Below are 530,058 nucleotides of genomic sequence, written 5' to 3' on the forward strand. Positions count from 1 at the left end.
ATAACCAGGCATTGTTTTCAGGGACCCCAGAGCAGTGATTCGAAAATGCTGCTCGACTTTATTGCAATGGCAACGCATTAGGGCAAAAATTGATGGCAAAGTCGGGGGTCTGTTTTAGAGGGGAAAGTGGAGCTTTTTAATGGTAAGAGGTTGCAAGCATTTCGAGCAATTAGCGTGTGCCACAATCTCGGCAAAAGGCTAAAAAGGGGAGGCAAATACCACCTAGATACAGACACAAAAGTGCAGACAATTTTAACAAAATGAATTGCTCCAGAGCCAAGGGTGAACTCTGGTAGACTTGTGGATACACGAATGTACATAGGTATGCGACTTCCACATTGTATATATGGTTCACATTAAGAGAAGTATTTCTGTATTGTAAAATATATATATGTTATTTTTTATTTAGCTTTTAAAAAGGGGAAACAAATTAAATTGGCTACAATCAACAAATGCAGCCCAGAAAAAGGTTTCTCCATGCGATTACGATATTTAAACTATAAATTCACGTACAAATTCTATGAATTTTCAAAATATCCAGACTGGGTTAACCACAGAAATTTCTTAACTTTGGCAAAGTGTGCACTTGGTTGGGGTGCGAACAGAGTGCAAACTTGGCATTAACTTTTTCGGTATATTAATTGCCAACATTTGAACTTTTATTCAATTTACGAGCTTGTACGCGGCAATTGCCTCTGTTTCAGCTGCATCGCCCCACACAATCAGCTAATACAAATGCATAGTCAAGTTTGGTTGCACAGGGAATAAAAGATAGTGAAAATGGTATATTATTTACTGAAAAGACTTATTTATTTATTTTTAGTAAATTTTAGACCATAAACAAAAGGCTAAAATAATGTCTCCATCTCATCATTCCCCGAAATGTGTGGCAAACACAATGTCCTGTTTTTTTATCAGTGTCATGAAGGATACGAGGCCAGCTCCAACTTGACTTGCTCTCGAAATGTGTAAGCTCCCTATTTCTGAGCATGTGAGGCTTGCAAAAAGCTGGGAGTGTGGGGGAGTGTATGTGAGCGGGTGCGCACACATAAAACAAAGACCGAACAGAGAACTGAGCAGCCAACATGGCGTATTAGCAATGTGGCCCGAGTGAGGTCGTTGGCGCGCTATAAATACGTGTCATGTCTGCCTCAGTCTCTGCTCAAACCCCGAACCACCGTCAACCCTTCAACGAGTCAGTGTTGGCCTAAAAGAAATGTACTTGGGGAGGGGCTGGGGGAATGGAGATTTATGTAGAGCCACATACGCGGGTTATTTCTGGCTCATGATTTTAATTTCTCGGCGCGAAGGTTAATTGGCATTAAACTTAAAATGTTTTACGGAAAAGATCCGTCGCCCTTGGGGCAGGCGCAACTACATTTTATGATAAATTTGGGAATTGTTAAGATTTTATGCGCATTTCGGGTGCCATAAAACTTAAGCTAGGCCAGCTCAATCAAACATTTACTCAAGCTGTTGCTGTTCGCTTTTTCCGCCCCCTCCCCAAACATACAGCATTGCAACACTGTTTTTGGCCCTGTTCTCCATTTTTTGCATATTTGCTACCATTAATTTGCAACAAAGGCAAAAACAAGAGGGCACAAATAATAAAATAAAATGGTTAAATTATGCATAAATAGCGCGAAATGTTAAGCAAAGTGGGTCGAGGGGATAGGAGCGAAAACAGCTACAACAGCTGACTCCTGCCGGCAGCAGGACGCATACTGCCACTCCCTCCTAACCGCCACCGGTCGCCCTTGCTGCACTTGACTCTTCACTCTGCCCCGACTGCGCCATAATTCTTGCGAGTCTGCGCCAACTGAATGCGTAATTAAAATGTTGCACAAAGCAAATGTTGCACTGCCATCCGTAAGGAGGAGAAAGGCAAAAAAATGGCACAAGGGGCCAAGGACAGTAATATAAGGAAATTATGACTTGGCACTACACAAGCACAGTGCAGTACGTGTCCAAAATATGCGAGGAAACAAAAACGAATGCTTTGTAACTCTGTGACAGAAATAGAGTTTTTAAACAACAAGACTGCTCATAACATAAACTTTATGTAAAAGCAGGAAAAAAGTACTGAGATCAACAAATTATTGTTGCATAAACGAAACCCAATTATTTTATTGAAACCTTTTTTTAGGGTTTCTGTCAAGCTTATCAAATAAAAAATTGCACAAAATAATTGCATGCTAATTTGATTTTGGGTTTTCACTTCAATAAAAACCATTAAATTAAACCAAGTATCACTTTTCATTTACCAAATATCATAGCTAATACCGCACATTTTTAACCATTTAGCTTAGCATTTTTTAAATGTCATAAGCCATCATTGAACTGAACTATTGAGTTAAATCGAATGCATATAATTAGTTTCAATGCACAATGAGCCGCTGCTAATTCAATAAAACAGTAAAATGCATTCGTGACTTCTCCATCAACACATTAATTAATAAGATAGAAAAAATTGTTCGGAAAATAGTTCATTGTGTTTATTATTTAAAATTATCTGACTTTGCTCACTGAACCGAAAGAATCGGATTTTGCCACTCATTTAGACAATTGAAAATAATTATAATTACAAAAGCCAAGGATTAGCATGTATCCTCTAAAACTATTTTTAGTTTTTGTTCATCCGAAAATGTCATAGAGAGTAATCCTTTATTGCTTGTACAAGGTTGAGCTTCCAGGGCCTGTGGGAAGGACCTTTTACACGCCCACCACTGCCAATTCCATATACGTTTGACAACACTCGTAAACTTTATCCAAAGGAAGGCAAAATAGTAAAAAAAGGGTAAAGGATAGACTGAAGTGCAAAAATTAAAGATCTTAATACCCTTACACATATGTATATCTTATTATAACTTCTTTTCAACAAACTTAAATAATAAACTTTAAGTTTGGTAAGGGAAATATATAGTATTTTTATAGAATTTCACTCAAATATGGATGGCTTAGTGTACCCTTGGATAGTGTATTACATTGGGGGAAATGGCAAAATGTTTACCAGCGCACCTAAACAAACACTGCATACTTTTAAACTCCGGATGTTGACACATGCAAGGCGTGCAATAATGCGAGCCACAAGGCGTGCTGTTCCCCTGTCAGGAATATTTTGATTTAGAAAATTTAAATTTACCTTTCGCCTTTGGCCAAACCCTTCCAAGTTTGGCCGGCTGACTTATGCAGGGCCAACAAAGTAAAGAAGCCATGAAAAAGGTAGACTGGCACGAGTGGGAAGAGAACCTCAAAAAGGTAAAACACAAACATTGTTTGTCTCGCAACAAGTTTTTATATTGCTTACCAAATGAGCAAGGCGAAATGCGAGGGTTGATTGGGGAATATGGTAAACATCGTCGTGTTAAGTTTGCCAATTGGATACTTTTATATGCCAGGCCAAGGGGATAGCGATGGCGATGGGCAATAAAAATGCATTTTTTATTCGGCTCAGAGATTTATTCCACTGCCAACGAGTCACTTATAAAATACCAAAAATAAAAAATGGAACAGGAACAGGGAGGAACACAAAACGCGAATTTCTAATTCTTTGCACTACGTGATTTGCAATTTTCCAATTTCCCAAGAGCCGAAAAATAAAGTTTCACCCCTCCGGATATCACCGACTCTGTTTCAGTTTGTGGCATATCAGGGCAAACACACATGCGGTTGTCCACACGGCAAATGTCGGCTGCCATTTGATTTTTCCTCACCAATTTTATTTGCAGTCGCGATGCGTATTTTATACATGACTACAGCGCTTATTCGCTAAGGGATAATGCTAGGGGAATTGCTCCATTGAAACCGCCGTTTTTTGCCCTTTAGCTTGCATTTTTATACCCTTGCAGAGGGTATTATAATTTTGGTCAAAAGTGTGCAACGCAGTGAAGGAGACATCTCCGACCCTATAAAGTATATATATTCTTGATCAGGATCACCTCCTGAGTCGATATGAGCATGTCCGTCTGTCCGTCTGTCCGTCTGTCCGTCTGTCCGTTTCTACGCAAACTAGTCTCTCAGTTTTAAAGCTATCGAGTTGAAACTTTGCACACACCCTTCTTTCCTTTGCAGGCAGTATATAAGTCGGAACGGCCGGGATCGGTCGACTATATCCTATAGCTGCCATATAACTGATTGATCGGAAATGCCATAACTTTGGTGTTTTTTAAGTTAGAGGGTTGGGACTTTCCACACATGTTATATTTGACCAAAATATCTTGTGTGCAAAATTTCATAAGGATCGGCCGACTATATCCTATAGCTGTCATAGAACTATCGAAATTGGCATAACTTTGGTGTTTTTTAAGTTAGAAAGATGGGATTTGGTACAGATTACTCTTTTGGCAAAATAATTCGATATGCCAAATTTCATAAGGATCGGCCAACTATATACGATCCGCTACATATCTAATAATATAAGATGCGTGGCGCCACCTAGCGGACTGCGAGTGAACTGCAAGGGTATAAAAACTTCGGCTCCGCTCGAAGTTAGATTTCCTTTCTTGTTTAATTTCTATTTGCCAAGAAATAGCGCGAAGGGACTTAATGTACTGCTATTCCCCCAATGCTGAAAGTAGCTTTCTTTTCCCCGAAGCAACGCTTCAATTTTCTAATATCAATCCTTTTCTCCATTTAACCATTACTTATTTATAGGTTCAACCAATCCGCAGATTGCTGCTTAATAATTCATTTGTATTTTATTTTAGGTGATTTTGCAAATCTTCTTAGCCAATATTTACTGTTTCGCCCGTCAGTGATTTGGTAGCATTTCGGCTTCGGTTTGTTTGCACTCTAGAATTTGTATTGCATTTTATTTACGATTTCTCTCTGTCGTGGTTGTTGCCGTTGTTGGAGCATTTCCCCGACGCGATATGCACTTCCTGGTCTGATACCTCAACTTTGTATTTCCGCCATTTCTTTGGAAATTTCTCCAGGAGCCAGAACAGGAGCTAGGGCAGGAGCTGGAGCATTGCGATTTCTATTTCAACGCTGCCAAGGCTGCGCTCGAGGCCAATAAATATTTTTTGGCGCACGCGACTTTCCCTTCAGGTTTTCTTTTCTCTTTTTTTAAATACCCATTAATTGGAACTCATAAAGGTATATTACGTTTAAACTTATCTCAAGCGATTAATAATGAATTAATTTTTAGTTTTCCAAGAAAATTTAACCATATCTTATAATTAATTTCAATGCCAAAGTGGCTATTTAATATTTTTTTACTGAGTATTTTTAAATCTTTAATCAATTTTTTTATGCTTTTTCTTAGCATGTTCTTATCCTGTTTGCATTGCCCCAAGATATTTTTGTTTCGGTTTCGGGTCTGGGCCCTCGTCGTGTCCGCCTGCCATTGTCTGCCACACCATTTAATGTGTTTACTAGATAATCGAAATCATTGCAGTTTGTTGGTTTTATTTGTTGCATTAACACATTGCAATCGCAGACACATGGAATGCCAAGGAATAATGTTCTTTGTTTTTATTTCCAGCTTGCCTTCCAATTTGAAAGCTTAACTTTAATAAAAGGACAACAATATCCTAAGTTTATTCGTGAGCTCGCGCAATTTTAAATTGTTCGTAGGCGAAGTAAGTCTGAAACGAAAGTGAGAATTATTAGTAAAGTTAATTTCAACTCATCAAAGGACTGAGCGCCTTTAATTAATTTTCTTGCTCGTTACTCAGAGATTGAAGACAAAACCCAAAAACTTTTACAATTTACATACGAAGCTTCAAGCTGGTGATGTGTTGTCAGGCGATAAACTCATCTGACGGCTAAGTTCAACTATTAATTACGTAACGGAAATGCAAATATTTCAGGCAATTTGTGCCCGCAACAAAACACAGCTCTGTACGTGCAACATTTGCACCAGCCCGGAGTAGATAATTAGCAAAAAGTTGAGGGCAAAATAAAGTTACACCAACTGTCTGACGACACCCTTTTGGCGCTGTAACTGCAACTATGACTGTGCATTTTGGGGGGAAGGATCCTGCACTGGCTGACAAGGTGTTGCCAACAGTTTGCATATGTCTTCCTTCCATTCCTGGCAACTGAGAAACGGAAATTGCTGTCAGCACAACTTTCGTTTTTTGCACCCACGAAAGTTGTACCAGCGGAAAGGAAAACGATTTATAATTTAGCTAATTTCATATAAGGAATTTGTCAGAATTTTTTCGTTCTTTTTTAGCTCCGTATTATCAGGACACCATCACTGAATCCAAGGGCACCTTAACTTTTATCATATGGCAAATATTTGGCTTGCACATTTATTGTTTGCAAAGTTGCCGAAAGTACAAATAAATGGGATAGAAAAACTATTGGGCATTGTTTTACACTTGCTCAAAAAAATACTTGCTTGTTGGAATTGTGAGAGAGAAGAGATTTTCTAGTTGTTTACCTTTCTTATTTTTTTGATTTCGTAATGAGAAAAGTTTTTGGCATGTCGGAAATGTTTCCGTCTATTGAGTTTGTTTTTTGAATTTGTATTGTTTCGTACTCAAATGTGTTACGGAATTTTGGTTGGCATTACATTAGAAAAAGAGATATTTATACCTCTCCATCATTTTGCATCTAAATACAAGAACAAAATATTTTTTTGATTTTTAGCTACATTTTTCCTTTCGAATACAACAAAAATGTATGGAGGTTCAATATTGCCCCCCGCGATGGCTGTATCTTGGCCAATTTTCATCAGATTCTTGAGCGGAATACCTTAAACGATTTTTAGATCGATTCTGCATCATTCTGCATCAAAATCTAGAAACAAAAAATTTGTGAAAAATGCGTGGAAGGACAAAATGACCCCCAGCGATGGCTGTATCTCTCCGGGTTTCCATCCGATGCCATTAACAATTTGTAGATTGGCATATAGACAAACGGGGACTTAAAAGAAAATTTTATTGTGAAATCCGATCTAAACCATTTTGATATATGTTTCAATCATTTTTTTCCCAGCTCAAGTTTTCAAGGTTTCCCGACAAGTTGAATGCTGTTGCAACATGCACATGCTGGGCATGGCCATAAAACCCTTGTACAGATATCGAGCTCACTTTTAAACAAACCCAAATATGTCATTACGCATACGCGCAGTGGGCGGTAGTCGGCTGCAGTTAAACAAATGCCGAAAAGTGTTGTGGGACAGAGCTAGCCCGAAAGCTTAGTACGGCAGTAGTACGGCAAAAATTAATTTCCACCCAACGGCAATGCAGCCAAAATTTTCCAACAGAATACAGGGCCATGGCAACGCCTTATGATGTCAGGAGATGGGTGGAATTTGGGGAAGTATAACTAGGGCTTGTGGGGTGGCGGGTCGCTTCTGCCGACAGTTACAAGTGCTGGATGCAACTTGCCAAAACAGCCATGGCCAGCGAGCCAAACAAGCCGCATTAATTAGTGGCCAAGGACATGGACGTGGACATGGGCGGAATCCTGGCTCCCTGCTCTCAGATCCCGCATTTTACATTAACAATTTTTTTGTTCGCCAGTCGCTCTCCTGCCGGCCCATGACAAATTGGACGTACTCTCCCAAGTGTCCAAAGTGGCGAAGTTATTACTGTACTCCAGGGTCCAAAGTCCCTGCTTCCATTTCCTCCCTCCGCACAGTTTGGAGCATTTGTTTAGCGATATTACCACCACCCAACCACCGTTGCTCCGCGGCTGATATGCATTGAGTGCATTAGTTGCATATGTACATTTAAAAAAATTTATGTTTTTCGAATTATTTTAATACTCTTTTTATTTGAGATGCGATTTATTGATTTAAATTTTCAAACAAATAAATTTGTTACAGTTAATACATTTACATTTTATTTTAAAAAGCAAAATTTTTTTTTGGGTGCATACTGAAGTGTTCAGTTCTTGTAGAGTGTCCGTGTATGTGGGGGTGCTTTGTATTTTGTGGCGACACTAAAAGCTATTTGTAAATTTCGCGACTGCAATTATGTTTGCTGTGTTGCTTCCCCGCCCCGTGTCCACTTTGTCCGCTTCTGCTGCACTTAACACATATCTCTATCTGTCTCTTTCTCCGTGGTCCTGCTATATCCACATCCTGCTCCCTGGCACTCTTTTTTTTTGTTTTGACCATGTGGCTTTTCTGGCTATTATTAGTTTGCTGTGGTTTTTTGGATGTGGCCGCTTTGCCTTCCCCCTACGTCTTGCTAACCGCATCGTATATGTATGCCTTTAAACATGTAAATATTTACCCCATCGGCTCTAACACTTGGTTTTGCATACGAGTGTGCAGATGAAACATTAAAGATGCACTGGAATTTTGAGTGCTTGAATTTTTGGCATACTTTTCGTGACCAACGTATCCTTGCTCTTTTGTATTATTGACACGTTTCTTTCTGGCATAGTGGTTCATGATTTCCACAAAACTATTTTCGCATTTCCACACTGTGATTACATATATATTGCACATTATAAATACAAACAACGTAGCACACATTATTTGCACTGTTTCGATTTTAAATCTAAGTTTTTTCCCCTTCTGTATGGATTATTCAATTAATTCAAATTTTCCTCTTCAAATGTCGGAAATGGGAAACATAAAGTCTGTTGCCTTTTGGCAATTGCATATAGTTTTTATTGAAAAAGCCCTAAAGGCGATGTGACCAACTGCACTTATCCGTCCGGTTGCCATTTAAACGCAAGCAACTGCTCGAAATAATTCAGGTAAAAACTGACATCGAAATTTAAGACGTTAACTACCATATTCGACTGTCTGTTGAGGCAGATGGTGGGCAAAAGTTTACCTAAAATATGCCAACAAATTATGTTCACACTTCAGCGAAGGCCGAACTTCGACGACTTCCCATATCGGCAGACATCCACCAACCCCCCTTTCACCTCCAGCTGCCGTCCTTTTAGTGGGTCCACAAATCATTCAGTGGCATGAATTATTGCTGGGGAGCTTAGAACGTGCTCGCAGCGTTAAAGTGTCATTACTGGGCTTAATGAGTCGGCGAACTGCACAAAAAAAGCGGTCAAACCAGACAGAAACAGATACAGCGAAGCAAAAAGATGCGCACAGTCACACAGAGGAGCTGAGGATAACAGGATTGTAAAAAATGTGTAGCATGCAAACAGGCGCAAGCTACATTGTTCATTGTCTGGGTCTAATTTATGTTGCTGATGGTCAGCCGACGCCAATAAATAATAGTTTCTTTCATGCTTAAACAAGAGGGTATCAAAAGGAGTTTAGGTGTTAAACTTTAATTTAATTTAAGATTTGTTTTTTCAAAAAGATCGGAGCGTAAGATTGAAGGAACAATATGGAAAGTTTTCGAATACTTCAATAAAAGTTTCAGTAACCAGAAGTTGTTTTAACAAACTTAACTCGTTGATAGGTATTTTAAAAGTAAACACACTATTTTTAAGTAGTTACCAAGTTAGCACATTCTGCCACAATATAATATACACGTTCCAGATCCTTGATATTTCAACTGTTGATGTCTCAAGCGAGCCACAACTTTGTTTGTATGCTAACAAACCTATTACCACTAATAAGTCTCGAATTTCTATGGCTAAGAGCATTTCTAAGCATCTTGAGAATCTAAAACTACGGCACCACCTACTTCACCGCATAAATCGTGGCACCCAAAATGCATAAAGCAAGCATGTCGCGCAATCATTTTCAGCTGCCACGTGCCCCCGCATACATTTCGTGCATTTTATGGGGCAGCAGGAGTACGGTCCTGTTGGCCTCCTGCAGCTTGCGGGCTACTTTGGCCAAAGAGGAACAAACAAATGGCCGAAGGCACCGAACAGAGCAGATGGGGAGAAGAGTGGCCCGAAAAATTTTAAAGCTGATTACTCAATAACTTTACATCGGAGTGCATAAAATGCGAAGCATATCCTTCGAGTGCATAACTCCAGGAGCACTTTCCTCACCAAGGAGCAAGGGCACAGCTTTCAGCTGCCTTGCAAGTCGTTTTATGTGCACTTAAATTGTGTTTGTTATTAAAGCTGGTGAGGCCCCTCCTTCACGTGATTCTGCCCCCGATTCTGCTGTTGTTGTTTTCACGGGGGCCAAATGAAATTTATGCTCAAATTGAGTTGCGTCCGTGTGCGTCGAAGTATTTTGCAGGTAAAACGCTACCGTTCTTGGCTTGGAAACCTTTTTCACGTAATTTGTGACACTTAAGGGTATAATTTATGCTTGCAACTTAATTGAGTTGCAGCTGCTTCTTTGTCGTCTTTAGTCATGAGCTTGTTGGTCAGAAAAATACAAGAATAAACAAAGTAGAAACCTATTCGAGGAATAAAGTGCCTAGAAATTATATACAACGTTGTTTTTGAATGATATTTTTATTACAAATTGTACTACTTTTTCCAGTAAACCAATCAAAAAGAAATAAATCTTACTTATTTTTGTTCGATACAACTTTTAAATTAATTAAAAATTCTTCAATCAAATGGATTTTTTAATTTGTTTCATCGACATCAGTTATTCAATTTGAAAATTAGGGATGCATTTTTTCATGACTTGTCAAAGTGACTGCAGCCAGCCGACAATAGCAGATTTAATAAAAAGTGAAAAACTCATGCATTCAAACGGCATACATTTGAAAATAATTTGTAGAATGAAATTCCCCTCACACAGCCTAGTTACCATTTTATTATTTAAATTTACGGTAAATTCAATTAGGCTAGAGTTAAAAACAACAGTTGAAACCAAAAAAATGATGCGAATACATGAGCATAGCGGGAATTCAATTACAACCGCTAATGCCACTTGTATTGCCTTCAGTCCAGACCACAGACTGTTCAGCTCTAAATACTTGTAATCCGGCAAATTTAATTTGATAAAAGTTGAACTTCAATAAGTACCAAAGTTGCCATGGACGTCGGCCATTATAATTGTGGTTATCATTGTGTGCGTGCGTTTGTGTGTGTTGACCACTTTTTTTTGAGCGGCCACCACAGTTCAGACCACGAACAAATATGATCAGACATCCGACGAGTGACTGCGATAAGCAACCAGCCAAAAAAAGAAGACCAACACGGCCAAGTGCCAACACGGCGGATGAATATGGCTTATGCAAGCAAACACGCCCACCCCCACACACACAATGACACATGCAAGTATTCAGCTAAAAAAATTCAGTAATTTAAGCTGCATACTTTTCTGCGGTTGCGGAAAAACTCCCAGCCATCTGAAGAGTGAGCAAAAAATACTAAACTTTCAATAAATTCACAAATGTTAAGTCCCGAAGAGCATTTATTAAATTAAGTGTCTGATGACTGTAAATTTAATTAAAAATGTGTGGTCTAGTGAAGCATATTCTGAGTTGAAAGGATGCTGAATGCATCCTTTATTTTCGAGTGGCGCTATTTTAGGTGCTTTCGTATATATTCATTAAACACAAATTGAAAAAATATTTAATCAAACGCCAGCAACGAGAAATAGAAAAGGAGAATTTGCAAAACGAGAAATCGCATTCTCAAAAAATTTTGTGCAGCGGAAAAAATTCTAATTTATTGAGTTAACGCCCATTTTTACACCCTCTGCACATGAACGGGATTCAGGCCCCTGAAAGGACCCCTCCCGCCCTCGTTCTTCATACCCTGCCTCATGCCACAACCATGACCATAACACAGTCTAATTCCGGACAAAAAAAAATGTCTATATAGGAAAAATTTAACGAAAAATTGCCCAACTCGCTGCGCCCCGCCTGTCGACGAAATGAAATTTTCACGTTGCTGATGAGAATGACCGGCGAGTGAACACGCATCCCGAACACGTTGCACGAACCTCTTTTGGATTTACCACACAAACATTTTGGCCGTGTCCCGGCAAAGCTGGCCATCCTAAAAAAGAGTATTAAAAACTTGCAAAAATTTTAATGGAATTTTTTTTTTTCATTCTTCCTACGTGCTCACGCTCCAACTCCTCCGATTTTGGCTCGGTCCCCGGTGTCATCCTGGCTGTCGGTGCTGGTGGTGGCATTGCGGAAATTGTTGTCCCCTTTGATTGTCAAGCGCCGGCTTACACACATAAATGTCACATCAGCATATAGAAAAGCGGGCTGGTGTGTGGCGTTGATGGTTTGCGCGGTGTTAGCTGCATAGGTTCCGGAAAAAAATGACAAATACTAAAGAAAAAACCCATCAGGTTTAGTGAAAAGCTGTCCTGGCTAACATTCAACAAAGGCTTTAAGCGGATCCCTCGTGATGTTTTTAATTCTGGTATTTAACAAATTTCAGAGACCTTCTTTTCAATCCCTTCAACTGTAACTTAGACTAAAATTGAGTAACACTTTATTCGAAAATGGCGAATGTTTCAATAAATTTTAAGTATGTGCGAAAATAGAGTGCCTTTAACGTTTTAAAATAAATACAGTTTTATTTTTGTTTTATCCGAATTAACCTTATATTGCGACTTAATTAGGAATGTGCACATTCAAGAAATAGCATAAGAAACTTATTATTAACCACAACATATTTACAGCTTATTTACACATTTAAAAATAAACCCAATCCTTTTAAGGCAACTAAAGCTGGAAAACCCCTTTTTTCATGCACGGCACCTACAGTTTATTTTGGGCGTAAAAACTGTTCCATACAGACTCGATTTTCTGCAGCTCCGGAAGGGTTTTAAATTCAAACTGCTCGCCAATGTTGAGGCATTTGATGTCCGTTTCATTTTCGATCGGGGCGAATTTGAGTGATTTTAGAGTTTCGCAGTTGGGATCGCTATTAGTTGCGAAACTCGTCCAAACGTCGATCATCCCTGTGATTACCTTGTGCTCCGGAGAATCTGGAGCTGATTGATGGGACAGCATACTGTGGAATATGTAGCACAGATCGTCTCCATGACAAACGCCGCGCATCTGATGGCCGCAGAGCACTATCCTGATAGCATTACAAAGCTTGGAATCGTGATCGAAGCGGTACAAGTATGTGGGGGCACTCGACTGGCGGAATCGAGCCAATGCAGCGCGGTAAATAGGGTGCCAGAACTCCCGGTAGGAGCACAGTTCCAGGAACTTCATCATGTTGGCCTGGTTGCAGGGTTCATCGCCAAAATAAGCCTTTTTTAATTGCAGGCCGTAGTTTTCTCGCAGCTTTGGATCCAAATTGGTGCTCAAATCCTTCGGTAACAGGTTTTTGCAGTTGCCCACCTCATCCAAAGTGGCAGGACGACGAGAAACCTCTGTAACATTAAAAGTTATGCTTAAATGTGATGTATGTAGAACATATGTACTAACTTACCAGGATAAAATAGCAAACCCTCGAAGCTGGTGCCACCAAACATCATGGGCACCCGGTTGCTCCAACTATTATTCATCATCTCGTAGGGCAACTTGTCAATTACAGTGTGCTCCGTTTTATACGGTTCCACAACTGGGCCAAAGGCAAAGAGGACACGATGGTGTTTTTCGTCCTTGGTGAGCACTGTAGCAGACGCTTTGACAATCTCCCCCCCGTTTATTGGCTTCAGAAAATCAAAAATCTGTTTGTCCTTATTGTCGCCAGTGTATCCCAGTTTTTGGGCCAGTCGGTACGCCCAATCATTCCGAGGAGGATGCGTCCAAGGACACAATACGCTACCGGACATCACTATTGCCTTGTGAATCAATCCCTCGGTCTGGGGACTCAGTGTTAAAAAATGCGTCGAAGCTCCTCCGGCACTTTCGCCAAACAATGTAACATTGTTGGGATCCCCGCCAAAAGCCTCGATGTTTTGCTGCACCCAACGAAGTCCCATGATTTGATCTTTGAGTCCTGCGTTACCAGGAACATTCAACTGCGGATCATCCAAGCTCAGGAAGCCCAAGGCTCCCAATCGATAAGCCACTGTGACCACAATCACATCCTTGGACATGAAAAAATCGGGACTATACATATCCCGGGAGGCTTCGCCCACCTGGAAGCCACCGCCATAAATCCACACCATCACTGGACGCAGTTTGTTAGGTTGCAACTGAAATAAAAGATTTTCTTTATATTTAAAACAACAAGCGATTAAATCAATACTCACATCCTTCGTATAAACATTAAGGTACAAGCAGTCCTCGGATCCCGCAAACTTTCGGAAGAACATGTGGGTCTGCAGTGGCTTCTCCGCCGCCGAGGTGCAATCTAGTTCCCGATCCCATGGCTCCACTGGCACCGGGGCCTTGAATCGCAAGTCTCCCACAGGGGGCTTGGCAAAAGGAATTTTCTCAAAGCTCAAGTAACTTCCACCCCATATCGTGTTGCGCTTGACTCCGCGCACTGGACCCAACTTTGTTTTTACCACCGAATAGATGGCAGTGGCCAACTTTCGTTGCTCATATTTAAAGCTAAGAACCCTGAAAAATATTAAATTTATTATTTATCTCCTGGATATATATCTGCAACGATTTTATAACAAAATCGAAATCAGGTTAATGCTCTCAGTTTGATTACCCGCTTAACAACCGTCTAAAAAGCATTTAGTGGTTGAAAAACTTCTCGGTAAAGAGATAATACTCTCCTCCTTCAACCAATAAAAAGTTAACTCCCCATCAAAATATTTATATAATAACGACTTTGAATCTAATCCAGTTGGAAGCAGTCACGCATTGGGGACATGACGGCAGTCAACAGTGAGCGCCAATTGCGAATTGCCGGCGAAACGCTTTCAATGTCGATGGGGTGCTTTTTGGTTTTGAAAGTCTTACGAATTGTCATCGGCTTTTGACCAACCTCAACGTTTCAAACTTAGCATGCACGACCAGTTTTCTATTTTCTATAACTCTCCATTGTTTATGTCTGAGACTTTTTGTCACCAGATTTTTATGGGTAATTTGTGGGTGGGCGTGAGGCGGCTTAATTCATTTTATGGCTTATTTTTATTTACCTGCACTGCGCCCCTTCGTATTTGTATTTATTTGACTGGCATTCTGCAAGTGCACCGACATAGTTTGGATCGGCATTATTTCACACGAATGCATACAAATCGGTAATTACGAATGGAATCGAGAGAAAGGCGAGATCAGGCTCTCCAGATTACCCGGTACGTGACTGCTTTGAGGCTGTGAAAGCCAACTCTTCGCCGAGAAATTTCATAAACATATCACAGCAACTAATTGTTTTTAAAATATTTCTTGGCAGTGCATTTAAGCCTCGCATTCATAATATTTAAATAGTCGGTAGTGTAAGTAGCCAAGCGTAACCAAAGTGGGCAATAAATTAAGTGCGGCGCTAATTTGCTCGTTTACCCTAGCATTAGCCCCTCATTTATTTGGGGAATAAAATTGCCAAACTTTTGTTTTCAATGTCTGCACTTCACACATTTCCATCTTATCTTACTATAGCAATCGAATAGATAAGGGAAATGTTCGATGTCATTTAAAATGCATTTATTTATAAGTTTAACAAGTTCATGGCCTAGCAACTGACACATGTAAAAAAAACCTGATTTTATTAATGTGGACAACTTCTAATAATTCATTTATTACCTGTTTATCAAAAGGGCTGAGACTTGAAAATGGGACAGATTTAAAATGTCAAGTCATGCCTAGAAGGCAGAAATCTACTATGGAAAAAAGTGAAATGAACTCTGTACCCGTGACACTTATCTGTATAATTCCGTATTTCAACAATTAAGTTGTCAGAGAATTATTGTATAACAAACGTGTTTATTATTTACTGACCAATCATACGGAAATTAAGAAAGGATTTATGAGAATTAGAATAACCACTTAAGACAAATATAACTAACTATGTACTTTATGCCTTTCAGGTTCTTATCCATTTAATATCTTCTTTTCTTTTTTTAGCCGCAACGCTAATTAAAACTGACCTAACCCACATATCTGATTTCCTCAATTGATTTCCAGCAAACATAAAGTAATGTTAAAGCAAATAAAGATGAATAAATATAGATACATGCAATTAACACCATTGCGTGTACTCTGCAATAATTTATGTTAAAAATACCAACCGCCCGCAAAACTGCTAATAAACCTGCGAAAACGTGCAAAAAATAACAAATATATGTATATTAAAGCACGAACAAAAATGGATTAAAACAAAAAAATACAACGAATAGCGCTGAATCATGGGCGAAAAAATAAAAAATAAATGATAAAACAAAAGCCGAAGAAACCAAAACAAGGGGAAGCAGAAGCAACATCATTAAGTTTATGCAAAACAACATACAACAGAAAAAAACAACACAGAAACAAAAACTACAGCGAACCCAACAGTGAAGTTTGCGCAACAATTTCACCAACACATGGCTCAGATATGTTATGTTACACAAGCAAAAAATGATTTATACATCAAGCTGGGGGTGACTAAATTTATAAACTAATGGTTATCAAGTCGCCACAACATTATTAACTCTTATCTTTGGAATAAAACCATTAGCACAATATTTATTTTATTTCAATTAGATCGATTTCTCGAAGTGCATAGACATGCATTTGTATGCATGTGAGGCAGAAGGTATTGCAACACCACGACGCGAGACGCGAGACCTCAAAACACAGAAAACCGTTTATCACTTAGCGTTGGTGCGAAAGAGAGACCGACGTGGAAAATGGGAAAACTTACTTAAAGGTCAGCTTCAGCACATCCAAGAAGCGCGTTGCCATTTCCTCGCTATTATTTACAGAATCCCACAAAGCAAATTGTTTATTTCCAGCAACACGCTTCAATAACGAGCGCCTATTCCAGAGAAAGTGTCACAGTAAACTCCAAGCCCAGTTAGCGCGACCGACCGGCTGGAAACCTAGGGCTATAGTCGTGGATCCGAAATCGTTGCTCTCTTCGCGAGCACGAGGCAACAAGTGATCCAAACTGGAGATCGGAGTCTCACGTTCATCATATGTATACACCTCGCTCAAAATCGGTTCTATAGCTCTCGCTTCCGCTCACCAGCAACAGCTGTTTGTTGATTACCTGTCCGCTCACTGAGAAAATACCGGTTGTGAGGTGTGCTTTCTTATTTTGCTTTACTGTTACGTTTGGAATTCTTTGAGTTGGCAGTGCTGTGTCGAGCTTTTCATAAAAGCTTTTGTTTAGCTTTATCATGAGCTGGTTGAATAGAAACGAAAAGCTTAATGTATAAGATCGTTTTTAAGTTTTGAATATTTGAAATTCAAGCATGAACAAGGCGTAGGTGGATCACCTTGAAAATGAACTTCAACTTGGGCTAATAAACATTAGTAACTGTTACTTAAGCTTATTCAAGCCCACTTAATGAGTGCATAGCCCCCGGTATACAATGCAATAAAAATGAATCGATAATAAGAAGTTCCAATATTACATATTACGTATACGTAATGTCGAGACTATTATCCACGGTTATTCAAAAGATTTTATTTAATTTTATAAAGTAGGGACACATTATATTTTTTTTCCAATATTTTTTCTAAATTAATATAGAAAATGACTTTCCAATACCCTCTGTTGTTATAAGCAAATAAAATATGCCAAAGCGGCGTATACTTAATATTCAGTATAGTTCGAAATACTCACAATGAAAATGAAATTACTATTTTACACCAACTATAAAATATTTTGCGATAGTTTAGAACATATAAAACAGGAATATGTTTTAATATGTATAAAAATATAAATAAAAAACTTTACCATTTTATTAAAAACCCAACGCAGCGCATGATTAAATAATTCTTTTATCAGAATGTTACTTTTCTGATCAAATAATTTTTCTAAAGCCCATATGACTGTGTACTTGACTTTGACGTGAGTCAAAACAAAAAAGTAATTATAAATAGACAATTTATTCAATTATACATTTTTTTTAGTTAGTTAATAATCTAAGTCATCTGGAGTGGAGTGGTATGGTTCGCTTTGTGTTATAACCGTGTCTGCCTCGGCGGATGGAACGTCATCGCAAAAACCCAAGTTTATAGTTACAGCAATAAAATAAAAACTACAAAAAGGATAATTTTTATCCATTTTTAAAATAGGGCAAGGAAACAAAGTACCTACCAAATAAGAAGCAAGATTTGTAACACCGTATCCATTTCGACTAGTGCAGCTGCCTGTCTAAAGTACGACTGATTGGTTAAAGATCAAAAATAGGCAGAGTAAGTAGTTAATCGAAGCGGATTGCTCTGCAAATTAGCACTTATCAGCTGATTCACAGCAAATGACACAATGAACAGCATTATACAGAAAAATTTAACGAATGCCGCGATTACAAAGCCGTGACATTCACTTGCATATGGACTCAATTATAAGAGCCAATTACCGCAACGAACATAAAATAATTAAAGGTTTCAATTAGCACGGAATTAGTCACGCTATATTTAATCAAGCGATTGGTTTATCTTCCGATCGGCCGAAAAATTATACGCATCACCACATATGCGATAATTTGTTCCTATTTTATACGGTTGATACGGTTCTGAGCCAGACAGAAACCTGGTGACGCAAATTTATGATCTCGATATCATGTTTTATGGACGTGATAATGAAAATGCAGCCACACGATAGATGTGCGGATTTGAGCAAGGTTCCATGATGTTGCTTTATCATACTCACTGCTGAATGAAATCCCAGTATGTGTAGACCCGAGGAGTAGCCTTCTCTTGACACAGACTAAAATATCTCACTTTTGATAACGCAGCCAAATACTTTCTCATATCAATTGAGTGAAAACTATTTCAAAGCATTTTGTTATTCTTTATTTTCTTTGTCTTTAAACACAAATTTGTATTTGTATTTTAATAAAATATGGATTCATACCTTTTTAAATTTCTTAGTTTCATTGCATCACATGAAGCTTTCGACAAAAAGTTATAACACTCGAATACACAGAGAAATTGTAAATGGAAATATAGATTCGTCTAGAATCTATATCGTTACATGTACATTCGAAAAACAGATTAGTCTGATGTATCAGATTTGATTTTAGTTGATCTCTTTTTTATCCTAAAAGTTATGTAAAACTTGGACAGGTTTTTAGTTTCTTCAAAAACAACATTTTACCAAAAACAACTTATGCTTAAAAAAGGCTATACGTAGACTTAGACTAGAAATATATAAATAATTTGGTAAGGGATCGCTTGTATGAACAAGTTAAATATATCATGTTAAATATATTATAAAAACACAAATAGAAAATTATCTTGTTGTGAGTTTGTGCGTTCATTACGTTATGGAAGCAAAAACGAATGAAACGAACCCTAAAAGAAGGACTATTATGATTTAATGGATTTAATACGATCTCGAATAAATTGATTCATATAAAATATGGTTGATTTACATATGCGTTGGCATTTATAGTATCAGCGAGACTTAAAGGAACGTTAAATGTAAGTTCTTTGCTCAGATTCCTTGGCTGTCTTATTTAGTTGTGTTTAGTTTGTTTTTGGTAGTTTTTCGTAGAAGGTACTTTTGTTGCGACTTTTTTCACACTCATAACTACATTTAAACCGACTGCTTAGACTATAGATCCGATCTGGTACGATATAGATAGAAGCGGATGAACTTTAACACACCTAATAGAGTTCTCGACGTTGAAAAACTTAACAACAATAGATTTCTTTTCGATTTTAGGCCTAAAGCTACGCTTTCAAAAAAGGCTCAAACATAAAGCTGTCAAAAACTACACTTCCAGGGTGGATCCAAAAGATGGCTGCCACCAATTTTACAAATTTTCAATGGCGAACACTTACATTCATTCGATCGGGATACTTGAATCCCTTTTTAAATAATGCATCCAAATATGTATGCCCCTACTCTTTTCGGCTAGCAAAGACAATCCACCCAGGATTAGGTAAAGCTACAGGTCCTATCTAGATGGAGATACTCCAAATCCTACAGCATATCCCTATAGTAGCTCGTCGCGACGGAAGAAACTCTCCCAGACCATCAACTTCCGCATGTCTGGCACGTCGATCACCTTCAGCTCGTCGGATATGTTAAGGCACTTAAGCTGGTGCTTTTCGATGGCCGCTGCGTCCACGGGCTGCCACAGGTCTGCCTGTTCCGGATCAAAATTGGGGTTCCCGCAGGTGGCAAAGTGCGTCCACAGGCCCACTAACCGCTCAATGCACTTGTACTCCCGCGTGTGGTTCTTCAGTTTACGCGCCAGCGAATTGTAGAACAAGTATGAGAGATCGTCGCCATGGCACGTGCCGCGCACCTTCTTGCCACAGCTGAGGATGCGCAGGTGGTTGAAGTGCTTCGAGTCGAAGTCGAAGCGGTATAGGTACGTCGGGGCACCTGTGGCGTACTGCAAGCGGGACAATACTGTGCGGTAGATCGGGAACCAGAAGTACTCGTGAGAGACCATCTGAAACCAAAATAATAGATACCTTTAATAATTTATTTGATAGCCCAAAATATTTATATTTAAATGGAATTTTATAACGTCAATTGATAAGCAAGTTTCGCAACGCTGATAAATTTATTTGCTTAGACTGTAAAGTCGATTTCCGGTATCTGACTTTCCGATATTGTTGAATTTTTTAAAAATATATAACTCTCACCTGGAGGTACTCATGCAATGTGTCTAGACTGGGTGTTTTGTCGCCGTAGTAGCACTGCCTCAGCTGCTCCCCGTACTCCCGGCACAGCGCACTGTCTCTGTCCATATTCAACTCAATGGGAACCACAAATCTGCAGTCGTCCAGTTCATTCAGACACTTGGGGTTCGCCTTGGTCTCGGAATACAACAGTAGGCCCTCATTGGAAACGCCGCCGAGGATCAGCGGGATACTGTTGCTCCAGGCGGTGCGCATCATTTCGATAGGTTTCTTTGGCACTACACAGTGACTGGTCACATAGGGCTCGATTACTGGCCCGAAAGAAAAGCCAATTCGTTCCTTTTTCTCCTCGTCGATGCACAGTTCGCCGTTAGCCTTTATAATGTCCGATCCCTTGGCGTTGTTCAAAAACTCCCACACATCGCGTACATTATTTTCGCCGGTGTAGCCCGCCTGGACAGCCAGACGATAGGGCCAATTTCTCTGAGGAGTCACGGCCCATGGAGACAGCGTGTTGCCCGACATGCAGATCGCCTTGTGGAAGAGTCCACGTGTTTGCTCGGTGATCATCATGTAGTGCACTGAAGCACTGCCAGCACTGTCTCCAAAAATGGTTATGTTCCCAGAGTCTCCGCCAAAGCGGGAGCAGTTGGCCTTGACCCAGCGCAGGGCCAAGACCTGATCCTTGAGACCCGCGTTTCCGGGCACATCGAACTCCGGATCATCGATGCACAGGAATCCTAATTTAATTTAATATTTATAATATTTTTCATAGATATTTTTTATATTAAACTCACCCAACGGCCCCAATCTATAGTTGATTGAAATAACCACCACATCCTCTCGCAGCAAATAGTCTGGACTGTAGCATTCACGAGATGCCTCGCCAAACCTAAATCCGCCTCCGTAAATCCAGACCATCACAGGCATGGGTTTGGTGGGATATAACTGCAGAAATAATTGAATAATGTGTTAAACTCGTGATTGAAATTCTTTGCAATGTCAAAGTCAACTTGAATGGTTGTATGGAATAATTTTTCACTTACATTCTTTGTGTAAACGTTGAGGTAGAGACAGTCCTCGGATCCGTCGGTCATCTCGAACACGAAATGCTTCTGTAGCGGCTTGGGGCCCTGGGAGGTACAGCTCTTGACTTCCGTCCAAACCTCCGGAGGCTGAGGGGCCTTGTAGCGTAGTTCCCCGACGGGAGGCTTGGCGAAGGGGATCCGCTCAAAACTGAAGTACGACTGACCGTAGATGGACTTCCGTTTGACGCCCTTGATGGGGCCGTAGGTGGTGCTGACAACAGTCTTTTCACTGGTCCTGTAGCGACGTTGTTGGACCTTAAAGTCAACCATTCTGGGGGCAAAAGGATCGATAATGAGCTTAAGAGATTTGCGAACATATTTTTCAATTTCCCCCCATTAGATATAAGCCTAATCAGAGCAAAATAAAGCGCCATTAATCAGTGCCAATAAACGACGTCAGCTCCACTGATATTGATGGGAGCGTCTTTTCCGTCCTCCGTTCCGCTGATACGGTTAATTTTTTATCAGTTTTTGGCTGGTGGGCCAGGCCAGGTGTGCGCTATTTATCAGGAACCACGATTCCCCGCAATTCGCATTAAGTCAGGGCGTTATATTTTATGTTACTCGTTCTGGTAAGACTTTTAAATAAAACTCGGAGATATAAAAACCGCTCAGCAAACATACTTCGGAAAACTTTCATGTTTTGTAAGTCATTCAACTTGAGTGCGGAAATTCAAGGGTAAAGGTCGTTGAAATCAAAGCCTTTGACAAGGTAAAGTGAAGTGAACCCGCTAGTATGTTACATTTTTGTTATACATAAAGTGAGTGGCTATTTAAACGAGGGTAATTAACCTATTTAGCCAGTGCACAGTTCGTATTTTCTATAAATAAGCGCAGCAAGGTCCATAACCTTGATAAGTTACCCGAAATATTCTCAATTTTAGAGCTAAATAATGATTTCATAGGTGTGCAAATGTGAATATTTCTTTCCCTATAGACCAGCACCTGTTTTGGTAGCAATGGTGCGCTTTTGTTTATCGATTGCCGTAATTGCCAAGTCATGTACACAAAGTAATATCGTTCCTGTCGTTATTTTCATTTTTCAATTGAATAATGCAAACCAGAATAGTTTTTATGCTTTTGTTGGCTTACTTGTGGAATGGAACGTGTTTCAACTTTTAATTAATGCCTTTGTAACTCCCAATTTGTCATAAGCAGCAGAGATACAAATTAAACCTGGCTATATCTAAGAAATCTTCCCCACTCTTTGTTTAATTTTTGTCTTTGCGTTGTTTGCAAATGTCATCTACAGCTGAAGCTGCCGCAAGGGCAGCGAAAATATATCAAAATTTATTTTTATTAATAGCCGGAACGAGCTCTTGCCTGTTTTCGACTGTGATGGAAGTCAAAGCTCCAACGCATGATGTGAATAATACATCCGGAGCAATTTGGCTTGGGCTATCGCAGACACTGTCCTTGAACTTTGCAAAGGAAATTTTTTTATGTGCAAGGAGCGTTTAAGCTAATGGCCGGCACCTATAAAAAAAACAAAAGTCAATATAAATAATGTTTATGACGGGTCTGCTTTACCCATAAAAGACTGTGTCCTAATGCCAGGCTTGCGTGAGGCAGGGTCATTTCTCAATCGGAGGTCCTAGGACCACAACACACCCAATTTGGGCATACTGAGCGTAAGATATTATTAAAAACGTCGAAAGCTTATGATAGGAATACTCTATAAGGAAACTATATTTATATAATGGTCTCGTATTGTCTCTTACTCTCAGAGAAGTCACATTCCTCACCGTATTGTTAAAATATGATTCTACCAAAAGATCTTGTATGTCCCAAGTGATTTATGTTTTTTTATTTCTGGCAACGGCGTCCCAGTATTTCAAACAAAATAAACAGAAAATTCTGCAAACACTCAGCAGAAAAACATTCAGATCTTATTAGCAACAAGTGACGACAGCACTGCCCGAAAAGTTCACTCGGAAATGGCCAAGACTTGAAGGAAAATAAACTTTGCTGTGTTTTATGCTCGAAGCAGTCTTTAAATGCTGGAATTTCATTATTCTGAGAATCATGGCAACGTAGGCCTTGTATATCGAACGTCGCTATTAATTTCCAAATTAAAAATAATGACTTTTTAATTTAAAATTCTTTAAAGCCGCACACCTTACAGCCCAAATTGCTATCACTCCAAAACTTTGCAAATATTTTTAAACTAATATTAAATTTGGTTTGTTTTTATTATAAAAGTGTATGTTTGATAGGCTTTATGATTAATTTAAATATAATTATTTATATAGACTCATAGATTGCTGTGTTATCAGTATAAGCTATAGGAATATTTTGGAGTCCCTCTCCGTGCCACTTTCCAAGTTCTGAATGCACTCAGGAGAGAGATAAGTCCCACTAATGTCATCAATGATTCAATTAATTTTCTATATGTTTTCCAACGAACTCTGCCGCCTGTGCGTTATCAGCTAGACGGAATACAAATCCGGCACGCGATAGATGAAAATGTGGCCTCACCTAATCTAAGCAAACATGGGTTCTGTCTGACCGACTGACTGACAGCCGGACACAGGCCCATGTCATGGTCAAGTTAGTTTTTCGAAAACTGTGGCTAGCACACACAAAAATTATGATTGCTGAGTACATAAAAATACAGAAATTAAACGACTAAGAATTTAATTTCCGTCTCAGAATGGCCATAAAGACCTTTTTTTATTACATGGCTATCTAGAGGCTCCTTGCCGACCTTGAAAAGGCTGCAAAAGCTTGGCGCGTGGACTGCACAATGAAGCTTTTCATTGGCATGAATGAACACTCCGTAAGGAGGCCAAAAGCTTACAAATGCTGCAAGGATGTAAGCGGGAAAGGGATAATGCGTCTGGGCTTAGCAGGTCAAGGAGTCAGTCGAAGGATTTTCGAATAAATTTGGCTAAAAACTTTAAATCTTTAATTCGCTTATTAGATTATATTTTATTATTTTGACTTTATTACCCAGATGGGCTAATGAAAATTTTGCAGCTGATTTCTCTCAGCTTAATTTGATGAAAAATGCGCTAAAATTTGAACTCATTCATTGAAATGTCCGTATACTATATGTTATTTTATACATATGAATTTCAGCACGGTTGCTCTTGTTGCGGCTTTCATTCTTTATCCATTTAAAAAAATATTGTTTGCGCCCCACAAAAGCTTTTGGGGAAAAAAATAATAGAGAAAATGCGGCAAAATTAAATGAAATTGACAAGAAGACAGTTGTGTTGGTGGCCGTGGGCGGAAGAGCACGAACGGCTAGCGACAGAATTTCACAAGCCACACATGAATGTTTATGCCGCGGGCATACACGACGTATGCGCAATGTCAGATATAAAGAATTGGAAATAAAAGAATGTATTTAAAACAAAAATTTAAAAGGAAACTGATAGAATATTTCATAGTCTTGATTCAGCTTTATTTTATATTCATAAAATTTCGTTCAATTTTCAATCGGGTCTAAACAGAATTTTTAATTTTACCAGTTTGCCAAGTATGCTCTCACTTTCACTACTTCTTCCGCCTCTGATCTCCGGCCAAAATAATGGCAATTCGTATAAAGATGTTGAGGGCGTCCATGTAAATGGCTAGGGCGTGATTGATTGGATCGAACAGGTACTGGCTGTGCTGCGGGTGATGTTCGGCCGCCTTCACAATCCGCTGAGTGTCATACAAAAGGAATCCGCTGAACAGGATCAGTCCGCCATAAATGGACATACTGGCCAGCCCCGCTCCCGCTGCCGTAGTGGGCGGCAGCCACATAGAGGCCAAAGATGAGGCGAAGACCACGCCCAATCCGATGGCCAGGGGTCCACCCATGTGCAGGAATTTCTCGCTGGGCGCACAAGCGGCCACAGTGGACAAGGCTCCCACCACTCCGCCTGTGTAGAGGAATGCTCTGGTCAGAATAGGACCACCTAGAAGGCACATTGGTGCCAAAACAGCGCCAAGGATGGCACAGTGAGCTGCCCAGGCTAACTGCTTCGCACCCAAGCCTGGACGATACTCCAGGCTCTGGGCCACGGCGCCACTGACCATCACCAGGCCAAGGGTCACCAGAGACGCAATCAAACCAGAACGCGTCATTAAAGCCATCATTGCTTCCGACTGGAAGATGGCAGCCGCGGAAGCAGCTGTTACGGCGCAGGATGCCCCGAAGTAGGCATAGGTGGCATGAATGCGGTCCCTCACATATTGTGGCCACATCACGGAGTGGTCGTAGATACTGGGCTGATCACCAAGGCCCAAACCGTAATAGCACAAGCCTACCAGACCCATCAGGGCAGCCCCGGCCACGGCACCCTTACCCATTCCGTAGGCATTCTCAGTCGGCGGTCCCATCAGGCGATCCTTCAGGGAAGGACCCTTTGTGCGGCTCTCCAAATGGGATCGATGCCGATCCTCGGAATCCCGAGAGTACTTCCTATGGGACAAGTTCTGAACATCCTTCTTGGGTATTAGGGACTTTCCTGGTTTCAATGTTGGCACATTCCACGGATTCTCCCTGATGGGTGGCGGTGTAGACTTTAAAAGCCGGACTCCTCCAGTCTGCCCCAGCAGGCGTAGCGATCGTCCTGGCAGTGCGTGGGCTAAACGGGACAACAGCATCTTGACAGGACTGCGTTAATATTTTTTTGGCTTTTTTGGCTGAACAGTTTTTGACTCGTCTTTGGTTTCACCAGAAGAACATTTATTACTTTTAGAAAACCTATAAGAAGTAATGCAGTGAGGGGCGTATTTGCTGACTGAGATCCCTAGTGTGAATCAAAAAGTAGAGAAAATTTTGAGACACAAGTGACGAGTGAACAAGAAACAGACCAGACTATAGATTGAAAGAAAAAAGGTGACTGGGTTCGTTATGTGACGGAATGATAGGAGGAAATGCGATATCTGCGCTTAACCAGATTTGTAGACCTCGTATTTCCCACAAACAAATATTTGCACGTGCCCCCTTTAATACCGTGAATTCCCCGCAGAGATTGTCGCTGTTGAAGGTTAATTGGCTCACCACCGACGAATTTGTTTTGTCAATTGATCAACCCAATGACTTAAATTGATTTTAGCCCATAAATAACCATTTGGTCATTTCCAAATTTTAATTTCAAATATTCAAATGACACGGATGAAAGCAAGCAATTTATTGAATGAAAATTGAACATACATTGTAAATAAATTGTCAATTTGTATACAGAAATTGATTGAACGTGGGCTTTGTGAATTCATTTATTGCAAACCATTTCGCTGACATAAATCACAAAAAATACGATTTAAATATGCAAATGAATGCAGAATTGAAGCGCCTAAAAAGTTATTGGTGATATGGCGTCATTATATTGAACAACCATCAGACGCACCAATGGCACTGTTTTTTAAATAAATAAGCATAAAAGACCAAACTTTTCAATAGAAGCTCGACGCTTTGGGAAAAAGCGCACAGTAGCCACGCTTATGATAGGAAAATACCATTTGAAAATGATATTTCTTTTGCTGCCGGTTATTCTTCTTTGTATCGCACTTAAATGAAATCATCAAATGAAAGAGCCCGAAATGAAACCAGTTAGCCACCAAAGGCAAGCTGATCTCATACAACACTCGGCCCCGCTCTTTGCGAAACGTCAAACACTTTTTTGCTGGCATAAAAAAGGTATGAGTCAACGGCCGCTGGGCTTACAATAGAATAATTTACATACATCCCGCAAACATCTGGGGGAGGCGGCTTTGGGGGTATTATAGTTAGCTACCTAATTATTTGCGCAGTTTTAGTGTCGGCAAAAAAATAATACATGACCGTAAATAGACAGTCTCATAATGACGGCGGTGTGTTGGCTTGTTTTATGTATCTGTGTTTACGTATTATTCAAAGGGCCTACAATTTCTTGGAATCGTTGGCAGGGAAACAAAGGAACTCCTTTTGACAGGAGCTTTCCCCACAACCCACCTGGCACCCGTTTGTTGATGTTGACTTATACATAATTAAATGTGTATGCGTGTCTCCCGCTGAGCACACGAGGTCCCTGGGGCAGGACATTGTAAACAGCTGCTCAGCAAAATATTGAAGCAATTTCGTTGCGCCCAGCTGCGTAAAATTCGTTACACAAAAATAAAAAAAAAGAAAAACGTGTATGCTTTCGTAAAATTTGTCCCAGGGGGATTTGGCATTTTTTTTTAGGAAACTTCCTATCGCTTTTACATTCCTCATCAATCAAGAAAATGTATTAACCGATCATGACATTACCTCTTAGCTTATTAGTGAGTTCTGTAACATAAATCAAGAAATAAATCATATCGCCTGTTACAAGGCAATCCCAATTATCCAAGGCCTCTATAGACCGTTGTTTGCATAGGTGTGCAGCTCAATTATCTAGTGTGCTATAGTTTGGATGACACAATGCGCTGATGTCATGGGTCTGGTGTAATTGGAATGATTTTCATTTAACTCTTGGCTTGGCAAATGAGACGTCTTTGAAAGGATTTAATTGTCGTGACAAATTTGCTTGCTCTTACAAGCTGAATAGTCAATCAAAATAATGCAACATCTGCACATTTACCCTCACAGCACCCCTGAAATAATAAATAGAAACTTACTTGAGTCCGATTTTGAACTGATCGAAAGCAGCCATGGAAGACATCTTGTTGGTTGTTCTGTGCTGTCTTGTTGGGCTTATATATTTTGTATTTTTATTTATTTGTTTTTATTACTAAATATATACAATGTTTTGGAGGGTAGCGGCGCTTGAATAAATATTCAAAAAATTCCTTTTATAAAAAATTGTTTTGGTTTCTATGCTTAGACGAGTTGAGGAACTGCCAGCTGTTGGATGACCTTGCAAGGACTGCGTATATCAACAAAATAGGATGCAAAGCGAAGCTTTTATGTCCTGCGCACAAACACATGAACACACGCACGAAAATTCGCGCTCCAAAAACAAAACGCACAAGCCAGGTACTTTCACACGTCTATCACATAACTTTTACTTTGGTTGTGGATTTTAGAATAGTTTGAATCACTGTTACTCAGGAATCAGATTTTTTTCACTTTAGTTTATATATATTTTGTTTAGGCCTGCTAAACTATAAAATGGGAGCCGTACCGTTACGCGTCCGCTTAGCGTGATGGCAGCTCGTCAACTGCTCGCGAAAGCACAAAAAAGTTCTAAGTTGTAGGCCAAAAGCTTTTAAAACCATGCGAAACATAAAAAGCGTGCGGTGCGTGTATCTGTGGGATTGTTATTTTTGTTCGCATGTATTTTCTGGTGGGAGATACTTGGAACTGTTATCTATAATTCAGTGGCACAGCAATTATGTGTATTAGGGTACTGTCTATTCAACTGACTCACAGACAATTACATGGCACAAAACTCGACTTTGTCCTGCCTATCACTATCCAGAAAAAATGGGCAATAGATAACGAAAAATGTATTGGTTGGGTAACAAGTTGTGATTTGGCTGATTCGACAATATTTTTTCGGTTGGCTCACTTTTTGTTTGATGGGGGGTGTCATACCACGATAATCTCTATGGCCCACTCATGGTTTGATAAGAGAAGCATGGAATCGATTTCGGGAGTGATTCATACTTTACTGAAGGGGTTTTCTATGAAGCTGTAAAGTACTTTAAGTTTCCGAGTTATCAGTAACGCTATGCGTAAGAAAAATTATTAATAATAGCAAAGTTTTTAGAAATGGTGTTATTGTACCATTAATGCTTCTTAAGAACTATGTATATTGGATTTTTTTCTAATTTATTTTAAGAAGCTGTTATCAAAAAGCACTGTTTTTTTACATTTTTGATTTATTAGGAATATTTAATGAGTAAATAACTATTAGTAAGAGCCGATTAATCGTAATCCTGGTTATGCATAATTTTTTAATAGTGTGTAAAGCATGACACACCGTTTATTTCCTGGTTTCTAGGCTCAGAGCCCCATGAGGCTAAGTAAACAGAGCCAAGAATATATGGAGGACTGTAGGATAAACACAGGACACAGCTGACTGAACAAACTGACTCCTGTTGCTGCCGAAAGCTCAAAAGGAATGCAAAATAAAATTAAGACCAAACCAAAAGCTTTATACTTTTAAGCTTTTAACAGCCAAACTAAGTTTGATTAATATCGCCACATTATTATATTGGGTCAGCGGCTGCCCCAAGTAATTGCCTCTAGTTATGGTCAGTTCTAGTCCTAAATCTAGAGAGGCACGCAACTGCCTCCGATTACACCTAATCAAATTATGTTTGTATAAACACAGGGGGAAAATATTCCGCGATAACGTTTATTTTTTTCAACAGAAACTATGTGAATAGTTCCATAAACTTTATGACTTTAATATAATATAATATTAACTTAAAAAAATAATATAAGAATATTCTATTATCACATTTTTCTTCAATAAAAGCCAATAAAATAATTTTCCCCTGTGCATGTTTTGAATGAGCAGCCAAAAGATTTGTTTATATTTATGATATGCTAAATAAATAACCTTGGATGGGGGGTAATATAAACTCTCGTGACTCTTGGCGCTTATGTTGCCATGCGCTTTTCTGTTAGAGAGCTTTTCAATTTGATATTTTTTCGCATATATGTAGCTCTGCGAATAAAGAAACGCTCTCGATTTTCTCATCTCTGTGGCCGATCTCGTGCTCTGGCAGTGCTGGCACGTTTTTCACTATATGTACGTAGATATGTGCGAATGGTTCTCAAATTCATTTAAATCAATTTAACTAAAGTTGTCGTTTTTTTGTGCAGCTGAAACGCTATTTCTGGCATTGTCAGGTCGACTCATTGTTAGATTTTAAATGGTTTTGATTAGGCCCAACTGATTCCAATCAGCAGTGCCAGAAAAAGTATTAATAATGGCAGAATGTGCCATTCTGAATACTTATTTTCGGGACTTACCCCGTCCATATGCTTTCCATATTTCAACTGTTTACAACTGTTTAGCCGATTTTCGGGAAGAGTTTCGAGGAAGCCAAAAATCGAGGGCAGTGACTAAGTGGTTTTCCCGAAAGCCAAAATTATATTGAATTAAAAATTCATTCACGGCAAACTCGCAACTTAAGTTTCCGTGTTATCCCTCCGCAAAGTTGGTTTGGTTGGGAAAATGTAAATGGAATATCAAATGTCCAAGAAGTGAATGGAAACAACGTGCCAGCTCAGCGGTTCAAGTCGCACATGATAATGTGAGCATTTCGCGCCGCGCAACAATTGCCTTATGAATTTTTCAAAGGCAAATCAAATCAAAGCGTACTCTCCCTGCCACGCCCCGCCCGCCCCTCATCAAAGTCCTCTTCGGGACCGGCGAAAAGTCATAATTTTCCGGCTGCTCGCGTGACTTTTCCATGCCATTTCGTGACTTGATTACGGCGCACGGTTAACATGCGTCCTTGTTGTTGGCGCTTCAGTTTACCATGTTGAAGTTGTTATTGTTTCTAGGACAGGATAATTGGGGGAGCTGCATTGGGTCTGTTTGTTTTTTGTTTCTTTTTGAGCCACCAAAGCTCTGATCCCACTTCTGGGTCCTGCACGTGACACAAAACTATTGTCTGTGATTTTTAAAATTCGAAAAAAAAACAAAATGCTGGAGGAATGGTGGCGGAAGAGACTATAGTTCCTTGAAAGGAATATCCTTAAAAGGGTATTGATACGAATGCTTTGAGAGATGCTCCTGTGAAAGTGAAATAATGGTGGCAGTAAGAGGAATAATTTTATTCTTTACTTTAAGAACGATTAAGCTAATACGTAGGCTGGAGTAAAGGCTAAGGTTTTCTCATAATGAGATGAGAAAATGAAATGTTGAGGAAATTAACAAAATTAGTTAAACAGAAAAAAAAATAAAGTCTCTTAAATTAAACCGCGCCAATCTTTCGGAGAATAATTCAACAACCTTGTGGGTGGCACACATCTGTAAGTCTTTGCATATTTTGCGGCTTAACAAAAGACTTAAAAATGTAATTTCGGTCATGCCTGAAATGCGGCCAGAAAAATAAAAACAAGAAAAGCCAGCGCCCCACCAAATTTGCTAAGCACCTGTAAATAATAATTACAATATTACAACATAAACCTAATGTCGAAAAAGTGCCGTTAGCGGGCAAAGGTCAGCGGAAGTCAACGCAGCAGAGCTTTCCTAAATTTGAAGCACGTGTAAGTTTTTAATTACAATTAATGGTCGGCCCACATGGGGCGGGGCGTGCGGAGCTGCAGAGGTTAACGTTTTGACTGAGAGGTTATTTGTGTGAATTGTGTTTTTAGCGGCCTTTGAAGTTGCCATAGACACAAACACATAAACACAACATCCAAACGAGCGCCGGCGAGGGGGACAAGAGCACAAACACGCGTGTGTGCGTAAGGACATGTGTGTATCTATGTGCTTAGGGGCAGGTGTGCGGGGTTTTGGTTTTGTCACCTGACAGCAATCACCTGAATGCGTGTGAGTGTGTGGAGCGCTGTCTCGTTTTTTGTGCAGGTGTTAATATTGTCATGTTTGAGTATTTAAGTATTTTTAATATCATAACACGTTGCATACTTTATGGGGTGGCTTTGCATGGATTTAACCCAAACGCACACAAGCGTAATTCCACAAACACACTTGAATTCATAAGCAGATAAATTTATGGTTTGTTTTCTCACTCCCAACAAATACTTGTCTAATTTAGACACTTTTTAGCAACAATAATAACAATATTTAACAGTGCAAATATTTATAAAATATCATCAAAGTTTGTGGTTAAAACGCTTTTTGCCTTTAAATCCATGTGGCCAGTTTGTCATTCAAACATTGTATTTACCCATTCGTGTCCGTAAACATATTCAATTTTTATTTTTTCCTATGCCTAAGCTATACAAAATCGCTATTTACATGTGTACATTTGATGTGCATTTAAGGCCGCCTCGGGCCGGCTTAGGGTCTATATCTTTCCGTGTTGCTATACCTAAATGGGGAGTGCTATGAGCAAATAAGAGATTTAAGAGGGAGCTATTTAATAAAGGAGTTCTCTGTCGTAGACGTTGTCCCAGATTCGCATCTTCTCGGCCTCGGGCAAGTCAATCACCTGCACATCGTGTGATATGTTCAGGCATTTGAACACCTTGTCCTCGCGCGAAATGGGCAGCCACGCCCCCTGGGCCTGATGCTTCTCGTCGTGGGTGACCATCGGGATGTTGGGATCCCCACAAATGGCGAACTGCACCACCATGGAGACCAGACGCCGTATTGTCTTGAACTCGGCCGTGCGGCGCTTAAGCTTTTTCGCCGCCGCATTGTAGAACAAGTATGACAAATCGTCTGCATGGCAGGTGCCGCGCACCTTGCGTCCGCAGGTGATAATCCGCATAATGTTGAAGTGTTTCGAGTCGAAGTCGAAGCGATAGAGGAACGTGGGTGTTGAAGGTGCGTGATTTGCTCGCGAAAGTAATGTCCTTTGGATGCCGTGCCAGAAATATTTATACGAAAAGAGCTGCAAATAATTGGATGGTTATGGATTTTTTATTATTGTTCCAATGCAACTGAGATAACTCACATCACTGTACTCCAAAATTGTCTTTCGTCCAGGCTTTTTGTCTCCGAAGTAGACTTCGCGCACGTGCCTGCCAAAGGCCTTCCTTTGCTCCTCGTCCAGATGGGCGTCCCTCGGCGCCAAGTACTCGCCGTCACCCAGCTTGCAGAGCAACTCCGGCCACTTGTTCACCTCCGGGAACATGAGTAGCCCCTCGAACGAGTTGCCACCGATAACCATGGGAATGCTGTTACCCCAACAATTACGCATCATCTCGAGTGGCGATTTGGGGATCACACAGTGAGGAGTCATGTAGGGCTCTATGGTTGGTCCAAAACAAAACATGGTTAATCGCTGATGGCGCTCCTCCATGGTAATAATATCATCGGCCACCTTCAGCAGACTGCTGGCCTTGCATTTCTTAATGTGGGCAAATATCTGGCGATCGTTCTCCTCGCCGGTGTATCCAGTCGCTTGGGCCAGACGATAGGCCCAGTTTATGTGGGTGGGAATTTGTGCCCAGGGCGACAGGGCACATCCCGACATAATCACAGTCTTGTGGAAAAGTCCCTTGGCCTGATCCGTCAGCATCATGTAGTGTGTAGAAGCTCCACCGGCACTCTCGCCGAAAACCGTAATATTCTCAGGATCCCCGCCGAAGAACTGGCAGTTCTGCTTGACCCAACGCAAGGCCATCACCTGATCCTTTAGACCTGCATTTCCAGGTATTTCCAATTCCTCGTCGGCGAAACTGAGGAATCCCAGAGCTCCGAGACGATAGGATATCACAACCAGCACAACATGCTCCATCATTATGTAATCGGGACTGTAGAGATCGCGGGAGGCCTCACCCATTTGGAATCCACCGCCATAAATCCAAACCAAAACGGGGAGTGGCTTGTGTGGATGCAACTGAAAAGTAAAAATGATTTATTTAGTAAGGATAATAAATAAACGTTAACAAGACTTACCTCCCTGGTGTAGACATTCAAGTACAGGCAGTCCTCGCTACCCTGGACCAAATTAAGCACTATATTAACCTGGCAGGGCTTCGAGCGGACCCGGGTGCAGCGGCGCACTTCCGTCCAGTGGTCCGGCTCAACGGGCGCCTTGAAGCGCAACTCTCCCACCGGGGGCTTGGCGAACGGGATGCCCTCGAAGCTATAGTAGTTGTTGCCATAAATCGACTGCCACTTCACCCCCTTCACCTTGCCGTAGACCGTGTCGGCGATGACCTTGTCGTTGCTGCGCAGGCGCTGCTGGTTCGTCTTGAACTTGACGTAGCTGCAAGGAGAGCGAAAATTTATTCTAGTGGGAAATATATCTGTACCTCTAGCACCAGTGGCCAACTCTCAGAGTGTTCGACAGTTTGTTTTCATTATTGTTTGTAAACAAATACTCGAACTTTTACGATATTTCTAGTATTTTTTGCAAAATTTCAATTAGCGCGTAAACAAAATGGACTATAAATAGGCAAAAATGGAAATAGATGGCTCAGGGGTCTGATAGACTCATTGATGACCTGGAAGCTAAAAGGTTTTAATTTTAAGGGTAATAGTTCAGTACCTTAACTCCAATATAGAAAATAAATAAATTTATGTAATTTACATTATAGTTAAAGGTGAAAAGATCTCTATAAATATGTAAATATTAAAGCTTAATTTATAGATATTTTTTCTAGTAAAAGTTTAATGATTAGAACCTTAAAACTCTTCTATCTAATTATATATTTTTTATAAAAATAAATTAAATCAAAATTCTATATCCCCGTTTATATGTACGCCATATATTATTGGAAATACCACACACAAGTGGGGGCGTGGCCCATTTGAATTTCAAGTGCGTTTCCATTTCGGAACGTGCGCTCTAAACGACGCGTGAGCCGATCCGCAACAGATCGCCGCACGTTACTGCGATATAGACGATCTCATAAATGCCCGTACAGCGAAATAAAAAAGACGGAATGCCGTCCGGCCCAGACGCGTTCGCGTCGAATATGATGGCCACAAATCATGAGATGAGAGCAAACGAGTGTAGTAAACAGTGGGCCACGACTAATTAACAGCTGCCCAGTGTCTAGCTGTGGCAGCCTTGAGGAGATTCCAGTAGAAATCTCTTTTGAAGTGCAATTGGTGTGATTTATTAGATATCTAGTGCTAATTACAAGTTTCCATTTTGCATTCTGCCCGAGGTCAAGCCCTCAGATCCAGTTACTGAATAATACACACTTCTAGTTCTAAAACCAGTTGATTGTATTTCTGGTTGAAAGTGAATTTAATTATTTATAAACATGTATACGTATATTCCCTCTCAGTTGCTCAGGGCAGTTCAATTTTCAACTAAGCAATGGTTTCGACATCCCAATCAACAAATTAAAGAACTCAATTCCAGCCGTTTCAACCCATTTCAAACATAATAGCCGGTGTTTATTTTAATTTTTTCCACAAAATAAACTGTACAAAATCCACTGGGCAACTCACAATATTTACAAATTAAAAACGGATGAGGAGAAGTGAAATGGAAATGAAAATGGAAAATTTCAGCAAATCAATCAATATTCCATGCATCAAAGCTTTGGATGCAGGTCAATGGCATTTTGCTTGAGTGCATTCGATATTTAATATTATTTTTCCCAGCTAAGGAAAATTGAAAAATATATTATTCCATATTTTTTCATATATCAAAATCATTCAATCATGCAGAAAGATATGTAAAGAGAAGAAATTACAGACGTCCGTTTTAAACTGCAACATATTCATTTTTTTTTGTCTCAAAAATTCTAACCAATTTTAACATTTGAAATGTGAGAAATGAATGATATTTAAGAAATATAGATAAATTAAAGCATCTAATTGCTTTCGATTGATGTAAAACTCAAAGACGTGTAATTAAAACTATCTGTGGCCTAACAAGCTCGTAGTTGAAATATATATTTCTGCAATAACGATTGCTAACGATTGCCGAAAACTCTGTAATAATTTAAATTTGAACAATGAAATTCTTCCAAGTGGTTCACCTTGCTTGGCTTCTTCGTTTCGTTAATTTACTTTGACTTGTTCGATTTTGCTTAACCATTTTTTCTGTCACATATCAAATGTTTATGTCGACGCTGCATTTTTATGTAAGCACCTTGACATTTGTCAAACGTGATTCTTGTTAAATAATTTTACCAAAAATCCAGTCATTTTACAAACCCACTTGGCATTCACGAAAATTATTTAATTTCGCAAATAATTTTTCTGATAGTATACGACTGTAAAGCCATCACATGTATGATTTATATCAGGTAGTAAACTGGTTAGATAATAGGAATGCCGCTTCAGTAAGTGACCGCCCACTCAACAGTAAGCGGCATTTAAAAATCTTATCAGTGTTTATTGATAATAATTGATAAATAAAACAAGGAAAAGCCAAATCAAACATTTTGTGCTATCAATTTCAGTGAAGAGCTTAGACATAATTCGCAGAACTGCTTCCTAGACGAAGAGTCCTAAGTTTGATTAAAAAATAATGTGTAATGATTAGAGATTGACACTTCAGGTACAAGGTCCAGACGAGATGTCTGCTGACCATTTCTAGATTGTTATGACCACTGATTGTCATGGTAATCATCAGAGTCTTTGGGTGCGACTTTGCCTCGATGACGTTTTGATTTGATTATCGGCAGAGCTGATGATGCGGATGCAAATTGTTGGTGTTTTCATAACCTTATCGGCGGCCAAATGCCTATTTATAAGACCCCAAAGCTGAACCGGATTTCGACATCTGCTACAGGGGTCTGTAATCGATCGATAAGAACTGAAGCTTGGCGGGCCGGACTCCTCTTATCAAAGCGTCTCGGCTTGAGACACGTACGGTCATGGCAACTGGCGTGTTGCAATATAAAAAAATGTACGGCCGGCCAATTGACCTTATTGATTGATGGATTAACTAGTCGCAGAGTCAACGAGATGAATTCATCAGGGGTATTGGAAAATGTATGTATAGGGGCTACTTAAAATCGACTTTCATAACCAAACATTTAAAGCTGCCTCTGGGGGCATATTTAATAGAAAAATGTTACTTGAGCGGAACCTTCTTATCAACAAAAACACTTGCTACTTAAATTATAGTGGAAGATGGCGTGTTTCCACATTTAGCTCAGTGTTAAGAGTAGACCATATTCAATTAATTTTATTAGTATTTTTCCACTTACTTCAATGCGATGCGCATCTGATCCGCTACGGCTATATCGAATGACATCTTGATGCAGTCTCACGCTACTGACCACAATCGATTCCCTTCCCGGTAAGCTATATATTATTCTATGCAGGGATATACAATATGTATGTATGTACGACTGTGAACTATAAAAAAATACACAAAACACAATCCGCAAGCTGTTCAAAATCCCAGTGAAAATAGACGCACGGTACTGGGTGGAGAGGAAAAAAAATCTATAAAATAAAAGTCGTGAATGGTTGAACGATACTCGTATCAGGGAAACAAATTTTTTGATTTGTTACTATTAGTTTTGGATTTTAGTTGGGTGTTGTTTCTGTAAGTTTATTTCTTTAACTTCACACACGCACACACCACAAATAGGCAGGAGTGCTACATCACTTGTTGCTTTAAGCTGTGCAACAATTCTCGATTTCACAGAAATGGTTTAATTGAAATAAGCGGCCACAACAGACGACGGTTGGAGGAAATAAGAATTTCCAGCCTGAATTTAAGGCTGGCGTTGCGCTTTACTCAGGGTCCGCTCGGAAACTGAGCATTTAAAGTAAGCGCCGGCTAAGTTTAGTGCCCGCCAATGTTCGCCGTTCGCCTCGCACACAAACACTCGCACGCCGTTGATTTTTCCACTCATTTGCTCATTCCGCCTCGGCCACCGGGTCGTATGAGTGATATTCTAGCTCTAGGCCGCCTAGATTATGAGCTTGTATAGGTTTGTTTGTGTGTCCATGACTGTGTGCGAATCGCACTCAAAGGCCTTTGGGCAGCGTCTGCTCGAGTGAGTTCGCTTGCTGAACGTGCTGGGCGCCGTGGTTTTGTTTAAACGTTATCGTTTTTGTTGTTGCCGCATTGTTTATTTATTGTTTATAGCAAATGCAAGTGTCCGGCTATCAGGCGCGAAAATGATTGTTTTCGTTTTTATTGGAGTTCAGGACTCTATATTAATATTTAATTATTTACTCTGTATTAATATTTTCATGGAGAACGAAAAATTAAACATTCGTTTTTAGACAAGAGGTATAAATATTGAAATATTCATTTAATGGTCAGGTGTGTTTATGTTTTAAAGTAGATACCAAACTATAAACAAAGTCTACTACTTTTTTACGTTTTGTGTTAAGAAAAAAATGATATTTACTTCCATTCCTTTTTTGCATTAAGTACAATGCAAAAGATATATTTATCAAAGTTTCTATATCCAATTTTCATCAGTGGCTCCGGTAATTTTATTAAGTGCCTTGTGGTTGCAACCACACCGACCGCCCTTACTCTTGACCATGATTAATCTATACTATATTCTATGCAATTAACAAAGTAACTGGCGATATCATCAATAGCTTAAATAACAGAACAAAAGGCATGGCGTGAATTGGGTACAGGAAATAGGCTGGCCGTCGGAAAAACTCCCACAAATGGCTCTGACCTAGCCATATTTCTACCGTATATTTTTCATTACTATAGAATACAATTTACAAAAAAGTAAGCTTACTACGCCATTCGACCCGCTATACCACGCAAACTGACGTGTTTGAAATAAGTTTATGCCAATTTGATAATTAAACTTATGACTTTTTTAGTATGTGACAATTATTCTCATTTTATAATTTGTGCTTATAACTAAATTAGCCAATTATCCGAAGCTGGACTCATACCCTAACCCAGTTTAATGGCTAATTTATTAAGATCGCCGGCATTCGCTCCGTCAAACGGAATTTAATAAATTTTCAATTAAATGCGTTGCTGCCGAAGGGAAAAGACACTCGAGTGACAGACATGAAACTTAAATGATAGTCCAAAATGCCAGAGGACACCATTCGAGCTGTGTTAACCTGTCCCGGCGCACAGTTCTGGCCATAAATTATGCAATAAGCAACTCGGCCCGAGCAATGCAATTCACTCTGCCCATAAATAACATGGCAGCCATGAAGCACTTCTGATCAAGTGCCTAGACTCAAACAGATTTCGCTTCTGCTCCGATAAGAAATATAGAGAAAAATAATATTGGTCGCTTTGATTAAATATTCTATTCAAAAATGCCTGTTTATATAATAGGGCATATTTTTAGGGCCTGTTGTTTTCCACCATGTTCATTTTTACTAAAATACTAACAACTTTATAATTGCAAAACAAAAAAACAATAGTTCTTTTATAGTTCAACATATTTTTAATAAAATATTGTAATTTAGGGCATACTTTACAGTTTTTGAATATCTTGAAATTATAAATGTTTTTTAATTTAGGGTACTCATTTGGGAATTTGATTACAACTAGTTAATTGGAATATATTTCTGTGTAATGGCGAATGGCATTAGGTATACTTGCCTCACCATTAAAAACAGGTAGAATTTGTTCGAGACCAGTTCCGATTCAGGATCTAAATTAATTTTGAAGTACAAACAATGGGAACTACTGACAGTCCCAGGCCTCACTCGGGTCGTTTCTCGGCATTCTTCTTTGTGAACTCCTCGGCTGCCTTCAGAAACTTCTTGGGCTCCCGGACGAACTCCTCGGCCAGATCGGAACGCAACGGATGCTCAGGTTCCGGGTCATGGATGATGGCTATCAGGGCCTGCAGAACCTGTTCCGTGCGCGTGGTGGGCTTCCAGTTGTCAGAGCTGATTATGGGTAGACACACCTGGCCCTTCTCGTCGACGTTGGGGTGATAGATCTTGGTCTTGAACAGGATCTTGGGTGGCATAAAAGGGTATTGCGGAGGGAAGCTTATCTCGATGCGGAAAGCGCCCTTGTTGTATGGAGCCTTCTCCGGTACCAGAAGGCCCGTCCAGAGCAGCAAGGACTCGTCGCTGCTCTCTATGTTCCTCACTGTACTCATATTAGCCGAGACCAGATCGGAGAGTTCTCGGGTCAGACGACGTGTGGCTGCCATTTTATTAACCGGACGAAACCTCTATCTCCTTGTCCTGAGTGTCTCCAAAGGTAACTTTTCAATTTTTATAGTCTAAAAAAGTATGTATGTTTATATTGCTTTTTTGGACAAATGACAGCCGAATCGAAAGGGTTTTGTAGAACCCTTGTACAGTCAAGTCTTTTAATTTATGCCGCCTTTAAATTTTCACATTAACCATTAGTGTTCCCTTTGTTATTTTGTATTTTGTAAAAATAAAAAGAAATTTCTAGGAGAATAATTTTAATACAAAAGTTGCCTTGTAAAAAATCAGAAGTGTTATGTTTTTTTTGACAGTTGCCAATGTTTATATTTTTTAATTTTGGTAGAAAAGCCATCTTCGATTTTAGTGATTTCACTAACACTAGTAGTTAAATGACTACAGAAAAGAAAGTCTTAAAAAAAAATATTATTGGCGCGTAATTAAAACATGTGTTTCGCCTCTTTTCCCCATATAGGTATTTATCTCACGTTTTACAAAATGTTTCTGAATGCATCAAAAAACGAGACTTTCAACTTTTTTTACATTAGTATTGTTTAATAAGTTTTCTAACAAACTCATTCTTGACACTATGGAAACTTTTCTAGTTTGAACAGAAAGTATTTTATTGGAAGAGTATTTTGGGAATGTACTCTATATTTTCTAACAGACAGATTAAATTTTAAAGCATTTATGTTGAAACTTTCAACTTGAAAGTTACAAAAATATTTTATAAAGCATTTTGTCCTATATATTTACAATGGGTAGTTTAAAAAATATATTGCTCAGCTCCGCTGATTGGGGTCTTAGAAAAGCAAGTCCTTGTTATCATCGAAGAGGCTCTGCCAGACCTTCAACTTGGGCCACTCCGGCAAGTCAATGAATTTCAGATCATCGCTTATGTTCAGGCACTTAAATACCGGATCGGACTTGCGAACTGGATCCCAGGTTAGAGTGTCCATGCCATTAATTTTCTCACTGTACGGATTGCCGGTGGCTGCAAACTGAGTCCATATTCCCACGGTACGTTCGATGGTTCGATACTCGCGACTGTCCTTCGGCAATCTTCTGGCCAATAGGCTGGGAAACTGGTAGCCCAAATCATCGGCATGACTGACTCCTTTGACGCCACGTCCCATGCGCATGATGCGATATGGGAAAATAATCTCCTCGGAGTCGAAATCGAATCGATAGAAATATACCGGAGCTCCGGCGGCGTGGGCGTGGCGGGAGTGCATCACTCGTAAAGCCGGAAACACAAAATAGTTTATAGAGCAAATCTAGCAAAGAAAATAAATGATACTATTATAATGAAACTGGTTACATCGTATAATCGTCTTACATCCATGTAGTTATCGGGAGTGGCTTCGGTGCCTGTTCGGTGAGCATCGCGTAGCTTGGCTCCCCAGGCCTCAAGCTTATCCTTTCCAGGATCTGTAGCCAATAGCTCTCGGGGAATAAAGGGAACGCCAGTGTCCACCTGCTGCACCACCTCTGGCACCATTTTGATCTCTGAATTTACAAAAACAAAGGCAGCTATAATTAAAACTACTTTTTAGAAAAATGAATAAACTTACCGGGCACCCACAGTAAGCCTTCGTAGGAAGTATTTCCAATCATCATGGGAATGGAGTTGCTCCAGGCGGTTTTCATCATTTCCTTTGGAGGCTTGGGTATAACACACTCTGGCGTTGAGAATGGTTCCAAAGATGGACCAAAGGCAAACATTATCATGTTCATTCGATCCTCCAGGGTGAGAACATTCTCCTCGACGCGAATGAGATCCTTGGCTTTGACGTTCTGTAAAAATTCCAGTACATCCTTGTCATTGTCCTCTCCCTTGTAGCCAGCGAGCTTTGCTATCCTGTAGGGATTGTGGGTAATGTCACCGTTGTAGGCCCATGGACAAATAGCACTGCCCGACTGGAGAATACCACGATGGAAGAGTCCTTGGGTTTGTTCGGTTATCATCATGTAGTGGGTGGAGGCCCCTCCAGCGCTTTCTCCAAAAACGGTAATGCAATTTGGATCGCCACCAAAGCTGGCACAATTATTTTTGATCCACTTAAGGGCCAGTACCTGATCCTTAAGACCTGCGTTTCCAGGGACATTCAACTCCTGGGACTTTAAACTTAGGAAACCTGTAAAATACCATTTATTTAATAATAAAACAAGAAAAGAAAATAAGCTTCGGTGGAAATGAAGTTTATCATATATTACTAATATAATATTAGGGTCCATAAAAAATCATTTTTGAGACAAGTTCGGACTTAATAGCTTTGACCACAGAAAATTCACAAAAAATCGCAAAAATATTTTGTTCCTAGATGTTGATGGAAATTGGTAGAGAATCGATCTACAAATCCTTTAAGGTATTCCGTTCAAGAATCGGATAAATATTGGCCAAGATATAGCCTTCGCTGGGGGCCATATTGACCTATCCATGCCTTTCAAAGGGCATGCCCCAGAAAATTGTATGAAAAATCTAAAAAATATTGTGTTCGTAGATTTTGATGGAAATTGGTAGGGAATCGGTCTACAAATCGATTGAGGTATACCGCTCAAGAATCGGATGAATATTGGCAAAGATACAGTCATCGCTGTGGGCCATATTGTCCTTCCCATGGATTTCCACATTTTCAAGGGCATGCCCCAGAAAATTTGAAGAAAAATCCAAAAAATATTTTGTTCTTAGATTTTGATGAAAATTGTTAGAGAATCGCCCTACAAATCGATTAAGGTATTCCGCTCAAGAATCGGATGAATATTGGCAAAGATATAGCCTTCTCTGGGGGCCATATTGACCTTCCCAAGGGCCTTGACCTTCAAAGGGGATGCCCTCAGAAAATTTAATCGAAAAAATATTTTGTTCTTGAAAGATTTTTTTTTACAAAAATCGTTATTTATGAATCCTCCTATCCTGTACCAAATATATATTAGAAAGGTTATATCAATGTTATTAATTATTTGAAAATTTCCTTACCCAAAGCTCCAAGGCGGTATTGTATTGTGACTAGAACCACATCTTCTTTTATGAAATAGTCTGGACCATACCATTCCCTATTGGCCTCGCCAATAATGAAGCCTCCTCCATGAATCCAAACCAAAACAGGGCGTGGCTTATCGGGTTTTACCTTTAGAGGACACAAAATAGATTTATTATCTGCATTTCTTCTAAACATTGGTTAACAAATTTAAGATCTAAGCGTGTATCAATGAAGCTTTGCTAATATAGATATTTGCAATGAGTAACCATGATGAAATCATTTCATTATCTCACTCTTAAAACCAACGCTTTTGTCCGCAGAAATTGTTCAATAAAACTATTAAATTTAAATTTGTTGTGTTACTTACATTGTTCGTATAGACATTCAGATAGAGGCAGTCCTCAGAGCCTTCGACCTTATCGAAAACAAACTGCACCTGTACCGCCTTGTCCTTGGGCTGGCTGCAATCCCTGACACCTTCCCAGGGAGTGGGCCGTTGGGGCGCCCGGAACCGCAGCTCGCCTACAGGGGGCTGAGCATAGGGGATGCCCTCGAAGCTGAAGTAGGGCACATCGTAGAGCGACAGCCGCTTCACGCCCCGCACCTTACCATATTCCGTTTCGGTAACTACTGTCTCGTTGGTGGTCGAGCGATATTGCTGGATTTTGTGCTCGACGGTTCTGCAATCGCATAATGAAACGTGTAATTAGCATAACAATATTGAGATCGAACTAGCAGCCGGATAATTTGATATTTTTGTCACAGAGTCAATTATTTTAATTCATTCTCAAAGCCACACGCCAGACTGCATGCATTGCATTAAATTTAAATTGTTTTGCTGCTATTCATCACATTGCATTCAGCATCCCAGCCCAACCCTACCGAACCCATATCTCAACTACATGACTACACTTTGGAAAAGGCTAACAAATTAACAACAATGAAAATCTAATACAACAGCCTTTTCCCAAAATCTAACCAAAAATCTGAGCCTATGAAAATGTAATTACAGTATCCTTGGGAAAGATAATTACAGTGAATTAGTTCATTACATTTTTTTCAGTGCTATCTGCATCTGCAGGCTCTGCCTGGACATCAGTTTTAGTCGGTTCAGTCGACTGTGCGGTCCACCTGCTAACCAGGCACGTCTGTCGGTGATAAATTAACACAGTCCGCTGCTGCCACTGTTTCTGCTTCTGGTGACCAGTGAGGCAGCAACACGAAGCGCCCGGCCTGGGTTTAAAGCTCGGACCTGCCCTTAAATCATTTCAAGTTCAGGCCACCCTTTGGCTTGGCTTTAATAATCTACGTTAAATACACACTGGCAAGTTCGCAATCTTCTGAATATATTATTTGCCATTGTTCTGTCTTATCAACAGCTGTCCGAAGTTATCACAGTTCAAGCTCTTAAGCAGCCGTAATTATTAATTTGTATTTCAAAACGAAATGCCCATTATCGTAGGGCCATGAATAGCGATTCACAATTTCAGTCTATTGGTGTATAAAAATAAATTTTAATCGGAACTTATTGGCTTGGAATAAATTTTGTTATGTTAATAACCAAGTTAATATGAAAAATTGCTGGTAATTATTTAAAGCCTCCTGTAAACTTTTAATTACATTATTTAAAGGCAGAAAAATGAAATCACACCCAATTTGGCTGTCAGCTTTGTAAAATTTTAATTTTCCAATTAAAAGTAATGATTTTAACATGGATCAGTAGGGAACGTGTTGAAGGTGAAACCTCTATACTATATAGTTTTTACCAATCGGATTTATTATCAGGCTATGACGTGCTAAGAGCACGTTCCTAAGCTGAGCTTTCAATCTGAAACCAATCTATTATTATTTCTGATTCCATGCATTAGGGTGCAGCTTAGAATTTAGTTATTCCACTGGCATTGTGCTCATGCCCTGGGAAATGTAAATAAGTCAACAATTTGCAAAGCCTTTTTACCTAAACAAACAAAATGGATGTATTTATAAAGTTGCTAACCAAGCAGTAATTCGTTTTCGCCATAAAAGTAAAATATTACACACGTATTCACTGATTAAGCAATAAATCCAAGTTTTATGAATTAATCGAAAGTCGATTAATAATCATTATGTGACATTATGTATGTGACACTTTTATTACCATATCGAAACTTTTTCAATATAACGCAGAAGATGGGTGTACTTTATGGCAATTATATTTAATGGATTCAAATACTTCCAAATACCCCAGCCATTTAATGACCTTGGAACAAAAAAGTTGTGAAAAATCGCAGAGACATTTTTAATTATTCCACCTGTTTACTTTCATCTTGAACCACTCTTAAAATCTTTTTTAATATAATTACGTTTTATCAGCACTGATAAGTTGGATTTAATGACCTTATACTCTGTTTTTTCATCGCAATTGCGTAATTCTGTCAAATCTAATCATTTCTCAAAAATTATCTCACTCAAAAGGCCAACAAAAAATTAATAATTCTGTTCATCCAAAAAATTAGTCACGCCTGACAGTGAACAGCAGAAATTACCAATAAAAACGAAATGGTATAAAAAAAGATATGAGCAAACAAAGATCCGAAACACGAACCGCTGCAATTGACAACGCTAACCACAACAATAGCTCTCTCCGACATTAATAACTGATAATTAAATAAATAATTCGAGGCATTAAGGTCAACAGCCAAACTTACTTGAGGCGCCAGCGCAGGCGTTCCAAAAAGCCGAGGTTCTTGTTCATTTTGGATAGACTAGATCACCATGCACGAACCGATCGATGGCTGAATAAATGTATCTACGATCCACGAGCTGCGTACTGTATCGCTCCAGCGCCAAACTGAAACTGAAATTAAAAACATACTTTTTCCGTCGAATTCCAGCAGCCGCGGAGCGTCCGGCAAACGAGCTCGCAAAATAGGCGAAAACAAGCGAAAAAAAATTATAGAAAAAAAAGCATACTACATTAACACAAATATCAGAATACAAATTAAACACAAAAAAAATATCAAGAGTGAGAGAGGAGAGAATAAAAAATAAACAAAAAGAATAAAAAATATATTTCAAGTGCGGAGCAGAGATAAAAGGCAACATCAACAACAACACGACTTGCCGATCGAGCGTGGGCTGTCCGGCTTTTGGAGAGAGAGTGGGGCGAGTGGGGCTACTGGGGCGGAGGGTGTAACACCTCTAGACGCGCCTTTGGCGAATGCATAATTAATCAACACTGCACAAAACAAAGGTCTCTCTCCGCCAGCCAAATACTATCCAAGTATCTTTTTCGCAGTGTAAACAGTATCTAAGTATCTTGAACTTAGCCAAGTATCTGAAACTATTATTTTTTGGCAATCAAGGGGAAAGTCAAGGGGAGACCGGCGGGTAGGAGGCATCCACTGAGTGGGTCAACAACATTTTGATCGCACCGGCAAAACCACTGTAAACAAACAAATTCATAGCTATGGCGTTTGTTTTTGTTTACATGGCCAGAAAGCTTGTGGCAGGTGTGGGGCGTTGGCACAAAGCTTTAAAATAGCTTTCAAGCTCTCCAGCAAGAGCAACAGTTGTACCTCACTTGGAAGAATTTTATAAATTCGAAATAATAAGCAACAATCTTTATAAACTGATTTTGAAACAGATAAATGGCTAGATACATAACCATTATAAATCCTCTATTAGGCCGTATTTTTTTTTAAATTTACTTGAAAAGAAACTGGTCCAATGTTAATTTTTCTTTCTTGTTTTTTTTCCAACTATGTATGCCAATTTAATATTTTCTTAATCTACACAACAAGAACAAATTAATTAATAATTTAACTTAGAAAACAGGTACAAAATAAATTAATGGTGAGCGACAATCAACAACTATTTTAGGTACTTCGGGGAGATTTTCAAAAGTCAAAATTTCAACATTTCTTTGGCATTGAATAAATTCGATTCCAAACCTCCAGGCCATCCTTTTCAAATTGCGTAACCATCTCCAGATCCTGCCCAATATTCATGACTTTAAAGGGATATTTCACAGTTATGGGCGTCCACTGATCAGGTCCAGTTTCCGAACTGTTCGGATCACCGGTCCGGGCAAAAGTTGTTAGTATGGTCACCATTCGATGGATAGTGGAAAATTCCGGAGAGTCCAGGGGAAATTTTTTAACAGCCTGCTTGTGGAATATGTAGCCCAAGTCGTCGGCATGACACACGCCCCGCTTGATGTCATCTCCGCAAAGACTGTTCCGCATGAGGCTAAGCTTGGGGGAATCAAAGTCGAAGCGATAGAGGTAGGTTGGTGCCTGGGCTAAGGACAATCTAGAAAGTGCCACACGATGTATGCCATGCCAGAACAGCTTGTAGCTGAAGAGCTTTAATTTAAAAAATCAAATCATAAATCAAAAAATAAAATCGATTGGATACTCTACTTACGTCCAAGATCTGTGTTATATTATTTTTAGTGATTCCCCGAGGTCCATAATGATATTTTATCAGTTCGTTGGCAGCGTCAGTACGTTCCTCTGGAGACATCTCATTATACAAACCATGTGGCAGGACCAAGGCGGGTTCCTGTGCCAGCAACTCCAACATATAGCCGTTGTCTAGTTTGCAAAAGGGATAGAAAACCAGCCCCTCGAAGGATGTACCGCCTAATAACAGAGGCACTTGGCACGACCACGCCTCCTTCATCAGGTCCGTGTAGGGGACATGTATCAGCCCGGAGTCTGTTTTGGCCAACTCAATGCCAGGGACGAATGGGGACAGAAAGCCAAAAAGACGATCGCGAGCGCTCAAAAAGTTATGTCCCATCAGCTTTTCAGCTTCCACGGTACGAAGGAACTTCAACATGGACGCCTCCTTGGCGGGCCCTTGATATCCAGCTGCATTGGCGAGGCGAGCAAACATGCTCTGTCGCTCCGGAGCATCTACCCAGGGACTCAGAATCGATCCAGACATCATAATGGCCTTGTGGAACAGACCCTTCGCCTGGGGAAGGCACATCATAAAATGCACCGATGCCGCTCCAGCACTCTCCCCAAAAATCGTTATGTTCTGCGGATCACCGTTGAAGCATTTGATGTGTTGATTAACCCATTTCAAGGCCATCAACTGGTCCTGGAGACCCGCATTTCCCGGGACATTGGACTCACGACTGGGCAGGCTAAGGAACCCCAAAGCACACAGCCGGTAGTTGAAAAGCACGTATACCACTTCCTTGCTCATCAAATAGTCCGGTCCATATTTGGATCGGAGGGCACCTCCCGTTCGAAAGGCCCCGCCGTAGAAATAAACCATAACCGGCAAAGGTGGCTTTGATTGATCGAACTGACGGTTGAATTGCAAAAAAAGGCTAATTAAGAATGTATCTGATATAATATACAAGAATTCTTGATAAATATACCAACTGGAATAACCTATTAAATAAATAGGGAAATTTCCCTATATATATCGATCTATGTAGGGGATGAAAGGTACCATCAACATCTTTACTCAGAGCAATTGGTACAGTACTTAACCTTACCCTAATTGCAGAATTTCCATGTGCAATATTTTTTACCTTTAAAACATATATATATATTTCATAGAACTCCCAAAAGCCTTAAGCCTGCTATTAAACCTTTCAGGATCAGGTAGAGTAAACTTCAGGTACCGTTTCAAAACCAGGTAGCAATATCACGAATATAAGGGAGTAGATCCTTGAAATTTTATTTAGTCCTGCCCCAGCTGTGAAAGTGATAAAACCTAAAGTAATAGTATAACCTATATCCAAAGAACCAATAACTGTGAAAACTTCTGCTTTAAAATGAAAATGTTTAACGAAAATCTTTTCCTTACGTCGACGGTGTCTCAGTTTCCGTTGGAAACATATCGGATTTACCCCATAAAGGGTGGCATTGACTTTGGCGAATTCTTTGATCAATGCGAAATGAATCTTGTTCAAACTTTATTCAAATGCTTGACCGAATACATAAACATCAAATTCAACCTCAAAGTATTTGTGTCATACACCCGAGAAGATGAGGAAGGAAACCTTTTGTTAATGGAAAAACATTTTGAAGCTCCATATATGGTTACAAACTGTATAAAGTCCGCACTCAAAGAATTGGGCGAGGCTGTTACCAGCTTAAATACCATGAGCACTGAGTTTATGAGCAAGGATTCGGGCTGGTCCATACATACTCTGGAATATTTTGAGATCACCGCCATAAAATTGGATGAATTGCCAAAGCCAGATGCAACGGAGCATGCAGAGGTCGAGGCCTCATATCCCGAACCAAATTCCAAAATGGCTTTTCAATCATTTTACAAAAACATAACACCGCCGATTGTGATCTATGCTGGAATAAAGGTGGTGGAAGGAAACTATCAAGACGTTTCCATGTCCTCCACTAAGGAAGTGCAAACTCCCACCGCTTGTGCAGCTTCATTTTACATAATTCATCACTACAATAATAGTATGAACGAAATGTTTACATTCGAAGGTAGATACACATAATTAAATAAGAAAATTGTATCATAAACCAACACGTTCTTTTCTTTTTAGGTTCTGACTGCTTAAAAATGTTTTGTAGCAAGCTTAATGAAGAAACCACAAGACTCTATGACAAATATTGGAAAAGGGAAAGGATGCCAAACATGATGTTTGGTAAAAGTTATATAGAAAATGAAAAATGCTTTGTATGTGAAAGATCAATCAACCCGGAAGAATGGGACGTATGCTTCAATCAATTCAATGGGAAAGCAATGGGGCCTGTTCATTCAGCCTGCAAGTTAGAGTACAAATTATTAGACCCATCGTTCCCAGTTATTTTCGAAAATTTCACGACACACACTATGAACTTATTATTGAGTGAATTAGGAGAAGATATGGAACTTCTCCCAGATGATACGGAGTTATATTCTACAATAACCCAACGAGTTCAACTTGACACCACAAATTCTTACAAAATATGTTTCCTAAACAAAAACAACTTTTTTAACTTCAACCTCGAGTACATGGGGAGTTACATGGACGTACAAGATTTTCAGCATTTAAAAACCAGGTTTCCAGGAAATAAATCGGATATGATGTTTCGGAAATTTGTATATCCGAACGACTACATGGATAATCTTGATAAGTTAAAAGAAACAAAGCTTCCGGACATAAATCAATTTTTTAACACCCATGACGGTGATAAGGATAATATTGAGGATTATTACTTTGCCCAAAAAGTGTGGACAACTTTTGGTTGCACTAACATTCTCGAGTATATTAAGTTGTACTTGGAAAGAGATGTTATTATTTTGGCTGATGTATTCGAGAATTTTAGAAATACTTGTAATAAAATATACAACTTGGAGCCTGTACACTATGCCACTGCCGATTCAATGTCGTGGGACGCGATGCTAAAATGCACCAAAGTGCAACTAGATTTAATCAGTGATCCTGAAATGGCCAAATTTATAAACTCAGCCAGGCGTGAAGGGCTAATGCAATGCACCACACGGATGATGGAAGCCAATAATAAATACATGCAGAACTTCAATCCCAGAAAGCCAATTAAACATTTGACATGTCTTGAGGCCAATAATTTGTACGAATGGGCGATGAGTCAATTATTGCCATTCTCACATTTCAAATTCTTAAGCAGCAACGAAATCCAGACACTTGATTTTCAAAACATATGTCCAGATGGCGAAATAGGATATCTTCTAGAAGTGGATTTGAAGTATCCCCATCATCTGCATAATCCCCATAACTTCTTGCCATTTTGCCCCATCAACAGGATACCGCCTGGAAAAAAGATCTCCATCGTGATGGCAGATTTGAATGATAAAAAGAACTATATTTTACACTTAAAACATCTGCAACTATGTTTACAACAAGGACTGATTCTTGAAAACATACACAGGGTATTGTCCTTTCAGCAATCCTGTTGGCTAAAGCCGTACATTGACTTGAATCTAAATCAATCGTCTAAAAATGAATATGAAACGAGATTTTTTGAATCCATGAACTACGCCATATATAAGAGAAGTATGAAGAAGCCAGAAGAATGCTGTGAAATAGTCCTGATTTCGAAAAATAATTCGAAACAAAACGATTTTTTAAAACTTATAGCTAACAATGATGTTCAAAGTGTGGATATATTCGGAGAAAATTTAGCTTCGATTAAGAAAAGAACTTCCAATGTTTTCTACAATGAACCAACATACATTGGTGTTGCCGTTTCTGAATTAACAAAATGGAAAATGTACAATTATTATTATAACTTCCTGCTTGTCAAGTGCCCTTCCCTCGAGAAGGCCTATATGGACAATAACCTATTTATCGTGTCTATGGAAGAAGATATTTACAGTTTTATCCAGGAGAATCCTGACCATTTCGATACTTCCAATTTTGATGACAATAGATTCAATATAGAACCAAAAAATAAAAACAAGCTAGGTCTTTTAAAAGACAAATCTGCAGGTCGTATAATGGCAGCATTTGCTGGACTAAAAACTAGAGTTTACACTTGTATGCAAGAAGATGAAGATAGTGATTGAAATGTGTTAGATTTATGCTTTAAGATTTGTATAAATAAAAATTGTATAATTAAATACCTTTTTCATTAATGAAATTAAAAGATCCCTTATTTATTTCGACTTCGTAGTCAGCTGTTACTGGTACTCACATGTTTGGTGTAGACATTTAGGTACAGGCAATCCTCGCTACCGATGACCTGACCCGTCATCCGCTCTGACTGAAGGGGTAAAAATTTCTCTTGCCTTGCATCCAACTCGTGATTCCATGGATCCGCCGGGACGGGTGCCACGAAGCGCAGATCGCCCAGTGGCGGCTTGGCGAATGGAATCCCCTCGAAACTGTAGAAACCGTCGCCGTAGAGACCCACCTGCCAGCGACCTTTCACCTTACCGACGGACAGCTCAACGACCTTAGAGTCCGCATCACCTGACTGACTGCCGGCGCCCCTGATGCTGTAGCTCCGTTTTAGCAGAAGATAGCGCAGACATTTGCTCCGACTACGACTACGCAGGCAGATTTTCCACATTCCAGGGCTTCTTGACCTATGACAGTCGGGTTACTTGATCTGGCCTACAGGGAGAGACCTTCCCCGAAATTTTGAATAAACAAGCAACAGAAAAACACGAAATATATCTGATCGCCAACTAAGCGGAATCACATACACATACTTTTATATAATCAAATTACCAAAAGCCGCAAAACAATATAAAATTTTGGAACTCATTTTGCTGGCGAAAAATTACGAATAACTTTAAATAAAATTTCTAGTGCGCCTCGATGGGCAAGTCCTGGTGCTCACAGTCACGGCATCGACATCCCTTGCTGTGCTCCTCCTCCAGCAGATCGAAAATTTCTGCATTATCGCATACCTTATACAGCATGGGCCCATCAGTGGCCTCCTTGTTCTCATATGAAATCTTCTTTTCCCCTTTGAGTGTGTCGCCATTATCAGGTTTGGGTTCCGCTGCATTTTCCATCGACTTGCATTTTCGAAATTTTTGGATCTGAACATCGATGTTTGGCTTGTACCATTCATAAAGTTTTGGAAGGGTAAAAAGAAAAACGTGTCCTGAAATGAAAACAAATTAAACATAATCTCACCGTTTTGAATAAATCATTTGAAAGTACTCACCGAACATTAACAAAGTCAAGCCATTAAAACAATCGCCGAGCAAATTAAGGCCGCACATTGCGACCAAAAACTTCAAAGACTCCTCCCAGTTCTCAATCAGAAACAATTCCAATAGATGATTTATAGCCGCATTAATATGATCCACGCCAATCCCGGCTAGACGCATAACCTCCTCCCGGGGTATGTCGATATTGGCCTGCGGATACAGGCGATGGGCCTGATTCTGGCCCACATCCTTGCGCCAAGAACGCATAAGCTTCACAAAGCAGCGGTAGCCAATGCTTGCCAGAAGCACAGTGATCCCCGCCATGCTCACCACACTGATTACCGAATGGGCCATGACGTCCAGGAGAAGGAGCAGGATGCTCGTGAACACGACTAGCGACTGGCGATAATTGCGCCACAGGACCAAATGCTTGACGACCTCCAGCAATTGACTGGGGTTCTCAGCCGGCTTCGGATTTTTGGAAATCATCTTTTGATTCAAGCCTTAAATTACGAATATGGATAGGTTGGCAGGGTAATTTTATTACTGTTCTTTTCTTTCTGACAACTTTTAACAAAAGGACTACTTATTTTTATTTAACAATGAAAAAAGAAACATAAAACGTAAATACGATCGGGGAATTTGGCCCATTATAGAAACGTTAGGCTTATTTTTCAGTAGACAGAAGCTGTCTTAATTTATTCAAATTAAACTGTTATAAATATATTTAATCACTTTGCAGCCCCATAAAACGGGTATCTAAATCAACTGCTCCGGTTTGTAGATGCCATCCCACACCTGCAGCTTTTCGTACTCGGGCAGATCGATAACTTTTACTTCATCGCTGATGTTTAGCACCAACTTAGGATTTTCTTTTGTTGAGGGCTTCCAAGTAACTTCTCCGATTTCCGGGCAATTAGGATCAGAGCTTGCTGCGAATGCTGTCCAAATGCCAATCATTCGTTTGATTGTTTGAAACTCCTTGGAGGATGATTCCAGCTTCCAGCTAGCAGCATTTCGCCACAAGTAACTGAGATCATCAGCGTGAGCAACTCCGGTCTTAATATTATCCCCGCAGAACTTGGAGCGATAGAAGTTGAAGGTCGGGGAATCGAAGTCGAAACGATAAAAGTATGTAGGGGCCTTTGCATACGAAAGTCTGGCATTCAAAGTTCGATTAAATCCATGCCAGAAGATCTTGTAGGAATAGTACTATAAAAAATAACAGAGAATTATTTTTTTTAAATCTTGATGTCGGAGCAATAAACTCACATCCAGAATATTCATGAAGAGCTTAGAACTTGGTGGGGAGTCTCCAAAGTAGGTTTTAATCAGCCTCTGACTGAACTCCTGATTATCCTTCTCAGTATTCGCTGCTCGAACATCAAACGGCACCATCCTCAGGGGGTCTTTGCTCAGATTGTCCAGAGCCTGGAGATTGGCAGACACTGCAGGATACATGAAGAGACCCTCGAAGGACGTGCCTCCCAACATAGAAGGCAGCTCGTTAGTCCATGCTTCGCGAGCCATTTCCACCGGCGACTTCGGCACCACACAATCCTCACCCACGTATGGCTCCACGGTGGGCCCGAAGGCGAAGATCATTCCGTTCCTGCGGTGTTCTGGTGTCACCAAATTGTGGTTTACCAATTCTATTGCAGGCACTCCACGCAGGTGCTCCAACACTTTGGCATCGATATTTTCGCCAGTATAGCCATTTTGCTGTGCCAGACGAAAGGCAAAGTCTTCAGTGGGACTATTTGCCCAATAGTTATGCACGGTGCCTGACATGGGAATGGCCTTGTGGAAGAGACCCCGGGTCTGTTCTGTGCACATCATAAAGTGGGTGGAGCAACCGCCGGCACTTTCCCCAAATATAGTGATATTATTATCATCCCCATTAAAGTTTGAAATGTACTTCTTGACCCACTTGAGGGCCAAGACTTGATCCTTAAGGCCAGCATTACCGGGTACATTCACGCTGGGATCCTTGAGGGACAGAAAACCTGAAGGGAACGAGTTTTATATTAAGCTTAATGTATGTTACTTTTCGTAAAAAACTAATTTTGTGAAAAAGTTTCTTAAATTATAATATTTTCTAAAATAGATTAGCTACTATTACAAACCAGATATTAATATTTGATTTATAATGATATTTTGAACTTGAACGCGAAAGTTCGCGAAAGATAACGCCACTATCACACCTCTTTGAAGCGTTTGAAGATAAGATATTAACCCTAGTAATGTCGACTCACCGAAACAATCCAAACGGTAATTGAGTGTTACCACGACCACATCTTTGGTCATGAAATAGTCCGGTCCGTAGAGCTCCCGTGTGGCTTCGCCTACGGTAAAGGCCCCACCGTAAATATAGACCATTACTGGCAGAGGTTTGTCTGTCTTCAGCTGTCGAAGAAATCAATCAATTATAATTATCGTAGGTGTTGCTAGTTAACAAATAAATTATTTAATTAAATTATTTACCTGTTTGGAATACACATTCAGATACAAACAGTCTTCGGCTCCGTCGATATCGCCGGTCATGAAACTTTTTTGGAAAGGCTTCGTAGCATAGTGAGTGCAATCCATAACCCCACTCCATGGATCTGCCGGCTGGGGCGCTTTAAACCGGAGCTCTCCAACCGGGGGCTTTCCAAAGGGGATCTTCTCGAAACTATAGTAGATGTCATCGTAGAGGCTCTGACGTTTAACGCCCTTGACCTTGCCGAGGGGCAGAGTCAGTTCACAGGTTTCTTGGCTGAATTAGAAACGACCAATAAAATAAACCTAGAGGATTTCAGTCTTTCTCCACTCACTTTTCCGACATCATGTAGTTGTTGTCCGCCTCTGTCAGCTGAATCCAAATGAATGAAGTTTACAAAGTCAAAGCCAAAGCACTACAAAAAGTTCCCCCACCCACAGAGGTGTCTTAAATTACGTTGCCACTGATCGAGCTTTTTGTTTTGGTATTAACAGCTGTTCACATGAATATCCGTTGGCGGTTGTTAGTTTTTAAAAAGCTTTCATATAAGATTGCTAATAATATAATTTTTCGTTTTTTTCGTAAAAAAAAATATTAAATTGCAACACATACCAGTTTTTGTTTAAGCAACCCTTAATCAAAAGTTTTTTGTTTTTAAACAAAAGTTTTATTTTTGAATTAAAGACCTTTGAGGGAATAAACTTATATCATATAAAAAAACCTCTTGACGAGGTAAAGTACCGGTGACGAACCTGCATGCGAAACCCAAAATATCTGATATCAATTTTAGTGACGATAATATGCTATATAGGTGTACAAAATTGCATATAAAAAATATTCTTGTTCGACACGTGACTGATTTGTTTTTTGTTTTTCTTGCACGTGCCGAACAAGAATATTTTTTATATGCAATTTTGTACACCTATATAGCATATTATCGTCACTAAAATTGATATCAGATATTTTGGGTTTCGCATGCAGGTTCGTCACCGGTACTTTACCTCGTCAAGAGGTTTTTTTATATGATATCAGTTGTTTTTTTGTATATATTGATCTTCAATTATTTAAAACAGAACGCATAATATATAGAATATATATATATGGAAGTAACCTCTGGACAGGCGATTCACACAGTTAGCAATACTTTAATTGTAAGGATAAACATCAAAACTCTTTTTTTTTTAACTCTATAGATTTTGAAATTCAAGAAGGTGGAAAATTTAAAAACCTTTCCAAAGACGTAAAGAATTTTTCGATAGCTTCAGTGGCTCTGAAGTTATACGTATTTTTAATTTACAAAGGTTTTGGAATTTGGTTAGTTTAAAAATTTTAATTAAAAATTTGCCCAAAAATGTATTTAAGATCCAACATTTTTTCGTAGTTGTGGGAAACCAATTTTTTTTAACAAATTAACAGATGAGAGGCCTATCCTTATGAGAGTTCCACTATATAATAAATTATAAAAAAAAAACAAAAAAGGAAAGCTAACTTCAAGCGGAGCCGAAGTTGAAATACCCTTGCAGTTAAGCAGAAGCTTATATTATTATTATATATATCGGATCCTATATAGTTGTCCGATCCTTATGAGAATTTCACCATCAACAAAATTTCTAATAAAAATATTGGAAACACCCCAAGCATCTTTAAAAATAGAAAGGTTGTGCCATTTCCGATCGTTCAGTTATATGGCAGGTATAGGATATAGTTGGCCGATTCTTATGAACATAGGATTAGATTGCCCAAAACGGAAACCATAAAAAGTCCCATCATTCTAGCTTCAAAAACAACAAAGTTAAGCCAATTATCCTAATAAAATTTTGCAAATCGGATAAGATTGCCCAAAATGCAATCTGTACTAAGTTCCTTCCTTCTAACTTATAACAAAAAAAAAATTTATGGCATATCCGATCAATCATATAATAAACATGTATTATATCTAAAAAAAAATGCGCAAAGATAAAAAATTTAAAAAAAAATGGAAATTACGTTTTTCCAGTTTTTCTAGTTAAACCAATTGTTGAACGTAACAATTTATTTTGGGTGTGCGATATAAAATAATAAATATTAGAAAAGTATTGGCGGAGTTGGTTTGCCTGGTTTTTTTTTAGCTTTTAATCCATGATTTGGCCCAAAACGGTGGTGGCTGCATTTATTTATATGAATTATATGCTCAGTAGGGGCATATGCATATGCAGTAGGGGCATATGCAAGCGTTCTACTCATAAAATTTTGCATTCTTCTCATTAAGACATGAGACACTGAAACATACAGCAGAATTACATCAAAATTTCCCATCAAGCAAAAAAGTTCGAGATTAGCCGAGTGGAGAGTTTCTAATACGGGAGGGCCTGAGTTCTAATCCTAGTTGAGTCAATGTTTACGTTTTACTTTTTAAGCCCTTTTTTATTTGGATTTTATTTTTGAAATATTTGAAAATATCTTATGTACAAACTTTCATAAGGATGGGCCGACTATATCCTATAGCTATCATAGAACGATCGGAATTGGCATAACTTTGGTGTTTTTTAAGTTAGAAAGATGGGACTTGGTACAGATTTTGGGCAAAATAATCTTATTGGCCAAATTTCATAGGGATCGGCCAACTATATCCAATAGCCGCCATATAACTGAACGATCGGAAATGGCACAACTGCAAGGATATATCAACTTCGGCTTCGCCCGAAGTTAGCTTTCTTTTCTTGTTTTTCTTTGGGACCTCAAGATTGGTACCTCAACCGACCCGTCCGACATTTCTTTCAGAAGTTATTCAAGAAATTAGATTTTTACAGCTTTTTCAAAAAGTTGTAGAACAATAATTGCTCATATCATATGAGTCATATTACATTAACAAAAATCTCCAATTTTATTCAGTATTGCAAAGAAAAAAATATAGACAAACAAACCCACTGGCTTAATTTTAAAAAAACTGTAAAAATCGAATTTCTTGAATAACTTCTGAAAGAAATGTCGGACCGGGTCGGTTGAAGTACCAATCTTCTGAGTCTTCTCATTAAGACATGAGACACTGAAACACAAAGTAGAATTACATCAAAAGTTGCCATTAAGCAACAAAGTTCGAGGATAGCTGAGTGGAGAGCGTCGTGGTTCCTAACACGGAGGGCCTGGGTTCGAGTCTGACTTGAGTCAATGTTTACGTTTTACTTTTTTAAGCCCTTTTTTATTTGGATTTTATTTTTAAATAAATTATCTAAAATCTGAAAAGATATACTCCATATTTTTTAGGGTATAGACCAAATATATGCAGACTCCAAAAAGCAAAGTTGCCAATCAAATACACACACATGTATAAGTAAATGCAAGCTTCACAGGAGGCTGCACAAAATGGGTAGCTGCACTTACAGGACTATATCTTGAGTTAACGGATTTTGCCAGATATGAGCGATATGTCAAAAGTTGCGTCATCTCAAAAGCTATCTACACGTGCAAAAAAAAAAAAGGGTCAGTCGACTAAATTTTGAAAAATAATTTTTTTTCTTAAAAAAAAAGTTTATTTTCAGTGTATTTTTTTTTGTGTACTATATAGACGTTTGGTCCCAAAGAAAGTGAAATAGATATTTAAAAACCCCTTTCAACGGTGTAAAGCTCTTTTTAATATCTTTCTTAATTATAAAGTTATGCATTTTTTCATTAACAAAGTTTTTTTTAATTTTTTGACGTAAGCTTAAGGTATTTCAAAAAGTTGTAGAACAATAGTTGCTCATATGATAGTAACAAACATTTTCCAATTTTTTTCAGGATTTTTAAGATAAAAATAGTGCAAACAGACAAACCGACAAACCGACGCAAACTGGCTTCATTTTGAAGAAGAAGAAAAAATTGAATTTTTCGAATAACTTCTGAATGAAATGTTGGATCGGGTCGATTGAGGTACCAATCGACGCGTATTTAGCTCTAGAATGCGAATATATAAAAATATTCTATCTGGGGACTAAAATGTGTCCACCAGCCCCACTTTAGTGATAAAAAATTTTTTTACTTTCACCCTAATTTCTCCCAAACCAAATAACTTTTGGAATATGTTTCGACAAAAATTATCTAATTGAAACAATACCTTTCGATTGGTATATCATTCATTTAGATCGGTTGCCTACAGAAAATTTTTAATTCTTCGGCTATATATAGAGTTTCCTCGCGCACGCCTAGGCATGCAGGTCGTCACCTCGTGGACTTCCGTCCACAGTGATTTTTACCCTAAAATAAAGGTATGTCTGCTTGATCATACAGGCGATCATAGAACTTTAGCTTTGAAAACTCAGGCTGTGGGATAATCTTTAACTCCTCATCAATGTTAAGAAGTAAATGGGGCTCTGATTGAGTAAGAGGTTTCCAATTCACCAGAGGTTTAGTAATTGCACAGTTAGGATCCGAGGTAGAAGCAAAGGACACCCACATGGCAACCATCCGACAGATGGCAGTGTACTCTGGTCGAGACTTTTCCAACTTGAAGGTGGTCGGCATCACGAAGAGATACGACAGTTCGTCCACATGACAAACGCCCCTCTGATTCACGTCCAGGAAACAACGTTTCCGATACAAGTTAAAATCTGGAGAATCGAAAGCGAATCGGTAGAGATATGTTGGTGCCTTAGCATAGGCCAGTCTGGAAAGGATAAGACGATTCTGCGAATGCACTAAGTTGTGGGTGAACAGTTTTTCCAAGGCATCCGCGTGCTCAAGGGTCAACTGATTTCCATGAGCCTGGCAAAAATAGTCCAGAAACTGCTCCCCCACTTGACGTTTCTGATCGGAGTCATAATGCCACTTTAGGGTCCAAGGCAGTACGCGTTCAGGATACTCCTGGAAAGCTGGAAGAACCTTGGCTCCATCGTTTTTCAAGCCCATGACATGATACAATCCGTCCTCAGAGCAAGTTCCCAGGACGATGGGAATTCGATTGCTCCAAGAAGTGCGAAGCAGTTCAGTGGGTGCTGCCAGCACAACTGCTCCGGATGTGGCATAAGGTTCCACGCAGGGTATAAAGTCTAGAATTTCCCCCTTTTTCTTCTCTTCAGGAGTTAATACGTCGGCCATTGCTAGTTTGTTTGGATCCGCCTTCAATAGGAATTCATAAACTTTCTTGTCGATGTTTTCGCCTTCATAGCCTAAATTTTTGGCCAGGCGGTATTCCAAGTTTGGTAGGCGATATAACTCCATGCAATAGCCGGCCATAGGAATTGCTTTTTGGAAGAGTCCTTCTGTCTGGGGACTAGCCAGGAGCCATTGGACAGAAACGCTACCAGAGCTGTGGCCAAAGAGGGTAACCCTTTCGGGGTCGCCATTGAAGTTGCCGGCGTTGGCCTTAATCCACCGCAGAGCTTGGATGATGTCCTTTAGACCTGCATTTCCAGGGATCCCCAGAGAAGGATCTGAAAAACTAAGGTAGCCTGCAACGAGAGGGAAATAAAATATTAATATTAAAATTTGATTCTATCGTTTTAATAGTTATCACCAAAAGCTCCTAAACGAAAGCCGATTGCAATATAAATGACATCCTCCGTCATCAAATAATCTGGACCCATGGACTGCCTCAAGTTATCACCGCGCCGGAACGCGCCTCCGTGTACATAAACCATAATAGGTAAAGGTTTGGCGCTACGGAACTTTACCAGATACATATATGCAAAAAAAAAAGGATAAGAATATGCTTAGCAGTTATATAAAAAATTACTCACTGTTTTCACTGAAATATTTAAGTAAAGACAATCCTCTGATCCCTTCACCTTCCCAACATATTTTTCGGATTGAAGACAAAAATTAGGGGGCTGGGTGCAATCGAGAATTCCGCTCCAAGGCTTCACCTCGCGGGGTTCCTTGAATCTCAAGGATCCAACTGGGGGCTGAGCGTAGGGGACTCCATCAAAAGCGTAGAATGGTGAACAGTAAGGAGATTTTAAAAGTGCGCCCCGAACTTTTCCGTGCGTAGTTTGCACAACTGGTGAAGTTTCACTGGAAACCATTTTTTTTTTTTAATTTAAACTGTAATGAGTATTGAAAAAATTCTTTACTTTTCTGAAGGCATATCCGATCACGAGGAGTTTCAAATGTCGACTGTGTAGCATCATTGAGAATTATTTTACAAATCCCTACGATTCCACCAGGGAGCACTAATAAACCACCTTAGTGTCATAATAAAAGGTTAGTATTTAAATTTCTAGATAGTGGTAGACAGGTTGCAGATTAACGCTATTAAATGGTCGTTATCTAAACCTTTTATTCATACTTATGCTTAGGCAAAGAGAGTAATTTAAAATAAAAAGCATAATAGTCTCTGGTCTTCAAATTAGTCTTTTGCAGCCCTTGCAGCTCTTTTATGATTTTTTTCACAAATCGGTAATGGTCTAAGAAAATGAAATTGATTTACAAAGGCTTTTCGGATATAGGCAACATCAAAAACCAAACTTTTCTTTTATCAGCTAAAGAGACGAAATCTCGAAAACAGAGATTAATCCAGTCGCCTGGTGGGTTATCTTGTTTTCAGGCTTGTTCTTTTTTATTTGAAAAAATTATCTTCACTATCTTATCACTCATAATAAAAATATTATTATTACTTTTCGTGAGTTGCATTAAGTTTATCTACACTGAAAATGGCTAAAATAAAGGCACTTCAGCTTGTTCGAATAAGCGATCATAGATCGTAAGTTTGGAGTACTCTGGTTGCGGCATAAACTTTAATTCCTCGTTAATGTTGAGTAGCATGCGAGGCCCAAATCGGTTAAGTGGTTTCCACTGTACCAGTGGCTTGGTAATATCCGCATTCGGATCCGAGGTAGCAGCAAAGGACACCCACATAGCCACCATACGACAAATGGCGGTAAACTCCGGTCGCGTCTGATCGAGCTTAAAGGTGGCTGGGATTACGAAGATATAGCCCAGCTCGTCCACATGGCCAACACCTCGTACCTCCTTTCCCCCAAATCGAATACGGTAGAAATTAAAGTCCGGGGAGTCGAAATCGAAGCGGTAGAGATATGAAGGTGCCTTTCCATAAGCCAGTCTAGATTGGATCACACGGTTCATTGAGTGAACCATGTTGTGAGTGAACAGATTATCCAGATTTTTTAAGTTCTCCATTGTAAGCTGGTGGCCATGGAATTGACAAAAATAGGACAGTAACTGCTGACCCAACTCTCGGCGCTTGCCAGGATCACACCGATATCGTAGGATGGACGGGAGCACACGCTCAGGATTGCTTTGATAATCTTTAAGCTGAGTTGGATTTAGTCTCATAAAAGCGCCCAGACCCTCTCCACTATTGACGCCCAGGATAATAGGAATCCGATTTCCCCAAGCATTACGATGTAGGTCAATGGGCTCCCCAAGCAGAACCGCATTTTTGGTTGCATAACTCTCCACGCAGGGCACAAAAGCCAGAAGAAATCCCGTTGCGTTCTCCGCCTTCGTAAAGAAATTAGCTGATACCAGAAGGTTCGGATCTGCCTTCATCAGATAATCCAACACTTGACTGTCAATGTTTTCGCCCTCGTAGCCCAAATGTTTGGCCAGGCGAAATTCCATGTCAGGCAATCGGTTGAGCTCCATAGAATAGCCTGCCATAAGGATTGCCTTGTGGAAGAGTCCTTCCGTCTGGGGACTGACCAAAAGAAGGTGAACAATCATGCTACCTGAGCTGTGTCCGAAGAGAGTTATCCTTTCGGGGTCTCCATTAAATCTAGTTGCATTGGCCTTAATCCATCGGAGAGCCAGTATAATGTCCTTGAGGCCTGCATTTCCAGGAATATCCAAGGATCTATCTGAAAAATTCAAGAAACCTAAAAAAAAATTGGATTATAGAGAAATAAGAGTCGTTGAATTCATCAGATACATACCGAATGGCCCCAGACGATGTCCGATGCTTATATAAATGACATCCTCTCTCATAAAATAGTCAGGACCCCAGGCTTGTCTGGAGGAATCGCCCCCCTTGTAACCTCCACCGTGAATGTAAACCATTACAGGTAAAGGCTTTTCGCTAACCAGCTGCCAAGAACATAAGTATTTAGCATTTATCTTTTAAACTTTCTATTTTACTTGTTCCAACCTACTTTTTTCACAGATACATTCAAGTACAGACAATCCTCGGAGCCTTCAACCTGCTTTGTGTAGCTGCTCACTTGGAGGCACTTGCTCTGGGGCTTGGAACAGTCCCGGATTCCATACCATGGCTTAATGTCATGGGGCTCCCTAAATCTCAAAGTTCCCAGCGGCGGAACTGCGTATGGAATGCCATCAAACGCATAAAATAGTTCATCGTATAAAGATTTTAAGACGGTTCCACGAATTTTGCCATGAGTTGTCTGTATTACAGGAGAAGTCTCTCTACTAAAAAGTAAGGAATTCATTAAAAAGAAAAGAGCAATATACAATCCATAACACTCACTAGTCGTCCGCCATATTCGTTCCGCAGCTGCCCGAAGCAAAGACTGTGGGTTGTTTTACGAAAAACCTTTCGGGAAACATAATCAATAGACTCAATTGAGATAGCCGCGGCTTATCAAATTTTAAATTTATTAATCACTCACGTAACTCAAACATTGTTCGCTATAAACAATGACATATTTTTGGAAGGTACTTGAAGAAATACTTGTTTCAAAGTTGAATTGTTTGGATCCAATTTGTATGCTTAACCCCAATACCATGTTTTATTAACCAAGTTCAGCACAAAGAATATGGAGCCCTCAAATAACATTTGTGTTAAATTGGACACATGATTAATAAAAGTACGCCACTTAATATAAAACTATATGCCAGCACCATTTTTGAACACAGTAAAAATATTCTAATTGTTGCATTGCTGCTTATTGTGTATATAATATCTAATTTGTATAAAAATTATCTAAATATACATATGTTTGTAAAAGCCCAATGACGTTTGTTCTTATAGAGTCTGCTCTTTCGAAATGATATTTCTGCCTCAAGTTCAATATATAAAAACTTTAAATTTTCTTCACTAAAAATTTAGCTCTTGACTATTTGGAATGGCAAACGCTCTCCCAGACTTTCAGCTTCTGGAGTTCCGGCAGTTCCATCACTTTAATGCTATTAGAAATGTTTAGACACTCCAGAGCTGAATTTCTGTCCAAAGGTTTCCACTCTTTGGTGCGAGGAAGTTGATCCTTGATTCGGTCGCAGTTCGGATTTCCGGCACTGGCAAAGGTGAACAGCATATCGATCATGCGCTCGATGGTCAGGAACTCGGGTGTGTTTCTGTCCAGCTTCCAGGAGAATTCCCCGTACCACAGGTACGAGTGGTCGTCCACATGAGCCACTCCTCGCAACTTGTCCCCGCAGTACTGTAAGCGCTGGTGATTAAAAGTGGGGGAATCAAAATCGAAGCGGTACAGGTAAGTAGGCGCCCTTGAATTTTTAAGTCGCGACCTTACAACCCGGAGAATGGGAAGCCAAAAGACCTTGTAACTGGCGTACTAAATGATTATTAACTCAGTATGAATTCAAAAATTGATAAACTATATCATGTTACCTCGCAATAGGCCACAACTGCCTCTGGCGACATCGATATATCTGTGTCCCCGAAATGCATTTCCTGCAGACGCTGCCCCAAGTTACGAGCCAAGGCCTGAGGCATATTTTGCTTTAAGTCCAGTGGAAGCATGTGTTCCGGTTCAGTTTTTAGGGTAGTAAGCAAGTATGGAGCTATCGAGACACGAGCGTACATAAGCAATCCCTCGAAGGAGGTGCCGCTCATCAGCACTGGAATGCGATTGCCCCATGCCGTGCTAAGAAGTTCCTTTGGATGCTTTGGCAGGACGCAGTGTTCCGTTTTGTACGGCTCAACTTTTGGCCCGAACTGAAAGACGCAGTCGTTGAGGTGGTCAGACGGACTGAGCAGATAGGGCGTAACCAAGTCCTCTCCAGGAAGGTTCTGCAGGTAGTCCAGCACCATGGCGTCAGTTACATGCTCCGCACTTTCCATTCCCAAATGGGACGCCAGACGGTGCGGCAAATTCTCCAGTGGACATAGAGCCCAGGGACATAGGACATTGCCTGACTGCAAGATGGCCTTCTGGAAGAGTCCCTCCGCTTGAGGATTCAGCATTAAATAATGGACGGAAGCGGCACCGGCACTTTCCCCGAAGGCGGTTATGTTTTTAGGGTCCCCGTTGAAGGCGGCCGCATTTTGGGATATCCATTTCATGGCTAAAAGCTGATCTTTAAGTCCGGCATTACCGGGCACTCCCACGGCTGGATCGTTGAGGCTCAGGAAACCTAGTGGACCCACTCGATAGGACACCGTAACTACGATCATGTTTCGCATCATGAAGTAGTCGGGGCTGTGTAGATCCTTTGTGGGATCGCCCTTTTCGAAGCCACCTCCAAAGAAGTAGACAACCATGGGCAGGGGAGTCGCCGAGTTAAGCTGAAAATATAATAATGAAATTAAATTTTTTACTATAGACCTAGAACTAAGTTTCATTAAGAAAAGTAATAACTAACAACTGTTACTTTTAAATTTTTTTTCACCTTTTTTTAAATAATGCAATGTTTATTGTGTATGTTTAAGTTTATATTTCTACAACAAATACCAGTCATAATGTTAAGTTATATTTTGATAAATTATTTTTATGGCTGGGTTAAAGCTTTTAGGCCCTGAGGGCAGTGGATAGGGTAATGATATGACTCAGTTCTTGATAAAGTTTTCAGATTTTTTTGTTTGGAAAATCAAGTTTTAACACTAAATATATATCGGACAGAATTACCTCCTTGACGTAGACGTTCAGGTACAGGCAGTCCTCGGAGCCGACTAACGTTTTCGTATATTGGTTAAATTGCAGTGGTTTGTTGCCCGTTTTAGAGCAGTCCAGGGGCGAGGTCCAGGGCTCCACTGGCTGGGGAGCCTTAAACCTGAGAGGCCCCACAGGCGGCTGGGCGTAGGGGATTCCCTCGAAGCTAACGTACTCGTCTCCATAGATCCCTGTGCAGGAACGGCCGTGCACCGGCCCCGTGCTTGTTTCCACCCGGGCGCCAAGGTCTCCATCGGACAACCCTTGATTCCTGTAACCTGCTAGCGCCATCTCCAACGATCAAATGCCCGCACAATCCGCGCTTTTTATCTGGAGAACCATTTAAAGCACTTTTTGACGTGCAATCAAGGTGACGCCAAAACCAACTGAAACGACAAAATTTCTGAGACAGCTGATTTTAAAATTGCCTCCGTTGCTTTTTCTGTCACCGAGGGTGTGCTTTTTTAAGTTTTAGTTTCATTGTTTTCATGCCCCTGCATTTTGTATTGTTATTATCAATTTTGTTGTTATCGAAAAAAGCTCAACGACAATTTTGGCGACGATCTCTTAACAGCGAAAAACCAGGGCTGCATCACTCAATGTTAAGTGCATGTTAACTATTTGAATTACTGTAGATGGCTCTATCATTTTAAATTTTCAGTATATAAAGTTATATTAAAATGTATATTTTAAGTGAATTATTAAATTTAAAGCATTAATATAAGCTTTATATATATTATATGCAAGCGCTATTTGCTACTGGGTGAGATACTCCAGTTTTATGTTATTGAGACATTTTGAAAAAATAATCAAAAGCTTTACGGTGCTATGATGTTAAAGCTCTTGGTGGGTGCAATTATTTTTTCATTGCGCACTTTGCTTACTATAATTGATGAATGGATAGGAGGAAAGTAGTGCACACCCCCCAGGAAAACAGATTCGGTCATAAAAATAGCTCACAAAAAAGATATAAAAATACAATTTTTATGATCACAATAGTTCACATCAAATCTAAATAGAAATATCACAACGTATTTGTTTATTTTCTATAAAAGAATTAAAAAAGATATAAGAATAAAAAAATATTTACAAACATTCATTAAATATCGCACTTAAATATTAATTATGTTCTAAAAGATAAATAGCAATAGTGTTTCCACGAAAACAGTACGAAATAAGTTCGTTTTTGCACTAAATACTCCTTGGGGGGACCCTTATATTATATTAGGAATGTATTTTGAATAGTCCTTTTTTTAGAAAATAAAAATATTCGTAATATTTAAATTATTATTAGTTACAAAATTATGAAACGCTAGTGAAAAATTTATTTTAATCATCTATTAAGAAAGAAATAATTGCGAGTAATATGCAACAAGTGTATATGCACTCCCAATCCAATTTGAATTGTTTATATTTTCATGGCACTCGCTGTTTAGGTCAGATAACGAACATTTCGCAAAAAGCCGAATATATGTACATAAACTTTCACGTGCGGCGGCGACGACGCTCCTGATTTAAGGGGCAGTGCGCTCAAGATTGCGATCAGTCGCACGGTAAAGCTCATTGGGTACAATTTGGAAAATATTTGGGATCTATTCCTAAAAACACTCGATTTCTCCTTTTCAAACTGGGAATACATCAGAAATAAACATCATTCTAAAGACAAAACAAACAATAAAAACATGGAATTTCAAGTTGGATGGCCAAAATTGATCAAGATGGGTGCCAAGTAAGTACTAAACAGGGGTCCAAAAGTACGGTGCTAAGGTCAGGATCCGGTCATCGTTGACTTCGGACCTGGCCCGACCCACCCTACAGCCTTATCCACCCTTATCGCTTGCCGCCGACAGTCTGGGTGTCAGGTAACCACTCTGATCCGTAATCTCTCCTCCAGGTTGGTGGGCCACAAGCTGCAGCAGTATCGCCTGTCCACAGGTAACACCCTCGTGCTGGACACTAAGTTCGGCCAGGTGCGAGGACTCCAGAGGAAGACTGTGTACGACGGGGAGTTGTACTTCGCCTTCGAGGGAATACCATACGCAAAGCCACCGGTGGGAGAGCTCCGGTTCCGTGCCCCCCAGCCGCCGGAGCCATGGCAGGGAGTCCTGGACTGCACAACCTACCGGGCAAAGCCCTTGCAACGCAACATTCTTCTCAGTATCGTGGAAGGCAGCGAGGACTGTTTGCACCTTAATATCTACGTGAAGGACCTTGAAACGAAAGAGCCCCTGCCTGTTATTGTTTGGATATACGGTGGGGGTTTTCAGAAGGGCGAGGCCTCAAGGGACATATACAGTCCAGACTACTTCATGAAGCAGCCAGTGGTCTTTGTCTGCATCAACTACCGACTGGGTGCCTTGGGTAAGTACCCTAATACCTTTAACATAAGATTTGGTACATTTTAAGTGCATTTTAATTATACCAGTTCACTTCTAACACTTGGTTGTAGCTTCATTCCCCAGACGATAAGAGCTGGGAAAAATATGGAGTGATTTGATAACGATTTATTTAGAATATATTCATTTTATAACACAATTTGCAAACCAAATCTCAACAGCAACTACGCGGAAATTTAATAAATTTTTTGATTGCTGAATAATTAAGTAAGCTGATAAAAGCGCAAAATTGCAATCAATGCGTCCTAGTTTAATATTTTGTTATGTTATCATCACAAACTAGATGTAAGCTTTCATTACGTACTTTGTCTATCGTTTGAATATCTTATCTTGCAGGCTTCCTTAGCCTTAAGGATCCTCAGCTGGACGTCCCTGGTAACGCTGGACTTAAGGATCAGGTTCAAGCTTTACGTTGGATCAGCCAGAACATTGCCAACTTTAATGGTGATCCCAACAACATCACCATCATGGGGGAGAGTGCCGGAGCTGCTTCCGTCCACGTAATGATGACCACGGAGCAGACGCGTGGGCTTTTCCACAAGGCCATCATGCAATCCGGATGTGCCCTGAGTGAATGGGCGGACAGTCCGGATCGCAAGTGGGCCTTCCGGCTGGCCCGGGGCATGGGCTATAAGGGCAGCGAAAAGGATGCCGACGTGCTGAGTTTCCTGAACAAAGCTTCCGGCCGACAGATAGCGAATATCGACCAAGACATTATTACGCAGGACGAGATGCGAAACTTTACTCTCTTTGCTTTCGGTCCTGTGGTAGAACCCTACGAGAGCGATCATTGTGTTGTACCGAAAAAACATAAGGAAATGTTGGCCACCGCTTGGGGTAACGATATACCCATCATAATGGGCGGGAACTCATTTGAAGGGCTGTTCTCCTATCAAGTGGTAAAGAAGGACCCCTGGGCCTTGAAAAACTTCCACAACATCCTCCCCAGGGAAGTGAGCGAAGCCAGCAGCCAGGAGGAGCGGGATCTTCTTGTGCGTCGCCTCAAGAAGGTCTACTTCAACAACGAGCTTCAGGAATCGATGGACTTCTTCGAGGCTTTAAATATATTTTCCCATCGCCAAATCTGGCACGATCTGCACCGATTGGTTCTCGCTCGTCAGACCTATGCTGCTGGGAAGCCCACATATTTGTACCGCTTCGACTTTGATTCACCGTATTTCAACCAATTCCGCGGATTAGTGTGCGGTGATCAAGTCCGGGGAGTGTCTCATGCCGATGAATTATCCTACCAGTTCTACAATATTATTGCCTCCAAGCTGGAGAAGTCATCAATGGAGTACAAAACCATTGAGAGGATGGTGGGCATGTGGACATCATTCGCCGCCAATGGCGATCCCAACTGTCCGGAAATCAAGTCCACCACTTGGGAACCCATTGGAGCAAAAGAAAATGGCACGGAGAAGTGTTTCAATATAAGCCATAATTTAGAAATGCGGGAATTGCCAGAGTTTGATTCGCTGACCGTGTGGGATAGTTTTTACCCCAAAGGGACCCTTTTCTAGTCATTACATTTACATAAACTCGTAGATACTTAATGCATTACAGAAACCAAAGAGCGAATATTTTCTACATATATTTAAGGTAAATTTTTGCATCTTTTATATCTTTGACTTGTACAAAATTTATAGTTTAAAATATAAACGCCTAGTATAATGTATTTTTAAATGTACCCAAATAAAACAAAAAAAATCCCAAAAAATGTGTTATTTTAATTTCTATTTGTTTTGACCTTTTTTATTTTTAGTTCGCTTATTAATATAGAGCTCAGTGATAGTAGTATTTTTTTAAGTCGCCCCCTAAAATAAACTCGCTGAAAACATTTCTATTTTTAGGGATGCTGCTTTATTCTCAGAAAGAATATTATAATTGTATTAGAACTACAAAATATGTAATATATGGACAGTGATTTTGGATAAACCAAAATTCTTTTGATTAAAATTTGTGCTATATTAGAATTCGACCTTTGTCTATTAATTTTTTTGAAACTCACCGTTACTGGCCCATTTAATCAAAATGATTACCTTAATTACCGCTGCCACTTATCTCAAAATGGAAAAAACAAGCACCTAGTCACCATGAGGTTCAAGTTTAAGGCGCCTTTATAGAAATCTACCTGGCACTGACAAATTGCATTAATTTTAATTCAAAATAATTGCATTTAAACCAGTTTATTTATATACTATAGTAAGATAAAACCATCAGGAAATGTTATTTTACGTATATAATTTTTTTTTATTGCTTATAAATTGTAAAATTTTTCCCATTTAATTATCTTCTAGCAAGACCTGTTAAAGCTTATAGTTTCCTTTGGTATAATGACTAAAAAGTGGGGTTTTTGTTTAGACCAAGTCGTGTTTATCGTAAAGCCTATCCCAAAAGCGAATCTGTTTTGATTCTGGCAAGTCAATAAAGTGCAGGGTTTTTCCAATGTTAAGGCATTTTTGGGGACCCTCAGCTTCAAGGGCATCCCACGTAATGGGGGCAATTTGTGGACAGTTGGGATTATCATTACGGGCGAAGGAGATCCACATGTCCACCATCCGCTCGATCGTCTGGTACTCTATCGAGGACTTTTCTATCTTGGATGCCAGGATGTGGTAAAAGAGATAGGACACATCGTCTGCGTGGCACACTCCGCGGACATGCTTGCCGCACAACAGTTGCCGGAAGTGGTTAAAGTGCGGCGAGTCCATATCAAAGCGGTACAAAAAGGTTGGCGTATTGGGGTTGTAGCGATGACGAGCCAGGACGGTACGGTGAGTACCATGCCAGAAGTGTTTTATTGAAAGGATCTGCAGGCACTCATTGAACTCCATGCGTCCTCTGGTGGCGTCATCGAAGTTGTCTATCTTGAACTGGCGCATAAGATCCTTGAGTTCCGTCTGGGAACGCCTTTCCCTGATGTCGTGAGGAATGAGTGCCTCGAAGGCACTCAGCATGTGCTCCTCGTCGTGCAAGATGGCCTGGTAGGAGAAGAGACCCTCGAAGGAGTTGGCGCCCAAGATCAGAGGCAAGTCATTGCCCCATGCAGCTGGTAGAATCTCCCGATATGATCGGGGAAAGACACAATCATTGGTAAGGTAGGGTTCCACCACCGGGGTAAATGGGAAGAGCACATAGTTTCGTCGTTCCTCCTCTGAGATGAGACATAGGCTCTGGCTGGCCATTTCGGAGGCGGAAGCCTTTTGAAGGAACCGAAAGACCTCTTTCTCGTTCTCGCTGCCCTCGTACCCGAGTAGGCACGCCAGTCGGAATGCCCACCGGCCTCTTGGTTCATTCGCCCATTCACAGTACATCGATCCCGACTGCATGATGGCCTTGTGGAAGAGACCCCTCGTCTGCTCCGTGGTCATCATCGCATGGACGGAGGCAGCACCCGCACTCTCACCCATCAACGTGATGTTTTGGGGATCCCCGTTGAATTGGGAGATGTTTTGACTGATCCAGCGCAGAGCCATTACCTGATCCTTAAGGCCGGCATTTCCTGGGACATCCAAGTCGCGATCCAAAAGACTCAGGAATCCTGAAAATAAATATAAATGAATTAGACATTCCAGGTTTCACTTATGATATTTAAACGAAATTGAAACGAAAACTTTTATATGCTTATATATAGCGGAAAGATATTAAACCCGTTTTAATAATTAATAATAGATTAAGTGAAAAATAGCTTATATTACAGGCATTATAACCAGAAAGGTGGAATTAATGTGCAATTTAATCATAGTGTGCGAATTGTTCCGTATTGCAATTGGAATGACATGTTATCGCATCGTGTAATTTTAGTATATTTATTTGGTGTCACTCATCCAAGTTTTTGAGGATGATCTCACACTTTTCCATATTTAAAAAACTTTATTTCTCAAAAGCGATATAACTGACCTCACTCGTAGCTTAAGAATTTTAAAAAATTATAAAAATAATAAATGTGTTTTTCAATTTCTAAGTAACTGACCTAAGACCTCAGAAGTATGTTAAGATTGTTACCGAAATAATCACAAGCAGCTGGGATAGCCTACTAATTTATCTTATTGTATGTTTTTAGTTTTTAGGGGAAACTACATACCTAGAACACCCACTCTGTAGTTGAATGTGACCACAACCACGTCGTGCTTCATAAAGTAATCCGGACTGTACAAGTCCCGGCTAGCTTCGCCGAACTGAAATCCGCCTCCATATATCCAAACGATGACTGGCAGGGGTTTATCCGATTTTAGACGTTTTGAGTACACATTCAAGTACAAGCAATCCTCGTTGCCCTCGACGATGCTTAGGACGAAGTGCTTCTGCATGGGCTTGGCTCTTGGAAAGGTGCAGTCCCTCACTCCCGTCCAGGGTCGTGGCAACTGGGGCGCCCGGAAGCGCAATTCTCCCACCGGGGGTTGGGCAAAAGGGATGCCCTCGAAGGAGTAATACAGTTCTTCATCATAAAGAGTCCGGCGACGAACGCCTCGCACCTGTCCATCCCGGGTGCAGACCACCTTAGTTTGCTTGGTGCCCAGGCGGTACTGGACTATCTTGTGGCCAATCAGTCTGTGGGAAAACCCAATTATTAGTTTTACGGTGAATAAAATAATATATCTATATATGGTTATTAATGCTTATTTTTTTAGAGATATTACCTTTTGTACCACAAATATTATCTATTCTTAAAATAAACTTTCAAGTAAGTTTGAACTGCAAAATTGCATTCACATTAAGTTACTAAATTTTGCTCAGTGTTTTTAAGTTCAACAGTTGCGATTGAGTGAAAAATGTACGAGGTTATTAATGAACTGTTCTTATCTTATCAAAGGAAGATGTGTACTCTAAGGCATCAATTGAGTACAGTGAAAATTGTCTCAGAGGAACGTATTAAGTATAACTCATTCAATATTTATTAAATTTTAAAACGATACGACATACGAAACGATAAATCAAAGTGTCAATGTCAAAGTAAAATTGAACACAAATAATAGTGACTTAAACAGAAAATTATTTGTGATTACTATAATCTTTAAACAAATCTTATCGAATGAAAAGTAAATTTAAAAATAGCTGTCACGCACTCTACTATCAGTTTCTCACAAGGGGGTGAGTTTTCTCTAATAACACCTACTTGGTGCCCATTTTGAGCAGATCGCCCACGCCCACTTTGATCTCCATGGTCAGTGCGTGGTACTTCCTCCTCCTCTATTCAATTTGATCCAGTCAGTATATAGATTTCGATCCGATGTCCGATTGCGATCGCCAACACTTCCGCCGGTGGCGATCGACGAGGAACAACTGACTGGGCACTGGAACACCGAGAACGTAGAATCGGATCTATCAGTTCGAGTGGCGGAGCGGTGCAAGCAAGCCCCACAGCAGCCCCAATTCAGTTGCGGTTTTAATCACGCTCGCCGCTTATCGACGCTGAGTTGATGTTGTTGTTGGCGGTGCGAAACATATGGCCGGGGAAGTAGAACATCGGGACTGATAAGCGGAGAGCTCTGAACACAGACCGAAGACAGCTGTTTCGCCGGTTGTGTGTAATTACGCTTTTTAACGCTCCACTCACTGCTCTCGCATGTGGCTCAAAAAGTCAGATTTTCAGACTTATCTTTGAGATCTGTCACATAGCGAGCTATTACTCATTAACTATGGGGGTTATAGTTCAGGCAGTAGCTACCGAACTGGACTTCGGTAATATCATTAATGGGTCGTGAAATGAAATTCATCTCTTAATGGCCCAGCATGTCGCACATTAATGTTAATATTTGAATTAAAATTACCCGCCAAACTTGCACTGTAAAGTCCATTTGATCGATATATATTTTAAATGAAACTCAATGGAGAATCGACGACCTTGCAGTGTGCCCGTCAGAAGCAGATTTGAAAACTTTTTAATATTTTTTTGTCTGTTTATAACTGGCTTTATTGAACATACCAAATAGTTCAAACTTAGAGTGAATCCAGAAATGGGTCTTACAATTTTAGTACGATAAAATGTTCTTCGAAGTGATATCGTAGCTTAAAAATAAAAAGTACTTTCAAGTGACTATCCACACAAAAATTAATGTTCACTCTTATAACGAACGAATGAAAAAAATTTAAATTAAAGTGCAAGTTTTGAACATTTTTGTGTCTCTTTTTTATAATTAATTTTGTACTGTGCTTATTAAACTATTTGTTTATCACAAGCCAAAAGAATTTTCTATGAAAATGTATACAATATCGAGAGCTTTCTTGGGGTATGAAAGTGACGAAAACCAAACATAGAGCAGTTTATTAAAACTTAGAGAAGTTTTGTTTATGATTCTACCTTAAGTTAGTAGATGTCTGTAATTCAAATCAAACGGAAATAAGGCTTGGTATTTTAAATCTCTTTAAATTTTTTAAAATTTTTGTATATGTATTACAATTTATTCATGAACGCAACAAAGGAACATTATTTTTAAACAGTCACAATTTTTGAATGAATTTATCGAACCAAATTTTACCGAATTCAAAATGACATTTGGTAACTTTTGTGATAATTATGTTTGATTGTTGCAAACTTTTTCGACGTATTGTCAATTTTCGATCACTGGCTAGGAGTTTGAGTGCGCAAAATATTCGTCAAAAGTTTTGAGAAACTGTAATGAAATGTTTAAACTTTTATGGAGAAAATTGCAAACAAATCTGTCAAAGTTATGAAATTTTCATATGAATACCGAAATTTTTGCCAAATAGAAATAAAGCTTTAGTAAGCAATCAAGGGGGCATTCAAAATTATGTATTCACGCATAAACGATTTTGATTAATTTTGTTGCCAGCAAAAGGCGAGGGGCGGCACAGTCAACTAATTAAAAAATTGTCATAAATCCCAAGAGTTTAACCCATTTACAGTCGACTGGCCTGGTGAGAAATGGCCAAGAAAGGGATTGCTCGTATAACTTGAGCAGCTACTTAATTACACTTGCGCGCACTTTAATTTCCAGTTAAAAAATGCTCACCGAAAATCGTAAGCGACGGCGGAGAAATGCTAATTTTTTTCCTTTCCTCGGAACCCGAAGGGTTATGCAAAGTCAAGACGAGCCGAAACATTGTAAATTATAGCCTTAAAACAGAGGCATCCGATTCGGAGAGAGGAGAAGCCGAGCCCCACAAGCTGGTTACATGAGGGCTTATTAAATTATACTGCAGAGAGGGTCGGTTTCTTAAGGGAGTGGGATGTGGTCTTAAATTTCAAGAATTCTAATCTTGATTTAAGCCTATGGGAGCAGCTCCTCCGGTATCAAGTGAATTCAATGTCAAAAGGGTTAATTGAAAGTGCCGCAGCAGCTGACAGCCCGGAATGGAAATGGGAAAATTTTCAGCAGCGGGTTTTCCACGAGCAGGCGCCAAAGCCCTACCTTCATGTTTTCCCTAATATGCAGTAGTCATAAAATCAAAGTCCATAAAAGAACCCACCCACCGCACTGCATAGCAATATTTTTCGTTGGGTCCGGCTTGAAAGTTTCATTTCTTGGGATCACATTTGTTTCTTTTTTTTGCCTGGCTTGCTTATTGGCCCAAAGGGATTTGTCCTACACTTGTGGCCTTAACTATTTTGAATTTGAAATGCAGACAAATTTTTATGCGTCAAAAAGTATGCCCGCCTTGTTGGTAATGGTTGGTTCTAAGTGGGCGGTATCTAGGGAAAATGGTCTTTCCTTTTTTCATTTTTCTTGAGGAATTTTATTTTGTAAAGAAAAATGAATCACTGTGGACGGAAGTCCACGAGGTGACGATCTGCATGCCTAGGCGTGCGCGAGGAAACTCTATATATAGCCGAAGAATTAAAAATTTTCTGTAGGCAACCGATCTAAATGAATGATATACCAATCGAAAGGTATTGTTTCAATTAGATAATTTTTGTCGAAACATATTCCAAAAGTTATTTGGTTTGGGAGAAATTAGGGTGAAAGTAAAAAAAAATTTTATCACTAAAGTGGGGCTGGTGGACACATTTTAGTCCCCATATAGAATATTTTTATATATTCGCATTCTAGAGCTTAATACGCGTCGATTGGTACCTCAATCGACCCGATCCGACATTTCATTCAGAAGTTATTCAAAAAATTCGATTTTTTCTTCTTCTTCAAAATGAAGCCAGTTTGCGTCGGTTTGTCGGTTTGTCTGTTTGCACTATTTTTATCTTAAAAATCCTGAAAAAAATTGGAAAATGTTTGTTACTATCATATGAGCAACTATTGTTCTACAACTTTTTGAAATACCTTTAGCTTACGTCAAAAAATTAAAAAAACTTTGTTAATGAAAAAATTCATAACTTTATAATTAAGAAAGATATTAAAAAAAGCTTTACACCGTTGAAATGGTTTTTTAAATATCAATTTCACTTTCTTTGAGACCAAACGTCTATATAGTAAAAAAAACAAAAATACACTGAAAATAAACTTTTTTTTTTAGAAAAAAAATTATTTTTCAAAATTGACTCGACTGATCCTTTTTTTTTATTGCACGTGTAGATAGCTTTTGAGATGACGCAACTTTCGATATATCGCTTATATCTGGCAAAATCCGTTAACTCAAGATATAGTCCTGTAAGTGCAGCTACCCATTTTGTCCAGCCTCTTGTGAAGCTTGCATTTACTTATATGTACATGTGTATGTATTTGATTGGCATCTTTGCTTTTTGGAGTCTGCTTATATTTGGTCAATACCCTAAAAAATATGGAGTATGTATATCTTTTCAGATTTTAGTTTATTTATTAAAAAATAAAATCCAAATAAAAAAGGGCTTGAAAAGCAAAACGTAAACATTGACTCAACTTGGACTCGAACCCAGGCCCTCTGTGTTAGGAACCACGACGCTCTCCACTCGACTAACCTAGAACTGTGTTGCTTGATGGCAACTTTTGTTGTAATTCTGCTTTGTGTTTCAGTGTCTCATGTCTTAATGAGAAGACTCAGAAGATTGGTACTTCAACCGACCCGGTCCGACATTTCTTTCAGAAGTTATTCAAGAAATTTGATTTTTACAGTTTTTTCAAAATGAAGCCAGTGGGTCTGTTTGTCTATATTTTTATACCCTTGCAGAGGGTATTATAATTTTGGTCAAAAGTGTGCAACGCAGTGAAGGAGACATTTCCGACCCTATAAAGTATATATATTCTTGATCAGGATCACCTCCTGAGTCGATATGAGCATGTCCGTCTGTCCGTCTGTCTGTCTGTCTGTCTGTCTGTCTGTCTGTCTGTCTGTCGGTTTCTACGCAAACTAGTCTCTCAGTTTTAAAGCTATCGAGTTGAAACTTTGCACACACCCTTCTTTCCTTTGCAGGCAGTATATACATAAGTCGGAACGGCCGGGATCGGTCCACTATATCCTATAGCTGCCATATAGCTGATTGATCGGAAATGCCATAACTTTGGGGTTTTTTAAGATAGAGGGTTGGCACTTTCCACACATGTTATATTTGACCAACATTGAACATATTGAATTATTTTGCCCAAAGAGTAATCTGTACCAAGTCCCATCTTTCTTACTTAAAAAACACCAAAGTTTGCCAATTCCGATCGTTGTATGACAGCTAAAGGATATAGTCGGCCGATCCTTATGAAATTTTGCACATAAGATATGTTGGTCAAACATAACATGTGTGGAAAGTCCCAACCCTCTATCTTAAAAAACAACGAAGTTATGGCATTTCCGATCAATCAGTTATATGACAGCTATAGGATATAGACGGCCGATCCCGGCCGTTCCGATTTATGTACTGCCTGCAAAGGAAAGAAGGATGTGTGCAAAGTTTCAACTCGATAGCTTTAAAACTGAGAGACTAGTTTGCGTAGAAACAGACAGACAGACAGACAGACAGACAGACAGACGGACAGACGGACAGACGGACATGCTCATATCGACTCAGGAGGTGATCCTGATCAAGAATATATATACTTTATAGGGTCGGAGATGTCTCCTTCACTGCGTTGCACACTTTTGACCAAAATTATAATACCCTCTGCAAGGGTATAATAAAAAAGAGCTTAAAAAAAGTAAAACATAAGCATTTTGCCTCAACTAGGATTAGAACTCAGGCCCTACCGTGTTAGAAACAACAACGCTCTCCACTCGGCTAATCTCGAACTTCGTTGCTTGATGGCAAATTTTGATGTGTTAATAAGAAGAATGCAAAATTTTATGAGTAGAAAGCTTTATATGCATATGCCCCCACTGAGCATATAATGCATATAAATTTACTTAAATTACGTGTTTCGGTCAAATCATGGATTAAAAGCTAAAAAAAAAACCAGGCAAACCAACTCCGCCAATACTTTTCTAATATTTATTATTTTATATCGCACACCCAAAATAAATTGTTACATTCAAGAATTGGTTTAACTAGAAAAACTGGAAAAACGAAATTTCCAGTTTTTTTTTAATTTTTTATCTTTGCGCATTTATTTTAGATATAATACATGTTTATTATATGATTGATCGGATATGCCATAACTTGGTTTTTTTTTATAAGTTAGAAGGATGGAACTTAGTACAGATTGCATTTTGGACAATCTTATCCGATTTGCAAAATTTTATTAGGATAGGATGGGACTATCTATGGTTTCCGTTTTGGGCAATCTAATCCTATGTTTCATAAGAATCGGCCAACTATATCCTATACCTGCCATATAACTGAAAGATCGGAAATGGCACAACCATTCTATTTTTAAAGATGCTTGGGGCTGTTTCCAATATTTTTATTAGAAATTTTGTTGATGGTGAAATTCTCATAAGGATCGGACAACTCTATAGGATCCGATATATATAATAATAATATAAGCTTCTGCTTAACTGCAAGGGTATATCAAATTCGGCTCCGCTTGAAGTTAGCTTTCCTTTCTAGTTTTTTTTTTATAATTTATTATATAGTGGAAATCTCATAAGGATAGGCCTCTCATCTGTTAATTTGTTAAAACAATTTGGTTTCCCACAACTATGAAACAATTTTGGATTTTAAATACATTTTTGAGCAAATTTTTAATTAAAATTTTTAAACTAACCAAATTCCAAAACCTTTGTAAATTAAAAATACGTATAACTTCAGAGCCACTGAAGCTATCGAAAAATTCTTTACGTCTTTGGAAAGGTTTTTAATTATTCCACCTTCTTGAATGTCAAAATCTATAGAGTTAAGAAAAAAAGAGTTTTGATGTTTATCCTTACAATTAAAGTATTGCTAACTATGTGAATCGCCTGTCCAGAGGTTACTTCCATATACATATATTCTATATATTATGCGTTCTGTTTTAAATAATTGAAGATCAATATATACAAAAAAACAACTGATATCATATAAAAAAACCTCTTGACGAGGTAAAGTACCGGTGACGAACCTGCATGCGAAACCCAAAATATCTGATATCAATTTTAGTGACGAAAATATGCTATATAGGTGTACAAAATTGCATATAAAAAATATTCTTGTTCGGCACGTGCAAGAAAAACAAAAACAAATCAGTCACGTGCCGAACAAGAATATTTTTTATATGCAATTTTGTACACCTATATAGCATATTTTCGTCACTAAAATTGATATCAGATATTTTGGGTTTCGCATGCAGGTTCGTCACCGGTACTTTACCTCGTCAAGAGGTTTTTTTATATGATATAATTGTGCACGTGCTTGACTTTTTTTTTAAAACTTCATGTTTTTAATAAAAGTAGCCATTAATGAGTTGTTTATTGGTAAATGATTCTATGAATGATTTCTATGAAAGCTTACCTTTCTTATTTGGAACCCCTTTTTTTAAAACACCAATTCCTAGGCAGTTCTTTAAAATTTTAATTTAATTTAATTAAAGATGTAATAATTTAATTAAAGATGTTATAAAAAAATACAAAAAAAAAACCTCAAAAACAATTGAAAATCTTATCAACCCTCGAACAAAAAGGTTAAATTAAGTACGCGCTTCTGAAAATAAAATCAGAAAGGTTACTATAAAAACAGAAAACGGTTTCGCATTCAGTTTTGCCATTTCTCACAACGTAATTTGGTTAAAAAGCGAAATGAGTAATTATGAAACTGTCGCCCTAGGGCCTCAGATTGGGTTAAAAGGTAAAAAGAGTTAAGAGTCACTTCTCCTGTTCAGGAGGAAAAAAGGTTCAAGCCATAAAGTCAGCTTTTATTCTTTTTTTCAACATTTTTTGTTCGTGTTTTCAGGAAGAAGCTGAGGATAAAAAGAAATAAATTAACTTTTGAAGAAGGATGGCGGATTTCTTAAGATGGAAGGACTCGCCAAGTACTCGCTCCCCATCAATGGCTAAATAATGGACTGCTCGTCTTGTTATTAACTGAAGGCTTTTTGATCTTACCAACGCAAATTACAAGCTAGAGTGCCCCGAGAGCCCCCCTTCTTAGCCAGTTTGGCCAACAATGAAACATTATCCCGGCGCTGGTTCTGGTGTTATATATAACACTTTCAAATTGATAAGGACGGGGCGTAGTGGGCGTCAACTTCATCGTCATTTGCCAAGTTCCCACTGTCATTGTCTGGTGGCATTTGTAATTCACTTTGATTAAATATGCAAGGATGCTGGGAGCTCTCGCAGGACGCCAGTGGACGAGGACCGCATTCAAATGCCGCAGCAATGCAACGACAGCCGAGGGACCTCAAACTAGCAGTAACCGTCTAACCCACTGGTAACATACTTTTACACTACAAAGAACGAATGAGTTTATTTTAATTAAAAGTGAGTTTTCATTTTTTCATCCTTTTTATTGATAAAAAATTGCATTTTAAAATCAGACTTTTCATTGACACGCCTTTGATTTGCCACACTTCCTTTAAAAAAATTACTTTCGGTGCATCTGACTCGCTCCTTAGTCAAGTCGCCAAGAAAGCGCAAAACAAGTTTGTGAATTTCGGCAACGGCGTGTCCTCTGACAGGATATAAAACAATCAGTGCAAGCTAGCGGAAACGGAAGTGTTGCCCTCCCTTACCCCATGCCCCTTGCCACTCCCACTCCCTATAACGCCCATTCTGTTGTGTGAAATTGTCTAAATTGTGGGCGTGGCTCGCTCTATATCTTCTGCCATTTGTGTGTGTGAGTGGTTCTTTTGTGAAATGTAGTCCAAAGTTGTTTTTTGGCCACTGCCGCTTCAAGAGATGACTAACCAAAGAGTTGCCCATAGGAACGAGGCTTGGTGCAAAAAGGATAGTCGAAGGGACTCCCCCTTCCTGCTGCTGCTGCTGCCTTTGACTATTGTCTATTTTTGTGTCTTCCTTTCTTCTTCTCCCTCTCTGTTTTTGATTGCATTCGCTGGAAATTTTCAGCTGGGTTTATTAATGGGTTAAATTGAAATTTCATGCTTTGCTGCCCTCAGATCTTGTGGGCAGGACGTGGACTAGGTCAGGTCGAAATACATATCCTTGAAACAAATGCATATTTATAATCATGCATGGCAGATGAAACCAACTGAGAAATTACATGGTTTAACAAGGTATAATCATATGTAAACTAAGTCAAAGTTATAAAATGGCACAACAAAAGTGGCACAACAAATTTTGAAACTGAAGGATAATAATTTATTTAAGTTTGTTGTGTCCTCTAAATTTGTCTACTAAATTAAAACTTTTCTTTCTGAATGCACTTTTGGAGTTTAATATATAATTGAATTAAAATTATTGAAATTCTTTACACTTCAAGGAAAGTGTAGTAGGCGTGGCAGAATTCCAGGCACGCATATATACAGTTACAAACTTTTACTTTCCATCTGTCCCATACAGATTCCTCCGAATGAAGGACAAACAATGGACCCTGAATATATTCGCCTGCGTCTCGTTTTCCGCCTCCGATGTCAGCTGTCAAGACTTGGGCCGTTGTTTTTCTTGTTTCTGATTTTGGGGGACTCGGCTGCAAATGCATGGAAGGAAACTGCAAGGGAATGGAGACGAAACCAAACAGTTTTGTGGCATTTTCTTGCATTTGCCCGATCCTACCCTTCCCCAGTGTCTTTCTCCGCATTCTGGTCAAAGCTCGTCGTTGTCGTCATCGTCTAGTTTTGGTGGTTTATAAATGGAATGGAATGGCTGCTGGCGGAGGTCAGCCTTTGTTCCTGTTGCTGACATCGATGTCCTTCACTGCTGATTCGGCAGCTGGGAAGCCAGCATGGTGTGGGGCGAAATAGACTGGGGATCCTTTCTCACAATGATAAACTGCTGCGCTGGTCTGGCTTCGGTCCATGGACATTTGGGACTATTTTCCTGGCCTGTGGGCGGTTGCAGCCAAAGGGGATTCTTGCTACATGTTTAGTACATTATATCCTGTAAAAGGGTATGCCATATAATGTTGCATTCTGCCAACTATTATTGGAATTTATGGTATTAATATTTTAGCATTGTGGGTTGCTCGAAACTATTTTTAAGAAAGCTTGAAAAATTGCGATAGCCGCAGAGAGCCGTAGAGTATTCTCACAATATTTCCTTAATTATATTTTACTGTATATTTATAAATGCAAACTCTTGTCTCATAGCTTACAATTAGAAAAGGATGCTTAAGGATTCGTTTCTACCCAACCTTACAACTGGTTTTACTTATGCAGTTAGTCATTAGTTGCCTGTGGTTGTGGTAGGTTTATATTGATGACTCTGGTGGGGTTGAAACCATTTGAACTCAGTCACAAACTGCAGCAATGAACTCGAAAGCAACGCTCAAGACCTTTTATTTACCATTTACGATCTTAAACAAAAGCTAAATCACATTCATATATGATGGATGTCGTTTTAGACAAAAATAGCTGCTATATTTTTAGGAACGTTTTTCTTTTTCAAAGCTGATTTCTTTAGATATTTGCAGTGATAAGACAAGTCTTGAGGGATCAATTTCAGAGATTTCTTGTTCTCCCAGTGCACCTATAAGTTATCCGTTCGAAGACAACTCCAATTAGCAACGGAATAATGTGCTTAGGTGAGGCGACACAGGCCGCAGTACCACACTCATTACACTGTCACATTTTCTGACCCCTTATCCCCGCTTTTCACCACCATCCGCCTAGAATGGTGCCATAAATACTATGTGCACCAGACTTGGCGGCCCAGTCTCGTGTAACTGTACTGTTCCAGTGTCCTTTCCTGACATCCTGCTAATTTAAATTTATTGGAACGAAATTTATGCGGCGTATTTGCAGTGGGATTGGGGTTTGGGTTGGAACGCGGGGACAGCATCTTCGTCGTCTGGTTTGTTGGCGGCTTGCATGCAAAATTTATGACACTCGCCTGCATTGACACTGGCAGGCTTCGAAGTATGGCAGACCAGTGGAGTAGCAGACGTTTATGTTTTGCCAGAGGGCTGAGAAAAATGAAATTAATTGTTTAAGAAAATGTAGCATTTTTGTATTGTATTTTTTATTTAAGAATGAAAAACTTTCGTTGGATTAATATAGTAATGTTTCTTATTTAAATGTCATCTTTTTATTAGATTAGTGAGTTTTCTTTCGACCATAAAGCGTTTACCGCAAACTCTGAACAATATTACTCATACGCCGCGTTGACTTAAAATATTACCTGATGCAGCTGCTGACAAGTTTGCTGGCTTGTAACACCTAATCGACACCTATTTTAAATTATAAAATATTCAACAATGAATTAATCAAACTTGTCTTAAATTAATGCCTAATCCTTCCCTTGACACGGTGAATCCTTCCAAAAAAATATATCTGTCCAAAGCAATTTGTTATTATTTCTCTACTAACACACATTCCAGTAGTTTTTTGTTATTATTATCATTGTTTGCATATTTTATAATGTAATTAAAGCGATTGGTGTTGGTTGTTGATATTGTCGGCTGTTTCTGTAAGGGGACCCAGTACACATTTTTGTTGTAGTGCTGTGGTCGTTAGTCATGTACCGGAGTTGCCATAGCCAAAAAAATCCTGCTGTAAAGAGAAATTTTAATTGAAATTATAATAGCCTCATTATGCAAATTTATTTTTTGTTGCTTATTTTTCGCCCAGTTGTCCCACACACACAAATATAGACACAAAACAAACACGCTCGGATTTGGCGTATCCTCCTCCCCTTTTTGTAGGCCCTTGTTTTTGTTTACTTTCTATTTGTGTTAATAACAATTTTTTTTTGCCGGTGCAAATGTTTGTATTGTTGTTTATAGCAATTTTATTGTTTGCATGTCGCATCGAATTTCACATTCTATTCACTTTATTATTCAGCACTTATTTTTGTTATATTTGTCAACGTTTTGTTATTCCCAATTTCCAAACTAATGTTGAAGGGCAACTGGCCAAATTTTATAGAGGTGAAAAATGGGCTACCGTGGATACAAAAAAAAACCGATTTGTTTGGTTCATTTTAGCTATTATGGGGCTTCAAATCTTAAATTAAAATTGCTCCAACCAACTGTAAATACAGAATGGACGATTGTTTTATGCCCATAACTGACTAAGGTCTAAATACGTTATAAACTTAAATGAGGCATGTTGCTAAATAATAATTGCTCATTATGATTTTGTGTGGAACTGTAGGCCGATTCGGTTGGGTTCTATTGCCAGATAAGCAGCACCAATTTGCAACCCTTCGCCATGTGCAAATCCCCTTTTCGCATGGGCCCCCAACTGGAGTTGGACTCATTTGCTAAAAGCATAAATAATGTAAACCAAAACAAATTTTAACGGCACCGAATGCGCACAAAAATGGGGGAAATGCACCTGTTCTGGGCTTTGTCCCCCGATTTGCCACTTGAATTTACCTAGGTCATCGACCCAATTGCCAGGATGAACCCCAAATGCGTGGAACGTGTGGGTATTACTATTTAATAGCATTAACTTGAAATATGTACAAAAGAACACAAGATGATAGAAGGAAACAAACTTTTTTCTTTAACAAGGTGTATATTAATTTTAACATAAGTTGATATTGGTTCATATTAAAACAAAAACTGTCTCCGTTTTCACTGAATTTTTGTTGGTTTTCACCTTAATGCAGAAAAATATAACCATGTTATATTACAATAAACAATATTATTCTCTTTTATTAAGCTTTACCATTTCATTGAAACTTTGACTCAATTGTCTTTGTTGAGTAAAAACTACGGAATATACATATATTTATATTGCTTTCATGATTTTTTCAGGAAAAAGTTCATTTGAAAGTCGCTCTGAATTCGTTTAAAACGCTTTTTGCCTTTCGTGGACATTTGATAGTCCGAGTTGGGCAATTTCATAAATATAACGAGAAGGCCATCAGAGGGAACGGTCCAGGCAAGCGAAACCAATGGAATGACCCCATCGACCCCTGCTCTCGCATTTTCATACCAAAATGTGCAATGGGGCGTTGTGGATAGCATAAATATTTAGTCAGGCGATGCATTAAAATTTATGCAAAAAACAGAAACAGAAATCCAAAAATAAATTGGCAAAACTGCATCGGTTGTATTTCTTTCTTTTATGAATTTTGTCCATTCATTACCAATCCTTAAAGGCAGATACTCTAAGCATTGGAGCAGTTCTACCCCCAATTGCAATTAAATAAAATTTTCCTGCATTTCCAACCTCACCACAAACATGTTCAAATGTCACATTAAAAATGGTTGCTTCGGCATTAATTAAAACTGGGATCGATCGTTGTGTTTGTTCGTTTGGGCGCTGGGATTATAACATTTTCTGTAAAATGCGAAAATTGACAGAAAAATAAAAACAATTGGCAGGCGAGCGTGTGTGTGCACAACAGATATTCCCAGAAACATAACAATGCACAAATTGCATCGACATCACGCTCACTTGGCCCATATACTCGGTGCGTTATGATTCCGTTTCCCCGATTATGACCCAATTGGGAACTGCGGCCATAACCGCAATAATGAATATCCGAGTCAATGAAAATTAATTGTTGTTTTAATGATTCATTTATTTTTTTTTTGTTAATTGAAAAATGCAATGAGATTAGAGTTATATGATTCACATCCTTTTTTATAACTTAAAAAAAATCACAAATGTTAAATATTTTGTTAATGTAGCTGAATTTGTAATTAAAAGGAATTAAAAAGGAACCACTTTTAATTGGCGGCTCAACAATATATGTTAATAATCTTTTTGGCGATAATCTACTATTATTTCATAATAATGGTTACAAATATTACCGTGCAGCCGTACAGTACAAATGTTAAAGGAATTTAGTCGAACAAAATCGATTGAAAATATATAAAAATTAGTTGCCTTAGGATACCCACATAATTGATTATATTAAATTAACATTAGGCAAACAGAGCATGCCAAATATTTGTTGCCAGAAACTAATTCAAATTGTGCAATCAACTGTAAGCCTAATGAAAAACTAAGATAAAAAATATATAAACGGTAAACAAAATCGAAAAAATAAAGTGTGTGCAGTCATCAAATATTTATCTGGCAATTGTGTGTTTAAGCTTCCACCGGAATTTTTGTTTGCTGAAAATAAATTCCGTAAGAAGCTTGGATTTAAAAATGCCTGAACACCTGTATAATTATTAATTAGGTAAGTTAGACTAAGTTGTTTAATGTAAATTATTAAGACTTAATCAAGAGAACTCAACTGGTTAAATATGCAACTTTCTTAGCTTTTTCAGAAGGAACTTTTAAGATTCTTTTGGGAAATAATTTATAATTTTAATTGAAAAATTTGTCTGTGTCCAGAGAAGTGTGAAAACATATTTTTGTGGTTTATTCTGGCAATGCACTTTATTTATGTCCTCTGTGTTCGGTTTCCATTCCAATCCTGCTCTGCATTACCAACACATTTTTGTTCACACAATTTCTGAAGTCATTTTTCTCACAAATTCAAGGAATTTGTTTGCAATTTAAACTTGGCTTACGCTCTAAGAAAAGCCTGGCTGGAAAGTCAATTTGTATGGGCTGAAAATTTTCTTTGTCTGGATTTTATTTGTCACCCAAGTGAAATCCATTCAGTATCTGCAGATTTAAATGCGAACTCCATGTCCATTGAAAAGTGTCAAATCCTTTTGTAGCAGTTTCTGGCCACGTGCTAATAGTGGCAGCTGCTCTGGAGGACCCCTTACAGCTCAACTGAATGGACACTCGAGTGTTCTTGTTTGGTGTTTTCGTAAGACTCTTAGCTCTGCAACTTTGAATCCGGATTGCATCTGCATGATGTTACTCATACGCCATGTGGTCCTGCCACCTCACTGCCGAAAACCCAAGATTATTTCTTTTACGGACTTATTTCTTGAAATTGTGTCGGTATTAGTGACATGGTAGTATAAGGTTTTTCAATCTCTGTCAAATTTAGCCAAGGCTTGAATCATTGAATTTTTCTTTTGCTTTGTTAGTTCACTTAACAAAAATAATTATTTTAATGGAACTTGTATATGAATGAATATATTTCACATATATTAATTAATTGATTTTGAATCGAACCAATTTAATCAAAATATACATATTTTTATATAAAATATACCTACATGAGAGGTCTATTTAAATATCTTTAAAATCGATTGATTTGGTTCTCGTTCCTCATTATTTATTAATTTTATTATATAACGCCTTCTTTGGAAGCTGAGAAATTCCTGAAGGTGCTTCTGTTCACTCGTTCCTTTCTATTCTCCGAAACAATTAGCAAAGAGCAATTCAAATATTTGATTTTTCAATTAATTTAAAATGACTTTGATTTTTGAAAGGTTGAACATTTTACGAAGGATTGACGTCTTGCCTCTCCGCTTTAAGAAATGAAACGGTTTTTATATTAAAGTTTTTCCTAACGACTTTGATTGACTTCTGGTTATAGGGTATAGGTTAAGGGTAGATACATTTATTGGCGAAATTTAACATATTCGTTCTTATTGAAATATAAAAGGGTATTAAAAAGGCTTTCAAGTTTTGTTAACTCGCTGTTTTCTTTTGCCTTGAAATATTTATGAAAGAAGTTGGCTGTCTGCCTCGCAGTCTTGCAAGTAGCTCCGCTGTCTGGATTGTTGGTTGCCGGATGATGGGCGGATGGGATGACTTTGCTCACCGTTGCCGCTGCCATTAATTACCAAACTCATCCAAAGTAATTCTATGGGAAAATTAGTTTAAGCGGGCGTGGCGGACGCCTCTGGATGATTCAGAGCTGTCAGAGTGCGGATTGCTGTCGGTGGGGCCGCTACTGCAATTATTATGCAATTACAGGGGGAGGCCGTGGCATGTAGGCCGACATCGTTTTCCTATTGGCCTTCCGAGGGATAACTACATAAAACTGTTACCTAAGCAACCTGCTGCACAAAGTTATGCCTGGCCCCCAGAAGGAAAGCAATTTGGCAGTGGTAAGCGTTTCGCCCTCTCACTACCTCCCGTCGGCTGCCTTTTGTCTTCTTTACGCGTCGACGGTGGCTGTGTAATATTTTTCTTTCTCTCCACTCAGACTGTTCCTTTTGTGGGCCCGCTGCATGGAGGAAAAGCTCATAAAACTTTTTCAATTTCACTTTAATTTCGCCGGCATTCTGCGCGTCTTCATCACCATCGCCATCGCTACTGCCATCTTTTTGCCGGCGCTTTTTCTAGCAGCCGAGGCATTTGGCGAAGAGGCCTATTCTTTAGTTGTGTAAAAATTCAATTATGTGCATTACCTTTCATATAGCCATCTAACTCACCCATACTTATACTAATATGGCCATGAGAAGGTTGGATGAATTTGTTGCTTGCCTTCGCCTTCTAATGACAATCAAATTAGCAGCATTTTCCTTGGCGCCAAAAACTTTTTCCATTAAACGAGCCATTTTTTGCTCATACTTTATTTTTTAAACTTGCCTCAATAAATTGATTGGCCAAAGTTACGCTGCGTTTGGCCAAAAGCATTTTTGTTTTATTTTCGTAAAGCTTGAAGCACTTTCAACTTGAACTGCACTTGGTCGAATAAACTTATCTTGGCATCGGGAGACCCCTAATTTTCCCCTCTGCTTCCTGGGCATTGCGTTAATCAAAATGTTTACCTCTAATTGAAGTTCCTTGTTGCCGGTTTAATTTCGTGTTCATAATCTTACGCAGGACACCTGATTAAGTTTACATTGAAATTTGTACATTGGAACTTATGTATATATGCACAAGTGAAGTAAGGGTCAAAAGTAAGTGAGGCGTGTTAACCAGCCTTTGGCATCTACTTACGAGCGACGTTGTTGCACACCGACACACCGAAAAATGTAGATAGTTTTGCGAAATGACCAATTAAGACAATAAGGAAGGCCTTAAAATGAGTAATACATGATGTATTTGCAGTTAACTCTCTCGCTTCAATTTCCATCAGATTATAGAGAATTAGTTTCAAACCTCTCAAGGGAGTCACAGATTTTTTCTTCTTATTGTGGCACCTTCATATAAAATTTATTCGACCTTTTGGTAGAAGTGTTTCTGCGGCACCCTTGTAAATTGTATATTAAGCTTAAATAAAAAAAAATATATTTTTTCCACTAATGATTACAAATAACTGTATTTAACTCCAAAACACTGTTAGTGTCTCTTCTGGTATGTCTTCCGTGCAGGTCCTCTAGAAATAAGGTAACCCAAAGAGCTTACTTAGGTGTTTTATTTAACGCTTTGCGAACCCACTTATAATCAACCTTTTGTACAATCTTTTTTTCTGGCATTCAATAATTTATAATTTTTCAATCTTAGCCAATTTGATGCCATGGTCGTGACCCAACTGGCAAACAATCTACACGCAGATTTCTAAGCTGTTACTCTACCCCTTTCCTGCCTTATATTCCATCATTCAAGACTTATTATAAACTCAGTGGATGTGGTGGGATTGGAGGAATGGCAGGTAAACTGTTGGCAATGTCATCGCATCATAAACATGAATAATTGCGTTGCTCAACGGGCGTTGAAAGCTCAAGAGACCTCAATAGTACAAGGGGGTTCTCAATAGTATTTAAAAGATGATATACTTTTTCTTAATGCCCTGCTGAATCTTTAAAAAGTAGAAAATATCTGTTGAGAGGAAAGGTAAATGATTTAATTTTTAGCACCTTAAGTAAAAACATATATCTTTGATATTTATTTTAGGGTATATTTTATTTGGCTATCATTTATTATTTTTACTTATTTGTTTGTATCATGTGCGTTCGTGCGCAAGTTCGAAGTTTCCCCAGCTAAAAGGATGGGGGTATACATGAAAAGTAGCTTAACATTAGACAGGATGACATACGACACTTGTCGGGCAGTTGGTGCCTCTCCTTGCAGCTGAAGCCATCATTGACAGCCAGCGAGTGTGACCCCAAAGGGGAGTCCTGGTGGGACTGCGAAGGGTACAGACAATGATATAGATAGATAGATATATATCTACAGTGTGCTGACCTACTCTTCATATTGCCTCTCTGTATTTGAGGGTACTGCAACGGATGTAAGCTCCTTTAGCTTCCCCCAAAAACCTCCAGCATTGCATTTGTGATTCGATTTGATTTGGCTGAATGGATAGATTATGGTTTCTCCATATAGAATCGTACGTGTGTGCCGTATCTAGGTTAGTTGAAGATTGTATCGTGTGAGGACCAAAATATCCTCTCAATATTATTTCCTAAGGCTCTTTATGCGTTTGTCAGCGATGCAAATGCGATTTGACGAGCCAGCCAAATGAAACTCGACCCCTTTAAAAGGAGGTGCATTGGTTTATAATAGCGGAAATTTCCACTTTCGCGGAATCCAATCGCAACCTATCTAATTAGGTAACCAGATACCTACAAACACCCAAGCCAATTGAGCGGATCGTTGCTTGATTAATTAGCGGTTTTAACACTCCGAATTCGAAGGATTAAATACCCATTCCATGAGTTTTTAAAAGCTGTCACAAATTGGATTTGAGTGCATCTCCTGTATCAACGGGAACATCAGCTTTCTGTTCAAGTATAGAAAAAAAGACAATTGGGGAAACTTTATTATTCTTGCTATTTTCCGCACAAAAAAAATTAAAAATAAATAAATAAGTAGAGAACTAAAAGAACGATATTGGTTAAACAACTAATAAAACTTTCTGTGGCATGCAAAAAGCGTATGAAATTCTGCTTTTACCTGACTCCCAAAAAACAACGAAAATCTCCTGAATAGCTGAAGAAAAAACTGTCTGCTATATAAATATTTAAAAAGTTGAAAAATGCAACTGTACAACCGGTGCAGCGAAAACAAATATAAATGGGATAGCAAACTGAAAAATAATACAAACTAATTGCCAGCCGAATAAAGTTTATCCAACGAAAAACTGTTATAATGTGTATACAATTTTTTTCGCTACTTCTCTTCGATTTGGTTTTAACTTTCCGAGTACTTTTTATAAACAAAAATAAAAGAGTAACAAACTTTCTGCAAATTGTGCAATTTTTTGCTCGTCTTTGAGTTTTTAAGCAATTCCAAACTCAATTTTGGTTGGGATTAAGGTTGAAAGGCTATAAAACTGGAACACATAAAACTTTTAACTCCACAATTTTTTTATTTATTATTAGTTTATTTATTTTTTGTTGCCTGGATGTGGTCAGTTAAAAATCAGAAAGATAATTCAAAGAGATTGGACATATATTTAGAGCAAAAAAGTTTCTAAATGGTGTTCGTCTTGTCCTTTAAAACCTTTAGCAACTGAAGCCGATGAGATTGCCAGCTAAGACACTAACGTTGAGTGCTTCCTGAGAATCTGGATCACCTTAAATTAAGTTGTTTCCTACTCCCCCCTCGAAATACTTTTATTAGCGTTTAAAGCAATTACCAACAGATTTTGCAACATAAATTATCAACTTGCCGAGCAACTAAGGGATGGGTCTGGTGGAGAGGTCTCCTCACAGCTATTTTGGCCCAGCGCCCATCAAAGGGGTCAAACACCCAACTTCTGACTCGTGACCTTTTTGGCAGCATTTAAAGTGATAATTCTCACACATACAAAAAGAAAGGGAGAAAGTCGAAGAGGCTGGAAAACTTGGAAGACTTTTATTATTTAATTTTGCTTCGCTTGTGCTAATAAATTAAACACATCTTGACTTCCGCTCACCAACAGGGCACGCCCCCTCACTTTCTGACTTTAAGTGGAACGAACAAAACCCAACACGTATGCAAAAAGCACCTGAAAAATGAAAATGCGAACTGAAACTTTTCCAGAAGGGATTAAATGCCAAGATTTCCCTTTTCGTTCGTTGTTTCGTGACTTTCAATTGGATTTCGTCATTGGCAATAAAAATCATTTGGATCTCAAGCCAATAGACGCTAGTTTGAAAATGTTTTGATTGAATTATTCACTAAGCATGTGGGTTTCGAAGAGAAGCGGAATAACAATTATTTATTCTATTTCGAAAATTAAGCTGCTAGTCTCTTATCAGGAGCAGACAGATGGAGTAAAAGACAACATCCTTACTCGCTTTACAAATTTGCATATTAAATTTACTTTCAATGGATCTCCTTTACTAGCACATCTTACTTCTTTTGTTGAAAAATCTATTCTTTGCCGAGCTTTGTCATTGAACTTCATATGCAGTTACTGGTCCTTTTATTTCTGAGCTTTTAAAATGTTTTGCTAACCATGTTAACAGTTTTTGACCATCTGAGCCAGTAACTTCACCGAAATATCAAAAATAAAACAAAGAATGCTTTTAATTTTTGCAACTTTATTATTACTTAAATTTTCAGTTTAGGGCTTGCAACTTATTTCACACCATTTTTTTTTTGTTATAAACCATCAAAATAATTTATGTTTCCTCCCCTTCAATTATGTATTTTGTTTTCCTTTTCATTTTATAGATTTCTATACTTTATTTAGCCAGAATTTGTTAATGCTAGATCTCATTCGCACAATTGTTACACATTTTCGAACGCCATAGGTTCCATAAATTTGATTTTTAATAGTATCATTTTGGTTTTGCCAGTTAGTAGTTCACTATATATATTATTCATATATGTTTGTCGTATTATTTTGCTAATTACGCTAAGTTTACACCATTACATTAATATATAGATTTATATTTATATATGCAAATGTTTGCATACAGAAGCTATATGCTTATAAATTTTCAATTCGGTTGTAATTTGTTTTCTGCTGTTTTTTATTATATAGTTCGCATTTGCCGCTTAATGTGTTTATATAATTTACAAGTATTTTTTTATAAGCCATTAAATTGTTCGCCATTTTTGCTCGTTTCACTTTAATGAGCTGTTCCATTGCTTAATTTTCCTCGCCGCGTTTTTTCTGGCATATCATTTCCATTTTAATTACAATTTTGGGCAATCGCTTGTAAATAGTCATAGTTCTGGACAAAAAAAAACAGAATACAGAAATAAGGAAAATTATTAATGTTCATATACTTTTACGGCGCATTTCAATTGCCCCGCTTAACGCCTAATGGAATTTTTAACTATATTCGCAGTTGGAAACTTTTTAGCTATATAGAGAGCTTACTTTTTTTTTAAGTTTAATGGGCTTATATATTCATTTAATGTTAATAGCTATATAAATATTTATTTAGTTACATAACAAAGTAGCTGCATGCTTACAATCAACAGTTTAATTTAATTTTGCCTTTGTTTTCTTTGCTTTACATTTCCGCGGCCAAAATTAAGTTTCAGTTTTAGTTTTAGTTTGCGTCTAACTCGCTCCTATTGTTTTTGGATTTGCAGGGCAAGTTTTTACAAATATCTGGTCAAAAACTACAGGAACAGCTCCCACCCACCTGTACATGATTCACATTTTCCGACTGAAATGATTCTGACCTTCTGAGTTTTTCAATAATTTGTTCTTTTGGCTAAAAACATTTTTGTGTGGTTATTATTTATATGGGAAGTTTCTGTTGTATACGTAAGAATAATATAAATACCATTTATTCTGTAACTAGACTTATTTACACACAATACACAATTATAATTCAGTCTTTGGAAGAATAACATTCATGTTTTGTTTTTGTTTTTACGCATTCAGAATTGTCTTAGAGTTCCTAATATATTTTTTTCTACTGAAATTGGGTTTAAGGAATGAAATATAAACGTAAGGGGATGTTTTTATTGGTCCTAATTGTGAAAAATAGATTGGCCTGGAAAATTCATTGACCAACCTGTGAGCATTCTATTCAAAATAAATTCAATCCAACTGAACATCTTTTGGTTTAGAGAAATGATTTAATAATAAAAGTGCCGGTGTTTAATGTTGAAGAAATTTTATTTCTGTCGCCTTTTCAACAAATAAATGAACAAAATTCTTTTTTTTTTAACAGTTTTTAACTTATTTCTCCTTAAGCGAATAAAGTATTGAATTACAAGTCAGTGTTTTTGATAAAGAGTTCGACAACAATCTACGCTAGTTAACTATTTACAGAGTAATTTATTAAAACTTGCAACAAAGTTAGCTTGGAGAAGCGCTTGTATGTATCCGATAGACACAGCTCCGGCTTCCGATAGACACACCAACTTACTGACTATGTAAAGACAGTTGAAACGCTGAGAGGGGCTGGTTGGGGCTTGTTGGGGAAGCGGAAAGGTAAATTGGGTTGAAGGGTCACTGTGCGCTTAGAGATCACATTTAAAACGCACGGTCAATTAATGTCACACACGCAGCTCGTCCATCAGCGGATGTTGCTGTTGCTGCTGCTGCTGTTGTTGCTGCTGCTGCTGCTGCTGTTGCTGATGATGCTGCGTGGTGGTGGCCACGATAACGGGAACTGTCGGCGGTGTGGGTACTACCAATCCACCGGCCGTGGTCAGCACTGTGGTCATGCTCTGATTATGATGATTCTGCAAGTGTTGCTGGTGGGTTACCACATGTTGCTGCTGTTGATGTTGCTGCTGGGCGGGCGAGTGTTGCTGGGCCTGTGCCTGAGTCTGTTTCATGCAGCTCTTCTTCGTTAGGGTGCCGCACTGATTGCCCAGAACTTGCAGAGCGTGGGGGGGTGGCATCTGCACCACCCCACCGACACCCACACCCACTGAACCGCCTACGGCTCCACCACCGCCACCAGGATCTTGCAAGGATTTCATGTGCTTTGGCGGGGGCGGGGCGCGGTGCGGTATGTCCGCAAATTCTGGCGGTGGCAGTTGGTGGTGCTGCATGGCGTGGTGGTGCGACAAAATGGTGGCGGGATCACTTTTTGTATGAATAGTCAAAGTCTCTAGGTCTCCGCATATATTATTCGGCATTTGGCCATTTTCCTGCCTTTTCAGCTTAGTTTGGGGCCTGGGCTCGCTCAACCGGGTCTTGTCCCTCTGGTAGTAGACGCCCGCGAAGATCAGGACATTCAGGATCAGCAGCGAACAGCCAATGGCTATGGTCACACTGAGGGCAGTGGAGTAGGCGGCAAAGCCATCATTGTCCTGTGAGGCACTAGCTGCCCCTCCTCCGGCACCATGATCGCCGTCCATCATATCGTCCGGATAGATCTTACCTCCGCCATACCGAGTGCCATTCCTTTGCAACGAGGACGAGGGGGAACTGAGATTCAGCAGGGAGAACACCTGATTTGTAAATATCGTAAAGTTTCCCATGGCTGCCGCATTGGCAGCCCTGGAGGAATAAGGAGGGTTCAGGGGCTTTACGGAGGCATCGCTGGCTATGTTGTTGTCCTCGTCATCATCGTCCTGCAACTGGTGGTGGGCAGCGGGCACATTATCGCCGCCGGGCTTGTGCAGGTCCGGAATGAGGTTCAACCAAAACGAAAGCCGATGCGCCCGATAGTGATTCTTCAGCTTCGGTTTGGTATCTGTATGGTAAGTAGAGGAATAACAAAAAGATATAGATTATTATTAAATATTACAATATGATAAGTGGCTTGCATATTTTAAGGGTTTATTTTAGTTTTGATATTTAAAACTCACCAAAATTTAGATATTTTTTGTGCACGCTCTCGTAGGCTGTCCATTCGATGGTCTTGTATCTACTTCGCTCCTGGCGGCTACCGTGCTCCGCTTCCATTGGCTCATTTGGGTTTCTGAAAACAGGATAATATAGGGTATTTGAGGTTGGGGTGGTTAAAATGGCGATGTTATCTTTCAGCTTCAATCGCAAGCGGCTTGAAGCGGCAAACCAAACATTCAGAGCTCACTTACCCGCTTCGCACAAAGTTGGACCAGTAGAACATAACCACTTCTGATAGACTAATTTCGGTCTTCGTGTAGTTGCGCGTAAAGTGATTGAAACCACCAACCAGTGGGGCACCGAAGATATAGGGCAAGTCCTCACCGTGAATGCATCCTTGGCGCTGTGAAATAACAGAAGCAGAAGCTATGTTGTACAAAGGGGAGCACTATACACAAGACCCTTGACCCTGATTCAATGGGTATTTATGCAATTGCCTATATGTGATAGCGTCATTACACTCCAAGTGATAGCTAGTTAAGGATTGAACTTAACTGGGGGAAGCTTGTCAAAAGTGGGTCAATGGGTTAATCTATCCCCCATTATAAAGTATGATTTTAATTAGGAAGTGAAGTTGCTAGCTCTTTGAACGACTAGTCCAGGAGAGATATATATAATCAATTAGATAAAAGCTTTAACTTACCTGTGGGTAATCGCCAAAACGAGTCTGGTAGTCAAACACGTACAGATACGAGTTGCGGTGATCCGCAGAATGCAAATCCACCGTTTGGGCCGCCGGGGCCACAACCTGAGCATCGCTCAGAGCCTCCAGTGTTTCGTCGCTGTGGGAAATTGTGGAAAAAAGGAAAAACATAAAATCAAATAACAATTTTTCAATATTTGCCCACCGCCTGCCATACAGCCCGTTTTCAATTTTCCGGCTATTTTGCCATTGCCCTTCGCCAATCGAGCCGTGTTCAAGTGCGCAACTAACAAGCCACTTTGAGTGCCGCCACTTTCGTTGATGTAGCTCGTATTTACCTGTTTACCAGGTGGGGGCCATCGCAACCAGGACTCTTAGCGCTGGGCTAAGCCTATTTTAGGGCTATTTTTCCACTAGTGATTTTTTGTCCTTTTTTATATTTATACTTTTACATTTTTTTCCTGTCTGGCATGGATGCTTCTATATATTTTTTCCATTTGTTTAGCATTGGAAATGCACCAGCGTAAAATTTGAATAAAACCCATTTGCCGCATTTGCATACATATCTTTCGAATGCAGCAAAGATGGAACTACTAGCGCCCAGAAAATAGCTTCCTTCGCTTTTTATTGTGGAATGTGCGATTATGTTTAATATTTAAAGTTAAAGCTCATGCTGTGAACTCTTTGAATGTTCGTTTAAGCGAAAAGATTTAAGTCTGGCATTAAAGTAACTTGCATTTGACAACCATTTTGCCTTTTCAAGAAATATTAAGTATACGCCGTGTGTTGGCGTGTACTTGTGGTTGAAATAGGGGAAATTAATTTGTCAAAATTTATTTTAAAATATTTGAATTTAGTTCCGCACAAATTGTGAAAACACTAATAAATTGTTAGAGGAAATCGACACAAGTACCCAAAATGCTTTACCGGATGTGTGTGATGTTGCTTTGTCGTACTCGTCAAACAAAATATTGATTTAAATCAAAGATCAAATGCAAATAAATTATTCGGTCGTGCTTCTATTTGCGAAATTTCCATATTATTCAAATGCCGAAATGACAAAACTATTTTTCCGGACAAATTGAAACCGAGCATTGTTTATGAAGATTGGCAGGCAAACGAAACGGCATGAAATGATCAAAAAATTTGCATTTCATTTGCTATAAGATTGAAATCAAGATTCATTTAAGCCGCCTTAATTGAAACCCGTTCGGCCTGAGCTCCAGTGAAAGACGAACACACCGGCGGAGCCAGAGATCGGGACATGCCATTGCGCATTTAATTAAGAACGAAATATTTATTTGGCACACACTCCTCCGAATCCTCCCTTCCTTCATGCCCCTTTGCCCATTCCCTTTCCATTTGGAAGAATTTCAGGTTCGAGGGGCTCGCATACAAACGCAATTACTCACCGGATATTAATTGGATGCTGGACGGGCCTCTCCCAATCCGTATACTCATTGACAATCGTGGCGAATATCTCGTTCAAATGGAACGTGTACGTGTTGCGTACGTAGGCCTTTAAAATTCTCGACCGCCGATCTGCCTCGATGCCATATTGCACGTCTCCCGAATTGAAGCTGAAAAAGGCCTCGGCACGTGTCACGCCGGCCATCAGGTCGTATCTATGAAAATGCGATTGAGAAAGGCGAGAGGGTTTTATTCATCCACTTAAAATAATTTTATTTAACATATAAGTTTAGTTCTAAATTAGTATCAATAAAGATAATCAAAAAATACTAAACACAAAGAAAGCAGAAAAGGATAATAAAAGTATTTAACTTCATAAAGTTATTTTCATAAAAGTTTTTCAGTGCATCAAGTGGGTTAATGCACAAATGTAAGGTGTAACTGGCCCTGTTAGCACTGAGCCACAGATGGGAGCCCTCTGATAAGTTAAATCAGACTAAGATGATGGGGGAAGATTTTTATGAACCCAGAAAGTGTCTGGCCATTGCCAAGCAAAGGATTAAATTAAAAAAAATATATATTTAACAAGCAACTAATCTGGTTTCCCTTTGTAATAACGGATTTGTAAACAACAAATTGCATTTCTTGAGCATCAATTCACATTTATCTCCTGGCCACAATAATTTTCTCCGAAAACTTTCGATCCACTCATTTGTTAAACAAGTTGAAACCCTTGGAGCTAACCGCACTCTTGGTAGATATAAAACTTTGCCGAAACTCTTGGCTCTGGCCAGCTCAGTCACTGGCCAACTGCAGATGCTAGCTGCATTTTCAGCATTGGAAAATTTAAATTTATTTTTGCCTTATTTGTTTACGCACTGAGGCCAAGACTGTGAGACTTTGAGACTGGAGGGCTGTTGTCGGGTTGAGAGTTTGGCGTTCTTCTCTATATATTTGGCAAATTTTATTTGCTCTTTGTGCATACGTGTAATGGAATTCCTTTGCGGACTCTACAGCACTTCACGTGTGTGAATGCCGGTTGGGGGCAGGGAGGAAAATTGCTTTTAAATGTGCACAAAGAAATATTTATACTCTTTTTCCAGGGAAACCGACTAATAGCCCTTAGGGCATTGACAAAGCGATTACAAAGCGCACAGAGATAAATTCATTTTAGACCAACAATGCGCATCCAGTCCCAAAGGGGTGTGGCTTGTAACCCGAAAATAGTTCTCATTAACTATTGACTCTGCTATTGATTGCCTGCAATTGCAATGCGTTGCAGTAAAAAGCTGCACTCAGTTCGTTTATTCCAGAGCATTGGGCTCTAAAGCTTGACTCGCTTTTCCAGCTAACCCATTTGGAGGGCCCACATCAATTATGAAATCGCAGCTAATTAGCTGTTAATAATATATATTAACATTGTAAAATGGCTCAAACACAAAGTGCATAAATCAAGTGCTCCCCAAAAACCACAACCCCACACGAAACTCACAGTAGCCGCAATGACCTGAGCTTAACAAAATGAAGCCCAACATTTGCGTGCCTAATGTGCATAAATTAATTAAATGCAGGTGTGTTAGTGCGTGTGTGTTAGCCCAGTGTGTGAGCGGGTGTGGGTAAATCTTATCGCTGGCTAAACTAACGGCTGTTGGAAGGATCGTGCCGTGGCAAAAGTCAAGATAAAATTCCTTTGACACCCAACGAAGGTAGCACAAACTTGCCAAAAGAGTCGAAACTTTAAATTAATTATAGCCCACACTCTGGAAACACAATCATATAGCAAAGTTCTGTTAAAACACTAAAAAGTATATATTTTTTTTTCAAAATTTATTTATTTTTAATCATAAAAATTAATTGAATATTTCATTAAATCTTTGAATGAGTAATTCAATAGATCTTGATTTTCCGGATTCTATGTATTTATTCCTAAATTTATATATATCTTAAATTACTAGTAGAAGTATAGTATATACTACTATACATCTTAAATTTTCCCAGTGTCTCTGCCCATATGTTTGTTTGCTTTTTTGTGCCAGGTAAGCGTTAAGGTAAAAATAATTAAGCATTTGCTGGCCTGGCCCAACTTACCTTGACAACTTGTTAATGGCAGTTTTTCTCATTAATACTGCATTAATTAAAAAGTCCGCCGCATGTTGGAAATGCGTGAGTGTTGGTGTATTTTTATATATTTTTTTATATGCATATGTTTAAGGTAACAAGTACCAGCCATCGTCATCATCATCGTCATTATTATAATCGTCAGCAGCAGTTGTTGAGTTGCGTTTAAAGGAGTTGGCCAGAATAAAATAAGAAAGGTGAGAAATACATTGCTTTATAATTTATTTTAATTATGCAAAGGAAATTAGGAACATTTTTGAGACACGCATTTTCAGTTCTCAGTCATTTAATTAATTTTATTACTCCTGTTTTCCACCTTTAACTGTTTGTTGAATTTTTTAATGCAACATTTAAATTAGAAAGGGTCCTAAGATCTTTTGAGGATTATACTCTTCAAGCTCTACATACTCTGCGATTGGTTTAATTAATTAATGAAAACGAACCGATATTCTCTAGTTGTCCAGGCGTTCCCCATCCTCCAGCTGCTGCAATTCCAGCCTCTCCACCCAATCCGTTGCCGGCGGCCGTCGAGGCCTGCGCTTGAGCCTGTGCCGCCGGTGACCCGGGGGCGGGAGGCACGTAATCCCCTCCGTCGATGACCACACCGTCAATACTCGGGCCAAAGGCAAAGCCAAACTCCGGAGGGCGGATGGGCACACTCAGCAGTTGGTCGAGCGTCTTCTCACGCAGGCACTTCATGAGGTGGGCATGGGGCAAGTCCGAGGCGCAGTTGACGTGATGGGCCACAATGGCAGCGTACTTGGCCGGGTTGCTCACCAGCGACCAGGGGGCGAGGCCAGAGCCGGACATCAGGATGGCACGGTTGAAGAGCAAACCTTTTGGACAAAAATGTCCAAGATATAGTTTCATAAACAAAATTATACCGAAAAGAGTTAAACATTAGCTCAGGCATGAAAAAATGAAAAATAATGCAAAAATCATATTACAATTCCTTGGAAAGATATAAAATTAATAAAAACACAATTTTTTTCACTGCATGGTAACCAAGAGTGACACGAAATCGGGGATCAGGCACTGCAGAGGCAGTGGGATTTGCCGCCACTTACCCTCTGGCACTGCCATTGACGAGATGAGAAAGTGGACGCAGGCAGCACCGGTTCCGTGGCCGGCCAACGTGATGCTGTTGGGATCCCCGCCGAAGGCCGCTATGTTCTCCTTGAGCCAGTGCAGGGCGGCAATGATGTCCATCAGGCCGTAATTGGCCGGCAGCTTCGAGTAGCGGTCCGTGTTGGCATTCAAGAAGCCTGCAAATAGTTGTCGAGTTTTTCCGCACTTAATCAGCAGTTTTTCTTGTGCGCTTGATTGGCTCGCTCGCGAAAATGGAAATTTAATCGATTCGCCGTGCACCCGTGCAGTAAGTCAGTCAGTCAGTCAGCCAGTCAGTCATTCAGTCAGTCTGTGAGGCTCATTGCCTATTTAAAATGTCAAACGCAACTCTTTTTTTCCCTTCCCTTCGGCGGGTAAAAATGTGCAAAGTCACGCGTGCAAATCATGATGTCAGCACTTCCGTTTCCTCTGCAACAACAGCTTTTTGAGTGAGGAGAGGGAGGGGGCAGAGGCGCGAGAGTTGGCGCCAAATGGGGTCACACTAATTTCGTCTGTGCATTTGAAAGTGTTTGGACAAAGCACAGTGGGACAAGATATACGAGGGTAGAACGAAATTTTTTTTTTAAATAAATAACTTTCTAAGTCTCTCCTATGGCCATATTTGTAAAGTTTTTTCTACAATATTTTCACTTTTATTTACTTTTTTCTCTACTGAATCTTATACCACTGTGCTGCTGCTAAATTTTGCGCCAGACTGTAACTAAATTAGTTAGATTATGGAATAAATGTTCGCCTCTTCGCTGCTGCAGTTGTTACGGCTGCCTCAATGGGTGTTGCTGCTCCTGTTGTCGGCGGAAGTGCAGTGGATGTTGCACTGGATGTTGAAGAGGCACGTTCGCTTCATTGCACTGACCTCACTCGCTGTGTTTCCGAAGCGTCGGTCTGGCCGCCCATTCGAATGTCCGTTTTCCCGGCTTTTTGAGCCCGTCCTCCCGGTCATGCACTCGGCATATCAATTAGCATTAGGATTTGAGTGTGCCAAGCACTTACCGAGCACTCCGAGGCGATAATTTATGGTTACCACCAATATTTGTCCATAGCTGGCCAGCACGGATCCGTCGTAGGGATTGCCGCTGTTCCACTCATAGGACTCGCCGTGGACAAACACCAGCACAGGATACTTGGCAGGACCTCCGCCGCCTGACGAGGACGAAGATGAGGAGGAACTGCCACTATTTCCTCCCGATGTCGATGATCCCGAGGATGAGGAGGAAGAGCTGCTCGAAGAGTCACGCGAACCAACTGTAAAATACACACAAAGAAATTTGTATTTATAAGAAAGTTGTATTCTTTCACAAATAAAAACTAATTCAATTTTGCAAGTGTTAATTGAAAAAAACTGTAGTCAATAAGAGAAATAATGGGTTCATCATGCATTTAATTTAAAATCTTTTCTTAAGGACAGTGTAGAAATGGAAAAGGAATTGTTAATTGGCAGCTGGTTTCTTGGAGGAAACGATGGAGGTAAAATGTATAATGGGAACCAGAAATTGATTGTCTTTCCGCAGGAATTTCTAAGGAATAATGCGAGTCCACAAAGAAGGAAGTAATTGCGGAAGGAGGTATTCGTCGATTTGACTCTTAAGCCGTCAGTCGAGAAGCCAAAACCATTAATCAGCCGAACGAAGAAAATACGTAAACAAGGCGTTGAATCAGACCGCTTCTATTGACTCCAATTTGGGACAAATGAGCGTCTAAGCCTCCAAAATAGGCAAATTACACGTAAACAACTCTTTTCCTGCCCGGCGTGTTGAAAGCCCAAAGTCATCGATGGCTCTTCTGGTCTAGTGTGTCCTAATCGGAACGGACACGTTTTCCAGCTTAGGATACTTGTGTGTAAAAGAGCTTTTTTCTCATCACGGGGATATGGACACGCAATCAGGCCATGGAGTGATCCCTTTTTGCTGACGTGGTAGTGTCTACCTTTGGGGCTTAGGCCCTCAAATGGTGTGAGCCACTAAAAAGGCCCATTTCAGGGGATTAAATTGAAAGAATATACTTTTCTTGAGGCAAGGAGTCTTTGGCTCTAGTTTAAAACTTTAAAGAGAGTTTCAGAGTTCCTAGAAACTACACAATTGAGGCTAAAGTTTAGCTTCTGGGTTTTTTTTTTTGGTAGATGTTTGTTAAGATGTTTCTTTAATGCAAACCCAAGCGAAACTAAACTTACTTCCGAGTAGAGAATACGAAATAGTTTGCAAAATGCAAACATAAATTTATCCATACAGTACAAGGAAACGGGCAAGGAAGCAAAGCTTGTGCAGCTGCATCTTTCGGGTAGATACATATCGCATGTATCTGAGCTAGTCAACATCAGACAACGCCCTCCGCCCTCCGCTCTCCGCTCTCCGCTCTCCACCATCCACCCACCATCCTCCCCTTTTCGTTCTTCGTTTCGAACAAAAGCCACAACAACAAGTACAACAAAAGCAATATGAACAGGGGTTTCTCGCCTGCTGCCCACATAGAAAGTTCTGTCCTGGAACAAAAGGACCTGCTTATCAAAGCGGAAAAAGAGTTGAGGAGAGGTCCGCTGGTGGGGGCTGAGCAGGCAGGGCAGGCTACGGCAGGGGGTCTGTTACCAAGAGTTAGAAGAAGTGGCGAAACGAGCACCGTATAAAGGCCAAAGGAGGAAAGCAAGTTACTGTGTCAGTGACTTTTATAAATAGCGCGAACAAAGACTGACTCGTGGCACGTGTGCGGACCACAGACAACGAGTCAGTGAATACGGGATGTTGGCGGAGACTCGCAGCGAGATACCCCTAGAAACCTGGCCGAAACCCCGTGAGGGCGTATCTATATGTGTTAATGTGTCACCAAATCGAAGCCAATGTCAATATCCATTTGAAAATCTCGGCTCGGTTTCACGCAGACCGTGTTTAACATCAAACATATTGAGCAAATTCAATCTGATCAAGCCGTAAGAGGAAAAAGATGTATAACTCTAGCCACCAAGCTCTCAGATGAGAGGTGAAGTTCTAATTTCCCCAAAAAAGTCTTGGTTTTGTCATTATAATAAAAAGGTCCGTTATTGTGGCACACGAACAATTTTCTAACTAATAATTTTTGTCTGTTTAGTTCGGCAATTACCCCACATAATTGCCAACATTTTCTATATTAATTCCTTTGGGAAAAGTTTTTAGCTGCAACAACCTATAAATTCTTGGACGGCCTCAAAAATTTCAGCCCTTCCAGTCATTACAGTAATTTGAGGCCAGAAAGGTTTTCGCAAATATATATAGAGAGGTCGGGTGGGTTGAAGGGGAAGCCACGTAACATGCAAACAGCATTTAAAACTTGTCGCCAAAACTTCCGGCCACCCTCACAAAAACCCGGCCAGAAAACTTTTGTTGTCTTTTCAACAAAAATGGCGACGTATTCGGTGTGCGAGTTTGCAAGTTGCAGTCCTCGGGGGAAGCTACTTACAGCAACCAGAGCAAAAGGAATTAAACTTTTATTACTGCCCTAAGAAGAAGTCAACACTTTACAGAGAAACCAACAAATTTGATGTCTTTAATTTTGTCAAATTTTTGTATAAATTCCTTTAAGGATTTTTTGTGGGTTTTTAATAAAATGTACCATTTGAAAATGTCTATCCACTATCATAACAAGCTAATACACTTAATGTATATTTTCCAGTGTCGTCAGAAACTCGTAGAAAGACCCAGACAGTCATAACTTTATAACACCCACGCCCATCGCCCTGCCTCAAAAAACTTGTACAATAGTTTTTGCTTGACGCTCGACAAAAGTTTGTCTCGCATAATTTCAGCAAATGTAAATATTTTGTACAAACGCGCAGACAAATATGTGTTTGCCGGAAAACTAATGCGACTTTCGGGGCCCTATGTCGGGCTTGTTAATAAGTTGAACATGTTTTAATTTACATGCTCACGATTTTTGCGACCAAAATTCTGGGCTAGAACTGTCGTTTGGCTTGCCATTTATTCGCAGCCGGCAAATCAGAATTTGGCTGTCAACTTTTTAGGCTTCAGACTCGGCTAAAAGTTGCCCCTGGGACTTGTCGTCTTTCCTAGAAGTGTCAACAGTTTTGGGTTATTTTGACTGGCATAAATTTAATCATGTTTGTAGCGTGTGGCAAATGTAATCTCTTTACAGGTCTTTCCTACCAGCTAATAGCTGATTACTTTCGGATGATTTCGGATTTGCAAAAATCTTTTAACTTTCCAACACAATATTATTTTTGCAATATTTAGCTCCCATTTGTTTGCAAACTTCACACATTTCACCGGTTTAAATGTCCTAATTTGTTATTGAAATTTATCAAAATTCTTTCTGTAAATAATCGCTTATTCAATTTCGATTCATTCACAAGGAAATGTTTACAATGCCATTATATCAATATTATGTTTGATTTTTTTACAAATTAAATTTAAAGCAGTATGTAAATATATCCTCATTGTTTCCATAGCTTTTTTGTGGGCATACATCAATTTCTTCAGCCCCTAAAAATAAACTTTCGTTGACAAACCACTCGAATATGTAGAGCAATTTGTTGATAATAAAGTTGCTGGTATTGAAATACATTTTCAAGTATGCTCACACAACATTGTATTGCTTGTTTTATGGCACACTCTTTCACACCAGAAACGAACTCAATAAACAAAACAAAAACAAGAAACAAGCAGTAAACTAACAATAGCAGGAGTAGCAGAGGAAGCCCGAGTTTTGAAAACAGCCTTCAGCAACCAAAAACTAGGTGAAATCAATATCCTCAACTCATTTTGCTTGGCCTGCCGGCAGCCGCATTGTCGTCGTCCTTTCCCTGGGTAAAAAAAATCCTTTTATTTCCTGTTCCCCGAACAATGCTACTTGTGTTCGATGAAAGATGCTGCAAAAAAATCTAGTTCATTTCGTTTTATGGTAGTTGGAAAAATTTCATTTCGTTGAGCTTCAAGTTTAGTGTCGCCTTTGTTACGTTTGGAGTAGTTTTTCAAGTACAGTGAATGCTGGTCAAGTTCTTTTTAACAGTTCCGATAGGATTTCCTATTTTTCACCATTCCAAAAAATGCGTTATTATTAAATTATTAATTGCATTTCTAGGCTACTTAATTTTTCCCTTCAAAATTTGTTTCAGTTTTGATGCTTACTGTACTTATCCAAAGCTTGCTCCGCCACAGGTTAAGTTTAAAGTGTCTGTTCTACAAATTTCTGATCTCTTTCAATTTATTTCGGTGTGTATTTTGTGTGTCCTTTTGTTTTCCGCTTTTTATCGATTTAATAAATTACAGGGCCAGTCGGTTGGTTTGTGTGCGAGTCTTCAATTTAAGGTTCATTGCGCTTTCTGCTTCGAAAAATGTTTCGCTGGATCCGGTCTCCGATCCGGAGTTATCCAGGTGACACAGTTACGGTCACGTAAGTTTTCGTTTTCTATCATTATTTTTTCGACATTTTGCACTTTATGGCCAAGCTTCTGCTTCTTTTGACTCCTGAACTAAAGCTTTCCAATATATCCCGGCCTTAGGTGGTAAGTGCATTTTCAGTTTCGTAGTTTATTACTTTCGGTTGGGTTTTACCTCTGCCCACTTTTTTTATGATTTCGATTTAGCAAAACTTTTTCACTTCGACAAATTAATGGAAGTAGCTGGCCATATTTTTATGATTTTTAGCCCCTTCCAGTACATTAAATGGCTTCTTTACCAACTTCCTCGGTTATGACAGTTAAGTGATGTCGGCAGATTAGCACACACATGTTTGGGGCTTCGAAATTGAGAAACACATCAAGTTGTAAACTTTCCCCACATCAAACTCAATAAGTGAATTGAATAATTCAGTTAGTGAGCAACTTATAAATGGGAATTTCTGGTCGGTTATGCGGACCAGAAAGCGGAGCAGAATGCGGAATGTTTGACTAAAAATTTTTTGGCAAAAAGTCAATTGGTTCAAATGGCAATTGAAGTTCCTGCGGTCAGTTGTGTTGGTGAAAGAGAATGGGAACTGGGACGGGAAACTTGATTTTCCACTTAGTATTTGTCTCAAATTGCATGAGTGAGTAGGTAAATGTACTCGCCAATGCAAAAAGTCATTCAAACTTAAAGTTTGCTCGGCGGCAACTTTCCTACAAATTGTATGGGAACGGAAAGTTTTCGTATAGTTCCAAGCCACGCTCAAATGCTAAAGTTGAAATTCTAAATCCCTAGTACCAGCTGGAGGATGAAAGTCGGGCGGCAATTCATTCCTAAATGAGCCATCTAATCCGGAGTAATCTACGGCCCGATAATGTTAATAAACCCAGTGAAGGAGCTCTAGGGCTAAAATATATTGCACGTACTTGGAGAATATATTAGATGGAACCGCAGGAAACAAAGCAAAATGTCAAAAAGTGGTAGCAAGATGAAATTATGATTTCGTCATGCAAAATGCTGCTAAACACTCATAAATAAGTACATATATACTGGCAGACGGGGCACATAAAAGCTTATAAAAGATATATAAATGCGTCTGTGGGAGAGGGAAAGTATGAAGTTATCACGTGACTCCTTACGCACATTGCACGCCATAAATTACAAAGTACTTTGCCCGCCAAAACTCAATTTACATTCATGTATACGCAAACAAACACACTCGCAGTCGGCAACCCTGGCCAAAGGACACCCACACATCCTTGCCTCCGTGCTGTTTGCTTCCTTGCTGCTTGGCTGATAAGCCAAAAGTGAATAAGAAAAATGCGCAGGGAAATGCGAGGGAAAATGGCTGGGAAAGGGCACCCGGCACCCGCCATCCGACACTCGGCGAGTGTGAAGAAAAAATTGTTGCATTAAATTAGGCGGAGCAGAGCATCAAACGGAGAGTGGAAGCTTTACGATGCGTCACTTGCCTCATGCCACACTTAAATGCCGATAAATCATTAAAAGAAAAGTGAAGAGCATAGGACCGAAGGAGGCATGCCGAACCGAACCAAAGCGAGTCAAATGCAAATGGAAAATGTTCTTGCCAACTTTGCTTGATTTTTATTGTGCTTTGTTGCCATGCCTTGCTCTTCTTGTTGAACTTTTATAACCCACAAAATACGATTTTTATTGCGTTGGCCCCTTGGCATCGTCTGGCACTTCATAAAAATGTAAAATATTATGATGCCTCCGGACACGTTCACTCAAAGCGCATTGTGTGAGATCCTCCGGTTACACATATTAGCTATTGCCAAAAAAAAAAAGAAGAAAATCATATCGTAAAAGGCCTAAAATTTGCACCTTTTTTCAAATGGTAATTTCTGTTGAAAATGTCATCGGATATTTTACCGGGCGGAATCGTTTCCTTTAACGATGCACTTAGCCCCGGTCCATGTTACCTGAAACCACTCGGTCTACCATTTGCAAGCTAGTTAAACACAAGTACCGACTTAATGTAAGCCAACTCCGCACACGTTACGTATACGTAATAAATTGTACCTCCGGTTGGAGGGCCGGCCGATCGCAAACGGTTCGGAGCCTGAAGTCCGGAGTCTGGATCTGGTAGAGAAACCGAACCTGGCCACTTAATCTTAATGCTTTCTACCGCTTAACCCATGCATCAGCTTAATTCCGGCTTTAAACCAGCCAGCCGAGAAATTTGCATACGAGCGCACAGGTGTGTGAGTTTATTTTAACGAAACCAATATGCGGCAGACACATGACTTCTAAAAAAAATTGTGGTAAAACGAAAGCTTTATAAGAAGGGGCATGGCACTGCAAGAAATGACACTTACTTACAGAGTTCGATAATGGAATAATAGTATTAGGCCAATTGCAACAGGAAAATCTACGAACAGAACAAAATTCTAGGGATATAGAAATATAGACCTGTTTTTTAAACAAAAAATATATATTATAAAATTATGTTTTAACAAAAATGTCACAACATAAAACCATTTCTTAAAAGAAAATTATTACCGTGTAAAATTTCTGTTGTAAGAAGATAAGGGGCAGGATGGAAAAAGGGGAGAAAAATGTCTGGACCAGACGATGGGAGAATCGTTGTGGGTCTTGGCCCTGAATGTTGTTGCAAATTGAAATATGCAATTTGTCGTGAGAGATTTTGTGTGGCTTTGCCTCTGACTCTGACTGCATCCCGCAGTCATGCTGAGCTAGGTCCGCCATTTTTCCGACCTCCGCCTGCCGGCCCACTCCCTTTTCAATTTCAACGTATTATCGGTTAACAACATTATGTCAGCGTTCAGGCGTAAAACTGCTTAAGAAAATTGCAATGGAAAGGAGCTGGGAAAATGGCGAATAGAAATTGGTTGCTGGAGGTCGCTACGAAATCGAAGCGAGTGCTTCGCCGCCACCTTAATAGTTTTCTTTTTCTCATTTTCTGGACGCCCGTACAATTTATGATGATCAAGGGGGCGGAATGGGAATGAATGCGAATCTGCCACATAATTGCGTTCCAGTTACATTTTGTGCACAATTCGCGCACGCTCTTACTTTTCCGCATTGGTTGCCATTGCTGCTCAGTGCAACATCGTAAATGTGTCATACATTGTGCCCTGTACACCAGGGCGTATGCATAATGCGCTCCCTATTTACACTGGGGAGTTCTTCTTCTTCGTATTTTCTTCGCATTTTATGCTGCATTTTAACGACTCCGGTGAACTTTCTCTTTGTTGCGAGTCCGATGGAGAATTCCGCACATAATTGATGGTGTGCACATGGCAGGCTCATCAATAACTAACATGACGTATGCGTTCTAAACAAATAAGCAGAAAAACTCATCCATTCTCCTTCGTATGCGAGACGAAGCCAAGCATCATCAATATCCGCTAGATATGGCGAAAATTGTCAAAATATTAATGGCCATCAAGTAGTTGCCCTTGTTGTAGCAAATTTATGTCTATTGCTACAACTATTCGAAAGAATGTCTTCCCCTGCCTCTGTTTTTTCCAACGTTTTTTTCTCTACTTGGTCTTTACTTTTTGCCGCTCGGCCTCTTTGATTGATAAATTTACTTTTACGGCTGCCATTCTGCCGTTTATATCCGTATTCTTTTAGTGCAGGAGTGTGTGCCGGTTGTCTGTTGTTTGCTTGGCCATTTTCCGTTATGGCTTCGTTAGTAAATTATGGCCACTTCCGTTTTTGCTGTCTAATAAACTGAGCCGTCATATGTTGTGCGTAAGTATGTGTTGTAGCCACGGCTTACTTATGAGATTCCTGCCTGCCTTCCAGCCAACCAGACAGCTCTCTGCCAAAACTTCACTTTTGTTTGGCCACCGAAAACAAATTGACGTAAGTCGTGTGTAATTTATAATGAAATATTATATTCGCTCGTTTGGCAGTTAGGCAGTCAAGTGTGCTGAAGGTAATAAATGACAATGTGTGGTGTGATATCCCTCAATGGCCACCTCATTCGCCACCTTCTTGTATCCTTGTTTGCCATTGAGTGCTAGTGCAGGTTATTTTCGTAGGCAATTTAATCTGTGTCTTCCTGGAATCGGGGCTGGAAATCTTTAGATTAGATTTGACAGTTGACTTTGATTACCCAATCGATTAGGTCGATTTTGAAGTTCATAGAAATCTATTAGGAAATTGAAAGGCTAACGAGGACCAACACGTGTCCTTAATAAAGTCTATAAAAGATTGTCACTGTGGCTTGTGGGTTTTGGGCAAAAATAAAGAAATCTTTTGATCTCCTAAGAAAAGACCATTATACATCCATTGATTAGCCGCAAAGCTATCAAACGGCAATTTTGTTTCACTAAAAATAAGATAAGCTTGCGTGCAGCTGCTAATGCAAAGCGGCCAGGAAGTCTTAGCAATTTTTTTCCGCTACCAAAAATGCACAAGTCAACTGTTCATTTATCCGGCCGACTGGAGCCAACAGCTCTGATTTTTGTGGGTTTGTAAACATGCCGCTACAAATGCCAGCCACACAATGGGCCATGTGTCTAATGCACTGCTAGCATGCGAAATGGCAGTACGTATAACGCCCTGTAATTAGACTATGACACGCTAAGTGCACAAATCCAGGGAAATGTCTTGGCGGGAAATGCTTCAAATGCATGCAACGACTTGGACTTTGTACCATTTGCAAGTCTCTGTTTGTTTTAGTTTGGCACATTTTCTATTTCAATTTGCCAGCAGAAAAAGGAAACGTTTTTTTATTTCAATGTTCAAACAGAAAATTTGAACAGCTAAATTGACCTCGAGCGGACCAAGGTGGCGTAAGGAGCCAATTATGAACTTTGACTTATCAATTTCTTGGAAAATGGCAGCACACAGGCGAAACGGTCAAATTTCGTTGGTCACATTTAATGCGCAATTTAAATTCAATGCCTTGAATCCATTTTCTTTTTTGAGGAGCAGAAAAGTGAGTGTGTGTATAGGTTGGGTGGGTAGCCCACTTTCAAGGGTCAAGTGGCCATTGAAAAGGTGAACTGTTCGACCATTCTGCCGAGATGTGACAAATTTTTGATGCATATTTTATGCTTTGGCTTTGAACCGCCAAAGGCAGCCAGCGTGTGTGTTCTTGTGAGTCAGGGTTGATAAAACAAAAATACATATTTTAGGAGATGGCTCGGTAGTGGTGGCTGCCAACCAGGGCTTTTGAGTCATGTTAAAAATAAAGGCAACCGCTTTAAAAGCGCAATTTTCTGTGTCAATATTGAATATTTAAATTTCCATAAAAAGGCAATATAAATAAAAACAAGGGGTTTTATCCAGGCGTGGGTTCGAATCTAAAGTGCTCAGCAATATAAAACAAAACTTTGTGTAAAAGAGGCTTAAAGATACATAATATTTATTATATAAGAAGCCATACAACGCTGCCTAATTTCACAAAAGTTTGTTTAAATTTTACAGTCCAATAATCATTCGTATTGCACTTTAGCAGATCAATAGTTGTGAAATTATCGAAGCGCTGGCAAAAACAGACAAATGCAATAGATTTCTCTACAATATCCATTTAACAGTATTTTTATGGAAAAGTTTATGAATATTCTGCAAATATGAAAAACAAATTTAAAATCGCCATGTGACATTGTTTTATATCAGTGGAGAGACCGAATAAAAGTGTGGCATGGCGTGGGTTCCACCGAAAGTGTACGTACATGCCTGCACGCACACAAGCTCACATACGCATACACAGAAGAAACTCTCACAATGGCGGCCATCAACGGAGACTTTGCTTTTCATACATATTGTAGATTTATTGATAGCGCTCTTCGCTCACACAAACAAACAGACAGACACAAACGCACGAATACAACCACCTCCAAAATAATAGTACCAAAAATATATTTCCTAAAATGGATTTGAATAATTTTAGCAGACTTTAGGACAGATTGTAAGATTGTAAGAGAATTTGTATAAAGATGATTAAATCTTAAAAAATGTTTACGCACTTTGAATTAATTTTAACAAAAATATAAATGATGCCTTTTTCATTTAAGAAAACTAAAGTAAAAAAATAAAACCTTCGTTTTTCCCAATATTTTGCATAAAACTGTAACAATCAACATAAACGCTTTCAGTTAAAGTCAATATGCAGCCAAGCGCTTCGTTTATAACACAAAGTTGACAAAAGTTTCCGACGCCCTTTTTTCTGCCAGCCGGTTTTTCTGGTCGGTATTTATGGCTTTCCATCGTCACTTGTAGGTAGTTATTGCCGTAGTGGATAGATGCTGTTGGCAAGCCTAGGAAATTGCAATCGCAAGCAGCAAATACAATCAGCAACACAAACGCAGACACAGTCCCATCGGAGCAGCGACTATCCTTTCAAATATGTATCCATTCCGATGAAGGAGTAGCGCAAAATGAACGATTTGATGTAAAGGACGTACTATGTGCACTTGACGAGGGCTGATGGGAATCGATTTGTGGAGTCTTCTTTCAGAACTGATTGCAAAAAGAATGGATGCAAAAGCAGTTACTTATCACTAAGTAAAAACACTTGGGAAAACAATGGATATCAGTGGAATTAATTAAAGTCTAAGGCACTTTGATTGTTTAAGCTTTAAAGTAGCCCAGAACCACTATTGGTTGCTTTTGTGTTGTATTGCATTCACAAATCAAGGCAGTACTTTAAGATTATTTTTCCATGCAAATGCGGATGGAAAACTTTGAAAACTTTACACTAAATGATGAGCCGAGGCAGGGGAACATAATAAATGTAATTTGGAAATTTTCCGTTTCCCACTCCCTTGTTGCGTTTGGCAATTGTGCCTGGCATAAGAAAATGGGCAAAGTAACCTCATTTTGGTGCCTTGTCTCCATTTTCTTTCACTGCCTGCCTTGGCTTCTTTTTTTTTGGAACTCCCCCAACCCGGAAAATCCAATACAACTGAAATTTCTGTTGAGGAAACTTTACTGGGAGCAGACAAAGTAAAAAGTTTACTTGCTTTTCCTTTCCTTTGTCTCATTCCCAGTTTTGTTTTAATTCGGCACAAGTAAAAAACCCCGTATATGGTTTCTATTTTTAGCAATTCATATACATAACTATTGTATTGGTTTTGCGTATGCGGGAAATAAGCTAAGAAGAAAACTTCATTTCCGTGTGTGATGAGAAAAACGCACCAAGCGGCTCTCGTTTCGATTTCCGCTTCCGCTGGGCAGACTGACTTGTGCCACTCTTTGCGTGTTGAAAGCGGCACGCATCCATTCACCCGTCAATTCCTTTCCCTCACTCCTCATTAATAATGTATTTGCGATGGGTTCGGCTTCCCTCTTCGATTGGGTTAGGCGATAAAGAGGGACGATTCGTTATAACCACACAAAAATTGATACACTGGGAAATCAAAAGGAAATCAAGGGCCTTTTTTTAATTAAAAACACAAAAAAAACTTTTTTTATAATAGTATGTTAAATTTGAATTAATGATAATTAATTGATCATCAGGAACAATGGGTAACCCATATAGAGTATTTCTTAAATTTCCATACTTCGTTATTTGAAATAATTTACCATAAACATGTTTTGGCTTTTTACATATTCGATGAAAGTTTCGATGAAACGATTGTTTTTTTTTGTCGAAAATTTGATTGGTTTATTGAACGCACATCCGATACCATAGACCATAGACACAAAGGAACAATTTCATTACGAATTCAGTTTCAATTCTGCCATGGATTTATGGTAACTGTGGATGCAATGGCTATGTGCGTCTATATTTGTGAAGTATACAAGGATAGGAAAAGGTCAGGAAAGTCGTTGGCATAAATATATTTCAATCGGTCAATGGGCAACAAAGCCTACTCATAATGCGCCATTAAGTGAGGCTCGAAGAAGTTAATCACATGGAAATGCTGGAGATTAGAAATTATGACATTCATTTTTCAGTTTGGCTCGGATCCGGATCCGGGTCCGAGTCCGGGGCAGGAGGTCCATTTCTCAATGGGCAAACAAAAGTCAGTTAAGCACAAAATATGGCCAACATTCAAACAGCTGATAAACTCGAAATCTACACACGAACGAGCAAAGCCCGATGAGGGTTTCCCACCCTGGGGGCGTGGGGCGAGTAAGAGGTCCAATGGACTTTGCCTTGAAAAGCGGCAAATCATGCTTAATGTGGCATTTGTATGTTTATTTTTTTATTTTTATATTTTCCTTTTACGCTCTTCTCCGGCGAGAACAAGTCCTGGACTTAAAAGAAATGCCAACGGACGCAGCAACAATAATAGCATAAAAAGGCAGCCAAATAAAATAAAATCAGACAGGATGAGATGAGAGAAAAGACGAGAAAAGGCCGAAATGAGGTACAAGGCCAATGGCAAGAAGCAAATAAAAACCACACAGGCGAGAAAGGACTTCACTAAGCAGCTGTGGTGGCCTAAAAAGAGAGAGGAAAGCTAAGATGATATAAATTTTATTGTCATGTCCAAGTAGATTAAACTAGCTGCATCCTGAGTCCCGGATTCCTTTTCTTCAAATCCCCTAAACGGAGCCCAAAAAAGTAGACTACAAAAAAGGCACAAGAGATTTATGTGCTTATGTGTGGGCCTGTGTGCGTGAGCTTCGTGTGTGGCCAATAAAAGTATATTTTCCACTTTTTATCTTGAATATTCATACATACGTTAAGAGGGACGGACGTTAAGTGGGTCCCGTGTTTACACTAAAATCTTTCATTATTTTGACGTTCGGCCTTGAATGGTATTGGCGGATAACAATTCACGATTACAAACGCGGGTTGTCTATTCGACGATACACTTCGACATGACGCGGCACAAATAAATCATGATTTATGTATCTAGGTGTTCCGTCTGACATTTGGGTAACCAAGAAAAAAAAAACGCAGGTCCAGCTCATTAAGTTAAACTGTCAAAAATTTACATATTTTTCGGGCTTTTCATTTTCAAAAGATTTATTACAACATTTCCAAGGGCTCCAATTGGTTGTGGCTTTTATCCCTCGTTTCGTTTACTCTTTACTGGTTTTGTTGGTTTAAAAAAGTTTTCGTTGTGTTTCGAGGCTGCTTATCCAATTATCAAAACCAGACATTTAATTTTCCCTTTGACTTGTGCCTGTCCCCTCGACAAATTGTTCGTTCAATTAGCTTTCCCTGAAGATGAGCACTGCACTCGAATATGTATATATACAATTGCCAATTCAATTTGGGGCCACGACTCAAGTTTTGGGCCAAAACAATTTATCATAATTTTACGAAAAAATAAACAAAAAAAAAGACGGAAAAGCCCTTCCAACCCGGCCAAATTGGTATCTTTCGGCCATCTGCCGTTGAAGACAAATTGCAGGTAAAATAAAAATTCTTTTATGCTCGAGTGAGTTTTTATTTACGTTAAGACTTCTATAGATACATAAATACTTTTCTTTATTTTTCATGGTCTTAAAGAAAAATATGACATTAAATAATTCGAATTTTTGAAAGTAATAGTATTGAAAGTTATAAAATATTTAATAAGTTTCAAGACAATAAGGAAGCTTAAATCATTATTTAAAAAAATTTTTAACTGAATTCGCATTTAATGGTATAGTCAGGACAATGTAACTTTATTAAATGAGAGTTATTTACTTAGAAATATATTAAGTATACGCCCACGAAACTGCAAGTTAATTGAATGCCAGCGGGCAAATCAAGCTAAATGTGTGACGATTGATGGACGACTGAGTGAATGGCAGAAGATCTGTGCCTGAAACTTATTACCACCGAACACTTTATTAAATTTAGCTCTTAACGCGCTGATAGACAATTAAATTTACTTCGATGGGTAGGTTACTCCCCAACTCCTCGACTGACAGGTGCCGTGTTGGTTTAGTTCGAGTTGGTTAAGGCTTCCAACTGCTAACCGACTGCCACTGATGGCTCCCATTAAGCCAGGATTCCCCAGACCCGATTCCCGAGGGCCAGTACTACTCCTTTGGGTTTTAATTAAAATGTAATTTACTACCATGTTGAAGTGGGGAGGAGACTACAGTTCAGTTTGCTGCCGATGCATTTCGTAGGAGGTGAGCGACTTGACTGACGCACAGATATCTGGATAGACAGCTGAATAGACTGAAACTCCGAACGTTGCAATGTCCATGTGAAAGAACCATTTTATGAAGTTTTGTATCGAGAATTTGTACGTAATTGGAAAATTTAATTGTTTAATATTTTGTTAATGTAAAGATTCTTGTCTATTACCTATCTTTGGGCTTCACTCATGTTCTTAATATAAAAATTAATTTATATTCCTTTTTGCTTATATTAAAGATTTTTAAGCATTTTTTTTCTCTCGCAAATCTGTAGCCGACAAAAGTGGCAAATCGTTTTGGATTTGGTCCAGACAGGACCAGACATACTTTTAGGCATAAATTTAGCCACTTTGCATTCGAGGCCTCGGGCACTCTCTCCAGCTTAGCGATTTTTATACCCTTGCAGAGGGTATTATAATTTTGGTCAAAAGTGTGCAACGCAGTGAAGGAGACATCTCCGACCCTATAAAGTATATATATTCTTGATCAGGATCACCTCCTGAGTCGATATGAGCATGTCCGTCTGTCCGTCTGTCCGTCTGTCCGTCGGTCCGTCTGTCCGTCTGTCCGTCTGTCTGTTTCTACGCAAACTAGTCTCTCAGTTTTAAAGCTATCGAGTTGAAACTTTGCACACACCCTTCTTTCCTTTGCAGGCAGTATATAAGTCGGAACGGCCGGGATCGGTCGACTATATCCTATAGCTGCCATATAACTGATTGATCGGAAATGCCATAACTTTGGTGTTTTTTAAGTTAGAGGGTTGGGAGTTTCTACACATGTTATATTTGACCAAAATATCTTATGTACAAAATTTCGTAAGGATCGGCCGACTATATCCTATAGCTGTCATAGAACGATCGAAATTGGCATAACTTTGGTGTTTTTTAAGTTAGATAGATGGGATTTGGTACAGATTCAATTTTGGGAAAAAAAATCTGATTTGTCGAATTTCATAAGGATCGGCCAACTATATCCTATAGCTGTCATATAACTGATTGATCGGAAATGCTATAACTTCGTTGTTTTTCAAGTTAAAAGCATGGGAGTTTCAATGGATTCCTCTTTTGGCAAAATAATTCGATATGCCAAATTTCATAAGGATCGGCCGACTATATACGATCCGCTATATATCTAATAATATAAGATGCGTGGCGCCACCTAGCGGACTGCGACTCAACTGCAAGGGTATATCAACTTCGGCTCCGCCCGAAGTTAGCTTTCCTTTCTTGTTTCTAAGAGAATTTGAGAAATGCTCGAACATTTGTTCATTTTCGTGCAGTCCTAGCAAAAAGAAAAAAATGAAAACCCAGGCGAAAAATGTACAAAAAAAGGAGAATTTTTTAAAACTTTTCCAAGGCTGACCCTTTTCTGGCATTGGCCTTAGGGATTAACGGAGGGCTGGTGGGTGAAAGCCGTAGAAAAATTGAAGCGTGTTACCCAAACCGTTTTCACAGCGTCTGCCAATTTATTCAAATGCCTTGCAAAGGGCTAAATAAACAAGACTCAGCCCCGGCATGGTCATGTCATTTTTCTTGGTTTTAGCCGGGTGAGAAAAAAACACAAAAATTATAGCACACTTATTTGGTGTTAGGCCACCATCCAGCACCCCGCACTCACCTTGTATGGGCACATAAATATTTAGATAAAGGCAGTCCTCTGATTGATTCTGCAGATAGGGCAGCAATCGCTTCAGATACTCCAGCCTGCCCTTGGGCATTTTCTCCAGCGCCGCCGTCTCGTTGTGGATGTCCGGCAATCTCTGCGGGCAGACAGGGCTGAATCTGTAAAATCGAAAAAGATTTCAGTACCAAACTTGTCAAAAGAGCAACTTTTCCATGAAGGCATTTTGCGTAAGGCTTTGCCTTCAGACTGTCTTTTAAAAAGGTTTCCCTTCCCGAACAAAAAAAAACGGCGAAAAAAACTTTTTCGGTAAATAGGCTTATTTTTATGCTCGGCCTAGAATGTCGTTATAAATAGATTAATTTACCAGAATTGTGTAATCTTCGGGGGAAATCGGGGCATGAGACTTGGCTTGATTTGAAGTGACCCGAAGTCAGGGCGAGTCAACGTCAACTTTGTGATTGTCTTTTGGCCATAACAAATTTTTGATTCGAACGCAAAGTTTGCGTTTTAATTTGTTTTCTCGGTTTTTCTTTCGTTGGCTCCATCCCTTTCTGTCGATTTTCCATTTTTTTGCCAAGGCTTATTTTCGATGCTGGTAAATTGGTTTTCGATTAGGCTCTTATCGTCCAATGTTCCCTGCTGCCACAAGTCCCAATGTGCACTTCTGCAATTTACGGGTTTTACCTCTTATACAGACCATCCATGCAAATGCCAGGAGCCATCGATATTTCGGCCTTGCTCTCATTTATGATTGGGTTGTACATGGGAAAAATCTCTAATATTACAAAAAGTCTAAAAGTATAACCTATTTTTCCCTTTTTTTAAGCGAAAGGTTGTTACATTGGTAATATAATCTAACGATTTACAGAACAAGTACATATTTTGAATATTATCATCAATAAAATTATTAATATTGAAATTCTTCTCTTAGTGTGAAAAGATAGTAGACTAGAATTTTGAATCTGGTTTTGACTCTGGCAGCTGCTTTGAGCTGGCATTGTTATTATTTGCTTTTAATCTGATTTATAGGTCAGTGAGAGCATCACTTTCTTTGAAGTAGATTTCAACCTTCTGGGTTAAACTTATATTAGTAAGTGGATGGCGACCTGTCGAAAGATTTTCTGATGAACTGAGAAAAGCCTTAAGCCTAATGAATTAAGCCCAGGTTGGTTTGTCTGACTAAAGTCTAATTCAAAACTGACATTCTGAGGGCCCTTTAAGTTGGGGGCTTAACTCATTAACTGCCACAACTCCTGACGGCCATCAAATTGTCATAAAGCGAAAATCAATAGGAACATTTTGCAAAAGGAGTCTCCTTCTCTCCCATCCTATCAGTCGGCTATTATGAGGCTTCCTTTTACCCGCAAAATAAAAACCCATGCCGCTGCGAAAATGCATTAACATTAATGACATTGCGAAACGAGAATATATTTTATTTAATTTCCTTAACTTTATTTCGCTGTTGCCCTTTTATCTTTGTTATTACCGCCGCCGACGCTGCTTTTTGTTTTCCATGGTGGGTATATTTAATTTTTGGTTTTTATGGCATTTCAAACGCCTCGCAGAAAATTGGAAAATCGTGTGGGATGGGGAGGGTCGCACTCGGAACTGACCCACAGTGGGTCGCCCGTTTAATGGACGCTTGTGGTGGCCATGCGATTGCCATAATAATCATTAATTTTATGGCAAAACAATAAGGCAGGTAATAAAAGTTTCATTTTCGGGCTTCATTTTCTCCCCGTCGCTCTGCCCTATTTTTTTTTAATGTAGCGGACATGGTGTCAACCTTGGTGCCCTGCAGCCCCAAAATCAGAATCTCGAGCAGCTTGGATGAGCAAAAATATTAAAAATAATGAAAGTGAAAAGTTTTTATAGCCACTGCTTCTCTGCCATAGTTGGCAGGGTTTCCAGCAGGTGGAAGCTCTGGTGTTCTGCAATGCCGGCATCCCACCTCGCCATCCCCTGGTGCGACAGGGTCATAAAAGCCACATTTTGCCTTTTTAATGTTGCCCCCATGGCAAACGAATGGTGTACACTTCTCAAGTGGCAAGCGATCTTGTTTATGCCACTTTGCAACCGCTGAACTTTGCAGATAAGGCTACCGGATAGGTGGCACGAACAGAGGAGGAGTTGGGTTAATAAAGCGGGTGCGGTAATTAAGGCCAAGAGGAGTTCTTCTCGCCATCGATGCAGCACTTGAATATGGCCAGGCACTAAAAACCTGATAATTACTTGTAGATTTTACAAACAGCTGTGGGAAGAGTGCTTGTTTATTTTCCTTGAAAATGCTTCTAAAATTATGTATACCTTTAACAATGCTAAATTTCTCAAATATTTGGGTCTTACCTACTAACTCAGATAAGATTGCATCTCCCAAATATAGGCTGCATTCATTGGAGATTATTTGCCGCAAACAGATATTTGAGAATTCGGAGCAAACAATTCAAAGAAGCCTGACCCTGACTCCCTGGCCAGATATTCTGCTCAACAGCCAAAGCACGCGGTCCAAAGCAAACAATGTTGGCTACCGCTCCTCCATTCATATTCCCAGAATATGTACATGCAATTCGGAATTTACAAACAAAACATAAACCAGAGCTGGCCCGAAATGTTCTCGAGTTTTGTGTACATTTGAGTGGAAGGCCAGGCGGCTAATCTGCATGCTGGGTGGGGACTCGAGGGCAGGCAAAGCCTCAAGGGGTCATGGTCGAGGGCTTTAAGGAAGTTGGGGGGTTCAGGTTGGAACGTGGGCCATTCAACGCTTTGCGGTAAATAAATGATAGCCAGGACAGCAGTCTGTCCATGATCTGTTGGTGCTTTCGGTTTAAATACATCAAACAAAATTATAATCTTGGTCAAGCAGAAAAGTACACGCATATACACTGGGAAAAATGTGCAACCACCAAAGTGCTTTAAACAATTAAAGAACCCTCTACAAAAGTCATGGGATTTTTTCTCGGTGTAATGATGAATCATGAGAGGAGACCAGCGGATCGCATAAAATTATACGCGACATTGCGGCCACGTCAAGTAAAATAGATTAATTTTACCTGTGGCCAACGGGCCAGAAGGTTGTCGTCCTCAGCCCGCCGTCCCTTCACGCAAATTAGATTGGCAGGCGACAGAGACACACGGCCCTCAACCGGCGCCCCCTTAAGCCACCACACCTCCTATTCTTCTCCTTCGGGCGTAAAGCTTTCTTGCCGCAGTCAAATTAAATAAAATCCAATTTAAAATGAATTTTCGCAATTTCATTTAAAACGGGCAACAGTTTGTAGCGCCCGCCATCGAGTCAGTCGGCAATTTATGCGGCACACGACTCTGGTAAGGGACGGGCTCGGTCCTGGCCCTGGTCTGGTGTCCTCAGGCTGCCACGCCCCCACCTTGAACCACCTTCAAGCCACTGTTGGCCCATCCCCAACAACGCCTTGCGGTTACCACTTGCTCTCAAGCCTCAAATTGGAATTAACGTTTTTAATGATGGCAGAGAACCTTTAGCTTCTGTTTGCCGGAGCGAAAGAGATGCCTCTCAACCGCTGTTGCACGCACATTCTGAAGGTCTTTGCCTCCATTCATTAATGCGCTTTTTTATTAGGAAAATCGTTAACTTGAGTTTCCCACTTAGCGTTTGCGCCCAGCTTTTACTTTCTTCTTTATTAAAAACTTTGGCGTCATGCATAAAACTCAGCAGTTTATTGCGATTTTTACACTTCGTTTATGAGCCAGAACCAAGGGCCTGGTCAGAACGAGGACGAGAAGGAGCACGAGGACCGCAGCGGATCGGAGATGGAAGGTTGGCCCTTACAAACAGGTTGGCTCGGTTCCGCTGTCGTAGCCACTAATCCGCTTGTTTTTCATAATCCTTACGCCGCAGGCAATAGCCAGGACCAATGTGCAGCGTTGAAAAAAATTGAACCAAAAACAAAAACACCAAAAGTGCAAAGTGGCTGGCGGAATTTATTTCATTTTTATTAAAGACGCCGGGGCACAACTTTCACCGTAGGTTGGGTAAATGGGAAATGCGTGGATGAGGCTTTCGTGGGTGGTTGGATGGTTGGGTGGGTGTTACTCGTTGGCTGGGTGGTTGGGTGGTTGGTGGTCACACGCGTGGCTTGTCAAAGCCATGAACAGCTGCTGCCTTTGGCGGGCTAGGAATATGTGTGGACATAATTTCCTTTTTTTTCTTTCTCATCCATTTTTTGCGGTTGCGAGAAATTATTTTCGCAATGGGGTCCATGAATGTGGAGGGGTAAGTTGCGGTTCAAAGGTATGCGTAAAGTTGAGGTTTTGTTGTAGCGGAAATTCATGATAAACTTTGGTTCAAAGGCCAGAATATGACAGGTGAATGGATAGTATGACTGGATAGTGGAAAGGTTCATTTCTATAAAAAACTGCTAAGCACCTTTTGAGCTAGCATTCTCAAAGGAAAATTATTTACAAAAATAGTTGGAAAAATACTTGTGATTATAGAATTTTAAAACTACTTGCAGGGGTTAGATTTTTAAAGTTTTACCAGAAAGTTCAAAAGTAAACTTCAGCTTACTAATTTCCATCTGTACTGTCTCTATGTCTACTAAGTAATTAGTTTACTTGTAGAAATGCGGAACCAACATGAAAGGGCCGAATTTTGGGGCCTTAGTCTGAAAACCAAGGGAAATCAAAACGAAAATATCTTAGCAAAACCACGAAATAACCCAAATGTTTTCCTCCCCCAACAAACCTGAGATGTATCCATTTCGCTGCAAAATCAGGCTAATGATCCATTGTACAAACGCCAAAAACTGTCTGAGGACAACTTTATTACGCTGACGTGCTGAAAAATCTATTGAGCATTACTCAAGGCGTTTTATTGGCTGCTTTTTGGCCGACCCCCTGCTGTCAACAAGACGTCCGGACAAATAAAGCCGCTTGCTCACCTTTTGGCCTGAAGCGAAGATGATGCCGCAGAAGAAGAACTGTCCGACTTGAATTACCCAAAAATTGGCGGGCGACTGCGAGAATGCGAGAATCATCAGGCCGCCAGCTGGCCGCAGGTGGCGTTCTTTGTTAAACTTGAAAAATTATACTTTATTTGCCTGGCTCCGTTGTGCCCTGTACTGATTTCGCGGCCCTTTTTCATCAGTATCGTAAGCGGGTTTGGTAGAAAGGGGGAAAGCCGGAAAAACTTCTGCCGACCAGCGATGGCATTCCCATTTTCCGTGCCCTTTTTTTATAACAATGGTAAACAAGGGAACCGGGTACCAGGAACCAGGTCGGAATATCTCTGGGCATCTTTGTGAATAATGATTTGCCACTTGGGAGCATTTGTAAATTAGATGCCGCTCTGTAGCTCCGGCCGTTTTCCCATCGCGCTGTTGGCTGCCGGCGACGGCGTAAATATTTAATTTGCAAGATATTTCAAGCGGAAGTCTGCCGACTGAGTTGACCTTTGACTTACATTTTCCCCTCTTATTTTCAGAAGCCATTAGCATTATGTCCATTGTTGTCGCCGCTTCAGCAAGGGTTGTAGCCTTTTTCATTATTTTCACTCAGTTCCACTCGGACCTCAACATTTCGGACTGCCGCCTGCGCATTTGACTCAATAATGAGCCAGTTAATTGAGGTGACAATTGTTGGCCAGTCTCTTGAGACTCAGGACTGAGTCTTTGAGTTATGGGATTTTGATCATTTTATGCACTCAAAAGGCAACTCAAATTCCACCCTTTGTTAGAAATGATTTAACGTATTTGGATGGACCTTCCCTGGTTTATTGGACATTGGACTCCCTGGCTTCTTTGGAAATTTATGAAAATAATAAGACGAGGGTTGGTGTTACCCCTGATGGGATTTAGCAAAAGACACATTTGACTTCTTTTGTCATTTTAAGTGGGGAGTTTTCTTGAAGCGGGTTTCAGGATTGCTTTTCAACAAAGTAGTTTGATGGGTTACTTCCTTGGAATGTATGAAAATAAAAGCACTTCAGAAAATTTTTAATTTGAAAAAGTAACATTTCAAATAACCTGAATTCTATAGCGGAAAGAATTTAACCAAGTCTGTGTGCCATATCTTGAATTTAATTTGGGCTACAAAAGGAAATTAGTTTCAATTTAAGCTGTAGCGGCCGTCACGCTAATGGTTGGTAATACTCCCCGGTAAATTATAGCAAGTTAACTCACCTGTCGGCCTTTTTGACACCGGACCACATGGCCGCCGAAACGGGGGGCATGAAACGCAGATTCCCCACAGGCGGGGAGGCGTAGGGAATGCCGCGATAGGCCTCCACCGGGTCCAAGTGGCGGCCATCTAATTGCACAATTATTCCCGAAATGGCCCCGTTGCGTGTGTGGATAATCCGTGAGGAGAGTTGGGCGGGTAATTGATCGTGGTTCGGGTTGCTAGTGGGTCTGCCACTGCGACTGCCACTCGAACTCGGGGATGAGGACGAGGAGGAACCGGTGCCGTAGGACGTACCAGATGAACCCACCGAGGACGTCGAGGTGAGAGACAGGGAGGGCACGGAGCTGGATGTGGCGCTACTGGATCCGATCAGAACGAGTCCGCCGGTGCTGGTGGCAGGATTGGATCCAGGGCTTCGTTGCGATGTGCTCACGTTGCCACTGTTGCTGCTGTAGCTTATTCCGGCGGCTGAGCAGCTAGAAATGCCCAGGATTAGCAGCATCACCAAGGTACCCCATGTCATTGTCCATGTCCGTATCCTGGTCCTGGTGGGTGGCGCTTTCCGCCTCGTTCTCGATTTTGCTGGCGGGAGTTGTCGCTTCGGGAACAGCAACATAGCCATTATTAATATTGGTCAAAATGGCCACGTCGAAATGTTGTCGTTGTTTTTTACTTTTTTGTGTTTTTTTGGATAACTTGTTCCCTCGCTTGTATTTTATTTTCTTTCGTCGGTGTCCTTGTTGTATAATTGACCACAAGATAGCTGTTTGTGGCGTGGCCGGCTTTCCTCTTCGTTTGTTTCAGCAGGGATTTTTCCTCTTGTTTGTTTTTTTTAACAATATCCTTCAGCAGCGATAAGTTGCTTTTTTGCGGCGAAAATGGCAGTTTAAATTAACTGAAAAGAAAAATGGTTTAAGTCTTTAATTGTCTTTAAAGATATTACAACATTCTCTAGATTTAATTTAAAAAAAGCCTTAAATTTTTAAAAATATCATTGGTACAAAGATAAAATTATTATTATTGTAGCATTGAATTTTTTCAAAACAAAACCTGAATTCATCTTTTAATATTGATTTTCGTTTACTTTTGATATCTTAAGCAATCGTCGTCAAAATTCGAGTCATGCATTATTTATTCTGCACGTCTATAGATTATTCCGCCACTTTATGAAATTAAATTTCTCCCTTTCCCAGCTAAGATCTAAATTCTATCATACCATTGTTGTGCCATTTTTCATGCGGCCTCTCCACTCTCTTCAGCCAATTCCGCCAAGAGTGTGCCTTGGAGCGTTTCATTCGGCCTTCAGTGCCATTTTTGTAGTCTGAAGGCGCTCCCCTCCCAAAAGTGAAAAAGTGAAAAGGGTAGCGGCAAGGGATATCCTCCCTTTGCCCCTTTTTCAACTTGTTTTTGGTATGTTTGCCAGCTGAAGCATCACCTTGTTTGCACTTGCTGTAGTGTCCTTGCCCTTGTTGTTGGCGACAACAAAGGACAAAGGATCGAAGTGGGCAGTGGGACGATGGCGGTGACTGGGACAGTTGGCATTTTGCATATGCCAGACATGTCAGTCTGAAAGGCAGGCAGGCAAAGCCGAGACTCCTGGTAACATCAGCAGAATGCCTACGAAGGATGACAAGTGAAAGGGCGGCAGGATGGAGGAGCAATTGCGACTGGTGACACTGGGTCATTGGATCAACAATTTGAGCGAGTTAGTGGAGTGCTAGATGAGGATGAAGTTGGCTTTCGATAGGAGGGATCCATTAAAGTATATTTTTTTTAATGTATGAATCTATATTGAGATATGAACTATACTAACTATATTTACTGAGATATGAAAGAAAAGTCGTTTCCGTTTCTTGGAAAAAGTAAGGAATTTTAAGTCAAACTTAATGTTAAAGTCTTGAGCTTTTTCTGATTTCCTTTCCCAATTTTATTTTCGAGAGAGACACCATACGTTTTATAACATTTGACATTTGGAAGTATCCCAATTGAACTGCACTTCAATATTGTCTGTTGTTCAAGGATTAACCCGCACTATGTCTGTTCTAGCAGCTTTTGTCTTGGGTAAGACTCCAAAAGTCCTATAAGCCCCACAGACTGTCCCATCCCATTTATTTCGTGCTTTATTTTTTCTGTACGAGCAGGGAGTACAAAAATTTTTATTCAGCCCGCACTTACTTATTCCTTGCGTTGGTCCTGCTCCTGTCCCCGACGCTAGTGCAGGTGCTAAGCCCTTCTGTCGTGCATGTGCGTTGCCAATGTCCTTGCTCCTGCTCCTGCTGCTGCTGCTTTTGCTCCTTATTTTTTTAAGTCGTCCTGCTGGTGCACCTTGTTGAGAATCTCTTCACGTACTGCTCGCTCAGCCGCGTCGTCTGCTGGTGCTGCGTTTTCTGAATGCCGGCACGCTACAATTGTCATGCAAGCGGACATTCTCCACGGAGACGTTCACGTACTCAGCGATGAGCAGGATTGCGAGGATGCGGTCTCTGCCAGTTGCTGCTGCTTAAGTGGTTGTCCTTCCATGGCTGCTGCTGCAATTGGTTCAAAGAAGGTGGCATACTTTTTATTAGAATCTCTACTCGCTTATGCGCCACTTAAACTAGGCTTAATAATTAACCCGACATGCGCCATTTGAATGTGTATCTGGGGCGGTAAACAATTTATCTTTGCTTCCAAGAGGAAGGCTTTCATTATTTGAGTACGATTTGGAATACTCTTTATAAAGTTACCTTTAAATAAATACAAGCAATGTATTAAATATAGCTTAACTGAAAATTATTTTGTTTAAAAAATTACTAACATAATAATCAACCCAGTCCCTATTCGACAGACTCTACATTGTATGGTAGAGTGTTTAATAAATCAGTGACTTGAAACTGGTGGGATATTTTAATTATATGATGCCCTCAAGTGTAAGTTAATTATTATGCAGATCATTAGCAAAGTAATTAGGGCCGGATGCCTTCGTCGGTTCCCTGCATAATCTTCGGTTCACTAGTTGAATTAATTCTATTCGGCAGAATTGAGTTATTATCACATTCCATCAAGGCATACGAGTGGTGGATGGTGCCAGCGGTGGCTTCCCAGTGATTTCAATTTATTACGTAAAATTTAAGTAAATTTCCGCACATAATTTTGCCCCGAGCGACGGCATAGTCGTCGAGTCACAAAGTAAGTAAACACAAGCAGGGCCTGGAGAGAGTTTAGAGTGTGACTTCCTCAGTTTGTTCAGCAAATAACATCATCAAGTTGTCCGCAGTAGTAGTCACTCCACACCCCTTTTCCCTCAGCTTGCCTGTAAACATAGTAAATCATACGCACTGTTGCACCGACTCTTTGTTTTATTTTGCTATCGTAAATGAGTTAGAAGCCAGTCATCCTGTGGTGTGTGTTCCCCAGTATTTAAACAGCGTGACAAATATTTAAAGATTCACTTACTTCTTGGCCAACATCTGGTGTCCGCCCCGAAGTTTACTTATTGTCGTTAATACGGAGCTTCAGCCTTTTTCTGGACATTTTCAGAAAGTATGGGAACAAGCTTGCTCAAGATTTTTCTTCTGCTTTCTTAAGATACTGAACACCCAATAACGCTTCCTTATTACATGACAGGAAAAACATCTCCAACTTTGCTCTTTCTCTACCCACGAAAAAAATTCTTACCGAACTTTGGGCAGAAAACAAAAAGTTGTCAAAAAGTTCAAATTTGTATACAACTTGTATATTCGCCGGTATTTGAAATGACTTTATTCACATTTGCAATTTGTATCTCGAGTCTCGGAAAGATAATTGGATTCGAGAGTGTTTTCATGTTGTTTGCCTAATTTAATTGCAAATAAACGAAACGAAATTCCAGTTTGTGAAATACTTTTGCTTTAATTAAAAATCAAAACGCGATAAGCGGCCCAGGGAATTGCTAAGCAAAAGCGTTTTATCATGGAGAGGTCGAGAAATTATATCCTCGCCGAAGAAGCCAGTCTCTTGACTTTGCAACTGGCCGCAATTTCCGCCTTGCCGCAACTTTTTTTTTGTTGGTTGTGCCATAAATTCAGCGCCAGCTAGACGGAGCATCCGTATCCGCATCCGCACTCGCAGTCTCTGTTATTTTGCGAAGACACTCACACCGTGAAAGATACAGATACACAGACAGCTCGGCAGTCGCGTCCGAGGGTCATTAATTTGTCTTCTGAGGTCCTGGCGTGGGTGGAGCTCCGGTGGGGTGACGGGGCGTCGAGGCGACGAGGCGACGAGGGGCGGGTCATTTTGAACGGAAAGAAGTTCTTGCCTCCATGGCATTAAACTGCTTAAGTAGCACAACTAAATTAAGAATTGTGGGCCAAGCAATTAGAAAGGGACAGCCGGGAGGCCGGATAGACAATGAGCAATAAAGTTCAAAGTTAGGTCAATCCTTAGGTGTAATGGATATTTGTTTGTTTAGATTTAGCTCGGCTCGGTTTCTGTTCTTGGAAAGCTCATAAGACGGTTAATCTAAATCAGTCTTACTCATAAATTCTATTAAAGCGAAATAGTATCGGGATGATCCTGGAAAGAACGCTCTTTAAAGACTGTTAAGTGTTCAATAAAAAATTACTTTTTTTATCGTCATTCAGGAGAAAAAGTTAGTAATAACACCCGGATTTCATTAGAAAAATATTGAAAACAAGTCACTTGGTAAAAGCCGAGGATTTTTCCTTTGCAAAACTAAAACTGACTTTGGTGAAAGACACCATCCATGCGTATTCAATGTTCTATCCTCTGGCCCCACATGTGGAAAAAAGTCGTTTCTTTATAGCATATCGATTGATACGTTCGCAGACATGTATTTCCGGAAATTTAATCAGTTTTGGTGCTTAGCCGAGCTGTGGAGAGCAAACGGATCGAAAGAATCCACACAAATATAAAAAGAAATCCAAGCCCAAAGGCAAAGGAATGCAAAGGAAAAGCTGTAAGGGTCTGGAGATAGGAAGGAAAATTGTTTAGCAGTTGTCTGACTGGAAATGGAAATGAAAATGTTTCTGACTTACTTGCCTCGGCATTGTTATTTGAGTTTATTGAAATGACTGTCTTGCTTCGCCATCCCTTGGTTAAGTGGGTATGAAAATACCAATGCAAGAACTGGGCAAAGGAAGAGCAGATAGTGCCAGATGGAAATGGCTTTTTGGCTTTGCCTTTTCCATGAAAATATGCTCATATAAAGCCCTACAGATACGTTTGTGATTTAAGCTATTTTCTTTTACGGTAAGAGCCGTACATTTATCTGACGTTTTCTTTTTTGATAATTATTTTAGCAAACACTATATGTATATCGCCGACTGCATACGAGGCGAAAGAAATTTATTTATCTGCATATCCCGAGACACTCTGAGAAATAGCATAGTTTTTGCCAGAAGCATTATCCGATAAAAACAAGAAGAGTCCAAAGAAGAGACAGATACTCGGACCAACTCAAACTGTAATTTTTCATGCAAATTTATGCAGAAATGCAAGAAATTTGCTAAAGGAAAATATGAGCGAAAAATGCAATCTGCAAAAGAGTTAAAACCAAAGAAGAAATAAAAAACAATGCATTAAGTGGGATGGTGAACTTTGCAAAGTGATGGAAAATAATGCGACTTTTTAACTACGTTTTTAGCTTAGCCAAATGCATTTTGCATGTCAGAGTTCGTCTCCAGATAATAATATTCGGAAAGGAACTCTCCGGCTTTTTATCATGGTCCTCCGACTGCCGCCTCTTCATTGCCTTAATGGGCTATCTCCTTTTTGCGTGCTCCTCTGCGTTTTAGGGTTTCATTATGTTGACTATCCAACAAACAAAGGCTTATAATTTTTTGCTTTGCGTAGCCAAGCAACTACCACATTTCTTATTTATATATATAAGAGTACATAACTTCCCGCCACTCTTGGCAGGGCTCCGCCCTTCGCCGGCAAAAATGCTAAAAACAATGCCTTTCCCCAGCAGCAGCGTCAGAAATTAAACTGGCTTTCATCAGCAAGAGCGCAACTGACAAGTCAACGGGAAAAAATAAAGGAAAGCGCCTCTCGAAAGTGGAGGGGATAAAAATACTTGGCGGAAATTATAATCCTCCTGCAAATTTAAAAACAAAATAAGACAAAGAAAATAGTTTTCTCTACTCAAGCGTTGCAGGATCTAAAATATTATTATTGGCCGTAGCAGTAAAATTGATTCGTCTTTAAAACGCGCAATATTAAGGCCTTCTAAAGGACAACATTTAAAATATTATCTGGGGAAAAAATTCAATTTGAAAAAGTTAAATTATGCAAAGTTCTTTGACGATTGGAATCCTTCGATTGGCTGCACCTCACACACTGCCACACACCCATACCAAATCACACACAGATACACATTTATCCTTGGGCCAAACATTAGCTGAAGCAATAAATTTCTCGCACAATTGCGCCCGGCAAATGCATGGAAAATTAATTTCCCTCCGATTTTACAATTCTACGCTTTCCCATGTATGGGAATAAATTTTGTGCTCGCGGCTAACGAATTTCGAAGGCAAATTTTCGGCAGAGTTAGAAATAAATTATCGTTTAATATTGGCAAATAATTGGGCCTTGTCAGATCTGCCACCCATCGACTTTTCGCAACGGTGTTCCATTTTTGGTTTGCTTGGCTTGGCCTTGGCAAGAAACTCGCAAATTAAATTCGTTATTCGGCGTCGCATAAAATAATTTTGCCTTGGGGGTCACCAAATGGCAAATGGCTAAATAATGATATTAAAGCAACATTACGCCATTAGGTTGTGCCACACATGCAAAAATAATTGACGACAATGACGTAGGCAACAACACGCACACATTGGAAAGCAAAGACATTACGTATCCGTCCCCTAAGCCAGCCCGACTATATAATGAGGAAAGCGGCGCAAGGCAAAGTACGTTAATGTGAGAAAGATAGGGAATTATTTAGCGAAATTTTGGTTATTTGGCAAAATCCTAATAGGATAAAAACAAACATTTTGTTTATATAAATATTATAACTATAGTAGATAATTTTTTACAACTGTTAATATTTTAAAAATCTAAGAATTGGAACCTTTTTGAATTATTTTTTTCAAATTATTATCACCATTCCAGTTCATCTCACTTGGGGGGACAGTTTTAAATGAAAATCAATTTGCACCGCACATGCCAAAGGACACATGCCCCTAAATATTCATCCCGACTGAGCGTGTTAGTCTTAATTAATTTTCACCCACGCCGAACTAGCGCTCTTGGCTTTGTCGGGGATTACTTTCGGTAGTTGTGTAAGGAAGCTAGCTGCTCTTTGGGGTATTTTAATGACGTTTTCATAAACAGCCACCGCTATTCTGCGCCTTTTTTCTGTGGCCACCCTGCGTATGCCAATGCGTTCCTAATTCCATTTTATGCCACGTGGCAGGGCCTTCGCTCCACGACTTCTACTTAGCCAGTGTTTGTTTTTGTTTGGCCGAAATGGCAGATAAAATAATTTATTGGGTAAAAATCGCTGGCCAAGAGCTAAGCGCTTTGGTTTCCCCATCTTGCTTCCCATTTCCTCTTTTTTTTGTGTTGTCCTCGCTTTTGTCTTTTGGCTCATGTTATCTGCAATGGAATATCTATTTGGCCATCGCTTTCGGCCCTCCATAATGTTGGCGCCATGTTGATGTTATCTCGGCGGAAGTGTTGACTCAATGTTTACTCAATGAGGGCGTTGCTGGTGATATGACAATGTAGCCGGACCAGGACCGGATCCTTTGTGTGTGTGCGGTCAAAGGAGCATTCCTCCATCCCGGGCATTTTGTTTCGCTTTCGGCCTTTGTTTTTGCCCACTTAGTTAATACATTTGCTTGTTTCGCTCCGCCTTATAAATATGCAAGGGCATATCATCCTGTCTAAATAATGCAAGGTCAACCCGGGATGGAGTTACATAAACGCAGGAAAAACAATAGCCAAGACAGTCGAGCCGCATTGACCTTTCAACAAGGCAATGATGGAAAAAACTCAAGGATGAAGGCTTTATTTGGCTTAGAAAGGCCAAGTCCTTCAGCCAGACAATGGGCATCAATTAGAAATAGTATCACTTTAGGTTAAAAATATAAACAAGATATATATGGAGACATGCTTTTCCTTTCAACTTTTGTTTACTTTTGCAAGAGACATCACTGATTTGAGGGAAAAACTGATTATTAAATTATTTTTTGTCTAAAACTAAATGCGTCATTGTCTTTTCTAATTAAGATTCGACCGCATGCTGTTGAGTCGGAAGCTCAGCTGGCAATATTTCAATCTGCACAATCTCAACCTAACCGCATTGGAAAGCCTGTTACACTAATGAGAAACACCTGGGGAGACAACAGCCATAAAGGTGATATAGTTATACCCAGACAAGTTGCAAAATTCACAGCACACGACGAAAAAAAATCTGCTTAACCACAACTTGGGTCGAAAATTGAGGGTCTGTATGTGTAGTTTCCAACCTAATGGCACATCTCCAGGTTATTTGGACTTGGCTTTTGTGTCCGTCCTGGCACTGGTGTCCTTGTTGGCTTTGTGTGTTTCCGTAAACTGTCATTTCCGGCTGCCACTGCTCCAGTATTCCGCCGCCTGCCCCACTCCCTATTTTGGCTTCACTCCCATGGCTTTGCTTTCAATGCACAATAATTGTTATCTTCAACAATTTGCGGATGTTATAAACATATACGACTGCTTCATATTGTCTGCATGTAAATACAGCCATGTGGCTCGGTACGAGCTCTACAACTTTCGAACTCTGCCAAAATATACTGAGATTTATTTCAAGTAATTTTGGGATTTAAGAATGGGATTTTTGATAGGATCACATTTCATTTTTCTATCATTTGAGCACTTTATTGAACAGAATTATCCCAATTATTATTGTAAACTTGAAAATATATTTTTTTCAATGTATATTTCGACGTTTTCACTTGTCGTTCCTTTTAATGGTTAGGCGAGAAGTGCACCTGGGCTGCTCCGAGCGGTCCCTCTTATCCTGAGCCCACAGCTCTAGCTTCTTATCCTGATTCCCCGTACCTGGCCGCCACTTCTTCGTTTTTGCCTTGGCCCACCCTCCTTCGTCCTTCTTCCGTTGATGCTCTGGTGGCTGCTACAACAATCGACATCCTCCCAATGGGGAACTGGCACGGAAGACATTTAGCTAAGCGCTTCGCTTGGCAAACAATTTTCGATTTCAGTTCGGTCCTCCTCCCTCACACTTCCCTCGGGGGGGGATACGCGCAATTTGAAGCTCATGTGCGAAAACTTTCAAGCAGTGAAAGTTGTGAGCACCGGCAAGAAAAAGTCTCGAATTTCATAGATAGGAGGGGGCAGCTTCTGGGTTACGGATGGTATTACATGTTAAGCCAAGTTGTAGCTGGTGTTGGTTCAGTAACTTTTGGCTACGAAATTTGTAGGAGCCAACATTTTGGCCGGACTACTTTTCAATTCGCAACTCAATTGAGATTCATACATATTTTAGTCTTAGCATTGGCATGGCATGAGAAGTAAGTGCCCAGCAGCCAGAGCTGGGCCATAATTAAGGATGATGTAGCCGGGGCATTACGCATACGCCCCATTGTCTGAGTGGCAGATTCCAGTGTGTCACGTCGTCTGTCCCGTAAATTCACCTGTTTGACTGCGTTACTCATATACGCCTACGTGCCTCATTAAGGGACGTGTGCCCGACTCACTCGAATCGTCTCGGCTCGGTAATAGAAAACTTTGCCATAACATTTAGGCTAGCTAAACTTAATTAACAACCCCGAACAGGTAATCGGCAGGCGGTCGAATTGCTGCGCTCCCCTATACCCCTGTCCCTTTGCTCCCTCCAATTTCTCTCTTGTTCAGGCCATTTCATTTGCAAATGTTCTCTGGACACAATGTGCCTGGCCGGTATGGTGACTGTAGCTTTCCGCCTCCCCATTAAATTGGTCATTAGGCGTCAAGTGGCCTGATGCCGCCGCTGGCTGGCTCAGTTCACTCCTGCTTTAGGCCCGGCAGGAAGGGCGTAATGGCAGTGGCATAAACAAAGGCATCCGAAATTGTTTCGGCTTAATTTGAACGTCTCCGCCCCCATCCGGACCAGCTCATCCCAAAGCGTTGACTTTAATTACTGGCCCGACTCTCCGCTGGCACATTCAATTAAATTATCGTGTAGCAGGTGGCTTTAAAACTGAATGCCCCAATTCAGAGATCTCTTATAACAAATGCATGCAATTTTGCTTCTGAAAACAAAATTCAACAAAATTTTTAGCTGCAAAGCATGAAAACAAATCTTTTTAATTGTTCTTCTGTGTGGCACGGAAAAAAGTTCAACGTGAATTTGTTCTGCAAGTTTTGGCTTTTATTTGGGTTGGCTTGTTTGGTGTCCTGGCACGAAAACAAGAAAATTAGTTAAAACTTTGGCGCAAAAACAGCAGACGACTTTTGCCTAAGGCCACAGCCGACAAGGTGAGGAGGTTATTTGCTTTGCAAGGAGCCGGAGAAAGATGTGGAGGCAATCGGCATCCAGGCACCGAATAACAGACACTTTCGAAAAACGCTCCAACCAAGGCTTCTTTGAATACTGAAACCAATTTGGAAATTCTCTTTGCTGCAATATTTCGAGCATAACATGGTACTTAATACGGAAGCCGATGTCATTGTGGCCTGCACATTGATATTTTATGCACATATCCCACTAAAGCTTCCATCCATAAAGTCTCGCACTCCTGGCTGAAACTAAGCATAACCCAAGACCGAAATTTAAATTAATTCCCACTTTTCGGATGAAGGCAAAACAAAAATGAACAAGCACATATAACGAAGAATAAGCACATAAATAAACTATTTGCTGTTAAAGCAGCTCCCACAAAAGAGCGTGCCACGCCCATTCCCCCCATTCCCTCAACATTTTTGTAAATGGCGGAAAAGGCAGGAAGCAGGAAAATCTGTTGAGTGGAAAATTACAAAAAACTGCACAAGCGGCGTTTACCAACATTTTCTGCATGCCACATGCATTCCCACTCATACCATACCCACAAGAACAAGGAGTCTGCCTCCTTTGGCGACTTGCGCTTCAGGATCCCCATGTGTTGCTTTTAAGTATTTTGGCAAGTTGTGCATATTTTAATTAGTTTCCACCGGCAGCAAACAGTTTTTGCCTAACAAGCAAGCAGGTGGAAAACGCGCATAAGACGAGCATAAGGGGCGTATACGCAATCCGTGACCCCCACCATGAATGTCAGAATGTGTGCTTTTTAATGTGTGCTCACAACGGTTGGTAACGCATCAATGCAATGCAGGCTAGTGGCAGCGAAGTCACCCACACCCTTTGAGTTAATATGCAAAAGAAGTCATTTAAATGCACTCAAGAAAATAATAAAGATTTTTCATGAAATGCAACAATGTTGAAATACAATATCTTGGTATATTAAAATAAACTTTAATAAACTAAAATATTGTTCTTCTAAGATATTGTGTAGTTATTTAACCTTACTCTACTCCGTCCAAACTATGATTCCCTAGTTTCAGGGTGTAGACTTTAGTTAAATTTGCCAAAGCCGCGGCTAGGTTTTTGCTCTGGCTTTTGGCCCTCAAAGTCTTCCCCAAAATGCACACAAGTTTGACGGAGCTGCTAGCTTTTGTGTAACGGCAACTGGCAAAGTCAAACAAATGTCAAAGTGGAACTATGTAGGTGCGACTACAACCCTCTAAAAAGGCACAAGTTGTGCTGCGCAGGACCCGGCGTTTAAGTATTTAGGCAACGCATCTGAGGAAGCGGATTTTGATTGCCTTTGGCGTTTTGCCTGGCATTTAGTGCCGACAAAAGGCCCAAAGCATATCAATATGCTACAGAAGGCAAACACGGAAAATGGAACAACAAAGATGCGGGAGATGGGGGAGCCACCACCTATGCAAATATTTCGAGTCTCCGTTCCTCCGCTTTTCGGATTCTTCGCTATTGACTCGGCCCCTTTACAATTCAAAGTTTCTGCTTCACTGGCTACAGTCGTTCCTCGAATGTATCTTGATACAAGTACTGCAATTTGTACTCGTAGCTGAACTCGTAGTCGCTCTACCAGTCGCCTGCCGAGATTGGCTTCCACATATCCAAGCACACATGGCACTTGACTGCTCGTTTTGGCTTTGCTGCCATTCAAATCTGTTCTGAATCGTCCAACCCCCACACAAAATGCATTGCACAGCAGACTGCCCCGTTTTCGTTCTTTCCTTCTGGCTTATACTACGGCTCCTTGTGTTTCTGGTGCCCGTTTAATAGTCGCAAATTGGTTCTCACACTTGGAATTTCTATTGGCTGTGTGATTGGGATGGATGCGACAGGAGGGGGCTTTTGACTCGCTGGAAATGGATGAGTCTCGAATGTGTTTACCTTCTAGCCGGACTTGGGAGCTGCTTTAAATATTTAACCAGGATTTGTGAATTACTAAATTCATCACTCAATTCATCATGAAAAATGCTTTATAATTTTTTATCATTATAATGAATTATTTTGGATTACTAGAGTTTAGGGACTCGAGTGAAATATCATACAGACAGAACATCTCCATTCAAATTGTAATTTATTTTATAGCTTTCGGCTTACTGTTTGTAAAGCAAAATCTACATTGTCAACCACTTATCGCCCACAAAACAAATAAAATCCAACAGTTTTTGTATCTGGTTAGAAAACCGCAGGAGGGAATTTTATTTTCATGCGGGTTGAGCCCAAAAATGAACCCGCAGATGGGCTGAGCTCGCTCATTAAAATTTGTTGCCAAAGCATTTTAGCCATTTCAGACCTTGCTTAAGGTAAGGGATGTGGGCTGGGGATGCGGTGATACGGCTGTGGATTTCAGCTGCGATGTGTGGCATTGGGGCTTATGGACTATCAACCAGCTGAGTGTGTTGTTTATGGGTTTGCCTTTATCGTAAACCAAAGTCATGAAATATATGCCACTCACACACACATGAGGGTAGAAATGGAAAAGATATCAGGACTTGAGTATGTTACCTTAATTTCAAACTTAATCAAATATTTTACACCTAAACAATAAATTTGTTGGCTAAATTGGATGTATATACAGAATTTAAAAAGTTTGGATTAACTTTACTATTTTTTCTAGAAATTACTTTATCGATCTGATAGTTCATCATGGAATCCCATTTCCCATGGAAAAAGTTAATAAATTACACTTCAATTGTGCAGTCAAAGTCATGTTCAATATAAAATATGTTGTGGCAGCGGATCCGCCTGTTTGTGTGCAAATAAATCTGTTGCTCGGTGCCTTCGCTCTTTGATGGCAGTTCCTGGCAGGGCCTGTCAAATCAAATAATTGAACTTTCATTCCATTGTGAAAAATGAAGCAGATTCCAGTGGCAGCAGCAACAGCAGCGAAGTATCAAAAAAAAGCGAACCCAAATGCCGCACATTAAAAGCGATTTAAAAAAGGGCAAGGAAGCTTTTTCGAAGGATATGAAACTGAAACCTACCCCACTATGCCACCCACACCCACACACACTCTTGCACACTTCTTCTTAATCCATTTCTGTACTCAACGTTAGCTGATGGATTACTCTCGTTCAAATGTCGAATCTTGTTAGCGCAGCTTTCCAACCATCCATCCCGCCAAGCAAGTCCCTTTGGAGCCCCCAGTCCACCCACATATTGCAGCAAAAAAATGGAGTCGAGGGCTGGAGAGCCGTTGACTGAGCCTGGGGGCTGTTTCTGGGGCACTGTCGACATTCCACGGCAACAGATGCTGATGGCTAACAAGCCGACGGGAGCACAAGTGTCGCTGATTTTTCACGCTCCAGATTCGGGATGTGCATGTGTGCGTTTTGGTGGGTGGCGGTGTGTGTGTTATCACAGGAACTAAAATCATAAAAAAATGTACATAAATTTTCGAAACAGACCTCTTATAAAGGAAAAAAATAATGGACCAAGCATATTTTCCTGAGCATATCAAATAGAAACGGAAACCCAAATTTATTTTTTCAACTTTGTCAACCTTGTTGGCATCTATTCTTCCTTAAAGACCAGCAATGTTTTGCCTGCAATTTCCCCCGTAATTACTGGCGAGCTTCTGTTTTTTTCTGCTTCTCAGGCCGTTCCTGCTCTTTCCATTTAATTCCCTGAGGCCAAGGACCTAAGTTTGCTTGGTACATGCTATTTTTTCTACAATTTGCCTCCGTTTCCTTTGCGCTTTCAAGGCTCCCAAGTTGTTTTTGTTAGCCTCGCCGTTCGGGCCGGTTTTTGATTTTGCCAATTTCCCTACTGCTCTGTTAATTTTCTTTTTTTTATACCCTTGCAGAGGGTATTATAGGTGAAAGAGTAACGCAGTGAAATAGACATCTGCAATTGTATAAAATATATATATTTTATAAAAGGTTGTATAAGGCCTAAGTGACAATTTGGCCCCAGCAATGTCTATATCTCGGCCAGTTTCCATCAGATTCTTTAACGGAATACCTTAACGAACAACGAAATATTTTTTAATTTTTTTGTTAAATTTCCTGGGGTATCCCCTTCTAAACTTATGACATGCATGGAAGGACAACATGGCTTACAGGGATGTCTATATCTCGGCCAATTACCATCCGATTCTTGAGCGAAATACCTTAAACGATTTGTATATCGATTCTCCATCAGTCTGCATCAAAATCTAAAAACGAAATTGTTTTTTTAATTTTAGTAAAATTTTCCGCGGGATCTTGAGAGGAATACTTTAAACGACTTGTAAATCGACCCCTTAGCATTCATCCATCAGCTTAACTGCAAGGGTGGATAATTTTTTCCTGCGCCCTTATTTAGTTTCTCCCAATTATTTCGCAAAAAACGTATTCATCAATAAACTTAATTTTCTAAGCACATCACATATTTCTTCTTCTCGAACATCGTAAATTAATCTAATTTTAAGTTTAAAGTTGGCCAGGCCGTTTAGATAATTAGTAAGGACTATATCTTAATAGTTTAGACTACTTTAATACATTAATACTTTTTATACTTTAATACAAGGGGCTTTAGCATCCATTATGGATTAGTACTTAAATCTCAAGCCTCAGAAAAGATTTAATGAGGTTGGAATATTAGATGCAAAGCCTGAAAGGGATTAGCTCTTGTGTTATTTTTAAACGTTTTATTTTTGTGGGGACCTAACACATGGTGCTTTAATACCTTTCAGTTCCCTATACTTTTTTGGCCAGCCAAGCATAGCCAGCCTAACAGTCATAAAGAGCGACTTCCTCCAAAAAAGGTAGGGCAAATCCCCTTGTGTAATGTGCCGCACCTGCAGTGCGTCAACTGAGCGCGCAATTTTCCTTCCCGAAATGAGTTCTATTTTTTATGTCTTGACCAGCCTAGCCCCGCCCAGTTCCGCCCATTCACACACACGCATTACACACACATATGCAAAACCATGCGCTGACTTTAATGACGTACATCCAGGCCCAAAGTTTTGCGTCAATTTCCGTGGCTGGCAAATCAGCGAGTCGTCATAAAATGCTTTGTTGCGCTAAAGTGCGTGTGTGTGTGGGTATCTGTGTGTGGCACATATAAGTCCAGACAATAAAGCGGTTTATGTTCTAATTCTATTAGCTCAAAAGCAAGTGGGCAGGCAGTGAAACGGACGTTGAATGCGTGTAGCAATTACGCCAGACAAGCACCGGCAACAAAATGCTACTGCCCACATGCAATTGCCCCTCGTACTGAAAGGTATAGAAGGAAGTATGTCCTTGAGTCCTCGTAAATGCAGACCCAGAAATGTTAACGATCCAATGGTAATAGGATCAATAAAGGGAAAGTCCAAGATCTCCAAACGAAATAAGTAAATAAGAAATTAGGTAAATAAGGTGAGCCCAACCAATGATTTTGTGTATCCTGCCATTAAAAAAAAAATAAATGCCAAGGGCCACTTTGTTATCTTTGAAAAGTGCCATCTACTCCGATATTAAATTAAGTCTTCATACAATTTAATTTTCATTTAAAGTCGAGCATGCGGCATTGCCACATTTTGGTCTGTCTCTCTTTTCAATCAACTTGGTCAAGTTTATGAAACTATGCACTAACCCAGTTAGGATGCACACTAAAACACTTGTGTATTTTCAACAGTCTCTGCCATTCTTTTCATTTTACTATGTACAGAATGTATATACTATATATAGTACGTAGGTATAGATGGAAGTTTTTCCGTTGCGACATGCTCAAGTGGTTGCTAACAAAGTTAACACAAGATTACTAATACGCACCATTGTACGTGACTTTTTGCTGTCAGCTAAATCAAGTTTCATTATGTGACAGGCCAAGGAGGGGGTCCGATGAAAATACGGATATAGCCGCAGTGTCAGGATGAATATTGGAGCAGAAGGGCGACAAAAGGCAGGACGATGATAGGCCAAGGACTCTCCCGTCGGCAGGGGAAACTTGTGCATAAAACACCTGCAGCAACTTTTGCTAATTGTGGGCAGAGCATACGCTTATAAATGCTACTACTATCCAATGGCTTGCCGTCTCCGCCAGCAGTATCGAGTGTGGCAAGTTTGCAGCATAATTAAGGCGCAGACACGCCTCCGGCATTGTGAAGAGCCCAGACAAGGCTTGTACCCAAGTGCCTGGGGGTGTCAACCCAGGGAATGCAATTACGAGCACAGTTTTGGAAATTTTTAAAATTTTTGTCAAAAAAGGTTCATATCGTAAAGCTCAAGTCTTTTATGGATTATACGATTTTATTTATTTTAAATTGTGTAGATTGTCATTTGTTGTTTAATCAGCTAACGGATACAAAGGATATCCGCATCAGAAATTATTGCATAATGTTTTTGACGCCATATCCGCAAACGCAGTGAATAAATATTTAACGTGGCCACACACACTGCGAATTTCTGCTTTTCCAATGGCAATTGCAGCTGCTTATTATTTATGCTTCCCCAAAGACCTGGAAAATAAACAAAAATATGTGGAGTGGCATAGATATTCCCGCACTGTGGCTGCGGCAAACCAGAAACCCCAATCCGTATCCGTATCCCATCCGACCAGGACCCCGCTTTTCCTCCCGAAAAGAGTGCGCAGGTCGAGCTTGGCCTGATTTTTGCAACGATTTGAATGTTTTCCTTCTAGAGTCTCCGCCCACTTCACATTTCATATTTTCGATTTTAGCCCGCATGTGTATGCTCGTGTGTGGAAAGGTTTTGTCCCCGTCGTGTGTGCTTAGCTTTTGTATCATATTTTGCGGGCCAGAGTTTTGAGCTCTGAGTTCTGAGTTCAAGTTTTTAAGAAGCTTTCGAATTTAGCTCGACACATTGATGGCATATGAAATGGGACACCCCCAAAGCCCACTCATTCTATGAATATTTTTAGACTTCGCGCCTAGGAGTGGCAGCAAACAACTTTAAAATTGGCAATCTATATTAATGGCATCCGACAAAGGCTTAGAATGTGTCTCAAAATAAACACACATCACATTCACTTCATTAAAATAACATGAGAAATGAAAACAGAGCCAACAGCTGCCTTATCTTGTGATTATAGGTTCGCAAATACATATACTAGCTCTCTATTACCAATAAATATTAGGTGATGGCCAAGTTTATGTATCCAGCCGTCTTGGTTGAAACTTAAATATTCAATTATTTGACCAAAATTGCAAGTTTCCTTTCCGAGCCAGAGTGTGTTTATATGTAACATTGGACCATAAATAATTAAGGCCATACACTCACAGAATGAAATATTACTTACATAGCACTGGGTGGCTGTAGAAGATTATGCAATCTAATGAATAGAAGCCCCACAAACTACGCCAGACTGCAGAAAATGTCCCAGGTGGATGCCACGTGCGGGAAGGATATCTGGCTGGGGATATTGGTGGTATGGAGGACCACCAGGAGTCCTTGCCACAGGCTGGCAGTCTCATTAACCGCAACAGCATCCAAAGCAAAGGCAAAAGCAGCCGCAGTGCATAATAAATTTAGCTACTTCGCACACAAAGCATCCCGAAGTGTGGCAGTGCCTCGCTTCTTCATTTATTCAATTATTTAATAATAATAAATGATTGAACAGCAGTGTGCGAGTGTGTTCAGCAAAGTGCAAAAAGCTGTTGATGTCTGCCTTAGATGAATAAAATTTAGAGATGCAAGGGTACAAGAAAAAGTGATTTGGAACCAAAAATACTTCAGTTTCATGAATGAAGAGTCACATTTAAAACACTGTTCATGCAAGTTAAAAAAGCCAATAAATTTAACGAATAATTGTTTTAAAAATTAAATTGAATTGCTGGAATAGCTCTGTTGAATCCAATTGTAAGATACAATAACCAGAAAGACTTGTGCACATTAACTGCAGGAGGGAAACGCTTTTGTCTCAATGGTTTTGGCATTCTGCTCGGGTTTGTTTCGTAATTTGCAGTCTCTTAGCCTTCTTCTGAATGATTTGCATTTCGACATCGGCAGGATGCAGGAACCTGGATTCCTGTGGCTACCCACTGCTCAGCAGGCTTTGTCAAATATTTGGCCCGACTGTGGCAAATGTGGCTTTGTGGCCAACATGCGAAGTAATTTAATTAATATTTTACCTATTAGTCCGCTTTGAGAGTCGCAACAAGCACATACCTGAAAACAGAATTAAAGAGATATTATTAAAAGTGAAAATTTGAACAGTGCTTGGTAACCAAGACAAGAGGAAGTCAAAGCCAAGGAATAGTCAAGAAGAATCCTTCCGGCAGATCCCATAAAGTGAACGTTAAGTATGACAAAGTTTTATACTTTTCAAGCCAAAACCGAGCTCCAATAGCACGGTCAACGAGACGTATAATTAACACTATGCCAGGGCGGAAAAGTGCCACTTACTAAGCTGGGGAAAGCAGGGAAAGTCGTGGAAATGTCTCTGGATGGAGGGTGGAAAACCAGAGACAAAGTCAAACACTTGTCACGGTTTTCATTGAAGGTGGGGCAGCCTTGGAACTGGTAACTGGGAACTTTGATCCTTTTGCCGCAACTTAAACAGTTGCACTTTTAGTGGGGGCGTGGCCAGCCTCCAACCCCCTTTTGTCTGTCTTTGGGTTTTCACTGTGTGTGTGTGGGCGGGCCATTAAATGAATGGCAGCCTCGCAAAAACGCCGCCAGAATTCATCGCAGCACATAAAACGCACCACAGGCGGAAGGACGCAGGACACAGGACGGGTTGGAGTGGCCTGTCGCAGCTTTTGTCTCAAATTGGCTAATAAACTGCCATCTGCCGGACGAGGGGCGGGGTGTGGCAAGAGCTGGGCGTGTGACTTTATGCGGTTGGCAAGTTGAAATGCTTGCGGCTTCATTAAGCGCTCATAACGCGAGCACATGAAATTGAAATGTTTGGCGGCCCCTCGCCCCAGTCCCTCGGTGTCAATCTCTGCCCGAAACAGACTTAAAGCCTTATTGCTCTCCCTTAAATGCCCCCTCGCCGCATTTGCGGCATGGACTCTAGTTGGCCGTTCTTATCTCTATGGCTGCCTCTGAAATGTCGAAAATGTCCCTAATGAAATGTTTCTGCGGCAAAGCAGAAAATTTTAATTAAAATTATAACCAACCGGCAGCCACTTGTTTTATTGGAAATACTTTTCCTTCCTTGCCCCCCACTTTATGCCCACTTAAATTAATAGTAGCTATTGACCAAACGAGCTATTGACCAGCCTGCAATTAAATCATTTCCAAATCATATTTATTACTACGACTATCGATGGCCGTACAAATTTATTCGGCCGAATTTAAATCCCACTTCAATTGCAAATTTGGCCGAATCAAGGGATATGTCTTAATTAAAACATGGCCAGGGCATTTATTAGTTTAGTACCACTAAATATTCCTAAAAAGGCAACGAGTTGAATAAATAAATTTGTGAAAAGTATTCACATAAAGGCGGTAGCGCCCGATTTTATGTGGTGGGTGTTGTTGTTGGTTTAGTTGAAGAGATCTCCGTCAAAACACATACAACTTTGTTGCGGTTTAAGTGCTCTCGGTCTTGAGTTGGCTCATAAAATGTGTGTGACCCACTGTTGGCCCGGTCGTTTGCTTTGTTTTATGTGCTTTCTGGCTTTGGATTTGGCGCTTTTGGCTTTGCCGCTTATTGTCAAAGTTTCCGGTTGCAGCAAGTAGTGCGTAAAATTTCAATGCGATATCAAGAAGTTGAGCCATAAATTTCGAAATTATTGGCACAATTGAAGTTGTGCCTTGAAAAGTGTATTTCTATATATGTATATGCATTATGTGTATAATAAATATATTTATATATATTTTTGTCCCTGGCCCGCATTCGTAGGCTCAAGGCCTTATAAATCTTTTTGTTTGTTGTTGCCCTACTGCCTTTAGTTACATTTTTACGACTTCATAATTCATATTTGTGTGGGTGAGCTTTTATTTTATGAATTAATCAATGAGTGCAAAATAGAATGAGACTTACATGCAATCGTTTTGAGATTTAAAAAAGGTATGCACAAAAATAATCAAAAAATACAACGTATAACTATCATTTTATTAAGGTCTGAAAAAAAATAAAACGTACATATCAAATGTTAGTTTTTCTTTGGGAAACTGGGGGGAAAGATGCTTGATGCTAATGAAATGGCTTTATTAGATGCCAAGTGCCTACTATACTATACACGCACATTAATCCTTTGCCAAGTTTGGTTGGCAAACATACCCGATGCCTCTGATGTTCAGTATTCTGTGCCACTTGGGCCACCATCTGCTGCAACCCCTCGTCACCGTCTTGGCCAAGTTTTGCTGCAACAACTTTGACAAACTCATTAACTCATTATCTGTGCAAGAAGTTGACACAACGCTCCAACAACTTTGCAGGCGACAGAGCAGACATCGTAGACAGCACTGCCATCCTACCCTGTCCTGTGAGGAAGGACAACACAAACGGCAGCTTTCCCATCCGCATTTAATTAGTTATCATTTGCATGACGGACAATGCAACAAGAACTTGGAAATGCAATTGACTGAGTGCGGGTGTTTCTGTGTTTCTGGGAAGGACCAGGGAGCCGCCCGCATCAAATGGAATCATCTGGGCATCTGGAATGGCTCGACCCATTGAGCACCTTAATTGATGCTAATTTATTGGGCTGGATATGTCCTGGCGATCCAGCCGCTGTTTGTCTTCTGGCGCTGATTGCTCAGATTTACGACGGGCCAAAATTAAATAAAGCAAATTACGGCGCGCCCAAAAGTATGCCACACAACAAAATGTGCTGGCTGTGGGTGTCCTTTTGTGTCCTTTTGTGCGGCTGTTATCGCATTTGCAATCGCGGCTGGTCAACAGATTTTTTATTTCATTTTCGCCGGCTTACAAAATAAATTGGACACAACGCGCACACAGCCCAGCAAACAATTCGACACAGGCGCAGGATCCCAATATACCCGGACGCAAGTGTGTGCGTTTTATTTAATTTTGGTTTATATCGACGCAAAACCCTTTTGGCAAATCCGCCATATCCATGTGTGACCGGCTTCGAAACTCTTTTGTTGTGCTGCAATATTCAAATAACAGCGCCACACGCCTCGTGCGGCAAATTTATGTTGCTTCAATAACAATTTCCACAAAAAACCAACAACAGCAGCAACAACCAACAACCAAAGCTATGAAATGGCATGTTGAGTGTATTAAATTGCCATTTATTTGATTTTTGTTTTCGCCTTTGCCCCGGCATTGTCCCACTTTTTATTGTTGCCGCCTTTACATTTGTGTTCTCCTGCCTTCATTCGGCTCTGATTTGCTTTTGTTTTTTGCCGTAGCATATTTTTGAGAACATTTAAATAATGTTTATATTTGTACGCCATGGATTTGTATTGTTTTCTGATATCTGTCTAAGGTTTTGAGAGTGGTGAGCGTGTGCCAGGGATTCAAAATGAATCACGCTGCGCCAGAGGATTTTCTTTGGGCGGGAGAGGCAGGCGCGTGTCGACAGAATCAAAGTGCTTTGTTACACTGATATAAAAATCTTCACACATTTATATTTAACTAGAAGGCGCAAGAAACTTAAAAGCTAAAAAAGATGTTCCTACATTTTTTCAGTGCCATGTTTCGGTCAGATAATAAAAAAAGTAAATCGGATATAACCCAGGGGGTTTTCCCATCTATCTTCTGGAGATTTTCTTGTACGGCTTGAATTTTCTGTTATGCTCTTATTTTAAGCCCCCAAGAAATATCATCACATTCCGTATTTCAGCCATTTCTTTTTTGTTTCTTCTCGGCCTCATAGAGATTTCATGATTTTTTAATGTTCACCTTTTTGGCAAAATTTGTTGGAGTTGCTTTTCGGGGGTCAAGCAAACCAAGCGAATTGACTTGACTTTTATAGCGGTCATAAAAGGGACTTTAATGTGTTTTATGTCCCTTGCCAAAATACGAAAGCAAACTTCTGCTGTCCTTCACACAAATCGAGTTCAAACACACTCCCAACTGGACTTCTCGTGGAAGAAATTATGCGTTAGTGCTCATGAAATGAGCAACAAACGAGGTTGCTACTTCCTTGGCATGTGCGGGATAGGAACGCCTGCAGGGCTTGACTTTCTCGCAGCCAAATCAAGTTGTCAGGATCCAACAGGACTCCGATAGAACAGTCAGGCAGTCAAATGAGCTGGCATAAATCCTCGTCGCCGGACAAATATTGATCGGCAGACGTGCCTGTGGCCTCTCATCCTATTTTTGCCATCCAGGAAGTTACCTGGCAGCGTTGTTTGTCGCCTCCGCCGTTGCTGACAATCTGTCAGGTGCCACTTAACATACAGGTGGGGTAAGCCCCAGCCGAAGGATCCCCAGGATCTGAAGAAAGCAGAGCTGTGTGGACGGTGTTTACCTTTGGCTTTTAGCATGCACACAAATCCTTCGAAGCAATCAATTTGTTTTTATTGAATTTCCCAGCTAGCCAGCAGCCCACACCTAGACCTTTGGAAACGCCAGTTCGGCGAAGGACATTCATTTTGAGTACGCATGACATCGCTAACAAATGCACTGAGATTAATTTTATGAGCGTCTAATTAAAAGGTACATTTTTCTAAAAACATATTTGTCAGTTAATATTAATAGTGTTGCAAAAAATACTTCATATTTTAAAACCAAGTTATTAAAATGAAATTTATTTTCTTGCACTTTATTCCTGGCTTAGCAGCAGCAACGTATCCTGCCGGGCTACCTGGCGTATGAGTGACGTATGGATAAGCATTCGTTATGGCTCACCCATCGCCAGAGTGTTTTGTGTGTGTGTCTCTGTGGGGTGCAAGTGGGTTTGGGTTAGTTTTCTCTTTCTCTGCCATCCGTGTAACTTTTTTTATTGCCCGCTTCCTGGTGGTCAAGGCAATCTCATGTGTCTGTCCTGTCAAAATTTATGCTCCTCAAATTTCCAGCAGAAAAGTAACGTTAAGTGTTTACGTTTGAACTGGGTCTCAAAAATTTTCACGCTTGTAGAAACCGAACATTGTAAACCTTGGTAGAGATTATGGTTTTTTAGTGGTTTCTAAAAATTCTTTTTTCTGAAATTATTTATAATAAAGTAAAAGAGAAGGTGATGCATAATTTCCTGTCATTCATGTTAAAAATAGTCAAAGTCCATGAGTTCAGTGGGTAACTTCAATGTCGGAATTCAAACCCAAATAGCATTCTATCGCATTTCAGGCTCTCCATTTGGTCGCCCATTGTTCGGGTGTTTGCTTTTGTTTCTGCTGTTGTTTTTTGGCCCATTTTTCAAATTGATGTCTATCGCTTTGGCTCCTTTTCAAAGTTTTTGGCATTTTACATGTGCTAACCAACAAAGCCCCGCTCCAGGGCTTCGGGTGGGAAATTGTTTTGTGGATCGGTGAGTGGTGTCTGCGGGGTTCGAGTGGTAGTCTTGCCGTTGATTGTTATCTGGTAGTTGCTACAGAAAGAGCAAACCGAACAAGTGGTATGAATCAAAGCCATTTTGATAGTGGTCTGTTTGTCTGAAAACGGTTATCTTTATGAAGGTTATTTCACGGCTGCAAAAGTATTCTCATCCAACAGCTTTGAGAAATGTGCTTCAGATAAACATATTTTGGGTTCAGTGTTACTGCTCGTCTATCACGCAATGTAATTCCTATTTATTATACACGAGGTCCAACGACGTATTGACAATTATTGATTGCTTTTCACTTAGTCGAAATTCAATTTGTAAAACTCAATTCATCTTGACTCTAAATGATAAAATTAAACTCTGACCTGATTAAATTAGTTTTGCTTACTTATCGACAAGAAATAGTACCTCAAATGTTTCTTCTTCTAGAACGAACAATTATTGTTTTTATTGGTTCCAATTAAATATTAAAGAAATACAAAATTGTGTTCAACCTTCGAGTACATAATAAATGTCCTTGCCACGCCCTCTTTCATTTTATTTTGCTATCCCCTTGGCGGGAATACAAAAAAAGCAAGCTTCTTGGTGGGGGGCGTATGTTTGCTTGAAATATTGTTGTTAAGGGTCGCTTACAATTGCGTTTTTGGCGCTTTCCCTTCTTCGGCCATTTTTCGGTCTCATTCTTGCAATTATTATAAAATGGCGCACAGCATCAAGGACAATAGCGGCAGGAGCAAGGAGAAAGTGGTTGTGATGCTGCTCGCGCTCCTTGGAGACTCATTTTCAAGTACTGGGCCGCTCAAGTGGGTCAGCCCGAGTGGTTTAGAAAAGTGGTGGCTGTACATGGGAGGGCCAGCAGTTCAAGGATTTTGTTGTTGCGAGTGCGTAATTGAATTCTTTGAAACTGCACTGTTTCCTTCTCAACTCTTATTTCCATGCAGAATTTAATTGTATTTATTTTGCCGAATCTACTTGATTTTTTGGGTAGCAGGCTTACTGCATATTATCTCCAAGCTGATAAATTGTCTGAATAAATTGTTTTTTTTTCAAGAGGTTTAATGCAGACTAAGCCCCTTTACATTCGGTTGAAAACTATCCCTGATCACACTCTGAAACCCTCAACTGCTGAAAACGAGAAATTTGGCAAAACACGTGCCAACCGTAAAAGAGCCTTGGCCCTGGCTCCTGTTTATTTCATTTTCACTTTTACTCCTTCGGTTTTTTCCTGTTTTCTGTGTTATCTTTTCATTTCCCCCTTGCACACAGCAGCTTAATTCACATGTCGAGCTCTTTAACTGGCCGGAATTTAAGCCACAAGCCTCTAGATCTTTCCTCCGCTTGGAACTCAATCAACAACGGACTGACCCACATTTTATGGGAGTTTTCGACCAGGCCCCAAATAGAAATAAAGCTCAACAGCCAGCACTGCAAAATAAGCTGCTAAAGATAGAAATGTATATAAAATATATTTGTACATCTCAGGGAGGCTGTCCTGATGCGGATGCTTGTTTGTAATTTAAGCTTATCACTCTGGTTCCAGACCATTGCGTATCAAAAACATTTTTGTTACGCCAATAAAAAAACGGAAAAAATTTTGCATAATTCAAGCCATAAAAAATGAGACTCGAAAAGCAAGTTGCTGCCAATCTTGTTGTTGCTGTTGACATTTCCGTTGGGCAGAAAACTAGGCAATGGGGTTAGCCCATCCACCGTCAGACCATCCAACTTTCTGCGCATTTCGTTTATAATGCCCGCCTATTTATGTTGCCTACTTTGCCCGAGAAGCCAAAAACGGCTTCATTTTTTTATTGCTCCCATAAAATGACCCAGCCCAGACAGAGACAGAGGCAGGCCAAATGAGGGGCTCGATGGAGGGGAAATGGGGACTCGGAAATTCAGTCCCCCTTGTTGACGGACTCCTGATGCTGTGAATTTGCTCGCAGACGGCTCCTCAAGCCTCCGAGCGGCCATTTGTCAGATGAAAAAGCATCGCACAAACTATGTATATTGTTTGTCATTAACAAGGTCGCCAGCAGCAGAGGCAAAACTGTTAGAAAAAGGACAGAAACTAAGCTCACATTGATGCTGCGAAACTGGGATCGGCACTGAAAAATATACTCACGTATATATTCCGTACTTTCAATAGTAGAGAAAAATCTATTATAATTTTAAAAATTTTTTGAGCTCGATTTATACGTTTATAAGAATATTTTTCTGTGCATCCTTTACTTCAGAGAAGAGCGCCAGGCGGGGCGGAGAGAGTGACTCCTCGTGACCCACACTGGCTGACATTAATTTTGTTTTCATAACTCGGTGCAGCAGTTACATCCAAAGGCCGGTTGGTTTGGGCCATAGTCCTCAACCCTTTTCCCCCCTCGTTCTGGTTGCCAAATGAAGACACTTTGTGGCACTGTTGTAGCTTCCTCTGGGGGCCAGTTCTTTTTCGCCTTTTTGGAGGTTTTTTCTTTCAACCAAAGCGTGGGCTTGATTGACATGCTGTCTGTCTGCTGCTGCTTGGCTCGTTTTCTCACTGCTTTTTGTTTGGCCCAACTGGCCGTGACATAAAAAAAATGAAAACACATAGAAACAAACAGGAAAACAAGTGCAAAAACAAATTAGCACAGTTCTCTGCTGGCTGTTGATGCTGTGATGCATTTTTGACAATGAACATCAGATGTCTGTCACTCATTCAGATGGCTGAGAGTGTGTTGGCTGCATTGGGACAATCAGTCAACGAGTCAAGGTTGGGTACAAGCTAAAAGGAACAGAAAAGTCTGCCAAAAAGAAAGCAACAAGGATGATTAGCTTTATTAATAAATGAAAAAAAACAGCAAGAGTTAGAATTAAGACAAAATAAGCGCAGGCAAATGATTTGCTAAGTAAATGATATTTTATTTCATATTTCAAGGTTTTCGTTTTTAATCTAACTTCTAATATGAAATAATTGTTCTTCAATTAAAATTACTCAACAAAAATGTTCTGAAACACGCCCTTTTATGCTGCTGGCATCATAAATAACTCAGCTGCTTTTTCCGTAGAATTGGCCTCGTTTTGTGAGAGGATTGTGCTATTCATACAGCTCCGAATAAAAATGAGGCTTCAGAGTCAGCCAACCAACTAACCAACCAACCCAGAAACCTGTTCACACACACAACTCGCATTACGTTTAATTTATTTAAAGCTTGCATTTTTACACTCCAACGCTCTGGGCCACGTTCCTTTTGAAATGGACCTACAATTGGAGTCACGCTGCCATCGGTTTTTGTTTGGAGATCCGCTTTCAGTTCATTGTTTGGTTATTTGCATAAAAATCACGCACACGCCGAGTTGTACGGGGAAGGTCCCCGTTTACTTCCAATGTGTGCGAGTGTGTGAACAAATGCTGCTTTAATTTTATCGGGTAGAGACTTCAAGGTTATTTGCCGCCCAAAATGGTTGCAACTGAAAAGTTTTGCCAGTAATTATGGAAATTCATGAGCAACAATGCCGAGTGAAGAATTATGGCTGCGGCCCTTGTTTTGTTCTGCCAATGTCATTGTCGCTGGATGATGCACCACAAAAGTTTCATTTCCCGTTCATGTGCATTCGCATTGTCTGCCATTACACAGAGATGGGCATTAATAGTCTCCGCAGCTGCTTCTCCCACCTCAAATTTTTTTGTATGATTTTCTGCTTCCTCTGATGTTTGTTTTCCAATTTTTCCCGTTCAGTTCGCCAGCTCCCACTCGCTGAAAATGATGACGATGATGGGGCTGGCTTTGTTGCCGAAACTCACAGCACACCAACGGGTTTATTTTCAATTAATCAAGCCCTGCAAGCCCGACTCATAATGGAGCATATTTCAAGGTTTTCCGATGTGAATGCCACTTGAATGCGGAAAGCGAAATGAATAAATGATTGAATGCAGGATTGTTTTTCGCCCACTCTCCGCCAAAATAAGTAGTTAACTATAGACAGAACCAGCAAGTGGAATATTAATTGCCAGTCGCAACGCTCTTGCTTTCGCCACCATATTTCTTTTTTATTTTGTTTGTTTATTATTTGCTTTCCCTCTGCTTTTCCTCGTTCTGTTGTCAACGCCATTGTCTTGTAATAAACAAATGCAGGATAGGGGATCTGGGCAGGAGCCTGCCCCATAATATTGGCAGGGCAACATAAAAAACATAAATCAAGTACGGCGGCATTGTACTGAGTTTCAGTGGATGATTTGATGTTGGCCTGGCTAACACACAAAAAAATAGTACTAGAAAAGCTATACTTTTCAAGAAAGTTACAAAAAGACAAGATGGCTTCCTGAAGTCCGCAAAAGTATGCTACACTTTTTAAGTTTATTTTTGTATTCTCATTTAATGGCTAATTCCTATTTTTTGATAAAAAAAATTTAAGATAATAATCACAAACTGCCTCCATCATTCTTTTTTCTCTGTACAGTCAAGTCTTGAGCCATTTATCTTGGACTGTTTCATTGCTCGACTGGGCTGCCACACATGCATATCATACTCGTCATCGTTTTTATTATCCCCTCGGCAAGTGAAACAAAAGGCAAGCTCACCCTCCCACTTGCCATAAATAAGCCAAGGCAAGTTGGTAAAACAATTCTGGCTCTAATGAAAGTCATGGGTGCGGCCAGTGCGTGAGCTTTATGTCTTACGGCGTGTGACACAGGCACAAGCAGATTTTACTGCTTTTTCTGGCTTAGCTAATAGATATTTATCTGGGATTTGGTGGGTTAATTTATTTCTAGCGGCTGGGAGGAATTGATTTCCCGCACGAAAAGTATGTAAACCAAATTGTTTAGCAATTTTAACGTAATTACTTGAGTATGTCCCACATCAAAAAGTTTCCTAAGTGAGTCGAAATCTGTCTGTAAACATTCCAAAATATGTGTAAGACGTAATTTTGGCGCTTCTTGCCATTCCCCTTGTTTTCGACACAATTTTAATATTTTTTATGATATTAACTCGTCGTCGTGTCACTTAAAACCTCAACGAAAATACCAAAGCAGTCCTCCGCCATTCTGGCAGGCATTTCAAAATTAAAATTCTCGAAGTTGAAAGCAACAGGGGCGTAATATGTAATATGTAATACGTAATATGTAAGAATGAGGTGCACGAGCGAGGGGCTGTTGTCTTTAGACAAGTGACACTTCGTCTCAAAATGGCTCTCCGTTAAAACATTTATGAGGAACAGGGCGGAAGAAAAGGAAAGGGGTGGCCCCAGGCGACATAGCAGACTGGAAATGTGTTTTCGAAACGCGTTCCGCTACGCAGTTTTTCCTAACTTCTAAAGTCAAGTCAGGATGGTCGGAAACGCAGTCGGAAAGAGTTTGTTGGGAGTTGCTTAGCTCCTGAAAATAAAGAAGCAATTCCAGAACGTGTCATTTGGGGAGGTGTGACTTCGCAATTCCGACAAGAAAGCGGGTGAGCTTTAGAAAAGCTAAAATTAAAAAGAATAAATGCGCATACCATGTAGTAGAAAATGCACTTAAACAATTTTTTAAACAACTCACAATAGAATTCACTTACATTATGAATAAATGATTGAAAGAATATTAATGTTTAAAATTCACAGTGTAAGCGATAGGAGCCCTCCAAGGCAGTTGCTGTCACACAATGACTTAAACTGAAGCTGGCAGAACTCAGGCATTGATATTTTATGGCCCTTCGGCGGATTTCACGGAAACGCTTGACTTTTCTGGAGCTTAACGAGTGCCTTGAGCGATGATGATGCGTCCCTCGACAACTTGTCAGAAATTTAAAACTTATCAAAGCTGGCGGCTCATGTGGCGTATTCTTAATAAATGCAAATTTAAGTCGCTGTTCACATTTAAATCAATAATTTGCCTTTCTCTGCTGTTTAAAATATTTAAATAAATTTTTTTTATAATTATAATTGAAAAGCAGCCACAAAGTGGCGCAGATACATTTATCACATGTCAGTGTGTGGGATTTTTATTTGCTTAAACAGAACGGGAAAAGAATTGCGCATTTAATTGCAGCCGCAATACAATTTATGTTCGCCTTGGTCTACTCAACGGAAAAATAATAAAAAGGTCAAAGGAAGTGCTACAATTTGCATAAGTCTTTTAAGCGGCCCCTTTTTAACGTAACAATTTTTATGATAATTGAAAATAAAATCATAAGCGTGAGACTTTATTTATGGCTGGTTTCATTATTCCAATTTTTTGTAATAAACTCTTGTAAGGCCCATAACTTTTTGGCAATTCATTTTTGGAATGTATGTGACCAGTAAACAAATCGGAGGATATGAAAGTGAGCCCACATAAAAAGCCAAAACAAAAAGATATTCCTAATTAATTTCCGATTTTATCAATGTTAAAAAAATACGAGATTTCGTTTCATTACAGCTGGTGTGTGTCTGTCATAAACTTGGGATTTATTTGAACCCATTTGTGCTTTTTGCTAGTCTGCCAATCGCAGAGTGTAATAACAGCAAAATATATATTCAGTGAGGGTGGTAAAAAAAATTAATTGTGCTGCCGCATCAGCATTTATTTCCATTAAGGATGTAAACAGCCAGCACAAAAAACTGCAGAGACCCACAAAGACGATCAAGGAGGGATACCAAAAAGGTTAAAATGAATTCTGAAAAATAGGATACCAAACGATTATACACCGGTTCCCATGTGCCCTATAACGAATTTAATTATTGTTCATGTGCTGAAATATGAGCAAATTTATTTATGGCCATGCATGCAATGCCAGGTGCCCTGCCCGATTCGGATACAGATACGGATACGGATACGGATCCGGATCCTTCGTGGGCGGACTTTTCAGGACCAGACATGCTCGTCCTTGTTGTCATTGTTGTTGCATAAATAAATGCTGCTGGCAGGATACAAAAACATACATGGTGCTTTTTATTTTTAGTGCCTGCAATCGATGTGTGCATCCAGAGGGTCTCTCGTTCACCTGTCCAGCCTGCCGTGTAAAAACACACGGCCCTAGCCCCGCCCACCTTCGTGAGGCTCATGATTAATATTCAATTACATGGCAGATCCTCCGGCTCCCTTCGACCAGAGCACTAACTATGCATGCGACAGCAGGAGACGCCTCCTGGGCGGCAAGTGGCACACATTGTTTGCCTTCGCTCGAAAAACTTTGCTAATTGCCCTCATCAAGCGAATAAAAATCGCAACCGAAAACAAAACAATATAATTGAATGCCTGAATTGAGCGAGATTCGATTTCGTCACACTGAACACCGACTCTGTTTTCCTTTCTCATTGTGATTTTTTGTTTTACTTTTCTTTTGCTGTGGAACATGTGATTTAATCTGTTTTAATTATTCTTCTGATGAATAGCACTCCAAGATTTTTATGAATTCACGTTTTTATATTTGAAAAGTACTCGCAGGAAAGCAAATTTTTATCGAGTCCAATTATGAAATACAGTCGATAGTTTAGAAGCTTTAGAGTTTAAAAAGTCCTCAGAAATTAGGAGCTTCTGGAAACTTTGCTTTCCAACTCCAATCCTTTCCTAAGTCCAAGGCTTAGTTTAGCCCAAATAATATTCAAATAACTTCAATTGCGAGTTTAGTTGCTATTCTGATTGCGTGTAGTTTTGGCATTCGCCAGCCGCAAATATATCAAACTCTTGCCATTTGACAAGGCCAATGTCCATGATTTATGGCAGCCATTATTTTATGTTTAGCTGCACGGATTCGTGACATATTATTACTGCAATTTCCAAGCACCAGACGGGCTAACGAATAATTTGCCCTCTTATCGAAAATGTTTTTGGAGCATTTGTGGTGGGCGGGCAGCGTGGAAACTTGAAATGTTCATTTTTTTTTTTCAAACAAATAGTTACTTTTCGTCTGGATGATTTTTATAAACGAATCTTAATTACCAGCTGTGGCTTTTTAGTTGTTTGTGGTTCTGGCTGTACATTAAACATTAATTGGTGTTTTATGGAAACAAAATATATTTGACGCATTTTATTGAAACACGAACCGTTTGGTTATAATTTTAATGACACATAAAAATATTTGTTTATTGCTTTACAAATAACAAATTCAACTGGATGTGCGGGAGATTAATTAATCATGGCACTACAGCTGCCGTTTAATAAACCTCATCCATGATTTATTGGCAAGGCTTGGAAATTGTCGAATTTGTTCTGCCCCTTTTGCGAGGAATATTTTATATTGATTAAACATTAATTCCACCTAGTGCAATTCCTGCTGTACGCGAATTAATTACCAAAATTTACATTTTCGGGTGGTCTCCTTGTAATTTTTAGGTTCGTCAAATGACTCGTGCGAATTTCATTTACCCCATATGGAGTGTGCGTGTAGGCCGAACGAATGACTGCATCATCGCGGCAATCCGAGCCAAGTAAGCGATTATTAATTTATGCATTTGAATGGTGCCCCATTTGCCTGCAACCTGGCCCTAACTCCTCCATCGCCATCACCACCAAATTTTGCATATTAATTGCTCATTAATTGTTGATTAGCTTTCAAGTGCCACAACGTGGCTGCCTCAATCTCGTGTCGGACCTGCTAAGCCCCAAGGATACGCAAAACTTATCCGAGGCAACTCGATTCGTGTCTCGGTTTAGTGCGACAAAATGTGGTAATCAATCAAAAAGGGGAAGTCTCCCCTCGGCTTGAGAGTTCTTTCCCCTGATGTCACCCGTCGTCGGCGCAAATACTTGCAATTAAGCATTATTAATCACGGCGTCTAAGCAACACACCACCATGGACTATCCGGCATCCCATGGCCCAAAGCCGAATAGCTGGAGGACTATGCATGAAGTGAGCACTTCCGGTCTTGGCAAATAATTACATTGGTCATCGCCCCTGGCGGTGGCCACTCGGTGGTTACTGCGCTAATGTGCGCGTATTATTTTCTCATCAAAATTAATATTTAATTAAAAGTCAAGTACGGGGCTGGGCGAACACGAGCCAAGAAAAGTTAATTTCCTATTTCATAGAGCTATTCATGCTCCTGCCATGATGATATTTGTATTGGATTTTCCAACACTATGGCCTAAAGACATTCTTGATTTTTAATAGAAAGAAACTTCTATCTTTTTTATTATTTTTTTAATATTAGTCTTTGTAATTTTTCCTTGTTCCTAATGTTTCGTTTATCTAAGTTAGTAATAACCTTTACACACTCCATTAATGTTAATTTTACTTCTGTTTTTGAATTCATAAACCGTAAAGTTAAGACGATTATTGCGAATCAATTAAACTGAGAGCCACTTAGTTGAAAAAAAACTGATCCATGTATGGTACAACCAGCAGCCAAATCAAATGAAAATACACAAAGCGCACAGATACAAAGCAATTGAATGCAAAACAATTGAACCCTAATGACTGACAGAGTTCATTGTCGGGTCATAGATCACAATCCGATTTATGCACTAATTGCGCTGTTCATGTCAAATGTTGAGCGCCATGGGTGTAAGGCCGTTTGTTTGTCTGACAGAGAACAAGCCGAATCAGACAAAGAAATTCGCCATTCCAGCAGGATATTTCGTGGCCAAAACACTTGACTTGTGCGTGCCCGCAAATCGGCAACTAATCAATCAGAGGACTCCCATGGACTCTGCCATTTCATTTTTTCTTGAGGGGCTGGCCTCTTACTGAAAGCATCATATGATGGATTGGCCCGCCTTGGAGTTTGATTTTGGTTTCAGTTTTTTGTGGCAGTTGGCTAGAACTTTCATCGCCTCCAAAGCCCATTTCAAGTTTAATCTCGCGTGGCGAATTGACCAAAGAAAGGGCGGGGAATTTTCTTTAATTATGGGTTGATTTATGACTCAATTACCGTTTAATAGTCCAGACCGGATCCAAGTCCTTGACTTTGATTTGCAATGTTTTTTCTTTTTGGCTCCTTTGCCACACTTCACTGGCTCTTCACACCAAGCCCATTAGCTTTTAGCCAGAAAATTTAATTTTCTTGAATATTTCTTTGCGCGGGTTTTCTTTTCACTTTTTGTGCTCTTAGGCTGCCATTTGGCTGACTATTTATTTCTATATTTCTGCCGCAGCAAGTTGGCGCCTGAGACGCTCTCACACACACACCAGCGAGCACGCACACAAGCACATATGAATTTTTGGCTGCCTGCGGTTTCCGGTTCCTTTTTCGTTTCTATTATTTTTATTGTATTATTTTTTTCGGGTAGGTCAGACTCTGGCTGAAGATGTTGCTTTGCTCGAAAGTCCGTTCATTTGGTTTTTTTTGGGCGTTGTTTGTGGTCGCGATTGTCAATGCAACAACTTCAACACGCACACGAACATAAATATCTCATACAGCAGCACATTTTTGCCAGCTCTCACACACCGGATTCACTTGGCTGTATTTTTGAAAACGATTCCTTTGGAAAAACGCGACGCGATAGCTTCGTTTTTTTCGAGCGTTTGAACAGCGCCCGCTTACGACTACCAAACAACACAAATATCGAACGTGAACTGACATCGAAATTCGCCATTTCAGCCAGCCAAAAACAGGCTCACGCCACTTGGATGCCGTTCGTCCATCTCGGCCAACTTCGTTCGGTTTTGGCCGAAGCTGATTTCTTGTCAACAGCAGCGCCAAACGGGCGTGAGTGGTACCACTCGCGAGAGGACCGAGCCTTTTTGGGGAGTGGGCGCATGGCGCTTGGAGACTGTTCTGAGTCGAAGCCCCCGAGAGAAAGTTACTCTTTTAGGAGGGGAAACTCAATAGTAATCCTGGGGAAGTATCAGAATTACTGGGACATTTCTCCTCTCACGTGGGTCTTTGGGAAGTTGGCCATTTAACTTGTTGCTAAAAGTGATTTGCAGGTAAGAAAGGGAAAACGTTTTCAAACATGTTGAATATTTATTGTTTTTGAATATTATCATTAAATATCTTTACTGTACATATTTGGATATGTACACATTATTATGTTTTTTTGGAGTTCTATGAAAGTAACGTGCCTGTATGCATTCTACACAGGTATAATTCATAATTGGACCATTTCCAGTAACCCACAGAAGTCCAGGCTCGATTTTTGTATTTTGATAATAATTTTTATTTGGAATCAGCCCAATTCTGACTGGGTTTTTAAAAATAAAATTCACAAAATTATACCTTAAGTTGTGTAATTCTTTTGAGAAAACAAACAAACAAAAGCCTAATTTTTAAATTGTTAATTATATAAAAAATTATTATAATTTCACATATTAAACATAGTATTTATTACCTCAATACACTATGTAAATGAAAATGCATAAATCTATATCTATATATATATATATGGCAGCTTACTCAAATATTCTCAATACATTCAGACCAACTAGACCAACTTTTAAATAATCTACGGAGTTTTTACATGCTCTTTGATGAATTCACTTTCGAATGGGGTATTTGTAATCTCTGTCCACTTTCAGCTTCTCTAACGTACAATCTTAAAGTACTTAGTTAAACTTCAAATATTCTTTATTCAATTTTGGAGTGTAGCTGTATTTGTGGACTTTACACTGAAGGTATAAATTGTTTATTTAGAATTCACGATTAGTTGAATAATTCGATGGGACTTAAGTGGAAAATTGAATTCCGTCTAATTAATATTTATTGATTGTTTTAAGCTTTGATGTATTTTTTAATTAAAGTTTTGCGAAAAATTACAATTTTTCGATACGTTTGCTGCAAAAAGCCGAAGAGTGTTCGGCCCCGAGAGTTATGGTGCGATATTCATATATATTCTCATTCGTTTCGTATTAGATTTTATGATAAAATATACCCACTTCTTAAAAAGCTTAATGGTTGGGAAAGACACTAGTACCTAGAAAGCTGATATAAAAGTTTTACCAAATACTTGAACAACTTTGCTTCTATCTCATATTGCCACTTTCACTCAGTGCGGCTGTGTTTTCGAAAAAATTTGAATTTAGCGCGCGAAAAATCCATCCCTTTGAAGCTTCCAGATATCACAGAAACTAAAAGCTATCGAAAAATAAAAGCTAAGACTTTCTTTGTGATGTTACAAAAGCGTTTTGGCTTCATCAAAAGCTTTACACAAAAATAATACCACTCAAACTTTCGTTGGAGTGGTTCAGCTTTTGGCATCAAAATGTTGTTGACTTTTTCAAGTTTCCATATTTAACCGATACGCGTAAGTCAGATACAAAATATTAATCAATTTTTTTTCTAAATGTGTTTCAATTTTAATAAATATTTAAGCATCATATCAAATACCATATCAGATTAAAACATATGTATGTAAAAATTAAGGAAAATGTTTTTTCTTTGACTTTAAGCACAGCATTACTTAGCCTCCTGACTTGTTTTCTTTAGATTTCCTATTGGCCCAGAAATATTGAGGTCAATGGCCAGAAATGCTGAAGGAAAGTAGTCCGAGGCAAATGGCTGGTGTCAGAAGTCTGGCAATGATTTGAAATGGGGGGCTTGCCCACTCGCCTCAAGTCTGTGGATTCGAATGGGAGCTGTGAGTGCAACTGGCTGCTGACCTTATAAATCATAATTTCCAACAAATAAATCCTTCACGGACAATTTAACCGCCGCAGTAGTTGCAGGGCCAAAACTGCAACAGTCGTGTTGGCCCTATGACTTGGATCCAGTTTCCGTTCCGCAATTTCTTCGGGTTTCCAGGGGGTTTGGCTTTTGTGTCTGGCAGTCAAAGGCCACGCAATAAAATGATCAACGGATGTGCATTTGTGCGGAGTGGTTGGGTGGTTGCTTTTAGTGACAAGGAAAGGAAAATGAATTTAATAGTGGATCTAGAATTAATATTGGAGCCTCGACAGTTCCATGTGCAGGTGATTGATGGCAAGTCCTGTCATCTGCTTAATGTCCCTGGCTAATAACTTACTACCCAAAACCTTTCTTTGGAAATTCTCATTTGATTTGATATGGGTTTTGTGATTCAAGAGTGCCACTCAGAAACAGAAACATGCATTCGGTTTCTGGGGTATGTATTTTGCAATCTGTGGAACTACTTACCAAGCCACAAAAACCAAAATGAAATGCATTTTTCAACTGGTCAAGAGGCACCGGAAAAACAGGATATTTTAAAAAGATTTAATTAGAAACAAGTTTTCAATTATAGCTTTTAAATATAAAAGAATAAATTTTATGTTTATATCCCTTTTATTTTCTCTATTAAATACTTGTTTAATGACTTATTTTTCTCCATGTATGTTACATCTGGATATTGCGTATTCCTGTTAGTCTCTACAACATTGTGTGTTACTACATTGGATACTTGTTGGGCTTTCGGGTGTCCTAGGGCCCTCATCTCTCTGTTCTGTGGTTCCCAACGCATATGCTTCGATATCCGACATTGGTAACTGGCAAAGAACCTCCGAAAATGCAATTTACGCACATCCATTCCACAATGAGGGCAGAGGCTCCACTGTCAGTCAGAAATTTTTGGTAATTTTGAACTTGCTAGAAATGATTTGTAATCGCACCTATCCGCATGACATTCCGAAACACGCCAAAATCGAAAGGAGCTTATTCTCTGACCGATTTCGAATAATAAACATTTGTTCAGCGTTTTGGCAATGCGAATGCACCACAGTGTCTAAACAAAAACAGAAGTGCCGAGAGGCAGTGTTCGTGGGGACTCTCGAAGGGCTGGGGGCCGAAAGGGCCACCCTAAACAAACACACCGAGCAAGTTGACATGTTGAAGAAGGGCGAGTATTGCTAGGACCCTCCGATCCCCCGATTGCGGCAGCTCCCTCCATCAAGGAGCTAATTAAAGCGCGCACGCGTGTGTGATATGCCACGCCAGATGTTAGCGTGTAGATGTCTCATCCGAACAGCGTCAAAACGCAGCAAACATGTCGCAAGGGGAGTACAAAATCCACATCATGGCATCCACACCGTGAAAAATATTAGAATGGAGGGGCCCTCTACACAAAACCATCATATAAGGTTAAAAATATGCCCCAAAATACGGACTTCTTTGGTCTTGATATTGTTTCGAGGCACTCTTCAATAATGAAACACTAATATAGTTGTCGCTATTTATAGAAAAATTATTTATGAGCTGTTTTGCTACTAATGACAATAATATCTCCAAATATTCTATGTTTTATGTAATAAAAGACTAAGTTGAAATTTCCTTTTAAGTCTATAAATAAACCAGAATGGAAGAATTAGTCAAAAACAATAAAATTTTGGGTGGTATTGGAATTATTTTCGAATTAACCACAATGGACCAATCTATTGAAACATTTATTTTCACAAGATAAACTGCCCAAATAATCCAAAAATATAGCTTTAAATAATTTATTTGGAATTTTTTCCATTTAATATGATTATTTACATATTTCTTATTCTTCGAAGTACTTTTTAACTTCATATTTTCTCTTTAATTTGGATTTCATTAAATACTGTACATTATCTTGCAATACTGTTTATTTTTCCTGTGCACTCAGACCCCTCTTCTTATTCTAATCTCTACCGCAACATATTTTAAATTTAGCATAACATCGGGCTACGACAAGGAGGCTGGCTGGCTGGCAACTTTATGCTAAGGTCGCCTCATCAACAACATCTTGGGGACCTCTGCGGCCTGGCTTCGGGGTGTTTGAACTGGGAGCTGGCGCTGGGTGTTTTGTTTTGATTTGATTTTTGTCGCCGCCACCGCCGACGCCATTCAAAAGGTAAACAAACATTTTCATATTCACTCCTCAGGCGGCTTACAAAACCAAAAATTTAAGATGAATTGCAAGTGCTAAGAAACTGGTGGATTAGATATACTTCTTAAAGAAAAAACTATATTAGTAGTAAGTTATCTTTACGAAGTACTATTTGTTGCCAAATTTATTTTTAAAATACTTAGGAATTATGACAAGAGACCAGAAACAAAAGATAACCCCCAATATATTAGCATACTGTAAGATTTCAAGAGTATTCAAATTTCGTTGGAATTATGCAGATGGTATCTGATGATTCAGTTCGAATGCACTCGGAACCCGGTAGACGAGATGCATAAATTTGCTGCTACTTTTAGAGTAACAGTTGCACACACAAACAAGCTCCCTGATACGTAATGATTTCCAAAAGATTTTTAATAAACGAATGCAATTGCACACCCAGTCGCTTCAATTGATGCAACGCTTCTGCCATGCAACACAATTTTATACCGAATTGCACATTTTTAGCAATGAACTGTGGATTTAAGCCTGCAATAGAAAATCAAAAATGCATTGGCATGGAACGAGCCCCCAACCGAACTCAGCTCTCTCGTCTTTTTGCGGTATTCAATATGGAATTTGTATGAAATATGCAGTTTTGGGGAGCATTACACAGCGTAACATGTAGCAATCAGTATATGCTATATTGACGAAAAATATAAATTTTAGCATATTCGGTCATTTCCATAAAGCACTTTGGTCCAAGTTTCACGTAAATACTCTACCGCAGGTTTCAGTCCATCTTAAAGGGTATGGAATGACAAATGATTGACAAAAAATGGTCATGCACTTTGATAACCATTTCAAAAACCATCATGCTAAAAAACAACCTTTTGATAGACCGTTTCAATGAAAAACCAATTTTTCTGCAACCGACTTATATGCAAATATATAAGCCATTTACAGTCATCGTTTAGTTGACAAAGGGCATCATGAAACCCGGCTAATCCTTGTCGTAAACAATTTCGCTGTTCGCCGTGCTCTTACCATTATTTCTCGTCAAAAATATATGCCAAACAAAAGCCTTACCAGTATTTTTGTTCGACACTGTATGGAAGCTCACAACCTACGTGAATAAAATAAATTTTTCAACAATAACGATAAACAAAAAATAGCAGCAGCCAGTCTACAAATAAAATTTTGGGGAGCTACACAGAAACAACATGCGGTGAAACACAGCTTTGGCGTATGTTTTCGCATAAGCTAAGGAATAAAAAGTAAAAAAGAAATATACGTATATCTAGAATACGGTGTGATTGGGGGGTTGCCGCTGAATTTTTTCTATACAAATTTTATATGATTCCGGTTTTTACTGTTCGTTTGGAGATTTTTTTTATTTGACTCGTGCATGGCCAATTGTTTTGTTTATTCCGTTCGGTTTGTTCCATGTTTTCTTTACTGCGAATGGTTAAATAAATTGCACCGAAAAGTGCAGGGAAATAGTTAAGTGATTGATTTAGTGCTGCCTGGAGGCAGGCATCCCTTTCCATCCCCTCGTTTTTCCACTTTGACAGCTTTGGGGCTTGGTGGAAAGTTGCGAACGAAAATTGATTTCAATTCGGGAGTTTCTGCCAACAAATTGGGTCCGGGTACCACGGGCTCTGCCCGAAAGCGGGGGCTGTTGAAATTTCCATGAATGAATTAAGCGGGATATTTATTAACAATGAAACTGAGTAGGTGGACTGGGCAACTGAACTGGGATGGCTGACAGACTAGTTGCAGAGTTTGGCCAGGCAGCTATTGCCACATGCCTTGACCCGAATTTCGTGGTAATTTTTGCGGGAAATAATATCGCATGCGAGCAGAGGAAATTGCGGAATGGTTATGATTGCATATTTGCATTTTTCGGGGCAATCAGCAAATTTTGAAATTTCGAATAAATAGATTGAGTGCAATGCACACAGTTATCTGGCGGAACTGTTATTTTAGAAGTGCACGGTCACAACTCCAAAAAGCTCGTGCTGAGAAATGAAATATTTTCCCATTTTTCCATTCGAGAGATAAATTTAATCTGCCTGACGACTTTTATTAAATATTTACTTATTTGGGTAGCCACGAAGCTGTCGACAATGGTGACCACTTTGCATCCCTAGAGCGGAGTCTTTAAGCAAATGACAAAGACACAGAGCTGAGCTGTAGCTTCGAGTTTGCACAAACTTGCAGCTTGGCTTAAATACTTCATGACTTCCCCCGGGCGGCACGATGTGTCTGCCACTTGAGCCGCAAAGCGGCCATTAGCCGGCTGATGCAGACAGATGCGATGGCTGTCACTCCCCCGCTCCCCTGCTCACTCTGCTTCACACGGCACCCACGCTCATACCCTCAGCCGTACCTAGCACAGCCCCTGTTACTTTATCCCCCTGTGAAGGAAACGTAAACGTGGTACAGCGAAAAGGCTGTGCTGGCAGCTAACGGATGCAAACTATCTTGCGACTCAGCCATGCTGCAGGCTGGGCTGCCACTTGAGTTATTTTCCAACTGGAGATGGTAATGGTAACGGTAATAGAGTTGAGTGGAGGGCCGAGATGAAGATGCTAAATGGAATTTATAGACAAAGACGCTGCCAATTGAGTTGGGACGCTCGAAAGTAGGCAACAACTGCAGAAGCGGAATCTTCGTTTTAATTAGCAGAATGCCTTACATTTTACAACGCTTCTCATAAACTTTTATTTGCAATTTCTGGCTCACGAATTGCACACGTACAGGATCTAAAAATGACAGACGACGCCGTTTTTAATCACACCGAAAATTGCGCTAAATCATTTTCTAATTGCCTCCTTTTTGCCAGGCCTTGCCGCCATCAAGAGTTCCTCCCTAATGAGTTCGCACATTTGCAAGATGTGTGTGTACTTCTGCCTAACTGCCAACTGCCGTCAGAATATATCTTTTATGTGTATCTAACAGACACGCCACGTACAACACATTGCATGTGTCGATATGAAGATGTGCGGCAAGAAACAGGCTCTCTGCGGCAGAGCCTAAAACCATCTTTTGATGAACAAAAATCTTGCCAGTTCTTTGCAGGACCGAAGTTCATATTTTTAAAGCCAATTTCGGCACTCTCTTATTGGCCTATGCATACCAATTTCAGATTTCATGCTTCCTGGATATTTGAACACCCACACAAAAAATCGGTGTTGTGGGATGTTAGTGTGAGATTGTTATAAAAAGAAGAATGGCTTAAAGTTCTTCCTAGTAAAGGAAATGTCTCCGACCCGGTAGGGCCGGGACTGATTTACTATATCCTATAGCTTGCACATAACTCATTTGTCGCTAATAATAAAATGTTTCCGCATTGCGCTACGGCAATACCTATGTATATCTTGGCCAATTTCAAATTCATCATTCTGCATCAAAATCTAAGAACGAAATATTTTTTTTTTACATTTTCCCCTTCAAAACTTATGGAACATGCATGGAACGACAATACGGTCAATTTCCATCAGACTCTTAATCGAAATACCTTAAACGATTTACATATCGAGTCCCCATCATTCTGCCTCAAAATCTAAGAACGAAATATTTTTTAATTTTTTTGTTAAATTTTCTGGGGGATCCCCTTTAAAACTTACGAAACATGCATTGTAAGACAATATGGCCCCCAGGAATGGCTAAATATTTCTTGGCCAATTTCCATCAGATTCTTGAGCGGAATACCTTAAATGATTTGTTAATCGATTCTCCATCATTCTGCATCAAAACCTGCAAAAAAATAATTTTTTAGATTTTTTGTCATACTCTTCAAACAGAACTAAATATTCATGGAAGTACAATAATGCACACGTTCTTGGGCAATTTCTATCCAATACGTGATCGGAATGCCTTAAATAATTTGTAGATCGATTCTTTATTAATTCATTTAAAATTCATTAACCAATGTTTTCCAAATTTGTATCACCTTGCAGGGGGAATTATAATTAATTTAACAATAAATTTAGGTTGCCTTAGATGGGATACATGGCGTATGATCAATTTGCAAAATATTCAATACTATTGGAAAAGTTTATATAAGCTTGACCAATATTTCAATATGTAGAGCACGATGAAATTCCGTAACTGAACTTACCAGTTGCTTGCCTAAAGTGTACGTCGTTGGCCAAACGATGCAAAGCATGTTTGCATATTTGCGCCTGCAGGCTGTGTGCTAATTATGCCATAGAATGGAAGGATTTCGTAGCTTTGGACGATAGGCAGCTTAGAGAGCCGCCTCTTGGGTGCTCGGTCAAAGTGTCTCTTGACACAATCTGGCTGGCATTGTTGTTGGCCCCAATATGGCTGGGAAGTGAATGCCTCAATGGGCCATTAGCTTCCAATTAGTTATTGTTAATTTGTCGTTGGCTCCTGCAGACGGATTTTGGGATGGTGTTGCGCATCAACAATGCCCCCAACGTATTATATGTGGCAGATAAGATGTGATATTAATTAGGGCCACCATGTGATGGTGGTTTCTGGTGTATGCATTGAATACTTTCATAATTGCTTTCCACAAAGCTTTTGATTGGGGTTTGGTTTTGGGGGAAACAGGATCAATTGATTTGAAGTCATTAATAGGAGTCATAGAATAGTTTGAATTAGTCGATTGCTTTGTACATTCGTTCGTGCCAGTTCTTTTTCTCCGTGCAGTTATAAAGGAATTTCCACGAGTATATGCAAATTTGCAGACCCCTCAGGCAACAGGAGCTCGTCTCCTGTTCATTGCTTTTCCGCCTAAATTGCTGCACTTGCGGACTTGTTTTGTCAACCCTCGCGGCAGACTTGGTCCGTGGTACTACATGAAACTCGTGTTTATTTTGGTACGCGCGTGGCAAGTGCAGCGCGTAAATGTGGCATGCCCCCTCATCGGCAGGCACGTATCCACCTCCCCCGGGCAAGTGTGGAATGGCAAAGGAAAAGCAAGACGCCAGGAAAGTGGAGTCAGCGCCGGGGGCCAAAGGGTTGTGCACTTGTTGTCATCATCATCATTTCCATCGTGCTCATCCTCAGCCACACCATCTGGAGCAACAGTACACTGAAATGAAGTGAAAAAAATCTGAAATGGTTATATTGAAAAATACTATACCTAAGATCTTAAACATCAATCGTAACCTTTCTGGACGCATCATTTCTATCAGATGGATTAATGAAATTTTTTCAATTCTTTTTCAATTTGTTCAATGTAATTTTTTTCTGTGTAGGTGCATAAATAACATCGAGTACGACTAAGTTGCAGGGGTTGACTAGCTACGATGACGTTGATTATGTTTCCGAGGCAACAGTTTTCTTTTCTGAAAAAGAAATCCCTACTAGAAGATCCCTGGCATAGCTGGCAGCACTTCTGATTGAGAGACATTCAGTGTTGTTCTTGTGCTGCTTCCAGCATGATTGATGTGTGTGGCCTCAATCAAAATGAAAACAAATATGTTCTGCTATTTAGTACGAGGTAGTAGCAAAAAGTGGTTCGATGAATTTTCCCTTTCTACATATATTTATTAAAATGAAATTGAAATGCAAGAAACTATTTTAAAAAATTTTCGGATTTAGTTCCTAGTAGTTGCCTGGCCTGTTGCTTTTGTTCGCCAGCTCGACTTTTGCTTGTTGAAAAATTGCGTTTTAATTAAAAACGCTCAAGTGCACTTAAGTGTGCGCTTTCCCCGGCCACGTCAACAATCAGACTGGCAGTCGTGGCACACCCACACCCTGCAACAACGACAGAAACAATAAAAGCAACAACAATTAAAACTGGTAAAGGCACAACAACAATGGAACAACAACAATTAAGCCGACAATAGTCCCAAAGTGTAAAAAAAGCACAAAAGTGCAGGAAAAAGAGAAATATAAATAAATTTATAAACTTTTTCCAAGCCGATTACTGAACTCACTAAAACCATTAAACTTAAAAAAAATATAATTTATGCGTTACAAATCTTATGAATAGTACAAGATTTTTTATATTTTATTTTATATCTATATAAAAATATTCATGAATTCGCTTATATAATAAATAGTAAAAAGATAGTTTGGCTTGAAATGATAATTTTTAGTTATTTTTCTCTACGTTTTATAGTTTAATCTTCTTTATTTCTCTCATACTTAAGTACTTGTCTTTTTTCATTTTACAATTCAAAGAATAATCTTTTCTCGTTTCCATTTTTTCCAAGCTCTTGTAACTATGAAAACCTCAGTAACTTGTGTCTCTTCCGATTAGTCCTCCGATGACAATCCTCTTAAATTGACTCAATAGCTGTATCATTTTTGCGATAGTTAATGAACCTGATGGCAAGTGACACTAATGAGAGTATTCGAAGGAGCACTGCAAATAAGTACTGAAATTTATACCATTTTCTGCCGATTTACACAGAGATGAAGAGACGGCTCCCTGTTTACATCCTTTCCGACTCCGATTTTCAGTCCACCCTCACCCCACCTGTAAAAAGCAAATGAGGAAACCTTCGCTTGAATTGCTACTTTGTCAGGCCCCGGGACTTCCCCTTTGAAATATTCTGGGAGCGGGGGGCTTCCTTTGAGGCCCCAGTGCAGTTGCAATGGGTCTGATAAGCTGCTTGGTGTGTGTCTTGGCGAAGCCTGCAGGAAACAGGATATGACATATTTATAATGCGAAACAGATGCGCTCATTTCGGTGTAGCGGAGATATTCCGCTTCTTTCGTATCACAGATTAATTTCATTTTCCTTTCATGATGCCAGTCTCTTGTTTCAGCTGCCTTTGTCATAATTGTGAAATAATCGCAGCCCTGCCATTGATAAAAAGCACTTGCTGCTCTCATAAATATTCCACCGAAAAGGTGCAGGCAAAAATGCCAGCCAATTCATTTGAATTGCAAAATGTATAATATTCACAAGGAGGCGATAGAAAATGCTGTAATAATGAAATAAAGAAGAGACGCTAATTGAATGCAAATGAAAAAGCGATTTCAATTAATACATTATTCAAGAGCCAAGTAGTTCCTTGTGGCCAGCGAAAAAAGTAAATTAATCCCTACTTTGTGTGAAAAAGTGCATCAGCTGGGGGAGTTCAAGGGGACTCTGCAAAAAGCTAATCAATCAATTATGTTTTTTCTCAAATGTTAGATGAGCTTAAATGATTTTTAATTTAGTTATGTCATAATTATTTTTGTTCTATGACTATGTTTTTTCTTAAATGCAAAGTACTATTATAAATTGATTTATTCAGTTTTCCAACCACGGCTCTTGATTAAAATGTTCAATTAAGTTCAAGCTCAACGTGTTTTTTTCATCATGCTATTTGGACATATTTTGTTCTTTATCCTGCTTCCTGTATCCTTATCTGTAGGAGAACTTTTGGAATATTAAACTCTATTTACATGGCCAAAGTGACCACAGCTATGGCGACCGCTTTAATGGACACTGACCCAAAATGAAACGAGTAAAGAGGAACCCGGGACTTGAGCCAAATGACACACACGTAAGCAGCCACGCGTTAACTAAAAGTGCTGCAACTTTGCCACCGATTTTCCCCTGGTTTTGTTTTCAGTTTTCAGTCCCTTGGTTTTTATAAATGCATAAAAATGGGACGTGAGCTCTGGCTGTCGAAAAAATAGAAGAACCAGGAAAAACTTGTTTCATTTACGCTGTGGAAAAACTTTCCTGACGCCGCCGCATTGGCATTAACAACACTTAAAATGCCTGCGGCGTTTTTCCTTTAATACAAGTGGACAGTCCAGTGGTCGTAGAACGTTTTTTTTTTTTGCCCAGTCCTACTTTTCAGGGCTGACCACTTCAAGTCTTATTTCTGGAGTCCGCTTTTTCGAGGACTTCTCCCTCGTTTTGATTTAGTCAACGTTTAGTTTCCTTTTTGTACGGATTTTGTTTACTTAGTGAATAATATACTGTGTTTTTTTTTTTTGCTCGAGGGGCGACAAGTGTAAATGAGTGTCATTTATTTTTACTTGATGCTTGGCGAAAAGATAGATTCGAAACGAAAGAGTCTCTAGGGACAATTTAGACCTTAAATAGCAACGAATTAAACTCACTGGTGGACTTATTTGCATATGAACCCAGGCAATGGGTATTTACACAGACCACAATGGAGGGCCAAATCTGTTAACGTTTTAGTTAAGTTTAGTTAAATTTCCGTCCTAAGCCGAGGCGAGCTCAAAAATCAATAGCCTATTTTACGCCAAATTTACTGCCCCAAAGCCCTCGAGAGATCTCTCGTTGCTTGGAGCTCTGTTTTCTGCCCAATTGGTTTTGGACCACTTCAATTTTAGTTTTGGGACTGGCTCAATTGTGACTCGAGTTGGAGAGGAATTTGGCCTGATTAACGAGAACTTCAGGCCAAGTTTACATTGCGAAACTGGGTCCGAAAAAAAACGGCAAGAATAAGTTTGTAATAATTTAAATTGCACTTTTTGCCCGAAAGGACGTCTCAAGAGAAGGGTAGATTATAATCTTAATTCATTCTTTTCATTGAATATATTTATATTTTAAACATTTTTTTAACTTTACTTAAAATTCATTATGAAACATCAATCAAACCGAAATTTTCGAATCGGATGTACATAGACAGGAAAAACCGGTTGCACTCCATGTTCACAAATGATATTTTCATTGATCCCTTCCGATCGTCTAACGATACAGCTTGCATACTAATTTTTTGACTTTTAAAGATATAATCCATGCATAGGCCTAAACGTGATAAAAATCCATTTGACTTTTCTGTAAGAATGGATATTTTGTAGTCGACCCTCTGGTCCAAAGTTTGGCTTCTTCGCTTTTCGCTTTTATATTTTTGGCGAGTCAACAAGCAAAAGTTAAGTGCATTTCTTGGGGGCATTTCTTGAGCTATTTTTTGGCTAATTTATTTGCACTTTACTCTACGCTGCAGCAGCCTCAAGTCAAATACTTGAGCTTAGTCCTGAGTGGGGCTCTCTGTCTCTGTGGAAAATAGCCGCATTTATGGCGGTTTAAAACGTGCATAAGAAAATGGGATATTCTGATTCAGGTCCGACGCTTGAGGATTATAATTAGCAGAAAATAAGCTGACTCAACGTGATACACTCCTGAATTAAATCATCCGATTTGTCTTGCTCATTTATGAGAAAATTAAGATGAGATCTTTTTTCCACATTTCCACAATCTGCGGAAACTTTTTTTAAGATCTACTCAACCGAAAAAAGACATCGACTCCTTTCCCTTTGCGTTTTATGTCTCTGTAAGTTGACCATTCCTGACTTAATTAGAGTTGGCTTTCATTTGGCGCCGTTGCCTCTTCCTTGACGGTTTTTTTTCTGTTCCCTTTTTGGTGTAATGTGGCCGCCATATGGCCAGAATACTAGTGCAGTGGCACTGGCAGTGGCAGAGGCACAAAACACAATTACATTCGTTTGCTCTTCTCATTGTCATTTTACTTTTCTAATTTCAGTTTCTTCCTCCTAGTTACCCTTTTGTCGGAGCCCAGGGTCCTGGAAAACTTTCATTTTTAACTCGATTGCGACGGTTTAATTTTTTCTTATCTTGAGCTTAATGTGGGCGTGGCCAAAGCTAAATTATGCGCCACGAAATGCAATTATGTAAATGTCCTTGCCAAAGGAATCGAAGTTAATTAGATCGCAAATTGCAAGCCATTCGCCCCCAGAGAGCCGCTCGCTCTCCAGATCCCTGACCCTGTCCGAATGTGGCAAATTGGGTGGCAAGGAATTAGTGGAGCAAAAAATCGGATGGGCCATAAAAACGTCAGCTCTTTATGAACTGAAATAAGCTTATTCGTGTTAAGCAGAATAAATGGACAAAAAATTATATTTTAATCCGAGCTAAGTTAATATTTTTTTATGCCTTAATTTTTATGTAATACTCGTTTTGTCCCAAGAAGCCCATCGAATTCAGATACAAGATCCGTTGTTATTAGTAGAATACAATTTTCAAATTGTATGCATATTTTTATTTTCCGATTGGAAAACAAACAAGCCAAATTTGTTTACGCAATCAATTTGGCACCTCAGGCGCCATAAGTAACACAGTCGAAACATTCGAAATATAAATATACGACCAGAATTTATTTAAACTTAATTATTGGGGAAAATGGGCCAGCAAAGCTAACGAAATTCATGTGAAAAATCTTAGAGATGAATAATGTATTTTTGATAAATTGACAGCCGGACACCCAAAACTCATTCGAATACAAACTTGTGGGGTCGAAACAGTTGGAACAAAATTTTGCATTTCCATTTTTCGAGATGGAGAATCCGGTAGTTGCATCTTTTCTGCTATCTAACTGCTAGATATTCAAATAATTCAATTATGCTGGTATTTTCCACATTTTTATGATACGGATTTTATACGTATATTTATGATTTTCGAAAAATATGTATAGATGTGTGGAAGACGCCGTGCTGACGTTGACTTTGGTTTATTTTTAAATGCCCTGCTATATGGCATTTCGCTTCTGTGTACTCGTAGTCAAGCACGGGTCTTCGATTTTAATTAACTTGCAATTAAACGAAATTTATTGGCGCACTTTGACGGTCGTAAATTAGCCACTCGAGCCACTTTTAAAATGTCACCCGGGTAAATCAATTTCTCCCAAACTCCTTGTGAACGAAAAGTGTCCTCGAAAAAGGGAAACCAAAGGAGTGACTCCGCACCGCTGTTAACTTGGCTGACAGCCGTTTGCCACATCTGCCTCTTCACATGTCGCAGAAAATTGGGGTACAGAAAAAATATACAGTGACTGTCCAAAGCTTAATCGGTTGGCAATAACCTTTAAGGACCTTTTTTCTCCCAGTGACTTTACCAAAAAAGCGATGGAGTCCTCTGTAAAATGAAGAAGTCAAACAACTCAGTTAGCTACTGTCTGCTGAGATGCAAAAACCGTTTACCTTTGCCTCTTTTTTCGCCATTTCCTTTGCCCAGATCTTGGCCGAAAGCCAAGCTGATTTAAGGCTTTAACCATGGACCGTGTGCGAGCACTTAGACTCGGAGCTAGATTTGCGGCAGGAAGTCTTAGATAAGGGAGAAAATCTTTGCACTCAGCATTTGTTTGTAATTTAATGAAGCAACGGAAGTGCCCTGAAAATTCACCTGAATGAGATACGGTTGAAGCAGGATGCAGGAAAGTGCATTTCCACTTTATTAATTAATTAAATTGATTGCCTAGATACATTACATTCGTCTAGAAAATTTCTTGTATTGTTTTATGTTTACCAAATGAAATGACAAAGTTCTACAATTTATGCCTGTTTTCTGGTATAAAAGTTCTCCCAACCAGGAGAATATCGTGACCACAAAGAGAATTGTGTTGGGGAGAATTCCCCAACATTGGTTGTTCCGTTCTTCTGGGGACCCGAACAGTTGCAGTTCGAGCGCCGATCGTGTTGGTTGTGGATCGCTTTTCCGTTCGTCTCGGATTTTCTTTGGGGGAAATACTTAGTTAGGCAGAGCCAAAAGGCAGCGGAATAAATCTTGTGCGTGATCCAAAAATAACACCGTGAAACTATCTGCAAAAGGGGGACAAAAACAGAACGCGTGCCAAGTGCTCGAGTAGAAATGTTTACGCGAAGACGGCATCCAAGTTAATCAGTTCGAAGAAGAAAAGTTGCCGCAAAGTGATTTATTTTCAGTGTGGTGCAATCGTTTGTGAATGAAAAACAATCAAGAATAAATATCTTAAAATTTTTGTGCACATCCGCTGAAAGTGACAAACGTAAATAATAAAATCAGCTGAGTCCTTCCGAGACCATTGCCAAAATAATTTGCGCATCTTCGAGCCAGATCAAAGATATAACAAATCAACCGCAAATTGGTAAAGAAAATATTAAGAAATTGACAACCCGAAAAATGGCTGACGATTCGAAAATCAAACAACCCGTGAAAATATATTTCCAAAGGAAATTCCGTGCTTCGTTAAACATCGAGGGTCATTCATATGTACCTACAAATTAATGCATCAATTTTCATTAATTGATAAATCGGAAAAAATATCCAATACTTCTGGGGTCCTTTGTTTGCGCTTTTATGCTCTTTAAATAAATTTTAAATGCAATAAAGATTGTATACATGTGTATAAAAATATATGAAAGTGGAACAAACGAGAAATACTCACAAATTAAGTGCTGAACGATGCTCGTAAACATTTCAACGTATAAGCCAAATAAAAAAAGCCAAAGGATTATTCACAGATTAAATAAAATATTTGCACTGAGGATTATCCAAGAAGTCTGTTTCTCTTGTTATAAAAAATAAAATATCGAAATCTCTAGAATTATTTTTTATCCACGTGCATTAGACAGAAATCCCTTATATTCGGCGCATGAAAAATTTGTGTAAACAAATTAAAATGATGTGCTTGTTTTGCGAGTAACCGAATTAGTTATAAAAAAACTTTTCATTTAATTTGCATGTTTATATCCACACCCACCGCCCACTTGGAAATGCACAATTTTTAGTTGGCTTGTGTCGCAACGGGGGGATACCAAAAATAAATCTCATAATTCGAAATAATTCGGCACGATCTTTTGCATTTAGCCTGTTTGGCTTGGGTTTGTTGAACTTTTTGCGCTGTTTGCATTTGCCTATTTCCAAATTTTGTTTCTGCAAGTCAGCTAAAATTAGTTGCAACTAATTTGCTGCTGCTGGTTGTGGGCACTTTTTAGTTTTCATTTCATTTGTGTGCCGTGTCAGAAGTGACAGCTTTCAATGCGTCGAAATTTCTGTGCTAATTATGCAAATTTTGTTTGGGGTCCCAGAGAATATTGTTTTTGTTTGGTCCCAAAAGGGGGCCAAAAAGGAGAGAGGTTTGGGTCTAACCCACGGGACCCCGGCTACGTGGCCTCTCTGCCATCATTTGCATCACAAACGCGTTGGAGGAACTCTCACCGGAATCGTTACATCGCTGCCATCGTATAATTTATGACACTGTCACATCTGGTTTCAAACTATGTTGAAAATGGTGTTTCGCTATTGATTACGAGGATAATGGATAGGAGGGTCGGCTTTTGTTTCCAATTTAAAGTTTATTCAGGCAGGCAGCACACTTCAATTGACCCACAAATTGTGTGTTCTAGCAATCGAAAATGTCGAACACTCAGCTGAGTGACTTTGTCGGAGGTAGAAAGGCATTCCCCGAATTGTTTCTATCGGGCGAAGTGGACTGGCAAAAAATAAGTGACTTCGCGCTCAGCGACAGAGTAATCCAAATCAAATCACTTTGCTTAAATTGCAATTGCAGTTTTCCACTGCTTTCCACGGGACACTTTTTTCCTCTTCTGATTTGGCCATTTTGTTTCCGTTTGGTGCGTTTTTCTTTCACCAGCTGCCAACTGGCAACTGGCAACTGCCAAGTTTGTCTCCTGATTTCTCTTTTATTTTCACGAATTCTTTTATTTATTTATTTTTGCCTTTGGTGACGACATTTCGAGGAGTGCGCGGACAATGCAGCAGAATTCCGTGAATATTTTCGCTTGTTCGCTTTTATTTTTAAGCACTTGCTGTTTATTTTTAACGCCGTGCCGTGTATTTTGTTTAAATTTGCATCGAACCTCTTTTCTCTATCTCGCTTTGCCCTCATCTGCTGTCTATTTATTTTATATTAGTCCCAATTTTAGTGGCTGCAATAGTGTTTTTAGCTGCTGCACTTTCAGCTTTCGTTTTTCGAAATTTGCATTTAATGGCCCGACAGCTGTCTTAATTTACTTTCAGTTAGTGGATATGTTAAATCGAATGATTGCCAAGAAAACAATAAACGAAAATAGCATTGATTTTCTATTTCGTTCGATCCTAAAAATACTAAAAAGCCCATAACAAGATGGCTTAAAAGATAGCTATATCCGTTTATGTTGACTCAATTAGTTTCCGTGCGAGTTGGTGGGAAAATTTATGAGATTTCCTTCTGCGACGGCGCTTTTCACGGCTCGCTAAGTGCTTGGATAAACTCCACTTCAACACCATTTTCCTCTTCCACAGATCTCTTCACTTAGCAAAAGGTCAATTTTATGTTCACAGTCAATGTACCTTGACATTTATGGGTGTTTGTGATGCAAACACCCGCCCACATTCTCATACATTGGCCGATATCCGGCCAGGCACACAAAGGCAGTAAAAAGTCCCGACGAAAATCGTAATAAATAACAAATTCATTTAACGACATTTTTTATTATTTGCTCGACAGTTTGCGCAAAAATTTGGCTTTGTTTTAGAAAATATTCAAATAAAAATCAACCATCTACCATGAATCTAAATTTGAATATTACTTAAAAATTCATAACTGACTGCTTTGAATTATCATGAGCGGAGAATGGTTTTCAGATCGTGTCTATAATCGTCACTGGGTATTGCCTTTAGTTTATAAAATTAAAGTCCTAAAAGGGCACACACTCTTCGACTTATGTCCCTTCAATATTTTTGTTATTTCTTAAATTATCTTGTTCTATTTGGGTTTGTTATTGTGAAAAATGCTTTTAGTGTGTCAGTGCGTTGTGATTATTTTGATATATGTTCGTGCACACACACTTCCACACCATTGTCACACATCTTAAGTTCCCACACACATGTGCCTGGCATGGCACACCACCCCTCCATCCATGGGGCCAGGGCCCAAACAGTTTTCTTAGCTCGCTCGTAAAAAAACATTTAAATTCCTTTTCATTTTTAGATTTTTGCATTTGCTTTACTTTTATAGCGAAATTAGCTCACTTCGCTGGCGTGTCGACACAAATCGAGATGGTGGAGAAACAGAGGAACCTAATTGAATTTTCATTGGTATTTTTGTTTTTATGATTAATCGTCATGGGAAATCTTTCGTTATGGCCTGGCTTTTCCATTCCATTTCATTTTCATTTTGACTACTTTTTGTTTACGTTACGCAAATGTGAAAACTACACGGCACTAAACTCTGAAAAGCCTTCAGAGCACATTTGCCATATGTCAGGACATGAATGACTGACGTTTGTTCATTCTACCATATTTGTATACAAATATTCGCTTTAAATGGCAACTTCTTATCGAATAAAGCACGAAGGCATTCAAATAAAATGTCGGAAGTTTCTTTTCATTTCATTTTTCTTCAATTGAATCGATTTGACAATGTCCAAAGTCAGAATTCATGATGGCCACTATAAATAAATGGCTGCCACCGCAGCGTGGAGAAGTCTCAAAAATATACTTGAAATTCTGGAAATGAATAGTGGCTGTGCCTGTCAATTAGAAAATGCAGTGATAAATGGCCCAATCAAAACGAGCAATTAATGTGGGATGTGAGTGGTTTCTGTTGGAGTGCCTTAAAGCCAAGCAACTTTAAATGTCAAAAAGTGCCGTGAACAAAGTATCTCCGAAATACTTGGAGAACAGCAATTAAATAATAATGAAATTGTTACGCGCCTTCAATTTACTCTAAGTTTTTCACCCACTTTTCTTAGTGTTTTTCTTTCGGCATACAAAGTTCGGACGCACAAAAGCCGGAGAAACTTTTGTAGCCAAATGAAATGAAATACGGCAATGGGAGTGGGCTAGGACGGGAAACTAAGCGAACTGGACAAAGGAGCGTGCTAAACATTGCAAGTAAATAAGCTGGCGAAACTATTTAAGGCGCTCAAAGCGAGTCCATGTAAATACGGAGCGTCGGAAAAATGTGAGCAACTCGGTTGGACATTTAAAAAGGAGGGAAACAAAAAGAAAAACTACAATTAACGAAACAGGAAAACAGGAGCGCAGGCTAAGACAAACACGAAACACAAGCGGAATGTGAAAAGTTTTCGGCCAACGCACAGTGTAGGGCCGAAATTAATATTGAAAATAGTGGGCGGAAACCAACGGAAGTGCCGAAGCCTCCGAACGGAAGACAAAGCCATGAACTTTCGTTCGGCGGCATTTTGGCTTTTTCTGCTGACAGTTGGTGGCAATCACAGGCAATTAAGCCCCGGCGGCTGCTGGGGCGTGGCAGCAGAAATCACCCAGAAAGCAGCCAGCGAGTTGCAGCAAGGAAATGAGCTGGAAAATGCACTAAAATTGCGTGCAACCCCAAAGCAGACGAGGTTTATCGGCGACATCACAACGACATCGACGGATGCCACTGCCGCCAAATCAATTGGCCATCAGCCGATGCGACGTGCCAAGGCCACCTCAACCGACCAGAATTTGGAGCACCATTTCAAACAGAGTGTGGTGCAGCTTTTCGACAGCGATGAACGGTATGAGTCCAGCGAAGCTGCAATAACCGAGGGCGGTGACGATGACGGCGCCACGGCCACAATTTCAGCCGCGAATTCGGCAGAAGCCACAACCACACATCATCCCGGGCGACGACATGTGGTGCCCGACAAGCTCCAATACACCAAGGAGATCCAGGTGAAGCAGGGTCGGCTCATGGGAATTACCCGTCGCTTCCAGGTCACCAGTGGGCTGCGTCAGGTCGACCAGTTCCTGGGTCTGCCCTATGCGGAGGCCCCCACCGGAAACCGACGCTTCATGCCACCAGGTGGGTAACTAAGCTTCAATTTACTTTTTACTTTATTTAAGTTTTAAAGTAAATATTATTTTCATGTCAGTTTAATAAAATAGATCCTTCAATGAAATTTCTAAAAAAAAAAACAACGTTTATTTATTAGATTGAATAATAATACGGAACAAAATATATTGAATTCTCTTTAAAAAGTACTCAGGTGTATTAAAAAGTACAAATCATTAGACGACTTAAATTTTTTATAAAAACATAATACCTTCTGGTCATTCGTATACCTTTGTCAATAAAAACGAAAATATAAATTCCCCACCGGGGCTTTAAAATATATGAAAATTATCTTCTTTATAAATAGATGGCTACTTTGATAATTAATATGTCATTATTAATTTTTATTTCAAAAGTACAGTTTAGCTTGTTGTCTAATAAATGGACTTAAGCAAATAGGTCCTGCCTCACCTTAAAGGGGCCACATAATCTGCGAAATCCCAGCCATTTGGCTCTGTGTCGTCCTTTCCTCCGAGAGGGACCAGCTCTGTTTTAGACCGCAAATATGATGGCAAATTGCCACTTTGCCATACCAACACGCAAACCCAAAAACCCCAAAGCCTAAGGGGGGCCACGAAGGGGCAGAACTCCTTGAACAGCCTGCCGACCATGTAAGAACATCCTGCTGGGAACTGGGATGCTGCTGGGGCACTTAGAATTTAGCCTGCAATTTAAGCAATTATCGTTGGAGCTGCCCCGGCATTAGGCTTTCAAAACTTGACATGTGCCCTCTCTAACACCGATCCGACAGGATGCTGGGGCTTTAAGCACGTCCTTGTCTGTGTGTTTCCGGCTGTGCGCTCTGCTCTGCTGTTTTGCCATGTCTCGAATGGCTATTATTATTGCAGCTTGTTTTTACAAGGATTGCAATGTAAATTGGGACCTCCCCTTAGTTTGTCCATTCATCTGGACAGCTGGATTCTGGCCATACGCCGGGTGATTATGTCGCAGACTTTTGAACATATGAATATTTTGCTTGTTTAATTAAGAGTGGGAATTGCTATTATAATATGTATTTTTAATTTTGTTTATCAAAACATGATTTAGCCAGGCTGTGCCAACTCTTCTGTGAGATTTGTGGGCGCCAAGCTGCCACCACCCCGTAAACCCAAGTGTGTGGACCAAGTTTTTGGGCTTTGTCCGTCTATTTTGGCCATAAACACGCCGCAGTTCCAACTGTTCGCACCACAACGTCCTGCCTGCCATTTGGCCTTTCGGTTTAGCTCTGGAAAGCACATAGAAAAATTCTTTGATAATATTTACCATAAGTCTAGAACTATAAATAGGGTTTCCTAGATAGGCATTGTTGGCTTGTAGTTCTTCGGGAGAACATATGTACATTTCTGAAAAATAAAATACACTATTTAGAAATATTTAAAGAAAAATTGTTCGAAGTGTAAGCACAGAGTGTGCTGGGCTTTGTATTACGTAAAGACAATAAATTAACACACCCCGGGGACTGTCGAAAGTGTTGGCCGCGATTTGCATGCAGGATGGGCTTGTTGGAGTTTCCAGTTGCAGTTTTCGTTTTGCACTTTGCCGCTTGTCGCGCTGAGTTTATTGAGCACTTGAGTGCCGCGCACTCAATCCAAACGGACGGCCACCGAACAATAGCAATACCAGTAGCAACAGCAACACATTGCAATCCGGTAGCAACTTTTCCTGCAACAACAGCAACTGGAGACAGGCCGCGTGGCATATTTGTCGGGGGAAGTTGTTTTGAGTGTGGCATTGCAAACATGACAGTCGCCGATACAAGTTGCCTTGAAATTCGCCGGGCAAATATAAGCCAATGCAAATATTCTCACGTTGCGTATGCGTAATGTGTATAGAGCCTGTCAAAGCGGAGGACGTAGAAACCCGTATGCAAACAAAGTCCTTTCTATCCCAGAGTGTGCTGCACGCGTGTTATGGGTGTGTGTGTGGGGTTGGGTATTTGCGACTCTGATAGATTTTGTTTGCGCACAGCACCCAAACAAATACACTCCGTTTTCGATTCGTACTTCCCGAATTTTCGGCAGGAGTTTTCCATAGACTCACATACATATGTGTACATATGCCGTCTGGGGGACCGTCCTGTTGCCGGTTGCGAAATTTATTAATAACAAAATGCAAATAATGCTCACATCCGCGAATTTGGCCCATCATGGATATGAATTTCCATGCATGGAGTTTGCTCTTTTGTTCGTATTTTTATGGGCACAATAACGCGAGCAAATGAAATTTGTCTGCCGGGGATGTGTCAAAGTGTAAATGTTGCATATTTTTGTGGCGTGTTGAGCCTGTATCGAAATTGAATTGGCATTGATTCAAGGCATGTCCTATGCCCTGCCCCCTTTTCAGCGCCGCCATTCCGTTGAATAAACTTGTTGAAATTGAAATTTCGTGGCATCGGTTGGGCTTGAATCAATTATATTGAACAACCCACGGCTGTTAATATCAAACGCCTCTCAAAACAGGCAATAATATTTTCCAATCGAGGCTGTTGATTGAAGCCACTTAATTTGCCTAAGTTCTTAGCATTTGCATATCGATCGCTTGTAAATAACCGCAAAATAAGCTGCAACCCTAACAATGTGGTGTCAAAATTTGTAAGCAATTTCGAAGCACTCGACCCAGATGGATTGGTATGGGGACGCATATACGTCCATCTATCCTGGCTATCCTGCTAACCGCAACAGCTTGGATATAGATACAGATGAGGATATATCTGTGCAGTGACCAGAATCCGAAATAACTTGACCAAATCGCGGTTGCCAATTCACCGACGATTCTCCGCATCTGCGAGCATGGTTTGACGTTAACTGCCACACCAAAGCGTAACCGCAGTCAACTTGGCCACGAATCGGATTCGGAATCGCATCCTGCCAGGACCGAGTGTCCTTTGGTCTCCGGTGTCCGGGCACTTGTGGGCAGGAAGTCCGAGAGTTCTGGGTGCGAAGGCGGAAAATGTGTGCGGGCCTGGCCCTGGGCGTGCATGTGTTTGCTTGTTTATGGCGTTTTCAAGTGCCTGTTGACCGTGTTACATAAATACGGAATTGACTTTTTGGCCACAGGTCTTCCAAAGCAATCGAATGGCTCCGACGTCCAACGGGAAAACTAGAAACAGCAAAATGTGCATTTACCACAATGGGTTGGGTGTCATTTTTTATCCCCTTACGACTGTCACTGAGCATGGAGTGGTAGTTGGATTTTTTATTTGAAAGCTGAATGGATGCATTTTCCCAAATTGAAAACATTTTGCGAGATAAAGAGTTGCTAAAATATTACTTCTAAGTTTAAAGTTTCTGATGCTTTCAATATGTGCTCCAAGTTCTTGTAAAAATATGGTCTATAAGAACTTATTATTAATTTTGTACAAAATTCAAAGTTCTAAGCTATTTCGTTTAAAGTAATAATTTTACCATAAAATAATTATTGTCTGTTTCTGACGTTTAAGGTGCTCCTTTGCCGTGGCAAGGATTGAAGATAGCTCGCCACCTTCCGCCAGTGTGCCCACAAAAGCTGCCGGACCTGTCGCCCCATGGAAGTGCGACCATGTCCCGAGGTCGCTTCAAACACCTGACCCGTCTGTTGCCTTACCTGCGAATAGAAAGCGAGGATTGTCTGTACCTGAATCTATATGTGCCGCATGAAGGTAAAATTGTTACGCATAGTTGGTCATTTGTAGACAAAGAAATGGTTAATTAGTAAAATAGTTTATAGTAATACAAATATTTTCCCTTTTTCCTATTTCAGAGACCCAAAGTACACCTAAAAAATATGCTGTTCTAGTTTACCTACATGGTGAGTCCTTTGAGTGGAATAGTGGAAATCCCTACGATGGCTCCGTTTTGGCCAGTTATGGTGAAGTGATTGTAGTCACTGTCAACTACCGATTGGGTGTGCTGGGTGAGCATGGGATAAATTGTTTGTTTTCTGTCCTTTAAATTTATTATCTTTATTTTTAGGTTTTTTGCGCCCTAGCATCGATGCTCACAATATTGCCAACTACGCACTGCTGGATCAGATTGCGGCCCTCCATTGGATTAAGGAGAACATAGACGCCTTCGGCGGAGATAACTCGCGGGTCACTTTGATGGGTCACAGCACTGGAGCGGCATGTGTCAATTATCTAATGGTGTCGCCGGTGGCCTCAGGTGAGCTAAATGATTTTGGAATTCGATTGGCGTAATTTGAAGGGAGCTCAATTTGGCCACTCCATCCTCCGCAGGCCTCTTCCACCGAGCCATCCTTATGTCCGGGTCGGCAATGTCCGACTGGGCCGCCAGCAATCAGTCCTTGCAACTGACCATGCAAATCGCCCACGCCCTCGACTGTCCCCTCCACGAGCATGTGGAGGCGGAGGACGATGATGTCCTGCTGGATTGTTTACGCCATCGACGGTGAGTAATCGTCGACCAATTCAATTATTTAGGGCTGCCGATGAGCTTATGAGCCGTGAGAGGGGGGATTATACACAGGCATAATTTCGGATGAAGCCCATCAGTTACATAGAGAGAATGGATACTAGAAAGATGTGTATGTGATTTCCATGGACATTACTGTTTCCTCGACCGGACTTCATTAGTCCTAGCATCTTCATCTGAATAGTATCCAGTATCCAGTGTCACGGCCTCTGATTCAATTCATCTACCAAATGGAGTTTGGCGGCTTTTGTGTCCTGTGCCTAATGAATCGCTAAATTTCGAGTTTACAGCGCCACGATCTCAATGAGGCATAAAGGCCTCCTACTCCATCCTTCAGTAGCAGGACCTGGACTAATCACGCATAATGTTCATGTCGGTACCCGAGTATTTGCATGTCGATTATACACACTAACCTCCTGTGCCCTGTTCGCTCTGGGTCACTTTGAAAAAGAGGGCGGGGCATTCAAGTGGGTGATGGATGGCGGGACTTCACATTAATTAAGTCGTAATTGATTAATTTTTCAAGTTCTCCCCCGACCCCATTTGACTTTTCTTTAAAAGTGTCGAAATTGGGGAGTTTTATATATTTTCCTCGGCGAAAAGTTTGGCAAAGTTTTCTAATTTAAGAACTGAATGCAACAATTTAAACAAAATTAATTTTAAAACAACTTAAGCTATTTGCTTACAACAAATTTTCGTTTAATTTCCACAAATATTTTTACTCTAATGAGATTTGAATTTCCCAATGAAAGAGCTATCGTTTACACAAGAAATTTTATTGAAAAATGTAAATATTTACATAGCATATATATATATTCCAGTTTAAAAATGAATATCTCTCACCGCGTATATTTTCATTTGATATTCATTGCACGCATTTTACTGGCTTATCCCAGACATACGGACATATGTATGGCCATGCCGGGTCCCTTTCCATTAAAAAAATGTAACTAAAAACTCTTGAAAACAAACCAGGGGAGACTTAAATGCATTTTTTTATTCGGGAGCATTTAATGCATGTGTGGGTCTTATGCGCCATGTTTTTATGCTCGTGAGGGGACGGGAAAGAGTTCATTTGTATGCACAGAAGAGCACAAAAGAGGGAACTGAAAAACAATTTGCATACAAAATGAAATAAAAGCGCATGAAACTAAATATGTAAAACTAAATCAACAAGAGCACAATAATAGTAATTATGTTAATTATGCGAGCAAACACTCACACACAAAAACTGTCAACCACTCCGCCAAACAAACACCATGATGCAACAGTCGGTTGCGTCTTTGTGTGCGTGTAAGCCTTTGAAAACTTTCTGCTTTCTACTTTCTATTCGCTTTCATGTCCTTATTACGAATCGGCACAGTAACTTGAAGACCCAGAACTTTCGGCTGACGTCAAGGCACCGGAAATGGTAATTGGAGCATGAGGAATTTCGAAGGCTCTGCAGTGACATTTAATCCGACTTCAAAGAAATGATATAAAACGAAATAGAAGTTGGACACAAAGAATGATTTCCAATTTAACACTTCTTAACACTTCATGCCCAATGTAAATAAAACATAAGATATTAAACTCTTACAGAAAGAATTAAAGTTCTGGAAAGATTTGCAAAATTTATTACTTAGTTGAGAGAAATTCCGTTGAAAAGTTGAAATACCTTCAATGAATGAAGTATTGCAGAATATTTGAATGAATAAGCTGCTCTCTGGCTTGGGCCTGAGAAATGCAACCTCTTGTGGCAGCTTACTTAAATAACTGAACTGAACTGAACGAATAAACGAGTGAATGCTTAAATGAGTGAGTGAGCGAGCTGGTGTGGGAAGGGGCGGCGGTTGAGTAGCTTGTGTGAGAGAGCGAGTGTTAAATGAATGCAATGAATTATGCATGAATTACTAAGCAAATGTGCTCATCGCTTTTCCAGCAAAGGCACACGAAACTTGCACAGCCACACCCACTGAAACACAAACAGGTAACAACTGCTTGGGCAAACAAGCAGAGAGTCACAGTAGCATTTGTTTAACCCACTCCCAAGGATGTGCATAAGCCTTTGTCTCTGGGTCCTTGGCCCTCTAAATATTTAATATAACTTTTCCCCAAATCCTGCCCATTGCTTTCAATGTGTGCCTTCCAAACTTGCTAATTTATTCAAATTATTTACTCAATGGCCCGGCCTAATGTGTTTGTAAAGTAAACAGGACTTTTGATCTTTATTTACTGCTTGCCAAGTTTTCCTTGACTATTGTCCGAAAACATATATCTAAATAACTGATTTACCTATTGTACACTTCACTTTAAATGAGCAGTAGTATCCTTTGTCCTTTCTTCTGATAGTTCAAATATTTGTTAATGTGACTAAAGCTTGAATTTGTTTTTTCGGAATATATTGTATTGTAAAAACCTTGTTAAAGGAATATATCCTGAAATTGTGACGAAATATACCCTAATATGTATAATAAATTAATTAATTTTGAGAAAAACATAATGAAATGTAAAATACACAGTCTGTAACGATCGTTTTAAAAATGAAATAATCCTTGCTGTGTAAAGTAGCAATGGCCATATCGAGTATTTGCCGCGATGGCCCACAAATAATCTCTAGCCTTGTGGCACATAAGCAGTGTTTGCATTGTGCAGTCGAGAGCGTGCAATTGACAAAATAAAAAGACAGAGCATATTAAAAATTCATTAAATAGAAAGCACAAAGATGCAGGCAGCTTAAGCAGGACCAAAACAAACACTAACATGGGGAGGACCAGATGCTGATACAGATACAGATACAGATACAAGTAGAAACGGAGGTATAGAAACTGAAACTAAAACCAAATCCTTGATAGGGACAAGGCTAAACTGGGGCATAATAAATGTTCGGCTCGCCTGCTCAGGACTCGCAGCAAGTGTATTGTGGAATAGTAGTTCAAGTAGCTACATGCAGCCGGTTAAGGATATCATCAATCTTCGTTCCTGCCACCAGCACACTGACAAATTGTGCATCAGTGTATCTGTGTGTGCTGGAGATTGTCTCAACAAAACTGCCACAATATACGATATATAGTTTGCTATGTATATACGTATGAGGAGAGAAATCGCACATATTGTGTGTCTAACGAGTTAATCGCAGTTGCAGCTCAGCCTGTGACAGTTTTGCACCAGTCGAGCTAATAAGAACCAACAACGCAGCAGAAATAAACTCCAACATATATGAAAATCATAAATCACACGGCTCCGGCCGAGCAACTTTGACGCAACGACGTCGATGAAGAGGTTTTCCTGGGGAGCTCCAAGCATCTAGGGCCAAACTTTCCCACAGCAAACCGAATTGTTTTAGCTTCACAAATTGTCAAAGTCAGAGGAAAACACAAGCCATGCACGGAGCTCACGTAGCTGTGGCTTTGACTGTGCGGTGCAGACTTCAGCAATAAACTTGGTCTTGTGTCGATGGCCAGAATCCAGGATGACCACACGAGCCAGAACCCAGTCCTGCAGTGCTTCTTTTCACACAAACAAAAAATAATTTGGGAGTAGGCAGAAATTTTCTTTGGCAATCAATAAATTGTATCATTCTATCAAGGTATTAAGTTTCCTCAAATGTCTTCAAAATTAAGTATCCTTTTCGGCTAAGAATTTTGCTAAAAAACAAAGCTAAAAAAAAGGCAGAAATAATTTTTCTCTCTGGATTGAAGCCAACTTCCCTTAAAGTGCAGCTGATGGCATTTCTACTTAAAAGTGTTTGATGGCAACCAATCGATGGCTGCACCGAACATCCGAACCAGCTCAAATGGATTACGATAATGTCCCTCTTCAATGGAATCCCGAGGTGTTGAGTGAATTAACACTTGCACACTCATCGACAGATGGCAATTTTTCGGATTTTTTTGGGCTTAGCATGTGAATGGATGCCAAGAATCCCTGGCATATTGTCCAATTGAATTTTCCTCCTGGAGCTGATTTAAGTCGAATTCCAACAGAGCTCAATGATTAACGGAGTTTGGTTTATCCTTCTCTATATTTCATTGGCAAATCAATGAGGTACGATGAACCATGTGGGAAACTGTCGAGTTCCTAATCCAGTAGAGAAAAGTTACTCGGAGCTGAGTATGCTGGATGTTTATTTGAATTTCTATTGCTGCCACCTCAGCTGGTTCATTTCTGGTCTGCATTTCCCAGATAACAATTGTCCAACTGCGGCATCCGAAATATTTCAGATTTTTCACATTTTTTTTATATATTGTATTTTCCCCCTGGTTCTTTTCTTAATTTGTGCCAATTTCTGTGCCATCCACACTTCATCTGGAGCTTTGGAATGTGGATTTTTATGCAAACTATGCCAGAAATTGCATCCAACTGAACCATTTTGCCACTGCAATTTTGTATCAATAGAGGGATGCGATAGTAGCGGATGGGTTGGCTCAATCGAAGGCCAAAAGAGCCAACGAAGCGGCCAAAAGTATACGTTACGGAAAAGAGCAAACAGTATATACATACATATATTGTGGTGCGAACGGAAATGGTTTTTCAGGAGGGAGATTCAAACCAGAGATCGTATGAGAAGGTATAGTGTATGTATATATATACTATATATAACAAGTTGTGCGATGATTGTATTTCATATACCCGAAGCATTTTATTGTTGGAAAAAGTGTTGCACACACCTCGTAAGCCCCGTAGATATGGGTGTAAATCTGTGGGCCCCAGTGAGTGAGCGTGGGAAACGGCTTTATTATGGTCTTGGAGGAGAAAAAAATAGTTTTTGTGAAAATGACATAACTAAAGTAGAAATGCAAACTGCCACTGATAAGATAAATTTACGTTGATGGAAGGCATTTGGTTGCAAGGAAAGGTTGAATATTTTCATACAATATGCGATGCAACAACGGGAAGCTATTCCCCAACATACACAATTTCGTTTCCACAAATTGGATATTTTGTGTCTTGTAATTTGAGTAATTTTCAAAACATATTTATTAAAGAATTTGGTATTTGTTGTACATCCTCATCCACTTTAAGAGCTTGTTATACTGCGTTTTTATAGTGACTTACGTAACGAACACGGTTTTTGGCACTTGAAGTCATCTTAATTTTCTGCGATGTAATTCGGCATTGCCCCCAAAGGCCATATGTGTATCTGGGTGGGCATCGCTTTATGGGAGCCACGTGTTTGAAGCCAGTACGCGGACGTGCCGGCGAGTGTCCGGCAACAAATCACACATAAAATTTATTAGAAATTTCAAATCAAAGTGAAAAGTGACCGCTGTCATCCAGCTGGGCTGATGAGCCGAAGAGCCGCTTGGATCCCAACAGCGGTCCCTTTTACTTCGGCCTATAAACATATATGTGTATATTTTTATACCCATTTTGCAGGACCTTTTAACGCATTCTGTCCCGTTTCTTGTTTCTTTACAGCTACCAGGATATCTTGCACATACCAACAGCGCTCACACAATTTTCAACATCATTGGGTCCAATTGTCGATGGACATGTAATACCAAATCAACCGTACAAGGTCATGGGGCATTATACGGAGCACTTCAGCCGGTTTGTTAAGCAATTCCCCAGTATATCCCCGTACAGCCATTGGCATTGCCATTGCCTTAACCTAAACCATTGGCAATTCCTTTGCGTTTGATATTTACTGGCGGACCGTAGGGACCTGTCAAGCATTCCGCAGTGGGTTTTTTTTTTGGTTTCTTTCCCGGACAGAGACAGCTCACCGTTCTATTTATTGGGCGCTACTTGATTAGACGTCTGGTATTTCTTTTCGGTGCCTGCGTATTGCCCTCAGGTGAAGTCAAATCGTCTGTGAAAATCGAAGCATGGGGCAGACCATTTAACACGGCAGTTTTGCGTTGGTGTTTGGATCAGTTATCATGGACCAAATTACGGCTCGAATGTCACTTGTTGGTCCTGACATGGGCCAGGAAAAAACGCCAACATTCCACTCAACACCCGTTTGGATTCTGATTACCGTGGCCTTGGCGTATTCCGGCGGGCAGCGATGCTCCAGGCATCTTTTTCGGCCCGAAATTGAGTTCAGATGCGGTCACGTTGAAGGTGAAGGCATTAAAAGCCAATAGTAATTTATAAGATGCAGACTAAAAAATAATGTAGTTTGAAAAAGCATTGAAAATAATGCAAAAGGAAAATATTGGGAAATCTGAGAAGGTTTCTCCCCGTGTAACTGAAGAAAATTCAATAAGCCCTAAACAAATAATGGGTAAGACGCATCAAAGAGCTTGCTTAAGAGATTGGGCCATGATGCCCCCGTATAAATTACACCCATCCATCAATCAATTGGGCAACAAGTAATAACTCAACTCCGCGCGGTATAGACCGGAGTCCGGTATCCGCTGGCTCGGTTCCTTCCGCCACTCCCGGTTTCCTTAGGAACATTAGGGCACGTGCTGCTCAGCCATTCGGTCAACCTAACACGGTATAATCTAATAAAATGCGTGATTAATTTGATTTTAATTGTTATCCTTTTGCAAGTCAAACGTGTTTGACACGCAGCTCCGGGAAAAATAGAATAATAGCTGCCAGGAAGAGCCATTAATTACGGCAAACAGACAGAGCAGAGTGCAGAGGTCCGGACGGAGAGGCAGGTCACGGTTGAGTTGGGAAAGTGGAGTGAAAGCACGTTTCACACGGCCGGAGTTTTTGTTTTGGGGCCGGATCACTATGGCTTGGCTTTTAATCACCTTAATCAGCGATGACCACGGGCCAAAGCCTTCCAAATGATTGAGCGACCGGAAAGTGCAGGAGAGTGTTGCTCGAACATGGCTCATGTTGCCATTCCATCGGCATCTCCATTCAATTTAGCAAGTTTTTCAAAAGCATCAGGAGCAGGAGCAGCAGCAGCTTTGCATTTACTTTTATCGGAGCAAAGTTTCCGGCCCCAACTTGAGAGCAACTTTTAATGCGCCCGCTGCTTGATGTCCACTGAGCAACAGGAAGACAATGTCCACTTTGAGATCTCGGGGGAACCTGAGGGTCAGACGGGCTAACCTCGGGGCTTGGGAGCCTGGGGGGTCTGGGAGTGGAACACTTTGCATAGTAGAGCACCAGTCGCACCATTTATCAGGCAGCGTAACAAGTTACGCCACAGGAACGAAAAGCTCGTTTTATTTTAGTGCTTTTAACTGCGTTTTATGGGAATTCATTGGAGTTTTGTTCCGTCCATGCAGAAAATCAAGCACTGATAAAAAAACTTGGTGTAATACTAAATTGGGACACTTTTTTCAAGATATTGCCTTTTTTGCATAATTCATGGGCCACTTCATGAGCCAATAAATAATGGCCAACGCTGCGTATGAGTGATAAGCATGTTAGGAGCAAGAGTACTCAGATATTTAATTGCCTTATTAAATTTTTATGGAAAAAATGAACGAAAAATGTAGGGAAAAAGTACGCTTAGAGATTACGCTTTGAAAGAAAATTGTACTATTTTCGCAGTGCCCAAGTTAGCCATCGTCCACCGGCGGCAAACACAAACTATTCATGTTGACCGCTCCATCTCACCCCGTCTCTCTGTCTCTCCCACAGTTATGATTTATTATTCGGCATCACGGAGTCAGAATCCTATCACACACTGGCCGCATTAGCACTCGCGGAAGGATTACGTGAAAATGAACGCGATAATTTATTGCGCTTCTATATGCAGAGCCGCTTTGATGTACGCCCCGATTTGGCATTGGCTGCCACGCTGAAGAAGTAAGTGAAATTTATGCTCGCTTTTATGACGGTGGGCAATGCAAATCCCCTTCCGGCCCACTCCAAGCCATTTGTAAGGCCTCCCTCTACACTCCCGTGAATGTAGCCCAGTTATAACTTAGTTTGCATTTAACATAGTGGCCAGAGTGTGAGCTATTGACTGGTTTGCATGTATGTAAGTACACGGCCATATCGTTCATCTCAATTAGAATTGTTTATGTGGGGCAATTTGTTTGCTAAGTGCCGCGGATTAGCGACGCCTGCGTCAAATGGTAGCAGCCTACTCCGGTAATTTGCTTCGGCATTGACGTCATCGGAATCCGGCACAAAATACCGGCTTAAAGCTTTAATTTAAATTGAAATTTATTCGGGTGCGAGAGTTCCAGAAAAAGAATTCGACCCGCTGGTTTATTTTCACTCCTTGGGAACACTGCCGTAAATTATAATAAACGACTAACTCAACCGATCCAGAGTCCTGCCACAGGAGAGCACTATTATTTCACGAGATGGCTACTTATTACTGGGAGTTGTTGACGTTCTCCCGGGACAGCATTACTCCGTTCATTTCGGGAAAACAATGCCAGTGACTATCTCATTTTCGCAGAAGTTGTCCGGTCCTCGGCTTTCTCCCGTCCTGTCAGGCTGGCAACAAAGTTTTGTGTGCAATAAATAAATTGCACAATGCACACCAGTAACCTCCTGGCATCCGGGCCAGCCACCCAGTCCACCACCCATCACCTCCCAGCCCACGCCCATTCAATGTCAACGTTCTTGGTCCTGAGCGTTTTTTCGGTGTCATCCTATAAAGTTATTTGCACAAAAGATGCAATTGTTTCTAAAGATGCACACCAAGGATTATAAGCGGAATGTCCAGACGGTGCAGCATGTGGAAATGAAAATCCCAGAAAAATCAAAAACGAATGCGGAATGAACTTTTCATTGAAATTCTATTGAAAATCTATTTGCGCTTAAAATGGTTTAAAAGTAAACCGTATTTACATTTTTATTTATTTATCAGTTTTATTGCATTGTTCATAGTTTTTATTGTTTATTTTTTTTTTGTCAACCCTTTTATTTTTGGTTATTTGTTTAATAATTCCTCTTATTTGATTTGTTTGGCGAAATTATTTAAAATACACTTGCTTATGAAGATTACCTTTTCATAATACAGATAAGATTAAAAGCTGCTTTTTTTGCTACGAATGGATGGAGTTTTTTAAAGTATTTTCCCAAAAAAATAATTTATAAATTTAGTTGTGGCCCGATGGTCAACCTTTGCACGTTCGGAACAGTAGAAAGGACTCTTGTTATTTTATAAATTCTATGTGGCACTAAAAACTTTGCTTGCAAACTTCGCATACCCCTAAGCTGCAGGAATTCGCCAGGAGCGGATAACAGCAATAACACCCAAACAACAAAAAATAGAAGCGGCTGGAAATGCAACAAATAGACAAAATAAAGTGCAAACAACACCCACCCAGCGTCAGCAACAGCGACAGGACAAAGAAAAGAACGAAAGGACAAACAAACGATTGAAAGGAAGTTCACACAATCAACAACAGATGCGCTTTTTCACATACGAATAGCTGAACATGGAAACTCCCCAGGGGAAATTGTTTTGTATGACGTTGCACCCGGAGGTGGCCGTTAGGGTCTGATCGGGGGCACGTGCTGGGTGGTAGCGGCAGCCTTTGCAGGCTTTACTTGCTGCACATATTTGTAGCGGCTGGCAATCCGATGCCTTTCTCACTGTTCTGTTAACTGCATCCCAGTGGCCATGCTTTGTTGTCCGTCATTGAATTAAATGGCAGCCCAAACAGGATTCGAGCCAACGTACAAACGTCCGGGCATACGGAAAGGCAGACAGCCGGACAGCCGGAGAGTAGAGTTTTTTGTTTCAATTCATTTCATCTTGCGCCTTTTGTTCTCCACCAGTAGTGTCTCTCAAGTTGAAGTACGGGTGGAGTACTACATTTCAGTGTTTTCAACTCCTGTCGAGGCTTGCACTTGTCTGTTGACCAATTTGACGTGTTTGCCAATCAATGCATCTTCAGAGGACACTCCGGAGTTCTTTACGGATAATTCATCAATCGTGTAGAGAAATCGATGCTTAAGCTGATTGCCAATTGAAAAATATTTGGGATTTTTGAATGATTTTAATCTAAAAGAAGCAGTGCAAAAAAATTTACAACTATTTTATTTAAAAAAAAATAAAGTTACAATAGCCCTTAAAACTCTTGAAATATATTGATATAATTTGTATATTCTTTTTATCAACATCAATTTAAGTTTTTGATCATTTTCGTGAACGAAAGTTTCATGACAAAACTTTTATCGCAGTTCCTTGAGGAGTTGCTCTTCCTTTATTTCTTTGAACATATCCAACAAGCGTTCTTAATTTGAAATTACCTGAACTCGTCCTGCTAATAAAATCGCCTTAATACATATTTATGAGTTCCCTGGCAATCTCTTGAGCTGATTGCATTTCGTTTTCCCATCCTGCTTATGATTCCCATAACGCTGCCTTTGAGGCGCCTTAAAGCGCACACAATTTCTTCCGCCACCGTGGCTCGTTTTCATTTCGGCCTCATCTCAAAGCGAGAGGCTTTATCCAAGGACCCTCGAATGCACTTTTTCCAGTGTGCGTATCCTTTTTCCGCTGGCCATTTTGCCTAGTTTAGTGGCGTAAGTTTTAGGGCTAACGTTTGTAACTTTTAGGCATTGCGCCACTTTCAACACTTTTTTGGTTTATGGCAGGCTATTTTCAGGGGTCCAAGCCCCAGGCTCCAGCCAGTTCCGAAAGGGGATTGTCGGTGAGAGCGAGACCTGTTATCCGACCCCTTTTAGCATGCTCGAAACGTGTTTCCATGGCTGCGTTTAATGGCTGGTCAGATACAGTTGCAGATACAACATCGTCCTTTTGCCCCGCCGCACATGAGGCCCCTAAAAATTAGCTACTCTGGAGACAAGCAACAAAAACAAGAGCAAACAGGCCAAACAATGACTTAAGACTAGAGAGGGGAAGTTGTAAAACTGCACTGAAAAAAAATTAGAGCTTCTTTAATTTTTTTTTAATTCAACAAGGAAAGAAATTCGATCAATATATTTCACCTAAACTAATATGAGTTTTAGGCCACTTTTTTAACATTTTAAATGTTAAATTCGTTTGGTAGTAAAACTTTTATTTCAGTGTAGGCCTAGTGCTGCATGTTAATGAGTTGCCTGGCAATTGCCTCAAATTGTTTCTGGGGCCATTGCCTAAATAGCTTTGTCCTCTCCGTAGTTGCCCTCCAGGTGGGTGGATGCTCTTGTATATGTAGACCTAATTGCAGGTGTGTTTGATTTACACTAGCCATGAAATTGGCTATTTTGGCATTACCGTAGAATTCTGTCTGTTCTTTTAAACGTTAAGCTGACACACATTCGCCCAGTCTACCGAGATTTATGGCCCCATCGAAATTGTCTACCGGTTTCTGGTGGTTTTTGGGGTTTAGTAGGGCAGCCTGTCCAAATGAAAGGGCAATTATTTACTGCAGTATCCGTATCCTGTTCTTGGGGCGAAGGCCCACTTCCAGAACGGATTGAGGTTTTGGGTTAAACACTTCCACTTTCTAAGCTGAAAGCTTCACTGAAGCGATTCGCATCCGATTTCTGTTTAAAGATCTTTGCGGACTTACAGGTCGGCTTTGTTCACTCGGTTGAGTTATTATTCAATTCAATTTTATTCAGTGGAAAATATAGCCAGCTGAGCTTACAGAAATTTAAACAAGCATAAACGCATCTGCTGTAAAATTTAATTTGAATATTCATTTTACTCGAAAGAATTCTCTTTCACTTTGCATTCATTGCCTTCTATTGTCGAACCGTCTTGGAGCTTTCTCATCGTTTTTCCGTTCTGTAAACTGTTGCTTAGTCGCTTAATTCCCGGCTTATCTGCCCGAGACATAATTGACCCAACTCAAAGTGTCGCTGACAGCTTTATATTGCCGTTTTAATTTCAGCCATTTATAAACCGCATCTCTTTAATTACCCAGCTGGCCACAAAAGTTGCTTTCCCCGGCGATAAAAGCGGGCCAGACACGCGTTTCAAAAGATAACCGAAATCCTGGGGGCAGGATAATAATGCCAGCAGACGCTTAACAGCATAAACTTATTTATTATAATATTATTTATAAAAATATGCAAAGCAATGCCCCCGGGTCAGCTCTGTTGAACCTTGGCGACAGACGGCGTTCGTTCGTGGGTTCGGGTTCCCTAATTTATGGCGCTCGGGTCGTGCCGCAGTAGGTTGCATACTTTATGGTCAGGGTTGCCTCGAATACCAACAAAAGATAGCCAAATACTTCTTGATTTTTCCCAATGAAACAGCTTGTTGGTAATTTTCAATGAGAAAACAACACATTTTTAAAGCGCCATGGGGACCAATTCATAGAAAACTTTATTTAGCATACAGGAATATATTTTATAAAGCGGTAACTTACGTAAACTAGTTTTCGCCTAGAGATATATTTTGAGGCTATTGTATTGTTTATACCCAACTTTGTTTTTTTTTTATCTGTGTATGAACTATTTTTGACATTTTTTATAAAAAATATGGTTTTGAAGAGAGCTGAAAAATTGCTAGATGCCCAGAACGGAATTCGGAAACCACACAGGGAGCAATATGATGTGGGTGTGGTTTCCGAAAAGTGGCGGTCTGGAGGGTTTCGCAAAAGCTATAAACTTTTAAATGGCATTGTCTGCTGTTACCCCGTACGCTTTTCGCTTTAATATGCTGGCTAAATATGCATTTTGGTTTCCAGCTGGTCTTGTTCTCCACATATCCACATCCTCCTCCCATCGGCAGCATCTTGAACCAGTTGCTCCGGCCCTATTTGCCAAACTTCTCTCGTAAATTTCCGCTGCTGCAACTAGTGCAGACGTATAATACGTTTCCCTACGCTGGGAGTATTATGTTTTTTTTTGCCAACTGGGAACGTGTTGTTTACACGCTGAAACATCATAAATTACATGCGTGCCTTGTGCCACTCCTCTTGTGTGTACACGAGCTCAAACTCAATCTGGATTGTTCGGGCCTGGCCTGTTCCGAGCCACGCCCTCGCCGCCCCAACCACGCCCCGTTTTCAGGCGATCTGCCACTGACATGCATTTGGAGTGGATCTTTCGATTAGCCGATGGAAACAGACTTGCACAGAGTCACTTTGCATATCAAAGGTTTTGTGTACTTGGCAAATATTGAAAACTCTGATGCGTTTTAAAGGAAATTGAATTCAAAAAGTGGGTAATTTTCAGCACGATTAGGGAAGTTATGTAAACAAGCAACCATCTTAGCTAATTTGGTTAACTTTCACAAACTTTGCTCAGCCAAAACTGGCTTAAACTATTTAGAGACCTCACTGCGACACTTTAAACACATCCACCGCTTATTGCATCCTGTGCTCATCCAACTTTGCTGCTCAGTGTAAAGTTGAAGTGTAATAAAATGGTGCTTATTGCATTGTGAGCGGCATAAATATTCACACACCAGGCCGCTGAAGGACTCTCCGAGGTATTTCCGCCCCCGACCCCCTCATCATTGTAAGTGGTCGCATTTCCCAGGCGTGATGCAGTTATTCATAATCGTTTGTCAGTGCAGGATTATATATGGGAGCCAGTGTACAGCCCTGTGGCACATCTACATATGTTTACACATACACCGGCACACAAAGCGGCCGCAGCATGCGGCAAAGCAATTTTGGTAAACGCTTTCAGGGTGGAAACGGTGGCGTATACGCAATATATTATATTATATTCCGCACTGACCAGAAATTGTTCTACACACAGGCTGGTCTAATAAATAATGCAAATCTGGCACATAACCGAATGGGATGAATTGTTAAAAACAAACAATTACCATGTCGAGCAGTGCATTAGTGGCACATTTGTGGATGCAAGCCTTTGAATTTTGATGTGGAATTTTAATTTTTATAAACAAACATGCTTAATTATTTTTTATAATTTCCAAATTAGTATTTCAATATAATCATGCTTCCAACTCAATTAATTTAATTGATAATTTCATAAAGAGTTGGTTTAAATTTAGCTTAAAATTCTGTGAGTTAAAGCTTACCAAATGGTAACTTCACTCTCACGTACTCATTGGGGCCCAGATTCGAGTTTCGAGGGCATGTGTACACATCCTTGTGTATCCCGACTACTCAACTCCTCCCGATGCTCCTGAAGAGCCTCTAGCGATGGGTGAACTCTTAATGGGCGACCCACGTATTCGAGACCGTTAAGTGGGGTTTACGAACCCACACCAACACCCGCACTATCCCACTCCCCGGGGGTCTCCTGGTTCCTCGGAGTCTGCCGGCGGGCATTAACGCCAGTTAGTGTTCCGCATCCGAGCTTGTATTTTGCTGGAAGACATGAGTTGTTTTGCTTTGTTTGTTGGCTTTACTGGCGTATCGGATGCGAGGGTTCTGGGTGATTAAATGGATTTGATTTTCACCTTTTCGCCCACGCCCACGTCCACGCCCTCTGGTATACCCACAATGCTGAGATTTCACTCAGTGGTTCGAATATTTGAGGTCGGACTTCATTTAACGTTAACTCAATTTTATTCACGAGAAGGGTATTCAAATTCCCTTAACTTAATTAATGCCCAACGTATTTTGACCATCATCGTTTTATCCCAAAGTTAAAGAAAATGCAAAGATATTCGCCCACTCGTTTCGGAAGCCGAGGGCAATGCCATTAGAAGCACATTCTCATTCCATCCAATTCCCGCTTAATGCAATTTAACATCAAATTGCATTTATTCGAAGGGCGCTCCGCTCGTCGTACTTCATTAGCAAACTCCTCAACAAATTCATTACGGCTGCAGCTGCCAAAAATCTGGGGCACTAGAAAATTGTGCACCCGAGTGGAGTGGCAGAAAGCAGCCGGAGACCAGACAGTCGGCACAGAAGGAATACCGCCGTCTGTGCCTCTATATCCTGCCGGTGAATGGCGGATGAGCAAGTGTGTGTGTGCCACACTCTTGTGTATCCCGGTTCTGGCGAGAAGTGTTTGTTTGAGTGCGGAAATATTTAAAGTGTCACATACGCTCTTCGGAAATTAAATGTGAGTGTTGCTTCACGCTCCAGAAACGAGCAGCGGAAGTCACCAACCTACACTGTTCAAACAGCTTAGTTTGCTTTCAAATTAATCGTTTATCCAATAAGATCATTGATTTATCATCTATTGAGAGTATAAATTGGATTTCTTTAACATGAAACATATAATTGATATACATAGAAGCTGTGGAAACACGAAATTTTTATTCATGTAGCGCCTGGAAAACTGAATTCTACTCTTGAGGACTCCCTGAATGGTCATTGGTTTGGTCGCTATTCAAGGTGGAAAAGGTTGAGTGGCTGGCTGTGGGGTTGTGGGCGTGGCAGCTGGATAATTCCCCATTCTTTGTGCTTCCCTTCTTAGCCTTTATTTGTTTCGGCTTGTGTTTCAGTTTCTGGTTTTGTTGTGTACTTTTCCGCTGCATACTTTCGAGAGTGTTTGTTGTGCATATTTCTGGTGGCCATTTGTCGGGATAGCGTTTGGGAGTGCGACCGTGTGTGTTCGTGTGTATTGGCGCTTCGAGTGTTGTGTGGTTACTTTTGAGTGTTTTCGTATGTTTTGGGGCTCTTTTGTGGGTCGTTTTGCGGTGCGTATACGTAACATTGTCGCCTAAACACGAATATATTTAATTATATTGTCGGTTTCCTGGGTACACATACAACATTCCGGCGGAGTTATTCTCAGAATCATTCCATTTATTGTTTGTTCTGCGGCGCACTTTAATCTCGTTTCCTTGCCACCAACACCGCACTTTTGAGTTTCTGCATGTTTTCCCAGGGACTTTCGCAATGCACATCGGTCCAACTTTTAATTAAGCATTTGTGCTGGTCTGGTGGCATTCGAAACTTGTTAGCTCGACTTTGTTTGCTTGTTTTTTATTTCTGTGTTTGCTTGTTTGTCAGCGCAATTCGCGTGATTTCCAAATTATATTTGCGATGGCACATTTTGATGGTTTCCCCATTGAAAGCTGCAAAGTTGTTCTTTCCCGAGACGGAATTATCATGGCTTGCATGCATTTTTAATTAAGCAGGACTGCGGGTGAGCCAGGGTATTCGATGAGCTTATAATAATGCCACAGCGGCGATTAAAATGGGATCAAAGTTGGAGTGGATGCGCTGCGGGAACTTTAACACATGCCAAATTTGTTTCGTTTAACCTTTTCTCCTCCAATTAGGGGTTTAAAGCTTGCGAAGCTTAATGAGAACACTTTCAGAATAAACGCCACCAAAGCGCTGGCTTCTTCTTAAACATTTAAGAATTTAACGTGAGATTTTTCTGCTCATTCCCTATTTATTGCGCATACGACCCGTGTGCCGGCAGACATTCGCTCTCAGCGTCCTCTCAACTATGTGGGATTACATAATAGAACCCGCAAATAAATACAGAGCGTAGCTGAACTGCTTCGATTCCAAATCCGATTCCCATTCCAGCACCAAGGCAAACATGTGTATCCGGCATAGGAGAAGCATTCTCGTACGTCCTTTGCAGCATGGGAATGTGGAGCATGAAGAAGTTAGCAAACGGCAGGCCACCTTGGTCCGTACATTCATGAGTGACACCGTTACCACACGACCATCGCCCTGCGCTCCGGGCTTCTTCACGGGGGGTGCCTGAGCCGCCGGAATGGAGGTCAAAGTGCATAACTTAAGTAGCCGACAATAAAATGCATAACATGGCATACAAAACACAAACAGACAAGGCCGGCCAGCAGAGGAAAACTAAGTACAACCCGTACGAAAATGTGCAAAATATGGCTCTATTTATTTGTACATTAGGCCATGCCTGCCAAGACGGTGAAAAACTCGCCTCACCCGCCGTCTCACATTCTCCCACCCGGCCGCATGATTCTCCCTCCCGAGTGTCTGTGTGTCCTGTGGCATGTTGTACCTGCCTCAACAGCTGCTAGCAAAAGGCCGAGTGTTGTGCTTGACATGAACACAAGGCGGGCACACAGGGATTTCAGCTTCTTTATTTCGTTCCATATATATTTTTTGTTGTTGTATTTTTCTTTACTTTACTTGTGTCGTCTTGTCTTTCCCGCTGCGCCGTAATAATTTCATGCTGGGCTAGACTTAACCAGAGCAAACCGATTTATCTAATGTGGGCCTGGAGACTAACAAATTTATTAAAGTAAAATCCGCACAAAATATGATTTCATAGAGGTTTATGAGAGAATGACCTTTTGAAAGTTTAAAGTTTTTAAAGGACATCTGAGATACATGAGTAGATATCCTTAACCTTAAATAGTAAATTCTTTTTCATCCTCTTCGAGTAAGTGTCCCCCAACTATTATTGCCCGCTTCGTTCTAATGAAGAAGCGTATAAAATGTTACTAGGGGGACTTTCGTTTAATTATTTGGGCCAACTCTACAAATCTTGTACGAAATTCGATTGCAATCAGCGGGACTTCTTAGTGGATTCGCGATTTCTTCTCTGCGGTCTGATTTTTTTTTGACATTAGTGCGCCATTGTTGGCGGCCATTGTTGACTGCCGACGGGGAGTGGTGAACACAAAAGCCAACCGCGTAATTAAGCTTTACGTACCGAGAGTAAATACACAAAAACAGGGACAACAGTGGCACAAACCAGTCACACCCACGCACTCACCAATACCAATAACCGCAGTGAGCCACCAAATGTTAACAATGCACATTACGCATACGCCACGTTGCCATGATGTTCCTCTTGTTACTGACCGTTTTGCCTTTTCCTTGCCCCGCAGATACCAGGACATGTACAACAATCCGATTAAGGCCACTAATTTGGAGCACCGTGACGTGGTACTGGACATTCTGTCCGATGCCCGGGTGGTGGGGCCGCTACTGCAGACGGGAACGTTCCACGCGGATGTCAATCGGCGCAATTATATGTACGTATTCGGCCATAACAGCGCAACTGGACCTTATGCCCACGTAAGTATTAGCCAAACGGTTGAATGGCCACTCCAATTACTAGCCATGCGCTTCTGCGCTTTTAATTTAAACGCCGGTGGTCGGGCCGTAACTAAGCCCAGCATGAATTCGCATCTAATGAGTTTCTGTGATGTACTCGATTTCTCTCATTCCCCCAAAAACCGCAACCTACTTTGCCTGTCCAATAATGGAACAATAATGCTGAAAAGTTTGTGGCATTGGGCCCGGGAGTGGTGTCCATCACTGGGCTGACGCTGCTTGTTTTTGATTTTTTGGCCAAAACAATTGGCAAGTTTGCAGCTGCCGATGGCGGCGGACGGCCGTGAATGATAGTAATAAAGACAATGAACCTCGCAGCAGCAAAAACCAAAAAAAATCTCTTCAGAGATACAAATGGAATATTACACTGAGGAAAATGCATAACTTATGCAGGATTAAATACTTTTCTTGTTTATCAGGATTAGAGTGTAATAAGATAAGTGTTATTACAAACCATTGCCTTTTATAAATCACATATTATTTTCCACTGAATAAACAAGATTCGGAAATAGTTAAATCCATAAAGCAGTCCATAGCCCATAAAAATTCGATAGTTACCCCATGAAATAAAGAATATAAATAGTGATATTTTATTCTCCGAAGTATACAATAGAAAACGTTATACTTCCGTTTTTTGCGGTGCCACCAAAAAGGACAAGGCGCTGAAAATCCAAAACAAAAACAGAGTCAGACGGGCTTAGCTCGTGTCCTTTGCTAACCAGACGGCATCCTCTTGACTTAGGGTTCACTGGTGTCCAAGGAGGGGTCACCTCCCGGACGACAGGGAGGGGTTTTGCCATGGTTATGGTTATTTGTGTCCTTGTTCGACTGCCGGTCCGTTTGGCTTTCTAGTCGGTTTTTATGGCTCTGTCTTGCTTATGGATTTGTTACTGATTGCCTCGCCCAGATAGCTTTGTGTTGCCATGAAGCTGTCTTGGCCTCGGACCTTCGCTACTCTACAGATAAATGGGCATATTGATTTGTAATTAAGATGATTGGATTGATAGGCAAATGAGGATAGCGTCTCCTCTTCGAGATAGCCGGACTTCTATTTTGAGTTCGCCTGCCAGGAAATCCTTTCACCTCCCTTTAAGTTTCCTGCAGGTTAGAGTCCTGGACTTTCGCCTTAGCTTTCATTTGGATTGGGAAAGGAATGGTTTCGCTAGCCAAGGCAGTAAAAACTTTCCAAATAAGCAGCATCCAAATAATGAATTTCAAAACAAGTCAAACAGGGAGACAAAACAAAGGCGACACTCATGCTTACTCCCCCCTCAAAGCGGAAAGTTATTATTTCGTATTATATTTTTGGCAACTCTCAACTAGCGCTAAGCGAATTTTTATGGCCATAGTTGCGGAGCGGTGGGTCATAAAACAAGCTGCAACTGCAAATAGATGAACAACCCGGGGGGATGGCCTTTTGAGTGCGACAACAGCTTGTGGCAAGCGGGTGCAACAACTTTTTAATAGCCCGCAATTAAAGCATGTGAATAAGTCTGATAAATTGCAATTGAACCAAAGTATCAAAATCACACAAAAGAACATGTTTATGCTCCCTGATGTATGGGCCGGATTCCAGGGCTCGTTCCAGAGCTCCGCATTAGTGCGAATAAATTGCGAGAATAAAATTCACTTAAATATTTCATGCTGCTGCGGCGCTCTGCTGCGGATCCCAAACATGAAAAGCGGATCCCAAGGATATTCGAGCAAGAGCTCGTGCCTACAAATTATCGCTGGCTGTCGCCAACGCAACCTAGTCGCTTGTATTTTCGTATTTTTGTTTATCTTTTTATTTTGTGTGGGGCGCAGACGATGGGTACAGAGCTAACAGTCAGACAAGTTGCTACCCACACAAAAGCCTCCCCTCGTTTCATTTTATTTATGGCATAAACCCACAATTCTCGGTTGCCGCATTCTTCGTTTGTCGGGGAACTCGACTGAATGCATGTGCATGAATGAATTTGTGCATAAACTGCGTTTCTGCACTCCATCTTAGGCTTCTTCTGAAAAGTCAGCCACTCACTCACTTCAGCCACACCCAGCCCCAACCGCGAACTTGTACGCCCCTTGGCTTTGACTATCTGGCTGGGGCCACAGGCTTATTGTAAAACTTTTTGGCACATGTCTTGCTTGCCTCAAAAAATAGGCCAGAGAGACTACTTACATCCTTGGTCGATTCCATTAAGGCCTTTGTGCGGCTCAAGCCGATTGTTAAAAATAGCGAAAATTATCCCAAGTATGGATTATTCAGCCCAAATGGGGATTGTGCTTAAAGTAAGGCTTAATTGAATTTAATCCCCGGCAAATAACCAGAATGTCCACCCAAATTAACATCACAGGGCTGCGGATAAAAATGGCTGCCTTGGAGTTTTTCCATTTTCCTCGTCTAATTTCCCGGGCTGAGCAATAAACGCAGCCAGCCAGAAACTTTGGCAAAACAAGTTCCAATTTATTTGGGCACAATCGAGGGAAAAGAGATGAAAACGACAATTCGCATCGACTTCGACTTGAGGACAGTTTAATAAGTTTTCCATATTAAATTTAGCATTTTCCCCAGTGTGCCCGCAGTCGCACGTAGACAAACGTCATTATCATCGCATTCTAAACGCGGTCAGCATCCCGAGCATTTACCAAAAAAATTCACCAACAAAAAAAAAGGAAAATAATATGAAGTATGTCCCGTCTGGCCGGTATCTTTTTTCTTGAAAAAGTTTTTTTTTCGAGGACTATTCAGGCATTTCCTCCTTCTCCTCCATCGCTACTTCTGATAAGAATGCCAAATGGTTGAGGAAGGAACAGAAAATTTATGAAAATAAAATAAATATGACCGAAACTAAAGTTCTTATTTTTGTGCGTGGTTGAAAGTTTGCGGCCGCAAAAAGGATTCGGAAACTGGAGTGTTTGGCAAATACTATAAAAAACGTGCCCGTTATGCTTGCTGCATAGCATACTTTTTTGGGCCGAGACCGAAATTCCGTGGGGAAAATATTTAATTGCCGTATTCGTTTTCGTGTTCGAAAAACAAGGATACGGCAAAAGGAAAACGTCAAAGTCAAACAGAATTTTATTATCTCACTAAATAAATTATTAGAAAAATAAAACCAAATGTTTTAATGTATTAAATTTCTATATAAGCAAATTTGCAAAAAACCTTCGGGGAAGAAAATATTTAATTACCGAACACAAAAACATCAAGTTAAAGCAGCCCATTCTGCTGAATTCTCGGTCTAATCCTATAAAATTATAAAGAGATGAGGGCAAATTGAGCGGCAAGGGGACCGGAGTCCTTTTCACTCGCCGAATTCACGCCCAGGCATTTGCCTCAGGACTCGCTTCCTTCGACCCGAATATAAAACGTTTGCCCTGAGCCAATTCAGGGGAAAATATTTTTGGAAATTTTACACGCTACGAGTGCCATTAACTCCATTAGGTTTATTGCGACAAATGGCGCTAAGTCAAATTGTTGCTTCCGTTGCCATGGGCAAAAAAAATTCCGGGAGCTCCGCCCACCCGGGCATAAATTACAAAAGTTACGCATTTATTTCAAATTGAATTTCCGCCTTCGTTCCGGTAATTTTTTAATTTGCAACTTTAAAGCAACAAAAATCGCCGGTCAATAGCAATAATTTGTAACAGGAAGCTCCCACGTTTCGGCCATTGAAATAATGCATAAATTTATGTTGACCAATTTATAAAAATTTCTTAAATTATTCATATCGTTACATCCCAATACAGGCTAATACCGAATGAGTTCTATTAAAGCGGAAATGTTAAATTGAAAATTATATTTACTCTTAGTTCATTGGTTTTACTGAAACACTTTTCATCCAGTTGAATATAAAAAATATTTGCTCCCGTAAAGCGCTTAATGTGATTGATATCAGAATATTTTCATAGTGACCATAAAAATAAACAGCTGCCAGTCGGAAAATCAATTTCAATCATAAAACGAGTCTTAAAGATACGCGTTGATTTTCGCAAAAGGCTATTGAACTTACACAATGCGTCTGACAAAGGGATCCGCTGGTAAGCCTTCCAGGGACATCCAATATTGAATTCCGTTTGCTCATTTCATCAAATTCTCACACAATTGCAAAATGAAAATCAAAAGCGAAATTCATCATTCATAAATGCCATAAAAGACATCAACGGCAGGGAGGACATCGTCCAAAATCCAAAAGGACAGTCAGCAGCATCAGCAGCTTCAGGACAAGACCGTTTTGATGTGCTCAGACAGAAATGCTTTGTGACTTTGTTACATTTTTCATGGCAACAATAAAAACTTGGCTTTATTACCTACTTACATACAGCATTGCCCTCCGGCGGTCCTGTCTTCTCCGTTCGCCTAGCGACAGGAGGAGTCCTGTCTTCGGCTAGCTAAATATTTATGCAGGCCGTCCAAAAAGATTGATGCTGGTTGGTCACAATGGCCAGAAGGAGCCATAAAAAAGTGCTGAAAACATTTCACACCGATCTCCGATTTACCGCGTTCCTAACCGCAGTTGCCCTTTATTTTTTTTGGCAATGGGTATGCCTACTCTCTGATGAAAGACAAAAGGGTTCCAAGTCCTTCGTGGACTTAGGGAAATCTAAAAATATAAAACAAGTTATCAAGATATACCTGGGCTATCCCATTGTTTAACAAACAAGCACTTCAGATAGTATTAGCCCAAGCTCTTTAAATTTTCCCCTGTTAATACTTTGTTATTTATGATCCGCACCTTTCAACTTAATAGCTAGCTCATAGAGTATTCCCTTACCGGCTTGATTTACTGATTTTCATGCATTTTTTCTTATATATTTTCACTTACAGCTACCGCACAGCATTATGGGAGAGGAATTGGCGTTCATCTTCGGGGCTCCCCTGGCGCCCGCAGGTCCATTTCCCAGCAACAACTACACGGTGCAGGAAAAGCTGCTTTCCGAGGCGGTAATGGCATATTGGACGAATTTCGCAAAGACTGGGTGAGTACTCGGGAAACTGGACTTGGACTTGGAGGCCGAGAGCGGATGTGAAAAGTGCATTTGGAGAAAGTTAGCAGGGCAGAGATGAAGTGGTTTTTGGCTTCTACAAAAAGGCCCTAAAAGTGGGAGGGCCATCAACATCAACTCGACGAGTCACAGTTCTGCATGCAAATGTAGATGTGGATGCAAATACAGATGCGGATGCGAATGCGGATGCGGTTGCGGATGCAGTGTGGGATATTCATGAGTTTTGGAATGGCGGCGACGGTTGCCTTTGGTTGGGTTTGGTTTGCCTTCGAGTGGGGCACGTTTTGCAATCTGCAACGCTTGGACAGCGAAATGAATAGAATTTTTACTGCCGGTTTTATTATTATTCCACAGGACACTATCGGGTGGCGGGACATGCAAATATTATTAGTTGTACTGGCCCCCGGCTCGGGGATAAAAATAAAGGCCGGCATAAAAAAAGGGGGAAAGGAATTTGAAACGAGTGTGGCAATCAAAACTGAAATCAGGAATCGTTAGCACGACGTTTTGGCATTCGCCTGCATCCTATCCCAGTGGCAATCTCAGTAGGGGAGACCGAGTGCTTATTGGCCATAACCATGTCATTTAAATGAGCAAATGAATGGCCGGATTATGTCGATAAAATGAGATTTTTCTGAGCAGCCCCGAATGGGAGAGGGCATTAATGTGAATTAGACGATAACATATATGTCTGGTACTTTTGTCCTAGATTTGCATTGATTTCTTTTTGGTTACAGTAATCCCAAGGCGCCCTGGAAGGGAACCTTTCTGAATTCACATGCCCTCGAGTGGGATCGCTATGATTTGGACTGGCCGGAGTTCAACAGAAGGTCCCAGGCTTACTTGAATATAGGTACGTAGGCCACTTTAACAGTACCAGATTATATAATTTTTATTTCGTATTTTTTTAAGGCATTCCCCCAACTGTGGGCTTCAAGTACCGGCAAATATACATGAATTTCTGGAACAAGGAATTGCCGGATGAAATCAATCAAATAGCTGCTATTCAGGAACAGTTGCATGGCCCCAGCCATGAGGTCATCACTGGACACATGAGCAAGTATGGCCCACGAGATCATGACTCCGAGGACCCAGTCAGAGTTCTTAAACAGCTCCTGCAGGAGCCCACCTTAGCCGGTCCAGAGTCCACGGAAACAGCGGCGGAGAATATGTACAATGCCCCTCCCACTTTTGGACATATTCATAAGATACAGGGCGGAAGTGATTTTGAATTGATAACTCCCCCCAGTTCATTCGATAATGGGGACGATCAGCAGAGATCAGAGTCCCCAGAGACGGTGGCCAAGTCGGAGATTACCCTACAGCTGCTTATTGCTTTAATTGCTATAATAATTGCTCTGAATGTAATCATCTATGGCACCTTCTGGTTGCGCCAACGAAGGCGAAGGTCCAAAGCCTTGCCCTTTCCCGGTCCCAAGCTGGGTGGGCACATTCTCAGCTACGATGGCGCCAATGATGAGGAGCTGAAACGCTGCAGTAAGTCCCGCGATGGCGACGACAGCTTTGTCCTGGAAGTGACAAGAAAATCCAACACTTACGAAGCCATCAAAACAGGTCAAAGGTCGCTGAGTTGTTCCACTGTGGATACTCATACGAAAGTGTGTGAATGGATGTCGGGCCAGGAGGCGCCCAAGGCTGGAAGTTTTGCCACAGCTACACCCCCGCCCCATCAGCCCATTTTGGCGGATGGCAGGCTCATCATTTGCCAGGATATCGAGGTGGCCGACGCAGCTCTACTCATTCCACAACACATGCACGAGCCACAACACTACGAAATGCTGCTCCAGCGCCAGCATTCGGCTCTTACGGAGCCCAGTGAGGATGTCCTGCAGCCCCAGTATCCTACGCGGAGCCACGCCCACTCCCACTCGGATCCAGTGGATATGATCCTGGCCGCCGATGAACAGGTGACCAGTTTTGTTCATGCCGACGATGTGGATATAAATGTGACAAGTAGGGATGATCCGGGAGTCCTCGAAATTATACCACTGACAGCCGCGCAGCAACTGGAACTATTGCGACAACGCAACTACCCGAAGGTCCTGCCTACGGAGCAGGACTTTCTGGACACCAGCTACAAGCGGAACTCACTGCCGCCGCAGAACTATAATGCTCCCCAACCGCCGCCCAGGACCATCAGCAGTACCTTGGGTCGTCGGCGAAGGGATAGCAGCAATGTGACCACGTCGCCCCTCCAACTTGCCCAGGACATTAGTGCGGATGACGAGGACAACCTGCGGGAGCCGCAAATCACGCAAAACACTTTGATAGTGGGACCCATTGTGCCCAAGTCGCCGGCCACATCGTTAAAGAGGCGCAAGGATAAGGAGCCTGCGGCGGCGGCCATGACAGCGTTGAGCGGATCCTTCCAGTCCTTCGAGTCTGTGCCGCCGGCTCATGAGACAACACCGCCCCAGGGCGAACGCACCGAGTGCATTTATGCCATTCAGGCTTCCCCCGCCAGTCCGACCACACCTGTGAGCCCTGGAAGCTCCAGCTGGTCGGCGCCCAATGGCGATTTGTATGCTCAGCCCGTGAAATCGCCCTCAAGGACCTCGCTCATCCCACGCCCCACCCACTCGCTGCAGGTTGCTACCTCACAGGCTCCGCAAACGGGTGATGGTGTCCCCGGGGCAATACCAAGCCGCATTCCCCAACTGCATCGTCAGGCTTCCGGGAAGGACTTGCAGGCAACGTTGCAGGCAGCATTCACGGAAAACACCGCAAATCCTTCGGGATGCCAGCAACGAACTGATTCCACAATATCGTCGGGTTCGTCGGCATCCAATGACTCATCCACCAGCTCATCCACAGGATCCTCGTCCTCCTCGTCCACCGGAACCGTACGCACCGAGCTGCAGCAGTTCCAGCCGCTGCCCGGCCGAAGTATTACAACCAATATATAGAGGAACTTTCCGAGAAACGGACGAGAATTTTCTCCAAGGACGAACGGGGAATTACCCGCTGCGTCCGCAATGCGGCGACAGGCAGATGCCTGCCAAATCCTCTCCAGGATTCTTGGGTCGGAATTTTATGGAGCCAGAGCCAGAGCCAAAGCTAGTGCCGGAGCCAGAGCCAGCGTAAATTTAATAATACATTTCGGTGTAAAGTTTATCTTTGACGCGGCGGTTGGTTCGGATTGCTCTGGCTTTCTGGAGTTTCTGCGGGTAAACTTTCCGCCAGCGTAAATTAGTTAAGAAAATTTCAGTTTAGGTTTCCTGAAGATTGCAGCAAAGGTTAGAAGTATCAAAATAAGAAAATGATTTTGAATGGAAATTTAAATAATATTAGAAAGTTGAGAGGGAAATTTTTTTTAAGAGAAAAGTTCAGTTTTAATGATTGAAATTATATTATCAAACATCTAAATGACTTTTAAACTATCATTAAGTTTTCAAAGCAACAAAGTCTATTTTTACACTTTAGTTATTGTAAGATTCAAATATTTAACCATTCATTATTATTGACCAAAGAAACTTAGATACAAGGGAATTAAATTGTTTGTAAAGAAACATTTTTGCTTGTGCGAAAATCCCCGAAAAGAGTATTATAAGAGAAATGTTTGTATTCTCTTCAGTTTTAATAAGTCTAACCGTAAGATACCATAACAATTGAAGTGGAATATGTACATACTATACAATGAGTAAAATGGAAAATCACATCGATGAAAGAAATTTGTATGTGGCTGATTTTACATTTATTCCCCTGGCAACCGACAACCGGCAGCAGCATCAGAAATTGCCAATAACAATGCCCTGCATTTTGCCACTCGCTCACCGAAGTTGTGTCAACTATTGTTGCCGGCAATTTACCAAACAAAAGCTACTTACGAACATTTTTGCTCAGCCTTTATATTTCGGCTTCTGTTTTTTGTATTTTGCTACATTTTTGTTGCCAATACTCTCTGGGTGGAAGCAACTTCGCAGTGTCGCCAACTTAATTTGCCACAACATTTCTCCTAGCTACTTTAGCACTTGAAAAAATATGATGTCATTTCGGTAAAGAGGCATAAACAAATTTTAAGAACATTGAAAATACAAGGTAAATACAAGGTTTGATTATCTCTATTATTTCAGATTTTAAAACTCAAGCAAGGTGTTTAAATCACCATTTTTGTTGAGTGCAAGCGAAATAAAATTGGGAGCTTGGAGGCTGACTCGAATCAGTTCAAATGTCAACATTTCTGTTGCTACACATATTTCAAATATTTGGCGTTTCGTGCATAGTTGTTAACTCTTCACTTGCCGCCCCGCCAGGACATCAAAGTTGTCGCTTCCCTCGACACCGCAGAATAGTTGCGCCTTTGGTTGCTAAGCTTAGAGTCGTATCCTGCAGGATTTACTGCCTTGGCAGAAAAGTTTTTGCGCCAGCTTTTATGCCTTATTCCCTTTGTGGCGCATTTATATTTTGGTTTTTTTTCCCCTTTTTTTTGAAGCGTTCTTAGTTTTGCGTTGCGAATTGAGTTATTGTGTCGTTTTTGCCCGGGTCCTTTATGCAAATTGTTCTTTCTTCGAGTTGTTGTGGCAGGGACATTCTTATTCCCCCTTAACGCAGGTTACGCAAAGAGTCGAATGGGAAAGTTTGTCGCGAACTACGGCACAAAATTGAAAATCTCAGCTAGAAGCCGAACAAACAGACCGGAATGGTTTTCCCCTTGGAGCGCCCTCAAAAAATTCGTAATTAAATTGTTTGCCCCAATGGATTGTTTTTACGTTTTCATTTTGGCTTTCCCTGCTCCCCTGGGCGTTGGTCCTTTTTGTATGCGATTATTTGTTGGCTTTAATTTGGTTGTTGGTCGAGGAGGTGAAAAGGTTCGTTAATTATGGCAAAATACTCTGTCGGAACCAACTAATTGAGCAGCAGGAACGACCACAGAAAACAGCTTTTTATCGGACCAGTTTGATCAAAATGAAGCTCATAAATTGATATAATGGCCACACGGGAAACCTGATATGAATGGATGCTGTTGACATTTATTTTGAGGCCTCAAAGCGAAACGTGAGACGAGATTTCTTCTTGTTTTCCATCTGTTTGCATCGCCTATCTTTCAAAGTGTCGAGGTCAGTTCTTGTTCCGCCATTTCCCCGGATAATTCCTTTGTGCTTCCCACTCAGTGTTCAAGTTTACTTTTTCATCCGTGTATCGTTGTTCGTGTAGAAATTCCTGCTGCCAAGTGCGAGCTCTTGGCAAAGTGCATGAAATGGTACTTGAATTGAATAAACCCAAAGTTAACTTTTGTGGCAAGTTATAAAGTGCTAAATGGAAGTTTGTTAGTTTGATATGCGTGTAATGGAATTTCTACACTTCCTTCAATTGAAAGACAACAAATATGGATAAAATAACCATTCGCAGTTGCCTTACCCAATGCTAAATACATTTATACCCAATTACATGTTAAGCACCCGAATCAATTTGGTAAATATTGTTCTTTGTCTCGGTTTTAGGGCTTGAATAATTCATAAACTAATAGGAACTTTGGAAAAAAGCCGCAAAAGCCAAATAGTTTGGGCCAACAAATCAAAGTTGCCTCGAAACACAACCGCAAGCAGCAACAACAACCAAAACCTAATCAGAAAATAAGAAAAATTAAATTCCCAAAGCAGATTTACGCAGAAGATGCCGGGTCGACGTTACATTATGTCCTGTGGATAGTCCAAAATTTGCTGACAGCCACAAATTAGAGCAAGTCGAGAGTATATTAAAGCCAAATATTCAGGGGGCGGTGGCATGATAAATAACGAGTGTACAAACGAGTACTGGGGAGGCCACGAAACATAAAACTTTCAGGAGACAGGAAGCGATTCATGCATTAATACTCGTATAACGTTCTGGTCTCTGATTTGATTTACTGTTTGGGGACTTGCCCGACATTTTGGCCAAATGAAGGAGGCCAGAACCAGAATGGGCTGAATAGGGGCAGAAGTCTTACCAATGCAAATGCAAAGTTATGACAGGAAGGCCACAAGCATCCAAGCCAGTAACCAAATAAAAATATAGCTTTTGTTGTTGTTTATAGTTTAAAATTTAATTGGAATTCGAAGCGATTATTGCGTTCTTGTTTAATCTTTTTTAATTGATGCTAATTGAGAACGAAATGGCTAATATAAAATGCATACGCGATTTTACTTTTTTTCGTTTATTTGGTTAAGCAGATTAAATTCATCATGACTAATTAAGGAGCGCTGTTATTATTTCATAGAATTATTTACAAATTTTCCTCTTGTGTTGACCACAACAAGGAAACCAATACTAACACCTGCCCTGGGAAAAGGTTTTTGATTCAAGGCTTTAACAATATACTGGTTAAATACTTCAAAAACAAAGCAAATGAGTCTCGATCCGACAATGTAAACAGCCAACGAAAATAAACGGAAATGACGCCGAGAGCAAATACACAAGTATGCAAATTATGTTTCTTCCTTTTTTTATTCACAGCCATTGTTTGACTTTTGTAATGAAAATTTTAATAATTTAATAGGTTTCACATAACACAACTGCTCCCCAATGTGGGCCACATTTATACATTTTATATGACACACAATTATTTCGGCTTATCTCGTTTCAGCGATGAAAATTTATTTACGAAAACCATTAAAATAATTTTGTAAAGCCTTTGACCCTGTTAAGAACTCATTCCGTACATATTTACAATTATTTTTAAACGGTCCATCACAAAACTGTCACCCGAATATTAAATTTGCTTTCATGCAACAATTTCGACCAATACAAATTTATCAATTGCCAATTTTTTGACGTTTCCTTTCATTTAGGGACAAAGAAAAATGTGTAAACCAATTTATTTATTTTATTTTATTAGAGGCACGACAAAAACCTAATAAAAACAAATACATTAAAGGACAAAAACCAAATAAAAACAAATACATTAAAGGTCATTAGATTCATATGTAAAGTGCATAAACAGATTCGTTGGTTGAATTTTTCCTCTGTAGATCGATTCCTCATCATTCTGCATCAAAATCTAGGAACGAAATATTTTTTTTTACTTTTTTTTTAATTTTCGGGGGGATCCCCTTCAAGGATTGTGAAAAAAGAAGGCAAGGATATTATAGCCCCCAGCGATTCCTATATCTTGGTAGATTTCTATCTGATTCCTAAAAGGAAAACGATTTGTAGATCGATTCTCAATCATACTACATCAATATATAGAAACAATATATTTTTTAGATTTTTCCTCCAATTTTGTGAAGGACCCCTTTCAAAAATAATTGAAACGCATGAAAGGTCAATATGGTCCCCAGCGATGCCTGTATCTTGGCCAATTTCAATCCGATTCTTGAGCGGAATACCTTAAACGATTTGTATATCGGTTCTCCGTCACTCTGCATCAAAATCTAGAAACGATATATTTTCCAGATTTTTCCTCTATTTTTTGTGGATACCCTTAGAACAAAAACGAGGGGAAGGTCAATATAGCCCCCAGCAATGGCTGTATTTTGGTAAATTTTCATCTGATTTTTTAGCGGAATACCTTTAACATTTGTTTATGCGTCATTTTGCATCAAAATCTAAGAGCAAAATATTTTTAAATTTTCCGGGGATACCTTTCAAAATTTATGAAACATACATGAAAGGACAATATGAACCCCAGCAATAGCTTCATCTTGGCCAATTTCCACCTTATGCTCTCCGATTCTGTCCCCTCAAAGTATTATTTTCTTTCCTGTAACATTTATTTTTAATCGGTCCATCACACAACTCTCACCCGAACATTGAATTTGGATAATTTCATTTCGACCAACAAAATGTTATCAAGTGATTTTTTTGAAGTGATTTTTTTTTAAGTCAGCAATTTTGTGGAGAGTCAATGGAAAATGTTTAATTAAATTTATTTAGAGACTAGACAAGAAACAATATAAACAGACACACAATAAAGGTCATTAGGGATATCAAGTGCATAAACAGATTCGATGGTTGATAATTTTGTGCTGCGCGAATTAAATGTAATTTTGCGGTTCAATATGTAAAGCTGTGCCTGTTGAAAGCAAATTATTCGCTTCAGAAACCTCAATGAATATAAATTCGGAAATGAACAAGGATACAGAGCCAAATGAAACAGAGCCAAATTATAATAACATAAATATTTAATTAAACTCTTTTTTTTCGTGGTTGTGTTTTCACATTCTAGGCTCTATGCATCTGTTTTTTTTTTTCAATTAATGTGGTTTATTTGCTTATTTGATTGTTTTGCAGCCAAAAGTTCAATGGTCTGTATAATTTTGGTTGACATAGTTGTAGCCATGAGACTATAACTAGCAATTGATTTTAATTGGCCAAGTGCAAAAGAATAAAGACAAAATAATAAAGTTCGTCGCCTGAAAAAAATCCTAAACATTGCCAGTATTTTTATATCTGGGACGAAGATCAATTAGGAGATGAATGTCTGAACAAAACAAGTGACCCTATTCTGCATCTATCAAACGAATTTAAATGGAAAATATTTTTTGCATATCATAAATGCTCCTGCATCTGCAGGCACTACATAATCACATTGCTTGCATCTAAAAATGTAAACAAGCACCCCATTTGCATTTACATATTTCATAGTTTTTCCTTATATTAAATTTATAAATTTCATCTGGGGGAGCTGGTCCTGTTCGTTCAAGGAATCCTTGGCAAGTAAGCACGCACTCACCAAAAACACATCTCTGCCCACATTTACACACACACTTACACACACACTTACACTCACCCGCACAGACACACACCCTTGCATGGACACTCACACGTATGAGATTTATGGGAGAGCGCATTTTATTTATATATATTTTATGACTTTTGTAGTTTTCATATTTTCGTTCTCGCTTTTCTTCGCCAGCCAACATTTCTATCATAAATATTTTCCCTCCGCCTGTTATGTTGCTGTTAGGAAAACGAAAGCAAAACTACAATTACCAGGAAAAAACATATAGTAAGGATATAGAAGGGGAACTGCGAGGGCTCTTTCTTGCAGAAGATCCTCTAAAAGTAAATAAAAGTGTAGAAAAGCACAAAAAACTTTATAGAACGTGACTTGCATTTAGGACACTGGACAAGAATAATATTTTGTTAAGCTCAAATTAAAAATATTATGATATATTTATGATATGCTAGAAAAGAAAATAAAATTAAAACAAAAAACTTGAACTAGAGAGTGCTTTAAATTTTGATATCTTTAAGGAGAATTTTTTTTAAAGTGTAGTTGCCTTTGTGAAGTGCTGAAGCGTGTCCATTGAGTTTTCCAACACCCCTGGCACTCCTCTACCCCAACCCAGACCATCGTCTTTGAGTGGCAATTAACGCCCATGATATTGCGCTTCGGTTGCATGCTGGCGGCATTTGGCGGCATGTGGCAACATCAGAGTGTTAATGCGCCAAGTCACTCGCATCGGCAGCCGCTGGATTTTTATTGCTGCCTACTTTGCCGGGCCGAGTTTCCTTGGCATTTAATTTGCTTATTACCAACTTGGGCAGACAAAGCGGCCATAGTCGTCCCTTTTGTCGCCATCGTTGGCCCACTTTCGCTCAAGTTTGTTGCAATTTGCAATTTGGGTCGTTGTCGTGCCCCACTCGCCCCCTTCAACGCGCTGCAATCCGATGCCACGCATTTGTCGCTAATTTGGCGGGGAAAGTCTTTGGCTTCCTTCCACGCCCCATGCCGAACGCAGCACGCCCCCTTTCGCGTTAGTCTGAAAACGCACCCTCCGCGTAATTGTTTGGCACCAATTGTTTTAAATGCTCGACGAGCGTTCACAAATTGCTTCACAGACGCCGCAGCCAGTTAACTTGGCTGAGTGCACTTACACTCTGCTGTCGGCAATTTTATCGAAATCGAGTTATGGTTACGCAGAAGTTTTCACTTTTATCTTGATGCAAACAAGGTCAAACTAAAAAGTGGCAAAAGTAAGTTGTTTACTTGGTATAAGAATAAGAATAAGAAGGTTATGCGAACATAAGGACTATTTTGAATGTTGCGTCGGAAAAGGTTTTTGTTATACAATATTTTTTACTTTAATTTAATCAACCTATAAGATACCCAAACGAAATGGGTATCTCATCAATCAATTCCCTAATTCTCATTCTTATTCCAGCCAAAAACTGAATTCAAATTGAATAAAATTTCAGACAATCAAAATCAATTTCCATAAAATCTAAATTAAATACATATTAAATTTAAAATGGACAGCCTTTGCTTGTTGCATAGTGTTTTTCTTCGAGGCATGACTGTAAGAAATTGCGAATGTTTTTATTATAAACAAAGGACACGAATGCGTATGTGTGGGTTGGCCCGGAACTGTTCTGATGCTTTCAAGTTGAAATCGATGCGCATCAATATTCAATATGTTGCTTTTACTGGCGCCACTCCCACCCCGCCTCATACACAAAAAAATCAGCCACAGGAAGCAGCAAACCCAATCATGCAGCGCTGCCAACGCCATCTGATGTTTGCTTTACGTAATGGAATTGTGCGGTGAATGCCGCGTGCCACATTTTCGCCTTGTCTTGCCCCTGGTTTCCTTTTTCGCAAAACCCTCGCTTTATTTTCCTTCTTTTTACTTGTGGCCCTTTGTGACTTTTCGTGTCTGTGAATATTCCAACGACTCACCATATGTTGAATCCATCTTCCGATGCACCATCAATGGCTGTTTACTTTCCATTTTAATTAAATAAAAATATGCATATCGAGTGGCAGTTAATGAGAAATTGTTCTCTCATATAAGCTGATTATAATTACTATCTGCTTGGGCACAGATGCCGAATGCAGACAATTATAATATGAGAATCTAATTCCAATTGCCAAAGTGATTTGGCTGGGAAGTTGATTAACAACAGAAAAGCGTAATTAAGCTGACTTGATAATGGTAAATTGAAAGCCTAACGATTGCGGTTCGATGATGGGGTTTTCGTGTTTTTCGTTAGCTGCAGTTGTTATTGATTCAGATGCCCGCCTGGGTAAGCATCAAGAATATTGCGCATACGCCATGTTGTGCAACAAAGCAGACACGTGCTCGTATTAGCAGCCAGCTAAGTGCTGTTATTTTACAGTTTTACACCGCAATTACCAGTTCCACCCACGCACACACACACACTGGTATCGTGTCAAAATCGACACCAGCACATGCTGTACTCCCCCGGCCACCCCTCACTCCCACGCCCATGGATTACACCGCTCTACGTGTCCTGGGATGCCTGCGTACGTGTCGAATTCCAAATAGCAACGCCAGTCATAACTGTAAGACAATGTCTGCATGTGATGTGATGACGGGGACGTTGTCACGGAGCAAAATTGGAAGGGATTCCCCCAATCCCCTTAGCCGCCAAGGTACCCAGCCACTACCCCAGGTCCAGGTTGGATGGAGGTGGACGTGTGGGTGATGCAAAGCAGCGCCGCTAGTTAGTATGTCATGTGCATGTTGGAATATTTCGCTGGAGACTTACCTTCAGGCTTGCTGTTCCCTTATCCTTGCCTTCACACGTTTTCTTACCCTCAAAACGATCCATACCCTTGGAAGAAGTCTTGGAATTTCGGTACCTTGTTTAAACGATTAGACGGTATCAATTATGTGAGTTCTTTTGTGCTCCGCATGCTTCAAATATTTAGGATAATGCAATGTAAAAATAACAGCTTTAATGGTTTTAATTTCAGTAATGCCAATGAATACAATTACTTATTTGAATTTTTTGAGCTTTTCTATGAACACACTGTTAATGTTCTTAAATTTCTTTAATAATTGGAAAATAAACACCAATTAAAACTAGTTTATGAACAACACATCTCTTTTTGTGGTTTCTGCTATTTCAGAGTATTAAATTCTCGTGCGTTACTCAATTCCTGTTGTTTTGAACGTGGCCTTGCTAAAAACTTGTGTAACAACGTAATCATATCAGAGCAACATTCTGGCAACAAGCAGCCAGCCACCTCTCCCTTCGCTCAAAGAGTGTTTTTTCGTGTTTAGCAGCATCGCTACAACTTGTCCTTCCTCTCACGTTGTCGATTCTGTTCTTGTCTTAGGCTTGGCCTTGCAGCCAGCAAGAAAGGATTTCGAGAACAACTTAACCCACTCAGCAAAAAATGGCCAAATATAATTTAAAATAATACGCAATCTGCTTAAGAGCTAATCGTATGAAGCAAATGCTTTAAATGCCGACGATTGATGAAATTTAATCTTGGATAAAATGGAATTTAAGAAGGGATACAATTTGTTCCCACTCCCACTCCCTGTCTTTCAACACTTTCAGAAATTATCAAGTATCCCATTCGCTTCTCTTGGCAATTATTTGGGGATTCTTTCGTTTTTTTCTGTGTCCCCCTGTTTGTTCTGTGAATAAACTGACGACACATTGTGAAACATGTGTCAGATACACACACACACACTACACCCATTCAGCATCATTCGGATGTCAATTATTTTTCCGCCAACAGTCAACTTGTTTTGCTTGTCGTCAGTCAGTCTGCCCCACTCGACCCACTCACAAACCCAAACCAAAACCCACGAACCGGTTACGAACCCGAGTGTGTCAAACCTTTGACACATTTGCAGTTGTGCGGCGGGATGACTTGAAGGTGCGGTCGATTCCCAACTCCCGAGAGTTTCCCCTTGGCATAATGAACCCTCCATCCCTTCTTTTTCATTTTTTTAACTACCAGAGGTGAAAAAAGCGGGGAGACGGAAAATCAGTCAGTGCGAACGCCATCGGCAATGAGAGTACTGCATGTTAATTGCCAAAAATAAAGTAGAGCTGGAACGACAACAATTCCAGGATGGCTGCGTTTTTTTCTTCACTTTCGACAAAAGTATTTTAATTGCTTCCGACACACGGGAGTGAGCAGCCAACGTCGGGATGGATCGAATAAACAAAGAGGAATTTTTTGAAATGGAATTTATAACCATTCCTTCCGAAATGAGGTGAGTAATGGATTTCCCTTCCAAAAATAAATATTTAGGAAGTAATGTAAAAAGTTGGCATCCTTTTCCTGAGCACTTGTACACAGATCTAACCCCCCTTCGAAAAACATAACTAAGAAAACCATTCTACACAGCCTATTTATGAAGCCATTCCTAACTCCTATACTTTAATAAAAACACTTCATAATTTGCCTAACTCTCTCTGTCACAATGCCGAAAATGTCGCCTATAGAGTTGCCACCGAATGTGTCACTTTTTTTCGATATTCCTCATGGCTACTAGAACTGTAAAATTTTGAAATTTAAAATTTTAAATGCTACTTCTAAACCAGATCGACTCCCCATCAACTGTTCAAGCACAACAGAGACGGTTGCCATGTCGAAGAAAGACAAAGGTGCGACCGGTGCTGAGACGAACACCTCCGATACATGGGTATCGGTGGGCTCTAAGACCGTTGTCTTTCCACAGTCCGAGAGGTCTCCGACAGGTGACAGGGGTGCAGGTGGCGAGAGGAGCGGGCTAAGCAACAGCTACCGTGGCATTGGCGACCTGGAGCATGCAGTGGGGAAGCACCGAAAGCTGCTGAGCGACCCGCGCTTCCGGATCCGACCGCTGCAGCAGGTGCTCTCCGCCTGTGCGGGTGCCATGATCACGGCGTGCTTCATGACTCCCCTGGATGTCATCAAGACACGTATGCAATTGCAGCACTCGTCGTCGAACAAGTGCTTCTTCTACTCCAACGGCCTCATGGATCACCTGTTCCCCTGTGGCTCTGACGGTGCGCCCAACATACTGCGCAGGCGACAAAAGCCGCAGTTCACCAGCACCCGGGACGCCCTGATAAAGATAAGCCGCCATGAGGGCATCTGGACGCTCTGGTCTGGCCTGGGGCCTACCTTGGTCTCCGCTCTACCCTCCACCATTATTTACTTTGTGGCCTACGAGCAGTTCAAGGCCAAGTACGTCAAGTTGTACCAGAAACACTTCAAAAAAAAGTCCCAGAGGTAAGTTATGCCATATTAAGAGACGTTCATTCACTTACCAACACTTTATGTTCTATTTAATTACCAGTGGCTCCTCCCTCGCCGTTAAGGACGAAGCACTACCAGCGGTAGTGCCCATGATGTCGGGAGTGACAGCCCGAGTCTCCGCAGTCACAGTAGTCAGCCCCATAGAACTGGTCCGGACCAAGATGCAGGCCCAGCGACAGTCCTACGCACAGATGCTGCAGTTCGTTCGGAACGTAATCGCACTGCAGGGCATCTGGGGATTGTGGCGTGGGCTGCGGCCCACCATACTGAGAGACGTACCCTTCTCTGGAATCTACTGGCCCATTTACGAGTACCTGAAACGGAACCTCGGCGGCAGCAGCTCCCAGCCTTCGTTTGGCTTAAGTTTTGTGGCTGGGGTACTGGCGGGATCTGTAGCAGCCATTGTGACCACACCCTTCGACGTGGTAAAGACCCTCGAGCAGATCGAGTTTGGCGAGAGGGTTATTTTTACAGACTCCCCGGCCAAGGATGTTGGCCGGAGATCCACGTTCAGGCGACTGGCGACCGTCTACAAGATGCACGGAGTGCGTGGACTCTTCGCTGGCATCGGACCCAGGCTGCTCAAGGTGGCGCCAGCCTGCGCCATCATGATCTCCACCTTCGAGTACAGCAAGTGCTTTTTCTTCTACTACAATGTGAAGCGGCACAACGAGGCCCTGTTGCTGAGCAACCCTAACGCCACCTTGGTCAAGGAGGACGACATCGAGTAGGTGGAGTAGTGGAGTGGTGGGTCCTATGGCGCTTGGAAGCACGGGTGCCTGGGTGTGCAGTGAAGTTGATTCTCTTTTGTAAATAAAGAACGCATATTTTATGTACGTCCCCTGGTTCCGAGAAGAATTCAATATTCCAATTAGGCTCGGCGATGCTTTACGTGTTACGTCAATAAAGCGGCATCCGGGTAATCAATTTACATTTTCCCAGTGTTAAGGCTCAAGCCGCCTGTTGCTCGGACGCATTTTGCACGGTTTCCTCTGCCCCGAAAGTTGACTTTTCATCGAATATTCATTCATTTACATTAACTGCAATTTGAGCCAACTCAAAGGAAATTAAACGGAATTGCCAAAAGGTAAACTACCTTAAATGTTGGAAGTACATTTAACAAGGCGAGCGACTTCCTCGACTTTTCCACATGCACGGTATAATCTTGTCCTGGAACTGAAACTGAATTTTCCACTCGAAGTTTTTCGCCGTCGGTAATCGAATCCTCTTTGTTGGCCGGTCACGTTCTGGCTCCGTTTCCCCTACGGAAAGCGCTATTCGTGCACCGAAGTATTTCGATGATTGAGTGCTGCTGAAAATCTATAAATCACAATCGGAAATATCAAAACTAAAACCAGTAATTAAGAAGTGTTTGTTTGCCACGGGGGTCTGGCTGTGGCTCTGTGGCAGAAAACTTAATTGCATTTTGGTTGTCAGATTGTTTCTTTTCGGCCCACAGCAATTTCGGTCGAATAATTCGCCTATCACAAAAAAACTGTCCAACCGAAAATTTCATCTTTTTTTCTTCCTTTTTGTCCTTTGTTTTTATTAAAGCGCAAACAAAGTAGACAAAGCATGAACAAGTACAGGATGACAGAAAAAAGATGGTAGAATATATATACATTGTGTTGTTTCCTTCTGGATGACCAAAAAAAATGAAACAAAATACGAAAGTGAGGGATTGCAGGATATAGTGATGAGTGGGCTCCGTGATTTGCTCCGGGTCCTGCCGTAAATTTCATATTTTATTCTGTGTACGTATTTTATTTTTCTTCACTTCATTTAATTGTTTACATTGAGAAATATCGTCGAAAGTGTCAATGTGCGGCTGGCCCAATTATGGTGACTTTTTCCATACAAAGTGGCATTTGTGGCGGTTTAATTAATTGTGCGTTCTCTCATACCGAAACCACTGATGAAATAATTGGAAAGTGCACACCAATGAATCATTCTTTCCTTGCGATATAATTTTCTTATTTTATCTTGTTCCTCATAAATATTTTTGGCGCATAAATATACATATACATTTTTGTGCAAACCGCGCGGCTTTAACTATTCCAATAAAAGAATCAACTGCGACCTGTGAAGTCTATCCTGCCATGTTGTCTTTTATTTCCGAACAAAAATCACATTATTAAAAATACTTACCCATCGTCGGGATCAACCGCAGATGCCGCTGGGTGTATTTAATACTTAACGTTTTATTTCTACCCTTTTTTCGTATTGGCATCCTTGGTGGGCGACCGAAATTGGCAATAAAGCGAATTAAAATATGCTTTCATGAAAATAATGGAAATTAAATTTAAGCGAATATCTCATTTGTTGCTCCGCGCGTGTGCGGGTGAGTGAGTGGCCAATTTTTTTATTCGTCCGGACCCAAGGACCTCTGGCTACACTGCACTTCTTCTTCAGTTTTTTCCGAGTTACTTTGTGGGCGGCTGGTGCTCTTGGTTGCGGGGGCGTGACGCTTGTCTATATATTTTCCCCAGGCTGTTGCTCTCCAGTGTTTTTGTTGTCAGCATCAAAAATATTTTCCCAGCCGCAAAAAAAGGAGGCTGGAAAACAGTGCTGCTGATAGGAAAGGCAGCCGTCCGTCCGAATGTCCTTCATCTGTCCCTGGGCCATCCTTCAACATTTGCCTGTGTGCGTTGTCAGCCTGGAAGCTCTATCTTTTTTCCTTTTTTTTTTATTTTACTTGTCGTATTGTATTTGCATTTAATTGTGGCATTAAAAATACACCGGAATACCATGGAATACCATGGTGTAGTCTCTGGCCCGGTCGGATCCTTATTTATGGCTCCGTCAGCTCATCCCGTCTCTGTCAGCAGTCTATCTCATTTCTGGCCTGGTTTTTGCCCACCGTACATCGTACACCGTACACCACTGACATTGTGTGGGCGTGGCCGTGTGAATGGATATTCGATTTATTTGCCCCACTCCCAGCCCCCTTCACACTTTGCCACAAACACAAACGAACTGGGGCCATGAAAATGATTTAAGATTGGATTACTGGGTGACAAAGTGTGAAGATATTAAAGCGTTGGCTCTTCCATCGATTGCCAACTAATGAACTGTTAATTGACTAATTTAATCAAACGGGCTTAAGCACCCGGATATTTTCCTTTGAGATTTTTTTCCACTTTCTCCTAGTCGACGGCACTTCCTTAAAGGAGAGGATTAAATAAATGTTTCATTCTATATTCGAGAGATAATTCTAACAATTTTTCCTTCTTCTTAGAAAACTTTCCACTACAATATACAATAAATAAATTTCGTTTTTGTATTTATCTTAGAAATAACCTTCGACTGCCATCAGTTTTCTTAAATGCTTCACTAGAAAATGTTAGCCTACAACTAAGTTTCAAAAACTATTTGCTTAATTGTTTAATTTTATGCAAGGAGTTGGCGGAAACTTTATTAAAACGCGCAATTGTAGGGGCCAAGATGGAACAGGGAAGCGGAAGACCTTCGAGCTCTAGTTAGTTGAAATTTCCGTTTTCTCCGAATCAACAAAATTTCTATTTCAGTTTTCTCAAGTTTTTTTCCCTGTACCCAAACATCCGCCCCGGCTAGAGGGACCTCTGGGAGGCTAATTGTAGGAAGGCACTTGCAATGCATGAGGAGAAGACCATTTCCTTTTTTACTGACTGACCTTGTCCCGGCGAGTGTTTAATTAATTTCGAGAACTGAGCCAAATAAATGGCAGGCGGTGCCATTGGCCCTTCGAGCTGGTGGTACAAAAAGGCAGCGCAAGTCTATTTAATAATGGGGCCGAATTTTTCACACTTCATGGCCATGCATCATCAAGAGGAGAACTGGGAAGAAAAAGGCCCGAAACGTCTTTAAAGGGCAAAGCGTTCTATTTTTTAATTAGCGAACCTTTCCCTTTGCTTATCCCTTTTTTGACGGTCTGTGTGTTTACACTGTACCTGAGCACGCAGGATTTTTAATTAAAAAGCACAAAATTGGCAGGATGAAAAAATAATGTTTACCCTCGCCACCGTGTCGGTCGATTGTTTGGCGGCAGGCAGCCTTTTGACGGCCCTTTAATTTTGGGCAGCCCCAATAAATATCTTACTTTATTCCGGTCGACTCACTTGATTATTCAGACTCCAGAATCCACACACTGAGGCGGACAATTGTAATCAGTGCGGTCGTTTGACTCGCCTTTCGTTTTATGAAATGTTTTCGTCCGCTTTCCAAAATCTAATTGCGGTTAATTTGGCTCTTTATAAATGCGGGCCCTGCCCCTTTCGAGCCATTGCTTCGTTTTTTGTGTGGCGGCATAAGTTATGCGAGGTTTCTTGTTTTTCTAGCAATTTCGGCTTTGCTTTTCCGTCCCGTGGCCGGCTAAATTATTTAAGCGATAATGGGGCGTAAAAGTCATAACTTTGGGGCTGTAAATTGCGGGATTTCTTGAAGGTCCGGGTCTGGTCCTGTCAAGTGCATTAAACATGAGCCAAAAGGGTTCTGTTTTCGCCCATTTTCAGTGTTTTGTTTTCGATCTGGAGTTTACTCAAGTGCGATAATTTGCTAAGCCATTTCCAAAATGGCTTTATCAATCCTTGTGTAGCCAGGAAATGGTGCGATTATTTCAAATGTAATTTATGGTAATCGGTGTCTTAATAACAAACCAATTAGAAAGTTTCCCATAATATAATCAGATTTCCGTATTACCAGAGCCAAGTCCGCCAGGCTCTCAGTCGGCACAGTTTTTCTATCCAAGCCGTGCCATCTTGAGCGCTTTCCTAGAAGCAAACTTAAAGATTCTTTCCTTTTTTCCTGTTTCCCCTACGTTACGGTACGTCTGCTTCGTTTATGAATAATTCATGAGGTAACTTTATAAAAATAACGCACAAATGGCACTAAAACAAGCCAAGTAGAATGGCCAACCTTTGAGCAGAATTTTAAATGCCCTGAAAGTGTTTTGAGGCGCGACTGAAGCGAAGTGAATTATGATGGCTAGTCAATTATTGGAGAGCAAGGTCAGTCCTAATCACAAGGAATTCACTATATTTCTGATCGTGTCAGTAGAAAATTGGTAATTAAAAATTAACTTACCAAGCCAAGTTAATGGTCTCGTGTTTTCTCTACAAATATGTAATAGAAGCGCGACTTGGGAAATGGGTAGGGAAGCCTGCCCGTGCCGACTCTGCATAACAAAAAATTCAAAAAATTGTAAAATTTTAGATGCGTGTGTACCTTAGAACGAGCGAACAAAATATCTTCAATATTATGTCAGGAAACTGTGAAATGTAGAAGTGAAAATCTAAAAAGGAGCTTAAAGTGAAAGCTTGAAGTGAGACGATAAATTATTAAATTTATTTAAGAGGCCAAAACTTTTGTTGAGGAAATTTACAAAAATGGTCGCAGCAATCATTTAAGTGCAATTTGCATATTCAACAGATTTTTAAACAAAACCACAAGGCCCATATAGGTAGGACCCCAGCACTATATCATATCAGGCCGAGTGGAAACTTTGAACTTCACCTTTTTGTTTTTGGCCCATCGCAAACTTTGCTGCGGTTTGTGTTTGTTCAATTTGCATACCGAGTTTCCCTCTCGCTTTCGCATTTGGAATTGCTAAATTTTTATTTTGATAGCACCTCGTATGCAAATGAGTTGTCGTTCGAGGGTCGGCGCAACGGATCCTGTTGACCCGGGCGGAAGGTGCTTTTCAGGACTTCCTTTCCGACAAGTTGCTTCATTATGTAGGCCGGAGTTTTGTTAGATAAACAAGGAAATTAAGAGACCAGAGGAAATTAATTAAATTACTATCGGAGAGTTGATGAATATTTAAGATTCCATTAGAATAATGCGTAAAGTTCACTCGTTTGCTGCCAAAATTTAATTGTGGTATTTGAATAATAAATCTGTAAAATATTACTCATTTGCAAGCGATTATTGTTGCGTCCGCCCAAGAACGAAAAACCAAATTTTGGCATGCTTCCTTACCAGAACGGAATAATCTGTCAAATATGAGGTAAGCTGCTTATAATTCAAGATAATAAACATAAGGATTTCCCAAAGTCAGTTCATAATTATGAAAGCGGCTTTGAAAAATGATTGTCATAAGGAAGATACACGTCAGTAAGCTCATATTAATTTCGTTTTCGCATTTTAATTGCTCCTCAGTTCGCACACACGTTTGGCATTTCCCTGCTTTTTTGTAGCTTAATTTCACATCGTTTACCTTGACAACGAGCAGGGACATCCCGTCAACGCGATCCTGCAAGGTGCCCGACGACACCAGCAATATGAGGATGATGGGCAATGACAGCAAACGGCGACACCACGGACATATCCTGCAGATGTCAGCCGTCTGCCGACAGTCAGCTTTTGCCGGACGGGTCTCCGGTCTTTGGACTCTGTGCTCCAGCAGCCCTGCCGACTTCAGACAACCCAGAGCCTGTGTCCGGAAACATTTCTGACTTATGAAATATGCCGAGGAGTGTAGAGCATGCGGAACAAGCTGTCAGCACAAGGGCTCTCGTCCTATGGGATCCCAGAATTATTTGTTGCTTATTTTTGACTAGCATGCTGGGACAACTTACACCTAGAAAAAGTAAAATAGTAAAGACAAACCAGGTATTAATATTACGTACTCAGAAGAAGCTTTCCTAATTTACTTTATAAATTAATAGATCTTTTCCATTGGTTAGTTAAAATCTCCTATTTTCTTCTTATTTTTCAATTCAAAATGATGTCACAGTGCATCCTTCCTGAGCGAGAATCACGCTTCGGGTCAAAGTTGTCAGCAGCTTTACCCCATCTCTCCTCTAATCCTGCATAATGTTTTTTCAGCCCTAGTAATTTAGTTTGTAGTGCGTTTTTTTTTTAAGATAGAGGAGACGGGACAACGACTAATGACTTGGAATTTGTTGCCCGCAGCCAAATGAGCATGTGTGTTGGCAGTCGTCCTTCTCTTTCACAGCTACTCCCGGTCTCTTTCGCCCTCAATCTAGTGCTGCCGGGCAGCTGTTGTCGCTTCTGTTGCCATTAACGCCTTTGCCAAGCCAAAAAATAGAGAAAACTGCAACTTAAGTGCAACAGAAGCGTGAAAATCATTAAGCTGCAGCTGCTACTCCCACATATAGAAATATGTACATGTATACTCCATACTCCAGCTGACGGAGAGAGAAACTCTTGAGAGACAAACTAACTGGCAGAGACATAGACACAAGAGGGACGAAAATCCCCGCTGCATGCCGTACAACGTGACGTATGAGTTATGCAGATAAATTCCATGCCACATCACTCATACCACCCGTTGGCTTTAATTACATTTTCCACTGCCGCTGTTGAATGAGAAAATCGTAAATTTTCAATAATGTTTAATACATTACATTTCTAATAACTAACCACTATTAACTATTTAACGTTGACAAAGTATCAAAAAAACCCACCAAAAAACGGTTAGAGCAAGGTTTAATTAACAGTTCGCGAATATTATTTTCGTATGATACATTATATTTGTTTTTTATTATTATATTTGTTTAAAATGTATTACTAAAATATTTACTTTCTTCCCAAAATAGTAGAAGCCCAACAATACTTCTTATAAATTAGCCGCGTAATCCAATTTTTACTATTAGTTTTCGCACAATCTGAATCTTTTATTGGAAACTCCGTAGTTGCGCTTTCTATATTATTATTACCGTGCTCAATCCGTACATATATCGAATCTGCTTTCTTATTTTCTTCACCATCTATTTTTAAAATAAAATTTAAATCATACTTATATGTATATGAAATAGTTACTATTTACCTTTTGGAATGTTTAGAACAATCGGAGTCACGGCTTCTTCCCCTCTGATTAAATTTAATAAAGCAACAAATAAAAGCAACTGCCACATATTGACTGAAAAATAATAAACTATTTGTTTAAGGTTTTAAGGTAAACTAAGATAAATTTCCATTTCTGTTTCTTCAAAACGAAAATAATTAATTTATTACACTCGAGTGTGTCAAATTCAGATATAAGTTCGGAAGGGAATCCAGGAGGTATAAAAATAAATACAATTAAATGCCACCGCAATCGGAAATTTACACGTTGAGCACAAAAGATATAATCACACTCATAAAAGCGAAACCACAAAACCCATTCAGGACAAAATCTCGTTTGTTTATGCACAATGCTCTTAATGAAGAGCGGAAATTGGCGTCCATTAAAGTACATTCCGAATAAAATCGCATAAAAATAAATCAAGCAAACAAAGGCGGCATAGTGAGTTTTTGGTATGGAAAGCACTCGGTACATTAATTACACGGATTTCAGTTAGAGAGGGTGATTCAAGTTTCGTGTATTGGTGGGAATTAGTGTTTGGTAGATAAAAAGTGACCACTAGCGCCAAAAATGCAGAATTCATTTTTAAAGTGCCAAGGGACATGGTTTTGTTAAATTTAAACTTAAAATGGAAACTGAAAAAACTTTAAAGTTGAGTAAAGATTATTTTTGCTGGAATACATCCTGTCACTTTTCATCCCAGAGCAATTGCGAAAAGCTCAAAATGTCACAATGTTCTGACACCGTCGGTTATGGTTTTGCCGCCGCTGTTTTTCTTCCATAAGCGAGCATACATTTATGCGCCCTGATAAATAACGACGCAATTGACTTGAAATCGCGACCGCTTTTACCGCACTCACTGCCAAAGGGATGCGATGCGATGGGTTGTAGGCCATTATATTCAGTTATGTGTGCCAGCGATGGGGACCCGTTGACAAACGAGTTTGAATAAAATATTTTTCGGCTGCAGAAACTGTTCAACTGCAATGATTTCTTTTCCTCCTTGACTACCCACACACATTCATATGTATGTTGATCTTCCCCACCCTCGTGACACACACATTCAGGATTCATCCTCATCACGCTACCATCTCTGGTTTTGCGGGTCCTGTCGGACGTGTTTTATTGTTGCCTTTTCACACACGCCCTATTTATTTATTTATATGCTCTGTTCCACTCGGGTCTTTCAGTTTTTCCCTACCATTCAGCCGCACACAAGTTGAATTCGTTTTTTGTTTATCAATATTTACTTTTTGTATCAATATGCAAAAACTTTTATTAATGACCAATATGTGCAGATTTCCTTTTCACAGGCTTTTATTTAGTTCTCCTTCCCCGGACCGCTCCGCCGGCGATTTTCCTGCGAGTTGGCTGAAATGATGCAATGTAAATTTCATTTTAAAAGCTTTTTCACAGCTTTAAGTGAACTCCCCTTTGGCTGGCCATAAAAATATACCAGAGTGGTGACATTGAAAGGTTGTCAAATGTGTACACAGTATATAATTCAGCGATTTCTTATATTTTTGATTGCTCGGCATTATGCATTGTCCAATTTGGCATTAATTTAAATGATTTATTTTGTTTCATTTTATTTTCGTTTTGGTTTTCTGGGTGCCAATCGCACAAAAGACTGTGATTCGTGATTGATGGTCAAACGGTTCGACAACATTTTTTCAACGGCATCGGCATCAGCGTCGGCATCAGCGTCGGCATCAGCAGGCGCACGGATTTAATTTGATTGAAAAGCAAACCGAAAAATCAATTCCAGCTAATGGATTTTCGACACCGCACTAGGCTAGATCTCTTGCTCTCAGATTTCATTTAATTTTATCTTTTTTTTAAGCACATACCGCCTTGGGTATCTCGTCATTTGCATCCACTGCGGCATCGATTTGGGCAAAGCAATTTTTCAATAAAGGCATACAAAGAAAAAATGTTTGGTATTCCACTTTCGAGCGGAGGCATCCTTTATTGTTTAGTTGATGTCTAAAGCTTCTGGTTTCTGGGTTCTGGGGCATTCCACGCCCCCGCAGCATATAAGGTGTAATCATCATCAAGAAGTTAACCCAATTTGTGTCGATGGTCGAGGAATCGCCAAGGGATATTGCAAATTGATTTCATTTTTTCTTTTTTTGAGCAAATAAAGATGAGTGTGTACAGAAATAAAATGACTTTTTCTTTCCCTACAATAAGGTTAAAAGGTCGAAAGAATGAAATTACTTTTTGGTTTCCGTTAACAAATTGTTTTTAATATCTAATCTAATACCCCGTCAAAAACGAAAACTAAGCATCCATTACTGACTGAGTGTGAACATTAAATTCGTTCCCACTATTAAATCTCATTAGGTATTTCAATTATTCAGGGTTATTTTCTTCAAAATTCAAACCTCGTCCTCCACGACCTTGGCATTGTTGTTTACATATCTGCAATTCACGGCCTTGACTTCCAGTTAATTAGCAGTCTGGGCATTTAAAACTTAATTAAACCGCCCTGGCCCATTATTATTGGCATTGGCAGCTGGTGCTGCTGTTGGCGGCAACAACATCACCATCAGGGCTACGGGGTGTGAATTGTGGGAAGGGCCACCCAGCTGTCGAGCTCCATTAACTTCCGGCCTGGTCGGGCCGGAGAGTAAACCGGGAAGATTGGCATATTCAAAGCAGATCAATGTGGACGTTTAGTGACAAAAAAATATGTCCAGCAATTGTATTGCTCCATGGGACAAGGCGACTGAAGAAACAGAAGCTGTTAGATGTCTCCATGTCTCTGGCAATTAAGCATAAAGCTGTTGTCGCTGCCCCGGCACATTGATGTTGCCACTGTTTTTGCTGGCGGTGGTGCAACACTGTTGCCTTTGTGCGGCAAGCGCACCCAGTTGCTGGTGAAAAATGCATGAGCTCTCCAACCGGAAGCGCCAACCACCAGCTGTGTTGGCGTGATCCCAGCCAAAGGGGTAAAAGGAGCAAAAAATATCAAAAGCACACGAGAGCTCCAACCTCCTGCAGAGGAAAAAATAATGATTGTTTACATGGCCTTTCAATTATATTTTTGCATTAAGGAACCTTTTGTTTGTTAGTCAATAAAATGCCAATGTCCTTTTTTTGCATTTCAAAACCGATATGAGGTAAGAGCATGTGTGAAAATTATTTACAAAGCTAACATAATATGATGTTGAAAAACATTTTCCCTCACACATAAATAAAACTTTTTATCAACAACATTTTTGACACGTGTTGGCGTTAATGAAACAATGAAATAAATTGAATAAATATTGTCCATGGCTTTGAATATTTTTCGTTCAAATTTTTCTCCGTGCTGAAATGAATGTTAGTGTCCAAGGGAATGTTGAAAATTTATACAATAAACGCCTGACGAGTTCAACACAATTTCCCCATGCATCTGTCGTCCGGTCTTCACTTCACTGTTTAGCTAGCTTTTCTTCACCCGGCTTTTTCACATCCTTCGCCAGCAGAATCCTGTGCTTTCGCTCAACAAAAAGAAATCATTAATTTTTACGGTTTTGTCTTTCCGTTGCCACTTTCTGATGCATGATGCATGGCCAAAGGTGTGTTGCGGTGACTGAAGCCACTACAGGTGTAATCTGAAATATGTTAGAAAATGCTTCGTCGCTTGTTTAGGAATGTTTTTAATCATTAAGCTTTCTATTCTTGTAATAAAACAGTCACTAGTCCTTTTGAAAGTCCTAAAGTTCCTTGTTTTAGCTGAAAGCTATATTAAGTCACATTTTGGAAGTTTCTTTATCTAAATATGACCTATCTGGTTAGACCTATTGCTTTTTTACCCATTAAAGTTCATATAATTTAATTGAGTTGACACTCTTTCAACCGCATTTAATGACCAAGGGCCATATAACCATTTACTGCCCAGCATAATACTGTTTACATGAACATAAGAATCAAGCCATAAAGAGAAAGTTCGAGCAGGTCAGTTTGCCGTTTTCCCTTTAGGAGCCCATGTCCTGGATTTTTCCTCCTCATATCCTTGCTGCCATTGGTTGCCGTGGCTGTGGCCAGCAGGTGAGAAGTCGAGCACGGCACACACTTTACAGGTAGCCGCAGGATCTGCAGCAGCCAAGCAGCCAAGTGGAACCGCAGCAGCCACGCCCACAGCTTGGTTCGACCTTATCGTTCACTTGGCCACCCCACAAACCCACTCAGTCATTCGATGGCCCCTTCAGTTACATTACGGTTACCATTACAGTAACAGTTAGCGTTTCGGTTTCTGCCTCAGTCTGATCCTGTTTCAGATCCACTTCCTTTGTCTTGTCGCTCATAACCGTAAAAGCATCATTGAGAATAATAAAATAAAAGAAAATCAGCTGTATAAGAAAGCACACGTTGGCGAAAATTTTAAATATTTTATTGTTTAATTCCAGTGCGTTCCGTGCACCAGTTTAATGGCCTGCAACGCTTCGCTGCACATTATCATTACAATTACGAGTATTTCCCGCATCTCCCGAAACTTCGAGCAGGCATTAATTATTATGCCGTATGGGCTTCGAGTTACAGACACCGAACATCTCGGTATCGCACTTCATTTTCAGCTTGGGCTGCGCTCCATTAAGCCCTGTTCCTGTCAGCCGCAACTATAATGATGATACAACTTTAACAGAGAGAAACCTTAAGTCGAAATACTACTTTTAATTAATATTTTACCCTCTTGCCATTGAGTGTTAAACACTTCTGGCAGAATATCTGATATTTACTGACATTTTAAATTTTACTTGAAAAACAATTTTGTATTTTTACATTAAATTTTTCGGTTAAAGCAAATATTTTTTGGCCCTGGGCCAAATGTTTTCTCAAAGTTTTTCCCAATAATCGTGTTACAATTATTAGGTCAGCCTTTGAACTCCCTTGAGGGAATTGACTTTTATGGCACACTGACACCAAAACACCCAAAGGCACACACACATACATTGGCCCCATAAAAGAGGCCCCCATACACTCGTAGCCATTTCCCACTTTGCATTCAAGTTTTCCATTTCCGCTTTGGCGCCTTTTCCTGCCAGCACCAAGCTCCCGCTTTCCCAGTCCCAGTTGCATAATATTTTATTATCCCAAACGCCTATCTGCATTGTCCTGGCACTGCAGGACACCGCCTCCGCTCCCCGCCCACTCTCATTGCCAGTTATCTGCAAGAATCCGTGTTTTTTTGCTCGCCAGAGCAAAATTATAATCTTACAGGCTCTAACAAGTGCAAGTGCGGCTGGAATTTAATATCTCGAAGGCCTTTGTTGTTCTCCTGGCTGGTTTGTTGGTTTTAAGTTTTCGTGTATTTCATTACATGGGAGCTGGAATTGCGAATGGGACCGCCACCAGGACTGGGAATAAGGATCGGGCTTGTGTGCCGCTTGCCACACTCAGCAGACGCTTAAATCCTTTACACAAGCTGTTTGCCGCGCATAACGAAATAAAATAAATAATCCCGTTTAATGGAAAGGCGGAGCACAGTCGGAGTCAACTTCTCGTACCCCCCTCGCACATTACCATCCAGGCAACAACAATGCCGAGCGGCATCGCATTTCCTTTCCAATTTTCCTCGCCTGCGCCTGCTGGTTCTGGTTTTTTTGGTCCTTTTGGTGCTTCTGGTGCTTCTGGTGCTCCTGCTGGTCGTGGTGAATCAGCTCCATTCAGCTCCTTTTCCTTTTCATATCGCTGCTGTTGTGCACACGTACGCGGCTTAAGAATTTCCCATTCATATCGTGCCCGACGGCTGGTGTTGATTTAAACAGGGATGCAGAAGGCTTCGGAACGAACCACAAGTGACTGACACTACGATAAAAGATATCCAAATTTCCCAAATAAACCATAAACCTAAGTTCAAATATTGAAACCAACCATATGTATTTTGAAGCAATTGGTTTATAAACTTTATAAATTCGCTTCTTTGGGGCAAATGATTCATAGTGAATTCCTTATTGAATGAAATAAGAATACATATAATAGCAACTAGTTTCTCAAGTCTTAAGTTCTTTCATCTATTATTTTTGGTGTGCTCTTCATCCCTGGTCTCAACAGGCAGATATTTTCTCTATGGGAAAAATCGACATCCTGTTCAATATGCATTTGGATGGAGGTTAATGCCACCTTGGGAGTAACTGATTGCCACAGTGGCACCATTATTATGCATTCAGATTGATGCACGTCCTCGGCATTTTTTTCAGCCAGCTTACCGCAAGATGCACACCCACTCCCACATCCTGCCGTAGTCCTGATTATAGCCAAGCTCTTATGGCAAGAACTCAAGCTGCTTGCCACAACCCAGGACACACACACTTAACACTTAACGAGCTCTTAAACGTCTCCTGAGCTGTTTAGCTCTAAATATTACATTTAATTAAATATGAGCTCATAATCGCTTCTCCTAACCCCGGCTTGTCAGCTGCCGGCTGGCTTTCCTCTATCCATTTCATAGCCACCTTATCTGCTTAATTAAATGGTTGGCCTTTAATTGAAATCGCTCCGATATCTGACCTGTCACAATTTCCAGCAGGCCTCGTAGCGGGAAGGGAAATGATTAGTGTAATTGCCTCAGGCTGGCCAGAAAATTATTATACGATATGTAGAGGATTAGCCAGTAGAAGAGCCTTGAATATGTCGATGCTGGGAGAATTTATCTTGAGCTTAATCAATCAACCCTAGCACTGAATAAAATATCTCTGTCTGACGAAAAATATCTTAAGGCTATAAAGGGGAAGCTCCGACATTTTATTGGCTATTCCCAGGGTGGCCCGAACATGGCTCGTTTGGAGAGACCTCTGTCACATTGGATTTTATTTGGCTTTCCTCGAAAAACATATTTATTAGCAACATGTCGAATGGGTAATGCAATCGAGGCCTTGGATCTTTCTCGTCCTGTTTTGTGTGTGACAGGGTGTGTGTGTGCGAAAAGAGACTTTTCAATTTGAATAAACGAATGTGTGCTGGCTAAATATTTGATTTATTTTCGGGTGACCTTTGTCAAATAGACACACAGGCACAATCCACCACTCCACTTGCCCCTGGAAATCAAATTCAAGACGATTCGAAACTCGCACATTTGTCTCTTTTGTATCTTTTTAGCCCGAAATTCAATTTACATATTCTGCGTTCGTTTCAGTTCCTTGCTGGCTGCATAAAAGTTGATAATTTCCATTTGTGTTGCGTTAGCTCGACAAGCAATTTTCGCTTTATAACTCCATTGCCGCACAAGGTCACCCCGGGAAGGCAGAGGAACCAATTCCGAGAATAATCTAACCAATTACGGCCAGGACTCCAACAACAAGGTCAGCTGAGTCATTTTGGCAACGCACAAACGATTATTACTGCATTAGAAGTCGGGCCAAAGAAACGCACATGTGAGTCGCATGCAGATAAGCAAACGTAATAGAAACAGATTATATCCTCCAGTTTCCAGTTCCCAGTTCCCAGACCCCATATCCCATTTCCCAGCCTCCAGTATCCACAAGCTCCCACCGGGGAACTCATCTCCCGATTCCACTGCCCCTTCTCCGGCTCCCATTCATCCGTAACATAATCGTAAAAGTCAAAGCTTAGCTCAATGCTAGATTGCAGCGTTTTGTACGCAGGACTGGGGTGTGGATTTTTAAGGCACTCGTCAGGGGATGAGGCCTGATAGAGATGCTCTTCGCTTCCAAAGATCCGACTCTCAACGAAGGGATTTCTGAGCCTTGGCGTCGGGTACTTTAATTTTAAGCCGAAAATAATAAGGTTTTGTGCGAATATGCATGGCGAAATTTGTTTTTGGCATGAAAATGGAATATGCAAAAAATGAATAAGGATTTAAAGTGGAAGGTGCGTTTTGTGTTGCCATCAAGCTGTGTTTTCGAAGATTTTACAAGTAAAAGCCTAAAAATGTAAATACAAAAATTCTAAAAAGTGTGCATATATATTAAATACAACAAAATCAAATGCAAAAATTTCATAAATCGGCTCAAAGAGAATCAATTCATAAACATCCTTTTGGCTACCGATTCAAAAAGACTAGTTTTCTTTTTTTGGTCTATAAATTATGTCTCCTTGATGATCTGCGGCTTGAAGTCATGTTGTGCAGCTTTTTGAAACGATTCGGCATACAGAGGCAAGCGCTGTGTCATTCTGAATCCCCAGAAGTCCTTGACTTGACGGCAAAGGTTTAAATCGAGTTCAACTACCAGCAGACCATCTTTGTCTCGGGACAAGCTCTGAAATAATTGAAACTGTAGTATTTTTTAGAGGGAAAACCTTGAAAGGTATCTTACAGGAGTCCTAGAACCATCAGGAGCAGCCACATAAGTAGAGCCATAAAAGGGTCCAAACTCCTTGTGGGCCTTTTTGCCATCGCCAGAGGTGTATTCATTAGGGAACTCCTCCGTGCCAACTCGATTTATGGGAACCGTAAAGTAACTATTGGCGATCGCAGCATTCCTTGCCTCAATGCTCCAAAGTGGCTCCGAGAGGCGTCCTATAGTAGCCGAGGGATTGAAGACAATCTCGGCTCCATTCAAACCAAACATCATCCAGTTCTGTGGATGGTGACGGCCATAGCAGATGTTTATGGCCAACTTGCCGAACTCGGTCTCGAAAACCGGGTGCAAGGTGTTGCCCTCCATGTAGTAAGTCGATTCGTTGAAGTCACCCACCCGGGGAATGTGGTTCTTGCGATGTTTGCCCAAGTAGCGCCCGCTGTTCGAGATGACCACCGCCGTATTCCAAATGGTCTCACCGTGTTCTATATCACGTTCCAGGATCGAGTGGATGATCACCATATTGTACTCCTTGGCCAGCTCAGACAGCATCTTGGTGGTAGGGCCATTTTCCGCCTCCTCGGCGAACTCACACCATGGGAACTTTTCTCGAGTGCAAAAGGCAAAGGGCATGGCTGATAAAAAACAAAATCTGTATATTAATATTATAATATATAAATAAAAAATAATAATAATAAAATTTTGTAAAGCTTAACTAACCAAAGAACAAATGTTCCACCATATCAGATCAGAGTTTATCACTCATACGGAGCGTGCCTCTTATAACAACTATGTGATTAGCCTTGTACATATTGTAAACTGGTTTAGTTTAAACTGGAAAAGTATGCTTATATTTCGGTTTTAATGAAGAGAGCTAAGAATCTGCTTTACTAAGCTTATATTGTAATATGATAATAAAGTTCTAGATTTTCAGTTTATTTGACGATTAAAAATTAATTCAATTCGTAAATTTTTGGCTGGTAAGGAAAATTTGACTTTTAACTATATTATTATTTTTGTCAGCAATAAAACTCACTCCAAGCCTCCTGAGTACCAACAATATTGCATCCTGCAGCCGCAGCTGCCTTGATCATCGTCTTGACCTTGTTCCAGATGGCCTCCCGTTGCTTTTCAATGGGCGCCGTTGTGGGCAACACTATGGAATTCTGGATAGCACCGACCCTGACAATTCGGGGTTTTCTGGTTTGCTCGGGACGCGCTGTAAAACGATAGCCCTTGATGTCAAATCCGTTTTCCTCGGCAATTGCAGTTGCATTTTCGGGCAGAGTCAGCGTTTGGCTGCCCAGAAAATAAACACAGATTCAATATTCGATTAAATGTACATTTTATGACATAGAAAACTACTAGTTTAACAGACCATTTTATGCGTCTCACAATATTTTTGTTTATATTTGTTTTGTGTGGAAGATCGTTTCACTTTCTCTGCCGTTCAAGTTCAAGCATATAAACGAATATGTATATATGTATACGACCAAACACATGGATATTGTTATTTCTATATTTAAAAATATGTTGATGGACACATGTTTCAATAAAATATTGGATAATATAAAATTGTCTTTTATTTTAAGTTATAATAATACTTATAAAGCACTTTTAGATTGAAATATTTTTAGAATTATCTGAAGATTTTTACAGCTGATCCACATGATCTTACTTTATTAGGTGGTGGGGCTTATCATATTTACTTTTTAACACAATATATTGCAGTACTCACTCTTCTTCAACGCCGTACAGAATTCGCTTCACCTCCTTTAGTTCATCGGCTGGCAAATGCTTCTCCAAGCATTCATTCAAATTTTTTAGCTCAAATGCCGACATGCCTTCAAATTCAGAGCAACTGAAATTAAATTAAATTGGAGCAACCTATTGCGTCCAGCGCACTTTGTGGAATGATTTTTTCTACGATCGCGCTCGGCGAGGTCTTCTTATCGGTCTCTCACTCTCTGTATTTTTAAATAGCCTCTCTATCTTACACACACTCTCGCCCTCTAATGAGCATATAGCATTTGTTCAGATATATATAGAAAAATATACACCCCATGCCACTAAGTTAGCATTCATTGTATTTCTTTGAACGCAGTTTGAGAAACATGCATTTGAATTTTTTCCGAAACTATATTTAAACTTGATAATATCAAATACAAAAGTTTTTTAGTTTTTGTAACGGATATAAATTGACAAAAATATATAAATTTACAAAGATCTTAGCTTTGTAATTTGTTTCTAGATTTTGATGCAGAACGATGGAGAATCGATACACAAATCATTTAAGATATTCTGGTCAAAGATCCGGTGTCAATTTGCACAGATATAATCTTCTGCATCCTATCCAAACATATCCTAACTTAGGTCCAATACGTCAAAGAATTGTTCGTTTTAAAGTCCAAAAGTACAGAGAGTTGGATTTCCATAAAAATGCTTCCGATTATCCTTTATACCCTTAAGGCATTTGCATTTTCCTTTAGACTTTAAACCGGATTGAATTCATTTAAGGCATTCTCCTCACCAGCTGAGCATCTCCGATGTCAGCTACTTTGTGTGAAAGCTGACAGCGTTTGGGCCATTTTGTATTAGAAAAGATTAACTTCAAGTCGAATGTGGGTCGTTGGTGCTTGAAGGCAATGCAAATTACCCCAAAATCTTTTGTCGGTCGAAACATGTTTGTTTGTCTAGTTCGGGCTACGCGGCGGATGCCGTTGCCGATGCTGGAGCTTCTTGGTTCGCTTCTGTTTTCTTTACCAGTTGGCAACTCAATTGAGTGTAAAACAATTTCATTAAATTGGCAGCCGCATGGCTCCACCCCAGCCCGCTCCGCTTTGCCTTTTTCCTTTCCGTTTCTCTCGGTGTACGAGTGTGAGTGTTTGTGAGAGCGTGTGTTTGTTTTGGCGAACAGCTGGGTGGGGTCCTCCAGTATCCTACATTTTGTCCACTCATTTATTGAACTGCGGCACCAGGACCCGACACAAAACCGATCCTAACGGGATGGAACCTCATCATTGTCGATGTCGTCGGCTCGCCGGCATTGTTCTATTTTTATTATTATTTTATTGTCTGCCTGCAGCTTGGCGGCGTGGGTAGCCATAGCTAGCAGGTCCTGGGTCCAGGATCGAAAACACAGGATGGCGGACTGAATGGCGAGGACCTTCTTGCCATTGCAATTTATCGCATACGCTTTGGAAACATGTTCGCAGGCATTTTTATCATTTCCGCATTTATATGGTTTCCGCTTGAGCTGCAAGCAAACTAAGAAGTGGCTTTCTGCCTTATTGCCCCAGAGAATGCTTCGTCCCTGGTCCCTGCATCCCTTCTGAAATGTCCACTCGCTCCTGAAACAGAGACAGAACGGACCTGAAATCGAACCTCGCTCAGCCGAATGAATTGTTTAGGTTTAATTTATTGTACTGAGATTGGTTATGGGTTTCTGGTCGGGTCACTCTCGCAATCGCACACTTTTTCACATTCCCAGATCCACACACACACTAACACACGCTGCACTGCTAAAAATTGATGACCCAGGGGAGGAAGTGGGGCGGGAGGTCGGGGGCCAAAGTTGGAAAAAGTTTCAGATTCCAGTTTTAGTTTGATGACATCAATTTATTCATAAAAGCAAACTGCATGAAGATAAATGAAAATGTCTGTGATTTCGCAAATCAATGTAAAAGAACGAAAAAGTGATTGAATAAAGTTTAAAAAATGAAAATTGAATTCAATTCGGACGAATGCCTGAATTTTAAAATTTAATTGTAAGCAAGACTTACAATTGATTGCAAAACTAGAGAATGCTAATTGAAATCGATTTCAACATACATAGTATGTATTATGTATTACATACAGCTCGCTTTGTGCCTTTAGTCCTTTATGTTTTCATAGAAATAACAATAACTATTGGCCTGAGACCTTGGGGCGCTAAAAATTTTGCTATTGAATTGAAACTTTCAAGAAAACCTACAAGTTTTCGTCCTTCCCAACAGCAAGGTCAAAGAGATCGTAAGGAAAGCCATAAAAATGAATATTAAAAACACGGATTTTGCACACATGAGCTGTTTTACACCAAGCTGGCTCTCCACTAAAAGCACTCGCCAAAAGTTCTTTCCTGTGTAATTTCCAATAAAAAATATAATACTCAAAAGGACAGGGGCAAAAAAAATTACAACTCTTACATTGTGTCCACTGGAACAGCCCCCTTTCCACTTTCAGCTACAAAAAAAAGGAGAGAAGGGCCTGAAAGGCAGCGGACACAAAAAGCAGAGCGAGACTTGTTAAGGGTCAGTAATAAATCTCAGCAGCTTGTGCTGTAACTTAAATTAAATGCTGCAAAATCGGCTGGGCAATGGCCAACTCGTGTGGACGGCTGACAGCCGCAGAGGAAAACGCCGATCCGGAGAAAGGCGGAAAAAGTGCGAAGGAACGTGGGAAGCAAACTGGACGCACGCAGTCGAGTTGAAAAATGGTAGGCGATACGGAAAACAAAAGTGCATTGAAACGTGAGCGGAGCGAAACAAGAGCTTAAATTAAATAGAGTTTTCGAAAACAAGCGGCTAAATATGCTGTTGCAATTTCAGCCGGTTCGGACATGCTGCCCAACTTTCATACCTCACTCTTTGCGTTTTGGCTAAAAAGCCAGAGAGCCAGGCAGTCATGGAGCCCGGCCAGAACCAAAAAACGAGACTGCACGTGGCAAACAAAACTGTTGGCCACTTTTTAGCAGAAGAACGGCAAATTTATGGCCGCCAGCATTTGCGTGTTGGCAACTTTTTTGGATACCGGAAGCACCTGGAAAAAGATGAAAATATTGCATTTCGCACACGTAAAATATAGAAGAGTTAAATTGCCAAAAGAAAAACCAGGGGAGGGGTTTGGAAAATTCGTTTCCACAGAAATTTGGTTATTGAATGGGGTAAACTGAGCCGTCTTTGGACTATTCAATTTGTGTTAATGCCCCAAAATATTGGCAATGGGTCCTCAACTCGGCATTAATATTTCAATGGCATGCTCAAGCATTTCGCAGGCAAATCGGCTTACATCTAATTTGATTTTGTGAAATTATGTTTTCATAGAATCGGGTGGAATAAATTGTTTGATTTATTCTGTGCGGGCATGTCGTATTATTCATGATAAATGGTGGTCGAAAAGCGCTTAGCACTGCTGCCTTTCATTGCGCCACAATTAGTTTTCATCGGGGAAAAACTTGCCCCCAAACGGACAATCAACTGTGAAAACCAATCAAAAATTTTCCGCCCAAAAACTGCATTAAGTGGGCGGTGAGCCCACCATAAATTAATGTGCTGGCAAAACTATAAAATTGAAATTATGGCAACTGCCAACTAATGAACAGCGATAAAAATAAATATAGGAGCTGTCTTTGGCGGCAGTTGGCGGAGAAAGTTCGCCACTTGCACCTGAACGACTTTGGTGCTCCTCAGCTCCGAAACTATGTCAATACATTCTGGCTTGAGTTCAGAGTCAACGCCTTAAACTCATCCAAAGTTTTTGAAGTTTCCGGTCGCACGGAGAGCATAGCATACTTTCCAGCGTCTCATGAAACGGCCCACCGGCCATCGACTGAAAAACGCGCCAGTATCCTTCGGAAAAATGCCGAACGCCATGGACCCGAGAGGACTCTGTTACTCGGCATGCTGGAAGCTTTCGTTCTCTTACGTCCTTTGCAGACTCTCTGAGGATATGACAGGGAAAGCGATATATTGCTTGCGCCGCGAAAACGGAATAGCAATATAACTTTCCGCACTCTTCGCACCATAGAAGCTTTAGGGGAAGTGTACTGCCGGTGAACTAAACCAGTAAATAATGCCCGCGAAATTCGAAATTGTTGGAGTTACAAGGAAATGATAAACGAAATTCAAATGAAAAGATGTTTTTGTTTGATATTTTGTTTTCATTTTGCGTTATAATTATGTAACATTAGATTGGAAAATAGTGACCATTATTTTGTGTCAAACATAATTATATTACAAACATGTGTAAATTTTCATAATACTCTTTCAGCCATTTTGGCCAGTATGTAAAAAAAACAAAACGGATTCTAGATAGATTCTTATCTCATTTATTTTCTTTATTAGACTAAGCATGGTAATAATATTTATACTACTAGATCAATATAAAAACTCAACTAGAAGCCAAAAAAAAAAACACAATAGCCACTAAGATTGGCATATATTTGTAAAAAAATGCATTGGAGCTTTTATGAGCATTAAACTTCAACTTAAAAGAATCTTTAACTCCGTGTTATTCTCTGTGTAAGCTGCCGTGTTTGTATTTGTGTGCGGGTGCCACATGCAACATTTGGAATTGTTGTTAGGCTGTGTTGACTTGTTTCCTAGTCGCCGCTTGCTGTTAAGGGATTTGCCATGGCAAATGAAAAGGTTCGGTGGTGTGGGGAAATGCATTTCAAGTCCGTTGCTCATTGTTGTTGCACTTGTTGTTGATTGTTTGTTGTTTGCGTCGCCCACATACCCACACAAACACACACTGCAGTGAACACACAGACATACATAATATGTATTACATATACACAAAGTCAGAGACGGAGACCGAATGGGGAGACAGCCGAGTGGGGCACGTCTGAGCATTTAAGCGGGGGGAAAAATGTGGGTTAATGGGTTTTTAGTTGCCCTTTTCATTACTCAACTGGCACCCACATACGCGCTGCCAGCAAATTGTTTTCTTCTGCCAACCAAATGCTAATCAAATTGCATTCCACGCGCTTCTTAGCAAGGGCTTTAAGTTCTAACGCAATTTTGATTGCCTTTTGTCGGGGATAAGCGAAACCCCTGTTTGGCCAATAAAACAAACAACACCAGGTAACTGGGATACAGGCTAAGTTTTGGCCACATAATAATGGCCACTGTTTCCTTGTTCACGCTTCGCCGATCCTGGCAGAAAACTTTCAAGCCAGCGAGTGCACAGCTAATTGGAATTTAATTTAATGACCACGCGCTGAGTGCGTGGATAACATTCTCTCGAAATTGGGCAGGCACTAGCACCGCATTCTAGCCCTAATTAAATTAGCAGCCTGTGATTTATGAATTACATGCAACCACCAAGACAACGCCGCACTGACCAGACGCTAAAAATTCTACACAGGACGGGCATTTTCCTAATTGAACATGTGTCCGCCATTCGAGCGAATTTACAGGTAACATTCATGCAAATGCAAACAAAGACACGAAAGTGCACACAAAGCTCAGTTTTTGTTTCCCGCTGCTCTTTACAGTTCATTAATATTGAAGAGGTGGGTGGGTCAATTGGAAATTAAAAGCCATCTACATTTGTTTGCCCCGGCTTTTCTGAGCTCTTCCTCCATTTACCTGCCTGGTGGCTGGTGGCTAATTTAAATTTTTTGCTTGTCTAGTCGAGAATTTATGCTCGACAGCAGGTGGAGACCACCACACAAATTGAGGCATAAATTTGGATGCATTTCCATGTTTTCGTTTTGCTTTTTAATTTAAACATAGCTTTGGACAACAAAATTAACTAATAAATATTCAAGCTTCTCGTTTTTTTTTTCTTTCCATGTTAACGGGATTAAATTTTTGACAGTTTTGGTTATTCGACAAGTTTAGACATTTTAAATCCAAAATATATACAAGGCATGTACCATCCCCTCAAAATTCGAATATGGGGAAAAAACACAAACTCATTATCTGCTTTTCAAATAATTTATTTCGAACATACCTACAAACATATTTACAAAAGGGCTCTTTAAAATGTACATTCCCGCATTCGTCTGACCTAATTAATATTTAATTGGAAAACTCTTAGAATCGTTTTCGTTGGGTTAATTTCCTAACCAAATTACAGCCACAACAGTTTGAAATTAAATATTCAAGCTGAAATTACACGTTCCGTCTGTATAAACATTCCCAGTTACAAGCATAAATTCATAATAACTTTAATGGCAGAACACTTGATGGACACTCGAAAGTGTTTTTAATTTCAATTAATATACAAGACACTTGAGCCGGACACTGCTGCCGGGTGGTCATTCCGCTGAAATCGACACGAGAGTGAGTCGGGTCCTTGACCAGGACTCAACTCGATCTCAATGGCTCCGGACGGAAATCAACTCAAGTGCCGTCTGCCTTTGATGGCTGCCCAGCTGTCTATCTACAGTAGCTGGGCTCTCATCCGGGGAAGCCGTATATATAATACCTTCCTCTGCTTAAACTTTCTCCGGCGGCCAAGAAAATTAGCAATGATACCCCATCATCGGCTTAAGGTCTGTTCGCTGCCATTATTCTTGCCTCATTAAGGGTTAAGTCAAAGTTAAAGTTTCGGCCGAGTTTTTGTTAAATTTTACGGAGGCCAGGGAAAAATGTTTCGACAAGTTTTGTGTGTGCCTGGAATATCCGGTTCTGAGCAGTAAAATTATTAAACAATGCCGAAGGGACACGCTGGGGGGCGGGGAAATGCAAGGATGGGACTAGAGATGACAATGAGAACCAGGACACTCCTGGTGCATGCAGCTATGAAAATGGCAAAGTGCTGACCTAAGCCCACAAACAAAATGGTCCAGGAAAAAGGCACACGACGACTCACGGCTAGCAAAAAAGTGTCACAGCAACTTAACACAAAAACTGGAATTCAGCAGCCCCAACCCCCATCCGACTTCATCGCCTCTGTCTTCGTCTCTGTCTCCATGTCCGTCTCTGGCTAAAAATGAAACTGAACCCGGAGCAAGTGACCGACAGGCGACATGACGGAGTGTCACTGGCTCAGAGCTACAAAATCCCAATGTAGCCAGTGATAAGGCCAACTACACAGCCACGTGTTTGCTTTTCAATTTGTGCCAGCAGTCGGCTGAGGAATTATGAATAGGCCAGCACAAAAACAAAGCGTCCGGCCAGCAGATAGACATCGTGAATGGGCCAAATGGAACGATGGTACCCAGGAGGACGATACGGGTGGATCCAGGCCCCATAGCCACGACTAGAATCAGGACCAGGAAGAGGAGTCGCAGCAGGAGCGTTGGAGCATTCATTGAAGCTAAACAGAATGCCGAAGGATGTCAGGGTGGTGGCAGGACTACGCTCCGATGCCGACAGGCAAAAGGAAAACAACTTTTGCCAAAGTTGTACTCGATTTGTTTTGTGTTTCATGCCGCTTGTTCGAGTTCTTCTTTAGTGTCCTTTTTTTTCCAAACTACTTATGACAGGTTGCAGCGAGTTTTATGGTCAGTTCTCTGAATGCCCAACATTCTAAGAACTCGACCTAAAATGTCTATACATAAATTGAATGGAACAATTACGGACATAAACTTTTTGGTTAGGTCTCAGTCGAAACTTCTTTTCCACATAATTGTCTCATTCAAAAAATCAACAAAGCCTAATTTAATTTTAAGAAAGAGAAATTAATAGCATGAAAGTTCATTTCTTTTAAGAATGTTAAAGTCAAAATTATTATTTCTTTTTTTTATTGCCTGAAACAAAATTTGATCAGTTTCATAGGAGTTACTTATATTACATTTTGACATTCTGTCGTTAGCAGTCACATTATATAAAAAATATACAAAAAAAAGAAATAAAAGTTCAAAAATAACACACAAAAAAAATTAATTATCACCATGGAGAGAAGAACTATGATCGAGGCGCAGCGAAAAACCCTGGAGTTAAGGAGAAAGACCCTAGGGATGCGATCCATTACTTCAAATGATATGGAAAATTATAACAATAACGAGGTAGCGAATGAAATTATATCCAAAATGTTCTATCGTCATGAGAGCGATAAAAAATACATCGATCCAGACTTTTTTGATGCTCCAGAAAGGCATTTTATTCCCGAGAGACAAAGCTTATTTATAGATGAATTAGAGCGTATTTTAGAGCCGACATTTTCTAAGCATCAAATACCACTGTAAGAGCCAAATAACTAAAACAAGTTTTAACAATTATTCGATATTTATAATATATTTTAGCCAAGTCCGTTGCCTGGAAAGGTATCGAAATGCTAAAAAGAAACTCAATCGACAGTTAAAGCGGGAAATGCACCAGTTGATCGATTTTATGCCAACAGCCGGCGATGCTGTTAGCTTTGTGAGGTAAATAGATACATAACATTTTATGAACGTGATCTATAATTGTTAATCTTTTCAGAACCATGTCCTACACAACGGTTTGGCCACCATTGCATACACGACTGGAGCTCAATGTATTCGAAAGAGATTTCTTAAAGCTTTCCAAAAGGGAACAATATCGCTACAAGAAAATTATGGAAACTAATTTTTTGACACAATAATGCAGTTTAAACAAAACGTACGAAAGCAAAATTAAAAAATAACAAAAATTGAATAAGTAAATAAATAGGACAATAAAAAAACTATTGAATAATATGGAGTTTATTTTACAAATTCTTAACCAGTGATGGGCACTTATTGGTTCTCTTGGCCCAGAGCTGTCCAAAAAAGTAAAAAAAATGTTTGTCAGAAGTTCTGACTCAGAACTAAATTTAACACTCATTCCAAACCCTTACACTGGAAAAAAATACATCTTAAATTATCCCAGAGCAATAAAAATATTAACTTTGAAAGCAATCACTGATCAAGTTATAAGTGCAACAGTAGCATTATATTGGCAAAAATTCTATAAGGGCCAAAACAGTAAAATTGATACCAACATTTTGTTCCAAAAATAAAATATTTTTCAGCTTCATTTAAATTCACACAATATACAGTCAGTATAGCACTAGATCTAAACAAACATACATACCTTTAGGTAGTTAATACCTAAAAAAACAAAAAAAAAAATAATAAACGCCTATAGACACTTCCAAAAACGCTAAAATGAGTTTACCTCAGACGAAGATTAGAATAACTATGTATGCCACTGATGAAAATAAAGCCAGCAAAGTGGATCGAAAATCAGTAATGGAAGAAAAAAGAAAACTCTTTAGCCAGAGAAGAAGTACCATGGGCCTTGCGCTTTTATCGACTGATACCTCCTGAATTATCACGGAATACGCTTTCCAATCTTAGCAGACGTCACAAATTTGATGGTATTCATATAGACAAAATTTTGCAAGAGGACTTAGATGAATGGGTTGCTATTGCCCAGATGGTCTTTGACGATGATAGAGATCTGTGCCGTGAACCGATTTTTGCAAAGTTTCGCGTTCCGCTGTGAGATTTTAAAGTAATGGCATAAATGCAGGTTTTTATCCTAATACTTTTCGAAAGGGAAATCCGATGTCTTGAGCGGTATCGAAAAGCTAAAAAAAACCTGGCCATGCAATTCAAGCGGGAGATAAACAATTTGGAAATTTGCATCTTGCGAAGAACCTCGAACTCTCTATACCATACTCTACCATAAAGTGGAAAAGCTTTCCAGGTGAAGAACAAAATTCATTTTGTTAATGACTTTATAATCGGAAAAGGATAAGATCACGATATGTCACAAAAGAGACAGGCGAAGTGTATCCAAAGGAAAGACTTCTTCGACTTGATAGAAATTAAATGCTTTTTATTGTAAATATTAAAGGGGCTTTAATAAATTTTAATACAATGTATTTTTTAATTTTTTTTACTTTAAAATACTGTGTAAAGTGTGAAGTATTTCCAATTAAAAAGATTTTCAATGGTTATTTTTGTTAAATATTTATAAGTAAGTGTGTGTTGTGAATTATATTTGGAATAAGATTACTTGTGTTGTATTTGCAATACATATTGTACAACAATAATTAAGTAATTAACCGTTTCGGAAAACATTATTAAAAACCAGCTATTAGATAATTCAAATAGACCGAGCAGCCTGACCCTAAACGGGTTCAGATTAAGAAATGTTAAGAACAATTCCACCTAAGAATAAATACTATTTAATCAATGTAGGACTATTTTAGGGTTATACTTACGGATTTGTCGCTTTCTTTTGTTTCGGTAATCATGCCTAACTCAAAAATAATTAAACGAGTATCGCCAAGTTCTTCAAAAATTCGTTCAACCGCCGTTTATACTCTAAGATAATTTTAAGAATGCTAATCCACACCCATGGATGTCCAAATGATAAGCTAATAATCATTCTATATGTTACATCACCAATAAATAAAGTATTCGTTAAAACGTAAAAAAATAGATGACTGTAGTAAATTTTATTAAATGAAGTTGATATTTCGTGAATTTTTCGAAAAATCTCCAGATATATGTCGAATTTTATATGCTTTGACTTAATCCCATCGTTTTTCATTAACTCATTAAACTCTTTATAAAGTTCTCCCAATGATAAATACCAAAGAAAAGTTAAGTTTGCAATGACTTCTATGGATAAAATGGAATAGAAAATAAACCATGCGTAAAAATATCTCTCTGCAATGTCCAATTCGAAATGTAGATGAAATAAAGCCAGTGTAGATGCAAAATCATAAAAACGAAAGAACATTATCAGCATCAAAAGGAATAATTCCCGTCTACCTCTAAAACCAACTCTTTTCTGGTTGCTCAGGCATCTAATGCGACGAAAAAGCTTCAACATATTGTTGGCCAATGATATCACCTCGGGGCTCATGAAAAACTGCTGCCGGATGATCCATATAATAAGGTACACTATTCGAGCACATAGAAATGCATGCTGGAGTATGCAAGTAAATAGATTTAACCTATCCGAAGGGAAGTAACTCGTGACAATTGCACAGATAATTCTGTGTAGCAAATGTAAACACCTCCACCGTTTTCGATTGTCTTCTAAAATGATGAGTCCGTCTTTATCATTCCCATATGTGAAGAACAGAAATCCAAAAATTTTTGAGCAGGATAAAATTCCGCGCAGGACTTGCGCGTATATTATTGGAACGTTTTGCCTTCGAAGTATTTTGAACATGACTGCAATATGAAAAATTTTACCCTTGACAAATTCAGACTTTATTCCATTTCTATAATCGACATTTGTGACAGTCATCAGATAAAAACGCACGCTGTCCGATAAAAGGACTAACTGTGAGTTTGAGGTCAATACCTGATGCATTTTCTTATTAAGCAGTTAGTATCAAAAATGAAGATATTTAATGGATGGCAAACTAAATTAAGACGGTATTCTAAGCGGATTATAAGCGGAAATTATATGTAAATAAATATTTATGACTACTGAGGCTGTGGAATTTCACAGAATTGTACATCGAAAACCACAGAGATGGCGTCGTCGACAACGAGCGAATAATAGTTTTAACAAAAATATTTATACTAGATTCTTGTTTATTGCTAGGATTATGCTATGTTGAAGCATGTCCAATATGCTTGGCCGAGGCTTGAACCCGTTTCTTGACCGATTCTTGAACCCGTTTCATGGCTGTTGCTTATATTCCATCCTTGATTGATTGTACGCTTCTCTAACAGTCCAAGTGAATTCTTAAAAATGTTTGGATGGCACTCATTCTAAGATTGGGCAAATTTAAATTTTCTGATTGGCTGATATACGCTCCAATGAAATCGGCAGTATAGTGCGAATTTATATTTGTAAATTTTGAGATTTGAGGGATTTCCCATTTGCAAAAGCTCTGTCTCAGCTGTGCGCTTAAGTTACTTGATCAGCTCAAAAGCTGCTCAGTATCTCAGGGAACCGGCTTAATCGGTCGGCGCCTCTCCAGATTATCACCTCCGATCGTATTTAAAGGTCTCTCCGATTCCGCTCGCGATCAGTTCGTTGCGGCACTTTAGCCTCGAGATTTGTTCCCGCTCGAGTCCGGTGGAATTTGTCGATTCTCAGGTTCGAGGTCGAAAACGCAAAGTCGGGGCTAGTGTGATTACGTTTGTTGTGAATTGCTTAGTGCGCCAAGTGGGAAATATCCCCGCAAAATGAAGTCAACGTTACGAATTGGGGATTTTGGAGTTTTTTTGGTCACCTGCCTGCTGTTGTTCACAGTTCTGAAAACAGTTCAAGCCCAACAAAGTTAGTACATCTTAAAACCTGAATCACCCAGCACTGACTCATGATCAGTAGCCGGCAGCTATCGACGTCATTAAGGGAATTAACAGAGAGTTGAATTGCATAAAGCATTTTTTGAACAATAAGCAAGAGTGACTGACTAAATAAGCACACTCGTGGGACTTAATTCATCCAGTATAAATTTAATGGGTACCTTTGCCGCACAGCTGATTACGTTTTGAAATACATACTATCGCTTATTTAGGTCATTGGCTACAATAAATCTGTTCTTATTTTCAATAAATCAACTTTATATTCTATTGACTTGAGGGTAATACCTAACAAACAAGTTTAAACAGGTTGTAAGGTATGATAAAGCCCTTCTCAAAGTTAATATATAGGAATAGAATAGTTCAATATCTTTATAATATTAATGTGTTGAATAAAAGCTAACGCAATAATATACTAACTACGATTTCCTTTAGGCTGCAGAAACCCAAACCAGAATAGGGGCACATGCGTATCTATATATGATTGTCCTAGTCTATTTTCCGTGGTCCAACAAAGCCCCCTGACTTCCGAGGATCGAAATTTCCTTTTAACTTCAAGATGTTATAATGGAGTTGGTCGTCAACCGCTTGTATGCTGTACAAATGACAGGGGATTCGGGGTCCAAGAGACTACACCACGTCCACCTCCAGTGACTCCGACTCCCGCTCGAAATAATGGAGGTCAGCCGGGTCAACAAGGTCAGGGAAATCTACTACCATCACCTCCAAATTGTGGACCAAATTCATTTATGAACAAGATCTACAATGGCAATGATACAGCTCTCGACGAATTTGTCTGGATGGTACTTCTGGAATATGTTGATCGTAAGTGCAACTAATAACTTTAACATTATTATCTGAAATCAAATAACGTTATGATTGGAAATATTATTTTAAAAAGGCACTGGACGTCGTGAACTTAGCTGTGGTGGCAGCTTGATCAACAATCGCTATGTCCTGACTGCTGCCCATTGTGTGACTGGTGATGTTTTACGGGAAGTGGGAAGTTTGTAAGTAAATTTTTTAAATTCTTTGTTATACATAAGATACAACTTATTTACTTTTTACCATTTTTAGAACCACAGTTCGCTTGGGTGAATACGATACAAGCAAGGACTTGGATTGCATTGATAACAATTGCAACCAGCCAATTATTGAAAGGGGCATCGAGGAGACTATTGTGCATCCCAATTATGATCCGGTTAATAAGGATCGCACTCACGACATAGCTCTCCTTCGCCTTGATCCCCCTGTCTTGCTAAATGAATACATCCAGCCAGTCTGCCTGCCTTTGGTCAGCACCCGACAGGCCATCAACACGGGAGAACTGTTGGTGGTCAGCGGATGGGGACGTACAACCACATGTATGCTTTATAAATCCAGGTCTTGTTCAATAGAAACTCACTCAACAATTTTTACAGCCCGGAAGAGCACCATTAAGCAGAAACTTAACCTGGCCATTAACGATCCCGCGACCTGCCGGAGAAAGTTCGCCACGAGGAATATCAACTTGAGCGATTCGCAACTGTGCGCGGGCGGAGAATTCTACAAGGATAGCTGCGATGGAGACTCTGGCGGACCGCTAATGCGGGAGGGATTCAACCATGCCTGGTACCAGGAGGGCGTGGTTTCTTTCGGAAATCGGTGCGGGCTGGAGGGATGGCCAGGTGTCTACACCCGAGTCTCCGACTACGTAGACTGGATCCTGGCGACCATTCGACCCTGAGGGTCGAGTACTATGCCGGCCATTGCGAATCCAAATGCCTCTTATGTTCGAATGAAGTTTTAATTAAAGCACAGTCGAAAGTGTTTTTCGGGACAGGGCTCCCGTCTTTTAATTAACTTGCATTTGTGCGATTTTATCAGCTGCTGTTGCCACGCTGCGTATACGTAATGCGCTTACAGCCGCGCACAGTTTGCGGTAATTAAAATCGTTGTACTTGGTTAGAGAGATCCGCGTGGAGTGGAATGGTTACTGGTGCAGCGAAATAACTTTCGAGATGCTGAAAACTTGCCCAGCGGCACCTTCTTAGCGCCCTCAACGATTTTCTATGCAATTTGGCAATGAATTTCTATTATGCAAGCCGCGCATTTTCGCATTTCCGCACCAAGTTCGCCCTTGTTTTCGGGCTGATTGCCTTGGGAGACGGGAAACAAAGTAGACAATGGACCGGCTCGTTAATTGTATTCGCGTAGAAAGGTTAATGATGCCTGCAGGAACCAGTTAGCACCGGACTACCAGTGCCTCTTGCCACTTGTGCCGAGGGAGTCTCGACCAAATCCCCCTTTAGTGTAGTTTAGTGGATGCCGTAGCCCAACAAAAAATATACAAAATCTATAGAGTGCAATGCAGCATTTAACATTTATTTTTCAACTATCAGTGGCCAGGAACTTGAGCCAACTTTTGCTAAAACAGCCAAAAAAACAAAGAAAATCCCAACTCAGCCAAACTATCTGGCCATGTGTGGCTAAATGCGGCAAGTGAAAACAAAAAACACTTTTGCTAAATGCTGGCAAGCGGAAAACTTGTAATTCAATTTTGAGGGGCAACTTTTGCCCAAATGCAGCCCAAATGTAATTAACACGGCACACACACAATCTCGCTTTCACAGGCCAACTGCAATGGAGTGGCAAAACGACTTGTACACCTGTCAGAAGGACTAAAGGGGCAAGTGAGGGGGTGGCATGGGATACGGAATAGGGGTTAGGAGGAGTGACCGGAAACATCCACAGTCCAGCCGTCGATTGGCCCGAAGTGCGTCCTAGCAACGTAGCCCACTAATTCGATGGCTGTGCGAATTTCTGGCCCAGAGAAGCAGTCGAGCCGGCTCCGGCGGTTACAGGCTTAATTGAGTTGTGTTCGCAGCATTTAAAATGGCCAACAGTGCTAACGATCCAGTCAGACAAACCGTGGAACATCAAGAAAAGCAATTCGATAGTTGAAATTGTTTGAACTCAAGAAATAGTTTCAATTGCAAAAGAAAATATAAGACATTCTTTGCGAGTGCTTTCATCTAATACAATCCCAAAAAACATAATATCATAAAATTCGAAAAATTACCCACTGTGCCCTAAAAAAGCAGTAGCAGTCGCACAGCGAAAAAATTGGATTAAATGCCAACGATTTGCATCCGAAATACCAACCCTTAGGCTCCGCAAAAAAACTAAATTTAAGCTTAAGTGGCCAAAATAATATAGTGATGTTGCCATGGATGAAAGCGAAAAGAATTTTTAAACAAACGGCTTGCAGGAAACCAAATAAAAAACGGTCCAGATCGTAACGAAGCTGCGGCAACTGTCGCATAAATCTAAACCATTTTTTAACAACAAAAAAATGAACAAACAAGTCAGAGAACATCGGGACAAATGCGGTGATTGATGAATTGAGTGAACGTTACGCATACGCCATGTGGGCTGGGGGAAAAAATGTTGCAATAATTTCATTTAACATGCATAGCCAAACTGCCACTGGCAGTGCCACTGTGATAACCGAGGGAAAGCCAAACCAAAAAAAACCAAAAATCCGAACCGATAGCAATGCGAACGATCCCGAATTTTCGGCAATTTATGAGCTTGTCCTGGATGCACTCGTCACAAATGCCAAAGTCGATTTCGCGACCATTTTAGCGGCAAGCTCTCTTCCTATTTTTGCTTGAATGGGTTGAAAATGAATGTAAATTGTACAGAAAAGAGCAGCATAGGATATTTCTTGCAATAAGTAGAGAAAATGCAAAGCCTAATGGGAATTTAAGGAAATTCTCTCTTCGGGCCAGGATTTCGGACCGGCTTGCAAAGGGCCAACAATGAGTATCGAAAATCCATTTTGTTTGTTCGATAGTGCATGCAGCACATTTGATTACTGCTGTGGGCCATTTCGATTCGATGGGCATTATTGAAGGCCACGGGAGCACCCTAATGCGATTTGCGCCCACCCTGCTGATTGTTACCGCCATCATTTGGCCTCTTTCAGTTGGCCTTTTGCCGTTTTGCCGTTTGTCGTTGCCGCTTTCCCAATGACATTATTTACTTAGCATTTGCATTTCGAAATTTTGCATTCTGTGCATTGGAAATTGGCTCTGCAAATACACAAGTACACACATTCAATGCGAAAGGGCAGTTGATTTTTACGTCTGCTGATTGTGTGCTCCCATAATGTTTATTTCCTTCCAAATAATGAATGGTTCAATTAATTCGAAATGGAAATCAAAGGGGCATTGGATATTCTTCACCGCAACGTTTACAAAGACATTTTTCCAGTTGAAATATGAATATTTTCCGGAGAATTACCGAACAAGTAGCCAAGCCAATGAAATGGAAAACGGCTTAGAAGAGTACCAACATTCAACGTTGTCGAGAGATTACAGTTTTCAGCTGGAAAAATTCATTTTCCATTCCTGCAGCTGCCTTTTTGTTTTCATCTTGTGTGCGGAAAACAAAATAAAAGCCGAAGTTGCATTCTCAGCCATTTTGTTAGCAAGTCAAACATTTTAAAAGCATTTTTGGACAAAAGCGAAAAACTCTTGCTGGACGATGGAATATTTTTACTATCCCAGCTACGCAGAAACTATGAACCGGAGTTTTGTTACTCAAAACCCAAACTGTTGTCGATGCTAAAAATATTTGATTAAATTTTCATTTTCGAAAGCACAAACTTGTGGCCTCTTATAGGCATTACATTACCTTTTACCTTTTGCCTGGGGGCTCAAAAGTTTCGTATCACCCGGACTAAAATATGACCCGAAGGTAAATGCGATGATGAGGCAATTTATTTGTGTTTATTTTTAGCATTCATTTTTCCCAAGTTCTTTTCACTTCTTTGTCGATATTTTACAGGAGCCATGCCCCCGATCTGCGACTCCTGCGCCACCCTGTGAAATGATTAAGTGCCTGCTGCTGGGGCGAGTATTAATAAACTTGTGGCACACGCTTTTCTACTACAAGTGGAAAATGTGAGTGTAAGGCAAAGGAATGACCAACGAGCCGCAGAAACGGCTTGTAAAGGGAGCGACAATATAATTTAAATTTATTTAACAACCAACTTGTTAAAATCGTAAAGTGCTTGGTTAGGTGACGGGGTCGGACGGGACGGAAGCGAGTCTACAAACTGCAGCTAGAGCCACAACAGCATTAAGTAGCTCATTAAATTTCCTTAACCAACACAGAACACAACGCAAACAAGCCACTAGCAGACCAACTGACTTTTCGTTTTTATTTTGTAAGTAGGAAATATTATAGTAGAAAAACGGCGCCAAAAGAAATGAAATCGCCGGAATGGGAGGGTCATGGGGTTGGTCATGGGCGTGGGCATGGGTATGGGTGAGGGGCGTGGCGGTAAGCGGCAGGCGGCAAACGGCGGGCGAGATGAAAGCGAGCGAGCTGTAAAAAAAATCCCGTAAGTGTATTTTTATTGCGTATAAAATGCATTTTGCAATGCCACACAAAACTCAAGTGGTGTGCGTTCCGAGCGGAAGTTACGACCAACGGGCTACACACACACACACAAACACAGAAAGAAAAACAAAAACTCTCCGGATTGTGGGAAGCAGTTATACTTGTGGGTTTGTGTGTGTGAGTGTTGTGTGTACACCACAAGGAGTCCTGGATGTGTAAAATTATGGACTACGAAATCAAGGATATCATAGGAAATTTATTTACCCTTTACTGAGGTAATTTTTAAATAATATTCATTAAAATGCATGCAATAAAGCACAGGAAGTCATAACAGAGAATTAAAATGTAGAATATTTATGGGTGCTTGTGATTTATTTGCATTCCTTTCTACAACACCTCACCTAAAACTCACGCTCATTGAATCTGTTATTGATTCCACACTCCATATTTATTAGGAAACATGAAGATTTGATTATACATACTTCTTAAAAGATATCAGCATCAAGCAAATATTTGAATTTGATCCACTGAACAAGCTCTTTCGCCAAACTAACTTAATAAACATGCATTTAAGACACTTCTTTTATAAAGTAACTCATCCAAACATCATTTTTCGTATTTATATGCAACTGGAGCCACTTAAACTATCATTTATCATACTTTCCCCCCGAAAGCAAACTGCGTGAGCCAGTGCAAATACCCCACTCAAGTAAAACAGACGAGTTGGCAAGCAATGATTGCTCAGCATTGGTACTTGTTGTTAAATATGTTCTACAAACAAACACCATTCATTACCCAAACAAATGGGAGGTTCAGGATAAGGAGCTCAAATAAAATGGCGCTTATGAGTGCGGTGGGAAATTGGCTGTGCGGCATAAAAATCAAAAGGTATTTGCGAACTTGACTTAAACTTGACATGGGCCAAGTGTCTCAGCTGTGGCATTGAGGCATTCAGCTTATGTTGAACATCATGTTTTCGTTTAATGTTCAGTCAACCAGAAGTTACCAATTACACGAGACTTTTCCAAAGTATCTTACACTTTGGGCACACAGTGCGTATGCTTGATAGAACTAAAAGCCTGGTATGGTGGTCTTTCTGGATTTAAGTTATGCATATTTTTCGTCTTTTTTTTAATCTCTTTGTTTTTTTTTTTTTGGAGACTCTCCTTTCGAGCGCAATTAATTATAATTTTTTCTCCGGCTATTCTGGCAACATATGTATGTATGAGCACGGACACGGGTGTCGGCCAAACATTTTTTAAATTATATATACGAAAGTGCACACAGACACTGACGATGGCAGGGGCAGCGTCACGGACTAGGACTCGGGCACAGACACTCCCACATGTGCCGGAAATTGGCGCACACCTTGCAGCCATGCAGTGGCAAGAATTTTTTCCATAAGCATCATAAAACCAGGAGTGGCCCGACGATGACCAGGCACTTTGGCCATGAGCGGCGATGAAAAGGAGGAGGGCAACGGTGGCTCGGTATGCGGAAATTATAATTTATAGCTGTGAGCTGCGGATGCCAGACCATCTACTGTGATTTTTCCCCATGGGGGAACCAACACTCCAACTCCTTCACCCTCCCAGCCAGTTATAGGGACCGGCTTTAAAATTGGTGCAACGGGGCATTAATTGAAGTTGGCTATTAGAAATGCTCGACGGTTCGAGGTCCAAAGACCACTCAAGCATGAATCATTTTCTATGGGAGTTTCAAAGTGTCAGAAAGGCTCTAGAGAGCAAAAAAAAAAAGAATTCATGAAAAAAGAAGCAAAGTTTTCAGTTTTTGTTAATCTCGTGTGTTGCACGAACTGGGGTGGAACATTCTCTTTGTGATGCAAAAGCAAAAGCTCATTCTACTATAGACTAATGGTGTGAAACTTTGCACATTGTTCGAAATGAATTCCACCACTTTAAATTATTTCCACTGGATTCATAATAGTGATTAAAAAATTTTCCACCAGAGCTGATAAATGGGTAAGTCAAAGCGAAGGAAAATGTGTGAATCAATGAGAAGCCTGACTGCTTTCACAGCTCTGATTTCGGATCTCCATACATACATATCATAGCCTTTGCAAATTACTTTCAGTTGAGATATTATTTAGCAATGTTTGTTTTGGCTGGCCATTCAAAAGCATAACAGAATATTTTATGGTTAATTGATTAATTTTAAAGAAGAAATAACGCCATAGGCATTACCATATTAAAGCTCAACATTTGCCCAGAATTTCTTCACCATTGTTCGCTGAGTAAACATTTGTCAAATTGACCTTTTTCAGGTGTTTATTCAGGACAAACAAAACTCGATTCAACAGCTTAAAAAAACGGTCATAAAATAGCATTTGACAAATGACGCACTTCCTGTCAACGAACACGAACACACACACATACCGCACACAAGGACATGCAAAAAGGACACTCGTATATGCAAAACATATCTCTCTTATCGGACACTATTGAAAAAAGTTCGCCACATTTGTGACAGCATTTAAATACACAATTTCGCACATAGTTACCCAGTCGGGACATAAAATAATTCGTTTATTGTTTGAATTTATGAATGCAAATCAAATATTTAATATGCAGAGCGACAGTTGGCTTAAAATTAATTTAGTGGAAAAACTGCCGCATTCTGAAGTCGGGTAATTACGAAATTGTATACATTTGTACCAACAAGCAACTTAACTTAATGTGTGAAAGATCTAATTATGACAGCGTTTTTAAATGTATATATTTATTAAACGCCTTACGGCTCTGATTACTACCATAATGAATGGAAAAGTTTTTGCAAAATTAATTTCAGACCAGCACAAATAAAAACCAATTTAATTCAACAGATTCAATTTATGCATTTAATTTATTGTATGTGGATTTTTAATACAAAGTAATTAGCTGGGAAATGGCTAGCTTGATTGCAAAAAACAAATGTGCTAATTAAACCATTTTCGAATGGAATAAATAGCATAATTGCTTTTTCAATTTTTTGACTCTAGTTTCCTAGACTTAAATCTGTTTTCATGAGATATTCGACGCGAGCCTTTGCTCTGGGAGGAAGCTGAAAAAATTTCCTGACAAAAAAGTTCAGCTCCCGTTTTGTATGCAACGGAGGCCAGAGGGTTTTATAGCAGAGAATTCTGAAAAGAAACGATTATTTTATGACTTCCCTTCTAAATTTGTGCTCACTTCTTCAAAAAATATTCATCGCAGATATTGGTCTGACTTTGAATAAGATGTTTCATTTCGCGCATAAACTGTTTATCGTATTTCTCCTTGGAATCCAAGTACTTTACGTAGCAATTTAAGTCTCTATAATGGTATGGATGAAATTATGCAGATAAGTAGGTTGTTATTTATAATAGCTACCTAAATTTCATAATATTATAGCTGGGATGGGAACTGATATCGGCAGAATCGTCATAATCCCTTACCAACATGGAAGTTCCCAGTTCTTCTATCATAATGTTCTCATATGGATCGTTCCGTAAGGATATTAACGAATCAGATTTGGTCTTTTTGAGCAAAGTTTCCACCTTCTTCGTGCGACTCTTGGCTCGAGCCAACGATTCCGGAGTCAGACGAGTGATGGGTATCTTCTTTCCCCGCAGTACATCGCCTTGAGGAGTTTTACTAAACGGCTCGACTTCCGGTGTTGTGTCAAACCGCGATGCAGCGGACCTTATGGTTATAGAGGACGGATTTCCAAAAAGATTACTCAGGTCCATTTTGAAATCTCCCACGGACTTTTCGGAGTCGTACAAAATGTGTGTGAATAATTTTAAACAGCTTACTTTCGTAGAATATACATACTGTGATGCCACAATTAATGCCAAAATAAATATGCACTATAGTTGCCAGTGTCAACAGTAAATTCATCATTCGGAGATTGCTTTAACGCCGCTAGTGTTAATTAATAATAATGAAAATGACGGAGAATATCGTTACTACACGTGAGTGCCTGCAATGCGACTGCTGGTTTTTATTTACACAGCAATTCACATTGGCATTTCAAAATTCATTCATTAATTTTTTAATTCAGCAATCAGGATGGCGTAGCGAAGCAGTGAATAATCACAAAAAATCGCTGTAAAAATATCGCATACAATTAATGAAAGCAATATGCATGCAATTATGGTAAAGGATACGCATGGTAAAAAAAATATTCCTGAAGTATATGACTGTCAACTAGGAGTACACTATAGAGTACCTCTTAAAAATGTTTCTATATTGAAAAAAAAATATATTTTCCATACCAAAATCTAAGTTATTCTTTGCTTTGTTAACTTATAATAATTTTGCTATAAAAAACTTCCTTGATTCAACATGTTATACTACTTTTATATGTTAACCCATTAGGTAGTTTGTTAAAATCTGCTTCAAAATTATTCCACACATTTTTGCGCCATTAAATATGCATTCGCGCGTTTAATTTCATTTTCTGGCCCTCGATGTCGAAACTGAGCCAGCTATCAGCCAGTAGGCGAACCACAAAAGTGGCCCATTGAAAGGGGAGAAGGCCTGAAAACGATTCGTTGGCCTCCAGCTGGAGACCTGGCCAAATGTTTGCCCAGCAAAAACACGGCCGCAAATGTTGTGTCTATTAAGAGCACATTTAACCAAAGCCCGGGCTCTGGCACGTGTGCAATGAAAACAAACGAGCCCATTATTGTTACACTTTTCTGTTTCCTTGGCAGTGGGTAAGGGTAAGGACTAACGGCAAAGGCTGCCGCACAGAGAGTAGAGGCCATTAATGATATATTATGGCCTCGAGAGGCTGGCCTAGACGATCCTTGAACTTCGACCAGGCATCGCCTGTGAATTGAACTCTAATTGCACATAATGAATTGCACACATTAGGTCAATGAACGGCCCAGTGCGGATTCGCACAAAGTGCCTAATGGAAATGCAATGAACTATTTATGAACACTGGGCGTTATTGGCCACCAAGAGTTGGCCGGTTCTTGGCCAAAGTTCCAGCACGAGCACGCACTCGGGCTGTTGAAGCCAGTGAGCCAATTCCCTTTAAAGGCACCCAGATTTATATTTATTTTTTCTTGGCATTTTGACAAACACCGGCTGCCACAAAAGTGACAACAAATCCCCACGGCGCGTAATGACAAAACACTGACTAAAATGTTAACAGCAAATCCCATTTATTACACCGGCCGTCCCATCGTTGGACGTTAATTAGCAAAACAGACACGTAAAAGGTATTAAATGCAAACTCAATCTGCCACCGGGGGGAATCGGGCACTGGTCCACCAAATCAGAAAGTGGCAAATTTAGTTGATCAAATTCGATGACACACCACAAGCCTAATAAACGAGTAGACCGATGGGAAATGTCCAATATTGGCGCAAATATTTTCGGAAAAATCGTCAGCAAACACATATTTTTGTGGCTTTAATTGGAAGCTTTGCTCAATTCATTTGCTAGAAATCCAACCACATTTGCCAATGACATTAATGACTTAAGCGCTGATCAATAAAAGTATTGATGGTCAATGGAAATGTAAACAACATTAAATAACACGACCTATAGGATTACATGGGTAATTACACACATATCTGACATGAGAGCAAGATTCAATTTTTTGAGCTGAAAATTGATTTTAAAGTCCATTAAAAAATTAAATATACTTTTCACATTTCCTATTTTATGAAAAATGTATCCTTGGCACTTACTGATCCTTTGGCAAAGTAAAACAATTTCACTTATGCATGGGTATTTTATTTTGTCAGACAAATTCATTTTAAGCTTTCACTTCAATGTCCCCTAAATCCAACAATCCTGATATAATCTCTGTCAAACTGGCACACACAGCCCAAACACTGAAATGTCCCACCCACCAAGCACACACTCGCCTCGCCCAGCTGTTTGAACAACTCAACTGAGACTTAAGAGATTTTCCAGCTTCAGTTTCCTCCTTTTGTTTCTAGGTCCTTGGTCAACTTTTAATTTATTTGATAACTGCAGAAATTGTGCACCTCCTCGAGTTGAAGGAGCATGAAGATGACTTTTGTATAGTTTTGCAGGCAATTAATTTCAAACATGGCTGCAGCCATTATTCACAGCGGGGAAAGCATATTTTAATTTGATGAAGACCTAATAGTGTTTCGAGCATATGTTTACAGCAAAACTTCTGACAGGGATATGGAGGGAAAACTTTAAATGCAAATGAGTTGGCATATGGCGAATTCCGAAGGACTAACATCATGCAACCCAGCAGTTCACATGTTTCGGTAAAGGATTTCGCCACTCGTTCAATTCAGATGCTAAATGCTATATATCTGAGGAGTTTGTGGGGAGAATTCCGGTGGGGGAACCGTTCTCACATACCACAGAGTCATCAGGTTAATTCAATTTGAGTTGTAAGCAAATTTTGCACAAATTAAATGCATAAACTTTTCCCATTGACAGACACAGTCATACGAACCCACACGTAGCCGACAGCAATAAATTTCAGAAGTGTTTATGTAAACGACCCCGATTGTGTCAGAAAATGAAAACCATCGCCGTCTGGCTGCACTCTGTCATCAGGGAAGCGGAACGCAAAGCCTGTGCGATTTTTTCGCCTGGAAAATGGCAAGGCGATAATAAATCTTCCGCTTGAAACAAATCACAGTAATTCCATTATATAAACATTTAATGATGTTGCCAGTCAAAGCCGCCAAATCCGAAATCCAAAATACGAAAATCCAAATCCTCCTCCAACGAACCAGAGCGACAATTACTTGCAGCCCGCTAGCAATTTGTACGACTTCATGACAATGGCCAGAATCGCTTTTACTTGCTTTTCAGCGCGAATGCAGCAACATGGCCAAGTTGTTAAAATAATCACAAAGAATGGCCACCTGCTCAGGGGAATTTCACTGAACAGGAAACAAGGCTAGCAGGGTGGCTGGAAAGGGTTCTCCATCCGGATTCCGGACCAAAGACAAAGTTGCAGTGCAAGCCGTGCAACCCGTGCAGCCTTGCCATTGCGATTATTTTTAATTAGCAAAATTTCTTTATGCATCGACAGTGGCAGAAAAGGCAAAGGAAAGTCTTTCATTAATTAGAAGCAGCCGCATGGCATGGCATGCCGTGGTAGAACTGCATAGTTCTTCCCTTCGTTGCCCAAAGGAGCTGGCTAAAAAGTGAGCCGCAAACACACTGAAAAACACATCCACATGTGGGCACTAAACTTTTGCCACCTGCCTAACCTCAACGTCAACACACCTGTGCTTTATATTCTCCCATAAATCTGCCACGAAATAGAAGCGACAGCAAAAAAGTCAGAGTTTCGTCCCGCGAGGAAAATACTCGTATTTGCCGCCGATGTTGAAGCTGCTTATTAGCTTTGACATTCGAGTGCGATGCACTCTGGCCAGAGGTGTTTCGCTTGATGTTTTGCAATCTTCTTTTTATCATCCGCTTGTACATCATTTTTTTAGGACCCACATAAAAGCCAAAGAGGCGGTGGAGTTGCAGGGGCAGCTCGTAATTTATTGCTCCAAGCCATGCAATTTGATGGATTTAAAAAATCTGAAAAGCATACCTTTAATAATCTAGTTTTAAAGTATATTTCAAATCCGATTCTTGTTCATTTTTAATAAATCGATACCCCCCCCCCCCTATGAATATGTATCATGAAGCGGACATAGTTGTCCGCAAGTTTCGAGATAAAATATCCTTGCCGTTTGACCTCAATGCGACAAGGTACGTACAACTTTTAAGCTCCGGTGATTTTAGTTGCCTTTTGCGGGCAAGATGAGACTGCTTCTGCCCTTAGCCTGTATTGCCATAACCTTAAGCCACGCATCGGATATCCAGCTAACCAAAAAATATCGTAAAACTTTTCAACTTTTCCATTTCACTAAATGTGTGTAGAGCAGCAAAGATATTTAGGAGTCGGGAGTAGGAGAAGAAGGTCTTGCCTGTTTCTGGGCCATTTCAAAAATGACTAGCTCACGTTCCGTTGTTGAGTTGACCGCATCACGCTCCAGAGCATAAAGCAATTACAGTGCCGTGCATTGAATCCTGCTGTTCCTTGGATCCTCCTGATGCATGCCCCTTGTTCCTCATCTACCTCTTGGGCGGCACTTTGATTTATGAAATTTTTCGAGCACCGACCCAGAGTCTTTTCACCAGCCGACAGCCTCTCAATGGATCCAGAGTGTCTGTGCGTTACACCATATTTGATTTTCAGTCAGTCATTGACTTGACTTGACTTGGCTAACCAACTTTCTGACACCGAGAGTATGTGTGTTGGGAATAAACCAAGAAGGAACTAAGATAGCTACATCAAAAAGGAAAATATGTGAAAGCCACTTTAACTTTTCCTTCAGCCTTTTTGATTTTTCTAAAAAAAAATATATGTTTCACAAAAAGATCGACTTATGTGCATATAAAATATATTCAACCAAAGTAATACGTCGTATTATATAAGCTTTTATTGATGCACTCTATTACCTCTTTGTTGCAACCTCATTTTGTTAATATTTTCCCTGAAACTTGCTACCTTGAGTCGATTGAATAGAAGTTGCTACTCTCAGTGCAATATAATGTAACTCCCGAGTTTTTTTTCCAAAGAAACTAGTGAAAAAGTGGAAAAGTTTCGGTTGCATTTGGTTGTTGTCGCTGCATCTCGGAAAAGTGGCTTAGACTGTCGACACAAAACTTCAGTCAGACCGGGCTTAAATCTTGTCAATTCCCATTTTTGTACAGGAAGGTATGGGTGTCTGGATTTCTTCCATTTCGCACAAGTGACAATAAAGTTTTTAGTTTTGGGGAAACTCCCAAAGGAGCGTGATGAGTTTTTGCCATTAGCCAGAATTGGGTAAACTTTCTGGTTTATAGAGAGCATGCGACCGAACAACGAGCTGCCTGTTAATGAAGCCGTAATGAGAATAGCCTTGAATGTTGTCTGAAATAATGCTTCACAAGCTCCAATCGAAATGAGAGAAAGACCATTTGGAGAAGCAATTTTTGAGGCTTTCTTAGTTGCGGGGGAATTGCTTTTCCGCCACTAATCACAAGTGCCCAATCATCTTTATTGCTTGACTCGAAATCAAATACCGGCGGCTGTCGATTGCAAACAAGGACTCTGAACACAAGGACAAGAACCTCCCAGATTGCTGCCGTCAAAGCCGCTGAAATTCGTTGGCATCTGGGGGAAATTCACTTGCGATTGTTTGTCAGAAGAGCTGGCGCCACCACAATGTAGCTGAAGGAAGGAAGCTCGAGTGGTTTGGTGGGCGGCGGTGGCTCCTTCCGGTGGTTATGGGCGGGTTAGCTGGAAGCAACCATCGATGAAATGCCCGTGAAAGCCGCAAAGCACACTCGCCCTGCCAAAGACAGGCAACTGGGGCAAAGGTGCAAACCGTCGAGGATAAACAAAAAACACGTTGCGTTTCACCAGAAAAAGAAAACAGAAACAAAACCAGCAAAAGCAACAGAAACAGAAACAGCTTCCACTACGATGGCAAAGCCATAGGAAAAATCGTAGCCCACGGCAAAAGCCAAAAAACAACCTTACCAAGAAAAAATAAACGAAGCGGGAAAATCGAATCCACAAAAAATGCTAATTTCGGTTGGGTTTGGTCTATTCGGTGATGTTGCCGTGGTTGGGAGGCAGACTATAATGTACAACATTGGCCAGCAAATCGGGCTAAACATGTCTATCTGTGTGGCACGTACATCGGCATTATCTATAATCCATTAGGAGCGCAATCAAGGCAGGCGGGCGGCAGAATCAATTGCAGGCACTTGACACATGAATAAATGGGCTTTTGTACTGACACCGAAATAAATTAAATAATAAAAGTCTCAACAGCAACGCCTCGGGATTTGTTTTTGCTGCCAAAGCCGTAAAAACTCGAATGTATCCAAATATCTAAACAAGGCCATTTTTGTTTGTTCCAGGCTTTGGCTCAATATTCGAACCTCATTTGCATGTTTTTACAGTCCTTACGCCGAGGGCTAATCTCTACTAATTTGGTTTTTCTGTTTTTCACTTTCCACTATCTGCAAAAAAAAAGAAACAAAACACCAACAATTTTCACCAAATATTCGTAACTGCAGCAACAAGCAAATAAGCATCCAGAATCCACTCGGAACAAGAAGTCGAAACTAGTTATGCATTTAGTTTACCCTGTTTGGCGTTCGGACATGCCGAAGCCAAATGCCAATTACCACGAGAACGCCATTGACTAAGCCATTTAAATGCAGGAACCGCCCAATGCGACGGGTAGTCTGCCCGGAATTCAGACCCTGATTCTCAATAGACTGAGCAGACATTTTGGGGGGAATGGAAATTACTTAATGCGGTCATTAGTTCGGCGCATTTGGCCAACTCGATTCGACTGGGTGCGGTGTCTATCCTACGTGACCACACGCAAAAAAATGTTTACTTGTCTTTTTCGGTAGGAAACTAATTAACACAATTTATCAAAAAATTGGCTGAAATTCTGTTTTATTCCCTATGTTGCGGCTTCTACAGGTTATGAAATAATTTATTAAATGCAATATTTCTATCTGCATTTCTTCGGTCTCTACATGAATTCCTGGAATCCGTGTGGGAGTGCAATTAAGCTGCCACCGGCAAGTGGACTCAATTGAGTTGAGGTGGAATTTTTAGTTGGAAGAAAGACGGATTATGAGTTGGCGAAATGCTTTCAATGCTTAATTCCCAAGTGTCAATTGCTCGGGATCCGCTTACACTTAAACCACCATTACCACCGCCAGCACAACCAATACCACCACCGACACCATCAGCACCCCATACTTGGAATGAATTGGAAAAATCGAGGTGTGGAAATGGTGTATCTGGAGGCCAGAAGGACAGGAGGGCTGAATTCGAAGAGATTACCAACAGAAAGTTGTGCATTGAGGCTGCTGGAGTGGAGCTGGAAAAGTGGGGTCACCGGTAAGCACGGGTCCGCGAACAAATGCGCGAATGATAAAAACTAAACATGTCCGTGGCTTTGTGTTTTGTTTTCCACCCTGAAAATTGTCCCTGCTGGTTGATGGCTTTTTGGGCGTGCCGGAGGCTAAATTTAAGCATTTACGATGCCCGCTCTTGACGCCCGCAAAACATTTTCCCGAAATACTTGTACTTGTGTACAAACTTAATTCGGCCGCATACCTTGGCGTATTTCAGGACACAAGAGCCCTGAAGACGGAAAGTGCGTTTTAACGAACGTCCCCATAAAACCGGAGTGATATTGTTTTTGCTTTTAAAATCTATTGATCTTGAATGAACGCTCTTGTACCTTCATATGTGGGGGTCGCTCGTTGGTTCAAAGCCAAAACAAAACAAAAAAAAGTAATTTAAAATTTTTTTTAGAAAAAAAAAAAAGAAAACAAAAATAGTAAACAAAAAACATATGGTCTTATTTACCTCTTGAACCCAATGCAGCTAATTAAAAATATCGATAGGCTCAGCTGACCCCAATTGACATTCACCCCCCCACCACAGCTGCTCCCCTTTTTGGGAATTCACCCACCCACGTAAGCACCTGTCAAAAAGTGACAATCCCAAAAGATGCATTTCCTGTCTGCCACCTGATTTCACTTTTATTCTGAATCTGCATCTGTGCATCTGTGCTAAAAAAAAAATTTTGTAAACCAGTGACCCAACCTCGTGGAGGAGAAAATTAGTGTGTGATTTTTTTTATAAGAATAGAGGTGAGAAAATATTGAGCTCCTTGCCATTCCCTGCATTGGCTTAGTGTTTATTTTCCCGTTTAGCGGATTTTTGTTGCTGGATGACCCTCGATGCCCGTGGATTTGGAGGCACCACCTGGCCCAACCTCGGCATCCATCATAAGCACCAGCATCACCACCAAGCTTCAGGGATTATTTTTACGACCCGTCGCCGAAATTCCGCCGGCAACATCAACCCCTCTGCCTGTGGAGTCTTGGATCTTTTTTTATGTATTTTTTTTGTATAAAAAAAATGACAAATATCACGTAACTACAACTATTAAATATCCCCGCGAGAGAGGACAAAAATCCAGTAATTTCGAATACCCTTTAAACTTCAAAATTCAAATTAAAAATTGCAATTTTCAAATCCTATAATTTACCAAATGAAAAAGAAGAAAAAAAAAAAGGAAAACCTAAAAATCCATAATTATCAATTTTTATATCATTTTCTGAAAAGTCTTGAATTATTATTTCTAAGCAATCCCATTTGAAAAAAAAATTACTTGTTAAGCCCCAAACCTGAATTATTATCTTTAATTATCTTTAATTATCTTTAAGTATCTTTAAGTATCTTTAATTATTATTATTATTTACTATTGAATTGTTCTAAAATACCGCAACATTAATATTAATTATCATCGAAAATATCTTTTATGGTTAATGAAAACCCACCTAATGTTAATTTATTTTATAAGAGATTTTCCTGAATTATAACGTTAACTAAAATGAATTTATATTAGACCTTTTGTTTGGGCACCGGAAGTAATCTCGCCACCCATGCAGTTAAATAACAGTTAGCCACCTCAAACATCTTAGCCAAGGAATTTTCTTTTTTTTCTTCACCCCCAAAACAATGCTATTTAGGAATCCTTCTCCCAGGACCCTTCCTATTCGATCTACGACGATTCGCGTGACGACCATGTCCATACTGAAGGTACAAGAACCACTCCCACTTTCCCTGAGCACGGCTGGAGCCTGTTAGTAGATCGAAGTACCTTCAGGACATGTGCCAAACCGTTACACATATTCCAGGTTTAAAACTCAAAACCCTCTAAAAAATTGTTTGTTAATTTTTCCATCTAGATATAATTTATGGAAATGTTATGTTATGTTATATTATTCAAACTTATTGCTTATAATTATTGTCTGAACAACTCAAAAAAACGGAATAAAAATTTTAGGATTCAATATTTCTCAGCTATCAAACTCACTATTGGAACTGTTATTTCATCGGAAGCATAACAGTCCTTTCAACATGGAAAATTTTATGCTTCGTATTTCCATATCCCTAGCTAAAGTGGAACAAAAAAAAAAATCAAAATCAAAGTCAATGTTTCTTTCCTTTTTATCCAGCAATATTTACCCAACGACAAAGAGATGTAACATGTTGCCAGCCTGGAAATGTTAAAAGTTTTTATACCAATACTTACTATAAAGGACTGTTAGTCCTTTTGAAACATATTATGGCATATAACATTTTATAGCCATCTGAACAACAGGCTGAAAAGGTTCTGTTACCTTGATAATTTTAAGCATAAGACCTAAACATTTATGGGAAGTTTAGAATATAAGAGTTTATAAGAGTTAACAGTGTATAAATTGTATTTTATGGGCAACATTTTAAAAAAGATATAACGTTTCCGCAATGGTGGTTCAACTTTACTTAACAAAGCTCTGGTTAACGAAGCCCGCATTCCGAGCGTTGGCCGAAAGCACAGGCGTGGGGCTGGGGATGCTGTAGACCGGGTAGAGGGGGGCAAACTCATTGACTCCAAAGGCGTGGAGCTCCTCCTCGTTAATGTTGCCCTTCTGCGTGTGTTTGGATTCCTCGTATTTCGGTGGATCTAGGGAAATACAAATATAACCAAATATTTATTATTAATCAACTGGAAATGAATAAAATATTCCATTAAAAGCCTTAAAAAATATGAATCATACATGATGTAAAAAGCGTATACCAGCAAAGAAAGCTTTTTATTGGCCACCAATGCTTTAACATGTATTTCACTCATGTTTTTTTTTTGTATCTAAGCATAATAAATTATGCGAAAATGGTTTCTGAATTTGCCTCTTAAATTCGTGGATATTACCACAACCGATAGAAAATTATAGACAAATAATCCTGAAGTGATTTTACTCCTATTTATGTAACTTTTTAGTACTCCCAGATTTTAAGTTAATACAATTTTAACTCAGATTTTATTTAATAAATTTAGTCTCTAATAACACTGGCCGACAATATCCAACATTTTTATTCCTCCACGCATAATTTTACCTGCTCCATAACCTTTAGGCTCCCCTGAACCAAAGTTCAGAACAAACATAGGTTCTATCACCCACAGTTTCCGCGGTACACCTAAGAAAAGAAATTGATCAAATTTTACCATATATTGAATTATGTAGGCCGTGTAATGGCGATGACCATCATTGTTTCTAGTACATATCATTTTTGAAATGTATGTGTACCAACTAAAATTAAAAAATGGTTGCTAGCAGTTTCCATATCTTTGGAATACTCATCCAAAGTTGAAATCTCAGATTTTCTACATTAATTTTTGGTCTTCTATGATTTTTCCCCCAAAATTTTCCTATGGAAGATTTTTATTTGCTTATTGAAATCAGTAGATCACTACTATGTTTTAATTTTGGATTTAAGGGAAAACTCGAAACATTTTAATTGAACTTATTATAGGTGGTTAAATAATTTTTTAGTCAATTAATTTAGAGTCTTTAATTTCATTTTGAATTATTGTCGAAACAATCCAGCTGAACTTGCAGTAGATACGTTTTGAAAATAGAAACAGTTTTTAAATTTGAAAGACTAAATTAAAATAAAATATAAAAAATAATAATAAAATAATAATAAAAAATAATAAAATTATTTCGAGGTTTTCCTTAAACCCAAAATTAAATCATGGTATGATCTACTGATTTCAATAAGAAAATAAAAATCTTCCATATAAAAATGTTTGAGGAAAAATCATATAAGGCCAAAAATTAATGTGGAAAATCTAAGATTTAAACTTTGGATGAGTATTCCAAAGATATGGTAACTGCTAGATACCATTTTTTAATTTTAGTTGGTACACATACATTTCAAAAATGATATGTAATAGAAACAATGATGGTCATCTTCATAATACGGCCTACATAATTCAATATATGGTAAAATTTGATCAATTTCTTCTCTTAGGTGTACCGCGGAAACTGTGGGTGATAGAATCTAGGTTTGTTCTGGACTTTGGTTCAGGGGTGCCTAAAGGTTATGGAGCAGGTAAAATTATGCGTGGAGATTTTTTGCTGTTGGCCTGTGTAATTTAATGGGTTAAACACTCTAGTTTCATTCAAATATCATTTTTGGCATAATGACATTTGCATTAGCGCAATCAATAGATAAGTATCAGCGTATTTTTTGATAAATGGATTGATAAAAATGTTATTAATCGCAACAAGTTCAGGAGCACGTAATTTAGGAGTAATGGAAACAATTTATCACTAACCTGCATCCGTTGGACTGGGTGTCAGATCGGTGGGAACACTTCCCAAGGCAGCAACTAGGGGCAGCTCACCGGGTGGATCCCTCCTGGAGACTGGACCCTCGTAATGGGCACTGCGCCTCGGGGGCTGCTGCACCACCATTCCGGACACTGCCAGGGGAATGGTGCCAATGGTCACCGGCATCACCATCAGCTGCTGCTCCCGCAGACTCTTTACCAGCGCCTCCACCTCCAACTGGTAGGCGATCTGGATGAGGTTGCTCAGCTCCACACAGGTGGGCGGCGTAGATGGAATGGGCAGGTCGATGGTCAGGGATCGGGTGGACTGCTTCAGCACAGAGTCTCCCTTGGCCCGCGAAATGATGATGCGCTCCACTCGAGAGTGCTCCGGGGTTATGCTGTAGTAGCGAACTAGCATTACCAGACAGAGTCGCAACTCAGAGACGGCCACGGCGGTGTTGTTAACAACAACCACAGTGACGGGAATTCGCTGTCCAGGCACATAGCCCGCCTGGGGCAGGTGCAGCTCCAGCTTGAGCGGATCTGTCTTGCAGGGACCACAGCAGAAGGTCCGGTAGCCCTCACTGTGTGCAGCCAACTATTAAAATTAAATTTATATGAACTGGGCCAACCGAAAATTTAACTCTTTCTCTCAACTAAGAGAACCGGCTTACCCTCAACTGAGGAGTATCAAAATTCAGATCCAACATTTTCAGCACCGTGAATCCCTGTGTGTATGCCTGGTCAAATTTCCAGGGTCTGATGAGCAAAACTTTCGCTATATACCGGATGCAGCCATGACGGCCCTCAAAGGACGAAGGACACTGGTAGGGTAGCTGACAGGCAAAGTTATAGTTGTGCACCCCAGCTTGAATAGTGTGCCTGTTATTGTCTAGCAAAAGATAAAAATAAATAAGTGGGCCAGCTCTTGTTTTCATACTCACTTTGCTCAGAGCCCACCAGATAAGTGTTGGATGATAAATAATCCTCCCGACCAGCGTAAAGTTTGGACGAGCCCAGACTCTTTTCGCTCCATTTGGTTATAGAATAGCCGACCACCTTGAGTAACACGGCTGAGAGAAAAGAAAACACGAATGAGTACAATCTCGACGAGTGAGTTAACGCATAATCGGACACCCACTGATACACTATGGACTTTAAATATATGCAGTAAAGTTAAGATTAACCATCTTTAATCTGTACTCAACTACTCATAAAAAATTCCTTTCCTTTTCCGTTCAAATTATTCAAATTTTTAAGTCTCCTGGCTTCTTCTTGGGGCTCAACGGAAATGTTTCGCATAATCTCTTTATTAGAAGAGACTTTCGAGTGTTATCAATCAACTTTATACATTCCTCGCCAAAAAATGCCCACAATACTTAATGTCGTCATAAAAAATATACAATTCACATATAGACATTTCGTTATCGAACAAATATTTATAACACCGTGGCCATGTATTGCTAATTATAAAACGGTTTGATCAAGCTCTATTTTGGAAGGGATTAGGGTTTGTGGAAAATTTTTACCTTGTATTTCCTTGGGTCTGTCGCATTTCAGGGTTACACAGCCGCTGACCAACTGACCGGCGTAGAAAGTGCCGTGTCTATTATTGTCGAAGCTGATCTCACACGTAACGACCATTTTTGTGCAAATAATTAGAGTCCGGGAAAGCAATCCGCTAAAACCGATGGTCCGGGCAACGAGTTGCGACTAATTTAAGTACAAAACTACTGGACTGCTTGCGGCCCGACGGCGTCGTAAGATAAGCGATAAGAGCCCCGGGGGCGATCGTGTTTCTCCGGGAATGATATGGAATCGGAATGAAAATTTGGTCTTAGAATGGTATAAGAGCCGTAATGGCTCCTGCCCTTGGCACTCAAGAAGCAAACTTTTGGATGAATTCAGTAGTTGGTTTTTAGATTTCTGTTCTGTTATCTGTCGTTGTGGAACCTCAGACCTTGGCAATGGACATTTTTTTATAAAAAACGTTTATGTTCAAGGGGTCGTGATAAGACCTACATACTTCGTATTAACATAGTTGATACTTGAATATGAAAAGGGCAATAAATTGACAAATGAGGTTCTGATTTCATGAATTATTGTTCGAACGTTAAAAGTCATTGAACAAAATTCTACAAAAATTGAGCTTTATATATTTTTCTTTCTTTATTATTGAGTGCATATTTTGTATGCCTCTCAGATTTAATTCGTTGTATATTTAAATCACATGCACACGTTCTTTGAAACCAATGTTAAATACCAATAACAAATTCAAGTTCAATTACGCACGTTCAAATATTTAAATTCATTTTAATTCTCTTGTAATACAAAGGATTATATCGATTGCACAAAATTACAAATTTCATTCAATCATAGTAGTTTATCATTGGTACTTAATCAGACTTATATGTAAGCCTTTGGATAGTTTTATTGTCAATATTCACAGCCAGGTCCCCTTGTCCTTGTCTAAATCCAAAGCCGGATTGACAAAGGCCCTTTCGGCCATATAGTTCTGTGTGTAATCCGTTGGGGGTGGAGCCGAAGGACTGGGAATGTCGAACACTGGATAGAGAGGCTTGTAGGCACTGCCATCCAGGCTGAGAGTATTGGGAGCCACTGGCTCTGGGTCGTCGCAGTCCTCAGGAGCCTTTGCAGCAGTTGAGCCCATGTGAATAGCCTCCTGGTAGTTGGGGGGAGCTGAAAATTAAATGTTCATTATAGAAAAGTGAATCCAATAAAAGTTTGATTTTAGCTTACGTATAGATTCGTCTACAGCCCAAGGACTCGATGCATCAATAGGCGGTGCAGTGGCCGTGTATCCGGAGCCCAAGCCCTGCACATCAAGTGGCTGATTGAGCAAACCCCGTGGCTGAATGGGCACGTGCTGGGTCAGGGGAATAGTGCCAACAGTCACGGGCACGCTAACTAACTCGTTTTGGTGGCAGCCCTTCACCTGGGCTTCCACCTCCACCTGGTAGGCAATCTGGATGATGCCGCAAACGTTGAAGCAGGTGGGCGGTGTGGCCGGCACCTTAATTTCGTAGTTGTACAGTTTTTTGCAATTTCTCTGTACGGGGTCGCCTTTCAGAGTGTTGACCACCACACGCTCAGAGGTGGTGTTGGGCATAGAGGGTGGCTTACTGTGGTAGGTCACCAGCATGGCTAAGGTAACCACCAGCTGCTCCACCGGAATGTGACTCTCGTTGGTCACCAAGACACTCAGTGGAATGCTCTGGCCCGGAACGAATCCAGTTTGGGGTACAGTGAGCTGCAGAGACAAGGGATCTGAGCGACAGGGCCAGCAGCAGTAGGTTTTTGAGGTTTCACTGTTGGCGGGAACCTAACAGAAAACGAATGAATACAATGGGTATTTATTTTCCTTAGATTAAATCGTATTCTTACCCTCAGAAGTGGGCCATTAAAGTTTAGGTCCATTACTTTAAGTACAGTGAAACATCTTGTGTAGCTCTGATCAAACTTCCAAGGCCTAACCAATGTCACATTCGCCATGTAACGCACCCTGCCATACATTCCCTCGAAGGACGAAGGACATTCGGTGGGTATTTGGCACGTAAAGTTGTACACGTGAATGCCAGCCTCAATTGGTACTTGGGCTGAGTAAGTAAATATTAAATTCTAAGTAGTCATTGTGTTCCAGGTAACGCACTGTAAATACTCACTGCTTAGATTTGATCCCACCAGAAATGTTTTGGATGAAATGTAATCCTCACGGCCGTAGAACGAGCGACGTCCCCTCCTCCGATGTCTGGTCACCCTTTCGGTCCATCGGGTCTCGGCGTTACCAGTCACATGCAAGGTAATGGCTGCGGAAAAACAGAAAAAAACTGATAATAAAAACAAGCTTGCAAACACTTTTGGTAAATATTTGCACAATACAGTACAAGTCGTCAAGGAACATGGAATTTTTATAGATTTTAATAAGGAACATGGATGGGTTGAGGAGGATTTTTGTACATTTTTCCTCGTACCTCAAATAATATATATATTTTTTTACTATACACCCCATCAATTAATGCGAAACAATTGATTATTTAAAAATAAATTAATCTTATCGCAGACAAATATTTATCATTGATATACAATATATGTGTGGCTTTCGAACACCTATTTGTTAGCATTAGAAGTTTGCACGTGTGCCTCCCTCACAATTATAAATAATATGAATCACTGTGTTCGATCTTTGCCGCAAAATGCTTAAATACACTTGAAAGTACTAGCTCCGATAAGATAAGTATGACTCATGCTCCAAATATCGCAGAATTTTTGCAAGTAATTGCAATCACAAAATGAAAGTCGCTCACCTTTCACCAACTTCATCTTGTCCGATTTGATGGTTACCCTGCCCGTCATCACCTGGCCCCCAAAATAGGTGCCATGGGGATTGTTATCGAACTCGATTTCACAGGTTACCACCATATTGGTAATTGTAATTGTAACAACTAGTTTATTTATTTATTGGTCCGATACACCCCTGATGGCGGTGCAAACACGACTGATTTGATGTTAGTGATTAATGCCAGTTCAAGTTCCATTCACTCCGCAAAAAACTTCGGATAGACGGGACTTCCAAGCTCTCGGGTGCTATATTACGAGGACTACATGCCCATTAGGTTTCGCAGCCGGAAACAAACTGAAAATGAAACAAACTCTGTGCTGGGTCTATATGTTCTTTTATTCGCAGCGATGGCAGGGCCAATTTTTATCTTATCGCGTTCAAAGAAATATATAGTATACAAAGTACTCCCCAGTTGCCGCACACAAGGGGTAGTGGAACCCCTGCATAGATTTAGGAGAACCCATTGGATCCTAGAAGGATCAAAGAACAGTGCCTAGAATCTCTTACTCCGTCACTGAGCCAGTCTCATTTGTTTTTCTCTTTGTCTAAGCCAGATTGTTTGTTCTTTGTCTCCTGGGCTATAATCGGGACATTAAAGACGGGATACAAAGGCTTATAGGGTTTATCCTGCAAAGCTCCATCCACTGGCTGCTTTTCCTTTGATTTGTCTGGAAGTGGTTGCAAATGCATGGCCTCGGCATAACTGGGTGGGGCTGTAAATTAAGTTTAAAATTGATTTATTTGTCATATCGGTAGCTTGGATGTCTTACCCATGGAACCATCCTCTGGCCAGGGATAAGCAGGAGCAGCTGGTGCACAAGCGCCCTCATTCTCCAGCAAAACCAAAGCCCTTTCATCTGGAGCCTGGGGAGCTGTTGGGGTAACTGGAAGATTTTGTGGCATTTGTGGCGTAATGGGAACACCGCAAATGGTAACCGGCATCACAAGTGTGCCATTAATGTGCATTCCCTTAACCTTTGCCACAACTTCGATCTGGTAACCAATTTTAATAATGCGACACAAGTCATAGCAAGTGGGTGGAGTGGAGGGCACAAGCAACTGGAAATCATACAGTCTCCGAGAATTTCTCATCACTCCATCGGATTTTATTTTAACCAGCGAGCATCTCTCAGAATTAGTATCCATTTTTGAGTCACAATAGTAAGTAACCATCATGGCCAGGCTGACTTTAAGTTCAGTAACCTTAATGTTGCTGTCGTTACCCACTAAAACTGTCAGGGGAACGAGTTGGCCAGGAACAAAACCGTTTTGTGGTAGGGTTAGCTCTAAACTTAAAGGCTCCGAACGGAACGGCCAAACCCCAAAGGTCTTCTCACTCTTTGCCATCACGGGAATCTATTCAATGTATATAAAAATATAAAAGTGATGTATTATCAAGACAAGAAGCTATTATCGCTTTATGACAGTGTTATTAACAAAATTTAGTGCTTTTCATAAACATATAATTAGGCCAATGATAACTATAAACTGTCTTTTTACCTTTGAAACAGACTCGTAAGTGTGTAAGTTCATCACTTGAACTACCGTGAATGGTCTTGTGAAAAGACTGTCGTACTTCCAGGGCTGAACTATATTCACATCGACCATATAACGTATACGCCCGTGGAACCCCTCGAAAGATGACGGGCAATGGAGGGGAATTTCGCGGGCAAAGTTAAAGGTGTAGGTACCAGGTGCCAAAGACATTTCTGTAAGGACTTCATTAACTAATTGGCTAAAGGAATTTTGGGGCTTTGTCTTACCGTTACTTGTGCTTGAACCTATTAAATAAACTTTGCTGGAAAGATATTTCTCAAAGCCATTAAAGGATTCTGAGGTCGATTTGTTGTTAGAATCCGTTTTACTTTCCGTCCAATGAGTTTCTGCGTAACCTTTAACCTTAAGGCGAATGGCTAGTAAAGATATTTATATAATTAGATTTGAAGAAACATTTAATCCCAGAACTTCTTACCTTTGATTTGGTAAACTTTATCTGTAGATAACGTCACTTGACCAGAAATTGTTTGGCCCGCATAGTAGACTCCATGTACATTGTTGTGAAATAGGATTTGACAAATTATACCCATGATTTTTTTCAACTGATAAGACTTATATTTAATAATTACAAGGGGAACTACACGTTAAATAATAGTTATGTCTGCTCTCAGATGTTGAGGTGTTTGCGCTTTAATGGTCACAAGTGTACTGAGTAAAAAAACTATAGGCAAGTACTTTTATGCTGCACTACCCTTAGTTCGATTTATCTTATCAGCAATAATATTCATAAAATTCCTAGTATTCTAAAAACCCATAAAATTTTCTTTTTGCTCATTTAAGTGATAACAACTGATGGAAAAAATTAATGAGCCAATAAAAAAACCCCCAGTTGATATTTAACTCAAAGAGAGAGTTAATTTAACTCAACTAATTTGTACTTTTTCACTCAATCTCTTGATTGCACTTGCCGGCTTGTGTTTGATTAGATAGTGCCCAACCCAAAACAAATATTGGTCATTGCAGACACTCTACAGAGGTACTTTATTAGTTTCTTAGTTTATTAAAATTAGTATTTTATAGCCAAGTACTTCTGTCCAAGTCCTCATTGACATAACCACCTTCAGTCTTGATTACCTTGGGTCTGACAATCGGTTCATCTGATTCTCCTGCCAAATCAAACACAGCATATAATGGCGTAAAAGTTATTTTTTCAGAAGGAATTTTGGACTCTTTTTTTGACTTTTTAACAGATTTTTTCTTGGATTTTTTAATCTTTTGCTCAACTGGAACAATGTGCTTCGCTTCGAGAAAATGAGGAGGTGCTAGAAAGGGAGTTATTTGAAATTATAAAAATATACCCCAAAGTAAAATATACACTTACGAATCGACGGATCACCAGCCCAAGGATTTGGAGGACTAACGAGCTCCTCAGACTCGTGTTCTTTAATCAAAATCAGTGCCTTGGCATCTAATTGTTGCGGCTGGAGATCGGCTCCCCAGATCTTTGGCTCCTTTTGCAACTGACTCGTCAAGGGGACACTTCCAATAGTAACAGGTGTGTGCACTGAGTGCTTCGCATGGCAACCATTGACCCTGGCCTCCGCTTCTACTTGGTAACCAATCTGAATGATGCTGCAAAGGTTGAAACATGTTGGCGGTGTGGCAGGTATCTGCAGATCAAAGGTAAATTGTTTGCGACTATTTGTGGCAACACCGTCGCCTGTCTTTTCCACCATCACGAATCGATCTTTATTCGTGTCCGCACTAGGGGGCTGACTGTAGTAGATTACCACCATGGCCAGTCGAACAGTAATATCCTCCACAGTAACACGACTGTCATTGGACACTATTACGTCCACCGGCACGGTCTGGCCTGGCACAAAGCCACCCTGCGGCAGGGAGAGGCGAATACTAAGTGGGGCAGACCGGCAGGGAAAACAGCAATATGTTCTTTGCGATTCCACTTGGGTGGGCACCTAAAAATATAATTTACATTAATTCAGTGGAATTAATTTTTGTTAATTTAACGCTTAATTTAATGGACACATTTCCTTGAAAACTTTCCCAAAGTCTCTTTAATAATTTAGAATCCTACAAACTTCTATTTGTATTCATCCATCCATCCCACCCATCCCGAATATTTCAATCTTTGGCACTTTAATTTTCTTTAAATATTTAGCTCTCTCACCCTCAGCATCATGCTTTCGGTATTCAAATCCATCACTTTGAGTACGGTTAAGGAGCGACTGAAATTCTGATCGAATTTCCAGGGCCTCAGAAATCGCACGTTGGCCAAGTACCGGACCCGGCCGTGGGTTCCCACGAACGAGGAGGGACAGGTGACGGGCAGCTGACAGGCAAATCTATACGTGCTGGTGCCTGGCTCGATAATCACCTCTGAAATGGAGCTTTGATTCAGCTATCTGTGAATTTATGATGATTTATCGTCTTGGAGCACTCACCAATGCTGCTGCCAGAGCCGTAGAGATAGGCCTTGGTGGCCATGTAGTCCACATGGCCGTTGAATAATTCCCCACTGGACAGATCGTCCTCCTCGGCATCGAATTCTGGGTCAGCCCAGTGGGTTTCGGCATATCCTTTTATCTGCAAAATTACAGCTACCCAAAAAGCAAAAGGTGTGTTGTCTATAATTAGAATGCACTCATAATCCAATTAGGGATCCACTCGACAGTAAAAAAAGTTCCCCCTCGAGTGCAGATAACTGAAATGGGGAGGAATGAGTCACAGTCTTACCCTTAACTGGTTTTGGCTTGTCAACTTTGATAACCACCTGCCCAGAAATCAATTGGCCCGCGTAGAAAATCCCCCGGGGGTTATTGAAAAATTCAATCTCACAGATTACCATCGTTTAGCGGATTGATTTGGGCTGATAATCCCGGAGCTAGTGAACTTTTGCCCTGTCTGCTCAGTGTCTAGCAGCACACTGAAGTCCACACGCTGACTCTATTTTTATTTAATTTTGTTTTTTTGCAGAATTATTTTACCCCACATTTTTATTTTATCTTATCAATGCGATACGTATTCATGTATTTAAACACAAATTGGTGTCGGTTTTCGAGGAAGTATTTACATATGTAAGTGACAAAAATGCCGGTAATACAAAATTGATGGGGCTTTGCTATCAATAAAAAATAAACTTTCCCAAGGCTGAGATAACAGTTTAAAATATAAGTATTACAAATAGTTACAAGAGGGTACCTTGTCATATTGCTACTGAATTGATTTGTTTGGTGAATATATTTCACTCAATTTTGTGGCATTGCCAACTTTGTAGGGGTTTAGCACTCGCTCAGAATAAAAAAACATTGCAGTGGCTTTTGTAGAGAGAATTAGGGCGATAAGATAACCGCGGCCAATGGCGAATAAGCCCAGTTAACAAGCCAGATAAAATTTAGTTCACTTTCAGCGGCGAGTGCGTGCGGACCGCTCGCAGGAGTAATATTAATTCTGGAGGAGGTTCGGCTAGGAAAATTCGATCGCCGTCATGTCGAAGAACTGCATGATAACATTCGACCAGAATGAGCACGGCACATACTTCACGGGCCAAGTGATAACCGGCAAGGTAATCGTCAACCTCAACAAGTCCAAAAAACTGCGCGGTAAGTAGGAGCAACTACGATCTAGGACTATTTTACATTAAATAGTACATAGTATATAGTATGGGGGCTATCTAGGCCTCTTCTTATCTTATCGCATCGGATAATGTCAGGTTTGCCAAAAGCAAAAGTTTCAACAAACCATTCAAATGGGTAATTTAATGATAACCATGCGGACACTCGAAATGTGCGATAATTGATGATGGGGCCACAGGCTTATGGATAGTGCTTGTTTTTTTTCTGCTCTGTCTGTTTGGTGGTTTTTTTAGATTTGAGGAAATGCCCGAGGTAGTTAGTCATACTGCCAGTTAGTACACCGCCTGTACACCGTTGTTTCCACCAAAACTAAAAGCGCGGATAGATTTATTATTTTTTTAAACGTTTTTATAAAAATTTGATTCACTCCCAAAACTATTTGTTTATTATACAAATAGACAGAAGCCATTGTGCACATTTTATGGCCTGAAAACTTGTCGAATAAAATAAATTGTTTACTCCCCTGTGGTCTTCCTTTAACGTGTAAACTTGGAAAAAAAAAATTTCAAAAATGTTTGCCTTTTAAATAGATAAAAATAAATTCAAATTTTTTATTCCATCCACAGGAATAAAACTACAAATAAGTGGATATGCACAGGCCCACTGGCGAGACCGTAGACATGGCCGCCCCGTGGCCATTCAAAACCCCAAGAAACGCGTTAAGCGTTTATTCAGCGGACGGGAGGACTACATAGCCTCCACCACGTTTCTCATAGGCTCCGAGCAGGGCAGTACTTTCAACATGGAAGCCGGCACTTATACCTACTCGTTTGCCTGCCCCATTCCCAGCCACTGTCCTTCGTCCTTTGAGGGTGCTTTTGGCCACATCCGGTACCTCGCCAAAGTGACTTTCCTCAAGGCCGGCGCTTCCAATCGCACCCACAACGTTGGCTTCACGGTTTTGAAACTTTTAGATCTGAACCAGGAAAGCAAGATGCTCCGGGAACCGTCCAGCAACGAGAGCGTGGAGTACTTCTGTCTTATGCACACGAAGCCGGTCAACCTAAAGGTCACCTTGCAGCAGCAGGGCTATGTCCCCGGCCAGTTTATGCTAGTTCACGCCCAAGTTGAAAACAATTCCAGCTCGGACTGCCGGAAACTGCTAATCATGCTGCACCTGAGGGCCACCTACACAGCGGATATGCCGTCACTGCGCACCTGTTCCGAGAAGATAATGCTGGTGAAAAGGGAATGCGGCGCAGTGCCACATCACAGCCAGAAGACGTACACGGAGACCCTAAGGATCCCAGCCACGGCCCCCACCTGTGAGCACCTGTCCAAGGTAGTACGGGTGTCGTACGAAGTGCGCGTTGTGGCCGTAATGAACTGGCTGATGGCCAATCCACGGGTGGTACTTCCCGTAACCATCGGGAATGTACCACTTGCCACGGCGGTGGCGGGACCGGATTTCCTGCCTGTCAACGCCAATGCTTTCGCCACCAGTAGTCCGTTGCCGGCTGATCTGCCTTGCACTTCCACGAGAGCCATGGAACTCGCCCAGATGGCCGCCACCGGTGGGGTGAGCAACTCCGGCTACGAACTCTCCGAGGATCTCGAGGACTTTGAGCTGCCCGAGGACGGGGACGATGAGCTGGAAACTACAGACGAATTCGTCCCAGAGCTGCGTAAGTAAAACTAAAGCATTTTGAAAGCATTGTGTAATTGAAACTATTTTGTTTCCCAGCTCCACCAACCTACGAACAGGCCATGTTCATGACCACGGACATTGCGGATACGGATGCCAACACCGTGAGCGAGACGTCTCACTTTACGCCCCGCTATCCCGTCTTCGATGTGGACACCTTCCAGAGTCCGCCACCAAATCCGCCGCAGAAAAAACGACGTCGCCGCCGGAGACGACCCGCCGATCCCGGACAGCAAAAGACCCGCCCGGAGAAGCAACCAGCGGAAAATCAGTTCGTGGAGTCGCCCGTGCAGATTTAAAAAAGCCTTATCACGGAAAATCACAACTCTATAGTATCTTATCTCGGCAGTATTTATTTCTTTTTCGGTTCGCCAGAGTACTAACCAAACTTTTAATATACACATGCATACAGATTGGTAAATAAACAAACAGCCTTATAAAAATGTCTTGTGAGTGATGTGCGATAAATTGCGATAATACCCTAGGGTCTAGACACTGAAACTCAAGCAAAAAATGTCTTTATCAAAATTGTTTTCCTGTGAGTTAAAATAGTACATACGTATTGCTATTTATATGGTTTTATCGAGAGGAAATGGTGTTTTAATTGAAAAATAGAACTCGAAAAAATATTATATTATAAACCAACAAATAAATTCATTTTTTTATGCAAGGATGTCTAACTCATGAAGCCCATATCGTTTTCAGAACTTTTTCTTATCAAGAAACTAAATTTTTTTTTGAAAGAAAACAAAACTCTAATCTAATGAAATAAAGATAAAGAAAAATTCTACGTCATTCATTTTAATGACGTAGGTCAAAAATTGTATCCAGTATTATAATTTTATATTCCGTATATAAATCCTATACTTGATGAGTATATGTACATATGTAAGCAGAGTCGTAGCATCAGAGTCACAGTCCACATCTTCAAAGATGAAGGAAGATTAAAAGTACACAACATTTATTTAAGAAAGGGTGGGGTACCGGTTATCATGTTTATATGTACATATAACCGCTCCGTTCATCCTTTCAGTCCAAGGTCCTTTTCATTTTCCCCTAACCACTTAACATCCACAGCTTTAAGTTTTTGCATATCTAGAAATCTTGTAAAAACAAAACCAATTTATTATTAAGCGGTCTGCATATTTTTTTTGCTATGGTTTCCATAATTTTTGGTCTATATTAGTTTTTCCCTAGTGATTAGTTCCACGAACATTCAAACAAATGAAATTACCACCACGCGCGAATGAGTTTGTTTCGCTTCCCTAAAACACATAAACACCCAAACAAACATTGCCCTTGAGTGGCAATTTATTGTGCCTTCCAAATTATGTTGGGAACTCAAACAAAAACAAAAAGCTACCCCAAAGATATTTATTTATGGGTATCCAGATACATATATATGTATTTCTATGTATCTTAGAAATTTCAAAGCCATACATATTTCATTTATTGGGTTAGGCGCCGGTTAAATCGATTTCGGTTGAGTTGGTATAAATTAGTTTCTATCCCACTGTTGCTTCATCAAATTTGTAACCGGAGAATGTCTTTTGTATTCCGAAACTGCCTTACTGCAGCATATATTAATAAATTATCCTTCTTTATCCCTTTTTTGCAGAGATTTATAGACACATTGGGAGCTGAGAATATCTCCAAATGGACAGAATGACCGTTTTGCAGACCACATATGGACGAAAGAAAAACTTCGGAGGAAATGTCTGGCCACACGAAATGCACATTAAGGACTATTGACCCACTTTTATAGGAATCACTGGGGGCAGGGAAAGTTCGAAAACATTTTTAAAATTGTATCCTAAAACTTTTAAAAAAGATCTTTTTCTAAATATTTGTAAAGAAATAAAAATGTATCTTTGTATTTGCCAATCTTTTTTTCATCTTCGACTAGTTGTTTACAAAATAAAGAATACCTGTGTCAAAACAAAAACTTTAGTAGTAGACTTTTATATAAGAGAACACTAAAAGCACTCTCTTTTATTTTTTCAACTGAAACCCTACCTTTAGATACATACTTTCGTAAAAGTGATGATGTCATAGATCAACCACTATTAGGTGGCCGTGGCCGTTCAAAAATATTCTCATTTGGAAGTTGGCGCTTGTTCGGTGCGGAGAGCCCTCCCATTAGTTTACATTAGTCTTATTTTTGACCTACAACAAATATATTTTTACAAAATTACTAAAAAAAATGGCAACATTTTATTACAAATATATTTCAAAACACTTCAAAAAAATATCAGAAATTTTAAAATTTGTGTTTATATTATTATTTTTAGCTTTTATAAGAGATCCCAAAAAGCTCTCTCTTTCTCTGGCCCCACAAAAGATTCTCCCCTGCTTGTTGGAGTTGCGATGTCACAATCTCTCATTTTTCTGAAAATCTCCCAGAAACACTATTTCACTAAGGTTATTTGTAAAAGCTTTCATTTTAATTTCATTCCTCCTCGGACTCGGAGCAGATTCGGATTTTTTATCATTCTATAGATTGTAGTTTTAAAAACCATTAATATTTAAAGTCCAACCAACTTTTTAAAAACAATTTAACTTAGTAGATAAGTACCGGTTTAAAATGCCATCCACGTGTGTTTTTGAGTTTGATCGTCGAGAGCCGATTTATTATAGTGGTGAGACTATCAATGGAAGAGCTATTCTCACCACAACATCCAGAAAATCTGTCAATGGTAAGAATTTAACAATGAATTATGGTTTCTTATCGCAAGGGCTTAATGATAATCCAATCTTAATAAAAACCAGAAAAACCCAGAACTGGTTTCTGCAAATATACGACCTTTGTACACGTATTTTCCATTGAACAAAACGTGTCGATACACTTAGATGAGCATACAATTTGGCAAGAATTACGAAACCTGCATAATTTTTATCTTTTATTGCTTCCCCAAACAATCAGTAAAAAAATGTGTCGTAGGGAAGCCACTTGTAGCTTAGAAAGCTTAAAAAGCAACAAGTATTTCTTACAGTGGTTAACAGTATCGATTTTTGTGTAGACCTTGAACTTTATAGATTAATCAAAAGTTTAAAATTTTGTTAAAATCATAATTGAAAATAGCAATTAATATTGTATTGGCAGTTGTTTGTACATAATTACAAAAAGCTTGCGAGAGTAAAAGATCTATTAAAAGACATTGCCTTTTGGTAAAACTATAAGTTTCTCAATTTTTTTTCAGAAATATACATTCATTTCGAGGGCGAGGCCAAAGTAAGATGGTCTGAGCAGAAAACTAGCAGAGCGAACGGAATGACCGAAAACCGCAAGGACTCCTTTCGGGGCAAAGAAACCTACCTGGATACCCGAACTAATGTCTTTGGATCTGGAGAACTAGCTGCTGGCAGATATACCTATACATTCTGTATTCCTTTGCCACTAGGCTGCCCCTCTTCGGTGGTCGGAAAGTACGGAAAGATATCGTATGAAATCTCAGTTGTTATAGATCGCCAGTGGCGGTTCAACAATATTTTCAAACAGCCTTTGACGGTGCTCCAGACCTATAATCTAAATATGAGTCCTCAGCTTTTGGTGGGTAGTCATTAAATTTTAAAAAATTTTTTAAATTTTAATGTGTGAATTATTCCGCAGATGCCCTTAGTTCATGAGGACGTCAAGCACTTTTGCTGTTGGCCCTGCACCTCGGGTCCTGTTTTTTCCACCTTCACAGTACCCTTTGGCGGCTATGCTCCTGGACAAAAGATCCAATACATCTTGAAGATCGATAACCAATCATCTGGTAATGATTTGAGTGGCATTGAAGTTTGTTTAAAACAAAGATACAAGTTCCACGCTCAACATCCGTATCACAAAACCCGCGAAACAGAAAACATTCTACACAGGAGTTCGGTGGAAGAACGGGTATTGCGACTCTCTAAACGGATAATTGAGGGCACCCTGCATATTCCATCAGTGCCGCCATCCTCCCGAAATAACGGAATTATTACTGTTGACTATTGTGTCATTCTAACCATCAAGATGGGTGATTGTGCAGTGAATACAAATTTCAATATTCCGCTTGTCATAGGGACCATTCCCCTGATCCAAAGTGCGGAAAATCCTAGAAGAGCTGCGGAATGGATACCAGAGACCCCGGACACGCCGTCTGATGGTGCTGCGGATTTGCCCCCCAGTTATGACAATTGCAGTAAGAGCTACAAACCATGTTAAAGTATTTCTACTCATTTTTATATTATTCCTCTAGTACCACCTCCCTTCGAGGAGGCAACGAGATTTGGAGAGCATTTCATAGACATCGATGTGGATGACCACAACCGGACTGATGACTTTGTACCCCGATATCCGATGTACACAAATTTTGCCCAGCCTTCGGCTCCACCACCGCCTGAGGATAATGGTGACGTGTCTCTAATAAACTCAATTCCTGTTCTTTCGCTGCCGCATTCTGCAACTGCAGCATCTAATCCACGGAATTCAAATGAAAATACAACAACCTATGGCTGGAATACTTAGAGGAAATATGAGACAGATTAAACCGAAATGTGATGAATCGAATAACCTAAGAACAAATGCAATAGAATGGTTTCTTTTTGCACTTCTATTGATATCACTTTAAAAAATGTTTGTGTAGTACTTCATCCGCTGTTACTACGTTCAATAAGTACCCATTTGCATTTTTTATTCTTTTATTAAGGGAAGACTTATCTTGTAATAATAACCCTAATTATTTTAAAGTACTGCAGAATATTCCTGCTGATCTTGTTTTTTTCGAAAATGGATTTTGATCCGCATCTCTTTATTTATTCTCCTAAATTTTCCATGACTACTATCTACTAAGTTTAGGTACATTGCAAAATAAACACATAGTTAGAGTTCTGTATATATATACATTTTGAGTAACTTACAAGCTTGTGATAAAATAATATAATTGAAAGTGCAATAAATTATTTCAAAGATAAACGATCTTTTACATGGATTCTACAAAAACTGGCCTCAGATACAGATAGAATATCTAAACAATTTAATAGCAGATTGCATAGATTTTGTTTATATTTTTATATATCAGATTAAAATTTTTAAAAATTGTTTTTCCTTGGATGCTTAAACTTATTGTTTACAAACAGAGGAACAATGCTACCTACCGGGTCCACAAAAAAAGTTTGTATTCATTAAATACCTAAAGCTCTCTCTTTGGAATTTGGGTGTTCTCTTCCGTATATTAAAAAACTGGAAGTAATGATGTCACATTCTCTTCAACCGATTCCGTCGAATAGGCCGGTACCTCAAAAATAAGTTTGCATTCCAATTTCGTAACTTGAAGCAAAAACACTAGGATCAGTGCGCTCGAATTAAATTATAATTAAATATATATTGTTTTTTTTATATTTATAAGTTAGTAATTATTAAAAATTGAAAGATTTCCTCGATGACATCGACGTGCAGTTTTGAATTTGATCGCCCAGAGGAGGTGTATTATAGCGGAGAGATAGTTCGAGGACGAGCTCTTCTTAATATATCGTCTAACAGGTCTGTAAGAGGTAAGATTTAATATCAAAGATACCAGGACTAACTCAACTTAAGTTTTAAAGGACTCACTTTCGTTTCCCAAAATGCCAAGATTTTTAGGAGCTCTTTTTAGCTTTTTTTAGAAACAAGCAAAAAAAAATCAAAACAAACAAAAAAGCTTCACCAAAAGTACGTATAACCTCAGGCATATGGATATATTTTTTCGCTTAGGAATGCAAAAGAGAGTAAAAAGTGTTTGTTTGTAAATAGTTTAGCCACAAGTTGGTTGGAGTTCCTGGTCGTTTTTATTCATTTCCCTGTTCAACAAAAACACACTACAAAATTAGCAACATAAGCGAATATTCAAATTTTTGTGGATTACTATTTAAGCTATGAACTTGGTAGCCCCCACCAAGCCTCCTGTAAAAAAATAAAACGCCGGAAAATGTTTGCTTGCTTATTATATATTCAAAGGCGTAAATGACAAATAATTTAATACTCTTCCCCCACAGGCGTTTATATAATCCTTGAGGGCGAGGCTAAAGTACAGTGGAATGATGATAAAAATTCACAGGACTTTCATCATGGCTTTTATTTCAAAGGAAATCAGTCTTACCTCAACCACAAAATAAGGGTCTTTGGATCTGGAGATCTAACAACTGGCATCCATACATACGAATTCAGTATTCCTTTGCCTCTAGAATGCCCATCTTCATTGGTTATGGAATACGGCAAGATATCATATGTGATATCGTTGCTTATCGATCGTGATGATCCTTACAACAACCTTTTCCAATACCCGTTGACAATCCTACAGAACTACAACCTTAATTTGAGTCCCGAGCTGATGGTATCCCGATCTAATAATTTAATAAGTTTCATTAATAATATCAATTTTTCAGACACCCTTAGTACATGAGGACGTGAAACACTTATGTTGTTGGTTCTGCCGTTCCGCACCAGTTTTTTACACTTTTATAATACCTTATGGGGGCTATGCTCCTGGTCAGAAGATCCAATACATTATGAAGATTAATAACCAGTCAACTTACGATGTCGATGGCTTTGAAGTTAACCTAAGACAAAACATCAACTTTCGGGCTCAAGTTCCCCAAACTAAAGAACGCAAGTTGGAGAAAACCCTGAGTCACAGTCTTCAAAGGATGTCGGTTCGTCGTCTTTCCAAAAAGTCTTTCACCGGACTACTGGACATCCCTTCTGTACCACCCTCTTCTCGATATGAAGGTATCATTTTGGTTCAATATTTCGTTTCCGTAATCATTTCAATGGGGGAGTGCCACATGGATTCGGAATTTGAAGTTCCCATAGTCATTGGCACAAGTCCTTTTCCTCAAAGTGAAGAAGATACCTCCATTTCGCAGTTGTTTGACACTGAAAATTTTGGTACGCCGCATAGTGTTTCTTCCGATCAGCCACCAAGCTACGACACATGCAGTAAGTTTAGTTTTATTTCGTTTATTCAGAGATTACTAAAATTTCTGAAAATGTACCCACCAGAACCGCCAAACTATGAAGAGGCAAGCCGGTTTCGACCTCGATATCCGATGTTCCTGCCCACGGCTCCTCCCCCACAACCGGAGGATGAGATTTCTGCTTTATTTCAGACTGATACCGATCGTCGACAAGATATTGAAGCCCCCAAAGATGAAGCAAAACCCTACGGATGGTCGCTTTCATCCTGAGATTATTATATTTAACTAAATCAAACTATCTACTAAGTATAAACTAACTACCTCAATAAATATTAAAATCTTCTGTAAGAATTCTCGAAAGCTTAAGTATTTTTGTTGAACCTCGTACGTTAAAAAAGCGAAATAAATTGTACAAAATGTTTAAATAGTCCTGCATCTTTTTCTTTGGCTATATAGATACCTGAGTTCTCTCCTTGGCTCTCTTAAAGTGATGATGTCACTTTCCGAATCTCCCAAACCTGCAGTTTTTCTGGAACCTTTCATAAAAGTTCTCATTTCTGTTGCGTCGCTGGTCGTGTCCGGTAGCTACCATTGCTATCATTGCTGTCGTACTTAATTATAAAATTAAAGCGATATAAACACATCCATAAGACCCGGCAAAAAATGCCCTCTGGTTGCACGTTTGAATTCGATCGACGAGATCCAATATACTATAGTGGCGAAACAATTAATGGGCGTGCTATTCTCAATACAACATCAACCAAGTCTGTAAACGGTAAGCGTAAACATATAAACAAGCTAAATAAATAAACAACTTTAGCCAAGTGAAAGCAAAAGGGGTTTCTTATCACTGCAGTTGAATGATAATGTAGTAACAGTACGACTAAAAGCTTTTCTATACCCTAAAGAATATTGTTTATTAATCTAAATAACTGATACACGATGAGCTAAGCCTGCCCCCTGTCCCCCTCGTTCCATCATCACCCACATTGTCAATGTATTTTTTTTTTGCCTCCTCTAAATTATTTCGGCAATCCAAACAAAAAACAAAAAAGCTCCCACTGACAACTTTATATATATTTGGCACACACATGCATGCTTGTAGCTTAGAATTAAATTGAGAGAAAAAATTCGCCAAATTTTGCACAAAAAACATTCGCTACAGTTGAATCGATACACTCCAAAATTATATAGAAATATTTTGTACATTTTATTCTTCGCAGAGGTTTACATTCTCTTTGAGGGCGAAGCTAAGGTACGATGGGATGAGCGCAAAAGTAAAACTTATCATGGAAGGACCCGATATTACACGGAGTACTACCGAGGAAGGCATACGTACCAAAGTTCGAAAACCACTGTCTTCGGATCCGGGGATATGGCTCCTGGCACATACACCTATAACTTCAGCATCCCATTGCCCCTGGAGTGCCCTTCCTCGATGGTTACCAAGTACCAGTGGAAGTTTAATAATATTTTCAAACAACCACTGACGGTGCTGCAAACTTACAATCTCAACATGAACCCTGAACTGTTGGTATGCCTGAATACAATTTTACCGCCTAGATAAACACTATTCTATTATTTTTAATTGTTATTTCACAGATTCCCGTGGTTCGCGAGGACATAAAATATTTTTGCTGTTGGCCCTGCAGATCGGGTCCTGTGTTATCCACTCTGACCATACCCTTTGGTGGCTATGCCCCTGGTCAGAAGATTCACTTCACCCTGGAGATTGACAACCAGTCATCCCGGAGCGACCTTGATGGCATCGAAGTGTGTCTAAAGCAAAACTACAAGGTCACTGCTGATTCTCCATACCACAAATCTCGCGATAAAGAGCACAGACTGAATGAAAGCAACCAAGTGGAGCGAGTACTGCGAAATAGTAAGAAGGTCATTAATGGAACCCTGGATATTCCAGCTGTGCCTCCATCATCCAGGAACGATGGCATCATTACGGTGAACTACATGGTGGGTCTGACCATCAACATGGGGGACTGTGCTTGGGATTCAGATTTTGACGTGCCAATAGTCATTGGCACTATTCCACTTGTACAGAGTGCTGCGGATCCCAGTCATGCCGCGGAGTGGATACCGCAGGTTCCGGCAACACCACATGGTGCTAGTGCTGATCTACCACCAAGCTACGACAATTGCAGTGAGTAAAAAGTTTAAACACTTTTGAAAAACATTTTTTAATCATTTTAAATTGTTTTGACAGAACCCCCGACATTTGCCGAGGCAGCCTCTTTTGAAGAGAAATTTGTCGACATTGATGTGGATGAGAACAACCGTACAGATGACTTTATACCGCGATATCCGATGTACACAAACTTTGCTATGCCCTCGGCTCCTCCACCCCCTGGAGAGAGTGTAGATTCCCCTTTGTTAGCCACTCCGGCATTTTCTATGCCGTATCCTCCGGTTAACCAACCGGCTTATCCTCCGGCTAACCAATCGGCTTATCCACCAGCTAACCAACCTGGTTATCCACAAAGCTACCAACCGGGCTATCCACCAGATAACCAGCCGGGTTATCCGCCTGTTAACCAACCACCTTACCCACCAAGCTATCGGCCACCCGCTGGATACCCAAATCCGAACAATCAAACCACCTTTTCTTTTGGCTGGAACGCTAATCAATGAATAGTTACCTCAATAGATCGTAACCAACTACCTCAAAAACAATCTTTAAGTAATTCATGAAAACTATGTAAAATAAATTTATCTCAGGTAAACTATGTAAAATAAATTTATCTCAGGATAATTATAACCAAATATCTACATTATTTATTTGAACAAACCGCCTTCAAGGATATTTAGAATTTCAGTGCTGCCAGACTTTGTACTTAGTCCTTGCCTGTATAAAATGTCCTTAGTGAACAACTACCCATTATTATGTCTCCAAAAATATTTAACGAAAGAATTTCGAACAAAAACTGCGGCAGAAACTCGGTAGTGGCGCTAAAATTTTACATGTTTTATACATTCTACATGAAACGAATAAGATTAACAAGATTGTTAAACATAATAAGGGATGTTTTTACAGATGTTTTGAAGGAAATACACGAGAAAAAAATTAACTAAATATTTTTCTTAAATTTTAAACAGATGGCAAATCCATCGACACATCGTTTAGGTATTCCGTTCAAGAATCGGATGAATATTGGCAAAGATAAAGCTATGGCTGGGAGCCATATTGACCTTCCCATGCAATATCCACATTTCAAAGGGGATATCCCAGAAAAATGTATAAAAAATATAAAAAATATTTTGTTCTCAGGTTTTGATGGAAATTGATAGAGAATCCACCTTCAAATCGTTTAAGTTATTCCGTTCAAGAATCGGATGAATATTGGCAAAGATACAGCTGTCGCTGGGAGCCATATTGACCTTCCCATGCAATATCCACATTTCAAAGGGGATGCCCCAGAAAATTTACTGAAAAATCTAAAAAATATTTTGTTCTCAGATTTTGATGGAAATTGATAGAGAATCGATCTGCAAATCGTTTAACGTATTCCGTTCAAGAATCGGATGAATTTTGGCAAAGATAAAGCTATTGCTGGGAGCCATATTGACCTACAATCCATATCCCATACAATATCCACATTTCAAAGGGGATGCCCCAGAAAATTAAATGAAAAATCCAAAAAATATTTGTTTCCTAGATTTTGATGGAAATTGATAGAGAATCGATCTTCAACTTATTTAAGGTATTCTGCTCAAGAATCAGATGGAAATTGGCCAAAGTAAAGTTATCGCTTGGGGCCATATTGTCCTTCCATTATTCGGCCGTAACTTACGAAATTTGGTTCATGTATTAGTTAATATTTTAGGGTTTTGCTTACTCAAATTAAAATTTTTAGTTGATGTTTATATTTTAATAGAGTGTCTCAGTTAATTAGTAGTATCTTAGTAATTTATTTTCATTTGCGAAAAACAAATCTTTCTGCAATATGCGTTTTGTGATTCTACAGATACTTCGAATGTCAATTCATGTAGAAGTGGATTAGCTGATACCAGTCGGTGAATAGCCACAAGAGTACGGCTAAGTGGGCTAAGACAGAGTCCACTCTCTTACCTGTCCGAAGACGATACAGAGACGAAGAGAGACTCAAAAGGTGGTCTCAGGTGAGCGGGCTTAGAAAAAGAGAGCTACTGACTTCCACTCGCCGAAGTCGACTAAAGTGGAAGTCGAAGACACGTAGGCGTTGCTCAGACGCTGCCAGACAGATTCATTCCACAGTGAGACTTCGTCGCGATCGCAAGCTTCCGAGATCGAACCGCCACCGCCACTTCGAGCATCGGATCAGGAGCAGCGACCCCTTCCACACCGGGTCACCCACAGCCCGTGACCGCATTCTCCGGCGGCCCAGCGTCCCAAAAATTGACTTTGGGTTCTTCTTTAGACGTACCTTGGAATTCCGTAGAATCCCTTTGGCGGCCATATTTGTTTCTCATTTCTTCGATCGACTTTGATTTGTGTCAACCAGTGTGGGTTCCGTGAAAAAATACAAATTAAAAAAATACAGGAGCGGAAGTGTTTGCCACAGGCTGAGAATTCATTTAATTTCGAAAAGATTTGAGTTCGAGATTCAAGAATAAAATAACACCAAGTGTATGGGTGTATGTGCTTGAGTGTGCGAGCTATGGACGTGTGTGTGCCTGTGAACCCGATCGCGAACGCTGCTTGTGTGCGTGCAAGTGCCCCTATGTGTGCCGCAAGAAATATCCGCTTACCTAAGCGAAAAAATTCTCTCGCATCGACTGCGGCGGCAGTTTAAGAACCGCACCTGGACACAGATACAAGTCAACACACATACAGAGAATATACACTCGCAGCCAGACGGCTAAAAAAAATTCAGAAAAAAAAATAAAGAAATACCTGTGCACACGGACGTGGCTGGCACACAAAGCCAAACCAGAAAATCCACATTGTTCGGGCTAGTTCGTCTCGTGTTGTCGTTGTCGTAGTCGTTGTCTCGTTCTCTTACTCGGTACCCCCTTCTTGCTTGGTGTCGCGCCCCCTCTACAATAAAAAATATATATAAAAACAAGTAACGTTTAAAAAAACAACGTTAAGATAAGCCCCACAAAATGGGTGATTCTACGCCTATTTGCCGGTGCCGTGTCCTGTACTTGGGCAGCGCCGTGCCCCGCCAGAGCAAGGATGGTCTCCAGGGCATCCAGGAGCCGTTGAGGAGCCTTTATCCCTCCGAGGGGGCTGTGGGCGCCAAGGGCATCGACAGCTGGCTGAGCGTCTGGTCCAATGGAATTCTGCTGGAGAACGTGGACGAGAACCTAAAGCAAATCACACGCTTCTTTCCCATCGAATCACTGCATTATTGCGCCGCTGTGCGTCAGGTGCTCATCCCGGAACGGGGCAATGCACATCCGGAGCCAAAGTTCCTTCCGCTGGACTCGCCCTTCGCCCGCATGCCTCGCGCCCAGCACCCGCCAATCTTCGCCGCCATTCTGCGACGCACCACCGGCATCAAGGTGCTCGAGTGCCACGTCTTCATCTGCAAACGGGAGGCGGCCGCCAATGCTCTAGTCAGGTGCTGTTTCCACGCCTACGCCGACAACTCCTATGCCCGCCAGTTGGAAACGGGCGGAGGAGGCGGTAGCAGTGTCTACGGGACTCTAAAGAGCGCCGCTGGTAGCAAGTCCAACGGCGACCTGACCAGCGTTGGTCTCTCGAACGGAAATGGAACTGGAAACGGAAGCCACCACCTGGCCCTCTCCGCCCAGGGTGGCTGGAGATCGCGGGCCGGCAGCACCACAACTCTGAACAGTCTGGGACGCACGTCCAATGGCCACGCCCCCAACGGATCCGCACTAGGGCTAAATGGGGGAAGCACTGGAAGCGCCGCTGAGGGCTATACGTCCGTAAAAAACTGTAAGTACTGGACTTGGAGTTCTAAGTCTAAGCTTTTATAGTTATTTATAAAAGCTAAAGGCAGCAAAAATTATATAAGAAATACTCCGTAGCATTCGACTCAGGCAGTCAATAGAATTTTAATAGGCATTTGAAATATTTGGACCCGTCTGAAATATTAAGCAGCTTTAAAAAAAAAACATTATTAAAGGGGAGAGAAAATGTAAGAACTGACGAAATAAAATAATATATCTGCTTTACTTGCAATTTATTAATTTACAAACACTTAAAAATGTTTACAAATATTTATTTTTATAAAAATGTTTAAAAATTTTAAGATAAAGGAAATATTATCATGGTTCTGCTATTTCAAGCACAAATAGTAAGCGTACAACTTCCATATTGTACTTTTTGCAAAAACAGAAAACAAAAGAGTTCGTTGCCTAAGTCTTTTATTGACAGCAGGTGACGCGTCTTCTAATTGCTAAGCCATGACGCGATCAGTGCTGTGATCTCAGCTTCAAGACCCTCTAGTAAACTATCTGAGGTTAGATGCAGATTTATTGAAGAGCAACAGGTAGCCAGTAGAAAAGGGAGATGTTCGGACACACCTTGAAAACCCGGCAAAAGGTATGCACTTTATGGGTTTGCTGCAGGTATTTAATATTGACATTTTTGTGCCGGACTGCCAAGCCCTGACGGACGTTTGGCTTGAAATCGATGGTGAAACGATGACGGTGTCTCGGCATAGAGAGAAAGAAACACTTTTCGCTGCGACCAAACACTTTCCACTCATTTAAATTTCAACGATGGCGGGCAGAAGCCGAAACACAGAAGAGGCTAAGCCTCGCCGTTTTACGATTCGGCTGTTTCCCCGTCCATCGGTTATAGCGAAGTTATGATAATTATCATGTAAATTGCTGAGACTCAGACTGAGTCTCCGACTGAGGAAAGCAGGTCTTTTCTGCGACTGCCACATATCATCTCGAGCTGGTGCTGCTCGTGCGAACAGGCGCGATCTCTAGCCCGGCATTCAAATTAACCGAATTTCGCTGCGGATTCCGACTGGGCTAATGCCAAACTCACTCCCCGTTAATTTGCATGTAGATTGAATTAGCACAAGTCTGTATATATATATTGTATATCCAAGCTTGGGTGTTTGCATATAATAAGCAATAGGGTCGAAGCGAAATCTTGCGAGATAACTCGTGGGTCGGGTGTGTCGGTTTGGTGTCTCACTCATGCCTCAAGCCCCAACCGTTTTCAAACTGTGGATTTACCCGTTCATTTTCCATTCATGAATAGTACAGTCTTGGTCAAACAGGAAATAGAAAAACCTTCAAAATTGAAAAGGTTTTAGGAGGGTAACAATCACAAAAATTCTCAAAAAGTCTCTACAATATTATAAATAAATAATTAATCAGTGACATCAAAATTCCTAAGTCATTGGAGTTACTTACCTCCTCCCAAAATTGTAGAGCCCTCGTGATGTTTTTCTTCCAACAGTTTCAACTACAGTCTTCTATAAGATGATGTTTATTTATTTATATTTGTTAGTGATATTTTTAACAAACTCTGAGCAAACATGCTAATTGAATTAAGTTCCTCCCCGAATCAAATGACTTGCTGTAATGGGTTTGCTAATTACTAATGGGCCTATCCCACTAGCCAACGTAATTTATAAAATTCAAGCCTGTCTGTCACTGCCTTCTGACTGTTTCTCACAACCTCTCGGCCACGATCTGGGCAATTATTGGCCGTCTTTTGGTGGCCGCGCCCTTCTTGGCACCTGAGCCACCTTTCTCCCGCTCCCAAGAATCCCCCACATGTTCAACTGTGGTCGCGTGCATATTGGTAAGAGTGGGGTTACCACCAACGCAAAAGGGGGGAAAGCTGTGGGGGAAGGGCGGAGGTACACTCATTATACACATGCATGGGCACTTGCGCGCCAGCGAGTAAGTAAATCGAGATGAACGCGTGAGAAAATTTTCGGCTAGGGTCTGATCATTTTCTTATGACTGTCTCTCGTCTGTTTTCATGTTCCACCGACTCGAATCCGGATTCGGATTCGGATTTGGATGGGTTGGATCAGATCGCTGGGAAGCCAGTCAGTCTGTTAGCTAGCCAGCCAGTGAGCCGACTGGGAGAAGTGTGAAATCGCCGTAAAAAGAGAGAGTGCAGGGAAGGGTACGGGCGGAATAGGGGGTACAGCCGGAATATCTACGTCACTGTAAAAGTGGCTGAGTGAAGTGAAACTCTGGCGAGAAGCGATAAAATCTATTGTTGAACACGCTCATCCCCATATGTATTTATATCTGTGTGTGAGAGATTTCTTATTCATTAACATTTTTAATTTGCTCCGGGCCATAGTCGTCGTCGTCGTCGCAGTCTCTTCAAGATTAAGGTTGCCAAGAGGTCGCCGTTCTTTCCACGGGGATCGCAACGAGGCTGCTCCGGATCGGATCGGATCGGATAGGAGTGGAGTGGAGTGGAGTGGGAACGTCATGTAGTTAGCTGAGCGGCTGACGGCGGGTAATTGCGTTTGCTTTCATTAAAGCGACACTTATTATGATTCGTTTTAATTAAACGCACTTATTTGAGTCGAGCTTAATGTACAGAAAGTGTGCTGCCTTGCATTTGTCGATCATTGCCACTAAATCGTTTGTAAAAATAAAAACAGTAGTCCACTTATCGAAAGGATTTTATATTTCAAATTGTATAAACCACTGAGCTTAAAAACTCTTCAAATAATATCTATATTACTTTCAAAGTGTACCTAAAATTACCTGTATGTTACTATTAAATCACAATTCACTTTTTAATCGCATGTACCTTGTCGTGTAAGTAGCAATTGACTTATAACAAAGTCAGTTTACTTAATTCAGAACTTAGTCGAGTGCTATGTAATTTGAAGCCTGCGAATATAAGTGATCACTGTCACGAATTCTCGGATAAGCTGTACTTCCGTGGTCCGAAGAACAAGACTCCTTGGGAACGATCACCATTATTATGGGGAAAGACATGCACTAGTTTGAAAAGTATCCACCGGCATGGCCAGTTGACCGTGGCAGAAGCCTCCTACCATCGGGAATGCAACCTGCTGCACCACCTTCTGCTGCAACACCTCACCCTGCCCCCCATTCTCTCACTGATCAGCTTCCGCTGGGGGCTGCAACATTTTTGCGCGGCTATTACGTTTATATGTATATCGCTTGCATCCAACTTGCAACTTGCAACTGGCCACTGCCGCTATTGCATTATTATGCAAAGAGGCTGGACGGACGGACGGGGAACGATGGCCGATCCGATCCACGGTGCGGAGGCATAAACAAAGACGGGACACATTAACCGAAATCCAGTTGCAGTTGAATGACTTGGTAGCATGCAACACCGAGCCAGTGCAACTGCCGAGCTGGATTCGATCGTAACGCGATTATAAAAAATTCAAGTTTGATAGTTGCCTTAGTTGCCAGATTTGAATGTGATCTCTCAGCTGCTGGCATACTTACAGCTGTTGTTCTGGAACACTATTTCTCCATCATCTCGGCTGACAATTGACGGTCTGCGAGTTAATGCACATTTAGTGAATGCCAGAGAGTTTGCATAATTACCTTAATTTGGATGGTGTGTCCAGTAGCTTTTACGCAGATATAGGAAAGTTTTTCTCGGATAATTGGGGTTTAACTATAGCAGCTTTCTTTTGTGCCTGACATTTAGATTAGTAGAATTTTCTAATTAAAAATAATTTGATAGAGTCATTTCTGCTCGGCAATTTATGCAATTACCTATTAAAACTAGATTTATAAGAATTTCATTCAGAACTAACTTCAAGAAACTTCTATGTCTCTTTTCCGTGGCCTGAAAATTTGCTAGAAACTTACTCCACCACTTTTTGCATATTCCCATATATTTTATGGAAGTTTGACTGTACTGGTTTTGGAAACCCTGCAAAGACATCTCGGTAGAGTCTGTTGGAGCCCAATCTACCAGCGCTGCTTTGTCTATCGGCTGGCATTCCAAACCGACATGATCGGCCTAGATTCCGGCTTGCAGCTGCGCATGCGTCCCTCCGCCCACTGGGAAGCCCAAGACTTGGCAAACGCCAATGATGGAAAACGGAAAGAAAACTGCATGCCACTTGGGGCTGGTTTTCGTGCTTTGCTTGGCATCGTTCGGAGTAGTACGTGAAAAAAAATACGGGCTGCAAAAAATATTCGACAATGCTGGGCGCAGTTTGGCGCTCTCTGCCAATTGCCACTCCTCTTCCGTCCGAGTTGGCTAAATGCCAGCAAAGTGTTTTGTTTTGGCAAGCCTTTGCATTCGTGGTATTTCGACTCGAATTTAAATCGAGTCGAGTAACCAGCTAACCTAACCCCTTCCATTTCCATTTCCATTTCGGTGGAAGCTAAAACGTGGAAATACGATTTTCACGCACGCATGCGCATCTGCTGAGTGAGAGTATCAGTTTTACTTTTTGATTGTGCCGCTTTTATTAAACTTCCTCGGCGATTATGACGTAAGTCCGGCCGGCCAGCCGTACTACTTGGCTGAAATAATTTTGAGTAATTGCCAACTAGAGAGACAGGAGAAGGAATTTGTGAAGCAATTACCCATCGACATCGACATCGACATCGACATCGACATCGACTCATGCTCAAGCACAATTAGCCTAAGCCGATTCGCGTGGAAATATTATAATCATTAAAATAATATCCAATCGGTTGTTTAAACAACTTTGTGATCTGAAGTTTAATGGACTTCCGTAGACATTTACGCAGATTGCATTCCGTTCACGGTAAAAGTAACGGCTGTGTGGCGAACCGGAGAAATGAAAATGCGGCAGCACAGCTTCCTGCTGAGTAAATAATTCAAATATGGCAAAACTATATGTTATGTATGTATGTTTGTAAGCCAGGTCGAAACACATTTGGGCAAAGGGGTCTAAAGAGAACTGGTTCACACATTGATGGGAAACGAAACCATTTAAATTCACTTTCGAAATGGTTTCACGTTGGGCAGCCAAGGTAATTAATGAAAAAAAAATAAATGAAAGTGAACAGATTATCCCCGAGTCAACTCCGATATTGGCTCAGTATGAAGGAATTTTGCACGCTTGGCTTAAATATACAGTAATATATTCGGCATTTGACATTTTGGCCATGCGAAAAAGCCCCTTGCGTTGCTAATTAGAAAGCTCCTCGTCGTACAGGTTGTTTCCCACAAAATGTTAGATTGTCTAAAACACCGCTCTCATTTTCAGCCTCAACCGAGCCAAGTCTAAGAGGTCAATAGACCCCGGACCGTGTGGATTTCTCATGCCGGCAGATGAGGCAATATATGTACTCTATGCCGCCTAGTAGAATGGCAAACAAAGGGCCAAGACACAAACCACAAAGAGTGGTCCGAAAAAGAAATTATGACATGGTTGGTGAAGGTACAAAAAAAAATAACACTGAATAACTAAAGAAAAAAAGCGACCACAGAAGACACTCCACAAAGTGACTCGTCGCTTTTCGAAAATGGGCTGGGCCGGGGCTGGGACAGTGGAACCAGACGATCGGGTTTTCGTTCGGGGCTCTGGGGGCTCTGAGGCCTCATCCAACTGGACTGCAGGTGTAGCCACGCTCAGGTTATTAAATTACCGTTATTTATTACAAAACCGTTGCCGCCGTGGCCCAAATGCGTCGCAGAACCGCGACAACTGCTTCATCGGCATGGCTACTTTGCAACTTTTGGCTCTGACTTGGGTTTCCGACTTGGTCCGACTTGGTCCGACTTGGGCGACCCTCGTCGAACCAAATTTGAATTTGACCAGCCATTGTGATGGTCTTGGCCCGTTTTAGACCATTCCAAGCCGATTAGCCACGCTCAGTCGATGGGCCGGCGTTTTGGCTAATTCGTATTCGAGTGCTGCAGCTTTGTTCGGTTTTTTGTCCAGTGACTCAGCACTCTGCCTTCAGCGGCGGCTCAAATGGTGAGAGAAGTACGCCCAAGGCCTGGTGCCCTAAACAGCCCACCTCCCCACGTTCCAGCCACCCCATTCAACCCTCCAACCCACAATGGATATCAATGGTCAGTGCGCAGCATCCGTGGACCATGAAGGTCGGGGGAAATCTGACAAGGCTGGCTCACAAGTGCTAAGGTGCTTTCCATTAGCATCTAATCAGGGTACAATGTATTGATTTCAATATGTAAATAAAGCTGAGCACAGGCAACAACAATTACTTTATTTTTAAGGCCATGAAGTTATTCGTTTTGAATGGCACATGAATTTGATTTCCATCACATTGTAGAACGACAAGATCAGAATACTAGCGTTAAGTTATATTTTTATAGAATTTGTACTTAATATATATTACTCTTTCAGTTTATGGGAGTAGTGCTGACCTCAACGTAACGGTCGACGATGGCGATGCCTCACTGTACAATGGCGACGAAAACCACAAAGTCTGGAGCGGATCACAGGACCAACTGGACAGCATTGGGGCCGTGGAGAGCCCGTATGAAATGTTTTCGGGCAACACCTCCACTTTGGGGCGCCCCTTGAGAGCACGTCAAATTAGCACACCCATCGAAGTGCCTCCGCCCCCCGTAAAGGAGGAGCGCAAGCAGAAGCGGGACAAGAAGTCCTCAAAGTCCAGCGGCAGCCAAAGTCTGTCAGGCACCCTAATCCGTCCGAAGCCAATCCATCCGGCAGCCATGCATCGTGCCGGAATGCAGGGACCACCAGGACCCGGCAGCATGATCTATGGTCCCGTTAGCGGGCCAGGATCCCGCTACCATACGATCAGTCATCGCGGCTTCCCGCCAGGCCCTCCGCCGCCTCCCAACCACATGGGTCACCTCGCGCCGCCCCACCATCCCCATCCACATGCACACATGATGCACCAGCACATGGGCGGCATGCCTCCCATGCAGATCCCCGTCATGATGCCGCAGCAGTACGCCACGCTGCAGCCCTCGCGCTCCACCAGCAAGAAGAAGAAGAAGGACAAGAAGAACGGAGTACCAGTGGGCATGCCCATAGTGCCGCCCATCTACGCCTACCACCAGCAGCAGGCCATGGGCGGAGGACCCCCGCCTCAGATGGCCCATTCAATGATCGGAGAACCGCGTCCTTTAAGCCACTCCAGCAGGAAGCTGGCGGCCTCCATGGGTAACGGCCTGGACGACTCCGGCAACTCGGGAGCGGAGTCACCATCTCCAGGTGGAACGGGAATATATAAGGTGAGACACCAAATTTCATTATTAAGCTTGGATGTTTCTTTAATTTATTTGTTAGCCAACGAAACAGCTTTTTTTTTAGAAAATTGTTTCTATAAAACTTTCTTTTTAATCTTCTTTCCAGCGCAAGGGTCACCTGAACGAGCGAGCCTTTAGCTACTCCATTCGGCAGGAGCATCGCAGCCGGAGCCACGGATCCCTGGCCAGTTTGCAGTTCAACCCGCCGGACATGAAGAAAGAGCGCGAGATCGCCCAGATGGTAGCCGGTTTGGACCTGAACGACGGCGAACGACCCATGGGTCCCAATACCCTGCAGCGCAAACAGGCCGCCATGCAGATGGCCAATGGAGGTGGACCGGGACCAGGACATGGCCACGGACCAGGACCCGTACCGCATCCCCATGCACATCCTGCGCATCCACATGCCATCTACGGTCCCCTGGGGCCGGCCAGCAGTTTTGGAAAGCCGCGAAGATAAAATTCGATGGGAATGGGATTACTAGATTTTCAAGCTTCCGAGTTATCCCCATAGATATACACAACGTTTAGCGATGCTGGTCAAATTAGAAAAGGGTGGGTCACACGCCAGAGGTCAGACGGCGGAAGGAGCCACCACCAGATGGAAAAGATTCAAGCCGGTTTCCCCAGAGTGAAACCAAAACTTTACATAAATGAATATGTGTGCCTTATTAGGTTTATACTAAAAGTATATGCGCTCGCTAGTGGTCCATGAGATACCATACATAAATCGTTCTAGAACACACTGTAGAATATTATGCTATATGCTTAGTCCAATGGATGGCGATCACAAAAATGTAAAATACTCCATGGCAAGAGGATTGCACACGCATATACCGTACGTACATTTACATATATGCAATCGAATATGTACAATAAACTATATGTATCTACAATAAAACTGTTAACAAACAAACGCAAAGATTGCACGCCTTGAAGTCATTGTCCTGGCGCACCTAGGTGCATATAGTTCTGAAAGCCAAGAGGTGGGTGTCATGTCTGGGGAGGAATTATTATTGCGGAATGTTGGCCTCGGCTTCAGCCTTGTCAGTGGGCTTGCAACATGCAAAGTACGGGTATTATGTGTTCAACTATTGCAGACAGCGCCTCGCATGCAAATAGAAATACCCGAACCAAATCGATTTGCATTCAAATGCGCTCCGACTCGAAAATGAATTCCAGGCCCGGTGTGGGGGGCTTTGGGTCCAAACTCTGTTTGGCAACACAGCAATTCGGCCTCCAAGTAAGCGGTGTGATTTGAATTTTGACGACGATGCCAGCAGATGAATATGTATGCACCGGAGAATTTCGGGAGAAAAAAAGAGTCGATTTCACTTCCAGTTTCACTTGCGGCGAGAAAGATAATCACCTGTTCAAGTTCGGGTTTTTGAAGGGCCCTGGACCGTGGGTTAATTCATAACGAAACCAAAAAAAAATGTATTGCTTATGAAGCCTTAGCCGACCAGTTACCTAATTCTACGCAGGTGAGAGCTTGCCAATCTAGAGACGTAAATCAAATTTGGCAGCTCGCGCGCCTTCGTGTGCATTGATTTTGCAGTTTCAATTGCGCAATTCACGTGCCTGCCTTTAGCCAAAATAAATAAATAAAAAATTTAAAAAACTTGTACATACATCGGTATCCAAGAGGAGGCCTAAGTTGGCCGCCTCTCTGTGTGTCAGCGGCGCACTGGCTTTGTGGGGTTTATGGAAATTCCACATTGTATGAAACGAGAAAATGCAGCATTCCATGTCCAGTTTTACAGGTACCCCAAAGCGCCTGCTTGGTCAGGTGGTCGAGCAGCCAATTGTCCACTTATGTTAACCTATTGAAAGCCAGTCCTAAAGCTGTACGTGGTACTTGAAAAAAATCCATAGCGATTAATAACTAAAGTAGATAAACAGCTTCAATATTTATTTTCTTTTAATGCCGCCATAAAATTAACAACCATAACACTGATTTATAATCACTTTTCCGTATCTCACGTAATTAATATCAAAGACATAAGAATAGCAGATACAGGTGACCTCGACTTTAAAATGCAGACATGTGTTTTCTTGGCCACTTAATAAAGTTTTTTTGTCACATACTACCACAAATCTTGAGTTCAATCAAAAACGTGGCTTGATCAAAATAAGTTATCAGAAAGGTTTCTTTCACCTACATTTGCATAATAAAATATACACCACCCATTGAGCTCGAAAAGCCAAGACCCAAGCCTATCTCAAGACTCTTAAGAGAGTAGCAAAACACCTGCAACTTGGTCAGTACGTCACCTCCGCAATTGGCCAAAACAAACCGCTCCAACAGAGCAGAAGTATGGCTTGGGCTTGTGGATCTCGTTTGTGGCTCTCTGCTCACCTCTCGAGCTTTTGCAGACTTAGATCCAACTGATTTGGCTGGAACCCACTGCCAAGACTGGTTATTGACCATTGTCAACGGGTGTCTACCGATGTGTGAGTGGGTATCTGTGTGTGTTGGTAGCAGCCTAGACTGCAGCTAACTTTGGGCTGCGGGCCTGGGTTGCGGTTTGTTTATTGATAAACTCGTAGATACTTTTCTCTATAGCTGTTAATTTGGTCGTCCATCCATGTATTGGTCTCTGCGCCTATATATTTAGACACTTATATATAGAGACGTACCGTGCGATTGAATCTTTGGAATGCGGACAATCCAGTTAGCAAATGGAATTCTTTACACAGCCAACATAGCGAAACTGCTCAATGTGGCTGCTAAGAAGGAGGGGCCAGCACTTGACACTCCAGTTCCGAGCACTGACGAAGCAGGATTTCCAGAGTTCCCCAATGAACATTAAATAAAAAAAAAAAATACCACCTTTGTTTCCACTTCTAAATCCATTTGAAGGCAAAAATATGAATAAACTGAAATGAGGTCAAGAAAATGATTGCAGGCAAAAAATGATTGCCTGGGAAAATTGCATTACCTTATTGGGTACATACCTTTATCTGACCAATAACTCCATAAAAAGTCTTTCAATTAAAATAGTAGAATAAAATAAATTTAAAATACATCCTGTAGAATATGTTTAAAAAAAAAATCATAAATTTCAAAAATGAAATCATGGAATCATTTGTTGAGGATAGATTCAGTCAAACTTCTTTAATAAATGAAAAAAGATTTCTTCAACAATTTTGGAATAATATTGAATAATTTATAACTTTTAAACTAAAATTTATTAAATTATTTCAAGGTTATAACTAAATTATAAATTGGTTGTTTTCTATTTTATCTCATTAACTTAGGACAAATACATATATTTTCTCTTTTAAAAAATTTTTATAAAAGTATGCAACAGAATATTTTATTTATAAAAAGAGACATATAAAATATAGTACATTTTTAGGCTTGTCTGTTATCAATAATTAAACTAAAAACTATAAAACTAAAAAATCATTAAGAATACTCAATTTTTTTATCATATCACTTTAAGCATCTACCTTTCGACGGAAGACGCAAAACAAGCCCACCTGACGGCTGATTTACTCAATCATGTCAATCAAAAGTCAACCTGTCATAGGGCTTATTTTATTGAGGGGACTGGAAACTCTGCTCTCGGAGCGGAGAGTTCCTGTCCATTGCGGGAGTGGAATATTAAGCAGCCTGCAGAGTCCTATAAAAAGGATGCACATCTATTCGCGGCCACCAGTCTGCCCGCAAAATATCCAAGAATGGGATTCAGGACGTGGTCGCGGTTAGCTGTGCTGGCGATACCCTTATGGGCCGTGGCCTTCTACCTTTTGGTAGTAATGCCTGTGCCCGGACACACGGCTAGTCTTGGGAGCGGAAAGGAGGAGCAACGACAGCAGGACCTGGAGACAAAAATAGGAACGGATTCAGAGCAGTCCAATGGATATTCGCGGGATACCCCATTTCATTCTCGATTCAGCAACAGACGCAACCAGAGGTCCGCAGGCTTTGTCCATAGATTACCAATTTTTTCCCGTCCCATTATACCAATCGAACTGGATCTTATAATGGATACTGACGAAGAAATCCGCCCGAAAACGAAACGCTTTGATGATTACGGCCATATGAGATTTGGGAAAAGAGGCGGCGACGATCAGTTCGATGACTATGGTCACATGAGGTTCGGCCGGTAGACCCGGTCTAAAACTAGGCATCTTAACCTAGGTCCTTGAGTGGTTAGCTTTTGTAAATAGTACATGCCGATTTACATACACCATTACTGCTTATAACATTAAATGTAGTCTAGAATATACAATAAATAAGCGCATTGCAAAATTCATTCTAATATTGATTCTCAAGATTTTGAAATTCTTCTTTAAAATATGGTTTGGGAAAGCTTCTTAAAATATTCAAATAAATATTACTTACATGTTCCTGTGGCTTGATTTTCTTTAATCCTTCCTATTTAATAAAAATTTGCTAAAGAAATCCTTCCCTTCATCCAAAAATTATAATGTTCATAAAACTGAAGTAGCATATTTTCTTGATAAAGTTTCAATGATTTAGGAACATTCCCAATCTAAATTCGATAGGCAATTGACACTCCACCTCAGAACCGATACTATATATTTCACCATACACAATCAATGAGCTCTGGGTGGCAGAACCAGGTGATTGCCCAGTAATCAAAGTGGGTTTGGAGCGTTAACGTGTTTTCCGCAAAGTGAAAAAGTGTGCTAACCACCTTCGATAAGATTCGAAGTGCGTCAAATTAAATAAATGCGAATAAAATGATCACGGCATACTTTCCAATATGTTGAGATTCGTGTACCCTCTTTGTGTTTTGCTCTTCGTTATCCGGAATCTGGAGGCGAAAACCGTGCATGTCAAGGAACTAACTAAATGGACATTGACAAATGAGAACTCCTGTAAGTGATTCATTAAAAACTGATGCCAATTTAGTACACTTCCGAAACGTCACCAGAAATAAAAAAAAAATATGTATCGTTGAGATAAGATTAAAGAAGCATCGTCAGGGTTGACTTTATGATAACGCTTGTATTTGGGCTAATTAATAGCCTATAAATAGTGCTTACACTGTACTTTGATTTTGTAGTGATTTTTGTTTATGTTTTTCTGTACGGTAGCCCTACAAATAAATGTTTCCCGTTTCCCAACGGGAGTTTATTCGGCTCTGAAGGATACCTATGGTGATTTGTTGTTTGGTGAAAACGATGTAAACCTTCGATGGATAGCCAATGAATCCTGGATTTTTACAACAACTTTTGATGGTGAGTTTATGCGAGATGTGATTTAAAATTAAACTAAGATTATACGGTTGTGCAGGTACGGAATTAGGTCCCGACCAGGTGAACTTGACCTTAAATGGAATCGACACAGTTTCAAAGGTTCGTCTCAATGGAGAGCTCCTCGGCGAAACGGACAATATGTTTGTCCGATACTCCTTTTCCATCGGCCACCTTATGTTGCAGCAAGCTCGCAACACCCTGGAGATCGAGATCCTTTCGCCCATCAAAGAAGCTGCAAGAAGAGCCCAGGAGCGAGATGAGAAGGGCATTATTACAGGTCCTCGCAGTTGCCCAAGGGCTCCAGGCGATGTGGAGTGTAACAGGAATCATCTACGAAAAATGCAAATGAGTTTTGGAGGAGTGTGGAATCCAGCAGCACTTTCTCTGGGTATTTGGAAACCTGTTTCGATTGAATACTATGGGTTGGCTATTTTACGAGACGTTGATGTGGCCCTGAAGCGCAATGACACCCATTGGACAATGGATTGCCGTGCTTTCCTGAGCACACCTGCCCAAGAGAATTTTATCGGTGATATTGTGGTGTTCAGTAGGTATGTTATAGATTTTCTGTATAAATCCTTCCTATAATTTCAAATTACAGTGAACTTTTCGATGATCCATTCGTTTTGGAACAGCAAGAGGTCGCCTTTGATGCACCCATTTTAGAATTTCAAATACACATACCACAAGTAAGTTAATAAAAATGTTCGTAAAATTGTTCCATGATAAAATAATATTTTTTAAGGAACGCGTTGCTTTGTGGTGGCCTAATGGTTATGGCCAGCAAAAGCTTTACCCTGTAATGTTTTCCATTAAATGCTATACCGGAAATAGTTCCCATCTTGGTTCCCGAATGAAGTCCCAAAAGGTTTTAAAAATAGGTTTTCGCACAATTGAATTAGTGGAGGATAAAGATGGTGAGTTTGTCTTAAAATTAAATGTAGCATACTCTAATTTTCCCTTACAATAGACATTGGCAGAAGCTTCTATTTTTGCGTTAATGGACATCCAATATTCATGAAAGGAGCCAATTATATACCAGCTTCCACATTACCAGAATTGTCGGCAGAATCGGACACTGGTGAGTCCATTATTTCTCTAATATAACAAATAATTTATTGATTTTCTGCTTCAGTGGAGTATTTAATAAAATCTGCCAGGGAGGCAAACATGAACATGATTCGAGTTTGGGGTGGAGGTCTCTACGAGTCGGATACTTTTTATAACCTGGCTGATTTCTATGGCATTCTGGTTTGGCAGGACTTGACCTTCTCCCAGGCTGCCTATCCCCTGGCAGATGACTTTGTGGCCTCTGTCCGGTTGGAGGCTGTACAGAATGCTCAGCGTATTGCCTACCATCCCTGCTTGGCCCTGATTGTAACCAACAATGAGATAGAGTTGTTTTTGATACAGAACAAAACCGAACTTGGTGACAATTATGATAGTTTGGTGGAAGATTATAAGACTCTGTTTGTGAATACGCTAAAGGAGGACTTGAAAATAATATCAAGATATGATTTTAGTCCTCGTCCAGGACCTATGATCTCTACTCCTTCATTGGGAATTGCTGAGTCCAGCGGGGATTTACCTTCCGACCCACAAAGCCCCAACTTTGGAGATGGTAATTTATATGTAAATTTTTTTAAGCCTTTAAATAATTTTGACTTCTTCCAGTTCACTTTTGGGAGGATCAAAAGGATGGCTCTGAGCCCTCCACCTATCCTCAAGCTCGTTTTGTTTCCGAGTTTGGCTATGGAAGTCTGCCCATGATGTCCTCCTGGCAACGCGAACTGGACAATGGAGAAAATGCCACTCAAGAGGAAATTGCCACACACATCCGCAACCGACAGAGGGATCCAAGGGGATTCATACCACTAATCCAGCAAATTGTCAACCAACTGCCGTTCACTCCCCACAACTGGGACGAGAGCATTGAAAAGTTTATCTACTTCAGCCAGGTGACCCAGGCCATGACCAGCAAAATTGCCGTAGATGTATTCCGGAGTCATCGAACCGAGAAAAGGACAATGGGAGCTCTTATTTGGCAGCTAAACGACGTTTGGGTGGCGCCAACCTGGTCGTGCATCGATTTCTACGGAAACTACAAACTGGTTCAGTACTGGGCCAAGAATTTTATGGCCCCGACGACCGTAATAGCTTTATACGATAAAAAATCAGACAGCCTCAATGTCACCCTCACCCGGGAGGATTATTCGGAGCACTCGGACACGCAGTTGTATTCCGTGCAAATAAACACATACTTGTGGTCGGATTTTGTCGCCAAGAAGAAAATTGCCCGTGATTTTGGCCTGGTAAGCTTTTCCGAAGAGATAGCATTTATTATGATTCAATTGTTTTTCACAGGGCTCTAACGAGTTGGAACTACGCCAAATACCTCTTAGCTATCTACTGCTTGATGGCCACTCCAAGTCTGAAATATTCTTTGAAATTGTATTGGAGAACAAGAACCGCGAAACTTTGGCCAGAAACTTCTTTTATCCAGTGGCCATCAAAAATATTACGGGCATTAAAAATCCAGATGTGAAAGTAAGTACTTTACCTTAAGAATAAAAATTTCACAGGTTAATTCATATATTTCCTTCCAGATTCAGGTCTCTGGTCAAGATTGCAGTTCTGCCAAAGCACCTTATGCCAATCGCTTTAGTTTGCAAATCACCGTAAAGTCTCCGGCTCTGCTGGTGTATCTTGAGCTGACCCATCCCGGTTATATGACCAATCACCACAAGTTCTCCATAAACGGGTTCACCCAAACAGAACCAAGGAAAACCGTACATTTAGTGATCGAGAATAGCTCTGAATGTCTCACCCTCACCAACGATCATATTCGAGTTCAAACCATGAACCAATATTTACTATAATATAATACCAACCTCAAAGATTTTAAAGAAAGTATTAAACGAAATATGAGTACGTTCATTTCTCCCAGTGTGTTATTACCGGCCTCTTTGGGTTCAACCTTTCGTGAGCATGACACTGAAATTAAGTTCATTATCGATGTTCTACCGGTGCTCTCTCCACGGCGCTCCATGTCCCAATCGCCCCGTCTCTCTTTATTCTTCTAAGTAGCTCTCTCCCACTCCCACTCGCACTCTCACTTGCCGGGGGGACGCCACCACAGCAGCGGTTCCAAGTCGGCGAGCAGGCAATCGCATTTGCAGTTTGAGTGGCGGCGGCATCGGCGGAGGAACTCCATGCTTTCGGATCGGTGCTCCCTTTGCGGTCCGGTCGAACATATAACTTTTCCATATACTTATTGAAGAGGGGAGCCAGTGTGAACTTTAAAATAGCCCCAGCTGCTTGGTCACAATACTAATTCCAAATGCACACCCCATTCCGGAATGGACTCTCCGGAGGAGCCCCTTTCCGTCTTCTTGCCGGACTGCTATTCAGCTTTTTCCTCGGCTCCGTTCTAGGGGATGCAGTGGAGGTGATCGAGCTGGGAAGTAATTGGATTCTAACTAATCAGAATGGCTGTAAGTAGGACCCAGAACTGACCATTATTCCTTCTTCTTGGCAGCATTATTACCGGAAAGTGCTTTGTCTAATCAAAATAAATATTTTGATATAAAGATAGCCCGTAAATAATAAATGAAATTATGTGAGAGATTAGTAAACGAAATACAATCTGCCCTGTTAAAGCGAGTTCCACGCTTTGTTTACTAAACAGAAACGAAAAAAGTGAAAAGCTTATCTTTAGTGCCATTTAAGTGTGGGAAAAAAGGTTATAAAATTGAGATCTGCCTGTTTCCACAGCCCTAAAGATTCCGAACCAAACCCTTCCCTCGGGAATATACAGTGCCTTTGGTCCCGAAGTACTGAACTCTTTCAATGATATCCATTTGCGGTGGCTGGCCTACGACAATTGGACATACTCCAACAACTTTCAGTGTAAGTATATAGCTTAAAATATCAATTAGTTAAGGTACCCCCCCTATTATGTACTAATTTTATATAATTTTGAAGTATCACTTCTTTTCTAGCGAATTCTTGGTATGAAATGCTTTCATCCGCGGGAGGCAATAACCATTAGGAATAAGTGTTTTTAAATCGATTAAAGGCGCTATGATAACTAAAGTCCAAAAGGTTCCCAAGTGCTTATTCATGGTTCGAGAGCTATAATAAAAATGACTTTTAAGACAACTTAATCCTTTGCAATGATAAGATACGAGAAACTTTTACTAGCCTTTAGGTTAAACGCAATTAAATAATATTTTACTTATTAATAATCAATCTTTTATATTTTATAATCAACAAACAGTCGATGTCGATCACTACAAACGTGGCCATGTAAACCTCACTTTCCATGGCATTGATACGGTGGCGGAGATTAGACTTAACCACGAATTACTGGGCCGTACGGATAATATGTTTGTCCGATATTCCTTCGATGTGACGTCTCTGCTCCAGTCGGAAAACGTACTGGAAGTGGAGATCCAGTCCCCGGTGGCAGCAGCCCTTCTGAGGGCCGATGTGCTGGACTATTTGGGGAAGAGCGTGCCACCCGACTGCCCGCCCAAAGAGTACAACGGCGAGTGCCACATGAACATGTTGCGCAAAATGCAGGCCAGTTTCTCCTGGGATTGGGGTCCAGCGGCACCTTCAGTGGGCATCTGGAAGCCTGTAGAGCTGGAAATTTACGAGGTGGCTGTCATAAGGGACGTGGATGTGGACATCACTCGTAACAGAACCCACTGGAACATGCACATTCGCTGCTATTTGGATGCCGTGGGAAAAGAGGACTTCTACGGCCGACTTATTTTGTACACTGTGTAAGTGGCCTTGCCCCAAAAATTAGACTACAAGTGACAGACCATTTATGCATTTCAGCGAGCTATTGGATCTTCCGGTGATCGTAGATGCATACGCCACGAAATCCATTAGCCACTTGGCACCGGTAATTGAGTTCGATCAGGCCGTGCCAATTGTAAGTACACCCCGCTAATTTCCACGGCGATCTGTGTCAATTGTTGTTGTCGTTCTGCAGGAGAAAGTCGCAGCATGGTGGCCTAATGGCTATGGCGAGCAGAAGCTTTATCCGCTTCACTTCACTCTCAAGGCCTGGCTCGGCAACTCCCCTGAACTCCGGGCCAAAACCAAGTCGCACAAATCGCTGCGTGTCGGCTTTCGGACAGTGGAACTGGTGGAGAGGCCGGCCCCGGATGGGTTGGGAAACACCTTCCTGTTCAAAGTCAATGGCGTCGAGATGTTCATGAAGGGCAGCAACTATATACCATCCCACATCCTACCCGAGCAGCAAACAGAAGATCAGAGTGAGTTGTTAAACTTAAACTATCAAGAATTACTATTAAAATGCAATTTTTTCTTCCAGTTTCCCACATTTTGCATTCCGCCAAGGAGGCCAATATGAACATGTTGAGAGTGTGGGGAGGTGGAGTCTACGAATCGGACTTCTTCTACGAATTAGCCGACAAACTGGGCCTATTCATCTGGCAGGATATGATGTTTGCATGTGCCATGTACCCTGTGGGCGATGAGTTCCTAGCATCGGTTCGAGAGGAAGTGCGCCAGAATGCCAAGCGATTGTCCCATCATCCGAGTGTAGCGATTTTTGTGACCAACAACGAAAACGAAGCAGCGTTGGTTCAAAATTGGTATGGAACCGAGTACGACAAAAGCCGCTTTGCTTCGGAGTACAGAGAACTCTATCTGGCCAATGTCATCCACGAACTAAAGCTTATTTCGCATAATTCAAGACCCGATCCTTTGGTATCATCGCCTTCTAATGGAAAGGCCAGTGAGCAGGACAACTACATCTCTGCCAATCCCCAGGATAATCACTACGGCGATGGTAAGTATGAAATATACCACAAGAATCCTTATTTAAGCTTTACTATTTTCTAGTTCACTTTTATGACTATCTTAAGGATGCCTGGGATCCAGAGATATTTCCACGCCCCCGATTCTCCAGCGAATACGGCTTCCAGAGCTTTCCAGGCGCCTATGCCTGGCAGCGGAGCAAGAACGATGACGATGATCTCCTCACCTTGATGAGCCACCGGCAGCATCATCCACTGGGCAATGCCCCCGTGATCGCCCTGATAGATAGACACCTACCCCTGCCCCTGCCGGAGGACGAAGACTATGCCAGTGGTCTGATCTACTTGAGCCAGATTGCCCAGGCGATGGCGACCAAGGTGGAGACTGAATTGTACCGTAGCCTCCGGGACACACCGCACAACACCATGGGAGCCCTCTACTGGCAGCTGAACGATGTTTGGGTGGCACCCTCTTGGTCTGGCATTGACTTTTATGGAAATTGGAAGGTACGATTTCAAATTACTCTAAAACCGGTATTCCTATTGATAATAATATTTGAAACCCCTCACAGATTCTACACTATTGGGCAAGAGATTTTTTGGCCCCCATATCCATAGTGGCTCTTTACGACAAGCCCACCGATTCCTTGAACATCTCGCTCATCTGTGACCAACTGAAAGTGGACACCCAAGGTCTAAATGTGGTGGCTAACGTGCATTTGTGGTCACAGCTCTTGCCCCACTCCTACACAACCTGGCCAGTGACCTTGCGCCCCAATGGAGTTCAGTATGACAAGATAATCCCGATAAACGATATATTGAAAGGAGAATACAATAGACGTAATGCCTTTCTGGAACTACAGCTCCGTCGGGACAAGGATGTGATATCAAAAACCTACTACTTCCCTAGTAGCCTGCGCAGTGCCATTGGTATGGAAGATCCTGAACTCGAGGTAAATTAGTGTCTTTTTTAGACTATTTTGACCTTTAACTTGTATATATTCCTTGCTAGTATGAGATCGCCTCTCGCTATTGCCTGACAACCGGAGACGTTGTCCGCAATAGCATTAGTATCAGCATTAAAATAAAACGCCCGGCTGCTTTCGTTTACCTGGAACTGCTTAAGCCCTATCGCTACACCCTATCCGAGAATGGTTTCATGCAGACTGCCCCCATGCACATTGTGTACTTGACCTTTGACGCCAATTCTTGCGCCCGTCTTCTCCGCAAATCCGATCTTCGAGTCTTGACAGTCAACGAATTCATGCCTTAGAATCTAAAGCTTAGATTAAATCAAGTTACATTTCCTTGACAACTTTAATGCAACATTTATAAATAACTTAACAATAAACAAATCAATAAATAGCAGTAACCATTGAGCACCCAAAAACCGGAACCGGAAACTTCCTGGTCTATCTATCGAAGCTGGGCATCTGTACCCGGGGCGGCGTATAGCCCTCGGGATATGGCACCAGCTGGTTGTTGAGAACTCGAGCGTTACGCCAGGTCTTGACCTTATCCTCAGCAGTGTCCGGCACTCGGACACCCTCGATTAGCGTCACGGCAGGTCCATCCACTACGCTGTGGGTGCTTTGGCCGATTGGATTGCGATGGGGACTACCATGTCCACTGAACTGAGCCGGTCGCCGAACGGGCGTGGCCGTTGGAGCTGCCACTCCAGCACTGGCGGTCACCACCACAGAATGAGGCATGTAGGTAACGTACTTGGATTTCTGTGGCAAGGCATTGTAGTTGTGTTTGGTGATAATGTTCTGGGGACGGTAACGCTGAGATCCTCCACTGCTGGCATAGGCGCGATTATCCCGCTCGCTGTCGTAGAACTCGTGGGTTTCCGAAGCCGCGTACTCCATGTCACGGGGGAAACTTAAACCAGGAGCCTGGGCAGCCTGTCGCTGGATTCTGGGAAAGAACTCTACCGAGTCGGCCAAAGCTAATGGTTGCCATTGACGATCATTGGCGAATGAGAAGCTATCACGGTTGTTTTTCTGAGCCGTTGGCTGCCAGGATATATCCGCTGCCAGCTGGCGACCGCGTCGCGACTCACCAGCTCCCTGGACCGACCCAATCTCCACGGCTTTGCTGTGGGCCTTGGCCAACTGGAGCTGAATCAGTTTGGCCTGGCGCTGCTCCGCCTCGACCTTCCTCTGGCGATAATCTCCCATCTGCCGGGCCAACTCAATCTGCTTCAACAATGCCGGACTATGTTCGAAGGTCAACTGGCGGCCGCTGGCGTTACTGGGTGCCGAGATCACCGGACGTTTTACATCCGAACTGCGCACAAAGAAGGAACCAGCTGCATCCTCGGCTCGGGCCTTGCGGCTATTTTTTCCCACAAGGATCTCCACATCGTCGCCCTTGCTGCCCTTGACACTGACCACGCGCACCTTGGAGGGATCCAAGTTACGGCCAAATCGCAGCTCCGTTCTTATCAAGGCGGGTTTTCCGGTGGTTGCACTCGGGTTCCAGCTATTCGAATTCTCCGACAGGGCCATTGATCCTGCCAAACAGGCCACCAAAACTGCAAAAGCAAGGCATCTCCACCAGCATGAAGCAACCATCTTTGGGAATAGGAGCTGTAAGAATAAAGTTATGGATAATAATTATTAATTGAATAATTTAATTGGAATACATCCTGTAGGAACCCAAAGAGAGTGTAAAAAATGTATATCTTTAATCGAACCCATTGCTCATTTCATCTTCCCATCTTCTTCAGCATGCGGGAAACTCGTGACAGCTTACAGGTGATCTCGTTCAACACCTCGTTGAATTTCCCGCGCTTTCATAATTGAATTATCGACAGATAGCTGAAAACAAGCCGGTTGTAGTTGGTTCAGTGCACCGGCGATGATTTTATTGCATTTGCGTGTTTGAACTGGGTGCGTTGGGCTCAGAAAGCGAAACATCAATTAAAACTGCAACTTTCATTGCCGGCGAATGGCATGAGGAAATTATTGAAACTGTTTACCGGCTTTCTGGCGTTGTTGCTAGGCCGTCGACATTAAAATTTGATGTCAACTCTCTAAAGAACTCAAAAACTACCTTAAATTTTTATTTTTTCATCTTTTTAACTGCACTGCCAGCTTGTAAGAACGGAATCAGAGCCTATGTGTATCATTCTAAAATAATAAATATATTATTTCTTTCATCCCGTTGACAAAAACCTAAGTATTTTATAACACCATAACTTAGGGAGCAAATTAAAATGTTTGATAAAAACACATTATTGATATTTATAATACAAAAATGCACAGAAAATCGATTTTAAAAATACTTTAATCAGCACGAACTTGGCCAAGTGGAAAGTTAGTTCACCGGAGCAATGGTTTACCTGTCAAGTTTACCTGTTGTAAGTTTATTATCCAATCTCGATAATCGGGTGCGGTCAGAAATATTACGCATACGCCACCGAGGCTCTGGCCACCGAGCCAATAAGCCACTAATGAGTGAAAATTGGCCGGCGAATGCGAAAAAAAAAAGAAACAATTAAGTAAATTGTAAATTGCAATTTCAATGTAAATGCGCGCTGCAAAGTTCACGGCACGACCGCGTCTATTATTGGAACTGGGAGTTGGAACCGCCGGCGCTGGAGCTGGAGCTCTGGATGGCTAACCACGAGGCTGCTCGTCGACCCAAAACGCTCCGGTCTGCTCGGCAAGACTTTCACTTTCAACTGGAGTCAGCCGGGCAGCTCCAAGACGCGCCTTTGTCTCGATGTACCTTAGAAAGGTACCTTAATATACTTGGATTCTTTACGAGATGGGTTCAAATTAAAAACATAGCACATGGTGCAATGAGACATTTAATGAAACAACAATTCCTGCATCGAATGAAGAACTTTTAAAAATTAACAACAAATTTTCTCTTGAATTTGTCATTTTTATTTGTTTATCTTTAAAAACTTGATAACTTGAAAGGGTATTCTGAGTTCGATGTCTATTGTCCAGCTCTGATTTCGTCTTTGTTATGAAATGTTACTGACGAAGCACTCAAACGAGTTTTGTGCTTGCACCGAATCCCCAAAAAGAGCACCAACAACCACGCGATCCGACGAGCAGAAAAGATCCAACAATGGATACAAGTCGTTCGGGCCATTTCTTTATGGCCCGGTGCTTTCGCACTGGCCAGCCAGCGTTTTTAGGCCGCTGGACTGGCGACTGCAGTGACAAAGCGCACACTTCAATGTCACGACTTTTTTTTTTTTTCATTTCGACTAAGCGGCTTTTTTCGGCAACTCTACGCCACTTTTGGGTGTTATGTCACTGCGCAATAGTGGGGCGATGAGTGAGCGGCGGAAATGCGGTCGAAGCATTCATCTCTTCGCTTGGCCATAACCCTTGTTATGGTCATAATCGGCCAGGCCAAGCGATTGGGAGCGTGTGTTGAAATGCAACCTGCAATTATTTCCTATGTCTTGGCCTACACGTGCACATTTTATTGTTGTCTTTTTGCCTACGAAATAAATTACAAAAAAAAAAAAAAGACATGCAGCGCACACTTAATGACGGGTCGGGCTATGTTGCAATTGCCGCTCAGCTGTCCGTTGACTCTTCGTAGAACGTAACTCTCACTTATCGCCCAAAGGGGAGGGAAGGGGAAGTAACCATCTCCATCAGCGACTGCTTTTGGGCCATGTCAGAGTGTCAATCACAGCCACACTCCATACATTGTGGAGGGGATCTGGCAACAAAGGCTGAATTGAAATCGCGTTGCCGCCCACAAAATGCATAGGAGGAGGGGCTTAAAGTTGAAGTTTTGGGGGGAGGGGGGAGCAGCCGGGAGCTGGGATCGTAAATTGGTAGTCAGGTCATAGCCGGGCAATTGAACGCTTGCCGTCTTATTGTTATTGACGATCGAGTGTAATTTCTGAGGCGGCCGATAGATGACGCTGTGGTAGTGCTGCTACTGACACTGTCATGTGCGAAATGCAAATGAGACTGCGCTGCGGTTAATGTAGTTTGCCGGTGCCTCGGCTCTGTATTAATTTCACTTTTACTTTTTTTTATGATTAACATTTCCCACCCAAAAGTGAGAAGCTTTACATGATTTTTGTCCGTCTGTTCACTTATCCACATTCGTACTTTCTGCGCAATGAAATGTGAAATCCCCCCAGAGATCGTAAACCACCTTCAGATGCTGTGCTCGGCAAGGCGCCCTCTCTGGCCTGGCCAGTTCATATGAATATGAATTATGATTTTTGTTTAGCTCTTTTTAGCCAGCATCTTTTAATTACACACGTTAGTCAGCGGCGCCCTGCCATCCCGTCCCTTAAAACCTGGGTGTCGCAATTGAAAGTGAAACTCTTCTTACTTTCAAACGTTTCAGAGTGCCGCCAAGTCAAAGGTTTGTGGCCAACTCTGTCTGCCCGTCTGTCTGTCATGGCCCACTGTTATTTCCTGTGCACTTACCCCACGCACGGATTTAACTTTGAAAAGTTGTCATCATTCGGATGAGTGTTCTCTGAGTGACTCGAGTGCCGACTCATTCGTAAACTCGAATAAAAGGGTAAGTAGTTTGGGGTAGGTCAGTGCACAGAGCCGAAAAAAAACCTGTTGAAAAAACCACTAGCAAGGAAACTCCCAGCAACTAAGAAGAGGTTTCTCCACTTTTTTTTGGCGAAACTTTGCCAAAAAATGTATCCTTTTGCAGTAAACCCTGTAAACGGGTATTACGTATACGCCCTGTATGCTGCCAAGACTCACTCTTATTGTTGGTAACTCGTTGCGATTATCAGAAGATTGCTCCGCTGGATCTGTGAATTGTGATCTTTGACTCTGGGTTTTCCTCGCAAGCGGCTAAATTGTGCGACAGATCGCAGCGCGAACCGAAATACAACTGATGGCGAATGAAAAACTTTTGCTTGCAAGTAAAAAAGGCAGCGAGGTGGAAAACGACAGAAAAAAAAAAGTAAAAATGATTATGTATACATATGTTTGGAGGCCGACAGAGCCGCAGACGAGGCGGCAGCAGCTGGAGCGGCAGCAACACCAACAGCAACAAAAGCAGCAGCAGCAGCAGCAGCGGCAGCGGCAACGGAGCAGAGCAGGGAAGGTAACGCCGCCGATGCCAACGGTAACGAACGCAAACAACGATACTTAACCAGCACTCGCACTCAGTCAATACCTGGCAAGAGAGACAAACTCTTTAAGACACAGCAAAAAAATCTGGTTACCAAGATAGGTCAGGATAAACCTTCAAAAAGGGTAGGGGGTTCACTTCATCAGAAGCTTTCAGATATCCCATAAGGATTTAAGCATGCAACAAGGGTTGTACTCCATGAACTCCAACATTATAAGAAAAGATCATCTTCTTTAGACATCAAAGTTTCTTTCAGTGACCCAGCCAACGCCAAAGACGAACGGTCCCAAAGGCTAAGCCAGCGCCAAAGTCACAGCGAAATTGCTCTCGAAAACAGCAACATTAACTGAGACTGTGATTTCCACTCGCCGAGTGAGACTGTAAACAAAGCCGAAACATATCACAAAAAAAGAGGCAGCCGAAATCGGCGAACAATTGCGCAATTGCGCCGCTTCAAGCCACAACCAAAACAGCGTCTTTAAGGCGTAGCTGCAGAGCTCTCATCTTTTGTACCTGTGTGTGTTTGTCTCAATCTGTTTTTTGTCTATTTTTTTTTGTTTTTGGCAAGTTTCCAGAGGTTCAACGTCTTGTCACTCAAACTATACATCTTCCCTGACATCAGGAGATTCCGGTGACTTCCAAAACTAAAAATTAATTTTTTGACTTCACCGGAAGGACTACTGTTGTAGACAGTTTTTAAAAGGACTTCTTAAGGTTCAGGATTTTTTTTAAATCAAAAAACTTCCAATGCCATACCATATTTAACAAGAAATGGCATCCAGCTTTTCCAATTTTATAGGATCCCCAGTAAAAATCGAATTAAGGCTACGAAAGATCTCCAATTAAAACCATTTTAATACTCTTTAAGTATGCGCTTAAGTATTATCATAAATAATGTCACATGACAGGCTGCAAAAGACGGCTTTAAAAACAATTAAATTGTCAATTAGAAAATTGACAAAAATCAGCCTTCACTTCATAAAACCTTCATTAAAGAATAAATAGAAACAGCATTAGTAAACAACAGTATCAAAGTTCAAGAACCAGAATAATTTCGACCTTTAATCCATTATTAATTCCAAAGAACTCATGACTATGCAAATATAGTTATGATAACCGCATGTTGGAATATTTACTAAAGATAATAAGCCATTTCTCCCAGTTATCTATTACCCTATTTCATTGCATAACTATTGCTAATTACTAAACTTAACCATATTTTAATTAATAGCGCTGGCAAACCCAATTTGTTTAAATCATAATTGAGATGAATAGCTTTACGAAAATTTCTCATAAATAAATGCGCACTCGTTAAATTTCACAGTCTAATTGTTGAACCCATAACAATTAGATGATTATAATAGATTTATAATTAAAAACGAGGAGGTAAATAAATGATAAAAATGGTATATATTTAGCCTGCTTATAAAACAAAGTAAAAGCTTTAAAATATAAATATTTATCGAAAGGAATTTTATATTAGGCCCACCTAGACTTCAGGCTCCCAAAGGGACGGTGCCTGCCTTTCCCCAGTTACCTTTAGATAGCGGCCAGAAATGTAATTTTCATGTTGCTCGCTCGTTAACCATTACATACAGCAACAAAAACATAGACTGTACATAGACTATAAAGGTGTTTTATGTCTTGGAGTGCCTCAAGATTTAAATCTAAGGCAGTCGCATTATCGCTCACAGAAACCAAAGTTAGGCTTCAGTTTTATTGCCAATTTTCGCAATTTTCATTAGCGGGCGGGGCTCCGAATAAAAGACTTTTTAATTAACAGAAATTTCACTTTTTTCACTTAACATGTAATAGAATGATGAGGCATGCATACATAGATCATGATGAATAATTTTAAACTCAAAGAAAGGGAAAGACAAAAATTAGGAGCCGTAGTAACCCAAGCTGTTTCCCGCAGCCAGTTTATCGTTGGGAAGATTGACGCGTCTTTTGTTTACTTCCGGAGCTGCTGAAGCCGGCCGATCCACCTGTTTATCCAGCTCCTGGGCATCTGAGTCCTGCTGCACTGTATCCCGCACGAAAAAGACTCCATTCGGCCCAAAACGAAGGCAATTGAAACGGTATTCAAAGAACTGACTGACCAGCACTTTGAAGACCACTGAGAGGCACACCTGGACATTGCCCTCCCCAAAGGCCCGAATATCGTAGAGCCGCAAACAACTGAAGAGTGGCAGTGGGAGCAATAGTGGTACACAGTAATCCGGCGGATTCCTGGCCGAGAAACCAAAATTGGCTACGGAACGCTGGTTCAGCTCCACACTTAACCGAAGTCCCACATCCGCCCTGTTGTACTCAATGGCGGCACAAACACGCTGGTTATATGCCTCACCGAATCCGAATACCAGTCCCAGGCAGCAACGGCAGGCGAATTCGGCGCAGGAACAAGGCTGCCACAGTTGAGGAAGCTCCACAATATTGCCACTTACTTGTGGTTTCCGGTTGCCACGCCTCAGAAAGGCGGTATAGCGAAAAGGCTCGAACTGCTGGCCACTGAACGGGTTGAAGAGCACAAAACGAGGAGCTGACGCAGCTGCAGGCACTGGAGCCTGGGTGGGGGGATAATTGAAAGTCCCTGGGTAGTAAAACTGAGCCTCTACAAAGGACACAGTCCACACGGTCTGAACTAGAAAGATCAGTCTTGAAATATTTTGCAGCAACATGGTTACTCCAGTTTCGAGTCCAGTGAAGGTTACGGGTATTGCCGGAGCCGTGTGTTCTCGGCCACAATTGTCCAAACAGAATGTTGGCCTCAGCACAGTATTTTCCAGAGGTAAGGCCCGGTTTTACCATCCCGCCACAAATGGCTCGGAAAATGCTTATTGACTTACATTAGTCAGGGCATTGCACATGCCATAAAAATTGTGTCAATGTTATGCGTACGTAGATGCTGCCGTTGCGATCAATAGTTGTGGCGTTTGGAGCTCCATCGCTTCACTCTCGCTTTTTTGTTTAAAAACTTGAATGGCATCGACACGCTGATAAGCCGGCTGGGCATAATTTACATTTTTACGATTTCCAGGCGTTATGTGAAGCTTGTCAGATGGCAACTGAAAATTGCACACTTGGCACTCTAAAGTGTGTCAAAATTACATACTCCGACATCTGAATTTGCGCAAACTTACGGCACTATCAACTGAGGCATCGGCAGCAAGCGTAACAAAACGCAGCTCACAGTCGGAGACAATTTGTGGGCTTTATTGGGGGTTCCGTGGGCGGAACCCTAATGCCATCAAAGGGTTTACAAGTCATACCCCCGGTTTCCTAATCCCAAACCACCGACCATCCGACCGTCTATTGCAACGGAAAGTGAAGTTGACGTTGTTTTCCCCAATGAGTTGTCGATTTTGTCTTTGTCACATCAGGAAGCCGAAAGCTTCATTGCAGCTGCCATTTGAATTCGAACTTCACCAGGGGGGGACCTTGAATTGGCTCAAAGATACAAGTGCTTGGGAGTTATTTACCCAACCGGTGCACACAAAAAAAGCGGGAAATTACACACGGCCGACTCAAAGGGCAAAGACTTTTCGGAAAAGCCGATCAAAATATTCCATACCGAGACAAACAACTTGACACCTTGAAAAGTTCATTCCCATGAAATATTTTTGTCGTATGGTACATATTTTAATATAATTTTCAAATTTATTAACTAACAGGTTTGTAGGTTTCATAAAATTAAACAATTTAAACTGCTTTTAACTTAGCAGACTAATTATAAAATACTTTATATTTTAGGTAAATCATTAGAGTCTGAGTCGAAATCTTTAGTTTAACAGAATTTTTCTAAATATTTTTCTTATTATCTTACTATCTCTAATTAAACCATTTAGAAATGCAGTTTGTAAAGAATATAAAACATGTACTAAAACTTTTGTTTGTGGCGGGAATTTACAAATCGAAAAAACTTGCCTATGTTAATTAACATCTGTAAAGAGACTTTCTGTTAAGGCCTGTAGCACACAACGATAATCTCGCATATTTTTATGTTATCATATATCCATTTAAAGATATAGCTTACTACATGAAAAACTTTAAATAAAATTCAAATAAAATTAGTCAAAAAATCATAGAATATAAAGATAAATATCGTATGTTCGATATAACGATAGAAATATTTCCATTTAATTAAAAGTATATCGATATATTGATATTTTGATATATTCCTCTTTTTTTGTGGTCACGCACAGCAAAAATGTTTAAATTCTGTTAAAGACACCGGACATTCAAAACAATCTATTCGCGACCAGGAGCGCCGCCGCGTACACACTTCAAAACACCATAGAGCTGCAGAAAAATGGGCGATTTCTTCAAGTCGCTCAATTTTAACTACTTCAGTTCGGCGGATGGCAGCACATCTGCCAACGGGGCTGCAGGAATCATCGGTGGGGGCGGGGGCGGAGGCGGTGGAGGAGGAGGAGGAGGAGCTCCCACGGACAATAGCTATGTTGGCCAAAATGTGGAAGTCAGTGGCCACAGGTTGCGCACCAAGTGCGTAATCGCTGAAGGTGAGAAGCGGGTCGTCGTCCAAGGGGGCGAAACCCCAGTGACAAAGGCAAAAATCAATAGGAAGCGGAGCTATCGCGGTGCAGCTAGTAAAATGCTTTGTTTACGCTTTCTGATTTCGTGTATCTTCGTTCGAGCGAGCTGATTCGTCGGCAAGTCAACCCCAACATCCGAATCTTCCAAGCTGTGCTTCAAGTGCGTTGGCCCCAGCTTCTCTTCGCTCGAAATAAGACAATGAAGCTATGACTCATGACTCATGCAAGCCATTTCAAAGCGATCGAAACTGGGGGCCAGTTCTTATATAACGAACTTGTGGACAAGGGGAGGCGGATACTAGTACTCCCCCCTTTTCCCTTTTCGTTCTTGCAGTTCTTTTGCGGGAAAACCCAGTAATTAGCATTAAAATGGGTGTTCTGCTGTGGCTTGCATATATTTGAATGGTTTTGGGGCAATTGCCAATTAGGAATCTTTCCTATTTTAAAATTTATTCATAAATTAAATAGTCTCAATTAGGAAAATAATGGACATAGCAACATGTTCTATGTCTCGTTCTTATAAATTAAAGAAACAAATAAAATAGTTATTTAGTAATATGTAGCAAAATGTATTCCCCAGTGAATAGAATAGAATACCCCCTTTAAGCAATCCCTTATCAACTTCCGCCTACTCTCTCCCACCACTCTCTTTCAGGCGGCTATGCCTTTGTGTACGTTGCCCAAGATTTGCAAACTGGCACCGAGTACGCCCTCAAGCGACTGATTGGAGCCGATCAGCAGGCCTGCAACGCCATCATCAACGAGATTGCCATCCACAAGCAGCTGTCGGGTCATGGAAACATCGTGGCATTCGTTGGCTCCAGTTACACGGCTCCGTCCTCCAATCAGGGAGCTCAGTACCTGCTCCTCTCGGAGCTCTGTAAAGGTATGATATCACTTAGTACTAGTATTTAGTACTAACTTATATTATATTTTTAGGTGGTTCACTGGTGGACTGTTTCAAGGCAGATAGCAGTGCCATTGATCCTCCCGTGGTTTTGAGGATTTTCTACCAAATGGCTCGAGCAGTGGCCGCCATGCACTCCCAATCGCCTCCCATCGCCCATCGAGACATCAAGGTAAGTCATCATTACTCTAATTATACATTAAAAACCTGCTAATGTTCTCCTTTCATTTGGCAGATCGAAAACTTCCTAATCGGCAACGATAAACAGATCAAACTGTGTGATTTTGGCTCGGCCAGCAAAGAAGTCCTCTCGCCCACGTTTGAATGGAGTGCCCACCAACGCAACATGCTGGAGGATCAGCTGAACACTGTTACCACGCCCATGTACCGAGCACCCGAAATGCTAGACACCTGGTCCAATAATCCAATCGGGCCCAAGGCAGACATCTGGGCCCTTGGCTGCGTCCTCTATTTCCTATGCTATCGCAGGCACCCCTACGAAGATGGTGGCAAGCTGCGGATCATCAACGGCAACTACATCATTCCACCAGAGCCGCGATACCAATGCTTCCGCGACATCATCAAGGGCTGCTTTAAAGTGAATCCGGCCGAACGTCTGGACATTAGCATGGTGCTTGAGCGCCTAGCTGCTATAGCGGAGACTAATAATTGGTCGCTCAAGGGCCCCCTGGATTTACGCGGCGTTCCGATTGAGTCATCTCCGACCGAGAGTCCCGCTCGAAGGACACCCCCCCAATCGGAGTTCTACACTGACACGCCAAATCTCCCGCCCCAGCCAGCGCAACCCGCCAGCAGCGCCCCTTCCTCAAGTAATGGTCATGGCAGTCTTCTATCGTCGCTGAAAGGCGGCGCTGGAACGCTCTTCAAGAACCTCAAGGACACTTCCACAAAGGTCATGCAAACGATGCAGCAATCGATCGCACGCACGGATCTAGACATTAGTCACATCACCTCGAGGATTTTGGTCATGCCGTGTCCGTCCGATGGCTTTGAGTCGGCATACAAAACGAACAACATTGAGGACGTGCGGATGTCACTGGAGAGTAGGTTTCCCCCCCAAAAGATAAGCATTTACAATTTCGGGCAGCGCACAGTTCCGCGGTTACCGCCCCCGGTACGAACAGTAGAGGCCGGTTCTGTCTACGCATATCCACAAGCTCATGCTCCTAATCTGCAGGTTAGCACCCATGATTATATTACATTATGGTGTCTTTTTAACATATTCTTGTCTTATCAGGGTCTGTTTAATGTATCTGCGGATATGTACAACTTCCTCAACGCCGATCCAAAGTCTATAGTGGTCGTACAAACTGGAGATTCCGGAGGCTGCACAGCTGCCACTGTGATCTGTGCTCTACTCATGTACGCCGATCTTCTCCAGCAACCGGAAGATGCGGTCCAGGTATTCGCAGTCAAGCGGCACACCATCAACCTGCGTCCCTCGGAATTCCGTTACTTGTATTACTTCGGCGACATCCTGCGACCCACTCCGCTACTGCCACACTACAAAAACACAAATCTCGTCTCGCTCAGCTGCCAACCAGTTCCCAAAATGACCAAGGCCCGCGACGGCTGCCGCATCTACATGGAAGTGTATTGCAATGAGACCCTATTACTAAGCACTCTCCAGGACTATGAAAAGATGCGTTTGCATTTGGCTGGTCCTGGCAAAATAGTTCTTCCCATCAACCTGACTGTCTGTGGCGATGTCACCATTGTGTTGTATCATGCTCGAAAAGGAATGGTGCGTCCTCAGGGCCTGAAGATATGCCAGTTCCAAATAAACACTGGCTTCATACCGGAACCGGAGACCTTGATGACATTGCGCAGTCACGATCTTGATGATCTGCCGGATGCGGAACAGGTGGCTCCCAACTTCTGCGTATCCCTCTCTCTTGCAGTGACTGACTCGGAGACACCGCCCAGCCACAAACCGCCATGGATGCCACCCAAGCCAAAAAGGTCCCCAGCAGCCTTGTTTAGCTCTGACTTGGAATATGCCGAAATGCTGGATAACTTTGGTAGGTACGATTCAGTCCACTCTTACGGTGTAAACTAATTTCTATTCAATTCAGTGACCAAGCCAAAAACACGTCCATCACCACCGCCGGCAGTGCGAAAACCAGATCGTGCCAACTCTCCATTGGTTCTGCCTGATGTGACGGAAACTGCTCATGATGATCCTCCGGTGGGTATGCCGGAACCCTCGCCACCCATCGATCTGCTCAACCTGAACCAGCAACCCAGTGATGCTCCTGCTGCAGATCCATTAGCTAGCGCCATGCCCAGCTCGGACGCCAGCTTTGATCTGTTGGGAGCCTTCGGGGACGACGATTCCACTGGTATAGGGTCGGCTCCCATACCAGACATTCTTCCGCCGCCGCCGTTGCAGCCACCACAGCAGCCCAAGATAAACGCCGACCTTTTTGACATCTTTGGCTCGGTAGACCAGAGCAGTGCACCGAGTATGAAGCCCATGACCGGAACAGACCTGCCTCCTTACATGGGCACTGTCCCAGCTTTTGCTGCCCCAGCATCAGTGCCCAAAAAGGAACCATCGCCCGCGCAGACGCCTAAATCTCCTGCCGACCCCTTCGCCGACATTGCCAATCTCGCGTCTGGTCTGAATATAAACTTCAACCGCAGCACACTAAGTGGAAAGTCGCCTGTGGGAAATAGTCCCCAGCCAACGCAATACCCCAGCCCCACCCACAGACCATCCCCAGCCACAACAGGGCAACCGCATCCACAGCCACAAGCATCGTTTATGAAGACTCCGCCGCAGGCAAATCCGCAACAGCAAGCACCGTTTGCGAAGACACCACCTCAACCACAGCCCGCCCAGGCACGACCGGACTACAGTCGCTCTCATTTCGATGCTCCAAAGCCAGGACAGGCAGCGGGAGGAGCAGGACCCAAGAACTCTGACATATTTGCCGATATCCTGGGGCAGCAAGGCTATTCCTTTGGCAGCAAGATGAATCAGGGCTCACGGTCCATCAATGAGATGCGGAAAGAAGACATGGTCAGGGACATGGACCCAAAGAAAGTTCGAATTATGGAATGGGTAAGAATGAGATCCTGATTCATCCTTCAAATGCTAGTTTAACGTAACACGTTTTCCCTTCTCAGACTGACGGTAAAAAGAACAATATACGGGCTCTTCTCTGCTCTATGCACACGGTCCTGTGGGAGAATGCCAAATGGCAACGCTGCGAAATGTCCACTATGGTGACTCCAGCCGAGGTAAAGAAGGCCTATCGCCGCGCTTGCCTGGCCGTGCATCCCGACAAGGTAAGAAAAATAAATATTGTAAGCAACTTGTAAGCAATTCTCACATTGAAAATCACTTTCAGCATAATGGCACTGAGAACGAGGAGATTGCCAAGCTCATATTTATGGAACTGAACAATGCCTGGACCGATTTCGAAAACGATGCTACGCAGCAAAATATGTTCAATGCGTAAAACGCGTCCTATAGCTATATATTTATCGCAAGTAGTCCTAATCTACGACTAGCTGAAATTAGCATAAAGCCATTTAATTTTGTAAGCTTTAATCTTAAAAGAGAAAGTATTTACCTACGCCCCTAAAAGGCGTAGACATTTTAGATAGCCGGAAAGAACCCCGTTTTGAAATTCAAATCATCCTAAGGACAATTTACTTAATTTTTTTTGTACCAACATGGCCAAGTTCAACATTCCTAGAAGTCACCGAGACCGCCCTAAAAACAATCGTCTGAATATACAAGAAAATGAAGTCCTCAGACAATCGCAGATTTATTTTTTTCATTACGCGGAGATTTGACTTAAAATCAATCATTGCAATATATATTTTCATTTCGCTGTAATTAGGAAAATTACAATATTCCCCTGACCCATTTATAGCCAATATGTGATTAAATTGAATGCCTATAACTGATCGAAACCGAAAGTTAAGATATATAAATGTAAATAACAGTTCAAACTATAAAATGTGAAAGTGTAAAGACAAAGTTATTGCGCCACTTTGGCCAAAATCAGAATGTACATAATAGAGTATATATTGGTTGTTATCTTTAACCAAAATTTCGGTTTGAGCATTTAACTTTTGTCCCTGTAAAAATAAAGTCTATACTCGTTTCATTGTGACTCTCTCCTTACTCCCCCACACAGCCTTTTTTCACTCGACTGCCGGATACAAAAACTTCGATAATATTGCGATCACTTCCAGTATAAATAAACTTCTCCACCAATTCATCGACGGTGAGAAGCCTAATGGGATCATCCACGACACTGACGTCCACCAGGAGTGCGTCGAATTCCTTGCCAGCTTCAAAGTTTCCGGTTAAATGATCCATGGCTAGAGCCTTGGCGCCACCCAATGTTGCCAGGTAGATGGCCTGCTTGTATTTGAGTTGTTTGTAACTGGGATCCTGGGTTTTAGCCTCTCCTGTGCCAACAATATTCTGTTTCTTAAAAAAGTCCAAATGCTTGGATATATCCAATGCCCGCAGTAAAGCATCTTGGATTGAGACGGAATTCCCTCCGGATACATCGGTGCCCAACCCAACAGTTACTCCGGAATTTATCAGTCGTTGGATGTCGCATATGCCAGAACCGAGCATTGTATTCGAGGCAGGACAATGGGCCACAGAGGTGCCGCGCTCCTTGAGTAGTCGGACTTCTTCATCCTCCAGGTGGACACCGTGAGCCATTACAGTCTGCAAAATAGTAAGGTCTTAAGCAGCATAACCCAACTGGATGACTTCAAGCTAACCTTTTTCGTAAGCAATCCAGCTTCGTCGTACGCTCCTGCATAGCTGGTGTTGAAGATACCCTTGACCACCTCAATCTCTGCCAGATTTTCGCTGATATGACTTTGGATATGCAGGTTGTCTTCCTTGGTGATGTCACCCAGCTGCTTGAGCAGCTCTTTGGTGCAACTGAGAGCGAATCGGGGCGTGATTGTCGGTAAAACAAGTGGACTTCCAATATTTTTCATTGCAGTCACAAACTCCTTGGTGTTGGTTACCGACTCCTCGAGGGTTTCCCTACAAGATTTATTAGAAAATGGAGAAGAAACCCAAGACATGTACTCACACATAAAAGTCGGGACTATTGCAATTGGAGCATACTTTTCCAATCAGCGCCCGCTGACCTTGACGCACTGCCTCCCGAGCCAGTATCAAAGTCGATGGCAGATTGTTGGTTGCGAAATAGGAGGCGAGTGTTGTTCCAGAGCGCAGCGTTGCTTCCTGGGGGGTATCACATTATTAGCTCATTCCGAAGACAAGTGATTGTGTGTGACCGAAACGCTTGGTGGAGCGATATTGGATGGCATATATGTATGTATGTTTTATAGTGATCACATGTGGTTGGGTTTGTATGGGTGCTCCGAATTGATAACGATCGTTTCTTACAACAACGCTCTTGTAGACACGCTGGGCGTATTTCAAATCCGAGAACTTGGCCTCCAACGGAAAAGTATACGTTTTTAACCAGTCCAGCAATGGCATATCCAATCCCAGGCCCACTTGGGCATACTGGGGCGCGTGTATATGGCAATCCACAAATCCGGGCATCAGGAACTGGTAGTCCGTCAGGACCACCTCTTCCGGCCTATTCCCTTTATTGTTGGTCAACCAAGTCTGGTAGTCATTGCCTAAACACAAAATCTTGGCGAGAAGCTTGCATTAAAAACAGTTTTTTTAAATCGTGTTCCAGAAACATACCTTTCCATCATCGCTCACCACCAAGAACCCATTCTTAATGGACTCAAACTCATTGAAGGACTTGGTGTGCACTATGGTTCCTAGGAAAGCGGTGGGCATGGCTGCAGTAGAAGATCGGTTGTTTCTCCAACGTGATTTCGAGCGTATTGATTTTGACTAGTTGCTCAACAAGTATTTAAATTGCAAGAGCTACTTGGTTCTCCACTATCGATGAATCGATAAATATGCGATGATTATATTATGGCTTGTTTTTACTAGTAGCACATTCTAACGTTTTAAAATATTTATTATTTATTTATCTCACACATCCAAGGGACTAAGTTTTATATCTGCCATATAACGATGCTTTCGAAATTTTCATAAAATTAATGTTTTTGCCAAAAGAAGTTTGAGGTAAATATTTTAAAATTTAAAATTATTGTTGATGGAAAGTGTTGGAAAGGACAATATTTTTCAGAATGAATAACTGTTATTTTCAAATTTTACAAAATAGTTACATCGATACTCGTTATTATTTACCTAAAAATCTAAATTAAAATATTTAAAACTATGAATAATTTGTATAAAAAGATAATTTAGTGTAGTATAAGTATGGTTAAAAAACTAATTGTAAAATATTGTAATTTCTTTTGTAATTTAGCCACGTCTTAACCTATTAAACTTGATCTGATTAAAAAGATAATGCAGCTGGTATGCACCTTGAACTACCAGTAGGTCCTTATAGTTGACAGCTTTCGGCTTTATCTGATGACTGTCTTCAATGTCTACTATTGGACCCTGTGGAGTGAACTTTTTAAGAGAAAATATTTTTCTTTTGCAGTCATGTTCAGAATTCATTGGAAGCAGAACGTTGCAACAATATCCGCGCGACTTCTGCGGGAAAACCTATTCTACCCCAGATTTCTTGGATTCCTATTCTTCAGATATGGGAAGGACAAAGATGGACTGGTCATTTTAGATGATAACCGAAAGTGGTGGAAGTGGTTAACGTTACTTCACAGAATTATTTCTATGATTGGAGTAAACTTCAGCGACTCACTTGTGTTCGGTGGATTTAATAGCCTTCTTCATCAAGTGTTTAAATATTCTCATTTAGGACTTCAAATCTTCGCGAATTTTTGGATCACCCGGCACCAGTTTTTCATCAACACCGAGGCGGTTTTCTTGGCTAACAAAATGTTGAAGATTTTTCGACGAGTAAGATGCCTGAGCAATCAGAAAAAAGTCGGTTTCGGAGGCAAAAAAGAATTCGTGATATTAATTATGATAATTGGCTGTCGAGTTTTCCATTTTATTGCATTATTTGTTTTGATTTTTCCAAAGTTCGAGCTGCTAACTATTCTTACTAATTGTGCTTTCTCCTACAATATTATTTACATCAATTTTATAATACACTTCCATTGCCTCTGGTACGTCGCATTGGGAGTACTTCACTCAGAGTTTAATGAATTTATGCAAAATGAAGTGAACAACTTACCCCAACCAAATTTTGAGGTGTATTTGGATATTTATCGAAAAATTCACGAATCTGAAATTACGTTCAAAAGAATGTACAGCAATCAACTACTGTTTTACTTTTTGTCGAGCATTTTGTGTATTGCTGATCTTTCAAACTTAATGATAAAAGACATATCAATCAGACAACCATGGATGTGGATTCTCTTTCTAAAAATAATCATTGAGAATCAATTATTTTGCTCGGCTGTGGAGAGAATTTTTCAAGAATTTGAAAAGACGCGTTCAATCATTTTTGAGTTAAGCATTGTTAAGGATACAAAAGAAAGCAACCAAGCTGTGAGTATAACCTTTAAAAAAATGTTCTAAAATCATTTAAAAACTATAATCTTTTTAGGTGGCTTAGAGAAATGTTCATTACATTTCTCAACCTTAACCCTTTTAGGGTACAACTTTTTGGGCTCTTTGAGGTTTCTAATAGCTTTCATCTAAAAATGGTTTCAAACGCTGTTAATTATGTAATTATTGTTGTACAATTTATATTGCAAACAAAACAAATGTAACCTTAAATGTAACAAAACAAATGTAAGAGTTTTAACTTAAAATAATTTGCACTTAAAACTATTAAAAGTAACCACTTCATTCAAACAAAAGTTCGTGAAATTCGTTATATTTTCAACTGCTGAAAAGCAAACAAGTATTCTTACACATTTCATTTGATACACTTCGCCTGTCTTTTTTGTGACATATTGGGATCTTATCCCTTTCTGATTATAAACTCATTAACAAAATGAACTTGGTCTTAACCTGGAAAGTTTCTCTCTTTGAGGGCATTCGAAATAGACAACCGCGCTAGACAGTTTAAAATTCTTTGCAAGATGACAATTCCGAAAATTATCGCGAAAATCCTACTTTTGACTTTTAAATTCGCGCAATGGATGGGATTAATTGTTTTTAATATTAAAGGAGATACAATTTCCAATATAAACTGGCTTGTGTGGCTTAGTGTAGTTATTCGCCTAATAACTCTTTGCATCGTCGTTGTTGTCTATCCGGCCTATATTTTAAAACAAGACTTCATTATAAAACTTTTTCACGTTGCTCGATTGTTCATAATCATATACTCCAGTTATTTTATTGTGAAACTCCAACTTTATCAATCATCGGAAATAATAAAAATTGTCAATAGGTTTTTGGGCCTTCTCCGAAAAATACGATTTCTGAGCAGAGATAATGAATTTGGTTTTGGAAGAAGAAGGGACTATTTTCTCATGATAATATTAAATGTGTCATGTTTTTTCTACGAATCTATATACCGATTCACTTTAGAACGTACCATTTTAAAAAGTTTTAATGAAGTGGTTATACACCTTTGTTTCGTATACATTTTTTTGGGAATAAACTTTTTGTATCACATCCATATCCTGACGTATATTTTCTTTGGATATCTTTATTCTGAACTAAACGGATATTTTCACGTCTCTTTGAAACACCAACTTCGTGATCTGGAACCCCAACCCAATCAAAGAGCGCAGAGAAAATTAAAAAGAAAATTAAAAAAGTGCTTAGATCTACATAGTGTAACCTCCTGCATAGCTGTATCAAAGTTTTTCTCGGGCTGCCATAATAGGCAAATCCAGCTACTGCATAATTTACTAGATACTAGCAACGGGACCCTTATTAAGTGTAGCTCTTTCGGGAGATGGGGTGGGTTTTGCTAATATCAGTAAATTTGATCACTACAAGAATCATTAAAGAGTCCCTACTGAAACTAAATTTCCACTTGATCGTGGAGAACGCACAAAAAAAAACAAGAAAACTTGGGGTCATTGCCCCCGAGAAGATAAGCTTAGGAATTGCATGATAACAAGGAGGAAAGAAATCACAACAGAGAAAAAGAAAAAAAAAAAAATGTGCCGACAATGATGTTAGAATTCGGACACGGTTTCACTACCCACCCTACCTTAGTCTTAAGAGAATTGTTGTTAAGACCCCAATTATCATTTCTACTCACATTTCCAAGGTCACGGAAATACTGACTTACTCCCTCATACTTCTATTTTTTTTTTTTTAAAGTAATATATTTTCACAAACTTCAGCTTAACTTTAGGATCTTACAATAATAAAAGAGAAGTAATTTCATGTTCAATTCAGGTATGATCTTAGAATTTTTGGTTAATTAACATTATTGGCTAAAACCTATCTTAATAATATAGTATAATAATAATAATAATAAGGTGGACCTCATTCATTATTTGAGATTTAAAATTGCCAACAAATTTTAAGATGCTAAGTTGCTCTATTTGAGTTCGAATGCACTTGAAGGTTTAGGCTAGCAAAAAAAAAAAAAACAAATGACGAAAGCAAAACAAACAAGCACCTGCTGTCTGCAAGCTTATCGGCTTGGCAGAGATTATTAGTGGTTATTGATATGAGCATGGCAGAATAGCATAATTGCCCGATTGATAGGTAATTTGTTTTTTTTTTTTTTTTTCATCTACATTTTTTTTTTTTCTTTTAAATCTTACAAACCAGTTCTTAGAATTTTTAACCTCCTACACATTCTGATCTTTTAAAATTTTTCTCTTTTAGGTATTTAGTTATCTTTTAAAATTTTCTCTTTTAGGTATTTAGTTATCTTTTAAAATTTTCTCTTTTAGGTATTTAGTTATTTTTTAGGTTTTATTTTTTTGTTCACTCACCCCAATGTGATGATCCTCGATGAAGGCCTTCATGTTGGAGTCTCGTAGAGGTTGGGCTGATTAGTTGAGAGGTTGAATTTCTTAAATATATCTTACAACTACATTATTTCTCTTTTTGCATGCCTTTCCTTATTTACATTTTTGTTTGTCTTTAGTTCAATTCGAGTTCGTAGAATTTAATGTACTTTAATAGAATTCATAATTTCTTTTCACTATATATATTTTTTTTTTTTTTTTTTCTTTAAATTTCTAGTTCAATATAAGTTCATACTTTTTTAATGTAATTGAATATAATTATTACTATTATTTTTCTATATCTATAATTTCTTTCGTATTCATTTCTTTTACATCTAATTTTTTTTTTTTTTTTTTTTTTTTTAATTTCTAGTTCAATATAAGTTCGTAATATTTTAATGTAATTTAATTTTTGTGTTTGTGAACAACAACCGAAATGTAATAAACGATTGGAAGGCGACTCTCGTTCGCTATTGTATACTTTGATATCGTTTTATATTTATAGGTGATATCCGAAATTTCTCCTATCCGGTGTATCAGTATTGATTTGCGAATAAAGGTAGACGGGATAGACTAAGTGGGTGTTTTTTTTTTTATCTTTGATAGGGTTACTCATCCTGATAAAAACTATGTGTAATGATCCAGGTATGGAATCCAGGTGGTGCGGGTGGGACTCTCGTGGATTTTCGGCCATAGAAGACGCCTTATGGAAACAAGGTTGAGATAAAAATTCGGCTGGCGAGCTTGAAAATCATTACCTGATCCCAGGCTAGGTTTGTTTGCGACTTTACTGATGTCTTTGCTTTACTTATTTTTCCAATGATGTGTGGGGATTTTTCAGATTTAATTTGTTTTATTTTGTTGTGATCACTTTGCACGTGTTTCACCCACTTGATTTATGGATATGGTGTAGCTGGTACTAAGGTGTGCGTCTGCTTAGTTTGACAGCTCAAAAAAGAAAAAGACTTTTGAAGGCACCTAATAAGCTGCTAGGGCTAATGTCAAGGTAAGTACTAACGCCTAGTATGCACATTAGGAATGAATAAAACAAAAAAAAATTGCTAACACCTATCGATAAAAGTGGAGAGTTTCGTTAAGATTAGACGTTATTCTAATCTAATTTTTTTGAAACTCGAATGGGCAGCACAGGTGACCATTACAACCACAGATAATCTGTCGAGTAATCCGGAGACATGATTAGCTGGAATTAGCATTTTATATCTTTGGCATGATACGTTCCTAGCTCTTTTCCACTCAGGGTTTCTAGCAAATAATAAGCGTTTCCCAATTTCTTCTTCACTCTGCATTTCGAAAACAACGGGCCTAACTTTTTATTGTAGTTTTGACTAAAGTTGCTCAACTGGAAATTTCTTTTAAACACTTCTTGGCCTTCTTTAAACGACACAAACTTGCTTCTCAAGTTGTACTGTTTTACATTCTGTTCATAAGCTTTTCGACTATTTGTTTGTATTTCCTGACGTAACAATAAAAGCTTTTCTTGCCGATCCATTGTAGGAGATTCTTCGAGAAGTGATAATTTGTTTAATAATCGGTAATCTTCAGCGTGGTTAATCATATTGAAACCAAAAAGAGCTTTATAAGGAGAACATCCAAGAGACTGATGTAAAGCTGATCGTAAAGCGGACGAAATGCGAGTTAAATTCGCATCCCAGTCTGTTTGATCATTTTTGAGATAGGAACGAATAGCTGCAATTAAAGAGCGATTAACTCGTTCAGCTGCATTGCTTTGCGGAGAATATAGCGCGGTAAAAATGTGTCGAATTCCAAACTTAGTCAACATTGCTTCAAATTCTTTTGCTTTGAATTGTGAGCCGTTGTCACTAACAATAGACTCTGGAACTCCAAACTCACAAAAAATTCGCTCTTCTAGAAATGTGTTAATAATTCCTGTAGTAGCTTTCTTTAACGGACAAAGCCAGTGATATCTACTGAAATGGTCAAGTACTATAAATAATCCAGTATTGCCTCTTTTACTACGGGGATATGGGCCGAGAATATCAATATATAGTCTTTGGAAAGGACGTATGGAAATACTTTGTTCTCCCATTGGCGGTCTTAATATTTGGTTAGGGGCTTTTGTCTGTTTACAAACTTCACAGTTCCGAATGTAATCTCTGACTTCTTTAGATAACCCTGGCCAAAAGAGATTGCGACGCAAGCGTTCTATAGTTTTTTGCATTCCGCCGTGTGCAGACACAACACTATTATGAGCTTGCCAAATAGCCTGGGCTCGTAATGGTTCTGGAACCCATAGTTTCCAACTATCGGCTTCTTGATCTGGATTACCAGTCGCATGCTCCGTTCGGATATACACAAATTTTTCGTGTATACGTAAATCTGGAAGTTTATCTTTATTCTGCTCTACTTTCAATCGAAGTTCGACATAGTCTGACTCCATAAATGCTGGTGAGTCTAAGTCAATTGCGGGTCCTATCATCTCTAAACTGTCTATGGACTCGTCACACATTCGAGACAACGCATCTGGAACGATATGATCTTTCCCTTTACGATGAGAAATGGTAAATTTAAATCCTTGCATTCTATCAAACCATCGGGCGACTCTTCCCGTGGCACTTTTTCGTTGTTTTATAAGCCATGTTAGACTAGAATGATCGGTCACTACTTCAAATGGCTGCATTTCTAAATACCCCCGAAATCTTTCGATGGCTGCAATAACTGCTAGACATTCCCGCTCTGTTACACTATAATTTCTTTGAGCCTTAGACAATTTTTTTGACATGTATGCGATCGGTCTTTCTTCTCCTTCGTCGGATAATTGCACTAACACAGCCCCAATGCCAAAATCACTAGCGTCACAATGAAGAAAAAACTTCTTGGTAAAGTCAGCATTTTGCAAAACGGGTGCGGAAGTAAGTTGGACTTTCAATTTTTCCATGGCTTCCTGCGCTTCATTCGTCCAGGTGAACTTTCTACTTTTTTTTAACAGTTCTGTCATAGGAAATGACAACTCCGCGAAGCTAGCAATGAACCTACGGTACCAATTACAAATTCCTAAGAAACCTCTTAATTGTTTCATGTTACGAGGAGCCGGCCAATTTAGAATACAGGATATTTTTTCCGGATCCGTAGATATTCCTCCATTTCCAATTATGTAACCCAAGTAGTTAACTTTTGTTACACAAAAATGGCTTTTCCTAACATTTAACGTTAAGTTTGCTTTGCGAAATTGCTGTGCAATTCGTACAAGGACTGCTAAATGGGATTGAAAATCATCTGTAACAATACACAAATCATCTAAATATCCGAAAACACAGTATCGTAGATCTGGTGGAATAAGATCATCCATCAGACGACACATGGTTGACGGTGCGTTGCACAGACCAAAAGGCATAACTTCGAATTGAAATAATCCTCGACCTGGCACTGTAAACGCTGTTAAGGGTTTAGCTTCCTCGGTTAATTCAATTTGCCAATAGGCATCTTTTAGATCCAGTTTACTAATAATATTTGCCTTTGGAAGACGCGAAAATATTCCCTCAATACTTTGTAGTGGGTATGCATCTTTCAGAGTAACCTCATTTAATTTTCGAGCGTCCAGACAAATTCGGACTTTATTTGGTTTAATAACCATTCGAATGGGTGAGCTCCATGCACTTTTAGATGGTGCAATCACTTTAAGTTCTAGCATACGATCAATTTCAGTATATAAGACTTTCTCCACAGCTGGACTAATAGGATAATGTCTCTGTTTAACAGAAGACGCATTTCCCGTATCTATATGATGTTTAATTAAGGACGTTCGCCCCAAACCTTGTTTTTCGAAATTGGGAAACATTTCTTTCACTGCTTCTAATTGCTGAAGTTCCATGGCAGTCAACGGATATTGATCCTCTTTAGGGGTGTTAAAGTCCTGCCCACTATCTGCTGGCTCAATGGATCCCACTATTCCGGGCGCTAATTGAAACGTTCGCCAGAAATCAATTCCGAGAATAAGACGCTGTGCAATTGTCGGAATAACATAGAGTTCCACTTCCTTTTCTTCTCCTTTATATCTCATTGCTACTTTTAATATGCCTGAAACTTGATGTGGTTTAGCATCCGCCGTTTTAACCTGGGAGACTATTGATTTATATCCACCTACACCACTAAAGTCTTGGTTTGCTAACTCAGCTCCAATACAACTAATATTTGCTCCGGTGTCTAGTAACCCCCATTCTGTAAAATCTAAAAATTCTACACTAGCATAACTTCGGTTATCCGCATTATTTTGAAATATAGTAGATATTAATCTATGTTGTTTCTTACAAAGGTTCTTATAATATTTCTTTATCCGAATCGAATTTCTTTTTCGAGGGATTATATTTTCCGAAAAAATTTTATTTCTAACTTCATAATAATTTTTCAAACGTTCTTCATATGGCCTAAACTTAGTATCTACCTCATTTTCTATCTTGGCATCTGGTATATTATCTTGAGTTGTAATGATACGCTCTTCTAGTTTCTTATTTAAAAGTGTGTATCTATTTAAATTTGTAAACTCCGAGTTATTTATTGGTGGGACATCCGATTGTTTTGAGATGCCCCGGATTTCCGGTTTTCCGAACTGGTTTTACAGTAAATACAATTGGGCTTATAGATGTCAGGCTTCCCGCACCCATAACAAAATATACGTCTATCCCCTAGACAGTCTTGCCAAAAGTGTCCCGTTACTCCGCAATTCCAACAAGTTATGTTAGCCGGATTTCTTTGTATAGCAGAGATGTCTAAGCTGTTGTTTTCGGATTTATTTTCCTCAATCTCCTCTACTGCATATACCCGATAAGGTCCTCCCTCTTTTGATTTCGTTACGTTGCGAAGAGATCGCCCTGCTTCTTGTAAAAAGTGTTCTCTCCTTTGTACTAGCCGTCTTAAATGATCGATGGAGTATATTTCTTCAAATAATAATCTATCTTTCATATCAGTAAGTAAATTTCCCTGAACTAGTTCAATTAATTCTGATTCCTCAAACTCAACAGATAGCTTATCCATTAGTTTGCAAATAGCTTCGTAATATGTGTCAAATGTTTCGCCAGGTTTTTGTTTTCGAGCTCGAATTTGTTCCCGCAATTCTGTTTTTGAGCGGTTCTCTTTATATTGTTCACGTAGCCCTGTGCAAAATTGATTCCAAGTAAATGTTTCTGTTCGTTTATGAAATCTCCAGAACCATGAACTAGCTTTGCCTGTTAATAGCTGATGAACATTTTTGGCCATTGCCTCAAGATCGTTATTAAGATGTTCTCGTGTTAACACTTTAACTCGATATAAAAATTCGTCAACTGATAATCCTTCCGCAGTCCCTTCGAACCGAACTCCCCATTTTTGGATAATATCTGCTACTTTGTTGCTAGTATGCCCTGAGGAAAAAGCTCTAGGGCTTGGTACATCGAAGTCCCTTTGATCTTGACCCATCGAATTTTCAACTCCGTTTCTTAGTACCAATGAAGAAAGCATTCTATCTACTGTTTCTCTAACTAGGTGTTCTATGTTTGGTCGTACCCAATTATCATTATTTCTTGGAAATTGCCTTGGAGGTCTGCCTCGCTGTGATCTTCCCCGTTGTGGACTATTCCTTGGTATTTCATAATTTAAAGGCCGAGTATTTAAGCTTCTTTCACTCTCGCTTGCTGGGTTGCTTTGAGCCCAGTTCAATCGCTGCTCAGACCGAATCTGTGACGTACCTACATTTCCCTCCTCTAGCTGGAGCTGTCTAACCACAGACCTAGTGTTTGGTCGATTTAACTGTCGCTCTTTTTCTTCTCCAGGCTTCGCACCAGGAGAACAGTTTCCTACTACTACTCGTACATCCTTTTTCAATACTTTAGCTAAACATGATGGACATTCATTCTCCTTGTCAGGATGAAATCTCAGTTCCATACAAGATTTATGAAAAATATGCTTGCAATTAGTAATTACACATGGCTGCGTATTTTCCATGACGTTTTCGCAAATAACGCATACGTTCGGTATTGCCTCTGCACCACTTTGTTCCGGGGTACGTTGAATTGGCATTTTAAATTAATATTTTTTTTTATATTTGTATAGATTGATTACTTAAAAGTTTCCGTTTGTTGACCTTTGTTGGAAATGTGAGTAGTTAATTTTCTTTTTCTGCATATTGTTAACTGTCCCTCCTCTAAATTTTTAGGTTATTTATTTTTTTTCTCTATTTAATTAATATGTTTGGTCTATTTCAATTACCTTAGGTTACACTAGAATGCTTCAAAAAGGTTTTGTTTCTACGCTTATATCAACGGACAAAAATACGCTCTCGCATATGTTTTTGTGTTCCAGCCGATACTAACATAATAACAGAACCTATTCTATTCATTTCTTATATGTATCCCACTTGATGAATATTTGTTGCTTGACTCCGGTCTTTTAAAATATCCCTGATTATATACCTTACTCTTCGGTCGGGTTGTTCGATTATTCAAGCTCCCCAAATTCCAGAAGGGTATACCATTTCGATATTCTATCCTAACAACCAATTTTCATACGAAAGCAAAACGAGCAATTTTATTTACTGTGGATGAGTACTCAGAATTAGATGTTCAACAGTATTCTGCACCAGTGTTCCGAAAAGTTAACCTCTTTCCTTTGGTCGCAATTAATAAGCCTCCGCTTGTTAATGCAAAATCCTAAATAAAAAAATGTTATTTCGGCTCTAACGTTCTACTCTTCCACGGGCCGACGGTTATTGAATCTATTACGAATCCTTTTCACCGTGCCTCACCGTATGGGCGCCAAAATTCTTTGTAACCTCCTGCATAGCTGTATCAAAGTTTTTCTCGGGCTGCCATAATAGGCAAATCCAGCTACTGCATAATTTACTAGATACTAGCAACGGGACCCTTATTAAGTGTAGCTCTTTCGGGAGATGGGGTGGGTTTTGCTAATATCAGTAAATTTGATCACTACAAGAATCATTAAAGAGTCCCTACTGAAACTAAATTTCCACTTGATCGTGGAGAACGCACAAAAAAAAACAAGAAAACTTGGGGTCATTGCCCCCGAGAAGATAAGCTTAGGAATTGCATGATAACAAGGAGGAAAGAAATCACAACAGAGAAAAAGAAAAAAAAAAAAATGTGCCGACAATGATGTTAGAATTCGGACACGGTTTCACTACCCACCCTACCTTAGTCTTAAGAGAATTGTTGTTAAGACCCCAATTATCATTTCTACTCACATTTCCAAGGTCACGGAAATACTGACTTACTCCCTCATACTTCTATTTTTTTTTTTTTAAAGTAATATATTTTCACAAACTTCAGCTTAACTTTAGGATCTTACAATAATAAAAGAGAAGTAATTTCATGTTCAATTCAGGTATGATCTTAGAATTTTTGGTTAATTAACATTATTGGCTAAAACCTATCTTAATAATATAGTATAATAATAATAATAATAAGGTGGACCTCATTCATTATTTGAGATTTAAAATTGCCAACAAATTTTAAGATGCTAAGTTGCTCTATTTGAGTTCGAATGCACTTGAAGGTTTAGGCTAGCAAAAAAAAAAAAAACAAATGACGAAAGCAAAACAAACAAGCACCTGCTGTCTGCAAGCTTATCGGCTTGGCAGAGATTATTAGTGGTTATTGATATGAGCATGGCAGAATAGCATAATTGCCCGATTGATAGGTAATTTGTTTTTTTTTTTTTTTTTCATCTACATTTTTTTTTTTTCTTTTAAATCTTACAAACCAGTTCTTAGAATTTTTAACCTCCTACACATTCTGATCTTTTAAAATTTTTCTCTTTTAGGTATTTAGTTATCTTTTAAAATTTTCTCTTTTAGGTATTTAGTTATCTTTTAAAATTTTCTCTTTTAGGTATTTAGTTATTTTTTAGGTTTTATTTTTTTGTTCACTCACCCCAATGTGATGATCCTCGATGAAGGCCTTCATGTTGGAGTCTCGTAGAGGTTGGGCTGATTAGTTGAGAGGTTGAATTTCTTAAATATATCTTACAACTACATTATTTCTCTTTTTGCATGCCTTTCCTTATTTACATTTTTGTTTGTCTTTAGTTCAATTCGAGTTCGTAGAATTTAATGTACTTTAATAGAATTCATAATTTCTTTTCACTATATATATTTTTTTTTTTTTTTTTTCTTTAAATTTCTAGTTCAATATAAGTTCATACTTTTTTAATGTAATTGAATATAATTATTACTATTATTTTTCTATATCTATAATTTCTTTCGTATTCATTTCTTTTACATCTAATTTTTTTTTTTTTTTTTTTTTTTTTAATTTCTAGTTCAATATAAGTTCGTAATATTTTAATGTAATTTAATTTTTGTGTTTGTGAACAACAACCGAAATGTAATAAACGATTGGAAGGCGACTCTCGTTCGCTATTGTATACTTTGATATCGTTTTATATTTATAGGTGATATCCGAAATTTCTCCTATCCGGTGTATCAGTATTGATTTGCGAATAAAGGTAGACGGGATAGACTAAGTGGGTGTTTTTTTTTTTATCTTTGATAGGGTTACTCATCCTGATAAAAACTATGTGTAATGATCCAGGTATGGAATCCAGGTGGTGCGGGTGGGACTCTCGTGGATTTTCGGCCATAGAAGACGCCTTATGGAAACAAGGTTGAGATAAAAATTCGGCTGGCGAGCTTGAAAATCATTACCTGATCCCAGGCTAGGTTTGTTTGCGACTTTACTGATGTCTTTGCTTTACTTATTTTTCCAATGATGTGTGGGGATTTTTCAGATTTAATTTGTTTTATTTTGTTGTGATCACTTTGCACGTGTTTCACCCACTTGATTTATGGATATGGTGTAGCTGGTACTAAGGTGTGCGTCTGCTTAGTTTGACAGCTCAAAAAAGAAAAAGACTTTTGAAGGCACCTAATAAGCTGCTAGGGCTAATGTCAAGGTAAGTACTAACGCCTAGTATGCACATTAGGAATGAATAAAACAAAAAAAAATTGCTAACACCTATCGATAAAAGTGGAGAGTTTCGTTAAGATTAGACGTTATTCTAATCTAATTTTTTTGAAACTCGAATGGGCAGCACAGGTGACCATTACAATAGAGAGATTTTCGAAGTTCATATATTTTTTCAAAAACTGTTTGAATATATCACTATTCCTGGATTCTTACAAAATACTTTTCTAGTAGGAGCGATAGCTCACGAACTGATTATAGGAATTAAACTTCGGAGCTTTTGGTACTCAATAGCTATTGGAAACCATGTCTTAGAACTGTTTTTGCTAACTCATTCTGTGGATATAGCTCGTGCTCAGTTTTCAATGATTCGTTGGATTTATTCCGATATATACACCATAGGCCATTTTGAAGAGCTCCACATTCAGGTAAGATAATATACCCTATATTAAATGAAAAGTTATAAATCTTTAATCCTTAGCTGGATATGTTCTACACTCATCTGAATCTGTACGAGTTTAGGATCCGTCCTTGGGGCCTGTTTGATGTATCCAACAAAAAGTTTCTCCTATTCATGTCAGCTTTAATCAGTTGGCTAGTTTATCTGGCTCAATATAGCCTTCTAACAAATAGTTATTGATTGGTAATGAATGGTGGTAAGTATATTGCAGCAATAAATTCTATCAACAATATTATTGTTGATCTATTATCAGATAGTGGGAATCTGTTATATTTCAGATTTAAAAACTATTATGGATTATGAAATGGAGACATATTTTCTGTCATAAAATCATCCAGTGGAGTTCTTGTTACAGTAAAATCAAAAAACGTGCAATCCAATTAAATAAAAAATTTATATAATTACACCGTGATTGTTAATCCCATAAATAAAAGATGTTAAATTATCAACGGATTGTACTTCCAGATTTTGTTAATACATTTTTTTTTATTGGTTTCAATAAAAAATAGCTCATGTCTATGGTGTCAATTATTGATTATCATTTTTTTACAGCCCCCATTCGGCTGGCGTCCTGGCTAGGATAGGGTACCTGGCCAGGTGGCGGTGGAATCGTAATGGAGTCCAGACTCACACCGGAGGTAGATGTGGCCGTGGCGCTGGCATTGCCGTATGGCGCAGCGTACGTCGGCTGACTGTACATTTGGTAGGCCGAAGCTGGCACCAAGTTGGATGGCAGCTGGTGGAGTTTCATTCCAGCAGGCATCACGTTTATCTGCTCCTGACGCAGATTGAAATAGTCATTCGGCTTGGCGCTGGGTGGTGGGATGCCAGCCACATCGAAACGTCGATCCGTCTTGGCAGCCGAGCCCTGTTTTGCCTGAGAGTGAGCCCACTTAATGCTAACCTTTCGGCCGTGGATGACCAGCTTGTTGAAGGTGCGTTCGGCTGCCAGTTCGGCGGCGCCTCTCTTGGTGTACTGCACGAAGGCACATTGCTGCCGTGGCACTAGAGCAATCGAACGAATTTCTCCAAACTGGTAGAACTGATCGCGAAGTTCCGGTTCTGTGATCTCCTCAGGAAGATTTCCCACGTAGAGAGTGGTTATATTGCGGTCTTCTGGTGGCTCCAAAGTGGGCAACGATGCCGCTCGTTTCATTATTTTCTCAGCCACAGGATCGTTGCGTCCATAGTAGCGATCCTTGATGTTCTGCTCGCATAGAGGATCATCCGGCTCGTTCGGCTTGTCGTGACGGTAGGGACACTCCTCACCACGTTTACATTCTCCTTTTACCCAGAAGGAGCAGATGTGTGGCCGGTTTCGCTTGTAATAGGGGGCAGTACGGGCCAGTTTTGAGAGCATTTCATTGGCCGCCAGGGAGCGTCCAACGGCACCAGCTGCCTCGGTGCCGTCGCCATCCTGCAGTTGAGCATCTATGTTTTGTATGTAGTACTCCTTGTTGACGTCGCTCTGGGGCATGTTATCCGACACTTTCAAGGCAGCATCTCGCACCTGAATCGGCAGACCGTACTCCAAATCGAGCAGGCAGGTTTGGCAAACATTTTTTAGTCTGGCACACGTCTGGCAAATCTCAGTCTTTTTAAAACGCATCCGGGCGCCTGGGCACCAGCGAAATATGGTAAATGGACGGGTGCATATCTTGCATTCTTTGCCAAAACGTTCCTTTATCATTCGCACGTACGGATTGTCACCCAGGCAGGTCTGGCAGAGAATAGGGAACTCTGCGTCCTCCCAGTTCTGCCGGTTGTACGTGTTTGTCGTCTTTGACATCGACATGTTGACGTTGGAGTTAGTTTTCTTTAAATTCTGTATTAAATTAAGATGTAAATCCGGTTGCTTTTTTCTCGTGTCTCCTAGTTATGGGTAAATAATTGTAAAAACACATCGATACATCGATAAATATGAATGAAATAATACTAAATTTAGTATTTTATCATGTTTACACTTTTGCAGCAAAGTTATTCTGGTAATATATTGGGGGAAGATTATTTTCGTTTACCATTAAGTTCTGAGAAAATGAGAATAATCATTTAAAGTTATATTCAGTATACCAGTTTTAAAGTAACCCCCCTTTCACCCACTGTAGGTGCAGTTCGTCACCTATGTGGACGGCCGGTTATGATAACGCCGATAAAAATATCGATATATTCATGTTTGATATATTTTGACAGCCTTATTAGGAGCAAACAGAAGTCTAATTGTGTCCAAATACTCTCACATTTCCAGCATATTGAGCTAAAGTCAAGACTGTAAACGTGGAAAAGCAAGGCAGGGCACCGGACTTGCAGCAGCACACCAAAAATGAGCTCACGGAAGCGGAGCGGCAGCGGTTCCACCAAGCGGCCCAAGGAGAAGGTGTGCACCCAGTGTAAGGGCTCCGCCTCGTCACAGACTGATAGCTTTATTGAATCATCGTAGGTGGTCTACATCTATGAGCTGTTGTGCCGCGGTGAAGATCCCAGCAGCGACAGCCCGGAGTTCTGGAATGAGTTCTTCCTGCTGCAACCTAATTTCGAGGCTCTAGAGACCGAGATCGGGAAGCTAAATGGAGATCAACTGCAGGTTGTCAAGCCTAATCTGAACACACTCTTTCAGAAATGCATCGAAATGCTAGACACGGGTAAAACATTACATTATGACCATATTGTGGGGCTTTATTGGTCCTTTCATTTACCAATACATATTAGGATCTTGATTAATACTTCTTGAGTTAATCTCTTCCAATCAGATCATCCCAAACGTTTGTGCAACAGTCTCCACACATTATGCTCCTTGTTTTATGGCATCTTCAAAAAGTCCAATTCGGATCCCACGTTCAACATCCTCAACGAAGTTTTCGGACATGAAAAAATGGACGAGTGGCTTAAACTGCTGATGCAGTATTGCAACCGAATTCTGTTGGGAGATGTGCCGGAGAATGCTCGCTTTATGTGCCTGAAGCTGCTGCAAGTCCTGGTCACCGGCACCGACAATGTTAATCAGAATGCCCTATTCGAGCACCTGATGATGCACAGCATGTTCGATGCGTTTGTACGCCTGCTCAGCGATCCCACGTTTCGTTCTCAGCACGGTCATGATATAGTCATCCTGTTAACAATTCTGGTGAACTACCGCAAACACGAAGCCACCAATCCTTACGTGGTTCAGCTGTCCATACTGGCAGATGAGCTGGCTTTGAATGGGTGAGTTCTAGATACTAGATATATAGAACAAAAACATCATTTTTCTTATGTCTTTAACTTCAGATATGGACAAATGATTTCACAGTCTCTCATTGATTTCTGCCGCCAATACATCCAGAGCCTTAACAACGTGCAGTCATCCTCCTGGTTCTCTTCACTGTCGAATATCGTGGGAAATATGTTTGTGTCAGACGAGGGATGCGAAAGAGTACAACAAATCAAAGCCAACAATGGTCTGCTGCTGGCGCTTTATGAGGCAGTGCATCTGAACCGGAACTTCATAACCACTTTGGCACACACACAGGCCGAATCGAGTGCCCCGCCTTCGCCAAGCAACACACTGAGCCTAGCACAGCCAGTTCCTGATCTATCAAATGCTCCGATTATCGACATAACACAGTATCCAACCAACCTTCTAGTGGCAGTCTTTCAGTATTGCTCCATCGTGATGCAGGACAACAAGAATGAATCGAGTATCGCTAATCTCAAGCTTTGTTTTCTTATACTAACATGCATTTCGGAGGACCAATACGCCAACTCAATGATGCACGACAGCAATCTGACATTCAAGGTGATGTTGCACAGAGCGCAAATGCGTCATCGTAAACTGAACGTCGATCGGGTGGGCAAATCACAGCCATTGGCTGCCACACTACTTGACCTGTTGGTCGAGTTTATTGTTTCGCATCTGATGAAAAAGTTTCCGATGGAACTGTACCTTCTTTGCATCGGTGTAATTCATAGAATTCTGTGCTACCAGAAAAGATGCCGAGTGCGGCTTAATTATCCGTGGAAGGAGCTCTGGTCGGCATTGATTGGTTTGCTTCGCTTTTTGGTCAATCAGGAGCAAACTCTGGTTAAGAAGTGCAATATATTCCATTTGTCCCTGCAGGTGGTGAACATCTTCAATCTGTTCATCACCTATGGCGACACTTTCCTGGCCACCACTAATAGCTACGATGAGCTGTACTACGAGCTCAATCGGGAGGAGAAGGTATTCACGGAAATACATGCCATGGGTAAGATGATTATATCCTAATATCCTATATCCTAAAATTTAAAACTTAATGCTTTACTTTAAAATCTACAGTTCTTCGGTACACAGCGATGCCCGAGTGCGAATACAAAGATGATGTGATCAAGCTGCTGAATGCCCTAGTGAATATACTTGCCATTGTGAAGCATTTCCAGAATAAGATCAAGGAGTGGCTTGCCGAGCAAGGGTTATCAACGCCCACGGAGGAGCAAATACTCGATGTGGTGCGCAAGAACTATGACCTCACGCTCAAACTGCAAGATTCCCTCGATCAGTACGAGCGGTATTCCGAAACACCATTGCACACAAACTTTTTTAAAGTGATGGTACGGGATGTGGTCAACGATACCCGAAAGCACATCTACGGTTATGTGAAGGAGGCCATCTCCGTCATTCCCGATCAGGAGATGCTCCTCTCCTCCATGAACAGCTCCTCAGCATCGGCGGCTGCCACACCAGCAGTGACACCGGCAGTTCCAACAGCCACGCCTGCCACGTTATAAATATCAACCTCGACAGACTACTAGACTGTTTAATTGTTTCCTTTTGCTTAGTTTTTTAGACGTATTTTAAATAATCAAATCTCTAGAAGCGTAAACTCAGTGTAATCTGTAAGATTAAAAGTGCTTTGCGAGTCTTTGTTAGCTTTCGTGGTGAAGCAGTGCACTTAAACCTAAATATATACATATATATTCTGTGCAAGTTTTTTACGTATACATTAAAAAATATATATATTGCGATTGTGTGTATATACAATGAACATAATTGTTTTATTTTCTCGAATGTATCTTTCAGTGAACTTGGTTTCTTTTAACCACTTGTGTGCTAAGATCATAGGTAGTTCAAAAAATCTAAAAGAAAGTACAGTTTCAAGTATAGATAAAAAATAGGCAGAAGAAAGGTAAAACTAGACATATTTATGACTATTTGCAGTTGCCGTTGAAACAGGTAGAAATATGTGAACCCTACAAAAGGACCCTCAGTCCGTTGCCAGAAGTGAAAGTGGTTGCACACAATTAAACAATCCTTGTAATCCTGAATGTGATAAAAAATGTCTCCAAAAATTATTTGTGATTTGTGCTTAAACGAATTTACTGTCCTCAAATTTACAAAGCATTATGGAAATTGTAAAATGCTTGAAAATGCTTCTGAAATAATGAGGCTAGCTAGTAAACCTTTTAAAAAAAGGCCACTGCAATCGCAAAACCAACAAAATTTGAATATTGTTCCCGAATTAAAAAAGAGTCGTTTTCTAACAACGGATAATAATTCAACCATACTTTGCTCCGTTTGTAAGGAAACCTATAATCCAGCTTTAAAAATGCGACACTTGATGAGTAAGAATCATAAGAGCGCTGCTATAAAAGGTCTACCAGAAAATAATATTCAGTCCGAATTTCCAATAATGGTTTTTTCTGTGGAACCAAAAATAAATGAATGTGACCTACAGAAAGTTTATCTCAACTGCAAAGAAGAAATTCTTAAAGTCTTTTTATATGGGCTTGGCGAATACAGAACTTTAAAATTTAGTTTGAAGATGTATGGATCATATCACAGACCAACTGAAGTACACACAAAACTGGAAACAAAGAATTTCGAAACACCTTACATGGCTATTTATGAACTCGAATCTTTGGAAGAAATTTTGAATGATGCGATTGAATATTTAAATAATTTAAGTCGTTTCTTTCTTGACGAAATTTCGGGTTGGTCAATTAAATATTTTGAAAAGTTTGAAATCACATTAATTAAATTAGAACATTTGCCAGCAGGGAGTTACGTTCCGACCCCTGAGAACATTAGTAAAAGAACTGCATTGGTACATGTACAAAATAAGGACAACTTTTGTTTCAAATGGAGCATTTTAGCGGCTATCTCTTTAAAAAATGGAAGAAACTTAAATCAAAGTACATTGGAAAACCCGTTACATTACTTAGATGTGGATATATCAAAGGATTTAATTATATATAAAGGAACTACAGTCGATTTTTCTGGAATAGAATTTCCTATAACCAGGAATGGAATCAAGCAATTCGAACTCAATAATCGGGATTTTAGTATTAATGTTTTTGAACTGGACGATAATGAAAAGAATGTGGTTGGACCAACCATCAGAACCGATGAAATCAAACCGAATCACATAAACTTACTGGCATTGTACAATGAAAAGAGCCAAAATACTCATTATACTTATATTAAAAGCATTAAAGAATTATTGTATTTGCAATATAACAAATACAACCCCAGGGGTCATTTTTGCCTAAATTGTTTGGAGTTCTATTCAAATAAACATTGCCATAAAATCTGTGAAAAAATCGAGTCTACCTATCCAAAACCAAATACTAATGTTTCTTTCGAGACACCTTTCAAAAAACTTGCATCGCCAGTGGTAATTTATGCGAACATAGATATTTTAACGCACAATTCTAAAGAGCCCGAATCATGGGCAGCATCCTTTTATGTTGTTTATTCACATAATCCTTCTAAAAACAAGCTTTGGACATTCCGTGGTAAAATTCAAATTATTCCAACGAAAAACCATTTTTTAAATAAATATGTTTTCTTATAGGTTCAGATGCCATATCACAATTCCTCAAAGCCCTCGGAAAACTAGCATATTCTCTTTATGAAGAGTATTGGATGAAAACCGGAAAATATATTGATATTGAACGTGCGATTATCCCAGTTGTTTTCAAAGAGTTGTCTAAGAATATTATATTATTACTAAATAATGCATTACCGGACCGTAGGGATAATATAAAACCAATACCATGCTATAAGGGTTCCTATTCAGTGTTAGAGAGTTTTCGAATATATAAAGCAAAAATTTTTTATTATGTTCATTTTATAGACGCCGGCCACTTTTTAGAATTTGATTTTGATAAAGTTGCAAGTGTCATGGGCATGAACGATTTCAAAAATCTTTATAACCACTTTCCCGTAGGAGGCCAGTGGGAGCATATAGATAAAAAAATAATATTTCCTAAAACATATATGAGCAGCTTTTCGAAATCGTTCGATTTTGAGTTGCCTCCATTAGTTACTTTTTTGGAGGAAGGTTACAGTATCCAAAACTATAGATTTGCGCAACAAGTGTGGGCGAATTTTGGTTGCACACAGATTCAGTGCTATATAGATTTGTATTTAAAACAAGATGTTCTTATTTTGGCTGACGTTTTTGAATACTTTAGATTTTTGTGCCAAAAAAACTATGACGTAGACCCCACTAACTGTACTACCAAGGCGGAATTATCCTGGGATGCTATGTTAAAAGTCACAGAAGTAAACTTAGACCTCATTAGTGACCCTAATATGTATGATTTTTTAAAAAGAGGAACACGTGGGCCGTTAATTCACAGTTCACCGGGAATTGTGAGTGCCAATAATAAATATATGCGCAATTTTTCTCGAAGATTGCCTTCAAAATATTTAGCTTGCATTGAGGCTAAAAATTTAACTGACTGGGCGATGAGTCAGCCACTACCTCTTTCCAATTTTCGATTTTTAAATAAAGACGAGATTGAAAAGATTGATTTTCAAAATGTCCCACATGATGGAAGTATAGGTTATATGCTTGAAGTTGATCTTAAATATCCCGCTGCCCTTTATAATAGTCACAGATCACTGCCGTTTTGTCCTGAAGGACGGGAAGAGCACTTAGGGCCTACTGCTAGTTTAACTGATAAAAAAAACTATGTCATTCATCTAAAAAATCTGCAACTATGCGTACAACATGGGCTAGTCATTGAGAAAATACATCAAGTTCTTTCTTTTCAGCAGGAGTGCTGGCTAAAACCATTTGTTGATTATAATGCCTATCTCAGCAAAGAATCCAAAAACGAGTTCGAGAAACAGTTTTTTAATTCGATGAATTTAAACATTGATAAGTGTATGCAACCTAAGAAAATGTTTCATGTGATCATATCAGAACGTTACCAATCAAAACATAACTCTCCTGGATTCAGGCAACTAATAGCAAGACACAATTTTCACAAAGTAGAAATATTTGGCAAAAGCTTGGCAGCAATCGAATCGAAAAAACAAACTATAAACTATGATAAACCGATATATATAGGATCTGTCGTTTTGGAGTTATCAAAATGGTTCATGTATGATCAATATTATAATTCAATCTTACCGCAGTGCCCCTCTGTAAGATTACTTTATATAGACTCTGACTTAGTTTTTCTATACTTGAAAGAAGACTTTTATGAACTAATAAGGAAAAACCCTTATCTTTTTGATACTTCTAATTACAGAAAAAATAATAAATTTAAGATATTAAAGTCCAACAATGAAATTGGTTTAATAAGAGATAAAAAAGGTGGCCGGATAATGCAATCATTTCAGACTGAAAGCGCCAGATCCTATTCTGTAGCGTTTGAGTTTTAATAATATATTATACATACTTTTTTATAAACAATGTTAATAATAAAGAATGTTAGCTATAAGAAAATTAATGTTGTCTTCCACAGTTTCTTCCGTATCTATATGATTAAGGATCTTTAAGAATTATGTAAATTACTTCCAATAAAAGAAACATTATACTTTATTTTTATAGTTGCTCTTTATTTATTCCCAAGCTTTCCACGTGTGTATAGTTTTTATTACAAAAATGCGTATAAATATTTATTTTCTGTTCTGGTTATACAATGTGTATAGGTGTGCATAGGCGCTAAGGATATCGCTATAATTTGTTTTTATTTATGATAAACTAATGCTTGCAGGATTTGCATGCTTTTAACAATTTGAATGCAATTAAAATGTATAATGGGTCCAATAGCTAATTAAATGTCAATTAAATTCATTAAAATTATGTAAATATATAAAATACATAGTAATATACAAAATAATTGGTTTATATACGTAATCCTAATCGCTTTATACAAATGATCTTTGCATTCGATTGATTAATTTCTAGCTCGATAATATAGTTGAAAGGCAGAGCCAAACGATCACTCAAAGGCACAATTAACAGACAATATTCGAATTAAATTAATTATTTTATAAGCGATGCCTAAGTTGGTTTTTGTTTTTTTTTCGTTTTTGTTGCTCTAACATAACATGTTTATGGATTATTATATTTACAATAGCATTTCTCGTTCGGGGGTATGTGTTTTTTTTTTGCTAAGTGTACGGATGAGTGGCTATGTGGTATATGAAACTTAATGCTGCGCTGATTAGAAGTGATCCACCTTGACGGAGACCGTGTGGGCGGCCGCATTGCTGGGCAGATCGATGTTGTCCCACTCGGTGTGAAGGTTCTTCTCGCTGTCGGTCGCCTTGAGGGCCAGGCCCAGGGATGCAGTGCGTCCGGCACAGTGGGGTATGTTGAGGGTAACCGGCACTAGAAACTCAAGGCCTTGGGGCCCGCACATCACCAGCGGCGATAGCATTGTCTCACCTGGTATTGGAAATAGTAATATTATTAGTTAACGAACTATTGCACTTGAAAAAATATTTAATAGTGTCATAAGTGGTGTCAAACAAACATCAAAAGTGTAAGTATACAGGGACAAGACTGGGTTTTAAGAGAAAGTTTTTGAAAAGTTACAGAAAGATATTAGAAAAGAGAAAAGACAGATGGTAAAAAGGTCTACAAACAAGGTTTAAAATGACTAAAAACTATTTTTATAAGAATTTTTAAAAGAGTTTGGACACAGATATTTAATGTCTTGTGACCAAAAATACAATTGTTAAAAATGTGAATGGAGTTACATGCAGAAAGCAAACTTCTACGAGTTAGTAAAACATATAAAATAATTGATAAGGAAAGAACATAAAGATACCATCCACCATAAAATAGAGCCTATAAACATTAAACGCTTCTAAAATTAAAACAATGCCTTAATCAAAATCAAAGACAGAAAATAATTGTGTGTGTGTAATTTTCATTTGCAAATAGTTTTTTGTGGTAGTGGCTTTGTGTGTTGTGGTGGATGGATACAAGACGGAGTAGGATAATTATTTTCTTTTTAGTTAGACCAACCATTTTCCATATCCAGTGGCGGACCACCGACGGCCTGTCCCATGCGGGGATCGCTCACGGTGAAGTAGATCTCCTGCCGCACTCCGGGGGGAATGGCTCCCGGCGGGATTTGCAACGAAACGTGCCACAATTTATCCGCCAAAGTGCCACCATTCGAGTCGAAAAATCCCCTCGATGTACTGGGTTCTCTCGGAGTGGCGGGAAAGGGTCCGGCATTGGTGGTTTGGGGTGGAGCATTGTTCACGGGTCCGGCGATGGGCAAGGACATATTGCTACTGAATGGCGTACTGGTGGCATTGGGTGGGCCCACTGGTAGGCTGGCCTGGGAGGTGTACTGCGTCTCAATGGAAGTGCAACTGTCGCCGATGGGGGAGCTTGGTGGCGGGGCCGTACGTTTCAGTATATTGGAAATGTGGAAGGGTGCCCTGCCGGACCGAGGTGTGAGCGGCTGTTGCACTGGCATAGGTGCGGGGGGCGGCGCTAGTGGTGCCACCTGATCGGCTGCCTCAAAGACGTCATCGGACTCATTTTGGGTTTCATTGGCCAGCAACATGGCCTCATTGTGATGGTTGTTTTCAATGGCCGTGACCTGTTCTGTGGCCTCCATGGAGCTCTCATCGGGGATTTCGTCACCCTGCTGCTGAGACTCTTCCACCTCATCCACCTCATCTTTGACCAAAGGAGCTCTGGCTGGGTTTTCAATCACAGTATCTGAAGACTTCTGCAGATCGGAACGACTTAAAGTGGAATCCACTTCTACGGGATCTTCGGGCTGTGTATTTATTTCCACCTGGATCTGCTCAGTTTTTCCCTCTTTCTTCTCATCAGTTTCATTTTCACGGGACTGAAGGATACTCTCCTCCCGGGTCTCGTAAATGGGCGCCGGTCGGCCCATGTCCCTTTTGGATACGTAAATGGGTTCCGCCATGCTGTCCAAGGCCTCGCGTCTGGTTTGGTATATTTGATCCCTTAGCTGAGATCGCGTTTTCAGGGCACTCTCCTTGGCCTCCCGCCGACTTTGATATATTGCCTCAGGATTGGAGGCTTCCGATTGGCTACTGCTGCTTTGAGGACTAAACTCCCGCTCCATGTCCCGCTTTCCCTGGCTAATCCGCTCCTGCATTTCCCGTTTCGACTGGTACAAATGATTGCGTTGCATTTCACGTTGCATTTCTCGCCGGGACTGATAGAGTGGCTCCTCCTCGTTGGCTGCTCCGGGATAGAATCTCCGGCGGGTCATCACCTCGGAATTGGGGGCCCTGCGCTGATCATGGGGAAGCATGTAGGCCCCGTTGCGAGTTTGATAGATCTCTTGGGGATCCTGCTCGTAGCCAGGACTTGCCACAGGCCGTCTGTTCGCCCACTGATTGCCACCGCCTCGATCTGCTGTGGTTGTGCTATGACGCCTCACAATCCTACGACCATTTTTGCCCCCAGAAGCTGCAGCCGCCGCAGCTGCCTCGGCTTGCCGCCTTTCGAGATCAATGCAAGCCCGATTTGCATACAAGTCGTATTGGTCATATTGGTCGTAGCCATTGTCATGGGGATGCTGCATCCTGGGCACTGTCCCGTTGCCACCTATGTTTCCGTAAATATCCTCACTCTCCAGATTCTGGTAGGTACTGTTCATCATGTCCTGCGGATGCTGTGGGTAGTGACCGCCGTTTCTCTGCTGATAGTAAACATCCTGTGGATGGGGCGGCATCATGCCATGTGAACGCTCCTCAAAGCCAGCTGGGTAAGTGGGATACTCGTCTGGATAGTAGGGTCTTTGGACGCCCCTTTCCAGCATTGATTGCTGGCGCCGCAAGCCTTTGGGCTTCCTTTCCGGTTCCACCATACTGTTCATTCTTCTCAAGGGACGTGTGCTCTTGATCAGAGCATTTTTGAGGGCTACCAGCGGGCTCTTTAGCACTGATTTCTTTTTCTTATGGGGTGGCAGTGGTGGTGGAGCCATCTCCATGCCATGATCATCGTAATACTGCTGCTGAGGATGGTGTTGCTGGGGATGTGGAGGATATTGCTGCCTGGGCTGGCTGTGTGCCCTGGCAGTGCCATAGTGTCCATAATAATTAGGATCCTGGGGCGGTGGTGGACGCTCGTGGGGGTAACGAGGTGCCGAACGAGATCGCTGCATGGGATGTCCATGGGAAGGTGGCGGCATGCGATAGTATTCATCGTACCGCTCATCGTACGGCTCCATTTCGCTAAAGATTTTGTTACGGGTTTTGGAATTTTTGTGTGTGATTAACAAATGGAATTTAATTGAATCTTTTTTGATCTGAGAGGTCAGCTAAATATGATTCTTTGCTAAAATCGAAATCGGATACTAACGAAACTAAAGCCTTATTTAAATTGGTTCATTAGTCCTTCAAAAAGCTTCTTTGTTACCTATATATATTTCATTTCATTATTTAAAAACCCTACAAAATACGCATTATTATTCCTGCAAAAATTTTCCACAAATACACACGAGCGCATATATGTTTATATAAAATATATTCCATACATTTCATTAAAATACTTTGCAAAATTAACCAAATCTGTAGAAAATAATTAGGTACCAATAACCAGTTTTAGAGCAAACATTAAACTTTATTATTTAATTGTTAGTTATTATTCTGTTGGAGTTTTCCCAAAACCGCAAGTTAGATTCAAGTTTAACTTTCAAATACCCGAAAAATGGATTGAGAGAGGAGTTAAAAAACAATCAGCTAAAAGCGTGATCATAAATTGTAAATAGAGAAGTACAGATTTAAGTTTAAGTTTAAGAACAGAGAAATATGTGGATACGAATCTGTACTATAGAAGTTAACCCGAAAAATGTTTTATTTTCGTTTTCTTATTCATTTCAGAATTTTTTTTTATTTGCGAGAAGCGCTTGACTGTTTTAATTTTGTTACATTTTAATTTATAATCTGGTTAATAATTTTGGTTATTGCAAAATACAATAATTGTTTTAATTAATGTAATATATGCGATTTGGTTTCGTTGTTGTGCGTTTTTTTTTCATTTTTGAGAAATTTTTGCATCGAATAATTTGTAATGACCAGCAACCGTATGAAATAATGAACATATTGACATAATGATTGATTGTTGTCTGATTGGCTGACCGATTGACTGAATGATTGATCGATATTTGTGAATTACAAAAATGGCATTTAACAAGAATATAAAACATTTTTCGTTAACACAAATGTTGAAAATTGAAGGAGGGCGCAAAAAAGATTTCTGTATGTTTCTTTTGTGTTTTTTTAAATTTTAAATCGAGAATTTTTATCGAGAGGGGAGGTAATGGATCTTTTAGATGGGAGGATAATTCAGGGACTACAGAATGTGGGATTCCACTTACCTCATATTATGATGGTGCCCGGCGGCGCCTCCGATTTGCGGTTTACGATAAAGTTCAAATGCGGATCCACGCTGCTCCCGACTTCCGGCCAAATCCAGGGCATGACGTTCTGGGGTATGTGGTGGCAGGTTTCCTATAATTTCAAATATTATTAAATATATCCTGGACTTTAAGAGGAGTAACTATATTTACCAATTGGCGGTGGCATGCCACGATGTGGCGCTATGTAGGGTCCTGTGCCACTGCCTCCGTTGTAGTGGTGACTGTTGCCATTGTAGCCATTGGCCGGAGGATACGGTTGTGGGGGTGGCGCCTGTCCGTAGTTTCCGTTACTGCCACCGTATGTGGGCTGCTGCTGTTGCTGCTGCGGCGTCTGTTGCATGTGTCCGTTGCTGGGAGAGCCAGGAGTAGGCTGTTGGCCGTAGTGGTGGTGTGATAGCGTTGGCGGATAATAGAAACCATTGGGTGAACGCGGCGAACCAGAGTCCTGATGAAAAAAGGAGGTATTAGAAATATGAACTGGGAATTCGGAGCGACATAGTAACTTACCCCATTCTCCCAAGGTGTGGTGCCACCACTGCCACTGCTACCACCACTTTGCACTGGTGGCCTGTAGTTTTTGGGCTTGGGCGGTGGCACCGGCTTAAAGGGTCCACTGCCATTGCTACTAGGCGTTCCACTGCCATTCATCTGGCCCTGACCATTGCTGACATTCGGCGGTGGCACCACTCCGTGTGGCGTCGTCTTCGGCAATTTCGTGTAATCCGCTTGTGATACGGAGTTATTGCGACTGTTGGATCATGTGGTAGGGGGTACGGTATTGTGGAGGATGCAGTGGCATAAACATTAGGTGGCAGGTGATAGTGGATGTGTGTGGATGGGAGGGACAAGTACGTTTGATGATGACGAGCACAAAACATAAGCCAGAAAGAGAAAAAGTCGGTATGTGATTATAATTTATAAAAATATGTGTGGCAAGAATACTTAAAATATTTATTTATACCAGGGCTAAATGGTAAGAAAAGGGCATCTGATAAATAATGGTTTAGGGGAAGTTTTGATATACTTTCAAAAGATGGGGTCATTAGATTATAATGGAAGAGAGTGGTTGAAACATTTGATTATAAATGTAGTCTTAAAATTATAAATACAGATTTCCAATTACATTTTTTATTAATTTTTATTTCCTGTTAAAGTTGTTTACACTGTTACTCAAGGATAAAAGAGACAAGACTCCAAAAGAGTATATATTTTATAGAAAAAAAATGTGTAGAGTGCATTTTCGTTTATTTATTTGTGTGTTTAAAGTATTTGCATTTTATATTCGTTCATTTTTGTTTTGTTTTGAATTTTTTAAACGAGAGTATCGTAGGCGGAGCCACTGGAAACCAGCGCCGGAAGTGGCATCAGGGCATGCAGACGTGGGGCAGCAATCGGTCGGCGATCATAGCCGCCGGAATTGAGTCGCAAGTGAACCTGAGGATGACTGAGTTGCAAGGCTGAAGTCAGGGTCAGGGGCAGGTTACGAGGCAGTGGCAGGGGCAGGGGCAAGGACGAAGGTACAGGGGAGAGCGACAACGAGGACGAAGGTGACATTGAGTGCATTAACTGCAAGTGCTGCAAATGGGGCGCATGGAGATGATAGCGTCTAGTTTGTATTTTATTCGAAATGCAGAAGTAGAGATACAAAACAATATTTACGACACATGCGAGTTAAGTGAGTTGATTTCGAACGACGGCGCAGAAAAAATAGAGAAAGTAAATATAAATTCTTTAAATATTTATCCAAGTCGTGGGATATGTACAGTTTGCAGGGTAACATAAATTAAATTATTATTTAGTTTAAGGTCGTACCTGTATTTGCCGTAATCGGTTTTGGTTTCCACCAAAGGTTTACGAGGACTGCTCTCCAGACCCAAGTTTGAAGGACGTTGAGGAGTGCCATTGCGCGGATCTATAAAGAATTTTATTATTACATGACTTCAATGAATAGTTTTTATTTTAAAGTAAAAACTTACCAATATTACGGGACGAATTCATGTCATTGTAGTGAGGTCTTCCAGGACTGCTCTGGCGGTTTAGATCGTTGCCTCCACCAAAGTTGCGATGATCGTGTGGACTACGGCCGTATTCGTGAGATTGGCCCACAGGCGGTAAGGGGCGACCACTAAAATAATTATTATAATTAAGAAACAAATATAAAAAACTAACAAATTATGTCTACCCAAAACTTACCCTGCATTTGGCACTGATTTGAGATCGTCGGGTGCATTGGGACCCAGTCGTCCCAGGTTCTGCATGGCCATTTGGGAATTATTGTATGAATCGTAGCTGGAAACGCTGTCGTAGGTGGAGGTACCACCGCCTCCTCCATTGGCCTTCAGTTGGGCATTCAAACGAGCCTGGCGCTCCAGAGAGGCTTGGGCTTGCTGCTGCTGTTGCTGCCTATCCATGGTTTCGGTACCGGCGGCTCCCACCAAAGCATTGCGGGTAATATACTCCGCTTGGCCATCATCCTGCACAACGGTTTTGCCAAATAGACGCTCCTGGGCACTTCGACTCAGGGTGCCGTTCCGGGATGACGAGCCTGAGGTGTTCAGTGGTATTTCTCCAGGTTTCGACTGGCGATCAATACGTGGCGGCAGGTCCGGAGCATTAATCCCGTACAAAGATTGCGGTCTAATGGCTGCCGGATCACCCCCAGGTTGCTGTTGCTGCTGCGGCACATTGGTGCCATAGATGCTGTATTTGCTGGAATCCATGGTCTGGCGGCGATTCGGATTCCCGGGGACACCATGGTCGTAGGGTACCTGAACAAGGTGCATTGCAAGGTGAATGGAAAGGGGATGGTGACACAGATTAGCACACTGATACGAGTCATATTTCGCAAAGGGGTTTACTTTTTACTCGACACTAATCCAAAGTGATTTCGGTTAATTTTCATTGGTTATGTTTTTTTAAGAGATTTTTACTCTTTTTCTCAACTTGTAAAAATCACCAAAGCTTAATGTTGAGTAAAAATTATTTTGTTATTTTTTACGAAGTTAAAAAATTTTGATTTTGGGCGCTTGAGAACCTTCAATTATCTTCTTTCAGTTTTGTATAATATTTTAGTGTGTAAGCGCATGCTTAGTTTATATTTTAGTTGGTTTAAGATATTTGTTTTTATTTTCGTTGGCTTTTCGACCTCTTACCGTATATGGAGGTGGCAATCCTTCACCAATTATGTCTCTATCCCTATCCAAGTTATCCTGATTAGTGGCAATCGATGGATCTGAGCTCGCTTTAACCAACTGCGGCAAATTGCCAAGCGACAATGATGCGGATGGGCCGGGACTCAGTTCCAAATCGGATTCGGGACTTGATGCATACGAGAGTCGGGATGTGGTCATGGGGAAAAGGAAATCATCGGAAAGGGATTCTACGGGCTGGGGTTTCGATGGCGGTTTCATGATTCAGTTCGGTTAGGCGTAAATTTTTAATTTTTTTTTTGGCAAAAAGTTAATTTAATTTTAGCGGTAAAAGGTTTTGTGTTTTTTTGTTTAAATTTAGCGCGCGAAGAGCAACCAACATTTTGTATTTCAATAAAATAAATGGAAACGCAAAAACAGCAACAAGAAACGTAGATGAAACATAACAAATCGTGATTGATTGGTTGATTCGATTGATTGAACGGCGTTCGATTGCGTAGCATTTTTGATACGTAATGTTTGGACGAACACAATATATTTGATATTTATGTTTTTAGTTTTGGACGAGGACATTGTTGATTATTTTGGTGTATTTGGGGGATATATTTATTGTATATGCATCGAGTTTTACGGGGTGATTAAGCGGGAAATGGCCATGATGATGGTGTATTTGTTTGGTTTTGGTTTTTTTTTTTTTTGGTATGTAAATAAAAGAAACAAATGAAACGAAAAAACATTTAGTTAGCAACTTTATAAAAATATTGGCAAAAATTTGTATGGAGATTTTTGCGTAGAGCCTTAAGCCTAAATATATGTATGAGAAAATTTTTAAGGATATGATTGAGATGAATAGTTGGATTTGGGTCTTTTGAAATTGTCATTCATTTTGTTGAAATGAATCTTTTAATTATAGGTTCTGTATTTTCCTTGGAATGACAATTTCTTACCCATAGGGTTATGTGATATTCATAGATCTACATGCTTTTAGCCGTACAATTACACATATATTTTTATAACATTTATATATGTACAGACAACGAATAGCGGGTTACACACAAATTTATTGTTCTTTAACAGGTTAGATGAGGAATTTGGTCTTATGAATAATTTAGTAATAACAACTACATGCAGTAATTTCAAGAGAGGGCTTCAAAATGCAGGGGGATTCAGTTGAAAAGAGTTGTGCCGCAACAGGAATGATACCATCCAGTTAGATCTCATTCTTCCGACTTGATTTTTCAACTAAATTAACACCGATTCTCATGCAATGCATTCGTTACTTTGGCCAACATTGTTGTTGGAATCAGCATTATTAATGTTGCTATTGTTGTTGCTGTTGCTGCTATTGTTGTTGCTACTACAATTAATATTATTATTATTACTATTAATATGGTTGTTGGTTATGCTACTTGAATTATTTAAACTGGCTATTTGATTTGTGAGATTATTAAAGGCCAGGGTAAAGTTGCCCTCATCTGCCAAAGTGCCATCGCTGCTCTCATGGCCGTTGCCCAGGAGATTGCTGAGGGAACCGGAGGAGGACGAGTAGCTGCTCCTTCCCGGTATCCCATTGCCGATCAGTCGCTGCTGTGGTTTGGCCATCGGCGCTGGTGCCGGCGTCCTCTTAGATACATTTGTATCTACAAGTCGCTGCTGTTGCTGCTGCTGCTCCAGCTGCAGGTTGCTGTTTTTGTTCTTATTTTGATCCAACAGATTCAGACTCGAATCGAAGATGTTCTTTTGAAGCAACAACTCGTGGTAGTAGTACGGCGTAGTCCGACGCTCAACTGGGGCATTTTGGCGCAAACCATAGCGGCTGACAGGACCGGCAGGACCAGAGCCAGGCTGGAATCCCCTTGTTTGATTCACGGCATTGGTGCTACTGCCTCCGTTTAGATTCAAGCTGGAATGCTTGGGGGTGCTGGCAAAGCTATTGCTCAGCAAATTGGGCTGGGAACTGTGGTACTGGCTGGAATTGGCTCCATCCAGAGCCAGGACGTGGTCCTCCAAAGGCTGACTTATGGGAACATCAGCCGTGTCAGCTGGAGCCAGGCCACTGGGCATTGAGGTGGCCGGTTTTATGATCGGCACCATCGTATAGGATCTTCGATTTCTCGGCTTTTCCGCCAGACTCTGGCTATGGGCATAGACCACAGGCGGGGGTCGGGGCGGCGGGGTCGTGGTATCCTGGCCCTGGATCAGCGTAAAGGATTTGCTGTGGCTCTGGCCGAGATTCAGATTCTGAGAGTAGCGTGGCACTGAGGTCGATGCAACGGGGCGGCAGCAGGCGAACTGGCAAGGCTGGGCGATGTAGGGGGGGAATAACATTTCGGTGGGGGAATCGGGGAACTGTTATGTTTTTATTGATTTATTTTTTATTTTTTCGGGTTTAGACAACAATCATGGGCATGGTTTTTATGTGTGTGAAGTGTGTTGTGTGTGTTTAAAAAACAAATAAGAAAAAGTTTGGAAAGTAAAAATTAGAATATTGACCATAACCAGTTGTAGAAAAATTAAAGAGTTATAGAATATTAAAATTAGTTTAAGGACTACAACAAAATAATTATTGTTATTTAAGAGAAGGGGATACTGTTTTCTAAAAAGGGGTTCTCATCTAAGTAGAGGGTTATATTAATAAAGAAATAAGTTAAAAAGTAAGAAACTTTTGGGCTTTGTAGTAGAAACTAGTGGTTCGGAAATTTAAAAAAATAGTTTCCTTTTTATATTTTTAATTCATTACTAGTTTCCTTTAATACAATTTGAAGTTTTCCATCACCTACTCAGATAGTTAGGACATCGTTAGGACAACATCCAAGAGATGCTTGACTTTAAAACAGACTTAGATACTAACTACAACAGTGGACAACACGCAGACAACAACTAGAATGGAAATGGCATCCCTGGCTCTGGTTGGAAAGAAAAGACTCACCTTAGACTCGGACATCCAGACGGCGCCGCTCTGCTGCAGATCGATCGAATCGCGCAGCTTTCGATACCAGGACTCCTCGTCACTCAGGGCTATCTGAGTGCTGAAGATGTGCGACCAGACGCGCTCCAGCTTCTGGCCCTGCTCCAGCAGCTTCTTGGAGCTCTTGTGGGCAGCCTTGGGCAGGCCATGACGCAGTTGCTTAATCACGTGCTTGCTGTCCGTTTTCAGGAATATGACCACCGGATAGAACTGGGCATAGTTCAGACGATCCACCGCATTCGGGGTTATGTCCAGCAGGGCGTGCTTGCCCCGATCCATCACATCGCGTATATTCGAGAGCCGCACAATGCGGCATTTTCCACTACTGCCGGCGGATTTGTCATCGTCCTGCAGTGGGGTCGAGAACTTGTCGGGGAAGTCCTTGGCCAGGCGTTCGCGTGCCAAGTCGGAGACGGGTCCAAAGAGGACAACGGGACGAACGAATCCAGGATGTCGCAGCACCACCCGCTCATAGGCCGGGAACTTGGAAATGCTGTCAGAGAAAACCACATCGTCCCAATTTTCGCGGGACAGACTCTTCGAGCGGCGATGCGTGGAGCTGCAAGAAAGATAATATAAGTAAAAACAAGAAAGGAAACTAAGTTCGGGTTGAGCCGAAGTTGTTGAGCTAAAAAATATTTTGTTCTTAGATGTTGGATGCCGGATTATGGAGAATCGATCCACGAATCGATTAAGATATTTCGCTCAAGAATCGGATGGAAATTGGCCAAGATATAGCCATCGATGGGGGCCATATTGACCTTCCACGCATTTTGAAGGGGATCCCCCAGGAATTTTGACAAAAAATCTCAAAAATATTTTGTTCTTAGATTTTGATGCAGGATGAATTCGCTCATGAATCGGCTGTAGATTGGTCAAGATATAGGCATCGTTGGCCGCTATAAGAGATAGACGGACATCTGTATATCACCTCAGCAGGTGATCCTGATCAAGAATATATTTTTTATAGGCTCGGAACTGTCTACTTTGTATAGGCCACTTTTGACCAAAATTATAGTACACTTTGCAAGAATATTTAATTCATAAATTAATTCATTGTTTGTGAACTTACCGTCTTCGCCGGAAGAAGTTTCCACGCGACTCATTGGCGTTCATCTCCTTTTTGGTGGCATTGAACTGAGCGGTGGCCAGTTCCTCGGCCCTTGATTTGTTTGGAATGACGCCGCGCTGCATCTCCTGATGTCCTCGTCCTATTTTTAGAACCTGCCAGGAGCCGACAACTCCGTTGTGCAGGGTATCGATAACCCGGAAAACATCGCCCGCCTTGAAGGCCATCTCGCCTTTGGATGGATTATCGCAATGGAAATGGGTCTTGATGTGGAAAGAGTCGCCACGCTGGTTGGTCACGACCTCGTCGTACTCCTCCTTGCAGTACTGCACAATCAGATCGATGCGATCCTGGAGACTCAATAGAAAGAGCACAGCCTCCTCTCGGGTCACACCGTTCATGTCCATGTCGTTGACTTTCAGGATTTTGTCTCCCGGCATTAGACCCTGGAGCGAAGCTGGAGATCCTGGCTGCACGGCTGTCACAAAGATTCCGGCTTCGTTGCCACCAGTTAGACGAATGCCAACGCTTCCTTCCTTTTGGAAGGATATGAACCGTGGCTCGGCACTCTGGCGCTCCTCGTAAAGCTGTCTTCGAGAGCTGTAGAAGTCCTCTTGGGCGGCTCCACCACTGGATCCTCTTGGGGGTGGCGGACGCGGTGGCTCATCGGAGGCAACTCCGTTGCGTCCTCTAGTTGGGGTCACAGGTCTGTCCAGTTGCTGCAGAGAAACTCCATCCATCAAGGGACCTCTGGATCTTCCCCTGGGTGTCAGATTGCTCTTCTCCTCGTTCAGGACATTGCCATTCATGCTGGGGCCATTAGAGGTTCGGGTTGGCGGCTGAACATAGAGGTTCTGGGAGGAGTAGCTGGCCCCTCCTGGCAGATACGGATCCTCCAGGTTATTGTTGCTGTTGCTGCAGCCGGACACTTGTGCCTGATGGGTGGCATAAATATTTCCCGATGCCGACTGATGGCTGGCCGAGTTGTTAAGATTCAGTTGACTGACAGCCGCCTGATTGGTGATGTCTCGGAGAACCACCAGGTTCAGGCGCTCCTTGCAGCCATCGATAATCTTCTTGGCCTCCTTCAGGCTCATGGTATCCCCGCAGTTTGTGTTGTGGATGCGTGTGATGATGTCACCTTCCTGGAGGCTGTAGCCATTGGCGTTCAGCTGCTCCCTGGCCTTCGAGGAGATCTCCTTGACAAACAGCCTGCAGCCCAGAACCACGCCGTAGTCATCCTTTTTGCCGCCTTTCGTGAGTGTGACCTTGATGGGCTGACCTCCGGAGGCGTTTTGCACCAGCGACGAGTTCAACGAGTTTGGCTGGCTGAGATTGGTCATGGGAGTTGGCGCCACGCCACCTCCATTGGCCATCAGACCCACCGAGCTGAGGCTGTGCGAGTGCTGGTGCTGCACCGCCGCACCACCCGGCGTGACGGGATTCAGTGGCACGCGCCTCTTCACCACCAGCTGCACAGTGTTGCCACTGTCCCGCAACACTTGCACCGCCGTCGCATACTCCACGTTCTCCAGGGAAACGCCATTCACCGATATAATCCGATCGTTGACTCTGCAAAATAGGGGAACGAAGTAAAGAAAGGGTTTAGTATCTGGTATATGGATCACTTGGTCTCTGATGGTAATTGTCGGTTAGATCGTAAAATGTCTACTAATGACCGAATCGTGACCAAACTGGAAAAGTATATGGTTCTGTTTAGTACGATGCAGGTCCATTAGCAACGACCTTGTCCAGTTCTACAAAGTGTTTTGACTTGCAGCCATAATTAAAAAATTAAAGAACACTTTAAATAAGTCGGGGTTGCAACTAGAAGTAGAGTATTTTCTCTCGAGTATAAACGAAATAAAACCCCCTCTTTTAGCTGTAACTACAGAATGTTTCGGATCATTGAGTGTAATACTATCTGGCAGGTATAAATAAAGCCAGCTCCGAGGTCCGAGGTCCGAACAACTTGAAATGAAATCAGGTTAGACTTGGATTGAAGACATACGCTAATAAACAGGCAATTGTCTCGGCACTTCAGCATGACTAGACTGGAAGTAATAGAGCTGAGAGTCAAGAAGAATCGAGGTGTCTGCAAAGCGGCTTCCGTAAATTTCTACGGAATACGCTTTGTTTGTGCAGACCTGAACAATGATGGACCGTTCTTGGAACGGAACACAGATCCGAAGGAATGAAAAGTAAAAATGTTGGCAGTAAATAGCACATGACGAATTAACGACACAAGAATGTTATGTTTGAGGGCAACAAATACAAGGAATATGTACACGAATGTAGGTATCGTCGCGGCAGACAAAGTGGTTAATGATAGAAATTATATCGCATGTCTGAGGCGAAACATATCCATAATTAAGTTGTCTACGAGTGCAGAAAGAAGGCAGTACCGAAAGCAAACTAAGCCGCATTTTACTTTCGACTCGCCGCTCGGAATCTTTTCAGTTTGGTTTAAACAAGAAGGCTTAACAATTAAGCCTGGCAAAAATGCGGCTTGGAATGCCAAGAGCTGGTTGGCGGGTTGGGTTGGGTAACTTGGTTAACGCTTTAAAAAATTTTAAATATATTTTTAGGACGCTTTTAAAATAGATACTCTTTGTCAAAATAAAAATTATATAGAGTTTCGGTGCACCTCTTTTCCAGTGTAAGATGGAAAACTTTGGCTACAATGATCCCACATACTTTCAGGCAATCCAAAATGACATGTGCTGGTCTTTAGCCAATTTCCACTTGCCGCCGCGCACTTGGCACATACTTTTCCAGCCTTGCCAACGGGATTTTCCCTTTGAAATTCTTGGGCCGAGGTAAGAGGCACAGGTAAGAGAAAACCTGAAAATTGTTCCCTGTTTGTCTAGGGCCAGTGTACATAGTTTCTTTGGAAAAAAGATTATGACAAGTTTTTAATCACTTGGCTTGGTTATTTGGTTGGCTGGGGAAAAGGGCCTGGCCGGCCGGTCGGAGGGTCGGGTCGGTCTTGTCGATTGAAAAACGCTTTGGAATTTTTATCAGCTTCAGAGAGACCGAGTTGGAGTTTAAGCTGACGACGGGACGTTGGTTTAATTATATTTTTTATTCAACTTCGTTTTTTTGAGGCTGTCTACGTGAGTTGAAGTATAGAAGCGTGCGCATTTTTGGGGTTTTATTTTCGAAGGAGTGGAGATAAAAAAAAGTGAAGAAAAAATAAAGTTCTAAGCCGAAGATTAACGATGTCAATTGTCGACAGCATGATGGGAATTTTAACTGCTCATTTTCAGTTTGGGCGGGTCGGTAACTACTCGGTTCTTGGCAAATAGGAAACGCTTAGTCTGCACTTTGTTTGATCAACTGGCGAATGGGGGTATATTGAAGACTGCATCAACAGCATGTCCGACATATCCCGAACAACAATTAGTTTCCTGTCTGCGTATAATTTAAGACATCCATCCGTCTGGTCACTCAACTTCTGTTGAGTCATCTTGAGTGTATGCCCTCAGCATGGAGAGGAGGTTCTTCGATACTTACTGCAATCGATCCTCGGCGGGGCCACCTTTGAGTACGTCGCTAACAGCTATCGATGGATCTCCGTTGGCGAAGTGCGGATTATCACGTCCACCGGAAACGGCGATGCCGAAGCCATAACCCGGCACCCGGGTGACTGCAACTGTGTGGTACTCCCAAGTGGTGCGATCGCCCTGAAAGAAAGAAAATTAAAGTTTAGTTGGCCATTCTAAAAATAAATAATATTACTTAAAACTAAACTTAGACTCCAAAAACATAGCATGTCTTTTCCTTTCCTAATTTATTTCAATATAATTTAATTGGAATTTGTTAAGGATGGCTGCCAGGCGGAAATGCACATGTGACTTCCGTTTTTCAATTCATTTTGAATTTGCTTGTGAGCCACAGTCTGACTGCGACCTGTTGCCCAAGCCCACAAACGACCCATGAACGTTCACTCACTCGAACACGATTCAATTTTATGCCCTGGGGGTTCCGGGCCAGGAATGCGTAAAAAGACCACCCCTTTCATAGTTCAAAAAAAGAGAAGAAAACAAAACAATAGTGGAGTTTTTGTGTGCATCTACTGTGCCTTAATGGCTACTTGGTTGTTTATATTATTTTCCGTTTTGTGATGAATGCACCTGACACAAAGCCGTATTTGATTTACGATTGATTTGTGATGAAATCTATCCTTTAATCATTAATTTCCATCTAAAAATATTCAATTAAATTTAAGTATTATTTTTCTATTCCCCAGTTACCACCTGCAATTACAACTCATTTTAGTTCGATTTCGTTTACCCTCACAGCGGGAACTGGATTACAATTCCCACTTCGAGGCCCAACCCCCATTTTAATCCATCAGATACGGGCAAACTCAATTGAGAGATCCGACTCAATCATTACACAAATCCAATATAAAATGAAGATAAATCAATTAAAACAAAATGCCATCAAGCTGTTTCCAAATCCTGGCATGCATTCGCCATATGATTCATTCATTCAATCGGCGGAACCACTTCACAAAAAACCATTTTCAACTGCAATCAATTTCAAATCTGTCGTTCGGCGGGCCAGCCAGCCAATCCCCCAAAAATAAAAGCGAAAATTTTATGCTTGCCTCAGGTGGGCGCCACAAAAATTATTTTAACAGACAGGCGACGCAACACGACGCATCCAATTACTAAAAAAATAAAACTCGAAAAGAGCATTCCCCGTGTGGGCTGTCGTCTGCTGGGCTAGTATAATTCGTATAAATAATAAACAATACAGAGATAAACAAAATTAACTAACAAAATACAAATTTGTGAGACTCGCGTGGGCCAGCGACCAGTCTGCCAGCCTGCAAGCCTAAAAGTTAATAAATATTTATAAATTTTATTTCTGTTGCATCTGCAGGTGCGTGAATTTGCATCAGACCGACTCCGCATCTGCCTTTGAGATCTCTTTCATATTCATATTTTTTGGGTTTATGCTTGGTTTGCATTTAACAAAAAAAAGCAAGCCGAGCAAAGCAAGAGTATAAAAGAAGAATTATGGAATATCTTGCCGAGTCTGTGCATTTTGGTGGGGGCGGTAAAATTATAATTAACTTAATTGCAAGTGAAATTAGTTGGAAATTTAATGGTGTGCAGCCGCGTGCGGAAAAGGCTTTCTTTATTGAGTCGGAGCCGGCAAGACGTCATATGAGGAGATACAATTAATCTTGTGTGAGCCAAGGCTACGGAGAAGTTTTCCTTTTTGTAAACAAGGCCTAAAAGCCGACTCTTGTGAGCTAACCTTCATCATCTAATGCTCAGATTTCTTATCTTGTTTGGTTCTCCACCGACGGATCCACTCCACCCATTCTGTTTAGTCATAATTTAAGTCACAGCACCCTGATTTATGACCCAGTTGGTTACCACTTTAATGACTTTAATTATAAGATAAATAAGTTGTGGGCCACCGATTTTGCTTACCACCAGCATGTTGTTGGGAACATAATCCGGAAACTTCATATTGTTGTTTGATGTTATTTGGTTTCGTTTGCCGCAAATAGAAATGTTTCTCAGATAATGCACTTTGGACGAATCAAAGCAATTATTTGATAATTTAATTGGTTTCGTATGGCATATTTATGGAGACTATAATCTCATTTGGGTCTCACTTGTTTATACTGCCGATAAGAATGCGCGTAATTTGGTACTTTAAGAGCCCCGAAAAAATAAACATATGAATGGGAATCGTTAGCAAGCGAAAAAATAATGCCTATTTTATTTTTTATTTAAACGATAATAATATTTCGGTGCACTGTCAACGCTGATGTCATTTCAAACTGTTGGCTCAATATTTCAATTTATTAACATTTCTACTCAGCCGTGGAAAACCCCACAGCTGAGGTAATGATTTATAAATAAGCCCAATTCTATTTGCTGCAACTTCAATGCGTCTGCGTATTTGGTTTCGATTTCATTTTCGATCTTTAGTATTTGATTTGAATATGCAAATGACTTCTGGCACAAAAAATATCTGAGCGAGGCGTCATCAAGATACTTTACACTCCTCTATAGTTTCGGTGCTGCCGAGGTGGCGCAAATTAGCATGTTGAAGGTGTATCTCAACCAATACATGGATAGGAAAAGTATCTCGAAGAGCGAATAAAACACTGCATCTCTTTTAGCAAAAAGGCAAAAGGTTTCTTCTTTTGGCTGTGCTTTTATGCCGAAAGGCAAAAGCCAATGACCAGACCAGACCAGACCGATTTGCAGCTTTGCGTTGCAAATTTGGAGCGGCGTGCAACAATTGCACGGGTATCTGTTGGATGCACCGAAAGTGAAATGTTCACAGCTGCGCTCCGCTGAGCATTTTTGGTTTTAGGTTTTTCAATTTGGTTTTCCGTAGGGTTTAGTTTTGGTTGGTATCCGTGTAAGCCAAAGTAACACCTCGCACTTGCTTTAAAATTTACATTATTTCTATGTAATGAACAAACAACACAAACACACACACACAAGCACTGAGAAGGAGATACAATAGCGGAAGGGAGTAGTACGGGTATTCGTATCTCGCAGATACGTCGCGCCGTCGCTGTTGTCCGCTCGCGGCAGCCGTTGACGTTGACGGCTTGGAACACGCTTGGAAAATGTTTTTACCTACGACTGTGGATGCCAACCAGCCAGCCGTCGGCAACAAGATCCAACCGAGCGCAAAGCGGACTGAGGGATGAAGGCACAGCGCAAAACAAACACGAGAATAAAAGGCGACACGACAAAATCGACGAAAACGACGACGGCGGCGGCGGCGGCCTGCAGTAGCTACGTACGTATCTGTGAGATACAAAACGTATCTGTGGTGTGTGGATGGTGTTGGTTCGCATTCCACAGCGCTGGCACACCGAAAGGCGGCCGGAAAGACCAGCACCGAAGACGAGAATGTAAACAAAACATGAAAAAGAGTCCGGCAAATAGAAAATATTTGATAAAAATGTGTATGAAAAGATTTTCAGATTGGAGTTGCTTTTTATAAAGTGCGGGTCACGGGTTTACTATATTTACATATAAATGTGTGTATGTGTGTGTGTATGCATGTGTGTGGATCGTATCTTTGAAATAGAAACGGAGCAATCAAGAAGGGAATATGAAAGAAAATGATCCGGTTTGATGTCTAGAGCGTTGTGAGGAGGATCAAAGGAGTCGAGTCGTTCCCACATCAGATAAAAGGGAGGAATTTCATCATGAATCGAAAGCGAAAAGTAAGATTTTTAAGATCCTTATGAGAACTATTGTGAAATAAAAAAATGAAGTATCTAGTCAGTTTAAAAATGTGGTTCTACATCTTTTCATTATTCATTTCCAAGCACTTGAATAGCGCTGAAAAGTTGAAAAGTTCACAACTCACGACTGCACTTTCAATTCAATTAACTCTCTGCCGGTCTACGATCCGAGTTCATGTGCAACTGAACTGGCCAACAGTGGCATATTAATTCAATCAAGAGATCGCTTATTAAATGACCAAAGTGGCAAACATGATACCAGACCCACGGAGTAAAAAACGAAAGCGAAAAGCGACACAGACAGAGATCACTCCATTCTGCGGCGATTCAAGAAGTCGAGAGTGACACAAGAAAATTCTCTGAATTAAATTTTATCCATTAAAAGGCCAGCAATGCAGAAATTGTTGCATTCATGAATTTTTTTAAAGTCAGAAAATGCAAAGGGGTTTAAAGAGGAATGGAACGTTGATACAGTGAAATATGTATTTCTGAAGCTCATATTCAAAGGAATATAATATTTAAAATATTTCATAAATTTTTAAAGAATTTATTCAGGGTTTTCACAAGCTTTAGTACTAGTTTATGCTGATTTACGAATGTTTGCATTCTTTTAGTTGCACTGTGTATTTATAGTCATTCATATATGTAGATGTTTAGTAAAAAAATCCACCTCGCAGCAGACTGTCAGCAACTGACTCTGCAACTGACAGCATCATCGCCCCCATCCTCCGACCCTTTGAATTGCGCATATTTATGCAAAATTAAAAGCAAATCAACAAGGCAGTTCCCCGGCTCACAGTCTCCTTTTTTTCTCGTATTACCAGGCTCCGTCAACATAGTTTTCCTCCTCAGAGCCAATGGCAAAAAAAATATGTAAACGATTCTGACGCCATTGCCAATACCACAAAAAAGTGGCGCTGCCAAAGCCGAACAATAGAGCTCTAGTCTGGAATTCAGATAAAGTAGAATTTCTTGTTGGGGGAAGCGAACTTCATGCCAAAATAGTTGGACAAAAAAAAATACAAAAGACAGACAACGTCTCACACTTGGTCACTAAAACAAAAGCAAACACTGTTGAGCTTTTTGTGATTCAAAGATATTGAATTGCATTCACAAATATTGGAGGAAAATACTTGTACAATGCTTGAGGTCAAATCCGAAACAAAGGCCGCCCTATGCAGATAAATAAATCATAGCAGGGCTCCAGGTTAGATCCCCATCTAGGTGCTCGCCTTTAATTTGTTCAACACCTACCGAGATTGGAAAGGTCAGCCCTCGATCCATTTTTTAGGGTCCCCGACAATTTATCAACATTCTAATGAATTTTTAATCTATTTCAGTTCTTGTTTCTTGGTTCGCCGTACAGTCCTCTTTATTTTTTCTGGGCCCAGAGATCAGGTAGAAAAGAGACCCAATCCTAGAGGCCCCTCAGGTACTCAGAGGGCAGAAGACTAGTCGGGACATGACCTATGTGGAAGGTATGTCTGGCGGTCTGTTGCAACAAAATCCACTTACAGAACTCGGTAAAAGTGGTTGCTGCTGCTGGTCTCCCTCATGGCTCTCCTCCGGCCCGGCCCATTGTGCTCTGTGTACCTCAATTGATAAACAATTGACTCTTGTGCATCGCACCAACACACAAGCAGGCGCAAAAATGCAATCAACCATGACAATTTTAATTTAAGTGCTCCCTGCCTTTGGCCTCCTCTTGTTTATTTTTATTCTCACTGCAGGGGCAGGATAAAGTTTTCGAACGCGAAACTTGGCAGGACTATTGCATTTGGCTTGCCAAAACGTTTGCTTTCTATCTCTCCGCCTCCTAAACTTCATTTATTTACCAAGGAGGCACGAATGTAAATAAGATTTAACTAAGTTTTGTTGTGGGACGATACACAAATAGTGATTACTTTAAAGCAAATCCTTTGGGAATTTCAAAAACATTTAATTTAAATTCATTTTGACATGCTCTTCTCCCATCATGACTGGATCGGAATATTATCTATTTTAAAGCTAATGCCTATCGACAGATGCGACCTTTTAGGACTACTTTGGTATGCAAGTCAGAGGCCCTAGAACGTGTTAGAGTCCTCCAACTTGGCTACTTGTCTGTTGGGTGTTAAGCGACATCAAACAGTCGCCATGCCCCCGAAACCCCCTTCTTATGCCTTCCGGAGCTGAACAGGATGCAGGCTGTGATATTATTCGAGGACACCGCAATGGGACCCAAACCTGGTCTCAGTTTTGTTGTCCTGTTCGACCGACCACCGACCACGTAGATGACATACGACTTGTCTGCGGCGATTAACTAGGCTGAGGGACGAAAGGGGCGGAAAGGTCACCGAGGAGGTGGAAGAGGACCACGTGACAAGTGGAGCGGAAGGCGACAGTGGGCGGAAAATGAAACAAATGGACGAGGACATTTTCAGGAAGAGCTTTTCAATAACAACATTTGCATAATGCCAGGAAATGGCACTGAACATTAGCCCTTAAACATTTTTATTCAATTTAAATACTTAGAGTTTATTGAATTCTTGTAGCTTCTGAATTTTTTGAATTTTAAATTTTTAATATTTTATATATTTTTTTCAAAACCCAATTCTTTTCAGTGCATACTTGTCAGAGCAAATAAAACGTTCGAGTGGCTGGCATGCTGGTCCTTTGGGGGAGAACCTAACGAGTTTTATGCCGTCGCGACGTGTTAATGTTTTTGCAGTGGGCTTAAAGAGCGCCAATCGAGCGCCAAAACAGCCTAGCGTGAATTCTATTGTAGCAAAAGAGAGAGAGAGAGGAAGATACTGTATCTATCGGATATGAAAACTTTCAAACTTATTCGAAAGAATTTCTAGCTGTGCCCATTTGTCGAGTGTTTTCATTCGTTTTTTGTTCTCTCTATTTTGTTGGCTTTGTGCGTGGTACGTGCTTGAACTATAAAAGTCGAGATTTCGTTTCATATATAAATTAGGGAAACGACCCCTACCGCTACCCTGCCCCCCCTACAACTATCCATCGGATGCAATTGAGTTTCCAACAAAGTGCGTTCATGTGTTTGAGTTATGGTGCGCATGCGTGCCATGCCAGGGCACTTTGGAAGTGGAAATGCCCTCGGGATAAATGGAAATGTATCTACAGTGTTGGGTTCTCTAATGGATATGACCTTAGGTAACTTATTGGGGTCAGGCTGTACGGAAGGGATAATCCTCAGGGGCCTGTGGAGGCCACAAGATGAAATCTCTAAAGAGATGTGACAAAAGATAAGCGGATGCTAAGGGAAAAGAGGTTTTCGAGTGATGTGATTATAATCACATTCCTTAAATAACATCGATGACTCAAGGCCTAAAAATAAAACTTTAATCCGAATCCTTTCTCAAATTCCTTACTTTAAAAAACCCGCTTAAAGCCAGTGTCTGCTCCATTGTCCTTTTCTGGGCTCAAGCATCCTTTCACTTGTCAGGACGTGTTATCCGCAACACACAATGCCCTCTATGTGCTTTTCTATGGCCCAGAGCGAACACCTACTCCATTTTTCTTTTTTCTATGGGAACCATATGTAAACAGGAAATGGGATACAACAGGATACAGCAGGATACAGGCTACTATCTCTTAGTCTCGTATGCAAAAAGTAAACACTCTGAAAATGAGTGTGTAATTTCCCAAGGCAAACACGCTGAGGAGTGTGGAGGGAGTGACATAGCATGGAAGGAAAAGGAAACATCTGAAGAGCCAAAAGGAACAGGAAAATGCCGCCCGACACGTCTCCGAGAACAAATCATTATCTTACATTCTAATCACGGTGTGATATGTGACATGAAAAAACTAGAGCAAAGGTGAAGTTTCCCATAAAGGCATTCCTATACAAAGAAGAAAGAAAGACTAAACCCATCAATAGGAATCAGAAACTTTCTTGCAGATTTTTTTCCTCTCATCAATTTAATTGCACAGATTTGTATGACAATTAATCAAATGACTTTCCGAGACAATCTGGGTTATTAGTTTCCAGTCGATTAAGTTTTTGTAATTAAACATTTATGAAGCATTTTTATTTGTTCTTTATCCAGCAATCAAGTGCTCACTCCAATCCGAGCGGAGCACAAAACCCACACACCCCACAGGTTGTTGCTGTCAAGACCCTCTTTATGAATAAAAGAGTGGAAAAATCCATAATATTTAATGTTACTTGTTTGTAATATATGCAAACTATGTGGCAACTATTTACACGGCAAAAAGCTAACCACCGCAGTCGATTATCGATACCCACACAATCGATTTAAGTGCAATTTGCATGGCTGCGGTGTCACTTTAGATAAATGCCACCAAAATAATTGCTGGCTTTGGGGTGCAGTTTTTTTGAGAAGTAAGCTTATGTTGGACAGTGCGTTACAAAGATTTTAAAATATTATAGGGCTTGGCTGGGTGATTTCAAACACATGTATTATTTTGAAACGCACTGTACGCTGCACTCTCCATGTGGGTTGAAATAATGTGCGGTTTAATGTCCACACCTTTGGATGCATCAGTGATTTGTTTGGGGAACAAAGCTGGTCGCAATTAAGTGCAATCTTACATAAGCTTTTTGCATAGGAAGTCAACTGGAAAATGTTTGAGAAAAAAAGCCCAACCAAAACTCATTTATAGGCCCGCCATCAATATGTATCCCATAATGCATGAGAGCGTCCAGATCCAGGGTCCATTCATCATGGGGAACGGTAATGAGTTGGCCAGAAGCTCGGAGCGGCTAGACAGCTATGCCTTCATTATGCTTAAAGTATTTATACTCACGAAAATGCCCAAAGGCATGCAAATTGTTTATAAAAGAACGTTTAACTCACCTGAAACGAAAGGGAGAAAACAGAAGCAAAATGTTAAATAATTATATAATTATGAGCATTAAATTCAAAAGCCCTAAAAATATCCCACAATTTTCATTCTTTAACACATTAGAGAATTTTATTTTTTTATTCAGATGATTCACCTAGAACCATCAATCTTAATTCTTTCTTTTTATTCAACTTTAAAATCAAAAACCACAATTAGTCGGCAAAAAAATTAGATTTACAAAAAAGAATCAGAGAAGTTTGGCGTTTCTTTGGCTGATTTTTTATTCAGTCGCTGGTTGATTTGCATATAAAATTGCTTGTTAGCATGTTTCGCTTGCCTTCTGCTCTATTCAGGTTAAATATTCCCCATGAAAGTTACTTTCACATGTAATTCTGTGTTAATCTGAACGCAGCAGAGCCCGAAAACTCGAATTTAACTTTGACATTTTGTGAGCATGTGGGAAATTTCCGACTATGAAATTAAATGAGGCGACACAAATTGAGCCCACACTTAGTTAGGCTCAAATTTGAAGGTGTGCATAATTTAATAATCACAGATCTGTCTAGATTCATGGATAATAGCTGGAAATGGTGAGGGAAAAGTGGGTTGTACAGATTTTCAATAAATTTGAATGTAAACAACTTTGTGTTCCATTTTTATGGCAATGCAATGACAGACAATGCAAATATTGCAAAAGCCAATTACTTTTATCAGCCGTCAACAGTGCTGCTTCGTATACAGAAACCCAAACAAAACTGCCGGAAAACCACAGCGAAGAACAAATAATAATATTTATGGTAAAAAATCAAACGAATAAATATTTTGAATAAAGTAAAACAAAAGAAAAGTGTTCAGAATAAACCCAATTTTTAACCAGAGAAGAAAGAGCTTTTTGTCGAGTTTTTCTGGGTCGGTTATGAATCACAAAAAGGAATTATAAATCGATGGGAGGGAGGGAATTAATTGAATGCAAATAAAGGAGGCTTGAGAAACCACAGGTATTCGGCCAGGTGTTGTGGATTATACATTCATGTGGAATATGCGGGATGAGGTGGTTCTGCCTGATTGAATGTGAAAAGGCTAAAACTAAGTATATTGTACATATCACCTATTGACACTAAAAGAATTTATTACCCTCCTCAGTGTAAAAATATCATATTTAACTCTAAAATCGGACCCTTTCTTCAAGTGTATGCAGAATGTGTGTGTTTCTGCATCTAAAAACCAGTTTTTTCATTATTATTATGAATCAATCGGCAGGAATTTCAGGCTGGGTGCGGTGTGTGTATGCGGCTTGGAGCTGCATGTCAAGTGAAGTTGTCGGTTTTGCACACGTATCTCTCCAAAACTGCAAAAGACACAAATACAAATTGTGGTCATTCATTTCCTAATCAATGCTGACTTTTGTTGATTTTGGTCTTTAGTTTTTCCATTTTTTTTTTTGAGACACGAAAGCTCAATGTTTGTGCCTCCAAGTTGGTCGGTGGGTTGGTTTCGTAAGCCCCCAGGAAAACAAGTCTTGCAGCTCTTAACGCATTTTACATGTTTTATTGTGCATTTTTTTCTTCAGTCTTTAAAACTATGCAACTCTTTTGCTGAATGAATCGAAAAGTATCCAAGCAGCAGCAGTTGGCGGTGCAATTCGAGTTTAATTTGCAGTATCTAGATTGTCGCTTTTGATTTTAGATTTTTTGCATGGTATTTGTGCCTATTTCTGTGAGAAAATAAGCAGGTGGAAAAAATACAAAATTGAGAAACTAAAAAGAATGCAAATAATGTTGCAATTTCTTCCCAAACATTTGCCAATACCTATACCACTTTTTCAATGAAAATTTCACTGAAAAACACCTACCGCCCATCGAATCCCAAGATAATTACAGTGAAATGACTTCATCAGAGTGCAGCCAACATAAAAAGTTAATTTGAAGCTCACGTGACTAACACAAGACAGAAGCTAAATTAACAATTTTACAGCTCTGGTGGAGGAAAGGGTTTTCCATCGTTTTCATTGCTGATTGCCGGCCCAAACAATTATGAAGCTTAACATGGCAACAGGGCTGTGCGGAGGTGGAGTTATAGATACAGATACAATCCGGCCGATTTTCAGTGGGCTGGGTAATTGCCTCGAACATGGGAAGGGCCCGTGGCCCCGGCTCCAGCTCTGACTCTGTCTCTGGCTTCAGTTCCAGCCCCATACACAAAAAACCGTGTCTAAAAATCACTCAATTGTCTGATCAATGCAGTTCATGGCCTCATGACTAGATAACTTTCCAAACCAGAGTCGAGGGGTCCGGACACTGGAGTCAAGAGCTCAACTTGGCTCGACTGGCAGCTGCAGAATAATGGCGTTAAATTACCAATATAAATCAATGGGTTAAACATAACAAAAACCAACACCCGCATCGCTCGATCAACAAAGGCTGGGTATATCTGGGGAGCAAAGTCTCCAAAGGGCATCACCGGCTTTCGATGATTCGGTTTCATTCCGATGGGATCACCCCAAAACCAGTTGAACAACTTGACTGGGTGCTGGGATGGATGCTGTGTGTCCAAAGACTTTTTCTTTCTTTCGAAGCGAGTTTATTTTTAGTTTCCCCCCCTTTTTGAGTGGAAACCGCAAAGTCACTCAATCCTTGGAGAGTTCTTTTTGGAGACCCAGTATGTGCTAGGGCCACAATTCGTGTTTTTAGCTCTTGCTCTTTTATTTTATTACCAGATCGAACGAACCGTGTTCGCCTTTTTTTTTTTTTTGTATGGTCATGTGAAACTGGTTTCCTCTCGATGTGGTGGTAGAGATTCTTTATGGCTCTGCTTTATTTGCTTTTCCAGAAATCGGCTTAAAGGATTTCTCGAGCTTGAGCATCGCAAAATATATAAAATATATGCAAGTTTACATTTCTTTAAGAATGCAAGAATTATAGAAATTATAGATCTTCATATCCCACCATCATTTCTATTCCCACGACCACTTTCTATAGCTTCCACATATTTTCCATAAATACCCATTAGACACCATCTAAATGTCTTGGTGAATGGCAATAAAACAGCATAGAATTTATGGAATGCGACCAAGACAAGTCGATCTATTATAACCAATACAACACTATTATTATTATTATTTTTTATTAGTAGCCATGAATTATGCATTCCATATAGCGCTCTCAGATTGCGGCAGGTCTTTGGATTGAGAAAAAAAAAATATATAAAAAGTGAATGCCATACCCAGTCTAGTCGCAGCAATGTCAAGTTTTTCATGCTAACTAAGGTGATCTGGGGACAATAAATGAAGAAGTGGAAAAATAGCATACCCCTGTGATATGAAAAGTAAACAAAACGATCTGAAGTGAGAATGTGGAAAATTAGCATACACATATAAATATATTTTAAACAAGAAAGTTTTCTTTATAAAATTTTCCTTATCTCTGCCTAGGCTTGTATTTAAAAAAGTTTAAAAAAATACAAATTACAAAAAACGTGAAATGTCGCTTTATCAAAAAGTTTCACTTTCAAAAACTTCATTAACTTTATGACTACAAGTTTCGGTTTGGGTTGAACAGTTTTTCCAACAGATACTCGTAATTTTTAGCCAGGTGATTACCCAGGTGAGACGAGATGGAAAAAAGGAGGCTGGGCAACAGGTTGAGGTCCTCCTCACATGAGAAAAATGACAGTTGCAGCTACACTCTCTCGCTTTTTTTTTTTTTGCTACCAAGTTGCGCAGTTGCAGTTGCAATTTGTTGCTTTTTGATTGTATTTTTAAGCAAGTTAGGCCATGTGAAATTATATGCCTTATGTTAATTAATGGTGGTTTCTTTGAGGTTTCATTCAATTTCGACTCGAATTTTCTTTCGCCGCTGGAATGGTGATTTTATCGACAGCAATTTCGGTGATTGGACAGTTCCTGTTTTTTTTTTCGAGCTAATAGTTGGCCAGATTGGGTTTTATAGGGTTATCATAGTGTCTATTGTACCGGAATAACCATTAATTTCCCTAGTTCAAGCCTCCATCTGAATTTTCTTTGTTTTTTTTTGTAGCCTTGTAGTGGAGCTTGTTTTTATTGCATTTTCACTTAGTGCAAAGTTGACATATTTCATTCAGCTTAGCTTTTGCTGATGAGGTGAGAGTTTCCAGGCAAATAAAAAGTGTAAACTGATTTTTTCCTAACTAATGAGGTGAAAAATGAATTGAATTGATAATGAATTGAAATACTGTGAAGGCCAAACATGGGATGGGTCTTGATTTATTTTCATTTCCAATGTATTTTCTAAAAGAAATTCCAGCTATTTATCGCCATTTTTCGCATTACCTGTTGCTGAAATGATTCATGCCGAAAGTGATTGTTTGGCAGGACGTGCTGGTTGCCTGTTGCCGATCCGCTGACTATATCCATTTCGAATTTTAACGATTCTGGCAACAATTTCGTTCAAGAGGTTGCTGTGGTTATTTGAACGGTAGCTGGGTCTGAGAGCGACTCCACTACCACATGTTGCACTTTTGAAATCTTGTTAGCAAAAATGTAAATTCAAGATTTTCACCTCTTCGGTGAACCGAAAACAGGTTTAAGGCACTTGCTTAAAACATTTTACTTTGAGCATGCAATACACAAATGACACTTGAATTACATTTTCGTTTAGTCACTTGTTTTCAGACGTTTTTGTTTGATTATTTATTCAATTTTTTTTTGTGTGTGTTTCTGGTTAATTAATTGCAGTCGCGAGACGCGCGCGTGACAAACGAAAATCTGCAAAATTTCAAAGCACGTTCGATGCAGCAAACAAAAAAAGTACAGGCGCCCCCAACGAAAACGAACGAGTGTGATTGTGAGAGAGGGGGAGGAGATGGCAGCAAATCAGGGCGAGGGGTCGAATAAAAATCCAACAAGAAATATACATATAATCGAAGAAATAGCCGCGAGATCGAACCACCAACTTTTTTGTCCGTTATTCGCGTCCACTCGCCAGCAAACGTTGGCGACTTTTGAAACAAACGCGACGCGCTCAAGAAAGCAAAAGCCGACCCAGCCAACATCGTACGTGGAAAACGTTAAAAATATGCTCAAAAATGCCCACCACTCACACACACACACCTTCCCATTTGGCTGGCTGTTTAGGCGACACAGGTAAGCGGCGAGACGCATACCTGCTCAATACACAGGTAAACTTGTTGCTGGCAACATGAGCGAAAAATGTTGCCGGGCAACTTTTCTGATGGCAGGCAACCCGGTTTGGACCTTTTTATTGGCCATGTTTTGTGGTACGGGTGTGTGTAGAGTTTCGATTCACTCAAATGTGGCCTGGCGACAAAGCTACAAATTGCTAACTTGGCAGCACTGGCTGGAAAGTAGAATCGGAAAAGGATATAATCAAGAATATATATAGATATAAAAAAATAAATAATCGAATAATTCTAGAAAATTAATTATAATCTCTGGAAAAGTTGTTAAAAAGAAAATTAATTTAAAGCAGTGTAATTTTAATTTGACGCACGGCACTCCGGTAATGACCGGGCTTATGGGAAGCAATTACCAAAAACTTAATGCACAGCAATTACTTTATCTATTTCCCTTTTACTGACCCTCTTTTTTTTATTTATTTTTATTTTTCTTGCCCATTTAAGCACGTGCAACATTTCAAATGGTCGGCATATCTTTTAAAATATTTTCTCGTCGCTGTTTGTTGTTATTTTTTGACACAATTATTGTTCCGCTGGGGCTTACGAAAAGTAAGACTATACCACCTGGTGGCTGCTGCCGGTCATTATAAATTGAAGAGGGAGTGGGGGCTATAGTCTTGCAATTGGTAATTTGATTTGTACACGAGGCTAGAGTGCACGGTGCACCGACACTGCATGCATAAAATTTCATGGCCCGTAATTGTTGGCCAAGTTTTTAGACTTTAACGATTCGGCTCGGCTGAAAATTATCATCATAGATTGCGAAATGCTATTGACCCCAAGGGATGGAATTTTAATTTATTTTATTTTATTTCACCTTTGTATGTCTTAATTAAGATATTTTAGTGGCTTTACCAAATTGAATGCATTCTGGCCAGAATTCTCAATAAGCTGCAGTCAGTCGCCAAGAAAAATACATATCTTGGCACGTGACTGCCTTGGAATACAAAATCAAAACAAAAACTGACACCAAAAGAAATTCAGTAAAGTCTACAAGTAAAAGCCACAACTTTCTTTGGAGGAAGTGGGAAAAAAACATGCACGTCAAGGAGGGAAAAAGTTGTGCGTTTTATTCGATTTACGAACAACTGCAGCAAAATGGGAAGTGTCCTCAGGCAAGACCTGAACTGCATAGGAATTTTATTTTATATTTTAAAAGGAGTTGTTTAAACTCCAAGCCACATAACTTAACTAAAAACTTGAAAAAGTTTTATTAGTTTAGGAAAACTATATTTTAAATTCTGTCTTAAATTCCAAGAGTATGCAGATGTCCTTCAGATTTGATCTATTTTAAAGATCTTTTTCATAAATAATTCATGAGATTGAATATGTTTAGTCCCAGATTCAAGCCCTTTTGCCCAGTGTATTACCTCTTTCATCCAAAAGCACGTCCAACGAAACCAATTTCTCAAAATCAAGTACTCCTCTGAGTCCGAATCTGAGTCCGGAACAGAAGCGCATAAATTATACCCCAGGCTAACGAAAAAATAAAAAACTTTGTATATCCACTAATGACGATAGCGAAAATGAACCAGAAACACAAAAGCGAAAAAACAAACTTACTGCATAAAAATGAAACTGAATAAAAGTAAAGAACCTAAATTGTCATGGAAGCCTGAGCAGCAGCGGGCTAAAAATGCATAAAACTGGCAGAAATGAAACAGGTAGGCATGGGGAGCTGAAAGAACAGAACCACGTCAAAGAGACGACCACACAGCTTTGACTTTTCAGCTTTTTTGAAAATTGAAAAGAAATAAAACGAAGGTAATCTCAGTTGGAAAGAGTGGATATACGTTTCTTTTGGGGCAGGTGTGTTTGAGGATGCCAAATTAGCAGCTACCGTCGCTGTCCAGCGGCTCCTCCCTCTTTCCTCACTCCCTTACTTAACTTATTTTTTCTCTCCACTTTGCCATCATTTCCATTTAAGCCCTCAAGTGAAATTTTGAACATCATTAATTTTAATTTTTGCGCAGACGCACCCCAGAGGCGGTAGGCTTCAGTGCCTCCATTCTGGCCACTGTCAGACAATCCAAAAGTGATGACTGATGACCTGGCGGAACGAGGCATCCACTTTGCCACAAAATGTAATTAAGGTGTGCGAACGCGACAATTGAAAGTGTTGCAATTCCCTCTAGAAGGAGCTTTAGGAAGCTTAATGACTGCAATGAATGATTGTCATGTCTGATGAGGTTTTTTTAAAATATTGATATTTAATAACCATTTATGATTAAAACTCTATAAACAAGCTCCTTATTGTTTTAGTTGCAAGACCGTGTGGCCTAATGGATAAGGCATCGGACTTCTGATCCGAGGATTGCAGGTTCAAGTCCTGTCACGGTCGGAAAAGGGGTTTCTTTTTGGTTAAGATTTATTCTGTAAGTGGGTCAATAGGCTTTAGAAGGTAAATAATATTTAAAATTATTTTTGAAAAAATTCCAGACAATCTCTCACCTTTTTGAAACGTCTTCGCTGCGATGAGGAGTGCGTAGATGCAGTTTCGTGCAGAGTGCTGTTGTTATCCCCGCCACTGCCCTCCCGCTTTCCCAGAGCCTGCAGCAAGTCATCCACATTGCGAATATAGGGACGTTCGCGATCCCTTTCACCACCCCCACCTCCACCACTGGCACCTCCGCCAATGCAACTGGTCATGCTCTTGTTGCCCAGACTATTGCTACGGGATCGGGACCGAGATTTCTGCTTGCCCAGCCAGTAAACCTGATTGGCCAAATTTATTTCGGCGGCTGCAGCGGCCTTTCGCCTGCCCATTTGTCGCTCCTGCTGCTCCTGCACCTGTTGCTGCTGCTGCTGCTGCTGGTCGTTGGCCAAATACTCGCCGGCTATATGGACCTTTGGAGTGCTGACCAGTTGCAGACCCGTGGCCCCGAATTGTTGCGGAAATTCGTGCAACTCGAGGGGATAGCGGGGATCCATCGGCTGACCGGGCTGGCGGGGATACATGTAACCGTCGCGGAGGAACATCTTGCTGGTGGTGTAGACCCTATCGTTGATCTGGTAAAGGCCGCTAGAGCCAGGCCCCTCCCCTCCGCCAATAATTCCATTCCGCACATAGGCCGTGGGACGGTAGCGTACGAGCGGATTGTACAAATTCGCTTTGGCTGGCTTGGTCTTGAAACTGCGGCGTCGCGTGCTGGGCTTCATATTTTTCTTTATCTGTGTGTGTGCTGTGGCTTGTACAAATATCACACCCTGACGATAACCTTTTTTCCGATTTAGTGCACTGAGCGGCGAACAAACACAATCCACCCCTGTATATTCGAGTATGGCAGGCGCACGTATCAAATGTTTTCCAGCTTAAGCCAGGTTACATCAAGTGACCGTGTGGCCTAATGGATAAGGCGTCGGACTTCGGATCCGAAGATTGCAGGTTCGAGTCCTGTCACGGTCGAAATTTGGATTTGATTTTTTTATATTTTATTTATTTTTATTTTTTTATTTTCACTATACTATGTTTTACGCGAAGTGTGTTTCTTTTCCTAATATTTTGTTCCAAAATTAGAAAATATAAGCAATAATAATATTTTTACATTTTGGGTATCGTACTTTACATCACTTCTACATGGCAAGTAAAGTGGCGCCCCCACTGAAGTGTTTGGTTTTGAAACTAACACCAACTTTCTGTCATAAGGCGTTGCCTTAATACTTTTTAGAGTAATTTTTATATTAATCCATGTTTTTTTAAACAAAACATAAACATTAAATCACAATATATTATTTTTAATGCAGTTTAGTGCCATTTTTCCTTGGCGCCGAAAAGAATGCCTGCTTTTTACACACTTTCTCTTTACAGGAAATGAAAAATACTACGCCTTAAAGCAGGCAATGCTTTTTTTCAATAGCACGCCTAAAAAATGTCACAAAAATCTCGAATAAAAGCAATAAAATCTCACAAAACTTTTGAAAAAACAGAATTTTTCGATTTTAACGCGGTTAACACGTTCGGCACACTGCACGTTCGATTTTTCACTGCAATTGTTTGATTTTATTGCAACAACCTGTCCGTTGTTTGCTGGAAGGCACGCACAGAAAATCCAATTAGCCAGGGTTCTCTGCTCGGTTCACCTTTCGAGCTGTCGTCTTTGTGCAAGGTAAAATGTTTTTCGAACCTAAAGTATTGACACAGTTTGCATGTCACTTGTTTTGTTAAACACATTCGTCTTCCTGAACCCAACTGTCATATGAGATGGGCGAAACTATCGAATTCTATGCTAATCTGTCAACTCTGAGTTGATTAATTAAAGCCTGATTTGCAAATAATTGTGGCTTAGTAATGCCCGACCAGGTCGAGCTGACCCCAATACCAGTTCCAAAGCCAATTCTATTTGGCTAAAAAATAGATATGGGGTCGACGATTGGGTCAATCAATGATTTCATTGACGCCCCTTTTTGTCTGAGTCTCTGTATTCGATTTTAAGTTCATTTTGGATTAGAAAATCGAATATATTCAAGGTTAATCCAAAAAAGATAGTGATTGACACTATGAGAAGTAATATACTATATCCAAGGCACATTTTTTATTTAAATTATGCTACTTTCCCTACTCTCTTATATCACTTTCCAATGAAACCACTCCAAAATTAATAGCTCTTCTCACTTTTAATCTGTAAACTTCCCATTAACTTCAACTTATCGCTTATAAAACTATGTCTTCCTCACACTTCCGCCTACGGATATCGGTAAGTTTTCTTTTTTTTCGAGGGATTTTATGTTCGAAGCGCGACGAGCTACAGATACGAACTAAACTCATTGAATTTAAAGAACCTTTCAGCGGGCATGTGTTTCCAATGGTGACGATTTCCAGACCCAAAGAACACAAGAACAAAAGCAATTGTGATAAAGCTGACTGAGTGCGGTCTGAGCTGAGCAGAGCCGGAGGGAAATGAATCGAAATGAGGAGCTTCGGGAATCGAGAAGGGCTTAAGCCAAACAAATACACCCCCTAAATGGGGAAATGATGGGTGGGGTACATGGATTCGATGTCATAAAAGTAAAAGGAAGAACTTTGATAGGAAAGTTTTAAAAATAAAACATTAAATATATATTTTTTTAACATTACCATTAACATTTTAAGGTGATAGTCCCCATATAAAAAGATTTAGAATTCAAATAAATACTCACAAAGAATTCATCCTCGATAACCGGATCAGCCAGCATCTCGATGGCCTCCGTCATGGAGCGGCAGGTGCGGTTGGTGTTCTTCTTCTTCTTCAACTTGCGACCCAATGTGGCAGCATCACTGAAGCGATGCAGCAGCTTGTCCCGCTTGCGAACCGCCAGCGGACTGGCCGTGGAACTGGAGTGACACAGTAGCGATCCATAGCCGTTGGTTGAGGAGATTGTCCCGGTGTTGGCATAGAAATTCTGCGGCTGATACTGCGCCGGTGCCGTCAAAGTGCTGTTCGAGTCGATCTTCTGGATGAGATTGTACTCCGACTGGGGATACTTGCTGGCCAAACAAGAGGAGATCGAGTCCGTGGACTGCAGTGACGCCTTGGACGTCAGCTGTGGCTTTGGTGGCGGCGGGGGAGGTTCCTTCATCAATGCCACCCGGCGGGGAGCAGCACGTGGTATCGTAGCTGATTGGGGCGATGAGGTAATGTCACCGCCATAACTGACAGCCCGACGATTGCGATCGTTTTCCTTTTCCCTGAAAGATCAAAAAGAACATTTTTTAGAAAGAAATATTTATTTTTTTCAAGATTAGGTGCGAAAGGTGCTTGTGCCAATGGAGATTTCCCTTAAAAAATTCTTCTTTGTACATATTTGCGTCTAAAAAATAATCTTTTTATCAGCTTTTATATAGATTTTATATATATTAATAAATATGTTTCAATAGGGCCAAGAATACTCATTATTTTTCCCACCTATAACGCCTTCGTTGCATGGGCGGACTGAAGAAACAGTTTGGCGAGAGGGGCACAAAATAGCCCCATTGTGGCTCCCGATCCGGTCCCTCGTGATACATCCCCATCTGGGGAGTCATCTCCCTGGATCGGCTGGATCGTAGCATGGGCATAGAGACCCTTTGGGGGCCATAGCTTCGACTGCTGCGATACCGATTTCTATACATATGACGTTCCAACGAAGATGTTGTGGTTGTGGCATCTGATTCCAGGGTGCAGTCAGAATGGTTTCCATTTTCCAGGGTAACATTGCTGCCCAAATCATTCACACCGCGATCATCATCGTCGTCGGTGGAAGCCTCCGGCACCGTGTAACAGGTATTGTCGAATTGTGACATTTTAGTTTTGTATTTTCTTGATTTAATGGTTTTTCCTTTCACGAATTTAGTTATTTGCCATTGTCTTGGCAGCTCCCACGTAATTGTTTCAATTATTTAATTAGTCTACAACTTGTTGCTTGTTATTCTGTTACTGTTTTATTTGGTTCTCTTTGTTTTTTATGAAACGACACGTTCAGAACGAATGGAACATAATAACTGGCTAAGACTTTCATATTTCAGGGGCTTGAGAATATTAGTCTGTCTAAGGCATTTATCATGTTCACCCTCTGGACATTTCGTGTTTCCTGCCGCCGCAAAACAGAGACAAACTGAGGGGGCGGAGTGGGACAGTGAAATAGATGTCCAGTGGGCACAATTAAAAGTCGTTTTCAGACTCAGTTGAAAAGTCGCCCTAATGAGGTGTTGAACGGAAGGGGGTCATACTTGGGTCTAGTTAAGATATTTTTTAAAAGACTCTTTTCACAGACAATTTTCTTGAGGTAACCACAAAGAAAAGCAGGGCGTTGAGAATATTTTTCCGGACTTATTAGTTGGTTGGAATATAAGATTGAATAAAGGTGAGCGTAAGAAAGAAAAAAAAATATAAATAAAATAAATTGAATAATCCTCTTGAAGTTAAAATATCATTAAGGAATTATGGCGCGAAAAAAGCGAAAGTATCAACAATCAAATCCATCATCAGAGCAATTAAAATGTCAAATAAATAAACAAATAAGAGGAAAAACCGGCAGCCGGCTGACTCCTCTTCAATGCAAGCTTCCTTTATTTTCCACTCCTGACAAATCCCCTTTCCTTTCATGTTTTTATTATGGGGGGGACCCCATTTTATGATTTTATGATGATGCAAAAGATGCCCCTGAGGGGGAAAAGAAGCCTTTTGGGACCCTCTGAAAAATTACAGTCAGCGGCAAGCCGGATATGAAAATTACAACTAATTTGAGCTGATGTAGCTGCAGCTAAAAAAAATACATTTGTTTTCAAGTTTTTACACTGTTTTATTTTCTTAATTGTTTTTAAATTTATTATAGAATGGGGGCAAGGCATTGTGACATATTATTGTTTTTACTTTTATTAAATTATCATTAAATTTTTAATTTTCGCAAAAACCCTTTTGCTTTAAATTGCTTTTAAAACTGCACAATCATTTTTAATCTTTTCTTATATACATTTTTTAAATTTATTTTAAACAATAATATTTCCTAATATTTATGAAAGTCTTCCTAGAATTTATTTCACAGCACACATCACATTGTTCACAATTCCCAGAGACTTTCTCATCAATCATTCTATAAATACTTTGATTGGGTCAGCGAAATTCTCAGTCATGTCAGAGGAATATGCCAATTTTCATGTAGTATTTATTTACAAATTTTTCATTAACAAAGCTGGACACACACACGATACCGTTGAAAAGACCGACAAAAAAGCTCACAAATTGTATGACGTTTGGCTTTTTTCAATAAGATTTTCGAGGCTAGCTCCGCGCGGATGTTCAAAGTAAAATGTGCTGACCGGCAGCAATTTTTGAACTGATTTCGAAAAGAGGAACAAAAATTCCGTAGACACCGATGGGAGAACACCAAGAAACACAACAACAACCCTCTCGTGTTGTCCACACTGAGAAAATTGGATGTCGGAGAAATGGGGAGAGACATTAAATGGAAGAGAGTGCGCCAAATAAGAACAAACATTGTGTTTGACTAAATTGCCTAATATTCGGGGACCGAAATAAAAGCATCAACGAAAAGTAGCAGACACAATGGGAAAAAATAACAAAATAGAAAGGTCGAAATTTAAAATACCCTTTAAGACTTTAATGCCATTAACAGGGTGGTGCCTGAGAAGCCCATGATAAGGCCTAAGAAATAAAATGACATTAAAGACACAAGACACAATAATATAAGGTTCGATATATTTTAATTATTTTTTAGGAAGAGTAAAAATAAACAAACACATTAAAGGGCATTTCAACTGGATAACGAGGTGCAACACCCAAGTGTCGCCTGTCGCTTGTGTGTGAAATGTCATGCAAAATAAATGTTTGACTTTTAAAAATTAGTCTCTCTCATTTTTTCTATATTTCACTTTAATCTGCAGCGCAGAGAGGCATTAAATTGCCGTGACTCTAAAAAAGAAAAGACTTAAATTGTTGTTGTTGTTATTGGTATTATTAAAAATAAACATGGGACAAGTGTTGTTGCAGCAACTGGGGTGCCAGCCGCCGCCACCACTTCAACAAGAAACGAAACATTTTCACTTGTCACGCATTTATTTTCCCATTTTCCATTCCGGAAAGTCAAGAAAATGTGTGTCATGCCGGCCTGAAGAACAACGTCTGCGGTTTTTATTGACATCTGCCTGACTCTTTTGGGGGCAATTGGTGCGATTAATAAAAGGGCATAGTGTCCCCCTAATTTCCACCCAAACCTTATCAATTACACTTGTTAATTAAGCTTGGGTGTGGATCAGCCCGCATTTCCAGTGGGCTGTGGGCAGGGTAGGTTCGCATTTTTGATAACAATTGCATGTCTGCTGACATGGTGCTGCTGGTCGCACAATTGCAATTAAATCAGTTCTAAAACGGGCGTGCTTGCTACATGGAACACCCGTCCCAAGTGCCTGCAAGCGTTGAATTAACAATGCAGGCAGCCAATGGAATGGAATAAAATCGATTGGTACAGAGTATATACATTTGTTCATATAAAGTGAACACATACATATATCTATGTGCATGTGGGTTGAAAACGGCACAGAATTAATTAAAGCTCTGCAGGAGGGGCGACAGAGTTGGATCTTGAAGATAAGAGGGCCAGAATTCGTGCTGTAAATAAATGCAGTTAAAAGAGCTCAATAAATCACAGATGAACACTTTTGGGATAAACCTGAGATAAATATTTTTGGTTAAATGGCGAAATAAACAGAACATTTTGGGGACAAGCTTGGGTAATATAAAACAAAATATTAAAAAAAACCTGAAATAAAAACTCACTTCGGGCAGAGCCGAAGTTCTTACACACTTGCATCCCCCAGAAAATTTCATAAAAAAACTAAAAAATATTTTGTTTTTAGATTTTGATACAGAATGATGGAGAATCGATCTACGAATCATTTAAGGTATTCCGCTCATGAATCGGATGGAAATTGGCCAAGATATAGCCATCCCTGGGGGCCATGTTGTCCTTGTATGCATTTTTCTTTATTCTTGAAGGGGATCCCCCAGGAAATTTCATAAAAAATCTAAAAAATATTTTGTTTTTACATTTTGATGCAGAATGTTGGAGAATCGATCTACGAATCATTTAAGGTATTCCGCTCATGAATCGGATGGAAATTGGCCAAGATATACCCATCCCTGGGGGCCACATTGTCCTTGTATGCATTTTTCGTTTACCTTGAAGGGGATCCCCCCGGAAATTTAATAAAAAATTTAAAAAATATTTCGTTTTTACATTTTGATGCAGAATGATGGAGAATCGATCTACGAATCATTTATGGTATTCCGCTCATGAATCGGATGGAAATTGGCCAAGATATAGCCATCCCTGGGGGCCATGTTGTCCTTGTATGCATTTTTCTTTATTCTTGAAGGGGATCCCCCAGGAAATTTCATAAAAAATCTAAAAAATATTTTGTTTTTACATTTTGATGCAGAATGTTGGAGAATCGATCTACGAATCATTTAAGGTATTCCGCTCATGAATCGGATGGAAATTGGCCAAGATATACCCATCCCTGGGGGCCATATTGTCCTTCTATGCATTTTTCGTTATTCTTGAAGGGGATCCCCCAGGAAATTTCATAAAAAATCTGAAAAATATTTTGTTTTTACATTTTGATGCAGAATGATGAAGAATCGATCTACGAATCATTTAAGGTATTCCGCTTATGAATCGGATTGAAATTCGCCAAGGAATGGGTATCACTGTGGCATATTTTTTAAAAAGTTTCGGAAATAAAATATTTTATTTTTTTTAAATTAATTTTTGTGTCTTGTTAAGTACACTGTATGAGAAGCGAGGAGGAGAGCCCTAATAATTAAAATTGTAATTATTTTTTAAAATTTTTTTTTATGGTGTTATTAACATTAATATTCATGTTTATAAAATATAAAATCTTATTTATTTCCACTTCACTTGATATTTTATCGTCCACGCTGAATATTTCTCAAGCATTCTTTTTAGTCATAATATTTAAATAATTTAGCAGCGTTTACCTTTCCCAAGCTCGACTTGAATGTGAAATATGTATAATCGATCCGATTAGTGTCACTCGGGGATTAATTGAATTAAACTTCAGGTCTTGGCTGCAGTCATTGCACTTGCAAGCTGTTGTAATTGTAATTACAATGCACAAGATGTCAAATGACTTTAACCTCTTAACACCAACGAAGGGAGCGGAAAAATGATTGGGAAAGACGGAAAATTAAATAATAAAAGGCAGCAACAATTTTCAGTGTCCAATAAGACAAAGAGAAATGTTTAAAAAAATCGTAAACATACATAGGAATGTAGAGCGTTGTGACTCAGATAGTGCGATTAAAAAACAGAGTGGACGCTGCCAGTCCAGATGATGAATGCTGGCACGTGGTCTCAGCGACTGTGGACTTAATTTAATTTTTCTCTGGTCTAGAAAAAATGGTAATTAATTATGAAAATTAGTTGGACATTTGTAATGTGGAGTACATATAGGTCTGAATCCGTAAACTGGTTTTCGCCGCGTGCTGGAGTCTTGACCGAAGGAACTGGTTTCTCGTTTGCAACACTCACAGAACTGATCTCCTTCTTGACACTCTCTAACTCAAGGAAATATTGTAATTTGCGCTCATATACATAGATCACAAAGAGTTATAGACAATAACTCATTCCCCGTCTAAAAGCATAAATCAGTTCCCAAAGTCAAAACATGAATATCTTGGAAATTCCAAAATCACAAAAACGTTTTCAAACATTAAAATAGAATCCGTGAAATATAGACAGAAGGTGGAGCAACTCAAACATTGCCCTGCATCTGTCGCTATAAATAACAGGGACAACAAAAACTAATAATCTAAGAAAACAAATAGACGCGGAAAACTTGGCAACCCTGCCTTTTGGGCAGCTGTTGGGTGAGAAAACAATTTAAGAGACAATGGAGCATCCAAACAGTGTGGAATAATAAAAATATACATTACAGACTCCCAACACGCGCCAAAAGCCCCAAAAAGATTTACGAAAATTGAATTGAGTTTTTCTTTGGCGCATATAATTACAGTTCATAAATCAGAGGGCCCGACAGCTTAACTGGTTTTAGTTTTTGGCAAAAAATGCAAAAAGTTTTGAAATTAAGCCAACAATAGATACAAGAGTTCTTCTTGGAACTGCATAGTAAGTTAATTGTATTTGGTCTTTCATTCATAACCCTCAGTTTCTATATTGGGTCCAAATGCTGGTATCGATTTCGTATAATGGTTACATTTTTAGGGCCCTGACCGTGGGGGTCCACCCACTTTTAAAAGTTTTTTGATGAAAGTTTTATGTGGAGTTGTGGGCCACCCGTCGAGCCTTACTTGAATCAGATTCCGGTTTAACAGTTGAAACGCGTTAATGGAGCAGCACTCTCACGGTTATGGGTTGAAAATTATTTGCCAGTAATTATGGTAAGAGGTGAAGAAAATGGGCCATTTTGTAATAAGCTTGAAGACCTCATTTCTGAAGACATATAAAACCCATTCGCAAAATATTAATACCCATTATTTCTATAAGCAATCATAATTTTTGGACATTAAGGCCAGAACCAAAACTGAAGGCCATGTTATTTTATGACTAAACTGCAGCAACACTCAAAAACAAGTTTCTAATGAATTTTTGGATTAAATCATTAAATTAGTCATATTTCATTTTGGTTTTCTGTTGTTGTTAATACATCAGTTAACAACTTTTAGCACCCAAAAGCGTAAAAGCCCCGAAAAGGAACTAAAAAAACAAGTGGAACAGCAAAACGACAATGTGAAGGGTGTTGAAAATATTGAACACGCAACGACATCAAAATGATTGACATATGTACGAGTCCTTTACACAAAAAAAAACAAGACAAAATATGCAATTGCCAAACCCAGAAAACTAAAGAGAAAAAATTGGCAAATTATGCCCCCAAACTAAAAAACCAAAACATGCAAAAAACAAAAAAAAAACGTTGCCCTAATTTTGTTTCTGCTACCATTGGCTATGATTTTGGGTGTAGCATGAAAATTGCAATTGGCCAAAAGGATTGATTGAGTCATAAATTGGGGGAGAAGCAATCAATTTCTTTTCGGTTTTTCTATTTTTTCCTCTTTGAATCACGAGCTTAGCCAGTGGCCAAAAAGAAACCCAAAACCAGTGGCCATCGAATTGGGTCTATTATTACCATTCGTATCCATTAGCCGCGAGTGCAGTCCTTTTACTCGAAGTCTAAATCAATCTTTTGGACAATTAAGTGTGGAGAGCTCTGGCAAGACATTAATTAGTGAGTGTAAGTCGAGCACTGAAAACTAAATCATGAACAGCTGCCAGAGAATGGGATTTGGCCTGAAAAATAAAAGAGTTCCAAGAGGCGGGGTGCTTGGGGCAGAGGCATCTGCGGCGCGTGTTGCCAATTTATCTTTGGAGCGAGTGACCCAGCTGGGGGATTTGCAGCTTGCAGATTTGCTCAAGCATGACTCATTCCCCCGGAGATAATCCTGTTTTTCTCTGGTCTAAGCCTGGTTTCTACCCAACTTAAAACGGTGCTCTAATGGAGCTTGGCGGTGTTTGTCTAACACTTAAAATATGAAAAAAAACGGGCTCTAAAAAGAGTTTATATTAGAGATGGAGCTTCAAGAAGTATGTAGTAGTTAGGCAGTAAAGTAACCTCTACTTATTGTATTGTTTTTTATAGTTAACACATTTCTTTTATCAAAATCCTGCATAACAATTGAATATGTCTAGACTGTAGACTCAACTCCCTATAAATAAGACCCCGTGTAAGCAATAATAAACCTCTGAGGTAGTCAATCGATGACGGGTGCAAGGCGTACAAATTTCGTCATAAATCACAAAATCCTCACGAGGGACGCTTTTGTATACGGCCTGTTACCCATGGCTTTGTTTAAACTGGTTCAAAATTTGCACGTCTTTGGCATATAAATAGTAAGAAAAAATAAAGCCAAGAAAGTATCCAAAACGAAAAGCTGGCAGGCCAACTTGTTTATCTGTCGTTTCCAGCTGGCAAGCAGAGTCCGTCTTGGAGTTTCTTTTTATTCGGTTTGGATTGTGGCAATCCTGTCTCCTCGTATTCCCCAAAGCGTTTCCCCCGGAATCCTCCGATCCCAGATGCCTGTCGGACCAACGCCAACAGCTGTCGTGCAAGTTTGTTTCCATCTCGTAACCCTCCCAGGGGTACAGAGGCAACTTTTGGTTGCTTCGAGTCCCCCGAGTGCGGTTGCAGTTGCCGTGGATGATGATCGCTGGTTGCATGCATGGCCCAATGTTTTATGGCCAAACAGTTTATAGTTATGTTTTATTATTGTTTGACTTGCCCCCATCCCCACTAAACTTCGGGCTTTATTAGATTTCATGACGTTCACATTCGTTGACTTCGCTGCCATCTTTTCCCTATGTTAATTCCACGTATGGCCAACGTTTTCTGAATTTTAACTTTTACTTCATTTCAATATTCTGGCGCCCGAGTTGGCCCTAACGGTAACCCCAGAAAACCATTCCTTCGATGACTGGGAAATTGTGAGTTTTCACAGGGCTTTAGATAAGGATGGAAGTTTTGGTTACTTAATGAAACCCAATTCTAAACAGAGGTACAATTCATGTACTTTTCATAAAATCAAGATGAACAAGGTTTTTTCCTTTTCGGCTTAATCATTTCCTTGTACAATATCCATTTCGTTTTCCTTATACATGTTAGGAAACTTAACTCCAACACCCCTTAATAGGCACCTACTCGGTCTCCACCTCTTAATTTACTTGTCTCTTTGCTTTTTTGCATTTCAACTTGGCCAAGGCTCGTGCCTTATGCCCCCGCAGGCCATAAACGTATTTTTTATTTACATATTTTTTTTTTCTCTTTTATTGTTGTGAAAGCTGTTTGTGCCAAGGTGTGCATAGAATAAAAAACCAAAAATATATTACTGACAGGCGCAAAAAAAATCAAAAAGATTTTGCAACTTCGACCTGTGCTGCGGCTGTGCATTTAATAATGGCTCATATTATTTGTAGGTGGTCTAAGCTGCAAAAACACCCAAACGATACAAAAAAAAGTGGAGCTCTGGCAAAACGCCCACAAATTGTGTAAGGCACTCTTGGCTGCTTTTAAACAATTTTCCATCACCCATTAAAAGGCCATAAAATATTTCGTTTCAGCTCACTGATTGCTTTTCAAGCGTTGCCGGATGATGTTGTGCAACGGAAAAGCCAAAAATCCGATAAAGGATAAATGTTTAATTAGAGCGATAAATGTAACCTCCCCCCATCTGCTCCCAAAGACACCCAAGCACAATAACTTGATTGTCCATTTTCACATATTAATTTATCATTATAAATAGATTTATTGTCTTTCGGGTGTCGCGTTTCGGTTGCATGACAAAACAAAAGACTTAAGCGACAAACTCGTTTCTTTTGTCTTCTCGTTTGGGAAAATCTTTTGTTTACAGTAATACCTACCTAAACGGGGGAATTTCTGATTTGCATAGATTGCAGTAGTATGAGCAAGAGTTTTGGCTTTGATGGATAGACTTTAATGCATTTACGTAATTATAAAGTTTTCGGTTATTAATAGGGGCTAAGTCATCCAAACTCTCTTTAAATCCAAACATTGATGGCATTAGCTTTTAATAATTTAATTAATCATTCTATAATTGCTTTAGCGCAACATAAGAACACAGATTAATGGAAACATGTAACTCAGTTTGAGATATTATACACCTGATACAGATTCTGAACAAATCACTTACTAATTTCTGGTTGCTGGTTAACTCTGCCCTTTACCCTGAACCATTTGAAAGCCGCTTATAAGCCGGGCTTGTTGTTTCATTTGTTTTGGTTTGGCTTTTGCCTTTGTTATGCTAAAACCAATTGGTGGCAACCTTTTGGTATTTAAACTTGACTCTTGCCAGCGGCAGCTAAAACAAACTCTTCGCTTTATACTATAATATCAAATGCTGGTTTGCCGACTGTTTTTGTTATTGTTATTATAATCTGTTCGAGTCTGCCTGTCTTGCAGTCTCCCATCAAGACGTCACGTAATAGACGATCGGTCGGTCACTGGTTACACCTGTTTCATCGCCGTCTTTTCATTTTATTTATATATCTATTTTTTGTTTTTTTTTTTTTTGTTTAAATCGTGTAATGATATACCACCAGCAGGGTTTACAGTTACAAGTCTGGCAGCTATTTACCAAATTTCCTCTTCATTGAAAAATGAAAAGTTCATCAAACGCATCGGCATGCCGAAAGTGGCAAGTGCGCAATTGGTAGTTGGCAATTGGCTTGCCTCTCAAACTCAACCTGCAATCAAAAATCGCCTTTGACTGAAGCCGATGCCAAAGCCCGAAAATCAGCTATGGAAAACGTGCGGAAAAGCGCAATAACACTTAATTCGAGGGAAGCCCATATACACAGCAGCCATCATCCTTCAAACTCCACCTCCAAAGCTAAAATCTGCAATTAAAAATTCCAAGTGAAAGTTTCCTTCAAATGTTTGTCTTTTTTTTGTAACGCATGCGAAAATTTCGTAATCAATTTTCGATTAAAGCTTGTTTTGATATTCGCACGTTTTTGTGCGAATCGATTTCTTCGTATTTTTTATATGCTAATTTAAATGCGTTTCGTTAAGGCGACAAATTGGCAGTGGAGGAATCGTGCGTTTGTTGAACTTCATTTGCATACGTGAGCCGATCGCCTCGATGCTGTTTGAACCAGTTTATTTATGTTGTCCAAGATTTGGTCCCATGAATAGGTCTTCGATTTTTCGAGTGGAAAGTGAAACCTATTTCAAAAGAAAGTGCTGACTCCCGCGATTATTTATACAATGACGGTGCTTCATTAAGTTGTAGGAGTTCGACGCTCGAAGTGACGGTTCGTTCAATTTGTTTATTTATCTAAATTCGAATGCATTTGATTGTTCCAAAGATAATATTCTGATTATGGCCGAGACTCACGCTAATGATGACGATTTAATTTATGGCTAAGTGGCTACGATGACTTTTAACCTACGCCAATGGGGGTTTATGTGAAAAAAAGATGGATAACATTTCGGGGTTTGGCCACAAAATTGTGTGTAAGGCCAAAAATATAATATAACGCCTTCGCAAATAGTGTATCTAAATTTATGTTTTGAGTTTTAAGCTTGAATTGCTGTTAAAAAAAGTAATAATCATAACAAAAAACTATTTATATTTCAGGCTAAGCTAAAACGATTCAAAAAGCGGTATTGGAATTTACATAAAGAAATAAAAAAAATTGTAATGGCATGTAAAATAGAAGATTAAATATTATTTTGGCCTTACAAAAATATTTATTAAATGCTGTAAAAGTATAGCTTTAAATTATTTCTCATGCCTCGATCTTCTTCTGGCTTCTGACTTGATATATATTCCTGTATTTTTTCCTCTTCCCAAGCTACTTCCACTTAACCTGAGTCTTCAATCTCACAATCAGACTGAAATTGATATCGTATGGGAAGTTAATTAAGAAGAAGTCGCCGAAGAAGTGGCAGACATGGGAACTTGTTTTTTCGATATTGCATCGATTGGAAACCAGAAACCAAAAAAGTGTTGCAAACAGACACCGAAAGAAAGCAACAATATTAAACGACAAGCTACTCATGCCACTCCTTGCCGAATATCATAATTATTTTAAGTCATTAAACTTCCAGAAATCAAATCGCGACTACATATCAAAAGTTAACCAACTGAAGGCAAAGAAATATCCGAAACAAGAAAATCCCGCAACGATAAGGAAATTATGTATTAAACACATTGACGATTGGACAGGCCGCCACCGCCCGTCCAACAACATGATCTCAGGACAGTTGGCGTAGAAAAAAAAAGAGTTAACAAGTTTCTGTAGCACTAGCGCAAAAAAAAAGAGGTAAAAACCAAAGAAAATCTCGCCACACCAACCGATTTTGGCGGCTGTTTAAGTGAATTAAGTATTGCACAACATCTAGAGAGCAAAAAAACAAAAATAAAATAAGGCAGAAACTTGCCCGTGTTCGTTGGCCATATAAATGGTAACAACTTCGGCGATCTGAATCTCTGTGACGTATCTTCGATGTTGTGGTGCGAGTGTAGTCGTATTTGCGGTTGGGCTGTCGCTCAATTGCAGTCCACAAATGGCTTAAATGCGCGCTCATGACCGCAGGCAATAAAATAATTAAGATGAACATAAAAACGAGGTAAAAAATGGCTGCATAATTCACACTTTGAGCTTGTTTCATTTACTCGATCAGGTCCAAAATGGGGCGTTCAAGCAGGCAAAGTTAAGTGGACTTTTCAATCTCTTGATTAGTGATATTAAGGGTATATCAAAAGCGGGAGCTTGGGAACTAAAATATTAAAAGGATACTAACAAATTTTCATAATGGGAACAAAAATATTTAATCATTTGATCATTATGTTTAAAGTTTCATTACAAGTTCCACAAATTGTAGAGCAATCCAATGAAACAACGAATGCAACAGCAGTAATAACACCCAACTGTCGTCGCAGTGTTTTGTCAATTTTAAGGATTGGTCAACGTGTCGTATACTCGATTTGCACAATCCGACGTTAACAACAAACTACAGCAGCAATAGAAACTTTAAGTGCAACTTCAACTGCACCACACTGAGATTAGTGAACAATTATGGTTTTCGCCATTTCTGCAACAAGTTAATTCCCAACCCAACGATTGGCAGAGACTGAATAAATTTATTCGTAGGGCGTTAACAACACAAACGCAAAAAAAAAACAAAAAAAAGGAAGGAAAACTGGAAAATTACACAAGATCAGGCCAAGACAAGAAGAAAAAGTCTGGGGGTTTGGTGATTGTTTACTCCATGTCGGCTGACATGGTAATTCCATTATTTGTGTGTCCACTTACTTGTCAATGTAATCGATCGTTTCGATTTCCTTTTCTATTTTCCCCTCACTGGGACAGTCCTCATCCAAATTGGCCGAGTCTGGAAAAAAATGAAAGGCACAAAAGGGTATAATTAGTTTACAGTACATATAGAACTTTGTCGTTGCATAAATTAAGGTTCTACAAAATTTATGAGTTTCATTCTCGGCAAAATGGTAAACACATGTCACATCTAACATGACCGGCATAAATTATAATTATTGTTGCAGCAGCCGAAAAAAAAAAACAACAACCAGAACTGCATTAGCAAATGGAAATAAGACCAAACTCACGCACTTCGAGAGGCTTAAGGTGAACAAATAATACGCTTGAACCTTAGGATATATCTATACAGATTTTGCAGACATATAAATCGTTGTTAGTGGCATGATTTATGGGACAGCAGCCACCGGTGAGCGAAGTATATAGATCACTGCAAATGCCGGCCAAATGTCAATCAACACCGAGAACATATAAAGAGACATGTGGCCGGATGGATGGCGAACATATTATATGCTTTTCAGAGAGCCTGACAGACACTTTTGTATCAAAGACCTCGCCAAAGTGAGATCAAAGTGATAGCCACCATTTAAGGCGCAAAAGAATTAATGAGAAAAATACACCAAACATTAAAATAAAATAAACAAAAGGTAGCCAGGAAAAAAAGTTTATCTACTTTTAATAAAAATATTTATAATATATATTTTATTTTATTCTTCATTGGCTTACAAAAGCCTATAACCTCTATACCTACTTTTCCAAATCTGGACAAGTCTCTTTTTGGTCTCTGAAGTCTAAGGGGAGCGTCAATCTGAGACAGACACTTCAAGTTCAATTGAAAAAAGCGGCAAGGAGAATAAAGACCGATAGACCAACCGTATTGCCAGACAATGGCAACACGCTCCGCAACACACAAATGTAAACAAATAGATTGAGGCTAGGCTTTTGGGGGCCCAGCTGGTACAGATAACTGAAAGACAAGTTTCTGAAACGCTGTTCTGGAGGCTGTGGCATATGACTGTTAAGTGACTGTCTCGATCGTGTCTTAACTCAACTCAAACTCAAGCCCGAGCTCAAGTGAAACTCCAGACAAGTCAGCTGAACTCGGTGGGCAATTTCATGCATGCAAATTAGTTTTTGGACCTGTTGCAATTTGTTGTAACCCCTCCCAAGACCCTGGCCTCTGCTGCTTATTGAGTTCCCAAGCCAAAGTGAAAGAAACACAGAGAGAATCTGGAATTAACTCATGAAAAATAGTTCACAAATTATAATAAAACTTTGGGTACTAGCCCAAGAAGCTCACTCGTGCATATCCTAGAGACATGCGTGAGAAAATCATCGCAGTACTTCTCACGGCAGCCAACTGCAACAGCAACAGCAACTTCAACTGCAAATTTATGCAATGCCAGAAGCAGAAAAATTTTACAAAAGGGTCTAGACTCTAGTCTTTAGACTACAGACTTGGAGTTGCAAGTTGCAACTCTCCTGATGGCCATTGCCTGATTTTATACTTGTAAATTACCCGTTGCACTTGGCGGTGGCAATGAAGATGCTCTCCCAGGGTAAATGTGTGGCAAGCAATGTTTTGCATGCAACCTGAGGCTTGGTTTGGCACGTTTTTAGGTTGTTGCTCTGCCGGAGATGGCTATGAAATTATGTTTTAAAATATTACGATCGAAAAGTGTGCTACAGCTATTTTTGTGGCCAACAGGGAATAAGTACAGAGTTTCCTTTTAAGTTCCAACACCTTCTAGACCCCTTAAATGCAGTTATTATTTCAACACAAATAGGTTACTATTTCATCAAGATACTCGTACAATAAAAACTATCTTTGCGGTTGGTCTATGGTATTAATAACAAAAACGAAACTTAAGCAAACAATGAACTTCTCTCGCTTGAAAGTTTCTCGTAGTTTCCTCACAAAAAAAACAAGCAAATGAATGCAAATCGAACCGCAGAAAGAACATAGATTAATGTTAGAGTATGAAATAATAAAAACAAACTAAAGAAGAACCCAAAAGAAAGATAAATGATGCGGCTTGGGGCAGAGCAGTAAGCGGAAGCGGAAATATCTCAGCCAAGTTGCGGCAATTTGTGGTTTTAATGGCCTGTCTCCATCTAGAGAACCCCGACTGGTACCATTACATTTTCCAGTGTCCCCCAACGGTTTTATGGGCTTTGTAATTGAGAACGCTGAACATGGGACCAGACACCTCATGCCGGGAGATATGTACCATATACCAACCATACACCGGTTTGTTCAGGAGGCTCGTGTGTCTTCATTTAATCGCCAAACACTTTTCACATCTCCTGCAACGTGACGAATGATGTCCGATGAAATATGCAAAATATTTTTCAAACCAGAGAGAGACAAATAGCGGAAAGTGCCAAGAATGGTTGCGGTGTCTGCACAAAATAAGAAAAAAAATAGTAACAGAAGTTTACAATTACAGCGAGTGAATAAAAAAAGTTTCCAATGACTAAATAAATCAGCGTGGGAAAAATACGCTGGTTATGTAAGAAAAGCAAACAAAGGTTGAGAAGCCCCCCAAACAATTATGATAAATTGCATTTGACAAATTAAATACAATTGGCAGCCAATAACAAATGCAGCATTAAAGGCTGAAAGAAGCAACACCCAAACTTGAAACGCGAAACCACAAAAAGTCAAATGTAAGACCAGCGTTTCACCCTCGTTTCAGCTACCAAATCTTAACACCACCCAACCCAGTTCAAAGACTCTGGCCAAGAGGCAGACAACCAATTGTCGCGACCATTTTACTCGGGTATTAAATTACCCCAGACAGTTTTCAAACACAAAGCAAAGAAATAAAGCGCCATACATATCCATCTTTTCGTACTTATTTCTTGGGTCTCATATATGGACACTTTATTTTACAACAATTACAATGTTTAGGGCTCAGAGAAAAGCCGCAAGTGACATAATTTTTGTTGCCTTTCAGCCAAGAGGCTAAGGCGATTCAAGCAGACCCCCAAGCTGATTTTCAATTAAATAAAAATTGTGTAATTTTTAAAGAGACAGAGGGGGAATGAAAATGAAAGTAGGGATTAAGTGCGTGTGATATACGATACATGGGAAAAAGATTTCTTTCAAGGAAGTGGGATGCATTTGCAGTTTCAAAAATTAAATAAAAATCAATCCGCATTCCAACACAGAAGTAATTATATGTTTGGCATGTTGGAGATTGAAAAATCCCTCTATAACACAAATATTTCAAAAACAATATTTTTTTTTATGAAAAAGAAACGCACGCTTCGTCAATTTATCAATGAAATAATGACCTCTCCGGCGGTGTCAGTCAAAATTAAATTTTGATCCCGAGCCCGACATAAAATTTCACAGAGATTAACCCGCAGCTGGGACAAGTCTGATGCAATGTCAGAGTTGTGCCACCGAAATATTTAAAAACAAAACACAAAAATTCCGGGGATTAGACATGAAAGACACAAATCGATCCGTGTTGGAGCTGCGTTGACTGACAATTTATACAAAAGTGTCTGATACACATTGGGGGAGTTACAAATAAAATAAATATGAACTATGTACCGAGTGCGTGGCGGACTTGGCCCTGACAGTCATCAATCTGCGTCATGTTAATCAATTTTATTAGCATTAGATTCCACACCACATCGTTTTGTCGGCGGAGAGGAGATGGATTCTGTTCCGTATTGCCGGCTGGAAATGTTTCAAGCCTTGTAGCACTTTTTCAAGTACAATTCAAATAGAAAAACGAACAAAAAATACATCAAAAGTCAGCACTGAAGTGCGCTCAAGTGCGGCACCTCATCAAAGTAATGAACAGACAAAAGCAAAAAAATCAGAAATCGTTTTCGTAATGAAATTATGAATGAGCTGGCAGCAAGCTGTCGATTTTTCTTCTTCGGGATCTCTTCTAAATCTGTCTAAATGACAATGCCGATTTCTTGAATCTCTATTTATAGTTAGCTTCGATCCGAAGGTCACCAGAGCTAGGCCTAGGAAACCATTACGAGTCTACCAAATAGAAAACGAAAACAAAAACGTAAACGCAAAGTGCCGATTAATTCGATGGCACTTCCATATTTGTAGGCATATAATTTTGAAGAGAGACTTCAAGACTATCGAAAAACAGCAAAACCCAATCTGCCGAAATTAAAAATAAATATATACAGGCGTATGCATAATAAATTATAAACAAATTGAGCTTGGGCTTTAATCTTTGTGTGGGATTGACTCAGAAGTCTCAGAGGAAATAATATTTTACTATTTGGGCTTTGTCAGTTTCGAGACATTTTTAAGCTAAATTATGGTTTTAAATTGTGACTTATTGTGTGTTATTATTATAATTATATGGTTTCAATTTACAGATCATCAGCAAATCAGTTTCCGTTCGAATATCTCTTGTATTAATCATAAAATGGAATTATATAAGTAAGAACTTTTTATTTTCGGTTTAATTTTTAAGTCCACAGAAAAAGGGACCAGCCATCGTTAAGCGGAATACAATTTATGCAGAATTGAGAAAAAACTAAAAATAAAAATAAAATGTATTATTCGGCGACATCCTTTCTTGGCGTGGGTTTAAGCGGAATGAAATTTGACTGAGGCGAGAATGCACTGGAGCGTGTGCATTTGCAAGGGGCGTTGAGGGAGAGTATCTCAGAAGGGGGGCAACAGCTGCAGAAGACCGAAATTTCGCATATTTTGCTAGAATTTGCAACAAAATGTGCTCAAACTTTAATATTGCAAACGGAAACAAGGGGATGGATGGCACAGGTCGCTGACTGTGCAGACTGGGTTGCGAAAATTCAGCAAGGGTTGCAGATGTCACACTCCGAAAAAATGTCCAAACCATCATTATATTGGTGCCTAAAATTCTGGTAGAAAACCATATGATAGCCATACTTTACTTTCAGTGCAATGTGAAAGAGATCAGACGAGGGGAGTATCAAATTTCCTTCAGATTCGTAATGAAAAAACGTTATTTGCTTTCGGGCTGAACTGAAGAGCAGTGCGGCACCTGCCATATGGCCTTTCCTGGCTTGTTGGGGGAGTGTGTGTGTGGCACGACGACCCCTTCACCTCCCTGAAATGGGGTTGAAATGGCAGCAAGTAATGCAAAAGCAAAGCAATTACAAGTACAAACAGGCAGCCAGAGCCGGTACACAAAACACTTGTTGTAATGTCAGCTGTCAATGGCACGAGTCGAGTTAAATTGGGTTTCTTTTCAAAAGCAAAGTATCCGATACAGAACCCATAATTGGGGGGGATTCCATCATGAAATTTATTAGAATTTTATTTTTAACCCGGATTTAAGCTTGTCGTGATCGCAACTTCTAACACACTCCCCTAGTGGCCTATTAGTTATGATTATAAAGAAATCATGTTGCACTCACTAAGCTTGACTTCTCACGCCATTAACTTGTTCCCCTTTTCTTATGAGAAATGCACTCCCTAAGTGGTAGCTTTAGAATTGAAATATCTCTATTGCGAATGAAAAAATGGCACAGAAATGTGCAAAACAATTATGACAATTCTTAACCCACTTTCAGTTCCATTCTGTTCCGTTCAGGTTCCCCCGGTCAACAATTTCTACGCAATTTACGCGCTCAACCTCAAACAGCGAATTCTCTTCCACTTGCTCTGCCCATCATGTCATTAAAAGCAAATTTCCCCACTAATTACATTGTGTAGGCTAATTTTTAGCTGTTTTTTTTTTTATTTTTCCAAAGTTTTTCTCGGTTGCAGTTGAACACACAAACTGGAACGTGCGAAGGCTTTGAAGTTATATTTTTACACACATGACGAATAGGGAGAGCTAAATAGTAATGTCTAGAGAAAAAAGTTTATTTTTATAGTATAGACAGAGCTACATTGATCTCGGGTTCAAGTTTCCCCCATGAGTTACTGATTGTAATTAAATCAACTGCAAGTGCCGCCAAAAGTTGCACACGATTCGTGTCCGGCCAAAAAAAACAAGGTAAACTGGGTTAACTAAGAAATAGTACTACTTTGGTTATACTCTTTCACTTTTTCCTAAATCGATTTCAAAGACTTAAATATATTATAAATTGGTGGAAGAAAAGGCACTATTTATAAGACAGTTTTTAGCCAATACCCCCTATTTTATAAGCTTATGTACCCTTAGTAAGTGTAATTTATAAAAACGAAACCAAATTCAAAAAGAAACGTTTACGGGGACACCAATTATGATGGCTAAAAAAGCTTTGGCGGCGACTTTGGTGACTTTTGGGCCTGCCTGACTTGACTTTGGTGACTTGGTAATTGTTTGAGTTAATTGCACTTGGCCGCTTAATTGCAATTCAATTGTCATGCCACCATCGGAGTGTCTCGATGTGTGCTCGCGTGTGTTGTAAGATGCCAGCCACCCAATTGAAGGTTAAAACAAATACAAAAAATAACAGCCACCATCATGACAAGTGTCTCCTCCATATGTGACTTTGATGCATCGTTTCCCATTGAGTATTGAGTGCACCACAAGTTACAAGTATGTATCGGCTGATTTATGCATATATATCGTCATAAATACCTAAAGGCAAAGGCGGCGACGTTTACTCACGTCACAGTTTTATTGATTTTTTATATGATTTTTTGTTCAGGCACATTGCTAATGCCTACTGGTTAATTTTCATTAGAATTCCATTGTTCAATTAGCCATACGTTGTGATTATATAAATGAACAAGCAGATTTGTGGGAATAAACTAATGTAAACTGATTCCATGAAAGTGCTTTTTAATTGGAAATTACCTTGAACTTGTGTACTAAATGCAATTGGAAAGGCAAAGTGTCAGTCCATCAAACTAAATTTCTCTAAACCAATTCTAAATATCTTAATTGTATTACATTCCTTATCGAGCTTTCAGTTCACATTTCTGTCTCAGTTTTTTAGCCATGAAAATTCCTGCGATTCAATCACAAACATTAAACACTTGTCAGTCGTTTGTGACAAAGTGAGTGAGAAAAAAATTAAAAAATGATCACTTCGACTCATTTGAAGTTGTCACTCGGTTTGCGGGTCAACACTATCGAGTCGAGGCAATACCAAAGTATAACCAATTACTATACAGCTTCGGTTGGAAGAAATCGTCTGCCAAGACCGGGAAGGAAAAGATACGATGCAGCTGGGGAGAGTTGACGGCAAAACCAGTTGGCAGTGATGGCATTCTGTGGCAATTCCTTGGAAAATCATTAACGTGTCTTAGGCATAAATAATTAAAAAATCAAGCGACTCGAGAGACGACTGTACACCCAGACAAGTCAACGTCTTGTTTGCTGGCCTGGCCAACATCCTGGTGGACGTTGAAAGGCTTTCAGCGGACGCCGAGATACAAATGTATCTGCTCCCATTGCCGCAATTACACCTAGGAGCCATATAGATGGATGGATGGATGGATGGATGGTTGGGGGCATTACGCTTGTCAATATGATGTGTACGTGTGTGTATATGCCAGTGACATCCCGTGGCCAAAGACTCAGAGCTCGGCTTACAATTTGTGCGGTCTGTCTCGAGAAAGTTAACCTCAAAAGACGGGCCTCGAGTGAGAGCCTCTCGACAATCAGTTGATATCGCATTTCCGGTGCGGTTACTACTGGCAATCAGATGGAAAAATATATAAAAGAAATATGCACACGAGGCCAAAACTGAATTAATGACAATGCAGATTAGCATCTATCAGGCCGCTACCGATTCAGACGGTAGGAAAAAATTCTGAAAACAATAAACTATTTGCAGTTTATCTACGAGCTAGAGCCAGAGCAGGGAGAGACTTGTTCCAAATATTTAAGAAACCACTTAGAGTCAGGGTCTAATGCACCATATAAATCAGTGCAAATATTTAGCATTCGTTTAGCACTCGAACAGCCGTTCTAAGCTGACTCACAAACTTGTCTTTTGCACGCTCCCACATTTAATAAATATTCAAGCATTTTTAATCTCAACAGACACAGGCTCTGGGGCCAACCTGCTCTGCACGCAAATACGACAGCTACTGTGTTCAGCTCCACTGATTGCTTACCATATTTACAATTGTCTATACCCTATATCCCCCTCATGTATATACCTCCCAACGAACATCAAATCTGAGAGAAGGACGGGTCTATCAAAAAGTCAAAGCTGGGAGCGCTTGCACAAATATTTTCCTTTTGTGTGTTGCCAGTGAGTAAGTCGAGACAATAACGCAATCTATGACTAAAAGTTAAGTCAAATAAATGGCAAGTATGGTCTGAGGATAGGTACTCTTTAGCACATACTTATATACAATTTTAAAACATAACTTTTACCTTTTTTGAAAGAGGAAATCGTCCAGAATATTAGTCAACCTATTATTTAAAAGCTTTTTAAATTTTAACACTTTCCAAAACAAGTTACCAGTTTCCCGTCTTAGCCAAATAACTTTTGTTCCACTCACTCACAAACAAGTCACAAGACTACAAACATCAAAAACAAAAACTTAAGGACAATAACAACTGGGAATTATTTATGTGGGTGAAGTTCTTTGACAGGCCGTTGGCCACTGGCGTTGTGTTAGTTGTCAGACAGAGTGCGATGGCCAAAAGTGATATAAAAATTGAAGCCAAAATCACAAAAAACCAAAAACAAAAAATAAGAATTGAAAAACTGGATTCAAACGCGGCACGTTTTGCCAAAACAATAAAAAATAAAAACAGAGAACGGGAAAGACATAAGAACTTCTCATATGGCGGCGAGTCGGGCCATTCAAATGAAATAGAATTAAGGCTACAGAAAAAAAAAGAGTTGTAAAAGTTTATCTGGGTTTGGCTTTCGAGGGATTTGTTACTTGGCTTAATTTTATTTTTTTTTTAGGCCTGTGTGGCGGTGCTAATGAGTGGAGTCTTAGTTTGCACTATGGTCCGTGTCCGGGCTAATAAAATTTATGAGGTGTTTTGTTATGTGTTAAAAAGAAAAAAAATATACATATATTCGGTCTTCTTTCTTTTTGGAAGCGTGCTTAAAGGCCGGCATGAGGGTCTGGAGTCTAAGCCAAATGACGATTCATTAGCTCGAGCTTAGGCAAATTATATGATCGATGTGTGGCTCAGTCGGGGCGATTCCCTGGAAATCACGTAAGCCCTATTAAATAATCGCATTGAACAGGAATGACTAGTTTCGGATTTGTCGTCTTGAGGCTCTTTCATTCTTGTTATTTTTGTGAGGTCTCCCATAAAACTCTATGATGCAAAAGTGTCAAATATTTTTGTTTACTTTACTGGTTATGCCTTTCACAAATTACAATAATGTGTTGGGAATTTAAGGCGCCGCTTTATTTGCCCGAAAATGTTCAATGGGTCATCCTAAGTTATTGCCAGTTAACCGAAGACGAGCCCTCTCGACTGTAAAAGGTTATGGGGTCATGGGAGAGTAAGTATTTTTAGTGAAAGTTTTTCCATATTTTTTTGTTGCAATAAAACTAGCTTTGTTATTCATATTCTCTGACAAAATCGCCTAAACTCCTTTAAATTAAAATAATTAATCAATTCGCAATCCATAAATCTAAAAATATAAATTTCAGTAGCTGACAGAGAACGTGCCTGGAAATCACATTATGCGCTACCTCTCAAGTAGAATTCATAAATTTTAAGAGGTAGCTGGACAATCCATAAACAATGCCAAGAGGTAACTGAATATCAACTTTATGTCCCCGCAGATTTCAGCACCTCTTGGCGCCCAGCTCTCAGAATGTGAATTGATATATCAGAAATTGTTCCAGCCACACCTGACATCTTACAAACACATATAGTATGTAGAATGTAACACAATACCCGAAGATAACGTGGCCAGAACACATTTTGTATGCCAAGAGCGTGGCGTAATATTATTTAGTTATTTTGCTGAGATTTTTATTTAGCTTTAGGCGGTAAATTGCAAAGCAATTATTCGAATCACACGTTTCCAGCGGAGGTGGCTGGCGAAAATGTTTTGCATCGTTGCACCTGAAAAGGCGTCACAAATATTTACACTCCCAGCCAGCCAGCCAGCTCTCCAATAGCTGCAAAAATTTAACGCTTCTCGTGATGATGTCATTTTGGGCCATTCATTAAAGCCATAATGAAGATAAATTTGATTTTCTATATTTCTCGTAGCTATTGTTTTATGCTTTACTTTTCTATTTGCAAAAAAAAAATGTTGGCTCCGGTTTTGGGGCACTGACTACATACGCTCCTCTGGTAATAAATATAATCTGATTTTCGGTTAGCTTGCGAGACAAGAAATTGCACAGCTTCAGTCGCTTTTTTGGCAAGACCCAGTGGCGCCGGACTTATAAACATATTGCTTGTTTATTTTCCTTTCAATTATTTTGCGGTGATCAACAGTTCGACCGTAAAATCGCCGCAGTGTAAATACTACCGATAAATAAAAAATAAATATATCCACATAAGCGAAAACCAAAAACCTGCAATCTTGTCAATATATTTATGTTTTTTCCGAGTACTTTTCGCAACGGCGCAAAAAGGCGAAATATTTTTAATTTTTTTTGGCGTTTTTTGTTTATTTTCTGTCTAATTTTGCCACCTGCATTTTGACATATTTGGTGGGTTTGGTTGCTTGGATTGGATTGGGTATTTTTTGTATTTTGGCTTTTGCCAAGTTTTTGGGCAACTGATGAATTGGTTTTGACCAAATGCGTTAGCAGCCAACAGCCACCCCAATGGCAGTCGGCCGTAAGGGTGTCTTGAATTGGTCAGAAATGATTTATTAACGTGGTCGGTTGTTTATGTCGACTTAGGCCAACCGATTATGGTCAATAGCAAATTTGTTATTTAACAATTTCCAATTTCCAATGCAATGCGATCCATTGCAATGCTATGCGTGTAAATGTTATAAGCCAATTTGACAATTTTCTTGTACAATTTGTAATTCCGATTTTACAAGCCGAACAACTGGCGTTTTTGATATAGTTATTAGATATGGTTTCGGTCTGTCTGATGATTTAATTCCATGGAGCGCAAATAATTTTATTGGAAAAAAAAACGAGTAAGTCTCAAAGTCATCATAATTTTGGCCAATCTTTTCCATCCTTCCCCTACACCTTAGATTCTTTTTTTTTTAATTCTCATTCTAATTCGAAAACACGTGCAACAGAATAATAAACGAACCTAAAACCACAATAGCCCAAGTATAATAACAATAAGAGTCATTATCAATAGAAGACGAAAGGGAAAAAGACCCCGAAAACAGCAAAAATATCATAAATAAATGTTCAACAAAAATAGCAACAATAACAATCTCGCTAATACAAATGAAAATAAAAAATAAAAGCCACGGATAATCAACTAGACAACAAACAATGGAAACGAATGCAAAGGTTTTTGACATTCGTGGCCCGTCCAGAACGGCGGATATCTTAACGATTATAATGGAACCATTTTGAAAGCATTTGGATTGACTTCTGTTTTCAGCTTTCGGCCATTGTAAGGCAATTTGCAAAGGCTTTTCGATAAATTGCTGGGGAGCAATGGAAGCCATAAAGATGCAAATTTTTATTGCCGATTTCTAATAGAATTATTACCATCGCTGATTGTTATCCACTCAACAGTTGCAAAATTAATAATTCGAATGCCTAAAAATAGATGCGACGATGCTATCAAAATCTCAATTAAAAAACTAATTAAGCTAAAGATTTTGTAAACATTAAATGTTCTTCTACAGAGCTTAAGGTGTGGCTTGGAATTAAGTGTCAAATCGAACGTGGTTTTACACTTAGCCAATCAGATTTACAGACACAAGATATATGAACCCATAAAATTGACTATTACCAATCGCCAAGTGAAGAGTTAAGTCGCATGTTAAACCACTCATATTACGCATTCTGTCTACCGACAATAAATTTAACCGAGATCCGTGTTGTAATACCCTCGTAAACTATACAAATAATCAAAGCTTTGTTAACGACTTAATCACCTGACCGTGATGTGTAACCATAAAAATGCAAAAACCAAGCCTTCATTTGGTCACCAAGAGAATTTCAAAAAGAAGAATTAGGAATTGAATAGGATGATAAACTAATATTTTAAACGGGCTTCAATTTAATAGAAAAATAATAAGAAGTTTCCCCCAAACATTAAATATATAAAAAACATTCTTAAAATAATTTAATAATAGCATAGAATTTCAATTACTATCCAGGAAATAATAATAATAGACTCCATGATAAATACTCCATACAAGTCAATTTTTGCGTAATGGAAAAAAAATTCAGTTTCTGTGTGACATGAAATTGGCTGGGTTTCGGGGCCGGATTTTCCTTCTACTGGGGCACGCGTGCTGCTTTGGACTTGGAACCCAATCTTGGGTACCAAGACCCCTTCCCTGCCAACTAACTTATTCAATCGTGGCTCAATTGTCTGCCATTTTCTACTCCTCCTCCGGCCGATGCCAAAGATCTTGGGGAGTATTCAAAGCACGCGCGTTTACAAATTGAAAACTTGTTAAGTGCCAGGCCCGACTTGGCCCGGCTCACAAGACAACAGGTGAGCCGGGCTTGAATAGCTGTTAGCTGTTAGCTGTTAGCCTGCTGGTTGTTTGCCCCGTTGGCTGGTTGGACATCTCCTCGCCCGTTGACAGATTTGTGTTGCCAATTTGCGTTCAAGTTGACGTTCGAAGTTTTGAAGTTGCTACCAAAAGACCAAAAGAGTGGCAGCCATGCATCTTGCTGGCTGATAGAGTTGTTGACATTTGGCCGTTTTGCTTGTGGCCCAAAGTTTATGCAAATTTCCAAAGGGGCACGCTGCACACACCCACCACATAATGGCTTATACATACCTAAAACGGAAAAGAAAAAAATAATAAAATGCATTAGAATGTTATTGATACTTTTGGGCTTTTGGTTGGGAAATTGGGTCAACGCATTCTTGTCGGTTCTTTGTTTTTATTTCACTTTTTGGTAAACAATTGTCGAGTACTGAGTTCTTGGTCTACCTGGGCGCGATGGCTTTGATTTGGCTTTCTGTGGTTCTTTGGAGAACATAAACATAATTTTTCGGTTTCCCTAGCGGCGCAATTGACCCAGTTTTCTAATCGCTGTGCACTTTGGGGCACTGCCACACATTTCCACAGTCGATTAAGTGGCCCTGCACTTTGCTCTCAATGCAATCACAATCTCAGCCGGAGTTCGGAGTTGGAAATCGAATATTTAGTGGGAGGCACTGCGCTCTGCACTTGAGCAACACTTGAGTTCTTTGTATAAACAAATCGTTGGCTCCACAAAAATATTTTAAGTGCAATGGAAATGTTTTTCTTTAGAATTTGCCGGGTGGGAGGATAGGTTGTGGTGAGCGCACTTAAATTGGTGTAATAAAAACAATAAAAGAGCTCAAATCTTAATTGCAAGATAACATTACTTCCAATGAGTTAAAAAAATAAATTATATTTGTATACCCTTGTAGGAGTCTCTATATCTATTGACATATTGCAAAATATCTTAAAATTCTATTAAAAAATCTTGAAAGATTTGTCTCTATCAATCTGCAGTAAAATATACCCACATATATCTTTTGTTATATTTTTTATCCCATTTTCCAAAGGGTCTCCTTCAAAAATTATGAAAAATACTAGAAAGGACAAGATGGCCCTCAGCAAGCACTGTATCTTGGCAGATTTTTATCCAATTCTTGAGAAGAGTACCTTAAACGATTTAAAAATCGATTCTCCGTCTCCGATTATTGAGCGGAATGAGGTAGGTTTGAGCTGGGTTCCCTTATAGGCCCTAAAGGCGTTCTTATATTATAAATTTAATATTGAAAAAAGTATTAAATTATATTTTTAACCTTCTAATATTTAGCTCATAGTTTATGCTTAAACCGCAAAAAATCTATTGGGTATTCAGTTACTATAACTTCCACCACAACCTCTGGAAAATCACAATTCATCGTTTATGGCGATTTTAGCTTATCCAATTACACAAGCTGCGAGGACTGAAAGGAGTTTCGCGACAACAATGCCACTCCAAGGCGGCATTTACATTGATGTGCAAGCATATATGTACTCACATTGGTATTTGTACATAAGTATATGGAATATAGAATTCAAAAGGGTCCACACACACACACATTGGCAATGGTGGGTACAGTGTGCAGTCGACAAAGTGGCCTGTAAGTAAACCCAATTGACACTTGAACATCGTCAGTAGCCAGCGGCGGGTCTGGGCTATCAACGCGGTGAGTACTCCCTCCACCATAGAATGATGGTTCCGTGGTGGTTGGTGGTTCTTCCTGGCTCCGAGCCCAGAGCCAGACCCCGAGACAGACCCTGGACTCAGACCCTTCCTCCCACTCGTTTCCATTTCGGTTTGACGTTTTATTTGATTTTACGCTTGGTTGCATTTTTTTGCACTCGCCTCAAATTGAAATGGAATGGGCAGGATGGCAGAGCGTGGAGTGCAGTGGACACTCGATATGCATTGGGCCTTGGCCATCGATTTTCAAGTGGGTTTTCATTCCGTGCACTCGGAGAAATATCCAAGAACTAGAACTTGATGCTGTTCTATTTACTGCCATTATCTCAGAAATTTCGTAGAAGTGCACTCCTTATCCGTTTTGCCATCTCGATGTCTACCTCAACTTCTGCATAATTTATAACTTTGACACTACTCCGAAGCTAGAACAATGCCCCAGGATTAATGGTCAGAGATGGCCATGCATATTGTAATGTATAAGGAGCAGGATGTGTTTGAAAGGATGACACTCGAAGTGCACCTTTTCTAGCCCAAAAAAGTACGCCAGCAATTCAATTTAAAATTTGAAATGACTTGAATATTTAAAGGATGACATGACACCACGCCGGAATACCCCAGGCAATACTTAGTTGGACACGGTACAGATGGCCCGTACGGCCGTATTCATACGACTTCATTAGGATTTTAAGGCCGACACCTCACTGCAATGGGGACTATCCGGCATTGTCTAGGATATTCTGTCAGACTGTCTCCGCATAGCCACACAGAGCAGTGTGTAATGCCCTGTTCTGCACTTGACATTGCACGCTCTGTGGTGCAAAATAAACTAACAGGATTATTGCGGCAACTGCCTGCTGTTGCCTTTTGTAATCCTTTAATGCCTTCGTTTCAGTGGAGACTCTTTACCCTTTTGGGGTAAGCCCCTCTAACCCCATGAGCTCTCTTGTGGCAATTGTTTGCCCGCTGCCGCCAGCGACTCCCTATGTATGCAAATTTATTTACATTTTGTGCTAAAAATACACTTTTTACCATGCATAGGTAAGAGCAGAGAGCGTGGAAAAACAAAGGAGCTTGAGGTAGAGGTGTTTGGGGGCAACACGCCATCACATACAAGGACATTGACACCAATCGTAGGTCCTGACTTGGTCTGAACTTCAAGTTTCATGTTATTCATCCAGCTACAAATAGTAATAAACCAAAAGTATTTAAGAGCAGAATGATAAATGCCATTGGAGTCGCTGCAATCAAGATCTGCAATTATTATTAATGATCCAATTGCCGGATTAGAGTCAATTGCATTTGGATATCCACTAAATGCACCACATGGTATCGAAAGATCTCCGATCTTAACTTCAAAAGAAATCAAATGGAATAACCGAAACCCGAAATAAATAAAGTAAGTCGATTTCAGATTGCTGCCAATTGCATTTGGATTTTCCATTCAGGAAAAAGTCAAGGAAAATTTTTGTCTACTCATGACGAAAAGCAAAAAAAAATCGAATAAAATACAATTGGGATATAGGAAGCAGACAGAAGAAAATGCTGAAAAACCCAAAAAGAAAACTGAAACGAGAAATCAACGAAAAAATGTAAATGTGCCACGATTTCGAAATGTGCACAAAATGCATTTAATGGATGGAGCATGGTTGGATGTAAAAATAGAGGAGCTTATAGAGTCGGGAGCGGTGCTCGTCGGAACGGATATTTATATACAAACTCGGACGGGGAGTCTGCGCACTTGCTTTAATTATACCCTTGCAGAGGGTATTATAATTTTGGTCAAAAGTGTGCAACGCAGTGAAGGAGACATCTCCGACCCTATAAAGTATATATATTCTTGATCAGGATCACCTCCTGAGTCGATATAAGCATGTCCGTCTGTCCGTCTGTCCGTCTGTCCGTCTGTCTGTCTGTCCGTCTGTCTGTCTGTCCGTCTGTCTGTCTGTTTCTACGCAAACTAGTCTCTCAGTTTTAAAGCTATCGAGTTGAAACTTTGCACACACCCTTCTTTCCTTTGCAGGTAGTACATAAGTCGGAACGGCCGGGATCGGTCGACTATATCCTATAGCTGCCATATAACTGATTGATCGGAAATGGCATAACTTCGTTGTTTTTCAAGTTAGAAGGTTGGGACTTTCTATGAATTCTTATTTGGTCCAACTTATACGATCTGCCAAATTTCATAAAGATCGGTCGACTATATCCTATAGCTGCCATATAACTGATTGATCGGAAATGGCATAACTTCGTTGTTTTTCAAGTTAGAAGGATGGGATGTATGTATGCTTCTTTGGTCAAAATAATTCGATATGCCAAATTTCATAAGGATCGGCCGACTATATACGATCCGCTGTATATCTAATAATATAGATGCGTGGCGCCACCTATCGGACTGCGACTGAACTGCAAGGGTATATAAACTTCGGCTCCGCCCGAAGTTAGCTTTCCTTTCTTGTTTTATATTCGAACGGATTGTTGATTTGCATTCGAGTTCTCAGCTCGATTTGCTCCGATTCGGTTCGACGAGGCCCTTCCACCGAAATGCGGCACGTGGCACACTAACCAAAACGAATACAACACCGCTACAAAAACGCATTTCATGCTGCACCAGCCTGCAGCCCGCATCTGCATCTGCCTCTGGTCCCCCTTGTGTTTTCACCCTCTCTAGGCTATTTTCACCATTTTGCTGTTGCCGCCTGGGCATCTGTTTTACATACTTGACAAATTAATAATAATTACGCTTTCCAATTTCGAGTTTAGTGAACACACATCCCACCCCTTTTAGATTCAGTTTTAGACACTTTTGATGGATCTGCCGACATTTATTTTACGAATTTTGGATGGTTTGATGTGGGAAAAATGTTTGGGAATTTAAAACAACATCAAAACGCACTTAATCAGCTTTGATGGGGGTTCAGGTGCGATTATATCCACTTTGGAATTATATTCCTTGACCAATTTAAAAGCCAAAAGCCACTCTGGTTCTTTTCAGTATTTTTTCAGCCATGTCCCAGTTTTCTTTATAGACTTTTTTAGCCTGCAACTACGTAGTTCAGGACGAACATTAAGTGCTTTGAATTTACATATTTTCTTATCCACCAAAGTAATCCGAAAAACGCCCGCCACCTGCCACCAGGGTTCGGGGGCTGCAGCTCCTGCCAGGTTATAAATTACCGTCGAATGAGGTAGACAAAACGAGGTTTCAATAGAACTCTACCAAATAGAAGGTGGCAGGATGGCAGATCCCCTTGGAGCATTTGGAAGCTAAAGTACTGCCATGTGGTTCTGGCCCCATCGATATGCATCTTTGCCGAACCGAACTATCCATAACGAACCCGGCGAGGAGTGCAACTGCAATTTATACCACTTAAGCACTAAAGTTGCACCATTAAAGCCAAAAAGGCGTTAACCCAACTCCCCGCCCCTGCATACAGAATGCAAACGAGGCTGCTGCGAATGTTTTATGGGCTTCTGTTTCGCTTTTAGTTGGCCAAAAACCGCAACTCCAGCCGCAAAATAACAAAAACGAAAAAAATACGATGGAGAAGCTAAAACGTTTTGTCCGAAACCAACTGAAGGAGCGCGGTTTCGCAGGATGTGCCCTTATCCTGGCCAAAAAAATAGCTTTCCTCCTTTTTCTGCCAACATGCAAAATGTTAATTCATTTTCAAGCCAACGGTTCCAGAGGTCCTGAACCGGATTTTTATCAGGCACACGTAAGCGAGTTTTCAAGAGCCACTACCCGAAGTACACCCGACTGTGTATGAAAAAGGATAACTAAGCAAACTGTTGTCTGGGCCGAGGACTGAAATAACACAAAAGTCCTGCCGGCATCAGCACATCCAGCATTCCCCCATCCGGTTCCTCCTCAAACAAAACGAGTATTTTTGTCCCTGCTTCCAGCTCTTAATTTACTTCCCGAAAGTTAGTTTATTTAGTTTGCATATTAAATATTCGCATGTGAATAAATATTTTACGAAAGCCATTACACTTCCACAACTCTGCTTCGCATATTTAAAAACTCATCCATCATCTGGGGGGGATCAACTTTTTAATAACCGAATTTCCGTCATTTAGCTTCGTTGCAGTTGAAAATATTGACTTTTAATAACTTTGTAGCCTCTGGCAGGTTCAGGCCTCACTGTGGGCGCTGGCTTTCTGAAAATTTGCAATAAATTCAATTATATTTTCCAAACTGAGAGTTTTATTTTAATGCAATTTAGCTTGAATCTGTTTTAATTTAGGGATGATTTTGAAATTAGTTTAGAGTCTTTAGACTAATTAAGTGATTTATTGGCCTGGCTTGTGTAATTGTTTAATTTTTAAGCTTCAATTAAATATTTTAATACCGTTTCCTGCCTATTTCCAGCCCACTGTCCAATTGACCTGGGACGTTGAGTGCTTTTGCCTTTGGGAGTTAAAAACTGCAAGTTGGCTGACCAAAAAAAGGCCAAAGAAAAGTTTGGGGGGCAACAGACGGGATGTGTGGGTGCCAAACTACATGTGTATGGCCCACGACGACAACTGCCACACAGACTACAATATCGGAAAAATATACAATCGAGCAAAACGACTTCGACAACGCTCCAGTTGAATGGTGCAGCTTGGCGCCCACTCGGCTATCGCCAAATGGATGGAAAAACGGCTAGACAAGCACTGCTGCCCGTTGATGATAATCCCAAACAAGTTTCAAAACCAAATCTAATTTATTATTTTTTTAACTCACCGATTGAACTTAATTTTAATTTTATGGGTATAATTAAATATCATAAACTTTATTTGCGACATGATAAGTTACTATTGCATTTCTTTCTGTGTGGGGGGTTTGTGGACAGCGTATGTGGACAGCTTGGGTTGACCAAACTGACGTACTAACTATATGGGGAGCGTGGTCGTCGAGGGACTCCAGAGGTCCAGGTGAGGGGGACAGGTGAGAGCACATTTACATGACACGGCGAAAGTGAAACGCGGCCCGAGGCTGTGATTAGATGCAGGTTCCTGCTCCCAATGGCGGACATGCGGCCATGCGGCGACAGGCAACATCAGCAACATTTGACATGTGTTTGATTGGACGGCAGGATCGGGGTACTGACTAGCCGCTTTTCAAAAGCTCCAGCGGCAAAGCAAAGAGGAAAAAAAGGGTTTTAAGACACAAGATGGGGATACCCTATAATATTGCATAAAATAAATATAATAAATACTTGAACAAGTATCTTAAAAATACTCTAATTTATAGTTAATTTTCTATCTTTTAAGTTTTGTATAATTTTTTTTTTCTTCAAACCTAAGAGTATTAAAAAGCCAAATCTTGCAGTCTGCAAATTTCAACAGTGGGAGTCGTTAAATGTCTAACTGGCGGGCACAAATTAATGCTCATAGTTGAGGTGCCGTCGCAGTCAGGAAGGTGGAAGTTCCAAGTCAAGTAGCACGGGCTTCATACTACTGCCCCACCATCCTGCCCCCTTGTGCTTTGTGGAGCATTTGAGCGATGAGCCGACAAGGCGTGCCCGACAGCAGCCAAAAGACCAGCATTTCCACTGATGATGTTGCTCATGCTGCCTGCTCCGATGTTGCAGATAGATGCTGGTGGCAATGATGATGGCGGCAGTCGCTCAATCAGCTCGAACATCTGTAGCTGGCAGCCAAACGTAGCCCGAGTGGCAGGAAGGCGGTCGAAAGCGGCATTTTCAAGTTGTCCTTATAATTTGCATAGACCAAGGTGGGTCTCTGTCCATTTCTCCATTTTATTAAAGCCGAATTAGTTTGTAAATATTTAAAATATAAACCACCCACCCGAAATCTCCTTTCCGGCTAACTCATCACATTCGATCAGACACTAGGGGCATTTGTGGGATTTATTTTTGTTGTTCAGAAAACCAACTGAGGCATGAAAATGCATAGCGTTGCATCGTAATTTATGGCAATTTCCTTCTTGCTGTGACTGCAGTTTTCGTATTTTGGTGTGTGATATGGAAATTTAACGACCTTACTGCCATCATCGCCCCACAACCAACCCGAGCCCAGTCAAGGAGGAAAATTTATTAATTTATTCCACACTCTAGTTTATATTCATTTCTTTGGTTTAGTTGCATACTCGCATTTTGTGGCTAGAGTTTCGGCCCGATGTTGATGTTTTTGTATGATTTTACGCTACATTTGGTCGTTGCGAGCAGTACAATTTACTAGGCCTTCGATGTGGTTGAGTTCGCCGAGGTTGAGTTCCCTGAGAATTTAATGGCAGAGGGGAAGGAACACCCTCCATCGTTCGCATGTCATCTAATTGCTTTTGGTTTCTTTACATGGAACTTGCTCTTGTTTAGTTACCACTAGTTGGGACACGCCCCACGCCTCCGATTAAAAGTACACTGGAGAACACACAAATACATTTTTATTAAGTTTAGAATTTTAGAAGACAAGACACAAGATACGAACAACCTTGTCCGTCTAGTCTCGTTATACATTTTTTTTATATATTTATTATAAATTTTTGTAATATTTTCTCTCTGTGTGTTTGCTTTTGTAGGCGTCAGTTTCCTGCTGCACGCAACTCACACAACTGCACTCATTTCCATGTTGGGCGTCTTGTAATTTTCATGATTTCTGTTTTTCATCTCTTGCTGCAGGTTTTTTCTCCATATTTTTCTCTATTTTTTTTTGAAACTGTTACATATCTTGTTATTAGCGCTCTAATGAACCTCTTTACAGCTGCCAATCATCAGCGGAGGAGGGTGTCGGGGGCAGAGGCACATTTGTATTTATTGCGGCTAGTTAACACGAAAATGTATGAAGGCTTTGAAGTTTTCTCAGCATCAAGTTCACATAATCGGTTTCCAACTGATACCCCGATCCAAGTGCACCCCAAGTCTGCGTGTCTTGGGATGTGAGAGGCGTGAAAAGCTGTTGTTTCTTCGGGCTGCCCCATCACCTCCCACCTTTTCTTCATCACTCATTCAAATTGGTCATTGATGCTCGAAAAGGGCGTGGGTAAATGGTTTAATGAGGAAACCCTTCAACCTCAAGCACAATACTACAGTTTAGCAGTAATCTGATGAGCCTTTTGTAGAGACTCATCTGTCACAGGTTAGCCCTGAACCTCTTATCACACTGATAAGATTAGTCTCTGAATGCATTAATCAGTCGGCAAATCGGCGATGAATAACCACATTGTCATTTAATCAGTCTCCATAAATTCCCAAGTTAATAAAATTCTCCTTGCTGGCTCTGCAGCCCCAGAGATGCAATAAAAGTTGATCCACTAGTGTCGTCTCCGGCAGACGCATAATAAATAACAATAATTGTGCGAAATTAAATTATCAATTGCAGACAGAAGTCATAAATAAATAATGAGTCCAAGTTCCGTCTGTGCGAACCAAAAATACATCAGACGATATAGCGAGAAATTGCATTTTCCCACAGGATTAATATGAGAGGACTGCAGGGTGTAGGGTGTAGGGTGGAAAATTGCATGTAATAATTGCACAGCGAGTGGTTTTGTGGCCAAACAAGCGAGGGGAAACTTTCGCATTTCCGTTGCAGTATTTTCTCTCCAAACCAGGAGCACGTGCAAGAAAAATATTTACACAGGCATTGATGTTTCCTGTGGCTCCCTTTTTTCTATTTTTAGCAGATTTGGTGGGAAATGTGCGGATATTGTCGCAATACGCCTAGTGAACTACATATTTTTTTCGCTATTAATCAAATGAAATTAATTCCAAGCTCTATAAGGCTGGCCCTAGCTGTATTACAAGCCACAACAGACGCTTTATGACGTAAATGCGTTACAAGCCACACCAACGCACTCGGTCTGAAAATTTGTGCTGCCAGCCACGCCTCGGCAACAAAAGTTGCTCTAATTTGCCATTGTATTGCATTTTGTATAGAGCTATCGATGATTGTCTGTGTCTCTGGCTCTGTAGCTGCCCCCAAAAACTAATGGCTTCCAATCAACGATGTTTGTTCAATGATTTTGCGGTAGCTGCTGGGACAGGTGCAACAAAGCGTCAGATAGCGGGGGCACTGGGGGCAACCGATTGGAGGCAGCAGTAGATAAATTATCAGAGGAGAGGTTAAACATTCATTACGCCCCCGAATAAAATTCAGTTCAGGTCGGACATCAAATCAATGAGATTTAATTAAATTAAAACACATCCGATGGACGAGAATCAGTTTGTTCATCAAAAAACTGCAAACAATTGGTGTCTAGAGTGGTTGTGGCAGCAAGACCCCCAAAACCGTCAAGTTCATGGCTTATTAATACAAATAAAATCGCAATAAATTTGCATAATCTGCCAGCTCTCTCAAAATAAACCCAAAAATAGCCACGCAAAATCTCATATAATTTAATCAAAAGCAGTCACTTTCGCAAGACCGATCCTCCCGTCGCATAATAATGTGTGTACATGGGTACTCTGTGACGCCAGCCTGGATCTTGATTAATATAGATCAAATCAAAGCAGAACAACCAGAACATGACGAAGAACCAGAACCAGTCTACTGTGGAGTCTGCTTCTGACGACCAGCCAGCCAGCCAGCCATCCAGCCAGCTGCTTCAATTAAGAAATTTCATTAAAGGCAAAGAAAGAGAGAGTGCCAGGCCAGTAGAGGAAGGTCCGGCCAGCAGATCCCCTGAACTTGGAATGGACGTCGATGATTGAGATAAACAGCGCAGGTCCAGGAGAACTCTCGATTCGCCGGAAGCTGCTTGCACTCACACATAAAACTCACCGAGTCGCCTCCAGCCCCCTCGATAACGTGTTTATGTGATGATATTGGACACTTGAAAAAATTACTTTAGTCATCCAGATACTTTTCATATCAATAGTTTCATTTAGTCATTTTCAGTGCAAAGTTGTAGTCATAATTTAAAATAAAAATCCTCATTTTTATGACTAGCATATGAGCTTTTGAGGTAAATTTATAGCCGTAGCTGTTGAGTCGACGCCTCCCTAGAATAATGATAAATGTTCTGAGATCCTTAGTTCCGATTAACATCTCACAACTAGTTAGTGCAGCCCAACGACGATTCAACTTATTCCCTCAACTTAATGGTGATTGATAATCATATAAAAAAACCATTTTAAACTGATTTATGTGCGTTGCAAAATGGCTAAAACTGGGAGGAGATGTGGAGCTTTTGAAATGGGTCTGGAACGCATCTGGAGTTGAGGAACCAATCTTCTAGATACACGTTTTCCTTTTCACTTCAAAATTATACGATTATTGTTTAGGGATGATGAAGTGCCAAGTCTAAGAGATCTTAGTCTTAGTCCTAAACTCTAAATTGAAATGTCAGATCATCTGTGGCGGAAGTTCTGACCACCCGATGATACCAACAATAAATTAATCTTCCAATTAAGATAACCGCTATGAAAAATTGCATTTATTTGAATATGAATCGATCTATAGATTGTCTCAGAAACTTCAGGTTTGTTTCGCCTTTCTGGTATACAAGATTCAAGTTTATTTTTTCACAGCATTTTTATTTCAGCTTCTCGAGAGCATTTCAACAGTTTAACGCCATAAACTGTATGTGCTAGATTTGCACAAAAAATCGCCAAAATTTTAGCTTGTTTATTTTTGAAAGAGCTGCCGACGCTCGGGACAGCCTTCACGGGAAGTTCAACAGCAGAATTGTCTGGAAATTTGCCATGGAGTTTATTTGAAGTTCTTGAGGAATCTGCCCACTATACTGTCGACTATAAAGTATTACCATTTCCGCCTGGGGCCTGAGGCGGCATAAAATGCTGTCACTCAAACCGCAAGCTGACCACACAGAAAGAAAAAAACCAAGAGTGGCGGCAGTGGGGGAAGAGACAGCCGGTCGGTCAATGGCACACTCCTCTGTGGTGTGCCTCTAGTGTCTCTGTCAATTAAAGTTGAACTCCAGCCGACCTTCTGTTGTTGACCCAACGAAACCTCATCGCTGAACAAATAAAATCCAAAATATAAAATCATGTTCATTTTTTTCTGATTTGATTGAAGGAAAATAAGTGTTCGATAACCATATCACATTACTGTTCGAAGAACATTTTATGGGTTGCTTCTTTAATGGAGTGTTAAATGGTTTATTGAAACCGTTTTTTTATCTACTATATTTTACTTAATAAAAGGGAGTGCACTCTGTAATTGATTGAATTTCACGGTTGAGTTTCGAGCCGATTTTGCAGAAAAAATTCCATAATTTTATTTCACTTTTTCAATGTCAGATTTTTGGATTTAATTGAATTATTAAGTGTGTGGAAGTTGGGCGTTGATTTCAGCCTTGAAATTAATGGTTTATTCAAATTAATTGGATTTGTTTATGTGGTCTACGGTAGCTACAAAGCGTGGCGAATTTCATTTCGACTTGTTGACATTGTTGGTACCAGCCCGCCAGCCCCTTCCCATCCACAACTTCAATTTCCCCCATTTAGTTGTCATCATCATCATTACTGAGGCCACTAGTCTACGGGGGAAAAATAACAAAAACAGTTCAACTTTTTGTGCAATTGAATAAAAAAAGAAGAAAGTTTCGCGAAATTAGAGTCTGTTTTGGTCAGAAAATTGCTGAAATGGCAAAACAAAGGGGCATTGCGGTCATTGTTTCTGTGAGATTTGCTTTAAACGCTCCCCAAATGGAACAAATTGCAAAAAAAAATAAGAAAATAATAGTCTAAACACTGATGAGTGGGGGAAAGTGCTCGTAATTTCAAAATAATTGAGTTTAGCAAAGAACTTGAAAAACAATCAATTAATAAGCAATCGAAAAGGTTATTCAATTTTTCTTGTCTCCATTACCAGAGGCCGAGAAAACTCCATTAGTCGATAGCTATTTACACCGCCGGGATCAACGAAGCGTTAAATCAAACATTTGCCAAGTCAGACATCTCGATCAAACCAATTAATCATAATGTTCAACCAGACAATAAAAAATACACGAAAATGAAGATCGCAAATGAACAGCGATAGAGTTCAATAAAGTGGAGATCAATGGCCCAGGCCCACCAAGATTGAAAGTTCAGTAACTGGGTTGGGCCCAAAGCCAATGGAGCGACAAGAAACCCAGATCGATCTCGTTGATGCACTTCCTAATGGCCAAAAAAATAGAGGGGGACATACCATTTAGGGTTCTCCCATTGAAGATCGAGCCATGAATGAAACTAGCCGAGGTATTTGTAAATTAAAGCTAATGACTTGAACAAAATATAAATTGTTAACTGAAGAAAGGGAAAAGAAGGGAAGATCCTCCTCTTAGAAGAATGAAGATGGGTTTCTGCTGGTTCATCTCAGCAGGTCAAATAAATATATTATGATTCTCAACTTTTTATTCAACAGTGAAGTTATTAATACATCTTTTCAGAATAATAATACCAACACCTTGCTTATGACTCATAAAGTGAGTTTATCCAATGGATTTTAATTTATTTTTAATCCTATTTAAGAAAAGAAAAAAACTATCGTACACTCATTGCCAGAGATCACTGTACACTTATCCATTGGGAACAGAGACTGGCAACTGGGAGATACAGTTAAAGCCGCTTTCAGCTGCAACAGCGACGAAAAACTGCAACTTCCACCAGCGGTAGACGCCAGCCAGCAGTCTGGGAGTCGATGGAGCGATGCCCGTTTTTGGAGAATGGCTCTACAGCCCAATGAGTCACTGTTTTGTTAACTTTTTTTTTTACGTTTCTTACGTTATTCCCGCTGGTTCTTTGTAATCAGAACGAGCGTGGAAACGGCAGGAATTGGTAAAAGAGAGCCAAACAAGTTACCTGCCGTCTGGGGAGGATCGTTGGCTGATTGCGTGACAGTTGTGTGGGTAAGAGGCTTAGCAGCTTGTCTCAGGCTTAACCGATCCAGGGCATAAGCATTGGACTTGGGCAAGCCCTATTGCCATGGACCATAACTTGTGATCAGCTACCGAAATGAATAATGATTTAATAGGGCAGACGGAATGGAAATTAAATTGTAATCTAGGGAATTGCAATTAATTGTGGGCAGTCACAGGCCACCCAGTAGAAGGTTTAAGTCGATTTCCTTCCGCTTTTTTTTTTTACAAAAAGCTAACCAATTAGCTGGAAAAATAAGAGAAATCTTTTTAATGCCAAATTTCCATCCTCCTTCGAAGTAGAAACTGGAAAATCTGAAACCAAGAGACCAAAACATGTTCAAAAACCCCAAAGACCTACTTCAGCCGGAGGAAGAGAGAAGGATAGATAGATCAGAAGCCACTGGAGAAGTGGGACAAAAGTAGAAAACAAAGACCCTCGACGGAAAACAGGATGCGCGCCGCGCATGCGCAGTTGAAACGAAACGAAATGGAACGAAACTAAAGGTGAACATCATCATGATCATACTAAAAAAAAAAAAAAATAAATAAATAAATAAAAGAAAAAGCGAAATCAAAGAAATCAACAAATAAAACATAAAAGGAAACGATTCTCGGGGGCAGTGCAAACAGACACAAAAGATGAAGCAGAACACGATAAGGTTGCCCATAAAGGAAATACTAGGTATAGGAGGAGGGGGTGGATTGAGTGCAAGGAGGGTCGAAAGAGAGTCCACCGAAAGAAGGGGACAAATGGGAATGGCAAACGATAAACGTCATCGGCCAGATTATGCTGCATAAATTATCAAATGCAGAAAGGGAGCGCCGCATAAGGTGGAAAAGAGATGCGACGAGATGTAGGGACAGTGGGAGAGAGGGAGCCAGCACTGGGCGCTGTAAGTAATTGTAATTTACGTGGAGAAGGGAACCCACTACACCCTATAATTGGGGGGCACTTCGATAGTTCCAAAAAGTAAAAAATTCCTGTAACAACTTGGAAAAATATAACTAAAATAATATGTATGTAGTTATAAATATCAAATCATATTTATCTTTTTTCTATTAAATTTTTGAAACTGAATATTATTCAATTACCCTCAGGTGTGTATGCTTCCTACCTGAGCCGCAGCGGCAAAGGTAAAGAGAACCCGAAGAAGAGGATGAAGGGAGGTAAAAGGAGAAGAGGCGGAGGCAGCGCAAGAGTAAAGCCAGAACAGCACGTACAAGAAATTAGCAAACACAGAACAGGCCAAGAAACGAAAAGAGCAGAGAGGGCAAGAGAAAAAGTCGTAAAGAAGAAAAGCGAAACGTCTACGAAACGGATTATGATGTTCCCCAACCGATCATGATAATGATGAATGGATTGGGGAAATAGGAGAAAAGGACAAGTAGATGGCCTGTGGGGGCAGCTGGACAAATGGAGTTACTACACATGGAGATGAACATGGACTGGACCACGCGTAATGCGTTCTCTTTCCCCTTCCCCTCCTTATTACTATATGTACATATGTATGTAATCGTGGCCAGAATCGTAAAAACGTGATCGAGGGCTCCATGGGTTTGTTTTTTCACAGTTTTTTTTTTATTTATATTTTTTTATTTTAGTGTTCCTGTTTTTCTTGTACTTTGTTCTTAATTCTGCCCTACAAAGAGAGGTCTTGTGGTTCATAGTTCCGTTTTGAAGAGAAATTTTAGATACTTTCTTTTATTATTTTATTTTATTATTTTATAGTTTTATTTATTTATAACCAATTAACCAATTATTTATTTTACTACCAATAATTATACTACCAAGTAATTTAAAATTAACACAACACACCACTTTTAATAGGTAATGCTCCAAATATTTTATTCCAAAATTTTGTTTATATCTTATATCATTTATATCTTAACTACTTTTACTTATATCTAATATTGTTCTATGAATATCCTTATATTTAATTTTCTTTAGAAGAGTATTAGTATCTCTTTAGTGGCGCCCCGAAAATAAAATCTCACTTTCTTAAGCCACCTTTTTCTGTAACTTTTTAGTGCCTATTTACGTCTTTGTTTTTCCTACTCTTGGATTGAGATTTTTTTGTATCTTGTGTTTTTTGGATCTTGTATCTCAATGTATGATTATTTTGTTTTCTACTCCCTGCGGCCGACAACTTTTCATTAGAGCGGAATAAAACAAGCCAAATCAAAGAACAACAATCGCTTCTTTCTGTTGTTTTTTGTTATTTTAGCTGCTTTCAGCTTGTAATCTCAATTTTCGGTTTTAGAACTTCACCAGAGCCTATACCGGAATATACCCCCTATGCCGCCACCGCCTATGCCACCTCCACCTCCTCCCACTTTTCCTGTCTTCTGTCTTTCGTTGGGGTAATTTACAAGTCTGGGCAGCAACATTTACATGCAGACCCTGACACGATGTTGCTGTAGTAGTTTCTTTTTAATTTTTTTTTTTTTCAGTTTCAGTTGCTTCTTGGATGGGCTTGGCTACAACTGTTGGAGTTGTGGGTCAATGAATCAGCGCGTGGATGCGGCAACAGCTGTGCGAACTTTTGAGGAAATGCCAGATGGAGTGAAATGGGAGTGGGTTATAGCCAAAGTATGCGAGGTATGTATGATCTCAGGTAGTACCATTTTGATAAATTAAATTTTTTATAATGGAATGTGGGAGGTGTTTCATTGAAGAGATTAAAAAATGGACAGAAAAGCATACATTCGCACAACAGATAATGATATAATGATATATAAATGATAGTTCTTCAATAGAATGTTAGAGATGTCTCATTAGCGATAGTAATATGCCCTTTTTTCAGTAAATAGTGAGATAGTACCACCCAAAAATAGTTCCTAATTCTTCCAAAAACTCTTCAAGAACTACAATCAAGAGTTTTCATTTTTTTTATCAGTTGGAAAAAGAATAAAAGGTCTTGGGATTAATAATCTTGTTGATTGTTGGTTAAGTACTTTCCCTTCTTTTATTTGAACTGAGAAACCCCAAGCCAGATAAGATACTTTTCATGGAACTACTCTTTTTATATTTTGAGGGAAAAACATCATTTTCTGACGGCATCTGACGGTGGAGTGGAATGGCACCTGCCACCTCATAAAAAAGAATTTGCATAAATACTAAGTTTCCATAATCAGCACAATAATCTCAAATAATGTCAATTATTATTAACGCGCCACTGTAAATGGCCGTCACTCCGCCCACTCAGCACACCTTCTTGCGGCAGCACTCCCACACGGGAATGGGCAAAAAAAATCAAAAGTTGATTAAAAAGAAACCTGCAGACTGTAACAGTGATCCCTCAAGAATGTAAATATTTTAACCAAAATTTTTAAGAAAATATATTTTAGCAGGGGATCACTGTGAAGCAGAACCAATTAGCCAAGATGAGAAATTCAAGAACCGATCGCGAACAATTACGTGAATAATTTACAGCTGAGATATGAGCTACTAAAGCTGCCAACGCATTTGGGGATCAGGTAGATCTTACGGAACCGGTTAACAAAGAGAGGGTGTTCCCATGAGGAGCAAGACAAGGGTAAGGGCGAGAGGCACTTACCGCTTTTGAGACGATCGTTAATTAGATCCTCGATCAGCTGCGGACACTCGCACTCGATGGCGTAGCAGAATTGCTTGAACTTCTCGAAGCCGCTTTTGGCGATGATCTCGATCAGGTTGGAGCACTGGAGCCGCAGGATTTCGGCATCACTGAGTCCTGAGCAGCCGCCGCCGCTGCCGCCAGTGGGGGTTAGTGGGCGGCTGTCGCTGTGGGCGTCCCCATTGACGCTGGCGCAGCGCGAGGATCCGCTGCCACCGCTACCGCTGCCCCCGCTGGCGGAGCTACCGCTACTGGCCACCGCACTTAGCTTCCGTTTGGTGAGGGACGGAGCGGTGCCAGGTGGATCGGAGGCAGCTGTCGTGGAGGGCGTGGGCGTGGCCGCATTGTACGGCTTCAGCAGCAGATCCTCTTCCGACTGGCTTAGCACTGAGTTTTTCACAAGCACCGCCAGAAGATCGGTGCTCCCCAGGTCGAGCATAATCCGCTCCTGATGGCGAGACAGCAGGGATCGCACCTCTTCCTCTTCTTCGCGCGTCATTTTGCTTTTCGTTTACAGTTGTTAGCCGATTTTTTTTTTTTTTTTTTATGCTATTGCTTTTGTATTTATTGGACTCTTTTGGCTACAAACACACACACACTTTGGCTCGAATGCCCTGAGGCATCTTGCATTTATTTACTTTTTTAGCAGATTCTCGACTTGTTAATTTTGCTTTTCATTTCAATGTAATTAGCTTGCACTTGTATTTTCTGGGATTTGCACAGTTTAGTTTAGAATTGAAGCTTCAAGACGATTTTATTGTGTTATGTTGTTAGAAAACGCGCCATTTATTTCTGAACTGCGGACTCCGTTCGACACACCGGTCGCCTTCGTGGTTGAAATTCGAAAAAAACATCTTTCGGTTGTTGATACTTTTAGAGAGCCTTTGCTGCTGCCACTGCTGCTGCCTCGGCTGGCGTTGCACAGTGGGCATAAACACTATAAAACTAAGTTGAAAAAGGCAATCGCTCAAGAACTGCATACAAATATGTATATACACAAATGTTTATAAAATTAAATAGATACAGAAATTAAAATTATTTCAATTTTTTTTTAAGTAATTGTAGTCAAAAAATTGAATAATGTAACAGTATTAAATTTATTTGAATCTATAATACTATAGGAATTAAAATTTTAAGATTTTTTATTATTATTTTAAATATTCTTTACGCTTCTCTTTTTAAATTAATATCAACTTGTTAAATTGATAAAATTATAAACAGTTATATATACTGTATAGATACAGATACAATAATACGTAGATACATCGTACCACCGTGCATTGGCAGCACTGAAATGAAAGAGAACCTCTGCCGAAGTGGGCAGCGTTTTCTCAGTCGCTCTCTCTGGCGGCTTTGTTGTTTTACGTCAGCAGAGGCCATGAAAGCCGGCTTTGAAATTGTTTTTGAGAGCCGTCCGCTCAGTTTGAGCCATCTCAGCGAAGCAATGAGCAAAACTGGTCCGTGAGAGCCGAGAGAGCCAAATGCATTTGCAAACAAAATCAAACACAGTGTAATTGTTTTTACAATGCGTTTTTTGAATGCATTTGCTTTGAATTTTATTTTGATTTTTAGTAATTTTTCTTTTAGAAGTATTTTTATATTAAATAAATAAGAATTTTTAAATAAAAATAATATATTTTCTTTTAGCTTTTTTTTAAGCCTAGTTTGCTTCTGTTTACCATGTCAAGTAGCTTATAATGAGGACCTCTCGGGCTGCAAAAACCGGAATCGGAAGCAGTCTTACGGTGCACAACACCTAGCCTTGATTAATTGGCAACTGGCCGGGCCACACACTCAGACTCAGACACATGGCCAACCGTTTATCTCGTTTTGCAGAGACTGTTGGCCAGATAGCCACCAGTCATCGCCAAGGAGTCGGCATAGACTGGAAAAAATGTCTTACCAAAAATCAAATCCCAATAAGTAACCGGATATCACCAGGATTGGTTTTCTCTCAGTACAGTCTCTCAGCCCATTGATACCCAGAAGTGAACTAATTACGTTTGTTTGAATTGCGGCGCCCTGATTAAGGCCCTTTTGCCGGCCTGGCCCAGAATAATAACAGATGTTTAGCCAGACCCTGGAAACGGATAAGGATAATTAAGGGGAATTAAAGATCGGACGGCAAGAAGTGAACTTGTTCTGTAATCATTGAATTCTAGTTCAACATTCCTGGCATTTTTCGCATATCAACGGATTAACAGGTGTCTCCGCCCCCAAATGGGGCAATTGCAAAACGGTTTGCATAAATTGATTATAATAATTTTCATCGTGTCCGCTCCTCGATTATACCGCCCTCTAAAAATATAGCAACTAAAATGACAACAAGTTGTGCGGCTTTCATAATTTTATGCAGAAATGCAGTCGAACTCAATGAATCGTATAGCTCATAATTCTACGCCGTAAATTGCTCTTTTTTGCAATTCCAAACCCACTCCCACTCCATCACAAAAGTTGTCAATCAAATGCGGAAAAGGGGTTCATTCAGAACAAAAATAAAAAATATAAAGCAAGTGTTCACTTTTCTCGAGTGAATACTGTCAAGGTGGGGGCTTTGGGGTACTTTAAAAATATTTTTGCGACTGTTTGTGAAAAGGCTTGAATGCAAATTACTATTATTACCGGACAATTGCTCTGCGATGCGAGTGCTTTGAAAATATTTGCCACTCAGCCCTAAAGGGAAAGTTGAATGGCACCACAAATCTGGCTGATTCACCCCAATCTAGGCTTTTGGGATTACGCATTCAAGGCAAGGGGGTAGACCCATCAATAGTAGTATAGTAACACATGTTCTTACTCAATGTTTCGATTTAGTATTGCTTGTCACGTCTCCACAGCTTCCTCTGCAATTAAAGAAGAAAAAAGTACAGAAAAGCTTGAATAAATAAAACAAAATCAATTTTTTTCATAATCTAAGAATATTTAATTTTTAAAATTTTAAGCCCACATGTTTCCCAAACATCAGATATTAATAAAATATAAACAGAGAGGTCCTTGAAAGTCATAACTATTTTGTTACCACTGTACTACGGTCAAGTTGAGAGGCTCATAGCTCCTTTCCGATTGTCTGCTGCCCTTCCGGGGTGTAGAAATCAAGTCCAACTGGAGTCGGGGCCTTGAGCCATCCATCAAATGGTGAGTAACCCTCCGGCGAACTTCTTAGCTTCCCCATATCCAAGTTCCAGGTGCACTTGCTCGGTAATCATCTTGGGGAATTGTTTCGACCAAACTCCATTTGCCGATTAGCAGACCAGCCGACCCACCGCACGTGGTTATTCTCGTCGGTCCTGTTTGAGTTATTGTGGAATTTTTATTATTTCGTAATTACTTATCGACCATTGCATTGCTGGCCGACTGGCATGCTGTTTTCTAATCTGGTCCAAGAGAAAGGCCATCAAAATGACTGTCCAGCTGAATCTCAGCGAAAACGGCCTGTGACTATGGCTCTCAGATGCTTCTGCAGGTGGTAACTCAATTTAATTGTTTTAGTGAATCGGTAACCTGGTTCAAATGCGGATCTAATCAGTCTAATTGGGTGAATAGTAGTCATAAAATGAATAACTCTGGAACGAAACTGAAAAATGTTTCTTTTTTGGCTTGGAAGGCTTGGCTGTTTCTTTCTTAGCAAGAAGGAAAATATGGCCCACAGCGTTGGCTATATCTTGGCCAATTTCCACCCGATTCTAGAGCGGAATACCTTAAACGATTTCTAGATCGATTCACCATAATCCTGCATCAAAATCTGGGAACAAAATATTTTTTAGTTTTTTTGTCAAATTTCCTTAGGGATCCCTTTCAAAATGCTTTGAAGGTCAATATGGCCCCCAACGATGGCTATATCTTGGCCAATTTCCATTCGATTCTAGAGAGGAATACCTCAAACGATTTCTAGATCTATTCTCCGTTGATCTGCATCAAAATTTGAGAACGAAATATTTTTAAGATTTTTTGTCAAATTTCCTGAGGGATCCCCTTCAAAATGCTTGGATCGTCAATATGGCCCCCCAGCGATGGCTATATCTTGGTCAATTTCCATCCGATTCTTAAGCGGAATATCTTAAACGATTTCTAGATCGATTCTCCATCGATCTGCATCAAAATCTGACAACAACATATTTTTTAAATTTTTTGTCAAATTTTCTGATGGCTCCCCTCCAAAATGCTTTGAAGGTCAATATGGCCCCCCAGCGATGGCTATATCTTGGCCAATTTCCATCCGATTCTAGAGCGGAATACCTTAAACGATTTCTAGATCGATTCTCCATCGATCTGAATCAAAATCTGACAACGAAATATTTTTTAGATTTTTTGTCAAATTTCCTGAGGTATCCCCTTCAAAATGCTTGGATCGTCAATATGGCCCACAACGATGGCTATATCTTGGCCAATTTCCATCCGATTCTTGAGCGGAATATCTTAAACGATTTCTAGATCAATTCTTTATAATCCTGCATCAAAATCTGGGAACAAAATATTTTTTAGATTTTTTGTCAAAATTCCTGGGGGATCCCTTTCAAAATGCTTTGAAGGTCAATATGGCCCCCAACGATGGCTATATCTTGGCCAATTTCCATTCGATTCTAGAGAGGAATACCTCAAACGATTTCTAGATCTATTCTCCGTTGATCTGCATCAAAATTTTAGAACGAAATATTTTTAAGATTTTTTGTCAAATTTCCTGAGGGATCCCCTTCAAAATGCTTGGATCGTCAATATGGCCCCCCAGCGATGGCTATATCTTGGTCAATTTCCATCCGATTCTTAAGCGGAATATCTTAAACGATTTCTAGATCGATTCTCCATCGATCTGCATCAAAATCTGACAACAACATATTTTTTAAATTTTTTGTCAAATTTTCTGATGGCTCCCCTCCAAAATGCTTTGAAGGTCAATATGGCCCCCAACGATGGCTATATCTTGGCCAATTTCCATTCGATTCTTGAGCGGAATACCTTAAACGATTTCTAGATCGATTCTTCATAACCCTGCATCAAAATCTGGAAACAAAATATTTTTAAGATTTTTTCTGAAATTTTCTGGGTCATCCCCTTCAAAAGTATGAAAATGCATGGAACCATTTTTTGTGAAACTTCCACTCCAAGTTAGTCTACCTTTCTTATACATATTTTAAAATTGATAAGCCTTCTGGTAGATGTTATTTTTGTCGGGTGAACCATCTCATTGTGAATTGAAACTGGCGATTGTGATTTGTAACATGAGGAACAGCGACTAGACACCGTTAGTCCTTCTGCTCCATGTCCCCCACTTTCCAATGTCGAAAATGTCTCCAATTCGAAGAAGGGGAGAGAGGGTGAAGTGGAAAACGAGATGGGGAGCCCTCACTTCTGTCACAGCGATGGCCGCAGTCACAAGTGAATTACCCAGAGAGCCGACCACTACCACCAACACCAAGAGCGATCGCCTGAGGGCAGTGAAAAAACGTGTGACCACGTGTTTGCAGCAGTGGTGCCAGAAGCTCCAGCAGCCCGCCTCCTTTCGCAAGAGTTCCTCCAGCCGCTTCTACAGGCTCTTCGTGAAGGCCGACTATACGGCATTTGGCGATAAATTCAAATCCGTTCGCCAATTTCACCGGATCTTCAAGGCGGGAAGGAAAGGCAAAGAACCGGCGGAGTCGGTCGATGAGCGCCAGCAGTTGCAATTTGTGGCGAGACTTTTCTCCTCCACCTTGATATCCACGGAGGAGATATACGGAAACAGCAGCCGGAAAAGTCAGAGTTTCAACAGCAACAGCATGACCATTATCGAGAGCAACTATATAGCCGTAAGGGAGGAGAATCCCGATATAGACGCAGAGGTCCGCGCCATTTTGCTATCCCACGCCCAGAATGGAATTACGATATCGAGTATCAAGAGTGAGTTTTTTAAATAATTTTTTAGACTTCTTTTCCCAGATGAGAGTAATATAAAGTTTTATTAAAAACTTATTACTATTTAAAATAGGGTTAATTAATAAGATTGTGTTTCTCGAACTTGTTTCTTAGGTGAATATCGGAAACAAACGGGCAACACCTTCCCGCTGCACGACAATGTCACCGACTTCCTGCTCACCATTCCATATGTCACCGCCGAATGCAGCGAGACCGGCAAGAGGATCTTCAATATGAAGCCCAACAAGGACAATCGTCATCTGTACGACATGGTCCTGAATCAAAAGCAGCGCAACGACTTCAGCAGCGGTCCGCCCTCCACCGTCGACTACAATAGCAAGCCGGTGGGGCAGCGTGGACCGCCCCGCCACTGGCGGTATCAGTACAAGCGCAGGGCCCAATCCCCGCTGGAAAATCTAAATCAGATGAAACACCTGAACACCGAAAGGCAAGTCCAGGACAAGGCGATTAACGCCAATTCGGCTACCCTGCAGAAACTGGCCAAGGCTGCAGGGGAGTCGAATTGGTGCTACCAGGATAATTGGAATCATCTGTAAGTTTCAGATAGTTAGGGACTTCGATATATATCACTTCTAGGTCTCTAATCTCTCATAATATACCTTCAACCTGTAGCAACAACTTCTACCAACAAAGCAACGTCAATGGACACCAAAATCAAGTGCCACCCAACATTTACGTCGATACTCCGGATCGGCAGACCCAGGTTACAGATCCAGAGCAACATTGCCAGAACCCACACCCCAGCCAGAACCAAAACTCTCAACAGGATATATACAATAACCAGAACAGAGAACTGTTCGAATTTAAGAGACCTCGTGACCTAACACCCACTCCCACCATGACCAGTGCCACCCACAACGATTCGATGCGGACGATCAGCTCCGATTTTGACGCCTTTCTGCTTGATTTTCCGCTCATGGGCGATGATTTCTTCCTATATCTGGCCCGCATGGAGCTAAACTGTCGCTTCAAGCGGTACGAGCGGGTCCTGCAGTCAGGACTCTGTGTCTCGGGACAAACGATCATTGGGGCCAGGAACAGGTTCCGGAAAGTCTATTTGCCGGAGGGTACACAGATCATAGTCAACATCGGATCGGTGGACATAATGCGGGGCAAGCCGCTGGTCCAAATCGAACACGATTTTCGACTCCTGATCAAGGAGATCCACAGCCGGAGGTGCATCCCGATCTTAACAAATCTGGCACCTCTGGCTAACTACTGTCACGACAAGGTCCTGTGCGATAAGATCACAAAGTTCAATAGGTTTGTTCGCAACGAGGCAAGGAGTCATCTGAAGTTCATCGACATTAATTCTTGTCTCATCAACGAGAAGAAAAATGTCCTATTTGATTGTTTTCAAAGGTAGAGTGTGATTATTTTTATTTTTGAATATTTTTAACCCATTGTTTTCAGTGCACCGCGTACCGTCACGGGTTCCAAGGAACCGTATCTGTTTTGGAACAAGATCGGACGGCAAAGAGTCCTTCAAACAATCGAATCCTGCCTGGAGTACTAACCGTAGATGTTTTACGGAATTTTTGACTGGGCTGGCACTGGTCCATCTTTGAAGATGATTTTTACGAAATTTATACGCTGACGGCACTCGCTTTTAATGGAATTCGCTTAATTTTAATATGTTTATGTTATATGTTTATGTGTCAATGTCCCTGTTTATTTTTATGTTGAATTGTATTCGTGCGCTTGTGAGAGTCCCTAATTGTTTATACATGTTTTGTGTTTTTTTGTTAGTTTTTAACTTTTTTTGTGGTTTTCGCAGCCTGGTATTGGCTTCGTAATATTTAGAGCTTTTGCACATTTTTTGCATCTATCCCAAAGACTGTGCGAAAATTCGATTTACGAAGTGATATTAGGATGCTAAAAACTTTCTCTACTTTCTCAAATTATTCCATCAAACTTTTCATTTCAACTTATTGCTTCTATTGGATTGCAAAATGGAACTTAACTGCAAATCATTGCTAATGTTATAATCTGTTTTTTGTTCTCCTCTTTTTTTTGTGTTTTGTGGGCCAAAGTGCTGCATGCTCATGTATAGGAATCGGATGCTTCCCCCCAAGAGTGGGTGGCTGGCGGGTTCCATACATACATTTGAGTCATGCCGCATTTTGGTCGCGATGAAAATGCATTTGCTTCCCTTGAAGCACTCGCTTGCACAAAATCAACGCCGCGGCTGATTTATTATTGATGTGCCAAGCAATTTCAAGTGAAACATTTGTGAGATTTTCGTGTTCCGGTTTCCGTTCGAGTTTTCTTTCCTCCCTTCTTGTTACAAAAAGTTTATAAAATGCTTACACTTACACTTTGCTGTAAACATGCCATCGGAAGTGCGCGCTTCAATACTTCTGTTTGCTGCAAAGTATATTAACTAAATCTCAAGTACTATCTCTTATTTATAAACTAGTTTAATGTATTGTATGTATGTTTTTTGTATGTATCGGAAGTGATCACGTTTTTTTTTGTCCTCATAACAAGCTGCAATGTAAAATTTAAAAAAAAAATGAAAAATTAAACAAATGGGAATCTAAAAAAATTACTCTTTATTCTATGGGTAAACAAAAGTGAACTAATAACTCTTATCATTAATACAAATTTAAAACACCCGCCATATATCGATATCAGGCATATCGATAGTGTGGCAGAAAAGCTTTGAAACGTGTGTCAATTTGCCGCCTCGTGTCTGGGCACACTGTTTAGCAGGCGACGGCTAAAAAAGTAAGCATATTTTTCCGTCGAAATCTGTGCTCAATTCATTGGACGAGCGTTTTCACTTGTTTTCAGTACAAAATGGCTTCATTCTTGGCACGTACGAGCGGTCCCATACTTGAATCCGTTAGGCCAGCGTCGGTTAAGAAGGTAAGTGCCCGCAAATACCGTTTAAATGCCATTTTAGTGTAAGTGCAAATTCAGTCACTTTACATAATAATGGCAAAAGCTACAGAGAGAGAGAGAGGGAGAGAATGGTGGAGAGATGGCAAGGTGAAGTGCGGCTGGCTGCCTCTCTGTCGCTAGTTCAGGGACAGATCAGTATTAGGCGGGGGTGGTGATCGTTACTTGGAAACTGTTCTATTCCCAAGGTGCTAAATTCGCATTAATTAGGTGACCGGTAGAGCAAATGGCTTTAAATTGATAAGCGAGAGGGCTATACGAGTCACGATCGCACAGCGCCCCTGTTAGCCACCTGACTTGTGTCGGTGTGACGCAATAGTGGGCCTGTGTGTGTGTGTGTGTGTGTGTGTGTAGGTGGACCTTGAAAGCCTCTTCTATTCCACTTTCCACCACCCATTTTTTGTTGTTTTTGTTATTTTTTTTTTATCAATGAGAATGACAACTGTTGCTATCTTTCGTTGTTGTTGTTGTTGGTGTTTTTGTCGGGCCCTCTAATTAAATTTTTAATCTGTGAATTAAATTTAGTTATCATGAAATGCCGTTAGCCGCTGCCAGACTTGGTCTTTGCTCTTAGTCCGATTTTGTCTCAAAACTACATATATTTGTTTATATTTTTTGATGAATCAGCGAACCAGTTTTGGTCTTATTTTTATTTATTTTTTTTGTTTGGCAATGACCTCGTGACTGAAAATCGCAAACTCAAACTCTAATCAAGTTGTATATTTTTTAAAATATTTTTTAGATTCTTGGCCTTGCTCCTGTCGCCGTCCAACAGCTGAGAAACCTCAACGTTCAGGAACATGTCTCCTACAGTCTCCTCAACGAGAGCAAAATCCCCACACCACGGTAAGCATCAGGACAAGAAACTAAAAACAAGAAGCTAATATTAAATAAATACACCATGGCTTCCCAGCTACAAAGTTGCAGTCCAAAGTTCAACGAAAGTGCCGCGTTGTCGCAGCATTGATTCATTTTCAGCTTGGACTTTGGCTCAACTTATTAATTGGTATTAATTAGCTGGGGTAAACAAACAAAAGAAACGCCTCAGCCACCGATTATTGAATTTGATAAGATTTCGCACATATTTATACTATTTGATCGACGGGTAGTGTCAGGGGTCAGTGACGCGGATTCTGATAAGCAATGGAAGTCTCTATAAGGAGGACTAATACTCATAAGAATTCTAATATCAAACTATTTAGAAAACTAATATAAAACATCTGCAAAAGCAGCTGTTAGCCATTTACTATTTATCACTTGTTTTTTCAATTTGATACTCTGTTTTACAAAATTATAGTCATCTGTTTTCCGGTCTAGAACATCATCCGATTATGTTCTTAAAGGTATGCTTGGATGTCCCAATAACCTTGTCTAGGCTAATTCAAAGTCCCACCTACTGATAAGCACGAATTTACGTAAAAGTGTCTTATCAGCAAGTTGTTTCTTGGACTTCCATCATAAAGAGAACTCCCAGAATTTGTTCCCATACCGAGTGACTCATTTGTATGTCTTCTATTGTTTCAGATTTGCTGTTGCCAAGAACGGCAAAGAAGCCCACGATATTGCCACCAAGCTCAAGACAGACAACCTGGTGCTGAAGGCCCAGGTCCTGGCTGGAGGACGAGGCAAGGGAACCTTTAAGAATGGCCTTAAAGGTGGTGTCCGAGTGGTCTACGAGTAAGTGAAAATTAATATTAAATATTGTATAAATTCTAATATAAAATGTTTAATTTGTAGCCCCAAGACAGCTGAAGAGATTTCCAGCAAGATGATCGATCAGCTCCTGATCACCAAGCAGACCGGAGCTGCTGGACGACTGTGCAAGAAGGTTATGGTGGCTGAGAGGAAGTTCCCCCGTCGTGAATTCTACTTTGCAGTCATGATGGAGCGCGCTTTCAATGTGAGCTTAAAATATTGAAAGCCAAGATAACTTTACTTATAAACTAAGAAACTTCCAGGGTCCCGTCTTGATCGCATCTAAGGAGGGCGGTGTGGACATCGAGGAGGTGGCTGCCACCAGCCCCGAGGCCATTCTGTACGAGCCCATCGACATTGACACAGGTCTGACCAGCGAGCAGGCCCAGAAGATCATCCAAAAGGTTGGCCTGGGCGGCGAGGGTGAGGAACAGCACGTCGAGATGCTGCTGAACCTATACAAGCTGTTTGTCAACAAGGACGCCCTTCTGGTCGAGATCAATCCCTATGCCGAGGACGCCCTGACTGGCTGTAAGTAAGGGATTTCCCATTCTGTCGGCCACTTCTCTTTGTGTAACTCATTTCAATTTCTCACTCTAACCGAAATAACTCATTTGTGCTTGTCCTAACCCGGGGTGTGTTTCTGTCTAGGCTGTAAGTATTCATTTTCCAGAAACTATTCATCCAAGAATTAAATAAATATATTAATTTTAATGGATTTTTGTAGTCTTTGCTTTGGACGCTAAGCTGCGATTCGACGACAACGCCGAGTTCCGTCAGAAGGAGCTGTTTGCGCTCCGCGATTGGACCCAGGAGGACCCCAAGGAAGTCGAGGCTGCCAAATACAATCTGAACTACATTGCTTTGGACGGAACAATTGGTTGCATGGTGAACGGTGCCGGTTTGGCCATGGCTACCATGGACATCATTAAGTTGTACGGCGGCGAGCCGGCCAATTTTCTGGATGTCGGTGGTGGTGCTACTGCCGAGGCTGTCAAGGCTGCCTTTAAGATTATCACTTCTGATCCCAAGGTGCTCTGCATTTTGGTCAACATTTTCGGTGGCATTATGCGTTGCGATGTTATCGCCGAAGGCATCATTTCCGCTACCAAGGATCTGAATCTGAACATGCCTGTGGTTGTGCGTTTACAGGTTAGTAATTATTGAGATTTTTATCCAAAGAAACTGTTAATAAAAAATGATTTTTTTAGGGAACCAAAGTCAAGGAGGCCCGCGAACTGATCCGCACCTCTGGACTGAAGATTTTGGCCCGTGACGATCTGGACAAGGCTGCCGATCTGGCCGTTCATCTGGCGCAGATCGTTAAGCTGGCCCGCGAAATGAAAATGGACGTCAACTTCGAGATTCCCGATAACCAAAAGTAGATAGATCCATCAACTAACGGCTAAGTCAACCCCAACTACACTGCAGACACAACTAAAGAGAGTCGACTAAAGTCTAACACACTACTCAATGAAACTACCCAGGCCATCGCTTCGTAGCCTTAGCATTATGTACTCGTAACTATCGGTCGAACTATTGATGAATGAATTGATTTTGCAAAAATGTTAAGTTTAAAGTGTCGTAAGCCAGAGTGTCATAGCTAATTCGAATAATCCAAGAAGAGTTCAGTGTTCTCTCTATGCACCCTTAAATAGTCAACATTAAATTGCACGAGAAATAAGAAATACATGGAACAGAAAATACCTTTGAATTGTGATTTTTGCAAAAGTTCATTTAATTTTTATTTATTGAAACGCGAAGCTGCTGCCGCCGGCCCAGCACTTTCCGATTGTGTATTATGCTATTTAGTTTTGCCTTAAATTAAAACACGAAACAATCTAATGCGGAACACCATTTTTTTCCTATATTTTGTATTGGGTTTCTAATTTAATTTTTTTCCCATCGAACCTTAGTGGATCGGGAGGCAAATCGGGTGGAAAAGGTGGAAAAAAAGAAAAGGATTGTGAGAAGGACGAAAAGAAGAAGGATGATAAGAAAAAGGATGAGAAAAAAGATTGCACGCAGAAAGAAGAGAAAAAGAAGAAGCCGAAAAAGGATATTTGCGAAAAGAAGGAGCCGAAAAAAGATGATAAAAAGAAGTAGTGCCCCCCCATAGGCCGAGGTCTGAACAAAAGGTACACTCCAGGTGACACTATGTAATCAAGGACAATAGACGGATGGGATTTTTGAGCCGCGACACGAGAAGAAGCCATAGTAAAAATTCCAAGTCGAAGACCACCAAATAGCAAGTTGCATCCAGGAGTTCCATACAATTTTTCAGTTCTTAACAGATTCCGGCCAGTTGTAAATTTTTGAATTATTTCCCCAATACTATATATATATATATATTCCAAGTTAAATCGATTGTAATTGTTCTGAATTGTTTATTGTGTTTGTTGTGAGTCTTAGAATCGATCGACTAGAGAAAGTATGTGGTTTTGTTCCTGTTCCCGCCAGTCAGTGTCGCCATCGCCCAGGTTTCCGGCATATTCTGTGAAGGATATTTATATTAAATATTGTTCCAATCAATGTCCTTTCAAATTATACCTCTCATAATGCTGCGTATGGTCTTCATGGAGGCGCCACGCAAATTAAGTATCTGCAGCACGCGCTGCTTCACAGTCTCCGAGGTGGAACTGACCTCCAGCAGGATGTAGTCGATGCGCTGCAACGTGAACAGGCCACCAGTCAGCCGCTTAATGTAATTATTCTCCTCCTCTTCGTCCTCATCAATGCTGGGATCCTTTTGATTAAAAGTATTTTTATTAAAATAAAATCTCTTTGGCTTACTTTACGTTACTTGCCTTTGTCTGCTGATCTATTTCCTTATCGATAGCCTCCACCTTGACCAGATATTTCAAGTGAAGCTCCAGCAGTCGGTCCACCTTCTCGTGGTCATTCTCGGTGAACTTGGCCAACATGCGCTGCCGGTGCGTGCCCTTGCAGTTGCGCAGCATGGAGGCAATTACGGAGGTCACATGCTCCTCATGCTCGTCGGCGGATATCAGACGCTGCTTGTTCCGTTTCGGGGTTTTCATGAATAGGGGAAAGATGGTGCGCAGGCCAAGGATCTCAACAAACTTGTTGCAGTTGTCCCGACCATCCTGGCCCGCCATGGCATGGTCCAGGACTTTGAGGGAGCCGTTGCGTGACATTTTCTTTTCGCGCAACATTAAGTTCATTAGTTGAAGACCCTCGCCACTCAAAAAGCGGTCGCGATTCTCCCGGGCCATCAACGCCGAGCAGAGGCAATTAAAAAGGTTCTGCATAAATTCCTGCTCCTCGTTGCTGCCGGGATCGTGTCTCTTGTAAACGGCCAGTTGCTGCAGCAGAACATCCACGCCGTCCAGTGAGCCCAGGAGCAGTCTGTTTTCGTTCTCCGTTTGGATGAGGATGGAAAGTATTTCGCTGCAATAGAGCTTGTTGGGATCGAAGGGCGATTTGCCGCGCAGACGTTTCAGCAACCAGGCTAGGAGTCCTTGTTCCGCCGCTTCTCGCACGAATTCCGAGTCGATTTCAGTTAGATTCTCTATAATGGCCAGGGTATTGTGAACGCCATCCGCTTCCTCCTTGACCTTTTCATTTAAACGTTCCAAGTTCTGGACGAGCAGAGCACAGATCTGCTCTTTACGCAAGGCATCTATGAGGGCTTCAGCTCCTTCCCGACTCTCGCCCAGAATATCCACATCGGTGACTTCTTGCAGCAGATCCACCACAGCCACCGCTATGTCTGTGTTCTGATGCGCCAGTAGTTCCAGCAAACTGTGCAAGCCATGAAGTTCCACGAGGAGAGGATACAAATCCGGGACCGTGGCCACGCCCTTTAGCTCTTGGATAACATTGTGGAGCTCCACTTCCGATTCCATGAACTTGTCGGGGCTCTCGGCAAACTTAATCCGCATTTCTTGATTCTTGAGGTTTCGCTTTTCGAAAACTAGGATCAATTTCTTCAGACTTTGTTCATCCAAGACATCCCCATCGGCTTCCTCGTTTTCCACATACTTGAGGATGTTCAGTCGCTCCTCCTCTGTTAGTTCCGGATCAAATTCGAAGACGGAAGCACCTGCAGATGCAGAAGAGCCTCCAGATTGCTTGCTGTAGTTGGCAGACTCCTTGGCTTCAGCAATACGCCGCATGCGTTTGGTTTTCTCATCGCCGCTTCGTTTTTGTGAAGGTTCCACCTCGAAATCGTCGTCTTCGTCCTCGTGCGGCCTTTTAGGCGTTTGTTCCGGCTGATCAAGGAAAATTCCTCATTAGATATGGTTTATTTGATAATAAAAAGCTTACCTTAAAAGCCAGCAATTCGCCGATATCCATGATCCGTGATTTTTGCTTGGAATCAAAAAATAATAAACATTTAAGGAGGTGCTGCCGCTGCTTCTTCTTTAAGCTGTTGATGTCCGTTTCCCAACACTGTAGGTTTACGGAAACGGTAACATTTATTTATCGAGTTGTCGATAATCGATGTGGCGGGAGTTATCGACAACATTTGAAATTCGTTTGCTTAAAATAGTTTCTTTTAAGTAAAATAATAATATATGGAAAGAAAATATGATTTTTTAAATAAAGTTCTAACGAACTACAACGACTTAAAGTAAAACGCAGCCTTAGAAAGAAAGGGTTATTTATGTTAAGAATATTTTTCATTGCCTTATAGTTGCATGAACATATATAGTTTCAATCTCGTTTTAATATATTTAAAAATGTTTAGTTGTTAAGCCTTTTCCACCTGATGACTTTGCTTCAAAGTGAACCCATAACCCATTACTGACAGCCTCCACAGTCTTTGTTGGCCCTACTCCTGCCGACGACAACTTTACATAAATTCCTATAGGCCAATCCCCAAAAATAAATTTCAACTGCTTTAAACCCAGTAATTCGGCAAGTTGTTTCAGCCGATTTGCCCGAGTCTAAAGCCATCTCTTTCGCTCTGTTGGGCTTTCTTCCAGCCAGTCTCAAGCCAGTTCGTCAGCATGATTTTCAGTTGTTGTTGTTGGTATTTTTGCTGCGGCTGCTGCCGCTTTTTTCCTACTCTTTTCTGGCTTGTTTCATGTTGACCCACTTTTGGTGGCAATACGTGAGCCAGCACAGTGGGCCTTAGCAGCGGTGAAAGCTAACAATGCATCCGTTTCGAGAATTTTTAGTTAGTAGTTAAGTTTACTTTTTAGTAGTTAAAGAATCATATTAAAAATTGTTGGTATATTTATGTAATTTGTATGAGAACTGTTACTGTTTATTCAAAATTTTAATAACATTTAATTTAAAAACTTGTTGAATAAATCTTAAATATTTTAATATCAGTACTAATTTTGAAATAAAACTGCAACTAATTCAACAAATAACTATCCATATTTCTATTATTATTATAAAATATTTTGTTATGTTTAAAATTTTTGGTTTTTAAAATTATCTACTTCTTAATGTTGATACCCCACTGTGCCGGGCAAAAAAAATCATAAACTGAATTGCCAACAGGTTATGGCGACGACCACGAAACCGTCGACTCCGAACCTCTGGGGCTGGCTTTTTGTTGGCATTGCTTTGCTGTTGCTCGACTGTTGGCCAAAGAGTAGTAAAAAGGGCCATGACAGTGACACTTTGAAGTTTGAGGTTAAATCGTCAATGTTTAGGCCTTGGTCTTGCTCTTCGGTCTCCAGTCGCCTTTGTTATTGTTGTGGCTTGCTCTTTTTGCTCTCTCGATATGCTCCAACATAATTCGTGCGGTATTTATGGGGGTTTTTCTGTACTTCTCTGTTTTCTGAGACCTCATCTTCGATGCAAATGGCTGCAAACAAAAGACTTTGGCAACAAACTTGCCAAGCAATATCTTTGAACTCACGCATGCTCACACGTTTTTATTTAGCTTATTAATTATTTTTTGTTTTTTTCTTCTGCACAACCGACGGCACACACTCTAGCACACACAGTCATAGACACAAGCTTACATTTGAAAAGTGAAATTTCAAAGTAGAACAACCGGCAACAACAACTCACGTATAGAGGTTCCAATAAAAATGGGGTCACTTGTTACTGGCCAACCACTGGCCCCCCTCGAACACACTCCTCCTGCTCCGTCTCTGGCCTAACCCCACCGATACCCCACTGACCATTGAACGCATAGATCACGCGCCGTCTGTTGTTGTTGTGTATGTTGTGTTGTTGCCGTTGTGCATCGTAAATTAATTGCAGTCTCGTCGCGTCTTTTTTTTTTTTTATATTTTTACATTTAGTTTTTTTTTTTGCTTAAATCGTTCTCAGTTGGGTTTTAGGCCAACCATCGTGTGCGCCATTAAAATGCACCACGAACTTGTCAACGAAATGGAATAAATTGTGAAATATTTCTCTTCTCAGAATTATAGACTTTCGCTTTGGCCAAAAGTATGAAAAAATATTTACTTTTGAGGGAAAAAAACCCCCTTAGCCTTAAAAGCTTTTTCTATAAAGCATACCATCAATAAAAAAATGAGTTGCCTTTGATCTTGTTATAATAAATATTGCCTAGTTTCTTTATATTCTTTCCACTTTTTTGGTTCGTAATAATAATCAAGTTTAATTGTGTATTTCATAAGATTTTCGTTGTGCACTGTTTGCTTTTGCTGCTAATTAAAGTTAGTTGAGCAGCTAAAAAACAGAAACTAAAAATAAAAAATCAAGAAAACCAGAACAACACTTAAAAATTAATAATTGATTATAATGTTATTACGGACATGATTTATTCTTTTTTGAATCTTGGCCAGCCGTTCGGCGAGGCGTGAACAAATTTTAGCTTCATGGTAGAGCCTAGAGCCTAGAGTGGTGGAAATCGTTGCAAAATCAAAAGTAATACTAGGGTTGTGCATTTAATTTTTTTAATTGCCGAAAAAAGAGCGAGTGCATAAATTATGAATGTTGCGAAATTTAACAAGTCCAAGTCCAGATTTCCTCCACTTCCTGCACGTTAGCCATTTCCGTTCTGCTTTTTGAGCTCCTCTTCCTGCCTCCCACCACTGCCTCAATCTTGCATCAATCAAAGTCTCAATCAAGAGCAAAAGTAATCAAAACTGATAGCAAACAACCACAATAACAAATGAGGAAAACACAAACTGAACAAATAAACACAATAACTCACACACCAAAATCATGCGAGTAAATAAAAAAGGGAAGAAGTTGGTGCGACAAAAGCAAATATGGAGGCAAGACAAAATCGTTAAAAATAACAATATGTGTGTGTAAAAAATGGCATAGCAGAAGCAACATTAACAACATCCAGCACCAGCACCAGCACCAGCCCCAGCGAATGGGCAAAACACAAAAAAATCCAACAAAACAAACAAACAATACAGACACATACAAAATAGAAATGGAGAGCAACTTTCACCCAAGGTCATTGTGTCTTTAACTGCGCCAAAGCTCAAAAACAGCAAGGCAGCACCACCAGCAGCAGCAATACTAGCAACAGCAACACCAGCCACCAGCAACTAGCAACATCGGCAACAGCCACTGCGCTGGACAATATTAATATGCGACGGCGGCAAGGCACGACCGTCCTAACCAACAACGCCCGACGTCCGATTTACTATTTTTAACGAAAAAAAAACAGTCCCACAAAGAAAGGTTAACCAGTGGCGATTGCAGCCTAGTTGCATTTGCAATTTAAATAGTTGCCAGTTGCAGCAGACACAACTCAAGGGCGTATTGAAATCTGGAGTGAAAATGAAAGCTTTTATATTTAATTTATTTTCTTTATTTCTTTGCTACTGCTTAAGTCGTAATATAATTTTTTAGCTTATTAAATAAAAGTTTTATATATTTCAATGCATTATATTAACAAAAGCTTGAATTCTCTCAACTAACAGTTTATATTTTAAATGCTTTTATTAAATTTCTAAAAAAAAATAGTACATTTTATATTAAAATTTTCATAAGTTTCCTTTATTTAAAGAGGTAGTTCTTCCATGATTTGTTTAAGTTTCTATTTTGTGCATTGATGTCTTTGAAAGACAAATTATCTTCACATAACTAGACCTACCTAAAAAGACCAATTTCTTAAGAACCTAATAATTAGTTTGTTTTTTTTTCTCAAGAGAAATATTTTATTTAAGAAATGGTTTCTATGTGGGCTTTTTTTGTAATGGGAATTATCTTTATTTCAATCTTCCTCTAAAGCTTCCTTCTTAAGCCAACCTAAATGCCTGCTTAGGCATTTCAATCTTGAGGAATCCCCCATTATTCATATTATCTAGCTAGACACCTTGATCTGGGTCATTCTTAGCCACATTGTTAGCTGGATGCAATTAAGTGGCCGAAAACAGAAAGATGAGAGAGTTGAAAATGACTTTTAATTGACATAAAGTTTAATTAAAAGACTGAAGAGGAAAATAGATGAAAGAGATTCCGCAGAGGTTGCTATTTAAGGTTTCTAATGTATTTTAAATTATGTTATTAAGATTTGGCAGAAAAATACCAAATCGGAAGAGAAAATAAATAATTTTGTTAGATAAAAAAATGCACAAAAAAATTAAATTGTTTGTTATTTAAAATAGTACTTTTAAAATTTATTTTTTTTAGATTTTTTTGTTTAGAAATAATGTGTGAATATAACAAAAGCTTAACCCTTGACTGGCGACGGTCGCCGCACGTAGCTCAGTTTGATTAGAACAAAACGAAGCCACAGCAAGAGCACACAGCTTCACTGGCATGATGTTGCATAAATTTAAGTGCCACAGATACAAGGCGCAAGATACAGAAACGAGTTACAGATACATCAAGAAGCAGGCGCGCCACCAGATGAAGCTCTGAAGAGTCAGCGGCATAGAAATGCGGATGCGAACCACAGAGTCTCGAGTCTGGAGACCCCACTTCAGATACAGATACAGATATATGTAAGTATGTAAGTATGTATCTATATACCGGTGTCTACCTCCAGACTGGCTGCGGTGAAAGAGCAAAAGATCTGAGTATCTTAGCTGGGACTGTTGCTGCTGCTGCTGCTTCGAGTTAACATTTAAAATCCGCTGCGGTTCTCTGCGGCAAGAAACGAGAAACGAAACGAGTCTGGAAATTGGGTCAGTGGCACAGTGTGGTATGCATGGCATTCTCTGCCTTAGTATCTGTGTGTCCGTATATTTCTTCACCGTATCTGTATCTGTACTGAATGTACGTCGTGTGGGCTTGGGGTCTGCTGCCGCCGTCTTTCTTTGGCTCTTTCTTCGCCTGGCTTTCATTGTGGTCAATATAATGATTCTACCCGACTGGTTTGGTTTTCAAGACTTGGCTCGCGGTTTGCTGGTTGCTGGTTGCTGGCTGCTGGTGTCGTCGCATATTTTTGTGGCTGCTACTCCATTTTACTTTAACTCTTTTTTTTTTGTAGTTTTGTGTGGCCGAACGTGCCTCAATGCGACGCTGTCAGGTTGCTAATGGGGACCAAAAGAGGAGACAACGGGGCGTGTGAGGCATATGCAATGCGGCGGCAACACCCAAATGTCACTGCATTAGACTCAGACTCCGACCCGACTCCGATTCCGATTTACATTCAAATTTCCACTCATTAAGTATACGCCATGTGGTCCTCCCGTCCAAAATGAAAATACCATTGCTTCCATAGGCTTAACTTGTTTTGCACATTTTGAATGACATTTTGCGTTTATTTAAATATAATTAATTAAATAATTGGCATTACAATTACGAAATAAATATTTACAAATCGAAATATGTTGAACAAAATTCAAGTTTGCTTTTGTAAAAATAAATAAAATTGCACGATAACTAAAATAACACAATTAATATTGTTTCCTTTTGTTTATAGAAATTAATTATATTTTTATGCTAGCATTAAATTATTTATTTTAGAGTTTATTCAATTGTTGGTTTTTTTGTGTGCTGAGTGGGTTAAGGATAAATAATTTCGGGTATATCGAAAATAATTTAATGTTAATATTAACTTTAAAACTTTAGCAACAAACTTTTTAAAAAACAAATTAACAACGATATTAGCTAAATTTAATTGATTTTATTACTTGAGTACTATTTCCATTTATGTTTTATTCTGTTTGCAAATCAATTATTATGAATAATATTTTGCCAAGCCCGCTACGAATTTTTAGACTAATGCATGTTTTAAAATTAACACTTTTCCATTGGTTTGTACACATTAAAGTATTTAATTTAAAATTGTTATTGCTCTTTTGTTTTTTTTTTTAATTTAAATTATAATTTGTATGCGTCACTTTTTCAGTTTCTAACGTGATGAGGTAAAGACAATATATGAAACTTTATACAACTTCCGCTGCCACACTACGATTGCTCTTAAACTGGTACTATTGTCTAGATTAAAGTATAATTTTTTTACCTGTGCCAGGACCTTGGTTGCTCGAAGCACGCGACCCTGCATCAAAACAGAACAACAGTTGCAGAATGACAATTGGACGCTTCGTTGTTCTTAGATTGCTTGTGGTTTCTTTGGCTCATCGGATTGCGAAAGGATATTGATGATTATATAGTTTATACCTCTGGTACTCTACACTTCAATTGCCTGTTTGGAGGTAGTAGGTTGATCTTTCGCTAGCCTCACAAAAAAACTGGACGGATATGGTAATAACTTGAAATTAAATAAATGTCTCATGAGTCTAATAATGATTTCGCTAACTTAGTTAAAGCCTACATATTTTGATGATTTCTTAAAAAATTTTTAACAAATACATTTGATCCCTTTCGTCATCATATTTGATTTCCTCATCTTCCTCTTTTTCTAACCAACATTTTTCTAAATATTCCTTTTTATTTGATAATTTTCCTAACGCTTTGAAAAGATTCCTATAATTTTGACTAAAAACCATTAAGCAAAGAGATCAAAAGCAACCAACAACAACGAATATCAAATGGTGTGTGTATGCCACTGCGTGACCTTTTCAAAAAATATATTCTATATATCCCACATGATATATAGGGGCTAATAACCAAATATCGGATAGATATAAACGATATTAGCCTGGTCCAGCACTGGCACACACGCACCCAGAGAAACAGGTGGAATCCAACCAACCGGAGGCTCTTCCTTGGAACAATAAAGGAAGTCCTTGACAGGAAACCAATTGTTTAGGAAGAGACTCCCCCTCACAGAGAAAGTTGTAACTTGAATGGATCATCTAATCAAGTTCGAAATGATAACTTTTTCTGTGCTGGCATGGACTCCCAGCCTGGTATGCTACTCTTATTGCTCGGCCATAACATGGAGCTCCTTGGGGAGCGTCAGTCACGCCCAATTCTCTTGTGTATCTGTTGATGTTTGAGCAGGTGCGCCTTCTGGCGGAAGGCCTTGGCGCAGACGTCGCAGCGGAAGGGCTTCTCGCCCGTGTGGGTGCGAAGGTGCACCTTGATATTGGACTTGTTGAGGAACCCCCTGTTGCAGATGCTGCACCGGTGCACCGGCTTCTCCTTGCCGAGCAGGCCGCTCAGGTCGCTGGCACTGAAGCCGGATGGCGAAATGGCGCTCATTTGGGGCGTGGTGGGCGGACCACCGCCATCGCCCTGCTGCTGCTGTTGTTGTTGCTGCTGGTGCTGTTGGCTGGATTTCTTTTGGGATCGCGATCGCTTGGCTTTTGGCGTTCCAGTTCGCAGTTCCGCACCCGTTGTGCTGGCGGTTGTGGTGTGTGGGTAGTTGCCGAGAAGATCCGGCGAGCAGAGGCCATTATCCTTGAGTGATAGACCGGAATTGGGCATGGGATAGCCGCCCTGCTGGTGGGGATTCCCCGTGGGCTGGTTGGCTGTGGGATTGCTGAGATAGCGGGGATTGATCATCAGACCGTTGGGATTATCCGTGGTGCTGACCACCGATCCGGGAGGGCTGCAGCTGCTGCTGGTCGCCGCCGCCAGCTCGTTGCAATATGAGGTAGATGTGGGCGCCTGGGCCTCTCCCTTGCCACCCGGTCCGCCTTGGCTGGAGCCGCCAGAGTTGGGCGGTCCGTTCTGCAGGCGATTCTGCAGCAGCGGCATATATCCGTGACTCAGCAGGCTCTGGAGCGTCGAACTACTGGCATGCATGGGCAGTGGACTGTGGGGCAGCATAAAGTCCGCCAGGGAGTCCTGCTGCGACACCAGGACCTTCGCCGACTCCTGCTGTATGCAATTGCCGTCGATCCAGGCATCCAGGTCCATCCAACTGTCCCGCGTGTCGTTGCCATCGTCCTTGTCCAGCTGATTTGGCACCGTGGTATCCGCAATGGCAGAACCAATAATTGCGGCTATATCGTCAATGGAGTTCATGTCCACGTACTCTGTCAGATCCTTGTAGATCCTTACGCCACTACCATGCAGGGAATCGGCCACTTGGTCGATGGGCGTTAACGTGGCTATGCTGGGACCAGCCCCATTGCCGTTTCCGTTCCCGTTTCCTGGTCCGCCGCTCATTACACAGCTATCCGCCACGGAGTAAAGCTTAGAATCTAGTTGACTATCGGCGAAGAGCTTCACGTCCGTCAGACAGGCGTCGGCCCCCGCGCCACCCCCTCCTCCTCCTGCATTGCCACTCAGGACACTTTCCGGCAGGCAGGTGGAGGAGGAGACTATGTTGTGCTCATTGGAATTGGAGTTGCTGGCGTTGCTGTTGTTGCCGCCACTACTGCCTCCACCGACTCCCGCATTCGACTGCGTTGTGGACGTGGGATTCGCCTGGTTCTGGGCCTGGTAGGCGCTCTGCATGTAGTTGTTGTTGCTCTCATCTGGTAGCCTTTGAGCAATGGCATGGTAGTGGTGTCCGGAGATGCCGTTTATCGACAGGTGACCCGTATAGCCGGTAAATGGCGGCAGGGGCTTCAAATCCGACAGTCCATTCAATGTGGACCCATTCAGCAGGAGGTTGTCCAGCACATCCAGCGAGTTCTTCTGGTCCGTGTCGCTCTGCAGGGAGTCCAGGTCGTGCTCCAGCAGCAGCTTGTGTCCATCGAGCAGGTACTGATCCTGGCCAGAGGTCTGTGGCGGACCCCAGCACGGACTCATCAGCAGGCTTTCAACTTCCGATTCACTTGGGCCGTTCATGCTGCAAAACTTCATTGTCAGTGGACCCAGGCGATCGAGGCGAATCTTTTGTCGATCCGTGGATAAGTAGGTCTTTGACTATCCAAGGATCAAGGACTTAACTGGAATTAATCGAAAGAAAAGAGTATTTTTAGTTTAAAGGGTCTTTAAAAATGAGTTATTACAAAAACTATATACTTAGTAGCTACTACTTCATGCGGATAAGTCTTAGACAGTAAGAAGCATTATCTTTTTAGAATATTAAATGTTAATAGCAATCTACTTTCTTTAGGAAATTTTCTAAATTGTATTTAAAGATAATCTCAAACCTCTAACCAAACCTCAAAAATCTTTTAAACCTGTTTCATTCACAGATACTTTGGCCCAACCCCAGAGATACTTGATGAATCCAGAGATGCTGGATAAGCCGAGATAGAAATTAAGCTTACACCGGGGCTTCCGCTGACCTGACCCCACCTCTGACTAATTAATTTCAGGTGGTGCCGCCCCCAGCCCCCTTCGACCTCTGGCCAGCATTCGCTGACAACCTGAAACATAGATTCCGATACAGTGATATGCCCCCCTCGCTAATGATTCTTTAATATGAAAATATTAAACAAAAACGTTAGAAGAAAACATGTTCTGGCCCGCCCGTTGGCTTAAAATATATATTTCCACGGGGCTTTCGGCTTCCCATCGAAAGAGATTAAGTTAAGACATTCGATAAGCCTTAATGTCCATAAACAAGAAGAGGAGAAGGCCATAAGTAGCTTTTGGGATGCATACGAAAAGAGGTAGAAGAGACCAAAATCGATACCAGAATCGGCCAATAATAATTTCCGAGCGGTATTTGGGTCAAAACATTAATAATCAGTTAAATTAGCATATAAATTGGTGGAGCTAGAAATGGTGCGGGGTGGTGGGGTGCGGGTGCCGGTTGCAGGTTGCAGGGTGCGGAGGGAATAGAGAAATGGGGGGGAAGGGAGTGGTAACGCAGTCGTCTACGAATGTGTGATCGAATTCGATATTTGTATTTCGATGGTGCACGCTTGATTGGAACCCAAGTGGAAGTTCTCCAAACGGAGCCCCAAAAAAGCAACAACATGTAACAGGCCGACAACGAAAGCACAACAAAAACAACAACCAAAAATCACAGGTGTAGACCAAAAAAATAAAACAGAAAGAGAAGAAGAAACAAGTCGTCCCACACTTTGTAGCACAACAGCCAAACGAGTGCACTTGAAAAAATTATTTAGTTTAAAAATTAAGTATAAATTTATTTGAGTTTTATTTTTAAGCATTTGAAATAAATATTTATGATTAATAAATATGTATATTAAATATTATTATACTAGATAACCTGTACTACATAACCTATTATTATACTAAATAACCTAAGTTTTTAAATTTTTAAATTTTCTACAAAAATTAAAAAAAAGTTAAACTTTTTTTATCTCAGTGCTTAAGTTTATTTGGTTAACTAGTTGGAACACAAAACGAAACGAAATGAAAGAAACGGTAAAGCAATAACATCGCCCCCCAACCTCCTTTTCTTTTAGCCATCTTTCCATCTCTCTTTCTCTTGTACATAAACAGTTAACTTGATTTTGAGGCTTGGCTTGTTGAAGAGGAAGACAAAATAGAAGAAGCAGAAGAGGCAGAAATCAAAGCTAGACATTGTCCAGCTGCAAAGAGAAAATTTCGCTTTCAACAGGTTGGCGCTGTAGCTTAGCAACATCAGTGTTGCTAGCTTTACTACCAACATGTTGCTGTTTAGCCTAGCATGCGGAAAGAAGAAGCAAAAAAAGCAGCTCTGCTGCCGTCGGCGCAGGCGCAGCTAAGCGTGGCGGCAGAGAAGCTGAAAAACTACCGTTAGCCGAGAGACGTCGAGAGATGGCGAGAGACCTGCTGACATACTTCCGTGCTGTGGCTTAGCAACATGGCCAACAACACTGGCCAGAAACATTGGCTAGCAACATGTTGATAACTTAGCAGGGGGGGCAGTACTATTGATGTTGGGGTTTCTTTTATGATTTTCTTTAAAAAATATACTAATTATAATACAAAAATATCGAAAATAATAAACAGAATATATTGAAATATTCGCTAGTAGTCGCTTTTATCCAGTTCTAAATTCTTAAATGATTTTAATTTAACTTTAATATCTGGATTATAGATATATTTCGTATTAACCAACTAGCTCTGAATAGCATTTTAATTTTTGAGATACTCTTGTAATTCTACCACCTATTTCTGAACCACTTAAGATCGTGATGGACTTTGTAGACCCCGTAGGACTGACTGACATTTTCATTCTGTCTTTATGGCCCAACGGGGAGTTAAAATTGGCGTGAAATATTTTATGGCAAACAAAAACCCCTCAATCTGAGTGCCGCTGCGGCTCCAATACAGATTCTTTAGCCGAATCTGACCCCCCTATTGTTATTGTTTGACTGCGCGTCAGATTTTACACATTTCTGTTTGCCCGGCGTTTTATTGTTGCTGCTACATGAGCAGTTTGTGTTTTAATGAGCCACATTGTAACGGTGGTCCGCTGCTCCGTTTGCATTTGAATGCCCACCGCCAACATACCGCCACAGATACATTTTCAGATACAGATACACGCACACCATCGCTACGCTATTGCGGGGGCGCGCCGCACAATGGGCCGCTATTGTAATTTAAGCTTGTAAATGGTCAGGAGACCCACAATGGGCAATGTCAGCTGACGGAGTCCGGCCGGCCGTGGGGGCATTATAATTACTTTTGTGTCAGTCAACTGGGCCGAAAGCTTTTAACGGTTATTCCGAACGAATTAGTGCGAATTTTTGACAGCCGAGTGATTTTATGACCCCACGGTGGCCGAATATACATATTTTTGTGGTTTTGGTAATTTTTTGAAAATAATTTAATTAAATCTGAAGATAAAATATGATTTTTAAGGGGAATTAAGATATTTCCATAATATAATTAATATTAATGAAAGACGAATGAAAAAAAAGATGTAGCCCACTTGAACTCAATCAGTCCATTTACGGATAAACCTGCTAATTTGTAAAAAGAAAGCCTACTTCCCTATACAGAACCAATTAAAAACTATCTCCCACTATCTGTTCCAGTGTCGGATACAGATCTTGCAGACACTTCACGAAAGCTATCCCCTTCACGAATCGCCTGCTAATTTCCTGGGCAATTGATCATTCGGCTAGAGAATTGCGAAGACAAAAAAATATCTTATTTAACCATCTAACAGGCAACTAAGTGTCTGACCCGGGCAATTGACCAGCGAAATGAACTCTAAACTGCATCAACAACCCGGCCCGAACAACAGCTGCTGACGAAAATTGAGTTCTTAACGTTTTCTAGGAGAAAACCAAAAAAAATACTAAAAATGAAGAAGAAAAACCTAAAACTCGAACGGAAATTGGGCTTAACCTTTGGCGGCAATCAACTTCCGTTTAAATGTTCGAACACGATGCGGCGGCAAAGGTCAAAACGTTTTGGCCAAAGTCAAGCTGCAAACACTTTCCTCCGCCTCCTCACGGATCCAAAATGAAAAGAAAAATCAGGTCGGCATTGGCGGTTTTTTTCTCGCCCCTTCATCCTCTTGGGAGCTTGTGAGTTTGTGCGGAGGGCGGATGACTGGAAAAAGCGAATGAAAAATTATTTGATTGCAAAATTTACAACCGCAATGATTTCCACTTGGACGGGGCAGCATCCAAAACGAACGAAAAAAAAAAAAGCACGTAGCAGCTACCACAAGGCTGGCTTGTAGATGCAACAAAACTTTGACCAAGACCGAGAAGCCGAAAAAAAAGCCTCGGAAACGTGTGGCTTGCATTGAGGTCGCCATCAGTCATTGAAGGCTTTTTGCCGCGAAGCTGCGGCTTGGCCCACTCGGATGTGGATGCAACAAATTGCTGGCTAAGAAGAAAAAAAAAATACGAGCCAAGAAACAAAAGGCGAGAGAATGAATGGCCGGCGGATGAGATACTCTTGGGTTCTATTCTCTTGCCTGGAATAAAATGGTTAAGATTTATTGGGGCATCATTTTTCTCTGGCTTATCTAAGAAGGTATGGTTTTGACCCAGTTGGTTAATTTATTTTTTCCCCAATCCTGTTCTACTTAAAAAATTGTTTATTAAGGTATAAATAGGTTTATATTCAAAGCTCTATTATATTTAAAATAAATCTTAAAAACTAAAGTCTGGTTTATATTCTTTTGGAAGATGAAGAGCATCTGTAGATGTTGAAGCCAAAGTTGGCACTGAAAACTGAAAAGTAGGAAACTAGCAGCAGTGGAAAACGTGCTTCTTAGCTTGGTTCTCGATTCTCAGTTCTCAATTCTCAGTTCCAGTTCTTCATCTCCTTTGGTGATGCCTTGGCAGCTGCGCACTTGACCGCACATGTGGCACGTGTGGTGGATGGGATGACGGAGCTGTGTGAATTGTGGCATGGTGGTGCCCCTGCTGAATGACTAACTAACCCAGAGACTGAGCCGGGCCAAGCCCATCTGTAGACTTGCCACAAATAGGCGCAGCACTCGGCTCGAGACACTATCAAAATCTTGTTTTCTCAAATGGTGTAGATTCGGGAATGGTCAAGAGGAAAGAAGACTGAAGACTGAAGACTTTGGCAAATGGGTGGGCGTGTTTTATGGTGCCTGGTTGCCTCTAGGCCATTCCCTGTTGTATATCAAATGAGTTGGTAAATGCTAGATGGCCTGACTACGACTATCTGTCTGTATATCTGCTGCACTTGAATTATGATGCTCAAGGTGTAAATTAGGTTTTAAATTAACTGGGTGATGTGGAGCGGGTTTTTGCGAAAACCAGTTATACTCCTTCGTATTTTAGATTGAGTGAATATTTTATCATTCGATTAGCCAAGAAGTTAGACAATCAAGATGATTAGTTATAGAGTTATAGAATAATAGTGTAAAATTATAGGAAGGAATCTATCCTTCTCAGAACTTAACAAATTATTCTTTTTTCGGCCACTTCCCATCTGTTTAAGTTCGTCTGCTGTCTTGGCCATGAATGGCCATTGGCCAAGCTTCTGGTTGTGGCCAGCACTTGACTCGCCACAATATACATAAGTTTTTGGAGCTGTCGTGCCCCTTGATCGGCGGCGACGACTACAACTCCCGTTAGTGGCCGCTTCCACTCCCTTATTTTCTTTAGTTTTGGCCAACATGTGTCCGACCAGGCAGATGACAAGCTGGCGATAAACCCGGGCTCGAACTCGGCGGCGGAAGGCTTGGCTATATTTTTATGACTGAGGCTGTATGAGAGGTGTACTGGACCCTCCACGCTGATACACTCCCTAGAGGCCGCTGCCTAGTGGACCCAGGCAACAACTATGCAAATTTGTGTATTTTTTTTATGATGCTTAACTATTTTTAGTCAGTTTTTTTTGTTGTTATTTAAATGTGACGCCCGCGTTGCTTTTTAACCAGGTACCCCCAAAGGGTGTGTGTGTGTGTGCGACTGTGCGTGTTGAGACTCTATTATTATTATTTTTCGTGACTTTGTTGTGGTCATCTAAGAGCAACAGCAACAACATGACAACAATGACAACAAGTCTGGCAAGTCCCAAAAAGCATTGCCCAGGTCAGCGAACTTTTTTCTTCTTTCCCAGCTCTGTGAATAATATTTGCGTAGTTTATTTCATTTGTAGTTGTGTTTCTTTTTTGTATTGTTTTTTTTTGTTTATTTTTTGCAGCTAAATGTGCAAATTAAACATAAAAGTCCGCGCCTGGGAGATTCCTTTTGCGAACACGAGGTTGTTTTAAAAATATTTCTGAATTCATATAGATATTGGTTAATTTATTTGATCATCTCTGGCTGATGGCTAATAATCTAAAGCTGTTAAGCTAATAAAGTGAATGAAACCTGAAACTATGAAATTAATCTTAAATTATTGCCGTCAATTAATAGTTTCATTTTAACTAAAAAGTAACGCTTTAGCTCCACAGATCCAAGTAAATTAGTACATCGAATTAAATGTTAATTATCTTGAGTCCAAAACTTAAAGCCGAAGTCCAAGAACATAATTTCGTTTCATCTTTTGTAATTGATATGTTATGCTCGCCTCCTCATCCAAAAAAATAAAAGAAGACTGAGCTCGAAGCTCACCTCTTAATTAAAGATCGAATCGCGGAGCCGATTGTAAGCTCGATTTTGAAATTCAATTAAAATGGAGGGAAGAAAATGTGAGAGAAAGATTGTAAGTATGTAAGAAGTACAACAAAATCTTTAACCCAAAATGCAACTTAATGCTTAGGCGAATTTGTTACGCTCATTGACGATGCCAGACAGCTGAAAAAAAAAGTTGTTGTTTCTTCCCTGCTGTTATTGTTTTTGTTGTTAGTGTTGCTTCTGTTGCTGTGCCTATTTCGATTCCATCTCGTTCTGGCCTGATGCCATCTCGCTCCCTCTGAGCTTTGTTTTTTGGGGGGGAACGCTGCTTGCCGAATGAGTAAGCGTAATTTTGCGTCATCTAACGGTACAAGCAGCCGCTACTGTTGTTGTTGTTCTTTTTTTTTTTGGCCGCCATTGCCATTCCGTTCTTACGGCCGATTGTTGTTGTATTTTAGACCATTTTTGTCAGACAAGCAAACGGTTTTATGATTTATTTTTAGCTCGTCCAACGGCTTGGCAACAGTTGCCGGCCGCCCTTCTTTCCCCCTCACACTTTCCTGACTTCTTACCAAAAAAAAAACAGAAAAAAAAAATTAAATAAAATTTTAAGTGCTAGCTGTAAAACGAAGAGAAGAGGAAAAAGACTTTTTACTTCCGACTGCAGTTGGGAAGTTCGTTTTGAGGTCGCTTAAAGACGCTTAATTGTTTTGGTATCATTACTTTCCGTGGGCTAGTGGCTTTTTGAATGCACATTGCGTATACGTGATGTGGGAAGCGTCGGCTTAAATGGGGGAGAGCTGTGAGAAATGCGATCAATGGATTGAGAAAAATTGTTTGGAAAAAAATGGCCAGAAATCATAGGGAGCAAGATAGAGCTTTTTCAGATACTTTTTTTCAGATGACTTTCAGATAAAATTTTAAAACCTATTTAAAGTTTCAGAAAACATTATTAATTTATTGTTACTGTTAGTGAATAAAAGACTATATACTATGATATCTTAAATAGATTGATATCTTAAAGTTTTCTACAAAAATCAATCTTATAACATCATAAAAAAGTAAAGTCATAATCTAAAAAACAACATTCCTTGGCCAGTTCTAATTAGCATGATAGGATGCCTTGTCACTGCCCATTAGTGGCATGTGAATTTCACAATTGCCATAAGTAGAACCCTTCAGGCACTCCCAGCCCAAATCCCAATCCCAATCCCAGCCCAGACTCCCTCTTAGCCGCCCCCTGCCCGCCACCTGCTCGTCTGTAGGCCGTCTATTTGTATTTCATAACAGGTGAGTAATATGCGAACAAATCGGAAACGAATTCGGTCAATGACTTTTGCCTGATTTGTTTATAAGCCAAAATTGAGAATATTCTTCTGATCCGCGGGGCCGTTGACTTGAGGAATTTCGGTATGTGAGTGTTATTATTTATTTTTGGACTTAGTTTTGAGCCAAAACTTTTGATGCTAGAATATTCATTCATTACTTACTGTTACGAAATTGCAGCTTCAGCTAATGAACATATTGAACATCAATTCCAAAAATGTATCAAGGTTTCTTTAATTTTTTGGTCCAACTGTTCTTTTTGTTTGATTTAATCCTTATTTCAGTTCAGTTTAATCCTTTGGGTGCAATTTAAAATGTATTTATTATCTTTTAGTTTTTAACTTTTCGGTTTTATTTTAGTCTTTTAATTTTAGGGAATAGAGGTAATAGTTTAGATAGAAGCCAATCACCAAACGAAAAATAAAATGCAAGCATTAGATAGAGAAAAGCAACAGATGCGGGCAAGTAAAGTAGGTGAAATATAAAAAATAAAAAATAATATTTTTGTATACTCACAAAAACAATGGGAGGAAGACATAAAATTATGCGTAAAATAATGAACGGGATGTGGTACGATCAGACTGTTTATATAAAATATGGGATATAGAATTAAGTTGGAACCCTGCGAGTTTAGATGATAGTCCCGTTATGGAAAGAGGTTTATAAGGATCCCAATATTTGTTTCAATATTTTTTTTTTTTTTTTTGCATATATACAATATGATGTTGGAGTAAAAATAATTCCGTGGTTTTGGTTTGTTTTGTTTTTTTTTAAGAATATTTACAACAGTAAGGTATAAACTTTGTATTTGTTTTGAATTTTAACTTTTTGTTAATTGTAATTCCTTGCTGGTGTTGTTTGTATTGCACTGTTTTTTCTTTAATATATTTTTTGTTTTTTTTTTGCACAATTTTAGCACTTTTCCGGGTATACCAATTTGTGTAACTTTATTTGGTTTGTATTGAACAATTTGTGTAACTTTTTGTCAACCATTTTCACAATTTTTCTGCCTCATTTTATCCATAGTAAAATTGAAACTTTTTTGCTATTTTTGTTCACTTTTTATTCGTTTTTTGCTGTGGGCTTGTTCTAATTTCGTGTGGTAGTTTGAGTGAAGTTGAGGAAGATATCCACGTCCACAATGATACCGAACCGGAGAAACGGGCACGCGAAAAATAGTGTGCGGCACTGCGCTGAAGAATCCGCACAAATCCGAAGACGTCAACGGTAGAGATACAAATGTGCGCAGGCGCAACACGAAAGAAATTCGATCGGTGGAAGCGCGAAGATACAAAGATACAAAGCGCCGGAGAGCGCAGAATGCCCGCAACATGTTCGAGCCGAAGACCGGAGAGCCAACTTGTTGCAACAGGTGGTCGAGGTCGAGTTTGAGGTAGTTCAAAGTCAGGGCTAAGTTTGTTTATGTTGTGAAAACTAAGAAAATATAAATATTAAAAGTTAAACAAATACGAAATATAGAAAATATAGTTTATTTAAAACAAAATCCTAATGTATATTCGGTTCTAACAATATAAGATCATACCTGTTCGAACCAAAGTAGGCTGATCTTTCTCTCTCTCTTTCTCTCTATTACCAACTTTTTCTCTCTCCGAGTCGCATACAACTTGACCTACTTAACAAGAATTTAAACATTTTTTCCTGTTATTCCGCCTTGTAAACATGTTGCTAGCAATTTACAGTTTACCGGGCTTCGCAGTTCCGCCAGCAACATGTTGCCACGGACTGGGCCTATACTTACGCATATTTTGTTTTTTGTTTTTTACCTCAATTGTTGTTGCATTTCCTCTGTGGCACTTGATATTGTTGTTGGGGGCTGATTGTAGTTATTGCTGCCAATATTGTTGTTGTTTCATTTGCAGCGCTTGTGCAGTTAACGGTATCGCTTCGAAAATGAAAGCTCGAAGCAGCAGCTTACAGGTTGCCGTGTTTTGTGTGAATTTTTGTGTTTTTGCTCACGACTTTTTTTGGCCTCAGTGGTTGTTGTGATTTTTGTTGATTCCATACACTACCCAGTTTCTGGGGTACATTCATAAATTAGTTATAGATTTAAGAATTACTGTATAATAAATTTTAAAAAATATATGCAAGAAAATAGTTTGTATTATTAGGCAAATATTTCTTTATTAACCAATTTAGGGAATAAACAATAGTGTATTTGCAAATTCGGCTACATCTTGACATGTATTATCGTTAGACCTACTGCTGACTCGTACCGCCATTAGCATAAACAAGAGCCGGCTCATCAACGTGTTGACCAAACTGCAACTGCGTCACTATGGTTTTGGCCTCCTCGGGTACTTTCCCCGCCGCCTCCTCTATATCCGTCTGAATTGTTAGCCATGTTTATGCCGCATGATTTGTTTTTTAGCCGCTACAGCATCATCCTCTCCATTCCACTCCCTCTGTTGACTGTCTGATTTTTTTTCGCTGGAATTAACTTGCATTTTTTATTTTGCCAAAGTATTTTATTTGCATGTTGGCTACTTTTTTCATATGAACTATATTTTCTTTATGTTTGCGTGCGTGAGTCATGGTAGTTAAATAAAAAATTTATCTTGGGATTGTCTTGAACTTTGTCACCTACTTGAAAGACAAGGGAAGTTTTCGTTGCCAAGTTTGTTGCCTAAGTCTTTTGTTTGGCTCGATGGCAGATGATTTTTTGGTTAAACAATGGATGGAAAAAGAGTGGTTTGCTTATAATACTTTGATTAAATGCATTTATAAAACGTGGGTTAATTAAATGCAAATGCTTAAATGCATATTGATAATTATTGCTAACCATATAATATACCTTGAAAAAAAATACAATGGGAATACAAATTTTGCCAAAATTAAATTCAAATTGCTTTGGCAACGATATACAAATATCATATAAGCTTTTTGCTTTATTTTTTTCCTTCACTCAATCAATAATAAAATAATACCATCCATTGAACCCAACTCCAGACCCCCGCGATGTTCCGACATTCAAGATCAATAATTTTTACGGCAGATTCCGAGACAAGGGCCAAGCTTGGCTGCAAAGAACGAAAATACAGTTAGATGAATTCTATGCACGTCAAATGTCAATCTTCGGATAGAGCCAGTCGGAATCAATCTTGGCATTAAAGAACCTCGGCAAAAGTTTTAAAGAGCGCACACAAAACTAATTGAACTTGGACAGCGTGACACTTCACCCAAAAAAAAAAAAAATGGAGAACCGAACATAGCCAACCCAAAACCAAAATGAACAATATAGGAAAGTGCCTCTGGAGTCAAGCCATCAGTCAAAGCATTTTGTTCCAAGCAAATAAAGGCAAGCAATCAAATTCAGGCAAACGCCAGAAGAGTTGAAAAATAAAAATGTGGCGGCCGGGAGGAAAGTTCAATGGGGCAACGGTAAAAAAGTAAAATAAAATAAAACTCAACCGCACATTGTGTAAATATTGACACGCGGGTCAGGCCCTCAGAACAAGGTTTGTGCATTTGTCAGGGGCCATCTGGGATGCTGCTCCGCTCCCCAGCAAACCCAAACACATTTGGGTTAGACAAACTCAGTCAAAAATAAACGCACCCGAAACAAAATGAAGATCTTCCAAGATCCGAAGCCTCACAGCCACAGGAGGGCTTGCCCCGACTGCCCTCCTCCTGACCGCAAAATATCTGTAAATTAAGGTGCAAATAGCAAATTGCGCAGAAGTCAAAACAATTTGCAACGCCTCCGAACTGCACCTTTCCATTTGCCGAAAACAAAACAAAACATGACAAAACGAAATCCAAACTGCAAATGTGACAGAACCTCCGGCGAACAAGTGCGCGAAGGGTGGTCTTCATGGGAGAGCTGGCACAGGTAGGATTTGAACGATTTATCTACCATCAAGTGCTGCAAATTGAATTGCCAAAGTAGCTAAGCATATCCTGCCGGGTGACTTTACAAACAAAGCAAAATATTTGAATTGTGTTCTAGTTTGTGTCCTAAGTCTTTTGTTGTGAAAGGCGATACGCTTACTTTTTTGAGAAGTTTTATTTAAATTCTTTTATTTTAAACACAAAAAATAGGTTTTTAATATTAGCTTTAAGTGATTAATTAATTTTTATATTATTATGAGTGATAAAGTACAAACTAACGAGAAAAAAAAAGACTATTCAAATACATAATTCCTCCCAATAAAAGTTTTTGCACCGAATCTATATTGAATATCACATAAATTCCAATATCCCTTTGGCACATTTCCATCTTTTGAATATCTGTACCTGGCCAAATCATGGAATTGATGTCAAACATTGCATAAATTCCGCATCACATCTTAGAGCAACAACAATTTACAGAGAAAAAACATCAATAATAATAATGCAAATTTGGCAAGCATCATTTTGTATTCTTCCTCTTTTTAATGCCAAGGTGCGGGCGTCACTTGGCCAAGAAAGAGGGAGATAGAGTTCTAAGATCTGAGCGAGATGAAGCATCGCAAAGCCAAACTCCAAGATGGGGCCACTGTCGATGGTGAGACTTACCAACGTTAATAACACCCAAAAGACAACCACACAAAACAATAAAAGAAATGGAGATCAGGAACGAGAACAACAAAACGAGGCGGCAATAAAAATGCTAAATAAATGGCCACATGAGTGTGTGAGAGGAAGCGAAGAAATGGATCTAGGAGAAATATGAATGTAGTGCAAAGTGTGGGAGGCCTTCCAATGGGCGATGAGATGCACTTGGAGAAAAGCTAAAAGACTTCTAGGTTATGGTTAAAAATAATACTTTAATATATCTTTTAATATGTTTTCTTATCACGTATAATTGTAATTGAGTTTAAAATTTCTTTATTTTATTTTTGGGAAAAAACTGTTCATAAACCTACACCTATATTGTTTCTGTGTACTTCTAAGTCTGTGTAGGATGGATTGGTGGTAGGTGGGTGGCTCCACAAAGGTCAGAATAAAACGCATCTGGCAGCCGGCAACGTGGCAACTGGCAACCGCTGGCAACTCTGGCAACTTGGCAACCGGAAGTGGGTCAACGAAAACCGGATCCGCATCGTCAAATGCAAACGCAGCTGTGTATGGATGGAGATAAGCTACAAGCAACAACAAACAAAAACAACAACAATAACAATAACAAAAAAGCAAACAAAAAAAACAAAACAAACATCAGACAATGCAAAATGCAATTGAGATGCAAATGCAAATTGCATTTGCCACATGTTGCAGTTGCTGTTGTTGGAGCTGTTGCTGTTGCTGTTGCTGTTGCTGTGGCTGTTGTGTGTATGCCAGCAACATAAATAAACATGAAAATAATGCACACCATTAACATTGCCAATGGCCCCCAAAATGCAAAGGGGGCGGTGGATGGGTGGGCGGGGACAAACGTTAGATGGATAGATAGACGGGCAGACAAAAGGCTGTGTGCTTGCGTGTGTGTATGTGTCTGCCGTGTGGCATGGAGCTGGAGCTGAAGCCGGAGTGTCATGGGCATGGCTTTGGCAGACTTCGCTCTTGACAAACTCGGCGACTCTGTGCTGCATCTAATGAAGTTCCATTCGGAAAGCTTGAGTGATGGGGAATAGTTGGGTGAATAAAAAGAAAGAAAATATAGACGCAGAAATGGTTGTTAGAGTCATTGATATTTAGCGACTATTTTACGGCTGATAGGAATCGCAGTTAAGGTCCTTGATGGTCCCAAATGGAATGGTTGTAGACTTTTCCAATATCTTTCACAATCAAGTTATTCTTAGTCTTGTTATTAGTGTTAAACCCAAAATGTAAGAGTTAGAACACTATCGTTTACAGCTAATTAAGTTTTAGGAATATGCAATTTTAAAGTTTTTATTGTTGTTAATTTTATGTTTCTACTCCAACAGTCCAACCCACTTTGGACCAAGTTTTATTTGTCTGCTTCTGTGGAATGCCTTGTTTATGGCCAACTAAAGTCGGAGAAAGACTATGGATGCGTGAGAGACAGGCTGAGATCGTTCTTTCCACACATACACGTATTTTGCTGTTTACCATACCTTATTGATTGCGATTTTCTGAGAGAATTTATTGCATTCATCGCAGACGAAAACTAACAGATAAAGATACTGATACTGATACTGATACTGAGACGCAGAAACTCTGGCAACGAACTGTGCCGGTTGATATAACTGGAAAAGGGCAGCCAAGCTTAAAGAACGGGTGGTAGTGGCAGCGGCAACAATCATAACGGCAAAGTGGAGTCCCAAAAAGTAGAGGCTGACGGCGAAGCGCAGCGCATCATTTTGTCTAACGGTTAATGGCCATGAAGCTTAAGGAGCAGCCGACAAACGGCAACGGAACTTTTTTCACTTTTCTCGCATCCACCAGATACAAATTGGTCTGCACCTGCGTCAATGTGCCACCGATGCAGTCGGACAATCTCAATGACTGGGCGCATTGTTAACCGCTCCACATTGCTTTTTTAATTGAATTTTTCTCTACTTTGTGCAGCGGCGGTAACTTTATTGTATTTTTTTTTTGTATATTTTTTATTTCGGGGGGATTCGGAAGATTTTTGGAATACCGTTTAAGCTGCTCAACTGCTTAATTGTCATCAGATTGGGTGGTTTGTTTTCATTTCGGTCAGGAGATTTTTGTTCCCGTTGCCACAACCAGCGGCGTAGCCAATTAATCAATTTGCAGCGGATCCCCTGATGGGCTGAACTCTTTCCAACTCTGGCCCCATTGCCAGGCAGTGTCACTGCATCCATTACATTCGGGTATCTGTGCTCTCATTTGGGCCATTTTGCATATCAGCGGGTGTCTCTCTCAGTGTCACTTTGTAATCAGTTTGGCATTAAATAAAAAAGGCTCCCAGACCTACTCCAGCTTGTATCTGTAAGATATTCTCTGTTCGGCATAGAAGTGTTGAAAAAGAAATTCTGTGGCAGCTGTTGCTGCTCCAGCGGTAGCCTAGATGCAACTGATAGTGTCGCAAATTAGACTTGGTTGCAAAGTAATCCATAATTCACATGGTGGGAAAGTTAATTTGAATAATACTTAGTCCTACTATTAACGATTTCTAAGTTTTAGTTTATTAAACGAATAAACAAATCACTTCCAGCATAATAGCTTCAGTAATTGAATGCAAGTTCGTTGCCTAAGTCTTTTGATTCGCTGGAAAAATGTTATTCTCGAAAATTAACCGCCATTGAGACTCTTTCATCTTTCATCAGCCTCCCCAAAGTCTCCCACCCCTCAACCGTTAAATCTTTTCGAATTCTCATTTATTTTTTGCATTATGTTGCATGTGTCATGCCTGTCATATACCAACAAAGAGGAAGAAACGAAATGAACTCGACTCGAATTTTTCACTGTTCACCTTTAACCACAGCCCCATCACAGGTCTTTGCCAAAATTTAACGCCTGTCAGGGAGTTGTCAAAAAAAAAATATACGTGTATTTAAAAAAAAGCTTAAAAGAAAATGGTGAAACGGAAAAGAAAATGCAGGGAATTATTGCCCGCTGGTGCCACACAAAATTAACCCAATTATGAGAGGCGCAACATAATCAAAGCGGACAAAGGATGCCAAGCCATCCTGAACAGTTTTAGTTCTACACATAGAGAAAAATGTAGGTAAAATATTAACTATTAAAATGATCTATCAGTATAACTCTCTTTAATGTTTTCTGGTTGGTTATTTAACTTAAAATATATTATTAACCAAGCAGTTTAGCGAAAGTTACTAAATAGCTATGGGATTTGTTTTCAATCTACGTTTTTCCGAGTGCACCTTTCCCCACTCTTCCTATTCATGCAACCCCTTCGGCTGGTTGAATTCGAACCTGCAATAAGACTCACCACAAATTGGGTCACGTGCTTGGATCTGATTTTTTTTTGGTTGAGCTGCGTTGCGCGTGATCCGACGGAGGCTGGGAGTGCGTAAGGTAACCGGCACGGCACACCCTCTTCCCCCTTGGCGGACAAGTGCAATGCGTTTGTCTTCTTCTCCATATTCATCTTCACCTCCGTCTTCTGGCCGGCTGGCTGTCTTCTGTTCTTCGCGTCGCGCCCATAAATTAAATGCACAAACAAGTTTCGCATCGCATTTGGTAGATAAACTGAGAAAGGGGGACAACAAAACCAACAACTTGCCGTCTGGCAAGGGGCAAAGTGGCAAGGGGCAGGGGGTTGGCACGAGGGGTGGGTAGTGGGTAGTTGCTTTCGCATATAATTCAGCTTTGGGCTACATAATTAATTCCGCCAAGCAACGGCGACTTCGGCAGCGGCATCGGCGGCGGCGTCCCATCTTTTTATGTGGAGTTTCAGAAGGAGTCGATGGAAATGGGGTCCGGTGGGGTGTAGGCCAGAAGGTACGTGATATGGGCCAACAGGTTTCAGTTTGTATTTTTTATGTTTTTTGGTCAGCCAGCGCACTTGTTGCCGATGAAAAAGAAAAAAAAATTCATATGCGTCTCGATTTGTCGTTTCGTGGGTTTTTTGGTCAAGTGGTGTGGGGACGTAGAGGCCCAAAAAATAAAAAAAATCGAAACCCGAAAAGCAAAACCAAAAACTTAAAGCCGGGTCCGGTCGGCGATTCCACTTGATTTGATTTTGGTATGCACCAGGAACCGTTATTCAAAATATTCGAAAAACGTTTTAAACTGCGCGATCTGAGGGTGTGAGTTTTAAATTGTATTTGTGTGCGTGTGAGTGTGCATTGCGTGCTTCTTTTGAGTTTGCAACACCATGTTGCATTCACAGTGGCACCAAAATGGCCGTACATCCTTCTACCTATAGATGGTATGGCTTATTATCCAATGCCGTTTAGGTAAGTGTATATTAAATTTATTTTATTATTTAAAAGATATAGATAATCCTAATATTAAAGTAACTGTAGCTTGTTGCTTTTGATTTTTAATATTTTTTTAAATTTTTAATAAAACATGCTAAAACTTCACTCACCACTGTTTCATAAATAAAGCCTTATCGAGTCAATAATTTTAATTACCAGAATTATTGGCGCATCAAGAAACAGTTCCCCAGAGGTCCTCAATCTGTGCTCAATTTTATTACTTGTATCTCTTCTTGATGTTTTTTATTGCTTACATTTTTTATGAGCCATGATGAGAGCGATGGGTTGGGTTGGGGGGAGTTGGAGTTGGAGAAGGAGAAGGAATAGGGGCAGTAAGACCGCATTTGCAAAGAAAATGGAAATGGAAAATTGTGCGGGCTAGAGTAGTGGCTCAGACTAGACCAGGCCATGTGTGGAAACTAGTTAAAGTCTGTATAATAATTGTTATTGTTATTATCGTTGTTGCTTTTTGTTGAGCTTGTTGTTTTTGCTTCTTTTATTGTTAGTGTTGTTGTTGTTGTGGCTTGGCATGGTAATGAGCTGAGCAGCTCCAAGAAACAGAAACAGAGTCTGATTATCATGAGTAAGCATGATTATGCTTATGAGCAGAGAGTAAAAGTGACTGACGGAACGAGCGAGTGAAAGAATGCCTTGAGTGTCTGAGTGTTTTGTATGTAGGCCAAGTCTATTATGCGGCTAGTATGCGATGCCTAGAGTGGCTCACACTTACACGCCAGGGTGGGGGAAATATTAGAAAAATTGCTGGAAAAAGAGTTCACTGTTGATCATATGAGAAATTGTTTTTTGAAGTGCTTCATATTCATCTATCGTAAAGATTGTGAATAATGATGAGAACATGGATATTTGGGTTGATATCTTTCATATTTCAAAGATAAATAGTTCATCTTAGATAAATAAATGTATACTAGTCCGTTGGGTTGATGTTTCATTGTTAAAAATAATTGAATATTGTTTTTATATTATTTTTAATTAAACTCGCAAGTCTCATATACCTTTTAATATATTTTCAGCAATTATTTTTCCCAGAATACGAAACCCAATAAGTAATTACCTGTCAGTGGCATGGCTTCTATCTTCACTTTTATCAGACCTAGTTAGGCATACTCGTGACCGAATCATGATGGGTTCCCCAACAAATCACATCCTGTGCTTTCACTTAACATGTAAAAAAATCCCACTGGGAAACTCCTCGAGCTAAGAAAATTTCCCCATCTCACCCAAAAAAGAAAAAGAAATAAATACAGATTCCGAAGACGCCCGCACTATGACTTGAACCTGCTGACCAGACAGAAAACCCAGTCTGGGACGACGAAGAGCCACGAAATGTCATTAGCTAACACGCCTATGGATAGATGGGGCAGGTAAAGAGGGAGAGAGAAGATGGGGAGGCTAGTACGTGGTGGAGTCTGCAGACTTCCTTGTACAATTTGGTCAAGTTTAGTGACGCATACAGGTCCGGCTTGGAGCCAGTCGAGTCATTCATGGCAGGTTTACCACACCACCGCCTCCCTCCGCCCCCATTTCTCCCGGTGTGTCTGTGTGTGTGTGTGTGTGTGCATTACCAATTATGGTGTCCTCCTTTAGATTCGCCACATTGCCAGCTGCTGTCTCTTTCGATCCAAGCTCGACTGTCTCTATCGCTCGCTCTAGCGTCGCTTGTCATATTTGTCTGCGGCGCGTTCGTTGCTTGAGTCTTTCGTTTTTCTCTTATTTTCTTTCTTTTTTGCTGGCGGTGTTGTGTTTTTTTTTTTTTTTGCTTCGTTCGCTTGCCAAGTGGGTCACTTGCGATTTCATGACCGACTTTTGTTGTTGCCTCTTCCTCTTCTTCATCTGCCCCGCCATACACTCACATTTCTTTCTTTTCCTTTCCTTTTATGTTGCTAACTTCTGCCACATTGTTATTTTGCCTAATTTATTTATGATTGGTCAAGAGAGCTTCTTTCTTTGCTAAATACAAAAATACAGAAATTCCCGACAGCTTTTAATTTTTGCCATTTCAATGCAAAGAAATGTAAATCAATAAATTAGCAACTTTTTCAACTTTACCCACCAATTTGAAAGTGACTGTTATACGTGAATTTTATTTTATTTGTTAGTTTGAAAATCTATTGTCTCCATGCCAACTCTATACCTTTCTTCCACTCCTCCAACTTCTGCTTCCACTTCTGCTGCGTTCATGCTTCAATTGCCGTAAAGAGGAAGATATATAAAGTAATATATCAATTCGACCAATTAGGCTCCCCCTTGGGCCATGACCAATACATGGTTATTATACCCCTCAGATGACCCCACTTCGCGCCGCCTGCCCTACTCCACGCTGCTACGTGATTTACCGTACAAATATAACTCACAATTAAATTTAAACAAAATTATTATCTCAGTGTTTGGCCATAACTGTTCCTTGTACGCCACTCCGCGCCCCCTATTATCAACCCCCCGGATCCCGGACCGTTCTTGATCTTTCTCTCTCCGCTTCTCCTCATCTTTATTGGCCACGAAATTGAATTTAATTGCCGTGTCTTTTCGGTATATTTTTTCGTTTGCGTTTTTTACAGCTTTGCTGAAATTGTTGCTCAATTCTATAATTATTTATGCATTCTGTGACTGAAAAACCGCTTAACATGTCTCGTTAAATTTTATTGAATATTAAAAGTGGGCCTGGCTGGAGGAACAGCAACGTTACCGATTGTGTGTGTCAGAATTTTATGTTTTATTTCTGCGTTTTCATTGAGAGTTCACGAAATGATAAAGACTGAAGCACGTAAGCGTGTTGCGATCATAAAGCAAGATCTTTTTGGTTTAAAAGCCTAATAAGAAGCTAAAATATAACTGTCTTTTTATGAAACTCTGAAAGGTAATAAATCAATAATATAAAAATGTAATAAACATGAATTTTTATCATAAAAATTCTTTAATTAAAATTGAAATTAATCTGAATAAAAATTGGGACAGATTTGTCTTACTTATCCAGTATAAACTTGCTCTGTTTATTATCATTGATTTGCTGATTTTAAAAATAATTGGCAACATTGTGACTTCCTGAATGTTTTTTGCGCTGCAATAAATAACCTCTCAGGTTACCCTCTTTAAGACTGACTTGTGGTTTCTTTCTTCCCCTTTAGTTTTTTTTGTCACGTGCTTGGATCTTACCCCAAGGAGTCGACCAAGCGTTGAAAGTCGGAGATTGCAAGAAGCGATCAAGCTGAGCTAATAATGCTCATAATAAGCAATGTCTGTAAAATGGCCGCGGCAACAATAACAATAGGAAATAATAACAACAATCAAGAAATCCAGCAAGGCGGTGGGGAAAAGTAAAGAATCTATGACAGTCGACGGCTCGGTGCTCTAAACGACAATCATCATTTGAGTGCTTCAGGTGGTGGAACATCAACGCGGCAATCAAAAACGATTAACAAGATCGCACCACTTCACTCTGATCCACTCTACCACCAGCAACCGCGCCACCACCTCCTGCCCCACCAGCTCTTGACCCACTTGGCCGACTGTGACAGATGTGTGTCAACTGCAGCAGTCGGAGAATTTTACAAGTTGTTAAGTGTTTTTGATACAAAAACTAGGAACAGCCTCGACTTCAGCCCCAACCAGCTTCAAGTCCGACTTGTCTTCAGGCCGGCACTAACTGAATATAAAAACCAAAGTTATATTTAATATTAAAAATTTTCCATTCCGATTTTAGTCAAAGAATGACTCTCAAATATATTTTTAAATATAAAGAACAAGAGTTTAGAGTTTGAAAAGATTTCTTAAATGTAGCTAGAAAACAGCCACACTAACAACACCAATGGGCATCAGTTTTCAACTCAATAAAGCTGACTAGTATCCGACATGTGCAACAAGTTTAGCAACTGGTGGCGATGACGATGCCAACTTGAGCGACTCCAGCTCTGGCTCCGGTTTGAAATCCGGGTGCAGGAGCAACTACGAGTACAACTAAAATGTAGTGCAACATTTGGCTGCCTGTTTGTTGGTTTTTGGGGTGTCTGCTGCACATCCCTTCCGCCCCTTCTGTTAACGCACTTGGCCAACCCGTTTGCCCGTCAATGGGATCAGGCCAAGTCAAGACGAGACAATCCAACCATGACTTGGCCTAGCCCCTCACTCTCCTCGCACAACATAGTAGTCAAGGAGAGTTCCAAAAAAAAAAAACCCAAGAAACAAAAAAAAATTATATACATATAGTATTTTTAATTACCAATCATAAAGTGCGGACGCCCAAAATAGTTTTTGGAACAGAACCAAAAGTTTAATAAGCATGACACATGTGCCAAGCATAAAAGTACACATGAAATATTCCTCAACCCGAAGCTAAGACTAGGGTTCAATTACGGTAATACACCCACCTGGTATTAACCCTTTTGTACTGTTCCTCTTGCCCTCCAGCCACTTTCAGAGTTATGCACGGGTGAGAGAAGCCGAAAGCATAATAATTTTGGGTTTCTTTCTAATTATGCTATCTGTGATGTACTAGATGTTTTGGGGCATATAAAACAGATTTAGAATAATGTAATTTAAAATAGGAGAATACATTTAAGTAGAAACTAGGAAGAGAATATTAATGAGTAGTAACGAAATGTAAACAAAATTCTTGCTCAATTCTTAAAAATATTTTGTTAGTGTATTAAAGTTAAATACATAGAGCAAGTTACAAGAACCCTTTATACCTTTTAGATGCCTATGACTTATAAAAAATATTTATTTTTTATATGTCCTCAATTTAGCCCACAACAATTACTCTGCGCTACCTTCTCCATATACAGACGCACCTATAAGACACAAACAATTTAGGGCTCCCTGAGCAGTTGAACAACTTTCATTTAAGTGCTCACCTTTTTGTGCACTACCCCAAAAAATGCCAACAGCAGCAGCAGCAACAACAAATTCCAATTTCAATGGGCGACTCAAAAAGAAACAAAAAACTATGGCAACAAAAAACAGTTTATAACGACGTGATTCTTTTGCATTGTCTGTGAGTGCCATTCCGTCCGCTTTTGGCCGAAAGTGTGCTCATAATTAGCCCTTTTTGTTGACGTTTTTTCGGGGCCAAAGCAATGCACAAAATTAGCAACTATTACGCTTCTATTATTGCTGTTGTTTGTGTTTCTGGCCTTCATAGTGAGTGTAATCTTGGCTTTTAGCTGATGTGAAAGTAACAGTTTTCCTTCTTTCATTATTGTTGTCTTTCATCTGGAAGCCCAGCCAACGAAAACTCTCCCATTTCTGGCGATCATAATTTCAAATCATTATACTAAGTACGGATACTGACAGAGATCTATTTGTACTGAAAATATTTACCAACATTTAATAGATGATTTAAAGAAAAAGAAAAGAGCATACATACATCAGCAATTAAGTTCGTTTCCTTAGTCTTATATTTTACTTCTTCTAAGTTCGTTTCTTAAGTCTTTTGATTACAATAAAAGTATCTTATTTTTTTTATTTACATCTTAGAACCAAAAATTCTTTATTCATATATTTACTCTGAACAGTTAACGAAATTTCAATTCCTTTGACTAAACCGCCACATTGTGAGGAAACGAACACCACATGTGTGCCAGTCGTGTGCCGAAACAAAAGGATAATAAACACGCCCCTTTGCAGCTCACATATTACATAACAGTTGAGAACGATTTCTTTGTCTATAATAATGACAAATTTTGAAGGTCAATTGTTAAGTAATCCTTGAGAATAGTCTGTCGGCCTTGAAATGATTCATTTTTTAGTATTCGCTTTTTTAAATTTCATGCCGTTAACTGTAACTTTGTATATATTCACATTTGTAATCTTTTTTAGCTGCAATGCGATATATTTATGTTCTAGACATAGAAGTATTAAAGAAGGGTTTGTTTTTAAGTTGGCGAAGTTAAGGAAATCGAAATTTGACACGCTGCGGATTAGTCTGGGAAATTGGGTCAATCTCTCGTCACTCGGTCCATGTCACATGCAAAACATTGCCACATGATTTACGACCCTGGGCAAGAGTACCACCACCAACAACAACAATTGCAATGAGAAGAAAACCATCAGCAGCAGCATCCGTGGCAGCAGCAACATGAAGAGTAGCTGCAATGCGGATGCAACATTTGTCGTCGGCTATCTTTTGTCATGGCCATAAAACCTCTACCACTCTGCCTCTGACTGTTTGCCGTTTTCCACTTAAAGTCCGCCATAAAATTGTAAATTTCACCGTTGACCGTCCTTTGACATTGTGTCTGATCGCGTTACCTGCCCGTGGCATGATGCAAAAATGGCATGGATATTTACTTAATGGCTTCCTCCCAAAAAGGGTTAAGAATGCTTTTACTATTCCCCTTGAACTATAAAAATGCAGAATTCTTTCTCCGCGTAATGCTGAGCTCATGCGTAAATAAACAAAGACGAAGTTGGAAAAAAAAAGAAAAAAAGACACACCGAATGAATCTGAGAGGAGAAAAATAAAATTGGGTCAGGGCACACCTCTTTATAGCCAACGGCTGGCGGAACCGTCGAATTGATGTCCATCTCATATGTATAACTCATAATAAGAAACGCCCACAGCACACAGAATTTGTTTTCTTGCTTCATTATTTTTTCACAAATCAACAAGAGTTGCCCACATAAAAGACAGATTACTCAGAGAATGTAAATAGAACATTTTGGGAATGAAATATTTGGAACAGAAAATATTATGTAAAAAAAAAGAATATTTAAGTTCTCTTCTAATATTTTTAGGCTTTATATGTCAAATTATTTAGACATATTTTAATAGATGGTCAATGAATAAGAATGTAAAATGGTGTCACGACAAATTATTAAAATATAAATCAATGGCATCATCCTTGGTTCCATTTGGATTCTTCACACAAACCATTCTCTTTTTTATGTTTACTCGTACATTTAACAAAGTGGAATACAAATATTGGTCATTACGTTGTTTGGTGTTTTTTCTTATGCCAAAAAAGAAAAGAATTCGAATAAGAAAAGGCAAAAGGGTTGACATATTCAGGTTAAAGAGATGCGACTAAAGCCCACTTTTGATCTCATTTGCTTTGCAAAGAACAATCAGCAGCAGCAGCAACGGCTAAAACATTCTGATTCACTTTCATGCGCCGCAACATCTCTGATTGTTCGGGCCCAAAAAAAGCTAAAAACCTAAAAGAAAAAAAAAATAATAAAAAAAGAGTCAACCACAAAAAAAAGTGGTCAAAAGGAAATGCAACAACAAGAAACACAACTGCGAGTTTCGATGGAGATTTTATTTGCTTAGCCAACGCTGTGAATATTTAATTTGCGCACTCACAGATACTCAAACACATACACATTCAAACACGGAAAGAGGCTTTAACGACACTGGTGACCCAGATTTTCGGGGCAAGCTTAAGCTTAAAAGCTACAACGCTAATAAGAACAGCAATGCCGCCGCCATTACCCATACAAACACACACTGGCACACACACACACACCGTAAGACACTCGAGCGCCAAAAGCATTATTGTTGTTTTGGTTTTTGTTGTGCGTGCTGAGGAAAGATACTCACTAATTAACCCAAACCCAAACCCAGAGACCAGAGTCAGAGCCAAAAAGAATCAACCAAAAACTCATTTGCAAATTGTGTCTGAGAGGCCAAAAGAAAGGGCGGTGTTAGAGGAGGCTGGGGGGAAAGGTGAAAAGACGAGGTAACACCCAAATATAAATTATGCTTAGGAAACCCCCAAAAAAAAAAATATAGTTGTCCCAAGACAATACGTATGACATCATATAAGAAAGAAACAATAGACCTGAGTATACAAAAAATTATAATTTGTTTAATAAATTTTAAACTATTCTAAGAAATGATTAAATTAAAAAAAAAAGAGGGAGAGGATGCCAGCTGGAAATTGGCAGCAGGGGGTTAGTATTTATAAGATGTTCGTATGTCTATTAAAATAATGGAAACTAGGTTTTAGGTTTCAGGCTTAGAATGCAAGGTAAATCTGTTTTTCTTTTAAATCTTGTACCAGAGATTCAATTTAATATTCTCATCATTAACTTGCTTTTATTGGCAACAGAGTGACTCAAATCGGGTAAAACCGTAAGGCACCTGTAGGCCCTGCATTCCTTTTTTCGTTTTTTTAATTTTTTCTTTTTGATTTCACAACATCGAGTATCCAAAACGAACACACTCGAGGCACCCACACCCATCCAAATCCCTCACAAACACACATGCATATTTGGGGCTCATTTATTGTTCAACATTGTTAAGTAACCATCATCTGATTTTTTTCTTCTTTTTATTTAATGTTTACATTTGGCGGTTTGGCCCAAATATTCTGAAAAAGCTGACAGCGGTTCCCAACTTCAGACTCCAGCGAATGTGGAAGTGGGATGGCGTGAGCTGCGGGCATCCCATTCTTTTATTTTGTATATTTTTTTTTTTTTTTTTGGCTTGAAGTAATCATTGTCATGCAGGCGATTCTGCTTCATTATTTCGCCTGCTGTACCCACGCTTCTTCCCACTGCCCCATCCCCCATTTTTGTTTTTGTATCCTCTTTCTCTGGCCCCCTAGCTCCAACAATTGATAGCCATCGTAATGAGCTTTAAGTTAAGGTTCTGATCATCATCTCATGATTGTTTTGTTTTTATTTTATTTTTATTTTACGGAACGAGATGAAGATGCTGCTGGCGCATCTTCGACTTCGTCATTTGTTGGTCATGCTGGGACTTTTGTTTTAAATTCTACCTTGATTTGGGTCCATTGGCTTTGATAAGAAGTGTAAGGAAGAGAGATTTTAACATTTTATTATTTTATTTAATAGAACGCAGTGTAACCAAGTGAAGTTATCCAAAAGATTTATTTGTTTTGAAAAAACCTTCAAGAACATTTATTATTCGTTCTGAAAATCCTCATCTGTAGAGTATTTTCTTTCGATTTCATTGCTTTTTGCCTTGCTTGCTTAACCAATATTTTGCCGCTCGATAATGAAAGGAAAGCAAAAAAGGCGGTCAGAAGGGGGAACCTAAGTTGGGGGTCCCACAAGCCGCAAGACCCAAAAGACACAACAAAAACTTATAATCATCAAGAGTGAATCTGCTGGTGAAATGGCTCTGGCTGTCGTTGTTGCTGTTTTGGTTTTGATTTTGGTGGTGGCGGTACACAGTCCGTCATGTTTGTGGTTTGGACTTTGCTTTCTTTCGAGACGGTGGGGCATTTCATAATATTTGCATTGGTGTGTGTGTTTTTTGCCCGTACAGGTGATTGGGTGACCCACTTTTGAAGGTATCCCAAGCGAGATGCCTGAGAAGTTCTGACAAAACCCCAACCAATAAGTAAAAAACACTCTCAATGAATGATGCGTTGGGCATTTCTTGGAAAGGCTAATGTTACACTGACTAAAAGCCCAATTCATTCGTTTGGGGGTATTGTTGCTCGGGGCCCAATTATACAGGAATAAGGTAAAGCTATGCGCATGCAAATATATACCTATATTTAAAAAATAACACCGATTGGTAAAAACAATTTACTTTATAAAGCTATGGATCTACTTTATAAAGCTATGGAATCGATCTTCAAATCGATTGAGGTATTCCGCTCAAGGATCTGACAAATATTGGCAAAGATACAGCCATCGCTGGGAGCCCTATTGTCCTTCGCATGTATTATCCGCATTTTGAAGGGGAACCCCCAGAAATTTTGATGAAAAATCTGAAAAATATTTTGTTCTTAGATTGTGATGGAAATTGATAGAGAATCGATCCACAAATCGATTGAGGTATTCCGCTCAAGGATCTGACAAATATTGGCAAAGATACAGCCATCGCTGGGAGCCCTATTGTCCTTCGCATGTATTATCCACATTTTGAAGGGGAACCCCAGAAATTTTGATGAAAAATCTGAAAAATATTTTGTTCGTAGATTATGATAGAAATTGATAGAGAATCGATCCACAAATCGATTGAGGTATTCCGCTCAAGGATCTGACAAATATTGGCAAAGATACAGCCATCGCTGGGAGCCCAATTGTCCTTCCCACATTTTGAAGGGGAACCCCCAGAAATTTTGATGAAAAATCTGAAAAAAATTTTGTTCGTAGATTATGATGGAAATTGGTAGAGAATCGATCCAAAAATCGATTGAGGTATTCCGCTCAAGGATCTGACAAATATTGGAAAGATACAGCCATCGCTGGGAGCCCTATTGTCCTTCCCATGCATTATCCACATTTTGAAGGGGAACCCCCAGAAATTTTGATGAAAAATCTAAAATATATTTTGATCGTAGGTTGTGATGGAAATTGATAGAGAATCGATCCACAAATCGATTGAGGTATTCCGCTCAAGGATCTGACAAATATTGGCAAAGATACAGCCATCGCTGGGAGCCCTATTGTCCTTCCCATGCATTATCCACATTTTGAAGGGGAACCCCCAGAAATTTTGATGAAAATTCTAAAATATATTTTGATCGTAGGTTGTGATGGAAATTGATAGAGAATCGATCCACAAATCGATTGAGGTATTCCGCTCAAGGATCTGACAAATATTGGCAAAGATACAGCCATCGCTGGGAGCCCTATTGTCCTTCCCACATTTTGAAGGGGAACCCCCAGAAATTTTGATGAAAAATCTGAAAAAAATTTTGTTCGTAGATTATGATGGAAATTGATAGAGAATCGATCCACAAATCGATTGAGGTATTCCGCTCAAGGATCTGACAAATATTGGCAAAGATACAGCCATCGCTGGGAGCCCATGCGTTATCCACACTTTGAAGGAATCGTAAAAGGTTATTTCCAATTTTTAATGCATGTATAGATATATCGCGACGTAAGAAATGTATAAAATACATGCATGTAAAAGATACATTGTAAATATACTCGTGCTGTACTGCTTCTGTCGACAACCAATAGATGCCGCTCAATGATGTATGGATTCTATTAAAAGTAAATCTCTATTAATTTCCTTAAAAATTAAACTTAAATAAATACAAAAAAAGCCCAAAAATTCGAAAGTAAAAGTATCTTACGTTAAACATTCCTCAATATCTTTTTAAAAAATTTTTGACAAAAATATACCAATATATAATGGAGTTTGCACATGCCCATAAAGTATAAACACTTGTAGATCAGTCATCAAAAGGTCAAAACCAAAGCATTGATTAGGAATAAAGCCGTAAAAAAGCGAAGCATGGAAACTTTAATATCAACATCATCAGCTGTTCGAGTCGGTTCCCAGTGTGCTCCACTGATAAGCTCATGTCTGGCTCTGGGTCTTTCTTGTTGTTGTCGGCCTGTCTGGAATTTGCCAGAGGAAGGTTACCAAAATGACAAAAATATTGATTACTGCTCTTGCTAGTTTTCCATTGCTTTTACTACTTTTCATCACTATTACTAAGAGTATTGAATAATAAACCATTTAAGAAAATGTTTTTTATTAGCTCCCCATGGGCCACCCTTGAGCTGTCGTTCTCTTTAGTTTTATGCCCCCCAAGAGAGTGGAGCTTTCTCAGAGAGCCAACAACAGCTGCTCCCCAAGTTGGGGCCCCAACTGATGGCATGTTTTGGAAGCAACAAATTCCGTTTCAAACGCTCCTCCACCGTCGACGAGGCTCCACCGCAATTGTATTGTTGGATGCGAAACGCGTCGTTTGTGCGCCATTATACGTAGTTCACAAATCAAGAAAGAAAATCAATTTTAGTGCCAAAGTGCGTGCAATTAAAGTGCCAAATTAGGATTTTCAAAAGCCAAACGAAATGGAGCGTATTTTGAGGGGCATTATGCGGTACCGGAACACAACCCGCGAACAAATGGTTAAGGAGTTCCAGAAAGTGCGCGACAATCCCGAGGTGAGTTTAGTTAGTTTATTTAATTTATAGGTCAAGATTTGGAGCAGTCCGCCTAGAATTTTTTATTTGGCATTGAGCGCCAACAAAAAACGGCTATTATGAAGCTAATGCATGTATTCTATATCATTATCACATTTTTTTTCGACTTGTCAGTCGCAAACTAAACACTCTCTTGCTTTTTACTGCCTTTCTTAGTTTTTTGTTGCTGTTTTATTTTTGGTAAACAAACAGCAAAGGTAAACCGGTTGTCCAAACGCCCCACCACCACCCCTTCAGCTTGTTTAATATTAAATTTTATTTTTATATACTTAAGTGATTGCTTTTCAGTGCTCTTGAGACTCGTGCAATGCACCTTTGCTAATTATGATCAAATTAATTTTGTTCTAATTAAAAATGTGTGAAATGATTTTTAGCACACCCTTTGGAAAATACCCTAAAAATTATTTTAAACAATTTGAAAAAGAAGATAAAAATAGATATTAAACAAATTATCATGTTTAGTATTGATATTTATAAAAAAAATGCTTAATTTTTGCATTCAGCTTTACTTAGAATATTAAAATATTGCTTTACCTTTAATTTTATAAGATTTTGTTTCAATATTTAACTAAAATGTATATTGCATAAAATTATATTTCGATCTAACACATGAATTAAATACATATTTTAAAATAATGTTATTTTAACATAATCTTTATAACAATTTTACTATTATCTATTATTTTGCCCACAACTGTATAGCATAATTTATGTTTCTCCATCAATACCCTCAATATTGTTTAGTTTTTCCCGTTAGAAGCCTTGAACTGAACCCATTGACACTTTGGCCAAAAGCCAAGTATGTCATAACTTGCTGTATCTATCTTTTAAATATATTTACGCACTAGCCGATATCTGTACTAACTCTTGATACGCTTTATCTTTCAGCCCAAGGCCGTTTTCTTCACCTGCATGGACAGTAGAATGATTCCCACCCGCTACACGGATACCCATGTGGGTGACATGTTTGTGGGTAAGTCTATGAAGTCATAGTTGTTATATATAGATTAACACACCTCCAAATTCCCACCGATTAGTGCGAAATGCTGGAAACCTAATACCCCACGCCCACCACTTTCAGGATGAGTATTTCAGCTGCGAGCCCGCTGCTCTGGAGCTAGGATGTGTGGTGAATGACATCCGGCACATAATTGTTTGTGGACATAGTGATTGCAAGGCAATGAATCTACTTTATCAACTGAGAGATCCTGAATTTGCCTCCAAGGTATGGTGTTCTACTATGTTGTCCTAAAAGATAAAAATGACATTATTATTCTATGTGTGTTTTATTTATTTAACTTACCCTTCACCTTCAGCTGAATCGACGACTCTCCCCCTTGCGATCCTGGATGTGCACACATGCCAGCACCAGTTTGGAAAAATTCCAGGAGTGGCGTGACGCTGGAATGAAGGACCCCCTCCTATTCTCCTCCGAGACGCCATTGCGTCGATTTGTGGCCTACATCGATGAGGAGCAGAAATTCGCCGTCGAGGATAAACTGTCCCAAATCAACACCCTCCAACAGATGTCTAACATTGCGTCGTATGGCTTCCTGAAGGCGCGTTTAGAATCCCATGATCTCCATATTCATGCCCTCTGGTTTGACATTTATACGGGTGACATCTACTATTTCAGTAGAGGCGCCAAGCGATTTGTTGCCGTCGACGAAAAAAGCGTGGAAGAATTGTCCGCGGAGATCAGGAGATTCTACTCGTAGGTTCAGCCGGCGGACCAACTAGATTATCTGTGATATGTGGGCCTTATACCGCGTACGGCATTTACAAGTGACCAATTGCTTAGGATTGTTTTGTGTATTTATATGTATGTAATTGTTTTGTATATAAACTTAAGGCCTACGAAGGTTTCAACTTACAAATCTAGGAAAAATCAACGAAAGAGATGGCTAAATATCGCTCGCTTACTGTGCTTCTATAACACACTGAATATATACGAAATTATTTAAGCAATTAGTGGTGCCAAATGTGGGGAAAAATTACGGATAACAAGCTTTATATCAGTAAGTGAGCGGTATTCATGTACATTATACGTATTTTATAGTTATGGGAAGCGGTAAGACTTTAAGCTGGCACCTTGGGCGCTTCGATGTGTGCACAACAGACGGTTTTTGTCTTTTCGAACGGATAACTCGGAGTTTGGGTAACGCAAAGTACTATGGAGTGGACATCGCCATCAATGGTACTTGTGACCGTGGTGGTTCATGGCACTGTTGTTTGGGTTCTCCAGCTCCTCGAAGTACTTGCGCGCATTCCGGATGTTCACCAAAGTTGCCTCTGAGGGCAGCGTAGGATCCGACATGACTACCATTACGTATGTGTTGCTGGTGAATGTGTCAATGAAGGCAGCAAACGCGTTGTTTCGCACCTCCATCGACTGGAATTTGGCGCCCAGTTTCGAACAGCTCAGCTTGAATTGCTTAATAATATTGGAGACCTTTTCGAAGCGATGCGAATCGCGATTTTTCTTGCTCTGACAGTGGGAGATCACCAAGAAGGTGGCCTTTTCGAACAACAGAACCTCGTCAGCCTCGATAACGTTGGCGAAGTGGGTCACTGAGTTCTCCAGAGCAGCAACATTCGGTATCAGCATGGTGACAATGGAAGACCAGGCTCTGAAATTGGATAGAGGTGAAATAAAGGTCGTGGTTGGACACACTTAGCTATCGATTTGGCATAACATAAAACTACAATGTAAATCTGCCAATAAGAGTTACTCCAAGTTCACTCACTTGTATAAGGTTTCATCCCAAATGCTTGTGCGGAAACAGGTAACATTTCCTGGTTTCGACAACCGTATGAGGTCTTCTTCGCGTTCCTTGAACACAGCTTCGCGATGTTCCTCCGGCACCAGATCCATTTTGTGCACCAGACAGAAAATCTTCGCCTCGGGCGAGTTCTGAAGCAGTGCTTCCAAACAGCTTTGGTAGTAGTGGACGTCGCGCTCCATTTCCCGGCTCTCCACATCAAAGACATAGATAAGCACCTCCACATTTCGAAAGATGTTATCACGTTGCGAGGCAAAGTACTGTTTCATAAATCCCTCCTGCCCACCGCAATCCCACAGATTCAATACTAGGTTGCCGAGAAACCGCACATGCGAGTGCTCCACATCGACTGTGAAAGGGTCACAGGAGATAAATATTTACGGAATAGGATACCCGGTTACCATTACTCACTTGTTGCTCCTAGGCGTGTCGTATCACGGGCTATATAGTTGGCAAAGATAATGGAACGCATACTGGTTTTACCAGAACCGCTTTTTCCCATCAGCAACACCTAGATAATGGTATTTTCATTACTTATGCGACGCATGGCAATGGCTTATATGCAAAAGCTTTACCTTTTTCTTCATCGTGTTAATTTGTGGCGTTGTCCAGGCGAAATCAACAATAAAAACAATATAAAGATACTAGGCAGGGCGGTGCATCAGCTGATTTTGCAATCGATTGTTATTGAAAGTGCTATAAAAATGATTATAGCAGACAATGTTGGTAAATACCAATATAAGTTTGGAAAAAGACAGGCCACCAGATGTTTTGGAGTCTCGCCGGCAATAATAATAATAAAAACAATTGGATCCAAATTTCAATATTATTATGAACGATATTAAAAGCTTGAAGGATCAGCAGCGAGAGAAGCATCCCGGGTTTGACGGTTACCTCGACTGCATGACACGCTCTCTATTCACAGGCTTGGCAGCATTTTGTTTAAGTATGAGATTAAGTTGATTGCCAAAAACAATTGCATAATAATTAATGATTTATTTTTCCCACAGGCTTTTCTGGCACTTATTTTGCTCAGAAAATAGTACAGTCCCGAATCAGGTATCCACCCAAGTACAACATCCTCATTTCTTCACTGGTAGCCACTGGGGTTTCCTACCAGACGACCTCGGAACGCACGAAATCGTGTCAAGCCCGATGGATGGCTTTTGAGGAAAAGCATTCTGTACTGGACAAGGAGACATATTAAATCTGTAATAATTTATAAGTGCATTAGTTTAAGTAATGTCTGGTATAAGGGTGTTGGTTCGACTGGCCAGGGTTTCTTCTCTGCGCCCAGTTGTGGTGATGCCGTGCCGCTTTAAGTACACCCAACATCAAGGAGTTAAAGGAATAAGGAACAGAAAGAGCTTCTTCGAGGCGCAAATGCAAGCTGGACAGCGTGCCGATGACCACGACGAGGAGGAAACGTTACTTAGTGGAGATCTAACAGACGTGCGATTTTTAGATGATCGGTAGGTACAACAACAATGCATTACAATAAAATTTCATTAAAAAGAAATATAATTTTATCTTACTATTCCAGTGCCTACGATGAGGTAGCGGGTGGAGCCATGCGAATCACCAGGGATATAGCCACTTCCCAGCAAGTGCTTATTTTACAGCCGTATGTAAAATGGGCAGCCAAACGGCAGCCAACTCTTACCGATGTCCGACCCGATGATCAGCTTGCAGAGGCGTCTGCTTTAGTTCATTCCCTTCCCAATTGGCAGGTAGCCAAAGCCCTAAAAGTGCCTCTGGAAAGCCTTGAGAAGAAAACCCTCTTCGGCAGTGGGAAGCTAGCGGAGCTAAAGGCCCTAGTTACAGATCTTCGCCAGGAGCGGCACCTCACTTGCCTTTTTGTAAGCAAGGGAACACTCTCCTTTGCGCAAAAGCGATTCTTAGAGGCTGAGTTCCGGTTGCCAGTAATGGATCGTTACTCCGTGGTTATCCAAATTCTGCGACTGCATGCAACCAGTGCCGAAGCTAGGCTACAAGTGGCGATGGCCGAGCTACCCTACATTTGGGCCCAGGCCAAGGATGCCAGTGTCACTCAGACTCGTCGCCAGGGTTATGCCCTTACCGATCTGCAAAAAGAGATCCTGCGCACCAGAGAACGAAAGCTTCGAGCGGAACTGGATCGTGTTCGTCGGCAGCGGCAGTTGTTGCGGCAAAAGCGTAAGCAACAGAATTACCCCATAGTGGCCGTTGTGGGCTGCACGAACGCCGGCAAGACCTCCCTCATCAAAGCACTGACTGTGGAGGACGCGCTTCAGCCTCGGAATCAGCTATTTGCCACTTTGGACGTTACTGCTCACGCTGGATGCTTACCTTGCAATCTGGAGGTAATCTACATGGATACTGTTGGCTTTATGTCCGATCTGCCGACTGGCCTTTTTGAATGTTTTGTGGCTACTTTGGAGGATGCTATGCTTGCGGTAAGATGGTGGCACGAAATATCATTTTTAATTGTAAACATTTATTTCTGTTTCAGGATGTTATCATTCATGTTCAGGACCTGTCTCATCCTTGCCATGTTGCCCAGCGCAATCACGTAGAAGCCACGCTCCGTTCTTTGGCCTTTAATATGTCTGGTGGAGATTCAACAGCCAGTCAGTTGCCTCCGATCATCAATGTGTACAACAAATGCGATCTGATACCCATGAAAGGCCAGAAAACATCTAAAACCGATCACCATATATCAGCTCGTACCCAGATGGGCTTGGACACCCTCCTAGTCGACGTTGAGCAGCAAATATTAGTTGCCACAGGGCGAAAGAAATTAAAAATGCGGGTGCCAAACGGGGGCCAGGAAATGGCATGGCTCTACAAAAACGCCGCTGTAGTGGAAACGATGGCGGATGAGAAGAATCCGGAATGGCTGATGATGCAGGTGGTCATTACCCAGAGAACACTGGATCAGTTTAAAAGGCAATTCTGTTGATGACCCAGTAATAAATAATTCGGATCCACCAATATAGTTTCTGTGGCGCAACTGGCACCGACTAAATTCTTTATTGTTATTGCTCTTAGTTTTGTTGGTTTAGTTGCTATCGAGTGTAATTAGGATTGGTGTTATTTTCACATCTTTATTTCTATATAAGTATAAAAATTTACTACCACAAAAATAAAACGATAAAGTTTCTAAAAATATCAATAAACAGAACATTTGTATTGCACTTCTGACTTATTTGTGCGGTTTCGGACCCTATCTTTTTGGGATCAGGTCGTCGTCCAACCATTACTATATTTAGTTATTGGCAAGTCTTCTGGCTTGCGTTATAATTTATTTGTTTGGTGCTGACTTCTTTATTGGCACAATAGAATGATTAAAACAGGGAATGAGCTGATTAGCCTAACCGAATTAAAATAGGTAACAACTAATACCATCTTAAATATACATTTGTGCAAAACTATTCAAAAATTAATTGTTCGCATTAAACATTACAAAAATAACAAAATATAAAACTGTTCAAACGGCTTTATGTGTGACTTGTAAAATTAGATTTCTTTTCTAAAATGACGAATTTATTATATGCCTTCAAGCTCATTTTGAGCTAAGTTTGTGTTTCCAACAGACGAATTAAAAAATATACACTTTCACTTTTGTTGGGCCACATTTCAGTAATTTTCTCATCTAAAAACGTACAGAGAATTCTTAATTCGATGGGATCTATCAATAACTGTCTCTTTTCTACAAAAGTTTGATTAAAATTCGATAATTTGCAGATGAGTTTTTGGCTTCTCGTAAATCGCCTAATTTTCACGTTTGCCAAACAAAAATATCATTATTCTCTCCTAAATAGACATTGTTAGATACATACTTAGATACATTTTTTAAATAAAGGGAGGGAGGGAAATAATTGAAGTTTTTTATTTAGATAAATAAAAATATTTGAAAAACTAGGGGAATGTTAATGGGGAATGTGAAACCACAACTAATAAAGAAAACTAAGTTTTTTTTGGAGAAAAAGAAACAAAAATGTATCCAAATAAGATCTGTTCTAGTGATCTACTTAAAAATAAAAAAAATACTTCTTTTTTAGCTTACAGATCCCTTTTCAATTATTAAACCGAACCCACCCCAACATACACACCCTTAATACCTACGCGAATGAATGATTGGATGCTATGAGCCAGCGGAGGAGCTGCCAGAGAGGAGCCACAACCACAATGAGAAACAGAATGCAGATGATACGACAATTCTTGAGCAGGCCGATAACAAACTGGATGATCTTCATGCACAATGAAATGAAAATTGTACTACACTGCCGGGGACTCGACTCCGATTCCGGATTTAATTCCGTATTCTTAGCCGCCTCCCCCGCCATCGGCCCTTTACCATTTGCCAGTTATAACTTGGCTATATGGAACTGGGCCTGCTGGTTAGCCGCCGTCGAATATTGGGCAAAGGGCATTAGCTGGCAGTACTCAAGCAGCTGCCGCTCCAGCTCTAAAAGACACTTTCCTGGCCCTGCGCCGACTTTCATCTGCCCAGAATCCTTGCACTTGAGAATGAAGCCCCTTTGAATCAGAGCATATATGGCAATATTGAGGTTGTCCAGTGCTAGACAATAGGGATGCACATGGAGGGCAGATCCATCGGGGAGCTGCAGCAACTGCTCCACATGCTGTTGGACGCGAATGAGAAGGTCCTTCCCGCTAAACTCCAGATCTGCAGGAATCTGTAATAAAGCAATCAAATAAGTATTAAACCATCTTAGTTGGAGGAGGATCTACATACCTTTCTCAATGTTACCACCAATTGGTAGTAGAGACACAAGAATGGCGCCAAAGCTGCCAGAATAACATGTGAGCACTCGTTGTCATGCACGTTGACCTTTCCATCCTTCTCCACTTCAACCACCTTCTCGTCCAGTAATAGCTGCAAGTGCGTCTCAAACTCTGCGGCCTCCCGATTCGACTCTATGATGAACTCATGCTGGAAAAGTGCATCCATATTGGTAACATGAGCATGGAGGGCGGATAAAGTTGACTCGTACGAGGTGTGTGAGTGATTTTTCTGATTCTGCTTTTCCTTGAGCGCTGCCAGCAGTAGATAAGCCGGTCGAGCTAACCAGAACATACATGGATTTATGTAGAGCTGCAGGGCCAGCATTGGAACTGCCACTGCCATTGTTTGCGGGCACAGAGCATGAGCTTTCAATCGCTTTCCGTCGAATTGGTTGGCCAACTGCTTGGCTGCCATAGGTGTGAATTGTAAGCGGGCGCTGACGAAATGCAAAATGTTCGAGTGAATCTCCACAGCGTCAATAATATCCGCCTTTATGCTTTTGGGTGCGGCGCTCACATGCGCTCCAAGCTGCTCGAAGATGCGTTTCAAAAGAAGCACTCCCCGGGATAGCTCATCGATGTTAACACTCTTCTGGGCGTACAATTGACTAGCGTAGTACAAACTCAAGAGGTTAAAGGTGGTGATCACAATGCGGCGCTGCTGTTGGTAGATAATCTCGTTGGCCAGCTGCTTGACCAACTCGACCTCTTGGCGGTTGAGCTTTTGCAGGTGTCCAGCCACTCCGGCTCGCTGCATCCTATGGCCACTGTCGTGCCCGAAGAACTCCCGCACCGAAATGGGCTCTCCAAAGTCCAGGAACATCTTGCCGAAGCGCTCGTCTATTATCTTAAGAGCCTTGAAGAATCCCTTGGTTGACTCTTTTGGTTTAGGCACTCCCAGCAGCTCATAGACAAATAGTTGCTCCTCCAGGACTCGTTCGTAGGCCACACTCACTGGCACAACCATGACATCAGGAACTTCTCCAGTAAAATAAGGCAACAGAGCCATCGAAAGAAGTCCAATCTTTGGGACTAGGGCTTTAAAATTTCTCGACCTGGTTCCCTCGATGAAGAACTCCACCCCGATGTGATAGCTGGCCACCAGGGCGTACATATACTCCCTAAAGATGTCCCAGTAGAGCTCGTCGTTGGAGAAGCTTCGCCGCATAAAAAAGGCTCCAGTCTTTCGCAGCATAGTGCCCATGCCAAACATTGAATGGAAATCTAAAAAAAAGGTATGAAATAATTAGTAAAGCTTATCTTTAATTTATAAATCAATCTATATTCGCATTCTTGCCTCTCATTTGACAATTAATTAATAACTTTAAGTGTACTAATTGAAATTCCCATCTATTAACACCTCTCCAACCAGTGATAATTTTTCCCTCATTATTTAAAGGTAATTATAGCCGACTACACAAATTATACGTATCAAGGGTTATAGAGCGGAAAACAATTTAAAAACGGTAATGAAGAAATTAACATGACATTTTTAGGCAAGGTGAAAACCCATTTGACCGAAAATAAAAAAAAGGTTAAATCACGAAAACTAGACATTATATAAATGATTCAACACCTACCCATTCCGGCAGCTATTCCTGGTATTTCGATGTCGTAATAGTAGCATATATACGACATGAGAATAAAGTCCATGTAGCTTCGGTGACTTGGGAGGTAGAGGACAGGACACTTGCCCATATCCTTGCGCACATTCGCCATGCTCGCCGAATTGACATAAAATCCATCGCAGATTCGCTTTCCAATCGCTGTGATAGCGATTCCACACCATCTGATTATGGCCATATTTCGCTCCAAGCCAATCTCTTCGATTATGGCCTTTGCCTGTTGTTCGAGCTGTTTTACAGACTGGCCGGATTCTTTGGCATAATGCTCCACAATGGAGCGCAACTTCTCACTCTTGAGGACATGTTGCTTTAGCTTTTGAGGATTCAGGTAACGCTCGAATTCGTAAGCCACCTGAGGATTGAACTCCCTGGTCATGGAGGCCTCCTTTCCCGGGGCTATGATGTTTTCAAAGTTTCGCATGTAATCGGCGGCGGCAGGGGGTGCCTGTTTCTCCTGCCGATCCCTGGACTCTCCGCCTCCGCCTCCTCCTTTTACCGCTGCCGGGTTCCTTCCCATCTTTATACAATTTACCTGCAAAAATAGAAGAAACAACGTGCGTGCTGTCAAAAATGCTTTTCAGCAAAAAAAAAAGGAAAAATGGAAAACGACGTCGCCTCGAGTGCGGTTCTATTTGACGAATCAACTGTCAAGCGACCGGCCTCACTTAACAGGCATCTTGACACACAGGCATACTGTCATATACCTGCACACTTCTATATAATATTGACTGAGATATCGCCTGCACTCGGAGAAAATATTTGCATTGAATTTAGCTGACAGACGATAAGGGTGTTGAAAAGATAAAAGTCGTCTGAGAGCTTAAGCCTCTGGCCCAAAAACGTGTAGAACTACAATAAAATATATGACTGATTTAAAAATTGAATACTCTGTAAAAGAAACATTTTCTTGGAGTGCATAACTATCCACTAGGTTTATTATCTGACCGATTCTACAAAGTTGAAGTAATCAACGAGCAACCATTGCGTGCTAAAGGTCTTTTTTTCCACTGCCTAATTTTTTAAAACATTTTTAAAAAGAGAAGGCCCGTACTTCCAAAAACAACTACTTTTATTAATTTTTATTTTATAATTTATCAAATTTTAAGAGCATAAAATATGGGTTAAATCTACAAACATCTGACCTATCTCACAGTGAGTCTTGGAGGATCCAAGCTCAGAGCGTGACACGGCACGTGCTCACTACTGGCGGTAAGATAGTTTCGACGTCACTCATCAGGTGAGGAACAGCACCTGGGTGGGAGTGAATCGAGTCAACAACAAAGTACTATAGGGCCATAAAGTCACACCCTCTTACGCCGCCACGGCCAAAAGATAAAGCCAAGAAGGCACTTGATTTGATTCAAAATCAAACGGGTTGGCAACAAGGCCTAGATATTTAATTATAAATGAAAATGATTGGAAACATTTGTGAACTATCCCAGGCAAGCAAACGCACACACACTGAAAATAAATGTGTAAATATAGAAGTCGTTGTTTGCGAAATGCATTTAACACATTTCACTTAGCCATTTAGCCGGTAATTGCAATTTAACACGATTAGCGAAACTTCACTACCTGTTTTGTTTACAAATGAAACAAAATATCACTTACTGTCCGGGACGGTAATGCAATTTTAGTCACTTTCTATTTTTGTTAGTACATAAGAGCTTTGCAGGGGATCCAAGGCATGACGACTATAATGTCATATATTTAAACGCTATCGAACTAAATCAATTTTTGTCACCTGAGATAACAGGTTGTTGTTCCCAAAAAAAAAAAAAAAAGAAAATAAACTACAAACCAATTAAAAAGTGATTCACTAAGGTGATAAGGGAACACTTGGTGATTAATCTGCCAGCCAGGTGGTTGAATATATGTTTTTTTTTAGGGTAATAGACCGTTGTTACGTGTTTATTTCACCGGCAAGGATACGTACTGGGGAAAATTCGATAGAAGATGCGCGCGGTGCGAATTGTGCGAAATTTAATAATATCTTTCAGACCCGGTTTCCAGGTGAGCGTTTCCAGCTTTTAATTCACAATTCGCACTTTGTTTCAACTCTCTCTGACCGATTTATATTCAATTTGTTGTTTTTGTGCACTCTGCGGCGGCTGTTTTTGTGGAACATCTGCGGACTGCAAGCAGCTGCGGTCGATATTTGAGGCCTTGGCGGTCTATGCACGATACGGCAGACGTCATGCAGGAACGTTTTTAGGGGGTGGTTTTATTCAAAGTATTCAAATAATTTTCAGAATATTATTTAGGAGCTTGTAATACTTCTCAATAGATTTAAAACAACATTTTGTTAAAGAAACATCTATCTAAAATATGGATTCTACATGTGGATACGTTTATTTGACTCAATATGTAGATACACTTTATGAAGTACATGTAGATGTACTTTTTTCTCACTTTTATGAATTCTCTTAACGAGAAATAACGCATTTTACCTTTAAAAGTAAAAGTATTGAGAAAAAAGTATAGTAGGATGTACTACTTAATCAGTATCTACTGTCTACTAAACTAAAACTGGTTTGAAGCTTTCGCCGCCAACTTTGCCACATATCAGGTGGCAACGCAACGTCTTGGATTTATCGCAACCCACTCGTCTCACCCCACCTCCACTACTAAGTGTTTGTTGCTGTTGGTCAGCGGGTCTCTGGATTTGCATTGCGCAAAGTGCAAAACTCAGCGGAAAAGATCACATTCGGCATGCCGTTTTGGAGCCACGTACTGGAAGCGCTTTTGGCGCTGGTCCACATCCTGACCGATCGGCTGCTGGAGTTCGCCTTGGGCTGGTATCTGGGACCATATAGGCGAGTTCAGGGACCTCCCAGTGCTGAGCAACAAGCTCTGTTGTCCAAAAGTGCCGTGGAACTTGCTCAACTGATACGGGAGCGAAAAATCCGAAGTTACGACATCGTCAAAGCCTACTGTGAGCGCATCGAAAATGTGAACCGTGATCTCAACGCTGTGGTGGATGGCCCCTTTCCAGAGGCTTTGGAGCAGGCTCGTGAAATCGATCGAAGGTTGTCCAAAAAGGAATACAGTGATGAGGACTTCCGGAGGCAGCCCTTCCTAGGTGTTCCCTTCACCACCAAAGATAGTACATCTGTGGCGGGGAAACTCCATACGCTGGGATTAGTATGCCGAAAAACTGAAAGATCTGCCACGGATGCTGAATGCGTTCGTCTGATGAAGGAAAGTGGCGCAATCATTATAGCCACTAGCAATGTTCCAGAGGTCAACAAGTGGATTGAGTCCAGAAACATGCTGATTGGAGGCACCAACAACCCCTACGACCTCCGACGATCCGTGGGAGGTTCTTCTGGTGGCGAAGGTGCTCTTATTGCTGCCTGTTGTACTGGTTTTGGATTGGGAACGGATATTGGAGGTTCCATAAGAATTCCAGCCTTTAATTGCGGCGTTTTTGGACACAAACCCACAGCTGGAGCAGTCAACATGGCGGGTTGCACCTTCAGAACTGGAAAAGAGAAGGAAACAATGGTCTGCGCCGGTCCAATGAGTCGCTTTGCCAAGGATCTTTTGCCAATGATGCAGGTGCTGGTGGAACCAGAACTGAAACCCAAACTTAAACTTGATCAGGAAGTGAATTTGAAGAAATTGAGATACTTCTACGTGGCTTCCAATGGCATGGCTCAGTGTAATCCTATCAACCGAGAAACCGAGAGGGTTATGTACAAGATACGCAAACACTTTGAAAGAATCAATGGACAGGATGTGCGACATGCCAACGTACCAAACACCAAGTTGACTGGAAAAATGTGGCGTTACTGGATGACTCAAGAGCCGGCTAACTTTAATCTTTTGCTTGGTAACGGAGCAGAACTCAATCCATTTGTGGAGCTATTTAAAAAGTTACTGGGTCAGAGTGACTACAGCATGGCTGCTATTTATGGACTCATTGACAGTGTCTTGCCGAAGGAGTCTGAGAAACTGATGCGTGAGGCCACCGCCAAGTGCAAGAAGGCAGTGCAGGATCTGCTTGGTGATGATGGAGTGCTTTTCTACCATAGTTCTCCCAGAACGGCTCCTTTCCACTTTTATCCGCTGGTTAAATTCAACGACTTCGCCTATTTCAGCCTGTTCAATGTGCTCCGTTTGCCAGCTACCCAGGTTCCCATGGGTTTGGACTCGAAGGGAATGCCTCTGGGAATTCAGGTGGTGGCCAATTTAAACAACGATCGTCTTTGTTTGGCGGTGGCAGAGGAGTTGGAGCGGACTTTTGGCGGATGGGTGCCACCATTTCCCCTGAAGCAGTAATCGCTGTGAAAACAACAATTGTTATCTTTAGGTGTTGGTAGTATTTGAGACTGTCGCTTTGTTACAGGAATTTAATAAATGATTTCTTTTATATAGCTTTTTGATACAGTTTGTTTTTACTATTTTGTGTACGATTGTTACAAAGATTAATTGCAAACAAATGATAATAAACATTACCATATGTTTTATAGAGCTGCCCAATCAATTATTTTTATTCCAGTCCGGCAACTCTTTTTGGACTGGTCACACTGCTGGAAGCTCTGGAAAATGGCGATGGGTCTAATTTTAAAAGCAAGCCCGGGAATATTATTTAAGCTTAAAAAGCAAAAAATGTAATTATCATATTTTTGAAGAGCTCCCTTTAATTCCTTTATGATAAAACAAAAAAAAGCGAATAATTTTAATGAAAGCTTGATATGCTTAATCATTGTGGAATATATAATTCAATAATATAATCCTGTAATAGCAATATATAGAAAGAAGTTCAGCCGGTATCTATTTTTTTTACAAAATTTTTAAACAGGTGAAATATGAATTTGTTCTTAAGATTTATTGGAATAACCTAATTACGTGATTTTACAGATTTTATGGCTTTTGTTAAAGCTAATTAGGCCTCTGATTAAAGTTTTTCTCCTCTATCGATTCGATATCTGAAATTACTTCATATCCCAAAAGGTCCTACCTTTGAACTGTGTTAGGCGGCAGTGATAAATGGAGATGGTGTCAGGAAACACTTAACCCAAAACTTGTCCGAGCTTTCCTGGAGCCGGGGAATTGGTTTGGGGGCTTGAGAATGTTGTCGCGCTGTCAACAATTAATTTGTCCACACACGCAGACACACACGCACCCAACATTGACATCTTTTGTGGACTCCCTTTCTGGAAATTGCAAGATGTGTGCACGGTGTGCAGAGTGTCCCCAACCCCTAAGGTCATGGCCCACAATGTCCAACTCCTTTCCTAAATATAGATAAATGCACTGGAAGAAGGACACATCTTACCTTAAAAGTAACATCATAACTAAAGTCAAATTTGTAGGTCTATACTTCATTTATTGAAAATATAAATAGTTTATTTTTGTTTCTGTTAAATTATTTTTTAGAATATTATACCAAAAAGTAGCACAGAAGCTCCTTCTGTTGGGTGGCTGCCTGGGTCTTCTCCACTTCGTATTTCAAAGTCTGTCTCCTCACGGCCATAAATTCAGAGCAACATGAATGCGACTTTTCACCCTGTCTCAGTCTCATCTGGCTCACTTTGTCTAATTTAACACTACCGTCCGTTTCACCTTTGGGTCCATTTCCGCTGACCAAGCGGAAAATATGCCTTAATACTTCGAATGGTTTAGCTTTGCAGAAGTCAAGTGCGGACGCGTGTGCAATTGTCCAAAGTATTACGACTATTTCTGTTATAGCCTGCTTTTGTCCTTGTGTGGCCCTTCTGTTTATGTCCTTGCCTTGTTTTCGATTCGGTTTGGGTGCGTTTCTGTTTTTGAAATATTAACGACGCCCTTTTGCTGTTTTTTTGGCCCCCATACTCGCCCTAGTTCATAACTTTGCTTTCAAGTGTTTTTGCCTGCATTTTATGTATTTGGGGAGGATTATCTTTTAACAACAGATTGGCTACCATAACATACCAAAAGTAAATACAAATATGTTCAATTGTTGGTATACCTGTAAAATCGTTTAAAAAATTTTACAATAAAAATGTATTTAACAAATAGTTTCATACAATATTTTTAATAAATGGGCTATATTTTTATCAAAATTGACTTTAACATACCATACCTACGTCGACCTTTTTTTAACAAACTAAACTTTTAAATTCCAGTGCCGACAATAAAAACACCATGTTATCCTTTAGCTTTTTGTGACTCAAATGTGAAATTATGAACCACTGGAAAATACATGGCAGATTTTCAGTATCCACGCCTCTGCCCTGAGCCTTTGACAAATCCACAAATCCAGCTACTAAACAGCAATTTTTTATGAACTCCTCTAAAGCCCCGTCCAAAGGACATTTGTCTATGCAAAGGAAAAAAGTAGTTGGACTTTCAATTTTTTTGTCATTATTTGCTGTTACAAAAACGTCTACATTGTTGAAATTCCTTTTGCGAAAATTGCCACGTGACACAAAGGCGTCTGGAGCACACATAGAAAGAGCGCCTTTTATTGGCCTGCTCCGCCGAATGTGGTTGGGATTTGGGGTGTCCTGGCGTTTTGGTAGGCGGGTTTTGGCTGGCTGGTCAGTTGGGGTGGGGTTTTTTGGGGTCTGCCCGAATACAATAGGCCCGAAAATGACGTTGCAACAATTAATGTGAACAGTTTTGCAGTCGTCCTCGGCGCTGTCGTCGTTGTTTGTCGTGATTTATAACGTGCATAAAATTTGCGGTCCCTGGCAAGCAGCACCTACCCGAGCCACAATGCCAACCCCGAAAATTTGTCAAGGGAAATTCGACTAGAGTTGTGTTATTTAGAGGATCTAGTTCGGTTCGTGACTGATTAACTATATGAGTTTGAAGTTCATATGTAAGTAGGTTTTATCAGAAAGGACAAATATAATTTATACATTGGCTTTATTATGAAAGACTAATTTTAATATATACTAGTTTATTGATAGTTATTTTTATTATATTATTTATGAAATATTAGATCCTAAAATAATATATTATGAACCACTTAAATTCAATTATAAGATCACCTCTGTCTAATGTTTGAGCTTTTTAGCACGGGTAAAGTACCCCCATTTATCCCGCATCGTAATTTATTGATAGTTACCAGTTTCATTCGCTTCTAATAAGCTCACCCACTTCCACCCACTTTCCCACTCTCATCCATGGAATTCCACACTGTCTGGGGGTGCATATTTGAAAACTATTTTCATTGCGTGATAATTTATGGGGCAAATACAAATTACATAATCGTTTGGCCATTTATGCAAATTAATTGAAAACTGCATCCTCCTTCTAGCTTCCTCCCTCCTTCACGATTGTTACCCTTCGTTTTCTTTTTCAATTTGTCCGTGTATATTTTTGCAAATCTTTGTCTGCCATTTGCTTGGCTTTGAAGCTATTTGAGGTACAACATTTTCTTGCCTTTTCTTTGGCATTTTGCAGTTGGTGCATTTTTTTCTTTCCAATTTACAATAAAATTCAATAAGGTGTTGGGGATGGACTTAATGGAGATTGACTGACAGTAACTGCCAAATGTGTTCCGGGGCTTTATCCCAACGTGAACGCCTGTGTGTTTCGGTGTGTAATGCAATTTTATGTGTGCCTGTATATAATGTATTGGTTCGTGTGTGTATTCTCATTTTTTGCGAATCTAAATCTGGTCCGACCTGGCTGTAAGCTATTTCGTTTTACCAAAAAACGAAAAACTGGCAAGAAATGGCAAAGGTTGACATATCCGGAAGATAGAAATGCAATACCATGAATGGAATATTTAACTCAATATATTTTCATTCTTTAAAAATGTTCATAAAAAGTATTTACAATTTTTTCTTTCCTAAAATTCTTTATTCTATCTAAACACTTATTTTTATGAGTATTTTTCATTACTTCAAACGCCATTTCAAGAGCAACTGACAATCTTTTTGAACACGCATACGCCCTGTTGCACCCTCATAAAATATATTGTCTCCTTTTCATTATTATCTCGTGTCTCGTCTTTCCTACCCCTTATGGGTATGGAGAATTTTTTTAATTTTTGAAAACTAGCAAATATAACAAATTGCGAGGGCTGGCAAAAACACAGGCTGAGAATGAGGGGTTGCAGTGACTCCGAGTTTCAAGCTCCGCACAATCAGCAAAAGTCAGCCAGCTATGAACAAAAGTTAAACAGACAAAACGAAGTGCAAAGTGCATTGGGGGGTGGAAGGCATGGGAGGACTTGCAGTTGACATTTATAAATTTCACACGCAGGGCGCGTGAAATAGCAAAGCCAGTTTAAAGTTGAAACATTTGCGTAATTAGCGGCAGGCTTTGGCGTTGGTGGCAGCTCTGAAGGTGCAACGGCGGCAAAGGGAACTGGAAAAAGGCGGCAATAAAAGTGCCGCGAAAACAAGTCAAGGCAACAACTTTAAGTGTTGGCGCAAATTACGTACCGAGAAGTTAATTAAATTGTAACAATTTCTCTATTTTTTCCCCTTCTTGGCCGTGTTGGCTTCTGGCCAAGTGCATGTTTGCAAACTGAAGCGGCTGACAATTAACTAATGTCAGCGGTGTAAAAGTTCCAGCCGGAAATGTGGGGGGTTGGTCGAGAGACATATGAATCGAGACTTTGGATTTGGGTTCCGGTTTTTAGTTTTCAATTATTTTGAATCCTTTGAGAACTTTATAAATAAAATTAATCAAGTAAGTCGTTATTTTCAATTTACGCATTATATCAACAATTTTAATCATTTTAAAGGGGTCTATTAAGTATTTTTTTCTTATTTCTTTAAGTGTTCTTTAAGGTATTGCTTTATTTATCATTAATTTTTCCGTAACGCCATCATTTAACAACCCACTGACATCTGTCTGTTATATTGTGCGTAAAGTCGGGCGATAAGCAATTTTTTTTAGAGACACTCCCACACCCAATTGTCCTGCCATTTCGGATACCAGTAAGTGAGGATTATCAATCGCGAAATCGTCAGCATCGTCATGCGAATCATCGACATAATGGCCGCCGTTCGTGGCACGTTTTTCGCTTTATTCTGTCTGCTTATGAGCATTATATCTGCATTGTCACCTTGTTGGCCATTTAACATGAACGGTGCGGATGTCCTTTCCTGGATCCACCCACCTGTCCCTGTTTCCCTTATCGTTTTCGCTGTACGGAACGTGAAAGCCGCATTCTCTTTGCCATGGGTTTAAGGACATCACTGACATTGTTACTTTTACGGACACTCCTCCCTCCATTGTTGCGACTTCCCATGTCATGTTATTCGGGCTGGTATAAAAAAAATCGGATCCTTTGTTTCCCTTTTTTTGATAGATTCACTTTCTGTAGTTTTTTGGGACGAAAAATTTGCCCGTGTGTGTTCGATTCAATTAGTGAGTGAGCCTCCGTAGGACGTTAGTCTAATCATACACTATTTTACGTATTTGGTATTCATAAATTACATAATAAACCATAAGTTTGTTTGATTTTTGAAAGCTTTTGATATAAAAAATAATATGGGCTTTAAGTTCAATCCAAAGTCAATACTTATACCCTATCTACTCTATGTAATATTCTTAAAATTTAAATGATTTTTCCAAGTGTAGTACCGTAGAATGAGAATCAACAAAAAATTCTCACCCAAAACATGCTTCGCAGTTATCCTAACGTGCTCATTTGAGTGGAATCACTTAATGGTTTTATGCGCTTATCATTATCCTCCCAGAGACGAAGGCTGCAAAACGGATAGCAAATGCCCAGGACCTCGTCGGAAAGAGACGGAGGCAGCCGGGAGCGAACAGGACAACAACTACTCGTCGCCGCAGTTGATTCAATCAAATTTTTGTCATGAGGGAGAAAGAAGCCCGCGGACATTTTTATCTGGCGGATGTTTGGCTCGCTGTCAGCGCTAAAAATGTTTGTGCCTCGTCATTGTTTCAATGCGTACATGTGCGAAATGCCCCGCCCCCCACCCACGAAACACAGTGCGATTTCTGCGCCTAATGTCTCACTTTTTGGAGCGTAACGGAGAAAGGTGAAAGGTCCCGGGCATAGCCCACAAATAAGGAAGTAATATGTCGCCGCCATGGTCATCAAATCCAGACGGGGGTTCATCCTGATGTGGGAATGTAGTTTGGTGGTTGGTTGTTGGTTTGAATAAATGGCGGGATACAAAAACCATGGTGCACTGAATAAAATATCAAGTACAGAAATTTCTCTAATAATTTTGAAAGTTTATAAAATCACTTATAATAACAACGTATAAAAAGTGGGAGGATCAGTACGTTTTGATTTAATATAAGGCTTTAAAACGAGGGAATGCAACAAGTCACCTTTCCGCAACTCTGTGATCACGATTACATCAAGCAATAGTGCCCCATTTTGAATTAAAATTAAATTTAATTAAATAATTATAACGTAACATTACCGTGTTAAATTAATCCCATTAGAATGATGAATCTGGTCGGGTAAAATTCTTTCATTCAAAGTTTTCCCAATCAAAGTAAAGATGAAGCTTCGAAAACAATGGATCTTTCCCTTTACTTGTGCAGTTAATCAGTTTTTTTGGGAATCACACGGACAGGATATGAGCCAGACATGGGGCTGGCCACAATGGAGTGACTCCGTATATGAGAAAACCATTGAAGAGACATATAAATTATTTCATGTCATTACCCACACGGAGAAAATAAATTCTGGTTATAGAGTTAACGCCGTTAAATTTTGGGACAAATGGAAAAATGGTGCAGAAATCACAATGCAAAGGGAGCCTCCTTTTTATAGCTCAACATTTACGATTAAATCCCAAAATAGTCGCGGATTTAAATTTGTTATGGTGGTATACTATGATAGGTCTAGGTCAATAGGATAAACTTGTGTTTTGAAAAACGACCATAAAATAATAGAATTAAAATTTTTCATATACATTGTTCTTTAAAAATCCAATATAATTAATTTTTTTTTATTCAAAATAAAACTGAAGCTTAAGATACATAATATCTTACAATTTACCCTCGTAGCTTATGAATTATTGAGTGTGACCGAGGGACACGATATAAGCCAAACAAGGATTTGGCTTAGGAAGACCATTACACAGTTGTACAGATTATTTTCAATCGTTACCTATACTGAGAATGTGAATTCTGATTTTAAACTTAACGCTATTAGGTTTTGGGAATGTAAAGTTTTGTATGGAAAAATGGTGCTGACATTGAAATCGAAAAGGAGCCACCTTTCCGGAGAGCAGGGTTCACGATTAGATAAAGTAAACTCTAAATACCTTCGATTATTTTTAGGATGAGATATTTTAAATTATGATTTCCTCCATTTTATATAATAGCAAGTAATAAAGGAAATTTAACTTAATTTAAAAAATAAAATACAATGTATATTTTTATATATATTGTCCCGATAATTAAATGTAATTAATTTATAGCGTATTGTGGGTCTTATATTATTGCCATTTTCTCTTAATTAGGTAGAAGTAGAGTTAAAAGAGTATTAATGTGTTTCATAAGTGTTAGTCCGACATAATTGCAACTTATTCCACACCGTGATAAATTAATGACATTATAAGGATTTTCTCCGGTTGAGTTATGTTCAGAACTAATTCATCGTAAAATAGTTTTTGAATAATGATGGAGCTTCGGACACATTGGGTCTTATTGTTTGCTCTTGCTTTTTGTGAACGGTTTTTTAAAACACATGGACAGGATATGAGTCAAACAAGAGGCTGGCCAAAGCAATACGACACCGTGTATAGAAAGGTTATTGAAGAGGAGTACCGTTTATGTAGAAGAGTTACCCATACGGAGACTATTCGGTTTGATTTCATTATTAACGCCATAAGGTTTTGGGACGTGTGGAAAAATGGTGCTGACATATGGATGAAAGCAGAGCCACCTTTCCGGGGAACAGTTTTTACGATTACGTCCAAGAATAGTCGCGGATTTAAGTTCAATGTGGAGATATTTTACGATATGAGTACCTACCAATATGGCAAAAAGTAGAAATACGTTTTGTAACTCCACAATTAATTGACACAATAAAATCAGTTATTATTCAAGCAATTTCTAGTTCCAGACGTGGTATTTTGCTAGTTTGCGGTGGGTTCTTGGATTAACTAAGGGATAAGAAAATCATGGTGCACTGAATATCAAGTATAAGTAATTTTGGAGATTATCCTTGATCCTTATCCTTATCCACACCTTAAGATATAGAATTAACATTAATCACAACACTCATATACTGAAAAAAATCTTTAAAAATATAATATATTTTTATACTATTGTTAATTTCTTTATATTCTACTAAATATTAATAGTACAATTGAATTTTTTTCACAAAGTCTTTTTTTTTTCAACCATGACGATAAAATTGATTTCTAAATATCAGCTGCGCATAATGAAAAGTGTTTGATATTTTTCATTATTTGGAGTATGATAGGATGTAATAATGGAAATTCAACCTAGTTTCATGAAAAAAATTAAAGACATAAAGCTTACATTTTAATCTTCTCTGCATAGCTTCTGCTTAAATATCCATGTTAAACTAATGGAATTAAAATAATTTTCTCCGGTTGAGTTAGATTTTGTTTAGAATTTCTTTTAAAATCACAGTTTTTTAATAAGGATGGAGCTGCAAACACATTGGATCTTATTGTTTATTCTGGTTGCTTGTCAACTGTTTATTAAATCATACGGACAGGATTTAAGCCAAACAAGGGGCTGGCCAAAACCATATGACACCATAGATAGAAGAGTTATTCAAAAGGACTTCAAATTATTTGAAACCGTTACTTATCACGATACTATAAATTCTCAATACATAGTTAACGCCGTTAGGTTTTGGGATGTATGGAAAAATGGTGCTCATATTTGGATGTTAAAAGAGCCACCTTATTATCGGTCAACGTTCCTAATTACGTCCGCGTGGAGTCGCGGATTTAAATTTAATATGGAGATATTTTACGATAAGAGAATTACCCGTCAGCCAAAGCGAATAAACAAAAGAAAATTTTAAGAAAATTGTATTTTAGTTTATCGACAATAGTAAAAAATGTCCTATGTTTTAAGTTAAAGGAAATCGCCTGATGTTATTAGCAGTACAATTCCATTATAAATTTGAAGCCATAGCTTCTTTTGGAGGTAATGCTATATTTGAAACTTCGAAAAGGGTGATAACTGTCTACAACAATGGTTGCGCCAATTTTCCACATGTCTTTAAATTTAACAGCATTAATTTAACACTAAGCAGTTTGTATACTTTACAGTGTCTTCATAATACACGAATTGAAAGAATGCCCAATCTTTTTCTACGTTTTTTCTATTTTTGTTCCTCTTTTGTAACAATTCATTTTTACGTAGAATCCCGCACCCACTTGCGAGGTAATGGTGACATTAAAACTTTTAAAGGGGGGTTCGTTTCCCATATTGATGATTGCTCCAGTTCTCCATTGGTCTATAAATTCCACCGCAGTTATCTCAAATTCCTGATTTATTTTTGTCGTCCGGCTAACAGCACGACGCGTATCAAAATCGGCTCTTATATATTTCTCGATGAATATTTCATCGCCTCTCCTTATTTCGCCAAATGTTTGGGAGCTATCTTGTCCGAACGACAGCCTCAAAAGGCAAAACACAACAGTAGCAGCCAATAAAACACGATATCTCCACTCTTCCATTTTTGTTAAAGTGCTTAAAAAACCCAGAAAATATTCATTTTGTGTTTATTTAGGAACGGTTAAGGTAGATTTTGCTTGGTACTTAAGGTACTTATCTTGGAACAGATTATAAAATTTCAGGAATTTCGTAAGTTTTGTAAATGAAGCACATGGTTTTAAGCTTTAAATGTAGTTATATGGATGATCGATCTGTTATAATAAAAATATAAAAAAAAAAAAAAATATATCTTGAGATTTGAATTTTAATAGAGCCCAAGAGAAAGTTACCATTAGATTCAGTTGTATTGTTGTATTCAGTTGTATTATTCAGTTGATTCAATTGTATCGTATTAGTAAAAACGTAGACTTCATGGGAGTATTTGTAAATGTAAATTATATTTATTTGTGAAGTTGATTTACATTTATTGTTAAAGTATTTTTTGAAGGTTTAGGATATTTTTATATATTAGACAAAAATTAATCCCAAGATACTCTATCTCTCCAATAGATGTCTATACTCGCTCAGGATTTGTTCCTCTTGAATCAACGGCAGATCCAAGTACTCCAAATGATTGCCGGACAAGTCCTCATGAAATCTCTTAAAGGCGGTATACGACTCCATTTCCAATTTTGCCTTTCCCAAAACCGACTGAATGAGGCACAACATATCATTCGACAAGTTAACAACAGGAATGGATGAATTGGTGCTCGGTCTGTTGGATCCCGAAGGTGCATACTCTTCTAATAGCTTTGTCATGGCAGAAATTACTCTTAGCAATTCCTCCTCGTTGGAGAAACTCTTGAGTAAAAATTCAACAGATTTCTTGAAATCATTGCTAGTGGTTTCCAGAGCTGCTCGAGCGGATGGCAGATCAAAGCCAAGTTGCTGAAGGGTTGAAAGTAGAGTCTCATCCGCCACAGGAGTGGTTGGCAAATTGGCTCTGAGATCGTTGGAATGACGCTGAAGGAGTTCCAGGCTTTGGTCTAGATCATTATGGGTGCGACGCAACGCCTCGACTATTAACACCCTCTCGTAGCCCATTTCCATGAGGCGGCAAACGCTTCTGGGATCCACCCAGTCTCCGCCGGCATTCGCCTCTCGCATTTCTTGGTTTACCCTTCTTGCTGGAGCAGCATTGCGGCGTTCGGCCTTCACTTTTTCCCTGCGTTCTTGGATAAACTGTATGGCTCTATCCACATTTCCGGCCGTTGACCGTAGAGCTAACCTGGCATCGCTTTCCTCATAGCCCATTTCTAGCAGAGCCGAAAGATGATCATCGTTAACTTTTAATTCATCCAAAGCCCTGGACGCTTCTTCCAGCTTCTCATAGGCCTCGTCCCTTCGATTTTGGTGGAAGAAAAGGACACCTTGGAGAAGGTGCAACCTCATGATCAAGGCTCGTTCAGGGCAACTTGAGCCCCGGATGGAGTACAATCGATCGAATTGATCGCCATAGCTGCGCCGGAAACTTTTCTCGCAAATATCCAAACGTCGCTGGGCATCAGGAAGTTGGGTAATATTTTTGAGGCATAGGTAACACCACACAATGTCTAGGTTCAAAAGGGCGTAGTTGTCCACTGCATCTAAGAATTTGGAGTTACAGCGCGAAAAGAGTTCATCGGCCTCAAGGAGAAGCAGTAAGGCCTCATCGAATTGCTCCCTTCGCATGGCGGCTCTGGCCTTCTCGCAAAGTCCCATGGCCATCAAGAGTGAACGATTCTCATCTGGTGGCAGAAATATGGGACGTCCATCTTGATCCTCCATTTCCATGAATCGGTCATCGGCAGCAGCTATGACCTCGACATCGGCTCGTATGCGCTGGATGCGCTCATGGAGATCCTCACCTTGTTGTTGTCCACCCACGACCACCATGATCTGCTGGTTATTTTTTACGCCTTGGCTGGCCAAAGGCTTAAGACCATCAATAATGCGACCTCCGGATATGCACTTCACGTGACTGTAGTCACTCACGTTGAGCTTTTTAGCCACTTCCTTTTGCAAATCCGAGCCCAAACCGTTCAAAGGACACTTGATGTCCATCATTTGGGCAGTGCCGCCCTTGCTATCTACGCACCTCACATTAAACGTGGCCAATCCCGTTTGATTGAACTCCATGCGGGCGGCCAATTTCCTCAGGGCGCTATCCTGCAATTCAGTGAGGGCACATCTGCAATTGGAAACGCTTATTCCGAGGTCACCGCACAAATCCCCAGCCAGGCGATCCATCTCCGACTCAATACTGCCGACTCCCTCGAAGTAGTACGGCTCCTCCCACAACTTGATGTTACGCTCACGGAGACGAGCTCGCAGCCTGATGAACGTATTATCTATCTGGGACATTTTCCGTCTCTAATTGGCTTCACTCCTTCGAAAACTGACAAATTTGGTAGCTCAAAGCTTAAATTTTTCTGGCGTGTTTGTCAGAGATGTACAAATACGTCGATAGCTTTTTTGATTAAGTTTAAACTCAGTATCGAAAAATAAATATGCAATATCATTTTACATAAATTTATCGATTATTTAAAAATGTGCTTTTGTCAGTGCAAAAAGCTGATAATGGAATTAAGTAGTACTTGAAACAGTCCAGTAAACTTGATTAATTTAAAGCCGATAGATAATTTCTTTTGTTTTAATCGTCTTGAATTATTTGATTACTAACGAGGCGAAGAACAAGCTAATTTTATCAGTTAAATGGAAGCACTTGATTCTTAAAAATGTATTTTCCGTGTATTTGTTTTCTTCTATTAAGACGTTTAAGAAATATTCTTTTGAGGACTAAGATGTCTCCACCAGCCCCAATTTAGTGATTAAAATTTTTTTACTTTCACCTAAATACCTTTCGATTGGTAATATACCAATAATATAATATAATTCATTCAGATCGGATGCCTACAGGAAATGTTGAATTCTTCGGCTATATATAGAGTCTCCTCGCGCATATCAAGGCATGCAGGGCGTCACCTCGTGGACTACCGTCCACAGTGATGAAAGGAAATTTAATTATCAATAATAAAACACAAAAAATTATAGTTTTTATAAATGTTCCAAATATATTTTTATTTTTACATCGAATCGACGCATACATTGATGTTGGGAAGGAAAGAGTTGAATGACACTTTGACATTGTTGGTGGCACTCACAAAGCACTCACTGGTGTCAGATGGCAATTTGGCAATCAGCTTGAGTGTCTTATTAATCTGCCTGGTCAACTTCATTGTGGCCTTGAATAAGTTCCAGAAGCATTTGCAGGAATTTTTGGCGGTAGAGCTAGATGAGTCATCCGCGGCACAGAGCTTAGAACGCAGATGGAGAATGTCGTTGCAAATGCTGATGATCTTCTTTACTGAAGCCACAATTTTGGCCACATCCTTGGGAATAGCCGTGCCGCAGTTATCAATCGCATCCACGTAAGCGGTGCAGGAACTTAGAATCTCCACCACCTCCTTGATGATGCAGTTGGTGCCTCGAACTGTTTTGAGAGCTTTTCGAAGGACTTTCCTTACACTGCGAATAAAGCCAAGTTGCTCCACGTCCATGTAGTCCTCATCGTTGTCCAGCTCATCCAGAAGCTCATCCAGTTCTGTTTCCCAATCGAATTCACTATCCAAGCCCAATTCTTTCGAGGCAATAGCGTTGGCCTAGTGCCAAACATTTTATTAAATCTGACTTGCAATAAATTCTGCTAGACCTTACCTTGGTGGTCAACACAAATGTGGCCGAAACCAAAACCAGAAGACAAAATGTGATGGCTTTCATTTTGACTGAACAGTTGGCGAATACTTTAGGCCTTTGTTTTAGCCCCTATTTATATTAATTCCCAATCTTATCTGAAAAAACGGTTCCACTCAATTCCTCTATCTATTCAATAAGCTATCTTTGTTCTGAATTGCTACTCTTCAAAGTAAATACACATTTAAGAATCGAGATAAGTAATTAAACCACTAAACTTCAGAATTATCACAAAATACTCAGGGGAATTTATGATTAGTTTTATAAGATAGATAACTAATTGGTTTCGGGTAAATTTATTTAATTAAGATTTATTTCTCCAAAATTCTACCAATATTTTAGAGAACCTGGTTAAGGCTAGAGATAATTGGTTTGGATTAATTTTGGTTTTATTGATTAAGAAGTTTATTATATTATGCTTTTCGGCAAACTTCAACATTGGAAAAGAAGGAATTAAAGGATACTTTTACGCTATTGGTGGCATTCAAGAAACAGACGTTTGTGTCGGCAGGCAACTTTCGAATCAGTTTGAGGGTCTTATTGATTTTTTTGGTCAATTTTACGGTCGATCTAAAAAGCTTCCAGAAGCATTTGAACGAGTTTTTGAGATGGTGAAGAAAGGATTTATCTTTGGCACATAGCTTGGATCTCAAGTGAAGTATCTCGTCGCAGATTTTGATGATCTGCTTTACAGTATCGACAATCTTTTCAACATCCTTGGGAACCTCCGTACCGCAGGATTCCACAGCATCCACAAAATTAGTACAGGAATACAGAATATCAACGACTCCTTTGAAAACGCACTTGGAGCCACGAACTGTTTTCAAAACCCTATGAAGTATGTGTCTGATGGTGCGAATGAGCCCATAATCCTCCACTTCCATTAATTCTTCATCGTCATCTAGTTCATCCAGAAACTGATCTATCTCCAACTCGTAATCAAGCTCAGAGTCAGGCTCATAGTCCAAGTCTACTTCATTCGATGGATCAGAGTCGGCCTAAGGTAAGCAAATAAAAAGTTAAATAAAATAGTTTATTTTTCTTGCACCCACCTGTGCGGCGAATAAACAAGTGACCGAAACCAAAGCGAGAAACAAAAGAGTTATGGCTTTCATTTTACTGCACAGTTGACGAATATTTGAAAGCATTACTTTAGTATCGACCTATATACTGCCGGAGAAATACGCCGTAACGTCAATTTCCTTCATACTGGGCCATTAAGTGGCACCGAAATTTCTCCTGCAAAAATCTCACATTTTCGTTGGCAATTATCGCACCATATCAAGAAAACCAACCGCAAAATCTACTTGGGTCCCCTGTACGAATTCGGCGGCTCAGGACGAATTAAAAGCGATAAACCGCAGACAAAAAGGACCGCAATTGAATGGTCGCTGGGACGAGATCCCCGGTTTCAGGATACAATAGATGACAAAAGGAAAAAATTTGTTGCCATTGTCAGCTTAACGCGCTTGCCGCACATTGTCTGTGTGGGTGTATGTGTGTCTGTGTGTGTGCGACACTCTGGGTAATAAATGGTAACGTGTGGTTAAGGGTTAATAACTCCCACCAAGCCAGCAGAAAAAGAATACGAAATAAAGTGAATGGACAGGGCCAAGACGTTTTATAGGAAGCACAAAGGAACTTGGCAGTTGGCACCCCGCGACAGCTAGTGCGGCTGCTAATGAAAAGTTCCGTAGATGTTTGTCGTAGTATCCTTTGCAAGTCGGTTGTCAATATACAGACATATATATCTGTGGGTGATTGGGTGTCTGGTTAATCATTGGGTTAGGTGGTTTCCTACCCACTTTTGGAGGGCGAAAGTGCCACATTGAGGGTGATAAAGTAAATGACGGGGTTATTTGGGGTTTTTATTCGGGTTGAGTCCTCATCTTTAATTCGATTCAATGTAGTTGCTCTTTTATGCAAAGCTTTTTGCAGCAAATTCCATTACCAATAGAATAATTTATATGGTGTGAAAGTGCGATAAATATTTAAAATAAAATGAATGTAATGTATTTTCCAAAAAAAATAATAAGAAAACCTAAAACGCAGTCTTGATTAATATAAATGAGTCTTGAGCCCATTTTTATCTAAATAAAAGTTCCCTCACCCTTGACTGCCAAGTGCATCCTTCCTTACATCCTTCCTTGGGTTCCTCTTCACTTCCTTCCTCGTTTCTCGCCGGTTACTGACTTGTTTCTGTCTCGGCCGCATCTGCACTTGGCATAAGTTAAACGTCAAGTAAATGTTGCTGACAACCATGATGATGCATCGCTGCCTGCATGCGACACTCTTTGCCGGGACGGGACAGGACAGGCTCTTAAAAATGCCTTGTCCTGTCCCGCCTTGTGTCCTCCTTCCCCCCACCCGTGGTCATGCAGTAAAAATTAAACCAATGACATGTTGTCGGCAAAGTTTCTTCGGCACTAAGTGAGTTCCCACCCTTCGGGCATTAGACTAATATGAACTGATTTTACACCCGAAGAAGTTCCACCCGAAAGTTGACAAGTGACAAGTCACATTGTTGTCCATTAAATTAATGAAATCATTCCGCAACTTCTACAGGTCATGGTCATGGCGCACCCACCCATTGCTCTTTTTCGATCACGGGAAATTTGAAGTGTCTGTCCGGATTTGTGGCTCATAAATATTGAGAGCAACTCATCAGGAGCAGGCTACAGCTGCCGGTGAAAGGGGCGGAAGGACTGCAGTCAATTGTTGGTCATCAATCTTTCAAACAAATGCGGTTCAATGCCAGTGACAGCAGCAGCAAAAAACCGAGGGTTGGAACTTTGAATAAAAAGAAAGGAATGCCGAGAAAAGGGCGGCTCTGAAAAGCTGGCAAAAGGGCAAAAACAGATAAAGATGAGTGGCACAAAATAAAATTAACTGGAATTTGCAAATACCCCGTAGAGAAATGGCTTATTCCTTGACATTGCATGCATTTCTGAGAAAAGAACTTATTTTTAGAGATAGAAAAAGAATGGGTAAAAATTTGTGAAGGTTCAATGCAAGGAGGGTCCCAATTATGTCATTCTAATTTTTATAACTTAGCTTTAACTTATAAGTTACAACTTAACTTTTTAATTCACACCTGTCCTCTATGATAACTCTTACTCACTGTTGAGAGAGCATTTCCAAAACCAAAATGGCTCAGCCATGACAACAATTACTCATAATTTGTTGGCTGGGCTCCCAACTGCGGACCCATTTAATTCCATCTCAGCCATCCCCCAATGCCCAACCCTCCCCACTCCACCACTTTGTTAAACTGTTCTGACGGATGCCCTGGAAAGTGTGCTATGCATTTTGGCCGCTGATGTTTGCTGCTGTTGCTTCTGTTGTTTGCTCACTCATGTGCATAAAGTCACAGTTTTTCACAATTTCGGAGCTTATGGAGTGAGCTGTGTTCTCTGTGTACTTTTTCATGTGGCTGACTTTTGTGAAAATTAATAAGTTTGCAGCCCCTCGCCAATCTGCCAATGCCAAGCGAAAGTTCTGCACTTGATGGCCAAATAATTTGTCGTTCTTGTTGTGTGTGCGGGCGTGTGTGTGTGGCTTTATTTCCAAATCGTTAAGTCTTAAATAAACTCAGTTTAGGAGACTTTTTATTCCCGTTCTTCTCTTTCTCATTTTCGATTTGGGTAGATTTATTATGTATGCTAAAAGGCACAGCTATTTTGGGTAAATGACATTTTCGGCTCGCTGAAAATTTTCCACTTTACTTAGGGTAAATCGTGCATGCAGTATTAAAATGGAAACCCAATTCTTATTTTCTTTGGTTTAATAATAGAATAATTTTTTTATTTTGATGCAGTGGTCAATAAGTGTGTTACATTTTCTGGGGGATCTCCTTCATAAGTATGAAAATTGCATGGAGGGACAACACTGCCCCCAGCGATGGCTATATCTTGGCCAATTTTTATCCGATTATTGAACGGAATATCTTAAATGATTTCTATATCGATTCTTCATAATATTCTGCATTCTGCATAAAAATCCAAGAATACAATTTTTTTTATTTTTTTAATGGCTATATCTTGACCTCAGTGATGGCTATATCTTGGATTTTTAATATTTAACTTGTTGTTACTATTTGCTTTATCAAATTGTATCACAATTTTACTTGTTGGCATGTTATAGAACACAATGCAAAAATTTGTGTGAAAAACCCTCAGAAAAGTGCGGCAAGCAAGAAGGAATGTCAAAATGTTGTTCGAGGCCGCGGCGGCCTGTCTTATTTAGTAGCGAAAATTGTAATGGTCACCTGTGCTGCCCATTCGAGTTTCAAAAAAATTAGATTAGAATAACGTCTAATCTTAACGAAACTCTCCACTTTTATCGATAGGTGTTAGCAATTTTTTTTTGTTTTATTCATTCCTAATGTGCATACTAGGCGTTAGTACTTACCTTGACATTAGCCCTAGCAGCTTATTAGGTGCCTTCAAAAGTCTTTTTCTTTTTTGAGCTGTCAAACTAAGCAGACGCACACCTTAGTACCAGCTACACCATATCCATAAATCAAGTGGGTGAAACACGTGCAAAGTGATCACAACAAAATAAAACAAATTAAATCTGAAAAATCCCCACACATCATTGGAAAAATAAGTAAAGCAAAGACATCAGTAAAGTCGCAAACAAACCTAGCCTGGGATCAGGTAATGATTTTCAAGCTCGCCAGCCGAATTTTTATCTCAACCTTGTTTCCATAAGGCGTCTTCTATGGCCGAAAATCCACGAGAGTCCCACCCGCACCACCTGGATTCCATACCTGGATCATTACACATAGTTTTTATCAGGATGAGTAACCCTATCAAAGATAAAAAAAAAAACACCCACTTAGTCTATCCCGTCTACCTTTATTCGCAAATCAATACTGATACACCGGATAGGAGAAATTTCGGATATCACCTATAAATATAAAACGATATCAAAGTATACAATAGCGAACGAGAGTCGCCTTCCAATCGTTTATTACATTTCGGTTGTTGTTCACAAACACAAAAATTAAATTACATTAAAATATTACGAACTTATATTGAACTAGAAATTAAAAAAAAAAAAAAAAAAAAAATTAGATGTAAAAGAAATGAATACGAAAGAAATTATAGATATAGAAAAATAATAGTAATAATTATATTCAATTACATTAAAAAAGTATGAACTTATATTGAACTAGAAATTTAAAGAAAAAAAAAAAAAAAAAAATATATATAGTGAAAAGAAATTATGAATTCTATTAAAGTACATTAAATTCTACGAACTCGAATTGAACTAAAGAAAAACAAAAATGTAAATAAGGAAAGGCATGCAAAAAGAGAAATAATGTAGTTGTAAGATATATTTAAGAAATTCAACCTCTCCACTAATCAGCCCAACCTCTACGAGACTCCAACATGAAGGCCTTCATCGAGGATCATCACATTGGGGGTGAGTGAACAAAAAAATAAAACCTAAAAAAAAATAACTAAATACCTAACAGAGAAAATTTTAAAAGATAACTAAATACCTAAAAGAGAAAAATTTTAAAAGATCAGAATGTGTAGGAGGTTAAAAATTCTAAGAACTGGTTTGTAAGATTTAAAAGAAAAAAAAAAAAAATGTATATGAAAAAAAAAAAAAAACAAATTACCTATCAATCGGGCAATTATGCTATTCTGCCATGCTCATATCAATAACCACTAATAATCTCTGCCAAGCCGATAAGCTTGCAGACAGCAGGTGCTTGTTTGTTTTGCTTTCGTCATTTGTTTTTTTTTTTTGCTAGCCTAAACCTTCAAGTGCATTCGAACTCAAATAGAGCAACTTAGCATCTTAAAATTTGTTGGCAATTTTAAATCTCAAATAATGAATGAGGTCCACCTTATTATTATTATTATTATACTATATTATTAAGATAGGTTTTAGCCAATAATGTTAATTAACCAAAAATTCTAAGATCATACCTGAATTGAACATGAAATTACTTCTCTTTTATTATTGTAAGATCCTAAAGTTAAGCTGAAGTTTGTGAAAATATATTACTTTAAAAAAAAAAAAATAGAAGTATGAGGGAGTAAGTCAGTATTTCCGTGACCTTGGAAATGTGAGTAGAAATGATAATTGGGGTCTTAACAACAATTCTCTTAAGACTAAGGTAGGGTGGGTAGTGAAACCGTGTCCGAATTCTAACATCATTGTCGGCACATTTTTTTTTTTTTCTTTTTCTCTGTTGTGATTTCTTTCCTCCTTGTTATCATGCAATTCCTAAGCTTATCTTCTCGGGGGCAATGACCCCAAGTTTTCTTGTTTTTTTTTGTGCGTTCTCCACGATCAAGTGGAAATTTAGTTTCAGTAGGGACTCTTTAATGATTCTTGTAGTGATCAAATTTACTGATATTAGCAAAACCCACCCCATCTCCCGAAAGAGCTACACTTAATAAGGGTCCCGTTGCTAGTATCTAGTAAATTATGCAGTAGCTGGATTTGCCTATTATGGCAGCCCGAGAAAAACTTTGATACAGCTATGCAGGAGGTTACAAAGAATTTTGGCGCCCATACGGTGAGGCACGGTGAAAAGGATTCGTAATAGATTCAATAACCGTCGGCCCGTGGAAGAGTAGAACGTTAGAGCCGAAATAACATTTTTTTATTTAGGATTTTGCATTAACAAGCGGAGGCTTATTAATTGCGACCAAAGGAAAGAGGTTAACTTTTCGGAACACTGGTGCAGAATACTGTTGAACATCTAATTCTGAGTACTCATCCACAGTAAATAAAATTGCTCGTTTTGCTTTCGTATGAAAATTGGTTGTTAGGATAGAATATCGAAATGGTATACCCTTCTGGAATTTGGGGAGCTTGAATAATCGAACAACCCGACCGAAGAGTAAGGTATATAATCAGGGATATTTTAAAAGACCGGAGTCAAGCAACAAATATTCATCAAGTGGGATACATATAAGAAATGAATAGAATAGGTTCTGTTATTATGTTAGTATCGGCTGGAACACAAAAACATATGCGAGAGCGTATTTTTGTCCGTTGATATAAGCGTAGAAACAAAACCTTTTTGAAGCATTCTAGTGTAACCTAAGGTAATTGAAATAGACCAAACATATTAATTAAATAGAGAAAAAAAATAAATAACCTAAAAATTTAGAGGAGGGACAGTTAACAATATGCAGAAAAAGAAAATTAACTACTCACATTTCCAACAAAGGTCAACAAACGGAAACTTTTAAGTAATCAATCTATACAAATATAAAAAAAAATATTAATTTAAAATGCCAATTCAACGTACCCCGGAACAAAGTGGTGCAGAGGCAATACCGAACGTATGCGTTATTTGCGAAAACGTCATGGAAAATACGCAGCCATGTGTAATTACTAATTGCAAGCATATTTTTCATAAATCTTGTATGGAACTGAGATTTCATCCTGACAAGGAGAATGAATGTCCATCATGTTTAGCTAAAGTATTGAAAAAGGATGTACGAGTAGTAGTAGGAAACTGTTCTCCTGGTGCGAAGCCTGGAGAAGAAAAAGAGCGACAGTTAAATCGACCAAACACTAGGTCTGTGGTTAGACAGCTCCAGCTAGAGGAGGGAAATGTAGGTACGTCACAGATTCGGTCTGAGCAGCGATTGAACTGGGCTCAAAGCAACCCAGCAAGCGAGAGTGAAAGAAGCTTAAATACTCGGCCTTTAAATTATGAAATACCAAGGAATAGTCCACAACGGGGAAGATCACAGCGAGGCAGACCTCCAAGGCAATTTCCAAGAAATAATGATAATTGGGTACGACCAAACATAGAACACCTAGTTAGAGAAACAGTAGATAGAATGCTTTCTTCATTGGTACTAAGAAACGGAGTTGAAAATTCGATGGGTCAAGATCAAAGGGACTTCGATGTACCAAGCCCTAGAGCTTTTTCCTCAGGGCATACTAGCAACAAAGTAGCAGATATTATCCAAAAATGGGGAGTTCGGTTCGAAGGGACTGCGGAAGGATTATCAGTTGACGAATTTTTATATCGAGTTAAAGTGTTAACACGAGAACATCTTAATAACGATCTTGAGGCAATGGCCAAAAATGTTCATCAGCTATTAACAGGCAAAGCTAGTTCATGGTTCTGGAGATTTCATAAACGAACAGAAACATTTACTTGGAATCAATTTTGCACAGGGCTACGTGAACAATATAAAGAGAACCGCTCAAAAACAGAATTGCGGGAACAAATTCGAGCTCGAAAACAAAAACCTGGCGAAACATTTGACACATATTACGAAGCTATTTGCAAACTAATGGATAAGCTATCTGTTGAGTTTGAGGAATCAGAATTAATTGAACTAGTTCAGGGAAATTTACTTACTGATATGAAAGATAGATTATTATTTGAAGAAATATACTCCATCGATCATTTAAGACGGCTAGTACAAAGGAGAGAACACTTTTTACAAGAAGCAGGGCGATCTCTTCGCAACGTAACGAAATCAAAAGAGGGAGGACCTTATCGGGTATATGCAGTAGAGGAGATTGAGGAAAATAAATCCGAAAACAACAGCTTAGACATCTCTGCTATACAAAGAAATCCGGCTAACATAACTTGTTGGAATTGCGGAGTAACGGGACACTTTTGGCAAGACTGTCTAGGGGATAGACGTATATTTTGTTATGGGTGCGGGAAGCCTGACATCTATAAGCCCAATTGTATTTACTGTAAAACCAGTTCGGAAAACCGGAAATCCGGGGCATCTCAAAACAATCGGATGTCCCACCAATAAATAACTCGGAGTTTACAAATTTAAATAGATACACACTTTTAAATAAGAAACTAGAAGAGCGTATCATTACAACTCAAGATAATATACCAGATGCCAAGATAGAAAATGAGGTAGATACTAAGTTTAGGCCATATGAAGAACGTTTGAAAAATTATTATGAAGTTAGAAATAAAATTTTTTCGGAAAATATAATCCCTCGAAAAAGAAATTCGATTCGGATAAAGAAATATTATAAGAACCTTTGTAAGAAACAACATAGATTAATATCTACTATATTTCAAAATAATGCGGATAACCGAAGTTATGCTAGTGTAGAATTTTTAGATTTTACAGAATGGGGGTTACTAGACACCGGAGCAAATATTAGTTGTATTGGAGCTGAGTTAGCAAACCAAGACTTTAGTGGTGTAGGTGGATATAAATCAATAGTCTCCCAGGTTAAAACGGCGGATGCTAAACCACATCAAGTTTCAGGCATATTAAAAGTAGCAATGAGATATAAAGGAGAAGAAAAGGAAGTGGAACTCTATGTTATTCCGACAATTGCACAGCGTCTTATTCTCGGAATTGATTTCTGGCGAACGTTTCAATTAGCGCCCGGAATAGTGGGATCCATTGAGCCAGCAGATAGTGGGCAGGACTTTAACACCCCTAAAGAGGATCAATATCCGTTGACTGCCATGGAACTTCAGCAATTAGAAGCAGTGAAAGAAATGTTTCCCAATTTCGAAAAACAAGGTTTGGGGCGAACGTCCTTAATTAAACATCATATAGATACGGGAAATGCGTCTTCTGTTAAACAGAGACATTATCCTATTAGTCCAGCTGTGGAGAAAGTCTTATATACTGAAATTGATCGTATGCTAGAACTTAAAGTGATTGCACCATCTAAAAGTGCATGGAGCTCACCCATTCGAATGGTTATTAAACCAAATAAAGTCCGAATTTGTCTGGACGCTCGAAAATTAAATGAGGTTACTCTGAAAGATGCATACCCACTACAAAGTATTGAGGGAATATTTTCGCGTCTTCCAAAGGCAAATATTATTAGTAAACTGGATCTAAAAGATGCCTATTGGCAAATTGAATTAACCGAGGAAGCTAAACCCTTAACAGCGTTTACAGTGCCAGGTCGAGGATTATTTCAATTCGAAGTTATGCCTTTTGGTCTGTGCAACGCACCGTCAACCATGTGTCGTCTGATGGATGATCTTATTCCACCAGATCTACGATACTGTGTTTTCGGATATTTAGATGATTTGTGTATTGTTACAGATGATTTTCAATCCCATTTAGCAGTCCTTGTACGAATTGCACAGCAATTTCGCAAAGCAAACTTAACGTTAAATGTTAGGAAAAGCCATTTTTGTGTAACAAAAGTTAACTACTTGGGTTACATAATTGGAAATGGAGGAATATCTACGGATCCGGAAAAAATATCCTGTATTCTAAATTGGCCGGCTCCTCGTAACATGAAACAATTAAGAGGTTTCTTAGGAATTTGTAATTGGTACCGTAGGTTCATTGCTAGCTTCGCGGAGTTGTCATTTCCTATGACAGAACTGTTAAAAAAAAGTAGAAAGTTCACCTGGACGAATGAAGCGCAGGAAGCCATGGAAAAATTGAAAGTCCAACTTACTTCCGCACCCGTTTTGCAAAATGCTGACTTTACCAAGAAGTTTTTTCTTCATTGTGACGCTAGTGATTTTGGCATTGGGGCTGTGTTAGTGCAATTATCCGACGAAGGAGAAGAAAGACCGATCGCATACATGTCAAAAAAATTGTCTAAGGCTCAAAGAAATTATAGTGTAACAGAGCGGGAATGTCTAGCAGTTATTGCAGCCATCGAAAGATTTCGGGGGTATTTAGAAATGCAGCCATTTGAAGTAGTGACCGATCATTCTAGTCTAACATGGCTTATAAAACAACGAAAAAGTGCCACGGGAAGAGTCGCCCGATGGTTTGATAGAATGCAAGGATTTAAATTTACCATTTCTCATCGTAAAGGGAAAGATCATATCGTTCCAGATGCGTTGTCTCGAATGTGTGACGAGTCCATAGACAGTTTAGAGATGATAGGACCCGCAATTGACTTAGACTCACCAGCATTTATGGAGTCAGACTATGTCGAACTTCGATTGAAAGTAGAGCAGAATAAAGATAAACTTCCAGATTTACGTATACACGAAAAATTTGTGTATATCCGAACGGAGCATGCGACTGGTAATCCAGATCAAGAAGCCGATAGTTGGAAACTATGGGTTCCAGAACCATTACGAGCCCAGGCTATTTGGCAAGCTCATAATAGTGTTGTGTCTGCACACGGCGGAATGCAAAAAACTATAGAACGCTTGCGTCGCAATCTCTTTTGGCCAGGGTTATCTAAAGAAGTCAGAGATTACATTCGGAACTGTGAAGTTTGTAAACAGACAAAAGCCCCTAACCAAATATTAAGACCGCCAATGGGAGAACAAAGTATTTCCATACGTCCTTTCCAAAGACTATATATTGATATTCTCGGCCCATATCCCCGTAGTAAAAGAGGCAATACTGGATTATTTATAGTACTTGACCATTTCAGTAGATATCACTGGCTTTGTCCGTTAAAGAAAGCTACTACAGGAATTATTAACACATTTCTAGAAGAGCGAATTTTTTGTGAGTTTGGAGTTCCAGAGTCTATTGTTAGTGACAACGGCTCACAATTCAAAGCAAAAGAATTTGAAGCAATGTTGACTAAGTTTGGAATTCGACACATTTTTACCGCGCTATATTCTCCGCAAAGCAATGCAGCTGAACGAGTTAATCGCTCTTTAATTGCAGCTATTCGTTCCTATCTCAAAAATGATCAAACAGACTGGGATGCGAATTTAACTCGCATTTCGTCCGCTTTACGATCAGCTTTACATCAGTCTCTTGGATGTTCTCCTTATAAAGCTCTTTTTGGTTTCAATATGATTAACCACGCTGAAGATTACCGATTATTAAACAAATTATCACTTCTCGAAGAATCTCCTACAATGGATCGGCAAGAAAAGCTTTTATTGTTACGTCAGGAAATACAAACAAATAGTCGAAAAGCTTATGAACAGAATGTAAAACAGTACAACTTGAGAAGCAAGTTTGTGTCGTTTAAAGAAGGCCAAGAAGTGTTTAAAAGAAATTTCCAGTTGAGCAACTTTAGTCAAAACTACAATAAAAAGTTAGGCCCGTTGTTTTCGAAATGCAGAGTGAAGAAGAAATTGGGAAACGCTTATTATTTGCTAGAAACCCTGAGTGGAAAAGAGCTAGGAACGTATCATGCCAAAGATATAAAATGCTAATTCCAGCTAATCATGTCTCCGGATTACTCGACAGATTATCTGTGGTTGTAATGGTCACCTGTGCTGCCCATTCGAGTTTCAAAAAAATTAGATTAGAATAACGTCTAATCTTAACGAAACTCTCCACTTTTATCGATAGGTGTTAGCAATTTTTTTTTGTTTTATTCATTCCTAATGTGCATACTAGGCGTTAGTACTTACCTTGACATTAGCCCTAGCAGCTTATTAGGTGCCTTCAAAAGTCTTTTTCTTTTTTGAGCTGTCAAACTAAGCAGACGCACACCTTAGTACCAGCTACACCATATCCATAAATCAAGTGGGTGAAACACGTGCAAAGTGATCACAACAAAATAAAACAAATTAAATCTGAAAAATCCCCACACATCATTGGAAAAATAAGTAAAGCAAAGACATCAGTAAAGTCGCAAACAAACCTAGCCTGGGATCAGGTAATGATTTTCAAGCTCGCCAGCCGAATTTTTATCTCAACCTTGTTTCCATAAGGCGTCTTCTATGGCCGAAAATCCACGAGAGTCCCACCCGCACCACCTGGATTCCATACCTGGATCATTACACATAGTTTTTATCAGGATGAGTAACCCTATCAAAGATAAAAAAAAAAACACCCACTTAGTCTATCCCGTCTACCTTTATTCGCAAATCAATACTGATACACCGGATAGGAGAAATTTCGGATATCACCTATAAATATAAAACGATATCAAAGTATACAATAGCGAACGAGAGTCGCCTTCCAATCGTTTATTACATTTCGGTTGTTGTTCACAAACACAAAAATTAAATTACATTAAAATATTACGAACTTATATTGAACTAGAAATTAAAAAAAAAAAAAAAAAAAAAAATTAGATGTAAAAGAAATGAATACGAAAGAAATTATAGATATAGAAAAATAATAGTAATAATTATATTCAATTACATTAAAAAAGTATGAACTTATATTGAACTAGAAATTTAAAGAAAAAAAAAAAAAAAAAAATATATATAGTGAAAAGAAATTATGAATTCTATTAAAGTACATTAAATTCTACGAACTCGAATTGAACTAAAGAAAAACAAAAATGTAAATAAGGAAAGGCATGCAAAAAGAGAAATAATGTAGTTGTAAGATATATTTAAGAAATTCAACCTCTCCACTAATCAGCCCAACCTCTACGAGACTCCAACATGAAGGCCTTCATCGAGGATCATCACATTGGGGGTGAGTGAACAAAAAAATAAAACCTAAAAAAAAATAACTAAATACCTAACAGAGAAAATTTTAAAAGATAACTAAATACCTAAAAGAGAAAAATTTTAAAAGATCAGAATGTGTAGGAGGTTAAAAATTCTAAGAACTGGTTTGTAAGATTTAAAAGAAAAAAAAAAAAAATGTATATGAAAAAAAAAAAAAAACAAATTACCTATCAATCGGGCAATTATGCTATTCTGCCATGCTCATATCAATAACCACTAATAATCTCTGCCAAGCCGATAAGCTTGCAGACAGCAGGTGCTTGTTTGTTTTGCTTTCGTCATTTGTTTTTTTTTTTTGCTAGCCTAAACCTTCAAGTGCATTCGAACTCAAATAGAGCAACTTAGCATCTTAAAATTTGTTGGCAATTTTAAATCTCAAATAATGAATGAGGTCCACCTTATTATTATTATTATTATACTATATTATTAAGATAGGTTTTAGCCAATAATGTTAATTAACCAAAAATTCTAAGATCATACCTGAATTGAACATGAAATTACTTCTCTTTTATTATTGTAAGATCCTAAAGTTAAGCTGAAGTTTGTGAAAATATATTACTTTAAAAAAAAAAAAATAGAAGTATGAGGGAGTAAGTCAGTATTTCCGTGACCTTGGAAATGTGAGTAGAAATGATAATTGGGGTCTTAACAACAATTCTCTTAAGACTAAGGTAGGGTGGGTAGTGAAACCGTGTCCGAATTCTAACATCATTGTCGGCACATTTTTTTTTTTTTCTTTTTCTCTGTTGTGATTTCTTTCCTCCTTGTTATCATGCAATTCCTAAGCTTATCTTCTCGGGGGCAATGACCCCAAGTTTTCTTGTTTTTTTTTGTGCGTTCTCCACGATCAAGTGGAAATTTAGTTTCAGTAGGGACTCTTTAATGATTCTTGTAGTGATCAAATTTACTGATATTAGCAAAACCCACCCCATCTCCCGAAAGAGCTACACTTAATAAGGGTCCCGTTGCTAGTATCTAGTAAATTATGCAGTAGCTGGATTTGCCTATTATGGCAGCCCGAGAAAAACTTTGATACAGCTATGCAGGAGGTTACAAAATGAGCAGCGGCAGGCAAGTCCTTGGAGTAAAAATATGGATGGAGTGAGAAACGGCAGGCATAGACAGCGTTTAGATTTTGTCTTTTTTTCGCAAAAGGGGAAAATGGGTAAAGATGGAAGTAAAAATGCTTCACTGGGGCGCACATTCTTTGGCTGATTTCCGCTGGTTGTTATGGTTGTTAGTGGAGGATGTAATTACACTGGGGAAATTAATGTGTAAATATTTGATGTTTATATGTATATATTCTGTAGTTTTATAGTGGTTTTAAGGAATAGTTATTTAAGTAATTATTTTCTGTGAATCTTTGGAAATTTAAATGTATGTATCGAATTTTATACTTCTAACTAGTACTTTGAATTGAAGTGTAAAATTATTTGTAAGTTGTTGCCATGGCTATATGTTGTTGTCATCAACAGTCAGCTACATTATCATTGTAGCTGCAAGTGGCAGTTGTTTTTGTTTTTTTTGCAACTGCTGCTGTTAGTGCCACTGCCACTGCTTCTGCTGCTGCCTCTGCATTTGCTGTTTGTCCTCATTATCGTTTGTCCCATGCCAGGCCAGGCTCCGCTCATGTCTTTTGGCATTTGCATTTCTATGCCCGTCCCAGCTAAACAATTTTTTTCGTGTTTCCTCGGCAACTTTAATGGGTTTGTAATGTAAAAGAAGTGAACTCAGCTCTGCTGCTTGTTTTTGTGGAATTTATTTGCCTGCGATTTAGATCTTGAGAAAGTCTTAAGAACTCCACTAAAATACGAGTTCAGCATTTATATTTTATTGTATTTAAAATTCCCCAAAAACTTTTTAAATTGGAAAAATTTTTAAATTGTTTTGCAGTTTCTGGAGTTAATTAAAAAAAGATTTCTCATCAACTTTTTCCGCAACTTAACCGCAAGAAGTGTCGCATAAATTACAAATTAGTTAAATCAGGACCGTAGCCAACCCTGGGGCCCACCGACCCTCGTAACTTTCTCGAAGGAAATTTTGTAACCTTCTACCACCAAACAGTTTCATCATCATCATTACCGTCGTTATCATTCGTGCTTAGGAAAGTGAATATAATGCAAATGATAAAATTATTTAATGATGCGGAAGTGCGTTGATAAGCAAACGACAAATAATCTCGGCCAAATGTACTCGATTATTATTTTTTTGTTTGGTTTCATTTTTTCCCGAAGAAAGAGTATTTTATGCACAAAGGTTTTCAGAATTCTCTTGAACAAGAACATACTTCTTTACGCTTTAGTTTAGCTTATTTTTTTCTTGCCTTTCTCAAGAATTTCTTACTGGAAATGTTATAGACAAATAATCTAAAAATCTCATGATTATTTTTCAGCTTAACCTCGGATCTCAGCTGTGTCAGAGCCTTAGCAATTTGATTTCAAATCTATTCTCGTTGGGCCCTTGAAAAAGTTGCTATAATGAGATGAGACGGAAGTCTCATGTGGCAACAGGCGAACTTTATGTCCTCATAAAGTCAAGTTCCAGCGTCGTTCCTATTGCGTATTGGAGTTCCAAAATGAGTACATAACTTTGCTGTAATTTACATTTTCATTTTGTCAACAGTTTACAGCGACAACACAAAAAAAATTCTCAAATTAAATGCGCGCCACTCTTTATGGACAGCTCTGTTGGATGGTTAGATTAAAATCCGTATATATTTTTCTGCCGCATTAAGTATTTATACCCCCCCAGGTAGATTTAATTTCGTTTCAACAAGCGAAAAAAAAAAAACAAATGAGAGTTGTTGATATGTTTATTAAGAGAGTTAGCGTCAAGGGTTAGGGGAGAAAGAGGGTGGTTTGGTTGTGATTAACAGGTTGAATGTATTTCTATTGCCAAGTAACATTTACAGAACAAGGATGTGTACTTCCCTTCAAAATAATATTATCTGTAAAATGAAATTTTAATAATTACAAACATTTCCTACACCAGATACTGCAGTGTTTTGTGGTCTTGTTGATATCGATACTCCCGCATTCATTCATTCTTTTTGGCAACAGCCTGAGGTTATGTTTTTGTAGTGCTGTTTCGTGTTCTGTGTTGCAATGTTGCAATGTTGCACCTACATAAAATGGCTAAATGATGCGTTAAAAATGAGAGGAGACCCTCGGCTTTTGGGGTGCAGGCAGCTATGAATAGGGCTGTCCGAGGATTCTGGACAAACTGTCGCAGTCACAAATTTTGTCGGCCGGAGGACGAAAGCCTACAATGGAATATTGGGTGTGGGTACAGACTCGTAAAGTACCCCAAAAGGCAACATTTGCTAATGACAAACAATTGGAGGATGTTGCCTAGGGATGAGGTAAATATATGGTGCTCTAGTGGGTTTTCGCCCAACATTCCACGACGCTTCAACTTGTATTATTATGCAACGTGCGTTTCACACCGCAAAAATCCGAAAAAATTTTAACAGAATTTAAAGTGGAATATTTTTTGTTGTAGTTGCAGGCGGGGCATGTGCTGCTCATAAATTTTCCTTGGTATTTTTTATGGTCTAGGTATATTTTTCGGCTATGCCTTTTTCCTTTTAGCTATTTTAATTGCAATGAAAATGTGGTTGAAAAAAAGTGAACTCATGCTTTTTATGCATTCATAATAACTGTAGACTGTCATATAGACCGCAAGTTGGGGCGTCCGGAAGTGGAGGCTAGTGGCATGTGCTGGGAGCTTTATGATTTGTGGCATATTTATGTAAATTTGTGGTTTTTCCCGTTTGTCGGTTGAGGATCTCACCAGAGCTCCGGGCTAAAAAGCCGGCAGCAGGTGTTGTGGCCGAGCAATTAGTGTGAGTCCAGGACGAAGACCAAAATCATTTTCATGATGCTCACCAAAAGCACTCGGAAGCATGGAGCTCAGGACCTCTTCTGGAGGAGGCTTAGGCGACACTTTAGGCATTTTCATTAGTTTCAATTTATGAAAATTCCTATGCAGATTACTTTTGTTTATGCAAAAAAATTTTTTAATAGAAACTTAGAGTATATTTAATAAAAAATATGCCATTAATATTGTTTGTTAAAAAAATAAAAAAGGAAGGAAATATAGGATATGTAAACAAAATACAACCAATATAACCTATTAAATGTTAAAAGTGCACCCACAAGAGAGATATTGGTTCAGAACTAAAAATTTATGGTTTAAATGTGGTTCAATGAAATATATTTTACAACATTTAAGGACTACAACACGTGGCTCTCCTTTACACATTTTAAGAAATACATGATAAGGATAAAATAAATGTTCGTTTCAAATAAAACTTTTCAATTCAATTTCTATATTTATACTTCCTTCAACTAAAGGAGCATGTTTTGGTTCTATGCTTTTTTCCATCTTCAGTTAAATGAAAATTTTCCATTCAGTGGCCACAACTCTTCACTTGACCAGCGGAGGAAGGCAAAATATGGCAGCACGTGGCTAATCAATTTGCAGGCCAGACCCCCAACGATGACATAGACGTCGGGACACGTTTACTTCGATTTCCTGATTTTTTTCCTTCGCCTTGCTGATGTCAAAAACTTATACGAACTTGCAGAGACTAACTGAAAATAATTTTTTATTACATTTATTACATATTACATTTTATAAATAACCAATTACTTAATTTGAATATTTTATAAAATTAAAAGACAATTCTCAATAAAGGACAATGCTAATTTAAAACTACGTATTTTCAAAAGCCCAACTGCGCATAGTCCTTTGGGCAAGGACAAAGCTGGAGCGCCCGAAAGGCTTGACCACGAGAAAATCACACACAACCGGTGCGCTGACTGTCTGCTGGCCATGTCCTTCTGACTGACCTGGCCAAAACCGAGCTGAACTGCCTCTGCCATCGACGACGACGACAGGTGTGCATGATTTATGAGATTTACATATCAGTTCGCGCTGATGAAGCGCGTTGATGCGCCGACAACGACAGGCGACATCGGTGACAAGATGTACACGAAAATCATGTTGTGGGAAAAGGAGGTGTACGGGAGAAACGCGTTGTTCGGGGGAAATAGACAAAAATGAAATGCAAATCTGTGCACTGATTGATGACATTATGCTTGTTAGGGTCAGCTCTTCAGGCGACCAGCAAACACTTGCCCGAAGCTACCCCATTCACTGCCATTCCACTCATTTTTGTAGGCAGAGCTCCTCACATAGCAAATGAGAACAAAATGGGCGGCGGAAATAGCTGGACTAAAAGTGTTGCATACTTTGGGGTGTGCGTGGTGAAAGAAACTTTTTATTTCGCATCGTGTAAGAGGAAAGTTTAGTTTTATTGAATTTAAAGTTAAATATATATCAAGAAAACGTAAAATGTAAACTTTTAGATTTTAAGAAAGGACTTCTCTTTAACATTTTGTAAAGTTTTTAATAAATTTTAATCTGAAATATTTTGTTTAATCAAGTTTAAAAAAATGATGTTATATTGCCACAAAGTAAGTTATTTTAACTTAGAAATGAAAAATAAACTATTTACTTGCTTAATTTAATTTTCTTTCAGCGAAATTACCAAAACCTTCCTAAAGTGGATAACCCGTTGATGGCCCTTCATTTTTTCTCTCTATATGGCCCTCTGTTAGTTCTCTTACCTCTGTCCTGGAAACGTGCTCATTAACCAGACGTGGCAGGACTGGCAGACGACAGCTTCTCCAGCTCATATCCTCTACCACACCCACAATCTGCAGAAAATCAGCGGCAGGCAACATGTGTTCCTGATATTTTTATGACATTGGATACATGCAGTCTGAGATGCAGACTCGGTGGCAAAAGCAGCCTAAGCTGCCTAATTGTTATGCGCACAATTCGCAAACACTGAACATCAACGTTGAGCAGCAAAACCAACGACAAACAACCGACACTGTGATTTGCAGACCTACATACACTTGGCCAACCACATGTAAGATACGTGTAGGGACCAAAGACCATGACAGAGTCATAAAATTTTCATCTTAGCAGTAGTTTTAACGACCCAAATTGGACTTAAGGGCTTTCTGAGGACATTAATCTTGGTGGGGAACGAAGTAATTTGCTTGCGTCAGAATTAATAAAATTGGGGAGGATCGGTTTATGGCCGAGCATTATAATATAAGCATGATAATGTGTTTGTAATTATAAACAATTCCCACTAAAAGTGCAAATGGTTTTATTTTATTTCGATTAACTTTCATTAATTTAAAAACTCATTGATAAAAAAATTACCTGTAATATGCTTTAAAGATTCACTAGAGAAGTTAGAAAACTTTAATGTTCTCCCTTAAATTAGCTATATTTCTCTTTTATAAAACCTTAAAACCCTTGAACCCCAACATTTCCCCAATAAATCGTTGTTTAATTTTATGGCTGTTTCATTAATAGGCCAATAACAGCCAGTTGCCTCTACTGCTGGCCAAAGATTTCACTCCTTTTGGCTGATCAATAAAATGGGAGCTAAATCAATTAGCCTATAGAAGGGGCCCGGCAAACTTCTTGGCACTTTCATGAACTTCTGGTCGGTAATTAAAATCCACCCACAATGCCAATCTGTATTGGTGAGTGCAGGAACAGATTTCACTAATTACTTTTATGACCCGAATTCGCTGACTGCGCAGTTTGCTATAAATTCTTACCTTGAGCGATAATAAACCCGACGAACATCACTAGCAGACTACATATTGGCATCAATGGTCGCTTTCTGTGTTCATGGCTCTTTTCTTTTTCATAATATCGGGTATTGGTGGGGTATATATGTTTTCAAAAGGATTGAGGAACTACATATAAGGTTTAGTAATTATTATTTAAGACTTGGGAACTAAGAGACATTTATTAATGGCATACTTTTATTTTATAGTCATATAATTTATGTACAAAATATTTAATTTTTTTATTTATGGTATACAACTTATAAGTATAAGTAGTATAATTATAAGTTTCAATATTTTCAGGAGTATCTAAAATGTTATCATCCTTTAACTTGGCAGAACATCCTTCCGTTTTCTTTTCTTTTGCTGGCCACACTTCTCTCACCATTTCCAAACTAATCGAAGACGCTTGCTGGTGGAATTTATTGCTGCTGTTTGGCGGGAGGTGCTGGGGGTGGTAAAAGCAAAGAAATGCTCCTTTGACCTGTCTGCTTCAGCCTCCTTAGTCTTTCCTCGCGTTCCTTGAGTGTTGTTGCTATTGTTACATATTTCTTCCTCCCTATTTTTGCTTGAGGCTCTGCAAACAAGTTTCTTGTGTTCGGCCCAAAAAAATAAAAAGGGGAAAATAAGAGAAAAATGAGGCAAGCACAACAAAAATCGAAACAAAACATTACAGAAAAACTCCTTTTGCCGACAGCTGCCCGGCTGCAGAAAACTCGTTGCGCTTGTAGCTTGTTGTAAATTTAAAAGAAATAAAATATATAAAAAACGCAACGAAAAATTGTTTAGGTGGGGAGGGCTTGCCTTTGATGTTTTTAGGCCGTCTAATAAGCCGTCCAAGTTATTGTTTTTCATTTTTTGCATTTTTTTTTTTGGTGCCAAGCCCAAAGTCACAGTCTGCGATTTTGCAAAAAAATTGTTTGTTAATTTTCATATGTGCGGGTGTGTTACCGATTGGTAATTGAGGTGGGTGCAACAGGCGACATAATTTCCATATATAAGTTAACTAAATTACCTAATTCTAGTGTTATTTAAAGAATACTAAACTCTTTTAAATTACTAAAATGTGCCTCTAAGTTGGTACTATATTATTAATTATATTAACTAGGATGTTTTCAAACCCAAATATTAATTTCATAGAAAAGAAAAAAGAGTATCTAAACCGAATTTATCCTTATTTTAATACTTTCATATTTAATCTCAAAATCTTTCAATTATTTCAAATCTTATTTTTATAATATGTTGGATTATCCGTGTGAGCCCGTTTTTATCCACACCACAGTGAGCAACAACAACACTCTCCAGCAGCATTCAAGACCGGAAGTAAGAGAGAGCAATACAACCAAAAGTTTTCGCCGTCACACCGAATGGCGTTTTTTGAGCGACTTCGCCGCAAACAGAGCTTCTCTCTCTCTGTGTATCTTGCCCCAGTGGTTGTTATTCGGGAGAGCTGGCAAACATTGTGGTTTGTTTTTGTTGGTGGGGAGACTTTTATGTTGTGGGTGGTTGTTGCTGCAAGAGACAAAAGAAAAATCAAACTGACTGTGAGAGCCAGT

General features: G+C 40.1%; 56 protein-coding genes, 5 long non-coding RNA genes and 2 other non-coding genes across 98 annotated transcripts; 28 read left to right on the plus strand and 35 right to left on the minus strand.

Annotated features, from left to right (window-relative positions):
- Positions 1 to 12,232: 12,232 nt before the first annotated feature.
- Positions 12,233 to 18,591, minus strand: LOC6500088 (esterase B1). Of its 3 annotated transcripts, none has more exons than XM_014910890.3 (4): positions 18,481 to 18,591; positions 13,979 to 14,291; positions 13,210 to 13,921; positions 12,233 to 13,150 (listed from the first exon to the last, which is right to left on the minus strand). In XM_014910890.3, the coding sequence occupies exons 1-4, from the start codon at positions 18,579 to 18,581 to the stop codon at positions 12,525 to 12,527; spliced, it is 1,752 nt and encodes a 583-aa protein (XP_014766376.1). In that variant the 5' UTR covers positions 18,582 to 18,591; the 3' UTR covers positions 12,233 to 12,524. The 3 variants fall into 3 exon arrangements, with proteins under 3 accessions (XP_014766376.1, XP_001953254.1, XP_044570211.1); XM_001953219.4 differs by lacking the exon at positions 18,481 to 18,591 and adding an exon at positions 16,522 to 16,765; XM_044714276.1 differs by lacking the exons at positions 12,233 to 13,150; positions 13,210 to 13,921; positions 13,979 to 14,291 and adding exons at positions 17,696 to 17,866; positions 17,926 to 17,982 and having other exon boundaries at positions 18,481 to 18,581.
- Positions 18,592 to 19,382: 791 nt separating this feature from the next.
- On the minus strand, positions 19,383 to 28,671 carry LOC6500087 (esterase B1). Its single transcript, XM_001953220.4, has 5 exons — positions 28,094 to 28,671; positions 21,476 to 21,788; positions 21,227 to 21,377; positions 20,433 to 21,169; positions 19,383 to 20,236 (listed from the first exon to the last, which is right to left on the minus strand). The coding sequence occupies exons 1-5, from the start codon at positions 28,135 to 28,137 to the stop codon at positions 19,772 to 19,774; spliced, it is 1,710 nt and encodes a 569-aa protein (XP_001953255.2). The 5' UTR covers positions 28,138 to 28,671; the 3' UTR covers positions 19,383 to 19,771.
- On the minus strand, positions 24,905 to 26,357 carry LOC6500086 (growth hormone-inducible transmembrane protein). Its single transcript, XM_001953221.4, has one exon. It carries the CDS (start codon positions 26,114 to 26,116, stop codon positions 25,019 to 25,021), a length of 1,098 nt encoding a protein of 365 aa, XP_001953256.2. The 5' UTR covers positions 26,117 to 26,357; the 3' UTR covers positions 24,905 to 25,018.
- Positions 28,672 to 32,285: 3,614 nt separating the features above from the next.
- LOC6500085 (esterase B1) lies at positions 32,286 to 37,762 on the minus strand. Of its 3 annotated transcripts, none has more exons than XM_001953222.4 (5): positions 37,574 to 37,762; positions 37,194 to 37,412; positions 33,970 to 34,282; positions 33,023 to 33,910; positions 32,286 to 32,959 (listed from the first exon to the last, which is right to left on the minus strand). In XM_001953222.4, exons 2-5 carry the CDS (start codon positions 37,238 to 37,240, stop codon positions 32,483 to 32,485), a joined length of 1,725 nt encoding a protein of 574 aa, XP_001953257.1. In that variant the 5' UTR covers positions 37,241 to 37,412; positions 37,574 to 37,762; the 3' UTR covers positions 32,286 to 32,482. The 3 variants fall into 3 exon arrangements, with proteins under 3 accessions (XP_001953257.1, XP_014766375.1, XP_032312233.1); XM_014910889.3 differs by having other exon boundaries at positions 37,194 to 37,434; XM_032456342.2 differs by having other exon boundaries at positions 37,194 to 37,762.
- A 1,879-nt stretch (positions 37,763 to 39,641) lies between these two features.
- LOC6500084 (ubiquitin-conjugating enzyme E2-18 kDa) lies at positions 39,642 to 40,250 on the minus strand. The gene has a single exon (XM_001953223.4). The coding sequence runs from the start codon at positions 40,101 to 40,103 to the stop codon at positions 39,642 to 39,644; it is 462 nt and encodes a 153-aa protein (XP_001953258.1). The 5' UTR covers positions 40,104 to 40,250.
- Positions 40,251 to 40,400: 150 nt separating this feature from the next.
- On the minus strand, positions 40,401 to 45,933 carry LOC6500083 (esterase B1). The gene is made up of 6 exons (XM_001953224.4): positions 45,776 to 45,933; positions 43,456 to 43,768; positions 43,085 to 43,235; positions 41,679 to 42,242; positions 41,444 to 41,613; positions 40,401 to 41,381 (listed from the first exon to the last, which is right to left on the minus strand). The coding sequence occupies exons 1-6, from the start codon at positions 45,820 to 45,822 to the stop codon at positions 40,908 to 40,910; spliced, it is 1,719 nt and encodes a 572-aa protein (XP_001953259.3). The 5' UTR covers positions 45,823 to 45,933; the 3' UTR covers positions 40,401 to 40,907.
- Positions 45,934 to 46,808: 875 nt separating this feature from the next.
- LOC6500082 (esterase B1) lies at positions 46,809 to 52,200 on the minus strand. The gene is made up of 3 exons (XM_001953225.4): positions 51,722 to 52,200; positions 47,496 to 48,389; positions 46,809 to 47,434 (listed from the first exon to the last, which is right to left on the minus strand). The coding sequence occupies exons 1-3, from the start codon at positions 52,097 to 52,099 to the stop codon at positions 46,982 to 46,984; spliced, it is 1,725 nt and encodes a 574-aa protein (XP_001953260.1). The 5' UTR covers positions 52,100 to 52,200; the 3' UTR covers positions 46,809 to 46,981.
- LOC116656578 lies at positions 48,756 to 51,645 on the plus strand. Its single transcript, XM_032456341.2, has 2 exons — positions 48,756 to 49,546; positions 49,609 to 51,645. The coding sequence occupies exons 1-2, from the start codon at positions 48,868 to 48,870 to the stop codon at positions 51,591 to 51,593; spliced, it is 2,664 nt and encodes an 887-aa protein (XP_032312232.1). The 5' UTR covers positions 48,756 to 48,867; the 3' UTR covers positions 51,594 to 51,645.
- Positions 52,201 to 52,203: 3 nt separating the features above from the next.
- On the minus strand, positions 52,204 to 53,268 carry LOC6500081 (reticulon-3). The gene is made up of 2 exons (XM_001953226.4): positions 52,706 to 53,268; positions 52,204 to 52,642 (listed from the first exon to the last, which is right to left on the minus strand). Exons 1-2 carry the CDS (start codon positions 53,178 to 53,180, stop codon positions 52,338 to 52,340), a joined length of 780 nt encoding a protein of 259 aa, XP_001953261.1. The 5' UTR covers positions 53,181 to 53,268; the 3' UTR covers positions 52,204 to 52,337.
- A 90-nt stretch (positions 53,269 to 53,358) lies between these two features.
- On the minus strand, positions 53,359 to 55,623 carry LOC123258392 (esterase B1). Its single transcript, XM_044718333.1, has 5 exons — positions 55,508 to 55,623; positions 55,176 to 55,449; positions 54,947 to 55,097; positions 53,964 to 54,697; positions 53,359 to 53,903 (listed from the first exon to the last, which is right to left on the minus strand). The coding sequence occupies exons 1-5, from the start codon at positions 55,519 to 55,521 to the stop codon at positions 53,451 to 53,453; spliced, it is 1,626 nt and encodes a 541-aa protein (XP_044574268.1). The 5' UTR covers positions 55,522 to 55,623; the 3' UTR covers positions 53,359 to 53,450.
- Positions 55,624 to 55,861: 238 nt separating this feature from the next.
- LOC116656579 (esterase B1-like) lies at positions 55,862 to 61,327 on the minus strand. Of its 2 annotated transcripts, XM_032456346.2 has the most exons (5): positions 61,200 to 61,327; positions 60,867 to 61,140; positions 60,644 to 60,794; positions 59,377 to 60,578; positions 55,862 to 55,879 (listed from the first exon to the last, which is right to left on the minus strand). In XM_032456346.2, exons 1-4 carry the CDS (start codon positions 61,211 to 61,213, stop codon positions 59,386 to 59,388), a joined length of 1,632 nt encoding a protein of 543 aa, XP_032312237.1. In that variant the 5' UTR covers positions 61,214 to 61,327; the 3' UTR covers positions 55,862 to 55,879; positions 59,377 to 59,385. The 2 variants fall into 2 exon arrangements, with proteins under 2 accessions (XP_032312237.1, XP_032312236.1); XM_032456345.2 differs by lacking the exon at positions 55,862 to 55,879 and having other exon boundaries at positions 59,270 to 60,578.
- Positions 61,328 to 61,593: 266 nt separating this feature from the next.
- On the minus strand, positions 61,594 to 63,811 carry LOC6500079 (esterase B1). Its single transcript, XM_032456344.2, has 4 exons — positions 63,572 to 63,811; positions 63,237 to 63,513; positions 63,021 to 63,171; positions 61,594 to 62,963 (listed from the first exon to the last, which is right to left on the minus strand). The coding sequence occupies exons 1-4, from the start codon at positions 63,649 to 63,651 to the stop codon at positions 61,783 to 61,785; spliced, it is 1,689 nt and encodes a 562-aa protein (XP_032312235.1). The 5' UTR covers positions 63,652 to 63,811; the 3' UTR covers positions 61,594 to 61,782.
- Positions 63,812 to 63,968: 157 nt separating this feature from the next.
- Positions 63,969 to 66,430, minus strand: LOC6500077 (esterase B1). Of its 2 annotated transcripts, none has more exons than XM_001953230.4 (3): positions 65,910 to 66,425; positions 64,673 to 65,569; positions 63,969 to 64,616 (listed from the first exon to the last, which is right to left on the minus strand). In XM_001953230.4, the coding sequence occupies exons 1-3, from the start codon at positions 66,222 to 66,224 to the stop codon at positions 64,161 to 64,163; spliced, it is 1,668 nt and encodes a 555-aa protein (XP_001953265.1). In that variant the 5' UTR covers positions 66,225 to 66,425; the 3' UTR covers positions 63,969 to 64,160. The 2 variants fall into 2 exon arrangements, with proteins under 2 accessions (XP_001953265.1, XP_014766374.1); XM_014910888.3 differs by having other exon boundaries at positions 64,034 to 64,608; positions 65,910 to 66,430.
- Positions 66,431 to 67,479: 1,049 nt separating this feature from the next.
- On the plus strand, positions 67,480 to 70,007 carry LOC6500461 (esterase B1). 2 transcript variants are annotated; one of them, XM_001953231.4, is made up of 3 exons: positions 67,480 to 67,662; positions 67,828 to 68,294; positions 68,666 to 70,007. In XM_001953231.4, exons 1-3 carry the CDS (start codon positions 67,616 to 67,618, stop codon positions 69,850 to 69,852), a joined length of 1,701 nt encoding a protein of 566 aa, XP_001953266.1. In that variant the 5' UTR covers positions 67,480 to 67,615; the 3' UTR covers positions 69,853 to 70,007. The 2 variants fall into 2 exon arrangements, with proteins under 2 accessions (XP_001953266.1, XP_014766568.1); XM_014911082.3 differs by lacking the exons at positions 67,480 to 67,662; positions 67,828 to 68,294 and adding an exon at positions 68,481 to 68,614.
- A 551-nt stretch (positions 70,008 to 70,558) lies between these two features.
- LOC6500076 (esterase B1) lies at positions 70,559 to 73,633 on the minus strand. The gene is made up of 3 exons (XM_001953232.4): positions 73,449 to 73,633; positions 72,417 to 72,883; positions 70,559 to 71,873 (listed from the first exon to the last, which is right to left on the minus strand). The coding sequence occupies exons 1-3, from the start codon at positions 73,493 to 73,495 to the stop codon at positions 70,690 to 70,692; spliced, it is 1,698 nt and encodes a 565-aa protein (XP_001953267.1). The 5' UTR covers positions 73,496 to 73,633; the 3' UTR covers positions 70,559 to 70,689.
- Positions 73,634 to 86,566: 12,933 nt separating this feature from the next.
- LOC26514892 lies at positions 86,567 to 100,892 on the plus strand. Its single transcript, XR_001408984.3, has 3 exons — positions 86,567 to 86,818; positions 100,408 to 100,510; positions 100,770 to 100,892. It is a non-coding gene; the product is annotated as an uncharacterized LOC26514892 (long non-coding RNA).
- On the minus strand, positions 93,364 to 158,906 carry LOC6500074 (neuroligin-4, Y-linked). Of its 2 annotated transcripts, XM_014910887.2 has the most exons (14): positions 158,233 to 158,906; positions 143,158 to 143,194; positions 126,794 to 127,146; positions 124,618 to 125,513; positions 118,457 to 118,620; positions 102,432 to 102,683; positions 101,381 to 101,578; positions 100,757 to 101,149; positions 100,284 to 100,320; positions 98,198 to 98,410; positions 96,786 to 96,924; positions 96,334 to 96,485; positions 96,103 to 96,215; positions 93,364 to 95,987 (listed from the first exon to the last, which is right to left on the minus strand). In XM_014910887.2, exons 4-14 carry the CDS (start codon positions 125,238 to 125,240, stop codon positions 94,837 to 94,839), a joined length of 3,435 nt encoding a protein of 1,144 aa, XP_014766373.1. In that variant the 5' UTR covers positions 125,241 to 125,513; positions 126,794 to 127,146; positions 143,158 to 143,194; positions 158,233 to 158,906; the 3' UTR covers positions 93,364 to 94,836. The 2 variants fall into 2 exon arrangements, with proteins under 2 accessions (XP_014766373.1, XP_014766372.1); XM_014910886.2 differs by lacking the exon at positions 143,158 to 143,194.
- A 15,466-nt stretch (positions 158,907 to 174,372) lies between these two features.
- LOC6500462 (neuroligin-4, X-linked) lies at positions 174,373 to 210,396 on the plus strand. Of its 4 annotated transcripts, none has more exons than XM_014911084.3 (12): positions 174,373 to 174,977; positions 178,463 to 179,520; positions 182,990 to 183,187; positions 183,289 to 183,441; positions 183,501 to 183,689; positions 183,764 to 183,935; positions 189,360 to 189,491; positions 191,496 to 191,663; positions 201,487 to 201,676; positions 206,526 to 206,677; positions 207,442 to 207,557; positions 207,617 to 210,396. In XM_014911084.3, the coding sequence occupies exons 2-12, from the start codon at positions 178,893 to 178,895 to the stop codon at positions 209,629 to 209,631; spliced, it is 4,113 nt and encodes a 1,370-aa protein (XP_014766570.1). In that variant the 5' UTR covers positions 174,373 to 174,977; positions 178,463 to 178,892; the 3' UTR covers positions 209,632 to 210,396. The 4 variants fall into 4 exon arrangements, with proteins under 4 accessions (XP_014766570.1, XP_001953270.1, XP_032305714.1 ...); XM_001953235.4 differs by having other exon boundaries at positions 174,373 to 174,852; XM_014911085.3 differs by having other exon boundaries at positions 174,395 to 174,445.
- A 9,449-nt stretch (positions 210,397 to 219,845) lies between these two features.
- Positions 219,846 to 221,494, plus strand: LOC6500463 (solute carrier family 25 member 40). The gene is made up of 2 exons (XM_001953236.4): positions 219,846 to 220,631; positions 220,699 to 221,494. The coding sequence occupies exons 1-2, from the start codon at positions 220,003 to 220,005 to the stop codon at positions 221,387 to 221,389; spliced, it is 1,320 nt and encodes a 439-aa protein (XP_001953271.1). The 5' UTR covers positions 219,846 to 220,002; the 3' UTR covers positions 221,390 to 221,494.
- A 6,575-nt stretch (positions 221,495 to 228,069) lies between these two features.
- On the minus strand, positions 228,070 to 228,556 carry LOC116654544. Its single transcript, XR_004309780.2, has 2 exons — positions 228,427 to 228,556; positions 228,070 to 228,367 (listed from the first exon to the last, which is right to left on the minus strand). It is a non-coding gene; the product is annotated as an uncharacterized LOC116654544 (long non-coding RNA).
- Positions 228,557 to 236,337: 7,781 nt separating this feature from the next.
- Positions 236,338 to 238,631, minus strand: LOC6500073 (beta-ureidopropionase). The gene is made up of 4 exons (XM_001953237.4): positions 238,432 to 238,631; positions 237,730 to 237,992; positions 236,709 to 237,328; positions 236,338 to 236,651 (listed from the first exon to the last, which is right to left on the minus strand). The coding sequence occupies exons 1-4, from the start codon at positions 238,533 to 238,535 to the stop codon at positions 236,478 to 236,480; spliced, it is 1,161 nt and encodes a 386-aa protein (XP_001953272.1). The 5' UTR covers positions 238,536 to 238,631; the 3' UTR covers positions 236,338 to 236,477.
- Positions 238,632 to 246,207: 7,576 nt separating this feature from the next.
- On the plus strand, positions 246,208 to 247,052 carry LOC6500464. The gene is made up of 3 exons (XM_001953238.4): positions 246,208 to 246,587; positions 246,649 to 246,771; positions 246,827 to 247,052. Exons 1-3 carry the CDS (start codon positions 246,298 to 246,300, stop codon positions 246,966 to 246,968), a joined length of 555 nt encoding a protein of 184 aa, XP_001953273.1. The 5' UTR covers positions 246,208 to 246,297; the 3' UTR covers positions 246,969 to 247,052.
- Positions 247,053 to 250,340: 3,288 nt separating this feature from the next.
- LOC6500465 (serine protease 7) lies at positions 250,341 to 252,467 on the plus strand. The gene is made up of 5 exons (XM_001953239.4): positions 250,341 to 250,603; positions 251,065 to 251,454; positions 251,531 to 251,639; positions 251,707 to 251,993; positions 252,051 to 252,467. Exons 1-5 carry the CDS (start codon positions 250,510 to 250,512, stop codon positions 252,353 to 252,355), a joined length of 1,185 nt encoding a protein of 394 aa, XP_001953274.1. The 5' UTR covers positions 250,341 to 250,509; the 3' UTR covers positions 252,356 to 252,467.
- A 6,396-nt stretch (positions 252,468 to 258,863) lies between these two features.
- Positions 258,864 to 259,866, minus strand: LOC6500072. 2 transcript variants are annotated; one of them, XM_001953240.4, is made up of 3 exons: positions 259,389 to 259,865; positions 259,209 to 259,331; positions 258,864 to 259,159 (listed from the first exon to the last, which is right to left on the minus strand). In XM_001953240.4, the coding sequence occupies exons 1-3, from the start codon at positions 259,745 to 259,747 to the stop codon at positions 259,015 to 259,017; spliced, it is 627 nt and encodes a 208-aa protein (XP_001953275.2). In that variant the 5' UTR covers positions 259,748 to 259,865; the 3' UTR covers positions 258,864 to 259,014. The 2 variants fall into 2 exon arrangements, 1 of the variants encoding a protein (XP_001953275.2); XR_004309756.2 differs by having other exon boundaries at positions 259,144 to 259,159; positions 259,454 to 259,866.
- A 7,487-nt stretch (positions 259,867 to 267,353) lies between these two features.
- Positions 267,354 to 268,019, plus strand: LOC116656575. Its single transcript, XR_004311540.2, has 2 exons — positions 267,354 to 267,692; positions 267,756 to 268,019. It is a non-coding gene; the product is annotated as an uncharacterized LOC116656575 (long non-coding RNA).
- Positions 268,020 to 269,297: 1,278 nt separating this feature from the next.
- On the minus strand, positions 269,298 to 272,933 carry LOC6500071 (arrestin domain-containing protein 17). The gene is made up of 5 exons (XM_001953241.4): positions 272,740 to 272,933; positions 272,155 to 272,283; positions 271,885 to 272,102; positions 271,214 to 271,808; positions 269,298 to 269,557 (listed from the first exon to the last, which is right to left on the minus strand). The coding sequence occupies exons 1-5, from the start codon at positions 272,852 to 272,854 to the stop codon at positions 269,373 to 269,375; spliced, it is 1,242 nt and encodes a 413-aa protein (XP_001953276.2). The 5' UTR covers positions 272,855 to 272,933; the 3' UTR covers positions 269,298 to 269,372.
- Positions 272,934 to 273,494: 561 nt separating this feature from the next.
- Positions 273,495 to 275,857, minus strand: LOC6500070 (arrestin domain-containing protein 3). Its single transcript, XM_001953242.4, has 5 exons — positions 275,536 to 275,857; positions 274,894 to 275,037; positions 274,616 to 274,827; positions 273,971 to 274,553; positions 273,495 to 273,910 (listed from the first exon to the last, which is right to left on the minus strand). Exons 1-5 carry the CDS (start codon positions 275,648 to 275,650, stop codon positions 273,654 to 273,656), a joined length of 1,311 nt encoding a protein of 436 aa, XP_001953277.1. The 5' UTR covers positions 275,651 to 275,857; the 3' UTR covers positions 273,495 to 273,653.
- Positions 275,858 to 275,885: 28 nt separating this feature from the next.
- Positions 275,886 to 277,786, minus strand: LOC6500069 (arrestin domain-containing protein 2). The gene is made up of 5 exons (XM_001953243.4): positions 277,543 to 277,786; positions 277,334 to 277,483; positions 277,071 to 277,279; positions 276,341 to 276,926; positions 275,886 to 276,283 (listed from the first exon to the last, which is right to left on the minus strand). Exons 1-5 carry the CDS (start codon positions 277,655 to 277,657, stop codon positions 276,096 to 276,098), a joined length of 1,248 nt encoding a protein of 415 aa, XP_001953278.1. The 5' UTR covers positions 277,658 to 277,786; the 3' UTR covers positions 275,886 to 276,095.
- Positions 277,787 to 278,062: 276 nt separating this feature from the next.
- LOC6500068 (arrestin domain-containing protein 17) lies at positions 278,063 to 280,038 on the minus strand. Of its 2 annotated transcripts, none has more exons than XM_001953244.4 (5): positions 279,822 to 280,038; positions 279,530 to 279,685; positions 279,256 to 279,464; positions 278,449 to 279,043; positions 278,063 to 278,389 (listed from the first exon to the last, which is right to left on the minus strand). In XM_001953244.4, exons 1-5 carry the CDS (start codon positions 279,931 to 279,933, stop codon positions 278,142 to 278,144), a joined length of 1,320 nt encoding a protein of 439 aa, XP_001953279.1. In that variant the 5' UTR covers positions 279,934 to 280,038; the 3' UTR covers positions 278,063 to 278,141. The 2 variants fall into 2 exon arrangements, with proteins under 2 accessions (XP_001953279.1, XP_044570236.1); XM_044714301.1 differs by having other exon boundaries at positions 278,064 to 278,389; positions 279,530 to 279,789; positions 279,859 to 280,037.
- Positions 280,039 to 280,476: 438 nt separating this feature from the next.
- Positions 280,477 to 284,241, plus strand: LOC6500466 (arrestin domain-containing protein 17). 2 transcript variants are annotated; one of them, XR_006506932.1, is made up of 4 exons: positions 280,477 to 280,687; positions 281,287 to 282,345; positions 282,405 to 282,781; positions 283,984 to 284,241. XR_006506932.1 is itself a non-coding variant. In XM_001953245.4 (3 exons), exons 1-3 carry the CDS (start codon positions 280,573 to 280,575, stop codon positions 282,662 to 282,664), a joined length of 1,434 nt encoding a protein of 477 aa, XP_001953280.1. In that variant the 5' UTR covers positions 280,477 to 280,572; the 3' UTR covers positions 282,665 to 283,053. The 2 variants fall into 2 exon arrangements, 1 of the variants encoding a protein (XP_001953280.1); XM_001953245.4 differs by lacking the exon at positions 283,984 to 284,241 and having other exon boundaries at positions 282,405 to 283,053.
- Positions 284,242 to 284,456: 215 nt separating this feature from the next.
- Positions 284,457 to 287,224, plus strand: LOC6500467 (arrestin domain-containing protein 3). The gene is made up of 4 exons (XM_001953246.4): positions 284,457 to 285,061; positions 285,566 to 285,915; positions 285,976 to 286,531; positions 286,589 to 287,224. Exons 1-4 carry the CDS (start codon positions 284,950 to 284,952, stop codon positions 286,855 to 286,857), a joined length of 1,287 nt encoding a protein of 428 aa, XP_001953281.1. The 5' UTR covers positions 284,457 to 284,949; the 3' UTR covers positions 286,858 to 287,224.
- Positions 287,225 to 287,334: 110 nt separating this feature from the next.
- On the plus strand, positions 287,335 to 289,708 carry LOC6500468 (arrestin domain-containing protein 3). Its single transcript, XM_001953247.4, has 4 exons — positions 287,335 to 287,882; positions 288,363 to 288,700; positions 288,753 to 289,305; positions 289,369 to 289,708. The coding sequence occupies exons 1-4, from the start codon at positions 287,771 to 287,773 to the stop codon at positions 289,551 to 289,553; spliced, it is 1,188 nt and encodes a 395-aa protein (XP_001953282.2). The 5' UTR covers positions 287,335 to 287,770; the 3' UTR covers positions 289,554 to 289,708.
- A 131-nt stretch (positions 289,709 to 289,839) lies between these two features.
- LOC6500469 (arrestin domain-containing protein 3) lies at positions 289,840 to 292,057 on the plus strand. The gene is made up of 4 exons (XM_001953248.4): positions 289,840 to 290,058; positions 290,507 to 290,817; positions 290,886 to 291,441; positions 291,505 to 292,057. Exons 1-4 carry the CDS (start codon positions 289,947 to 289,949, stop codon positions 291,927 to 291,929), a joined length of 1,404 nt encoding a protein of 467 aa, XP_001953283.3. The 5' UTR covers positions 289,840 to 289,946; the 3' UTR covers positions 291,930 to 292,057.
- A 1,433-nt stretch (positions 292,058 to 293,490) lies between these two features.
- LOC6500470 lies at positions 293,491 to 303,328 on the plus strand. Its single transcript, XM_001953249.4, has 3 exons — positions 293,491 to 295,185; positions 301,532 to 302,391; positions 302,513 to 303,328. The coding sequence occupies exons 1-3, from the start codon at positions 294,384 to 294,386 to the stop codon at positions 302,864 to 302,866; spliced, it is 2,016 nt and encodes a 671-aa protein (XP_001953284.1). The 5' UTR covers positions 293,491 to 294,383; the 3' UTR covers positions 302,867 to 303,328.
- A 2,709-nt stretch (positions 303,329 to 306,037) lies between these two features.
- Positions 306,038 to 306,679, plus strand: LOC6502654 (drosulfakinins). The gene has a single exon (XM_001953250.4). The coding sequence runs from the start codon at positions 306,094 to 306,096 to the stop codon at positions 306,523 to 306,525; it is 432 nt and encodes a 143-aa protein (XP_001953285.1). The 5' UTR covers positions 306,038 to 306,093; the 3' UTR covers positions 306,526 to 306,679.
- A 320-nt stretch (positions 306,680 to 306,999) lies between these two features.
- LOC6500471 (beta-mannosidase) lies at positions 307,000 to 310,578 on the plus strand. Its single transcript, XM_001953251.4, has 10 exons — positions 307,000 to 307,260; positions 307,480 to 307,623; positions 307,679 to 308,192; positions 308,243 to 308,330; positions 308,387 to 308,558; positions 308,612 to 308,722; positions 308,777 to 309,262; positions 309,316 to 309,953; positions 310,006 to 310,188; positions 310,248 to 310,578. Exons 1-10 carry the CDS (start codon positions 307,146 to 307,148, stop codon positions 310,518 to 310,520), a joined length of 2,724 nt encoding a protein of 907 aa, XP_001953286.2. The 5' UTR covers positions 307,000 to 307,145; the 3' UTR covers positions 310,521 to 310,578.
- Positions 310,579 to 310,802: 224 nt separating this feature from the next.
- On the plus strand, positions 310,803 to 314,807 carry LOC6500472 (beta-mannosidase). Its single transcript, XM_001953252.4, has 9 exons — positions 310,803 to 311,135; positions 311,416 to 311,550; positions 311,921 to 312,431; positions 312,490 to 312,586; positions 312,647 to 312,932; positions 312,992 to 313,471; positions 313,525 to 313,946; positions 314,012 to 314,392; positions 314,452 to 314,807. The coding sequence occupies exons 1-9, from the start codon at positions 310,982 to 310,984 to the stop codon at positions 314,710 to 314,712; spliced, it is 2,727 nt and encodes a 908-aa protein (XP_001953287.1). The 5' UTR covers positions 310,803 to 310,981; the 3' UTR covers positions 314,713 to 314,807.
- Positions 314,733 to 319,311, minus strand: LOC6500067. 2 transcript variants are annotated; one of them, XM_001953253.4, is made up of 2 exons: positions 319,160 to 319,311; positions 314,733 to 316,033 (listed from the first exon to the last, which is right to left on the minus strand). In XM_001953253.4, exon 2 carries the CDS (start codon positions 316,016 to 316,018, stop codon positions 314,852 to 314,854), a length of 1,167 nt encoding a protein of 388 aa, XP_001953288.2. In that variant the 5' UTR covers positions 316,019 to 316,033; positions 319,160 to 319,311; the 3' UTR covers positions 314,733 to 314,851. The 2 variants fall into 2 exon arrangements, with proteins under 2 accessions (XP_001953288.2, XP_032307678.1); XM_032451787.2 differs by lacking the exon at positions 319,160 to 319,311 and adding an exon at positions 316,802 to 317,096.
- Positions 319,312 to 321,196: 1,885 nt separating this feature from the next.
- Positions 321,197 to 322,330, minus strand: LOC6500066. The gene has a single exon (XM_001953254.3). The coding sequence runs from the start codon at positions 322,214 to 322,216 to the stop codon at positions 321,419 to 321,421; it is 798 nt and encodes a 265-aa protein (XP_001953289.1). The 5' UTR covers positions 322,217 to 322,330; the 3' UTR covers positions 321,197 to 321,418.
- A 1,369-nt stretch (positions 322,331 to 323,699) lies between these two features.
- On the plus strand, positions 323,700 to 329,143 carry LOC6500473 (cyclin-G-associated kinase). The gene is made up of 8 exons (XM_001953255.4): positions 323,700 to 324,058; positions 324,747 to 324,977; positions 325,031 to 325,170; positions 325,234 to 326,196; positions 326,257 to 327,040; positions 327,095 to 328,086; positions 328,152 to 328,313; positions 328,376 to 329,143. Exons 1-8 carry the CDS (start codon positions 323,848 to 323,850, stop codon positions 328,484 to 328,486), a joined length of 3,594 nt encoding a protein of 1,197 aa, XP_001953290.1. The 5' UTR covers positions 323,700 to 323,847; the 3' UTR covers positions 328,487 to 329,143.
- Positions 328,765 to 330,936, minus strand: LOC6500065 (guanine deaminase). Its single transcript, XM_001953256.4, has 5 exons — positions 330,733 to 330,936; positions 330,421 to 330,675; positions 330,101 to 330,255; positions 329,778 to 330,051; positions 328,765 to 329,721 (listed from the first exon to the last, which is right to left on the minus strand). The coding sequence occupies exons 1-5, from the start codon at positions 330,829 to 330,831 to the stop codon at positions 329,158 to 329,160; spliced, it is 1,347 nt and encodes a 448-aa protein (XP_001953291.1). The 5' UTR covers positions 330,832 to 330,936; the 3' UTR covers positions 328,765 to 329,157.
- A 13,017-nt stretch (positions 330,937 to 343,953) lies between these two features.
- LOC26515097 (putative gustatory receptor 92a) lies at positions 343,954 to 344,712 on the plus strand. Of its 2 annotated transcripts, XR_004309766.2 has the most exons (3): positions 344,166 to 344,262; positions 344,316 to 344,490; positions 344,573 to 344,712. XR_004309766.2 is itself a non-coding variant. In XM_044715880.1 (2 exons), the coding sequence occupies exons 1-2, from the start codon at positions 343,954 to 343,956 to the stop codon at positions 344,472 to 344,474; spliced, it is 468 nt and encodes a 155-aa protein (XP_044571815.1). The 2 variants fall into 2 exon arrangements, 1 of the variants encoding a protein (XP_044571815.1); XM_044715880.1 differs by lacking the exon at positions 344,573 to 344,712 and having other exon boundaries at positions 343,954 to 344,262; positions 344,316 to 344,474.
- Positions 344,713 to 344,736: 24 nt separating this feature from the next.
- On the minus strand, positions 344,737 to 346,206 carry LOC6500064 (pre-mRNA-splicing factor RBM22). Its single transcript, XM_001953257.4, has one exon. The coding sequence runs from the start codon at positions 346,087 to 346,089 to the stop codon at positions 344,833 to 344,835; it is 1,257 nt and encodes a 418-aa protein (XP_001953292.1). The 5' UTR covers positions 346,090 to 346,206; the 3' UTR covers positions 344,737 to 344,832.
- Positions 346,207 to 346,442: 236 nt separating this feature from the next.
- LOC6500474 (armadillo-like helical domain-containing protein 3) lies at positions 346,443 to 349,291 on the plus strand. The gene is made up of 5 exons (XM_001953258.4): positions 346,443 to 346,668; positions 346,732 to 346,933; positions 347,042 to 347,495; positions 347,559 to 348,514; positions 348,586 to 349,291. The coding sequence occupies exons 1-5, from the start codon at positions 346,615 to 346,617 to the stop codon at positions 349,032 to 349,034; spliced, it is 2,115 nt and encodes a 704-aa protein (XP_001953293.1). The 5' UTR covers positions 346,443 to 346,614; the 3' UTR covers positions 349,035 to 349,291.
- A 70-nt stretch (positions 349,292 to 349,361) lies between these two features.
- LOC116655115 lies at positions 349,362 to 353,202 on the plus strand. Its single transcript, XM_032452303.2, has 2 exons — positions 349,362 to 351,041; positions 351,101 to 353,202. Exons 1-2 carry the CDS (start codon positions 349,583 to 349,585, stop codon positions 352,921 to 352,923), a joined length of 3,282 nt encoding a protein of 1,093 aa, XP_032308194.1. The 5' UTR covers positions 349,362 to 349,582; the 3' UTR covers positions 352,924 to 353,202.
- On the minus strand, positions 353,080 to 431,186 carry LOC6500063 (tight junction protein ZO-1). 15 transcript variants are annotated; one of them, XM_014910876.3, is made up of 15 exons: positions 430,278 to 431,185; positions 400,679 to 400,757; positions 387,464 to 387,992; positions 368,617 to 368,786; positions 365,104 to 366,672; positions 363,993 to 364,590; positions 361,067 to 361,300; positions 360,108 to 360,682; positions 359,891 to 360,039; positions 359,727 to 359,826; positions 358,422 to 358,662; positions 358,065 to 358,359; positions 357,873 to 358,005; positions 354,521 to 356,727; positions 353,080 to 353,935 (listed from the first exon to the last, which is right to left on the minus strand). In XM_014910876.3, the coding sequence occupies exons 1-15, from the start codon at positions 430,813 to 430,815 to the stop codon at positions 353,712 to 353,714; spliced, it is 7,641 nt and encodes a 2,546-aa protein (XP_014766362.1). In that variant the 5' UTR covers positions 430,816 to 431,185; the 3' UTR covers positions 353,080 to 353,711. The 15 variants fall into 15 exon arrangements, with proteins under 15 accessions (XP_014766362.1, XP_014766364.1, XP_014766371.1 ...); XM_014910878.3 differs by lacking the exon at positions 361,067 to 361,300; XM_014910885.3 differs by lacking the exon at positions 354,521 to 356,727 and having other exon boundaries at positions 430,278 to 431,184.
- On the plus strand, positions 384,596 to 384,668 carry Trnar-ucu. Its single transcript has one exon. It is a non-coding gene; the product is annotated as a tRNA-Arg (tRNA).
- On the plus strand, positions 385,661 to 385,733 carry Trnar-ucg. Its single transcript has one exon. It is a non-coding gene; the product is annotated as a tRNA-Arg (tRNA).
- Positions 423,229 to 430,270, minus strand: LOC123257297. The gene is made up of 2 exons (XR_006507334.1): positions 423,636 to 430,270; positions 423,229 to 423,454 (listed from the first exon to the last, which is right to left on the minus strand). It is a non-coding gene; the product is annotated as an uncharacterized LOC123257297 (long non-coding RNA).
- Positions 431,187 to 435,638: 4,452 nt separating the features above from the next.
- On the plus strand, positions 435,639 to 438,774 carry LOC6500475 (maternal effect protein oskar). Its single transcript, XM_001953262.4, has 4 exons — positions 435,639 to 436,190; positions 436,320 to 436,758; positions 436,839 to 437,588; positions 437,640 to 438,774. Exons 1-4 carry the CDS (start codon positions 435,674 to 435,676, stop codon positions 437,740 to 437,742), a joined length of 1,809 nt encoding a protein of 602 aa, XP_001953297.1. The 5' UTR covers positions 435,639 to 435,673; the 3' UTR covers positions 437,743 to 438,774.
- A 91-nt stretch (positions 438,775 to 438,865) lies between these two features.
- LOC6500476 (succinate--CoA ligase [ADP-forming] subunit beta, mitochondrial) lies at positions 438,866 to 443,208 on the plus strand. 4 transcript variants are annotated; one of them, XM_014911090.3, is made up of 10 exons: positions 438,866 to 438,956; positions 439,023 to 439,097; positions 439,873 to 439,976; positions 440,655 to 440,807; positions 440,868 to 441,030; positions 441,089 to 441,356; positions 441,477 to 441,479; positions 441,553 to 441,977; positions 442,037 to 442,206; positions 442,742 to 443,208. In XM_014911090.3, exons 2-10 carry the CDS (start codon positions 439,029 to 439,031, stop codon positions 442,929 to 442,931), a joined length of 1,545 nt encoding a protein of 514 aa, XP_014766576.1. In that variant the 5' UTR covers positions 438,866 to 438,956; positions 439,023 to 439,028; the 3' UTR covers positions 442,932 to 443,208. The 4 variants fall into 4 exon arrangements, with proteins under 4 accessions (XP_014766576.1, XP_044570164.1, XP_014766575.1 ...); XM_014911089.3 differs by having other exon boundaries at positions 438,928 to 439,097; XM_044714229.1 differs by lacking the exons at positions 441,477 to 441,479; positions 442,742 to 443,208 and having other exon boundaries at positions 438,868 to 438,956; positions 442,037 to 442,677.
- On the minus strand, positions 443,189 to 445,249 carry LOC6500061 (beta-catenin-like protein 1). Its single transcript, XM_001953264.4, has 4 exons — positions 445,116 to 445,249; positions 443,633 to 445,060; positions 443,376 to 443,571; positions 443,189 to 443,319 (listed from the first exon to the last, which is right to left on the minus strand). Exons 1-4 carry the CDS (start codon positions 445,143 to 445,145, stop codon positions 443,234 to 443,236), a joined length of 1,740 nt encoding a protein of 579 aa, XP_001953299.2. The 5' UTR covers positions 445,146 to 445,249; the 3' UTR covers positions 443,189 to 443,233.
- Positions 445,250 to 449,627: 4,378 nt separating this feature from the next.
- Positions 449,628 to 462,575, minus strand: LOC6500060 (ichor). Of its 3 annotated transcripts, none has more exons than XM_044715938.1 (3): positions 462,110 to 462,575; positions 461,449 to 461,580; positions 449,677 to 453,940 (listed from the first exon to the last, which is right to left on the minus strand). In XM_044715938.1, the coding sequence occupies exon 3, from the start codon at positions 453,852 to 453,854 to the stop codon at positions 452,055 to 452,057; it is 1,800 nt and encodes a 599-aa protein (XP_044571873.1). In that variant the 5' UTR covers positions 453,855 to 453,940; positions 461,449 to 461,580; positions 462,110 to 462,575; the 3' UTR covers positions 449,677 to 452,054. The 3 variants fall into 3 exon arrangements, with proteins under 3 accessions (XP_044571872.1, XP_044571873.1, XP_001953300.1); XM_001953265.3 differs by having other exon boundaries at positions 461,801 to 462,572; XM_044715937.1 differs by lacking the exon at positions 461,449 to 461,580 and having other exon boundaries at positions 449,628 to 453,940; positions 461,801 to 462,574.
- Positions 462,576 to 481,659: 19,084 nt separating this feature from the next.
- On the plus strand, positions 481,660 to 483,869 carry LOC6500477 (beta carbonic anhydrase 1). Its single transcript, XM_001953266.4, has 4 exons — positions 481,660 to 481,938; positions 482,866 to 482,950; positions 483,015 to 483,202; positions 483,294 to 483,869. Exons 1-4 carry the CDS (start codon positions 481,846 to 481,848, stop codon positions 483,693 to 483,695), a joined length of 768 nt encoding a protein of 255 aa, XP_001953301.1. The 5' UTR covers positions 481,660 to 481,845; the 3' UTR covers positions 483,696 to 483,869.
- Positions 482,423 to 483,410, minus strand: LOC123256994. The gene is made up of 2 exons (XR_006506884.1): positions 483,281 to 483,410; positions 482,423 to 483,225 (listed from the first exon to the last, which is right to left on the minus strand). It is a non-coding gene; the product is annotated as an uncharacterized LOC123256994 (long non-coding RNA).
- LOC6500059 (ras-related GTP-binding protein A) lies at positions 483,781 to 485,458 on the minus strand. The gene is made up of 4 exons (XM_001953267.4): positions 485,336 to 485,458; positions 485,172 to 485,271; positions 484,725 to 485,109; positions 483,781 to 484,607 (listed from the first exon to the last, which is right to left on the minus strand). The coding sequence occupies exons 1-4, from the start codon at positions 485,345 to 485,347 to the stop codon at positions 484,169 to 484,171; spliced, it is 936 nt and encodes a 311-aa protein (XP_001953302.1). The 5' UTR covers positions 485,348 to 485,458; the 3' UTR covers positions 483,781 to 484,168.
- A 23-nt stretch (positions 485,459 to 485,481) lies between these two features.
- LOC26513736 lies at positions 485,482 to 485,967 on the plus strand. The gene is made up of 2 exons (XM_014911718.3): positions 485,482 to 485,706; positions 485,771 to 485,967. Exons 1-2 carry the CDS (start codon positions 485,592 to 485,594, stop codon positions 485,965 to 485,967), a joined length of 312 nt encoding a protein of 103 aa, XP_014767204.1. The 5' UTR covers positions 485,482 to 485,591.
- A 35-nt stretch (positions 485,968 to 486,002) lies between these two features.
- On the plus strand, positions 486,003 to 487,936 carry LOC6500478 (putative GTP-binding protein 6). Its single transcript, XM_001953268.4, has 3 exons — positions 486,003 to 486,232; positions 486,304 to 487,195; positions 487,252 to 487,936. The coding sequence occupies exons 1-3, from the start codon at positions 486,003 to 486,005 to the stop codon at positions 487,699 to 487,701; spliced, it is 1,572 nt and encodes a 523-aa protein (XP_001953303.1). The 3' UTR covers positions 487,702 to 487,936.
- LOC6500058 (dihydroxyacetone phosphate acyltransferase) lies at positions 487,734 to 493,342 on the minus strand. Its single transcript, XM_032449833.2, has 4 exons — positions 493,113 to 493,342; positions 491,132 to 491,708; positions 489,502 to 490,775; positions 487,734 to 489,442 (listed from the first exon to the last, which is right to left on the minus strand). The coding sequence occupies exons 2-4, from the start codon at positions 491,691 to 491,693 to the stop codon at positions 489,110 to 489,112; spliced, it is 2,169 nt and encodes a 722-aa protein (XP_032305724.1). The 5' UTR covers positions 491,694 to 491,708; positions 493,113 to 493,342; the 3' UTR covers positions 487,734 to 489,109.
- Positions 493,343 to 493,510: 168 nt separating this feature from the next.
- On the plus strand, positions 493,511 to 495,564 carry LOC6500479 (fatty-acid amide hydrolase 2). The gene has a single exon (XM_001953270.4). The coding sequence runs from the start codon at positions 493,889 to 493,891 to the stop codon at positions 495,458 to 495,460; it is 1,572 nt and encodes a 523-aa protein (XP_001953305.1). The 5' UTR covers positions 493,511 to 493,888; the 3' UTR covers positions 495,461 to 495,564.
- A 9,578-nt stretch (positions 495,565 to 505,142) lies between these two features.
- LOC6500057 (NEDD8 ultimate buster 1) lies at positions 505,143 to 507,222 on the minus strand. The gene has a single exon (XM_001953271.4). It carries the CDS (start codon positions 507,104 to 507,106, stop codon positions 505,259 to 505,261), a length of 1,848 nt encoding a protein of 615 aa, XP_001953306.1. The 5' UTR covers positions 507,107 to 507,222; the 3' UTR covers positions 505,143 to 505,258.
- Positions 507,223 to 507,790: 568 nt separating this feature from the next.
- Positions 507,791 to 508,562, minus strand: LOC6500056. Its single transcript, XM_001953272.4, has 2 exons — positions 508,460 to 508,562; positions 507,791 to 508,404 (listed from the first exon to the last, which is right to left on the minus strand). The coding sequence occupies exons 1-2, from the start codon at positions 508,520 to 508,522 to the stop codon at positions 507,829 to 507,831; spliced, it is 639 nt and encodes a 212-aa protein (XP_001953307.1). The 5' UTR covers positions 508,523 to 508,562; the 3' UTR covers positions 507,791 to 507,828.
- A 314-nt stretch (positions 508,563 to 508,876) lies between these two features.
- LOC6500054 lies at positions 508,877 to 509,644 on the minus strand. The gene is made up of 2 exons (XM_001953273.3): positions 509,548 to 509,644; positions 508,877 to 509,493 (listed from the first exon to the last, which is right to left on the minus strand). The coding sequence occupies exons 1-2, from the start codon at positions 509,641 to 509,643 to the stop codon at positions 508,909 to 508,911; spliced, it is 681 nt and encodes a 226-aa protein (XP_001953308.2). The 5' UTR covers position 509,644; the 3' UTR covers positions 508,877 to 508,908.
- Between the last annotated feature and the right edge of the window lie 20,414 nt (positions 509,645 to 530,058).

This window comes from Drosophila ananassae, chromosome 2L, assembly GCF_017639315.1.
Source record: "Drosophila ananassae strain 14024-0371.13 chromosome 2L, ASM1763931v2, whole genome shotgun sequence".
Classification (NCBI taxonomy): domain Eukaryota; kingdom Metazoa; phylum Arthropoda; class Insecta; order Diptera; family Drosophilidae; genus Drosophila; species Drosophila ananassae.

Excerpts from the sequence above, each read along its gene's own strand:
- LOC6500088 (XM_014910890.3), bottom strand. The coding sequence starts at position 18,581 with ATGAGAAAGTATTTGGCTGCGTTATCAAAAGTGAGATATTTTAGTCTG. Across the intron at positions 14,292-18,480 it reads TACTGGGATTTCATTCAGCA|GGTTCTTAGCTTTAAATATG; the intron begins GTGAGTATGATA and ends AATATTTTTCAG. Across the intron at positions 13,922-13,978 it reads TTAATGTTTATACGAAGGAT|TTGCAACCTAACAAACTGCG; the intron begins GTGAGTATTGAT and ends CTTTTATTTCAG.
- LOC6500086 (XM_001953221.4), bottom strand. The coding sequence starts at position 26,116 with ATGCTGTTGTCCCGTTTAGCCCACGCACTGCCAGGACGATCGCTACGC.
- LOC6500087 (XM_001953220.4), bottom strand. The coding sequence starts at position 28,137 with ATGTCTTCCATGGCTGCTTTCGATCAGTTCAAAATCGGACTCAA. Across the intron at positions 21,789-28,093 it reads CAGTTCAAAATCGGACTCAA|AATGGTTGACTTTAAGGTCC; the intron begins GTAAGTTTCTAT and ends TTTTGCCCCCAG. Across the intron at positions 20,237-20,432 it reads CATTGCATGAGTACCTCCAG|ATGGTCTCTCACGAGTACTT; the intron begins GTGAGAGTTATA and ends TTTTGGTTTCAG.
- LOC6500085 (XM_001953222.4), bottom strand. The coding sequence starts at position 37,240 with ATGTCATTCGATATAGCCGTAGCGGATCAGATGCGCATCGCATTGAA. Across the intron at positions 33,911-33,969 it reads TGAATGTCTACACCAGGGAG|TTGCATCCACACAAGCCACT; the intron begins GTAAGTCTTGTT and ends TTTACTTTTCAG. Across the intron at positions 32,960-33,022 it reads CAATTTTGGAGTACAGTGAT|CTCTTTTCGTATAAATATTT; the intron begins GTGAGTTATCTC and ends AATTATTTGCAG.
- LOC6500084 (XM_001953223.4), bottom strand. The coding sequence starts at position 40,103 with ATGGCAGCCACACGTCGTCTGACCCGAGAACTCTCCGATCTGGTCTCG.
- LOC6500083 (XM_001953224.4), bottom strand. The coding sequence starts at position 45,822 with ATGAACAAGAACCTCGGCTTTTTGGAACGCCTGCGCTGGCGCCTCAA. Across the intron at positions 43,236-43,455 it reads TGAATGTCTATACGAACAAT|GTAAAACCCGATAAGCCACG; the intron begins GTAAGTAACACA and ends TGTCCTCTAAAG. Across the intron at positions 41,614-41,678 it reads AGGCTTACTGTGGGTGCCCG|AGATCAAAATGGTGCCAGAG; the intron begins GTAAGTTTATTC and ends TTGTAAATTCAG.
- LOC116656578 (XM_032456341.2), top strand. The coding sequence starts at position 48,868 with ATGAAAATGTTTAACGAAAATCTTTTCCTTACGTCGACGGTGTCTCAG. Across the intron at positions 49,547-49,608 it reads CGAAATGTTTACATTCGAAG|GTTCTGACTGCTTAAAAATG; the intron begins GTAGATACACAT and ends TTTTCTTTTTAG.
- LOC6500082 (XM_001953225.4), bottom strand. The coding sequence starts at position 52,099 with ATGTGGAAAATCTGCCTGCGTAGTCGTAGTCGGAGCAAATGTCTGCGC. Across the intron at positions 48,390-51,721 it reads TAAATGTCTACACCAAACAT|TTCGATCAATCAAAGCCACC; the intron begins GTGAGTACCAGT and ends TTCAACCGTCAG. Across the intron at positions 47,435-47,495 it reads ATATAACACAGATCTTGGAC|CTCTTCAGCTACAAGCTGTT; the intron begins GTAAGTAGAGTA and ends TTTAAATTAAAG.
- LOC6500081 (XM_001953226.4), bottom strand. The coding sequence starts at position 53,180 with ATGATTTCCAAAAATCCGAAGCCGGCTGAGAACCCCAGTCAATTGCTG. Across the intron at positions 52,643-52,705 it reads CTTGACTTTGTTAATGTTCG|GACACGTTTTTCTTTTTACC; the intron begins GTGAGTACTTTC and ends TTTTCATTTCAG.
- LOC123258392 (XM_044718333.1), bottom strand. Across the intron at positions 55,098-55,175 it reads TGAATGTGTATTCCAAACAG|CTGAAGACAGACAAACCTCT; the intron begins GTAAATAATTTA and ends TTTCTTCGACAG. Across the intron at positions 53,904-53,963 it reads TCTTCATGAATATTCTGGAT|TACTATTCCTACAAGATCTT; the intron begins GTGAGTTTATTG and ends TATTTTTTATAG.
- LOC116656579 (XM_032456346.2), bottom strand. Across the intron at positions 60,795-60,866 it reads TAAATATTTCAGTGAAAACA|TTCCGTAGCGCCAAACCTTT; the intron begins GTGAGTAATTTT and ends TATCTGGTAAAG. Across the intron at positions 60,579-60,643 it reads CTTTCGTTTAGGAGCTTTTG|GCTACCTTAGTTTTTCAGAT; the intron begins GTGATAACTATT and ends CTCTCGTTGCAG.
- LOC6500079 (XM_032456344.2), bottom strand. The coding sequence starts at position 63,651 with ATGTTTCCCGAAAGGTTTTTCGTAAAACAACCCACAGTCTTTGCTTCG. Across the intron at positions 63,514-63,571 it reads ACGAATATGGCGGACGACTA|TAGAGAGACTTCTCCTGTAA; the intron begins GTGAGTGTTATG and ends CTTACTTTTTAG. Across the intron at positions 62,964-63,020 it reads ACATCGTCTGGGGCCATTCG|GTTTCTTGAATTTTTCAGAT; the intron begins GTATGTATCTGA and ends ATTTTTTTTTAG.
- LOC6500077 (XM_001953230.4), bottom strand. The coding sequence starts at position 66,224 with ATGGCGCTAGCAGGTTACAGGAATCAAGGGTTGTCCGATGGAGACCTT. Across the intron at positions 65,570-65,909 it reads TGAACGTCTACGTCAAGGAG|CTTAACTCGGCGACTCCCCT; the intron begins GTAATTCTGTCC and ends TTATATTTTCAG. Across the intron at positions 64,617-64,672 it reads CAGTTGTGGCCTATTGCGAG|TACGCCAGTTACAAGGTCTT; the intron begins GTAACATGATAT and ends ATAATCATTTAG.
- LOC6500461 (XM_001953231.4), top strand. The coding sequence starts at position 67,616 with ATGGAATTTCAAGTTGGATGGCCAAAATTGATCAAGATGGGTGCCAA. Across the intron at positions 67,663-67,827 it reads TTGATCAAGATGGGTGCCAA|GTTGGTGGGCCACAAGCTGC; the intron begins GTAAGTACTAAA and ends TCTCTCCTCCAG. Across the intron at positions 68,295-68,665 it reads CTACCGACTGGGTGCCTTGG|GCTTCCTTAGCCTTAAGGAT; the intron begins GTAAGTACCCTA and ends CTTATCTTGCAG.
- LOC6500076 (XM_001953232.4), bottom strand. The coding sequence starts at position 73,495 with ATGGAGATCAAAGTGGGCGTGGGCGATCTGCTCAAAATGGGCACCAA. Across the intron at positions 72,884-73,448 it reads CTGCTCAAAATGGGCACCAA|ACTGATTGGCCACAAGATAG; the intron begins GTAGGTGTTATT and ends GTTTTCCCACAG. Across the intron at positions 71,874-72,416 it reads CTACAGAGTGGGTGTTCTAG|GATTCCTGAGTCTTTTGGAT; the intron begins GTATGTAGTTTC and ends ATTTATTTTCAG.
- LOC6500074 (XM_014910886.2), bottom strand. The coding sequence starts at position 125,240 with ATGGCTATGTTGCTGTTCCCGAAGCGACAACTCCCGCCAGCAAAATCG. Across the intron at positions 101,579-102,431 it reads TTATCGCCTCGGAGTGCTCG|GCTTCTTGAATGCCAACACG; the intron begins GTAAGTGCTTGG and ends AACTATTTGCAG. Across the intron at positions 96,216-96,333 it reads TCCAACTTTGTGCGAAGCGG|AAACCCAAATGAGCCAATGG; the intron begins GTAAGTGAGCTC and ends TCCTGTTTTCAG.
- LOC6500462 (XM_014911084.3), top strand. The coding sequence starts at position 178,893 with ATGAACTTTCGTTCGGCGGCATTTTGGCTTTTTCTGCTGACAGTTGGT. Across the intron at positions 183,690-183,763 it reads GGTGTCGCCGGTGGCCTCAG|GCCTCTTCCACCGAGCCATC; the intron begins GTGAGCTAAATG and ends CATCCTCCGCAG. Across the intron at positions 189,492-191,495 it reads TATACGGAGCACTTCAGCCG|TTATGATTTATTATTCGGCA; the intron begins GTTTGTTAAGCA and ends TCTCTCCCACAG.
- LOC6500463 (XM_001953236.4), top strand. The coding sequence starts at position 220,003 with ATGTCGAAGAAAGACAAAGGTGCGACCGGTGCTGAGACGAACACCTCC. Across the intron at positions 220,632-220,698 it reads TTCAAAAAAAAGTCCCAGAG|TGGCTCCTCCCTCGCCGTTA; the intron begins GTAAGTTATGCC and ends TTTAATTACCAG.
- LOC6500073 (XM_001953237.4), bottom strand. The coding sequence starts at position 238,535 with ATGTCGGCATTTGAGCTAAAAAATTTGAATGAATGCTTGGAGAAGCAT. Across the intron at positions 237,329-237,729 it reads TGGTACTCAGGAGGCTTGGA|CCATGCCCTTTGCCTTTTGC; the intron begins GTGAGTTTTATT and ends GTTTTTTATCAG. Across the intron at positions 236,652-236,708 it reads CTGATGGTTCTAGGACTCCT|AGCTTGTCCCGAGACAAAGA; the intron begins GTAAGATACCTT and ends CAATTATTTCAG.
- LOC6500464 (XM_001953238.4), top strand. The coding sequence starts at position 246,298 with ATGGAGAGAAGAACTATGATCGAGGCGCAGCGAAAAACCCTGGAGTTA. Across the intron at positions 246,588-246,648 it reads TCTAAGCATCAAATACCACT|CCAAGTCCGTTGCCTGGAAA; the intron begins GTAAGAGCCAAA and ends AATATATTTTAG. Across the intron at positions 246,772-246,826 it reads GATGCTGTTAGCTTTGTGAG|AACCATGTCCTACACAACGG; the intron begins GTAAATAGATAC and ends TAATCTTTTCAG.
- LOC6500465 (XM_001953239.4), top strand. The coding sequence starts at position 250,510 with ATGAAGTCAACGTTACGAATTGGGGATTTTGGAGTTTTTTTGGTCACC. Across the intron at positions 251,640-251,706 it reads TTACGGGAAGTGGGAAGTTT|AACCACAGTTCGCTTGGGTG; the intron begins GTAAGTAAATTT and ends TACCATTTTTAG. Across the intron at positions 251,994-252,050 it reads ATGGGGACGTACAACCACAT|CCCGGAAGAGCACCATTAAG; the intron begins GTATGCTTTATA and ends CAATTTTTACAG.
- LOC6500072 (XM_001953240.4), bottom strand. The coding sequence starts at position 259,747 with ATGGACCTGAGTAATCTTTTTGGAAATCCGTCCTCTATAACCATAAGG. Across the intron at positions 259,332-259,388 it reads TATAATATTATGAAATTTAG|AGACTTAAATTGCTACGTAA; the intron begins GTAGCTATTATA and ends ATACCATTATAG. Across the intron at positions 259,160-259,208 it reads GATGAATATTTTTTGAAGAA|AATTCTCTGCTATAAAACCC; the intron begins GTGAGCACAAAT and ends GTTTCTTTTCAG.
- LOC6500071 (XM_001953241.4), bottom strand. The coding sequence starts at position 272,854 with ATGGTCGTTACGTGTGAGATCAGCTTCGACAATAATAGACACGGCACT. Across the intron at positions 271,809-271,884 it reads TTGATACTCCTCAGTTGAGG|TTGGCTGCACACAGTGAGGG; the intron begins GTAAGCCGGTTC and ends TAATTTTAATAG. Across the intron at positions 269,558-271,213 it reads ACCCAGTCCAACGGATGCAG|ATCCACCGAAATACGAGGAA; the intron begins GTTAGTGATAAA and ends GTATTTCCCTAG.
- LOC6500070 (XM_001953242.4), bottom strand. The coding sequence starts at position 275,650 with ATGGTGGTAACCTGTGAAATCGAGTTCGATAACAATCCCCATGGCACC. Across the intron at positions 274,554-274,615 it reads TTAATGGCCCACTTCTGAGG|GTTCCCGCCAACAGTGAAAC; the intron begins GTAAGAATACGA and ends GTTTTCTGTTAG. Across the intron at positions 273,911-273,970 it reads GGCTGTAGACGAATCTATAC|CTCCCCCCAACTACCAGGAG; the intron begins GTAAGCTAAAAT and ends TTTAATTTTCAG.
- LOC6500069 (XM_001953243.4), bottom strand. The coding sequence starts at position 277,657 with ATGGGTATAATTTGTCAAATCCTATTTCACAACAATGTACATGGAGTC. Across the intron at positions 277,280-277,333 it reads AGGTTCAAGCACAAGTAACG|AAATGTCTTTGGCACCTGGT; the intron begins GTAAGACAAAGC and ends AAGTCCTTACAG. Across the intron at positions 276,927-277,070 it reads CTTACGAGTCTGTTTCAAAG|ATTCCCGTGATGGCAAAGAG; the intron begins GTAAAAAGACAG and ends TACATTGAATAG.
- LOC6500068 (XM_001953244.4), bottom strand. The coding sequence starts at position 279,933 with ATGGTAATCTGTGAGATTGAATTTTTCAATAACCCCCGGGGGATTTTC. Across the intron at positions 279,044-279,255 it reads CCGAAAGCATGATGCTGAGG|GTGCCCACCCAAGTGGAATC; the intron begins GTGAGAGAGCTA and ends TTATATTTTTAG. Across the intron at positions 278,390-278,448 it reads GGCTGGTGATCCGTCGATTC|CACCTCCTCATTTTCTCGAA; the intron begins GTAAGTGTATAT and ends CTCCCTTTCTAG.
- LOC6500466 (XM_001953245.4), top strand. The coding sequence starts at position 280,573 with ATGTCGAAGAACTGCATGATAACATTCGACCAGAATGAGCACGGCACA. Across the intron at positions 280,688-281,286 it reads CAAGTCCAAAAAACTGCGCG|GAATAAAACTACAAATAAGT; the intron begins GTAAGTAGGAGC and ends TTCCATCCACAG. Across the intron at positions 282,346-282,404 it reads CGAATTCGTCCCAGAGCTGC|CTCCACCAACCTACGAACAG; the intron begins GTAAGTAAAACT and ends TTTGTTTCCCAG.
- LOC6500467 (XM_001953246.4), top strand. The coding sequence starts at position 284,950 with ATGCCATCCACGTGTGTTTTTGAGTTTGATCGTCGAGAGCCGATTTAT. Across the intron at positions 285,062-285,565 it reads ATCCAGAAAATCTGTCAATG|AAATATACATTCATTTCGAG; the intron begins GTAAGAATTTAA and ends ATTTTTTTTCAG. Across the intron at positions 286,532-286,588 it reads CCCCAGTTATGACAATTGCA|TACCACCTCCCTTCGAGGAG; the intron begins GTAAGAGCTACA and ends TTATTCCTCTAG.
- LOC6500468 (XM_001953247.4), top strand. The coding sequence starts at position 287,771 with ATGACATCGACGTGCAGTTTTGAATTTGATCGCCCAGAGGAGGTGTAT. Across the intron at positions 288,701-288,752 it reads ATTTGAGTCCCGAGCTGATG|ACACCCTTAGTACATGAGGA; the intron begins GTATCCCGATCT and ends TCAATTTTTCAG. Across the intron at positions 289,306-289,368 it reads ACCAAGCTACGACACATGCA|AACCGCCAAACTATGAAGAG; the intron begins GTAAGTTTAGTT and ends TGTACCCACCAG.
- LOC6500469 (XM_001953248.4), top strand. The coding sequence starts at position 289,947 with ATGCCCTCTGGTTGCACGTTTGAATTCGATCGACGAGATCCAATATAC. Across the intron at positions 290,059-290,506 it reads ATCAACCAAGTCTGTAAACG|AGGTTTACATTCTCTTTGAG; the intron begins GTAAGCGTAAAC and ends TATTCTTCGCAG. Across the intron at positions 290,818-290,885 it reads ACATGAACCCTGAACTGTTG|ATTCCCGTGGTTCGCGAGGA; the intron begins GTATGCCTGAAT and ends GTTATTTCACAG.
- LOC6500470 (XM_001953249.4), top strand. The coding sequence starts at position 294,384 with ATGGGTGATTCTACGCCTATTTGCCGGTGCCGTGTCCTGTACTTGGGC. Across the intron at positions 295,186-301,531 it reads CTATACGTCCGTAAAAAACT|TTTATGGGAGTAGTGCTGAC; the intron begins GTAAGTACTGGA and ends TTACTCTTTCAG. Across the intron at positions 302,392-302,512 it reads GTGGAACGGGAATATATAAG|CGCAAGGGTCACCTGAACGA; the intron begins GTGAGACACCAA and ends TCTTCTTTCCAG.
- LOC6502654 (XM_001953250.4), top strand. The coding sequence starts at position 306,094 with ATGGGATTCAGGACGTGGTCGCGGTTAGCTGTGCTGGCGATACCCTTA.
- LOC6500471 (XM_001953251.4), top strand. The coding sequence starts at position 307,146 with ATGTTGAGATTCGTGTACCCTCTTTGTGTTTTGCTCTTCGTTATCCGG. Across the intron at positions 308,723-308,776 it reads GTCGGCAGAATCGGACACTG|TGGAGTATTTAATAAAATCT; the intron begins GTGAGTCCATTA and ends TTTCTGCTTCAG. Across the intron at positions 309,954-310,005 it reads TTGCCCGTGATTTTGGCCTG|GGCTCTAACGAGTTGGAACT; the intron begins GTAAGCTTTTCC and ends TGTTTTTCACAG.
- LOC6500472 (XM_001953252.4), top strand. The coding sequence starts at position 310,982 with ATGCACACCCCATTCCGGAATGGACTCTCCGGAGGAGCCCCTTTCCGT. Across the intron at positions 312,587-312,646 it reads TCGATCAGGCCGTGCCAATT|GAGAAAGTCGCAGCATGGTG; the intron begins GTAAGTACACCC and ends GTCGTTCTGCAG. Across the intron at positions 312,933-312,991 it reads GCAGCAAACAGAAGATCAGA|TTTCCCACATTTTGCATTCC; the intron begins GTGAGTTGTTAA and ends TTTTTCTTCCAG.
- LOC6500067 (XM_001953253.4), bottom strand. The coding sequence starts at position 316,018 with ATGGTTGCTTCATGCTGGTGGAGATGCCTTGCTTTTGCAGTTTTGGTG.
- LOC6500066 (XM_001953254.3), bottom strand. The coding sequence starts at position 322,216 with ATGTTGCTGCAAAATATTTCAAGACTGATCTTTCTAGTTCAGACCGTG.
- LOC6500473 (XM_001953255.4), top strand. The coding sequence starts at position 323,848 with ATGGGCGATTTCTTCAAGTCGCTCAATTTTAACTACTTCAGTTCGGCG. Across the intron at positions 324,978-325,030 it reads CCTCTCGGAGCTCTGTAAAG|GTGGTTCACTGGTGGACTGT; the intron begins GTATGATATCAC and ends TTATATTTTTAG. Across the intron at positions 328,314-328,375 it reads TGGCCGTGCATCCCGACAAG|CATAATGGCACTGAGAACGA; the intron begins GTAAGAAAAATA and ends AATCACTTTCAG.
- LOC6500065 (XM_001953256.4), bottom strand. The coding sequence starts at position 330,831 with ATGCCCACCGCTTTCCTAGGAACCATAGTGCACACCAAGTCCTTCAAT. Across the intron at positions 330,676-330,732 it reads TGGTGAGCGATGATGGAAAG|ATTTTGTGTTTAGGCAATGA; the intron begins GTATGTTTCTGG and ends CTTCTCGCCAAG. Across the intron at positions 329,722-329,777 it reads CTGGATTGCTTACGAAAAAG|ACTGTAATGGCTCACGGTGT; the intron begins GTTAGCTTGAAG and ends ACTATTTTGCAG.
- LOC26515097 (XM_044715880.1), top strand. The coding sequence starts at position 343,954 with ATGGGCAGCACAGGTGACCATTACAATAGAGAGATTTTCGAAGTTCAT. Across the intron at positions 344,263-344,315 it reads TTGAAGAGCTCCACATTCAG|CTGGATATGTTCTACACTCA; the intron begins GTAAGATAATAT and ends TTTAATCCTTAG.
- LOC6500064 (XM_001953257.4), bottom strand. The coding sequence starts at position 346,089 with ATGTCGATGTCAAAGACGACAAACACGTACAACCGGCAGAACTGGGAG.
- LOC6500474 (XM_001953258.4), top strand. The coding sequence starts at position 346,615 with ATGAGCTCACGGAAGCGGAGCGGCAGCGGTTCCACCAAGCGGCCCAAG. Across the intron at positions 346,669-346,731 it reads CCAAGCGGCCCAAGGAGAAG|GTGGTCTACATCTATGAGCT; the intron begins GTGTGCACCCAG and ends GAATCATCGTAG. Across the intron at positions 347,496-347,558 it reads GATGAGCTGGCTTTGAATGG|ATATGGACAAATGATTTCAC; the intron begins GTGAGTTCTAGA and ends CTTTAACTTCAG.
- LOC116655115 (XM_032452303.2), top strand. The coding sequence starts at position 349,583 with ATGTCTCCAAAAATTATTTGTGATTTGTGCTTAAACGAATTTACTGTC. Across the intron at positions 351,042-351,100 it reads CAAGCTTTGGACATTCCGTG|GTTCAGATGCCATATCACAA; the intron begins GTAAAATTCAAA and ends GTTTTCTTATAG.
- LOC6500063 (XM_014910876.3), bottom strand. The coding sequence starts at position 430,815 with ATGACGCGCGAAGAAGAGGAAGAGGTGCGATCCCTGCTGTCTCGCCAT. Across the intron at positions 400,758-430,277 it reads TAACGATCGTCTCAAAAGCG|ACTCGGCCAATTTGGATGAG; the intron begins GTAAGTGCCTCT and ends ATTTTTTTCCAG. Across the intron at positions 359,827-359,890 it reads GAATTCGTCCCGTAATATTG|ATCCGCGCAATGGCACTCCT; the intron begins GTAAGTTTTTAC and ends AATTCTTTATAG.
- LOC6500475 (XM_001953262.4), top strand. The coding sequence starts at position 435,674 with ATGGCCGCAGTCACAAGTGAATTACCCAGAGAGCCGACCACTACCACC. Across the intron at positions 436,191-436,319 it reads TACGATATCGAGTATCAAGA|GTGAATATCGGAAACAAACG; the intron begins GTGAGTTTTTTA and ends CTTGTTTCTTAG. Across the intron at positions 437,589-437,639 it reads CTATTTGATTGTTTTCAAAG|TGCACCGCGTACCGTCACGG; the intron begins GTAGAGTGTGAT and ends CATTGTTTTCAG.
- LOC6500476 (XM_014911090.3), top strand. The coding sequence starts at position 439,029 with ATGGCTTCATTCTTGGCACGTACGAGCGGTCCCATACTTGAATCCGTT. Across the intron at positions 439,098-439,872 it reads GGCCAGCGTCGGTTAAGAAG|ATTCTTGGCCTTGCTCCTGT; the intron begins GTAAGTGCCCGC and ends AATATTTTTTAG. Across the intron at positions 439,977-440,654 it reads AGCAAAATCCCCACACCACG|ATTTGCTGTTGCCAAGAACG; the intron begins GTAAGCATCAGG and ends CTATTGTTTCAG.
- LOC6500061 (XM_001953264.4), bottom strand. The coding sequence starts at position 445,145 with ATGGATATCGGCGAATTGCTGGCTTTTAAG. Across the intron at positions 443,572-443,632 it reads AAATAGATCAGCAGACAAAG|GATCCCAGCATTGATGAGGA; the intron begins GCAAGTAACGTA and ends TTTAATCAAAAG. Across the intron at positions 443,320-443,375 it reads CATACGCAGCATTATGAGAG|AATATGCCGGAAACCTGGGC; the intron begins GTATAATTTGAA and ends TATCCTTCACAG.
- LOC6500060 (XM_044715937.1), bottom strand. The coding sequence starts at position 453,854 with ATGAAGTTTTGCAGCATGAACGGCCCAAGTGAATCGGAAGTTGAAAGC.
- LOC6500477 (XM_001953266.4), top strand. The coding sequence starts at position 481,846 with ATGGAGCGTATTTTGAGGGGCATTATGCGGTACCGGAACACAACCCGC. Across the intron at positions 482,951-483,014 it reads TGTGGGTGACATGTTTGTGG|TGCGAAATGCTGGAAACCTA; the intron begins GTAAGTCTATGA and ends CCCACCGATTAG. Across the intron at positions 483,203-483,293 it reads ATCCTGAATTTGCCTCCAAG|CTGAATCGACGACTCTCCCC; the intron begins GTATGGTGTTCT and ends CTTCACCTTCAG.
- LOC6500059 (XM_001953267.4), bottom strand. Across the intron at positions 485,110-485,171 it reads GACACGCCTAGGAGCAACAA|TCGATGTGGAGCACTCGCAT; the intron begins GTGAGTAATGGT and ends ACCCTTTCACAG. Across the intron at positions 484,608-484,724 it reads TGGGATGAAACCTTATACAA|AGCCTGGTCTTCCATTGTCA; the intron begins GTGAGTGAACTT and ends ATCCAATTTCAG.
- LOC26513736 (XM_014911718.3), top strand. The coding sequence starts at position 485,592 with ATGAACGATATTAAAAGCTTGAAGGATCAGCAGCGAGAGAAGCATCCC. Across the intron at positions 485,707-485,770 it reads CTTGGCAGCATTTTGTTTAA|GCTTTTCTGGCACTTATTTT; the intron begins GTATGAGATTAA and ends TTTTTCCCACAG.
- LOC6500478 (XM_001953268.4), top strand. The coding sequence starts at position 486,003 with ATGTCTGGTATAAGGGTGTTGGTTCGACTGGCCAGGGTTTCTTCTCTG. Across the intron at positions 486,233-486,303 it reads GTGCGATTTTTAGATGATCG|TGCCTACGATGAGGTAGCGG; the intron begins GTAGGTACAACA and ends TTACTATTCCAG. Across the intron at positions 487,196-487,251 it reads TGGAGGATGCTATGCTTGCG|GATGTTATCATTCATGTTCA; the intron begins GTAAGATGGTGG and ends TTTCTGTTTCAG.
- LOC6500058 (XM_032449833.2), bottom strand. The coding sequence starts at position 491,693 with ATGGGAAGGAACCCGGCAGCGGTAAAAGGAGGAGGCGGAGGCGGAGAG. Across the intron at positions 490,776-491,131 it reads AGGAATAGCTGCCGGAATGG|ATTTCCATTCAATGTTTGGC; the intron begins GTAGGTGTTGAA and ends CCTTTTTTTTAG. Across the intron at positions 489,443-489,501 it reads TGGTGGTAACATTGAGAAAG|ATTCCTGCAGATCTGGAGTT; the intron begins GTATGTAGATCC and ends GCTTTATTACAG.
- LOC6500479 (XM_001953270.4), top strand. The coding sequence starts at position 493,889 with ATGCCGTTTTGGAGCCACGTACTGGAAGCGCTTTTGGCGCTGGTCCAC.
- LOC6500057 (XM_001953271.4), bottom strand. The coding sequence starts at position 507,106 with ATGTCCCAGATAGATAATACGTTCATCAGGCTGCGAGCTCGTCTCCGT.
- LOC6500056 (XM_001953272.4), bottom strand. The coding sequence starts at position 508,522 with ATGAAAGCCATCACATTTTGTCTTCTGGTTTTGGTTTCGGCCACATTT. Across the intron at positions 508,405-508,459 it reads CATTTGTGTTGACCACCAAG|GCCAACGCTATTGCCTCGAA; the intron begins GTAAGGTCTAGC and ends GTTTGGCACTAG.
- LOC6500054 (XM_001953273.3), bottom strand. The coding sequence starts at position 509,643 with ATGCTTTCAAATATTCGTCAACTGTGCAGTAAAATGAAAGCCATAACT. Across the intron at positions 509,494-509,547 it reads CTTGTTTATTCGCCGCACAG|GCCGACTCTGATCCATCGAA; the intron begins GTGGGTGCAAGA and ends TGCTTACCTTAG.